General features: G+C 34.1%; 3 protein-coding genes and 1 long non-coding RNA gene across 22 annotated transcripts; 2 read left to right on the top strand and 2 right to left on the bottom strand.

Moving 5' to 3' along the window:
* Positions 1-35,468: 35,468 nt before the first annotated feature.
* On the top strand, positions 35,469-102,679 carry LOC143247368 (centromere protein K-like). Its single transcript, XM_076495338.1, has 9 exons — positions 35,469-35,659; positions 40,222-40,353; positions 42,579-42,717; positions 50,005-50,134; positions 71,126-71,230; positions 73,735-73,807; positions 86,155-86,220; positions 91,179-91,238; positions 94,834-102,679. Exons 1-9 carry the CDS (start codon positions 35,627-35,629, stop codon positions 94,990-94,992), a joined length of 897 nt encoding a protein of 298 aa, XP_076351453.1. The 5' UTR covers positions 35,469-35,626; the 3' UTR covers positions 94,993-102,679.
* Positions 102,680-117,406: 14,727 nt separating this feature from the next.
* On the bottom strand, positions 117,407-394,884 carry LOC143247365 (forkhead box protein P1-like). Of its 19 annotated transcripts, none has more exons than XM_076495325.1 (18): positions 380,518-380,610; positions 369,989-370,294; positions 367,655-367,772; positions 322,474-322,590; positions 202,369-202,491; positions 196,177-196,233; positions 164,604-164,813; positions 158,214-158,493; positions 156,778-157,108; positions 156,034-156,217; positions 153,791-154,019; positions 143,701-143,769; positions 139,991-140,067; positions 139,586-139,687; positions 137,459-137,622; positions 129,099-129,198; positions 128,249-128,439; positions 123,512-125,509 (listed from the first exon to the last, which is right to left on the bottom strand). In XM_076495325.1, the coding sequence occupies exons 4-18, from the start codon at positions 322,480-322,482 to the stop codon at positions 125,284-125,286; spliced, it is 2,352 nt and encodes a 783-aa protein (XP_076351440.1). In that variant the 5' UTR covers positions 322,483-322,590; positions 367,655-367,772; positions 369,989-370,294; positions 380,518-380,610; the 3' UTR covers positions 123,512-125,283. The 19 variants fall into 19 exon arrangements, 18 of the variants coding, with proteins under 18 accessions (XP_076351440.1, XP_076351446.1, XP_076351447.1 ...); XM_076495331.1 differs by lacking the exon at positions 367,655-367,772 and adding an exon at positions 232,527-232,761; XM_076495332.1 differs by lacking the exons at positions 367,655-367,772; positions 369,989-370,294 and adding an exon at positions 232,527-232,761 and having other exon boundaries at positions 380,518-380,670.
* On the top strand, positions 270,956-309,955 carry LOC143247367 (uncharacterized). The gene is made up of 2 exons (XR_013026529.1): positions 270,956-271,315; positions 309,412-309,955. It is a non-coding gene; the product is annotated as an uncharacterized LOC143247367 (long non-coding RNA).
* A 47,093-nt stretch (positions 394,885-441,977) lies between the features above and the next one.
* LOC143247364 (uncharacterized) lies at positions 441,978-527,162 on the bottom strand. The gene is made up of 17 exons (XM_076495317.1): positions 526,731-527,162; positions 492,468-492,694; positions 487,966-488,356; positions 479,000-479,287; positions 470,604-471,032; positions 469,150-469,284; positions 468,492-468,694; positions 467,652-467,789; positions 462,814-462,908; positions 462,212-462,404; positions 460,044-460,200; positions 457,675-457,791; positions 452,144-452,238; positions 450,105-450,229; positions 448,682-448,953; positions 446,120-446,189; positions 441,978-444,126 (listed from the first exon to the last, which is right to left on the bottom strand). The coding sequence occupies exons 1-17, from the start codon at positions 526,783-526,785 to the stop codon at positions 442,869-442,871; spliced, it is 4,248 nt and encodes a 1,415-aa protein (XP_076351432.1). The 5' UTR covers positions 526,786-527,162; the 3' UTR covers positions 441,978-442,868.
* Positions 527,163-576,716: the final 49,554 nt, after the last annotated feature.

The following is a 576,716-nucleotide window of genomic DNA, read 5'->3' as shown; positions in this document are numbered from 1 at the left end:
TATAAGCAGAAACTTTTGATCATGTAATTATTTATACCTGAAGCAGTGTTTGCTCACGTTGCTGTAAGCTACATCGACGTAAAAAATAAAACTAGAGAATAATTTGAACGTATTTCTTATTGAGGATAAGAAACAAGGGAATTTATCAAAAGATGAATAAGAGCTCGTGAGAAATATTACATAACACGAAGTATTCAAACTGTTAGTGAAAATCAAAGTCAGTAAAAATTAAGCAGTAGTTTATAATGAATCTGCAATTTATATAGATGAATGTATTTTCACTTACGTGACTAAATAAAAATTAATTATTTTAATTTTTAGGTTAATTATAGCAAACTTTTCATTTTAATTTTGGAGACAAAACATCAAGAAAATACGCAAAAGTAAACGAAAGTTATTATTCTTACAATCTGATTAGTCATCTAATCGAAGAAGAAAACGGCAAAACTTATCATAAATATTAGTGAAAATAATAACATTTTAATGAAGTTAAATAGTAAAATAAGTAAAATCATAAGAAAGGGCTGCGGTAAAAACAGCAAATCCAAACCTCTGACTAATTATATAATTTGCTATTTTAACTCAAAAAGAAGTCGAAACAAAAACGCTGTATTTATGTATATTAGATATTTTTTAACAAACTTATTCAGCGTGATAGGGATAGATTGGCTTAGTGAAACTAAAAGAAGATGAAATAAGGATGAATAGAAAATACTTTATTTTGAGTTGTAATAATTAAATGTATATTAATCTTTAACAGGAGTTACAATGTCAACAACAGAAAGAAGTATTAGCAAGTATACAAGCACTCAATGTACATAAAAGCTCTCAATCAATGATGTTTTATCTCGAAAAAAAACTTTTGTTTTAAATGAAATGTTTGTTTGATTTCACACTTCCAAACATAGTTGTTAGAATTAAAATGACATCATTGGAAATGCCTTTAGACATCTAATTACATTTTTGAATAATGAAAATATTGAGTTTTAAAATCATGCATTCCTGTTTTGTGAAAATTACCATCTTTTGTTACAACATGAATAGAAAAAAAAATATTTCTAAAAACCTTTGAAAATGTAATATATTCGGAAGAAATAACTAAAATGCTGAAAAAATTTTGTTTTCAATTTTGTAACGATTTTTTAACATCAGAAATGGCATGTAAACAGTCTTAATACAGTTATAATGTGGAGAATAAAGTGAAAAGTACAAAAAATATTAATAATAAATAAGAGTTTTGTACAATGTTCATAAATGTATGTGAAATTCAAAACACTGACGTGATACAATTGTTTTTCTGCTGATTAAACTCTAATATATTACCGTGTGTCAGTTTTACGCATGTGTGTGTAATGTTATTGCGAATTACGTCCAATTTAAATTGTACCCATTCCCCTTGATTTTGTGAGAGTGCACTTGAAACTTGTTTTTATTGTTGCTGAAGGAGAGTTATGGTGAACAAAGATCTCAGAGAAGGGGCTGGGTTTTTTATACAAATCTCCAATCTAACATGTTCTGACGGGTCGAGGCAATGCTAATATATTAAATAAAAACTGAAATCCACTCTTAATCTTGCTACGTAGTGCATATATACTACAATTTGCTTATATTTTTATACAGGTTCTGATATCTATCTTTCAGGTAGAAATTTACTCGTTTAAAATTGAAGCTGGCCTGGCATGGCCAGGTGGTTAGTGCTCTCGACTCGTAATCTGAGGGTTACGGGTTTGAACCCCGTCACACCAAACATTCTCGCCCCTTTTAGCCGAGAGGGCATTTTAATGTCATGATCAATCTTACTTTTCGTTGGTAAAAGAGTAGCCCAAAAGTTGGCGGTGAGTGGTTATGAGTAGCTGCCTTCTCTCTTGTCTTACACTGCTAAATTAGAAACAACTAGTGCAGATAGCCCTCGTGTAACTTTGCGCGAAATTCAAAACAAACCTGTATATATATACATATATACACACACATTCAAATCAGTGTTAGACTCGAGGTTAGATTCTGTTTCCTGACTCTGTTTTTAAGGAGTGTCAATAGCTTATGCTTTGCGAAACGAGCGTTCTTTTTTTATATTCCTATTAGCACTTAGTTTTTAATAAATAGTATTTGAGGAAGTTTGTAATTTTGCCATTTTATTTCGCTTTGATTAAGCCAGTATATTTTACTCAATATTTTCTGTAAGCGTCTAACTCTGATATAAATATAGTTGATGCTATAATTAAATATTTAAATAAATATTTATTGTCATATATTCTACGTCTGGAAAGATATGTTGTTATTTTTATTTATTCGTCGCTTGAGCGTTGTGATATTCACGGCGTTTCGATTAGGCTTTACTTATTAAAATACTGTGTAATAAAGTGCATAGTAATTTGTATCTACTTGTGAAAAAGTAATTTCTAATCAGTAATTGGATATGGTGATGCATACTTTCATGTGTTTTCTATTGCTTTAGTTAATATGTACTTTAAGATTCCTGTTCATATTAAGCAAGAATACTTATAGAAAGTTGATCAAAGAAGCTAGATGATAAGTGCCTTTGCCCTGGATACTCACGGAACGAGATCAGTTAAATAAGTGTCACGTGTTCGTAGGAAAGATTGCTGAACTAGATCAGTTAAATAAGTGTCAACACTTCAAACACTGTAGAAACATCGGCATTGACCTGTTCAATTAGCTAGTTAGGTGATGTCCAAGGGATACAACATGCCTCGTTTTGAAGTTAAAGTGACCATCATTCCCGAGGATAGCTCGTGCAAAAGAAAAGAATGATTTTCTCTTTTAAAGTTTATAATGCTCTTTTTTTCTCTCACTAGATAACTGAAAACACAGGACTTTATCTCAGATTATACATCTCTAGAGTAAACGTACCACTTGTGTTCTTTAACTTTGCTTTGGGTTAAATTAAATATCATTTCACTCTAGTTAACGTGTGTCTAGTTTATTTATTTGCCTCAGTGGCCCGTCATGTCCAGGTGGTTAGGGCGCTCGACTCACAATTTGAGAGTCGGAGGTTAAAATCCCCATCACACCAAACATGCTTGCTCTTTCAACCGTTTGTAACCTAGAAGTACACCTAGCTGTATACATGTGTAATACTTTCCAAAAATACACGTATGTATTTATATGTATGGTACTATACCCAGAAACACAACCTATATACATATTACTACCCAGAAACGCACTTAGATTTACATATCGACAGTATCATAACAATTACCAATTGACACGTGTGTGTATATTAAAAATTTGCTTTCTGATATTGATGAAGCTGAGTTCTTCTGACCTATCACCACTATTTAAAATGTAAGTGTGGGATGAGCAACAGTAACTTATAAAACACAACTACTGTTAGCACACCAGATGATATCATGATCTAACAAAATATTTTATGAAAAATGACCTGGAGTTATGAATAACTGTCACTCGTGATCAGATAAATGAACTGAGGAGAGCAAGTATTTTTCAGTTTCACTTTTGATTGGGAATGAAAATTAAACCTGAATTCCAACGTATTTCCATTGTTTCACCCTCTTCTTGTTTGTATCTACATTTATAAACATCAAATACAATTCCAGTAATTCGAGTGACCTTTCGAAAAATCTCGAGTTACCAGGTTTCCATTTTGTGATTCGATTGGTTTTTGACGCCGCCTGGCTTCTTAGAATAAACTCTATACAAGTACGTACACACACATACTGTAATAGAATCAAATATTTAATAGTTTTCAGCGAACGACTGTTCATCAGTTTCTTAATGCTCCAACCATTCATCCAAGTTAACTATGTATTAGTATAACAACATTTTTTCGTGAGTTTTCACCACGTGTTATGCATTTCCAACTGCCTAGTATAACTTCAGTAAAGCATGAATTTCTCCCAGGAGCAGTGATTGCATAACTCTGGAAATTTGCATAGTTTTCTTATGGTAATGCCATTGACAGATGCTTGAAATTCCCTAAAGACACACATTATAACACAAGATTAATCGCTTAAAGTCCTCAGTTTTGGATAACATTGTCCTCACTTGTCATTGCACGTTCATATTAGCAGTTTTTCAGCTTTTATTAAATCTACGTCTAAAGCAAAATGTTTTGTTAGTTCGTATCGCATTTAAAGTGAATCTGTAATGATAACTTGTATTTATATTAAAAGATGCTTTTAAATTAATTTTCAAACCTAATGATTTAAATTGACGAACTTCTTTCCGTGATATTTACTGTGAACGTGTATAGCTACCAATAATAGATTTAACCACCAGCACTGATTGAATACTGAAGTTTTAGTACGTGTTTCCTTTCTCTTTCTATATATATATTTATACCGATATTCTATCAGAATGTAGAAACTTTATCTCAGTTGATTTCATCTCATTTTTGACCCTTCAAAAGCCATCCTTCTTAGAAATACCAAAGCAAAAACAAACCTCAAATAATAATTCAACGCTTTGTACTTACGTATTTTAGAAAAGTAGATAGCCATCCTCAATTTACCAAAAAATATATCAGTATTTCAAAGTTTTGGCAATGATTAATGTAAGAAACAGTTACATTCAAGGCTTAACAGAATATATGTAACCCTCGCCCTATCCTTGTATGCAGACATGTTGCCTTTCTCATGCTCCAAGCACATTTCCTACTACTATGTTACTGTTTGTTTGTTTGTTTTTGGAATTTCGCACAAAGCAACTCGAGAGCTATCTGTGCTAGCCGTCCCTAATTTAGCAATGTAAGACTAGAGGGAAGGCAGCTAGTCATCACCACCCACCGCCAACTCTTGGACTACTCTTTTACCAACGAATAGTGGGATTGACCGTCACATTATAACGCCCCACGGCTGGGAGGGCGAGCATGTTTTGGCGCGACTCGGGCGCGAACCCGCGACCCTCAGATTACGAAGCGCACGCCTTAACGCTCTAGGCCATTAAACACAAAAAGAAGAAAGACTTTTAGTATCATGTAGTTTTGATATAATAAATTTGTTTTTTGACAATAAACTCGTTGAAAGGACTATAAAAATTAACACTAAGTAAATAAATGCTTAGCTATGTACTTTTAACGGTTTTCGATCCATGTCCTCCTGGTCACTATGACAATGGATTCCAAACTCACTGCCTGCCGTGTCCAGGAGGGACTTATATGGCACATTTTGCTTCTGACGCCTGTATGTCTTGTCCTGGAGATGAAATTACTGATAAAGAAGGAGCATCTTTGTAGAAGTGATGGAGTAAAACGGTTTATGGTTTTCTTTTATTGTTTCTTTCTTAGAAGTTAAAAATGATCATTTTTGTTAAAACACATTGTTATAATAAGATACTTCTTCATAATTTCCATGGTTTTTAGTGAATTAAACAGCTTTGTTTTGTTTTTCGAAAAAGCTTTTCCAGGAGGTAACAACAGTTGTTGTAACGATTTAGTATGTTAATATTTTCTTTCTCAGAATCTTATATTTATATAAAAACACATATATGACAGAGTGGTATTGTTTTAATGAGGTAAAATAGTTAACAATTACATATATATATATACTTACTTTTACGAATTTTTTCCCCTCTTTTTTGAATGATAACATCACGTAAACATTCTATGTATCTAATATTATAACTAAAGTAAAAGTTCTTATTGAAACATATCTAAATAGAGCGTGTTTGTTTTTGAATTTTGCGCAAAGCTACACGAAGGCAATCTGCGCTCGCCATACATAATTTCGCAGTGTAAGATTATAGGGAGGGCACCTACTGCCAACTCTTGGGCTACTCTTTTACCAACTAATAGTGAGATTGAACGTCACATTATAACGCCCCCTTAGATGAAAGGGCGAGCATGTTTGGTGCGACGGGAATACGAACCCGCGACCCTCACACTACGAGTCGCATACATTAACCTTCCTGTCCACTCCTGGCGCTGTTTAATATTAAAATGCATTATAAATGCAAGAAATATCGTATTTGTATTTCACAACGACTGGTACATGTATAAACGTTTTAAAACGTTATTCTCTGCTTATCAATTCTGAGATATATTTTTATTTCAAGTGGATTTCACGTCGTGAAGAAATATCCTATTTATTGAATTAAAATTTTAAATATGTTAAATCAAAATTATTGTTGGGCTTAAAGAATTATACACATTACTATTATTGTTAACTTACATTTGAAGTTTTTTTTCTGTTTTACGAAATCGGTAAAGTAAGTAAACTGATTTTAAATACGATTCTCTGTCTTAAGATCCAACTGAAATGGTTCCGAAGGTTACGCTCCCCTCGGTTTCAAAATCTACAGTTAAAAGATATGCTTGGTGGACAGCACTCATTTCGATATGTCTTATTGCTTTGTGGTAAGTTACATGTTATTTTCAATTTCTTTATAATTAAAGTATGTGGAAAACATGGAGTAATCATTTGAAGATATTGGTTTCTGTACTCACACTGCTGTTAGAAACATATGCTTTCACGTGAGGTACTATATTCATTTATGTGCCTGCTTACGACACACCATGTTGATAGATCTAATTTCAAGCAAGGTATTTATTTGAGATCTCCACCTTTATATGACGTATTATTTTGGTTCATGTGAAGTACTACGTTCCATGGGTCGAAACATTATAACTGAATACACTTGTCTAAAGAATCCATACAATTATTTGTTGGTTAAGCATGAAACACATTTATAGTTATAACTGTAACCGATTATCCATAGCTTATTTAATAATAATATGTATTTTAATGGTCTTGAAACACGTGATTCTTATTTATTTACTTTTTTGTAATGATTGTGCAGCGTTCTTTGTTGTTTCTACGTCTGGAAAGAAAAAACTCGGGAATGTTTTGAAAAACCGTGTTTTACACAAACAGCCTGATGCTGAAAAGATAACTACTAATGAATTGGATATATTGGAGGCTATGCCACTGATCCATGAATGTGGGAAGAAAGTCCCTACAAAGAACGTTAAGAAGACAAAAACTAATATACAAAGAAAGAAAAAAGTGACCAAACGAACAACCCTGGAGACGATATATGAAAACGACCTGGAAGAAATGAATACTTTGGTTCGAAATTCAATTAAGTTCTTATTCATCTTGCGTTATAATTAATATTTGGTACAAGTAAATTTACATTTTTACAGTAAAAAAACATTCCATTTTAATATAATGTATACTTCGTCAAACTACGTGTACAATATCAAACAGATGTTGCATGTTTAAAATCAGTGTTGTTAATACCTTGGGTTATCCTCAACTACTGAGAAAGATGCGTTCAGAAAATCTTTAATGTTCAGAGTCATTTGAATGCATGCATTATCTTTACTAATGTCCATCTGGAAAACATAAAGATCAGAATGCCCTTTCGTAATTTTTCATTCACATACATACTACCACTACTGATAATGAAAGCGAATTATTTTGTGTATTAGTGGCACCATAATATATCATTTCGGCTCATATTGCTCAGTTTATTTGGTTTTTTAACATTATGTACACTGAAATGACGTCATGTTGGAGCTTTGAACATGTGATTCAGATTTTATCAGGTTACCCATAATCGGTATATCGCGGTAACCTCCTTAAAATGTGGATTGAGACATTTGTAGTCAAGTGCCAGCGCATTTGTGCCATTTTGTTGCAAGTGGTTTTACTATATCTTGTTAATGAGGTTCTACTATATCTTGTTAATGACGCTTTGAGACATTTTACAACAGTTTTTTTTTGTTTTTTTACTGTTAGCCAACTTTCATTGGTCTGATAGACATTTAGTAAAATATCCAGTTCTCTCTTTTGGACTTTACTAAGATTATTGAATATTTTAAAACGCTATAAAGTGTGTGATTTATTCCAAAGTTGCAAAAAAAAAAACAAGACAGATTGAAAACTATTTCTCATTGTAACATAAAGTAAATAACCAGTTATTTGTAGTTCAGATCACATAACTTTTTATGTTTAATTTCTATAACAATAAATTGAGTAAAACACTTGACATTTAATTACAACCTTACTTTCATCTTCTCTAAGTAATAATATAAACAATCTAGTTATTCTTTGTAAACGTGTAAAATATAAATGGAAAACAGTATTTAAGTTATTGTCTGCTGTATATTATTTTTTATTCACTACGTGAAACAATGTTTAAGATAGTTTTTCTAGTTTCTAGAAAACATTTATGAGATAACTGAAACCAATTTCATAATTTATAATTTTCATAGAAACATTTATTTGGTTTTATGCATGTTATAGTAAAATTATTACTCAAAGTTTGAGTGTTGCGCCACTAAACATAACTATATTCTACATCTTCATAGAGGAACACCAGCGTCAAAACAAGCAAAAGTTATCGAAGAATATATCCAGCGACCTCTGTCTCATAGACATGTGAAAAATTATGATGAACTTACTATTGTTAAACCTAACAGTAAACAAGGGCACCTCAAGGGAAACGTTGTTATTCTCATTGAAAATTCTGACAGCCAAGACACGTTTATCATTGGAAAAGCTCGAAAACAAACTTGATTTTTCTTCAAAACTGCAAAATAGAATTAATAAACGAATTTAGAAGACCGCCAATGTTAATATGTTCTCTCTAGAGTTAACAGAAATCAAGATGGCTTTTATCTCCACACTATACAGTTACATGAATGTGATTGATACTTACAAAATTATACAAAATTTGTAAATTCAGTATCATTGATATTATTGGGTTATCAGAAACTTACATAGTAATTTAGCTATTTACGTTTATGTACAAGCAAATTAAATATATACTTTGAAAACTTAGTTTTAACATTTTATCGGAACATTCATAACTATTATTGAAATATAAGAGACTGTGGCTTTAGTTCAACAATTCACAAGTGTTTTTTCATGTTTTTGTATGATTTCCTTTTTTGCAGTATTTACTTATTACGACATATAATGTTAAAATTTGTGTAAAATATTAAACCAAAAGTAATGAAATGTTTGTTTACATATTTTTCGCCCATTTAAATGTAACAGCTATAATACATTAAATGTTCATTTCGGTACCAATTGTGTGTTTATTTATATTGTTTGTAATATAGTTCAAAGTGTATTAACTGTCACAATATACGTCCAACAATTCACAGTTGTTACACTAAGATTTACATGCGACATTTTTTACTGAAACGCAGGATCAACATGAGCTTCTTCAATTTCTATGTTTAATGTGTTTCACACCGTTGATTAGTTAGTTTAAGTCACGTATTGGTTCTTCAATTATTACATTGTTATCAGCTTGTGACATTTATAATTTTCTTGTGCTTTGTCTACATGTTGAACTACGTATTAATTATACAACATTTTCAGTAGAATTGTTGTGATATGCATATGTTGAACTACGTATTAATTATACAACATTTTCAGTAGAATTGTTGTGATATGCATATGTTGAACTACGTATTAATTATACAACATTTTCAGTAGAATTGTTGTGATATGCATATGTTGAACTACGTATTAATTATACAACATTTTCAGTAGAATTGTTGTGATATGCATATGTTGAACTACGTATTAGTTATACAACATTTTCAGTAAAATTGTTGTGATATGACTATGACATATCTTATTCTTATCCTACAGAGTATTTTTATTGTTTTCAAATGGTACTCACTGATTAACGTGTAGCACTGTTAAGATATAATTTACATGCACCATTTTCGGTTATTAAAGTATTATTGACATGTGTCATCTTTCAGAGTGACGTGTAACTATTAGAGGTTGCGTCACACTGATTGTTACAATTTATGCCTGAGTTCAATAAACTGAAAGTTGAAATACAATTTTACTTCGTGTCCATCAGATGTGCTAGAACTCTGAATAAAGATAGCTTAACTGACTATCAACCATGGTTAACTAGTTCACATGTTTGACGTGCACGTATAGCGTGTCCTCTGCATAAAGAACAAGACTCTTTCCATCGTCTGATAACATGGAGACATGTTTTGTTTTCTAGAAAAGGACGCCAGTCTTCTCTTGGGAGTTCGTGTTTTCAAAATCAGGGTTTCCGTTAGATTATTGTAGATTGGGCGCATCTAGAAAGTCGATCAAAGTGCAAACAGTCAACTATGCTTTAAATCTGTTCTTGTAGGACTACATACAACTTGATGCAGCATTTTATGACTGGGCAACATTCTTGGAGTGTAAGTTAATAATCAACTAGACCTTTCTTATCAACAGTTTTACTATCATCATATTCAATACACGTGATCTGCCTGTAACTTAGTTGTTGTTCTAGTGGCTGGAGTCGAAGATATTTTCTTTTTCGTGGTTGTTTGCTTTTAATTAATTCGTCCTGACAGAAAATGTCGTACAAAAACTTAATACCATTCATCACACGATAAAACGAATATTTTATTAGTTTAAGAAAGAAATGTTAAAACTAAACCGTCCTTTCACTTTTAAATCCGATGCAGAATATCCACAATCAGGAAAACTTCAGATTTTTACTTTCTCATGAACTACATTTTTCAGGAAAACAATTTTCAACTCAAAGCAGTACTAATGCATAGTGCAGAATAATTCTAATATTTTAACTACCAAAGATTGCCATCGTGCTATTAAACAGAGGAGGATAGATTCAGAAAGTCAGATGCTTCATTATATAGTGGTTATTTCTAATAATTTTTATATTTGATTAAATATTAATTTCACTATTTTTTAGAGAACTGTTAGAAATATTGGACAAATCTAATAACTCTAAAAGAGGGAGCTTCTATTTTATTGATCAACTGCCTGATCAGAAAATGTCAGTTGATAATTAATTTTTGTTTGAATTTTGCGCTAAGCTATACGAGAGCTATTTCCGCTAGCCGTCCTTAATATAGCAGTTTAAGACCCACCAACGATTGTAGGGCTACTTTTTTAAGAATAAATAGTGGAATTTACCATGACTTTATAACACCCCCTACCGACGAAAGGGCGAGTATATGTGACGTTGCTTCGACCTTGCGACCCTCAAATTATGTGACGAGCGTCCTAACCACCTGGCCAATTAATGAATTATGAAAATTTTGAAAAATATCGTCCAATCTAATAATACAAAAATATATTATTGTATTTACAACAAAAAATCATGTAATCCACTTTCTAAGAAACGTTTATCATTTATACTTAAATAATTAGGTTGCTCCCTTACCTTCAGTCAAAACATAATCATATTCAAATAATGACGTATTCCACTTACCTTGAACAAAATTATCTTCCTATTATGCTTCAAAATTTGAATTGTATTTTATGTATTGTATTTTTGTACATGCTATAAATGTATCTAGGTATTTATGTAAATTATACAATATATTGTAGAAAAAAATCATTTTTCAGAGTGAAAAACTAATCAAACAACAAGAACTTAGAAATGAAGTTTTTCCATTTTATTTTTCTTTACCTTAGATACTTTTTATCATTTCACCACAAATGTATAATTCACAGCAGACAAAAAATCAAGGCTAACAGAATGTTCTCGCGCTTTCGTGAAGTGCATTTTTTTTAGTTCACTAATACAAAACCGGAGTTCGATTATTTAATTTATCGTTTCTTTCTTCACTGAGAGAGCACGTTCTGGTGTTAGCGTACCTGAAGGATTCATTATTTGCGTCCCGCTGTCAAAAAATTTCTATCACATTTTAGGAAAATGGATCCGCTACAAGAGGGACAGTAAAATTCTGATATTTATCAAACAGTTGACAATGAATACCTTTTTCTAGCTGTCTTTTCTCTAGTTCAGAATAAAAGACTGTTGAGCTCACAAAGTCCTTGCTTAACTTCACGCTAAAATTATGAAACAAACAAAAATACCTTCATTACCTTTTTATGAGCCTTCAAACACACACACAAGATTATTTATTACACTTTTCGTGATGACACCTTTGTGTTTTATGTTTCATCAATCACTTCATTGTAACCTTGACTTTATAAAAAGAAACTTTAGGTCATTTCACTTCATTTATAAGAGAGCTTCTCTTTTCATTAAGCACGTTTTTCATAACCAAAATTATGACGGAGATGTAATTAAGGAGTGTCTTTGAGGTCTCATAAACATGGTAATCCATATTAAAACTGTGTCTAACTATCGATTCTGCACATTAAGCTCTAATTTAACTGTAATTAATATAGTCATAAACGTAAATAACAATAAGTATCTATTTTCCTTAACTTCTTCAGCACCTTTATTTTGTACAATGTGTAACCAAAGTCAATCGTTTTTCTATCTTCTTAATGACGAGAAAACCCACTTGTAGAGAAAAATATATACACTACTAGCCAAAATTTTAAGACCAATGAACATAAGGAAAAAATATGCATTTTGCGTTGTTAGACTCAACCATTTATTTGAGTAGAGCTTCAAAAGATGGAAATAAAAAAGGGGAAAAAACATGTTCAGCATTTAATAGGGAAAATGTGAACACTAAACAGGGTAGGAAATGCCCAACAAGAGGTCTCAGTAGTGAGTTGCACAGCCGTCATTGCGAATAACTTCAAACATTCGCTTTGGCATGATCGATAGAAGCATTTGCAGAAGGCTGACTGGAATGTTATTCAAAGCGGTGAAGATGGCTTCACAAAGATCATGCACTGTTTGAAATTGACGGCCATTTCTATTGACTTCCCTTGCCATCCACCGCCAAACATTTTGAATGGGGGTTCAGTTCGGGCGAATACGCTGGATGGTTCAAAAGAATCGCGTTATTTTGAAAAGTCCTTTGTCCTCCGGGCATTGTGGATTTCAACGTTGTCCTGCTGAAAGATCCAGTCATTTTTACACAAGCGCGGGCATTCAGTCAATAAGGGCCTTAATCTGGTTCAACGATCGGGTAGTGTCTTGCCGGACAACCTGTCGAATCCTCCTGCTCAACGTTGGTGAAATTTTCTTTGGCCAACCACTTGAAATTCTCGTTCCGTATCTCTCAAGGTCTTTTAAGAAATTTGCAACAGCAGTTTTACTACGCTCAATCTCACCAGCGATAGCACGTTGAGAGAGACCTTGCTTTTGCAGTTCGACAATTCTGCCATTTTCAAACTATGTCAACTTTTCAGCCTTTGCCATGTTTTTTCCCCAATGTAACACAGGAAATGTCAGTGTGAGATGTTGACAACGCTAATGCTTGAACACAAATGACTAAATTTTGTTACGTGTTTACCGATTAACGCTTCGTTTCAGTATGGTCTTAAACTTTTGACCAGCTAGTATTTAGGCTAATTTCATAGTGTTCACATTTTTCCCATTAAATTGTAAAAACGTTATGTTTTTTATTTTCCCTTTTCTTATTTTCATCTTTCGAAGCTCTACTCAAATAAGTGGTTGAGTCTAACATTGCAAAATGCATATTTTGTTATGTTCATTGGCCTTAAGATTTTGGCCATCAGTGTATTTTAAAAAGAACACAAAAAGTCACCTTCACACGTTTTCGAACATTGCAACTCAAATAAAAACAAGATAACCATAAAAACACCCAATTATTAAATAAAGAAACCAACATAAACAAACTCAAAATAAAAGAAGCCTGACTTATACAACAACTCAAGCCCAAAATAATCATCAAACATCTAAGCACGCCCTCTACATTCCTACACTCAATTACACAACCCTCTGCAAACATGTGGTCAGCTATCAATCACTTACCTTTTTCTTTCTTTGTGAACCTGACGATGACCGAAGAAAGTCGAAACGTTGTTCGCTCCTCTTCATAAAAAATTTTCTTAACACATACAAGCAGTTTTTAAATATATACATTTTTTTTATCAGATCTCTAGAACATGGCGTGTATAAAATTTAACTTGTTTCGTATTATTCTTTTTCCTTGACGAGTCTCCTCTTTATCACGTCACTTACTTTAATACGTATTAAATTTATATTTTGCAACAAGATTGAAACAAATATTTTTAACACAAATATATTTTCATACAAAAATGACACTTTATGAAAACTGCTATCACTAAGAGTTACTACAAATGATGGATTATATACAACAGTTTTATAAACTTACACACGTTAATACTGTCACTTCTCGCTAGCTAGTTTGATAGACTGCACATCCTTACAAACTGAATTTAATATTTTCGAAGTAATAATAACGTAAAAGTTGATTAACTGAAGTTGAACAGTTAGTAATATTAAAAATCTATAAATATTGCTAGTCAAATTGTGTAGTTTTCCGATTAGTTAGAGCTAATCACAGTTGTATCTTTTGAAACATATAGCATTCTGACTGTAGGTGACAAACAATATTCTACTTGTATCACTGTCTCTTGGTTTTTGTATGAATCAAGCGCGTCATTCGAAATTTCAAGAATGTTCTAGCGCATTTTCGTAAAAGAAATATTGTTGTGTACTACTCTCAAGAAACTTCTACATATTTCTAGAAAATGCTGGACTAGAAGAATACAAATACCAATCAAATTAAAGTAGTTTTGCTTTTAAAATTTCGTCGTTCCTACTATTTCGTGATTGGTCATGTTAAAATAGTTTCAAAATACAGACGAAGTTTCTACTTTTGCTACCACTACGACCAAAATAAATAAGATCATAGATGTTTTTAAGAATGACTCCACTGACACAATTTCGTGAATATATAATTTTATGTGTACGTTTTCTTCTATTTAATGCAAAGTCGATTTTCAGCTATAAGTTTTTAAAAAACAAAACTGATCTTATCATCCATTACACAGATATATGTGTGTTTAATATGTTTGATATGTTTTAACAGCAGTTTCTTAACTTCATAATTGTGATTAAGATACGAAAAAAAATATTGGTACAGTTTATCGTAATGATAATCGCTTCTTGTAGGTGGACTGTTGGTGTGACTTCTAAAATTAACAACATTTACGAGTTTAAAAACACAACAAATATTTTTACATCTTCCATGCTAAAAAAGTTGTATCCATCTTAATAAAAAAAAACTGTATTCCTGCCTTGTTATAAACATGGCAACCTAAGTCACCTAGCAGGTAAAATACAGAGCAATGGACTAATAAAATGGACAATTTTGTCAAAGAGTTGACATTGATGGTGTCTGCTTGCAATATAACACATTCACACAGCTGAACAGGGCAGATATCCATTGGCATCTAATGGGTTTATCTTTACTATTTTCGAAAGAGCTTATATCCTACAAAGCTATGTGTAGCAAGAGATGTAAGACCTGTGGGTATCTCAAATAATATTACTATTTCCGGAGGTGTTCAGATTCGTATGCTAGAGTCATGTATATATTTCTATGGCTCTTACACTTGTGGTAAACTTTATATTCACAGCTCATAAAACACACACAGATAAAGTACTTATAGATCTTTGTAAAACAGATACGATCTGGCAGACACCTAGAGACTTCTGGAAGTAAACAGTAGCGTGGGTTTTGTAATGCACTTTGTTTTCTATTGAATTTTTTTAAAATTTCGCTCAAAGCTACTCGATTGCTCTCTGCGCTAGACGTCCCTAATTTAGGAGTGTAAGACGAGAAGGAAGAAAGCTAGTCATCACCACTCACCGCCAACTCTTGGGCTACTCTTTTACTAACGAATAGTGAGATTGACGGTCACATTATAATGCCCCCACGGCTGAAAGGTTGACCATGTTTGATGTGACCAGGATTCGAACCTTTGATTACGAGACGAACGCCTTAACTCACCTGGCCATGCCGGACCTTTTCTATTGAAAATCGAATAACTACTTTAAAAATATCGTGAAGTTTTTAAATTGACAATTTAATTTGTTTCATATAAGATTTATGAAATTATTGCAAATGTCTCAAGACAGTAAAATTTTTCCGATGACTTTACTAGGAAATGACAAAACTCTATAATAAACTTATATTTTCTAAAGAGCGGGTTCTTTGTCAAACCCCTCCGTGATGCGTTTCTTAGTTAATTAACTGCTACATTTCAGTCTATGTTTTTATGAAAAATCTAATTTAAGCGGAAGATGGTGATAAGAATACAAAGGACTATGAAGACCTTTAAAGAAGAATATTTTGCTTTTCATAACTAAAATAATATTCAAAATTACTACATGTACTTCTGTAAGGTCCCCGAAGTGTTCTTCACCAGTAAATATAACCAAAATTAAGGGTATGAAATATCTTTAATTCTTGAAATCCATATGTCACTCTGTGTTGAAGCAAAGAGAGTGTATAGTACTTTTCGTACGTTTTAATGACGTCACGACAGTACAAAATGTGACATCATTTTAGTGTCTAATGATTACCCGCCAGGCAACTCTACTGTACTGTGGTGCGAGTGGTTAAAATACATGAGTCCTCCAGGTTGCCTTCGGTTTAGTTTCGGGGAAATAACATGGTTAAAATAAAATCAAGTTTCCGATTGTGGTTGAGTCGTGGTGGACCCAAAGATTTCACAGGTGGGAATTTCAAATTGGCAAAACGAAAACGTGATCGAGCAAACCAGTTCTGTAATGTTTTTAAGAATTGTCTTAAAATGTTAATTCAGTAATTTATTTGAAATCATATCATAACTTAATAGTCGATAACTGAAAATTTTAATTTGTCAAGCATTCTGAAAGTATGTTAAACGGCCATAATGATATAAAGAAGTTCACCACTACTGTTTTAGTACAGTAACAGCTTACCGCCTGTTAACATGAAAGTCCCTGGCTCGTGTTCAGTTACCGCAAAAACCGTGCTTCGAACTTTAGAGCCGTTAAAATGTTGATGGTCACATCGAAATATTCAATCAGAATAGCCCAAGATTAATCGGCGAGTGTTATTCAATTCTAATATATGTGTTAAAAATTAGGAACGTCTGGCAAAAATAGTGCTTTGTAGCTTTGCTAGAATGTTCTAAACAAACTATAGGAAGTGAGACTAAATGTATTAATTTTATACATATATAAGTTATCTTACGAGTTTGAATTAAGCTCAACCTATTTGCATATTACTGCAGATTGTTGCAACTGTATGGGAAACATATTCTGATTCAATACGATATCTGAAGTTCACATTTTAAAAGTTACCGTTTCGAGAATACCATTCAGTATCAGTACTGTTGATGGGGGGAATAACTTAGTATATAGTTTGATTCGAGTTTTAGCATAAAAGAAAACTGTATTTTTTATCTTCACATTTTGTTTTTCATATTTTAACTGTCTCAAAGAAGGCACATGCCAGTAGTTACATAGTAAGGTTGAGCTTTGTTTGTGTGGAATTTTACCCGTTTAGGTTGTGGTGACCTTCGATTTTGCCTTGCTATGGTGTTTTAACGTTGTAGTTATTACTGTGTGTTTTCTTTGTTAAGTGGATTATTTTCATTTTTCTAGAATCGACATCGCGGGAAACAGATGTAGATTCGGTTTGTTTTGTGTTACACAGTTGCCATGACAACTTTAGATGAAACGTTAAAAATTCTAATGTCTGTCATACTCCATCTTCTTCTCGCATGCTGAATACTGCAGTATATTTAGAATCTGAGAACGTAGAGAATCAAAGTAATTTTATTTTCTAAATAAGTTATTCACACGCGTGAAGAATTAAACATTGAATAGCTCTGTATATATTATGCTTTTAATTAAGATAATTTTAAATCTGTGAAGGATTGTTGCGTATAAGTATAGCCTTGATCCAGAAACCAAAACACTCTTAACTTAAACACCCTTGATTGATTTTTGTGTAGGCTAAGAATAAGTATAAGAAATACAGAAGTACAAGTTTCATGTGAAGTTCATCTCCCAATAATATCTACAAATAAGGAAAAAATAATTTAGATATTATCATGAGAAAACTGTTCGGATTATCTTTAAATTAACCTGAATGAGAACTTGGAAAAGGATATAATCTGTATTTTGTAAAAGACAGTATTACAAATCATGTACATTCATTTGTCAGTAAAACGATGGTGACTGTTAACTTTATTAATTAATTTAATTAAGAACGAAATATTGGAACAGTCAGCAGATGTTCATGAAAACACATAACTATGATTAAAGTGTTAAATATTATAAGTAGAAATAAGCAATTCATCTTAGAGCGAGAATATGAAGTTTATTAATCATTTCTACTAATTTATTTTATATTTACTATTTTTATTATGTCAAACCTGAGATATTTTTATAAATAATGAAACCAATTTAGACGAGGAATTTATTGACTGTAAAGAACTTTGTAGAGTTTGTGTTGTTGTTGTTTTTTTATATTGTCTGGAGAAGTTTTTGATCTATATGTTATGTTTGTAATTAATCGCAAAGCTACAACATTCGGTATTTGTTCTCAGCCCACCATGGATATGGAACCCCGCTCACTAGAGTTGTAAACCCCGAATGCATACCGCAGAGGGGTCTACTCGAGTTACCCAATTTGTATCACTTATTTATTTCATCTTGAACTTAAGTTAAACTTTAAAAATATGCAAAACCACAGTGCAGTGGCATGTTATCAATTGCACATTAATTCTTTAAGTCGTGTTTCGGCCCGGCATGGCCAAGCGTGTTAAGGCGTGCGACTCGTAATCTGAGGGTCGCGGGTTCGCATCCCGGTCGCGCCAAACATGCTCGCTCTTTCAGCCGTGGGGGCAATATATTGTGACGGTCAATCCCACTATTCGTTGGTAAAAGAGTAGCCCAAGATTTGGCGGTGGGTGGTGATGACTAGCTGCCTTCCCTCTAGTCTTACACTGCTAAATTAGAGATGGCTAGCACATATAGCCCTCGAGTACTTTTGTGCGAAATTCCAAAACAAAATAAAAGTCGTGTTTCTTTGAATTTCAGTTTTTAAAACAATATTTTAAATTATTAAACATGTAAATTTATAAATTACTAAGTAATATATGCGTGGTAATATGTATTTATAACAACCCACATCTTTCCTTAGTCTGCAATATTAAAAGTAAATACTAAATTGAAATACTGTTTTGATCTTCAGCAATAGCGGTGACGAAAGCAGTTTTAATTGTGAAAACTACCTTCGAATAATAAAACCAGTTATATTCTTGTTATGCAATCTAGTAAGGTGTATCCTTAGAAAAACCTATCTGAAACCCTCTTACATACTATATAGTTATAGTTATTACATAACAAATTACTTATGTTATATAACTGAGAGAGATCTTATGAAATTGTGTCTAGGTGATTTATTTAATTAGCAAAGTGTGTTGTTAAAGCGAGTAAATAGGAGTTAAAGATACCAGCTGGTTTACTTCTGTATAGTTTATAAAGATTTGTATAGGTTGAATTAATTAGTTTGATTGTTGTTTTGTAGTTTCAAAAGGTGAGTAACGATCTTTTAAAGTAAGTAACTTTGGGACTAAATAAAATAACTGAATGTCCTTAAGTGGAATAAGTTAGATTTATACTTTATTGTTAATGTCTAATATGAAAATGTATTATAAATGCAAGAGATATCGTACTTACTTAATTAAAAAATTTAAGATATTAAATCAAGTTATCGTAAGGTTTAATGAATTGCACATTTTTCTGTTATTAATAACTTTTCTTTCGGTTTCACGTAATCGATACAGTACGTAAATCGGTTTTAAATACGACTCTCTCTCTTAAGATTCAAATGAAGTGGTTCTTAAGCGCCATTCATCTGGGCTTCAAAACCTGCAGTTGTGAGATGTCCTTGGTGGACCGTAGAGCTAGCTCTTGTTTCGATGTTTTATTGCTCTGTGGAAAGATACATGTCATGTTCCAGTTCTTGATATTTAAAGTATGCGGAACACAGGAATTAATCATTTTATCATACAGTTGTGGAGAGTATCTGACCTCAATACCCGACTATCTTTTAATTGAATAGTAGGGTTAGGTGTTCAATTGTAGCGCTTCCACATTTCAAAATGCCAAGTGTGTTCAATGTCCCTTTTGCAAGTTCAAATGTCAGTACGTTTAATTAACTTTACGAATAAAACCAAAAAAGGTTTTCAGTTATAGCTAGCACTACTTACCAAAATTCTATATAATGATTAAACATGTTTTTCCTCATAGTTTCTATTATTTACTAAATTTTTGTGTGATGATTTTTCAAGTATTTCTCATAAAATGATACAAAATACATTGTTTTAGATTTAATATATAAGAAACTAAAAGAAAAACACACTTTTTTGTTTCTCATTTTGTTGAACGACAGTGTTATTTATATTACTTACCTAAATGTTTCAGTAAAGTTTGGTTTGTGTGCCCAAACTGCTGTTAGAAATATCTTCCTTCATATGAGATACTATATTCATGTATCTTCTTTCATACGAGATATTATGTTGATACATCTGATTTTAGGCTAGGTATTAATTTAAGACCTTCGACTCTATATGAGGTACTATGTTGATACATCCGCCTTCATGTGAGATACTATATTTGATGGTATGAAATAATAAAATATTATGGCTGAATACACTTGGCTAAGGAATCGAGGCAATTGTTTATTGCTTAAGCATGAGAGTACTGTTAAAATTATATCTGCAGCTACATTCAGTTTAAATAAATAAAGGCGCAACCCATTATCCCTAGCTTATGTAACAATGTGAGAGAAAGGCCTCGACATAGAAATAAGACAGAAACTTATATCCTGTTGAAGAAGAAACAGACAGAACTTACCAATCTGTCGACGATAAGTGAAAACAACCGAGAAGTAAAGAAGGTAAAAAAGACGGGAAACATTAACAAGATTGCTTCTGTTTATGGTGAAAATATATAAAAAAAATGTGTTGCGATAATTGCGAGTGATGACAAACCTCAAGGGACATTAAAATCTGATTCATGGATAAGAGTTTGTGAACGTATAAACCTGTTCTTCTTTACAGTACTAAGTATTTTTCAGGATAGGTATGTATCCATTAATATCAGTATTGTGCTCTTAATATTAAACTTTCATTTGTTATAAGTTTATTTATGAGTACATATATATTATAAGTACTGCTTCTTTACTTTATTATTTCAGTGAATATTAAAATTAGACATCATTGACTGAAGCTAGTCATTCGACTTTGAACCTTCAGAAAGGGACAACAATCATTAGTTGAATTTAGGGTCAGAAAAAAAACCAATAATGATTGAAAGTGTACACTTGAATGTCTAGTTTTCTTTGACAAACCTCATAAGTTCTTAAAAAGAATTTCTTCTTTTACTGTGGCGTATGACTGAAAACTCAACTTCATCGAACAGTTTTTAGTGCACATTTTTATGTTTATGTTTAAAACTACAAAAAAATCTCAGCAGTAATCAGGAGAATAAAGTGCAATGTTGGGCTCGGTGTGATTTAATGATTAGCATGTTATGTTCTGACTAGAGGGTCTATGTTGGCATCTAATGACAAAGAAGCAAACAACTTATTACACATCGCATTTAAGAGCTACGAGTGTATTGTAGTCGTGATTCGTTTTTGCTTTTTTTTAATTTCTCACAAAAGTACATGTGGGCTATCTGCGCTAGCTGTCCCTAATTTAACAGTATAAGACTACAGGGAAGGCAGCTACTCATCACCTCCACCGCCAATACTTGTGCCAACGAATAGTGGGATTAGCCACACATTATAACGCCCCCAAGTCTGAAAGGGCGATCACGTTTGGTTGGACGGGAATTTGAACCCGCGATACTTAGATTACGAGTCGATCGCCTTAACCACCTAGCCAGGCCAAGCCCACTTGGGGTAACCGAATTGATAGTGGAGGAAGCTATATACTGACTGTCTGCCTTCCCTCGTGAGAAGTTTCAATTTTAAGGTAACGTAAATTAAACACTAATTCCTGCAGTCTAATCTTGATTGAAATATATGTTTGACTTTTGAATTACAATTGTTTGACTGTCACTCTTATAGCATGTCATCACAGCACAGTGCAGGGCATTATTTCGTTCAGTAGTAACTAAAGTTAGGCAAGGACCCTCAGTCCCATAGTCTGAATCACTGGTAACGGTTGTCTTCTTCCTCTTTTGTGGCTTAAAGGTGGTAGTTCGCTTAAAGAAGTGAGCAATAGGCCGCAAATGCTTTCGTTGTTTAGGCCCGTATTTCTCGGATTTGTGGGGTAAGCTCGTTGTTTTTCGGCATGATTCTCACTCTTTTTGTATGGATGACACACAGGTTGGTTCTTCGAAGAGGCCCATCAAGATGGCCTCACTGTCCACTTCAAGAGCTATGACGTAAAGCTCTCGAATCGCAGGCCAGTCTTGAAGTCCTGAGCTATGGGTACTTCACTACCTACGTTTTCTTGCATTTTGTTTTATAGAGTATGACGTCTTCGGTATGAAGGGTCTGTAAGGAAGCGACATAATCCATACCGGGTACTAAGACCTGAGAGATTGATCGGTTGTTTTCAATTTTGCGACGACTATCTGTGTCAGCAGTTCCTGACTTTGAAGTGATAGATTAGAAGGAAAACAACTAATCAACACCAAACACCGCCAACATTTGGACTATTCGTAACAAACAAAATATTAGATTCTTACGTCCTTATGACCATTTTCTTATTTTGTTTGGGTCTTGTGTTTGAGAAATGGTACTACTAACCATGCTTTGTTCTTTCAGCTGTGTGTGCGTCATAATAGTAACAGTCAATCCCACTTTTTCTTTAAGAAAAACTCTTCAGACGGTAAATGGTATGAACTGATTGCCTTTCTATTGGTTTCTAATTTAAAATTATTGTTTCTTAAACCTGTATCACAAGGTATATCCGACATGGCAACCTATCACATTACGAGCATAATATATCGCTCAGTTGTACAAAGAAACTGATAAAATGTGTATTGTTTTAATAATAATTTCATTCCTACTGTATATAACAAATTTTAATTTAGTTAAACAGTCGACTGGTCTCACCACTACAAACATCACATGAGCAACAACTTGACCGTACTGTCGTTACTACCAACAGACTGTGATGTTAATTATTGTGTTTTTAGGGCCTTGCATAGCCTGAGAATCAGTACATTCGACTCGTAATATGTGCACTGAGGGTATGGATCCACTTAACCGTACACGATTACCCTTTTAGTCATGGATGCTTTATAACTGACAGCCAATGCAACAGTTCTTTTGTAAACGAGAAACCCCACAATTTGTCAGTGGATGATGTTGATTAGTTGCTTTCAAGTAATACGTCACTGCTATATTAGGGACGTCTAGGACAGATAGCTCTGGACTATCTTTGCACGACTTTTGAATCATGTAATTCACCCCAAAACCTAAGATTTTGTGTGATTGAAAATTGATAAATATAATTGATAATTATAAATATCATGTATTTATGGAAGGTGATAGAACTAGTAACTTGTGTAGCTTTATTATTGTGTTTCTTGTGGTGAAATATTATTATGAAATGTATGTGTATAATGAAGAGGACACAAAGAAGTTAAGTCAACCTTCAAAACGTAGTTGTAAAGTGTCATCTAAAGAACATACAGAAATATACAAATTCTCTTTGTTAACCTGAAGATGACCTAAGAAGTTCGAAGCCTTGTTGTCTACTTTATTTAATAAAAGTTTTAATACCAAAAAGCTTTCAAGTAGATTTTCGCGAAATCCAACAAACAAACTGACGTTATTAGGACGTCACTCTACTAATCAAGATTTGAGGTGACGAATAAATAGGGAAACCAACAACGCCGTACTCATCCAGTCAGTAACCACAGTTTGTTTGTTTTTTAATCTCGCGCAAAGCTACACGAGGGCTATCTGCGCTAGCCGTCCCTAATTTAGTAGTGTAAGAATAGAGGGAAAGCAGCTAATCATCACCACCCCCCGCCAACTCTTGGGCTACTCTTTTACTAACGAATAGTGAGATTGTGCGCACATTGTAACGCTCCACTGCTGAAAGGGCGAGCATGTTTGGTGCGACAGGGATTCGAACCTGCGACCCTAAGGTTACGAGTCGAACTCCTTAACCCACCTGGTCATACCGGGCCCAATAACATCAAATCCAACAAACAGTCAACAACAAAATAATATAATTCTGGTAAAAAAAGAAAGCAAACACAATACTAAAGTCATATATAAAATACATTGTGCTAACTCTTGTATTTTAAGTCGGAAAAGCAATCCCAAAACTTAAAACAATATTCGTGTAACAAAAATTAATTCTCACGTTTTTAGAAACTGCACCTCAAATGAGTATATCAGAGGAAACATTTACACTCCAAAAAGGGAATCCAACATCATTACGCAATAAACCTAATACAAGAATAAAACTACGTTAAACCAATACCAAGGAAAATACTTTTATACCTCCAATTAATTTCACTACATACTGTTTGGTGTATTACAACTTGAAGATAACACTTTTAATTTATAAGATTTTATGAGATGAAAATGATTAACCTGGTTTCGATTCTCGTGGTGGGCAGAACAGAGATATCCCATAGTGTGGTTTTTTGCTTTATTCTAAACAAACGAATTTGACACTTTTACGCAATACTGTATATATGTGTGGGTAATTCGGTAGACTTACAACTGTACAAGCGGGAGACCTCAATACACTACATAATTTGAATATTAGAAGTTAGTACTAGACATAATGTTAAGGCGTGCGCTTCGTAATCTGAGGGTCGCGGGTTCACGCCCGAGTCGCGCCAAACATGCTCGCCCTCCCAGCCGTGGGGGCGTTATAATGTGACGGTCAATCCCACTATTTGTTGCTAAAAGAGTAGCCCAAGAGTTGGCGGTGGGTGGTGATGACTAGCTGCCTTCCCTCTAGTCTTACACTGCTAAATTAGGGACGGCTAGCACAGATAGCCCTCGAGTAGCTTTGTGCGAAATTCCAAAAACCAACTAGACATAATTTTAGGTCTGTCAGGATCCTTTCCTGCTGATAATAACACTTTTGGCTGGACAGGAAGACAATAAGGTAGATCTGTGTTTATTGAAGACGGAAATTTCCTTTAATCAGGCGATAAATAATAATTCATGACGATGTTTCATTTCTTCAATATTTCATATTGTTAATTTGATATTGAGATGCGTTAATAACATTCAAGCAATCATTTTATAAAAAAGACCACTGAGGAATTTTGAAATCAGGTAAAAGTAACTTTAACAAATCAGAGAATAAATATCTTGAGAGTAGAAAGAGAAATTCAGATAGTATTAATAGGAAATTGTACTAAAGTTGTTAAAAACTATTATATCAAGATGTAATAGTTCATGTTATTAGAACTAAATGATATGAAAAATAACGCATCGTTTTCTGATAGGGGCCAGGCATGGTGAGGTGATTAAGACACTCGACTCGTAATACGAGGGTCGCGGGCTCGCATTCTTGTCACAACAAACATGCCGTGGGGGCGTTATAACGTTAATTCCACTATTCGTTACTAAAAAAGAAGCCAAAGAATTGTCTAAAGGTGGTGATGACTAGTTGCCCACCCTATAGTCTTACACTGCTAAATTAGGGACTGTAATGCAGATAGCCCTCGTGTAGCTTTTCGCGAAATTCAAAATAAACCGTTTTCTGATCGGAATCGACAAAAACCATCTTAGGCTTAAAAACGTTTTCTTTAGAATAAAGTTTGTTGGTGACGTCATATTACAAATAAAAACAGGTAATATTAATATTAACAACAACATCATCAGAAGTTTTCATCAAGAGCGGTTTGTGATTTTATCATTCGTCCAGTCTCATTCAAACTGATCTAAGGGGAAAGCTTATATATTAAACTAAGTTTATTGAGTATTTTCCATATAATCTATAGCAAAATTCCCCTTGTATAACTGTGTGATAAAGTTAGTTGATGAATTTGTTAAATAATGCGAGTTTCAATAAGTTATCCTAAGTTGGTGAGTTACAATAAGATCTTAAGTAATTCATTAAGGTGAAAAAGAACAAGACCAGATGCATGAAAACTTGTTTAGGAGATTGTTTGTATGTTTTGTTTATTTGTTTTTAATTTCGCGCAAAGCTACTCGAGGGCTATCTGCGCTAGTCGTCCCTAATTTAGCAGTGTAAGACTAGAGGGAAGGCAGCTAGTCATCACCACCCACCGCCAAATCTTGGGCTACTCTTTTACCAACGAATAGTGGGATTGACCGTCACATTTTAACGCCCCTACGGCTGAAAGGGTTAGCATGTTTGGTGCGACGGGGATTCGAACCCGCGACCCTCCGATTACGAGTCGAACGCCTTAACACACTTGGCCATGCCGGGCCCTTGTTTAGTGAGATAACGCTTTTTAAAATGTAGTAGTCAGTTGTTTATTCACTTATTTTAGCACAAAGCTACACAACATAACATTTACAATCTGCCTACCTTGGGAAATCTAACTCCGGATTTAATTTACATTTCTTGAAGTATCTCATAATAAGTTCCAGTTTATGTTAAACAAAATTAAGAATAATAATTAAGACATAATTATTTAACTAATAATATGTATATGTTATGAATTACAGTATGTTAGAGAAACTGTGAACTGGGAAACATAAATTATTACATTGATGAAAACATTAAAAGCTTATATTTACATTTATGTTAGAATCATAATTGTTTTATAGAATTGTGCTTTTCATAAAACGTCTAATTACAGCGGTTTGTTTCATTGGTGACTTTTTATTTCAGCGTATCTTACCTGAAAAAAAACTTTGAATCATGTTGACGACATAAACGTAAATACAGACAATAAATTATTTACATGTAAATTTATACTCGTATTTTAGGTGTACTAACAAACATGATTATTTTTATGACACCTGCAGAATTCGTTATTTTATAATGACTTCATTGTTTAACATTGTCTACAATATATATAATTTGTTGCTACCTTAGTAATGAAACAATAAGTTTCTGTATATTTACTACGTTGAAAGATTGAGAAACTTTAAAGAAACACTCGTTTATTTCAGTTTGATAAACATGAAGTTTCCTGAAACAGACATCTTCACTTTGTGATTTGGTTAACTTGCAAAAGAGGCCCGGCATGGCCAAGCGTGTTAAGGCGTGCGATGCGGTTCGCATCCCCGTCGCGCCAAACATGTCGTGGGGGTGTTATAATGTGACGGTTAATCCAATACCATTATTCGTTGGTAAAAGAGTAGCCCAAGAGTTGGCGGTGACACTGCTAAATTAGGGATAGCCCTCAAGTAACTTTGTGCGAAATTCCAAAACAAACAAACAAACTTACAAAAGATGTAAGCGTTACCTAGTGTTTTGTAAAGGAAACAAATATAGTAGTAAACATTGTAACACAACATATTTATAACATTTACACTTGGCATTGGAAAGTTTATAACTTCACAGTTCAAAATTTTTGTCTTAATGAGATCTTTAAACTTGAATGTTTATATCTAAATCTATATTTTGTGCTTTGTTTCTAGAAAGAGAGCTTTTTCTCTAGAGAGAACTCTGGAGGATAGACTTGTACATCTGTGTCCAAAATATATTGATAATTTGGTCGAAAAATATCATTTATATATCTGCAATTGTAACTAATGTCCAAAGCTGTGGTAATTTTTTTTTTTCAAATTATCACAGGAAGTTACGTATTTATCAATTCAGACTAATAATTTACTCAAATTATTACTTTTGAAGTAACTGATGAAATATTACCATAGCTTCAAAGCTCTAACATTTTATTTTCATACAACATAATTAACAATTAACAACATATTTGTCCGTGTAGTTTTTACATAGTATCGACTTTAGTTTTGTATCTGGTTTTTGAACAAATTTGGTGTTTACTGGAATGTAGTGTTTTGTTGTAAGTTTTTTTTTTCCAAATGGTGGTTATTTTTTGCTGATGTCGGCAACATACGGTATGTTGTAGTATAATGTTTTGTAGTTTGTTGTATCTTGGGATTTATTGTTGTTTGTTTGTTGTTGCGTATAACTTTTTCAACAGTTTTTGGAGGACATTTGTTGATGCTGATGAAGTGTTGTTTTATATTCTTAATTTTATCCTTATTTTAATCGGGTGATCATATTTTTGTGGCTGTGTTTATTTGGTTTCTTAATATGTGGAGTTTTTGTTTTGTTTCATGTGCTGAATCCCAAAGAATGTATAATCCAGTATCCAGTGATTTTTTGTGGATTTCTGTTTTGAGTTGTGTATCAGTTCTGGTGACATCGAGGTTAAGAAATGCTATTGGTTAGTTGTTTTTTTGTTCAAAGGTGAACTTAATGTCAGGATGTATCGAGTTAACGTGATTGAAAAAACTAAGAGTGGGATTTGTAGATGTGAATCCAGCAACTGTATGATCAATATGCCTGCATAAGCATAGTGATGGGTGTAAGGCTGAATTCATCGGTTGAGGCTCAATCTGTGTCAAAAAATGTTGGCTAGAGTTGGTGACACAGGATTTCCCATACTTAGCCCATTTATTTGTAGGTAGTTTTGGCTATTGAACATGAAGTTACTTTTGGGGGTAGTGAATTCTATAAGGGTTGCTGAGAATGTGTATCAATGAGTTGGGGTCTTGGATATAAAGTACTAAATCTACCATGCAGACTTCAGTTGTTGGTACTTCTGTGAGGACAGAGATTACTTTTAAACTGACCGTTAAATCTTTATGGTATATTTGATTAAGAATAGATTTAAATTTAAAGTGTCTTTGAAAAGGAAGCCGACTGATGTTAGATGTCTAGAAAATCCCAACCCTCTATATTTACCGAGGCTGTAGTTAAATTATTCTTACGTCGACTTTATGGGTCGTTGTGAACAATCGGATTTGTGAGGTTTGGAGGTGCCGCAGAGTTGCGGTGTACGTGCGTGAGAATAAATGTTTTCTGAGATTGTGTAGGTTTTCTCAGTTGTTGTAGTATTTTGTTTAGTTGTTTTTCAAGTGTTTTTCTTGGATTCGTGTTAAATAGATATTGTTCATTTTTTGAATGTATTCATTTGTGTTCATTATAACTATAGCATTGCCTTTATCTGCTTTCAGAATGTTGTTGTCTTGTTCTAAGTTGATTGAAAAATTTATATATTTTTGTGTGAGGTTGTTTTTTTCGTTTTCTTTCTATAAAATTATGCTGATAGTTTTGTGTGAAAATTCTTTGAAAAGGTTGTTTAAAACACTTTATTGAAGTGTTTCGGGGAAATAGATGTTTCCAGTTCTACCTGGAAAGATAGATTGTTGGTTGTTGACGTTTTCTTCCTTCTGGTAGTTGTTTTCCGTTGCTTTGTTGGTGTTTCCATTTTGTTTAGAGTGGATCACTAGTCTTCTAGATAGGTCTTCCTGACAGGCTTTAATTTCGATGGATGGGATATTTCTAGGTATTACTGTGAAGTCGAGTCCTTTGTACAGTAGATGTATATCTTCACTGCTTAATTTTCGGTCGGATCTATTAATTGCGAAGTTTGTTGGTGGTTCGTCGTGTTGGGGTCTTTTTGTTGTTAGCACCTTAGTTTATCTAGTTTTTTGGTGTTGACACCTTAGTTTATCTAGTTTTTTGTTGAAGTTGACCCTCTTTTCCTTCTCGTTCTTACTGTTCATTTGATTGGTGTTGAATTGTATGAGTCCATAAATGGTTGAATGCAGCAGGCTAGTTGATAGTCTAGATTCATTTCTTGTTTCTGCAGGTCACTTAGTTCTTTATATTTCGATTTTAGCATGGCTTTTATTAGTTTTTTCTGTAAATTATAGATAATTAATGTTTGGTTAAAATTATTAGATAGTTTTGTGTGCACCAAATTAGGGATCAGTTTTCCTTTCTGCAGTGTTGGATGAAAGAAGTGTTATTTCTTCTGTTGATGATTTTATACAGATAACACAGAACACAAAGAAACACAAAAGACTTGCACTTCTCGTATAAAGACTTATATCAACACAACAATGTCCATAGACTGTGTGGATTTGAAGACTAAAGGCAATGTTGACAGTAAGTTGGCCACGGTTTTTTTAAATTGAGGTTGTATGTGACATGCACACAGATGGTGGTGGATGGACGGCTGGAGTATGTTCTACATTTGTAACTTACTTACTGTCAGTTGATGAGTATCTTATTCTTAACTATTTTCTGAAGATAACATATATACAAATGAAATATTAACCTAAGATATAACAATGATGTGCCTTCATAATTAATTATCCAAAGAAACTCAGACAGCAAAAATAATTAACAAGTTGAAATGTATTCTGATAACGCTTTATTTAAAACTGGTACAGAGAAAATAATTAGTTCCATTTGGTTGAGGAATATCTACTATAACTTTACATATTTTTTATTTATTTTTAATGTATTTAACTCTAACGATATCGAATAGTATCTAAGAAGCTAATTTATTTTTTAGCTTAAGACAATCTAACATGAGGCTATTATGACAAAACTCCACAGGATTTCAGTCAGTTTTGGCCACAGTGCAGTATGGGTTTGGATCTATGAACGAAGATTTTTGGCTTGGTTAGTAAGTTTCTTATAACAAATAATGTGTGTAAGTTGAGGTTAGAATGTACGTAAGCAACTGTACATTTATAGTTTAGACTACGTGTAGTTTTGTACAAAACAGTTCTGTATTGTGTTTCTGTTGTGTACAGTAAATACATAGAAATAAACCACAATACGATACTGAAATAATGTACATTCCACATAATATATAACAATATGATACGTAGAAATATGGTACTGGAAAAACATATATATTAGGCAATATGTAACCCAGAACTTTACGAAATGTTTATCTTCAACGCATGTAGACTTGCAATAGGAATCACTCTTTCCCCGTTTCGCCTCCGTTTCTCGTCACAGAAAACTTTATCTTTGTTCATTCGAATATTATTCGGCCCAGCATGGCCAAGCGTGTTAAGGCGTGCGACTCGTAATCTGAGGGTCGCGGGTTCGCATCCCGGTCGCGCCAAACATGCTCGCCCTCCCAGCCGTGGGGGCGTTATAATGTGACGGTCAATCCCACTATTCGTTGGTAAAAGAGTAGCCCAAGAGTTGGCGGTGGGTGGTGATGACTAGCTGCCTTCCCTCTAGTCTTACACTACTAAATTAGAGATCGCTAGCACAGATAGCCCTCGAGTAGCTTTGTGCGAAATTCCAAAAAAAAAAAAAAAAATCGAATATTATTAATGTTGTAATTTAAATGTTCGGTAGATGAAGCAACGGGTTATTAAGATTAGGCCTAAAACACGAAACATAATACAAATATAATAGTATTGTGTGTTTTTCGTATAACAAAGCCACAAAGGGCTATCTACTCAGCCCACCGAGGGTAATCGAACCCCTGATTTTAGCGTTGTAAATCCGGAGTCATACCGCTGTACTAGCGGGGGGCGTAATAGTATTGTGTGTTATATAACAATGTTACTACTTCGCAAACTGGTATGGTGGCTCATTAGGTGCAAGTGTGGAAACGTACATACAGTTTTTTAGTTTTGCATTTAACTTTCTGTGTTTTTTGTTTTCGTTTTTTACGGACGTTGTATTTCTTTATCACAACCCCATCCTCTGCAAATGTATTTTCACCAAATTTTATATGGATGTTAACTTGGCCCAAGGGAAGATACGTGCAAATTTCAAATTTAGTGTGTATTGTTGTTTTTTATGAGAGATTCTTTTTTTACAATAACGTATATTACACTAACTTTCTGTCCTGAGATAACCTTTCATAAACTATGAATTAACATAACTTCTGTCCTAGTAACGGGAACTTCAACTTGTATATTATAAATTGTGAAATTATTTGTTTCTAAATAAATTTCAATACAATTTTGTATTTAAAGAAACGATAAAACATTTGCCTTAACAAACCACAAGGAGTTAAACTTTAGAGTGGATTTAGAAGACTACAGAGGGAAAAGAGCCCACGCTAAGTTTTCATCCTATACTATATTGAACACGAGAAGACAATATCAGATGTTTCTTGGCTCCTATAGTAGCCATGCCACTAAGAAAATTTGTTGAGGTTTTTTTTTCTACTAAAGACCTCACATGAGCAAATGATTATCTTTGGCTATAGTAGTAGACTAAACATTGAGATTATGTCCAACATTTTGAAATTTACAGTCTTATGTTTAGCGTAAATGAAATAATTGCTTGTGATCTTTTATAACAGTGGTTCTTAGCCTGGATTCAATCGAACCCCAGGGGTTTAGTGAGTCAGCCTCAGGAGTTCGGCAGAGGTCAAGACACACACACTGTGTGTGTGTCCGTTCCGTTCACCCCACTCGTATGATTCGTGACGTCATGCTCCACTAAGCCATCATTGGCTGCGGCTGTACACGTCACATCACTTGGCCTGAATATCTGTTCTGCAGGGAACTTCGTGCGTTTAGCAGTTGACTTGTAACTGTAGTAATCGTGCGTCATTTGTGATTTTTTCCTAATCTTTCAATCCCTTCATACTATGTTGAGCAAAAACAGAAAGTGATCGGACGATTTGTTTTGGAATTTCGCACAAAGCTACTCGAGGGCTATCTGTGCTAGCTGTCCCTAATTTAGCAGTGTAAGACTAGAGGGAAGGCAGCTAGTCATCACCACCCACCGCCAACTCTTGGGCTACTCTTTTACTAACGAATAGTGGGATTGACCGTCACATTATTCACCCCCACGGCTGGAGGGCGAGCATGTTTAGCGCGACGCGGACGCGAACTCACGAACCTCGGATTACGAGTCGCACGCCTTACGCGCTTGGCCTTGCCAGGCCTATGTGATCGGACGAATACGTACAATATGGATTCACGTGTATAACGGAACATGATGGGAGTCAACGTCCTCAATGCATGATTTCCAATGCCAAGTTGAGCAATTCTAGTCTAGCACCGGCAAAACTAAGAAAACAAACACTCCCTAAAGCTGCATGAAGATGGGAAATACAAGAACACAACGCTTGCTGAATTCAAGATAAAGAGAGCAAGGTTTGATGAAAAGTCTACTTTGCCTGTTCTCGGCTTTGTACCCATTGACAAACCGATCCTCACAGCATTGTACGAAGTTGCGTACTTGATTACAAAGCAGGGCAAACCACACACCATTGGTGAAGCACTCGTAAAACCAGCTGCGTTGAAGATGGCGAATATCATGCTGGGAAAAGCTGCTGAAAATACGTTACCCTAAATTCCTCTTTCAAATGACACCATCAGCAGCAGAATAGATGACACGAGCGATGACATCTTGGCTCAAGTAGTTGCAGATCTGACTTCAAGCCCAGCAAAATTCAGCCTTCAACTCGACGAGACCACCGACTTTTCCAATCTAAGCCAGCATGTATTCATGCGCTATGTGAAGAACGACGAGATAAAAGAAGATTTTTTATTTTCTAAGCCTCTTACAACAACAACTAAGGCAGCCGACGTGAAGAAACTTGTGGATGACTTCTTCAGTGACAACGATCTTTCGTGGGATATGGTTTCTGCAGTTTGTTCGGATGGAGCTCCAGTCATGCTGGGACAAAACTCTGGTTTTGGTGCGCTGGTGAAAGCCGATGCACCACACATCATTGTAACGCACTGTGTTCTGCACAGGCATGCGTTGGCAACAAAAACTTTGCCTTCAAAATTGGCAGAAGTATTAAAATTGTAGTGAAATGTATGAACTTTATGCGAAATGTACCCTGAAGCACCGCATCTTCAAAGAGCTGTGTAATGAAATGGGCTCTGAATTTGAGGTACTTCTGTACCATTCTAATGTTCGGTGGTTATACCGGGGAAAGGTGCTGAATCGTGTTTTTGCCATGCGTGTGGAATTAGCCCTGTTTTTGCGAGAACACTAAGATTGTCATGCAGATTGCTTCAAAAAATTTGAGTTCATTCTCATTTTGGCGTGCATGGCAGATATCTTCAATGCTCTCAATCATTTCAATCAACAGATGCAGGGAGGTGGAGTTAACATCATCGAAGCGGAAGAAAACCTGAAGGCTTTTCAAAAAAGCTACCGTTATGGAAACGACGAACAGAGAATGATAACTTCGCAAACTTCCCCTGCTGAACGACTGTGTATGTAAGATCGAAGATGTATCTAAAATCGGAGACATTTCTGAACCCGGGGAATTGAAGCAAGCAATGCCATGCACTTAAATGAGCTCGCGAAGTCTTTCGACGGATACTTCCTCACCAGAGAGTTATATCCAGCATGGGTGAGACAGCCGTTCACGTTTAGTGTTGCGACAGCAAATGTCAATGATGAATATCTCGACGAAATCATTGAACTTCAGCAGAGCCAGGTTCAACAGCAACTTTTTAGAACAACAACGCTCTCAACGTTTCGGTGTCACCAAATCGTAGCGTACCCTCTTATTGCTAAAAAAGCCCTTGAGATACTCATACAGTTTGTTACAACGTATCTTTGCGAGCAATCCTTTTCGAGGATGGTAGACATAAAAACGAAGAAAAGGAACAGACTTTGTTGCGAGAATGATATGAGAGTGGTACTTGCCAAGGTGAAGCCGCGCATTTCTGAATTTGTCTTTGAGAGGCAACAGCAAAAGTCACATTGATTTGCAGTAAATATTTTTTTTACAATGTTTTTGTTTTTGTGTGAAATTTATATTTTGTTGGTTTTATTCTTTGAACACAGTGATATTGTGTGCAACTGATGCATCGTTCATTTTCTGCACTAATAAAATATCTACTTATGTTTTGAATTTGAAAAAAAAATCATATTTTATTTTTCCAATTACGAAGGGTTCAGTAAATGCAAATACAAAACTTCCGAGGTTCAGTACCTCCAACAAGGTTAAGAACCACTGTTTTATAATATTAGATACATTAAATGCTAATTTAAGATTCATATTTTATTTATTGCTACTCTAACCATATGTGAGAGTTTCTCAATATAAACTGTCGTAACTATACTGGCAATGAAAGGAAATTCTTGGGATTTATTGTTATTTGTTTGTTTTTGGTCTAGATTTTCCACGATTTTTGGAGGAAATTTGTTGATGCTGATGATATGTTGTTTTTTTTTGTTGTTGATTTCATCGTTAATTTTATCGGGTGAGTTTAGTTTTGTGGCTGTGTTTATTTAGTTTCTTAATATGTTGAATTTTTGTTTTGTTCCATGTGGATAGACCCAGGGAATGTATAAGCCAGTATGGGTGATTTTTCTGTGGATTTCTATTTTGAATTGTATATGGCTTCTAGTGATCTTGAGGTTAAGAAATGACATTTAGTTAGTTTTTTTCCTGTTCACAGGTGAATTTTATGTTGGGGTGTATCGAGTTAACGTGTTTGAAAAAACTAAGTGTGTATTCTGTAGATGTGAATCCAGCAATTGTATCATCAACATACCTGTACCAGTGTAGTGGTGGGTGTAATGCTGAATTGATCGCTTGTAATTCAGTCTGTGTCATAAAAATGTTGACTAGAAATGGTGACACGGGATTCTCCATACTTAAACCATTTATTTGTAGGTGGTTGAGGTTATTGAACATAAAGTTAGTTTTGGAGGTATACAATTTAGTTTATTGAGATTTTTCTATTATTATGATCATTTAAACTTTTAAAGTTCAAAAGTTAATTGCTTTCGTTATACAATTGCATCAATTTGTAGGTAATCAGTTATACAGTTCAATTTTTTAGAAAACAAAAAACGCTCAAGCCTCAAGTTCTGGTAAATATATTTCTTTAAGTGAAAAAACAACAACAAAACGTCCAAACATTTTTAGAGAGGGCGTTTGAAGTTAACAACGGTGGCGGATTTGAACTGTTGAAGAAAATTGTTTTCGTTGGTTACAATGTAATTTTCAAAAAATGAATGTTATTGAGGAACACTCGAATAAGTTGAAGAAGTAAAAAAAAACACTTCTAAATCACCGAAATGCAATGGCAAGTGACCAGTTCAAATTATTTGAAAAGGTAGGCATAATAAATTGCAATTATGTGGTGACAAAAATACAGATTAAGACATTCAATGTTTCAAAGTCGTACTAACCCTAACAGTCTAAAAGGTATAAGACAAAATAGTTTTGCCATTAGGTTGTACCTCTGTATGTTTACGTTTAAACCAAGTTTACAAAACACGCTAGAGCCTGCGATATAAGATGAACTTAAGCTTGTTATAAATTAACAAACGGTAAAAATTTTTGCTGCTGTCCATGTTGACGCATTAGCTTAGTTATTAATAATAGGAAACTTGGTTTCCGAAATGTGGTCTGTTAAGGTTATGCCAAAAAGTATGAAATTTAAAAATGAATTATTTCAACAGTAATTTATAATGTAACATTAACAAGAACTGTAAATGTGAGTTTCATGCATTTATGTGTGACACAAACAGTAGTAAGTATTAGTAATATACAAAACAGTTAACCAATAATGGAACAACTATAAGGAATTTGCCTCACTAAATCTGGCAAGTATATTTAGGTTTCTGTAAGTTATAATAACTGAATATCAAATATAGAATAATATAGATCTATATTATTTATAGCATTGACTAGATGAATTTGTAATAATTAATTTCTTAATTAGTAAAAATTACATTGGCAGATGTGATAAGCCTTGATAATATCACTGAGTTTAACCAATGTTACCAGGTTTTATTGGGGTTAGAACTGAAAACAGTACTAGTTAGGCATACACATAACAAAAAATTAGAAAAAAAAAAGTTGCAGTTGAATTTTGTGGATGAAATTCTGTCTCACTCATCTCCTCAGAAAACATGTAATATTTACTGTTCTATATCTCTTAGATACTATTGTATATTCTTATGACAGAAACTATGATCACTTTATGTTAATCACACATTTAATAAGGGTCTTAATTTCCCGACTATCAAAGGTGTGGTATTTTACATATGTTTATATGTTTGATTCATGAATGTGAGTGGAGTAAACAAACTTGATAGACTGTTTTCAAACTAGCATTTCAGAATTCTGTTACTTTGTTAATTTCTTGATTAAAAATATTATGTTTTTTCCACACATTGATGGAAATTCAACATAAAAAATAAAATTGACTAAGAAAGAAAATAAAAACTTAGAGGTGATAAATATCATATGAGGAAGTGAACTAAAGCAGATTATAATAAATAGAATTAGACAGTGATGCACATGCAGATAGAAATTGTATATTACGGGTAATAAAATTGTACATAATGCTTATACAATATCTAAGAAAGTAAATTTAGCAAATAAAACTTTTCTAAACAGTATAGTTAATACATTCAAATATGAAAATTGTCAGTAAAATATAAAAAATTACTCTCATGACAGTACATAATCTGATTTGGTTCTTACTGTTTCCATCTAAGGTGTCAGCTTTCTTCATTGGGTTCATTGATTTTTTACTTGGAGATTACATACTTGAGGCATATTGTTCCACTACTCTATGGGTGTTTGACCTTTACAACCCCTTACAACACATCCTTTTTTGCAACTTTGTTTCTCCTTTGGGAATAATCCAGGGTTTGCAATAGTATCAACAGTACCAGTTACCTGAGCATCTCTAATCATGTGATTTGAGCAGTTACAAATTCAAGTATTCTTCCTAGTGTGTTCTTGTGGGAAAACTTTTTTTTCACATCAAACCAAATTGTTAATTAGCTGTAAGCCCTTATGATATCATGACAATGGCAATAAACAATTGAAATCTAGGCTTTCTGTTGGTTATAAATTTATTGGGAGTTGCCTCAGAAAAATCTGTTAGCAAACTGTAAATTATAATATATCAGAGGTAGGTGTGGAAGGTGGTTTCTGAATGTTCATTTGATTATCCTTTAACCCCATAAGACTGAAAAAAATAAAAATATAGTTCCAGAATATCAATGATGAAATTATAGATAATATTTTACATTTTGCAGTTTTCTAGAGGGTGGACAAGAAAAAAATCGAGAAGACAGTTTAAGAAACAAATATCAAAATTTTCATATTAGGAGAATTTGAAGTTGTTTTTAATTATTTCTTTATATAATTAAGAACTTAAACTTGTATGAAAATTTGATTTATTGGCTATGGTTTGATGTCAGATTTGTTTGTATAACATGATAATTAAGTAGTTCAGTTAAACTTTAAATGTAACTCATTAAAATGTTGTGACATACATAACTTGACTTACCTACACACTAAAGGTTAATTATTCATCTACTCAAAGTGTAATGAGTCATGTAGGGACCTTCATGTTTTGTTCCTGAGTATGAGTCACAAGTTTCTACTATTCCATGCCATTTCCAATTTTCATGGTGAGATTCATTTATTGACAGAAGTATAAACTCAAAACTACTACATCAAATGTTTATAATTCTGTGAAAAGCAGTGCTAAAATACCAGAGGAGGTGTTTGGTCAAAACTATAAAGATGGAACATGTGATAACAGATATTCTCAATGTATGCTATAAATTGAGTATTGGTACTTCTAGTATTGAACAGTGAGTACCACTGGTACTGTCTGCAGACTCTGGAGTCGTCTAGTTTCGGGCTGCTTCTTTGGCTGTCTATTTAAGTTTCAACTTTCATCTGATATTTCATTCACTTAGGGGTCTCTCTCACTTTGTATTCCAGACAGGCTCAGCAGACTTCTTTGTCTTTGCAACACAAAGCTTTTGAAACTAGGGATTATATGTCTCATTGCCTTCAAGAGTCTTTTTTTTGGGGACACTGTCTTGTCATGCATCCCTTTTACTGTCAGTGCAGTTATTTCAAGAGATACACTGTTTCCTTTTCAACTCTCATAGTTGTAGTGGCCACAAGCTCCTGGTCATCACTTCTCCCAATGTTACCCAAACTTGTATTTATCTGAAACCTTGCAGAGATCAATAGTCAATCCATATATCTTTTTGCTTAATTATATGAGTTTTCTACATTTGTGGTGATATAGAACAGGTGGCTTTGTGCTTGATAACAACCAATCGTACAAGCATATTTTTTCACTACCTTTATTTCAGTGGAGTGCAATTCTGGACTAATTTTGGCAGCTGCTATCAAGAGATAAGGCATTTCTGTTTCTACTTTTTTGAGCAAGTGGATGCCCTCAGCCAGGACTTGTCTCATGTCTTCCTATATGTTAATGTTCCTTCAACTTCTCCCATGTGTCTTGGTGCTGATTCACAACATATATTGTAGGGTCTTGTTGGTAGCACCATATTGATAGATTTATTTGGTTCCATGTTTGCTATTATCCCATTTATGTTGATATTCTACCTTCTCTGTCTATCAACAGGTTTTTTATTATTTTTTTTGCTACTGGTCCAACTGCCAAAAGGCCTTTTTACCTGGTTATTCAGTCAAGGTCTCTACCATCTCAGACTATAGATTGGTTGGCCTCATTGACTACCTTTCATGTTTTTGTTATGATTATATTTTATTCACCCCTGTTCTTTTGCTTAATTCTGATTTTTCCTAATTCATTTTTCCTCTTGTTCTGTTCCTTTGCATGACTGAAACCTTAATGTAGTTCTACAAGCTTTTATCTTACCAAGGCCCATTTTGAACACTTAACCACTTTTTTCTTTTACTGTCACTTTATTTAAATTTGTTCCCTTCTCATTTTTGCTAATGGTTGTTACAGATCTCATCTTTATGCATTGGATGCCTTCCCACACTTGGTTTCACAGATCTTCCTTGATTTTATTTTTTGATTGCTTGTTTTTACTTGGGTGAGAGATTTGACGGGTAAAACAATGAAGTATGAAGTAGGGTGGGAATTTATATGTCAGCATAGTGCAGGTCACCTTTTCTATAATATACCAATTTCCTGATAGTTTGGCCAGTTGGATTGTGCAAAGCATTCTTCTCACATAAAAGGTAGGATTTAGACTTGGTTTTTCTGTTAGATGAGAAAATTAAATAGCAAAACACATATCAAACTGTACTGTCTGATCATTTCCCTATCCACACTATGCTTTGTGCTCAAGTTAATAGTTCCCTTACCTGAAAATTCATTTCTGATAGATGTCTCTCTGCACATCTTCCCATCTTACCTCCATACTACTTGTGCACATTACTTTTGTTCTTCATAATTATGAATTTCATTTTGAATGCAAGTGTTTATGGGAATGTATTGTATGTTGAAAATGTGTTGACCTTTTATTAGTGGAAGGCTACCATTGTAATGTAATGCACTAGTGGAGTTCACATTACAACTTATCTAAGGTAGAAGATAGTTCAAAACTAGTGGAAAAATCTTAAAGGTAGAAATAAACACTGTGTGCAGAGAGGTATCTATCACATGAGATGCATATATATGTGTATTAAACATCACTTACTATTTCTTCTAGATACAATATTTAATGAACAAATACTATAAAATAACAAAATATTAGGCAGAATTAAGACTTATCAAATTTATGTAGAATCAGGGGGATATATTTCATTGCAAACATACTTTTGATATAAGAGAATGTTTTAGTTACAGAATATCAAAAAAGAAAATGTATTTTTGATGTGCTGTCTTAGATATACAAGATATGACTATATTTTTATTAGGTCTCCTCTTTGCATAAACGTGTCCTGGTGTTTGATTCAACAGTCTTAACACAGCCATCAACATCAATAACAAAACAAGATATAGAGACCTTGCATTCAAAAGTTGAAGAAACTCAAAACCATTTGAAGGAGGTAAGCTTTGTATGTCTAGAAAAAAATATATGTACATGTTTCATCAATTACAGTTATAGTGTTTATTCACTAATAACTATGTATTTGATCAGGAGAGAATTTATTCCTAAATTACAATGATGTGTAAACACAACTCTGGTATTTCAATATGAAGTTGATATACAAAATATATAGCAAGATTCATGTCATACAGTGTTCACTTTCAAATAAAAGTTTAAAATAAAGCATGGTTCTTGTATGTTAACTAACAACTGTTGACTGGGGACAAAATTCTGAGTTTGTATCACAATTTGTGAAGCAAAACAATCTCAGTTATGAATCACTTTCTTCTTTGCTTAACGTAACATGTAATTCATACCTTTCTATTGTATATTGTCTTTGAAACCTCCCACAACACAGTGAAAGTGCTGTAACATTTTAGTTGATATACCAAAACTTACATTGATGTTCATTTCTCAGAAATTCCTGCAAAATGGCACATAAATTATTTTTAATATTTATGACATGGATATTGCATGCACATACACTTTTAGTAGTCTGTTTATGACATTTGGAATGCACCATGTCAACACCTGCAGTCTAGCCAACTTCACTAAAGCGCATACGTACAGTACATGCACTGCACATTTATCATTGAGCTGGTTACAATGTCTGTCAATATAGGTTTGGTCCAAAGGACCAACTGTGTGACCATTTTTATATGTATATATTTTTAATACTATAACTTTTAGTGCAGGATGCATGTCATCACAAAATTTGGCAGGCGTTTAGTCAACATTATAAGTCATTTGTACGTGAAATCAGTTTTTAATAAAGTGTTTTTACTAAAGATTTGTCCAGGAATATATTAAGTGGTTTTTCTGTTTTTAACCAGTGTGTGTGCAGAATGATTTTCTTCTTAAGATTAAAAATACTTCACGTCATTTCAAAAATTTCAAATGCTATTTGTGAAACTTCTAAAATCTTCTAAATACGTTTGTACTTTTTTTGAGGAGTGATAAATTAGAGAAAACTGTATGTTTAGAGAAAAAATATCACATTTTTCACACTTGGGATATTCAGGATCTTTTTCTAATGCTGCATTATAAAATTAAGAGCTTCAAACTTGTTTACTCTTAAAATATGGATTATAAGATATATTTTTCTACTATATTAACTGGTGTAATATTAACAGCCAAAAAAATGATTTAATTAAATTTTGAATGTAACTTACTAAAAATCTTGTGACATGCACAGTGAAAGATGCTCATTACTGCTAAAAATCACTATACACTTCCTTCAAACAACCAGAGACCATGCTGTTAAGAGAGTGATGAGGTCTGGACAAAAAATAAACTAGATTAGTTTGAAAAACTGTTTGTTGCAATTTTGTTCTGTTGCAGTATCTTCAAGTCAAGGTGTTGAAATATACTTCAAGTTGCTATTTTTTTTTTTAATTATTATAAGCAACTTGGAAATTAACATTTCATGATAGCAGTTTCACTGGCAAACATAGTTGGTGTGAACATGCTTTGTATTTATTGAGGAAAACTTGTATGCTGAATAGGTGAAATGGAGAAGTGTCAGTTCTTCACATTACATAGCTACACAATAGCAGATATAATAAATAAATTTAGTATTCCAAAAATTGTTTATTTTCAAAGTCTAAGGAGACTGAATTCAATCTACAATTTGATCAGTGTGTGTTATTAGGTTTTACTAGTTTCAGAGAATACCACTCCACATCAGTTAAACAATTTTTGGAATACTAAGTTTATGTATTATATCTTTTGCATGGCTGTGCAATGTAAAGTACTAAACTGTGGCCTTTAACACTTTATTTCACTATCTATTCTGTATTTAGCTTCTCATCATAGTGAACACAAAGCACATTCACACCAACTGTATGTTTGATATATTTCATTATGATATAGGTCTAGCTTATCTCTTTGGTTTATTTGTTTAGGGTGAGTGATGAGGAGTGAAATTCTCTAAAACTAGTATAACCCAACAGCACATTGATCAAAGTGTAGATTGAATTTGACTTCCCTTGAACTAATACTTCAAAATTAAACAATTTTTGAAATACTAAGTTTATTTATTGTTTTATTTGTGCATAATAGTTAAGACTTCTTTTCCTATGTTATATGTTTTTTACCAGAATTAAAGTTTCTATACAATCTTTTGTGTACCATTTTTTGGTTTTATGATCATGTTTTTATATATGCAGTTATTTGTTTTTTTAGGTATATACGAGAATAGAACAAGCTGAGGCAGAAAAACAACAGTACGACATTTCAAACAATCAGCCTCTTGAGGTTTTAAGATCTAGAGCAGAAAGTCTTCAGGCTGAAGTTGACCAGCAAATGAAAAGATCACCATCTGGTAAAAATAACTTCTTTTAAACCATATGGTTGCTGTGTAATGTGTTTAGCTAGATAAGCAAGTCTAAATAATCAAACTTGTTTGTTAGCACAGTTTGAAATGGCAGTGACACTGGAAAATGTTTGATGTATTTGTGTATTACATCTTATTACCTAAGATTGCCCAAAAGTAGTTTGTTCTTTTTTGAAAGACAAAAGTGAATGCTAGAAAAAAATACCCCTGAAGATTCTAAAACATTTTCAGTCTGCTAATATTCTGATAAGATAATGTATCTGCATGTATGAAAATATTACATTTTTTGAGTTCAAAGTAGAGCAACAAATTTTATTAGCAATTAAAACTGAAAAATGTTTTCTCTCATGTTTTGTTATTTAATTAAAATTATATTAGATTTTAATATTAAAGATTTCTTTGAGCAATAATTTAAACTTTTCTGTCAACAGCATATGTCACTAAATATGGGATAGTAAAGTGTAAAAATTAAGATATTTAATTGACAAATTGTTTTTGTTAAACTAAATTTGAAGATGTGAGAGGAGTGACTTTCATTAATAGTTTTCTCAGTTTTTGATTTAAGTGACTGTATTGTTTTCAAAAATCTTTTATGTGGTTAACATTTACAATTGTTTTTTTCCATATTTATTGAAATTAATGTTATTGATACAGCACTTGATTTTATAATATCCCCATTTATCAATAAGTACCAGGTTAATTAATTTGGACTTTTTAAACTACAGGCTGTAAACAAGAAGTCAGTTTCTAACTTACCCCAGTTTTTTTTTTTTTTGTTAAATCAGTACTGTGACATTACTGGAATAGTTTAAGTAGTTTTGCATGCCATAACTTCTGGTAAAACAGGACATTTTGTAACTACGTCTGAACTGAATTATCTCTCCCATGGACAAAGCAACTAACAACACTTTTTTTTTCATGGGTAAAAAATTTTATGTTGTAGCTTTGTGCAAAGAACTAGAATTTAATTTTAAAACAAAGCCTTCAAATAATGATGTATATAAATCTGTCAATACAAAGTATCATACAGGACACTGTACACTTTCACCATACTTTTCTTGCAATCTTTAAAATCTAGACATAAATACTTGAATTATTTTGGATTCTACATTGTATATAATTCGAAGATGCATATAAATGAAGTTTTTTTTCTTGTGCTAGAAAAGCTATGATTAAAGATTTGTAAATCTCAGCAGATTGTAGTCTGAAATACATTAAAAAACATTCAAACACAGACTATAATATTACCAGCCTTCATTGTTGGTCATAATTTCCTTGCATGTGAATAAAAGCATAAAACTTTGGGGCAAAATGGTAGAAGAACTTGATTTTAATTGTCATTATGCAAATCTTCCTATTGATAAAATTAGTGTTTCACCTACACATTCATGATAATTCATTAGTTCTGGTAAAATAATGCTTTATTTTAGTAAATACAGATGTTTTTTATTATAATGTTACTCATAAAAAATACCATTTGTACAAGCTATGTATTTATCACTTGACAGCAGATTTGTGCAGTTCAGCCAACAAATTCAACGATACCTAGAGAAGGGAACTATAGCTCATAAGATGCAGATTTATATTTATTCCAACTTGAATTTTGATGCATTACAAAAAGCTTAATAAAAATACCATAGCATCTTTGGTTTGTTCACAAGGATTGAGTTATTAGTTTTGCATGTTACTTTTCAGGCTGGCTATTGCACCTTGCATGTTTTGTTGAGTGGTTGGTACTTTTCCTTGACTGCTCCTTACTTGGTGCTTGTGCTTCCATCATTACATTGATGACTGGCTCCATCAAATTATGTACAATACAAACACATAAACAGTTTTTTCTTAGAGGAGAAGCTTATGTTGGTTGGATCATCAAGATGGAGAAGTCTGTCCTTGTACCTACTCAATATTTCATCCAGTTCAGAGTATTTTTAAACTCCTGCCTAAGGCAAGCCTAATCTTTTTCCCTTTGTCCACAGTTAATGGAGCTATCAGTCACCAAGTCTCTAATTTTACCAACCTTTATTGTATGTGTTGTTATTTTAAATTTGAGGAAATAAGCTACCATGGAAGCACCTAGGTTGTGTTCACACATCATCCTTCAGTGGACATTGCACAATCAATGGAATTCACATGGTAGCTACAGAGAGACAATACCATGGAGGTGTTCCTTCCCTGTCTCTTCATCCCAGGTTATATCTGTTTACAGATGCTTCATTTGGAGTTGGGAAGCATGTTTGCAGCATCACAGGGTTTCAGCTCATTAGTTTTTAGTTGAGGCAACTTAACACACCAACATTTAGAACCACTGGTCATTTGTTCCGTTTTTGATCATTTCTTTCACTCAACTCAGGGAAAATTGTTTATGATCCATTTCCACAGTTTGATAATTGTCTTGTTCATCAATTGCTAGAATGGCATCCATTTACATTTGCTATGTTTCCAAATGTTGGAACTATTCTTTTGAGCCCATGCTTTTTGCATGCACATTTCATTGTGTCTTGTTCCTTCCAGATGCCTTCAATCTGGTTGTGAATTGTCTTTCTTGTCCAAATCAACTATTCCCCCTGAGTGGTCTCTTGTCCCTTAGGTTTTCCAAATGCTGTACACAGAATAGGTACACCTCATTTGGATGCATTCGTCACACAACACGATTCCAATTTGTCTTTGTTGTAGTCTCTGGCTGTAGATGCTCCTAGTCCAGATTAGACTAACCAATCTTCCAATCTGTCTCCTACTCAGAATCATATTCATCTTTCAGTTCACTCTGTGCCATGTATTTCTCTCTGCACCTTTCTGGTCAGTACATAATTCCCATGGATCATCTTACCAGGTTTGACAACTTACTTTTTCTCTGGTAATTCATCTTTATCATCATTTAGGCCAATCACTTACGCATTTAGACAACACCACACACATCTCTCATTTCCAACATCAAATAGTTGTTTCTTTCTTATCTGGGTATTGCATTCTTCTTGTTGCCATTATACACATGATGGTTCATATATGAACCAGTAAGCTTACTTTTCTTTCTTAAATTTTTCCTTACAGGATTACTTCCTTTATAGGTAATGAATCCTGCTCAAGTGGCAAGTAATGCCTGTGCAGGTATACTTCTTACTATCATTCAGTTGACCCTCCCATTACCTCTTCTTCTTTCACCATCCATTCTTCATCAGTCTTCAATACAGTTCTACATCTTGTCTCCTACACACATTGTCTTCATATTTGTAGCATCCATTTTATCTCTTTCTGTTTGACTTTTCTCTCTCCTGGATTTTCAGGGAAAGTGGCAGATTTTTTGCTGATGGTCTCTGCACCATGAGTTCTGTTCTTCCTGACTAATTGCACTCCATGTTGAAGTATTCCTCCCATGGCTGTTTGATCATAACTTATCAGTATCTTCTATCAGGATATCGAGCAGCCTTATCTAACACCATCTGTTTTACCAGATACCACAAAGTGCTTTCCTTTTCCACCGTTTTCCTTTTGCAGTATTTCTTCTGGATTGATTGTCATTCTTGTCTTATTGAATTGCCAGATTGGGATATTAATGCTGTTTTCCACACCCTTATCCTTTCTCCCTTTGAACCTATAGCTACCTGTTCACTCTATCATCTCTCCCTGAAAAACCTAGTTCCTTCTCCTTTTGGCCTGTAAAGGTCAGGGATTGGACATATTCACCATTGATGTTCATGTGGCCAACTGTTTCTTCATGCTGAGTTCCATCCCTTTCACATCACATTTATACCATCATTCACATCCAGATGAAGTTCTATGTCCAGTTATTGCTCTTCATTGTTATATTTTCTGCATGGCTCCTTCCTTGTTATTCATTTTTTGGAGCCCATCCTTTGTCTAAAACCTCTCACTTTCTACTTTCATGTGCAGGAATCGTCAACTTATTTTAATTAAAGTTTTCAATATCTATACCAGCCACCATCTCTGCAATATATTCAGATTACTCATATTCTTACTTTAGGTTGAATCTTGTTTGAGAGAAACTGTATAACTAAGTGAATATTACAGTAAAATTTAATACTTTTTTGATTTTTGACAGATTATTTACCATACTTTTACCATGTATACATGAAGAGAAGTGTTCAAAAAGTACAGGCAAATTAATTTTTCTTTGTAAATGTAGAAACAATAAGAAAAACAGTTGTTTTTAGAGTTAAATCATTCCTAAGTTCATATTAGTGAGCATTATGGGTAGTGTTAAATGTAATCTACACCAAACAACTGTAGGTTTTAGAGTAATTAATGGTGAATTGTCTTGAGTAGTGACAATGTTTGAATATTAGAAATATTTTATTAGATTCTTATTTAGAGTAACATTCATTAACACTTTCATTGTGCTATTGTGTTTGTTGCATTCAAAATTTTAAATTTTATTGTTTTAATAAATTATATGCTATAACTAAGGTGCTCAACTCATAATTTGAGGGTCGCAAGTTCGAATCTGTGTCACACCAAACATGCTTGCCATTTCAGCCATACGGGAACTTTAATGTGATGACCAAACCCACTATTTGTTGGTAAAAGAGTAGCTCAAGTGTTGGAAGTGGGTTGTGATGATTAGCTGCTTTCCCTCTATTCTTACACTACTAAATTAGGAATGGATAGCCCTTGAGTAGCTTCGTGTGAAATTCAAAAACAAACAAAAGTCACACCCTTCTTAATATAATCTGTCTTAAACAAAAGTCAATAATTCTTTCTGATACTTACTACTGGATTATTTATATTTGTAATTTACACCTTTCCTTGTAACATTAGCTTGTTTTCTTGATTGATTTTAAGTTCTGCATCAGTTTCATTGTTTGCTATCACTGAAATTATTTTAAGGAGATTGCTTAGGTAACTTACTTAGGAAGCCAGTAACATTATAACAGTTTTAGGTTGTTGTTTTATTGTTGCATGGTAATATCTTGTGTTCTAAATTTCATATTCAAAATAAATGAAACTTAAGTACTATCAACACTCCTGCAAAAAGAAAAGGGTTAACTTTATTCAAGACTTCAAGAGCAAAAAAGAAAACTTATGTTTCAGTACTAAATTTCTTATTATACAAGAAATTAAGATGTAGAAATCAGAAAATAATTAGGTGAGATAAGTAATGATGATAAATGAAAAAAATAGTCTCGATAGTATGAGCACATCTTATGGGTGTAGCATTGTGTAATTTCATTAATTATCTTGGTGACCCAATGTAAAAGCTTCTTTACTGTGATAATTTAGTTTGTTGCTAATCTAAGTAATAGTAGAACAACAGATCTAAATTACCACAAGATGTGAATTGTAATAGCTTTGGTCATAAGACAAAGTAGTGTGTAATTATAGGAAGAAAGAAATGGTTATTTAGATTTATTTCATCGTTTCTTGTGGTGGTTACAAGATCAGTTAAATGGACTAAGTTTGCTTACTTTGTTAAGTTGGAGAAAATAACAAAAAAATACATGTACTGACAAAAAAAACTCATTATAGGAGGTTTTAGAGGTTATACAATTGAACTTTAAAAATTGTGAAATGACAAAAAGTATTTTTAATTCTAACATGAAAATAACTTTATAGTGAGGCTAATAAAAGTGTGAGTCAAACTATGACTCCATAAATTAACAGACATATCATTAGTAAAAGTACTTAATTATAAAAATCTGATGTTTTTATGTACAAAATAGTTAATAGTTACTGAAAGGTTCCTAATTCTGTAAAGTTACATTTGAAACATTGTAATTTATAGTGTGTGTGTGTGTGTATATATATATATATCATGGTTACATGGTGGTTGCAGAGGGCTAAATAACAATGTTTGGGGTTTCTGATGTAACTATTCAACTTCAGTTACAATGATTGTGAAGGTGGACAGCCTGGTAATAATATATTCTTTAATTAATTCCCATTAATACGTAGTAGTGCATTAAAAATACCTTCAATAAAAAATATAAACTATGTGATCATCTTTTGTCTCTCCAATTGCATGTCTAATATCTTGGCCCATTCTTTATAGTTTTACATTTTTAAAAGTTGGCAGGTCTGTTATAAGTGGTCTTACATTGGTGAGTTTGTAAACATTGATAGGACAGCCATTTATGATGAGTTTAGATATTCAGCTTTAATATTCCTTGATGAACTGTGATCATAGCATAGAATTTTTGTGTTCCGCTGAAGACTATTCAGATACTCAACTACGTGAAATTTAATTTTTGTACTTAATTTATATCAATAAATTTAGAATAAAATTGTAGATTATAATTTAAACTTTAATATTACATATGAATTAATTTCTACATTTAAAAGTAAATATTAAAAGAATGCATCTAAATACATATTTCAGTGAGTCACGTGGTATATTGAATGCAGCACTGGTTAAAAGTTAGAGGTTTGTAATGTCAAAATACTAAATTTATAGTTTTGTACAAATTATGAACTAAAATTACCAATACTGACAAGCTAGAATGTACAATAAGAGCCTTGTGTATTTTTAACTTTGCTGAGATATTGCTTATGTGCTGATAAAAACACATTATTTGAAATGGCCTTTTATATAGACTTCAATATATGACGTGAATAACCAGTCGACAGCTCAGAATGTCCCCTGATGAGTTTCCTCGGCTAATTTGAACTGTGAAAAGACCACCACATTCTCTCAAACCAAGATTTCATGAAAAAATTTTTAGTAAAAATATTTTGCTAAAAAATATGATTTTTTTGTATACAAAAACCTTGTAATCCTTATTAAAAGTCTGCCAAGGTTTAAGAAGTTACACATACTGTAACAAAAGTTGTAGAGTAAATACTTAACATATGCAAATATGTATATGAACTTGTATATTATACCATGCCCATTTCAAAAGGGTTAAGATATAAACAATTTATGGACTTGTGCCACATATTTTATATTATAATTTGTATATTCAAATTGTTTACTAGTGTAAATCATATTTCTGTTGTAATCACAAATGTTTGTTTGTTTTGTACTATTAGATTACTGATAATGGAAGTTTGATGACTGAGACATTTAATAAATGCTTTTTCTTTATCATTATGTGGATTTAATGCTGAAAAATATGTTTATATAAATTAAACTGAGCTTTCAGTTTATGGAGTTTAAAAGTTTTTTGCTTGTATATGTAATTAAAATCATTATATTACATGCATAGAAACTAAAAATGAGGGGACAAAACATTTGAAAATGATATATGTTAAGTATTTCTGTAGAATGTATAAGATATGTTACATAAGGCAAAAACTAAATGCAGAATTTCACTTCCTTTATAGGGTTTTTTAATCATCCTCCACTTCTGATGGCCTTGCTAAAAAAACACTTAGAAACAGAAGTCAGTAGTCTTCACCAGGTATTAGCCACCATCAGATCACAAAAATTGTCATGTGAGCAATATATAAACAGGTAACTTTCCTGTGTTGAATATCTTATTTTTTGTTTAATGGGAGAGAAATTTTGGTTTGAAAACTGGAAAATATTCAAAATAATTTTTTTCTGTATATTATTTTAATTGCACATAAACTGTATTGACAATTAATCTTTAACTTTTGTATTTGTAAGCAGTTTAAGTCTATTATGGTTATAAAGCATTTTAAGCTAGTGATCTCAGTGGCAAAAATGTATGCACTGGGTAGTTGTTAATTGCATTAGAAAATTTCATGCTGTACAAATGTTGTGTCACATTTTTGGAAACTTATTTTACTTGAACATGCCATCCAACAAGAAGAGTTTCTCAATCTTCTGCACATATACTGAATAATTCTTATACAGATAAACAACTTATTGATTGTTTTTAGGATTTTTTATTCATCCCAAAGAATAACTATTTTTGCTAGAAAACTATTTTTATCTCTTAATTTTCAAGCATTTCCCTTAATTTTTACACAGGTATTTGTTGAAATCTTTTTTATGCCATGTGAGGTGATTTGTTCATTTACAGATGAAACACAGTTTTTCAAACAACTGTGAAGAAAGTTCAAATATAATTAGATATAGTAAGAATTAGACTAGTATTTGATGATATTGTAAATACATACGTTTCAAAGTGTGTTTTTTATAGTTTCTGTAAATATTCTTTCAGTTATTTTTGTTTGTGAATTTTGAAAGCTATAAAAGTTATATAGATATAGCAATATATATTTTGTATGAATGGAAGAAGTTACATGACTGGAGGTTGTTTTAAAAAGGTGTCCTGTTGATTATGATTTTTTGCTTAAAATTAAGGTTTTATACACTTTAATAGATAGGATATACCATGTTTTCATTGTTATATACTTATAAACACAAGTCTGTTTTTTATTATGTTTACCAAATAAAATTATCATCAAATCAGACAACAACAACATAACAACAACGTTTCTGTCTCTGCTACTTGAAAGAATGCAACTGTTTCTGAATAATTTGATGATGCTGGTTCTAAAAGTCATTTTGAAATTTCTTATGACCTGTAGTTTTTGAGTTATGATAGATTTATTATAAATATTCTTACATATCATGAAAGTCTTGAACATAGTCTGAATATATTTTTAGAATGTTATCTTATTATACTCACATTTTAAACTGGTATTGCTGTTACAAAGTTATTAAAGGAAAAGTTAAGCTTTTTCCAAGTGATCTATGTGTAGTGAGTGATAACCACAGTGAATGCTTCTATCTGGATATTTCTATAATGGAACAGAGATATCAAGGTTGATAGAATCCAGCAATAATAGGAGAGTGTGAGAGGTGTGTATTTTAGTAATATCCTGCACCACATTTCCAGATGTTCATGAGTATATCATTAGTCATCACAGCAGAGTTTTTACTTTTTGGATTTCCTAAGAAATTTTTGACAACCAGTTTGAATGACTTCCAGACAGTTAGATCTTTCTGATTGAATACCATTTCAAAATCATCATCCATTAGCATTTCTGAAATCTGTAGCCTTTTGTTTTTGCTTCAGTAACTGTTTGGAAACTTGTAAAACATATCTGAAACCACCACCATCTGTGTTCATTCCTTTTGAATAATTTTTCATGAGTTTTAGTTTAACCCTCTTATACTGGGCATCATTTTAGTGAAGTAGATTCAAAATTTAAATTACTCTTGTCATCTCAATAAATATAGAAAAAACTTCTAATAATCCATATTTTAGTGGTATACAAGTTTTGACTTCATAATTTTATAAGGCAATATTACAAAAAAAAAAACAAACCTGAATTTACTCTAGTTTTAGAATTGTGATATTTTCATTCTAGGCAATCCTTTATCTCTAATTTGTTTACCACCCATCCAAGAAGTATGAAATTTAACATACATTGCTCATAATAATGTTTTTATTGTTCAGGTAAAGCATAATTTTTTCCGTGTTTTTCACATGCATTCTTTATTTATTATTACAAAACTATACATTACAAAAATAGCAAAATTTTTTGTTTTAGTTAAGATTAGATTAGATAAGATAAATAATAATAAGAAAAACGTTTACACAAGGTATGCTTGTGAGCAGCTTGGGATTAGTCTGTGTGAAATGTAGTTCAATAGTGTAACTTGACTGCATGTTTGTGAAGTGACTTACAACTTAAAATGACCAGAATAGTAGTTAGCTGGGGTCCAAGGGCAATAAAACAATTTCAGATATAAATAGATGTATATTGTTACAAGTTTAAGGCTATTTAGGATAAACAAATATAGTTTCATGTTAAAATTTGAAGTAATTGTTGAAAGAAAAAAGGGTGATTCAATTAACTTCTTTGAGAGAGACTTAAGATGAAAACTAAAGGTAGAAACACATTTTGAAAATTTTTTAAGGCATATACTTAAAAAGTATAATTTGTGCTTACAGTACGAGTAACAGGAATTAATATTTCAACGTTTCCATTGTGCAGAAGTACAGTTTTCAAACTAACTTAGACAAGTCTATAAAGAGTATTCATTTTAGAGGATGATGTCCAGGATTTCGTTCTTCCGTTAAAGAATCAACATTCGTAGAGAAACACAAAGTATCTTGCCTGCTGTGATGAGAAGTAAGATTTCGATAGCAATTTGGGAAATTAAAACTCTTGTTCCTTGAGCTATAAATTTCATTGCTGTAAACAAAACAAATTACAAGTTCCCATGTTGCTTTGATGGAGAAAAGTCATGAGTTAGACTGTTTAGCTGTTCTTGTGTGATCAGATGAGGCAGTTTATGTTGAGAAAAAGAATTACCAGATGATGAGTATGAAGATGATTTGTTGTCATCTTCACAGGATAATCCTTCAATTTGCTGATGGATGTGGCCCTGGAAAACCATCCTCATGAGGTACTGGTCTAATTGCAGATGTAATCTGTGAATATTTAATGTATTTATCAGTTTTGTTTTCAAGTCCAGCAGCAGTAGTTGTGGAAAAATAATTAGCTCTCACCGTATTATGGGAACTGTAAATGGTATACTTGTTTTCTTATTCAGACACCGTGTCAAGCCAGAGGTACAAACTGTACAACACACATATGGTATGGTGCCTGTCATTTTCTTTGGCCACTAATTTTACACAAATACAATACAGTCAGTTGTTGAAGTCATCTACAACATATGTCTTTTCCAATTAAACTGTCCAAGTAAACTTGATTTCACAGCATAAATATTTTATACCGAGTGGATTGCATGGTATTTCACACACTTGTGATAAAATATTGAGATATTACAATAACTCAAAATCTGGAGGAGATGGATAAATTCTGTCTGCAGTTTTTATATTACCACCATCAAATTACCCAGAATCACTTAAGTTTCCTCCAGTATCAAATTTTTTTGTTCTGCAGTGTAAGTACACTCTTATTGATTATGGAAGGAGATTGTAAAATATTATTAAAGGTTAGATCTTTATTGGTTATTATTTTTATGTTTGTTCCAACAACATACATAAATAAATAGGTTAACTTGTTACCTATTTCTATTTGGCAGTATGCTATATTTTAAATAAAAACGTTATTACTGTTATACATGATGGTAAAACATGCTTATCAAATGATACTACACTTCTTCACACAGTTTAACTGTCTTCTTCCCATGACAATTTCAGAGATTTACATACTACTAGCCTTTTGTGAACTTAATCCCAATTTCATAAAATTTTTTGTGAATTGTGCTGTTGCATAATGACATCATTATACATCAACCACTCACCACCAGTTTGAGAGAGACACACACCTCCATGTACAGTAACTTCCTCCTATGCATTTTTACCCAAGAAATTCATTTCTTCTTCTCTGCAGTATATTCATCAGGTATGTTTAAATTTTTTATTCTGTGTTCAGGTTCATGAGACATATTGTTAATGAAACAGATGTTCATTTTCTTTTGCCTTTGTTTTGAAAGTTTTACTCTTTATGATGAATTCTCAAAGTATAGTGATTTACATTTGATCTTGATTGTGTAACATTGTTTGCATTTAGGACTTATTTCATTTGTGGCTATTGGAGACTTGTTAGCTATAAGGATCACTGCAGCCAATGTTTGACTTGTTGTGGATCACCATATTCTTAATGAGCTTCCTACTCCTCTTCTGTTAGCCAAATTTCTTTATCAACAGTTAGGAATGATCTACTGGACAACGTTCTTCACCTGATTTGCTTTGGGTAATACTTCACTGTTCATGAAATGACCTTCTCAACCTTTTTCTTGATTTCATTCCCAGATTTGTCTATTTCTTCATCCTTTGCTGTGTTCTTTATTATTATATTTGTTTCTTACCCTATCACTCAGTTCTTGTGGTTTATCTTATCTTTCTCCTTGCTTGTTATTAGGTTTTATGCTGTGTACTTTCTCTAATAGCTTTATTCATGTCCAAATGCTTCATCTTCCTCATGTGGATATCTCATTTTATCCGATGTGTAGCCTTATTTTCTTTTTTTTCCAGTTCACTGTCTTTGATATATCTATCTGGCTAGCTTGGGGTCCATGCCCTTTACCTTATATATTTTATATTGAAAACTTTTAGTTTTCTTTATTCACATTTTTGTCTTTTTCTCTCTACCCTCCTGTATTCCCTCTTCTAATTCTGCCTTTTACCTGAAGCACCTCTTCATGCTTCTGATGGCTTCTTTAGGTATTTGTTTTTTGTGTTTAGTCTGTTCCACTTTTTCTGCTTTATTGCTCCATACTTTTAACCTTACAGTGGGGACTTATTGGGACAGTTGGTTGAGGTTATTTTCTTCTTTCCTATACCATTCTTCTAAAGTACATCCTTTTCATCAAACTCCCTGCACTCAGTGTGTGTTCCTCTATGTGGTGAGGGGACTTCCCAGAGAATGTTCTGTTCTTTCAGTTTACCTCCTCTGGGATATAAACATCCACCTATGTGTTTTCCATGCATAGCGACACGTGAAGGGGGCAGAGGATCCTTGTAGTTGAGGGATCCAACCCTAACACACTACTTCTGCCTTGAATTCTTGTAGATGGTAAGTCTTGGGGTGACCTCCTAGGGTCAATCGGTTGGTCCAATTGGGCTAGGGTCAACCAACTACCAGTGTTCGATGTTCTCAACAGGTGTTGTGTACATTGTATATGATGCTGGTGTTTGGGTATAGTGCTCACGAAAACCTTGGCATTGCTGCAGTGTCCTTGTTTGGCACTGCAGTGTGTCCTCTCGTAGGGCTCCATTGTGGGTGGGGTCAGTGGGCACTGAAATGTAGCTTCTTTGTTATGGATACCCTTTATTTTGACAATATAGATAAAAATGAAAATATTGACAAAAAAACAGATTCTTGGAAAACAATCACACTTTTCATAATAGATGGTTTACCTTTTAGCCTTTATATTCAAGTGCAATTGGATGATTTAGGTCTATCTTTGGATGACATAGTGATATCCACAGGTCACCCCACAGGCTAATTACTATCCCCAAATGTGACTTTTCTATAAGTTATTTGAAGAAGGAAGATGCTCCTGATTGGAAGTATTGCCTTCTACTTGCTGAACATCTTTTGAACCATATTTCCATTCCCATTTACACAGATGGTTCAAAATCAGATGACTCTCTGGGCTCTGCTATTGTTTGCTGTGATTCAGTTGTTGAACACAGAATCCCCTCTACAATTTTTTTGTTCACTGCTGAATTGTGCACATTTCTCTTGCCCTGGATCACATAGAAGCTATGCAGTATAGGAACTGTATTGTATATACTGATTCACATAACTTGCTGTTAGCCCTGGAATTGTTTCATGTCTGCCCTCACCCTATTCTCCCCAATATTCAAAACTGACTTGCCCATTTCTCTTTAACATCTACTTCTATCCAATCCTTCCAGATACCAAGCCATGTTAGTATTTGCGGGAAAGAGATTGTCGACACCTAAGCTAAGTTGGTCTGCTCTGACACTATCACTTCTGTGCCTGTTCCATACATAGACTATGGTCCTGTATTCAAAGCTCGGCTCCATGCCAGTTGGCAGTTGACTTGGAGTGATCAATGTGAAAACAAGCTTTTACAAATAAAACCTCTATTGGACTTCGGCCTTCTTGTTTCTATAAGGATCAGAAAGAGGAAGTTGTTGTAACTAGAGTACGCATTGGTCACAGTTTTTAACTCATTCTTTTCTTTTATCTGGGACTGATGCACCAGTGTGTTGTCTGTGTGATACTCAGGTCACAATAAGCCACATTTAACTGTCTTGCTGCCATTATGACTCTCAATGATGACACCATTTTAGACATGTTTTGTCCAAAGGTTTATCCATAACATTAAACAGTGTCATTAGTGATGGTAACACTGTCCACCTTACAAATATTTTTAGTTTTTTAAAGGCCATTGACCTTTTTAACACTATTTAAGTTTTTATTTCATAAGTTAGACCTTTTTTTAATATGATTCCTTTTTGAAGTACAACTATTTTGATATGAAATTAGAAAATGGCCATAATGCCAAATAACTCAAAACCAGGTGATTAACACTGATGTTTGAACTTACCTGTTAGTCATCCTGATGAGTTGTAATAATTAAAATTATATTACATAAAGCCTTGTAAGACTTTTATTACTTTACTTTCTGAAAATGGCCGTGATGTCAAATAACTCGAAAGCAGGACTGGAAAGGCCAACTTTAGGTTACTAATGCTGATGTTTGAACTTACCCAATTAATCATCCTGGCAAGTTATGACAATTAAAATTATGTTATAGAAAGCCCTTTAAAACTAGTGTCACTGTATTCTCTCTTACTGCTGTACACTTGTTATAAAACATGGGATTAATGCTATTTCAGGTTTAATTTCAAAAATTAAACTTTATTTTATTTTACCTTGATTCTTTTTTACGAATTTTAATACTTTTGCTTTGCTTTTAATTTTTTCTTGGATGTTTGACACAGATAGCCTAGTTGCTTTGCACCATAAAATGCCAAACCAACCCTTTCTTTGACCAGATGTCTTCTTTAATAGTCTTTTTCCTCTACTGAGTTAGACTTCTGTTGTTGACATCTTTCCACAGTTTGTTTTTTCTCTTTCTTGAGCTTTCTTGTTACTCTTTCTTGCCTCTATCTCTCTTCTTCTTACCTTCTTATTCCAGATTCCAGGCTTTTCTCTCTTTCTCTCTATTGATAGTCTAGTTTGTCACTCTTCTTATCTCTAATATACTTGTACAATTCTTTAGTACTTATCTGTTCTGTTACTGTTAATCTTACTTTCTGTGAACAGTAATTTTCCATATTTCTCTTCCTTTGCTCCTCTCCTCTTCCCATTTCCTTTTCACCTCCCTCTGTCCCCATCTACAGTCTTTTTCACCCAGTCTTCAGTAGGCTGTGGTTGATGTGTTAGATGCCTTCCTACGTATTTATCTCATCTGTCCTTTGTTTGTGATTTCATATTCCTTTCTCTTCTTTTCAATTCAGTGTTGGACCCTTTCATATTTCATAGCATCATAAGGGCATTCACTTACCATATTCACAGCCTGAGACTAGCATTCCTTTTCTTGGATAGTTTCCTTCTATTACTTCATTCTTGGATATTTCCTTTCTTACCTTTGGTTCATTTTCTGTGGTTGGGAAGAGACTCATTCTGGGATCTGTATACCTTTTCACACCCATTTGAGGTTAGGTACTTTTGGACATTTTTTCATCTCTGCTGAGTTCAGCTTATCGTTTTTGTCTGTGAACTATGGCATATCTGGCAACCAGGTTTTACATTTTTACTTCTCTTCCTACATAGATTATTTTACTTTTGGAGACTATGGCTTTTCTAAAACTCCTCATACCTTTGGGAAAAGCACTAATTTCTCCAACTATGGATCCTTTTGCTGTCTTTTTCTGTCAGAAGCAGGTTCTTTATCATCATTTCTTCTGGCACTCATCTTTTTTACTTTAACTGTTGGTCACTGGCTTGTCAGTGTGTTCTTCTACTCATTGCCAAGAGGTCTTGTACCTTGGTCTTTCTCCTTACTCGGTATCACAAGATATTTCTTCACATGTCATCTCTACTCTGTTACACTCCTCCTTTCTCCTCCTCACCCTGATCCCCTGATTGAGATGTTAATGAAATTTACATGATCTCGTATATGTCCTTTTGTGCAATTGACTTCTTGGTTTCTTTCATTCTCTCTTCAGCTACTACTATTGCTCTTTTTATGTTTATCAGAGTTGTTTCTACATCCTATTCCACTGTACTCCTGTACCTCTTTACATAGCCCGACCTTTTATTTCTCAAGTTTAATGATGCTTCTTTCCCTCTAGCTCTTGCATATTGGACTGTTTGGACTTGGTTCAACTCTTATGACCTGTTGGGTTGTGCAATGTGCCTGTTTCTGGATTTTTTTTTTTTTTTTTTGCATAGACCCGTTTTCTTGTTACCTTACTGATTGAGTCTGTAGCCTCCTTCAGTTAGCATGCTCAAAGACTATTTAATATTTCTTCATATTTTTTTTATGATTTTCTCTTTCATCTTTTCTTTGGCACTAGGACAAACTTCTCTATACAGGCAAGCAGATGTTCTCCAAACATTGGTCTTCTCAACATCCTTTAGCCATTTTTTCACCTTTGTTTTTGGCTTCCACAATGTGACATTTTTATACTTATACTTATATTTTTTGAAATCTGCTTCCTGCGCACTGACTTCCTCTGTGCATTGCACTTGTGAACATTCTTCTCATCACTATGCACCTAATGTTTCATTTTTACAATTTTACAAGATTTGCAAAGTTTAAGGAATTTAATTTGCTTTTTTTTTTCACAAACTAGTAACTCCCAATTTTATGTAACATGTACTGTTACTTGTGTGAATGAACAATTTTTTCAGACATGTACTGTATCAACTATTACTTGTGTTGATTGAGGATAGCATGATGGCTATTTGCATAGGGAAATGGGTTCCCTTGTGCATCCAGAGCCGTCAGCTCCAGTCCCTACTTTAGATATTCCTTCCCCAATATTTGAGGCAAATATGAGGAGAATGAATTTGAGTACTTGTATCTCAGAATGGCTGATATGGTTATTAACACTTTTACTGATAAGGAGAGAACAATGTTTTGACCTTCCTAGGTCATCTTAAGATTAAGAAAGATGATCTAGGAAGATCAAAACATTGTTCTCTTCTTATTAGTAAAAGTGTTCATGCCCATACCAGCTGTTCTGAGATACATTTTTATTTTAAGTGGGTTTCTTGTCATCAAGAATTTGAGTACATGTTTTCTCCTTTTGATTATGCTTTGGAAACTTCTCTTACTGTTGTCCTGTACTTGGCCCTGAAACTTTCTCACATTATGAGGACATAATTTTACAGGCATGTACTATTATTTTTCTTGCCACTGTCTGATATGATTCTTCTTATTCTGTTATTCTTAATCCTAACTCTTAAATATTTTTTATTATATCTCATCCTGATACTAGAATTCAAGCTGTTTCTTTATCTGTCCAACTACATTATAAGAACCTTATGCTTTAAATCTTCTTATTTGTGTGACTTGTATATCATCTGTTTCAGTCATGCTGAATTCCCTTTTTCAATTTCCAAATCTGGAATTTCTCTCATCTGTTTGGGGTAGTGAGGGCTATTTGGCATGTTTTACCCTTCAGTGCCCAATATTTCTATTTTCCCATGATCTTCCTACTATAATTTGTTACTTCTCTTCTCTACACCTCAAATTTGAGGCATTTTACTATGCCTCAGAGGAGGAATATACAGATGATTTTCATTCCTTTCACCTCATCAAAACAGTTCATTACACTTCTTCCATTACCTACTTACTTGGTTCTTTGCTTGGAGTTGTTAGGTGGGAGGTACCCTCTTTTCTTAGGTTTAACTTCCTTCTCCCTTTCTACAAGATCTTTGCTCTTAATTTTTGGTGGTATTCCTGACTTGATTCAATTGTGGAAGGATGCTGTCCATCATCAGTTCTTACTTTATCCTTAGTTCCCATGCTTTCCTAGACCCATATATATGCAAAAACGGCTCGTTTGGGCTGAGAAAACACTTTACATAGAAGAGCGAACAACGTTTCGACCTTCTTCGTCATCGCCAGGTTCACAAAGAAAGAGGTAACTGACCGAAGCTGACCACATGTTTGAAAGGGGTTGTGTAACTGTGTGTCTAAAATGTAGAGGGCGGTATTAGATGTTTGAATATATAATTTTATTTATTATATTAATATAGGTATAAAGCATGCTCCTTTATATTGGTTTATTTTGGGTTTAAGTTGTTGTATAAGTAAGGCTTCTTTAATTTTACGTTTGTTTATGTTTGTTTCTTTATTTAGTATTTGAGTGTTTTCTATGGTTATGTTGTGTTTATTTGGCTTGCAGTGTTCGAAAACGTGTGAAGGTGACTTTTTATGTTCTTTGAATCTGGTTTCCATTTTTCTACTTGTTTCTCCAATATAGAAGTCGTGATAACTGCCACGACTTCAAACATCTAATACCGCCCTCTACATTTCGACACACAGTTACACAACCCCTTTCAAACATGTGGTCAGCTTCCGGTCAGTTACCTCTTTCTTTGTGAACCTGACGATGACCAAGAAGGTCGTAAACGTTGTTCGCTCTTCTATGTAAAGTGTTTTCTCAGCCCAAACGAGCCGTTTTTGCATATATATTTCTCAACAAGTGGGTTTCTCGTCATCACTGATTATTTCCTAGACCCATTTCCCTACCACTGTACCTAGATTTAGTCCACTGCTTCCCATCTTTTAATTCTCACATCCAACTTTCCTCTTCTATCTGATGTCGGAGATGTCAAGCCAGTTGGTGACTATGCATTGGGTCCTGTGGAGGCCCATTTTTCACAGTTTGTGTGCATGTGGTAACACTTTACATACATAGAGGAGTTACTTTTATTTAGGTATTCCCCCATGGGCTCATCTTATTTACTACCTGGCACAGAGCACTATAAATGTGGTTGCAAACCACAACCCCCTCGGTGTGGATTCCTGTACATGGTGAGGGGACCTCCCAGGGAAGGTTCTGTTCTATCTGGTTACCTTCTCTGGGATCTAAACATCCACCCACGTGTTTGCCGTGCGTGGTGACCCGTGAAGGGGAGGAGAGGATCCTGGTGGTTGAGGGGTCCAACCCTAACACACCACTTTGGCCTCGAATTCCTGTAGACGGGCAACCTTTGGCTGGCCCCCCTTGGGTCAATCGGCTGTTCCACTTGGGCTAGAGTCAACCAAGTACCAGTGTTGGAAGTTCTCAATGGGTGTTGTGGACATTGTGCCTGATGCTGGTGTTTGGGTATAGTGGTCACAAAACCCTGGCGTTGCTGCATTGTCCTTGCATGACTTTGTAGTGCGTCCATGGTGAGTGGGGTCAGTGGGTACCGAAATTTTTTCTTTTTCCTATGGATCCTCCAAAAAATTTAAATAAAATTGTAAAAAAACAGTCAATGGGTAGCGACCACGTCTTGAATACTCAGAACAGCAATCTTCAACATCAGTAACACACGCACCTCATTTTCTTATATTACATTCTCTTTCGAAAAGCCTTTAGGGCAAATGTCCCCTTTTTTTTATTCAAAAGGGACTAGAGGGACTTGCTGGCTCTCCAAAGTCAGTAAAGAAACTTCGATCTGGTGACATATTGGTTGAAACATCCACATCCCAACACAGTGAACTCCTCTTGAATTCAAAGGCAATTGGGGATATACCTATTGAGGTTACACCCCATGCTACCTTGAATTCTTCACGAGGAGTTATTGTTGAAAAGGATTTGAAGAATGTTCCCGAGTCAGAGATTTTCGCTGGTCTCTCCACTCAAGGAGTTTCTGCAGTGAGGCGCATCTCCACTGCAAAGATGGAGTTACACTGCCAACAAATACCCTCGCTTTAACATTTACTTCACCACGTGCACCTGCCACCATCAAGGCAGGTTATCTCATTTGCAGGGTTCGCCATACATACCAAACCCTCTTCGATGTTTACAATGTCAGAGATTCGGCCACTCAAAGACATCTTGTCGTGGTTCCCTGACATGTGCTCGTTGTGGAGGCAAGGACCACGATGCCTATGACTGTGACATGAACCCACATTGCGTAAACTGCAATGGTTCTCACCCCTCTTACTTGCCCAAAATGGTTGGAGGAAAAAGAGGTGCAGCGTTTGAAAACGACACATAACATTAGTTATCCTGAGGCTCGAAAATTGCTGTTCACAACTCCATCTCGGACATATGCTGCTGCACTTCATTCCACAACTACAGTGGGAGTGCAGACAGATCTCTCTGTGCCTCCAAGAGAATCGTTTTCAAAACAAATGAAAAGCCTTTTGACCTCCGTGGTTTAAAAGGTTGATGAATCGACTTCCACACCCATCTCTGTTCCTCCCATACCTTCCAATAAACCTCAAGATCCACGTTCTTCAGTTTCAAATACAGGCATTTCTCCTGATACATCTCTTTCTCCCACCACAAGAGACAAAACAATTTTTCGTTCGCGTCCTCAGTCACTGGATTCCCCTTCCAATAACAAAAACCTGCCCACCCGACCCAGAGCAGAATCCATGGAGGTTGATAGACCTCCTCCGACTAAAGACACTAAAGAAAAAAGACGTGGTTGTAAACCGAAGGGTTCTCCAGCCACTTCACCTACCCGTTCTTAAAAATGGCCACCTTGATACAATGGAACTGTTGAGGTTTACGTTCTAATCTGGATGGTATCAAAACGCTGATTGTTTCCTACTATCCTGTCTGTCTTTCTTTACAAGAAACATTTCTCAAAACTGCTGATACTGTCTCCATTCGGCAGTTTTCTCTGTACAGAAATGACAGGTGTGTGATGGTCGAGTACATGGAGGGGTGGCACTGTTGGTTGATCAACACGTGCCCACCCTGTCTTTGTCACTCAACACACCCTTGGAGGCTGTAGCCATCCGTGTTTCCTTGGGTCATACCATCACTCTTTGTTCTCTGTACCTGTCCCTGGAGAGATATATGATCAATCAGATCTTGATGCTCTCGTTGAACAGTTGCCATCTCCATTTCTAATCCTAGGGGATTTTAATGGACATCATCCCCTCTGGGGAAGTGCTATTATTGATGGGAGGGGCCAATCTGTAGAGCGGATGCTCTCTGATCACAATCGTTCTCTTTTCAATACTGGTTCTTCCACTTACTTTCATGCACCTAGTCAGTTTGCTCCCCTTCATTATTCTCCCATTTTTCATGGAGGGTTGACAGTAATCCACTAGGCAGTGATCATTTTCCGATCCTTTTGAGAGAGACTGGCCGTGGTCGATGCCACCCTACCCGCGTGCCCGGTGGAAGCTGGATCAGGCAGACTGGTCCACTTTCACTGCTCTCTCAGAACTTGATCCTGCCATCGTAAATCAGCCATCAATAGATGACTGTGTAGCAGCGGTAACTGACTGTATTACACATGCAGCTGCTCAGTGTATTCCTAAAACCTCGACACGTTTTCCACTATATCCTCGTCCGTGGTGGAATCCTGCTTGCCACTTAGCACGGAAGGCTCAAAAGCGGGCCTGGGATACTTTTCGTAGATATCCCACACTTTCAAACCGGGTTGCTTTCCAACGGCCCGTGCACATGCTAGGTGGGTAAGACGCCAAAGCCAGAAGGAATCTTGGATTAAGTTCACAACCAGCATATCTTCTACCACCAGTTCCAAGATCATATGGGACAGGATTCGAAAGGTTAATGGGCACTACAATTCTGTCCCCCTCTCGATCTTACTCTCTGATGGTCAGGAGGTGACTGATGTTCAGAACTTCGCTAACACTCTAGGTGAAAGCTTTTGCCGGGTATCTAGCACTTCTGCTTGTTCCTCCACCTACCTGGCCATCAAGACTCGGGCAGAGCGATCACCTCTTTCCTTTCGAACTGACTGTTTCTTTGGCTATAATTGTCCCTTTACCCTGGTGGAACTAAAAATGGCCCTTTATCGGTCTGCCAGTACGTCTGTTGGACCTGATAATATTCATTATGACATGCTGCACCATCTATCTCCTGCTTCTCTTGATGTCCTTCTGATTGTTTTCAACCGGATCTGGCAGGAGAATGTTTTTCCTGATGCCTGGTGCCATGCTATTATTTTACCTTTCTCTAAGCCAGGGAAAGATCCCAAGATTCCTTCAAACTACCGTCCAATTGCTTCGACGAGCTGTCTTTGTAAGACATTAGAAAGGATGGTTAATGCTTGTCTTGTTTGGTTCCTTGAATCAAACAACCTTCTCTCGCCCACCCAGTGTGGGTTCCGTCGACAGCACTCCACCACAGACCACCTAATTTGTCTTGAAACATCTATCAGAGAAGCCTTTCTCAACCGCCAACATCTTGTATCAATATTCTTGGACATAGAGAAGGCTTACGACACAACATGGAGGTATGGCGTTTTTTGAGACCTCCATACATATGGGTTACGTGGCCATCTACCCATGTTTATTAAAAATTTTTTAATGGACAGGAGATTCCAAGTTCATGTGGGTTCGACACTTTTCCGTTCTTTTGTACAGGAACTTGGAGTCCCTCAAGGCTGTGTATTGAGTGTTACACTCTTCAGTATAAAGATAAATGCCATCACTGAACAACTCCCTCTCACTGTTGCGAATGGGCTGTATGTCGACGACTTTCACATCTCATGTCAGTCGTCAAACATGAGATATATTGAGCGGCAACTACAAACCAGCCTCAATTGTGTACGGAAGTGGACTCTGGCGAACGGCTTTAATTTCTCTCTCTCCAAAACTGTATGCATGCACTTTTGCCGTCGACAGGGTATTCACCCTGATCCTGAACTTCATATCGGTGAAGTTTTGCTGCCAGTGGTCTCGGAGACCAAGTTCTTGGGGCTTATCTATGATCATAAACTGACCTTTATACCACACTTAAAGCAGCTTCAGGTCAAATGCACAAGAGCACTGAACATCCTCCGTGTTCTCTCTTCTACCAGTTGGGGGCAGATCGCTGTTCAATGTTAAAGGTATATCGTGCTCTTATTAGATCGAAACTCGATTATGGATCAATGGTCTATGGCTCTGCCAGACCCTCGGCCTTAAAGATGCTAGACCCCATTCATCACCAAGGACTTCGACTCTGCACTAGGGCTTTCCGTAACTCTCCAGTTCAAAGTATATACATTGAATCTCATGAACCTTCTCTACACCTTCGCCGTTTGCAACTATCTTTACAATATACTTCGAAACTTCATTCCTTACCAAAGCATCCCACCTGGAAATGTGTTTTCCTTCCTCGGTGGGCAGTACATTTTCAGAACAGATGATCTGTCATTGCTCCGTTTGGCCTTCGCATCCGGGTGCAATTGGATGAATTGGGTCTGTCCTTGGATAACATTGCAGATTCCACAGGTCGGCCCATCCCACCATGGCTTATTACAGCCTCCAAATGTGACCTTTTTTTCAGTCACCTAAAAAAGGCAGATACTTCAGATTGGAAGTACCATCTTTTATTCAATGAATATCTTTCAAACAATCATTCAGTTCCCATTTATACAGATGGTTCCAAATCAGGTAATTCAGTGGGCTCTGCTATGGTTTGCTATGGGTCAGTAGTTGCGTGCAGAATTCCTTCTACAGCTTCTGTGTTCACTGCTGAACTGTATGCCATATCTCTTGCCCTGGATCATATTGTAGCTGAGCAGTACTCCAACTGCACTATTTATACTGATTTGCTTAGTTCTATACTTGCCTTGGAATTGCTACACGTTAGCTCACATCCTATTCTCGCTGATATTCGAAACTGACTGGCCCATTTCTCATTAGCAGCTACTTCATTCAAGTTTTTCTGGATACCAGGCCATGTTGGTATTTGCAGGAACGAGCTTGCAGACATGGCAGCTAAATATGTCTGCTTCAGCACCATCACTCCTATGCCTATTCCGTACATGGACTATGGTGTTGTCTTCATGGTTCGGCTCCGTGCCAGCTGGCAGTCCACTTGGAGTGAGCAACGCGACAGCAAACTTTTTCAAATGAAACCCAAAATTGGACTTTGGCCATCTAGCTTCCGTAAAGTTGGAAAGGAGGAAGTTGTTCTCACTAGGCTACGCATTGGTCACAGTTTTTTAACTCATCATTTTCTTTTATCTGGAACTGATGCACCAATGTGTAGTTTGTGTAACACTCAAATCACTATCAGCCACGTTTTACTTTCTTGCCATCGTTACAATTCTCAACAACGGCAATATTTTAAACATATTTTTTTCCCAGGGTCAGTCTGTAACATTGGACAGAGTTATTGGTGATGGTGACTCTGTCCACCTTGATAATGTTTTTAATTTTTTAATGGCCATTAATCTTTTTAATCTCATTTAAGTGTTGCATATTTATTCATTACACCTTTTTAATTGTGGTTCCTTTTTTACAGTTTTAATCTCTCTCATTCAATTTGACATTGGACAATGGCCAGAACATTAAATAACTCGACACCAGGACTGGAAAGGCCAACTTCAGGTGACTAACGCTACTGTTTGAACTATCCGTTTGAACTACTCGTTAGTTGTCCTGGCGAGTTGTTATTATACTTTTGCTGCGTATCATTTCACACTTTTACTACTTTACTTTTTAGTACTGGCCATATTGACTCATAACCCGGAACCATGACTGGAAAGACCAACTTAAGGTGACTGACGATGGTTTTTATACTTACCTGTTAGTCTTCCTGGCGGGTTATGATCATTACCATTCTGCTACAGGTAGTCCTTTACAACTTTGTTGACTGGATGTCAACATTGGTTTTACGCCATTTTCTGTTTTAATTGCCGTTTTGCTTTTATCTTCAATTTCTTTTACAAATTTTACTCGATTTACTTGACTTTTATCTTTTTACTGGACATTTGGCTACTCATTATTACGATTTTGCAGAGTGTCTTTTAAAACTTTTATTCTTTTACATTTTGATAATAGCTGCTATGACACATAACCCAGAACCAGGACTGGAAAGACCAACTTCAGGTGACTGACGGTGGTTCTTGAACTTACCTGTTAGTCTTCCTGGCGGGTTATGATCATTACCTTTTTGCTAGAGTAAATACCTTACAACTTCTTATACTCTGCCTTCTATCTTAACATTGTAGACTAGGTGTCAACATTGTTTTTATACTTTTTTGTTTTACCTTCATTTCCATTTATGTCTATTACTACATTTATTTATTTATTTATTTTTTACACTTTTATTTAATGTCTGGCACAGATAGCCTCACTGCTTTGTGCCATAAAACACTAAATCAATCAATCAATCAAGCAAACCACAACTCTCAAACAGACTGGTCTCTTCACATCCAGGTTTTTGTTAATTGGGCTCACTCTCGGGGACTTCCTCGTTACCACTTTCAGTTCCAAGCTTCCTTTCTTTTGGTCTTCTGTTTCTTGTTCTTCAGACCTGGCTGCCAATGTTTTCAGTTAGAACTGATGTTGCCTTTCTTTTTGGGTTTTAGCCTTTATTTGAGACATTTCTTTTTTGCATCCTCATGATGAACCTTTTTGTCTGACTCAACGTTGGTTGCTTCATTTTCATCACCTGTTCATCTCTCCTTCCATGCCCACACTTACTTCAACCCCACACATCACTGTTCCATCAAGGTATCTTGTCTTTCTACCTTCTTATTTGAGATTTGTTTGGTCCATCACCAATGTACTGGACTTTCCATTCAAGTAGCTTTTATTTTTTTCTTGTATCCATTGTCCTTCTATTTTATCCATCTGCCGGTGTAAGTGGTGAGTCTTTCAATGTTGGTTCATATGCCATCACCTTGCTCCTGACTGTTTGACAGTGGATTAACTATTTCCACCATTGCTTGAAAGGAATCTTACATACAACATTTTGCCTTTCTAAATAATGGAGAGTAATTTTATGTCTTGTTCTTTCCACTTTTCTCCAGTTCTTAATTTTCCATAAACCTCCTCACCCTGTTTTTCAGTGGACCTTTTTAGGCTGTTGATGACTTGCAACTTGTATTGTCTTTCTCTCAAAACAAAGTTATGGACTCTTTCCTTACCTTTTTTCTTCTCCTTATATTCTTTTGGTGGTACTTTCTCGGTAAGACTTAGGCTGCTCAAGAAGGTGACTGCTTCTTGCTCCTATTTTTATATTTCACATCTTTATGGTTTTCAGACTCAAACAAACTGTTGTATTCTCTTTGTGGCATTCTTTATTACTTTGCTCATAGCTCACACTTTCAAAGCTCCCATTTACCACTTTTTATTCCTTGAGATTCCTCTCCTTTCAGGGACACATCTTCTACCTTACAGGTTGAATTCATCAACTTGTACATTTATTTGGTTTTTTCCTTATGGTTCAGTGTTTGCAAGCTGCTCCAAATTTCATCAACACTTGTTTCCAACAGCTGTTGGACAAGATATTTTAAGCTGGCATGAGAGTTACCAAACACACCTTTGTCACCCACTATCTTCACCTTCTGGTTGTCTTGTCTTTAAAAGATTACATGCCTTCTTCCACCATTCTGCAGTCTATTACCATCCATAGATTAGTGACTACTTTTTTTGTTGTTGTTTTTGTGGTATTTCCTAGGGTACACTTATTTCCCAAAATTGCACATTGAGGAAGGATAATGGAAAGTGCTCATTTGGCTTCATATGTACCTACTGTGATTTTTTTTTTTTTTGCAAGATAACTTGACTATGTCTAACTACTTTTTAATCCATACAGTACTTATTCTGTGGGTTATAATGGGAAAAAAGACAAACACCAGATGTTCTGCCTATTACCCTGACTCACATTTACTAGATTTTCAAAATAGAAACAAGTGGTCACCTGTTGCATTATCTTCATTAAGAGACATTTCTGGCTGGAAGACTGATGGGGATCTAGGCATTTTCTGTGGTTCTTCCCACCATGAATTCCTTCTCCTTTTTGAATGGAGCATGGGAGACTTGCCTTGGTTGATGGAGAATCCTCAATGATTAGGATCTAAACACTGGTGCCAGTCAGTGCGAACTGGGGCAGTGATGACATTGTCAGTGTAGTGCAGGTCACGTCTGTCATAACTATTCTTGTAACATGTTTCTTGTGCTCTCCTCCTGTAGACTGAGTCTATACAGTTGAGTTGAGATGAACATACACTATAATGTTGTGCTCTCCTACTACAGTCAGAGTCTGTTTAGTAGAAGTGAGCATGCACTAACAAATTATGGTCTTCTTCTGCAACTTGTGTCTGTTCAGTAAAGCTGGGGTGAGAACACACCAGATGCATTCCTGTAGTAATCAGCAGTTTGGTTAAGATGAACATGGACTAATAAGCTATGCCCTCCTCTTGTGGTTGGTGTCTGTTCAATCAAGTCAGACAAGCATACACACTATAGATACTATGTTTTTCTCCTGCAGCTTGTGTACACCCAATAGTCAGATGGTATTGTTGAAGTGAACACAAAGTATGGTCTGAACACACCAAAATCATGCTACATGTACTGATTCTGCAACCTCATGTGTACAAGTAATTTGATGACCATATTCTTAATTCACCCATTCCTATGGTATATGAAGCTTATTTGTCTCTTCCTTCCATTTTTTGTTGATGAAGAATACACATTGAAAGAGATAAGATGAAATTTCCCAAGGGTGTTTTCCTATGCCATTGGGTGTCACACTCTTGATTTCCTCTGGGTGCTTTCTGAAGGGAACTGATTTAGGTAAATGTTTTGTACTGGCCTATCCACCACCATTTTAGCTTAACTATTGCAGTAGTGTGGCATCGTTTCAGATGTTAACATTTTCCTTATCTGACAAAGCTACTTACACCTTCACATACGTTCCCACCCATTGTCCTCATTTTTGGTGCTTGTTTTGTCATAGAATGGAGATTCATGAATACAGATGGATATAGAGGGAGTTAAGGAACAAGATATGTGTCTATCATACAAGTGGAGGGCTTTTGCTGTTTAATAACATCATTATGCAGCAGCAACTCACTAGAAATTTTGTGAGTTTAAATGGGAGTTGCTTAAATGCTACTGGAATGCAAATCTCTAAGGCATACATGAGAAAGATGACAAATCTGTGTGAGAGGTGGGTATCTACCAGAAATATGTTTTTAGCAGCTAAGGAAATGTCAATGTTCAGTTTTTGTCATAATGTGTACTTGATTTTCTTTACACAGCACTGTATGTTTGTTTGTATGACAAGATGGTCATTGATAGTACATTATTTTTGTAGTAGTTGACTATTACCTTACATGTATAATAGGACAAGATTGTTTCATTTTGTGTTGTAGTTTTATAGGCTCTTGTAGAATCTATACTTTCATACTTGATGAGAAATGGGAATTTGTTGGTTTTTTTCAGTTGAAAAATCTGAAATCTACTGTGGTATATAGATGTATCACTTAAAATGAGTTTGCATTTGGTTTCCTGGGAAAAGATAAAACTACATGTGGTAATATATTGAAAGCTAATTGTAAGAAAATAATTTCTTTTAATACTAAAGGTTATTGCACCTGGTCATTGTTAATATATTTTTTTAGAAAAAAGAACATATTTTACCTTGTTAATACTACAGTTATGTGCTGAGTTACAAGTTTAAGTTATGTGCTTATCTAAGTTATTTATTTTGGCATTTATTTGTTTTTTTTCAAATTTCAATCAGTATAAAATATCTTTTAATATACTAACTTGTGTGTGACTATGAATTTAAATGCTGGCTTTATTTCTTATTAAAAATAGTTTATAATATAGTCTTTCTTTTGTAGATGCTGTAATGTATATAACTATTGTTGTGAGTGAGAAGTTCTCAGCTGCTTGAATTGGATAATAACATGTAATCTGACTGCTAAACATACAAATACAAATTACGGCCACTGACGAGCATGTTTATTTAAAGATGTATAGACATTGCAGTTTGCTTCTTGATACTAAATTAATAATGCCTGTTATACACAAAAAATAATTTAGTTGTTTTGCAAAAGCTCCTAATTTCAGCAGCAATTGCATCTCGATATTAATAAAAAGCTTTAATTTGTTTAACGAATCTTCTAGGGTAAAAGCTGCTATATCTGAAGAACATAATCTTATGGACAGCATTGAAATAGAACTAAAGGATTTATCAATAGACCAAGTGACAGAGATGTTATCAGAAGAAAAGTAAGATTTTTGAATACTTGTATGTAACACACTGATACTTCATAAAGTTTTTGTTAGTTTGTCCTGTTACACATATATAATTCTATATTTTATATCAAAACTTACATTGCATTATTGAAAGTTAATCTGTTGTATTTACATGTGAAAATCTTGGTACAAGGTTAAAATATTAATCCAATGTTGTTCAAGAAGTTATGATTTTTTAACTGTTTTATACATGTCTTTGTTATAGAAAATTTACAACTACATGTCAAAGAATTTTGGCATGTATTAGAAAGCTAATTAGTAACTAATACTACTGGTTTTTTTGTACATATTTATTTGAATGTTTAATTTAGTAAAATTCATACAGTGTTAAATTTCAGCAATTTTATTTTGTCCATTGAAGTAGTTGGCAACAGAAAAAATATACACTTGGTCCGTATGCTCAGGCAGATTTGGGCAATAGTTTTCAAATTATTGTATTCTTCATCCTTCTATAATAATATTGGGATAAGCACAAAAAAAAAATTATTTAACTTATCATTTTGCTTACAGTAAACTTTGACAAAATACTTAGCTCTTGTATCTCATGCCAAATTCTGAACCATTTTTTTATTTCTTATATACTTATAATTGACATACACTTACTGATTTAAATTAAATACCAGCCATGTATGAAAATGGTTGTTCAAGTCAAAAATAATTTTCTGAGGCTCATGAAGGTGTAAAAAAAATGTAAAATTCATCATTTCAATGCCGTTGTTTTGTTCTTCTCTAGGCTTTCTCCTAATTGGTTATAAAATGAGAAATGGATCAAAATATATAATAAAATGGTTGTTAAGTTTGTTACCAGTAAGCTGTAATTGCTAGCTTTTGTTCATTTATCACAAGATTACATTGTTCTCTGTAAAACTTGTCATAAATCATTAAGGAAAACATACAGCTATACAATATACAACAATGAATTTAAAAAAAAATCCACTTTAAAATGAGTAAATTTTGAAAAGTGGACAATAACTGTGTAAATTGTGTTTACTGTCACAGAAATATATTATTCTGAATATAAATACAATACATTTTACACAAACTGATAGGACTTGACAATAAATCTGGAAAAATTCATTTATTTTTTAATTATTTTGATTTTTTTTCATGTGTGATAAGTAATCCATTATTAGTAATCATGCTATAAAAGGAATTTCCTTATATGATAAAGTACATAACAGGATTTACATTGGATAGAATAGTTTTTTTAAATTTAAATAATTTACAGTGGAAATTGTTAACACCAATTTTTCTTTTCTTTTTTCGACATCTAAATCGGCTATTTTATGGTCATTAATTAGTTTAGTTATATTATTGTGTTACTTTGAGGTTTATACAGTGAGGGAAGTATTTCTTTAAGCCTACCACAATACCACTATAAGGGAATTCTGTAAAATAGGAAAAGCCCAATGGAAATGATAAGACTAAATGAAAGGGGATTTTGGAAGGCAAAGGTGACATTTATCAACAACATTGTTGATGAAATTGAAGCTCACTCTCTGATTGTTTCCTGGAAAGATTACAAATTGTAGATCGAGGTACATTATAGACAAATCAAAACTTAGGATACAAACACTAAATATGAGATGCAGAGATCAATAGTTTGTCAAAAATTATAGTAAAGATTATTGATTTACCTACTGTTGTTACTCTAACTCCACTGAAGTTTGAGTGAGGAGGGTGCAGTGTATCTATGGGTAAGTACAATAAATTCACTTTGATAGGATTGTATAAAAGGGTGTTATTTATACATAAATATGTATTTCTCATTGCTGCAAAGTTTTATGCTTATTATGCTTTCACTGCTAATTTCATTTGCTTTTGAATGAAAATTTAATGGGTATTTAAAAGCAAAAACAGTATAGGTCTAAGGTTTCAGTGGCACATTTTAACACATTTTTCTTAATCTGTTATTTCAATGAATAGAAAATAGTTCACAAAAATATTTTTTTAATTGAAAGAATAGACTTCAATGTCTTTAGAATAATGAATTAATAAATGAGGTGCATATGTATATGCAAAGTACAGATGTGTTTAAATTCTTGTTACAGTTTTACAAGTTGATGATTTATAGGGATAATACAGTGAATATACAGTATATTATTAAATATGTTTTCTTTCTTGTGTATATACAGTATAAATGAATGCTTATTAGTTCAAAAATTTCAGTTAAAGACCAAAATATTCATACAGTTTAGCCACTGTCCTATGTATCTAATAAACGTACGTGGATAATCAAATTTATTTATGACTAAAATAATTTAAGACAAGTTACATGGTGACATTTATTGTTAACACCAATTTTTCACATTTTTCAATTTTCCATAGTGGATAATCAAATTTATTTATGACTAAAATAATTTAAGACAAGTTACATGGCTAAGACTTTTTCATCCCGATTGCTTATACAGTTAGAGCGTCTTTTCTTTAAAAGATGAATTATATAGTGAAATCAAACATGACTATTTTTTTTATAGTATAAGAGTGAGAAAATTGAAGGACAAGCTGAAAGAACTTAAAGTATTACAAGAACTTCGATCAGAGCAGATGGTAAGTGTATAAGATGCTGCAAACTCTTTCCATGTAGGTGAAAGTTGGTGGTCATGTCCTCATGTATTGTAGATTGATCTTAAAAATGTTATTAAGCTACTATTTTATGAAATGTATGTCAAGAAATTTGGCATAAACTTATAGTTTATAATTCAGATTTTACTATTGAACACATCTATAGTTTTGAACAATGAGAAACTCAAATTACCAATATTGACAAGTTGGAATATAAAATTAGGATCTTCTAACTTTCCTGTTTGCTGAAATATTATTATAATAAGTTAGTCAACCACAGTGGTTCCATCCACCATTTCATCTTTTGAACATATTTGTTTGCCTGTGTTTACTTCTCTTAAGTATATATTTATAACCACTTGAAAGCACTCATTTTGAACAATGTAATCCTGTCTCTCTTAAAGTATTTCTGTAAGAAAAACTATTATAACTGTTGGAGAGCTTGACATGGGATAATTCAGCTGATATTCTGATTATAAATTAGATTTTTACACCCAAATACAACTTAGTTAGAAAGTCTAATAAATTACAGTGTACTTTTGTGGTATTGGTATACAAATTTATATTTTTTTTGTATTCAGGAATACATGTATAAAATCTACAAAAAATAATTTTTATACTCACTCCATCTGCAGAATTCAGTGAGGTTTGGCAAGTATAAAAACTTTGTAACATTATAAGTAGTATTGATAATTATTTTCTATATATTTTTAAGAAAAATAATTAGAATTTAAGTTTCTTTGTAAGCCAGTTTTATGTTATTCAGTATGGTAACATGAACTACACCTGTGCTACATGATTTGCAATTTGTATGATAGGTTTAGTATTTACACAAATAAAAAGTTAATACAAATACACACACACACATATTGTTAGGAGCATTAAGCTATTCAGAAGAAACATTTGTGGTTTCCTTTTACAATTTGTAATCATTCTAGGAAAAAAAAGGGTAATTTTGTTGTTTTTTTAATAATTTACAATGCTGATTATGAGTAAGGTCAAATCATTTCTTATAAAATTATGTGGAGAAAATAACATAAAATATAAAGTATTTGTAAAAAAAAAAAATTTATGTACGAGGTGCAGAGATTACAGATATGAAACTTGACAATTTTCAGATGAAGAAAATTATCTTAAACAAAAATTCACTAACAAATCTTTAATCAAAATGCTTAACTAAAAAAAATTGATTTTTTGTGTACGAATGTCTTGTAATGTGTACTGATAGTCTGTAAAATTATGTAATGATAAAGTAGTACGATTAATCTCATGATTACTTCAGTGGTTATGTAGGTGGTGCAGTGCTCATGCTCCATAGTCAAACAGTTAATTTACTAGTTCCATTTCAATGGTTGAAGTTTATTCTTAGACAATAAACTCATTGCTTAAGTTTTTCTGTAACTTTTATGATGAGTTTAAATATTTATTGGACTAATTTCATGCACAGCACATAGTCTTAAGAAATATGTCATATAAAGTTAAATATTTCAAACAAGGTCAGAAAATGTAGTAGAGTAGTCAGTAATGGAATTGGCTATAGAAGTAAACAAATTCAAGAAACAAAAATTGGTTGTGTCTTTGTGTTCATGAGCACAAAAAGTAGTTGCTCTGGAGCAAAAAAATGTGAAGTGCAGTTTGCTCATGTAGTAAAAGACTAAAAATTATCCTTGCTTTGTCACTTACATTATTTGGAAGATTACAAAAAAATTAAGAAAAAAAGACTGTTTTGCAATTTTCCAATTGGTAAAAATTATCTGTTTAAACTGTCACACATACCCCCACTGGTACAGCAGTAGATCTACAAATTTATAATATTAAAATTGGGTTTAATTCCCCTTAGTGGACTCGACAGATAGCCTGATGTGGCTTTGCTATAAGAAAACACACACACCACATACTCTTTAAAACATTACAAACAATAAGTTATTTGCTCAGTTTCATCTATGAGTAAAAATGTTTATAAATTGTCTTATAATTTATTTTGTTAAGCCCATGAAGACTTAAAATTATATATATAATTGGCAATTAAATAATATAAACACTGTCAAGCATAAAATGCATTAATCATGATTAATTTTTCATCTCATAAATGCAAATAACTTGTTAGCGCATTATTACACTGCTATGTTGGGAAATGCCATAACATAAGTAACTGTTTTAGTTCAAATACAATGGTGGGAATATTTTGCATGTTGGCAGTTTTATTTCTTAACTGTTTATGTAATCATTGGAAAAATAATTGGGATGTGAAACAGTTTGTCTGTGCACTTTTGTATACAGCTATTAGATGATAAAAGCAATTTCTTTTTCTATTTGGTTTTGTATTGACATCTTCGATACCCATTTATTTCAACTTTTTTGTTAATATTGGTTAACCTTTGCAGGCCTATACTTGAAAGTTTGGTGTGTTGAAATGCTGTTATTTTGTATTACAAAATGTAGTATGGTGGATAAAATGATGTGTTTCTCTCTTCAGTATCAGATTTTTTTGCTGAATTGCTATTAGTCTGTGCATACACTTACAATTTTGTTAAATTAAGAAACCTGGATATACTGGTATTATAGAATCATTAGGATGGTACATGCTTAATTGGTGAAGATGTAAAGAAAATGGTAATGGTAGTAGTGCAAAGAGATGTGATAGATAGGCTGCATGGAGAGTATGAAAACATAGTTACAAATGCTGTTTTTTCAGTGGATATAACTACTTTCTGAAGTATGAAAGAATTGGCAAAACGGCATTTTGTAATTTACCTTTCTAAGGGGTCCCCTGCTAGTACAGCAGTATGTCTCTGGATTTACAATGCTAAAATCAGGGTTTGATCCCCCTTGGTGGGCTCAGAAGATAGCCCAATGTGGCTTTGCTATAAGAAAACACACACACACACACACACCCTTCAAAGGATGAACAGTATGTTAAATTATTCAAGCACTACTATAATAATATGATCAAACACTTCTAGGTGTTGAACCAATTACAAGGAGGATAAGCTCATCAGATGAAATAGCAGATATCAAATTATGAACTTACATATTTGTTAGTTAACCCTATTTGCCTTTATTCCATATTGAATTGAGCTCTTCAAGCAAGTTGCATTGGAAAAACAAGGATAGGACTGAGGAAGTAGGAAACGTGCATAGAAACATGGGATGATAAGGGGTTTAAAACAGTTATGTATTACTTTAAAAATGTCATGATATAATTGTTAAATACTTGTGATGATGCAATCTAATAAGTCTTTTACCATGAAATTGGTCAAATGACTGAACTTGTAACAATTTTGTACTCCTTATAGTTTCCAAACCTATAACTTTTAATACGGTGTATGTATATTTTCATAAAATTTGTCAGAACTGCAGTAAACATTACATGTTTTGTCCACAAAATATCAGATTTCTTAATGAGTATTTTTGCTGAAGACTTGTTTGTGAACGTGTATATATATACTCTTCAAAAAAAGAAATGCAAAAGGGATATTTTTGTTATTTTAATGAGAAATATATGTAATAATGTTACAAGCTCAGAGTATGTGATGTTACACGTGTTAAGGCACTGATTGTCAGACCAAAATGACAATAAAAGTTGTGCACTTTGAAAACAGAGGAAAACATCGGATTTTTCGTCAAAACGCATTCATGTCCAATAAATTTGTTTGAGAGATCTGCATGTTCTGCAAGTGCAACATGTGCAAAATCCCTATAAAAGTGACAGGTTCTCGGTTTCCATAGCTCAGTGTTAAGCCACCGACACGCAATACAGTTACGCCAAGACTGACTGAAGCACAACGCAACAATGCCATTGGTCGCTTGGAAGCAGGCAAATCTCGATCAGATGTTGCCAGAGCTGTGAATGTCCACCCAAGCACCATCACAAGGCTATGGAATCATCACCAACAACATGGATCAACGTGTGACCGTCCACGATCTGGCAGACCTCGTGTGACCACGCCCGCACAAGATCACTACATCTGATTACGTCACCTTCGGGATAGGACCACCATTGCGACGTCTACTGCCTCAACCATACCAGAGCTGCATAGGATTTCCGATCAGACCATATGCAACTGTCGATGAGATTCTTAGGCCCCATGTGCAACCCATCATGGTGAACATCAATGACGTTTTTCAACATGACAACGCCCGTCCTCACACAGCCTGACTCACCACTGTCTTCTTGAGACACCACAACATCAACATTCTTCTCTGGCCCTCCAGATCACCAGATTTGAACCCTATCGAACATCTTTGAGACGAGTTGGACCAACGTCTGCGACAGCGACAACCTCAACCACAGACTCTACCTCAGCTTGCAGCAGCTTTGCAGGCTGAGTGGACAGCCATTCCACTGGATGTGATTCATCATCTCATTGCTTCCATGGGCAGGAGATGCCAAGCAGTTATTGATGCTCATGGGGGGCATACTCGTTAATGACATTGAGTGATGTTAAACTTCAACTAGTGAGCGTGGACTTCGCCTTTGCAGACTTTGGATGTTCAGCAGTGAATGTGCAAAATTTCACACATTTTATACAAAACTACCCGGAATAAACTTGTTAACAATATGTCTCAAATTTTGCCTTTTGCGTTTCTTTTTTTGAAGAGTATATATTGTCTTTGTTTCTTGTTAGCAGGAATGCAAAGTAATTTCCATGTTATGATTAAAAGTTATTCATCTCAAAAATCTTATATTTTATTTACATAATCTCTAAAACCTTCTAAATAAGTTTCAAACTTTTTTGTCAGTAAAACTTTATATTTGCCATTATTTTCCCTACCATAACCCCACACAAAGTTGGTTGGTTTGACTGACCTTGTAACCACCAAAAAACAAAAAGTTCAATTAAATCTAAATTACTCCTTTTTTCTTTCTAGAATGATTTCAAATTGTAACATTAAACTAAATTTATCCTAAATAGCTTTAAACTCATAACTGTGTGACCAGAATTTGTGCCATTATAAGATGTAAATCATTTGGCAGACATTTCGATTCACATTATGCTTGAAATTCTTAGGTGTGTACCTCATGAAAATTTATTACATTGTTGTTATTTCTTATACTTAATCTTACATGATCTAAAATGTTTCTTATTTTTACATCATAGTTACTTTTATTATAATAAATAAAGATTACATGTGAAAAACAAGTAATAAAGTACTTATCTGGGTTTTCTTGTCAACTGTCAGTGACACCAATCTAGTTTTTTTATATTAATGATAGTTTTGCACTAACTAATTTTTTATTTATTTAAATAATGCATTAAAGAACACAGAATAATAACATTCAAAAGCAGTTTTTCTGGCTTTCTAACTATGTGAAAAGTCATAAAAATTCTTCTGAGCTCGCTATAGTTTTCCATGGGAATAAAACTTAAACTGAAAGTGAACTTAATAATTCTCTGTACAGAAAACAACAAACTTAATATACTGTTTGATAGAGTAAAATTTTGGCTTTCTATTGGTTATAGATTATATAGTATTAAATGGTTGAGTGAAGTCATGCAAGTCTGAAAATAAGTAGCTGGACACGAACAATGTCCAGCACAAAAATAGTGTTTCTCTAGAATAATTGTGATGATGGTTATGGACATTCTGTCAGTATTTCAATTTCCAGTGCTGTTTCTAAATAATTGGTAGATGAATTTGACCAGTTAGATTTGAAAACAAAATGAAATGGGTATAGTATAATCAGCAATGAAAAATGTTCCCAAGCAACACTGATAAAGTTCTCAAATGATTGATGAACATGGGCATTATGAAACTTGCAAGAAGGACCTTGGTAAAAAGTTGTTTATTTTGCTTCAGTCCCTATACTGCCATTTGCAGTGTCCATCTGTGTTATACATTGTGTTGTTTGAAATGCTAATTTAAAATGTTTTAATGATTTGACAGTACATGTGAACACCAAAAAATGTTCAGCCAAGGATTCTGTTACACATAAAAAAATGTTTTCTAACGTACTGGTGTTGATGATGGTTTAAAAATGGATTAAGGAAGACTTTGCAAGACAAAGTGGTAGCATTTGATTAAGCTAGATACTGACAAGGACAAGCATGTGGAAAGTCTATATTGGAAGTTATGTCAAAAGAATGAAAAGCAAATCTTTCTAACTTATCTCAAGATGGCTGGTATGGGTATTAAAATTATTATTAAAATAAAGTAGAGAACAATGTTTCAACCTTTTTAGGCCATCTTCAAAGCAAAAGTGTGTTATTGTCATTTATGCTGTGCACATTGTGCATTTTTTATTTTGAAATCTTAACTGCTAAACTAATACTAGTAGTTTGAATAGGAAAAAAGAAAACTAACTGTGCTTGTTTCTAGGAGAAAGGTTTTTACCTCATTGTGCTTGATAGATTAATCCCTTTCTTAGGAAATACAGCAGTTCGTACACTTGAACAGAGAAAACGACACCATTTATTATGTTTTGAGGATGGTTATTCATGTATCTTACATATTCTTTATGGTTTTAAATGCATTTTTAAGGCACTTGGTAATTGATTTTTAAAAACTATCCCAGAGGTAAACAGCTATTTGTTTTTTCCATTTCTCAACTTTACTATGAAATGTGTTTTTAATGGATGAACTTCATATTCTGGCTGTTGTTACAAATTATAATTTATCTTGGATGAGTCTTCCATTTATTGTATAACATGCATTACATATTACGACTTCAAATAGCTGGGAATTTAGGATCTAGATCCATGATGAGCAAATTAATTCTGAGTTGATATTGTTACACCTTGCTTAAGCTAGCTAGCTTGGTTGGCATCATATTGCTGATTTTTTACAGCAATATAAAAATTATATTTTTATATTTAATATTCAATGCTTTAAATATCTTTGAAGATATTTAATGTCCTTGTATAAATACTAATGCCCAAAGTAAATTCACTGAAGTTGAATAGTTTGTAATGTTTGAATTCTATAAATCAGTAGTTTTCTGATTAATAAGTGTTAATCACAATTATACCTTCCAAGCTGTATATTAATTGTAATTGACCAATAATAATAGTCTACTAAATTAAGGACAGCTAGCATAGATAGCCCTTGAGTAGCTTTACGTGAAATTCAAAAACAAACAAACAAAAGCCACACCCTTCTTAATATAATCTGTCTTAAACAAAAGTCAATAATTCTTTCTGATACTTGCTACTGGATTATTTATGTTTGTAATTTACACCTTTCCTTATAACATTAGCTTGTTCTCTTGATTGATTTTAAGTTCTGCATCAGTTTCATAGTTTCATTGAAATTACCTTAAGGAAATTATTTTAATGCTTATGTAACTTACTTAGGAAGCCAGTAACATTATAACAGTTTTAGGACATTGCTTTTTGTTGCATGGTAATATCTTGTGTTTTAAATTTCATATTCAAAATAAATGAAACTTAAAGTACTATCAACACTCCTGCAAAAAGAAAATGGTTAACTTTATTCAAGACTTCAAGAACAAAAAATAAAACTTATGTTTCAGTACTAAATTTCTTATTATACAAGAAATTAAGATGTAGAAATCAGAAAATAATTAGATTAAATAAGTAATGATGATAAATGAAAAAAATAGTCTCGATAGTATGAGCACATCTTATGGGTGTAGCATTGTGTAATTTCATTAATTATCTTGGTGACCCAATGTAAAAGCTTCCTTACTGTGAGAATTTGGTTTGTTGCTAATCTAAGTAATAGTAGAACATCAGATCTAAATTACCACAAGATGTGAATTGTAATAGCTTTGGTCATAAGACAAAGTAGTGTGTTAAAGGAAGAAAGAAATGGTTATTTAGATTTATTTCATCGTTTCTTGTGGTGGTTACAAGATCAGTTAAATGGACTAAGTTTGCTTACTTTGTTAAGTTGGAGAAAATAACAAAAAAATACATGTACTGACAAAAAATCTCATTATAGGAGGTTTTAGAGGTTATACAATTGAACTTTAAAATTTGTGAAATGACAAAAAGTATTTTTAATTCTAACATGAAAATAACTTTATAGTAAGGCTAATAAAAATGTGAGTCAAACTATGACTCCATAAATTAACAGACATATCATTAGTAAAAGTACTTAATTATAAAAATCTGATGTTTCTATGTACAAAATAGTTAATAGTTACTGAAAGGTTCCTAATTTTGTAAAGGTACATTTGAAACATTGTAATTTATAGTGCGTGTGTGTGTGTGTATATATATATTCATGGTTACATGGCAGTTGCAGAGGGCTAAATAACAATGTTTGGGGTTTCTGATGTAACATTTCAACTTCAGTTACAATGATTGTGAAGGTGGACAGCCTGGTAATAATATATTCTTTAATTAATTCCCATTAATACGTAGTAGTGCATTAAAAATACCTTTAATAAAAAATATAAACTATGTGATTATCTTTTGTCTCTCTAGTTGCATGTCTAATATCTTGGCCCATTCTTTATAGTTTTACATTTTTAAAAGTTGGCAGGTCTGTTATAAGTGGTCTTACATTGCTGAGTTTGTAAACATTGATAGGACAGCCATTTATGATGAGTTTAGATATTCAGCTTTAATATTCCTTGATGAACTGTGATCATAGCATAGAATTTTTGTGTCCCACTGAAGACTATTCAGATACTCAACTACGTGAAATTTAATTTTTGTACTTAACAAGATCCATTGTCTGTGAGAACCACTGGATCAGGAGTTACAAACACCAAGTTCATTGATCATTTCACGAGGGTCAAGAGTAAGGTCAGAGGCTAAGTTCTTGCATTTGTTGAATTGCATTTAAAATTTTATTGAACTACTATTTTGTGAATTTATGTCAATAAATGTAGAATCAAATTGTAGATTATAATTTAAACTTTAATATTACATATGAATTAATTTCTACACTTAAAAGTAAATATTAAAAGAATGCATTTAAATACAGGTTTTAGTGAGTCATGTATGTTGAATGCAGTACTGTTTAAAATTAGATCTTTGTGATGTCAAAATACTTAGTCTATATTTTCATACAAACCAGGAACTCAGATTACTAATATTGACAAGCTAGAAAATAAAAAAGAACCTTTGCTGAGGTATGGCTTATGTACTGAATCAAACAACTATCAATTTTTGAAAATTGTCCCTTTTGTATACTCGTATTACAGTATTTGACATGTGAATAATCTATCAATAGCTTAAAATGTTCCCAGAGTTGCTTTCTGAGCCATTTTAATCTTTGAAAAGTCTATCACATTCTTTTGATCAAATTTTTCAAGGAAAATAGGTTGTGTCTTTAGTCTGCTTGAAGTTTCATATTTTTTGAAAACTTAAATACCTGTTAGTTAGTAAGCTTATTAAATTGTAGTGGAACACTATGGTATCAATGTAGTTATTTATTATTTTTTTTGGTTATTCAACTGTACAAATAAAACCTTAAAAAAAAATTGTTTGACACCCCTAATGCAAAATTTTAAAAGGCTTAACAACTTGTGTCTGGTAAGAAGTGAGTACAAAGGTCGTAGCAAAAAGATATAATTGTTTGCATCGTTTCTTGATTTACTGATCTATGTTTCAAGAAAAATAAGTTAAATTATTACTACTTAGAAACAAATTATTAATATATATATATATATATATATAATGTATAATAACTGAAACACAGCTAAGACAAGGAAAACTAGAAGTCCTTTTTATATTACTGGATATGTAACATGAGTGAATATGTTCTACATCGATGCAAGTTATGTAATGTTAGCTAGGCATGACTGGATGATCAATATTATAAAAAATAATAAATATACATGTTAATATATAGCATTATGAGACATAAGCTACTTAAACTAAACAATTGTATTTTTGTGTTATAATATGTAGTTATTCTAGCGTGAAAAAAGCATAATTTTCCAATTTCTTGAGGTTATGAGATTGGTCAGTTGACAGACTCCACATAGTTAGGGTACATAAAATCACATAAAATATGAAGTATTACTAAAAACAAACAACTGAAATGTATTTGAGAGGTTTTAGAAATTATGCAAATAATAATAGAGATTTTTGGCATGAAGAATAGTTTTTTTAATCACAACATGAAATCACTTTACGCTCGGACCAGTAATGAAACAGATTCTATTTTTACAAACAAATTTTAATTAAAAATATTTCATTTAATAAATTTATTTTTTGTATTCAGAATACTTGTAATCTTTATTAAAAGTCTACCAAATTTTGTAAAGATACACATGCTGTATCAAAGATTATAGTGCAAATACTTAATTTGTGCAAATGTGTAGACAAACTTGTTTTTGTTATACTGAGCCCTTAGCAAAATGGTTAAAGGTTTTTTTTTCACACCAATTCATCGATCTGTTGTTGTGTCAATGAGTCTGATTTTGCATTAAAGATATAAGAGATATTGGCTCCTGACCATCGTCTCACAGCTGACTATTTTTAGAAGTGGCTGAAATTTTTAAGAAGTTGTGTGTCTGTGAAGTCAAAACTGTTAGTTCATTAGATAGTAGATAGAAAGAGACTTAAACATCTCAATTTAAAAATGAATTCTTTTGCAATTGTGTTTTTATTTGCTGTTTTATGGACTTCAGAAAATATGTTGATTTTGGGCCTCTAACAGATGTTCTACAATCAATGTAATGGCAAGTATTGCATCTACTCCTCTGACAAATGTAGGTATGAACTTGAGCATCACATGATAGTTTTGTGTTGTTGAGAAGTTGACTATGGATGATTAAATCTTTGTGTCTCATATATAAGAATTAGAGGTTTGTTAGGGAACATGTGACCAATGATATTGTCCTAGGTTATGATGTGGAAGTTGTCAGACAATATACACATTCTTTTTGTGCTGAATTGGTGAAACGTAAGTGTAAGAATAATGTGTTGATCAGTGGAAGTAGGAGTGTGTTGATTGAAGTGAGATTAGATGCATGTAGTTGGAAGTTTTGAATTGTCTGTAATGCTGGTGTTATAATTACTGATATGATTTAAGCTAAGCATTTTCTGCAAAGCTAAAGTTGAGCATTTTTTGCTGGTATGTAAATTATCTTTAGTGTTATGAAGAAGAGATGTAGGGTAGTTATGTTTTTTGTAAAAAGTTTGGTAGGAGGTATACAATCTGGTGAGATTATATTTGAGAATGTTTCTTTTGACATGCTGAGGATGACTGGAGTGAAAAATGTAAGTAGCTTTGTGTGTTTGTTGGTTTTTAACATACAGACATTGTAAGTTTGCCATCATTCAGTCATGGAAATATTTATGCCAAGAAATGAAATATTTTGGTAAGAAACAGAAGTCATTGGTGTGTTGGGTGAAAGGATTACAGAAACTGAACAAAGAAATTGAGTTCATTGTTACTGCTTGTAGCTATACTAAAAAATAACATCAATATACCTACCATATGAGACAGAGAGAGTATATATGTAGTCCAGAAATACGCAATCTTCAATGTAACCAACAAAGAGATTAGTGTAGGAGGTACTTGTTTTGGTACCCATGGCTACAACCTTCATTTGTTTATTGAATTTGGTGTCAAAAGATAAGAAATTTAATGATAAAACTAATTCATCTAATTTAATCAGGGTTTCAGCAGGGGGGTCTAGAGAATCTTTTCTCTTAAGATAGTGTTTAAGGGTCTTGAGTCCATATTCATGTGAAATGTAGGTGTACAATAACAGTATTTAAAGTATAAATAAAGTAATAGGATCTAATTTTTTGTAAGGTGTCATTGGTGTCTTGAATGTAAGTAGGAAGTTGATGAATTACAGGGGTTAGGATAGAATCAGGGTAACTAGAGATATGTTCAGTTAGACAGTTGCGTGTTGAAACTGTGGATCTGCCAAGATAGTTTGGGTTATGCAACTTATGTTGATGATAGACTCTGGAGAGCCTATAGTATTTAACAGTTAAATTATTATCTTTTGATGGAAGCTCATATTTAATTATCATTATATCTGTAGTGGAACAAACACTGTTGGTATTAACTTATAGTAATGATTTGATCATATTTCTTACTTTATCATTCTCTGTCAGGAATTGTTATAAAATGGTCATTCAAGAGGTACCGCTTTCTAATGATCGTAGATCTGAAGTGTTCTGTAAATAAGGTTTTGTAGGTGAAAAAGCTTTAATAATCTACTGATCTGTCAGGTAGTAATGGAACAGTTATATTTATTCTGGTGTGACTTGTATACAATCATTGAAATTTAATAAATTTTCAGGCACTAAAGAATTTAGGATAAATAAACTTACACCTTATTTTTTGAATCTTGTATTGAAGAAAATTACTTGGTTATGACACATCAATCATATAAGCATTTTACTTTTCCTAAGTTGTAAATTATATGACAGGTTTTGTCTTTATTTTAGGCTGATTTTCTTTCCAAGAATTTTCCACTTCCTGATGAAGACTTCATTTGTAAATACAGTGAAGGAGTAGGAGCATATTTTTTTTTTCATTTTATGTGATCTGATAATTTTGGTTTCCTGTTTTGTTTATGAATAAATGTTTTGAATTTTCTATTCATAGTAAATTACTTGTAAAACAGTACTGTATGTCTTTTAATGTCCTGTAATGCTGGAATCATCAGATATCAAGTGTCAACTCTGTGTGAACAGATGGTGGTTAAATTGTTCACAACCTTGGTTTTATTGTTATATTCAAAATTTTACTAAATCTTGTCAGTTTATATTATTAAGTTGTTATAAAGACATAGCTTATAATTCAAGTTTTGATTTCCTAAGTTATAGAGGAAACATATAAATAATTCCTAATATTTCACTTTTATGCATCACACAAAGCCTCTCTATGAATTCTCTATTTTAGATTTTTTCTTCTCTTTTAAGGGTTTCAGCATATTTATCAATTAGATACATCAACTATAGATATTTACAGACTAGAATTTAAAGAAAGAATCTCCAAAATTCTTTATTTTTTAAAACATCCATAAATTTGTTTTCCAAAATACAATCTCTCATACTACAATTATTATTTGACTGCTAGGCTTTCTTCTTTTATCCACTTTATCCAGTCTTTTATATCTCATTTAATTGCTCTTGGTGATATTTGTCTCATGATTTATTCTGCTTATGCCAATGCACCCTCTGTTTTGCTCCTGTATATAAGCACCTCATTCATATAATATTATGACCTTTTCTTGACACAGCATTCACTAGTGTGTTTCTCTGTACTACAGTTATTGGAGTTACTTTGAGCCTTTTTTGGGTTACCTAGTTGATATGTTTGTGTGAATGTGTGTAAAATTTGTTTAGTAAACTGGTATGTGGAAAGTATTTCTGAATTAATATTTCCAGCATGGAGGCAAACAAAGGCTCTCTTGTACTGCTTATGACACATAGTGTTGCTAAATAATTGGGGAGAAAGAGTCACTTTCAGTTGAAACTCTTATTCATAGCGAGGTGGAGACATATCTTTGGTTTGGAGGTGTTCCTTCAGAGGATCTGAGGCTGTAATTGAGTGCAACCCTGGACATTCCAGAGAGAACTTAAATTGGCTTTTTCCTGCACCTTCTTTTATTCACTTGGATTCTCAGAAAGTCACTTCAGGATAAACTGCCTCAGGCTCCTTTTTTTAAATTGCCCATGAAGTGTGTATGTTTTGCATTTTTTTTCCAACTACTTGTGAGTCTATATATTCCTTCATGACTGATATTGTAGTTCCTCTACAGAGGTTTACTGCTCAGTTATATGAAAGGAGAACTATACCCTGTCTTCCATGGTTTTTCGAACTACACAATTTGGTCTCCAAGCATTCACATCATATTCATTTCAAAGAGTATATCTACACTTGAAAATTTGGAGTTCTGAAGCAGAGTCTGTATATAACTTCAATGGATCATAACTTTATTGATGACGAGAAACCCACTTTGTCTCCTTGTTTTTCCAATATAGAAGTCATGGCAGTTGTTACATTGTATTTTGTAAATTATGTTGGTGTTGTGTTTGTCAGTGTAGTTTTTACATTGTATTAGCTTTAGTTTTGTACCTGGTTTTGAATAAGTTTGGTGTTTACTGGAATGTGATGTTTTGTTGTAAGTTTTATCCAAATGTTGATTATTTCTTTGCTGATGTTGAGAACATATGATATGCAACAGTATAAGGTTTTGTAATTTTTTTTATCTTGAGATTTATTGTTTGTTGTTGGTCTTGGTGTGTGCGTATAATTTTTTTCATGGTTTTTTTTCAGGTAATTTGTTGACGTTAATTAAGTGTTGTTTTAGTTTGTTGATTTAATTGTTAATTTTATCAGGTGAACTATCAGAGTTTGGTTGATCTGGAGGAAGATAAGAGGGTGTTATTCCTGTCAGTTTGTTGGGCCCAAGAACACATGACTGGTATCCAGTCATTGATCTTTCTCACCTATGTCAGTGACTAAATTTTCCAAGTTTCACAAGTTACTTATTCCTCACTATGAGTTAGCATTTTATATATAATTGTGGATGTACACGTTTGATGTCTTTAGCTCATATCTTCACATTGTCATAGTGGTGGTGTGATGCCACTATTGGCATTTTTGTGTGCAAGAATCAGGTACTGCAGTATAGAATTTTTATCTTCAGACTAGACTAGCATCAGCACCATATGGGTTATACAGAATTGTATGACCATTTTCTCATCATTTCTATTCCCTAGCTCTGTGTACATACCATTCTGTGGATGGCTTACTACTGTTGGCACCATCTCAGCATTTGTCAATATGTCGCATTTGTGTTCTACTTTCAGAAACAATGAAAACAAGCTTTGTTGTCAGAGCTGTCTGTTCTTGCTCCAACACAACATGTCATCAGTCTTTTTAATAATGTATATCAGTTGGGCTCAGCGACTTCAATCTAGCTGCATGCTATGGAACAGGATGTCTGACTCTTACTCAACTCTCCTTCTCCTACTGCACAGATGGTTCTTCCTCTTTTGGGAACTTGCACATTACTTGAAACTCTCATGGTTTTGGGATGAGCATACAAGAGATCCTTTTATTGATATTTATTTGACCACTGGATCATGAATAGTGATTCACTGGATTCCCAACTTTCCTTATTCAGGATTATTCTCTTAGATCTCAGGAGTGGTTAGATGAGAAAAATACTAAGATATGGGTTTTTTCTTCTGCCACCTCATCCAGAGATCCATCTCTTCACAAATACCTTGCTTCAGAGATGGAGTGGATATCTCATCAGGAATTCCAAGGTCTGTGCATGGACAACGAAGTTTTCCTATGCAATTTTTTTTTAGATTTTTGCTCTTCAAAAGGCAATGTCTTATGGTCTGGGTTCATTAAATGGAAAATCATCAGGCTTCATTTTGACAGTTTCTAGATGGTGTCTTGCATTTACTGTCAAGGGGGTACTTGGTCCAGGCATCTGTTTTTGTATCTTGGAACTTCTTTCTCAGGACTACTACTATCATTTCATTCTACTGGCTTGCCACGTTTCACAGAAGATGACTTCAGTTGCATGATCTGGATATATCTTTGTTTGAGGGTTTTTGACAACCCTCTTTAGCTATCATAATTACTTCTGCTAGCTTATACAGAGCATTGCCATTGATATGCTTGTCTTTTCTTTACATTTCTGGGCCCCTTATCTTGTTTTCATAGAATCCTGTATTAAGATTAAAATTTTGTGTGTGTAAACACATCACATAGCATAGAGAAGTGAAAACTGAAAATTTATTTATTTTTAGCATTTTTTTTCATTATAAGACTTAGGTAATATAAAAATGTGAATTACAAACTACATTCTGAGGCTAGGTTTATTGACACGTTGATAATAAAGTAGTTTAATCATGTTCTGAATGTAACCCTTTAAGAAGGTGTGAACTTTGACCCTCTTGTATACATAGAGTTATTTCAAAATAAAGGAAAGAAAATACAGCAAAAATTTTCGTTTTTTACAGGTACTAAATTACTGATTAAAGAAAAAGAAAGAAACAAGAGAACTGAGGACATGGATATAAACTTTAGGTTGCAATTAATGACTCAAACAAAACATTAATCAAAAGGAAACATTAAATGAAACTTTAATTTAATACTGATGGAGAAAAATTTCTTAGGATTAAAATAAGGTACTTTTCCTCATGTGAACATAACAAATGTTCAATCTAGTTTAAGATGTTAAAGTTTGTGTTTGTTATCATAGAAATTTCAGAAAACTGTCTCTGAAATTTTGGCTAATAATATGTCTTCTTACTTAACAAAATCTCTTGCTAACTTTGCTGTTTGCCTTCCAAATATACATAAAATGCTGCAAGGATCACTAATTATGCAATATCTAACAAACTCTTATAGATAGGATTTCTCATTATGATAGGCTACAAACTTTAATGTTTTAGAGGGAACAGGCAAGGGACCCTTGTCCCTTTAACTCACACTATACAATGGCTAACAGTAACACTTTCCAATTTAATTGGGAACTTTAGTGTCACAAGTGTCTTGTCTGTCTAGAAAAATCTAAATATTGTAGTAAAAGATCACAGGTTTATCTGAGTCTGTTGTCTACTGTATAATTTGTGCAGTGTCTTATATAATGATGAAATAGATCACAAAGTCAGATATTTTATGAACACAGCAGATATATTAGTAATTGTAATAGCAGTGATCTGTTCTCCCAACATTGTTGTGGAGGCACAATCTTTCACATCCCAATCTAGTTGTTTTAACATCTACTCCAGTTGGACACGAGGACCAGTGCCTTATTTTTATCCTAGGTACCTTTTATCCATCAGGATTAAATGAAAAATTTCTTTACATTTAGATTTTCTATCTGATAATTATTTTTCAATCCATTGCAGTAGTATAAATTTTGCAGCTGATACCATGTAAGCTTTCATTTCTTTATCTTGTTTAGTACCTCTTAAAAAGGAAGTTTACTGCATTTTATTCCCCTTCCTTTGAGGTATCTTGATTCGCTCTTTCATTCACACCCAATTACATGATACATAATTTGCTTTTTGTTAAGATCATTGCAGAAATTATGAGTCACCATGCCTTTTGTATGAATGGTTTCTATCTCTGATGATTTAGAATTAAATATTGTTTTAGTTTCTTGATCATCAGAGTATGTTTTATTTTTATATCTTGTTCACTATTGAAATTACATATTATGTCGAAATTCTTTTCATGAACACTTTCATCACATTCCTGATCCATATGTATTTGAAGAATTAAAAGCACTAGACTCCAGATGTTCTGTTATACAGTGATTTAATAAATCATGGTTGACTTCACATGATCTCATTTAATACCAAAGATTAGCTTGTTTCACAAAAATGTTTATACTGTGATAATTGTTGTATGTAAGTAACATTGCATGTATTGTTATTTTTTAATGTGCCATTGAAATATAAATGAAAGTCTGTCAAAATATTTTTATAATTAGTATTCAAGAATGAAGAGAAGAGAAATCCCTAGAATCAAGACTGTTTCACAGATGTTAGAGGTAAGTTTAAAGTGCATGCTACTGTGTTTGTTCAGTTATCAACCCTCTATTCCCTGTGAGCTCTTTCTAGGTGTTGAGGGTACACTTGCATTTCAATTTTCAAAGCTTATGTAAAAAATAATAATTCAACTCTTATTTCAGCAACTAGTGAACCCTCTGGCCCCTGGCCCACATTTACAGGGCCAGTAAATCTGATAGTTAAATAGAAACAAATGCAAAATCTAAGAAGCCCTACTTATACAACAACAAAAACCAAATTAAACCAATATAAAGAAACACCTTTATAACTATACTAATTAATAACCCAACATCTAACTGCAACACCCCCTACAATCCTGTACCTGTTTAATATCTCGTCCCTAAGACATGCTTGGCAATGGTAGTTGCGAACTTTTTGTTAACCTGAAGATAATCTAAGAAGGTCGAAATGTTGTTGTATACTTTATTTTAATTAAAATGCTAATACTCATACCAGCCATCTTGAGAATACATAAATGCAAAGATGAATAAAAAGATCTGATTGGAAGTTTAGGAGACGTAGGAATAAAGCACAGATCAGGAGATTTTTATACCTTCATGATGTGTTATACATTCTTCAAAATGTTCCGAGTTTAAATTGTATTTATTTGATAGCTTTGGAAATTTGTTTCTATCACAAAACATCAGGTCAGCTTAGTTAGATGTAGCAAGTACGGTAGTCAATGACAAATTATTTCAGTGATTCAAATCTGTATTTATCTTATGTAATTGTAAAGTTTATATTCAACCAATGCATATAAGTAAACAGAATTACTTAAAAAAAAAACTTGGTTAGATATCAGTTTACCTTGACTAAGAAATTGTTGGTAAAAAGTATTGTAGCTTGACAAAGATTATGATGATGCCAGTTTGAAATGCTGTGTGATTAATCTTTGTACGTTTTTGCTGTTTTTTTTAGTATTCATAGTCAGGATAGTGACTACTGCAGTCAACCAAATAAAATTTCAGAAGTATGTTTTTTGAATATCAATCAATCTTAATACTGACTTGGTATATAGAATATGGAACTTTCTCATCAGTGGTACATAAATTTAAATTGTAAAATGTAATGAGGTATATCTGATGCTTTTTAATTTTAATAATTTCAAAATATAAAATGATAGAAAAACTTAGGTTCTATGATTTTTTTTAAAGCCAAAACCATGTATTATTTAATAAGTTTGTTTTAAGTTTCAAAACACTTGGGTTTAGAATTTCCACAATTAGAGGGAAAAAGTTACAGGATATCAATGGAAAGAACTGGTGAGAGGGGTGCCTGCTTTATGAATTTTAGGGAGACTCTGTGAAATACCAGGGTGGGGACCTGTTGAATGCAATGAGGCAACAACATTTTAAGATATATTTTTGTTTTTTAAGCTCTCTCAGGTATCTGTTATTTTTTTCCTGTCATTGGATGTAAGAGATAAAGGCTCATTGTTAAGGATTTCAAATTTGTAAGAATTATCAAGACTAACCTGCATTTTATTTTACATGATTCAACAGATTTTGTTTTCCATTCACATATAAAAGAAATCTTCTAACATGCTTATTAAATAGAGCTTACAACCTGTGTTCCATGTGCCTTAATTTGCACTCAGAAATTTTGTACATATGAGATACTCAGAAATATAATGGTTTTCCTTAACATTTATGAGAAAAACTACTAATATCTTTGTAACTAAGAAGCTCACAAATCTAATAAGACTACCACTTGTACTCAGATTCATTATATACTCTTGTCTTCCATACATTGGTAAACAGATCTTATCTCTAAAATGTCAAATGCATGAATTATTCATAAATACTTTAATGTTGAATTTAAATTGGTTTTTAAATCTAGATTGTGCAAACAAGACTTTTTCCATTGTAAAAGTCCTTCTCTCACTTTCTCTTTGTTCATGGTTTTTATATTATGTGTGTGGAGATTGTAAAGCCCCTATGTTGGCAAATTCAAATGCCATCTTAGTAGTTAGATTCAATGAACATATGGGAATTTTTATTAAAACAGGAAAAAAAATTGAGTAATCCATGTGCTTTTTCTATATGCCAATGGGTTTTTCAAAATATTGAAAATTAAGATATAAGTGTTAGTTGATAATTCAATAAAAAAAGAAGAGGGAAGTAATTGCATTAAATTGCAAGGAAATTGTTGAACAGTTGTATCCTATTGTTTTAATATAGATATTTGACGACAATATTTTTGTACTCATAAGGTTGACTGAGTAGTTGCATTATATCATGTAGATGTAAATGTTAAATAAATGTTATTAGCTATACTGATCTCAAGTTACTAAATAAGGAATTATATTCTACACTGATTTACAGGTATTAGGTAAGAGATTGTTGGTTACACTGATGTCATGTTAATAGATAAGGCTATACTAGATTATTGTTATAACAATTGGTTATAGTAACTATAAATTGTTTTACTAGATAATGTATCTCAGAATGGCTGGTATAGGTATTAACACATTTATTGGTAAGCAGATAACAATGTTTTGACTTTCCTACATTAAGTTTTTTTGTTAACCTGAAGATGACCTAGGAAGGTCGAGACATTGTTCTCTGCTTATCAGTAAAATTGTGAATATCCCTACCAGCCGTTCTGAGATATGTTTTAATTTTAAGTGTGTTTCAAGCCATCAAGAGTTACTAGATAAGCCATTGTTGGCTACATCTAAGTTAGTGTCCTTGAATGTAGTTGTTTAATCATATCCATATGTTATTCAGCAGAAACTGTATAATACTAAAGTTGAGAACCAGTTAAAATGTAGTTGTTTGTATTGTTTCAGTTTTTCATGATATCTTTAAGCCCTATTGAAAGCTAACTACTTGAATAATATGTTATTACAATCAGCAGTAAATGAGGTTTATATAAAACTCCTTGCATGGTTAATAAATTTTAGGTATCTACTGAAGTAACTAAAAAATATAAGATGTTTAACCACAGTTGAAGGATACATTAGAAATATAGGCAGACAAAACAGTTGAATTTAAATAATTGCTATTTTGCTAAATTGTTGTGGAAAACAAAAATATATCTTTGTATTGAGAACTGTTGGGAAAAAATATTTCAAAAGGAACAGTAAATTGATCTTTTTGTCTGTATTTTTAATAGCAATTTTAATGCAAGTTAACATGAATAACATTAGGCTTAGCATGATGATTGTTGAGGAACAATGTATTTTTTAAATTTGTTTCAATAGAATTAATATCAGACAGTCATACCAATGAAATTTACATTCCAAACTTTGGTAAGCTCATGTTAGCATCAAGAAATGTTGATTGTTGCATGTGGCACAGATACTAAGTTAGTTTAGTTTTGTTTAGAATTATTTAATATTATTATTGTTACATGTTTACATATTAAAATCAAGTTTATTTTTAACAAAGTGTTAATGGAACATGATAAAGTATGAAAAATTATCTTTTCCTTTTTATTCTCAGAAAAATGTTTTCATACAAAGCATTTTAGTTTTAACAAACTGATAAGTTTTGTTTTTTTACTTTCATCATAAGCCTAACTGTTTTTAACTAAACTGTAGAAGCCTTCAACTTAGTTTTTGTATTTTGACAGATGTTTATCAACAAGAGCTTAAATACACCCCATGATCCATGGGTTACAGAAGATGAATCGTTATGGCCTCCTTACATTGAGTTGCTCCTGAGAAGTGGGATTATTGTTCGACACAAGGATAACTGTCATATTTTTAAATTAGAAAGTTTCCTCAGTTGAGACATATATTTCTACAAAACTCATAAACAGATATTTTCCCATCCAGGCAAGAGATGTAAAGTTTTTTACTACTGTAGTATAGTTATTATTTTGTACATAACATGTATATATATATATATATATAATTGTATATTAAAATAACTAAGTATGCTTGCATATTTGTGCATATCAATGTATATATAAGCATATGTAACTATGAAGGTGCTCACAAAGCTTTCACACCTTTTTATTAAACAAATGAGTAAAAGTAATCATTAAAGTAAGTAATGGTGTCAACATCTTTGTGTTCGTGTTCTACGTACTATTAACATTTTCAAGCAATTCAAAAGTAGCTGTTAATGTAAAAAAAGAAGGTACTGTTTTAACATTGTGGTATGTTGAACTTGAATTAATTGTCATCAGTATTCAACATAACCGTTGGTGAGTTTAGAAAGAAAAGTCAGTGAAGCAATACTACTGGTAATTTCTCCAGACATGCTGTGTCATAGTTAAAAGAATGTATACTTAACACAAAATGTAAATAAATAGAGGGTGTGTGCATTTTCATACATATTATCTTATTTTGTGTGGTTTGAAAGTTGTGGGTTCTCACAAATAATGCTTCAAGAGTTATTTAAAGGTTTTGGGTATTTACATATATATAAATTTCAAGATTCTTTGAAGATTTCTTAATTTTTGAGGTCATATGTACTAAATGCAGATACACTTTCTCTAGATCTTGAAGGTTTGTGAGAGCGTTTGCAATTTCAACTCATCTCATTGTACATAGATGAGAATAAATCTAGAGGTTGGGAAGTATGTGTATACATACATCTTCATATAAAGATCGGTAGTAATGTGTGTGTATATCTTCTATTATTGCAGATCTCTTTAATGTTTTTAATGGTTATTTCATACTTGTACACCTAGCTCAGTTCACATTTACAGGTGTCTACCAATGCTTGTGTTTTTACACTGTCAACCCTTAACAATTCTGGACATGTAGATTTTATAGAAATGAATAGGTATGCATTTCAGTTTTCCTGGTTGTTAATTAAGATGTATGTGTATTTGTACTTTCATCCATATTACAATATTTTCCAGAAGAGTTAGGTGTTATGGAAGTTGATACACGAAATACGTCTATGAATCAACTTATTTGGTTTATTTAGTATGTATTAAAGTATAAGGAGAGGTTTCTTCCCTTTGGTTGCATAACAACCAAAGTTCTGAACCAATTATACATGCGATTTTATACCTGAATATAATGCTCGTTGAACCTGTAACAGAAATGTTTGTAAAACATTAAGAATGTGTAATATTTTGTGTGTATAAATGAATTAACTTGTTTCGATTAAAATACCCTGAATATATGAAAAGAGATTAATTTCATAGCATATATTTGTATAAACTGTTTTAGCATTTATATGCATACTCTCTAACATGTTACTGATTGTTTTTTTGCATTTTTTTTTCCTAGTTATAAAGGAAAAAGAACTGAGATGTAGTAAATGAGTGTTCTTGATTTCTGTAGTCTGACTTGGGGTTAATGATAAAGGTTTCCATTATTTGTTAGTATAATCCAGCCACACATACATATTGTGACATTGATTTAAAAATAAAATTTGTATTTCAAAACTTGTTTACTATCTGCTGACATCATTGCTATTTCTTGATCTCCTGTGTTTCCACTCATTGGCCATTTAAGCATAGAATGCTTGTTCCAATCTTTTATACCTGTTCAGCATTTCTAAAGCTATTTCTTTGTGTATATTTATACAAATAAAAAACAACAACTTACTAATGGGTATGAATTATTGAGTTAATTTGTTTTTCTACAAAGGTTAACCTCTAAATGTCTAAGCAAGATGTACACAATTATAATTTTTTTTTAAATATGCATTTATAAACACAAATAATACATAACTAATCAAAATATAGCCCAGCATGCCAGGTGGTAAAGGCACTTGACTCGTAATCTGAGGGTCATGGGTTTGAATCCCCATCACACCAAACATGCTTGCCCTTTCAGCTGTGGGGGCATTATAATTTGATGGCCAATCCCACTACTCATTGGTAAAAGAGTAGCCCAAGGATTGGCAGTGGTTGGTGATGACTAGCTGCCTTCCCTATATATAATCTTACACTGCTAAATTAGGGATGGCTAGCGTAGATAGCCTTCGTGTAACTTTGAGCAAAATTCAAAACAAACCAAACCTAACTAATCAAAATATAAATGTAAAAACCTAAATGTAATCCAACTATTTAGCAAACTACTACATATAAAGCAAGAAACACTTGCTAAACTTTAGGTACACCTCAAGAGAACAATGGACTAAGCTTCTTTTTTGTCTTATGCTAAAAATCCTTACACTGGTAGAACTGTCTTTAGGTTATAACTGAATCGTGGGAAATATCTTTTTATTAGTACTAAGCATGCCATTCAACTTCAAACTATAATCTAGAAACACAGCTTTGACTTTGTAAGTGGGCATGGCTGATCTTGAGCTTAGAAATATTAGAATGTAAAAACTCCTTTGAGGAATTCTTGGAAATTTTCTAGACACTAATGAAAAACAGGTGAAATTTTAATTTGACCTTCTAAGCTGACAATCTTTATTCTGTTCTTGCAGTATCATATGTAATTGCTCAAAGTTTAGACTTGTGACCACAAGTGGATCACATGACAACAAACCTGCATCTGATCTTTTAAAATAAAGGAATAAAAGTTAGACAGTATAAAACTTTAAGCTATGGTGCACTTGGTAATAGTAATTTCATTAAAATACATTCATATTAAAATGGCTTAGTTAAAGTTTGGATGTAACTCATTAAACATGTACAGAAGGGGTTTAAAAATGGTGACTTTGATATAGTTAAACAAATCACACTTTTCTCAGATTTGTCTTACTCTCATTATTGTCTTGAGTTATTTATCTTTAATTCAGTTTTTGTCTGAAGTTTATCGATGTTCCCCTCAGCAGTTTGAGGATTAGTTGGGGATTTCACTCATGTCTACATTAGTCAGATTGTCTTCATCCATTTTTTGGTGGTTTTCTGGCTTGTAGAATGGGTTAGTTTACTATCTTCTTTGTCAGTGCCTATGCTGGAGTGGGAGGGTAATTGGGAATGTGATTACATTACCTCCTAGACACCTGGAGTTCTTTTAACAGAATTCCATGGGTACTTTTTGTTCTGGCTTTGCGGTGTTGTTCATTCAATTTATGACATCTCCATCATTTTCTGTTTGACCTGTTGCTTTTTCACCTCTAACAGGTCCAAGGCAAGTGAAGCTCCGTTTCCAGCCCATAAGAGTTTTCTTCATCAAAAATATAGTAGGGAGGATTGATCCCATTCTTCTGGGATTTTATTCCCATTTATTCATGCTACCTAATAAGACAGGAAATTGGTGTCTAATCATCAGGCTATCTTGACTTAACCAACTTTGGGATCCTCCTCATTTCACAATGGAATCTTTTCTCATCCTACGATAGCATGTTGCACAAGAGCTCCAGATGACCAGGGTTGACTTTACCAACAGTTATCTCCATATTCCCATAGCATAATCTTCTTGGAGGTTTCTCAAGTTTGTGCACAAGAATCAGGTGCTACTCCATGCTCTTCCTTTTGATCTTGGATCAGCACCTTATGTCTTCTACAAAGTTGTTCAAGTTTTTTCTTATTGCCTGCATTCCTTGGGCATGTGCACACATTATTACATGGATAACTGGCTCTATTTTGTGAATTAGCCAAAGAACACTCCCAGATTTTCCTTTCAGAAACCACAAAAAGTGGACTTCTTTATGAAATTGAAGAAATCTATTTTGTCACCAAGGCAATATTTCATCCATTATCCATTTGTGTGTTTTTCAATACTCAATTCATATTTAACCAATGTCTCTAAGACCTCAAGCCATGGAAGGAGTCATCAGGATTTTACTTCATTCTCCTTCTCTTACTGCTCAGATGGTTCTCTCTCTCTTTTGTGGATGTGGGAATTCCTCAAACCTCTCATTCCTTTGGAACGAGAACATGACAAATGAATTATGCATTCTTATCCCTTGGGTCATCCTGTCTCATTATTCAAGAGGAACGTAGTCAATTATGAATTGTGGTTGGACCACAGCAACACTGTTATTGGGGTACCTGTTCCACCACCTTATTCTAAGATTCATATGTTCATAGATGCATCTCTTTAGGGATCATGAGCTTATTTTCAAGGTCAGTAATTCTCGAGTACTTAGACAGAAGATGAGTCCACCTTCTGTATCAACGTTCACAAACTTCTGGCAGTGCATGAGGCAATGGTTCCTGGTCTGTCTTTCCTGAGGGGAAAAATTGTCATGATATATTCTGACAATTTCATTGTATCTCAGATTTCTTGTCAAGGAATTTCACTGCAGATCACTTATTTTGACCCCTTCAGATTTTTTCAATGGAATGGATGATAGATTATTAAGTTTTTCAGTGGAATTGCTTTCAGTTCTGGTCAACAAAAATCGATGCCTCTGCACTCATTGGAATTTTCAGCTGTAGTTGTTTTGTTCTCAAGCAATGGCAGTAGATGTGCTCAGTTGGGACTGGACAGGTTTACATCTGTATGCCTTTCCACCAATTTGCATTGTCTCATCCTCCTTTGAGCCCTTAGCTTCATTCTTTTTTTCCACCTTTTTCTTAAATTGTATTTTTTGTTGTAGTTGGTCTGTAAACATTGTTGGTTAGAGTTATTAGCAGTCATGTGCATAGGACTCTTTATCATTCCAGATTTGTCCTGCTTTACTCTAATAGGTCTTTTTTTCCCAAACTCTGGCAGACAGGCCAGCCATTTCTTACCTTTATGATTACCCTGATTATTTGTTATGTCCTGTCAGGACTGTTAAGTATCATGTGGCCCTTACTAATTCATTTTGGGGTACTAGGAAGTGATTGTTGTCATTGGAATCCTTCTGTTTTCTGTGGCTTATCTCTCATTAACCTAAATTAATTTACACAGCCAATAATGGATTATCATTATGGTCAAGGAATTATATGTGCCACATCTCATCAGATTCATCATATCTCAATGTCATTAGCCACCTGGTTGAATTGTCCTTTGGAAGACTTTATGGGGCTGGTATGTGAACTATTCCTAATACTTTAGAATCACATTACTTTGATGGTCTGCAGTTTCCTTTTCTGAGAGTTTTTTATTACCTCCTTATAGTTATTTTGACTACAGCTGTTAGACTTTAGCTAGAGTTGAATATTTTCCTCAATCATATACTCTTATATCCAGGATCCCATTATTTTTCACTGTATTCCACTCTGTGGTGAGTGTTGTTAAGGAAAGTATGCTTTCTCTTTTCAATTCCACAGTAGCAACCAATTTTGTTATAATTGTTACAGGGTATTTAAATTGGGTGTTCCATAAGACAGTATCAGTGTCTACTAGATGGTATTACCTTATTATGGATTGTCACTCATGGACAATCATGTGTAAAGCTAAAGGGGGTTATACCTGTTCTTGCCAACCTTCAGGATCATTGAATCAAGATTGTTTTGCTTTTATAAAAATGTATGGAACTTACACTTATTGTACAGTTTCCAAAGCACTGTTTCTCAGGATTGCCCAATGTATTTTGCTTTTGTAGACTCTGCTAGTGGAGCTCAATTCTTACCAACTCTAGTTTAAGTTGCTTGAATGGCAGACAGGGGCTTTTCCTCTGCAGTGTTCAAGTGTGTTCCTCTGCTCTTTTAGAAGAGGATGAAGCTGAGGGTCTTTCTATTAGGGCTCTTGGATGGATGTTTTCCTTGATGTCAGTTGGAGTGGCATCACCCATCCACAGGACCCTATTTTGTAATTCAAATTCAGATTTAACATGAAACTATTTGGTTGGGGAATGGATGGTCCTTCTGTTTTATTAATGGTGGTTGAGTGTGTTGTTCATGGAAGATACAGCATTGTTTGTCCAATAGCCCGAGCCACCAGTGTAGAATATAGGTGCTATGATCCCTTAATACCATCCCCAAGTTGTGGAGCTGATCTTTACTGATGATTATTCGTATTCTATTCCTCTTTGATTTCAGAACTTAGTTCCAGGTGAAGAGCATACCTGATTTATATGTAATGTGGACTTTACTCTTATACCATTTTTTTATTTTGATACATTCCTGTTCTGTTCAGACACTTTCTGTATGGATCAAGCCTGCACTAGTCCCTCCACTTTTTTAGTTTGGTATTCTAGCTACAGTGTGAGAAAATGGTAAGTATATTTTGGATGTTAACATTTTCCTAAAATGAAAATATATTTCTGATAATACTTACCTCTCCCAACACCCTCCCACCCTACCTACCAACCAAAAGCTGATTTATGTCTAAAAAAAATTAGTACATTATCAGAATGAGGTGCATATGTACAATACCTAGATAGAGGGTGCATTGAAGTTGATGGAGAAATTTGCAAAGTAGAATTTGTTAAAGGCATTTGAGTGGGATATAAAAGTTTGGAGCAAGCATTCTCAGTGCTCAGATGGGCAAAGAGTGGAAACCCTGTAGATCGAGAAGTAGTGTCAACAAAGGTATGTATTATTGGAAATACATTTTCTGAAAACTGAACATGTAAATACGAAAATTTTAATGTTTCTTTATAATTGTTTTATCTGCCTTTGAAGGTGTTGCCAAGTTCATTGAATTTTAAATTGTTCCATGTACATCATTGAGGCAATATTTGTAACATAATAGAATTACAACTAAAATAAAAAATATTCCTTTGAGGTGAACTGTATCAAATGCATGATTTTATTTTTTCTTGTGACCATAATTGCCTTTAAAAGAGTGAGAATTTTTCAGTTAATTTTTCAGAAACTTAGATCTTTCACAGAACAAACAATGTTACTCAGCTAGTATATTTATTTGGTGTAGAATACATTTTAAAATACAAATCTTCAGATTAAATTAGGATAGGGATATCAACTTAGGAATTCTTATTTACTGTTTTGAATGAGTTTTGTGAAATTTTAGTACTTGTATATAGTTGTTTCATTTTCACTTGGAAGATATTTTTGATTACCATCATAAATTAATTTGGTTAAAAAAATTTGATCTTATTAGTTTCTCTACAAATAGATCAACAAATTAAATGAGAAAACTTTTCTAAGTCATATGAATAGTGAGCACTTTCTCAGTTACCTTTGGCATTAGACAATACTGTATTAAGTATGAAATTTAACTCCTGGAAGAGAAAATCTCTCATTTAATTATGATACTTTTACATTGTATGCTTTTCCAAAACATGGTGGTGGTGGTGGTAAGTACATCTTGTTTCTTAACTGTGGACTTCATAAATTTGAACTAAAATTGAAAGAGTAATGGAACTGATGATTAGCATTAACTTTGAGTTTGATTTTAAATGTTCTATTGTTAATTGTTTTTATTTATGTGTTAAATTTTAATATGTCATTGAAATTTATACAGTAACAGAGAAATTCATTGTTCCAGTCTTGTAAAACATGGGGTTTAATTTTCTCTGTAAACTTGTGTTTCTTGATGCTATCGAACAATGATCTGAAATTTAATCAACATAGTTTTGATTACAGTGAAGGTAGGAACTTCTAGGCAAAGATATTGTGTACTTCATATTGGTAGACACTAACCATGATCTATGGTTAAAAGAATTTTAGATTTACTTTGTAGGAATACCTGTAACCTAAAATCCTGACAGTTTATAGAATCAATTTTTAAACTTTAAGTTGTTTAAAGTTAAGTGTGCCCATTTTCATTACACTAGTATGGATAACATTTTTCCCCCCATCCTAAAACTACATTTTCACCTTTCCAAATCAAAATTTATTATTATTTTCTTAACCTTTTAACTTAAGATGATATGAATTGTTCATAAATTCAGTTATTATTTAAAGTTTAATCTTTTAGTTTTAATGAGGATGACTAGGCATCAGTGCTTACCTACTTTGCCTCATAGGAAGCCAATGTGTTAGTTATATTTGAATGAAACTGATTATGATAAGTAGTTTTGGATTCCAAGTGTTTTCCTGTGTTGTATTTATAAAGAGAGGTACTTGAATACTAAACCATGCAGCTCATTCTTGAAGCTTCAATTAAATATCAGCTTCACTACCGTTTGAGCAATAATGAATAAATCACTTCCAAAAGTACATTTTGTTTAGATTTTAGCTTGAAATGGGGTTTGTATATTTGATTTTAATATAATGTACATTAAGAAAAAAAATGAAATAGAAGAAATTACAGAATTTTAATTATTGTTTGATTGATAATTTCTGTGACTGCTCCAAACTTTTGTGTCAGTCACACTGAAATGTACAAAATAGTCAACTATAACATTCGGTGTAAGTAAAGGAAATATATTTTGCTGAAAAAAAGAGCTTAAATTACAAAAACATATTTAATTGTTATTGATTGCTTCCAAAAACATGAAAAAAGACCATTATGTATTAAATAGCTTGAATAACAACTTTGTTTTGTCTTTGTACTTTTTGTGTTGTATTTTCATTAATTCTTTCTGTTTGAGACTTAAATTTCTGCCATTATTTAGTGAGATATTTTACTGGTTATCTGAAGTTACAAAGTTCAGGAATATGTACTTGTGTGCAGCAATATTATTCCAAGCTATATTTCATTCAGTGGTTTTCTAAAAATGTAATTGGTAGCTCAGTTTACAAAATCATTGATGAGTTTTATAAATGTATATGTTAATTTTTCTAATACAGTTGTAACATGTTTGTTATAATTTTCCCGTGTAGTGTGAGATAACACTTTCTATAGTGAAGCCTTGTCATATAAAATGTTCCACTAAAATTATCTTAAAACAACGTCAGATGATGGTATTATTTCTACTTCTTTATCTCTTTCTCTTTTCTACAAAAAATATTTGGAAAAAGAGGTAATGCCACTTAACTTCAATTTGGCTCTAATACATCTTACATTAATATTTAAGGTATGAACATTTTCTGTTTAACTTGAGAAGGTGTGATATGTGTGTAAAAGATTAGGACTAGTTTTTCTGTTCTTTGCACCAGTAGTAAGCAAAATGATGGAAATCTATGATAACTAATCCTTCTAAATAATTTAATTCTCTTTAAAGAAATTCTTATATGAATTATTTTGATTGTGCCTTTTAAGTACTAAAAGTGTTTTGGGTTTCTGTTTTTGAATACATTTGTTCAAAAATAAGTTAATTTGAAGTTGTAAATTTATTTTGTATTTTAAGGACTTTACAGTTATTTCCCTTATTGCACAGTATTCAATATGCAATTATGGAATTTTATCTCATATAGTGCACATTTTTTCAGTAATAATTAGTACTTTATTCATTTGTGGAGAATATCATATCTTTGTCTGAAAATTAGAGATTAGGCAATTACTTGTGATTCCTGGTGTATAGATATTTCTTCATTTTTAAAGCTCATTCCATTAACTTGCTTTACAATTTATAAGAGCAGGCTTTAACAAAGTAGATTTGTTCAGTTTAATTTCACTAAGCTTCATGTATTTCACATGAAATTCTGTATGAGATTTTATATGTGCTGTACTGTAATGAACAAAACCATTTCTCATCCACTCACATGTATAAAATCACCATTGTAACAACAAAAGTCAAGCTGCAAAGGTGATTATTTTAGTTGAACTACTGGTTTTAAATCTGTTTATAGGCTTAGCCTTCTGTTTCTTGGGTTAAGGATAATTCTCTAGTAAATGTTAATAGAAGTGTTTGATATTAAACCACACTTTGAACACTTTTCTTTATGAAAACGTTAAGTAATTTTAGTTTATTGCTCATTACAAATTTTAAGAATTATTGTAGCTATGAGAGTCACTGTAATTTAAGTACAAATTAATTTCTTTACTTGGGAATGAAATGGCACCTCGTTTACCCAGAAATCATCACAAACACATTTTAGGCATGATATATTAATGCTTAAATGTATTGATTACACTGGGGAACACTTTTTCAGTAACTTTGAGTTGCATTGGATATTTTAACTGATTCTGAAGGAGTTTTAGGTGCTGATTTCAAATCTGAAATTAGTTTTTCTCTACAAGTTTGTATGCAGTTTGAGGTTAATGAAATTGTACAAATGTGAACTTGCGTAAACCATGTATAAGCATTTTCACGTCCATTTTTTGAACAGCCACCTTGATAAGTTCCCTGACAACCTGGGGGCTGTGAGTGACGAACAAGGAGAATGATTCCACCAAGACCTAAAGGTCATGGAAGAACGCTACCAAGGGCGCTGGGACAAAAGTATGATGGCTGACTACTGCTGGAGCATTAAACGAGATTGTCCAGATGAAGTGTACAAATGCAAAAGTTACAAATGCAAATTCCTACCTGAATAAAATACACAAACAAGTTGATAAGCTATTCCTATAATTTCCTATAATAACGAAACATTAAAAAATAAATAAAAATGTCAAATTGTATAAAATCTGTAGCTTGCAGACAAAAACCGACTTCAGATTTGAAATCAACACACTCAAATTGACTATAGAAAGGTCTTTTTCAAATGCAACAAAATGAGTGTTCCCCAGTGTTATCTCAGTTTCAGTTTTCCAGAAATTCATACAAATAACATTACTATTTACATAGACAACTTAAACTACTATGGTGCTGGAAAATTGTTTTCTTATCTTAATTTTATTTTCAGTTATAAACTGAGTTGCTCAGAAATTATTATTTTTAAATTAATTAGAAATTGACTGGACTGTTTGACTTACAGCACTTTAGGAAATTTAGTTTAAATTTTTATTATTTATTAGACAAAGTAGTTCTATAAAATTATGCTCAGTTTACTCTAATTGTATTTCACTTTTAAAATTTCTTATGTTATATTTCACATCTGAAGTAAAATAGTAAACTTTCGTATTAAAACATTTCATTTATAATGAAAGATTGACATTATTGAAACTTTAAGGGATAACTATAATAAATAAGATTCATTTTGAGGGTAATAGAAATTGAAACCTTTGTAATATTGAGAATTATATTTTTTGTTATTAATTTTCATGAAGATGAATCAGTTACATGTTGCATGTTCTTTAATATTTATTCATATTTGTATCAGTTATGTAGGTTATTATTTTTACATCCTAAGGTTTTGGTAAATTTAGAGCTCCTAATCTTCAGAACAGTGGCTGACAGTGGTTGTTATTGAATACCTGGTTTGAAACATACAGACTCTTTGTTTTGTACAACAGTGACATCTAGAATGTGCAGTATAAGAAAGTGCCTAAACAGTGTTATTTGTAGATAGTATTGTAATTTTTTCCACATGAGAAACTATTGACAATAAACATAGAAACAAGGTAGAATAAACTAATTTTTGCAAAATATTGTCATTAATGAAACAGGTAACAAAAAACATTAGTACTTTGTTCATAATAATTTATTGCTACCTTGGTCTCACCTGTTTCATGTTATTGTAGTCAATATATGAATGAATTTGACAACTGTTTTTATTGTCTGTCTTCATTCACCCCTTGTTTGGAAAGATATTTAGATGATATCTGTTCTGTTTTTGACACTAAAGAGAGACAGAAATTTGCTACTAACTAAGTTTGTAGAAGTCAGCTAATAATTTAAATGTTAAATAAAAACACAGTTAACGTGCCTTCCTTATAATGTCATTATTACATACAATCCTTATAGACCTATGCAGTAGATATACCCACACAAGACATACTTAAATTTTACCATTACCCATCTGCTATTGGATAATACACATTCTGAGTACAAGAATGTTCAGAATTTACTCATATGTTTGCTCAGGAAACAAGTAATTGCTAAGGTGACTCTTGGAAGAAATTACTACATACACAGTAAAACCACAACCAGAATTAAGTATTCACACAGAATAACAATCCCATGCAGGAACATGATGTCAGAAGGAATTAAATGCATATTTACTACCATGAACATAGTGGAAGTTTTCAAGATCTCAAATCTCTGTAAGTAAAATTTGAGTAGTGTACCAGTTATCATGTGTCGTGTGAAAGCTTATTGTTTTTTCTACCCTGTTAGTTAATACACTTTTTCAAATGTTCAGATTTGTTGAGCATGTATTCTTAATATATCATGTTTGACAAGAGAGCCACTAAGTTCTTTTCACTGTAATTACTCATGAAACTGGGTCAGTCAACTGTGGCACCACATGTGCTTTCAGCTGGGAAATATTGTTATAATACAAAGATTTAATATGCATTTACAAATTTTTTATTTCACAGAAAATTTGTACAAGAATTTATTAAAAGACTATTTTGGGAGTTGACGTTTTTATTATGTAATAAAAATTCTATGTAAATTCAGACCAGCAGTTTAGGCATACCCCTTGTTGATACCTGTTCTATGTATTTTATTTGTTTTTTAATTGTGATACTCTTTGTTTCTCTGTATCAGAATCAACTAGACTAAATTACATATTGAATTGTTTAGTAAATTTTGAACAGGCCATCAGCACAGGGATTTCCTTTGTGACAATTAAACTGTTGAGTAAAAATGATAGTATAAAGATCCTTCATAAGAACCTACCTCAGGGTTTTCTTTAACACAAGGATATTCTTAACTTCTTTTTATTTCACACATTATATGGGAATACATTTTAATATGAAGGCAGACTTCAACAAATCCCTGACACCAGGTCACATGGCAACTAACACTTTCATTATGGTACCTCGTATTTTTTCCTGTGTTATTTATATGTAGGCCTGTGCTAAATAAAATTCAAATCTAGAATGATTCTGGACTCTCGGAAGTCTGAAACTATTTTCACATTCTCTGTGTCTTACACGGAATGTTGTTTCTAGGATTTTAATGGCAGAATCAGCACTTCATGTTTTTTTAGGATTGAAGTAAAAAATAGTGGATAATTGAGGTACTAGTGTATCTTACTAGTTTGCCCTTTTTTTAAACTTAGTAAAAATTTTCAGTATATTTAAGTTCCTTGTTTTAAATTATAATCTTTTAACTGTTTTCACTGTCATTTAATCACACTTTTATAAAAAATTGTAAAAGTACAGTCAGACAGTTTGATGTTTGCCTTAGGTATTACATTACCAGAGTTGTTTGCTGAATTGAAAAGACTTAAGGGAGATTTTTACCTCGTTGTGTGAAAAATGGAGACTGAATATGACAGAATAAAATATATATAACAAATGTCTTATCACTCAGCTAAAATCACGGGAGATGATCTAAAGGAGAAAAAAAATCAATACAAATTGTTCTTTATATAGATATTGGTCCAGATGATGATGAACTCAGGATAGGTGATTGGTCATTGAAATTTATGAATAGACTGTAAAGCCACATTGTGTGGCATATCAGTGATTCATTATTCAAGACTGATGACTCATGTATGGTAAATTTTAATGAAACATGTTAGAAAAATGCATTCAATCTACTGCAGGATGTTATGACTCAAGCTGTGTAAATACCAACACTAGAACAGGGTGATCTTTCACCTCACATTTTTAAGTATACCAAGAATAAGTGGACAGGACATTGTTAAACAGACATGGTAATTCTAAAACTAGTGTGGCTCAGAGCCACATATGCATGATAGCAGCTTAAGATGGTGTAACTGGATTCTATCCAATTTTTCACAAGGTAAGTTCATACACTGTGAAATTGTTTATAGTAGGTTGTCTGTAGTTAGCTTAATAGTCTTAAGAACATTTTCTTTATTTTACTTAGGAGATGTATGTATTTACATGAGTTAATTGAATGTGTATGCTATTGGCCCAATGGACCAACCTCTTATTGCTACAGGAATGTTGGCTGTAATTGCAAATTTATTATGTGGATCTACAGGAAATGTAGCAAGCTGCTAGTTAAATATGTTGGTCTGTTGTACACAAAATCAGATATGTTACAGAAATATTTCTACTAAAGATACCTGTAAAATGACCTCATATAGACTCAGACAAGTGTAGTACAAAGTGATGTTTATGTGAAGATTAAATACATTTTTGTTCATTGTACAATTTACACATCAGACTTGCATATCTTCTAGCACTTCTAAAATGAATATTTACTCTTTTCTTTAAGTATCCCTGTTATTGTATCTAGCATTTACTCTCTTTTACCACAAACTGCTGGGAAATTAGCATTGTAGGGTAAAATTGAAAGTATACAACTCTGACATCAAATACGTAATACTGTGATAGGTGGCACCCTGTAGAAAGTCATGGCATGTCTTTTTCTTATCAATAAAATAAAGATTTAATAATTAATTTAGATTCATGTCAAAGAAACAGCCTTTGCCAAAGTTTGAAATGCTTGGCCTCACAAGAAAGAAAACCCCTAGTGATTGCTAACTGCAATATTACACAGTTTTTATATAATGACAGATAACTAATAATCAGTGATGGTCTTTTTGGGTACACCAGTGACTGTTAAGCAGTTTAACCTATCACTGGATAAGCTAAACTTTGCTGCTTGATGTGATACATTTTGTAAGACCAGAACTCGTCAGTTATACCTATACTTTAAGAGACCATGCTTAAAATCCTTGTTACTTTTAGGGCCCATTCATATCACACTTGCTATAAGTGACTTTCAAACTAATAAGCTTTTTTGGAAGACACTGTGATATTTAACCTGTGTAGCTTGTTAGATTTCTTCCTAACTAGTTTTTTGTTTTATTTAGAAGGGAGAGAGAGGAAATGAATATATGGTACATACTTTAGGATATTATGACAGTCTGATTACTTCTTCCCTGTTTTTTAACAAGAGCTGTACTGTTTTACACAGGCATAGTTTGAAAAGGAAAAATCAGTTGTAGAAGCAAGATGTTACACAATTTAAACAAATACCATTCTGATTTCAGATGAATCTTTCTTTAATCTTATGTTCTTTGATAGTATTAATTAGAATATTTTTATATATTTATTTATTATTTTATATGAATCATTTTTCAGTTTTATCTTAGTATATGGACTTAGGACTAACCAAGATCTTCTGTGCTGACTAAACTTTATGAGGTATTACTGGGAATATGACCATAATTACCATTAACAGTGAGGATACCCTATGGAGAGAATCATGCGTTTTAACCACTATAAGTAAGAATAGAATAACATTGTATTAAATTTACTATATTTACTTCTTGTTCATTTTTTTACTTCTGATCTATAGAGGTAGCTTACTTTGATGATGTAAGTTGTTATTATGCAACCAAAGTTAATCTGGACTGAGAGTGGTTCTAGGTAGTGTGTTTGAACCTAGAATCTAAAGACTTATTATTTGCAGCTTGTTGACACATAAATATACTTTTGTTTAAATTGTGCTACTAAAGTCACTGTCATATCCCATTGTTAGAGTTTTCAAGAGTTGATGATAGAACTGGTTTGTAGGTGCTTTTCCTTTATCAGCCTAAAATTAGGAACAGCTGTGGTCAGATTTTATGTAACTTTGCATGAAGGGCAAGAGAGTCCTACAAGAAAATGCTTCATGGACAAGGCACTTGTTTGTTTTTACCATACAAAGTTACAATACTAGGGATCTTTCTTATTCTGTTGTGAAACATAGGTGGACTTACATTCCATTCCAGTTGTTGTCATGGCGATGCCCTATCTAGTTTTAAACTACCAAAGCAAAAATTGGTACTAGCCACCAGCTTGAGTGGATGTACTTTGTCTGCACCCAGAGGTATGGGTATCTGATGTGGACATCTATTGGCTTGACGTGTAATACTGTGAGGTCAAGTTCCTAGTGGATGCATGGGAAGCCTGGATCTAGCTCAACACTGATGGATATCATATACACAGGAATATCACTACCTCATCTAGCTAACAAAAAAATCATTTTTGCAAATCATGATATCTTTGGTGTTGTGGAGAGAAATACAATAGTGGAAACTCATCAGTGAGATATTAGTATACATATATATACATCACAAACAACAAATAATGATGACTAGATGGTGAATTGGGTGATGGTGCAAGACATTATTACAGAAAATACAGAAGCAAGTAAGTTGTACAGTGTACTTATATTTTGTATGTCATACATACATACAATTTATTAACATACATTTGTGGGAGTTTCAATTAGCCTGCTTTTTTCCTCATGATCCATATACATGCGTGCCATTTTTCCGCTGAAACGCGGGTTTTCTAACGGCCAACGATCACCCATGAGATTCGTGTAAATTCGAGGAGAAAATATGAGCAATCTGAGGGCCAGGTAGGTGGTTTTTGAGGAGAAATCGTATTTTTTCAATGCTTATTGCAGAAAAAAAAAATCTGATTTTTTGGAGGCAGTCTCGTTTCATCTCGTTGCAGGTCTCGTGGTCTGGTATCGTGTGCATACCAGACGATAAATATTCTCTACGCTCCAAAGAAACAACAGCGATTGAAATGTTTAAAAGGAAAGATGTTCATTTTGATCCTGTAGACAAGAGAATGTGTAAGGACATTAGATCAGCAGCTTCAAAGTATACCTCAAAGCTGAGGGAGAATCAGAAGAAAAGGGCAGAAAGTCTTGAGGCCTATGGTTCTGTGAAATCTGGCCCAGCCATCTTGGCTAAAGAAAAAGTCCAGAAAGCCGCAGAGGCACAGAGAGCTGCCCATTCAGAGAAGGAGAGGAAAAAAGCTCGGAAGAGAGCACTGGAAACCCTTGTCTTGAAAAAGAGGAAAGTAGCCAAGATTGATTAAAGGAAATTAAGTGACTTGAAATTTGACTGTAATTTATGCAGCAGAGCAGAAGTTGATATCAGTGACTGAAAAACATTTTATTATTATCTGCAGCATACAGTGCCAGTGGTTTATTTTAAAGCATATCATTAATTTTATTTTGAAGCAATGTCAAAGCTTTCCTTGATTTGCTGTTTCAGTTTGTATTGTGAAAGAATGAAAAATATACTGATATTGAGGTACCAGTAATTTACTGACAAGATTGTATAGATGAACAAGTTTTACTGTAGGTAGTCATGTAGAGTAATTGTAAGTAATTTGAAATTTTAATGGAATACATGCAGCAGAGCAGTAGTTGTTGATGTCAGTGACTGTACAAAATTTAATTTCTAAGGCATATCACTGCTATCAGTAGTTTAATATTGAACCATATCAGTAGTTGAATTTTTAAGCAATGTCATAGCTTTCCTTCATATGCTGTTTTTGTTTGTAGTGTCAATTTGTGAAAGAATGGAAAATTCACTGACATTAAGGTACCAGTAGTATAATGACAAGATTGTATAGATGAACAATTTGAACTGTAGGTAGTCATGATTAGTCAAAAGAGTAATTTTATGTAATTTGAAAATTGTATGGAATATATGCAGCAGAGAAGTAGTTATTGGCAATGACTGTAAAACATTTAATTGGCAGCATACCAGTAGTTGATGATGATGATGTTATTGATGACAAAAAAGGATAATAATGAAATTATTTGTATTTGAAATATTTACTGAGTTATTTTGGCTTTATTAACTCATATTACTAATATATTTTGATTTAGAAAAAAATTAAACTGAATAAATAGCAAATAAACAATCTTAAATTTCATTTATTTACTTTTTATTTTATTTGTTAATTTTAGATATTTTGATATATCTTCTAAAAAATGAATGCAAATTAAAAGAATAAATCAATCTGCTAAAAACTGTAAATGAAAGTTATATACCTTTTTCCTCTTTTTTTTCATAAATGTCATTGGCATGCCTGCATATAAGTTGCTTAGTTACTTTTTGACCTAAATTTTTTGGTAAGTCCATTTATGAGCATTAACAATATTTATATTTGGAACTTGTAAGGTCAAGTTTCTGTATGTTCCATACTTCTTGGGATTACTATTTTACCTAAAGGTATATCACATTCTTTTCAAAATGGCATGCTGGATCAGAATCTACCTGTATTGGTCAGCACTCAGAATGCCATCCATTCTGTGTAGATCAGTATAACTGTTGACTGAGATGCAGGCTCAAATGTGTGTTAATTTCTTACTTTGCTTTGCTGTAGATGTCATACATTAAGTATATTTTTCCTCTCTATCATCAAATAAACTGTTGTTAATTCTTACCAAACAATTTGAACTTAAATGCATCTGTAAATAGCAAATACTTCCAGCTTTACTTAATTTAATGTTTGTCATTCAATGCCAGTTTCAAATTTTGGTTTAGTTATCTTAGTAATTGTTTTTTGACCAGCTTCCATCCATTGAGATTGTTTCATGCTGAATTTTATCTTTCCCTGACCTTGAGTTAGTTCTCACACCTGTATGTAAAGCAAAATTGTTGGTAAGATTTGTACATGATTTTTATTTGTTTTATAAAGAACATATCTTGAGGTACTTTTGGAGAGTTGTGGTTTTCTTCCAAGATCACTTCTGTTATTAACAGAGCCAGTTTTATGTGCCTTCTTCAGAGTATTTTACTGGTCCACTTGAAGATTAGGGTCAACTGAGTAACAGTGTTGGATGTGGACATTGTGTCTGATACTGGTGTTTGGGTACAGTGCTCATGAAACTCTGGTGTTGCTGCAGTATCCTTGTTTGGCACTTGTAAGGCTTCATGGTGGGTATGGTCAGTGGGTACTGAAATGTATTCTCTTTATTGTGGATTCCCCAATCCTTTAAAAACAAATGATGGATATTATTATTATCAGAAAATTACATCTGCAGTCAATTTCACAGTCTAACTCAACATCTCTATTTCTCATTCTGCATTCATTGAAAAATCCTAAAGGAAGATGTCCACCTTACAAATGTTTTTAATTTTTTAGGGCCATTGATCTTTTTAATTCCATTTAAGTTTTTATCCTAAATTTGGCCATTGGTTTATTTTAACTTGATTTCTTTTTACATGTTTTAATAATTTTAATTTTATTTTTTACTGGTTATTTGGCACAGATAGCTTAGTTGCTTCATACCAATAAATGCCAACCAACCAACCTTGTTTCAGGCCTCCACTGAGAGCCTCAGTACCTCCAAATGTAGTAGTGTTTCTTTTAACAGTTTACTAATATAACACACACTTGCTTCAACTGCTGCCTTTTTTGCAGTGATGATTTGTAATTATGGACAAATGGCTAATAGTCTTCCAGCTGGAATGGTCATAGTGAGATTGAAGTGACTGAACTTTGCTAGAAAAGTAGTATTGCCCTAGATGCATTGTGCATGAGAGCATTGCATAGCTAAAGAGAACTTAAGATGGTTATAAAGGAGTGTCTGAGAAAACTGGATTAACGACAGTGACAGGAATTTAGTGGAGTACTGGGAGTGTTTGTGAGGCCAGTCACTCCACATCACTAAGACAATTTATTTGAATCAGAAAACAACCATTGTACAGACTTTTTTGAAGCATCAGTGATAATACCAGTGATTGGATAGAATGGATGTTGAAAGGCAGAGTAATTTAGTCATTGTAGTGCTTTATAATCTCCAACATTGAAACAGCAAGAAGTAATGCACATGGATCATGTTGACAGGTGATAATGGTTGATAATCATTGAACATGCTAAACATCTTATATCTTTACATAACGGCCATTGCAACAGTAGTGACAATGAACCATATACGCCATAATTGATACAGTAACAGTTAGACTTAGCATATGGCAATTCAGTAACTTAAGAGATGTTAAAGCCTACATCTAGCTATACTGCTATTTATATTCAACAATATATATTAAAGCATGAAATCCATAGATTGGTGAATCAAATGCAGATGCATAAAGCTTGTTTCAGGTATCAATGCAGGATAATGTATTGTTCAACTACTATTATCTAAAGCTTGTTTCAGATATCAATGCAGGATAATGTATTGTTCAACTACTATTATCTAAAGCTTGTTTCAGATATCAATGCAGGATAATGTATTGTTCAGCTACTATTATCTAAAGCTTGTTTCAGATATCAATGCAGGATAATGTATTGTTCAGCTACTATTATCTAAAGCTTGTTTCAGATATCATTGCAGGATAATGTATTGTTCAGGTACTATTATCTACATAAATATGCAAGATCTGTGAAAGATGTATGTGTGGATTTTTACTATTTCAATTGTAGTTTTACTACACCCACAACACATTACATCCTTTACTGTTAACGTTTTAAACCTGAACATATCACTGCCAGGATTTGGTTGAAAATATTAATTTACCTATGGGACTATAACAGAATCCAGTGATGTTTATGTCTCTTTGACTGAAACTAATCTAAACCATGTTATTATCCACAAAATTAAGAAAAATGAAGTTTTATAAATAAATCATGAAATTAATTCTACCATAACAAGCAAAAGGTTATGGGTTTAAGTAGTTAAGTGTATTCATGGCTTTTATAGTAAACACTCTAGAATGTTGTTCCTGTAAGTATTGTAATTGCAGTTGAAAGTTGTGTAATATTTATGAGAAAATGTCATTAAATTGCTCCAGTATTTTCACACATGAAGAGACAATTGAACTTGTGTAAGTTGATGAATATTCTGACTCTGAACCTGATCTGAGTGATTTTAAATGGGATATAACTGGAAAAAAGTATACACCTACAGGGTTAAACTGCATTAATGGACTTGCAGATGAATGCAAAATTCAGAGACAGTTGTTTAGAAATCAATTATTGTATTTCTGAAATATTCACAAATTAACATGAGTGAGAAAAAGTGCACACAAGCAGTGGTTATTAGGTATGTAGATTCAACAATTTTTTAATACAAATTCAGACTTTTCACTTGGTCATTTTTCATTTAGAAATACCAAACATGACTTTTCACTGGCATGTAAACTTGTATGCAACTTAAATTACCTAAATGATAAGTGGGTAAAACTATTAACAAAAGTGAAAGTACTAGGAATTATGACCTTTTAATTATTTTATGAAACTTTCTTACTCAGTAATACATATGTAAACTTGTATGCAACTTAAATTACCTAAATGATAAGTGGGTAAAACTATTAACAAAAGTGAAAGTACTAGGAATTATGACCTTTTAATTATTTTATGAAACTTTCTTACTCAGTAATACAATTGAGCATTCTATTTTTTACTTACACAACCCAACATCAATCGAATCAATAGTAAGAATGACTAGGAAAAAAAGATCTGCCACAACAAAAAAAACTAGATAAACTAAGGTGCCAACAACAAAAAAGACACCAACACAATGAACCAACAACAAACCTTGTAATTAACATCTGATCAACAGTTAAGCAATGAAGAGATATATCTACTCAATAAAGGACTCAAATTTGCAGTAACACCTAGAAATATTTCTTGTGTTGAAATGAAAGTCTGTCTGGATGACCTAGCTAGAAGACTGGTGGGTTAATCTGAAGATGACCTGAGAAGGTTGAAATGCTGTTCTCTGCTTTATTAGTAAAAGTGTTAATACCCATACCAGCCATCCTGAGATACATACCATTTTTACTTTTTTTGTCTATGGTGCATTTTTAATTTAATCCTAATTTTCCAACTTGATGAAAGTGATGAAAATTACTAAACCACAACAAAATTATTCTGTATTTTAGAATTGTTCAGGTGGCTACCATGGAGGAAACCCAACAAATGAATCAATGCAATTATAAAGTTTTGTTTTATAACCCTGAATTTTCCTAATTAAACTGGTGTATTAAATGAGCTACATTATTAAGTTAATTTTTAAATGATCTAGAATCAGTGATCCAGAAAATTAAATTGAAAATAATGGTTCATCGTTTAATTTAAAATCAGAAAATTGATCTCTCAACAAATTCCAACTTTATAAAACTGTGTTATATGAGCCTCTCAGTCCCTCCATGTATACAAAGGCAGAATTAGTTTGGTGCATTACCAAGCTGTGTACAAGGTCACCATTAAAAAATATAGCTTTTTTACAACGAAAAATAAAATAATAATACCACAAAATACATATAAATGTATCAGATTTATGAACACACCACAAAATAAGGATAAAGGTCTGGGAGGATCTGGTCAACATATGGAAAGTCCTATTTATTTAGTTTCTGTCTTAATGTCAAAAGGTAAAGTTTATATGTTTGTTTTAGCACAAAAATACACAATTGATTATGTTTAATATGGGGAATAAACCCTTTATTTTAGTGGTACAAATCATCAAGCTTACTAAGGAACTGTTTAATATGTGTTAGAAAGGAATTATCCTGTGAAGTTTAATTAAAATCTTCCATTTCAAACCGTAGTTATCATGCAAAAAGTAGATGTTAAATACATTCAACATGTGATTTTACTTTATTCAAATGTTTAAGTGGCTACAAGTAACAATGCTAATTAACTGAACTTTGATAGAAAAAACTGGTGGTAAAAGAAATTATGCTATTATGGATATAACTTACTTTTTTCTAAATATAGTCTGCCAGCATTTATTTCGATTTTTCAGTCATCCACTTCACCGTTGTAATTATTTTTCATAATCACACAGGATTTCAACATTTTACTGTAATGTTATAAACAAATTAAATCCAGAACAACAGATTAAACTACAGTATTTGTTTTTATTGGTCCTTTATCGCAGATCTACATTACCTACACTTCTGGTGTACATACTACTCTCTGAATGACAAGTTCTCAATCTAACATTATTGCTGCAATACATTGTGGCTCAGCCTTATATATACTACAAACACATGTTCAAGTATGAAATTGAAATGGTCCATTGGTTTTATAGCAGGTTTTTCTAAGCTCTAAATATGTAAAAAAATAGGCTACAAGAGGAACATTTCTAGGACTAGAATAGCACTCTTTAGAAGAGAACTTCTTTTTTTCGTTACTGTTACTATAAAACACTGGACGCACAATACATTATGAGTTCACTATCTATCACCAAGGTTTACAATAACAAGTCACAAATTTAAAACATCTGGGTAAACATAAAAGTAACTAGAGTCAGAATGTTTTCTGACGTATGTGCTTGTGACATTAACTTTTAAAAAAACTAGCCACACCATCTGTAACATACTTCATCTGAACTAGACTGGCTGTAATGTTCATTTATATTAAAAGTGAAAAGATAATTGAATGAAATTTTCTGTATACATACTGAAATTTAAGTCTTTCTTTAGATTTCTACATATAAACATTTATTATTTGTACAACTGTTAAGATCACAAAAAACATTACATGCATTTTAATTACACAAGTGTTAAATAATATGCAACCTTGATAATACTTGAAAAATCACATTAATGCATTCAGTAGTGTGATACAATTTAATACAAAACAAGAATACAGTTGTAGAGATAATACTTTAAAACTACTGCAAGTTAACCATTATGCACACCCAAGTACCAAGTTGGGTTTATTCAAAATAAAGCCTGCTGTCATTGGTTGGTTATATCTTAATTGAAGCTGGAGTCAGTAGCTTGTTTAATTTTTGTCACATTTTATAGCTGTATAACACACTTCACTTGAAAAATGGTTACTAAGATATGTTCCTAACTGCAAATATAAATTTACTTAATCCCTAGATGTGGTCAGGATGAATGAAGCAGTTTTGTTTCAAGTAAGTAAAGTTTCCTTGCCTCTCTTACAGTGCACTATCTTATGATATATATTTATATTGGTTAATATCTTAATCACGAAGGGCTCATTCATCAACTTATACATGAATTACAACTTGAATTAACCATAAAGGTTCCAAACTTATCTGAAAAAGTTTAATATTTAAGTAACCTTATTTCTTAGTTATCTCTAAATAACACACACAATGAATTTCTGTGCTTTGACATAGTTTAATGCATTTGTGACCATTACTGTCATACTTCATAGAAAAATTTCTCAATACCAATTTATTATGATATAAATGTAGAAAGTGAAAGGTTAAAATACCTCTTGTGTTTCTCTGAAAGGTCAAAATACATTTTATTAAATTAAAGCTTTCAAAGTTGTTATTCTTTGTAGATACTCAGTATGTTCTTGAAGACTTAAGACAAATAACATATTAAGTCTGATATAATCAAAGAACTACTTTGTGTGCATTGAGATGATGTTTTAATGCCATGAGGGTAAGCTGAATAATAACTAATTTATTACATCAAGAGTTAAATGATATTTGATATATTTGCTGCTTCCTTAATATATATACCTGCAGCACCAATTTATTTTATTTGAAAACAAAACAGAATTGAAAGCTGCAAAGATCAAGATATGAACGAAGACATCTTCAAGCATTATTTTAATACTGAAAGCGTATTAAGTAAAGTTGTTCTAAAGTAAAAAGAAACAAGCATGACAAAGTGTGAGTTAGATGTTTTGGTGTGTTTTATGTAAATGAGTTTGAGAACACTGATAGTTGGTACAAGTCACATCCATGGAATTAGTCTTTCCTATCAAAACAGGTAAAATAACCTTAGGTAATAAAGAAACAATATCCTATCATACACATGGCTGCATATCTTGAATTATTTCAATGGAATGAAACAGATAATTTTATTGTTTAAGAGTATTTGTTATCAAATACAGTTTAGTGTTATTACTAAAGGGGATAACTTGGTTGTGAAGCACTCTAAGTGCTTTACATTTGTGTCTGTAAGAGAAGTACATTTCATATATTTGAAAAAATAACTTTTGTTTGTACTTGATCATACAGATCACTGTGTGTAATATTAATAAATAAATGCTACTGATATATGGAATAAAATATCCTGTAAACATCTGACAAAAACTTTACAATTGGTGTCTTTGGCACTTTCAAAACACTACTTTGAACTTTCATGTGTGGGAGAAGACTGAAACAAAAATAATTTTGGAATTTTTTGTGTATTAATATGACAAAACAAAAGTCAATGAGAGCATAAACTAAAAATTTATGGGGTGACAAAATCATAAAGAATCATGCAGTTTACAATAGTAGAACTTACAGTTTCAGAGATTCCAGAGAGTGAATAGCAGTTTTATCATGGACAGAAAAAAATTGTATCATAGAGGTAAAAAACATCAAAGACTTTCTTGACATACCTACCAGTGAATGTGTGTGACATGATTACTAGTACTGTCTTGTGTGTTTCTGCAGCAAATTAGATTAAATAATTGGTTCTTTCACAAGAAAGTATTTGTCATGTATGTATAAATTCATCTTAGTATTAATAAGAAAATTCTCTTGTGGGTTAAGAACAGATTTTTTCCCACACTTTTTTCTCTCATAATACATTTTTGGAAAAGATAAAACAATTAAAAAAAAAAAATTAGTAGAATGTTTAGATTACAGTTGCAAAGATTGTAAGATCTTGGTTTGAAATTAATTTGTTTGTTAATACCTACAATTATGACAAACAGAAAAATGATATAAAAGTTGTTTACAGATACCTACCATGTTTAAAAAGTACAAAAGTAGCAAGCATATTACAAAAAATATTGTGTCTATGTCAACTGTATTAAACAAATTATTTTGAAACCAATACTTAATTACTTAAAATACAAATGAAGTTAATATCTGTTAAGCCAATAAGATTAGTACAACTATCATAAAAAGTGTTTTTCCTTTATCTAGTAAACTTTATGTTGAAACCACACTTTGTTATTGCAACAAAAATGCAGAGAAATTTATCAGATGAAACAAATATTTCTTTTTAACTTATTATGTAATGTGGAATTTTAAGATGTTTTATTAATGTGTTAATGGTTAAATGGTATTAAAAATGAATATAATTTTTAAGATCAAAAGTTACTACAGTTATCTTGTTTTGAACAGATTCCTTCCAAGGTTTTTTGTTAAAGCACTTCCTTAAGGTTTTCTTAAAATTTAAAACAATCAAAAACTGAATACCAAACTCTTCTAAACATTCATCCATTTTTAATATCACTTATTCAAATTTAGCATTAAATAGCAAAATGTTTGTATTATGCAATCCCATAAAGATAATGAAGAAAATTAGTATTTTTGCTCTAATCATCTGCTTTGAATCATTAGGAACACATTAAATATTGGGGGTTAGCTTATAGCCATAGTTACAGCTTGCTCAGGATCATGTTTCTAATAATCCTGTTTAACTCCTTTGCTTCATGATTGATTTCATATATGTATGCATGCAAAATTCATGAGAATGTTTAAAATGGACAAAGTTTTAGTGTTTTCAGAGCACTTCAAAGATTAGAGTCTCTTTTCAGATGTGTCTATAATACAATATGTAAAATTATCATGTGGCCAAGTAAATTAACCTCCCTATCTCAGGGTAAAGACTTGAAGGAGTTAAGGTTATAATTCATGTAATGGATGTTAAAACAAACCTGTTCACGTACATACAACTAATACCCTGCAGTGATGAAACACTGAAAACTTAATTTTGTATAAGGACAGGAATATCAAGAAACTTGAAGTCAACTGTATATATGCTCACAAACAATTCAAATTGCATAAGTTAATATGAACTAAATTTATCCACGTTCTCTGTGCAGTTTAACAAATAGTTTAATTCAGCTATGCAGTTTTTTCACTTTTGTTATTAATTATTATCATCATGTTTCAAAATTGGAGATAAAATAATTATCAACCACTTCTTTTGTGGGTAAAGCCAAGAATCTTAATAGAAAAAAGAAAAAGTAGCAACTAATTTTCATTTACCATTTTTCTTCCTTAATTAAGTAAATGTTTTTTATGAAGTGTCAAAGTACTTCTAATTAGTTTTTAAACTGATTCTTTTGTTTATCTTGCAAATTTTCTACTGAAAAAATTACTTATGTCCTTTGGCATCAGTCAACATTCTCTTTCACAGCAAAGTACACTTAAAAAATTTGTTTCCATGTAACTAATAAATGAGGAAATTCCATCTTGACATAAAACATCATTTTGAACATTTTGGATATATTTTAAAACCAATAATAAACTGTAATTAGGAGTCATATTTTAGGTTACAAGTGGATCAAACCTTATTCATGGATGTATAGATATATAGCCTTTATTTTTTATCCTATGTAATAGTAACTTAATTATACAATGATGAATGATAACAGATTCCCTGTAAATATATCTAGAAAATTCCTTATTTTTTTGTTTTGAATCTTGCATATAAAATATACTCTTTACAACCCTATGTAAACTTCTTTAAGTTTATGACCCTCAACATACAGTGTAACCTTAATGTTTACAAATAACAGTAGTACCATATAATTATCTTTGGTGAAACTGACTAAAAGTAAACAGATGCTTTGCTTATTGACACACCCTATTGATAAATACCATTACATTACACTGATTAACAGTAACCTAACTTTTCCCTCAAACTGCAGTTAGAACTATTCTAAAGTATAAGGAGAAACTATATTTCAGATAATATGTATTTTAATTTTTAAGAATAATTCAGTATTCTCCTGGAGTATTTTCAATTTTAGAAATGTAAGATATGTGATACATTGAATTGTCAGAACTATTCACTTCAAAAGTCATAAAAAATGTAAACATTTTTTTTGCATAATATCTTTCGTTGTAGTAACTATATTCTGATTTTTTTACAAAATTTACACTATAATATTCCAATTGTAGGATTTTTTTTTTAGAAAATCAAACTAAATGGGTCTGTTGTTCCACTCTGCACACCAGAATAATACAAACCCTACAGTTACTTCCTCTACCAGCATGCAGTTTGTATTTTCCAGCTCTTTGCTTGGAAACAAAAAAGGAACAAAAATTGCTTCTGACAGAATAATCATGTGTGAACTTTTATCATTCACTCAGTATACATCAGGTTAAGACTTAACTTACAATAGTACAAAACTAGTAAATACATCCTAAATCTATTTATGCTTTGTTTGTGCCACATAGAAAAAAAATAACAATGAAACTCAACTAACACAGTATTTTTTAAAATACAGTTCACTAAACTCACTGGTGCCCAGTTTATGTGGGCATACAAACAAATTCACAAGTTCAGACACTGAACTGAATGATTACAATAGAATTCAAACTATTATGGAAAGATAGTTTTATGCTGCGTAATATTAATAAAATCTTCAGCTGCAGCTACTGGATTTTTCTTGTTCAACTCTTAATTTCAGGAGTGTTGCTTGGTATACTTCAAGATGTAAATGAGTTCTCTTTTTAGAAGAAAATTCTACACGTTGGTAATTTTCATACATTTTAGAAAGAGTGTGAACAGGACAACACTTCTATTATAGAGACAGGCACATACAAGTAACATTAATATAACTATGACTTTACACATACTAGGAATGAAAACTTCACTTGTTTCTTCTATTACACATCTAGATACTGAACTAAGCTGTTGCTTCTGCATAAAGTTATTTTCTTCCTAGTCTTGACATGAGAATTTGTGAAAGTTTCACTGGATTACCAAAATCTCAACATGCAACATATGACCAGTCTTCATCCTCTCAGTGCAAACAGACTTTATTTTTGGTTTTATATGTTCCATCACATACTTTTATTTGGAACAAGTTTTCCTTTGTATGATGTGCTTCAATGAATTAGTGTAACACATTATGTATATATTTGTGTTGCCACAGGTTTCTACAGTGTTCCAACTACTTGGTGTATTTAACGTGACCATAAGACACAACAATAAGGTCCCACGTCATTTTGCAACTTGTAACATTGGTTTGGTTTGTCTTTCAAAATTTAAGATATCAGCTCAGATCTCTTCCACAAATTGTTTAAATGTTCCATAATTCTCTTAGTAGTAATTATGTAACAGTGAAATATGCCACCATATTTACGAGTAGAAAACAGTCTTCTATAGTTGTATTTGTCATCACTGAAATATACCAGCATGAATAAAGTTTTGTATAAGATGTAGATAATATACAATGCATTCACTTACATTTAGTCACCATAGAGCACACCCAAACTTAAGACTGTTTCACAAGAAGCACACTAAGAAGTTACTGCACTAACTGTGTCTCAATCATCATGCATGGGATAACTCAACACAGCTTGAATTTACCAGTCCCCCAAAACCAATGAATTTGTCACACTTATGAGAAACATTGTCTTTTAACTCTACAGTAAGTTCACACATTTCACTAATTGTTAGACATAAAGTACTCCAGGGCACAGTAATAGCAACAGCATCTTCTACAGCCTATACAGGAGCTAAACATTGTTCACACAAAACTGGATGTGTTGTGAAGTTCAAGACATATTGGCAGGATTAGGATCTTTTACAAACCATACACCCACTATAATGTGCTCAGTGACACCAGACCACTAGCAGGAACATGATCCCTTATAATATTGATTTATGTTAATTTTTCCAGTTTTCTGGAGTAGGTCCTGGCAGGATCATAATATTAATTGTACAGGTGCTGTAGCTTTCTTTGCTAACATCAAAATGTCTCAGAACCAATATCCACAAAGCCAGCACAGACTTCTGTGGCAGTAAGTTGGATGTTTTTGTAAACTTGGTATTAACTGGTTTATATTTAAAAGAAATTCACAAAACGAATATCTGTGATATTACAAAACTAATAAAATGGAAGAGATCCTGGTGTCTGAAGTGTACCAAGTTGCTACAAAATATTACCTGCTAAAATTAGATATGTATGTTAGACCTAGAGTTCTTATTGAAACCAGTTTTTGTGAAAATATTGCATTTCAAAAAATATTTAAATGTTCTACCAAAAAGAACAACAACTATATTATTTTAAAACTTTAATTTGTTTAAACTTTTTAGTTGTCTTTAAGCACTAATATTAGCTTAGCTATAACTATTGTAATAACAGTACTATTGAAAAAAGTCCAACTGTAATAAATATGTGATAGATGTTATTGTTGAGTTATAGTATCAGGAACAATACAAGACTTATTCACTATTATATGAACTAGACAAGTTTCAATATGGAAATAATCATGCTTGCTTTATTGATATTAATGTAGTATAATGATATTTTTAGGCAAGTGCTACTACTGTAATCTAGGAGTATTAATATTTGTGTTATCCTTATTGTTATGGTGTAATTGTACATATAGATATGCGCTATTTATGTAACATGACAGTAATTAGATGTGTGTTACCAGTATTACTGCAGTACAGTGGTTTACATAGATAAGTGCTACTAGAGTAATGTACAAGTAATTAGACTTGTATTATTGATGTTAAGATAGTATAATAGTATTAATCTGTGTTACTTGTAGTCTGCAAGATATGTAGTCTATGTTACTTGTATATTAATGTGTTATGATTTTAACTTGAACTGGATTCTTCATGATATAGTTATGCCACACTTACTGTACCATGGTTATGTGCAGCTGCAGTTGCTAGATAAACAATACTATGGTTAGGGCAGACAAAAACTGTGTGGAAGAAATGCCCATTAAATTATCCTATGAAGTAGCTGTGTTCATTGCTTGAATATTAGTTGTTTTATTATGGTTTAAGGTGAGTGTGTTAAAGTGCAAATGCTTAGAGACAAGAGCTGGGAGATTTATCTAAAGTGTGATTGGAAGGGAATGATAGGTCTTCTGCTTCATCCATTTCAACAGGTATTTCTTCTTCTCTGTGGCCACCATTTCTGGAGATGTGAGGGAAAGCTACCCTCTGGTGGTTACTGTCTGAACTTTCTTCTGTGTCTGGTGGTTCTTCCACTATCGGTTCATCTTTTACCTGGATTCCATTTGTTGAATGACTGCTTAAAAGAAAATGTTAAAGAGGAATGTAGCAACTAACAAAAATTAATACTTTATAGTGCATCTACAAAATATATGTAATGAAATATATAGATATAAAATTGTATGTTTTTTATAATAAGCAAGGTACAAATGAATATGGTTAGCTATTTTCTTATACATTAATTCAATGTAAAAGTGTAAACAGGTGTGTTATATTTGATTTTTAAATACCTGTTCGATTTTCAGTACCTATAGAAATCCTGATTTTAATGGCAACTTTGAAAAGTAACCATATGTATTACTAGTAGACTAAAAGATGCAAATATTGTCTGGTTTTCATGTTCTTGATTATTGAATTTTTATTTTAAAGTAAATCATATAGAAATGCAAGATATTTTAGCATTATTTGTCAGTTTAAATACTTCAAATAATTAGAAAGTAATGTTTTTCAATTTGAAGGTATTGTACATTGTCAAATATTGTATGCAATAATACTATATATTTCATTTTATCTTGCACAGTAACAGTTTTAAACAATAGCATTAATATAATGTTTAGTTTTCCACCTATTTCTCAATCAGTTTGTGATTGTATCAGGTTATCAGCTGTAAATATGTGATATTTTAAAATCACAAATTTGTTGATGTCTCTTGAATACGTACAACTATAACCTTACTCCAGGAGTCTAACACAGAAATAAGGTAAAACAGGTATAAGATTAGTGTAAGTCTACAACCCTCCAATATCTAGTTTCCAAGAATGTTGCAATCACCTACAGAAGTTATCGAAATGTAGAAAAATTACCTAAATATTCCTTGATAAAGATGAACTCCACACTAGTTATGAAAAGATAAAATATAATGATACCTACTATCATCAGAGAAGAGTTTAAGTTAGTCTATATGGTCAAAACAGTACTTTCAATTTTTGATGTCCAGAACTTTCAGCTTGTTTTCAACTGTGGCATCAGCTAAAGGTGCATAATGTTTTGAAGAGAAAGGTTTTTACCAGAGTTAATTGTTCTCGCGTTTCTATACACAACAATCTGTCATGAGAAATTTTACAATATAGCATGCTACTAATCCAACAATTAGTTTAAATACAATGACTGTAATGCTGTTTTTGGTTTGTAGGTATATGCACAATATATCTCTATTTTGACAGTTTGACAATTACATGATTCATGGGTTTTCACACCCAAGAATAATTTTCAAACCACTACATCCCACTGGTAAAATCTTTGATTGGTCAACTGATTGAATGATTTGAGTCCACAAAGTACATGTTATAATTTAATGTTTATTATGAATAACGCATTAAATGACATATAATAAAACTGTCAGTTTTTTTAATAATTTCTTTGAATGATTTCATTTTACTCTTTGTTAAAGAATCTTATATTTAAAACTTTTTTATAACCTTTACTACAAACAGCCAGAGAGAAACTTTTTATGAATAAAATAAGAAATGCAACAATATGCATTTTATTATAATGAAAATGAGATACAAGTTGTATCGGCTAAGATTTCATTATGTCTTTATAAACAGGGGACTTGTATTTTCTATTCAGAGAGGCCTCAACAGGAAATGTAAAATAAATAATTTTTAAAAAGCTAAGTGAGTTAATGAGATCTCAAATCAGAAAGTGTTATCCTCTGCTCTTATAGCATCAACTTGTGATGGAAACTCAGAGGTATATTTACATATTTTGATGAAAGAAGAATGTGTTTAGCCTACTGTTACTGAAAGAATCTGCAATTATGTTCAGCAGAAACTGCTCAGCCAAATTGTATTAATGTATCTATTTCTGTCAGTGGGTTGGTTCTGTTGGATTATTTGCTGAATAATAATATATACTTTGGTCTACTTAATGAAAAGAAATGTATCTTATTTCTTCTATAAACTTACAAATAATTCCACTTACTCATTTGCTGATTTCTCTTATACCTCTAGTGCTTCATTGAAACACAAACTCAAAATTCACAAAAAAAATCAAATCAAATAACAGACAAACTTGTTATTTCAATAATCACTACAAACCTACACTCTTATAATTCTTGTTTTTTATGTTTTTCAAATTATTTCCCGAACTCTCAAGAAAGTTTCAGGAGTCACATGTTAATCACATTACATCACATCAAAACTTCCTATAGCAAACAATAAAAACACCTATATTAAAATTTTAGAAACATAGCATAGAACAATATTAATTAACAAATACCATACTGGAAAACTGTCTCATTGTCAAAGGAAACCAATTAGTATATACATCTGTTAAATTTTCCAATCCATTAATATTTTGTTATTGCATTTTAGAACAGTTACCAGATTTGGATAAATATGGGCAAATCATATACAGTTGATGATATTTGGAACTGTACAATAAAAAAAACAAATTCAAATTGACCATAGAATTAGTCTTACGTGTTTTATTTTGTTAAGTAGAGTCAGTTATTAATAAGCTATCATACAGATGGATCATGACATACTGGAGAAGAAAATGGTATGCGAGTTCCAAAATTGTACATAAAATGTATTAAAGATTAAGTATAGCTTTTAAAAAAATATGTCTTGTTGTTGGGATATGATTTTTGCTTTTAGGTCAAATTAATTTAGCAAAAGGTAGGTGGCAAATTTAATATTGTGTTCAAAAAGTTTTAATAAGTAATATCACTAATGTGATGCACTCTTCTAAAATATATGCATACAGAACTTTTGTAGTAACATTTGGAGTAGATACAAATTAACTATATTATTACCTTGTAAAACTGTCTCCATTTAGACCCTGAATCATCAAGTTGCTACTGAAGCCTTCACTGACCCTAGCCATCATTGAAGAAGAGGGAGAGAGAGTTGACTGAGGAGGGGTGGACATAATAGCAGATGTGACACTACTATTTCCTGATGTTGTGGTTTTCAGAAAAGCAAGATTACTTTCTGCAAGAGCAGCCTGTGGAAACAGTGATTAAATAATAAACTGCTAAATTACAAAGAACAAGCAAAACTACCCATCCCCACTTATATGAAAAGTTTAAAATAATCTATCGATACAAATTATTTCATGGACTTTAAAAAAGTCAAATGTGTTGCACTCTTGGTTTCAATCAGAGCCAAAGCTCTCAGCTACTTGTACTGACCACTGTGAAAAGTAATTGTTGAGTATTTCATTCATGCTAAGATTGATTAAACAATAGCATACAGTAAATCCACATTTGTATTCTTTAAGTTACATCACACTTTGAAATGTTAATGATAGTCTGATTAATTACTAATAATCTAATGTAGAATACCTTGCTTGTGAAATACAATTTGACATCAACATTATTCATTACTGCTCTACCATTACTTCAAAAGTGAATGTTGAGCTTTGCCCATGTACACAGCTTTTCAACATTGGTAGCAGCCATCACGAGTGGAAAACAGTTCAGTGCTGAAATGGACACCACTGTTCACAATATGTATAAGATGAATAGCTATATAATTATTTGTGTGCATCAAAAACCCACATCGTTTTTTATGTGACTTTTTTTTTCCCTCCAAAATTCTGAAGTGTTTACTTAAAATAATTTTGATTAAATAAATGTTAAAGTGAACAAACAGCTATCTTACCTGTAAGGAGGCATTAAGACTTTCACCATACAATCCTGGATGCTGTTGTAGAGTTGGACTTCGGTCTTCTTGAGAGGAACTTGCTGATCCTAACTGTAAACTAAAAGTAAGCAAAAGACTTACTGATGTGTAACAAAGAACTGGCAGATTAATGTAAAGTAAGTTAAAAAACATCCAATAAGAACAAAACTAAGGAATGATTTTTGCATACAAAAGAATTAAGTGGTAAGTTAAAAGGTTAAAATAAACTTGACAGAATGATTTGTTTCTTCATCAGGTCAAGAAAGCAAAATTTCAGTTTAAGAAAGGAAGGGTGCTTCATTGTAGTTTTATTGAAAGTAAACACCATGGTTTGAGAATGCTCAACCAAATATTAGACAAAGAAACTATATAAATAACTACGACTTTTCAAGTGTGTCATTTTATTTTTCCAGAGACCATCCTTTAACACTAAAACTACCAGAGTTTCACTCGCACATAGAACTGCCAAATTACCATAATTTTTATAGCTACATATTACAATATCAGTATGAAAATGAAAGATGGATTATTGGATTCAACTTAAAAGTTTTACTTTAGAACATCAAATCAAATATAATCATAGCTGAAACACTGAGATTCATTTCATAATTTCTGAAATTGTTTCATCCTTCCCAACATCTTGTGTGTTGGTCGATATAGTGATATAATACGTGTATCTTACTGTGAAGCTGTGAAACAATTACATTGATACATCATCTGATATGATTTACGTATCTTCAAGAAATGTTCTAAAATTTCAGTACACGTAAGTCTTGTACAGAAGAAAATCAGAATTTCTAATAAAGTATTTCTGATAAAAATTAATGAGTCAATAAAGGAAGATGAGTATTGTTTACTACATGTCTTCATTTGTTTTATCAAAAACATTGTATACAAAGTAACATAACAATATATGACAGATATTAATTTTTTTTTTACTTCTCTTGCCAGTTGCCATTGAAATGATCCAACCAGAGAGTTTGAAGAAGTGTGAAGTATGTAATGTATGAAGTACTTAAATAAGACAGTGTTAGTAATATAAATAATAAATTACAGACAAGACTGTCAAACATTATTATAAGGATAATTGATAGATTATATTAAAATCCAGTCACATAGCCTGACAAACAGACATCTGTTATTTGAGACTTCAAGAGCCAAACACATTCAAAGAGTTGGGAGATAACAGCAACCATCTATATTGAAGCTGCAAGCTACTTGTAATACTGTATATTGTTCTAAATAAAAGTATGTTTTGTAAACAGCATTCAAATTGAAAGAGTTTTGGGAGTTCCAGGTAAAAGTTGTCATAATTTTTTTTCAATATTTCAATTCTGCTTATGAAATGCTGTCAGGGTATTTAATATATAGATTTAGGAAAAGTCATAAATGGAAACAGTGTATCTCTCATACATACAAAGATATTTAAATTCTAAAAATTAATGGCTTTGGCAGTTCTTATGTTAAGGAACTTGGTATTGCACATAATACATAGATCTGAAGTTTGTAAGTAAGTTACTGCTTCCTGGATTTGATTATTTCTCTCTGCACCTAATTCAATTTTCTTTTTCATATTTATTAAAGATACATAAGACAAAGAAGGTGTTAACAATTAAAATCTCTAATGGTTAATGTAACTTTATTGATGTGTTTAGTAAGAATATAAGAATGGAAAATTATAATGCATAGTTTTTGTTACTTCAAGTTCAAAACACAAGCTTTGATGGGAAAAAAGAGAGAATGTGTTCTGTTGTGAAAGAAGTTATGTTGAAATATTTTGTTCAAATCACTTATTGTTAATATTTAATCCATTATTTTCCATATTTGTATGGGATAATGCAGTATGAGAAAATAATTCATGTGATTTCAGTGCTCTATCATTTCTGTGAACTTATAAAAACTTACATTGCTAAAACATGATAAATTAATTTCATTTTCTAATCCTCACTGCAAAGAGTTTTGTTTTTTTTAATTTAAGCTGATACTGTTGTAATGGAAATCTATGGCAGTACATCTTGTTCAACAAAATTCACTCATCACACTTTAATGAAGTTTAAATCCATGTAGTTGTGCTCTGATAAATTATTTACCTTTCAACACGCATATCTTTAGGGGTTGTTACACAGTCCCTAAACATTCTGATGCAAGCACTGTGTTTTTACTTCTCTGCAATTGTTAGGTGCTTGAAATGTATTATATTATTCAACTTAAGAAATGTAGAGCTAACATCTATTTGTTGTTTAAAAACAGACAGTACTATTGTATTTCTAAAATAAAAAACAGCACTTTATATTATGCTGTACTTCGAGTTATTTAGTGACATAATCAAAACATAGTTGTTAATATTAATGAATTGACAGGTTAAAGAATCTGTATTTCAAGTAGAATTGAATATTAAAAGTTTATGATTTAAAAATGTGTCCCCAGTGACTAAGTATCAGAGAATCTGGTGTTTAGTGAGCTGAACAATAACAACCATCAGGATAAAACATATAATGGTAAAGAAAGATTTACATAAGTGCTTACTAGTCTGAATCTGAAAACTGTCCATAAATGCACACTGTAATAGCAATATTAAATGCCTTGGTAAGTATAAATCTATTACTATGCATATACAGTATAAAGTGCTAAAAACATGGAATATTTCTGTGAGGATTGACACTGCCTATAATTCAGCAGCAAAAATCTCAATGAAACTTGTAAAATATCTGGTTCTTACATTTAGAAACCCAGAAAATTAAAGTATTGTTCAAAGGTGATACAGTTTACGTCTAAGTAAATCATTTACAAACAGGATGAACAAAGAAGTAATAGTGAAGATAAAATGAAATATCCAACTTTCAGAGATAGATAGTTGTTAAAAGAAAGTGTAGCTTTTAGGTTTACTTAAAAAAAAGCAATTGATGTTAACCCATTGACGTATGCATTACTAGTTTTGGACTCTAGGACAAACTGAAGACCTCAGACTTTGATGAACTTAAAAATAACACAAAACAATTTACTTCAAATTAATTATGCAAATTATTTCATTAGTAGTGCATATTAAGGAGCTTGGATTCAGATTATCTGAAAACACAGTACCTTGGAAACTATAACACTATACAACTAAACTGTACATCAATTTAAAGCTTAAGAAGAGAGAAAAGCATGAACCTAACACTAAAAATGCCAGACAATCACAGACAAAAAAGTATTTATTTTCATCACTACAAATCAACCCTCCAGTTACAGACCTCATAGTTAGGGTGTAACTTTTTACAACCCACGTTTTGATTTATTCCCTGCAGTATTTTCCACTTTATTATGCATTGAGTTTGTGTGGAAACAATTGAGGAAACTACCACCAAAGAGATTGCTAATTGCCATGAATTCTATTACTAGGGCAATTGCTATGAGAATATTTTAATTTTCAGTTCAGAATTATGATTTTCAATACCATTTTCAAGGAATGTGTAGAGGTGTTTTGATGAAATGTGTTATAGAAACTAAAAGTAAACATTTTAAAGTAGCAAACATCTAGTTTTCAAAAGGAAAAAAAAAATGTAAAAAAATGAGATATATATACCTTAAATCAGGGAGGTCTATAATTTTTCCTTTCTGCTGTTTACATAAAGTTAAAATTATAGACTTCCCTGATTTAAGGTATATGTAGCCCATTTTTTTGGGCTACATACATTATGGGCTCCATTATGGAGGAATGTAGTGAAAAGTATGACTGTCACTATAATAACAAAAAGATATTAAAAAGTAAGGACATGCTCAGTGTGTTTACAAGAGTACCTTAGTGATAAAAAACTGATATTTAATGGGTTTACAAGAGTACCTTAGAGTTGATGAGCTCATGTTTGATGTGTTTACAAGAGTATCTTAGTGATGACAAACTGATGAGTGGTGTATTCCGAGACTGTATCATTGAGGACATGCTAAAGACTACTGTATTAACATGCTGAAGGCTGATATACATGAAAGTAAGTTAGTGACAACAGGCTGAAGATTTATGTATTCACATTTACAATACTATCTTTGTGACAACATGCTGAAGATTTATGTATTCACATTTACAATACTATCTTTGTGACAACATGCTGAAGATTTATGTATTCACATTTACAATACTATCTTTGTGACAACAGGCTGAAGACTTATGTATTCACATTTACAATACTATCTTTGTGACAACGTGCTGAAGTCTGAGGTATTCACATTTACAATACTATCTTTGTGACAACATACTGAAAATTTATGAATTCATATTTACAATAGTATCTCAGTGACAACAGGCTGAAGATTGACTAACAAACAGCACACTACTATACAATGATGCGAGTGGTTAAAACAAGTAACTCCTATAGCCAGCTTTTGACCTTTCATGAAAACAAGTTCTTTCATTCTACTTCTGACTGTATTACTGTGGTAAAAACTTCAATAATGCCTTTAGATGTACTAAGTTAATTATTTGCTAGAGATATTTTACAAAACTATTACTAAAATTATCATTAATGTACAAGATATGAAAATATGTGTTAGATTTTAGCACCTTCCATGTCAGTTATTTCATTTTTTGGTGAGCGAGATAAAAAAAAGAAGAGTATTTTTTTGCATTTTTCTTCATAAATATGTTATTCACCTAGATTTAATTGACACATATTTCAATGAAACTGCAGTAAAGAATGTTTTTTCGAGTGTCTATCTCTGTATATATAACACAAAAATCTCTCAGTCACACACAACATGCTCACTCTTTTAACAGTTGGGGTGTTATAATGTGACGTTCAATCTCACTATTTGTTGGTAAAAGAGTAGTCCAAAAGTTGGCGGTAGATAATGATGACTGGGTGCCTTCCTTCTAGTCTTATATTGTTAAATTAGGGATGACTAGCGCAGATAGCTCTCGTGTAGCTTTGCATGAAATTAAAAAAAACAAAAATCGGTGTCTTTCTGTTTGTCCATTTTCTAACTATTCCTAGGTCACTCGGCAAGTCCCAGCTAAACTTTGTGAAATAAAAGCTTGAAACAAAGGGCGTGTTAGTGGTCGGTTATAGCCCTTTCACTTCCATTACTGTTGTTATTGAGCAGTTATTATCTTTGACGTAAGTAAACTATATTTATAGACGTTACCACGTCCTTACACCAAAAAAAAAATATTAAATTTTCTGTAACGCAACTCAGATATAGTGTGTGTGAGGCGGAAGGGGCACATAAACATCTTATATATTTCAGGCAGTGTATAAAATCCATTATGGAGGAATGTAGTGAAAAGTATAACCGTCACTATTATAACAATACATAAACTCTGTTGACGTCTCTATTTCAACAGCGGATAGTCCTCATGTAGCTTTGCGCGAAATTCAAAACAAACCAAACCAAACTTATATAAAGAATCATTTCTTGACTTATCCCCAGTTCATAGTTTGATCAGCGACTTTTCAATTTTAGCTCGTAAGACACTTCTGCGGCCAATAAACTATCAGTTACCTTATCACGTGAAATATTATGGAAGGACATTAAAAACGTGGTGTTGAAAGCGGGTAAAAAAAAAAAAAAGCACACCTACTGCCATTACTATTGTCGCTACCTCTTCCTACGAAGTTACCTTAACCATCACACAGTGTGTATTATGTTTTAAGTATTTACATATGGACTTCTTAAACCTTATACACAGCTGTTAATGAGGTAATAATGAATACTGTAATGATGTGCTATAAATAAATTGTATGAAAGTTAGGATTTTTGTGTTATTTATCATAAGTTCCATCCTCACATTTTTCTCAGTTCATAACCCAAGACACAGAACGGACAGCTCGGTTTGTGATGCATAATTCAAACGCCAAGCATAAGTGTATTTCAATTTTGTAAGTATTACAATTTTATACAATTTTTACTTACTTTTGCTTTTTAATAGTTGTTATCATATCTGCCCTTCCATGTGACACAGCGGTATGTCTGCGGATTTAACCCTAGAAACCTGGTTTCAATACCCGTAGTGGACAGAGCACAGCTAGCCCATTGTGTTGGTAAACGAGTTGGCGGTGATGACTAGCTGATTTCTCTCTAGTCTTACAGTACTAAATTAGGGGACGGCTAATGTATCTTTGTATCTTTCGCGAAATCAAAAACAAAGAAAGAGTTCTACTCCCTTCACGTAATGCTTGTGCTTGAAACAGGGATTCGCACGGTAAACTTGAAAAACAACAACAACATATAATAGGGTCCTGTATGTACTATTTGAAATTGTTTTAAAAATTATTATGGTGATTTTTCACAAAGAAATAGAGATAAGTTTATAAAACTCAAGGGAAAAGTATCTCTGAACTAGCGGCTCACTGAATACCAATTGTCAAGAAAGTTTTTAAATTTTAGACGATCCTATCTTATATGATTCGTATTCTTCGTTTTTCATCAAAATCGGGAGAATGAGAATGTCTCCGGTGTCCTTTCTGTGTTTAGGAATTACTTTATGTGATAAAGAAATAAACCAAATATTGGTGTCAAAACAAACCTTTTACACGATGCTTGTGTTTATGAATAATTTCATATGTGACGGAGAAATACATGCAATATAAACTCTCATTGGTGTCAAAATCAACCCTTCACAAAGCTCTTTGCTGGTAATCAAGTGACGAAGAAAGAGGCTTAATGTACAGTTATAGTAGTAACAAAACAATCCCTAATTACACTATTTGCGCTGAAACCGTCATTAACATTATTTGTATTGACAAAAACAGTCGTCGTAAGTATACTTTATTGTGATAAATCAGTTTGTATATGCAATGTTAACAGTAGAAAAACAGTTTCCATATCTAACTTGGTTTTTCGACTGCCACTCACTGTGTTACAAAAACGCATCATGAATATTTGAGAAAAACAAACGTATTTTGAAAAAGAAGATTGCAGTATGAAAAAGTCTACGTCTAATTTATAATATTTCTTAATTCTTTTAATGTATCTATAAAAGATCTGAGTAGCAAGGCTGAATATTGCTAATTCGAAGTCTTAAGTTTTGACTAATATGTAATGATTGTTAATTATCAAGATTTCTTTGTTCTTCAGATGCACAAAATAATATCCACTTTGGATGGTGAATTTCAAATTTGTGTTCACGAGATTTTATGAACTTTACATGAAATAATTTTTTGTAAGCATTGAATGCTTAACAGGTGACACTATAAGAAAGGCCAACGTCTGCCACTAAAAATACATATATATTCTATCATACATTCAAACGTTTGGGTTAAAAATTATTTACAAATTTTACACTGCTATGTATACCTGGAGCAAACTTACTTTTAAGATAAGTGTACATATATAAGTAAAAAGAAAAAGAATGATAAGATATATAAATATAATAAAACAGCAACTACACTGGCTATAACGAATCATTCAAACTACTCCTCACTACAACGTTTCTATAAAACCTAAAATGTGCTTCACTGCTGTCACTACATCTAGAAGCCTTTTCCTTCTATTTTCCTCAGACAAGTCCAGAAACTGGTTAAACTAACAGTGGAGCGGTGCGACTACTAACGTCAAACGTGTACATCAGTAAATGAACTTCGTGGTCAAATAGTTAACGCTAAGAACTAACAGCTATTGGAATAACGACTTTTAAATTGGAAAACACAGGAAACACGTGCTAAACAAGGGTAGCATTCCTAGCCGCAATCGTGCAGTGTCACATTCACTTTAAAACATGCATCTTGGAAAGCACTCGTGCAAACTTTATAACACTACAAGAACACTATGAAAACATAAGCCAGGAAAATTACAAAAGGAAATGCTAGTCCTCTAAACTAACTTCATATTACCTTTATTCAAATTATTATATCTCTTTTTTTTCCTGACACTCACAGAAAAAGGTGAACACATAATTTTAAGTTTAAAACGCATTATTTTAACAGAATAAGAAGGTTTACATTTAAACTCGGAAATGAAGTTTTTGTTACCATACTAATTCTTTGGAAATCGCTTTAAAATATTAATTTATGTGCTAATTGATTCACCTACTAGTAAAGTTTAAAACTAAGCCTTATATATGCGGTTCACCGTCAAACGCTAAGATTCTAATAATATTCAAACTAAGGTCCTAGCTTGAAATGAAACATAATTAGGCTAATGAGAGATATTAAGGTTTTTAACGTTACTGACATAAACGTTTAAAAATACTGACACTAAAGAGAGGCTTACATTTCTACTTGTCAATATTTTATAACATTTGCTTTCAGCAGATAGCAATAGACGTGCTAAAACACAAGCGAACATTTCTTTTAAGGTTAGTCAGGCAAAACATAGCACTACCAGCTCATCCAAGGTCAGGTCAAGGTCAAGAAAGATTGGCTTACTGTGTGGACAGAGTGTGGTCAAAGTCGGGAAATTTGCGGGGCCGTCCCCGACTCAAGTGTCGTCGCTTTACAAACTCACGGTCGTCCACCACCCAGAAAGAACCGAAGTCGTCCTCACAACGGACAAAACACTTGTGGAGCGACAGATTGGTGCGAATTGCATTCTGTGCAGAGATGGAGAGGGAAGAAAGGGAAGAGAGGGAAGACGGATACAATATATATATGTATAGATATGGTCAGAGTTAGAGATACATGCATATCATGTCGAGGCAAAAGTCGCATAGCAACATTACGGGTAGTGCAACGAATGAACACAACAAACAGGATGAGGAACAAAAATTACAAATAAAAATATATATACAAAAGGCATGTATGCAGGATCAAGGACCCAGCAAACACAAGGCCAGTTAAGGATTGGATTTGTAAACATTAATCGAAGGAGGAAAAGGGAAAATACGACGGAAATATGGGAAGGATGGGATGAGAGAAAGAAAGAGAGAAAAAAATGACCATTACACAGTGCACGATGAAACACATCAAACACGTATAATATTAAAAAAACAACATACCCAGCAATACGTTCCTGTATACGTTGTGGCCGCCGTTTGTAGAACTCTAGTTCATCCACTGTCCACACCGCCCCTTTAACGTTCTCGACACGCATAAAACATTTGTGAAGGCTTAGGTTGTGACGCACTGCATTCTACCAAAACAACGGAGAGACAGCTTTTCAAGAATCTAAAGCCAGGTGAAGTCCAATATATCTCGGAAGGTGCAGGAGAGGAACGGTTAAAGTAATACGTTCCCTGGCCTTTGTATACGTTACTAAGAACATTGACTTTTGTATAAATATACAAAACCTAAACGTACTGACGGAATACTCTAGAGGTTCAGTTTTTATGCAAGAAGGGTATAACTTGACATGAAAAAATCGCACATTTCTCATAACAATTTTGTGTGTTGGCCTATCATTCTTTATAAACACGTGGAACGTAAAGAAGACTTGTATACATGTTTAGAGAATATATTCCAAATTCTATAGAGAGAAGTTTAATTCTAATCAGTGAATTCTATTTAAGATCTGTTTTAAAAATCTTTATTTCTTAATAAAATATCCCACAATTATGAAATAGAAACATGAACACCTCTGAGCTATAAAAGATTACGCGTTAACCGCTCTTAAGAGATAAATTCAGCTTGGACTGTCATTTGTGAACAGACGTGTAAAAACACAACAAGCAATATAAATCAAATTATATCAAAGCTGAAATATTAAATAAATCATTTTTTCCCATAATTCCACAATATTTTCTTTGGCTATCTTAAATCTGAATCTATAATAATATTCGATCAATGTTCTATACGGTCATACTTGTCCCAAAGTTAATTAAAATACATAATTCAGTTAAATTATTTGAATGTTAAACACTGCGCATTTTGCTTTATGATTTGATTTTTAAAAATACTTAAACAATTCAAAACATATATAATTTGATCAATTAACGATACTTACTTCTAAATAAGATAAACGAATTACTGAAATTACTTTGCATTTCGTCAGACTGAATTCATAAGGTTCAAATCTCTCCGATAGACGGACATTTTTTAACGTTTAAATAAAATACATTATTTCTTTATATTCTGTATCACGTAATAATTGCTTAATTATAGCATCAACATAACTTCTGTTGAAGATATTTCAAAATGTAGGTAAACAGTATACTGTAATTTCCAATTTTATAAATTAGAAAAATTTAATTAAATTATGACAGTATTTCGGGTTATGTAATTAACAGCAAAATTTTCATTAAAGCTTGCTCTTTTCCAGAAGTGGTTAAATAAATGAAAACATTATATATTACTATATCTTTCAGCAAGAATAGTGCAATAAGATAAATTTAATTCCCGATGTCATATATTGTAGTTTATTTTGTTGTCATTCGTGGCTTCAATGTGAAATAGTTAAATTGTATTTTTACCAAAATTCCAGCCGTTTTCAGCAAAATTCGAGTAAAATACACAACTAAATATCTACAACTAATATTTCTCTTTTTATAATACTTAAGTTTTTTTTCATCTATTGCTACTAAACTATAAAGATCTAAAATACATGACAAACGACCTTACCTTCCAGGTTGCAGAGTTTTTCCTGAAATAACAAAATGTATTCTGGAACCAAGTGTATATTTCGTTGAGTGTTAGTTGCTTGTCCGGAGATTCGATGATAGCCTGCAATAGAGAGCATATTAACTCTAGTTAATGAAGTTTGGTAAACTGTAAAACACTTGTTGTTCTAAATGTAATATTTTAATATTGATAGTGGAAATTCCAAAACTATTTTATTTTTAACCAGATGGTGATTGTTAGGATGTCAAAAATTTGTTGTTTTTTCTTTAAGACTATTTTTGAAGACAATTTGCAAAACTGCGAAACAAGAAAAGAAATATTTCGGTAAAAAAAACTGTACAAAATGTCACATAAATGTCTATATCTTTATAAGTTTGGAAATGAGGAGAATGAATTGTATCTTACCTGTCTAATTAATGATGCATAAGTGAAAGGAGGTCTAACTTCTGCCATCTTGTAAAACTCTCTATTTCTCTGAATTTCTAGAGAAAATAGGGATTCTGTTACTTTTTTTTTACAAAAATAACTCCCAAAGCACTTCTCGTATTTATTCTACTTCTGTAAAACAATCCCATATCTATTATACTGAAAATTAACTGTCAGTGGCGTGAAACACATCTACAGAGGTGGAGTATATTATATTAAACTAATTTTAACTGACCACCACGCCGTTACAGTCCATTTCGCCAAGTTCAGTAATGATGCTGAATCTGACAACTTTTTTTTTCTATAGCGAAAGGTCTTCGTTGTAAGACTTTCATGTCCAAAGCATTCCACCGTTAACTGCTGTATAAGGACATTGTTTTCCTAACGATCGTTTTAACAGCCTCATCGCATATAAATTCTCAGCTCTGTGTTTGTCGGCTTGACCTGTATATGTTTGTATGGAATAGCATGAGCACCCTCGTCATCATCCTGTTGCTTGAGAAACGAGTGAACCAACAATACTGTTACTTACGACACGTTGCCCACTTTTGCCACTGACTAGAAAACTTATGGTTCTGGTCTACGAAATTTAACTATATTCTTTTGTTTTTCAGTCTCATTAAGTAAAAGAAATATCTCCGCCTTAAACATTCTAAATCTCTAAACTTTACAAATATCTGTGATTTGAATGTATGACTATTCTCGTCGGAAAGAGTTGTTATACATATTTTTCAAAATTGTTCAGTTTTCGGTGGAATCACGCTTCCTCTTTCGAAATAATGTCGAACATGTAGTTCCAACATATGTTGTTCTACCGTGATTTTATATTGATTGTAATTATCGCGTGACTTGCTGATTTACGTATTCTAAATTGTCCTAACATAATGTACTCAAACCTCCATATGACTAATAGTCTGGATAGCGTTGTTGGGTTAATATAATTTTCTAAAACAACTATTCGTGAATCATAACTTGATTCGGTTAAATGTCCATTTTGTTAACACGAATATATCATCTGTTATTTATAAAAAACGATATAATTTTGCGTAAGTAATTAAACCTTTCAGTTATTAATTAAACATACCTAAAGCGGTAGTATACATATATATATATACATATACCACTTCAGAAACAACACAGCCATATTAATTAAATACAATTATTATTTAACCAAATTAAGATAAAACAAAAACAATAAAAATAATTTTAAAAGAACTATATGGTAAACTGCTAATATCTAAATGAACAACACTATTACTAACTGCAGTTTCTTTCGCAAACCTAATAATAAATGTTATAGCAACGACTTTTAAACTGGGATTTACGAGATGGCCTCAGCACATGGAGATATATTCTCCTTAAACCTTTCATAATTTGTTTTATTAATTTTGCGCAAAGCTACTCGAAAGACGCAATACCCGTCCCTAATTTAGAAGACATCGGTTAGTTTAACCAAGTAGTGGGATTTGACCTACGGCCCTACATTACGGATCACTTTTTTTGGGAGGAGGGGCAGGGGAGCAAGCTATCCACTAGTCTGATCTTTGTTCCATAAATTCGAGACCCCTCAATCACTACCATGCATTTTAAGTCCAAAACATGCAGCGTTTCTTTTAGTGTAGGTATTCCGGGACGCGTAAAAGTTTGAAGGTAAAACAAACGAATACAAAGCAAATTTAATTTTAATTTTATTTATATTTGGGTTTAATTCTTTAAACCATTGTGAGATCACACTCGTTTGAAATCAGTACCTAAACACAATGAGTCCTGCGGTGGGACAGCGAAAAGTTTACGGATTTACAACGTTAAAAGCCAGGGTTTGATTTCCCTGATTTGGTATGGCCAGGTGGTTAAGGCACTCGACTCGTAATCCGAGGGTCGTGGGTTCGAATTCCCCGTCACACCAAACATGCTCGCCCTCCCAGCCGTGGGGGCGTTATAATGTAACGTTCAATCTCACTATTCGTTGGTAAAAAAGAGTAGCCCAAGAATTGACGGTGGGTGGTGATGACTAGCTGCTTTCCCTCTAGTCTTACACTGCTAAATTAGGAACGGCTAACGAAGATAGCCCTCGCGTAGCTTTGCGCGAAATTAAAAAACAAACAAACAAACACATGGTGGACTCGATAGCGCCGTGTAACTTTGCTCTAAAACGTACATACATGAACCCAATGAGAAAATATTTCTTTACGATTTTAAAGATATTTAAAGGGAATTAAATTTCAGATGTCTTGAAATACAGTCCAGAGTTTACTTGGTTTTCTGTTTTCTTTGGCATTTTTTTCAACCAAAATTGTCCCATATACATTTGACAGTCTAGGCTCTGCAGAGGCTACGCTAACCATGCAAGAATTCCATCTGTTTATCCAAAGTTCCATTAATATGGTAGAAGTCACCAACGTCAGCTGTAGTTAAACATTTAGATACTACCTTCATTAATCTTAATTTTAATCTCTCACCATTTCTACGATGACGCACTATGTGTACTGCTTCCAAAAATCTCAAGTTTTGACTCACTCACCCAAACAACACTCTTTTTTTTTCCATATAAAAGTTATCTTTTTGATTTGCCTTTGCCCACTTAAGTCTCTTCTGTTTGTTGCCTCTTCAGAATAAAGGATTTCTTGCTGCAATACCCACTTTCAGCCCCTATTTCATGTCGCACTGTAAGAGTGTAAATTTCATTGTTCGTTTTTTTGTTTTTTTAAATCTCACGCAAAGCTACACGAGGGATATCTGCGCTAGCTGTCCCTAATTTATCAGTGTAATACTAGAGGGAAGACAACTAGTCATCACCACCCACCGCCAACTCTTGGGCTACTTTTTTACCAACGAATAGTAAGAATGACTGTCACATTATAACGCCCCTACTGCTGAAAGGGCGAGCATGTTTGGTGCCACGGGGAATCGAATTCCTTAACTCACCTGGCCATGCCGGACCTGGGTAAATTTGCACATCAGTGGTTTGTGGAAGTTCTGCCGAAAGGCAGCTTCTAGATTTACGTCCCTAAGATAAATAAACCTAAAGTTCTTAACATCTGATCTGAAAAATTTAGGTCGTCTTCCAGACCTGTTTTTGTCACAAGTGATTCCAGTTTCATTCTATCTTTTGATGTTTATAACTCAAATTTTCAACACTTTTGTTTTTGTAGTATTTTTCCACCGATGTAATACTCATTACATATAAGCTATTATATTATGTTTTACTTCACCTTGTAGTTTTGTTTTGAAGTGAAAGTTGAATAGTCATGTTAGATAGCCACTAAATAAAATTCTATCTTCTTTTTACAAAGGACAAATAATTATAACGACCAACGAAAAATATTTTTCTAATACTTTTACAGTAAAATTTACGAAAGTTTGGAATGCCATCTGATGTCGTAAATCAATATAACATTGCATTATAACATCTAAAAGCTCCATGTCCAAGCATGCAAAAACATAACTATTGCCAGTTCATGCATTCTTACATTTCTTTATAGAATTAATTTAAATCAAACATATGATTTGGAACGGCTTTAGATAACATTATTATTATTTTTCGTTCAGGGTACCTTTGTACAGGAAACTTATTGTGGGCTGTTAGTTTTGCTCAGTTGTTTCAACGATGATGTAGAAATTCTCTACAATATTTTGGATTAATGCTTTTTGAAACATAATAAACCTAGAACTTAAAACTGCTATCTTACCGTCATTAATGTCTAGGTTAGCTCTCTCAGCTACTCTTCGCCGCACCGGAGACTCTGCAATATCGAGTCCTATTACAAAACAGTATCGTAGATTACACATGAAGATAAAGCTTATTATAAATATATAAATGATAACAACCATACAATCCGAGCGCTTTCAAATGCACTTCTTCAACCAACATGTTTTTCTAACGTAATACAAATATATAGTTATGGAGGTTATGAACAAAAAAATTAAAATCTCACACACAAATAGTGTGGTTTTTAAGTACAGGGTGTTCGGAATGTCACTGTGCACTCGTATATTTATTGACAGACAAAACTTCACAGTGACATTCCGAACACCCTGTACAATACAGGTATCAAAATTTAAAAAAAAATAGTTATATCCTTAATGCATAACATTTTAAAGTTACAAGCTCCAAATCACAAATTAAGAGCCTCAGGAATGAATTACAGAACAAAAAAAAAAATTATAAAAATTTAGTTTTATGTTCCCCTTTCCAGAAGAAGTAAATTTGAAACATTTACTTTGTTAGATACATCTAGTGTTGAGTAATGTGCTGCTTACAAGAAAAACAACAACTCGGATATATTTTTTTCTGATGCAAAAGAATACTTTATTTGTGCAGATTTTACCGTCTAATCTTTAATAATCGCATAACTTAGTGCAGTCATTTGACGAATCCACTAAGTTCTAAGAAAAAGAAGTTTACAGAGAAACTCAACGAACTTTGAGTTGAAGCTCCGTGTGGTGACAATTAGTAAGTTTTAAAATAAACATCTTCCTTTAGTTCTCTAAAATGTTCACATTTTAAAAAATAACGAAAGTCTTCGTTTTATAAAAAAAGTTACTCGAGGGTTGTCTGCTTAATTGTTCCTAATTTAGACGTGATAGACTTGATAGAATAGAATAATTAGTCAACAGCTGCAACTCTTTACAAATGAAAGTGGAATTAACCGAAACTTTATAACGCTCAAACGGTTGAAAGGACGAGTATGATCGGTCGCATGTTTCAAATACAAGAATTACAAATTGCAATTTAAGTGACCTAACCACTTATTATAATTTTGTAGTAGTTAGGGTGGGGAATGTAGTAACATATGTAGTAAATAAGCCAGGCTGTTTCGTTTAACTTTAATATGAGAGTTATGATTTACATAGTTTTAATGCGCGAGTGTTAAAGTTAGTATTTTCAAGAGCTATAATTTAACGCAGGTTTGATTATATAATTGTTTATTAGAACCTTCTGAATTTTTCTCGTTGATATAAGTGAGTTTTGTTGCATCATAATGTATCGTACTCTGTAAAAGGTTCTAAGCCTCAGTCAGGCAACGTATATACGTATAGGTGACCAAATTTGTGAAAGTGACAGTAAAAGTGCGTATCAGCTTAGCCATAATAGGTGATTTCTAAAGTACGTTTCACAGCTTCTATTGTAATAACAGAGACAGAGGAGAATAACTGGTCTTGACAAAGGGTGTTCTAAAGTAATTCAACAAGCTTGTGTGAACTCTGGTGAAAAAGAGAAATTGTTTAATGCTCGTAATACAACTGTGACAACCAGAAGTGTAACGAAGTTTTGTATACATGTTTGACTTGTTTTGAATATATTATTTTAAAACAAATATATTGTGTATTGTCCATTATTTATGAAATTTATTGCTAACAGGTCACAGACTCTTACTGTGAAGAATTCAGCCCAATAAAACTGGTACCTAACGTGTTATCGTTCCACGACCCGTAGATAAGGCCCAAATATGGGCCTTGTTTGTGAGAGGGGAAGAAGTTGTTAAAACGTGTGTTAGTAATAACTGCAAGGGTTTAACACTTTACTTCAGGTGGTACAGTACTCAACTGATTTGCGAACGTTTTCGACCTTGAACTTGAGTCAAGACAATAATAACAAAATTGGGTGAATCATTAGGCTTTTATTTAAAGCTGAGTTGGACTACAGAATAGTAAAAAAAAGAAATGAATTATTTCGTCTGAAAAAATATAAACCACAAACATCTGATGAAAAAGTTATATTTCTGGTTTATTCCAGTTGATGTTTTGGACCTAAGCCATTCATACAGATAAAAAAAGCTATTGAAAACAAAACTGTTTCTACGTTTTAAACAGCAGTAGAACAAATCTGTGGATTATGCTTGTGTTTTTATACCAAAAAAGCCAAGCTTCAACTTCACACAAAATCTCTTGCTTTCTTATAATATGGAAGTCGTCTTGACATGGATTAGAGAAATTTTAAACCCAAGAAAACAGTGAAACAAGTATCAACCCTAAAACTTAGCAAAATGTATCTTAACACACTCAAGGTAAAATTAAAAAGGTGAAATTAGACTGTGTGATTGTGAGTTTAAAAATAGAGAGTGCATATAGTGGCTATTTCCAAAGTGAAATTATCACAATTTGTAGGTTTGTATTGTAATAGCAGAGATGGAGAAGAATAATTTGTTTTGTAATAGAACTTGCCCGTGTGGACTTTGACGAAAAAGATACAATTATTTAATCTTTGGAGAAAACATCTGATGAAAAAGTTATATTTCTGTAATGTAACGAATCTTTTTGTACATATGTGTGACGACTTGATTGGAATATATTATTTTGAAACAAGTGGATTGTTTGATGTCCATTTACTGTTGAAATTTATTACCAACATGTTACAGACACCTACTGTAAAGAACTTAGCCTTATACAACCTGACATTTGGTAAATCGGCCAGGATAATAGAGTGGTAAACAATGGTAAAAGAAGACATGAACAAAAATGGAAGTAGGCCTATATAAGAAATAGTAGTGGTGGCTAAAATACAACCATATCATCTGATTGAAATAAATAGATAGAGAGGGGTAAGCGACTTGGCCTAAAAGATTGTGATCTACTAAAGTTTGTTAAACAACAAGAAGAAGAGAGAAGAGACTAAGTAGAAAAAAGAGGACGATAGATTGAAAGAAGGAAATGGGAGAAAGGAGAAACTGAAAATAGAGATAATAAGAATACAAATCAAGGGAGAAAAGAAAAAGAGATACTAGGAACAGAAAGATATAAGATCATAAATTGAAATAACCAAACTCACAAGAGAAAGACAAAAAACCCAAAGTTGACAATGAAATCAGGGCCAGTTGACCCAAGCCGCCCAAATATGATGAACAAAAAGCAACATGGATGTTTTCCTGGAGATCTGTGAATAATTTGCCCAAAGTTGGAAATGAGACAAAGTGATTGTGCAGTCTGTCTCAGCCCCTTTTTTTCCAGAAATAAGCATACAAGTGTATGCTGGCATGATTTCTGAAGATACCATGGAGTATGACAAGTTAAAAGTGGTCTTGATGAAACATTATGAACTTACTGAGGAAGGTTTTCACTGGAAATTTAGAGAAGTCAAACCTGACATTGGAGAAATTTGTATTTCATTTTGTAGCACGCGACGATGACACTCCGCAAGTTGGACCCACATGGTCAAGAGTGAAAATAATTTTGAAAGACTGGTAAATCTACGAATACATGAACAATTCATGTTCATGTGCTCAACTAACATGCCACTGTTCCTCAAGGAGAGAGACAAAAGCGTGGACGAGATGATTAAAATTGTAGAACACTATATGGGAAGAAGTATAACTGGTAGTTCAAGAATAACTAGAGATGGCTGAAAACAAGCAGAATTCCACCAAAAGTGACAGGGGATTACTAGATAAATGGGAGAAAATATGATATGCTTGCTATAAAATGGGATATATTGCAGGTGAGTGAAAGTCTGTCATCAACAAGCAACAACAGGAATCTCAATATAAAGCAGCTGGAGCTACCCATAAAGATGGTGCTAGCAAGAAACAATCATAGGAAAACTGTCAACATTATATGATGATGCTAATCAAATTCACTAAAAGAAGGAAGTGCTATCTTCATGATTAAATACTGCACGACTGATGGTTAACTCAAGTTAACAAACAGGTAAACAATGCCAGAGGTAAAAGGAGCATGTGACAAACATCGAGAGATGCGAACAAATCAGAACACTTCAGTAGGTGAAGGCTATGTCAGGGGCATAAAAATAAAGGTCCTGTTAGACACTGGGTGTAGTAGTGCAGTAATAAAAACCAGTCTTGTACATGATGATGGGCAAAGTATATCTTTGTGTGCTGATGGGACAGTGAGAACATTTTCTACAGCATGAATAAAAGTGGACACTCCATATTACATGAGAAACGTTGAGGGCATGTGTATTAAGGCACCCATCTACGACTTGACGGTTGGCAATATACTAAGCAGTAAATGTTTGGAGGAACGAGACAGAAAGCAGAGTGATGAGGCAATTGCAATCACCACAAGAGCTCAAGAAAAGAAGAGCAAGCAAGACTTAAAGCCCCTGCAAGTCTCAAAAAGTAATCCTGAGTGCAGGTTTATAGAAGCTAAAGGAAAAATAAAAGAAAGACCTTTCACTGCAGAAACTTTGAGATAGTACCCAGGAGAAAGGTGAGCACAAGACAAAGAGGAAAGGAATTTAAATAATAGAGGACTGAAGGGGAGTTTATCAAGGCAGTTCTGGCATGGAAGTGAAACAGATCATATTACCAACAGAATACCAGAATCAAGTAATGAAGCTGGTGCATGAATAGATTGATGGATAAAACTTAAAAGCAAAGAAGACTGCAGACAGAAGCACCAACAATTTCAATTATTCAGGGGTCATTGGAGATATGACAAGATTTTGTAGGCTATATGATATCTGAAAAAGGATAATACCTAGAAAGAAGATAACCAAGGTTCTACTGCGTGAGATTCCTCTCATATAAGTCATTCAGCAAAATAGCTGTAGTCCGTGATGAAGAGAAAACCCACTTCTAGAAAAAATTATATTTTTAAAAACGGCTGGTATGGGAAGAGAAAGCACTAGTAGAGGAGCGAACAACGTTTCGACCTTATTCGGTCAACGATGACCGAAGAAAGTCGAAACGTTGTTCGCTCTTCTACTAGTGCTTTCTCTACCAATACCAGCCGTTTTAAAATATATAAAATAGCTGTAGGCTTGATTGGACACTAAAACCTGTATCTGACAAGGGCAACCAGTATGTGCTAACAACAGTCTACTTTGTCACGTGTTACACAGAAGCCATAAGCATTGCTACAAATGGAGACAAAGAGAGTAGCGAAAGCCCTTTGGAAGTGTTATACAGAGTAGGCTTCTCAAAAGAAGTCTTGATTGACAGAGGGAAACAGTTTACCTCATAACTGATACAAGAGGTGTGTATACTCATCAGAACTAGGCAACTCTTTACCATCTCATACAACTCCAGAGGTAATGGACTTTGTGAGTCAGTGGTTTATTAAAGAGCACGTTGAAAAAATTTGCCAGGAAAGAACATGTGATCGTAACAGGTACCTGCAACCAGTGTTGTTACACAGCAAGAAGTCCCACAAGCAAGTACAGCATCTAAATTCTTCGAGTTGCTGTATAGAAGAATAATATGTAGTTCATTGCAAATATTGAAAGAACTGTGGACAGGAGAAGAAAAGTCAGAAGTAAAATACACATATCAGTATGTGTTGGACCTTACATACCGACTGAAATAGACACGCCAAGTTCTCGAGAGAACTTGTATGCAGCTCAAGGCAATAAGAAGTACTTTTTTGACAAGAAGGCCAAGAATCAATGTTTAAGGTCGGACAGAAAGTCTTGGTTCTGCTACCTACAGATAACAACAATCCCATCCTGCAGTGGAAAAGATATTTCGAAATACAGGATGTTGTTAACGGAATAGACTATAAAGTGAAAGTAAATGGGAAGGCCAAGATATATCAGGCCAATTTATTGAAGAGGTACGTCAAGAGGGAAAATAACTAATAGGTGCAGCTATTGAGGGACAAATTGCATGGCAGATATCGCTGTCATTGATACAGAACCAGAAGGCAGTGATTTTTTTACAGATATTGCAGGCCTACTAGACATAAGACATAAGTATAAAGATGTCAATATCAGTGAAGAATGATTGACAAGCAAAAAGACCTACCATACCAGTATGAAGATATCTTTACAAATATATTAGGCCAGGCAGAGCTTGTGCAACACAAGATTGAGACCACGACCAAAGATTCAGTCAAGGTGAAGCCCTACGAGATGAGACACCTGCTCAAGCAGGAGTCGAGGTAATGTTATAAACTGGAATCATCAAGTCTTCAAATTCGTGAAGAATAGGGATGGCTTAAATCACTTTTGCAAAGACTTCTTGAAGCTGAACCTCGTGGCAAAGTTCAACTCCAAACCTATGAGCAACCAAAGAGCCAAGTTCTTTTTCAAGATCTACCTTAGTAAAGGTAATTGACAGATCCCAATGAAAACAGGATCTAAAGAGAAAACAGCTTTTGTGACAACAGATTGATGTGACCAATGTAAGTAGATGCTGTTTGGGTTAGTCAAGTCAGCAGCAGAATTCGACCAAATTATAAGGAAGATGTTACATAAAACCATTAATATCGAAAATTATGTGAACAACATCCTAACTCATGTAGCTAGATGAGAAGACCAGCTGAAGAATCTTAGAGATCTGTCCAGGAGAGAGAGGGCAGCAGTTCTGACCATTAGATCATTTAAGTGCTACATCAGTTGCTCTGATAGCCGTAGATAAAGAGAAGGTAACCCACATACAATATGCACCAGCTTTTATGAAGAAGCAGCAAGTCAGACCCTACTAAGGGTTAGTGGGATACTATAGAAAGTCCATTACAAACTGTGCTGGAGTTGCTGCACCACTGACTGACTTGATCAAGAAAGGCCTACTCAGCAAGGTAAAGCCACACAGATGGTATTCCAGAAGTTAAAGAACATGTTAGGAAGTTTATCAATCCTTAGAATTCCAGATTTTAACAAACTGTTCATCACTTAGGCCAATGCTTCAGACACTAGAATTGGAGCAGTACTCCTATAACAACATGAAGATGGACAATTTCTAGTATGTCTAAGGAATAAAATGTTTAATAGTGAAAAGATTTAATCTGTGGTCGATCAAAAGTGTCTGGCCATCATATTTACCAAACAGGTGGACCATTAGCTCCTTGTAAAATCGACAATGCAAGAATAATTAGGTGGGTATTGTATGTCTAGAACTATTGGTTCTCCATTGAGGCCATCAAGGGAACTGCAAATGTTGGTGCAGGTTGTATAAGTAGACTTTGTGCATGAACTGAGTACAGTCTTTGTATACAATACAAAAATATTCTTGAAGATTGGCTTCTTGCTAGATATAGACGACTGTTTCATTTAAATGTAATATAAAAGTTATGACTCAGATAATTATAAAGCACGAAAATTAAACTTAGTGACTTTAGAAGTGTTAATTTATTGTATGTTTGATTACATAACTGTTTACAAATCGTTTGTTGTGGTCAATTGTTATGAATTTATGTCACATTACTCAAACTTTAAGAATTTTCATCCTTGATATAAGTGACGTATTGCTACCTCATAAAGTCTTATAAAGATTTAGGAAACCAAGTTAGTATAAGTAAATAAATTAGTGAAAGTGAAATCAGACTACGTGACTGCGAGTTTGGCCATAAAGAGCATATAGTGGCGATTTATGGAGTGAAAGTATCACAGCTTGTATTGCAATAATAGAAATATAGAATAATAATCTTTATTTTGAAAGTGTGTTATAAAGTAACTGAATGAGGTTGTGTGAACTTTGACGAAAAGGAGACAATTATTTAAAGCTCTTTACACAGCAGTGGTAACAAAAGGTTATAGAGGTGATTTAAAAATGAGTATCACAGCTTTGTATTGTAATAACAGAGAAGAGGAGTTTGTTTTATTAAAGAATATTCCAATGTATTTAAATGAGCATGTGTGGACTTAGACGAAAAATGTAATTATTTAAAGCTCTGGATACATCTGTAATAATCATAGTGTAACGATTTGTTTTACCTGTTTTGAATATATTATTTTAAAACAAGTGTATTGTGTACTGTTCGTTAATTGTGGAAATTTATCGCTTACAAGTCACGGACAGCTACTGTAAAGAATTTAGCCCTAGTAAAGCGGTAAGTCTACGAATTTACAACGCTAAAGGCAGGGGGTTCGATTCCCGTCGGTGGGTGCAGCAGGTAGCCAGATGTGGCTTTTCTATAAGAAAACACACATACACACCGGCCCTATAAAACTTGACATATTACAAGTTTTATTAAATAATATTCCACCTTACTACACTTATTTCTTCTTCCTTTTTATGTGTATGCAAGTAATTATTAAAGTTTATAGACGTACCCCATCATTTTAACGGGTTTTCACGGTATAAGTGTAAGTTAAACATTGTCGTGAATTTTGGTATTCTTAGAAAAGAGATTTATGTAATAAAGTTAAAGTAATTATGTGATATAAATTAAAAATCTCTCACATATTTCCAATCAAAACAAGCAATTTCAAAGGGAGATTTTGCTGATCTTTTAAAAATTAATGGTGTCAGAAATATTCGAGCCATTTTTGCATCATTTCCCTGATAACTCTATAATGTAAACTCTTCTTTTGATAAATGTAATGAGTAAAATAAAAAAAAACATCCTTCCTTTATTGTTACAAGACGAGCACTACTGTAGACACGTTTCTATTAACAACTGAGTTTCACACTAATCAAAGCTCGATCCTACAAGTAAGAAAAAAGAATAATTTTTTTATCATGTGATAAAATGTGGTGGTAATATGTAATTAATAATTACAGAACAATGCATACACGTAAACATACATTCACCGAATGATAGTGGACGAGACTGAGATATAATGAATGAATTGGGCAACAAGTTACAATGTGTTTAACACTTAAGATTACTTAAACAGTGATATCTCATGAGTAGGTGGTTGAAAAACACCATATAAGTAATAATTTAATTTATTATTAAGCTTCGAGCAAACCATACCAAATAATTCACTTTTCTATCATACCAATGTAAAATGGATGGTATTTCCTTGTCAAAAAAAAAAAGAAACATGACCGGTATTAATTATCGATAGTTTTTCTTTCTTTCATTTTGATTTTATGACAAATGAATCTACAGCTACAAAACGTATCATGAATGTCACTTTAATGAATCAAAAATTTAAAGGTTCATTGGATCGATATCTTAGTGGAAATCAGAACTGAACACTATTTTAGATAGGCTACTCAATTCATTACATAAACTTTAATTTATGAAGTGTGCTTATGATTAAAGCTTAATTGTTTTATAAATTAGGTTTTTGTCTAAAACTGAAGAACAACTTGTAGAATTTCATCTCATTTCGGTCTCAATATGCAACGCACTGAGTATTCTTTATTACATTTATTTGAAATATGCTTGAAAATATATCTTAGTACGAAACTGTAAAACAAGTATTTTTAAAATAATATGTCTCAATACCATGTAAAAAGAAAAAAACACTTTGTACCACTAAATGCCCATAAAAACCTGTAAAAAATAGAATTTTTTCCATCTGATATCATGAAGAAAAGCCACTTACAAGGTGAATGGTTTTGAATTTAGATACTTGGATAAGGGATCCTAAAGACGTATTATTTTTACCTTAGTTTTACCCCTAAACAAATATCAATCTTACCCTATTTTTAACTCACATCTAGTTTCCAAACACAGTTAACAGCTTGTAATTAGAAGCTAAAAGTTATAGTAAGAAAATTTTGTAAATACCATATGATGTCTGTCCAAGGATTCCCATATCTAAAGATATTAAAGTGTAATATTTCTCTGAGATATCTATCTAAACAGCGAACTCTTTGATCCTTGTATGCAATCACACAGATGCATAAATGATAAGATGTGGTTTTACTGCGCACTGAACGAAAAACTAGCAGTACCATGGTTAAAATGTCATTATCTCGACATTAATTGAAAGAGTTAAAGTAACTTATTTTTCTAATTAATGTATATTTTGCTATGCAAGATGCTTGATTTATTAATTAAAACTTTTCAACTCATTTAGTCTGTATCCGTCGTCAGCATTTCATAGGATGTTTTTCGAGCTGATCTAAAAACCTAAAAATGACATTACAGTTATTTTATTAGCTTTGTCGATGTCACGCACGTGATTTCATATAGTTTTCTCACCTCCTTTGTCGTTGGTCCATCGGCCTCCCGAGCCAGCGCTAATCCCGGGTGTGTGATGTAGGGACTGAGAAAGGGGTGGTATTAGCCTGGGAGGAATCGCCATGTGAGGTGTGCTTTGAGCTATCGATGTCATGGCAACAGAAAATAGGTTCCCTGAAGTCGGGAGGGTAAGGGGCGTAATGGACAAGTGTGGCGACGTGGGCAATGGTTTGGTCACTGACGTTAATAACTGAAAGCATAGAACAAGGAATCAACTAAACTGTAACGAAATGAATAATTATAAAACACATTAACACTAATTTCTATATAAAGATCATGAAGATTCATAAGTATTCATAAATATTCCATTATTTCTAGTGAGAAAAGAAAAAAAAATGTTTTGTTTGTTTTTCTCCTAAAGATACCTACACAAAGGGCTACTACGCAAAAATAGCTAGGCTGGAAGTAAATCGCACCCCACCGCCAAATCTTGATTTATTATTGTATAACTGAAAAGAGGGATTTGACCATCACCCTGAAAGCGCACTCATAACTCAAGCTTCAATACATGCCATGTAAGGACTACAGTTAAGAGTACCCAAAACACTAAAGTGTTGTTCCTTTTCATTTTCCGAATTACATAGACACTAACATGTACAAACAATTAAATCATCATCCCCAATGAAATACCAGTGACACCTGGCACTTAAAATTCCACGTAAGTGAAAGTTTTTACTAAAAAAATATATATTTTTTAAGAATCAAATGAAGTTATAAGCCAATTAATCACTTTTGGATTCGAAAGTTTCATATTCTTATAATACTTTGTTTCAGAAACAAATTTAATGCGTTAGCACTTTTATTTCTGTGTTATTCTTGTTAGAACATGAAGGAATATTCTATCACAGCACAGAAGCCCTCTCTCAACTGAGACAACCAACATTTCGATAGTTTAGTAGTCTAATAGGAAAATGGTAAAGCCTTCTTTGCAATAGACTAACCAATACACAATCAACAGTTGTTCAGTTTTGTCTGGCTAATTAGCAACACCTTCTCTACAACAGTATGACAACTGGTAATACCATTCATCTAACCAATTAACTGAAAACAAGTTTTCGATATTAATCCAACTAATTACTTAGCAACACCTTCCCTTTATTATTACTTCCAGAAAATGGGAAAAACATTTTCCATATTAAAGCTTCATAACAGTGTTAAAATTAACACGTAAAAATAGCTATAAAAGCTGATACGTAGAAATACCTTCTGGATATTGGTCTAAAGCTTATATGTAACAACACCTTCTTCTAATAGTGTAAAAGCTAGCATGTAACAACACTCTTTTGATAGTAGTGTAGCAACACCTTCTTAATAGTAATGTACAAGCTAACATGTAACAATCAATATCCTTCCCACAATGCTTTCTCAATATTAATTGGGCTCGCATGGCTAGGTGGTTAAGGCACTCGACTCGTAATCTGAGGATCGCGGGTTCGAATCCCCGTCATACCAAACATGTTCGCTCTTTCAGCAGTGAGGGCGTTATAAAGTAACGGTCAATCCCAAACTATTAGTTGGTAAAAGAGTAGTCCAAGAATTGGCGGTGGGTGGTGATGACTACCTACTTTCCCTCTAGTTTTACACTGCTGAATTAAAGACGACTTGAGCAGATAACATTCATGTAGCTTTGCGCAAAATTCAAAAAAACAAACAAATAATATTATTTAAGCCAGCTAACTGGTAACACCTTCTTGGTGTTAATCTAACCAATTAATTCGTAACACCTTCTTATCATTTTTCTTATAGCTAACTGGCAATACTTTCTTCACAATAACATAACTACGCAATTGGTAACACCTCATTATTACATTAATCAATTAATGGACAACACGTGTTTGATATTAATCTAACCAGCACAAATGTGGTAACTTTTCGGTATTAATCTAACTAGATAACTAGAAGCATTAGTCTTACTAAGATATTACCAACACATTATTTTCGAAAGTTTATTCCCATATCAGCACCACCCTGACTGAATTAGTGTGACCACTACTAGAAGAACAAGCCACGTTGATACGCATTACTGGAACGGTGCAATCAGTACATTGATAACACATTATGGGAAACATATTTTCTGCATTAGGATTAACATCAAGGATGTAATATTTTTGGAGTCATTTAACAACATAAGAATTACATTTATCAGCCTAGATTCCTACTTCCTTTATTTGTTCTGTGACTAAACAAGCGATTACATAACTTACATTGTCTTTCTGTGAAGAGTCGGGAGACAGCGTAGAAGCTGTCTTCATATGAAGGTGCTGCATCATGGCTTGAAGTCGTTCCTTCTCTTTGGTCAGTTGAATCTCCAGCTGAGATACGACCTGAAGTTGAACTCGGGCCTGTGCAGTACTTCGATCATCTAGTTGGTGCTCCGAATTTAAGTGCCTATGGACATAAAAGATGTGTAATTATTCGGAGCTTGAAACACGTTGTTCTTTTAAAACATGCGCATTTTTATTAGAATGGCTTTCTTAAAATCAAGGGTTTAAATGCAGATCAATTTTTCACACTAAAAAAGACCCTTTTTTTTTAATTATTCTGCTTAAGAGCGACAATTACAAACAGATGCTTTAAGCCTTTTCATTGTAGTTATACCGGTGGTGAATGGTGTTTAATGTTTAATCAGAGGAAATAGTTAATATTTTTTATTACAAGTGATAAACTGTGTCGTATGACTCGTTTACCACAATCTGAAAAGTTAAAGTTACACCTACGATGGTTCTTAAGTCCTCTTCAATACTTGTACAGTTATGTACTCTTTAATATAACAGTGGATGTATGAAGATAAATCTTGTGAAAGTTTTATGACAAACTTTAACAAAAAAGTTAACATTTCATTTCCCGAGAAAGTTGTTTAGCGTGTGTAAAAAAGAACTAAGATCTCACTGCAGAGTAAAAACATAATTTATACGTCAACGTAAATTCATGTACTTCGTAAAACGTACTTCAGAAACTCTTGGTAGTCATCGTAGGCAGCCTCGCAACCAGGCCACTTGCAGACTCCGTGTCCGTACAAAGCGTGGTGTTTCTGAATTCCGTCATCTTTTGGAGAGTCTGTGGGGCTTCGCTGGCCGGTAAGAGGAGTGGATGACGCAGATTCTGTTCCCGAATTATTATTCTGGCCGTTTGAGAAATGAAGAGTATTGGTATTGGACAGTGGCGACATGGCTAAAGAGTTTGGCTGAAGCAAGCCATTGAAACAGTCCTTTAATGTTCCAACATCGACACCAGAGGCACCATCCTTCCACGCAGTCTGCAGGTCATTGGACGTGAGGCCTAAAGTAAGATGCGTAAAGAAGTACATGAAGAAACAACTTACTTGTTAAAAGAGTTAACACTAACGCAAGAGTAAATGTAGCGGTATGATAAAAATTACCTGATTAGTTTGTTCAACACGTTACTTCACTTACATGGAGCCGTTTAATGGGTTTATATTGGTCACAAGATGTTGCCAGGGAAGATTAAGGACAGTTTTACTTGAATACGTTGGTATTTCTTCAACGAACATTAAATCTACGAATGTACTTGAATCTAAAACTTAGTATTTATGTGTTGCGTATGTGTGGTGTAGTTTATTTCTTTAGTGTTACTTTCATTAGCAGTGGTGGTTATAATACTTGAAACAGCTAGTTTTAATATCTGTAATTTTTATTAGTATTACACTTATTTGTTGTTAAGCGCTAAGTTATGCAATGGGCTATCTGTATTCTGCCTATTGAAATCCTATTTTAGCGTTTCAAGCCCTTGATCTTATATTATAACCGTGCATGTGTGTGTGTGTGTGTGAGGTCTTTGTTATAAAAATTGTTTTGTATTATTAGTTTAGTATGTGGATTACGGACTAACCTAAAATCATCTAAGCTGGCTAAGTCAGTGAGATATTACTGGGTTTACGGTCGAAAATATCGTTAATAGCCAGGGTGCCCATATGATGAAGTAATGCATTCTAATCTTAATAAGTCGAAAGCAAGAATATTATAATTAATTAGCTATGCTCATTACCGGATTGATCTTTAGTTTTGATCTGTGTAGGTAACTCGCCCTGCCCGGAAGTTAATAATATTAAGTATTTTATAACACACATCTAAACCTTCAGTTGTTACGATTCAAAATAAAACGTAGTCAACAAAGAAGTCAAAATATGAAAAATGTTCAACGTTTTAATGACAATGTAATGGCAAACTCTGTAGTAACACACAGAAATCTTTCTTCCTTGGTCTTTATATGAGATTAACTATAGTTAAGGTGAAAGATCAAACTCAGTACGAGTATCAGTCCAAGCTTCGTCGTTTGAGTAAAAGCGAGTTTTTCTACAGTTATTTAAAAACATATTGCACTAAAATGCTCGAGCTCGTGATATATCGATAAAGTTTATTCTTACCTTGAGGCCAGAGAATTGGCGGTAGGCCTAATAAGTACTGCCGCTGTGACATCTGTAGATGTTGCATCAGCTGTTGCTGCTGCAACACGAGCTGTTGAAGTTGCATTTGTAATTGGTGTTTGCTGTTTTTTGCTTTGTCTCCAACACTGTTAGTGTTCAAGTTGTTCAACTGTTGAAGAATCTGACCTTGTTGGAGCATATTAAACTGTAACTGTTCCTGGAGGTGAGGAATAACTGACTCCAGTTGTTTCATTTGTTGATGTTGGTGCTGGTCCTGGTGCTAGGTGACAGAGAATAGAAATACAAACACTGCTAATGGACTTTGAAAATCTTAATCAAATAATAAACAAGCTCCCCAGTAGCACAGTGGTATGTTTGCAGACACATATCGCTAGAAACCGGGTTTCAATACCCGTGGTGGCAGAACACTGATAACCCATTGTGTAGTTCTTTGCTTAATTCCAAACAAATAAACAAAGACTTCACGAGTTTCAGTCATTTGTTAGTTATCAGATCCGGTATGACCAGGTGGATTAAGGCGTTCAGCTTGTAATCTGAGGATCGCGACTTCGAATCCCTGTCACGCCAAACATGCTTGCCCTTTCAGCCGTGAGGGCGTTATAAAGTTACTATCAATCCCACTATTCGTTGGTAAAAGAGTAGCCCAAGAGTTGGCGGTGAGTGGTGATGACTAGCTGCCTTCCCTCTGGTCTTACACTGCTAAATTAGGGACGGCTAGCGCAGATAGCCCTTGAGTAGCTTTGTGCGAAATTCAAAATAACAAATAACTTTTGTAAAAGAAATAATTTTAGTAACGTGTTATGAAAATGTAATATATCATTATTGGTCACCAACATATTTGTAACATTCTAGTTCACATGTCTACTCAAATCTTTAAATATTCTAAGGAATACCAAAAATAATAAATTTTACTTTTTCAAAAAATTATAGTCTTTCTGTTAAAAACAAGAACGTGAAGGTATAGAAACTGTTAAATCTTTAACATCCTACAAAGTCACCAAAAGTTTGATCAGTGTTTCATTTGAGACTTTAAATGAATAATAATTTTAAAATTTATATAAACAAAAAATATTTATTTCTTTTACAGCTGAGGTTTCTGAGATAAAGTATTATGAGCCATATACAGTTACATTAAAATAAAATCTCTTAAAAACGCAAGTAGCAGTCTTTACAAAATATACATTTAATGTTGTTAGTGTAAGTTGTATCTATGCTCTATCTAATAAAGCCAACATTTTGAATATGCAGCTGTTATAGAACAATATGGTACTATAACTTATGACTTGATTGATTTGATGTTGAAGAAACTTCATTAAGAACTTACTTCTTGCGAGTTCTCACGTTATTGTTAGTTACTGATAGTTTTATTAGAAACAATTAAGAGCAATTATTATAGTTTTGTAAAATAAACTATTGAAATGGGAAACAAGACAATGAAACAAGATTTGAAAGAAAGATTTCTAAATTAGAGAACAAAAATTCCCTATTTTACGACATCAGATTACACTCTTTGCTATTCACAAATGTCATCGCTTTACTGTTCATAATATTTTGCTATAAAAAGAAGGGATTTATGACAGTAATGTATATCATTAAAGAAAATAAATGCACAACATTTATGTATTTTTACTACGATTGCCCTGAAGCTAAGGAAATATTATAGTGAATAGTTGTAATAATTCTATACGTAAATTACATAACAATTTCTTGTGCAAACATGCGGTGGAATAGACGCCCCTCGCTAGTACAGCGGTATGTCTCCGGATTTACAACGGTAAAATCAGGGGTTCAATTCCCCTCGGTGGGCTGAGCAGATAGCCTTTTGTAGCTTTGCTATAAGAAAAACAAAACATGCGCTGGAATAGAATAACAAAATAATTACTTGAAAGCTCGTGTTTTCACCAGTTTGAAATATAGTGATTCATAAAATATATTATTTTTACATGAAAGAAAAATGTGATTGAAAAGCTAAACTTTTTTTTAATGCTTCTTGTGAATTGTTAAATTATTCTATAGAACTAACACAGTTAAAGTAGCAGATCACCATTTTTTGTTATTAAATGTCAGTTTCGGCATCTTAAAAGAACTAATTGGTGATAATCGATGTGTAGGGTTGGGCATAAGTTACTAACAGGTGATACTATAAGTGTGGTACAGTTTATAGTACAACTGTATTTAATTGTTCATTGTTTCACTTCAGTAGTAGGTAAAATTTAGAATATGTTATAAATCAAGCAACTGAATAGTAGCTTTGTTTCATCCATATATAGACACATGGAAACTTAGATGTTGAAATGATTTTGAAGCCTCACCCACATCGCTATGGTTTATGTCGCCACGTCCTATCATGCTCCATCTGACGACAGTGACTCTTTATAATAGTCCTGTAGCGAGTGCTTTCATTGCAAAAGTGGGCTTGGCATGACCTGATGGTTAGGGCACTCGATTCGTAATCTGTGAGCAGCGAATTCGAATTGCCACAACTGGCCTTTTTAGCTGTGGGCGCGCGTTACAATAAAATATTCATTCCAAGAGTTGGCGGTTCATAGTGTTGACTAGCTGTCTGCCCTCAACTCTTACCACTTTTGAATTAATGACGGCTACTACAGATAGCTTTCAAGTACCTTTGAGCTAAATTCAACAAATAAAAAAATATTGTGAGAAAAAAAAAAAACAGGCTGTGTCATAGGGCAGTCAACAGCCCTTCCTGCTGGATCTACATAATCTATCTCGTGTACGAGGATGACGCTTTCTCAGCGCCCTTTTCAACAGTGTGGTTGCATAGAAGTTTTTGCATTCGACGAGTTGATCGGTATTTTTGTTGCTTGACGTATGGGGTGGCAGAGCGGATACGTCCTGAAAGCAACTTGTGTGCACGTGACTTCTGTCGCTTTTCCAGGCCGAGATATTTCTTCTTTTGTACTGTTGATTGGGACATGTGGACGGAATTTTCCACTGACCTTTGCAATCGTGGACTCTTACCTGTTCATAGCTCTTTGTTTACCACGGCTGAGGTACGACATTTTCTTAGTGGTCATGGTACCCCACGTTGATCCATGTTCCTTTGTTTTCCAATCTTATAAACTTAAAAGTTTTGAAAGTTCTAAATTTCCGTTCTGACCACATATTTGTGATCGGAATGTATAAGTATTTTACATCGGAAAGAATTATTACATACCCTTCTCACAAACGATAAATTTTCGGAGGCATCATTCTGCCTAATTAACATAAAATAAAGTCAAAATGTAGCTCTGATATATTCCGTCCACTGCGTCTTTATATTGGCTGTAATTGTAGCGTGTTTTGTTAATCTGCCTGTTCAAAACATTTTAATATAACGTACCCAACCCTCTGTATACGATATTTACACCAAAACTTTACAATGATATTTTGTAACTTACGCGCCCCCGCTAGCAAATCAAAAATATTACAAGAATATAAAGTAAAATCTGTATGCAACAAGCCTCACTGGTCAATCAAACCCAGTTTCCATAAACCAGTCACACGATGCATAAGTTCTTTATAATGATATTTTGTGTTGCCCATTTTTGAACTAAAATATAAACTAAAATCTTTATGGCAATGTACTGAACAACCTGAGAAAACAACTGTTTATAGAATGATAATTTCTGTTTTTCAAGTTTGATTCAACAATAATTTTGTTGTTTTTTTTATTAATCTGTAACGAGGTCGTCCTTCAGTGGCGGCTATTTGAATGTAAACCTTGGTTGAAAAGTAAAACACGTTTGTAAAATATTATGTTACGATGAAGAAATAAACTTTTTTTGGCAGTTGTCAAACATATTTTATGAACATTGCGTTCTGTAAATTAAAAGGAAAAATTCACAAGGGGAGAAAATCAAAACCTTTAGCCATGTGCTTATTGCCCGGGATACAATAGGAGGAATACAAAACGTCAACTCTCTGCCCCTTCTATTGATCCGTTTTATTTACATGTCAGAAAGTTTATTTTTTATCCTTCTTCCACGTTTTCTATTTCTTAGTATATTGCTAATCATAAAACAGTTTATATACTCTTAAACTTAATTAGGGTAGTGCGTACTAAATTAATGGTGTATGTTGAGTAAATGTCTTTGATATTACAGATGTTACAAAGACATTCATTCATAATCTATAAAGGTGAAAGGAATATCTCACACTGTTCCACATATTTGAGACTCCCCATTAGATCCGATACCGATACAACATTGAAGAGAGAATTCTCTCACACTGTTACTCGTATTTCTAGCTCTCCAGTAGAACCGGTACCAATACATGTAACATATTTGAGGTAAAGAACTAGAAACGGGTTAAGTTACTTAGTATCGAGACTTCTTCGCTCAACATTATTCCGAAACATTGTATGTAAGATTTTTGCTTCATATCTTACTTTAACACATGAAAAGTACTATTATTACCCAGAATTAATAATGTAATTAAACAGTAATATTTCTATTACTCCACACTAAAATTCTCTCAGTTAAAAATAGAAAGAGTTATATATATATCATACAAAAAACTGAATGAAAACTACAGCTACCATTTCTTTGATGCATTAAATTTCAGGCCTAACGAACATAACACTCTCAGGGGAGCTTTCGGCCCTCTTTCGGGGAATTTAGACTGCCCGTTACTGTTTGATAGAATTTAAAATAATGTTGATAACATTTATATAGAAAATATTGGTAAAGAAGATATAGCTGAAATTTTATAAACGCTTTCTTTAACTGACCTTAAACAAATGCAAAACTCACTGGAAACCTCAATGAAAACAAATGCAAGAACTACGGTGAAATATTACAGAAACTGGCAAATCTTTGTTAATAACAGAATCTCTTACAGTGTTGGCACGGCATGGCCAGGTGGATTAAGGCGTTCCACTGGTAATCTGTGGATCGCGGGTTCGCGCCCGCGTCGCGCTAAACATGCTCGCCCTCCCAGCCGTGGGGGTGTATAATGTGACGGTCAATTCCACTATTCGTTGGTAAAAGAGTAGCCCAAGAGTTGGCGGTGGGTGGTGATGACTAGCTGCCTTCCCTCTAGTCTTACACTACTAAATTAGGGACGGCTAGCACAGATAGCCCTCGAATAGCTTTGTGCGAAATTCCAAAACAAACAAACAAACGTTGACAAAGTCATCTGCTATTGCTCAAAATAAAATGAAACAATCTTTGAGTCTTCATTCTTGAAAGTTATAAATGTTATCACTATTCTGTAACGCAAAAAAAAGTTGATCTTAAAGAAAATGCGAGTAATTTTAACACTTTTTAATGCTATGAATACGTATTGTTTTTTTAACCTAATCTTTCATAAACCTTTCGTCACAAGCTTCATCGCTGAACATCAACAAGTTGGTAATATTTTCTACAAGTCGTTATCTTGAAAGCAAGTATTTAAAATATGTTGTGATTGTGATGGCGGTGGTTACATTAATTACCAGTAGGCTATACTCACCATGTTCATAACATAACTGAACAATACAGAATTAAATTCTTCGCTGTACAAATGAATGGAGTTGGTGGGCTATATTCAACATGTTGTTGATGTACAAGTAATAGGTTTGTAAGTTATGTTTTGTTGTATTAATTTTTGTTTGGTTCTTGTTGTTTTTTTGACAAACAAACTCTTACTGAAAATTCATATCAACACATGCTACAAGAGTTATCTCGATATTCCAAGACTATTACAAATTGTTATCTTCCAACAGGATGAAGCATCACTCCACTTTGCTCGAATTGTTGAAGTGTTTTTAAAACCAAACTTTTCCAGAGCGTTGGATTGGTAGAACCTATCAACTGATCCTCTCGTTTGCTTGATTTAATTCCCTTTAGGTTTTTGTTTTGGGGTTTTTTGAAAAGAAATGTCTTCCACAATAAACCGAAAGACCTTGAAGAACTGAAATACCGGTTTCGTGATGTCATCTTATCCATCCCTACTGACGTGTTTGAAAATATTTTCTCACAGTTCGAACAAAGAATTAGATTTATAATAGGGAATTATGAAAGATATTTAGAAGTGCATTAATTATTAAAACTAAAACTTAAAAGCCTACTACTTGTGTTTAGATTCAATTTATGTTGGTATCTCAAATAACAATAAAGTTATTCAATTTTATTTTTGGTATATTCATTTTCTGACACTGTAATATAGAAGTAAGTTCTTCGCGGTACAGTGAATGAAGTTAGTTGGTTTTATTCAATATGTTGATGACGTAATTGAACAATATAGAATTAAGTTCTTCCTAGATAACTTCGTACTAGTCAGCACATACATGCTGTATATCGAGATCTAATAAAGATAAAAAGATACGGCTTTCACACGGAAATATAACAACAGAATACTATAAAGAGGGGAGATGACGAATCTTACCTGTTGTTGCAGAAAAAGGGACTGTTGTTGTTGTAGCAACTGCTGTAGTTGACTTGGCGAAAGAAGTTGTTGCTGAAGCAGCTGCTGCATTTGATGTTGGGCCAACAGCTGTGAATTCATCATCAACAGCGGAGACACGTGATCCCCGTTTTCTGCTACGTTGTCGGAAATTTGTTTCTTGGCTTTCTCGATTTCTTGAGTCCTTGGATGCTAACGGAATTAAGCAATTGTTTGAATTTTTATTATACAAAAACACAAAATTATTAGGTCACTCACAACTCTGGGCTCTGTGTGAGAGCTTTCTAACACGTGGAGGTAACATGTCGTTGCAGGTAAAGTGCACGCTATTACCAAACTAACTACATCAACGATTTGAAAAACAAATTTTTGCCGCTTCAGTTTAGTCGCGCAAAACGACACAAGAACTGTCTGGTATGATCTTTTTGGTTTGATAGACTAGCTCGTGAGACACGCCTATCACCAACAACTGCAATCAAATATTTTGAATTTGAATGTCAGTCTTATACTACATTCACGGCCACAAACTGCAGAGAGCGATTTTACAGTAACTGGATGCGAACCATGGATCCTCGACTTCGGTGTTCATAGTCGGTCACGCTAACAATAGACAACAGCAAAATAAATTAATTTGACATCACTCTCGTCTTACAACACGGTTAAAACTTTTTTTTGTGAGATTTTATTTCGGAATTAATGTGTAACCGCTAAACCAATAACTCACCCAATTAAAAGTAATACATAACTTAGTGGTAGAAATATGTATTAATATTTAATTAACGAGTTTCGACCCATAGAAGTAGGTCATCGTCAGGCTAAATTCGTTTACAGTTAAACTTTGGGAACCTCACTTTATAATTAAAATACACATAATACATAATTCGTATTGTGTGTAACGTATTTGAAAACAGAGCGGTGTTAAACACAAAATGGAGAACACTTCACTCTAATAATACATGTACAGGAAAATGTTGAACATGAATAGTGGCGGAGTTAAAATGTTTGAAGAACGTGACACGTGAGAGAGTGACTTAAGTTGACAAACTGATACTACTTTTTAAACTTTATTTTTCCATCGACTGCTTACCTCGTATATATTATTTTACTAATGGATAACACAGAGGCGATGTTCGATCATGCTTTGTAAAAAAGTAGAGATAGGCATGAATTATAAACGAAACGTAGGCATGTGACACAGGATATTTTTTTCCAGATGACATTTTATACAATCATTCAAATGCGTAGATATTTATGCGTGTATGTGTATATTTTATAGTAGAAAAGGAAATCGTTAGAGTAAAACACAATCTTTAAAAGGAGAGTACGTTGTCCTTCTAAGAAACAAAAATGTGTTTTTTTAGAGTGAAAGAATAAATGTGTTAGCGAGTACATATAAACAAAAATGAGTAAATCGGTACATAAAAAAAAATATGTTGGATAGTGTGTTCCCAATGCAAATTAATTAACCAGTACATAAACAACAATAATGAATGAATCAGTACATATAAACAAAAATAGTGAGTAAATAAGTACACATAAACAACAGTAATGAGTGAATCAGTAAATAACCAACAATAATGAGTGAATCAGTATATAAACAAAAGTAATAAGAGAATCAGTTTATTAGCAACATAAATCAGACAGTATATTACCAACATAAATGAGTTAGTTAGCATATAAAAACATAAATGAACGGATCAGTATATTGATGACATAAATAAGTTAGCCAGTATATTAAAAACAGGAAGAAGCGTGTGTTTTCTTATAGAAAAACCACATCAAGCTATCTACTGAGTTGAATCGAACCCCTAATTTTATCTTTATAAATCCGAAGACTTACCGCTGTACCAGCTGTGGACAAATGAGAAATGAATTAGCCAGTATATTAACAACACAAGAGTTAGCCAAGATGTTAACAAAATAGAGAAATTGGCCAATATATTGGTAATATTGGTGAGTTAATCGGTATATATATATACATAAACATAAATAAATTAGCCAGTATATAAAAAGCAGAGATTCTTTCAAAAATAAAGGCGTGGCTTTTAAACGGAAGAAACGGAGAAATTGGGAGAGGGGTAACTGTTAATTGGAAGAGAGTGCTAGAGTGAAAATGTCTGTTTTAACAACTGAAAATTAGTTGAGCTGACGACCTATATGCGCAGACTAAAATATTTTAATCAGGAAATTCATTCCACAAGTAGAGGCGTGACTGTTAAAAGAAACGAAATAATTGTTCTTTCTTCGACAGAGGTTTTTTTTCAAGGTAAATAAGGTAACACTACAAGCGCAACGTTATAATTACGTTGCAAACGAATAAAATGAACAAATAATGGGCGGTGATAAAAAAAATACAAATACAAGTACATCTCTCAGAATCAACTGATTTGGATGAATGATTTATTGTTATAAAATAAAGCAGAAGTGTGTATACCCTTATGTAAATTGGCGAGTTTTACTTAGCAGAAATTAATAAATAACTCGAAAACTGTCCACGATAAAAAAATATAAACGCAAACGTACTGTGGTAAAATGACTGTGGTACTGTGGTAAAATGACCATTAAAACTGAAAGATAAAATATTTGTGTAATTTAACCGAAGTTTTTTAATATTGTTAGAAAACGCATAACTTAGACGTTATTATAAATATATCGTAGAGTTTAACCAAAAGTTTAAACAAATATATTTAGAAAGTAACGTAAGACTTTAGTGACATATATTCAGTTTAGCAAGTTTATTGTTGTGACCTTCTGATACAAAATACACATTACGTATTAACCTGTAACGCTGATACAATAGAATTAAATGCTATAATTATTAAAAAAAAAACTGTTTTAATTATGTCTGATTCTATGATAGATAAATTAAGGGTCAAGAAGAGTTAATGCACTGCTTAAATGTTAAAACAAACGTATCATTAAATTTACATAATGATATAATATTTAAAGTTCGCATTTGTTTCGTGTTGATACGGAAAAAATTAACCATCACGGTTATTCTCATAAACATTACACGCAACAATTCACTAGGAGTTATATGGTTTTTAGATCCGTTTATATATAGAATTTATAGAATCAACCATTTGGTCATCTTGAGATATTTAAAATACACGAACTTGTTGAACAAGTGGTTACCTACTAAATGTTTAACATTAACACGAGTTAGGACAGTCAATGTTGTCCATAAAATTGCTCGTCACTAGAACCTCCATATTCTAAACTGATTACAGCACGCGCCACTGTCAGTTCTGAGAACAGGTTGTGTGGCGTGATTCACCACATTGCTAACATGGTGCTACAGTAGCAAACTAAGAAATAACTATTGAAAAGCAAAATGAAAATTATTTTATAAAGAGAGTATATTACAAGTTTCTCTTAGAGATACTTGAAGAAGACAGGCCAATTTTCTGTTGAAACTTGTAGTACGTTCTATACATAAAATAATTTCTCTTTTCTTTATAAATGGCTTTTTGTGAATTTATTATTGTATAGGCACAATGTGATTTCGTACACAAATTATTCAGCCAATTCTGAGAAGTGGTTCTTAGTGCAATTCATACTATTATTAACACGGTTCTACAACATATTCTGTTGTAGTAATACAGTCCATGCAGAAATGTAGATGTGACATTACGAATAGGCCCGACATGGCCAGGTGGATAAGGTACTCTACTCGTAGTTTGAGGGTCGCGGGTTCGAATTCCCGTACAACCAAACACGCTCCCTCTTTCATAAGTGGGGGCGTTATAATGACACGGTCAATCCCTTTATTCGTTGGTAAAAGAGTAGCCCAAGAGTTGGCGGTGGGTGGTGATGACTAGCTGCCTTTTCTTTAGTCTAACACTGCTAAATTATGGAAGGCTAGCGCAAATAACTCTCGTGTAGCTTTGCGCGAAATTCAGAAATAAACAAGCCATCAGAGGTAAGTAATAAACTCCTAGTCACACCAAGCGTACTCGCCCTTTCAGCTGTGGGGGCGTTATAATGTTACGGTCAATCCCACTGCTCATTGGTAAAAGAGTAGCCCAAGTGTTAGCGGTGAGTGGTGATGACTAGTTGCCTTCCTTCTAGTCTTACACTGCTAAATTAGGAACAGCCAGCGTAGATAGCCCTTGTGTAGTTTTGGGCAAAATTCAAAACAAACAAACAAACAGTGCGAATAAAATTATGATTTTGGTATAGGTGTAAACGTAATGTTTTTGATGCAACAAAAAAAGTTATAAGGTAGCAAATACTTAGCCCTAATCCTCGCAGTTTAGAATTAAAGAGGATAAAGGTCATAACCTTGGAAGATCCAAGTTTGGTGAATCTAACTACTTGTATATTTTCTACTGCAAAAACAAACCTTCACAAAATCTGCATAAATTTCAGTTACGACTGATATCAAAGCCTATGGAGGGACACGTACCTTCGCTTTCCGTTTACTAAATCTTGATCGCTTACCTCTAACATATGAGGCCTGGTATGGCCAGAAGTTAAGGCGCTTAACTCGCACATAATCACTGAACATGTCCACCCTTTCAGCCATATGTGAAGGTCAATCTCATTTATTCCTTGGTAAAAAATAGCCCAAGATTGGCAGCTGCTAATGTTGGGTAGTTGTCCTCCCTCTAGTCTATAATATTTAAATTAGGGACTGCCTGCGCAGGTATACCTCGAGCAGCTTGATACGAAATTAAACAAACTCGTAATATTTTAATTGCTTACATTGAACGTCTTCAGAAATTTCAAATGCTTACTTACAACGTATTTTAACATATCTTAATCACTTATTTATAATGTTTTCACCATATTCGATTTACTGAATATTATTACAACATTTTTTTTGTTCAAACCATAAAAAACATGGGATAAAATGATAGCCCTATGAACACTGTTCGGCAGTTGTAAAGGTTTTTGGTTAATTCTTGTCCATAGCTATCTACGACTATGTGCGCGAGATAACTCTAATTTTGATGAAGTGGACTGGAGAGAAGGTAGCTTGTCAACACCATCCACTCCAAACTCTTTGGCTACTCTAACCAAATAGTAATTTAACTGTCACTCATATAACGCAACTGTAGTCTCAAGAGGAAGAATGTGAAGTTGTGACAACGGGACCCGAACCACGAACCTTCAAACTCATAAAGTGACGACTAATTTAAAACAGTGTTGTAATGCTATACGAAAATTATTTAAACAAATCCATCAAGCTGACATTCAGTAACAACAGTTTAACAAAACCTGTTCGAACAATGTTGTCTCTATTGAGAAACCTTTCTCAACATGAACAATTTACCCCTTGGAGACACGTAGCCATAAAATGCAAACCTATGAGACAGAAATTCTGTCTAAACACACATGGAAACATCTGTATTGGACTCTATATGTTCATGTAGGGTTGTCAGCGTCCATCAAGCGAATGAATATTTGAAATCACGTTTTTTCTTATTTCTATCTCGAAGTCACCATGTCCTTCCCCTTCTCTATCTACACAACAGTATTTTGTGTAAATCTCCGAACATCCCAGTATACAGCAGTTCCAAGCCGATGTACACGATTAACCAGAAGGTTAATAGCAGCCTAGTCACGAATGCGCAGGCCACGCTGCACGCGCTATGTATTATTTATGATCCCTCAAAGCAGAATTGTACATTACTCCACCCTAAGCAGCTACAGCAAGCTTTACCCCCCTTACCTTTCACTACCTTGGGCAAGACAAACAGTAGTTGCCATAGAAACAACGGAGGTAGCGGGTGATCACAATTTCCTGTAAATAGTCTTATAAAAAGCAAAGCTAAAACAATGTTTAAGTAAAATAATAAAGAAGGTTTGAATTTCGCCCAAATCTACACGAGGGCTATCTGCGCTAGCCGTCCCTAATTTTGTAGTGTAAGACTAGAGGGAAGGCAGCTAGTTATCACCACCTACCGCCAACTCTTGGGCTACTTTTTTATCAACGAATAGTGGGACTGACCGTCACATTATAACGCCCCCACGGCTGATAGGGCGAGTATGTTTGGTGCGACCGAGATTCGAACCCGCGACCCTCAGAATACGAGTTGAACGCCTTAACCACCTGGCCATGCCGGGCCGTTATAAAGAAGGAAGTACAAATGTAATATTGGTGGTTGAGATACATCTCCATCCGATCAGTCGAATCTACTTTTCCATCTGACTAGATCTTTTGGTGGCCATAATGAGCTATCAACTGATTGGATCAGTTTCGCCATAATGAACTAACAACTGATTGGATCAGTTTCGCCATAATGAACTAACAACTGATTAAACCAGTATGACCGTAATGAGCTAACAACTCATTAGACCAGTATGATCATAATGAGCTGACAACTGATTAGACTAGTATGACCATAATAAGCTAACAACTGATTAGACTAGTATGACCATAATGAGCTGACAACTGATTAGACCACTATGACCATAATGAGCTGACAACTGATTAGACCACTATGATTATAATGAGCTGACAACTGATTAGACCAGTATGACCATAATGAGCAGACAACTGATTAGACCACTATGATTATAATGAGCTGACAACTGATTAGACCAGTATGACCATAATGAGCTGACAACTGATTAGACCATTATGACCAATTTGGGCTGAGAGAGGAAAGAGTAATTTTATTCTAACGGAAAATTAAAATATTTTGAAATCAATTAAAATTTGTGTTAGAATTACGCAAACAAAAGTAGATAATAAATAATTCACATAATATTACAGAACTATTCAACCTCTTTTGTTTGTGGATACAGAAGAGAATGATTGATTTTTTATATCTAATTATGTAAATCTAACATTGTTAACTAAAATTATCTAGCTTAAAAACATGCATCTCTCTAGTTACCTTCTTAAAAGAATATTTTGCACGACACCTGATGCTCACATGAACAAACTAACGATTCAGATAACGTCATCTCTAGTTCTGAGTTACTGACCAGATAAAGAGCAGTCACAAGGACTTTGTCCGGCTTTTCGGACCGAATAATAGGTTTGACAGCCATTTTTACAATGGGCCAGCTGTGGCATCCCATCTAGAACCTTTGATCCTGTACCGCAGCCCTTAACACTAGCCAATAGGTTATGACATGCCCTTTTTAAGAAATCGAGACAGTTTATAAGCTGAGATTTGTTTTGTGAGTGAAAGAGTTAGCTTATGGGATCAAGGTATATAAATGTTGTAATGACAGAAAAGTGCTGTATGTCGTGTCCACAAGAATCTAACAATAGCAGGGCTAATGGTGCTGGATTCCGATATCCGCAAAATCGCGGATACATGCTTGAGAAACTCGAAAGATATTAAGGTGTTTGGCCATGGCGAATTTATGGTAACAATGAAACCACTGGGATGTTGCCAAAGTCTGGAAAATTTCGCGATACATACAGCTATATCGTTTATCTTGCGATAAGCATTTGTTTCTTTTATAGTTGAAAAGAGAGTCAAACTTAGGCTTATGACGTTTATGACAGTTTTCTAGTTGATTCCAATTAGTTTGAAAAATATTTCTCAACTCTGACTTCGAATTTTATTCCCTTGGAAACGGCCAATATCATGTTTAGCATAAGAGCAATCTGAAAGAACCAAGTAAAAGAGTAATAATTAAACATAGTGTTGTAAATGTAGTGGAGTGAAACGTTTAAGCTGGCAGAGTCAAAAGGCTTTTTGTAAGCCTGATAAAAGTGGTTAATGTCACACTTCAGTCCAGGTGGTTTTATACACATTTCTAGATTTCGAATCAAACGGGTTTAAAAACGCATTTGATATCAATATTTCGTCTGTTACAATACGAAGCCAACATTTCCTTGCCTGGAGCCGAAAATTACATTAATATTAATTTTTGGTAATACAAATCGGTAGACTTTAAGCTCGAGGTCGAATAAAATAAGAAAAAAGATAGAGTATTAAGAAATCTAAGAAAATTTGAGCTAGATATACGAAAAATAATTTAACTTGCTATCTTTTGTCGTTCAGTGCTAGAAGTGTGTCTATAACACCACTTGCTCCATTTTGAAAATCGATTTAAATACTATTTCTTTTTCCCCCCCAAGATCCATTTTTAATGTTTCTCGTGAATTGTCCCTGATGAGGAACTATATCAAGGACTGAGATAAACACCTACGTCAAGTTTACTATGTAGGTATATGACGAACTGATTAATCAGCATGATCCATACATTACCTACTTGTTAACCCTTGAAATAGAAAAGATTGAATATTTTTCTACGTAGTAAGCTATAGAAAATATTAAATGTCATAAGAGTTATTTTGTCGTTGCATGGTCAGAAAGCATTATGGAGTTTTGCGTAATAAATAACTTTTCTGATCTTATTTGCTACTCACTGCCATCTATTGGGCTGAACTTTAACTTCGAACTATTCTGTTAAAAACAATTTAAGCTGTTTTCACTTGCTGCTTTATTGAAGTTTTTTTATATTTCATATATAAATTAAATATGCTCTTCATCAATATAAGCTTAAAGAATGTCACATGTCCATATTATGGAACTAAAAATTATATTTTCAAACTTTAGTATATACTGTATTTTAATAATGAATTAATTCAAAATTACAGACAAAAGTTTCTAGCGACAAAAAAGAAAAGAAGGAAAGCGAATTGGAATTCACGAACTATTACAGTCTCAGCGTCACTCTGGTTTAAGACTTACAAAATAAAAAGTTTCGGTATGCCTCCGAAAGGTTACGTGAGTGGTATATAAATTTATCAGTCGATGAAAATGTGAGAAACAAATATAAGCGATATTTGACTTCGGTATCGAATGGCTGAAAATCATTTCACTTGTTAAGACAAAATCAATTATTGTTTCTTGTTAAACGATGAACATATCGTTTTCTATTTTATTTGCTCATATTTCTCCTACAAATTTTTTAATGTATCGAATGTGGAGAATAAAGCGCTTTTGGCACGAGGTGAATCTTACTAGCGAATCATGCTGTTTAACAAACAGGTTTTTTTGTTTTTGTTTTTAAAGTTACGAGCTTCTCTGATCGCCTAAATCACTTAGATAGCCGAAACATAGTCACGTTACTTTAGCATGTAAATGATTAAGTATGTGCGAACCTTTATTTATTTTTTATCTTGCTTCGATCTGGTAGAAGTGTTTAATTTTAAAGTTTTCTGTTTTACACCATCATAAATACGATTCCCAGAAACGAATCACATTCACGCATTTTCTCTAAAGAGATTCATGACATTTGTGTTCAGATGTTTGCATTAGACCTACGTGTACTCCCAAGTCATATGAAGGACCAACAAAAATCAATTTCCACGCGCTGGTCAAGGTGTGGTAAGCGTGGCACGAGGATCATATCATCCATTATATGCTGTCACGGACAGTTTACGCGGGAACCAGCGCGAGACACCAGCACGTAAGCATTAGAAACGTACTGCACACGACTGCTTGTCGTAAGGATACGAATGAGCAACTGAAATAGGAACAATAAACCAACAAACCGATTACCAGCCTGTCACGATAGCTCGTTTTTAAAAATCGAGTAAAGTGGAAATCGCAAAGGATATCAAGTTTCCTTTCGAATTCAGTAACAAACAACAAACTGGTGTAGTGTTCGCGTTTAATACCGTTAAACCGAAGCTGCCTTTACACTTCAAATACATAACGGATGTACTTCATGTGTAGTTTGGTTATTTTAAGCGGTCATGTGTAAAGTCTAGCTTTTCCAAGTTGCATCATAATAAGTCAACACATGTCTCTATAAAAAACGGACGTACTTCATGTTTTTTTGGTTTTTTTCCATTTTTGCGCAAAGCAACACGACTACTACTTGTGCTAACTGTCCCTAATTTAGCAGTGTAAGACCAGATGGAAGGGAGCTATTCATTACCATCCCCCGCCAACTGTTGTGTTTCTCTTTTATCAACGAATAGCGGGTTTGATCGTCACAATATAACGCCTCTACGGCTGAAAGGATGAACATATTTGGTGTGATGAGGATTCAAACCCGCCACCCTCAAATTATGAGTCGAGGGCCCTACCCATCTGGCCATGCCGGGCCCGACACGGTGAGACAAGCTTGCTTTATTTTAAGCATAAAGAACTTTCTGTAAGTTGTATGGCAAAGATCAAACTCCAAACCTTATTACTGTAAGAGTTCAAGGTTACAGCTGAGCCACTGAAGGTGGGAAGAGAGGTAAACACAAGGAACTTTCCATAATATGTCTACGGCACGAATCAAACTCCGAACTCCAGGGTTACAGTTGAACCATTGGGGAGGAAGGTGAGGGAGAAATAGACTAGTGTAAGACTAGAGGGAAGGCAGCTAGTTATCACCACCCACCGCCAACTCTTGGATTACTCTCTTACCAACGAATAGTGGGATTTACCATCACGTTATGACGCCCTAAAGGCTGAAAGGGCGAGCATATTCGGTGCGATGGGGATTCAAACCCGCGAGCCTCGGGTTACGAGTCGAACGTCTTGACCCACCTGGCCATGCCGGGCCAGGAGAGTAGAGACACCTTAGAACTGCTAAACACGGAAATGAAACTGATTATTGATATAACAGACAATTAAAAAATGATAGACCCGGAGGATCAGTTTTACAAGTTACATACTGGAATTTAATTTTATATTAACAAGTTTATGATTTATAACTAATATTATTATTTTAGTGTGACAAGTAATGCATGATTTTAAAGGTTTACGTTCTTAATATTTGGCGGAAAATATACCCATTACAATCAACATGTAATATAAAATGAAAAATTCTTTTATTTTCCAAAGAAGAATTTTTAAGTTATTTTACAAACTAGTATGCATAATAGTGTATATATTTCACATAATGAAAAACTGATTAGCTTGACCTCAGTACAGCATTCCATGGAAGAAGCTATGAAAACTACGAATCAATATCAACTTCGTTTTAACTCACTGATTTGAATTATTAAAAATTCGTATTTGCTATAATGTTTGTTAGACTATAAGTAAATGAGAAACTATCACTGTGATATGCCATTTTATTCGTTAAATTAAAATACAACGTAATCGTAATAAAACACGTGGTTGTTACACTTGAGTGGAGCTATACGTCGCCTCAGAACTCAACAAGGTGTAATATCACGCGCTGCGGTTAAAGTTTTCCACGCACATCAGTCAGTACGCTTTCTTTTGGAAAGCACTAAAAAATCCACGAAAAAGTTGCCTAAAGAGCATAATTAGAGATTTAATGGACTGCTAATCATCTTAAAAAACAGACATATAGTCACACTACGGAAACAATCATTGACCGTATTGCGTTCTTTCTGTTCTTTTCTTTACATTCGAAGAGGGGGGGGGGGGATAGCGAGAATTTCTTAGCTACAGAACGTGTAGAACCATAAAAGTAATTAGAGAAAGAAGGAAGAAAAAGAACACGTTGAAGTAAAGCACAGTACAAAAGCAGCTAGCCAGTGCCAAACACAGGACTTTATTTTTATCACTTATTACTCTCAGACGCTGACTACGCCAATTGTCATTAGCGACTAAGTTCAGGAAGTTTGTCTTATCTCCGTGATGTAAAGAGAGGAAAATTCTCAGATAAATTAAGCAGATTATATTCGCTTTTATCAATCAGGAATGGATAAAAAAAAGGTTCTAAGATTGTCCCAGTTCTTCAACATAAAGAAAAAAAACCACACAAAGAAGAGAATAAATTGTCAACAGTCACCCAATGGAAGACGCAAACATAATTTTAAGGGTTTTGATAATTACAAATGTTAAGAAAATGTCACGAACAATTCTGTTCTCATGGAATCAGATTTCCACTGATGAAAGTGTAACAGCGAATCTTCACATGCTTGTTCATATAATGATTTAGTATACGACTTTACTTTGGTAGACGTGTCTTGCTTGTAAGTCTTGTCCATTATCACCATCTAACGGAACAGCGGGCAATCTCGCGAGCACGCGATTGAAAATCATAAATCCGAACGTCATGATTTTCACCCCCGGAAATGTTTAAGGCGAAAATGACTTCATTTCTGGTCAGTGTTACAACAGTTAAATACCTGCAATAGCAATTGAGTTGGGATAAGTTGATTAAATTGTGGGAAAATGTGACTTTTTAGTACATAAACATGATATGACCTGAAGCCAAGAAAACGTTGCTACTAACAGAACATTAAATGTCATTGACATTTTGTTTCAGTACAGAAAATGCTGTCATTCTAGGCTGGACCATTTATAAGTAATGATAACATGTACCGATTTAAAAATAATATCTTTTAGAGAGCAAAATGTTTCTGGAAGGAAAACGTTGTCTTCTATTTTATTTCGCGCAAATCTACACGAGGGCTATCTGTGCTAGCCGTTCCGAATTTAGCAATGATAAATGTAGAGGAAAGGGAACCAATTGGCCACACATATTGCGAATTAAGCATCCTAACCGCCAGCTCCTGATAAGCTGGAGAGAATGGAGCCATCACCTAACTTTCTAATTGTGATAAAATTATTTTATTAAATTTTTTTTTATATTTTTTGTTGCTGGTACAAACCCTATAATGACCCACTTTTTGTTACTAGATATAGTTAGAATATTTTACCGGTGAACATAAGTTTTACCTAGTTTGGAACTTACTCTGCAGTTTTAAAGTGTTGCTGAAAGAAATGTCTGAAAACAAACAGTAACGGTTTACTAACTTCAATCAGTTCGTCAACAGAGGTCGAACAGTCCATTTTATGTTCATTGTTTTGTTTGTTTTTTGAATTTCGCACAAAGCTACTCGAGGGCTATATGTGCTAGTCGTCCCTAATTTAGCAGTGTAAGACTAGAGGGAAGGCAGCTATTCATCACCACCCACCGCCAACTCTTGGGCTACTCTTTTACCAACGAATAGTGGGATTGACTGCTCATTATAACGCCCCCACGGCTGAAAGAGCGAGCATGTTTGGTGCGACGGGGATGCGAACCCGCGACCCTCAGATTACGAGTCGTACGCCTTAACACGTTTGGCCATGCCGGGCAAATTTTATGTTCATATTTCAGGTTTACTGTACCAAAATATTACATATTAACGTATTTATATAGACACGTACATGAGAGGCCGATTATAAAAAAATAGTTTACTATTCTAACGTCCATGTCACAGAGTTGCAAAATTTAGTAAAATGAAAAAAAAATTAAAGAGAATATAAGAAAGACAATTATAAAGATAATTATAACACCTTGTAAAATATTCCATCAACACGTTTTCTTCCTTTTTTTTGTATTTTATTTGCACTGAAAATGAATGACCAGCTACAAGATAATGTATGGTTTCAAGCAATTGTACTTTGTATCATATGTTATTTTTTTTCATGATTGTTTAAGGTGTATAGCGATACATCAAAGATTTAATGACTGGAAGTGGCACCATATCCAGGTTAATACCTGGAAACCGTACTGTCCAGGCTGTAACAATGTCTACTGACTGATTTCACGAAAGCATGTTTTACCAAAGTCCTGATACTCTGTCCAGTAGGTACACATGGCGAGCTTGCTCGTGGATCCAAACCACACTTGTAATCAGCGGTGGTTGATCAAACTTCTGTAAACTCTCCAGATGAGTGTTGACCTGGTCTTGAACGAAAAATAAGTTTTGTCTAGGTAGCCAGTTGTTGTCAATTCTCATTTAAGCTAATAATCGGAAAAGTCTAGCCATTCTTTGGTAGCATGGGCGATCTTAAACCTGTAGGAATATAAGTCAGTGTTTACATATAACAGTTCGATTGTGGCTTGCGTAAGTCCGGTGTGCTTGGCACCTCGGTTGACGCTGTATTCCCCTTGACGATTTTGTTCTCCATTAACAAGTGCAGTTTATTAGACTTCCTCCAGAAACTAAACGAATGAGATGGGCTAACTGTTACGAGTTACAACCACTCAGGTTGTTAACATTTTTAACTGTTTATGATACGCCCCACTACCATATGGGCCTCTTTGTTCACTGCTTTTGTGTCGATAGAATATCAGCATTGAATCACTGTGAAAACGAGTTGTACAATCTAGCAGTTTTAACATTCAGAAGAAATCTGTTAAAGGGAACTATTACTAAAAGCACCTGGCATGTTTGCTGCTTGACTTATACAGTTCTCAATATAAAAAATGCTACAATAACCACCCCATGGGGACAATTATTTTTATACAAGAACATCTTTTTCCCATCGTCTCATCAGTTCATCTCCGATTGCAAGTTTTCGAGGTATTGAGATTATACAAAGTTAACTGTAAAGATATCAATATTAAATATGTTCCATCCTATAGAAGTTAGAATAATATAATTGTATGAAAATTTGAATAGGCCAATTATATAGCATCAATTGTATATTTAAGGAAATTACAATTGGCCAATTGTACATTCATGGTGAGATCAGACAATTCTATAGTTATGGAAAGCAGAAAAGGTCGACTGTATAGCAGTGGAGGTTATGAGCGTTGGAATACGCTAATTATACAGCTACAAAAGTTATAATAGGTCAATTGTACAGTTATTGACGTTAGAATAGATTGCTTGTATGGTTATTGTTAGAACAGATCAATTGTATAAATTAGGAAGCGAGAATAGGCCTCTTGTAAAGCTATGGAAATTAGAATATACCAACCACATAGGTAGGGACGTTCAAATAGGGTTACTTGTTTAGTTATGGATTTTACAATAGGTCAGTTGTATAGCTATGAAATATAGCATAGGTCAGTCGTATTGTTATGTAAATTAGAATAAGCCTACTTTACAATTATGAAGGTTAAAGTAGGCCAATTGTATAGCTATGGAAGTTAGAATAAGTAAACTGTATGGTTACGGAGATGAAAAATAAGTCAACTCTATAGTTGTGGAGTTTATACTTGGTCAATTTTTTAGTTAAGGAAACTAGAAAAACGCCTGTTGTAAAGATAAAGGAGTTGAAATAGGCTAATTGTATAGTTGTCAAGTTAGAAGTTAGACTGTGTAGTTATGAAAGTTAGAATCATATAATGCTATATTCATGTACGAACACAGCTAATCTTATAATGATGAAAATTAGAACAGGCCAAATGTATAGTTATGGAAGTTAAAAATAGGCCAACTGTATAGTTGAAAATGCCTATTGTTTAGGAACGAAGGCTAGAATAAGTGAATTGTACAAGTATGAAGGTTAGAATAAGTCAATTGTACAAGTATGAAGGTTAGAATAAGTGAATTACAAAGTTAACAAAACAATTGTACAGTAATTGACATTAGAGTAGGCTAATTGTATAATTATGGAGGTTAAAAAAGGACAACTGTAGAGTTAAGAAGGACAAGCTAATTCTATATCTATGGTTAGAAAATATCAGTTGTATAGTTGGAAACTATAACAGTTCAGTTATGTAGTTATTTAGATTAAAAAAGTCAATTGTATATTTAAGGAAGCTACAATAGGCCAACTGAATAGTTATGACAGTTAGAATAAGCCAACTGTATAAAACATGTAGGTTAGAATAGGCCAATTTTATAGTTACAAACTTTCAAATAGGTCAACTGTATGGTTATGGAAGCTATAATAGGCCAACTGTATAGTTACAGAGGTTACAGTTGTATGATTACGGTTAGAACAGTCAGTTGTATAGTTATGAATATTATAAAATATCAATTGTGTTGTTATAAAGAGTAGAATAGGACAGTTGTTCAGTTATGTACGTTAGAATAGGCCAATTGTGCGGTTATGGATGAGTGTTATAACAAACCATTTGTATAGTTACGAAAGTTAGAAAAGGCCAATTGCATGATCATAGAAGTTAGAATAGGCCAATATTATAGTTATGAAGGTTAGAATATGTCAACTGTATAGTAACATTAGCATGTTCACGAAGTGTGTAGTTTGTATGGCTCTGTAGTTATAGGTGATATGATTGTATCGCGCATGTTATATGAATCCGATTATTAGATTATTTTAGTACGATTCTAATTAAAACACTGCCACCGATACATAGTACATTTTAAGCTCTCAAGTTATAGTTAAGCGCTGTTTGAGTTAATTCAAACTTATCTTGCTAGCAAATGACCTATTCATTCCACCATGAAATTATAAACCCGAGAACATCTGTATTTATACCTAATATCGCTCGCCGTATGACGGACAAATGTGTCTGTGAAGAACACTGCATTATTCCTCCATGGCAAAGAACTCGTTCAAATAATTCAGTAGCACTTAATTCAGGATAAGAAAACTAAAGAACTAAAAAGCTTCCCTAATCAACTACTTTCTGTTTTCAGGGGGAACTATACATAAACTGGATTTTTAAGTGTGGCGACTTTACTCATATACGAAAATTTATCAACTGCAATGTTTAAAGGCTTTTCAGCAGTTAATAACCAACGGTTTTAGTTTTCAACTGCAATGCTAAAATAGGGTCAATTTTAAACAAAATAAAAAAAGAAGCTGATGAACGGTAATATATCATGGTGTAACTGAATATTGGTTTATTAGCTTCAACTTAACTTTTTATACAGTCCTACTTTAATATCCGTACCTTTAGAAGTAAATCATACAATATATGTAGAAATACTAAAAGGAATATAGCCTTGTTCCAAAGAACCTGAACCACTAAGGCAGAGAAAAACTGGGTTCGATATTATGTGCACCAGTTTGTGAACAATATTTACCGTTTACCTCACTATAAACTGACGTGGTAGCTAATACATTTCTTCAAAAATACGAAACACGAGGACTAATTCTACTTTGTCAACACTCTAAGCAGAACATGAAATCTAAGACCAAGGTAGCGCATAACCATTCAGTGTTGTCTGAAAAACACATTTCAAAGAAGGAAAACACACATACACACCTCAGGGGATTTTATATACAGAGGCTTTTTTAAAATTACAAATATGTATATATGTTGTATAGGAACAAACAGAAAAATCATAGATACACGCTCAATCATTTCTCCACGAAAAAAATTTAAGACTGGTTTCATCATTCACTTGATCCTAAGTTAATAGTTATACAGTGAGTTCATCATTCACTTGATCCTAAGTTAATAGTTATACAGTGAGTTCATCATTCACTTGATCCTAAGTTAATAGTTATACAGTGAGTTCACCATTCACCTGATCCTAAGTTAATAGTTATACAGTGAGTTCATCATTCACTTGATCCTAAGTTAATAGTTATACAGTGAGTTCATCATTCACTTGATCCTAAGTTAATAGTTATACAGTGAGTTCACCATTCACCTGATCCTAAATTAATAGTTATACAGTGAGTTCATCATTCACTTGATCCTAAATTAATAGTTATACAGTGAGTTCATCATTCACTTGATCCTAAGTTAATAGTTATACAGTGAGTTCACCATTCACCTGATCCTAGGTTAATAGTTATACACTTTGAGTTTATAAGAACACTTATTAATGTGGTTATACATTAAAAGTTTCAGATGCCTCATTTTTATAATATTGTGATTGTTGTTTCACTTGTGAACAACATCACGGCAACTTGGACATGAGTTCGCACGCTCATGAGGTAAAAATATGTTTAAGAGAACGTTACAGTGAGCATTCATGTGAATTCGTGATTGGCAGCTTGTTGCTGTAGAAACTTATTCCGCACTTTGTTGGGTGCGAAATCCAAGTGACGTTTTTATCGCACCATTAGATGAGAAAAGAATATACCAAGATTTGGCTTTAGATTCTGTTGACTGGATGCTTCCTTCTAGTCTGTCAGTTCAAAACTAGAGACGACAATGTCCAGTTATCTCATGAAGCATCTGATCTTTAGAATCTTAATTAAAACTACGGTTGTTTTTACAACTGAACTTCACCGTCTTTACTTCTCACGTTGTACGGTATCTTGATTGTCCTTTTATTCCCAGCTTTCACTTCTTTGCCGATTCACAAATTTTTAAACATGGAAAAATTTTTTACATCTCAAAGACCAATCTAGCCAGCTCATGATCCTTAGACAACAAGACCAATCTAGCCATCTTATGATTACGACTACGCCATATATCTTGTTCAGAATTCTGAGGAACTTGATTCAAGTAAAACGTAATGATATTAACAAATACTCAGTATTAGCATATAAAAATATTGGTTTAATAATCCTTAATCACCTTAATTGTCACTAGTTTATATTATAACAGTTTTTTTTTTCATGCAGTTTGATAATATAAATAACGACTTAACCATTACTTTGTCCTATGCCGGCCAGCCTTATGGTCCTATTATTTACCGAAAGGCTTCTTTAGCACTGAATATAAAATATAGTGGTTGAGGCTTTGTTATAGCGATATTCTTTTACATATAAGTTCTTGAAATTCTAGAAGCTACTCTATCTCTGATCATTTGGTGGATCATAAATCTTACATTAGTAAATTGATCTGTTTTTTCGTGTTAGGTTATATCGAAATTTAAAAAGCAACTGATCAAGCATTGTTTTTCCACGTTTCTTGTGAAATAAGAGAAGTTGGGTTTTTTGTTAAATGTGGAACCATAATTCTTATACGATTATTTGAGTTTCTACTGCGTGTTATTGTTTAGAACAGAAGACGTGGAAACTCTAAACCAGTGATTTTCAACCTTTTTCTCTTCGCGAACCCTTTGAATAATAATAGTTTTCACAGAGAACCAATTTTAAGCAGTAATAAATTTTGTAAAATAAAATAATTTTTGAAAGTGTCGAATTTGTTAAAAATAAAGCATTTCTGTGACATACAAAATGCAACACGTTATAATAAAATCTGAATCTCCGACATTTTCATCAGTTTGTAATTAGTACATGGTAAAACTAAGATATGATTCTTGAAACATAATTGAAAAACAACTTAAAACTATTTAACTAAGTTAAATTAATGAGACTTCTGTTTTGAAGAACACGGTACTTTAAAATTTGATTCAACTGAAAAGAAATGTAGTCTTAAATTTGGTTTTGAATCAAGCTATTTCCTTCCGCAAATATTTATATAAATTAGAAAAAAATTAAAATATTGGTAAGAACTGTAGAACCAGGAAAGTGAAAAAGACGCCATTAACAAATTTTTCTCTCGGACCCCTAGAAATTTGCAAACCACCGGTTAGGAATTGCTACTCTAGACTTTGAACAATATGGTAATTCTTAAACTTAAAACTCACAAGTATTTGCTTAAGGCTATCTGCGAATGTCTGTCCTTAATTTCAAATTGATAGAATTATAGGGAAGGTAGGTAGTCCATAGTATCTATTGTCAACTCATCAGCTGTTCTTGTTTAATTGTATAATGAGATTTGACTATCACTTTTAAAGCATATAACTAAAGTGAGGAGTGACTCTTTTGACGCAAGGGGTTGTAAGCCACGAATCGTATAAATCAAAGACTTGGCACACTAACGACTAGTCCATAGTTTCATGATATTTTAAGGCTATTAATACTTTCGTGGGGCCAGGTCAAATATTGGTATTTTATATCATCATGACTACTAAATCTGAACTATGACTTTAACATAAAACAATTTTCAGTGAACAGAATATTAAAATGAATTGATGTATTGAAAGCTGACGGGCATTGTTGGTTGTCAAGGTTGTCACCAGGGCTTGATTGTTTGTTTTGGATTTTGCGTAAAGCTACACGAGGGCTATCTGCGCTAGCCGTCCCTAATTTAGCAGTGTAAGACAAGAGAGGAGGCAGTTAATCATCACTACCCACCACCAAATCTTGGGCAACTCGTTTACCAACGAATAGTGGGATTGAACGTAACATTATAACGTCCCCACAGCGAGCATGTCTCGTGTGACGGGGATTCGAACCCGCAACTCTCAGATTATGAGTCGAGCACCTTGACCATCTGGCCATGTCGGGCCGACCAGAGCTTTAATCAAGATTGTAAATCTAGTTGTAATGTTATCAATAAATAACCTGAAGTGAAACGTATTTTGAAAGGGTTATTACAAAGATATATGTTTTCCCACTATTAAGCTGTTTCACATGTTACATACTCATCAAGGGGAAGCTATTGCATTATTCCACAATTCTCTCAGTTATAAGGTAAAATTTACTATTTGCAATGAGTATGTAGATAGTTACCTACCATCCTTGATAAGTACTTGGTTTTGCTGCAACTGTACTGAATATTAAATGAGTCAGACGATTCAAAAACAAGGGGTGGGTGATGGCCACGAAGTCCCAAACATTATCCGAGCCAACAATTTCAGTTCGTTGAGAAACTGATCCTTACGTTACCATTATTTTGAATAATTTGAAAATGATGACAAGGTTTGATGGTACACTTCACCATTTTAATATATCCACTGCGATAGTAAGAACTGTGTTCCAACTAATTCCTCCTTAAAAAAAACAAAAAATAATTTTTAGAGTGGTACACTTAGTACCAGTGTGCTCGAACTGTGAATCCTAGGGCTTAAGGTTTGTGGTAAGTTACTATAAAGAACGTGCTCCACTCATTGGGTCGGGGTATGCTATAAAAGTGATGATCAAAATACCATTATTTGGCTGAACAAAAGGAGCACAAGAGTTGGCGGTGTGCGAGTTATTTGTTATTTTGAGCCCTCAAACAGAAGCGTCAACTGGGTATCTTGCTGTACCTTTCGTAAACATTCCAGCAAACATTTTCAACTTTTAGCTAAATCTGACCTGTGCACACAACATAAGGCCCTTGTGTTCACGCGCCAAGAGGTAATGACTAAATTCAACTTTTCCATAGAATCCATTAACGAACGGGAATATACTTTTCGGTAGCAAAGCTATGGGAGAAAGTTTGAACGTCCACGCTTTACTCGTTGTTCTCTCTTACCAAAACTTAAATCCAGCTGTAACTGAACTTTACCGAGGTATTTGTTCAGTTTCAGTATCCTAAATATAACGAATCTAAAATTCAATACTTACAATTGTTTGTTTGTTTTGAATTTCGCGCAAAGCTACTCAAGGGTTATCTGCGCTAGCCGTCCCTAATTCAGCAGTTTAAGACTAGAGGGAAGGCAGCTAGAGATCACTACCCACCGCCAACTCTTGAACTAGTCTTTTACCAACGAATAGTGGGATTAACCGTCACATTATAACGCCACCACGGTTGAAAGGGCGAGCGTGTTTGGTGCGACGGGGACTCGAACCCGCGACTTTCAGATTACGAGTCAAACACCTTGACTCGCCTGGCCATGCCGGGCCCAATAGTTACAAATAAGCAGGTACGTTTCAGTGTCAGAGCAATGCCAAGGAGTCTGGAGTATGTTAGAACAATGCTGGGAAGCCTAGGGTTATTGTTATAGTAATGCTTGGAAATCTAGGAGTATTTTTATTGCTCTGACACACATCTCTGTGGAGTATAGAATCATACATTGTTTCAGAATCTAGTGATCGTGAGAGAACTTAAGATACTTAACTTCAACTTCTAAACTGCTGGTTTTGGAATACTAGTGACTACTTTACGTATCGTAATCAATTGTTTATGATAATAAACAAACTCATAAGAAGTTAAGACTAAGTTTTCAACTTTATGATAACTTAACATTCTTAACAGTAACGATTATGACCTCTAAACTCACCTTTGTAACGTTAATATTCTACGTATACGTTGCGCTACAGTGCAATGTACTAAATGTAACACCTTTAAACATACCAGCTTTGGGCTTTCTTTATTGGACTAACAGTGTGTCAAAGGAGAACAAATGTGAGAATACGACCCTCACAACTTGTAAAGATGATCTCATGTTTCTCAAACATTGTTTCTTCGATCAGGATCTTTGTAAAAAGTGTGTACTGTACACTGTACTGTACTGTATACAAGCTCAATGTGACCAGAATGAACACCGGCCCAACATATATCAAGAATCTGTAGTTAATAGAACTACATGTAAGCAGTACTGAGACAGTGACTTACCTCACTGTTTTATGCTAGTGTGTTGTTATGTTCAATAATACATCATCGTTACTGAGGTTACATGAGTGTGACACAGAGTTGAAACTGCATAATTTATTATACTAAACTCTCACTTAATAATGTATAGATATGTAAAGAGCCAAACATATTGAAATACATATTACGTTACCAATAGTAACTTATAATTAGTTTGGATTGTGTCTAATCTGTTAAATCAATGTGTTCTATTTTTGCGCCGTTTTCTGTGACAAAATTATCACTTAAATGAACCAGACAGTAAAGTGCAAATTAACGAATGATAACCGGGACAGTCAGCGTGTCTCTGCTAAACGTCAGATGATGAAAAGAGGGAATATAAATAGTAGAAATGGGGATACGTTTATGTTAAAGAATGTAACTAGTAGAACTGTGGGATACGTTTAGGTTAAAGAATGTAACTAGTAGAACTGTGGGATACGTTTAGGTTAAAGAATGTAACTAGTAGAACTGTGGGATACGTTTAGGTTAAAGAATGTAACTAGTAGAACTGTGGGATACGTTTAGGTTAAAGAATGTAACTAGTAGAACTGTGGGATACGTTTAAGTTAAAGAATGTAACTAGTAGAAACTGTGGGATACGTTTAGGTTAAAGAATGTAACTAGTAGAACTGTGGGATACGTTTAGGTTAAAGAATGTAACTAGTAGAACTGTGGGATACGTTTAGGTTAAAGAATGTAACTAGTAGAACTGTGGGATACGTTTAGGTTAAAGAATGTAACTAGTAGAACTGTGGGATACGTTTAGGTTAAAGAATGTAACTAGTAGAACTGTGGGATACGTTTAGGTTAAAGAATGTAACTAGTAGAACTGTGGGATACGTTTAGGTTAAAGAATGTAACTAGTAGAACTGTGGGATACGTTTAAGTTAAAGAATGTAACTAGTAGAACTGTGGGATACGTTTAGGTTAAAGAATGTAACTAGTAGAACTGTGGGATACGTTTAGGTTAAAGAATGTAACTAGTAGAACTGTGGGATACGTTTAGGTTAAAGAATGTAACTAGTAGAACTGTGGGATAGTTTGAGATTAAATATATTCATGGTAAACGTAGAATGATGTGAAACGGTAAGTCAGAGACGACTCTAGTTAGAATATAAATAAGATACAGCTAAACAAATATTAATAAAGCCAACCCATAGCAAGAACTTGTGATGTGAAACACTTGAGAACATTAAGATGTGTCCGTCTCATTATGAGCTTTATGAATGTCAGAAATGAAATATTCCTTTACGATGTTAACTTTCGCCCATACAGAGAACTTACCTCAGCCTCGTCTCCAACCTTCTTCTGATTCACAGCTTATATCAGCTTCCTAAGTCAAGAGAAATACCAAGCGCCGTGCGATGCACGGGTGCACGTGCATGTGCATACACTGTATTTGCGTCTCAAGTTTTTCAGAACACTCTTCACCGGGACGCTTAATCCATGCCCGTTTATCTCTATTTACTCGGATGCTGAGTAACAAAATCTGGCAGGCGGTTCCCATGGCAACTAATGGAATGGCCAATCAAGTTTGTGTTTATTCTTACATAATAGACAATCAGGCAGGACAGCCGATGTGGATTATGCAAGCTGCTGAGCGAGCCTGTGTTTGCTCAGCGCCGATGAGCTGAAGGCCCGGGACGGCAACTAAACACAGGCGCTCTCGGGTTTCTCGGCCTCCCGGCTTCTTTCCTTACCAGCACGTCTGAATGGCAAACAGCATGTGAACAGGAAATAACGAGGCAAGAACATTGGTGTCGAAGAAAACTTGTGTCCATTCTATAGTTTCTTTCTGTTTTCTAACTTTTTTTCTCTCTCTCTCTTTATCAAAGAGAATTTTCTCTATGCTTCTGAAAACACAGGAGTATTTGAAACAAGAATACATTTTTTTATAACCATGTTCACTTCAGTTAGTTAAACTGATAAATATAACAAAACGCGACTCTTATCTTATTTTCTCGAGAACATTCTTGTTAAACATTCAAGCTGTGTTCGTATATACATTCATATCACTAACAATGACAAGTCACGTGTTTTTCATAGCAAACTGAGATCTTTACATACAGTTAACGTGTTTAATATTCAGTAACATTAAAGTTTCACTTTAAACAAGTTTTTATTAGACTTGGCAGTAAACGCTGTAACCTAGTTCAAATAAACTAGTTTCAACGTTATAAAAAAACAACATACATCTTACTCAATTGATGCGGTTTTGTCCAGACTTAGATAGAAAATACAAGATATTTTAAGAAAGATAACTTATACTAATTAATTACAGATTACCGTAAGAACAATATTTGTATATTATTCCACGCCTAGGTTTAGAGAACAAAACTTCGCAGACAAATTACTGTAGAATAATTCTTGATATAATATAATGATTACAGATGATTAATATCAGCAAAATGAGCTAACCAAATTATATTGTGATCATTATATAAGGTTTGATATTATTAAAACAATTTAATCTGGCTTCATATCACAACTTGCCCCCGGTAAACTGTCTATTGTGTAGGACTCTGTGTCATTGCAAGCAAGCATAATTAACGGGGCAGCATCAAAGTTCGTCGAAACAGTATCACCAACAAATACAAACTTATAAAACTAATATTAATCCCGACATCACAAGACATAGACACATATTCCTTACCTTTATTCTTTCATTCGTTTATGCATGAAAACCGTGACGAACCGAAGTCGCCAGTCTCTCACTAATAGCAAAGAACTTACTCGGCTAGAGGTTACCTTTACGCACCACCAAGTGGAAATGTGCTTGCTCAAGCGCCTGTCAATATCTGACTGGCTCGTGAGCTCGTGTCAACAGCGCATGCAACGGTCTGCATTCACAGGCTGTCACTCCGCGGCCAAAATAAACAATGAACAAACTACGTTTCATGTCTGGCCGCTATGGTTTTCAGGAAGCGGGACTTCCCTCACATTAAATTCTGGCCTCTATTCTAAGAGAAACAAAATGTTGATCTTAACAACCAGTAGAGGGCGCTACAGCTGGAACTACAAGATAAACAGCGAATGTTTATACTGTAGAGCGCTTCTATTTGCTGATGTGTGTTATTCATAACAAGATAAAAATAGCCCTTGCTAAAAGAACCGTATTATCTTCTATCTTTTCAAAACGGAAAGTAGTGCAAATATTCTATCTGTCAAATTGGAACAATAACAAAAGGTCTTCCATAATGAGTCAACTTAGCTAGTTATATATAAAAAAATATTAATTTAGAAGTGTGTTACAAGAAATGTTTGAAAACCACGAGAATAAAAAAATCTGGGCGTTCATTATTTATCACTCTATTCCAATGTTTCAGATTTGGGACACAATACAGAATGAAAATAATAAACCCATTACTGAAGACACAATTACGCTATACATGCTCTGAAGTTTTGAATCTGTTTTAGTTCACCATACAGTAACGTAAATTAATTTAAGTATGTGAGTAATGTTATAACATTTTGTCGAACTCATTGTTCGATATTATACAGGTGATCAACTGTTTAGTGATTGTATATTTATATGTTAAGACGTTTTCTTCTTTTTTACGAGATGCGAAATTGGTAAAATATGCCTAATGAATTCTTTGATTAGCTGTACTTTCTGCCGTGGACAAAAGTTTCGCTTATTCAAGACCCATCGGCACAGTTTTAATGAGCTATACGTTTTTACACTCTAATATTTATTTTTATCTTCTGTCTACCTGAGGAAAAAAACAACAGATCTGTAGACAAGAGGTTACTCTTTACCCCACTTCGTCCCTCGGTGGGACAGCGGTAAGTTTAGGTACTTAGAACGCTAAGATTCGAGGTTCGAACTCCAGCGTTAAATACAGTAGATAGCTCAGCATGGTTTTGCTATAAAACAAATAAACAAATTCTGTTGATTTTAATCGTTAGAACGTTTGTTACGAAGCCGTATTTCGTTTAAGTGATGGTTTATTCAGTGTGCCCTCTCATGTTTTCTAAGATTCTACAAGTTGTGAATGCATGTTTAATGAATGTGTGATACATTCAGTAAACAGAACAATACAACTGGTGTCCAAATAGAATATAGTGTGAATTTCGTACTAAACAAATTAATACTATTAACTAAAAAGCCAAACAAAAGAAACTAAAAACACAAATGTAAAACTCTTGTTGTGAAACTTATCTTAATGGTTCACAATATTCTTTCGATTACAAATGATAAGTAATCTTTGAGGTGTATTACAGGTGAAAATGGTATAGTGTCGCGCAGACAACTCTGCATATGAAACTAGCTAACAAGACTGAATGTCGTAATAAACTTCTAATAATGGTGCTTATTATAGAACTTACACCATTTTTGTGAAAATATGAACTGCTGCTTTCGTCTTTATTAATAACATCTTATCTAGTAAAACAAACTAACTGTCAGAAGAAAGAGTAACAGTGATTCATTAATACATATGTGTGTATTTGTATGTGTAGGGGTGAGCTATTCATTAATACATGTGTGTGTATTTGTATGTGTAGGGGTGGTGTAGGGGTGAGCTATTCATTAATACATATGTGTGTATTTGTATGTGTAGGGGTGAGCTATTCATTAATACATATGTGTGTATTTGTATGTGTAGGGGTGAGCTATTCATTAATACATGTGTGTGTATTTGTATGTGTAGGGGAGAGCTATTCATTAATACATATGCATGTGTGTGTATTTGTATGTGTAGGGGAGAGCTATTCATTAATACATATGCATGTGTGTGTATTTGTATGTGTAGGGGTGAGCTATTCATTAATACATGTGTGTGTATTTGTATGTGTAGGGGCGAGCCATTCATTGATACATATGCATGTGTGTGTATTTGTGTGTGTAGAGGTGAGCTATTCATTAATACATATGTGTGTATTTGTATGTGTAGGGGTGAGCTATTCATTAATACATGTGTGTGTATTTGTATGTGTAGGGGTGAGCTATTCATTAATACATAGTTGTGTATTTGTATGTGTAGGGGTGAGCTATTCATTAATACATGTGTGTGTATTTGTATGTGTAGGGGTGAGCTATTCATTAATACATAGTTGTGTATTTGTATGTGTATGGGTGAGCTATTCATTAATACATAGGTGTGTATTTGTATGTGTAGGGGTGAGCTATTCATTAATACATGTGTGTGTATTTGTATGTGTAGGGGTGAGCTATTCATTAATACATAGTTGTGTATTTGTATGTGTATGGGTGAGCTATTCATTAATACATAGGTGTGTATTTGTATGTGTTGGGGTGAGCTATTCATTAATACACAGGTGTGTATTTGTATGTGTAGGGGTGAGCTATTCATTAATACATATGTATGTACTTGTATGTGTAGGGGTGAGCTATTCATTAATACATATGTGTGTATTTGTATGTGTAGGGGTGAGCTATTCATTGATACATATGCATGTGTGTGTATTTGTGTAGTGAGCTCGTTGTCATTCTCAAAAAAATAACCAAGCCAGATGCAAAGAATGGAGCATGTATCCAAGTAAACACAAAATGGAATAAACACAATACACATATTTACGTTAAATAAATCGCAAGATTTGCGCTATACAACTATAATTTAAATACAATGATGTTACAAAGTATCAACTAAAACAGTTACCAGAAAATAGTTTAAACATTACATATATATCACAATCTTCGTATACAAAAATGATTATAGAAAATATCAGTTTAAGCAGTTATAAGAAAGTGGATTAAATATTACATAAGAGGCAAGTCATCCTATACAATGTTCGTATAAATACAACTAGATACACTTCTGCAGGTTCCTCAGAAGTGTTCTGTTTCAATAGTAAACAAAACCAAAAGTTGTCACCAAAAGTGACAAGTATTTTTAATTTATTGTTTTTGAAGTTCATATATTGTGTTGTGTTGTAACCTACAAAGTGTATAATTATTCCAATGATTCATGATATGCTCACGTTTACTGATACCAGAACAATACAAAGAACAAAGTTAAGCGTTCGTTATTTCACGTCATTTTAGTGTCTACTGGCTGACTGACAGAGAACACACTACTGTAACGTAGTAAGAGTGGTTAAAGCAGGTGCCCCCTCCAGACGGCTATCGGACAATTTTCGGGGAAATAATGATACAAATTATCAATTTAGACAGTTACAAAAATGTGGATTAAACCTTATAGTTCTAAATGAAAGTTGTCATATATAATTTTGAAAAAAAAACACGAAAATCACATGCATATGAAATAGAATCCACACACAAAAAACATAATTCTAAGGAAGAAAATATATGTTCGTTTGGGTGTGTACATATTACGCACGCATTTGAAATACAGTAGTATGTACATTTTTTAGAATACTTCAATTTATATATTATTTTATGAGCTTTGCAGACAAAATAGTCACTGACTTGCTCAACAAATCAAGATGTAATAACTGTAAATTAATCTTATAAGAAGCTATTATGAAATTAGTACACGAATGATTGAAGTTTCATTAATGCTACAGCATGGCATCTTTGTAGTTTTGAGTTTATGTGCTCTTTAAAAGTCTTTGGAGTAATTTGGTTGCATTTTATTCTTGAATCTATGTCTAGAGGCTTTCTTTTGTACCATTTGTACTTTAGTAAAACATGAAGTCCAGCAAACCCTAGATTTGTTCTATAGAGGATATGGTTAGGGTTTTGTGACAGAGGCCTGGGAGGCCTGCTGAGCTTTCCCTCTTTGCTAAACATTTCTTGAGAGCGTGTGTTTGGGATAATTAATTTCTCAAAGTACAAAAATTTGTCCAATCAGTTTTTTTTTTTCCAGAAGGTAAGTAGACTAAAGTATTATATATTTATGCTGATCCATGATACCATTAGTTTTTATGAAGATGACCAACAAACCATCACAGGGCCTCTGAGTGCTTCACTAGCAACACGAGAAACCCCTACAAGCTTTGGTGAACACATACATGCCAGTTAAAACCAAACACTTCAAAGGTAGACTTGCCAGTCCAGAGCACTTTGTGTCACTATTCCAAAGACCAAGATATACGTTCTTTCGCAAAAGCTCGCTTCTTTACTATATCCTCTTTGCGCACCAAGAACTTTCCTGTTGTTACTTTAGCCAAAGGTCAGATATTTTTGCATCGTTATTGAGACTACATTTCTTGAAACATCATCTTTATCATCAACATTTCTCGCATTTTTTCTTCGGTTCTTTTGGAAACTGATTTTTAGATATTTAACACATTTTTTACTACTCTTATATGTTCGTCCTTTCCTCGTCTGAAGTTATACAACTCGATATCCTTGTGTCCATTCAATGTGTACCTCATTGGTGAACAGCTGACGTATTTTACAAATATTCCTATTCTCCCATCAGAAACATGTAAAAAGTTTACTCTCAAGGAGAGTTAATTCTTTCTGTTGTGGTATTATAATGGTAACACCAGAGTATTTCAACAGTATAAAAAAATAACAACAATTTTTCTCTTATTTACCAACATGCACCTGCATGAGAAAGAATGTGTGATGACTGGTACAGAAACTACAGCGTTGCAAAGCTTTGAATAATTTAAAATAAATTCAATGTACTTAATCATCTGACTCTATGTGCTACTTTTCTCTTCAAACTTTAAATTACTTAAATGTGTAGCATAATAAAGTCATGGATAAACTAAGAGCATCAATAAGTTGCCTCCTTCGATGCTTTTTTCAATATTTAAATTACAGAAGAGACTGAGTATTCTAATAATATATATATATATACATATAGAATTCCAGTAAAACTGGAGACCAGTGTTAAAAACTTTATGTACCAATGTCTAGTTTTTATACTTCCAATACCTGTTAATACGCACCCGCTAGTACAGCGGTAAGTCTGCGGATTTACAACGTTAAAATGAGGAGTTCGATTCCCCTCACCAGTTAGCCCGACGTAGCTTTGCTATAAGAAACACGAACGTGTTAATATCTACAACAAGCCAACCAGTACATGTTAAGTAAAGGTGTTTTTTTTTTAGATAATTGATTAATTGATAATATAAAAACTTGGTAACAATATGAACTTTAGCTTTGCAAAAAAAACCAAAAAAAAAAACTTATCATTGCATGTGCCTGTTCTCGACTAAAGCTCCCCGCTAGTACAGCGGTATGTCTCCGGATTTACAACGCTCAAATCAGGGATTCAATTCCCCTCGGTGGGCTGAGCAGATAGCCCGATGTGGTTTTGCTATAAGAAAAAACACACAAACACACACAATTCTCGACTAAAATACGAGTGAAAAAAACGGAGTCTTTGCGGTTTCTTTCTTGCAACTTCCGAGGTGTTCCTTTATGCATTTATTAACAGGTCCGGTAGCCCTATTAGCGTAGTTTACTTTTAAAACAATTTGCAAGTTAACTGATAAACATGGCTTCATGTTAAGTGCCAGTATCTCTTAGATAGGGCTTTCATTTACGCCCGGGACAATTATATGTAAGGTAATTCAGTGCGAGTTTTAATTTGATTCGAGTTACAATGAATTACTTCTGACGCGTGTTTAAGAATGGAACGTAACATATACAAATAAGTTTTTTTTCGGGGGTGAGGTGGGGAGTAGAATGATGAGCTACTTATTGCTACTAACAGACAGGTATGTATCACTTTAAACATCTTTAAAAAGTATTTATTAATAATATTTTAAGGTTTGTTTGTTTGTTTGGAATTTCGCACAAAGCTACTCGAGGGCTATCTGTGCTAGCCGTCCCTAATTTACCAGTGTAAGACTAGAGGGAAGGCAGCTAGTCATCACCACCCACCGCCAACTCTTGGGCTACTCTTTTACCAACGAAAAGTGGGATTGACCGTCACATTATACGCCCCCACGGCTGGGAGGGCGAGCATGTTTAGCGCGACGCGGGATATTTTAAGGAAAAAATAATCAGTAATACATGTGAGGACCGGACATAATTGAGATTATTATGTTCGGACTATGAACCTGAGAGCTAATGATTCGTGTCCCGTTGCCACAATACCCCCCCCCCCAAGAAAGAGTTGGCGGTGGGTGTTTTCAATTCAAAATTAGAGAAGGCTTTGGGCACATAACTCTTATACAGCTTTGCCAAAATTTATGGAAAAATACATGCACTGTTATTATATAGATAAAGAAGTGATTGGACTATTTCTTGGATCTTACAAATTCTACCATTTGTAATAACCATATCGTGAGTAACACACACTTTAGTCACATACTTGTAAACACTATAAACTGGAATATTCTTTTCTTTTTTTTAAACAAGTTTCAGTTACAAAATTAACTTCCTAACTAGGAAAAATACATAACTCGATAATCGTGAAATCCAATAATCAAAGTAAATCCACTGACTAACTTCCGTATTGTTACTTAATAGTGTAGTCTGCCACTTTAACCTGCTACATTACCAGAGCTGTCAGAATTATTACACTGCCGCCTAACGGTATATATACGAAACATTTTTAGCAGCCACACAAATTTTATTAATTAATATTAAAATTATATCTTAACACATAGACTTCTCCGTGCTTTCAAACAAACCAACTACTAATACATATGTTCATTTTTTAAAAAATAAATAAGCCTTAATTACTGAACTTTCTAAGTTATTGATTCAGTTTCTTGCCAGAAACCACATCGCACAGCTTACAATACTTAATAAATGTATTTGGGTAAAGATTCTCATACAAACCTATAACATCAGTTACAAGCAAAACGTAATCGTGTTTTCTCCTACCTCTTGGAACTGTCTTATTCTCTCAGGATGTGTAACGTAAGATCCAGTTCCCCAACCCTATTTATAAGACGCCGTCATAAATGTAAGTTTGTCTAACAATAATTCAATTACAGCAAAATAAAATTCCTGACAAGTAACCTACAAGTTAAAATAGGGTAGTTTCGTTTATACAAGGTATGGAACCCATTCTTAAACTGTTTTTTCATCGTGAAAGGCGCATGAGGAAATATTCTCTCTTTTTTAAATGAAATCAAAATTGTTGTTAAGTGGTAATAAACGGTTAATCGCCAATTATGTAAAATTTTGGATCATAAAATTAATCCAAGCCAGTTATAAACACGGTTCATGTCCTGTTGACACAATAACGCGACCTGCGCTTTAGGGATGTAGGTATGTAATTAGAATAATGATCAAATTCTATTATTAGGTCAGACAAGTGTAGCGTAGTCCAAGAAATACGAAAAAACAGGTTAACTCAATGATCAAAACCCATTATTAGATCACACAAGTGTAGCGTAGTCCAAAAGATATAACAACACAGGACAATGCAGTGAGGTCTAGTAGATCGAATGATGTACTGGGTTTTATATTTATTTTGAAATCCTAAACGGTTTTTTTCTGTCTAATAATTTAGAAGAATAAATTGGTAGAAACAGTGTTGCATATACTTTGAATCTTAGATAAATATATGTTCATTGTGAGCAGTAATAAACTTCTAAAACCATCGACATACACAAATAATTATAACCCAAGGCATATTACCATACACGGATGCCCATAAACCGACATAATTATAACCGAAGGAGTAATACCATTCACGGATGTCCATAAAGCGAGGTAATTATAACCCAAGGCGTAATACCATAGAAGGATGTCCATAAACCGAGATAATTATGACCCAAAGGACGTCCATAAACCGGGGTAAATATAATCCAAGGCGTAATTATTACTTCGAAAAGCCATATCCATCCATACACACTCGCGCATAAGCACATAATATTTTATGTTTGTTGTTTGTTAACTTCCTAAGTCTGTCATGAATAAATACTCGACAGTCACTTTTACAAAGTTAGTTAGATAATATTTTTCTGTGATGCTTTTGTTCATTATTTAGTTGACATGGAACATGGATGCTTTAAATCAGCTTGTCTTTCTAGATTATTGATTAACAATAAAATTCTCAATAACTGAAACTTCTCTTTCTTTGTTTTTACTACAAAGAAGTGGTTTTGATCTAATTCTTCTAGTAAGATATCGAAAACTGTGTAATTTTATTCGGCAAGCTGTTATATTATAGTGTATAAAGATCAGTTGTTTTTTTTCAAGCAACACCAATCATTGGAGGCAACAAAAATATTAACAAAACTTTTACACATGCTTGCTCCCTCGTAACATTTTGACCCAAGCTGGGCGTGAACAAATCAAGCTATCAAAACGTCCCTGGTCCCAGCTGACCGCTGCTAGATGACTATGGTAAGATTAAAGGCTATTGGTTCAGTGAACTACTCAACCCACATGTCAGCCTCTGGCGCTGACGACCAACTTTACCTTAACTCAAAGCTCGTTACATATCGCTGGTCATTCAGAGGCGTGTCTTACTTGACCGTTATAATGGCCAAGAGCAATAATTAACTCTATATCCTTGTTCTGAACAGTGTGTCTACTCTTGTACTGCAGTTATAAATCTTAATATAATACTTTTGAAATAATATGGAATAATTAAGCAGGTATTCTTCTACTGATTTGAATAACTAGTGATTCACGTTTTGCCACAAGTATGATAAAAACAACAATTCTGATTAATAAACTAAGCAATCAGAAACATACCTAAATAGCTATCAAATTAGTGTTAGTCCAATAAGTTTAAAGGAAATTATGATATAGGCTTAATTTTAACAATCATTCGTTAATACGGTTGGAAATCAAATACTGTTTCATTTTTAAAATACACAAGTAACAAATAATATATCTTCTAACCGTGCATGCTACATAAATAATCTGCTTGGTGGCTAGTGAGAAGAACATTTTCTACGGATATTTGTGAATGTTTGTCAGATATCATAAGAAATCATGCAACATTAATCTTCCTCAAATCCGCGAACTAGTAGCTCTTAAACTATTTTTTTTTTATTTGATAGCGCTTTAAACGACGTGGTTAATATTTTCATCTGTTGTCTTATATGAGTGTTAAACGCCAGTTCTACTTAATATTTGTTGTTAGCATGTAACAGTGTTACTTACCAACTACATTTAAAATTTAGGGAGATGACAATTGTTATTATGATGCAAATGTGTTAGATGTCTCACAAGGCTGGTTTGTATGTTATGTGCTAACTGACGGTTTAAAAAAAAGAAGCAAAACAATAAATTTAGTGAATCAACAACATGTGTAGCAAAACCATTCTTACAGATTCGTCATGTTTCATATTGAAACTAGACAAAAGGAGTTTACTCATTGGGACTTGAATTCAACCTAATGGATGATAATGCTTGTCCCTACCGCGTTAAACTGGTTGAGACATTTTTTTAAACAAAAGTGGACTAGCCATATGGAGATACTTGCACGCTCACTGGACTTCAGTTACACTGAGTACGTAAAGGATGCTCTCGGGAGATGTGTCACTTCTCGTGAAGTGCCTCTAGCCACTAAAGATGTCCTAAGCTATCAGAGGAGTGTGGTAGATAATAACTCTCGACCTTGTCGAAACTCTGGTTTCAAGCATCAATATAGGATGCAGGCTGTCCTTGCTGTTCATGGTGATTATACTCCATACTGAAGCGAAACGTCATTAACTGTTACGATATAAAACTACCCCTACCAAATGTCTATTTACAACTAGAAGCTGAATGGCCAATCATTTTCGAATCATAAATGTCTGGTTCACATAAAGACGAAATGGGGAAGGGTGGAGAGAGATAAACATTATTTATAATAGTATTTTGTCATAATTTAAATATTACAATTCCTAGTTGTTCTTCCTTCCATACAGTTTATCTTTCAATTAGTTTCAAAGATGCATCTTTATTATTGCTCTTAAGAAACGGTGACGAAGTTTACTTATCATTTATTTCCCAGTTTTTGATTTTTTTTTCGAAGATTATTCTTGGCCCTTATAAAAATACATAAATCAAAGAAACCTAAAGTTAATTCAAATCACTGCCTTGTTTAAATAATGATTAGGAAAAAAAAGAAGTCCTAATTACTTTTATCTAGTCTTATATTTTTAAATTTCAAATGATATGCTGTTATTAGTTTTTGTTTTCTTCATTGGTAAAACGTTCTACTACACTATTCATTTTCACGAGATTCTCGCGAATGGCAATAAATAATTGCTTTAACAGAACCTAAAATTAGGAAAACATGTTTCGCAAAATTTCTGTAATTAACATCATGTCATACACACAATGAAGCGAACACAGTTACTACTAAGCCTTACTTGAACCTAAATGTTACACATTTTCTACGTTAAACATTTAGATATTAAAATACGATAAAGACCACTAATAAACTTTCAGGTTCTACATTTGAATAATTTAACGTGAGATCTGAAGAAAAAAACAATAGTTTTATTTTTTTATTTGTTTGTTTGTTTGACAGTGATTTATCATATTCAAAATCTATCTACAACGCCATTATCTTCTGGGCGGGCTCGGCATGGCCAGGTGGTTAAGGCATTCGACTCGTAATCCGATTGTTGCGGGTTCGAATCTCTGTCGCACCAAACATGCTCGCTCTTTCAGACGTGAGGGAGTTATAATGTTACGTTTAATCCCACTATTCGTTGGTAAAGGAGTAGCCCAAGAGTTGGCGGTGGCTGATGGTAGCGAAGACTAGCTGCCTTTCCTCCAGTCTTACACTTTTACATTACGGAAGGCTAGCGCAGATAGCCCTGGTGTAGCTTTGCGCGAAATTCAAAACAAGCCAAACCAAAACCTTCTGGGCGTTAACTAGTAGTTACCGTGACGGTCTGTGGATCCCACAGTCGTGGTTCGATCCAATTAAAAAATAAAAGAGTTAATAAATTGCACTTCCAATTTTTGGTTTGTTTGTTCGTTTTGGAATTTTGCGCAAAGCTACACGAAGGCTATCTGCGCTAGCCGTCCCTAATTTAGCAATGTAAGACTAGAGAGAAGGCAGCTAGTCATCACTACCCACCGCCAAACTTTTAGGCTACTCTTTTACCAACAAATAGTGGGATTGACCATAACATTATAATACCCTTACGGCTGAAAGGGCGAGCATGTTCGGTGTGAGGGGGATTCAAATTCACGACTCTCAGATTACAAGTCGAATGCCTAAACCATCTTGCCATGCCGGGCTTCCAATTTTAGAGCTATGGGTATAAGAGAGCGATGGCATAGTTTCACTATTTGATTAGATTACCTCGTAAGTTGGCTGTTCTGTTGACTATCTACCTTCTCTCTTACTTCATCAGTTGAAAATTAGTCCTTGTGTAGCTTTGTGCGAATATCCGAAACCAACAAGCAAAAGTACTATTTGCTGGGAATCATAAGTATCATAACGTATCATAATGTTTCATAATGTATCATAATGTTTCATGACGTATCATAACGTATCATAATGGCTTTGCTGTAATAACTTTATCAGTTTCTATCCTAGCAGTCTCTATAGACTTAAGGGATATTTAAGTATTGTAATGCATAAAATGTGTATAAGTTATGTTTTATGTTCTAACATAATCTGTCGTGTATCAAGTTATATTTTATATCCTAACATCATCTGTCATGTATCTAGTTATTGTTTCTGTTTCAACATAATCTGTTATTTATCAAGTTATGTTTTACCTTCTAATATAATCTGTCGCATATCAAGTTATATTTTATGTTCAAGCATAATATTTTCTTTCATGAAAAACTATTAATAATGTTATTTTATCTGTTTGATAATTTTAAAGTACATGTTATACAACTAATGAGCATGTTAATTCATTTGTTGGTTCAATAAAAACACAAACTGACATTTTAGTTCATATAGATTAAGTTATTTCAAACTGCAGTTGAATAAACTAGCAGATTCATCTCTTTTTTTATAGTTATCCAACTTCAGTTAATGGATAAAAATTAAAGACGAATTCCAACGTTATATATATAACTTGAACTAGAAACAAGTTAGCTGCACTTTGATAAAAAGTGCACTGAATAAGATTTTATAATAATTTCCAATATTAAAACCTTTATTCAAAAGAGTTTTGAATTGTTTATGAAACAAGTGTAAACCGTTTGAAAACATAAAATACCGAAATTATTGTTACTTGCTGGGCAAGTTCGTTTCTCATCTCACGTGCCATGCACTCTCGAGCGGTGAGCTCATTCCTTCTGCCTGCGGCCAACACCTATCTGACATAAGTCCTGTTCGAAAAAGTAGTTGCCATAGAAACCGAGATACACGGAGCAAGTTCTTCGAATGTCAAAATAAATATATATTAAAATGCTAAGCGATACTGTAGTAGTGTGTCGTGTGTGTTTCTGTTGTTTAATTCTTTTTTCACATACACACCCTGTCTTCTCTGGTTTTTAATCGATCGGGTTCACATTAAAGTTGAACAGAACAGCGAGCATTAGCTTGCTCGGCCTGCCACCCTTTTGTCTGTAGGGCTCGGTGCTACTGATGTAATGACTCTGACGAAAAACCTCCTCTACGTTTATTACCGTCACACGTACTGACTCAGCATAACTAGTGTCGAAAATAAATAACACGACGAAACGACTAACATTCTGTTGTCGTTGACCAAAGTATCAACCGTGGAGTTGTCTACAGTGTCTTATTGTATATTATCATACATCTACTGTGAATACAAAGACGAGATACTGGGGGTAAATCATAAGCACTTAAGCATCCTGATCACAAAAGCCGTGTCGTAAAATTCACATACAAATCGTCACGTTTAGCAAAAGCAAAAAAAAAAAAAAAAAAGTCAACTATTTCGCTTCCTATTAATCATGTATCATTTAACTAAAAATTGTTGCAAGCAACAATAATAATGGAACCGCACGTAGTTTACAAGTTATTGTCTTGACACCCTTGTTTCTAGAAATCTTCCTATGCAAGTTTTAATAAAGTAAATTTCAACGTAAAAAAAGGGTCAAATCACTTAAGATTTTCAAAGACATCAAAACTAACACAACGTTCCTCAAGGCAGAAAATAAACGTCGCGAAGAGAAGAAACTTACCTTATCAATTTCATCACTTTTTGTCGTACCATTGGCCAAACCAGATTTCGTAGGTTGATGGGTTGAGAGGTTGATTGCGACATCATGGTCTCCGTCATGTTCCATCATAATGTCGCCATTATCCTAAAAGAGAGAAAACAAACAGACCATGTGTGTATGAACGAAAATTATCTTTAATAAATTAAGAACATTTTAAAGCAATAAGCATCGTTTCGAATTGGTGCCGTTTTCATATAAAGTAATATTAAAATCTTAACAGGAATAGTACTGTTTTTGGATAAAAAGGTCATACACGCAATTTATAAGATAACTCAAATTTATCAATTATTTAAATTTTTATGTGTTTATGCCATTCTGAATTTAGGGACTGCTTTCAACACATCGAACTATTTTCTAAGTATATTCAACTGTATTACAACCACATCAATGTATCCTTTCCGCACAGAAGCACGCGACTCGCTCGAGTTTCGACGATTAAGGTACTGATAAAAAAGTTACTGATGATAATTTGATAATTAGTGCTATTAACGTAGAAAATGAATTCTTGATTTATTTCAAATTGCTCATTTCCGATGCTTCATTGGATTTGTTCGTCATCAAAAGTAAAGCTTGCGATGAGTTCCCAGCCCAGCATAAACTTTTGGTTCAGTGGGTTTCATGTGCCACATAACCTCAGCTATTAAAGTTCCATAGCTTGATACAATAGAGGCAGTCGAGCGTTGCTTGTCCCAGGCTATGCACTAAAACAATAGCTAACGGCTAACCTGGTCCACATCTGAATAACGAACTCAGACCGTTGAGAAAGACAAAAAACAAGCGGTCATCGGAGATCCCAAGAACAGATACAAAAAGGAAGTCAGACACATCTATTTATATTCAGTGAGCATTTTCTTTGTGCCTGAAAGTCTCTCACTAATTTGCGAATTTCCTTTATGGAAATATTTGAAACTCTCTTTGTTTTTGTGAATTAGACCCATACAATAGTTTGTTGTTCTGTTACTGATTGAAATCAACCCAACAAGAAATCAGCGTGGAATTTAAAAATTTACTGTTAATGAATTCCTATGCGATTTTCTTTTCCACGTTATTTGCAAAACTGAATAAAGGATTTTGTTTTTATGTTTTTAATCATATTAAATCATTATTGAGTTGGCAATTCCAAGTGTTAATTACATCTATGCTTCATTAATATCTACTAGTCAGCTTCAAGGTTCAACAAGAATGTTTATTCTTCAAACATCTTCTAATTTTCAACTGTTTTGCATGTTACTGTGTGTGTGTGTTTATTATAGAAAAGACACATCGAGCTATCTGCTGAGTCCATCAAGGGGAATCGAATCCCTTATTTTAGCGTTGTAAATCCGTAGAATTACCGTTGTACACATGCTACTGTGAAAGAGTAGCAAGGCAGGAAGCCTAATGTGATGTTCATCATCTATAACGATGGGTGATGATGACTTGCTGCCTTCCCTTTAGTCCTACACTGCTGAATTAGAGCACAGATAGTTCTCGTGCAGATTTTTGCACGAAATTTAAAACAAACAAATAAACAATTCGTAAAGGTGGGTCTTGACCCCCTTGATGGTTGCTAGCAGCTTTCGGGAGGGTCACAACCTATCTGCACTGGGTCAACAACTTTTTGGGTATTCAAGGTGTCTAAGATATGGACATATCAACTTTATTATATTCTATGACGAACTGTTGTTTTCATCCTTGTAGAGATAATGTGGGTCGCGAGGCCAAAACTCGGAGGCGGGGATCATCTGGCAAATCCAGCTGAAAAACTCTAGTTTAGAATATAAATAAAGTTTCTGTACTTAATATTCTAGCATATCATGATATGGCTGTTTTTGTTTTGTGTAATTCGTACAAAACAGTTCGACAAACAATTTTTGAGTTAATTTACAAATTTCGAGATCATTTACATAAGTCCTTTCGTTGTCGCTTGACACATCAAAACGTCAAATAGTTAATTCTTGCAGTAAATAAATTAATGCGATAGCATGTAAAATATAATACTTAATTATATTTACAAAATTTTCTTAAAAACTACACTATGTATTCCTAAATATCTTCTAATCTGAGTAAATTATAGTAAAAGTTATCGGGTACTACCATAAATGGGTCATTAAACCTTGGTCAGTTTTTACCACAGTATAAAAAAATCACGTTATTCCTATCAGTCACTTTCGTCTGATTATATAAAAAGATTGAAAAAATAATCGTCGGTCATCAATTATGGACATAACATCGTGTATGTTCTTACGTCTCATCTATGACTTTGATTATTCACAATTGAACAAATTGCTCGTCCATATTATACATGTTCAACTATTAATTTCCTTCTATTGGGATTAAAGTACGACTGAAAGGCTTATAAAGGCTTGACATGTTGAAGAAATGCTAATAATTTATTTGTGATAAATCACTTGTCCAGAGTTCCGAAATTCAACATGCTAAAGTTTCACTTTTTCTACGCATTGAAAACATACTTTATTTGAAAATAATCGCGATTTGAGCTAGCTTCAATTTCAGTCTAGCAATGGAATCCACTTGCATGGAGGTAAAGAGGACGATCTCCCACCATCTCGACTACTGGCTTCAACAACAAACATAACCAGACCTTTTTTTTTTTTTTCAGTTACGAATACAACCAAGCTTGATTTCTAAGTAGCTATTATCATTTAAAACAATATAACTTCCGCAACCTAATGCGCTAGTTTTGTCTGTTTTTTTTGTAAAATATTCTGTAGTTTTAAAAAAGTAGGTCTTCTTGCCTTTATATGAGGGGTTTGGTTGTTTTGAATTACGCCAAAAGCTACAGTAGAGAAATATGTGACAGCCATCTCTAATTTAGCAGAGAAACACTAGAGAGAGAGCAGCTGGTCATCACCGCCAATTCTTGGGCTGTTCATAACGTCTTCTCGGCTAAAAGAGCGAACATGGATTCGAACCCGCGACCCTCAGATTGCGACTCAAGGGCTCTAACCACCTGCCTAAACCAATTAATTTAGTTACGTTAGTATTACGTGTCACGTATCATTTTGGTGGTGTACAGCGGTGAGTCAGCGGTGATGACTTTAAAAACTTGCAACGCTAACATTTATCCGGGTTCCATTCTCCGTAGTAGATAGAGAACAGATGTCCATACTGTGGTTTGGTACTAAGGAAACAACAACAACAATAAATCATTTCATTATTTTACAGCTTTTATTGTGAATAGTCCTTTTAATATCGAAAACGCATTAAAAACAAAGAGATAAAGAAACATCTAAAATCGTTGAGCTATAACTAATTACAAGTCGTTTTGATCAATTAAATATACTAACTTATACATATACCTCAGTTGCAAACACCTTACTCTGTGTGTAAAACTTTCTGAAGGCTTGTAGAAAATATTTATAGCATGTTAGGTGATATTCTATGACACTGCGCTTATACGGAACGTTTGACAAGGTTTGTTTGTCTGTTTTGAATTTCGCGCAAAGCTACACGAGAGCTATCTGCACTAGCCGTCCCCAATTTAACAGTGTAAGACTAGAGGGAAGGCAGCTAGTCATCACCACCCACCGCCAACTCTTGGGCTACTTTTTTACCATCACTCTTTGACCGTCACATTATAACGCCCCCACGGCTGAAAGGACGAACATGTTTGGTGTGACGGGGATTCGAACTCGCGACCTAGGATTACCAGTGGAACGCCTTAACCCACCTGGCCATGCCGGGCCCGTTTGACAAGGACCAAATTATGTAACACTGCGTTTAAGTGAAACGTTTGACAAGAATCAAATTATGTAACGTTTTGTACGCGTACTTTATACGTAAACAGTACTCCAGGTTGTGCCTTAAATGCTTTAGATATAACGGAAAAAAGAAACCACAACAAAACTAGGATTTCAAAGTAAAGTTACCACGCGCTTTTATAGCTGATATCCAAACCTGCCATTCAAAAATGCTTAACAGGTAACACAAGTATAAAAGAAACCACAACAAAACTAGGATTTCAAAGTAAAGTTACCACGCGCTTTTATAGCTGATATCCAAACCTGTCATTCAAAACTGCTTAAGACGTAACACAAGTAAAATATTTGGTGATGCAAGTTTTTATAATACATGGAGTATGCGTGTTTTTCTTATAGCAAAGCCACATAGGGCGATCTGCTCAGCCCACCGAGGGGAATCGAACCCCTGATTTTAGCGTTGTAAATCCGGAGACATACCGCTGTACTAGCGGAGGGCCATGGAGTATGCACTGTGGTAACTCGTATTCATTATTTCACCAAGTTTAGCTATTAAAAAAATAACAAACATAATCATAGAAGATTTCTACCACAACAGTAAAATTTTGGAGAAAAAAATATTACTCGCATATTGTTTAATAAACAGAGAATGGCCAGTATTTCACGATTTTAGTTTGACTTATTACTACACATCTTATTTTACGACCTGTTAACTTGCATGATAATAATTACAGATAGCAAATAATTAACCCGTATCTATAGTTCGGGTTATAATATCATGGGTCGAAGAAATTTTCGAAAAAAAATGTTTAAAAATTCAATAAAAAGCATTCTTCAGACACAGCTGTCGGTGAAACTTTCTTCATGATGCTTGTCATAAATTATTAACTTAAACGCAACTAACAGTTACAGGAGTAATTAAAATTGCATACGCTATAAAAGCACTTAAGAACATTATGACCGAAATATGAAAAAATATGAGATGTAGGCATGTATCATTCGAAGAAACCCAACACAGACATTCATGTATCATTCGAAGAAACCCAACACAAATATTCATTCGTCTCTGCATGGTTTGGCATAAATGCGGTTATGCTACTTAGGAAGGATTCGTTCATATCATTTGTATATATTAATTATTTAAATATCTAAACGAGATTTCTATGTATAAATGTATCTCAAGACGGCTGGTATAAATATTAAAACTTTTATTAAAAAGTCTTGAGATACATTTTTACTTCAAGCGGGTTTCTCATCATCACGAATTTCTTTGTATAGATCAGCCAGGACAAATACTGTTTCTTAATTTGTTTCAAGTGCAAAATAGTACAATGGCCATAGATAGCCCATTGTAGGGATTGAACCCCGAATTTTAACCGTTTCAATTTCAAGAGTACCGCTTGACCATCAAGGACAGAAATTACATACAATACCACTCGATAAGAATACCAACTTCAGAAACAATATGCAGGAACGAGAACCATTGTTAGCAAAGTTTTAACACGTTAATCCGAGTTTTACCCACATGTTGTTTGGTAATTCTAATACAAACTAGATAAACTCTCAATATATCGCATACCTCCATCATGCAGCGTTGATCATATTCTGCTGTTAATAAAATACAAAAAAATGTGTTCGTATGTCCGTCGTTATTAACAGACGCAGGCCTTTTTTTTGGCAGGACAACAGAATAACTTTCTACTACCAAGTTTCATCAAAATCCAATCATTTTTTACTGAGTTATAAAGCAAACATAGTGTGAAAAATCAGCCCACATTTTAACAGATTGGGAGTTTTTAGATTTTTGTGACATTTGCTATTACATTGAACTTGACGTTCCAAAAACTATTCACTTCTAAGTTTGGTCATAATCCAAATATATACCGATATTCGTCCATATCTATTCAACCGTTTTCGAGAAATCTTGTTCACAAACATACAAACTAACACGCATGCGCACACAAAAAATAAATACATACACACTTCCTTCCACCTCCGGTTGTGAGGGTGTAATAATAATTATTCATATATTAACATAACATAGTCGTACATCAGCGCTGGACACCATTAAAGTAGAATGAGTGGGCTTTTGTAGTCATCTAATTATTGTTCATATATCTTAAAATTATTAACAATTTGCTTTCAAATGAGTTAATTACAGTGAGTGAGACGACTTTTTATCCCACCTGCATATCACGAAAATCTTTACAAAGTCATTTCCATTTACTTTGTTTTGAATTTCGCGTAAGGGCTATCTACTCTAGCTGCCCATAATTTAGTAGTGTAAGAGCAGTGGAAGGCAGCTAGTCATCGCCACCCACTGCCAACTCTTAGGTTAAATTTTTTTATCAACGACCACTGGTATTGACCGTCACATCATAACGGCTAAAACGGCGAGCATGCTCGGTGTGACGGGTATTCGAATCCACCACCCTCGGATTGCGAATCGGATGCCCTAACTACCTGGTCATTTAAGGTAGTGGTTATAAATCTGATCAAACCAGTAAATGTTCTGAGTAAAATTACTGTATTATAATTTGTGTGTGGAGAATCTGATTCTTTTACACATGAAGCTAATCGGTAAACAAGTTTACCGATTAATAGTGGATTCAGTTGGGTTAACAACGAACTAAGCTGTGGTTCAGGCTGATAGATTCAGTTGGGTTAAAACGAACTAAGCTGAGGTTCAGGCCGATAGATTCAGTTGGGTTAACAACGAACTAAGCTGAGGTTCAGGCCGATAGATTCAGTTGGGTTAACAACGAACAAAGCTGAGGTTCAGGCCGATAGATTCAGTTGGGTTAACAACGAACTAAGCTGAGGTTCAGGCCGATAGATTCAGTTGGGTTAACAATGAACTAAGCTGAGGTTCAGGCTGATAGATTCGGTTGAGCTTCAAATTTGTTAACCCTGGATTTAGTTTATATGACCAGTGTGTCTAGAGAAAAAGGTTCAAACACACTTTTACCGTTCACACATTACTGTGTATGAAAAAAACAGTATTTAGTCCTCACACATTACTGTGTATGAAGAACTTGGGACAAGCAGGAACAGTATTTAGTCCTCACACATTACTGTGTATGAAGGACTTGGGACAAGCAGGAACAGTATTTAGTTCTAACACATTACTGTGTATGAATGACTTGGAACAAGCAGAAACAGTATTTAGTCCTCACATATTACTGTGTATGAATGACTTGGAACAAGCACAAACAGTATTTAGTCCTCACACATATGAAGGACTTGGAACAAGAAGAAACAGTATTTAGTCCTCACATATTAATGTGTATGAATTACTTGGAACAAGCAGAAACAGTACTGTGTATGAATTACTTGGAACAAGCAGAAACAGTATTTAGTCCTCACACATTACTGTGTATCAATGACTTGGAAGAAGCAGAAACAGTATTTAGTCCTCACATATTACTGTGTATGAATGACTTGGAACAAGCAGAAACAGTATTTAGTCCTCACACATTACTGTGTATGAATGACTTGGGACAAGCAGGAACAGTATTTAGTCCTCACACATTACTGTGTATGAAGGACTTGGAACAAGCAGAAACAGTATTTAGTCCTCACAAATTACTGTGTATGAAGGACTTGTAACAAGCAGGAACAGTATTTAGTCCTCACACATTACTGTGTATGAATGACTTGTAACAAGCAGAAACAGTATTTAGTCCTCACACATTACTGTGTATCAATGACTTGGAAGAAGCAGGAACAGTATTTAGTCCTCACACATTACTGTGTATGAATGACTTGTAACAAGCAGGAACAGTATTTAGTCCTCACACATTACTGTGTATGAATGATTTGAAACAAGCAGGAACAGTATTTAGTCCTCACACATTACTGTGTATGAATGACTTGTAACAAGCAGGAACAGTATTTAGTCCTCACACATTACTGTGTATGAAGGACTTGGAACAAGCAGAAACAGTATTTATTCCTCACATATTACTGTGTATGAATGACTTGTAACAAGCAGGAACAGTATTTAGTTCTAACACATTACTGTGTATGAATGACTTGGAACAAGCAGAAACAGTATTTATTCCTCACACATTACTGTGTATGAAGGACTTGGAACAAGCAGAAACAGTATTTAGTCCTCACACATTACTGTGTATCAATGACTTGGAAGAAGCAGAAACAGTATTTAGTCCTCACATATTACTGTGTATGAATGACTTGGAACAAGCAGAAACAGTATTTAGTCCTCACACATTACTGTGTATGAATGACTTGGGACAAGCAGGAACAGTATTTAGTCCTCACACATTACTGTGTATGACGGACTTGGAACAAGCAGAAACAGTATTTAGTTCTCACACATTACTGTGTATGAAAGACTTGTAACAAGCAGGAACAGTATTTAGTCCTCACACATTACTGTGTATGAATGACTTGTAACAAGCAGAAACAGTATTTAGTCCTCACACATTACTGTGTATCAATGACTTGGAAGAAGCAGGAACAGTATTTAGTCCTCACACATTACTGTGTATGAATGACTTGTAACAAGCAGGAACAGTATTTAGTTCTCACACATTACTGTGTATGAATGATTTGAAACAAGCAGGAACAGTATTTAGTCCTCACACATTACTGTGTATGAATGACTTGTAACAAGCAGGAACAGTATTTAGTCCTCACACATTACTGTGTATGAAGGACTTGGAACAAGCAGAAACAGTATTTATTCCTCACATATTACTGTGTATGAATGACTTGTAACAAGCAGGAACAGTATTTAGTTCTAACACATTACTGTGTATGAATGACTTGGAACAAGCAGAAACAGTATTTAGTCCTCACATATTACTGTGTATGAATTACTTGGAACAAGCAGAAACAGTATTTATTCCTCACACATTACTGTGTATGAAGGACTTGGAACAAGCAGAAACAGTATTTAGTCCTCACACATTACTGTGTATCAATGACTTGGAAGAAGCAGAAACAGTATTTAGTCCTCACATATTACTGTGTATGAATGACTTGGAACAAGCAGAAACAGTATTTAGTCCTCACACATTACTGTGTATGAATGACTTGGGACAAGCAGGAACAGTATTTAGTCCTCACACATTACTGTGTATGACGGACTTGGAACAAGCAGAAACAGTATTTAGTCCTCACACATTACTGTGTATGAAAGACTTGTAACAAGCAGGAACAGTATTTAGTCCTCACACATTACTGTGTATGAATGACTTGTAACAAGCAGAAACAGTATTTAGTCCTCACACATTACTGTGTATCAATGACTTGGAAGAAGCAGGAACAGTATTTAGTCCTCACACATTACTGTGTATGAATGACTTGTAACAAGCAGGAACAGTATTTAGTTCTCACACATTACTGTGTATGAATGATTTGAAACAAGCAGGAACAGTATTTAGTCCTCACACATTACTGTGTATGAATGACTTGTAACAAGCAGGAACAGTATTTAGTCCTCACACATTACTGTGTATGAAGGACTTGGAACAAGCAGAAACAGTATTTATTCCTCACATATTACTGTGTATGAATGACTTGTAACAAGCAGAAACAGTATTTAGTCCTCACACATTACTGTGTATGAAGGACTTGGAACAAGCAGAAACAGTATTTAGTCATCACACATTACTGTGTATGAATGACTTGTAACAAGCAGGAACAGTATTTAGTCTTCACACATTACTGTGTATGAAGGACTTGGAAAAAGCAGAAACAGTATTTAGTCCTCACATATTACTGTGTATGAATGATTTGAAACAAGCAGGAACAGTATTTAGTCCTCACACATTACTGTGTATGAAGGACTTGGAACAAGCAGAAACAGTATTTATTCCTCACATATTACTGTGTATGAATGACTTGTAACAAGCAGGAACAGTATTTAGTCCTCACACATTACTGTGTATGAAGGACTTGGAACAAGCAGAAACAGTATTTATTCCCCACACATTACAATGTATGAAGGACTTGGAACAAGCAGAAACAGTATTTAGTCTTCACACATTACTGTGTATGAATGACTTGTAACAAGCAGGAACAGTATTTAGTCCTCACACATTACTGTGTATGAAGGACTTGGAACAAGCAGAAACAGTATTTATTCCTCACATATTACTGTGTATGAATGACTTGTAACAAGCAGGAACAGTATTTAGTTCTAACACATTACTGTGTATGAATGACTTGGAACAAGCAGAAACAGTATTTAGTCCTCACATATTAATGTGTATGAATTACTTGGAACAAGCAGAAACAGTATTTATTCCTCACACATTACTGTGTATGAAGGACTTGGAACAAGCAGAAACAGTATTTAGTCCTCACACATTACTGTGTATCAATGACTTGGAAGAAGCAGAAACAGTATTTAGTCCTCACATATTACTGTGTATGAATGACTTGGAACAAGCAGAAACAGTATTTAGTCCTCACACATTACTGTGTATGAATGACTTGGGACAAGCAGGAACAGTATTTAGTCTTCACACATTACTGTGTATGACGGACTTGGAACAAGCAGAAACAGTATTTAGTCCTCACACATTACTGTGTATGAAAGACTTGTAACAAGCAGGAACAGTATTTAGTCCTCACATATTACTGTGTATGAATGACTTGTAACAAGCAGAAACAGTATTTAGTCCTCACACATTACTGTGTATCAATGACTTGGAAGAAGCAGGAACAGTAGTTATTCCTCACATATTACTGTGTATGAATGACTTGTAACAAGCAGGAACAGTATTTAGTCCTCACACATTACTGTGTATGAAGGACTTGGAACAAGCAGAAACAGTATTTATTCCTCACACATTACAATGTATGAAGGACTTGGAACAAGCAGAAACAGTATTTAGTCTTCACACATTACTGTGTATGAAGGACTTGGAACAAGCAGAAACAGTATTTAGTCCTCACACATTACTGTGTATGAATGACTTGGAAGAAGCAGAAACAGTATTTAGTCCTCACATATTACTGTGTATGAATGACTTGGAACAAGCAGAAACAGTATTTAGTCCTCACACATTACTGTGTATGAATGACTTGGAACAAGCAGGAACAGTATTTAGTCCTCACACATTACTGTGTATGAATGACTTGTAACAAGCAGGAACAGTATTTAGTCATCACACATTACTGTGTATGAATGACTTGTAACAAGCAGGAACAGTATTTAGTCCTCACACATTACTGTATATGAATGACTTGGAACAAGCAGAAACAGTATTTAGTCCTCACATATTACTGTGTATGAAGGACTTGGAACAAGCAGAAACAGTATTTAGTCCTCACACATTACTGTGTATGAAGGACTTGGAACAAGCAGAAACAGTATTTATTCCTCACATATTACTGTGTATGAATGACTTGTAACAAGCAGGAACAGTATTTAGTCCTCACACATTACTGTGTATGAAGGACTTGGAACAAGCAGAAACAGTATTTATTCCTCACACATTACAATGTATGAAGGACTTGGAACAAGCAGAAACAGTATTTAGTCTTCACACATTACTGTGTATGAAGGACTTGGAACAAGCAGAAACAGTATTTAGTCCTCACACATTACTGTGTATCAATGACTTGGAAGAAGCAGAAACAGTATTTAGTCCTCACATATTACTGTGTATGAATGACTTGGAACAAGCAGAAACAGTATTTAGTCCTCACACATTACTGTGTATGAATGACTTGGGACAAGCAGGAACAGTATTTAGTCTTCACACATTACTGTGTATGAATGACTTGTAACAAGCAGGAACAGTATTCAGTCATCACACATTACTGTGTATGAATGACTTGTAACAAGCAGGAACAGTATTTAGTCCTCACACATTACTGTGTATGAATGACTTGGAACAAGCAGAAACAGTATTTAGTCCTCACACATTGTGAAATGACAAGCAGAAACAGTATTTAGTCCTCACATATTACTGTGTATGAAGGACTTGGAACAAGCAGAAACAGTATTTAGTCTTCACACATTACTGTGTATGAAGGACTTGGAACAAGCAGAAACAGTATTTAGTCCTCACATATTACTGTGAATGAATGACTTGGAACAAGCAGAAACAGTATTTAGTCTTCACATATTACTGTGTATGAAGGACTTGGAACAAGCAGAAACAGTATTTAGTCTTCACACATTACTGTGTATGAAGGACTTGGAACAAGCAGAAACAGTATTTAGTCCTCACACATTACTGTGTATGAATGACTTGTAACAAGCAGGAACAGTATTTAGTTCTCACATATTACTGTGTATGAATGACTTGGAACAAGCAGAAACAGTATTTAGTCCTCACACATTACTGTGTATGAAGGACTTAGAACAAGCAGAAACAGTATTTAGTCTTCACACATTACTGTGTATGAAGGACTTGGAACAAGCAGGAACAGTATTTAGTCCTCACACATTACTGTGTATGAATGACTTGTAACAAGCAGGAACAGTATTTAGTCCTCACACATTACTGTGTATGAAGGACTTGGAACAAGCAGGAACAGTATTTAGTCCTCACACATTACTGTGTATGAAGGACTTGGAACAAGCAGAAACAGTATTTATTCCTCACATATTACTGTGTATGAATGACTTGTCACAAGCAGGAACAGTATTTAGTCCTCACACATTACTGTGTATGAAGGACTTGGAACAAGCAGAAACAGTATTTATTCCTCACACATTACAGTGTATGAAGGACTTGGAACAAGCAGAAACAGTATTTAGTCTTCACACATTACTGTGTATGAAGGACTTGGAACAAGCAGGAACAGTATTTAGTCCTCACATATTACTGTGTATAAATGACTTGGAACAAGCAGAAACAGTATTTAGTCCTCACATATTAATGTGTATGAATTACTTGGAACAAGCAGAAACAGTATTTAGTCCTCACATATTACTGTGTATGAATGACTTGTAACAAGCAGGAACAGTATTTAGTCCTCACACATTACTGTGTATGAAGGACTTGGAACAAGCAGAAACAGTATTTATTCCTCACACATTACAATGTATGAAGGACTTGGAACAAGCAGAAACAGTATTTAGTCTTTACACATTACTGTGTATGAAGGACTTGTAACAAGCAGGAACAGTATTTAGTCCTCACATATTACTGTGTATGAATGACTTGGAACAAGCAGAAACAGTATTTAGTCCTCACATATTAATGTGTATGAATTACTTGGAACAAGCAGAAACAGTATTTAGTCCTCACACATTACTGTGTATGAATGACTTGTAACAAGCAGGAACAGTATTTAGTCCTCACACATTACTGTGTATGAAGGACTTGGAACAAGCAGAAACAGTATTTATTCCTCACACATTACAATGTATGAAGGACTTGGAACAAGCAGAAACAGTATTTAGTCTTCACATATTAATGTGTATGAATTACTTGGAACAAGCAGAAACAGTATTTAGTCCTCACACATTACTGTGCATGAATGACTTGTAACAAGCAGGAACAGTATTTAGTCCTCACACATTACTGTGTATGAAGGACTTGGAACAAGCAGAAACAGTATTTATTCCTCACACATTACAATGTATGAAGGACTTGGAACAAGCAGAAACAGTATTTAGTCCTCACACATTACTGTGTATGAAGGACTTGGAACAAGCAGAAACAGTATTTAGTCCTCACACATTACTGTGTATGAATGACTTGTAACAAGCAGGAACAGTATTTAGTTCTCACACATTACTGTGTATGAATGATTTGAAACAAGCAGGAACAGTATTTAGTCCTCACACATTACTGTGTATGAATGACTTGTAACAAGCAGGAACAGTATTTAGTCATCACACATTACTGTGTATGAAGGACTTGGAACAAGCAGAAACAGTATTTAGTCTTCACACATTACTGTGTATGAAGGACTTGGAACAAGCAGAAACAGTATTTAGTCCTCACACATTACTGTGTATGAATGACTTGTAACAAGCAGGAACAGTATTTAGTCCTCACACATTACTGTGTATGAATGACTTGTAACAAGCAGGAACAGTATTTAGTCCTCACACATTACTGTGTATCAATGACTTGGAAGAAGCAGGAACAGTATTTAGTCATTCGTGCTCACTTTATTACCATTTTATACCAGTTCACATTTTGTATGAACATGTTTATAAATACTAAAATGTCGAATGTTTTCTCTGTTTTGGTTAAGGATTAAAACTAGAGCTAGAGGAATTCTTTAGTTTTCTTCAAACTGTTTTAAGCTAAAACTGTGCAATGATTAATAGAACTTTATAATAGACATACGTTATTGAAGTGTCGTGTAGCTGCATTATATTGCTTATTCCTACCACAGCAAATGAAGAACATGAAGCGTATTGTTGTAATGTTAAAACATAAGAAACTATATTTTAGTGTGTTGCTACTTTCAAATAATATCAAGTGAAAATCAGTTTTATAATAAATGTATGCGATTGACATTATTCACAAATTTCTTCTAGAAGGGATTGAAATAACAGGTTTAGCATTTCATAAAATGAGGTCTCTCAAAGATTAACTGACAGATTTCTCGGGTTTTCGCGCGTGCGACCGATGGTCAGGCGTGGGAAAATTATATGTCGGGATAGGCACTTTGAATATTTCATGTCTCTTCAATGATGTCGTTTCGCGTGTCGACGCCCTATTATCTATAGTATAGAACAAATATGAGTCAACGGTATCAAAGCTCGACACTTCAGTAACCATGATCTATATCATTTCATCAAAGCAAATATCTAAGGAGCTGAAGGATTTTAGTGGACAATCTGTTCGGCCTTACCACGCCTTTATCTTATATATGACTTTAAATCGCCAACAAGTTGTTTCCTTGCATTCGCTTCCTGCAGTGATTTATTTTGTGTTATAAACGGGTTGCAGACTCTATCAACGCTTCAAAACTACAGTTGCAACTATAAAAGTAACTGAATACGAATCTTTCAATCTTTAACGAAGAAAAGACTATTATGAGCTACGATGTTATATGTACATGAAAAGAAAGCAACCGGTTTTCAGTAAGGGTTTTTTTCTCATCCTTATGGGAAGATAGTGGCTTTACTGTGGGTTATCAGTATCTCAAGTATTGACAGAAAAATCTTCTCTCCTATAATCAAATGAGCGGATAGTTACGTCTGACATTGATCATATCACCAGTAATTGGTTCCTCTATATCAGCAAATTATCTGTATCAACACAAACTTTATACTTAATTGAAGAATAGATCTCAAGACTTAACTGAGAAAAAAAACAATAAAACAGATAGATGATAAACTTTAGAGGAAAATTAAAAATGAAACCAGTTGACGTTCCCGAAACCTATACCTATCAAGAGGTCAATATCTTTCTTACAGATCTGAAAGCTATTACGGTATTCACAACTCAGAACTCTGTGGGGTATACGCGTTCTGACGTACGTATGTTATCGCAGCAGAAAGTATGTTAGAATCGAGTGTGGAATAACTATAGTAGCGTTCAACCAGCCTTAAGGACTAACAACGGAAACAACCGATATAAATACAGGGTGCGATATTCAAGTCAACTAAAAGTAAGCGTTGCTGAGCTTTGTTTCAGATTCGTCGATTTTGATTTGTCTGTTACACAAGTCCCATCCCTAGTTCTGAACTTGCAAACTGTAGAGAAGGTGGTTAGTCAACAGCACCCACTGCCAACTCTTGATCTTGTATGATCGAACTGTGGTATTTGACCTTCACTTTTATAGTGCAGCCGTGGCTCTAAAATACGGAACAGGTTTTAATGATTCTGAGTATGCTAATTACTAGAAATGTCAGGCGCCTAAGTCATAGCAGTCATGCATGAAGGTACCTATACATATTGAAGAGTACTCTTGTTAAATGCATTCATAAGGTCGTAACAACAATAACGTTGCATTAAAATTTCAAATTATCGTCTTTGTAAGTTTAAATGTGATTGTTTGATAGGCGGAAACAGCTTGGAATTGATTCTTTATTGTGCTTAATAACAGATGATTCATTATAAGAGAACAGAACTAACCTCATTAATTTATCGATGAAAGTTTAAATTAAATTCATCGTCAAGATGGTTTATTTACTGTTTCCTTCAACATGGCTTTTGAGAACCACATTACACATCTTTATCCTTGTGTATTCAAATATTGTGGCTATAAGTTCACACGAATATAATTTATTTATTTACTAATACGGTAACTAAAACCCAGAGACACAATAGAAATTAACAGATACAGATTATTAATAAATCGAATTTAATAAGAAAATATAAAACAGTGACCGCATTTCACGATACAAATGAAGAGCTCTTAGGGAGTGATACAGATTATTTTGATACATTTCGATGCAAAAATGTAAATCCACTAATTATGTGTAATGAAATTCGGGCTAGTACACCTCACAAACACAAAAACGTTCTAAGAATTTATTTTGAAATTAAAGAGCACAAATCGAATAGCGTAGCATTGTCTGGTCTGAGTTCAAATTTTTACTTAAGACAATACTATTTTTGACTAACTGACCGTACAAAGTAGGTGTTGTTCGATGGAGCTACTGACACAAATCAAATGTATGGAAATTTCAATCACCGGTCGATGAAGCTGCACCAAAGAGAAAGGAGTTACTCGACAGTATTATATGTATTCAGAACTTTAAAAAGACGTACTTCAATTTTTAATCAACTAAAAAATATCAGCGTCTTGACAAACGGTCTTCTGAGCAGGGTGGAGCACGTGGAAATAAGGCTGAAGACGGTAATGGTGCAGAAAAGTTCTATTACATGATTCTTCCCCCCCCCCCCAACACATCCACAAGCACGTGACTCCACCCTATTGTGACGTAATAATGGTGCAGGATGATAACAACGTGTTTGCAACGCTTATTTATGTTTTTAACTCTCAGAATGTCATTTCCGTCACGAAAAGCACTGTCCAATCATCAGGTAAATTCATCTATTTCAGTGTCGTAATTTTCCCGATGCTGGCGTCAAATGAGGTTGGGAAAGCTATTACATATTGTGAAGACAGTGTCTTGAAGAAGGCTATACTTACACGTATTTATTTTGATATTAAGTTGGAGTTTAGATAAGTTTTGTCCTTATAGAGAACTTGTAATTTTGAAAAGGCGGTCTGTTTTTGCTCAATCTGTCATCTGTATAATGTGAGACCGAGGCGTCGTTAGGTTCAAAACTGTTGATCACGACATTTCAACATGTTTCTTTAGAATAGCTTTTCGCATATTACTAATAACACTAATGGATGGGAAAAAAATATTTAGGGTAAATTTTAATATTTTAAAAAGACGAGGGTATAAGAACCTGCCATCGAACGATAGAATATTGGTAAATGTCAACATTGACTGTTATCTCTGGCCATAACTAACTATAACAGTAACATTTGCACTCTAAAACTTTTAAGAATGACAAGCCAGTAAATCCACTGTTCTTACTGCATTTTAATCACAATAACAGATATAGCAAGTGGGATAATATTGAATTATTAACAAAAATATTTGTGTTAATGAAAGAAATTTCGAAACTTTTAATTAAAAGGAAAAAAAATTGGATTGTTATAGAATGTAAGTAGAGTAACCTGGAACTGCTCTTACTATTGTTACTTTAAGACCTGCCTCCCGCTAGTACAGCGGTGAGTTTACGGATTTACAACACTAAAATCAGCGGTTCGATTCCCCGCGGTGGGCTCAGCAGATAGCTCGATGTAACTTTGCTATAATAAAACGCACACATTTAAAGACCAATATAACCTCTTTAAATCACGAGTATAGGAATTGGACATAACGTAAACATAGACAAAATAAATGCAATATTTTTAGATAAATCTGCTTTCAGGATCCTATAATGAATCTCTGTCACCTCTATTCACTATCATAATAACCCTGGTGTAAAGCTTGTTTATATTTATTCGTTATTTTAATTTGTATTTTTTTATGGTAAAGCCACACCGGGCTATCTGCTGAGTTTATCGAGTGGGAGTCAAACCTCTGATTTCAGCGTTGTAAATCCGTAGACTTACCGCTGTATCAGCGGGGGACATCTGAATTTGAATACGCAAAATATTGTTATTTTACCTATTATTATAACTTCTTTATCATAAATTAATAATCGAATTACTGCGTGCTTATCCATTATTCTAACATTTGTTTAAGCACAAAGCTGCACAATGAGCCATCGGCGATGTACCCATCGTAGGGATCAAATCCCCAACTTTTAGCTTCATAAGTTCTCTAGCTAACTACTGAGCTATTGTAGGGCATTATTTTGACAACTGAACTATATATTATGTTATTTGTATTCCTTGTTTCAGGGTTTCAATACTGTAATCCATTTCTCTTTTCCATTATTGGGATATAACGACAAAACATCTGGTTATTTTTGGATCTTAATAACAGAAGTAATATCTCTTCAGCAGTTATTAGAATAATATGACTGTAAGTATGGTTATCGCTTCTCGTGATTTCAGGGTCCAAATAGTAAACATAATAATAGAACTGTTGCTTATTTATACATTATTTGGACGATTTTTTATTAAAGCACTTATTATACTGATAAATGTTTACTATCACATCAATGGTTTTAGTAGAGGTTTGTGAATGTAAATGCATTACTGTAAACATTGAATAACTTCTTTGTTCACAAATGAGGATACTGTAATAAACATGCATTGCTGTTTATCTAAACCACACTAATTTCATAAAAACAGTCTGTTTTAGAAATCATTTTCTTCTGAGAGTTTACAAGGAAGTTTGTGATTATTGTTAATCCAATCAAATGTGGTAACTATACAAAAATCCCACCGTCAATTATTGTCAAAACAATTTTACCAGAAATCCTTAATAATTTAGTGTTATACAAATACATACTTTTTGAACAAACATTTTCTAAAAAAAGCAACTTGTCTAGGGGTAAATTTGTTTACTTAGGTTCTCTAAGATATTTTTATAAAGCTACACAAAGGCTATTTTCATTAGCCCTCCTTAACCTTGAACTGACAAATTAAGAAGAAAGCCAGCTGGTGAACAGCACCTATCACCATTATTGGATCACTCTGATCGAATCGTGAGAATTAACCGTCACTCTTATAATGCACTCACAGTGCCCAAAGTGTGGGACATAATTTTGCAGCAACGGGACACAAACCATGGGTCTGCAGATTTACATTCCACCATTAAATTAAGTGTTGCTGTGCTATTACAGTATATGGTTTCACTAAAACATTGCTATGTTTTGAATACGAAATACAGATGCTTGAAGCAATTGGTGAATAAGTGGTGACGACTTTCTGAACAGCAGTCTTCTTAAGCCTACTTTACGAATTTAAAATCCGTGTCGAAACGAAGTCACATTCTTTCAAGTTGCGATTATGCCAGAGTTTCAAGCATGTAGTTCTGTCTGATGATACACGTTTCTTGTCAAAGCATCTGAAATAACATCAGTAAAGTACCAGAATTTTCAGAGCTATGAGTTTATGAAAGCCAAACAAATCTAAAGTAATAGTTTATAATTTGTGAGTAGCTCATGAGGTGGTGTTCTTACTTAATTATCTTTTATCTGTTATGATTATTTAGTGTTAAAACCACTATTCTAAAGAAACTGCCATGTAATTGTACAAACATATTATCATCCAACCTAGGTTACCTACCCTGGAGTTATTTAGTGTTCAGTACATGTTCTGTATAAGTCTGTCACACGCATCACATTCGTTATGAATATAGAGGCTCTTTCTAACTTATTCTGGCCCGGCATGGCCAGGTGGTTAGGGCGTTCGACTCGTAATCTGAGGGTCGCACGTTCGAATCCCCGTAGCACCAAACATGTTCGGCCTTTCAGCCGTGTGTGCGTTATAATGTGACGGCCAATCTCACTATTCTTTGGTAAAAGAGTAGCCCAAGAATTGGCTCTGGGTAGTGATGACTAACTGCCTTCTCTGTACTCTTACACTTCTAAATTAAGGAGAGCTAGTGCAGAGCGCTTTCGTGTAGCTTTGCGTAAAATTAAAAAAAAAACAATCACACAACTTGGAGTTCTCGATGTTCCGAGTCTGGAGCTTTTAACTAGTTCAGTAAACGTTCCGTATCATTCTTTCACACGAATTACATTTGTTATAAATATAGAGGCTTTCTTCAACCTATCCTGAAGACAATAGACTTCTGACATTATTTACAGCGAGCCAACTCTAATGTACTTTATTCTTTTACAATATTTTAATTTTGTCTCCAAACCTTGTTTCAATTATTTTAAATATCTGTATAAGATGAGAACTACAAGTTAACGTACAAATGGAAGTAAATACACAAAATAAGTGTATCTAGAAAAAGCTACCCCATTAAGACAAGCAAATAGTAAAAAATGGTAATAACTTATACGACGTAGGAAGAGCAATGTTAAATTAAGCATTACACACTCTTAAAATCATCCATATTAAAAGCAGTTAAAAATGAAATGGTTCATGTAGAGAAACCCAACAAAGAAAAGTTGATGTTTATATTTAGAACATGGACTTTGAGACTGAATATATAAGCATTACAGATTCAATCTGTCACAACTGTTTTTTTTTTGTACCCTGTGTAGCTTTCTGAGCACCAAAACACTTTATCCTCTAAGGCATATAGAAGATAAATTGTATATTTAAATCTATCACTGCTATTTTACGTGTAACGACAGTGAGTACGAAGAAGTAAAGATCTTAAGCAGTACCTATCTCATAAGTGCCTGATTTTATTTTACTTCAAAAAATTCCTACAGCTGGGAGAAGTGGAAGTGAACAACAAGTAAAAAAAATATCTTCATCCACAGGCTGATCACTTAACTTACAGCCTAAGACGTTTCACTTTTAACTTCTAAAACACTGATTTTTGAAGTTCTTGTTCTATGTTAAATGACCCTATTCTTTTTTACTCATAAACGATAACCAAGCTCCATTTTTTTTATACTGATTTCAGAAAATGCGAAAAGTAATCCATTTTGCAAGTCATGTGTTCTTATCTGTCCTTCTCTTTGTGATCGACAAAACATCGAAATGTAGGAACGATAATGACCGTCCAACCAAGGCCTGGATTAACCAAAGTCTTTTTTTTTCAAATGGGGAAGCACAAAGACTTTACTAATTAAAACAATAATTATACACGCTTACTAAGCTAAGCTTGGTGGTTGATTCAGCCTTTCCAAATTGTTTTTGTGTGAAAGTTAAAACAATTTTCTCTTCCTCTAAGACCCTACTTAGAAAAAAAAAAAGAAGAAAAACAACACCACAAACCATACGTGGTCTTAGGGTGGGTGAAGAATGAAAAAAAAAAATTGTTCACCAACTTACATGCACAAAGCAACGTTGTTCACTGTTTGTCCTCTCGAGAGTAAACTTCAAAACAAAACTTAACATTGCTATTTTTCGTTCGAAGTCAATATAAACAATTTGGGCGATTTTTGTTTTGTTGTCAGACGGCTGTGTCTTCAGATATAACATCATTTACATAGTTTTTTCTTACTGAACGATAGCATATGACTCAAAATGTTATATTTGTGACCAATCTGTAGACAAATTCATTTGCTAACTTTGGTAAACTTAACATTATCACGCATAGGGATAGCAAAATAAAAACTTTAAGTATTTCTTGTAATCAACGCCACAAAGTATATGGCCCTAAATGTTTATGTCTGCAAGGAACATTGTAACCAATGAGTATGTGTACTGTTTGGTTAATATTTTTTTCTCATTCACGCAGCTTAAAAAGCTTGTAACACAGACCTTTAAATGTTTGAGCCAAATAATCATAGTCCACAAGATAACGCAACAAACTTGTAAGATCCATTTACCCTTTTATCTTCTTTGATCAAACAAAATTAAAGGGTCCGGCATGGCCAGATGGGTTAAAACGTTCGATTCGTAATCCGAGGGTCGCGGGTTTCGATCCCGATCGCATCAAACATGCTCGCCCTTTCAGCCGTGGGGGCATTATAATGTGACGGTCAATCCCACTATTCGTCGGTAAAAGAGTAGCCCAAGAGTTGGCGGTGGGTGATGATGACTAGCTGCCTTCCCTTTAGTCTTACACTGCTAAATTAGGGACGGCTAGCGTAGATAGTACTCGTGTAGCATTGCGCGAAATTCAAAACAAACAAACAAAATAAAAAATACCAAATTAACGATTATTCTTTTATAGCAAGCCGTTTGAAGTATCTTTATCTCAGGCTTGATAACTGATGTAAAAATTATTAACCATAATCATTCCATACATCGTGTACGAACGGTCGGTGAATTGGTCAGATGGTATTAGATATCTCAAACATAATTAAACTAATTTATTTTACACGAAGAACGAAATAAAAATTAAATCTGTTTTCAATACCACTCTGAAACAAGATTAAGATGAAAAAAAAACCTTCGCAGCGCTTTCATTGTTGGATGGTGTAATGTCTTTCAAATTTATAGCGTTGTCTTAAGGGCAACCAGAATAAAAATAAGGTGGTAGCAAGGTAGCTAAATTGTGTACATAAGGGTTTGAAAACGTTAACTTGTGGAATAATAAGGTCAACTTTAAATCAACTGTGACGCCCCCTAGTGGCACAGCGGCATGTCAGTCGACTTACAACTTTGGAAATTGGTTTTGATACCCTGGTAGGCAGAGCTTTGCGCTTAATTTGAAACAAACAAATAAACTGTAACCGTCAAGACCCGTGTCATCAGTAAGGCAAAGTAAGTAACCGCCTAGGGCAACAGATTTGTAAAATAAAAATAATTTTAGTAGTGAATACGCTTGTCGAGGTTTGTTTGTTTGTTTTTTGAATTTCGCGCAAAGCTACTCGAGCGCTAACTGTGCTAGCCGTCCCTAATTTAGCATTGTAAGACTAGAGGGAAGGCAGCTAGTCATCACCACACGCCGCCAACTCTTGGGCTACTCTTTTACCAACGAATAATGGGATTGACCGTCAGATTACGAGCCGCTTGTCGAGGTAGTTGTACACTTCTAATTATACCTTCCTTAATATGTTTTCCCTAGCTGAGCACTGTTGCTGAGAGTAGCCAATGGGAGAGTTAAGACGAAGAGTTCAGTTCTCTGTTTTCTATAGAATATAAATGTGTAAAAACAAGTAATTTGAATTTTTAAAGAAAAGCTGGAAGCAGACCGCTGCGATATATAAGCGAGGCTCAAGTACAACACGGAAAAGCATTCTTTTTTCAGAAGAAGATATTAATAAAATTATTGCGCTTCTAAAGCCCAAAATTCTTCATACATAGAAACAGAAATTTTCTGGAAGGTGTCGGCCACCTTTGATCCCGTATTATTGAAGAGGTACCATAGAAGAAACGTAGAAGTGCTGTCTGGGAAAGAACATCCAGAACCCGTTGATTTAATAGCCATATAACAAGGTACAGACACATTTGTTGACTGCTGTTAGAAATGTCAAGTGTGGTCGACTGTACTTCAGGTATACGCCATATAAAACAGATGAAGATCATTGCATATTCGTAATTTTGCTCCTAAAAGCTTTGCACTGATGTATTTGCAATCTGTGAAGGATTACAAAGAATCAAATCCTTGAATTTAGCTTCATAAGTCCATCAACTTACTGCTGACCCACAGAGGTACAGTAATGTTTATATGACTGAGGTTCTCCTGGGCAAAAGTAAGGAATCAGCACCGCTTGTGAAAGATTTACAAGACGAGGACGGAGGAGGTGACAGCATGTAAAGATGGCAACAAAAAAGTAATTGAACTTAAATCCCACAATGCCCTTTTTCTGCAATGGCTTAGTTTCTGAATCTTCTATGAACGACGCAGATAACTGATAACGAGAATACTTATATGCAACAGCACATTAGCTCATCAGTAACTTTGTTGCTCTGAAAATGCTCCTGACTTTGTCCATTACCATTGTTATTGAAGAAAGGAGCTTTTAAAAAACCCACATTTATTGAAACCTATCTGGTATTAACCACGATACAAGCAAGACTGGTTGCACTGGGAAATATTTTGATCGAGCGTGAGATTTTAAGTTGAAGGAAGCAGTGCGCAATTTCACCTCATTGAAAATAAAAAATGTGAAATTTCAGTCACTGTAAAGTTTGGATATGATGCAATAGTCACAAGTTAACTGTATTAATGAAGTACAAGTTTTACAAGTTTAAATGTGTGCGTTACAAAGGGATGGTGCATTTCAATACTAGGCCATATACTCTTGCATTTTTACTTTAGAGAAATCCACGAACCTCTAGCCCCATGAACCCTTATTTATATATCAGTTGGCGTTGTCGATGATTGTAGCAAAACCAAAGTTAGAAGAAAGTATTTATATCTTATATTTTTACCTTAGTCACGACTCAAAAATAAACCACAAACAGCATTTAGATATTCCAAAAAACAAAACAACACTGCAGCAAGATGCAAAACAAAGAAACTGCTTTAATTCACAAGAAAACTCTAACGGATATAATTCAAATTAGGCGTAACACTGTAAATCAACAATGGTAAAAAAAAACTTACTTGATTAATTCTACACTGAAATTAGGAACAAATGTATTGACTATCAACGTATTATTTATAGAACTTACAGATATGATTTGTCCAGGGTTTGTGTGCCTCTTTTCTCTTTCGTCAAAAAGTAAAACATGACTGGAAGGACCAATCAGAGAGAACTTCGTAGACAAAAAGACATTTACCAGGCACAAGTAAAATAATAACAAATTGAACAAGAATTATAATACCAGGAAGTTATTAATAAAATTATAAGTAATTATTCATTATCTATCACTAAGAAATGTAATATAATTCGGTTCATACAGTTATTACCAGGTTATTATTGTTCAGAACAGAAAGAAAACACTATAATCGATCTAACGAGGTATATAAGTCATAATTTAGACAATAGATGGCGACTCACATATATGAACCTAACTGAATGTGATATGTTTCTCAGTATCAATGTTTAAAACTATACAGCATTAGTGCCGAAGATTTTTAGAAATAAAAAGTAAATTGTTTTATTACACATTACTTATTATTTTGGAATAATCATCATAAAAAAGTTTTCTTTTAACTTATGTTGCAATAAAAATAATTATTGGCAAGAAACATACACTTTGCTCCACTGACGTAAATTAACTGTACAACTCAATTACACTTACACGTAATGACGTCAACAACGCACGTCAACAAAGCTTCTTCTAGGTTTACAGTTCTGTATGAAAGTAATAGCATTAGATTTTGATGTTTAGAAGTGTTCTCTTTCTATTTATTTCTATATATGCGTTTCGCATTAATCCTGGGGCGTTTGTAAACAAAATATACTTTGGAGTATTCAGAAAGGAGATAATAATTCATACGAGTTTGGATAGAAAACATACAAGCTGCTTATGCCAGTAAATAATGAAAATCAAGAGACAGCGCATATGATTCATAGGCATTAAATACGGTAAAAATACACAACAAGGATACGAATAACTTGATATTTAAGCCCAAGTTTGTAAGATCTAGAAAAGCACATTTCAGGCATGGATGGCGTTCATTACGAAAAAAAATAGTTTTTCACAAGATAAAGAAAACGACTAGAGATTGTCGTTATTTTGAGTTCAAAAATACAATCAAACAAACAACAAAAAGCAGGTAAGGTAACTTACTTAGAAGTGGATAAAAGAGAATAAACATAGGAGCTTAACCTAGTTTTAAGCACAAAAACATTTATTTATAAAGATGGATTTAACCGGAGTGCTAACGTACATACTGTTACAAGCTGTCTTTATTACAGGAAGAAGTTATATACGGATACAGTTTGGAGCGCCATCTTAAAAACGTATTGGAACTAAATTATTAGTCGTTAACATTCCCTATTTAAGTATCGTAATCTATAAAATACTGTTCCAGAAGATTCTACTCATGGACCAGATTAACCGACAATAAACGCACAACCATAAATGATATCAATTAGATCACCAACACTAATTAGGACATTTGTTTCTTTCTGCACACCTAACGGTAAGATGCCGAATCAGAGATAACATGTAGTAAACACAACACATACTTCAGGAATACATGGCTTAAATTAAAGCGTTTTCTTTCATTCTACAGTTTGCCAAAGCCATTGATGATTTGTCCCAGTTAATAGAAATAGAAACGAGTTGAAATAAAGAGCAATTACAATTTCCTTTTCTCTAAGAATAAAGTAGTGAAAAATGATTAAATAGGTATATTAGGTTTTCCTTCTCTCGATTCTTTTTTTTTTTTTGCCAAATGAACACTTCCACTGAAAGGAACACCATCTTCCATTGCTTAGAGGAAGTATATAATTTGCTTGAAACAAAAACAAGCCCAAACAAAAATCAAATGTTCAACTAATCGAAATGATCCCCAAGATACAGGCTATAATGTAGAATATAAAATGTACGCTAAGTTTTTATATACATGTAAGCGTGTGTCCTTCTCACAGGACAAATTAAAGTAAATATCCACTTTTATCCTCAACACAGAAATATTGACGTATTTGGAATTAAATGTGTATTACATTCACTAAATAAGAGAAAAACTGTCAGTACAAGCAATCGTTCTGCATATATATATATGTATCAGTGTCAGTAGGTATAGATCTATATATTAGTGTAAGCAGGCAGTTATTTATCTGTCAATGTTAGTACAAGCGATCGATCTCTATATGTAATGTGTCAGTAGGTATAGGTCTTTACACTAATGTAAGGCATTTATCTATCTCTCAAAGTCAGTATGGCCACTAGTTCCATATATACCAACATGAATGGGCATAGTGCTCTATAGTAAACAGATGATATAAATATATATGTATCTTTGTTTATTTTAGACCAGGGCAGGTCTCTTTGATAAGCCCCCCTCCAGTGACACAGCGGTATATTTGTAGACTTACAACTCTAGAAAATGGGTTTCGACACTCGTGGTAGACAGAGCACAGATAGCCCATTGTGCAGTTTGGTACTTAATTACAAAAAAAAAAGTAAACTGTTTGATACTGTATAATTACTTCGCTAGGCCTAATTGACTTTTAATATGCCTTACTACTCTGTGTCTGTTGCAATGGAATCCACTGGCTATGGCTGGTTTAGAGAATGTGTACATATTTGTGTTTCTTGGTGTATGAAGCATATTTTTGTCTAAGGATGTCTAGAATACCCCTTGTCAGTTGTGTTTTCTGGTATATGCATCACATTCCTGCTTAATAAAATCTAGCATATCATATTTGCTTTTTTTTCACCTTATGTGCACGTATCAATCCTAGTAAAAAAAATAAAAAAATATGCAGTTTTAGTGAAAAACAAAATGCAAACAATTTAAAAGTATCAGCTATCTGTCCTACGCCAGACATTGGAACCTAACACTCAAGTTGTAGTTTCATAAGTCCTGAAACCTACAGCAGAGACACAAGGAGCCACAAAAGAATATATGTTAGATTAATAAAACTTAATAAGAGACGTTTAGAAACATAAAATATCAGAGCTTTACGATGTGTTTTGAACAGCATGAGACCGAGGAAACATAAAATAGGCAAACCTTATCTTTGGTGTTAAAATAGATAATTTTGTGTGTGTGTGTTTTTCTCATAGCGAAGCCACAGCGGGCAATTTTCTGTGTCCACCAAGGGGAATCGCGCCCCTGATTTTAGCGTTGTAAACCCGAAGTCTTACCGTTGTCCCAGCGAGTGACATATATAATTTTGTGTCATTAGTCCTTACCCTAAAATTACTTCACAACTGATAAAATGTACACTACGCTAACTTAATCCAGCACACAACATAACAGTTGTTCTTAAAACTTGGTAATATAATATAAATAACATTTAAATCACTACTGTGTGTGTGCGCGCTTGTTGTATCCCAGCCGACCTGATAAGCCCCGGTATGAATCGGAAGGTCACCCGTTGGGACAGCGGTAAGTCTACAGATTTACAATGGTAATATTATGGGTTCGATTCCTCTCGGTAGAAAAAGCAGATAGCCCTATGTGGCTTTGCTATAAAAAACACACACACACATATAAGAAAATATGAACCGAAAGGCCTCGTTGGCACTGAATATAGAAGACAGTGTGTGTATGACACCTTGTTTTATAATCTTCGTTACTTTCACTCCGAAATTATTATAATTAGCGGTTAGCGTACATTTTGTGTGGAAAGTACGGATTTAACGCATACAAAATACTATCCTGTACTTATATTATCCTTTACAGAAAATAAAAAAATTAAATCAAATCTGTCCCATATGGTTGAATGTATTTCAAAACATCTCAAGAAAAATAACAATCAGTACATTACAAAAATATTTATTTTCAGTATTCTCTGTTAAAATGCAAAAAAAAAACAACTTTATAAATACTCAACTTTACGAGTGAGCCACCAGGTGGCACAAGAAGATTCATTATTTTTCATTAACGTTTAAATAGGCATAGATTTAATATACATATAAGCCTTTGGTTTAAACATGCCATACAATACAGCCCTTTAGGCAAGAAAAATAATCTAATATAGTGAATAAAATATAATGTCCTTTATTCCAATGTTATGCACAAAAACACGGACCACCATTCAACGTTGAAACTCTATTATTTTAGTACCAAAATCAAAGTTCTGAAACAGTTCCTTTAAGCAATTATATCTCATTTGAAGATGCTTCAAATTCAGTTTAAAGGCCTAAAGCTATGACTAGTTAGCTTTAAACATGGTATACTTAATTTCCCTTTCTAACTACTTCTGTTTGCATTAATCTAGTTTTTTTAAGGGGGGGAGGCTCTAAACATATAATACAGAATTATATATTTCAAACATATAATTTCGAAAAGCGTAAACGATATCGAAGAAAAATTGAAACGTGTTTTAAATAGTATTTATCAAGTATAAAGTTTTTACGTTACTTACTCAACATGGTGTCAATTTACATAAGCATTCATAGAATATTATGAAACTAATAATTTCTTCATACGTGTGATATTGTTGGGGCATTGTTTACAGGATTTATTATTGAACAAATCAATACTTAGTCTGAAACTAAAGTAATTGTGTTAACAAATAAACTACGTTTAAAATATTGTTATACTATTGCGACACTTCTTCAGCTAGTGTGAATTAAGGGCAAAACTAAACGGGGATCGAAACCCGGTTTCTAGCGTTGTAAGTCCGCTAACATACTACTTAAAGTATGTTTACTTTACCTGTACGGTATAAACTAGTTTTATTTTAAAAAACCGATAGTGTTTATTTTACCAATAATTACCGTTTTTCATTATTGTTCAAATTAATTGTTTAATGCATTGTGTTGCTTTGAAACGTAATGCTCATTATAGTATTGTCTTATTTACTTCTATATAATATCTGAGTTGCTACCATTTATCATAAAAAAATTGCTATAATTATATACATATATATATATTCAATACATTGGTTGGTAAAAATAAAAGTATCTTGCTACACATTCTTCGTTCACATAATCATCTTTCCTGTTCAACTATTCTGTAACTAAAATTTCACTCAACCGCGCCTACATTTGTACCTAGAAAGATAAAAAGAATAAGCTATATTTTTCGTATAAGGGGACGACCCCTATTTCAACCCTGTCGACAACACTGAAAGTAAGAGCTATTTAATTTTAGAATAAGTGAAATCCCACAAGATATACATACCAAACCATTCTGCTCCCTAGTAATACCCAAAGAGAAATGAAACATAAATAAATAAAGATAAACACAGAAGTTGCAAGTTGAGTGCAGCGACAGTACGTGCACAGGACAGTTACTGAAAGTAGTAAACAAGTTATCTATAGCTCAGCGCTGAGGAGAGAACGTTAGCTAAACACTCTGGGAGGTAAGCGTAAAGATTGGGGTTGAGGGCTGAACATATACATTATGTATATTTATATATACATTTATCATTTAAAAGCACTTCACGTTACCTGAAACAAATCACGTCTTTGTATTTATGATACCAGAAACCCACTTAAACTAAGTTTCTTTAGCTTAAGAACAGTTCTAAAACGTACTATTCCCACAAGTTTTACCAAGTAAGAATAGATTTTGAAAAATATTAACACAGAACTTTTTACTAATTGTATATGAATTTAGATAAAACTTCTTTGTGTAAAGTCGCTACGCTTCTACCAAACAGCGCCACCTTTACAAAAGACAGAGAGTTAATTGACTGTAAATGTTCATTCTTACTCCTTTTATTAATTAAGTCAGTATGTTTATTAAGTGTGCATATTACTCGCATTTTATGTTACAGTTTGACAATAAGAATCACATGAATTACTGTTTTCCGTCTGATTAACCCTAGGTGTAAAACAATAACAATCTGATCTGGTTAAATAAATAAAGCTAATTCTACAGAAGGTTGAGCACGTTACATTTAAACAATTTTAGAACATCACCACATCCTTACGGTCCATGCTTACACATCTGGTCGTAGTCTATCTGACGACCATGCGCTTTGATAAAACTCCTGTAGCGCGATTTTCTTTGGAAAGGACTTTGTCGTAACTAATTTCTAAAGCACACCACTCTTCCCTGCTGCTCTCAATAAACCATGTAATATCTGAGGATGACTGTTTCCCAGCGTCTGATTCAACAGTCCAATCGCACAGAATTCAACAGGCACTGCATCCGGCGATATGACTGGTATATGTTCGTCTGAAATAGCATAAATAACCATTTCATTGTCCAGCTGCTTAAGATATGCACTGGTTGAACGGGAAGTATGAATAAAAGCCTAATCTTATTATTAATTTCCGATAAGAGCAAGATATGCACTTACCGAGTACTAACCTACTAATTAGTATAGCTAATTCAATATTATTAAGATTGAACCACATTGTTTCATCAGTGGGGGTACTGAGTTTTTAACGATATTTTCGGCCGTAATCCCACAGATTAGGATATGTCAGTTTAAGAAATTTAGGTTGGTACTAAATACATATATCAAGCGAACAATGCAAAATAACAAGAAAAATTTAAAAAATTGATGATATATAAATGTACTAAATAATATAACAAACACTTGATGATATATAAATGTACTAAATAATATAACAAACACATGATGAACTCATACCCTATTGTGTCCGTAAGAAGCCGCTGTTTATATGTGGCACAAGGAGTCCAGAATATTGGTCTATTAACAAGTAGGGTTCACCTACTTGTTTTAATACTCACTTTCATGATCACTAACTTGTTCGTGGTGTTATGTCTAGTAAATGATCACAAATCTCTTCGTAAAAGTTTTGTGACATACTGTGTACCACTTTCAAATTTTTTCTTCTTGCTCATGTGTACCTTGAAAAAGTGCCATTTTTCAAGGTCCACATACGCTTTGCTCAGTGTCGCCACGTAGTGTCATTTACCCGAAATTAAATACAGTTTTATAGAGTCGGAGTTCCTTGATTATATTACATACTGTTGCCTGGGTTACGTGAAAGGTTTTTAAGCTTTTGTTCCTTGATTATCTTTCTTGTTACATGACACCACACTTTGGCTACTACGACTTGAGTACAACTTCATACAAATCCCCTTTTGGATAGTCTTTGCACCCCAAACTGATTCGTATTCATTTGTTTTCCAATGCTGTTAAGTGCAGGATGATATCACCGTTGTGGAAGTTCGAAATCTCCGATGTAAATACATCTTTATAATCAGAATATATTAAAATTTTACACAGAAAGGACTGTTACATTAATTAATTCCCGAAAATGATCAATTTTAAGTGACATCATATTACCTGCTAAACGCTAAACGTTGTTGAAATGTATTTCTGATACATCCCGCCCCACTCCAACTTTATACCAAGTGTAGTTTTCACGTGACTTGCTGGTACTGATATTGAAAATATTTTTATACAACCTACTCTTCTCTATAGACAAACAACATGTTGTCACAGTTAGCATAGTTTTCAATTTGTAACTACTCGACATATTCTTAGCATCATAATAAATACATGTTTATCTTTTAGGGTTATTTTAGATGTTATTAGATATAGAAATTTTGAAAAAGATTCAAAAAGGAAAATAAGCATAATATTTGAAATCTTGGTGAGTCTAGTATGTAAATATTTCAGAATAACACCTATTTTGTAAACAGAGAAACAAAAACTTTTATATGTTTTCACGTCTAATAGATTTCCACAGTATTACTAACATCAACACTGTACACTTAACAACCTGGTTATATGAAATCAAGAGAACAATGACTTCAGCTGTTCAAAGTTTAGAACAAAACTTTAATCACAAGAAAATATAAAGTTTAAGAAAGAAACCACAGAGAGAAATAATTAATCATAAGAAAAGATTTAAAATCAGTAACATTAAGCTTCATATAGTTCTTACAAATCATTGTTTTCTGACAACGCAGTAGCATGAGGTTTACGTATATTGGATATTCTGCATACCAAAATATTTAAACCTAAAAAGTGGAATATTTATATACGGAAATCAATTATTACCACAGTTTTAAACGTTTGACGAAATTTTTTACCTGGATAAATATATTTAAATTTTAAACGCATACTAAAAGTGTATGACGTAACTGATTCTTCAGGTGGAAAACGAAGTTTTATGATAAATATTAAAAACACGGTAGTACCAAAAATCATGTTTAATACGGACGTTTCGGAATTTCTTTAAATTCCATCATCAGCGTTAAAATCTAAAAAACAACAAAAAACAGTTTAAAATATTCGAACTATATAAATAACATTAGCTACTGAACAAGTTTTCGTATGTTTGTTTGTTTTTTAATTTCGCGCAAAGCTACACGAAAGCTATCTGCGCTAGCCTTCCCTAATTTTGTAGTGTAAGACTAAAGGGAAGGCAGCTAGTTATCACCACCCACCGCCAACTCTTGGGTTACTCTTTTACCAACGAATAGTGGGATTGACCGTCACGTTATAACGTCCCCACGGCTGAAAGGGCGAGCATGTTTGGTGCTACGGGGATTCAAACACCTTAACCTACCTGACCATGCCGGGTCGAGTTTTCGTATCATGTAAAGTTTAAAAATATGTTTAAAAACTTCTTGACTTTACTTTACCAATAGCATTACGTCTTTGATAATAAAAACATTTTTCTGTAGAAACAATCCTGAAAAATAATAACCACATTTTAAAATTCTCGCACAACAACAATCTTTAACCAAGATATTATAATTAGGTAACGAAGATACCGAGTCTAAGAAATTAAACATAACAATATTTAAGGAAACACAGTTAAGGATCAAAAGACTCAAATCTTAGAGAGTTAATTTTTTTTAACTCCGATGAAGCACTTACAAAACAAAGATAGATTGTATTAATGAATCTATAACCCTAAAAAAAAAGTTTTAAAAACCAATGACATCAAGGTTTGGACAACACTTACACCACAACGAGTAAGATTAGAGTAAGAAAAAACTTTGAACGTTTGGAAGTAAAAAATCTGCATACACTAGTTCATGTTTTCTGGACAGTAATAGACTAGAGAACAATCTCTATTTACGAAGTTATGTGACATCTAAAACTCCTCTGGATTAACTTTTGCAAAAAATGTAGGTAAAATAAACTGAGCCCATAGTTTTACTCGGGCCCTATGAAATGTACTATACCGTATACAATTATAATGGTCATTTTCATTAATCTAATAATAAATATTTCGCAATTCCAACAAGGAATAATAACTCTCACTACCTCATAATACCTGAAATGCTGAAACTACTTTTATGGTTTGTAAGGATTACTATAAAAAAGCTGCAACTTTTATTTTATTTACAATAACCAACAACATTTCTACGTTTAAATGCGAAGAATGAATTTTGTTTGCTTGTAAGTAAGCACAAAGTTACATAGTGGGCTATCTATACTCTGGTTATCACGAGTATCGAAACCCAGTTTCTAGCATTGTAAGTCTGCAGACATACCGCTGTGTCACTGGGAGCGCGAAGAATGGAAGTGGTCACATTAAGCGTATTTTTCTTGATGGCTTTTCACGTATCAAAATATTAAGAAAATTATATCAGACATTATAAACTTGTTTACAACTAATAAACTGGGCCTAACTTTCACTTTTATACTTACCATTCTCATTTCGAGTGTAACAACTTACACACCCGTGTACACATGACGTTAACAATTGAGTGTAACCTTCATTCTGATCTTTATCACTTTCATTTCGAATTTAATAATTTACAATCCAATTCCATGTACGTGTTACGTTAATAAATTAGGCCTAACCTTCACTCTTACCTGTATCATTCTTATTGCGAATGTAATTACTTAAACCCCCATGCAAACGTTACGTTAATAAATTAGGCCTAATTTCTTACTCTTGCATGCATCATTTTTATCGTGAACGTAATAACTTAAAAACAAAGGAAACCAGTAAAGTGAATGCTTTCTACAACCCTCACGTATATCACCTCCACATTTCAACCTCAATGCACTTCTGTAGGCGTTTTCATCATCTGTCAAACACTCACAACCACGCGTTCTGGCACTGAATCAAACATTTTGAGAATGGCATGCGTAACAAGAAACGGGAATCAAACAGTAGATTTGATGTATGTATGTATATCAGCATTAAATATACATTGATAAAGGCTCCACATAACGAATCCGTTAATACGTTCATTGTCCGATCGGGGACAAGAATACAAAACTGGATGATTCTCCAAACACATGTCAATAGCATCATCTGCTTCTTACACGGGTGAGATAAAAGTGTTCCAGTCCGTCCAGGTATGTTAGTCCAGTGACACACTTATTATGGCGACAATGTTTCACTTCAGCTAGAGCGTCTGATTCTCTTGTTAGGATAAATACGTGATCTTGAACTGCTTATGCTCCCACTGCTCGATGAATGGCGCCCGTCATAATAAACATGTCCAGAATGGGCGTTGCTTGAAAACACCAGAATTAATTCTACTAGTCACAGAATTGTTTATTTTTACGGTTTATAAAATTTAAATAGGTTAATGCGTATCTTTATCTTTATTTAAAAGTTATTACGGCTCAAATTTTGTGTATGATCATATGCCATAAGCATCAAAAGAGAGAGGAAGGAAACATTCCTTTCCCCATAAGTTTCGATAGGTTTATGATTTACCCAATTAAAGTAAGTTTTTGATACAAAATAATTACTTACTATAAAGAGACAAATTGTTTTAAATGGATTATTTGTTTATTGTTAAGTTAAAAGCTACACAAATCTGTGCTCTGTCTACCGCGAGTATCGAAACCTAATTTTTAGTGCTATGCCACATGGGAATGTAGATAAAACGAAATCAAGAATTGAAAATATAGGGTAATAGAAGACTATAGAAAATAAATTCATGTTGATTAATCATTAAAATGTCTATTGACATATTAATTTCACTTGTGTTTTACCCCTGACTTTCATCATACATTGGCCTTACTGCATTATAAAAGAAACAAACCGAAATGTTAATTATAAACATTTTTAAACCTCCTCAGATGACAAGCTTGATTCATTTCCACACAAGCATATTTTATTAATGCTTAAGCGTGTAACGTGAATTCGAAAACTGTGATATAAAAAGCCAACAAGAAATTTCATTCGTATTGTATTTCCACACACATTTGGATAAAACAATAATTCCCGAATGAAGAGACTAAATGGTTTGTTACTTTTTAAAAGTTTTAATTTGCTAATACAGCATTTGACTTTAATGCTTTAAAAATACGTTGTTGAAATACCAAATATTGAGGGATGTCAAATAAATGGATGTTGATAAAATTACGTTAAAGACTGAGAGGATCGTTGTGATATTATTTGTAAACCGAGTCCTCTCAATATCAATGTGATATCATAAGTTCTATGCAGAAACATTCAACTTAGTAGTTCATTAAAACCGTATTCCTACCAAGACGCTTTTCACAAAATGTCTCGTGATGTATTACGGTTTATTATACGGGGAACAGGTCACGTGCTTGTTTTTTCCACGAATATTCGCACAAAGTCATTCAGGGCCTATATGTGCGATAACAGTGTCTATTTTTGATCTGATTGGCTAGAACGACGGCAGTTGTCCAACAGGAACCATCGCTTAGTTTTGAGCTACTATTTACTGATTGTCACCTTTAAAACCCTCTCACGGCCCCAAAGTGCAGAGCGTGATTTTATTATTTTGTTGTAATAGGACGTGAAAACTGAACTAATGGATACACAGCACAGCACGCTAACCAGTGGACCACGGTTGACCTAGGTCACGTAGGAAATTTTGTTCACTACCATATGAAAAGCCCTTAAAACATATGTAAAGCAGATTGTTCGCACTGTAATACACGTTCGAATTATGCAAGATTACCTCAGTGATGCTGTAATTTGATGGGGTATTTTAATTTTCTAGAAGCATTTTACTGCACCAATATTTTCGAAAAAATATTTAAAAGGGAAATTTCAAGGTAAATGACTCGGAAAATAACCTTTCTGCATGCTTTTATAAATAACTACTAAACGTGAAACAATATACAACGAAAAATCTTAATGACGCAATCTGAATGACTAAAATCATGACTTTGGAAAGTTAGCACATAATTTTTAGTGTATCTAGAAGTAGGTCTTAATTAACGGAATGAAGACGTGGTGACGCAAACACTGAACTAGTTTGACGTTCCAAAGTTACTTGCATGAAGTACCTACGACTGTGATGGTTTTAATTATGTCTAGTAATCTTACTGTATTAATTGCATCCGGATTTCACGAATTCAGAAATCTCATCTTGGATAAATGTACAATAATTCACTACGCAGTACAAGTAAACACAGTGTTATTATCAGATGCTTTGTTTAAAGCTGAAAGCAAATGTCTGGAACTAAAAATATAAAATAAAAACTTGACAGTAAAAATATTAATTTCCCAAAACTGTGTTATTTAAACTTGGATAATTATAAATACTATTTACAATCAAATAAATCAAAGTAATTCGAACCAATATGTTAGATAATGGCTCTTATTTTTAAAATTACAACTAAACCCATAGCACAAAGCTACAAAATATATTACTCGCAATCTGACTTTTAACATTACAAGTTCCCAGTTTTATCTCTGAGTCAAGAGGAGGAGGGTAAACAAAAATTATTCGAGCAATCGCCCAAAACAAATCATTTGTTACCAAATAAATTTAAAAACATGTATGTATTTAAAGACCCATTTAATTTTTTAAATAATAGTAAATTAATTAACGCATGTTATAGAATAATTCTCAGTTGTTAACCACGTTACTTTCAAAACAGTACAGGGTGAAAAATGATAGTGTTACTACATTAGTTTGTTTGTTTTTGAATTTCGCGTAAAGCTACACGAGAGCTATCTGCGCTAACCGTCCCGGATTGAGTAGTGTAAGACTAAAGGAAGGCAGTAAGTCATCACCACTCACCGCTAACTCTTGGGTTACTCTTTTACCAAGGAATAGTGGGATTGACCGACACATTATAACGCTCTCACGGCTGAAAGGGCAAGCGTGTTTGATCCGATGGGGATTCGAACCCGCAACCCTCAGATTGCGAGTCGAGCGCCTTGACCACCTGGCCATGTAGGCCATCCTGCATTAGAAACGTGATTTTTTACCGTAATCAAACTTCATTCTCTCAAGTAGTTTACGATATAAAAATAGTATTGTTTAATACTACTAATAAACATAAATATTAAATTTAGAATGTAAAACGAAAAATCATAATATAAACTACTGTACAGTTGTCATAATATCAAGTAGTAATAGAAACTCTAGAAGAAATTGTTTTCTTTAATTGAAATATTTTAATACGTATTGCTTAAACAGATCATGGTGAGGAATTAATTACTGTGCTCTCTAATAAACAACGAGTAAAAATATTTAGAGCAATACAATGTACGATGATCTATGATCCAACTTCAATGTGTAATGAATCATTCCGACAAAAACTATCAATAAAACAAAAACGCTTTTCATTCTTTTAAAACTAAAGTGCAGTTATCACTTTATACAATATTTGTGGATATTATATTTCCAGCGTGATGAGAACAAATGTAACTGTGTGCACACAACCGTCAGTCGTCATTTGACATAACTAGTCCTAGATCTAATTTTTTAAAAAATACTAATGATTTATTTCTTTACGACTGTTTGTTGGAGAAAGCGGAATATTAACGAGGAAATTGATGAAATGATGACTGAAAGATGCAAGATCATTCTTAAATAATGAGTTGGAAAGTACTATTATTTGGTAAATAAAGGAGAGCGAAAAAAATTGTAACTTGATAAATAGAAAAATAAACATAGAAGCTAATGTTAAAATATGATAAACCTATCCAAATAAAAATACCATACGAATGAATTTTCTTAAAGTATACTCAAAAACATCTAACATAAATCTGTTACCAAGAGACCGAGAACATATTTAGAAAAACCACAATAAATGCAATATGCAGGCTTTGAAATAAGAAACTATAGTTAACAAAAAAACCCTCAAAAACACAGTGTAAGTCATTCTGTTAGAACTGAATAAATCAAATAGTTGTTCCTGTTTGTTTGCTTTTCGCGCAAAGCTACACGAAGGCTATCTGCGCTAGACGTTCCTAATTTTGCAGTGTAAGGCAGCTAGTCATTACCACCCACCGCTAACTCTTGGGCTACTTTTTTACCAATGAATAATGGGATTGCCCGTAACATTATAACGCTCCATGGCTAAAAGGACGAGCATGTTTGGTGTGAAGGTGATTCTCACCCGCGACCTTTGGATTACGAGTCGAACGCCTTAACCCACTTGGCCATGCTGGGCCTAAATCAAGTAGAAACTGATCGGTTAAAAGAACATTAAATGGTTTTATTCTTAACTCTAACTAATATTGTTTGGTTGCTAACTCTCACTAATAGAGCTCGATACTTAACTCTCACTAGTATTACTTGATTTTTAACTGTTACTAACGTTACTTGATTCTCAACTATCACTAATATTACTTGATTCTTAACTATTCCTAATACTGCTTGATTCTTAACTGTCATTAATAATACTTGGTTCTCAACAATCATTAATAATCCTTAATCCTTAATTATCATTAATAATATTTAATCCTTAACTATCATTAATAGTACTTGGTTCTCAAGTATCATTAGCAGTACTTGATTTTTAACTATCGCTAACACTACTTGAATCTTAACTATCACTAATACTTTTGTATTCTTAACTACTACTAATTTTACAAGTGGCTATTCTTTTGAATTCTACTTATAATTATTTTATTACTTGTTTTTTTTCTTATTGTATCAATAAATTAATTTGTATGTCTCCCCTCTGATGACAAAACGTGTCTTCGCATCTTGTGAATACATGTTATTAACGTTCCTTACGATTTTGTAATAACAAACGCTATTTGCTCGTGTACTAACATTTCAGAATGTCCAGTTAGCAAGTGACCAGTTGTTCCTTCTCATCACAGTTTACTCAACAACTTATATTTTTAAATGAGATTATTTTTTATGTCTTCTTTCAGTTTTGCAAATCACTTTATCAGATATTATAGAGATGTTTTAACCCTTAAATGGCTGTCATCACCAATTGATACTGCTACCTACAACATTCCCGCTGTTTAAGGTATGAATCAAATTCCAGACTCTATGTCTTTAATATAGTATTTCGTGCAGTAGTTAAAATGAAGGTAAAACAGACTGCGGTAAAACATAACTTTCGCACGAAAATACGTTAGGTTTTAAGTGTTTGCAGTTTACTCATCACATCAACCTATCCCTCTTTCAAGTACATGTACATTTGCCCTTTTATTTAAACCCTTTTAAACACTAATTTATGTATTTTGTAGCATTATAAAATTAAAAAATGATATCTAAAGAACATTCAATTAATTTTATACGTGTTTATTACTCGAACAAAAAAGTCACGAAACAATTGCAGTAGTTCGATTTTTCTGAATTGAAATGGATAAACAAATTACTCTGTCTTTTTTAGAAAAATAACAATTAAAAGCACCCAATATTTTATCTTTCTTGTTCTGTTTAATCTCAATAATTCCATTTGTTTATTTTTGTACGTTGTGATTTCTTCTGATCGCGTAGCAGACAGAGGGTACCATTATATATATATAACAGCATGCTAATTTATCAAACACTTTATTTCTATTTAATTTTCCTTGTTGTGCTTATTAAATAAAACCACAGTAACTTAAAATGTCGACAAAGGCATCACAATATGCAAGTTATCGATTTTTTTCGCTTTATCTATGATTTTAAAATACTTCAACTTTAATTAATTTAACGTATTAAGAGTAAAGCTATACATATTCACAAGTACGAGAGATTTTAGAAGTTTTTCAATATGCCTAACCTAAATGAAAAGCAGCGAAAAATTGTTGCACGTGATGTACCTCACGTCACTGACAAGAAACTGAGATTTAGTGCTGATTTCAAAAATATTGTTTAGTGGAGCTATTGTAGTTTGGTGTTTCCATTAAAATTCTAAACCAGAGAGGATTAACATTATTCGACAATCAGAATAAAAATCTTTATATGTTGCTGATTGGAGTTGAGAAAGAAATGCAAAAGATCTCAGTTATTCATCAAGTACTATGAAGTATACATATTGACCCCAATTGTATAACATCAGGAAAGACAGAACTGGAGAAAAAATATCTCATGAAAAGAGATGTACGATTTCCAAACCCAATTCATTGAAAAACCGAAGCTTAACCTTGATAATAGCATAAAAAGTCACGCTCAACTAAATTTTAAAGAAATACGAGATACTTAAAAAATATGACCTTTGGGGACAAGTTGCAACTTATTGTGCAAAACGATTATAGCAAAGAGACTAGCTTCTGTGAAATAACATATATCGTGGTCTTTGTAACATTAGCAAAAGGTGCTTTGAAGAAACAAGTATAAACTGGAACTGTTTGGCTCCAACTGATGTGTGTATGATCAATGAAGAGCCAATGAGAGGTTACAGAAGGAACGCTACTTTTGTCAAAAATTAAGCGTGCAGAACAGTCTGCGATAGCTTAGGACATGGTCTCTGTTGTTCGAGACCTTCACAAGATAGATATAATCACGGATCCGCAATAACATATCATGTTATGTTATTGCATCTTGCTACACTCTCTGGAAATAAGTTGCATGGATAGAATTTCATATTTTAAAAAGATAATTATCCCAAACGGACTTTCAAGAAATGTCGAATTCACTTGGCAAAGAAAGCTCGGGAGATTGAGAAATGAAATGGTTGCCACAAAATCCAGACTTCAACAAATCTATAATTTGCTGTAATCCATAAGTGAAAAAGAGTACCAACAATACAAGAAAAACCTCTGGACGCAGATTCATGAAAAATGGAATCAAATTACAGCAAAGACCTTTGGGAAATACATAGTAACAACAACACAAAGATGGCAAGCTGTTATCGATCCAAAGATGGCCACTCTAAATATTAATATTAAAGAAACTTAGTCATTATTTGTGTATTAATTCTATAATAAAATCCATACGATTAACATGTTAATATGTGTAGCCAAGCTTGACTATTTTTGTGTGTACAAAATTCATAAAATAATAATTGTTGAGACGTTCATATAAACTTGAACATTACTGTGTGTCCCTAAGTATTCTTTAACTCCATGGGTTTTATTGGCGGTTTTTAGCAAAATGATACAGAGGTCGTTAAAAATGTGCTTACGAATTTTGTTCATTTTTTAATTGGAATGACAATAAGGTTATTATGAAAATGGTAAAAAATGTTATATTTTTTTTACCAGAATGATACTGAAATCGTTATAAAAATGAGTTTATGTATTTTTTAATTTTTTTAGCTGAATGTTGCTAAGGCCGTTACAAAAATATACTGACGGTGAATTCGTGGCTGATAGCATAAGTTACATGAAATTCAGTTTGAAGTCCTTGTGTACTAGTCAGAACTATCCGCAGTCTGTGAAACATCTACAGTACTTTTCATTCCTTTTACTTGAATTTTCCTTATCCTACCGTATTCATTCACGGTAGGCTTACTTGCAGGTATTATGCGTTAGATAGATAAATCCTTGCCTATTTGGAAAATTTTATGCGGTAAGACTAACTCACGTGGATCTAACTTTATTTAATAAATATACACGTAAAGTAATGGTTTGTTTGTTTTGTTTTGTTTTTTGAATTTCGCGCAAAGCTACTCGAGGGCTATCTGCGCTAGCCGTCCCTAATTTAGCAGTGTAAGACTAGAAGGAAGGCAGCTAGTCGTCACCACCCACCGCCAACTCTCTTGGGCTACTCTTTTACCAACGAATAGTGGGATTGACCGTCACATTATAACGCCCCAACGGCTGGGAGGGCGAGCATGTTTGATGTGACCGGGATTCGAACTCGCGACCCTCGGATTACGAGTCGAACGCCTCAACAAACTTGGCCATGCCGGGCCCTAAAGTAATGGTATTCATAATAGTGTACAGAGTGTGAAACAGCTATAAGTGTTCAGTGTTTGACACAATTTTATGAGTTGAAACAAAGAAACTCACAGAAATAAAGAAGAACACTAGTAATAAAGAAAACAGTAGATAAAATGTGTTAATAGCAGCCTATAAACAAATCAAAACTAAATTATTGCAAAGTAAAGTAAATGTAATGTTACAATTAAAGCAAACTTAGCCAGTTATGGAGTTTGTTCTTTTTCGAATTTCGTGTGAAACTACACGAGGGCTATCTGACGTCCCTAATTCAGTAGCGAAAGACTAGAAGAAAAGAAACTATTCACTGTTAATCGTCGTTAACTCTTGACCATCACTTTATAATGCCCCTACGGTTTAAAGGGTGAACTCGACCCACATATTGCGAGTCAAGCGCCCTAACCATCTGGCCATGACAAGACCAACTGTGTAGAAACTTCTGAATGCTTGTTCACAAAGTGATAAGCACATGGCTTTGAAGAAACTACGCATACGTATTTTAGAAATAAATAAGTCGATAAACTCTCTAGGAACTATATTTAGTGTAATGATATTTTTTTTAAAGAAACTAAAGGCGGGTTAAGTCTTGTTTCTGCAAAATAATTTACAAATGAAAAAAAGATTAAAGTTGAAAAGCTAGTAGCCACGTGAAGAAAACGACATTGTGCCATTGTGTACCGTACTCTCCTCAAATTAAAGATTCTGACAAAGCAACAATAAAAAATGGAAAAGACAATAGACGATCCAAACTCCTTGGACAAAGGTCTTTCTAACGATATCAGATTTGGAGCGTTTGATCGAGAAATTTGCGAGAAAAGTTGTTCCGAACAGACAAACGCAAAGAGTATTATTTATATAGACTGCGCATCGTATACGATGAACTTATCAGTTCAATCACATGAGAATATTAGTCGATGTAACACAATTCTCAAAGTAAAGAAAATATGACAAAATTAACTTTACTCTTTATTGTCCTTTAATATGCTTTGGAAATAGTTTGCATTGTTACTTGAAAACAATTGAAATAAATCCTACTCGTATTCTTAATATATTACTGATTTTTTGTACTTCCACATTGAAGGGGTTTGGAAATAGTTAAAACGGTTGCACGCAAGTAACTGTAGTAAATTCTACTTGTTAGAAGTTCCTGCTTTCTTCTGTTTCTTACAACCTTGAATTTTAGTATGTTTAAAAGGTTAAATGTTCATTTCGCAAGTAAAAAATTAAATTCTGTGAAATGGAATGTTTTTAATTTTTGATGAACATCAGAGTACGACGTACAAACGTAACAAAAACCCACAAATATCGAGCTACTAAAAAACAAGACAAATAAACACAAAAGTCGCAACTCAATGGTCAAATAGAAGTCATTCTTGACGAGATAAGCGAACTCGTGCTTCGAGAGCACGCTCTTTAACAACAGAGTAAAATTCAATATCAAGACAAGTTAAATGTTCTTCTTTTTACGATACACATTCTGATTTAAATGACATGTTAATTGCTTCCGAATACTTAACAACGTTGTTCTTACAAAGTCAATCAAAATATACATAGCTTATCACGGCCACTCTGGAGAATTAAACTGGTTTTGCATACAGTTTATTAAACCGGTGCCCAAAAACAGCAGAATAAAACCATATTCAGGCACGGATACACGAGAAGTTTGTTGTCAATCATTTATTGTTAAACAGTAGCATCTAATATAATGTACTGTTAAACAGTGGCATGTAACATCATTTATTGTTAAACAATGGTATCTAACATATCTTATTGTTAAACAAGAATATCTAACATCATTTATTGTAAAACAGTGGGATATAACATAATTTAATGTTAAAAAGTGGCATCAAACATCATTTATTTTTAAATAGTGGTATCTAACATCATTTATTGTGAAATAAAATCTAATATAATTTATTGTCAGACAGTGGTATCTAACACCATTTATTGTTAAGCAGCAATATCTAAGACCATTTGTTGGTAAACAGTGGTATGTAACATAATTTATTCTTAAACAGTAGTATCTAACATAACTTGTTGTTAAACAGTATTATTTGACAAAATTAATTGTTCAACAGTGGTATCTAGAATAATTTAATGTTAAAAGATGGTATCCAAAATTATTTATTGTTAATCAGTGGTATCTAACATTATTTATTTTAAGCAGTGGTTAAACAGCGGTATATAACTATCATTTATTGTTAAACGTTGGTACCTAACAAAATTTATTGTAATACAGTGGTATCAAACATAATTTATAGCTAAACAATGTTAACTAACATAAAGTTTTGCAAAAGAAATTATCTAACATAACTTAGTGTTCAAAAGTGATATTTAATATAAAATTCTTAAACAGTAGCATCTAACATAATTTGTTGTTAAACAGTTGTATATAACACCATACACCATTTATTTTGAAATAGTGGCATTTACAATCATTTGTTGTTAAACAGTTGTATCTAGCATATCTTAGGGTTAAACAGTAGTATGTTTTTTTCTTCCTGTTCACATGTGAAGTTAATGTTGGGATGTATAGATTTAATGTGATTGTAAAAATTAAGTGTGTGTTCTGTATATGCGAATCCCGCAATCGTGTCCTCTACATATCTGTACGAGTATAGAGGTGGATGTAATGCTGTATTAATTGCTTGTGTTTCAACAATCAACTATCATTGTTTAACCTCAAAATTACAAGAACCGACACACATTTTAAAACAGAAATCCACCGAAAAATCACCAATACTAGACTGTATATTCCTTGGAACTCAGCACATGAAACAAAACAAAAACAAATAAACACAGCCATAAAACTATGCTCACCAGATAAAATTAACGACGAATTAGACAAAATAAAACAATACTTCATTAACATCAATAAGTTTCCCCCACAAACCGTAGAAAACATTATACGCACACATCTAGACAGAAAGCAAAATCAACCAAAAAAAGTAAATATATCTCAAAAAATCACGAAACCATATACTGCTGCATACCATATATTCCCGACATCAGCAGAAAAATAACATTTGTTAAAAACTAGTAACAAAATATGACATTCCAGTTAATACCAAATTTATTCAAAAACCAGGCACGAAACTAAGGTCTATACTATGTAAAAACTACACTGACAAACACCACACCAACATTATTTATAAAATACAATTTGATAACTGCCACGAGTTCTATATTAGAGAAAGAAGTAGAAAAATGGAAACCAGTTTCAAAGGACACAAAAAGTCACCTTCACACGTTTGCGAACACTGCAAATAAAATAAACACAACCTAACCATAGAAAACACCCAAATACTAAATAAAGAAACAACCATAAACAAACGCAAAATTAAAGAAGCCTTACTTATACAACAACTCAAGTTCAAAATAAACCAATACAAAGGAACACCTTTATACCTATATTAATAAATATAATCAAACTTGTAAGCACGTCCTACATATTTCTACACTCAATTACACAACCCCCTTCAAAATGTGGTCAGCTATCGGTCAGTTACCTCTTTCTTTCTTTGTGAACCTGATGATGACTGAAGAAGGTCAAAACGTTGTTCGCTCCTCTGCATAAAAATTTCTTAACCCAAACCAGCCGTTTTTACATTTATATTGATTAACAGTGGTAGCTAGCATATCTTATTGTTAAACAGTAGTATCTCACATCATTTATTGTTAAACAGTGACATCTAACAAAATTCATTGTTATATAGTGGTATCTAACAAAAGTTATTGTTAAACTATGGTACCAAACATAATTTATTATTAAACAGTGGTATCCGACATATCTTATTGTTAAACAGTGGAATCTAACATAATTTATTTTTAAAAGTGGTATCTAACGTAATATGTTGTTAAACATTGGTATCTAACACCATCTATTGTAAAACAGTGACATATAACATAATTTATAGTTAAAAAAGAGGTATCTAGCATATCTTATTGTTAAACAGTTGTATCTAACATAATTTATTGTTAAACAGTGGTATGTATCTGACACCATTTATTGTTACAGACTGGCATCTACTGTCATTTATTGTTAAACAGTGGTATGTAACATCATTTTTGTTAAACAGTGATATCTTACATCATTTATTCTTAAACAGTTGCATCTAACATAATTTATTGTTAGACAAAGGTATCTAACATAACTTATTGTTATACAGTAGTATCTAACATAACTTACTGAGAAACAGTGGTATCTAACATCCTTTATTGGTAAACAAATGCATCTAACGTAATTTGAGGTTAACCAGAGGCTACGAAAATGATTTATTTTTAAATAATGGTATCTAACATCATTTATTGTAAAGGTTATGCATCTAACATTACTTAGTGTTAAACAGAGGTATCTAACATAACATTGTTAAACAGCGGTATCTAACATCAATTATTGTTAAAAGCGTTACCTAACATAATTTGTTGTTAAACAATGGTATCCAACATTATTTATTGTAAAACAGTGATATCTATCATAAAATATTGTTAAACAGTGGTATCTAACATAAACTATTGTTAAAGAGTAGTATCTTATAATAATTTTTTGTTAAACAGTATTATCTAACATTATTAATTGTTAATCAGTGGCATGTAACATAATTTGTTGTTTAACAGTGTTATTTGATATCATTTATTGTTAAACAATGTCATCCAACATAATTTATTGTTAAACAGTGATATCCTACATTATCTATTGTTAAGCAGTGTTATCTAATACAGTGGCATGAAACATCATTCGTGGCTAGACAGTGTTATCTAACATTACATTTTGTACAACAGTGGTATATAACATAACTAAGAGTTAAAATGTGGCATCTAATATAACATTTTTAACAGCGTTATCTAATATTATTTGTTGTTTAACCGTGGTATCTAACATAATTTATTGTTGAACAGTCGTGTCTGACATAACTTATTGTTAAACAGTGGTACATAAAATAAATTATTGTTAATCAGTAGTATTTAACATCATTTATTGTTAAACAGCGGTATCTAACATAATTTATCGTTAAACAGTAGTATCTGACATAACTTATTGGAAAACAGTGGTATCTAATATAACATTGTTAAACAGAGAGACTAATATCATTTCTTGTTAAACAGTGTAATCGAACATAATTTATTTTTGAACAGTAGCATCTAACATAATTTGTTGTTAAATAGTGGTATCTAACACCATTTATTTTGAAATTTATTGTTAAACAGTGGTATGTAGCATATCTTGTTGTTAAACAGTGGCACCGAACATAATCAAACGTTAAACAGAGGTATATAGCATAATTTATTGTTAAACAGTGATATCTAACATAACTTACTGTTAAACAGTGATATCTAGCATAATTTATTGCTAAACAGTGACATCTTACATAATTTATTTTTAAATAGTGGCATCTAATATCATTTATTGTTAAACAGTGGCATCAAACAACATTTACTGTTAACAGTGGCATTTAACATAATTTTTTGTTAATTACCATTGTTTAACATTAATCATTATTAAACAGTGGTATCTTACATTATTTATTGTTAAACCGTGGTATCTAAGACAATTTACTGTAATACATTGGTATCGATATCATTTATTGCTTGACAGTGTTATCAACCATAATGTTTTGTAAAACAGTAGTATATAAAATCATTTATTGTTAAACAGAGGCATCTAATATAATTTATTGGTAAACAGTGGGGTCCAACATATCTCATTGGTAAACATTGGGATCCAACATATCTCATTGTTAAACAGTGGAATCTAACATCATTTATTGTTAAAGAGTGGTATCTAACATAATTTATTGTTAAACAGCGGTATCTAAAATCATTTATTGTTAAATAGTGGAATCTAGCATCATTTATTGTTAAACAGTGGCATCTAATATAATTATTGTTAAACAGTGGTATCTGTTTATTTAATATTTAATAAATATTAAATATTTATTATATTTTATAATAAATAATTAAACAATGGTATCTAAAATTATTTTTTGTAAAACAGTGATATCTAATATAACATTTTTAAACAGTGGTATCTAACACCATTTATTGTTAAAGAGTGGCTTCTAACATCATTTATTGCTAAACAGTGGTATTCATCTTTATTTATTGATAAACAGTGGCATCTAATATTATTTATTTGTTAAAGTGTGGCATCTAGCATAACGTTGTTAAACAGCGGTATCTAACATCACTTATCGTTAAGGAGTGGCATCTAACATAAATGATTGAAATATAGTGGTATCTAACATAACTTACTGTTAAACAGTGACATCTAATTTTATTTATTGTTAAACAGTGTTATGTAACACAATTTTTTTTGTTAAACATTGGTATATGATATTATTTTTTGTTAAACTGGGCTATCTAACATAACTTATTTTTGTAACGTGGTATCTAACATCATTTAAACTTAAACAGTGGTATCTAAGATAAATTATTGTTGAACATTAGTATTAATAACAGTTCACCTTAGAAAGTAGGTTAGTTAGTTAAACAGAAATCTATACAATAGGCTGGCTATCTGTGCTCTAACCACCCCGTTATCGAAACACGGTTTCTAGCAATGTGAGTCCACAGGCATACCGCTGTGCCACTAGGGGGCACTTTAGAAAGGTGTGTCAGTATTTTTACGAGAAAAGCAAGAAAGACATTTTTTTATTGGTTTTTTTTTTTTACCAATTCATTTGTGTCAGAAATTTTAAAAACTGTCATCTACAGGACATGAAATTAGTGATATAACATTTTAAAATAATATACAAGCACCTATAGTCAAAGACTGGTTTGGTTTGGATATTCCCTATGGACCATCGTATCAACAGTTTGGTTTGCAAACTGCTAGACCACGCCTTGCCCATAGGGTCGGAAAAACTAACATCAATGTTTAAAAGCAACATAATATATTCTTCAACTTACATGACGATTCCTCTTAAACCTAGAATAAGTAAATTTGATACTAATATATTTTAACTGCATTAAGATTTGTTTTTCAACAACATTTGTGAGAATGATAAAGTATTTAGTAAACAGACACTAGACCGAAGTGATAACTCGATGGCGCCAAACACCACGTAAGATGAAGAATGAATCAGGATGAAAGAATAGCGAGAGAAATCTAATCTTTTCGTTTTTAGAAAGAACATCAACATGGATGCCACGTGCATTGTGCCATTTAAAAGAACCGCGCATCTGCTGTCAGTTGCTCCAAAATCAACAATCTTTCAGGTTATCTCGAGTCCGTCATGATGCACGAGTTGAAGTTCACTGGTTGAACTTTAAACTAGTAGTATGAACATCAGAAATTGTTTCTCGATAGACAGTACAATAAACTTGGGTAGAGAATGTAAAAATAACTCAGTACTTTACAGTTTCCATCAAAATAGAATCTTACTGGACGAAGACCTAATGTTTTATGGTTCAGAGAGAGCTCAAGGAAGGATACTAACAGTAGAAATATCTCGTGTTTAGCTTTTGATTGCGACAACCATTTAAATTAGAGTGATAAGTTTTTCTTACCATCATTACTGGAGAACTGACGGCTGAGATGGTTCTTGTTTGTTTTTGAATTTCGCGCAAAGCTACACGAAGGTTATCTGCGCTAGCCGTCTCTAATTAAGCAGTGTAAGACTAGAAGTGATCACAACCCACCGCCAACTCTTGGGCTACTCTTTTACCAACGAATAGTGGGATTGACCGTCACATAATAACGCCCTCACGGCTGAAAGGACGAACATGTTTGGTGTGATGGGGATTCGAACCCCCAATTCTCAGATTGCGACTTGAGCACTCTAACCACCTACCTAGCAATACCGGGTCGAAGTGGTTCTTATAGTTCAGGTATAGTAAGTTTTGTGGAAATTTAACTCAAGTATAAACGTTACGGTCGAAAAGTATTTTAAATATAATGTTAAAAAAAACCTGCGTCAAACCTTATGAACGGCTTATTAGTCAAAGTTGTTTCTTTTTTCTTTGGCGCCCGTTTAAAATACCTAAGAGAATCTCTCTCTCTATGTTTTTCTGATATTATATTTTATTCGGCATTTCTGTTGTTGTTTTTGAATTAAGCACAAAGCTGGGTTATTTGTGCTCTACCCACCACGGGTATCGAAACCCGGTTTTTAGCGTTGTAAGTCCACAGACATACCGTTGAACCACTGAGGGACCGGCATTTCTGTCCTTTTTCTGATGTTATGCTTTATTAGATAAGTTTCAATAATAATTATTACCCAATTCTGACCATAAACCGTCTTTGCCAATGTTTGTTTAATACTTGAAGAAATAAAAAAAAAACTTCTGTGTTGCTGTACATTTGAAAAATATCAAGTTTCCACAAACGTGAAGTAATCGTATTCCATTGGATGATTCCCACTAAAACTTCGCGTTGCTATAACATTTATAGGCATGTTCACGTGGCAGTTCGCTTTTGAATGACACATATTCCTCGTTTTTACTTGTGTACCGAGAGGTACTTTCCTTAAAATTGGATATTTCTGATTAAACATGACCAATTTTCGCATTAAAACAAGCTATATTAGCAACCTTCATGATTCAATAGTGCTTGATGGTACAGTACCATTATGGAGCAGATTTATGGGAGCGTTAAGTACTGAGCAAATCAAAGATTTTGCAAAATTTTCTGGTGTACTTCAAATTTTGGGAAAGAGGGCGTTAGTACAAATGTTTTATATAGATATTTCATCTATATAAAATCTACTCAAGGGCTATTTGAGCTAGCTGTCTCCCAACCTGTGAACTGACAGATCAGAGAAAAGACAGCTAGTCAACAGAACCCACTGCCAATTCTTCAGTGGTATTTCACTGCCACTCTTATAACGCACCCACTGTTCCAAAGTTCAGGGAGCGATGTTTTATTGTTGTTGTTGATTTTTGCGATGGCAGTGCGTTAATATCAGATCTGCAGGTCCATAATTCCACACGTCAACCAACGAGACACGCTTAGTCCCACATAATTCTGGCTTAACATTGAAACAACGTAGACTGAACGATAACCATTAAAAAATAGAACTTTCAAATGAAACCGAGAAACATTTCTGAAATTAATATCACATACATCAGCCAAAGGCAGTTCAATCACATTCTTGTTTTCCTCCTATTAAAGATTTCCAAATTAAACTTCAAAAAATCGCCTATAGTGAGATTAAAGTATAAGATCAATTTCTGTACTTAGAAATTGTGTTTGTTTTCTTATAGCAAAGCTACATCGGGCTATCTGCTGAGTCCACCGAGGGGAATCGAACACCTGATTTTAGTGTTGTAAATCCGCAGATTTACCGCTGTACCAGCGGGGATACTTATAGTTGAACTCCCGATAAACGGTACAAAAAGTTCAATTAGTAACTGAAATTTGAATAACATAATTATTTGGATATATTTTATGTAACAAAGTGCCTCATTAACAATTTTTAATGGAAATTCTTGGTCATTAAAACAATCTAAAAATACTCCAGAAATATGGAACAAAACTGAATATCCAACCTCACAACTAAAACTTTGAAGCATATTAAGACAAAGACTAGATTTTGTAATGTTATTCCAGTCGACATCTACTACTTGTAAGGGGGCAGACAGAAATAAGTTACAAACAGCTATTAGTGAGTTTTTCTCTCCTCAATATACGTAGCTATAACACCGACAGTTTCTGTTTCCTCAGTATAGTGTTATAATGCGTAGCAATAACACCGATAGTTTTGTCTGCTCAGTGTAATGCCACAGCAGGTAGCTTTAACACCGACAGTTTTGTTTTCTCAGCATAGTGTCACAATACGTAGCTTTAACACCGACAGTTTTGTTTTCTCAGCATAGTGTCACAATTCGTAGCTTTAACACCGACAGTTTTGTTTTCTCAGCATAGTGTCACAATACGTAGCTTTAACACCGACAGTTTTGTCTTATTATTTTGTTAGAATTCAGAATGTTTATTCAATATGAGCCCTCAGTGTCACCATTCCAACATGCAAGTGTTTAGGGAAGCAAGATTATATCGTACACAGTCCTTCGTGAAAGGACTAGGTGCAAGCGTATCCGTGTAAAGGTTACTTTTTGTGTTTGTTTTTTAAACTGTAAACGTTATAGTTTTTCAACTTTACATATATTAATTGAATACCTTGATTTGAGTGTACTGACAGAAACAGTTGAGGGAAAGTTTTCATTAAAAGTTGAAATGCTTTGAGACATAATTCAGTGTTTAATTACACACAAACATATATCACTATTTTCCAAATTCACTTTGATTACACAACAAAGTTTTTGCTTCTTGAACACTGTTGGGTGTTCCTTATAGATTTTTATCTGCTGATCACGAAAAATCACATCCAAATTTTGCTCATCACGTACCGTTTCATCGAAATCTTCAGTTTTACTACAATGGAAAAACGATATCAGGGCAACTGGAATCCATCAATGCTTGTTGACTACTGTTGGACACTGCAACGTGATGCACCGGACATTGAATACAAACGAAAATCAGGCGCAAAACACTTTTAATTATGTTGAACTTAATAGTGTATTAGAAAGATAAACGCAATTAAATACGTTATTGCCGGTGAACAGTTAACTGTCTATTTCTCAGAGTTCCTACGTGATGAAGCAAAACCAAAACTATATTTGTGCATAACCACCAGGTACCTGTCACAATCAGCAAAACCTTTTCAGGAAGCAAAACTTTTCAAAACAATTGTTGTGCAATGTTATCTCATAACTCTAAAATATAGCTAGGTTTGATGCTAACGTTTGTTTTCATTGACATGTTAATTACAATTTGTCTTAATGATACTGTAATTAAAAGAAAATGTTAATTTGGAACAGCAGTATGTCTGCGGACTTACAACGCTAGAAACCGGGTTTCGATACCCTGGTGAACAGAGCACAAACAGCTCAATTTGTAGTTTTGTGCCTAATTACAAACAAACAATCGATCTGTACAACCACAATACAAAGTAGTTTCTGCTATTCCTTGTGTGTGTAAAGGTCGAAATAGTGTTCCCTACTCTAATAAACAACAGAACTATTAGTAGTGTGTCAACCCTACTGGGATTCAGGAAGAGAGTGCATGGGTTTAAATAGTGTTGCTACTAAACAACAGAATTGTTAGTAGTGTGTCAAGTCAAAAAAGAAGTTGCCACAAACATACCAGTTATCTACCCCCACCCCGCCCTTATTGACACTTCTTTCATACGTGGGGTTCTTCATTGTCTGTCAGTTGTATCTTTTGAGGCTGAATGATCGTCCATGTTAGTTACTCAGTCGGTTGGTTTAGCTCGTCCATACCTGTTCTATGTTGTTCAACTTCTACATTAAGTAGAGTTCATATAAAATGTACTTAATTGAAGATACACGCTCGAATCGATGAATGCCCCTCACTGAAACGAGCCAGTCCTTTTGTCTTTTTTGAAGCAATTCGGACAAGTAATCATTTGGAATGGTTGAACCAGAAAGAGCTCTTAGTAAACCCTGTGAAGCAATGAAACTAAATAATTGTCAGATTGCAACAGTTTCGATTCGCTAAGAACAGAGTCATCTATCGAGCCAAATTTAAAGTTTGAAGATGATGAAAATCTGGCCACCCATGTAGATAACTTGTCACACGAAAGTACGACAGAGAACAAATTAAATAAAACATTTCGGCATCAGTGAGGCTTGTGGACCTTTTACAGATGTAACACTAAAAGGTCCTCCAGGGGACAATAACCAATAGAAAGGCAGATGCAGTGACTACAATGTAATGCAGGCTACCACACCCATCAATTTAACCAATTTGGATACTCGGTATATCGTTCATCAGGTGGCACTTACCACAAAACATTTATAGCTACGTTAATATCTAACTTAAAATAATTCGTACTTATAATATTTCAATGTGTCTTATTTGAAACATAACAAAAAACGTAAATAAAATAGTTTCTCAATGAATAAAACCCAACATTATATAACATTAATAATGGAAATAACCAAACACCAAATTGTTATGATACAGCTTTGATATAACTTTCAAGTACAAATGCTATAGTATTCCGGGCGTATACGTTTGACTCATCCAAAATGCACCCTAACGCGCATAGCACGTGAAGGTTCTTGGGAAGACAGGCGATGGAAAGCGCAGCTTTCATTTAATGAAGCCTTATGATAGCATTGTTAACATTTTCAGAACAAGCCATCTTAGACAACTCCATTAGAACTGGACGTGGCTTAATGGTTGACATGCCTGAGCAATGAATCCAAAGGTTCGCGGTTAAAGTCCCATTGCTTCCACGTCTTAGGGCCGTGATCGTCAAATTCCAATATTAGGTTAGGCAAGACTTAATGTTGTTGACCATTTATCTTTCCTCTTGAACATATCAGTTCGAAATTAGAGACAGCAAAGTTCTTTGTCTAGTCTCACGTGAAGATTCGAAACAACAAAAAATGAAGTTAATGACAGCTTACCATAAACTTGATGGCTAAAAACTTTTAGAAATTGATTATTTCATGTGCCTTTATCATTGGCAAAGAAACCTTACGTACATATAAAATGAATAAATACATAGTATAGTTATATATCATATATACAGAATGCTTAGTTCTCCAAATCGATCAAGTTCCACAGAATAATATATTATCGACAATCACGTATAAAAAGTGTATTTGACCGAATAAATGTAGGTGCTCCTTTTCAGAGCCAGAGGTTGAAATTGATTTCGATAACTTTTATTTGCGAATGAAGTTAAGAGAAATGAATGGGGTGAAATATTTGGCTTGTAAGATAGTTTTTTCTTCGTAAACAACAATTCACATTCCTTCTTATATTTTGCTCTCTCACATTTTTGGGTCCAGATATAAGAGACAAACGAAAGGGAATCCTCAATAGTTGCGGTTGTAACAAGATCTGAAAACTGTCAAGAGATGGAGCTATGAACTAAAAGTTTGGCAGCCAGTCACCAGCACTCTACCACCAACCATCCACGCCAATGGATTAACAGTCACTCTTATAACGTACCCACAGCTTAAAGTAGGGATAATATTTCGTTATATCTTTTGTAGTTTTTCTATACTTATATGTCATACTGAAGGGGGTACACTTTTTGTTAGAAAAAAAAAACTTTACACTTCAGATAATTATAAATATTATTTATTTTAACCAACGCTTCACCTTTGTCTTCATCAAGGTTAGTACCGAAGCGTGAGAGGTGAAACGTTGGTTAAAATAAATAAAAAGTCATCTTATAATTAAATGAAGTATAAAAATCATTTAGTGAAATCGCATGAATTCTAACCCACTCATCAGCCCCCAGAGTCCAGAGCTAATCCATGCTCTGACTGTTTATACATATGTTAGGGTTCATATCTTTTATATCTATCTACAGACCTTACAACTGAAAATATCCTTGACTATGCTTGCCTGTTAGGCCTATTATATTTTTATCAGTACGTGAAACTTTTCAAAAGAAGAAAAATGGAAAACACATTTTTTACAAACATATATATGTATATATATATTTAAAAAAATTGGAATAGATGCATCAGTAAGTATTTAAAAATGAATAGCCATAAATCACCTGCAATTTACGCGATGCCACTGAGGATTTTGTGAAATTACGTTGGTGTTTTTTTTTTTTTAAAGGATAGCCACGCAAGCGATGGTTATTGTTTTGAACATCGTTTAGTACACGCAACCAAAATCAAATTCCAATTACTCCAAACATCAACTTATTAGAGGTAATTGTCACGGAAAAGGTTTGGCCTGTTTTCAGTTTTTTATAAAACAGAGACGTTTCGGCATATTACTCGCGACGTTTAAAACAGACACGTAAAACTTGTACACAGACAAATGAACAAACATTTTAGCTCAAAACCTGTGATTTCGGAAATCTCCCTCATAAGTAACTTGTAACAGTCATTATCATAAAAACTTGCGAATTTAAATTGCACGTGGTCCGATCCGATAAACACAATACACCGAAAGGAAAGCTAGTCGAAACCCATAAATTGCGGGAGTTTTTCCCGCCACCCCACAGCGCCGTCTTTATCTTTCATCTTACGATCCTGATAAATGGGCTTGGTTAAAATGCCACCACAAAAACCGTCATTTGCAGCGCCTGCCAAAGGCTGCTATCGCACGCTTCCAGAGCTGACATTATCGTGCGCGGCCTATGTGTGTGATTGCCTGTCACGCGCGTTGCACATGGAGTTGAAGGGATAAAAAACAAGTTCTGTTATGAAATTCACGATAGGTTGACAAAAATGAATGATCCCAGCAATCGTGAGCGTTAGTCAAACTCTGTAAATTTATCATACAACGTTTTTTTGTAATGCCTTTCTTTCCATTTTACACAAGTAGTAGGGTATCAGCGCAGTTGGGGTATGCCCATCAAGTTTAAACTGCCAGAAAAACCCACAGTGGTAAGGAAACAAATTGCCCTTACGCCAATTGTGACGAATGGTGGCGGAACGTTTCCACAGCCATACCAGATTGGTGTGAAGGAATGGAAATCGAAAGGAGAGTGACGATATTCAATTTGGGTAAATCTACAGTCCACATACGGGGCAGAGACCTATGTCAACAAGGAAACAAGTGAAAACAACGTAACTAATATAACTTGTATTTGTACAAGGTAGCTCGAAAAATTTGTGTAACTCTCGAAGTCACGTCACGTCACACGTTTTAGAAATAAATAATATTGAGTGTGTACTTCAAATGTTTCAATCAATATTTCCAACGGATCAAATGATTAACTCTTGATTGAAATGTGAAGCAAATTAAAATTGTTTTGTATATATGGTTGAAATTTTGGGTTCACTTGCAAAATGTGTGCTAGATTTTAATTACAATTTCATGTTGTCTCTTCTAGAAAAGCAAAATTCTCGTGTTCACTATTTAGATATGGTTCAAGAAGGTTTGGTCACATTTGCGTGAAAGTTAGACAGCATTTATATTGACATACTAGAAAGAAACGAAATCAGATCAGCAGAACTTGTTTAAGTTGGCGAATTTAATTGTGTTTGAAACTTACGAGAAGATATAATGCTTTATTTCTTATTTCTCTATTATAGACTTAAACTGACCATTACGGCAAGTTCGTTGCTTCTGGCTAGACCCACTATCAACAAGATATAGTGCTGAACCAATACGTTCATTGATACTAAAAACAGAGGTATTTTTGCAAACACTTTCTTTTAGAATTCAAAATGCTAGGTTTGTTATACTGAAAAAAAACACAACACAGTTACAAAATATTAATACATTTTACAAATGCTGTAATTACCACAATAAGTAAAGTATTATTAACCCTTAAACAGTGAGAATGTTGTTGTTGGCAGCATCAATTAATGATGGAGGTAATACAGAACTATCAAAGTCACTAATAAGTGGAGTATTAATGAACCTGAAGGTAATACAGAACTATCAAAGTCACTAATAAGTGGAGTATTAATGAACCTGAAGGTAATACAGAACTATCAAAGTCACTAATAAGTAGAGTATTAATGAACCTGAAGGTAATACAGAACTATCAAAGTCACTAATAAGTTGAGTATTAATGAACCTGAAGGTAATACAGAACTATCAAAGTCACTAATAAGTAGAGTATTAATGAACCTGAAGGTAATACAGAACTATCAAAGTCACTAAAAAGTAGAGTAGAGTATTACTAAACCTGGAGGTAATACAGAACTATCAAAGCTACTAATAAGTGGCCCGGCATGGCCAGGTGGGTTGAGACGTTCGACTCGTAATCTGAGGGTCGCGAGTTCGAATCCCCGTCGCACCAAACATGCTCGTCCTTTCAGCCGTGGGGGCGTTATAATCCCGCTATTCGGCAGTAAAAGAGTAGCCCAAGAGTTGGCAGTGGGTGGTTATGACAAGCTGCCTTCTTTCTAGTCTTACATTGCTAAATTAGAGACGGCTAGGGCAGATAGCCTCGAGTAGCTTTGCACGAAATTCAAAAACAAACACAAATAAGTAGAGTATTACTAAATTTGGAGGTAATACAGAACTATCAAAGTCACTAATAAGTAGAGTATTAATGAACCTGGAGGTAATACAGAACTATCAAAGTCACTAATAAGTAGAGTATTAATGAACCTGGAGGTAATACAGAACTATCAAAGTCACTAATAAGTAGAGTATTAATGAACCTGGAGGTAATACAGAACTATAAAAGTCACTAGTGCTACTTCACTATAGTTTGTTTGTTTCAATATATTTGCGCAGAACTACGCAAGAATCACCTGCGCATAACCTTCTTTTCTGTTAAACTGATAAACTAGAGGGACAGCAGTTGGGCAACGTCATCCACCGTTAATTTGGAGGCTACTTTTATTTGAGTGGAAAGTTGTGTTTGGCTATTAATAGTATAGCGCATCCACGGCTCAAAAGTACAAATTACATTCAGTGGCAAAGAGTAGTAAACCATGGAAATGTTAACCACTAAGCTACGACAGGTGCTAATTCAACAGATAACCTTCTGCAAGTCATGCTAAATAGCAGTTACTGAATTAACAAATATTATCCTAACCACTGTATTGTATATTTATAAATTTTCTCGAGAATCTACAAGTAAATAGTGCACTTCTGGTCAGAACTGCGGGTGTTGTTTTTGCTGTACTTCACATACTCTATGATTTAATGGAAATTTCTTAAAAACTATTAAGAACAAATCACTTACATTAGTCACTAATACAGATAAAATGAAAATTTGATACTCTGCATCATGGGTTAACAATTATTGCAACTTTCCTAATTTCTTTATTAACGCATAATATAAAATTCGTTCTGGAACCTTATTATAATTATACATTCTTGTAGTAAGTAGATTAATGCAACAATAAATTAGAAACCACTCATCTAAATTAGAACTATAATCACTCTCTAAGTGGTAAGTGTGAACGAAAATAAAAAGGAGTTAGAACCGTATTATACGCAGTTCAACTAAAATGAAGTAATTGTTAATACATTTACCAATCTTCAGTTAATCATAAACTTTTGTAATGATGCAATTCGAACTTTGCGTATTTTTCTTTGTGCGTGTGTGTGTTAGCGCAAAGATATAGGTTGAAATACTTAAATTATGTTCACAGCGGGTAATCGAATCCCGGATTTTGAAAAATACATCTATTAAATTAACGCAGACCTACCGAGGGACAGCTTTGAGTCGACGTTATTTCTGGCCCACTTCCAAAAAACCCTAAGTTAAACAATGAAAATCTATGCATCACAACATGCTCTACCAAAAAGCGATTTGTTTTTTTTTCCCGAAAGTAAATATTTCTGTTTACTTTTAGTAAAGAATTAACGAAAATTCATTTAGTAAGCAAATCTTAAAGCGTGGATCCTAACAGGTAATGGAATGAGTCATAGAATAAGAGTGAAAAGTATGCATATTGTTAGTAGAAAATCAACTATAAAATAAAGACTTAAAATTATTTTGAATAAACAAAACAAAAACACAAAATACAAGAGAGCTGTTACAGTTAACTCCTGCTACCCCTCCACACTACTCAGGTGGGTCACGAGTTGAAAATGTTTGGGACCCCTGTTTTATTGCATAAAATAACTACTCAGGTGGGTCACGAGTTGAAATGTTTGGGACCCCTGTTTTATTGTATAAAATAACTACTCAGGTAGGTCACGAGTTGGAAATGTTTGGGACCCCTGTTTTATTGTATAAAATAACTACTCAGGTGGGTCACGAGTTGGAAATGTTTGGGACCCCTGTTTTATTGTATAACATAACTACTCAGGTGGGTCACGAGTTGAAAATGTTTGGGACCCCTGTTTTATTGTATAAAATAACTACTCAGGTGGGTCACGAGTTGGAAATGTTTGGGAACCCTGTTTTATTTTATAAAAATGACTACCCAAGTGAGTCTTGAGTTGTGCTTGTTTGTTTCTTTTTAATCTAGCTCAAAGTTACTCGAGGGCGATACTGCGCTAGCTGTCACTAATTTTGGAGAGAAAGACTAGACTGAAAGCAGCTAGTTAACATCAATTTAAAGATATGGACGACTAGCACAGATAATTCTTGTGTGGTTATGGGTTAATATAAGAAAAATAGTATTACACAAGAAACGTTAAGAAGAAAAACCAAGAGAATAGAGAAAATTGCAACACTCTATATCTGCTCTTGTCATAATGTAAAAAACATCACAAACTAGAGTCAGTAATTTGGTTGTATTTTTGTTGTGAAATTGAGTTAGTCAATTTAGTTGACGATATTATATACTTAGCCGAAGTTAAAATCTAGAGATGTAACTGTTCTCTAAATTTCTGAAGCAATCTTACATAAGTCTCGGAATTCTCCTTTATTAAATAAATAACTTTAACCTTAAAAATACTACCATAATCCTCCCTCTAACATGATTCATGTACTATATATATTAAGATAGCACAAAATCCTTACCTTCACGAACATAAGCATGTTTTGCAGCAGTATTGAACTCAAACATAATATATTCTGCTGACTTCTGTGAAAGATACTTTAATACTAAAGAGAAATTCAAGAAGCTGTAAATTAATTAACTTCAGAATGAACAAACATCTTGTCTTGGTTCTCAATGGAACTAGTCCACAGCGAAGGAGATTTTTTTTTTAATTTTCTCCTGTGATTTGGAGGATTTCAAAAATATTACTGTAAACATTGGTTGAGAATGTTAGGTTTATCACGCGTATCGCTGCAAATTTGTTTAGTTTCTTTCTTATAAATCTCGAGTTAAATTCTGGAATTTACTAGTTTGCCTTAAGCTGCACATTTCTTCTAAGTACTCACACGTTCCAGAAGTGGCTCAGCAGTGAGCTCATGGACTTATAAGACTAAACTCTGGGTTCGATCCCTGTGGTGTACACAACTTAGATAGTCCATTGATCAGATTTGTGTTTATACACATTTACTCCTTGTCAAAAATATTTCAATAAGTATTTTTATTTTCCGAATATATGTATAATATTTCATTCTTGATTTATTATTTCAACTTTTTAAAAGCTTCCAGGCTTAAAATATTAAAATTCAAGAATTCGATCCCTGCAATGGGCACAGCATTGATAGTCCAGTGTATAGCTTTGTACTCAAGAAACATGAATGCAGAAACAAACCTAATTTAAATGTATAAAGTATTTAAATTTTCTTCTAAAAACACTAAACCTTATGTAAACCTTACATAAGAGAAATTCATTCAAAAAATTCCTTCTTTGATTAATATAATACAATATTATTCCTACGACATACGGAATGTCAGACGTCTCTTTAAAATATCAGCTAACGCCAAAAAATAATAAAATTTGTAGTTACCAAAAATTAGAGAGGAAAGAACATTTTAGGTTTAATTAATTAACACACGCTAGTTTTAACCACTCGGTCATTTTATCGATTGTGGTTAAAAAAACGAATCATCTTTCAACTGAAATTGTAATGATTCCTCAGAAACTGAAGTTTTCAATAATCCTTTAGGAAGAGAAAGGGAAAAAATCTATAAACTTAAAAACTCTCACTTCCCTCCCATTTGCCCTTTCATTATGATAGTCAACACCATCGCTTCACTAGGAACGGCCTTCTCCTCCCACTAGTGCTAGAGGCCGTAATATACATGCATGTATTAAACATGGCTCACATTAATTAAACTGGCTGCCATCTGCGGCTGGTTTCCATAGTAACATCCAATCTGATGTTTATGTTTCCTGAAGAACCAAACAGAGTGCTGAGGAAAAGTAAACACATCCTCAATGAACCGCTGTTTTCTTAGATGCGTTTGTTTTTATTGCTGGGGTTGGGCATACAACTCCGTATAAACTAAACCTTTCATAAACTACGAAAACGTCCGGCAGTCCTCTTGTTGCCATGGCAACGAAGTTGCATCAGCTGGTAGTAGAGATATCACTTCAGGATTTGCATGATAGCAAATAACGTCACCCCAATCTCCTTCAAACACGGGTCAGCTAATAACTTTAAAACTGTGTTGGTAGGAATTTTTTTTTTATTTGTTACTGATTTCCGCGCCACCTGTCGCCTTTTCGTTTATTAATTCGGTTACCTTTATAACTGCAATAAAACTTATTATCACGAAATTAACATTTCTAAATCAAAACAAACGTCCCTTTGTGTTTAAGAAATGAATATTTAAAAGAGCACCAAAGTAATTTACCTGAATATCCTTAAAAAAATAGGTTAGATTAGCTTAATACGTTTAGACTATTTAGTAACCGTACTAGATTAGTAAACTCATGAGAAATTTACTCCAAATATTATAAGGACCAAAAAAAAAAAAAAAGGAGCCTTCAATATATGAAGATAAATTAAGAAGCGTCATGATGTGTTGTTCTTCTGTCTCCATTAATTATAAACAGAAATAACACCTCGAGGGAAAGAGGGCAAAAACAAATTATTTACATTAAGTAGCATTATCACCAAAGTGTAAACATTTTAGAATTTGTAACGTGAGAATATGTGAGTTTATTAACGTAATTAGTCTGTTCGGTGCTTCAGTCACCAGAAACGTAAAAACATACGTGCCAAATGACGAACATAGAACCCCAAGAGGCAGAAAAACGAAAGGTAAAAATTGACGTCCCAAAAAAGTGTCAAAGATATACGGAAAATTGTATTTTGCATACTAGCATTTACTTATGACATTATTATACTCAGACCTATACCTTCTTCCAAACCACCCACATTTTTCATAAAAGGCAGAGATAACTAAAATCGAACTCTTTAAAAATCAAATGTAGATAAAAACAGTATTTATTACCTTCTCTCACAGCCACGGCCTAGACAAGCTCTTCTGACTGCAGTACTTTTAATACATATCTAATAATTTGCGTTGATATCAGTTTTGGATAATTTCAAAATTAGGAAAAAGAATACACAAAACCAATAAATTGGTGCTCAGTTTTACATTCAACCACAAACATCCTTGTGGGAAAATTTTAGTGAATTGAAACTTTTACTTTGAACTGTTTTCAATGTGAATTTCTACAAAACAGGACACAAACCTGAACCAAAGTTAATCAATTCATCAAACAACAACTGAGATCTGTCATCTCTGTATCTGTTAGGCTCACTTTGGGGCATTAAATAAGCGATATTACAAAGGCGTGTCATTCTTCAACGAAAATACACTGGCGTCCGTAAGCATTTTGTAATAGGAGTGACTATATTATTGCTATAATGTAATATTAATTTTTTTTCCCGCAACCTAGTAAAGGTTGTAGCTTTTTACTTCTTCTAGAGAAATGGATAAGATATTGTTAATTTCCAATGTGCACCTTATCTTTTAGATTATCAAATCTTTTATCTCGTTTAGTGGTGATTTAAGCTACGGATGATAAGCATTACATGAACAATTGCTGGATTGCACTTTGCACAAGAAATGGAGGTTCCACATTTTGTTTTGCATTACACACTTCTGTGAAAATGTATACTTCTTGCTAACGTTTTTGCAATAATTGACACAGGACATAGGCACAGGATCTACCCAACAAGTTTTGCACAGGGCGATTGTTTTTGAAGAGGAAAATATTAGCTTCAAAACATTTCAGTTATTGTTAAGAACTTAAAATGAGAAGTGAAGAATTTCAGAATGAGGGCTATCCTTAGAATTAGCCATTTATATTTAAACAGTTGTATCTTAATTTAATAAATTCATATATTCCAGCCCCTCAGTGGCACAGCTATATGTTTGCGAACTTACTACGCTAGAAACGGGGTTTGGATATCTGTTGTGGGCAGAGCACAGATAGCCCATTGTGTAGCTTTGGGCTTAATTACAAATAAAAAAACGTATATTCTATAGAACCAGCTGGCAATGATTTGATAAGTTTCGAGGGTAACAAATTCTCATTTATATATAATGTGTTAGTAACAAACGTCAACAACAGATAATAAACAAAAACTTTAGAAAATACCAGTCTTAGCAACTCCTGTTATGTGTTAGATATATTAATAAACTCCATTCATATTTTGTATTTGCACACAAAATTTCGGCTTTCATATAAACTGGTATATTTTTTACAATTCATCTACTTAAAGTATACCAACGAAATAAACTTTATTCTACTTCTTCGTATATATAAATGAAAGTATAAATACAATATTAAACATCAAAAACACTATAAAGTAAAACTATTTTACAACGTTTCAGGCAACACGTCAGCACTGGAGACACGAGGTTTTACACCACAGATTTTTTTGTGTCCCATTTCATAATTTTTATTTTATTTTTTAAAGTACTTGGGGAATTTCAGTTACTTAAATACTAATTTAGTTTAGACGAAAATAGCATATTTTAAACCATTAATTAAAGAATATTAAACCACACTTGAGCATTTACTATATAAATAAATACATAAACCACTTCACAAATCCCAGAAATTTATAATTAAATTATCCTTTATTAAAGTTCAAATTCGAATACATTTTGGAGTAAAATTTATTAACTGAATGCAATCAATGAATCTGTTTCACTAATAATGAATTATTCGTTCGTCACAACTCGTTGAACATAAATACATTTAAATTTAAAGCAGTTAGAGAGAGGTTTTAACTTAATTAATTTGTCTAGAACTGATCTAACCATTCACTAACAATACAACCCTCCTCTTGCGGCACGTATGCAGTCTCTATGCATCTACAATACATAGTTTTCATAAGTCAGTGAGCGATATTGTTAAGGGTGGCATTTCTCAGTTAGCTGATGCAACGCCAAGACTCAGAACTCACGTGGTGGGTGTTAAAGCGTTGTCGCTAACAACATCCAACGAAGTCCCGAAGTTATACTATGTGTTTAATTTTAAATATTTTATTGCTCTCCAATCCTTGATCTGTATGGTTCCTGGATCAGGACAAAGTCCGGAAGACTGCATCTAAAAAATAGTCCAACTACTATGAATCACGAGTTCGTCCATCATATTAACGCTATAACTGAACCGCCACCGAAAACATTCCGTTCAAAAATGGTGAGTTGAACATATCATTTACCCCTGACTCTCTCTACACCAGCCTATCGATGATTAGTAGAGACACGAAACTTGGCACACTTGTCAAAGGTATAGCATTTCAGTGGCGTTGCTGTCGATTCTGATGATCAATTATAGCAATGTTTCGCAACCTTTTTCAGCATCGTTCACCCCTATAAGTTTCCACAGCAGCTCACTCACTCCACTTCGAAAAAACGACACACACACAAATTACTAAATTAAAATACAAAATTCTTTATTACGATTTAAATATACATCAAACTACAACTGGGAATGTTTATTTGTTTTTGAATTTCGCGAGGGATATCTGCGCTAGCCGTCCCTAATTAACAGTGTAAGACTAGAGAGAAGACAGCTAGTCATCATCACCCACCACCAACTCTTGGGCTACTCTTTTACCAATGAATAGTAGAATTGGTCATCACATTCGCTCCCGTGGCTGAAAGGGCAAGCATGTTTGGTGCGACCGGAATTCGAACCCGCGACTCTCAGCTTACGAGTCAAGCGCCCTAACCCACCTGGCCATGCAGAGCCGTAATCTGGGAATGGATACAACGTAAAATAAACAAAAATAAATAAATAAATGTATTTACGAAACTACAAGTTGAATAAATAATAATGATTAATGATTTTTTTTTGCCCTTGAGTTTGTCTCTTTCACCTTGATTATGATCTAATGAACTCCTAGGTGAACCCTTCACCCAGTTGAGAATCGCAGCTTTATAGCCTAAACGAGTTGTGCAGTGAAAAAAAAAAAGTCTTGTGGACTTAAGACGGACTCAAGAAGTCCGCATCTTGCTCTTTCACCATGAATAATATCTTCAGTTGTTACCCACAGTAATATCAACTGAAAGAAGATTCTCACCTTGAAAGAATAGTCACCTTGTTCATACAGTGGTCAGTCTGGTTTATAATACTTTAACAACTCTTAGAGGTTACATGTCAGTTAAAAAATAATTTCTACGCACGGCGAATCACAATTTAACAAAAGTATACGTAAATTAATAATCACAACCGAAGCAAATCCCCAAACAGATTATTCTATTTTATTAGGGAATGTCTCTACTGTCTTTTCAGGGCGAGAAGACGAACAAAGTACAACGAAATAACCAAGCATTCTCACAAAAGGACACGTGAAACATGCATATGACTAATGGCATATCGATTTTTGTAATTGCATTCAGGTGTAACTTCCCAGACCATAATAAAAATTTGCCCGTTACATTTTTTGGTGTGGTGTATATACTAAACGAAACACTTCACATTTTCTATGTACCATTAATATTTTCAAACCATAATATTTAGATGCACCAATCAATCTATATTCACAACGTTTAATTTTAGTTTATATATATATAAAAAAATATTCATGCGGTTTTGGCCACCTAAACACATCAACAACTGGTTTTCTTTAGATCTATACATTGTTCTTAACCAACATCGAAACAGGGAGAAGGGTGTAGCTCGTGCGCTCGTGACGCATGATGAATTGAAAGACGTCACATGAGTGGCACATTTCCCGCGTGCCCTCGTGTCATACTAGCAAGCTATGCAGAACACTTCGGACGCCAGGGTCTCTTTCTGCCATCATTACACCAAGCACCAAGCGACCAACCGTAGCATCAAATTTAGAAACGCAGACACTGCTTAGTAACGGTGGCAAGAACTTAAGCGTGAAATTGCGTCATTTGCATAATGGATAGGCATGCACCAATGCTTAGTGACCGAGTTGTGAAAAATGAATGCTGCTCTGTGAAAATTTTCAACCCTACTGTCTCAACATAACCATTTATCAGCATAATGATTTCTCTTTCAAAAATGCGAGACATTTGCTAACGTCCCATCTCCATGAGATACTCCTGTGATAAATATGTATTGTTTTCAAAAAGGATAAACGATTCGTTTGGTACTTTTCATATATTGTATGCAACTCACAGTTTTTCAAGGAAAACTTGGAGGATCAATCAGTAACTGGTATCTTCTGGCAAAAGATTGCCCTAATTTAGACTACCACGAAGATAAAGTTTCATCTTCGCAATTCTACTTTTGCTTTAAAACTAGGCGTCCAACCTTTCGTTACTTGGGCCAAACACTTTATCTTTTTCCAACTGTTTTTTAACTTACAACTTTCACAAATTCTGATCTCTTGTCATTCATAGTTTTGATTAATACGGATATTGGTTTGACAGGTTTGTAAAGAGCTACTAATTTAACCATGCCTTAATTAGAATTCAGTACAATTTACTCAAACATATTAATGCTTCTAAGACATCATGAAGTAAGATATAGGTATTATACGAAGTAGCCGCAACGTACATATTTTTGGTGTATGGGTACCACAGCTGGACACTTTGTCTTATTTAAGAGTAGGACACATCGCAATTTTTGCTGACCCTATCCTGTGCAAAAACTTATGGAAACTTCTTTACCAGCCAGGTAGACAGAAGATATAACAACGGAAAATGAGAAGCCAGTTTCATGACGAGTGTTGTTGTTCGTAGAGAATAAATATATTATTCTATCTAGGCTTTCTTTTCTGTTCGTGTTTGAAATTATTCTCTGTACTTTGATTCCGGAACCTGCATTCTTGTGGTTTCTTTTAACTACCGAATGGATGTAAAAAAAAAACTTGAATACCATTCATTTGAAGTACCTGACGGATATTAGGAAACCAAAGAACATTTCTTTCAACCCACCTGGCGGATGTTAGGAAACCTATATAAATATATTTCAACTACCTAGTGAATGTTAGGAAACTAGTATAACATTTATTTAAGCTACGTGATGGATATTAGGAAACCTGAACACCGTTTATTTCAACTACATCACGGATGTTAGGAAACAATAATACAATTTATTTCAACTACATCACGGATGTTAGGAAACAATAATACAATTTATTTCAACTACATCACGGATGTTAGGAAACATAAATACCCTTTCTTTTAACTACGTATGGATGTTTGGAAATCTGAATTCCATTTATTTCAACTACCCGGTGGATGTTAGGAAAAATAAATACCATTTATTCCAACTACAGGGTGGATGTTACAAAGTCTAAATACCATTTATTTTAACTTCCTGACGAATGTTAGGAAACATAAACACCGTTTCTTTAAACTACCTTGTGGATGTTAGAAACCTGAATACCTTTTATTTCAACTACTTCACAGATGTTAGGAAACATAAATACCATTTATATCAAACACGAGACGGATATAAGGAAACCAGAATACCATTTCTTTCAACTTCCAGAATGAATGTTAGGAGGCCTAAATACCATTTCTTTCAACAACATGACGGATGTCAGGCAACACAGACATCATTTATTTCAACTGCCTGGTGGATGATAGGAAATCTGAATATCATTTATTTCAGCTACCCGATGGAATGTTAGGAAACCTAAAAGGTGAATTTTACAGAAAAAAGAAAACTTTGCAGTCAAAAGAACTACTCATACTGATTAATTTTGCAGGTTCACATTTTTTATAAAACATATATGCTAATGAATGAAACATATAACTTGGTGCAGAAAGAGCCCTTTCCGAGCGGCAATCCGAACGTTTTAGTTTTTACGTTTGCCGCTAGGAAAAGTACTGTGACGTAATAGTCGCCAAACAAACCGTCAATGCCAGCGAGTTGAATGTAAATAAACATGGCCAGTGCATATTGATAAACAGAGGCGGAGTCTGTTTTGACTTTGTGTTCTGAACAGTGTCGAGTAGCGCCATATCAATTCGAACCTACTCTGAACGAACCTGGAACAGTTACTTTTGACACAGGTCTGACAAGTTCTAGTGATGAGGACAGTTCCAGGAGCAAGAGTAGCGGAACTGTGAGTGATACTGAAGAAATAAGATTATATATTAAAACAACATGCTTTATGAGGTTTATGAGATTTACATTTGATATGACAATGTCAAAGTACTGTGTTAAGATTAATTTTATTATGAAGAGTTATGGAAATATGTTATGGAGTTTATATTTGATTGTTTACAAGTCTACAATTTTTTTTTTTAAATACATAACATGTACTTGATCACTTCAACATGTTCAAAACATAGTCTTATTTCAATTTATCTTGAAATGTTAAATTTGAAAAATGGTATTCTTCAAACTTTTCCATATTTAAATATGATGCAAAAACATCTACAGAATGATCTACCAGCTTTTAAACTTGGAATATAATCTATTTGGGATAGATTTGTCGACTGTCTAGACTAGGAGATCAAGATTTCACTGACTTTCAGGTGCCGCAAATGCAGAACACGCTCATGAATGTGAAATGTGTATGTCTAGTTATATTCTTCAAAAACTTGTACTTTTAAATTATTATATTATACTAGTTATTGTTTATCGTTGCATACTGCACAAATATCTTTAAGTTTGTTCTTTTCGTGATGGCAAGGGTTGGCTTCAGAGGGGTAGAACCTGTACGCTGCAGGGTGAGATCAGTCCTCAGCTCTACACGAGGAAAGATGGTGGGGACGATCCTGTCTACTGCCGATGGATTTTCAGTCTCAACCTGCCTGGCTTGAAATCCACGGAATCCAAAACAGTGGGATCCGACACAAAACATGAGCATTCAAAGTGATTTTGACAAAGCTTTGCATGGTGTGAAGGAGTCCAGTTCTTCCTATTGACCATCCGCACCCACTGTTGCCATCTTGCCGGTTCGTTCTTCTTGCACGGAAACGAAAAGAAGCTTTTGCCCGATGCCGAACCGTTTTTACAGTAATAAGCAACACAGTAAACCATGTTATCATGAAACAAACATAAAGTAGCAATATCAAGACAAAAAATAGTTTCACAAAGTACGTAATCCGAAAAAACACCGATAGATTTACATAAAACACCAGCACTGAAAAGAACAAAATGGTCGGCGCGCAACGAAGCGTGTTTGGCAACTATTACGTCATAGTTGTAAAACGTCACGGAAACAGCCGAACGACCGAGAGGAATTTGAGTTTGAGGACCCGCATATTTTGTTTCATTTTTTACTCAAAAACTAAAGTGTTTAAAAAATGGCAACCACACAGGAATTATACCTAACCAAAGTACAGTTTCTAAGGCAATTATTAAATTTGTTGAAAATTCACCTTGGATATCATTTATTTTAACCAACTGATAGATATTAGGAAACCTGTATACCATTATTTCAACTACCTGAGAGGTGTTAGAGAACCTAAACATTATTTCTTTCAGGTCCATGGCGGATGTTAAGAAACCTAAACACCATTTCTTTCAACTATGTGACAAATGTTAGGAATCATAAATACCGTTTATTTTAACTACGTGGCAAATGTCAGAAAACATAAATATCATTTATTTCAACTACCTAGAGGATGTTAGGAAACCTGATTACCATTTACTTAAACTACCTGGTGGATATTAGAAAACCAGTACACCATTATTTCAACTACCTGAGAGGTGTTGGGAACCTAAACACTATTTCTTTCAGCTACCAGACGGATGTTAGGAAACCTAAATGCCATTTCTTTCAACTACCTTGCGGATGTTAGCAATCATAAATACCGTTTCTTTTAATACCTTGAAGATTTTAGGAAACCTGAATACCATTTATTTCAAGTACCTCACTGATGTTAGGAAACCTAAACACAATTTCTTTCAACTACCTGATGGATGTTAAAAAACTTAAATACCATTTTTATCAACTACATGACGCATGTCAGAAAACATAAAAAATTATTTATTTCAATTACCTGGTGGATGTTAGGAAATCTGAATATCATTTATTTCAGCTATCCGATGGATGTTAGGAAACCTAAGTACCATTTCTTTCAACTACATGACGTATGTTACAAAACAAAAACATCATTTATTTCAACTACCTAGGGGATATTAGGAAACCTGATTACCATTTATTTTAACTACCTGGTGGATATTAGAAAACCAGTAACCCATTATTTCAACTAACTGAGAGGTGTTAGGGAACCTAAACACTACTTCTTTCAGCTACCAGACGGACGTTAGAAACCTAAATGCCATTTCTTTCAACTACTTTGCGTATGTTAGCAATCATAAATACCGTTTCTTTTAATACCTTGAAGAGTTTGGGAAACCTGAATACCATTTATTTCAACTATTTGACGGATATTAGAAACCAAAGACCTTTTATTTCAGCTACCTAGCGGATGTTAGGAAACCTGAATACCATTTATTTCAACTACCTGGTGGATATTAGAAAACCAGCATACCGTTTATTTCAACTACCTGAGAGTTGTTATGAAACCTAAAAACTAATTCTTTCAGCTACGGTTACCCGCTGGTACAGCGGTAAATCTACGGATTTACAACGCTAAAATCAGGGGTTCGATTTCCTTCGGTGGACTCAGGTGATAGCTCCATGCGGCTTTGCTATAAGAAACACTCACAGACTTTCAGCGACGTAACGGATGTTATGATACCTGAACACCATTTCTTTCAACTAACTAAAGAATGTCAGAAAACATAAATATCGTTTCTTTTGACACACTGGCATATGTTAGGAAACCTTAATACCACTTATTTCAGGTACTTGAAGAATGTTAAGAAACCAAAAACCATCGGATGTTATGAAACCTGAATAGCATTCATTTCAACTACCTGTCGAATGTTAGAAAACTTGAATACTATTTAGTTCAACTACTAGGTGTATGTTAGGAAACCAGAACGTCATTTATTTCAACTACATGACAGATATCAGAAAACATAAAAATCGTTTATTTCAACTAATTGGTAGATGTTAGGAAATCTAAATATCATTTATTTCAGCTACCCTATGGATGTTAGGAAATCTAAACATCATTTCTTTTAACTATCTGATGAATGTTAGGAAACATAAATACCGTTTGTTTTAACTTCCTGGAAGATGTTAAGAAACTGAATACCATTTATTACAAGTACCTTACTGATGTTGGGAAACCTAAACACCATTTCTTTCAACTATCTGATGGATGTTAAGAAACTTAAATACCATTTCTTTCAACTACATGACAGATATCAGAAAACATAAAAATCGTTTATTTTAACTAATTGGTAGATGTTAGGAAATCTGAATATCATTTATTTCAGCTACCCTATGGATGTTAGGAAATCTAAACATCATTTCTTTTAACTATCTGATGAATGTTAGGAAACATAAATACCATTTCTTTCAACTACATGACAGATATCAGAAAACATAAAAATCGTTTATTTCAACTAATTGGTAGATGTTAGGAAATCTGAATATCATTTATTTCAGCTACCCTATGGATGTTAGGAAATCTAAACATCATTTCTTTTAACTATCTGATGAATGTTAGGAAACATAAATACCATTTCTTTCAACTACATGACAGATATCAGAAAACATAAAAATCGTTTATTTCAACTAATTGGTAGATGTTAGGAAATCTGAATATCATTTATTTCAGCTACCCTATGGATGTTAGGAAATCTAAGCATCATTTCTTTTAACTACCTGATGAATGTTAGGAAACATAAATATCGTTTCTTTTAACTGCTTTGCTTATGTTAGGAAACCTTAATACAACTTATTTCAGTTACTTGACGAATGTTAAGTTGTTGATTTGAATTAAGCACAAAGCTACACAATGGGCTATCTGTGCTCTGCCCACCACGGGTATCAAAACCCGGTTTTTAGCGTTATAATTCCTCAGACATACCGCTGAGCCACTGGGGGGCACGAATGTTAAGAAACCAAAGACCATTTCTTTTAACTACCTAGCGGATGTTATGAAACCTGAATATCATACATTTCAACTACCTGACAAATGTTAGGAAACCTAAACACCATATTTTGAACTACTTGTTGGATGTTAGGAAACCATGACATCGTTTATTTTAACTATCTGGCATTTGTTAGGAAACCAATGATTGTTTAGTTCAACTACCCGGCAGATGCTAGGAAAGCTGAATACCATTTATTTCAATGAACTGACGGATGTTCGGAAACCAAATAACATTTCTTTAAACTACTTGGCGGATCTTAGGAAACCTAAATACTACAATAGCAAAGATGTTTTTCAGCCAATCTGTGAACTAGATTAAAGATAATCGAGATATTATGAGTTTTATTTGGCTTTGTTTTAAAACCTCAAATTTTGTCGATGATATTTGTTTGTTACATTTTAATGCAAAGTTTTTTACGTCCCAGAAACATTGAACAACAGTAATCAGTAAGAATTAATCGACTTCAGTACGAAATATTACAGAGATACATCAGTAAAGTTAGTAGCAAAAGCAAGATTAATTTTTTTCAGATACTTTTAAATTGAACATAATAAATAAAAATATCATCATTAAAAAGAGAAAAATAAACCACCACGAGCATTTCTTCAAACGTTTATCCGATCCAATGATAAATTAATAATACAAATTACACCAAATTCGTCATATTATGTTTTGGTACCTTTTAAACATCATATGGAAATTTTGTCTTTTGGATGAGGTGAGTTATGAGTTACGTATGTGTCACAGATGAAAACCTTTTAGCTTTTAACAGAAAAAGACTACTAAATATATAAAAACGTTACATAACTAATAACACTGCACAACAAATTTTTGAAAAGTTTTGCTTCCTGAAACGTTTTTGTTGATTGTGACAGGTACCTGGTGTGTATGCACAAATATAGTTTTAGTTTTGCTTTTGCTTCATCACGTAGGAACTCTGAGAAATAGACAGTTAACTGTTTACCGGCAATATCGTATTTGATTGCGTTTATGTTTCTAATACGCTATTAAATTTAACATAATTAAAAGTCTTTTGCTCCTGATTTTCGTTTGTATTCAATGTCCGGTGCATCACGTTTCAGTGTCCAACAGTAGTTAGCAAGCATTGATGGATTCCAGATGCCCTGATATCGTTTTTCCATTGTAGCAATGTCCTGGTGAAACCTTTGACCGTGTTCGTCACTGAAAGCACTGAGATTTGCGGGGAAGAAGTCCAAGTGTGAGTGGAGGAAATGAATCTTGAGTGACATATTGCACTTCATTGTTTTGTATGCTTTGAGAAGTTTGTCTACCAACTGAATGTAATGTGGGGCTCTGTAATTGCCAATAAAATTGTCAACAACGTCTTTGAAGGCTTTCCAGGTAATCTTTTCCGGCCCAACTAACAGATCTTCGAACCGCTTGTCACTCATAACATGTCTGATCTGAGGGCCAACAAAAATGCCTTCTTTGATCTTGGCCTCAGTTATTCTTGGGAACATCTGTCTTAACTAACGAAAACCTTTGCCTTCTTTGTTCATTGCTTTCACGAAATTCTTCATAAGCCCCAATTTTATGTGAAGAAAAGGTAAAAAAATCTTCGCCGGGTCGACAAGCGGTTCATGCGCCACATTTTTCTGTCCTGGAACTAACTTTTTACGGAGTGACCAGCTCTGTCTAGAATAATGTGACTCTTTGGCACAACTGTCCCATTCACAGATGAAACAACAGTACTTTGTATAGCCGAGCTGCAGTCCCAGTAACAGAGCAACGACTTTCAGATCTCCACAGATATTCCAGTTGTACTTGCTGTATTGGATGTGCTTCAGCAACATTTCCATGCTCTCGTAGGTTTTTTCCTTGTGTGCTCTATAGCCAACAGGTATTGACGGGTGAACGTTGTCATTGTGTAATAGAACAGCTTTGAGGCTTAACATTGGTAAATCAATAAAGAGTCATGGTCACAACTCAAAGCAGAGTACAATCCTACGATGTCAACACAGAAATAGAGACTGTCAACTCGTGCAAAGAACTTGGTTATATCATCTTGGCGGCTTGGAAAAAGAGAAATTTTCGTACCTGGTGACAGCAAACACCATTCCTGCAGTCTGGAACCCAGCAATTCGGCTTTTGCTTTTGACAGACCCAACTCTCTGACCAGCTCGTTTAATTCTGACTGTGTTATAAGATGTGGATTGCCTGAGGAGCACGGTTCAAAATCCGGATCAATGTCACTTCCAGTTCCATGCATTGCAGTTTCTTCATCTGGTTTGTCTAAGGTCCATTCCTCTGGTGGTATCGGAATTGGAACACTTTCGTCATGTCGCACGGATCTCATTGCTGAAGGCAGATTAGGGTATTCAATTGGCTTCTTGTTTTTGGCAGAGAAAGCAGACACATTAGTCAAACAGAAGTAACAGTCCGTCACTTGGTCTTTCTGTTCTCGCCATATCATCGGGACAGCAAACGGCATTGTCTTTCGAGTGCTTTTGAGACAAGCTCTCAGACAGACAGCACATGTCGCACAACAAATCTGAGGCGCCCATTCCTGGTCTTGATCACCAGTTTTACAGCTAAAGTACAGATGATATGCTTTCTTCACAAGAGCAGTCGTTGAGTGTCTCTAATGAACAAGCATATACTCGCTACAAATATAGCAGAATGTATCGCGGCTGTCACGACATTGACGAGACATATTTACCGCCACCAATCGTCCTGTAAAACGTCTATAACATATAGCTTAGTTGTGACAGTGCTACTGAGGCAATGCTATATTCTGAAACAATACGTACACACTATAAGGTCTATATTAATCCAATGGGCAGCATCTGTGTATGCAAGCTACTTTTATAGCCTTTTGAGACAGTGTCAAGCTAGCTCCGGCCTGCCCGGGCTGCATACTTCCACAGAACAGCTTCCAACCTGACCTGATTTCATGCCTGGACATGTCCAGACTGCACAAAACATTGTTCATAGGTCTCTTGCAGAAACGAAACTTTTTGGTCACAAATATAAGAAAAACATGACAAAAGTGAAGATTTCGATGAAACGGTACGTGATGGGCAAATTTGGATGTGATTTTCGTGATCAGCAGCCAAAAATCTAAAAGGAACATCCAACAGTGCTCAAGAAGCAAAAAACTTTGTTGTGTAGTGTTATTATTTGCTATGAAATCCTTGTAGTTATACTGGGGCCAGGTGTAGCCCGATGTTTAGTGTTCAGGACGATGGATTCGATAGTCTAGATTCGCCTCCGGTTACCACAAAATCGTGTTCTGCGCAACGGATCTGTGGATGAGTTATAAGAGTGACGGTTGTATTTAACTATTCGATGAGAGCAGTTCAAGAGTTCGTGAAGGGTGTTGTTGATTAATTGCATTCACTCTAGTTTGTCGGTTTAAAATTAGAGACGACTAGCGCAACCAGACTTTTCGTAGCATTGTGTTATATTCGAAACTAGCACAAAATTACAAGTACACAATACCTTTACAAAATGTGAGAAATAATACCATAGGAAAATAAAAATCAGATACATAACTTAATTATTAGAATGGTTCACAATGTCTGTTAAATATAAAAAAACATAATAAAAGTAATTACTACTTTTTTCATTTTAATTTTTTAACCAAACTTATACATCAAGTAAGTAGCTAGAAAAAGGGCTTGTTTCAGTTTCTTTTAGCAGCAAATACAGTTATAATAGTCGATGATATGGCTGTGTAATGCATAATAAATAACAACTAGTAGTTTCCATGGTGAGTTGATAATACCAATGTTTCCCGAGATCGAAATGTTTTAAACTTTTTTTTACCCAGGCTTATGTACAACATGTATTGTTAAAACCTTATTAATTTCCCAAAACCGAAAGTTTTGTGAATTTTTCTTACCTAGTTTTACCTGTGTAGAATATGCATTGTTAAAACGAAACCTTATTATCTCGTGAAAAATAAAAGATTCACTTAGGAACACACAATTTTATGAATTACGTGATTTGACAGACAATGGAAGGCCAGAAATCAAGCCAAAACTATAATTGGCATCCGAAATCCATTTGGAATCTAAATGAAAAAAAAAAGCAAAAAAAAATCTTACAGGAAGTCATCGCGCGTGACGCTCGTGGCATAAGCATTTGTCGTTTGGGTGTGGCACGCAAAGCAGCCAACGAAAATAGTAACCTCGCTAAATTCTACTTGTCATTCCCACGAGACCACGTACTAGAGTTTTGAATATTTTTAACTCTTAAGACCCCAAATCTCCTTAGCATAACACTCCACTAAGAAGTTTCGAATGTGAACTTTAAACTATCTAGACTAGTAATTGTTCGGAAAGTGAAGGAACAATGAGTTATACATTAAAACAATATTACTAGTACTTAGCACATGTGTTCTGTAGGTTAGTACAATATTAAAAAAAAAAAAAAAACAGATATCGAAAACTGTAGTTTCCCAAAGTTTCTTTTACATTTTTATTTTATTCTCGATGTTTTGTTCTGCGTTTGTTTTTTTCAATTTAACATTTTCTGTGTTCTTTTATCTGTGTTGTATTTGGTTTCTCAATCTTAAGTGAAAACGGGTCGGGTGTGGTGCCCTAGTGGTTAGTATATCCGGGTTGAAAATCCAAATGTAATGGTTTGAGTCTCATTGTCGTAAAAACGTGCCCCAAACATTTGTAGTCAGGGATGTTTTATATGTGTTGGTCGAATGCAACTACTCGGTCAAACGAGAGTAACCACGGTGGGTAGTGTTGACTAGATTTTCATTTCATAATTAGTGACGGCTATGTACACATAGCCCTTTACGTAGCTATGCGCAAAAAATATAAAGCATATTAAAAATATTTGAAAATATTTTATGATGATATTAAATTAAAATTCTTTACTTTCACTCACACGAAGGTTAAATCAGTAAAAGTAAAACTTCACTGTAATTGAAGTGACTGAAATACCTTAGAGATCAGATTGTTAACGTTATTAAGATAATTTTATGTGATGAAATGGATAGTTTACGGTTATGAACAAGGTAATCATGCTATTCATGCATTCCAGGAAAAGTCGTTAATGTGGACTCTATGTTAGCATGTGATGACACTGATGACCCCTCTATGACAAACAATAAAGCTGTCCCAACTAAATTGCATGCTATTCCCAAAACATTTAGTCAAAAAAGAACACCTGTTTCCAACGTGATAAGTAACTGTACATGTTAAAACAGGGGTCATAATAGTACTTTAAAACGATTTCATTCGAAAAACATAAATAATACATAGATAAAAGAGTAGTGTAAACGCTATTAAAACATAAATAATATGTAGATACAAAGAGTAGCGTAAACACTATTTTGTGACGATCACTTAAACCAGTTCGTCAACATCAGGTCGCAACCTTGATTTTTCTGTTATTCGGAAACATGATGTCAGTATGATGGATAGTTTGAAAGTCCGGGTGGGTGGTGCAGAGACTTTTGATATTATACAACGGAAGTAAACAAGTTGAAATACAATTATAGTCGTATGGAAAAAAAATGTTTTGAGATTATTTATTACTTCATGTTTCAAGATGAAACAAAAAATCTGAAGTTATTAAAGTAATGAGTTTTTAATGAACTCCATTAAAATAGAATTCTTACCATTCTTAACTGCTATCTATAAGGTGTAATTGATAACTCTGGTTATTATTTTTTGTTATGACGAACATTGCAGTTTTGAGACACGGCTTTCGTCGCGTGACTACGAATGTAGCACTTTTTTTTTCTCTCTTAGTATGGAAATCTGATGATGTAAAACCATAGTCCAAACATCACGAGCTCGAAAACGGCAAAAATATCTTAAGGTTCGTTGAAATGAGATATTACAACGATTTATGAAAACGAACAACAAAAAAACTACATTAAAATATATTCGCAGTTGAAACTAATGTGACGAGTAAACCTATACCCTTTACGCTCCGTAGTTGTCATAACAACATAAAACTATTTCAGAGTAATATTTACCAATAAAGATGTTCCTTAACCCTAAAATTACCGTCCATAACCCATCGGATATGTAATTAAATTTGTCTAAACTACTTATGCACGAAATTGCTCGTGAGTCCATGACTTTATTGGTTACAGAATCCTTAATAACGTACTTGAATCACAAAAAAATGTTAAATGAAAACAACAGCAATACTATTCATCTCGCGACTTATTTCTGGGATCTTCTATCTATTTTATCAAGAAAACGAATGATTTCAACAAGTTGAGGGGAGTAGTAAATGATATAAAACATTTCTAGTTATCTCCACGTTTCATGACCAACAATAACATCTAAGGAAAAATAGTTCAAATAACAAAACACCAATTTGAAAGCAACATCAACAAATAAATACGGTTACTCTAAGTTTCGTGACCGAAAATAACATCCAGGGTAAATGGTTCAAATAACAATACCATTTCAAGAACAACATCAACAAATAAATGATGTTACTATACGTTTCGTGTCCGAAAATAATATCCAGGGTAACTGGATCAATTGAAAATAGCATTTCAAAAGCAACGCCAACAAATAAATACGGTTACTTTACGTTTCGTGACCGATAATCATATATAGGTTAATTGGGTCAAATAAAAACACCTATTTAAAAATAACTCAAACAAATAATTTGACGTCTACGTTTCGTGCATGATCATTATTAATATCAGGGAGATTTCCTCACATATTAAAGCGTTTCGCAGTATTGTGTAGTACTAACTTAACACAACTGTTGTGCAGCATATCACTTTCGACAAGAGTTATAATTATTATTTCTTATATAATCAGAATTCGTAAAACTTAAGAAACTTTGAAGGATTATATTTTTCCTTATTTTTTCCATGACAGCGGAACAATATACATTAACTTTTCTATGAAATCATGGTAAAAAAATCTACCCAAAGAATGAACACTTACATTTTACCTAAATGACAAATAAATCTTTAAAATGCGTTAGTAACTCTTTCAGAGTGTTTTAAAGTACATTAATACCTGTTTTATTTGATCTGTACGGTGTGTTAATACCTGTTTATTTGATATTTAGGATGTGTTAATACCTATTTACTTGATATTTAGGGTGTGTTAATACCTGTTTATTTGATATTTAGGATGTGTTAATACCTGTTTTATTTGATATTTAGGGTGTGTCAATACCTGTTTTGTTTGATATTTAGGGTGTGTCAATACCTGTTTTGTTTGATTTAGGTTAGTTTGATCTTTAGAGTGTGTTAAAACCTGTTTTATTTGATCTTTAGGGTGTATTATACTTCTTTTATTTAATCTTTAAGGTGTATTAATACTTGTTTTGTTTGATCATTAGTGTTCATTAATACCTGTTTTATTTGATATTTAGGGTGTGTTAATACCTGTTTTATTTGATATTTAGGGTGTGTCAATACCTGTTTTGTTTGATCTTTAGAGGGTGTTAAAACCTGTTTTATTTGATCTTTAGGGTGTATTAATACTTCTTTTATTTAATCTTTAAGGTGTATTAATACTTGTTTTGTTTGATCATTAGGGTTCATTAATACCTGTTTTATTTGATATTTAGGTGTGTTAATACCTGTTTTAATAGATGTTTTGAGGGAAGTAATAACGGTTTTACCTGGTTTTCGTAGGGTTAATATCAGTTTTATTGTTCTTTACTGTCTGTTTTCATTTCTCCCTATTTATTTTCATTTTTTCCTCCCGAAGTGTGAGTCCATGTGTGACTTTAACCGTCTTCTTCTCTTCTTGTTTTTACTTGTATTTTCTTTTTTCTCTTTATCCATTTTGTTTCTTTTTCTAATTTGCCTTCACCTGTTTCGTCCTGTCTGCGTTCGTACGTCTGTCTGTGCTTATCTCTTCCTGTTTGCCTTTGTTCTTCGCTTGCTGTTTCCATTTTCTATTTCCAATTTTATGTCTGTGATTGCCTGTATAAGTGTTCATCCGTCATTTTCTGCCTGTCTTTGTCCATCTTTCCCTGCCTGTCTTGATCTATCTCTCCCTGTTTGATTTCGTCCGTCTCAACTTGTCTGTCTATTTCGTCCCGTTACTGCTTCGCTTATTATGCCCATTCTTGCTTGGTGACTTGATCTTTCTATATTCGTTTATCTCTCACTCTGCTTGTATTAATCGACTTCTTCCTGTAGTTGTTATTCATTGTTCCTCTCCTTTTAATATATATTTCCCATTGTCAGTATTTTCACGTCACTACACCATCTTTCCTTTCAGCTGTACTCCTCTAATTTCTACTTTCTATTTTCCCTTCTTGTTCCTTTCTTATTTTCATTCGTTTATCTTTTACCTTCTTCTCATGCTCTTTATTATTAACCAAGTTTTTTAACTAACTTACTTACAGTGTTTGTTTGGCTATTTTTTATGTCTCCATTTCTATTTGCCTGGCATGGCCAGATGGGTTAACGCATTCGACTCGTAATCTGAGGGTCGTGGGTTCGAATCCCCTTCACTCCAAACATGCTCACCCTTTCAGCCGTGGGGGCGTTATACTATTACAGTCAATCCCACTATTCGTTGGTAAAAGAATAGCCCAAGAGTTGGCGGTGGGTGATGATGACTAGCTGCCTTCCCTTTAGACTTACACTGCTAAATTAGGGACGATTACCGCAGATAGCCCTCGAGTAGCTATGTGTGAGATTCACAAACAAACCATTTTTATTTTCACATAAATAATTATCCTATGCCTCCATTCATTATCAGGATTTTGTCCGGTAAGTTGATTTGGACATTGATTTTGCCAAACGTTTTACCTTCATCTTATCTTTCTCTTTACACTTCTATTCTCTCAAATCACCTTTATCTTTATTTCTCTCGAAGTCCACCTATTTCTTTGTATCCTAGACGAACTTATATGATTCTGTTTGCCATTTTATTCATTTAACATTTTTACGTGTCAACAGTACAATTTTTCTTTGCTTATTGTTTATATTATTAATGTTCATTCTTCCCTCGCACATCTCCCATGAATATTTTTTGCATAAACTGAAAACACCACTTACAAGGGCTCTTCAGATAATGTGTAGACAATAAATAAAATGACAATCGACGTCAACTCCTTATTAGAGTAAAGTTCTGTGACGTCACTGGACCTTTGTCATGCAAACAAATAATTAGACTCAGTGGGTTTACCATGGTGCGGGACATAATCACAGTAGAAAGTCACGCACAACGAAGTCATACTAGTTGATAACCCGCTTTTATGTCACTCGTCAGGTTACACGTTTGTTGTAAAAGACCAAAGTAGAAAACGGAAACTATTTTCTTAACTCTATAATGGGGGCTGTCTCTTAATCTACAGTAGTGATAATCGGTATCTCATCTTATGAGGGTATCAATCGAATTCATGTTTTAACACTATGTTTATCCCTTTGCCAAACTTATAGATATATATTAATCGTGATTCTTCGAGAAACTGGAAATTGAATATCGGTCAAGATATTCACTGTAATATAAGCAGCATTTAAAGATATTTCTATCTATGCTTCACGTTTGAAAAAGTTTGGTGAGTTCTCTCTATATATTTTGCTTAGGATAAGAGAAAGGAGAGCACATACACTAACATCCAATGTATATATGTGTGTGTGTGTGTGTGTCACACTAAAGCTGGACAAAAAAGGATGGAAAGATTTGGTAGTTTCAATAGTCATCTTGTTTTCTTTATATAATGGCCCTACATGGCCAGGTGATTAAGACGTGCAACTCGTAATCTCAGGGTCGCGGGTTCGAATCCCCGTCGCACCAAACATGCTCACCCTTTCAACCATGGGGAATTCATAATGTGACGGTCAATCACACTATTCGTTGTTAAAGAGTAGGGGTGGATGGTGATGACTAGTTGACTTCCTTCTAGTCTTACACTGCCAAATTAGGGACGGCTAGCGCCAATAACCTTCGTGTAGCTTTGAGCAAAATTCAAAAAACAAACAAACTAATGTAGGAATCCTATCAGTTTTCACCCTGTACTGTTTTAAAGTAAAGTGGTTAATAATTTAGAATTATTCTCTAACTGGAGAGTCTACCACAGCAAAATGCAACCTCATGCCCAAATATTTAGAACATGTGAATATAAGGACTAACCATCCTCGCTGTGTTTCCGTCCCAGACTTCATCATGGCATTGAGAAATAAGACAACCGACTTAACAGTAGATGCCCTTTAAGTGATGCATAAGTTAATAAGCTAAAACGCCCCAAACCAACAGTTTCTAAGGCAAGGCAAACTAGGACGAGGACGTATAAAATATTTAGTATAAACAAGAATAAGGACAATAAAACTCCTTTGTGTGAGACAACTGAACCAGACTGTGAAACAAAAGACGAAGTTAATAGTGTAACAGAGATTTGTGTGTGATAGAGACAACTGAACCAGACTGTGAAACAAAAGACGAAGTTAATAGTATAACAGAGATTTGTGTGTGATAGAGACAACTGAACCAGACTGTGAAACAAAAGTCGAAGTTAATAGTGTAACAGAGATTTGTGTGTGATAGAGACAACTGAACCAAACTGTGAAACAAAAGACGAAGTTAATAGTATAACAGAGATTTGTGTGTGATAGAGACAACTGAACCAGACTGTGAAACAAAAGTCGAAGTTAATAGTGTAACAGAGATTTGTGTGTGATAGAGACAACTGAACCAGACTGTGAAACAAAAGTCGAAGTTAATAGTGTAACAGAGATTTGTGTGTGATAGAGACAACTGAACCAGACTGTGAAACAAAAGACGAAGTTAATAGTATAACAGAGATTTGTGTGTGACAACTGAACCAGACTGTGAAACAAAAGTCGAAGTTAATAGTATAACAGAGATTTGTGTGTGATAGAGACAACTGAACCAGACTGTGAAACAAAAGTCGAAGTTAATAGTATAACAGAGATTTGTGTGTGACAACTGAACCAGACTGTGAAACAAAAGTCGAAGTTAATAGTATAACAGAGATTTGTGTGTGATAGAGACAACTGAACCAGACTGTGAAACAAAAGTCGAAGTTAATAGTATAACAGAGATTTGTGTGTGATAACTGAACCAGACTGTGAAACAAAAGTCGAAGTTAATAGTATAACAGAGATTTGTGTGTGATAACTGAACCAGACTGTGAAACAAAAGTCGAAGTTAATAGTATAACAGAGATTTGTGTGTGACAACTGAACCAGACTGTGAAACAAAAGTCGAAGTTAATAGTATAACAGAGATTTGTGTGTGACAACTGAACCAGACTGTGAAACAAAAGTCGAAGTTAATAGTATAACAGAGATTTGTGTGTGATAACTGAACCAGACTGTGAAACAAAAGTCGAAGTTAATAGTATAACAGAGATTTGTGTGTGATAGAGACAACTGAACCAGACTGTGAAACAAAAGTCGAAGTTAATAGTATAACAGAGATTTGTGTGTGACAACTGAACCAGACTGTGAAACAAAAGTCGAAGTTAATAGTATAACAGAGATTTGTGTGTGATAGAGACAACTGAACCAGACTGTGAAACAAAAGACGAAGTTAATAGTATAACAGAGATTTGTGTGTGACAACTGAACCAGACTGTGAAACAACTGAACCAGACTGTGAAACAAAAGTCGAAGTTAATAGTATAACAGAGATTTGTGTGTGATAGAGACAACTGAACCAGACTGTGAAACAAAAGTCGAAGTTAATAGTATAACAGAGATTTGTGTGTGATAGAGACAACTGAACCAGACTGTGAAACAAAAGTCGAAGTTAATAGTATAACAGAGATTTGTGTGTGATAGAGACAACTGAACCAGACTGTGAAACAAAAGTCGAAGTTAATAGTATAACAGAGATTTGTGTGTGATAGAGAAACAGACTGTGAAACAAAAGTCGAAGTTAATAGTATAACAGAGATTTGTGTGTGATAGAGACAACTGAACCAGACTGTGAAACAAAAGTCGAAGTTAATAGTATAACAGAGATTTGTGTGTGATAGAGACAACTGAACCAGACTGTGAAACAAAAGTCGAAGTTAATAGTATAACAGAGATTTGTGTGTGATAGAGACAACTGAACCAGACTGTGAAACAAAAGTCGAAGTTAATAGTATAACAGAGATTTGTGTGTGATAGAGACAACTGAACCAGACTGTGAAACAAAAGACGAAGTTAATAGTATAACAGAGATTTGTGTGTGATAGAGACAACTGAACCAGACTGTGAAACAAAAGACGAAGTTAATAGTATAACAGAGATTTGTGTGTGATAGAGACAACTGAACCAGACTGTGAAACAAAAGTCGAAGTTAATAGTATAACAGAGATTTGTGTGTGATAGAGACAACTGAACCAGACTGTGAAACAAAAGTCGAAGTTAATAGTATAACAGAGATTTGTGTGTGATAGAGACAACTGAACCAGACTGTGAAACAAAAGTCGAAGTTAATAGTATAACAGAGATTTGTGTGTGATGAACCAGAGAAACAACTGAAACAGACTGTGAAACAAAACCAGACTGTGAAACAAAAGTCGAAGTTAATAGTATAACAGAGATTTGTGTGTGATAGAGACAACTGAACCAGACTGTGAAACAAAAGTCGAAGTTAATAGTATAACAGAGATTTGTGTGTGATGAACCAGACTGTGAAACAAAAGTCGAAGTTAATAGTATAACAGAGATGTGAAAACTGAACCAGACTGTGAAACAAAAGTCGAATAGTAGTAAACAGAGATTTGTGTGTGATAGAGACAACTGAACCAGACTGTGAAACAAAAGTCGAAGTTAATAGTATAACAGAGATTTGTGTGTGATAGAGACAACTGAACCAGACTGTGAAACAAAAGTCGAAGTTAATAGTATAACAGAGATTTGTGTGTGATAGAGACAACTGAACCAGACTGTGAAACAAAAGTCGAAGTTAATAGTATAACAGAGATTTGTGTGTGATAGAGACAACTGAACCAGACTGTGAAACAAAAGTCGAAGTTAATAGTATAACAGAGATTTGTGTGTGATAGAGACAACTGAACCAGACTGTGAAACAAAAGTCGAAGTTAATAGTATAACAGAGATTTGTGTGTGACAACTGAACCAGACTGTGAAACAAAAGTCGAAGTTAATAGTATAACAGAGATTTGTGTGTGACAACTGAACCAGACTGTGAAACAAAAGTCGAAGTTAATAGTATAACAGAGATTTGTGTGTGACAACTGAACCAGACTGTGAAACAAAAGACGAAGTTAATAGTATAACAGAGATTTGTGTGTGACAACTGAACCAGACTGTGAAACAAAAGACGAAGTTAATAGTATAACAGAGATTTGTGTGTGACAACTGAACCAGACTGTGAAACAAAAGACGAAGTTAATAGTATAACAGAGATTTGTGTGTGACAACTGAACCAGACTGTGAAACAAAAGACGAAGTTAATAGTATAACAGAGATTTGTGTGTGATAGAGACAACTGAACCAGACTGTGAAACAAAAGACGAAGTTAATAGTATAACAGAGATTTGTGTGTGATAGAGACAACTGAACCAGACTGTGAAACAAAAGTCGAAGTTAATAGTATAACAGAGATTTGTGTGTGATAGAGACAACTGAACCAGACTGTGAAACAAAAGTCGAAGTTAATAGTATAACAGAGATTTGTGTGTGATAGAGACAACTGAACCAGACTGTGAAACAAAAGTCGAAGTTAATAGTATAACAGAGATTTGTGTGTGATAGAGACAACTGAACCAGACTGTGAAACAAAAGTCGAAGTTAATAGTATAACAGAGATTTGTGTGTGATAGAGACAACTGAACCAGACTGTGAAACAAAAGTCGAAGTTAATAGTATAACAGAGATTTGTGTGTGATAGAGACAACTGAACCAGACTGTGAAACAAAAGTCGAAGTTAATAGTATAACAGAGATTTGTGTGTGATAGAGACAACTGAACCAGACTGTGAAACAAAAGTCGAAGTTAATAGTATAACAGAGATTTGTGTGTGTGAGACAACTGAACCAGACTGTGAAACAAAAGTCGAAGTTAATAGTATAACAGAGATTTGTGTGTGATAGAGACAACTGAACCAGACTGTGAAACAAAAGTCGAAGTTAATAGTATAACAGAGATTTGTGTGTGACAACTGAACCAGACTGTGAAACAAAAGTCGAAGTTAATAGTATAACAGAGATTTGTGTGTGACAACTGAACCAGACTGTGAAACAAAAGACGAAGTTAATAGTATAACAGAGATTTGTGTGTGATAGAGACAACTAGAGACAACTGAACCAGACTGTGAAACAAAAGTCGAAGTTAATAGTATAACAGAGATTTGTGTGTGACAACTGAACCAGACTGTGAAACAAAAGACGAAGTTAATAGTATAACAGAGATTTGTGTGTGACAACTGAACCAGACTGTGAAACAAAAGTCGAAGTTAATAGTATAACAGAGATTTGTGTGTGATAGAGACAACTGAACCAGACTGTGAAACAAAAGACGAAGTTAATAGTATAACAGAGATTTGTGTGTGATAGAGACAACTGAACCAGACTGTGAAACAAAAGACGAAGTTAATAGTATAACAGAGATTTGTGTGTGATAGAGACAACTGAACCAGACTGTGAAACAAAAGACGAAGTTAATAGTATAACAGAGATTTGTGTGTGATAGAGACAACTGAACCAGACTGTGAAACAAAAGACGAAGTTAATAGTATAACAGAGATTTGTGTGTGATAGAGACAACTGAACCAGACTGTGAAACAAAAGTCGAAGTTAATAGTATAACAGAGATTTGTGTGTGATAGAGACAACTGAACCAGACTGTGAAACAAAAGTCGAAGTTAATAGTATAACAGAGATTTGTGTGTGATGAACCAGACTGTGAAACAACTGAACCAGACTGTGAAACAAAAGTCGAAGTTAATAGTATAACAGAGATTTGTGTGTGATAGAGACAACTGAACCAGACTGTGAAACAAAAGTCGAAGTTAATAGTATAACAGAGATTTGTGTGTGATAGAGACAACTGAACCAGACTGTGAAACAAAAGTCGAAGTTAATAGTATAACAGAGATTTGTGTGTGATAGAGACAACTGAACCAGACTGTGAAACAAAAGTCGAAGTTAATAGTATAACAGAGATTTGTGTGTGATAGAGACAACTGAACCAGACTGTGAAACAAAAGTCGAAGTTAATAGTATAACAGAGATTTGTGTGTGATAGAGACAACTGAACCAGACTGTGAAACAAAAGTCGAAGTTAATAGTATAACAGAGATTTGTGTGTGATAGAGACAACTGAACCAGACTGTGAAACAAAAGTCGAAGTTAATAGTATAACAGAGATTTGTGTGTGATAGAGACAACTGAACCAGACTGTGAAACAAAAGTCGAAGTTAATAGTATAACAGAGATTTGTGTGTGATAGAGACAACTGAACCAGACTGTGAAACAAAAGTCGAAGTTAATAGTATAACAGAGATTTGTGTGTGATAGAGACAACTGAACCAGACTGTGAAACAAAAGTCGAAGTTAATAGTATAACAGAGATTTGTGTGTGATAGAGACAACTGAACCAGACTGTGAAACAAAAGTCGAAGTTAATAGTATAACAGAGATTTGTGTGTGATAGAGACAACTGAACCAGACTGTGAAACAAAAGTCGAAGTTAATAGTATAACAGAGATTTGTGTGTGATAGAGACAACTGAACCAGACTGTGAAACAAAAGTCGAAGTTAATAGTATAACAGAGATTTGTGTGTGATAGAGACAACTGAACCAGACTGTGAAACAAAAGTCGAAGTTAATAGTATAACAGAGATTTGTGTGTGATAGAGACAACTGAACCAGACTGTGAAACAAAAGTCGAAGTTAATAGTATAACAGAGATTTGTGTGTGATAGAGACAACTGAACCAGACTGTGAAACAAAAGTCGAAGTTAATAGTATAACAGAGATTTGTGTGTCGAAGTTAATAGTATAACAGAGATTTGTGTGTGATGAGAGACAACTGAACCAGACTGTGAAACAAAAGTCGAAGTTAATAGTATAACAGAGATTTGTGTGTGATAGAGACAACTGAACCAGACTGTGAAACAAAAGTCGAAGTTAATAGTATAACAGAGATTTGTGTGTGATAGAGACAACTGAACCAGACTGTGAAACAAAAGTCGAAGTTAATAGTATAACAGAGATTTGTGTGTGATAGAGACAACTGAACCAGACTGTGAAACAAAAGTCGAAGTTAATAGTATAACAGAGATTTGTGTGTGATAGAGACAACTGAACCAGACTGTGAAACAAAAGTCGAAGTTAATAGTATAACAGAGATTTGTGTGTGATAGACTGAACCAGACTGTGAAACAAAAGTCGAAGTTAATAGTATAACAGAGATTTGTGTGTGATAGAGACAACTGAACCAGACTGTGAAACAAAAGTCGAAGTTAATAGTATAACAGAGATTTGTGTGTGATAGAGACAACTGAACCAGACTGTGAAACAAAAGTCGAAGTTAATAGTATAACAGAGATTTGTGTGTGATAGAGACAACTGAACCAGACTGTGAAACAAAAGTCGAAGTTAATAGTATAACAGAGATTTGTGTGTGATAGAGACAACTGAACCAGACTGTGAAACAAAAGTCGAAGTTAATAGTATAACAGAGATTTGTGTGAGATTTGATAGAGACAACTGAACCAGACTGTGAAACAAAAGACGAAGTTAATAGTATAACAGAGATTTGTGTGTGATAGAGACAACTGAACCAGACTGTGAAACAAAAGACGAAGTTAATAGTATAACAGAGATTTGTGTGTGATAGAGACAACTGAACCAGACTGTGAAACAAAAGTCGAAGTTAATAGTATAACAGAGATTTGTGTGTGATAGAGACAACTGAACCAGACTGTGAAACAAAAGTCGAAGTTAATAGTATAACAGAGATTTGTGTGTGATAGAGACAACTGAACCAGACTGTGAAACAAAAGACGAAGTTAATAGTATAACAGAGATTTGTGTGTGATAGAGACAACTGAACCAGACTGTGAAACAAAAGTCGAAGTTAATAGTATAACAGAGATTTGTGTGTGATAGAGACAACTGAACCAGACTGTGAAACAAAAGACGAAGTTAATAGTATAACAGAGATTTGTGTGTGATAGAGACAACTGAACCAGACTGTGAAACAAAAGTCGAAGTTAATAGTATAACAGAGATTTGTGTGTGATAGAGACAACTGAACCAGACTGTGAAACAAAAGACGAAGTTAATAGTATAACAGAGATTTGTGTGTGTGACAACTGAACCAGACTGTGAAACAAAAGTCGAAGTTAATAGTATAACAGAGATTTGTGTGTGATAGAGACAACTGAACCAGACTGTGAAACAAAAGTCGAAGTTAATAGTATAACAGAGATTTGTGTGTGATAGACAACTGAACCAGACTGTGAAACAAAAGTCGAAGTTAATAGTATAACAGAGATTTGTGTGTGATAGAGACAACTGAATCAGACTGTGAAACAAAAGACGAAGTTAATAGTATAACAGAGATTTGTGTGTGATAGAGACAACTGAACCAGACTGTGAAACAAAAGTCGAAGTTAATAGTATAACAGAGATTTGTGTGTGAGACAACTGAACCAGACTGTGAAACAAAAGTCGAAGTTAATAGTATAACAGAGATTTGTGTGTGACAACTGAACCAGACTGTGAAACAAAAGTCGAAGTTAATAGTATAACAGAGATTTGTGTGTGATAGACAACTGAACCAGACTGTGAAACAAAAGTCGAAGTTAATAGTATAACAGAGATTTGTGTGTGATAACTGAACCAGACTGTGAAACAAAAGTCGAAGTTAATAGTATAACAGAGATTTGTGTGTGATAGAGACAACTGAACCAGACTGTGAAACAAAAGTCGAAGTTAATAGTATAACAGAGATTTGTGTGTGACAACTGAACCAGACTGTGAAACAAAAGTCGAAGTTAATAGTATAACAGAGATTTGTGTGTGATAGAGACAACTGAACCAGACTGTGAAACAAAAGTCGAAGTTAATAGTATAACAGAGATTTGTGTGTGATAGAGACAACTGAACCAGACTGTGAAACAAAAGACGAAGTTAATAGTATAACAGAGATTTGTGTGTGATAGAGACAACTGAACCAGACTGTGAAACAAAAGTCGAAGTTAATAGTATAACAGAGATTTGTGTGTGATAGAGACAACTGAACCAGACTGTGAAACAAAAGTCGAAGTTAATAGTATAACAGAGATTTGTGTGTGATAGAGACAACTGAACCAGACTGTGAAACAAAAGTCGAAGTTAATAGTATAACAGAGATTTGTGTGTGATAGAGACAACTGAACCAGACTGTGAAACAAAAGTCGAAGTTAATAGTATAACAGAGATTTGTGTGTGATAGAGACAACTGAACCAGACTGTGAAACAAAAGTCGAAGTTAATAGTATAACAGAGATTTGTGTGTGATAGAGACAACTGAACCAGACTGTGAAACAAAAGTCGAAGTTAATAGTATAACAGAGATTTGTGTGTGATAGAGACAACTGAACCAGACTGTGAAACAAAAGTCGAAGTTAATAGTATAACAGAGATTTGTGTGTGATAGAGACAACTGAACCAGACTGTGAAACAAAAGACGAAGTTAATAGTATAACAGAGATTTGTGTGTGAGACAACTGAACCAGACTGTGAAACAAAAGTCGAAGTTAATAGTATAACAGAGATTTGTGTGTGATAGAGACAACTGAACCAGACTGTGAAACAAAAGTCGAAGTTAATAGTATAACAGAGATTTGTGTGTGATAGAGACAACTGAACCAGACTGTGAAACAAAAGTCGAAGTTAATAGTATAACAGAGATTTGTGTGTGATAGAGACAACTGAACCAGACTGTGAAACAAAAGTCGAAGTTAATAGTATAACAGAGATTTGTGTGTGATAGAGACAACTGAACCAGACTGTGAAACAAAAGTCGAAGTTAATAGTATAACAGAGATTTGTGTGTGATAGAGACAACTGAACCAGACTGTGAAACAAAAGTCGAAGTTAATAGTATAACAGAGATTTGTGTGTGATAGACAACTGAACCAGACTGTGAAACAAAAGTCGAAGTTAATAGTATAACAGAGATTTGTGTGTGACAACTGAACCAGACTGTGAAACAAAAGTCGAAGTTAATAGTATAACAGAGATTTGTGTGTGATAGAGACAACTGAACCAGACTGTGAAACAAAAGTCGAAGTTAATAGTATAACAGAGATTTGTGTGTGATAGAGACAACTGAACCAGACTGTGAAACAAAAGTCGAAGTTAATAGTATAACAGAGATTTGTGTGTGATAGAGACAACTGAACCAGACTGTGAAACAAAAGTCGAAGTTAATAGTATAACAGAGATTTGTGTGTGATAGAGACAACTGAACCAGACTGTGAAACAAAAGTCGAAGTTAATAGTATAACAGAGATTTGTGTGTGATAGAGACAACTGAACCAGACTGTGAAACAAAAGTCGAAGTTAATAGTATAACAGAGATTTGTGTGTGATAGAGACAACTGAACCAGACTGTGAAACAAAAGTCGAAGTTAATAGTATAACAGAGATTTGTGTGTGATAGAGACAACTGAACCAGACTGTGAAACAAAAGTCGAAGTTAATAGTATAACAGAGATTTGTGTGTGATAGAGACAACTGAACCAGACTGTGAAACAAAAGTCGAAGTTAATAGTATAACAGAGATTTGTGTGTGATAGAGACAACTGAACCAGACTGTGAAACAAAAGTCGAAGTTAATAGTATAACAGAGATTTGTGTGTGATAGAGACAACTGAACCAGACTGTGAAACAAAAGTCGAAGTTAATAGTATAACAGAGATTTGTGTGTGATAGAGACAACTGAACCAGACTGTGAAACAAAAGTCGAAGTTAATAGTATAACAGAGATTTGTGTGTGATAGAGACAACTGAACCAGACTGTGAAACAAAAGTCGAAGTTAATAGTATAACAGAGATTTGTGTGTGATAGAGACAACTGAACCAGACTGTGAAACAAAACCAGACTGTCGAAGTTAATAGTATAACAGAGATTTGTGTGTGATAGAGACAACTGAACCAGACTGTGAAACAAAAGTCGAAGTTAATAGTATAACAGAGATTTGTGTGTGATAGAGACAACTGAACCAGACTGTGAAACAAAAGTCGAAGTTAATAGTATAACAGAGATTTGTGTGTGATAGAGACAACTGAACCAGACTGTGAAACAAAAGTCGAAGTTAATAGTATAACAGAGATTTGTGTGTGATAGAGACAACTGAACCAGACTGTGAAACAAAAGTCGAAGTTAATAGTATAACAGAGATTTGTGTGTGATAGAGACAACTGAACCAGACTGTGAAACAAAAGTCGAAGTTAATAGTATAACAGAGATTTGTGTGTGATAGAGACAACTGAACCAGACTGTGAAACAAAAGTCGAAGTTAATAGTATAACAGAGATTTGTGTGTGATAGAGACAACTGAACCAGACTGTGAAACAAAAGTCGAAGTTAATAGTATAACAGAGATTTGTGTGTGATAGAGACAACTGAACCAGACTGTGAAACAAAAGTCGAAGTTAATAGTATAACAGAGATTTGTGTGTGATAGAGACAACTGAACCAGACTGTGAAACAAAAGACGAAGTTAATAGTATAACAGAGATTTGTGTGTGATAGAGACAACTGAACCAGACTGTGAAACAAAAGTCGAAGTTAATAGTATAACAGAGATTTGTGTGTGATAGAGACAACTGAACCAGACTGTGAAACAAAAGACGAAGTTAATAGTATAACAGAGATTTGTGTGTGATAGAGACAACTGAACCAGACTGTGAAACAAAAGTCGAAGTTAATAGTATAACAGAGATTTGTGTGTGACAACTGAACCAGACTGTGAAACAAAAGTCGAAGTTAATAGTATAACAGAGATTTGTGTGTGATAGAGACAACTGAACCAGACTGTGAAACAAAAGTCGAAGTTAATAGTATAACAGAGATTTGTGTGTGATAGAGACAACTGAACCAGACTGTGAAACAAAAGTCGAAGTTAATAGTATAACAGAGATTTGTGTGTGATAGAGACAACTGAACCAGACTGTGAAACAAAAGTCGAAGTTAATAGTATAACAGAGATTTGTGTGTGATAGAGACAACTGAACCAGACTGTGAAACAAAAGTCGAAGTTAATAGTATAACAGAGATTTGTGTGTGATAGAGACAACTGAACCAGACTGTGAAACAAAAGTCGAAGTTAATAGTATAACAGAGATTTGTGTGTGATAGAGACAACTGAACCAGACTGTGAAACAAAAGACGAAGTTAATAGTATAACAGAGATTTGTGTGTGATAGAGACAACTGAACCAGACTGTGAAACAAAAGTCGAAGTTAATAGTATAACAGAGATTTGTGTGTGATAGAGACAACTGAACCAGACTGTGAAACAAAAGACGAAGTTAATAGTATAACAGAGATTTGTGTGTGATAGAGACAACTGAACCAGACTGTGAAACAAAAGTCGAAGTTAATAGTATAACAGAGATTTGTGTGTGATAGAGACAACTGAACCAGACTGTGAAACAAAAGTCGAAGTTAATAGTATAACAGAGATTTGTGTGTGACAACTGAACCAGACTGTGAAACAAAAGACTGAACAGAGATTTGTGTGATAGAGACAGAACTGTGAAACAAAAGTCGAAGTTAATAGTATAACAGAGATTTGTGTGTGACAACTGAACCAGACTGTGAAACAAAAGACGAAGTTAATAGTATAACAGAGATTTGTGTGTGATAGAGATTTGTGTGTGATAGAGACAACTGAACCAGACTGTGAAACAAAAGTCGAAGTTAATAGTATAACAGAGATTTGTGTGTGATAGAGACAACTGAACCAGACTGTGAAACAAAAGTCGAAGTTAATAGTATAACAGAGATTTGTGTGTGATAGAGACAACTGAACCAGACTGTGAAACAAAAGTCGAAGTTAATAGTATAACAGAGATTTGTGTGTGATAGAGACAACTGAACCAGACTGTGAAACAAAAGTCGAAGTTAATAGTATAACAGAGATTTGTGTGTGATAGAGACAACTGAACCAGACTGTGAAACAAAAGTCGAAGTTAATAGTATAACAGAGATTTGTGTGTGATAGAGACAACTGAACCAGACTGTGAAACAAAAGTCGAAGTTAATAGTATAACAGAGATTTGTGTGTGATAGAGACAACTGAACCAGACTGTGAAACAAAAGACGAAGTTAATAGTATAACAGAGATTTGTGTGTGATAGAGACAACTGAACCAGACTGTGAAACAAAAGTCGAAGTTAATAGTATAACAGAGATTTGTGTGTGATAGAGACAACTGAACCAGACTGTGAAACAAAAGTCGAAGTTAATAGTATAACAGAGATTTGTGTGTGATAGAGACAACTGAACCAGACTGTGAAACAAAAGTCGAAGTTAATAGTATAACAGAGATTTGTGTGTGATAGAGACAACTGAACCAGACTGTGAAACAAAAGTCGAAGTTAATAGTATAACAGAGATTTGTGTGTGATAGAGACAACTGAACCAGACTGTGAAACAAAAGTCGAAGTTAATAGTATAACAGAGATTTGTGTGTGATAGAGACAACTGAACCAGACTGTGAAACAAAAGTCGAAGTTAATAGTATAACAGAGATTTGTGTGTGATAGAGACAACTGAACCAGACTGTGAAACAAAAGACGAAGTTAATAGTATAACAGAGATTTGTGTGTGATAGAGACAACTGAACCAGACTGTGAAACAAAAGTCGAAGTTAATAGTATAACAGAGATTTGTGTGTGATAGAGACAACTGAACCAGACTGTGAAACAAAAGTCGAAGTTAATAGTATAACAGAGATTTGTGTGTGATAGAGACAACTGAACCAGACTGTGAAACAAAAGTCGAAGTTAATAGTATAACAGAGATTTGTGTGTGATGAACCAGACTGTGAAACAAAAGTCGAACTGAGATTTGTGTGTGATAGAGACCAGACTGTGAAACAAAAGTCGAAGTTAATAGTATAACAGAGATTTGTGTGTGATAGAGACAACTGAACCAGACTGTGAAACAAAAGTCGAAGTTAATAGTATAACAGAGATTTGTGTGTGATAGAGACAACTGAACCAGACTGTGAAACAAAAGACGAAGTTAATAGTATAACAGAGATTTGTGTGTGATAGAGACAACTGAACCAGACTGTGAAACAAAAGACGAAGTTAATAGTATAACAGAGATTTGTGTGTGATAGAGACAACTGAACTGACTGTGAAACAAAAGACAGAGATTTGTGTGATAGAGACAACTGAACCAGACTGTGAAACAAAAGACGAAGTTAATAGTATAACAGAGATTTGTGTGTGATAGAGACAACTGAACCAGACTGTGAAACAAAAGTCGAAGTTAATAGTATAACAGAGATTTGTGTGTGATAGAGACAACTGAACCAGACTGTGAAACAAAAGTCGAAGTTAATAGTATAACAGAGATTTGTGTGTGATAGAGACAACTGAACCAGACTGTGAAACAAAAGTCGAAGTTAATAGTATAACAGAGATTTGTGTGTGATAGAGACAACTGAACCAGACTGTGAAACAAAAGTCGAAGTTAATAGTATAACAGAGATTTGTGTGAAACAAAAGACGAAGTTAATAGTATAGAGACAACTGAACCAGACTGTGAAACAAAAGTCGAAGTTAATAGTATAACAGAGATTTGTGTGTGATAGAGACAACTGAACCAGACTGTGAAACAAAAGTCGAAGTTAATAGTATAACAGAGATTTGTGTGTGATAGAGACAACTGAACCAGACTGTGAAACAAAAGTCGAAGTTAATAGTATAACAGAGATTTGTGTGTGATAGAGACAACTGAACCAGACTGTGAAACAAAAGTCGAAGTTAATAGTATAACAGAGATTTGTGTGTGATAGAGACAACTGAACCAGACTGTGAAACAAAAGTCGAAGTTAATAGTATAACAGAGATTTGTGTGTGATAGAGACAACTGAACCAGACTGTGAAACAAAAGTCGAAGTTAATAGTATAACAGAGATTTGTGTGTGATAGAGACAACTGAACCAGACTGTGAAACAAAAGACGAAGTTAATAGTATAACAGAGATTTGTGTGTGACAACTGAACCAGACTGTGAAACAAAAGTCGAAGTTAATAGTATAACAGAGATTTGTGTGTGACAACTGAACCAGACTGTGAAACAAAAGTCGAAGTTAATAGTATAACAGAGATTTGTGTGTGACAACTGAACCAGACTGTGAAACAAAAGTCGAAGTTAATAGTATAACAGAGATTTGTGTGTGACAACTGAACCAGACTGTGAAACAAAAGTCGAAGTTAATAGTATAACAGAGATTTGTGTGTGATAGAGACAACTGAACCAGACTGTGAAACAAAAGTCGAAGTTAATAGTATAACAGAGATTTGTGTGTGATAGAGACAACTGAACCAGACTGTGAAACAAAAGACGAAGTTAATAGTATAACAGAGATTTGTGTGTGATAGAGACAACTGAACCAGACTGTGAAACAAAAGTCGAAGTTAATAGTATAACAGAGATTTGTGTGTGATAGAGACAACTGAACCAGACTGTGAAACAAAAGTCGAAGTTAATAGTATAACAGAGATTTGTGTGTGATAGAGACAACTGAACCAGACTGTGAAACAAAAGTCGAAGTTAATAGTATAACAGAGATTTGTGTGTGATAGAGACAACTGAACCAGACTGTGAAACAAAAGTCGAAGTTAATAGTATAACAGAGATTTGTGTGTGATAGAGACAACTGAACCAGACTGTGAAACAAAAGTCGAAGTTAATAGTATAACAGAGATTTGTGTGATAGAGACAACTGAACCAGACTGTGAAACAAAAGACGAAGTTAATAGTATAACAGAGATTTGTGTGTGACAACTGAACCAGACTGTGAAACAAAAGTCGAAGTTAATAGTATAACAGAGATTTGTGTGTGATAGAGACAACTGAACCAGACTGTGAAACAAAAGTCGAAGTTAATAGTATAACAGAGATTTGTGTGTGATAGAGACAACTGAACCAGACTGTGAAACAAAAGACGAAGTTAATAGTATAACAGAGATTTGTGTGTGATAGAGACAACTGAACCAGACTGTGAAACAAAAGTCGAAGTTAATAGTATAACAGAGATTTGTGTGTGATAGAGACAACTGAACCAGACTGTGAAACAAAAGACGAAGTTAATAGTATAACAGAGATTTGTGTGTGATAGAGACAACTGAACCAGACTGTGAAACAAAAGTCGAAGTTAATAGTATAACAGAGATTTGTGTGTGATAGAGACAACTGAACCAGACTGTGAAACAAAAGACGAAGTTAATAGTATAACAGAGATTTGTGTGTGATAGAGAACTGAACCAGACTGTGAAACAAAAGTCGAAGTTAATAGTATAACAGAGATGTGTGTGAAACTGAACCAGACTGTGAAACAAAAGAAGTTAATAGTATAACAGAGATTTGTGTGTGATAGAGACAACTGAACCAGACTGTGAAACAAAAGTCGAAGTTAATAGTATAACAGAGATTTGTGTGTGATAGAGACAACTGAACCAGACTGTGAAACAAAAGTCGAAGTTAATAGTATAACAGAGATTTGTGTGTGATAGAGACAACTGAACCAGACTGTGAAACAAAAGTCGAAGTTAATAGTATAACAGAGATTTGTGTGTGATAGAGACAACTGAACCAGACTGTGAAACAAAAGTCGAAGTTAATAGTATAACAGAGATTTGTGTGTGATAGAGACAACTGAACCAGACTGTGAAACAAAAGTCGAAGTTAATAGTATAACAGAGATTTGTGTGTGATAGAGACAACTGAACCAGACTGTGAAACAAAAGTCGAAGTTAATAGTATAACAGAGATTTGTGTGTGATAGACAACTGAACCAGACTGTGAAACAAAAGTCGAAGTTAATAGTATAACAGAGATTTGTGTGTGATAGAGACAACTGAACCAGACTGTGAAACAAAAGTCGAAGTTAATAGTATAACAGAGATTTGTGTGTGATAGAGACAACTGAACCAGACTGTGAAACAAAAGTCGAAGTTAATAGTATAACAGAGATTTGTGTGTGATAGAGACAACTGAACCAGACTGTGAAACAAAAGTCGAAGTTAATAGTATAACAGAGATTTGTGTGTGATAGAGACAACTGAACCAGACTGTGAAACAAAAGTCGAAGTTAATAGTATAACAGAGATTTGTGTGTGATAGAGACAACTGAACCAGACTGTGAAACAAAAGTCGAAGTTAATAGTATAACAGAGATTTGTGTGTGATAGAGACAACTGAACCAGACTGTGAAACAAAAGACGAAGTTAATAGTATAACAGAGATTTGTGTGTGATAGAGACAACTGAACCAGACTGTGAAACAAAAGTCGAAGTTAATAGTATAACAGAGATTTGTGTGTGATAGAGACAACTGAACCAGACTGTGAAACAAAAGACGAAGTTAATAGTATAACAGAGATTTGTGTGTGATAGAGACAACTGAACCAGACTGTGAAACAAAAGTCGAAGTTAATAGTATAACAGAGATTTGTGTGTGATAGAGACAACTGAACCAGACTGTGAAACAAAAGTCGAAGTTAATAGTATAACAGAGATTTGTGTGTGATAGAGACAACTGAACCAGACTGTGAAACAAAAGTCGAAGTTAATAGTATAACAGAGATTGTGTGAAACAAAAGTCGAAGTTAATAGTATAACAGAGATTTGTGTGTGATAGAGACAACTGAACCAGACTGTGAAACAAAAGACGAAGTTAATAGTATAACAGAGATTTGTGTGTGAGACAACTGAACCAGACTGTGAAACAAAAGTCGAAGTTAATAGTATAACAGAGATTTGTGTGTGATAGAGACAACTGAACCAGACTGTGAAACAAAAGTCGAAGTTAATAGTATAACAGAGATTTGTGTGTGATAGAGAAACTGAACCAGACTGTGAAACAAAAGTCGAAGTTAATAGTATAACAGAGATTTGTGTGTGATAGAGACAACTGAACCAGACTGTGAAACAAAAGTCGAAGTTAATAGTATAACAGAGATTTGTGTGTGATAGAGACAACTGAACCAGACTGTGAAACAAAAGACGAAGTTAATAGTATAACAGAGATTTGTGTGTGATAGAGACAACTGAACCAGACTGTGAAACAAAAGTCGAAGTTAATAGTATAACAGAGATTTGTGTGTGATAGAGACAACTGAACCAGACTGTGAAACAAAAGTCGAAGTTAATAGTATAACAGAGATTTGTGTGTGATAGAGACAACTGAACCAGACTGTGAAACAAAAGTCGAAGTTAATAGTATAACAGAGATTTGTGTGTGACAGAGACAACTGAACCAGACTGTGAAACAAAAGTCGAAGTTAATAGTATAACAGAGATTTGTGTGTGATAGAGACAACTGAACCAGACTGTGAAACAAAAGTCGAAGTTAATAGTATAACAGAGATTTGTGTGTGATAGAGACAACTGAACCAGACTGTGAAACAAAAGTCGAAGTTAATAGTATAACAGAGATTTGTGTGTGATAGAGACAACTGAACCAGACTGTGAAACAAAAGACGAAGTTAATAGTATAACAGAGATTTGTGTGTGATAGAGACAACTGAACCAGACTGTGAAACAAAAGTCGAAGTTAATAGTATAACAGAGATTGTGTGATAGAGACAACTGAACCAGACTGTGAAACAAAAGTCGAAGTTAATAGTATAACAGAGATTTGTGTGTGATAGAGACAACTGAACCAGACTGTGAAACAAAAGTCGAAGTTAATAGTATAACAGAGATTTGTGTGTGAAACAAAAGTCGAAGTTAAGAGATTTGTGTGTGATAGAGACAACTGAACCAGACTGTGAAACAAAAGTCGAAGTTAATAGTATAACAGAGATTTGTGTGTGATAGAGACAACTGAACCAGACTGTGAAACAAAAGTCGAAGTTAATAGTATAACAGAGATTTGTGTGTGATAGAGACAACTGAACCAGACTGTGAAACAAAAGTCGAAGTTAATAGTATAACAGAGATTTGTGTGTGATAGAGACAACTGAACCAGACTGTGAAACAAAAGTCGAAGTTAATAGTATAACAGAGATTTGTGTGTGATAGAGACAACTGAACCAGACTGTGAAACAAAAGTCGAAGTTAATAGTATAACAGAGATTTGTGTGTGATAGAGACAACTGAACCAGACTGTGAAACAAAAGTCGAAGTTAATAGTATAACAGAGATTTGTGTGTGATAGAGACAACTGAACCAGACTGTGAAACAAAAGACGAAGTTAATAGTATAACAGAGATTTGTGTGTGATAGAGACAACTGAACCAGACTGTGAAACAAAAGTATAACAGAAGTTAATAGTATAACAGAGATTTGAGATGTGTGATAGAGACAACTGAACCAGACTGTGAAACAAAAGACGAAGTTAATAGTATAACAGAGATTTGTGTGTGATAGAGACAACTGAACCAGACTGTGAAACAAAAGTCGAAGTTAATAGTATAACAGAGATTTGTGTGTGATGACAACTGAACCAGACTGTGAAACAAAAGACGAAGTTAATAGTATAACAGAGATTTGTGTGTGATAGAGACAACTGAACCAGACTGTGAAACAAAAGACGAAGTTAATAGTATAACAGAGATTTGTGTGTGATAGAGACAACTGAACCAGACTGTGAAACAAAAGTCGAAGTTAATAGTATAACAGAGATTTGTGTGTGATAGAGAAACAACTGAACCAGACTGTGAAACAAAACTGTGAAACAAAAGACGAAGTTAATAGTATAACAGAGATTTGTGTGTGATAGAGACAACTGAACCAGACTGTGAAACAAAAGACGAAGTTAATAGTATAACAGAGATTTGTGTGTGATAGAGACAACTGAACCAGACTGTGAAACAAAAGACGAAGTTAATAGTATAACAGAGATTTGTGTGTGATAGAGACAACTGAACCAGACTGTGAAACAAAAGTCGAAGTTAATAGTATAACAGAGATTTGTGTGTGATAGAGACAACTGAACCAGACTGTGAAACAAAAGTCGAAGTTAATAGTATAACAGAGATTTGTGTGTGATAAGACAACTGAACCAGACTGTGAAACAAAAGTCGAAGTTAATAGTATAACAGAGATTTGTGTGTGATAGAGACAACTGAACCAGACTGTGAAACAAAAGTCGAAGTTAATAGTATAACAGAGATTTGTGTGTGATAGACAACTGAACCAGACTGTGAAACAAAAGTCGAAGTTAATAGTATAACAGAGATTTGTGTGTGATAGAGATAACTGAACCAGACTGTGAAACAAAAGTCGAAGTTAATAGTATAACAGAGATTTGTGTGTGACAACTGAACCAGACTGTGAAACAAAAGTCGAAGTTAATAGTATAACAGAGATTTGTGTGTGATAGAGACAACTGAACCAGACTGTGAAACAAAAGTCGAAGTTAATAGTATAACAGAGATTTGTGTGTGATAGAGACAACTGAACCAGACTGTGAAACAAAAGTCGAAGTTAATAGTATAACAGAGATTTGTGTGTGATAGAGACAACTGAACCAGACTGTGAAACAAAAGTCGAAGTTAATAGTATAACAGAGATTTGTGTGTGATAGAGACAACTGAACCAGACTGTGAAACAAAAGTCGAAGTTAATAGTATAACAGAGATTTGTGTGTGATAGAGACAACTGAACCAGACTGTGAAACAAAAGTCGAAGTTAATAGTATAACAGAGATTTGTGTGTGATAGAGACAACTGAACCAGACTGTGAAACAAAAGTCGAAGTTAATAGTATAACAGAGATTTGTGTGTGATAGAGACAACTGAACCAGACTGTGAAACAAAAAATAGTATAACAGAGATTTGTGTGTGATAGAGACAACTGAACCAGACTGTGAAACGAAGTTAATAGTATAACAGAGATTTGTGTGTGATAGAGACAACTGAACCAGACTGTGAAACAAAAGTCGAAGTTAATAGTATAACAGAGATTTGTGTGTGATAGAGACAACTGAACCAGACTGTGAAACAAAAGTCGAAGTTAATAGTATAACAGAGATTTGTGTGTGATAGAGACAACTGAACCAGACTGTGAAACAAAAGACGAAGTTAATAGTATAACAGAGATTTGTGTGTGATAGAGACAACTGAACCAGACTGTGAAACAAAAGACGAAGTTAATAGTATAACAGAGATTTGTGTGTGATGAGACAACTGAACCAGACTGTGAAACAAAAGTCGAAGTTAATAGTATAACAGAGATTTGTGTGTGATAGAGACAACTGAACCAGACTGTGAAACAAAAGTCGAAGTTAATAGTATAACAGAGATTTGTGTGTGATAGAGACAACTGAACCAGACTGTGAAACAAAAGTCGAAGTTAATAGTATAACAGAGATTTGTGTGTGATAGAGACAACTGAACCAGACTGTGAAACAAAAGTCGAAGTTAATAGTATAACAGAGATTTGTGTGTGATAGAGACAACTGAACCAGACTGTGAAACAAAAGTCGAAGTTAATAGTATAACAGAGATTTGTGTGTGATAGAGACAACTGAACCAGACTGTGAAACAAAAGTCGAAGTTAATAGTATAACAGAGATTTGTGTGTGATAGAGACAACTGAACCAGACTGTGAAACAAAAGTCGAAGTTAATAGTATAACAGAGATTTGTGTGTGATAGAGACAACTGAACCAGACTGTGAAACAAAAGTCGAAGTTAATAGTATAACAGAGATTTGTGTGTGATAGAGACAACTGAACCAGACTGTGAAACAAAAGTCGAAGTTAATAGTATAACAGAGATTTGTGTGTGATAGAGACAACTGAACCAGACTGTGAAACAAAAGTCGAAGTTAATAGTATAACAGAGATTTGTGTGACTGTGAAACAAAAAAGTGAACCAGACTGTGAAACAAAAGTCGAAGTTAATAGTATAACAGAGATTTGTGTGTGATAGAGACAACTGAACCAGACTGTGAAACAAAAGTCGAAGTTAATAGTATAACAGAGATTTGTGTGTGATAGAGACAACTGAACCAGACTGTGAAACAAAAGTCGAAGTTAATAGTATAACAGAGATTTGTGTGTGATAGAAGTTGAACCAGACTGTGAAACAAAAGTCGAAGTTAATAGTATAACAGAGATTTGTGTGTGATAGACAACTGAACCAGACTGTGAAACAAAAGTCGAAGTTAATAGTATAACAGAGATTTGTGTGTGACAACTGAACCAGACTGTGAAACAAAAGTCGAAGTTAATAGTATAACAGAGATTTGTGTGTGACAACTGAACCAGACTGTGAAACAAAAGTCGAAGTTAATAGTATAACAGAGATTTGTGTGTGATAGACAACTGAACCAGACTGTGAAACAAAAGTCGAAGTTAATAGTATAACAGAGATTTCTGTGTGATAGAGACAACTGAACCAGACTGTGAAACAAAAGTCGAAGTTAATAGTATAACAGAGATTTGTGTGTGATAGAGACAACTGAACCAGACTGTGAAACAAAAGTCGAAGTTAATAGTATAACAGAGATTTGTGTGTGATAGAGACAACTGAACCAGACTGTGAAACAAAAGTCGAAGTTAATAGTATAACAGAGATTTGTGTGTGATAGAGACAACTGAACCAGACTGTGAAACAAAAGTCGAAGTTAATAGTATAACAGAGATTTGTGTGTGATAGAGACAACTGAACCAGACTGTGAAACAAAAGTCGAAGTTAATAGTATAACAGAGATTTGTGTGTGATAGAGACAACTGAACCAGACTGTGAAACAAAAGTCGAAGTTAATAGTATAACAGAGATTTGTGTGTGATAGAGACAACTGAACCAGACTGTGAAACAAAAGTCGAAGTTAATAGTATAACAGAGATTTGTGTGTGATAGAGACAACTGAACCAGACTGTGAAACAAAAGACGAAGTTAATAGTATAACAGAGATTTGTGTGTGATAGAGACAACTGAACCAGACTGTGAAACAAAAGACGAAGTTAATAGTATAACAGAGATTTGTGTGTGATAGAGACAACTGAACCAGACTGTGAAACAAAAGACGAAGTTAATAGTATAACAGAGATTTGTGTGTGACAACTGAACCAGACTGTGAAACAAAAGACGAAGTTAATAGTATAACAGAGATTTGTGTGTGACAACTGAACCAGACTGTGAAACAAAAGACGAAGTTAATAGTATAACAGAGATTTGTGGGTGACAACTGAACCAGACTGTGAAACAAAAGACGAAGTTAATAGTATAACAGAGATTTGTGTGTGATAGAGACAACTGAACCAGACTGTGAAACAAAAGACGAAGTTAATAGTATAACAGAGATTTGTGTGTGATAGAGACAACTGAACCAGACTGTGAAACAAAAGTCGAAGTTAATAGTATAACAGAGATTTGTGTGTGATAGAGACAACTGAACCAGACTGTGAAACAAAAGACGAAGTTAATAGTATAACAGAGATTTGTGTGTGATAGAGACAACTGAACCAGACTGTGAAACAAAAGTCGAAGTTAATAGTATAACAGAGATTTGTGTGTGATAGAGACAACTGAACCAGACTGTGAAACAAAAGACGAAGTTAATAGTATAACAGAGATTTGTGTGTGATAGAGACAACTGAACCAGACTGTGAAACAAAAGTCGAAGTTAATAGTATAACAGAGATTTGTGTGTGATAGAGATAACTGAACCAGACTGTGAAACAAAAGACGAAGTTAATAGTATAACAGAGATTTGTGTGTGATAGAGACAACTGAACCAGACTGTGAAACAAAAGTCGAAGTTAATAGTATAACAGAGATTTGTGTGTGACAACTGAACCAGACTGTGAAACAAAAGTCGAAGTTAATAGTATAACAGAGATTTGTGTGTGATAGAGACAACTGAACCAGACTGTGAAACAAAAGTCGAAGTTAATAGTATAACAGAGATTTGTGTGTGATAGAGACAACTGAACCAGACTGTGAAACAAAAGTCGAAGTTAATAGTATAACAGAGATTTGTGTGTGACAACTGAACCAGACTGTGAAACAAAAGTCGAAGTTAATAGTATAACAGAGATTTGTGTGTGACAACTGAACCAGACTGTGAAACAAAAGTCGAAGTTAATAGTATAACAGAGATTTGTGTGTGATAGAGACAACTGAACCAGACTGTGAAACAAAAGTCGAAGTTAATAGTATAACAGAGATTTGTGTGTGATAACTGAACCAGACTGTGAAACAAAAGACGAAGTTAATAGTATAACAGACACCAACGCCATGCTCCAGCAACCAGTGTTTGATTGGCGACGGTGACTAACGAAAACTAACAAATGGTGTCCTGACAGATGGTCTATTATCATCCTTTCTTCGTTAATAAAGTGTGCTTATGAGAAATTTACCTTTATACTGTAAGTCTCTGAGCAAATGAATTTGATCTAATTAATAATTTGATAACAGCTAATTACTACAAGAACATACCAGAGTGTCTGGCCCGAAGAGGTTTTTTTAAAAGATGGTAATACATATATAAACAGTGCAAGAGCTATTGTAAGGTGGTTTGCAGTGTTCAAAACCTTCCTTCGTATACCCTGATTTGCTCAACCGTTAGATGGAACGAGCTATCGTAGTGTCTTTCTAAACCCAGACTTGGACACTGCGTTCATCTTTAAACGCAAGGTGCAATAGTCCTGTTCAACCTTCAAAACGCCTTCTTCTTCTGTATTACAAAACGAATTATTGTTGTCACGCAGTATGAGGTGGCTCATCGTCATATTTAACATAACGGATTGGTGTTTAACATACTGGATTGGTGTTTAACATACTGGATTGGTGTTTCCAAATGCGTGAAACAATATTATTTTTTTAATTTCAAATTCCATTTCCATTAGAAACGTCCACATTCAAATAGCGAAAGGCTGAATAGGGTTATCGTGCTCTGAAAGGTAAATCAGAGGGTTCATGATTCGTGTCCCGTTGCCATAATTTTCATTTTGGGTCTATGGCTATAAAAGTCACGATCAAGTGCCGCTGTTATGTGAGATAAAAGTAATCTCAACAGTTGAGACTGAACAGAGGAAAAATAAATATTTATTTTTAAGATTTTTCTTTGATAAAATATTATTTTTTCTGCAACAGAAAAGTACAGTTCCAAGCGTCAAGACCTAATAATGATCATGGTATGTGGGTCGAGTGTGGCCTGTGGTTAAAGTACTGGACGACAAATCGAAGACACCGGAACAGGGATGTGATGCCACTCAACGTGTCCCACACGTTCCGCTATGGGTGTGATATAAAAGTGGCAATCATCTCCATTCTTCAGTTCAAAGAGCCAACCTTGGGACAGCCGACTGGAGAGAAGAAAGTCGAAAATTATGGATGACTGTGTGTAAACGCTACTGTTCTCTGACCTGACTGGTTCACGTGCTTGTGTGATTCAGTTCAGCTTGATAACCACAATTCTACTTCCATAGATATACACTATAGCCTATTCAGTAACTAATCAATAAGGATAAGGATATATAACGCCACAATAAATTGAAATAGCATCAAAACTGTTCGAAGAGACTTGTGAATAATTAGAGGTTTTATCATTTATATTTCCTTTTTTTTTCCAAAAAAATCTTCCAAACGACATTCTAAATTCAACATTAACTATTTCATGTGAGAATGCATAATTATTAAAATTAATAAATAAAATTTTATAAGTTTTCCAAATATTAAATATCAAACCAGTATTGTGAAAGTCTCCATTTCATACATGTATTAAATAGAAAAACAAACAAACAAGTAATAATATTACAAAGAAAACAGGTCTTTATATAAAACAGCCATACCTATAAAGTTGTATATGTAACGTTCTAACAGACTTCAATAAGTATTCACTGTGTTTGTATTTCATGTAAAACGAGGCAATATATCAGGTTTTACCAATTAATCTTGTATAGCCAGTGCTTATGTCCAAAACTGGTTTTTGAAAGATCTCTGTTTGACTACTTGACGATGAAATGTCATGGTTCAAACTGAAGCAGTTTTGTTATTTGATAACCAAAGAAAGCAAATTAAGAAATAACGAATTTCCTTTGTATATATTCTAAATAAATATATTGAGTGGTTGCGGTTTAAGCGCCAACAGCTTCTTTATAATTCGCATTTAACACACAAAAAGGAAATTAGAAATAAACAAAAAGATTTCTATTATAAATTTTAGGCCTAATATCGAGTTCTGTTTGCACATAGATAACTCTAAGATTAAATAGTAATAAAGTTTATTCATATATAGAATAAACATACTGAGATGTTTTAATGTATAGATAATCCTTAGATTAAATAACAATAAAGCTTTATTCTTATATAATCTAAAAAATACTGAGATGGTTTAATATTTAGATAATCCTGTTAATTTATCAAACTGGAAGAATTAACAAATTATATTATTTAATAATATTATAAAATAAAATGATTTACTTCACATACAATATAATTAATACTTATTTCTGTTTATTTAATTTCGTTGATCCTGTACCGTTTCACAGGATGAGGCCATACATTTCACAAGCCTATTAATTTGGGCAGTACGCACCAAAAGATGGCGCTACTAGGAAAATACAGATCTTGCGATTAGTCATAGTATAAACATTTTAAGCGATCAAACAAATGTATTACATTATTAACATGTCATTGCTTATCTTGTAGAAGGCACATTAGGTAGTTCACCTAAATCAAGTGCAATACCTTATGAAATGTCATTATTCGTGTTTTTATATCATAAGTACCTCACCTAGTCACTAGATTATATCTTCATACAAAACTATGTTAAAAAAATATTTTTAAAAATATTTGAAAGAAATATTAGCAAAATCTCCTTAACGTAAGAATGTATATTAAAAAAATGAAATTCTGCCTACCATAAACTTGATCGTTGTAAATAAATTACAATTACGAATCAAACACTCATTATAATGTTAACAAAGACAAATATTCTACGTGAAACACGGATCTAAGCTTGTGATCTTCCATATTGTTAACTTAGAAACCGACTTGATTGTAAAACAAGATTCTCAGTAAGTGATATTGTATACTGTTATTTTAGTAACCGACTTTATTGTAAAACAAGATTCTCAATAAGTGATATTGTATACTGTTATCTTAGTAACCGACTTAATTGTAAAACAAGATTCTCAGTAAGTGATATTGTATACTGTTATCTTAGTAACCGACTTAATTGTAAAACAAGATTCTCAGTAAGTGATATTGTATACTGTTATCTTAGTAACCGACTTAATTGTAAAACAAGATTCTCAGTAAGTGATATTGTATACTGTTATCTTAGTAACCGACTTAATTGTAAAACAAGATTCTCAGTAAGTGATATTGTATACTGTTATCTTAGTAACCGACTTAATTGTAAAACAAGATTCTCAGTAAGTGATATTGTATACTGTTATCTTAGTAACCGACTTAATTGTAAAACAAGATTCTCAGTAAGTGATATTGTATACTGTTATCTTAGTAACCGACTTAATTGTAAAACAAGATTCTCAGTAAGTGATATTGTATACTGTTATCTTAGTAACCGACTTAATTGTGAAATATTCTACAAAGTCTGTACTAAAACATAAATATTCAGCATAAAACATGATTTTCACTGAATGAATAACTAGTAGTAACGAATGAAAGTACAATCTAAGCTTAAGTTAAGTTTGGGGTTTGATCACCTGTTTATAATATTTCTATGGTGAAAGTGTTTAGAATAGAAGAGCACAGCTGAAAAGCAGTACTTTAGTACATATAATAAGAAATACAAACTGATAAAAAATTACGTCATAGTGACTCGACAGAAAACATTTTAGTGGCCACAACAGGGAATATTACGCAATACAAACGTTTACCGTTAATCAGATGTTATGACCAGTTCATACTGTGTCTAAAAGTCTCTAGGTTTTAGTTCTACGTTAGAAGCTCATTTCTTTTAGCTTTTAATCGTCAATCAACGTTTATCCAGTTATTTTATACAATACACCAAGTGGCGGTAACTTGAGTAGTTACGGAAGGTTAGGTATTTTTGTTGTTTGACTATCGAAAGTGATTAACATTAATCAGTGGCTTATAATTTTCTTTCCTAGTAGTAAATTATGTTTCACAAGAAAACAGTCTTCGACATCCATCTTACTAAGAATCTTTACAGCAAATAAACCTGGAGTGAGTATGATTTGATTATCACAGCCAAAACCATAAGTACAACACATAAAATCATCGAAATATTCCAGTGTCCAAAGAGATCATGATTTCGAATCTTGCTAAGAATCTTCCTCAGAATCATGCATAAGATAACAGTAAAAGCTTAGTAGCGAAAGTGGCACGTGAATAGATATGTTAGTATTAATATTAAGTAAATTAAATATTTAACCAATGAATGGATACAAATTAATACTACCATACTTTTTAGCTTACACGTTTTTCAATTGATAATCCATGTAGCGAAATTGATTAAGTTATCAATTTGATCATCAATAAATAAAGATAGTAAACAATCTTCAAAGCTTATGTGCTAATAAAAATGACTAATACGCCTTATTCACAGTAAATAAAGGTAAGGACCAACAAGACAGCGTTCTTAATAAATGGTAAGATAGATAAATTAACCGAATTATTTTTATACCCTTCACGACCAAGGGACGTCCGTATATTAACAATATGTTTTGCTTGTAAATGCCAACACCTAGAGTAAGAAACTTATACAAAGAGTGTCAAACCATTCTTTATCTCTTCTTTTTTCTCCGTGTAAAATACACTTGAAACAGCAACAGTAATAACTGGAATTAGTTCTAAAATTATTGATAGTTTTTTTCATTACGTTTTGTGTGACTCATTGTTAGAAATAAACCAATGGTTCCACAAACAATCAGGGACTTACGCAGTATAGCAAAACGTGTTTCGAAACATAATTGGGGTATATAAAGACACATCCCATCAATATTTCGGGGATTAAATAATCAAGTAGGTAAACGTTAGTTTTGCCTAACATACTGTTGTTCGTTTACCAAAAAAATCTAATCATTATTTGTTTAACGTCATAAAGTTATACTGACAAATAGCTTAACAACTGGCTCCTTACAAAACAATAACAAATGAAGGTTTTTCTTTTACCAGGTGTACAGCATAGTGTTTCTTTAATTCTTAAGTTTAAAGTTCGGGCCTTCTGACTTTGTATCAGCAACGAAAAACTTCTAATCTCTCTATTAATAGACCTATAACACAGACTTTCATAATCTGTAAGCTAAAAACGTGGGCTATGTGATCTTACATCAACAATTAGGAGCTCTAAGTAACTTCTTTAACAATCCAGTAACATAGACTTTAATCAACAATAAGTTAGATATGAGAGCTGTGCGACCTTACATCAACAATTGGAGCTCTCTCCTTTAAAAAGCCAATAACACAGATTTTAATCAACAATAAGTTTAAAACGTGGGCTATGTGACCTCATATCAACAACTAGGAGCTATTAGTAACTATTTTAATTCGCCAATAACATGGACTGTAATCAATAATATGTTTGAAACGTAGGCTGTGTGACCTTACATCAACAGCCAGGAGTTTCTATAAGCAGGCATATAACACATATTTTCATGATCCATTGTAGAAACTTACACCAGAAGATTGGAGTTCCTGGTCTCTCAGTCATTCATGTTGAGCGTGTTCAGCTGTAAGCACGTCAAGCCGCGTTTCTGACAGCTCAGCGTTACCGCGGGCTAACGCAGATGAAAAGCTTATTTGCTTATGCTCTTCTCATGTATACGTGTATGTGTGTGATAAGAGTCTTTCTTAAATTGATTATATACACTGTGTTACATTTTGTAGCTTACAATTACAATGAACGTATTCTATTTTATGACAAACACGAGCTGAGAACAAACTTATGACACGAAGTATGTCGGCTAGAGTATGAATATCTTGAGCATGATTATCATATGGACGAAAAGTGTGTGTGTGCACTTTAACTTACTTTCTTACTTTGCCGATCGTGTAAATCTAGTATCGTTGAGGACTGTGTTGCTTACTAGAAATAGTGTATCAAACACACATCTACGAAACCCAACAAACAAATGTGGGATAAGGAATATATAAAAAGAATTGCTATTGAAATAGCTAAATAGAATCTTCACTTTTTCATTGACGTATATGAGAAATCAATGCTCTACTGTATTCTGTTTCAATAACACGAGACACTTGACGTCTGTCGTTATTCTCACTGAACAATCATTTACCGAATAGCTTTCAAATTTCTAAAAGACTTTGAGAACATGCACAAATCAATTGATATATATATATGTGTGTGTGTATATACATATATATATTTCTTTTTTCTCTTTGACAGAGAGAGATAAACATTTTGCCGTAAAATCAGACATGGTCGTAGAAATAGCTCACGGATCCCCCATTAGAGGCGACAAAAATGAAAAGTGCCAGACTTGAAATACAGCGTGTTTCTTTAGTTTTTAAGATTGTTTTTCTTAATTTTTGTATTACGCTCGTAGTCCTAATTTTTTATAGATTATGTATTGCAAATTCGGTCACAAGAAATAACTCGGATGAAACAAAATACATATCCCGTTAAAGTTACGTCAAAGTTTTAATGAAATTACTCATTCAAAAAACAAAAAAGTATTATTTTTTTTGTAAAATTTATCAAAAGTATTGAAAACAAAAAATACGTGTGTTATTTCTAAAATAGATGCGGTGCATTCTGATATGAATTATATTTATAAAGACATAAACATATCTTTGGAAGACAGATATTGTCTAAGAGATGGAAAATGTATAATATTTTAATCTAAAATATCACTAAGCTAGATCCAGAGAGCTTCAGTTATGAGTATTCTTAACCTCTCTTTATATTAAAGAATTGAAAGGTATGTGTCGTAAATAAGATTTATACTCGCTACAAAGATAAAATATACTTCATTAGGGGTCGCCCTGTGTCACTATCATAGCTCAACTGTTCAGAGCTTTTGTCACGTTTGAACATTCACACAAAACTACAAAAATAGATCCCTGTTTTAGCCGTCCAACTTTTGAACTAAGAGTAGAATGAGGACACCTAAACAACACCTCCTATTGACAGCCTTCCGACCTTTTGTCAAACCAAATAGTGAGATCTAGCTATTATTCTTATAGTGCACCCAAGGCCTCATAGTTCAAAGCGCGTTCTTACAACTACGGGAAACGGTGACTTCTCAGATTTACCATTCGATCACACTAACTATTAGGCCATGATCGGTCCCTTGAAAATTTTGTTTATAATCTTTCGGTTTCTAAGGTTCCATTTTGAATTAGTATTATGATAATAAACTCTTATAAGCCGAAGAAGAGGAGTAGCCGCATTACTTTCCTTATCAAATCACTGCAAATATTCAACAACTATTCTCCCAACTGTTCAAACAAAGTATTAGACTGTGAATAAAGATTGTCTCTAAGAAGATAAAAGTTAACTATCTTGTACATTGTCTGCTTATTTTATAGCTAAATTTATACGTATCTAATAGGTTTGTTGTGTCTCCTGGTAGGACAGCGGTAAGTTCATGGATTTAAAATGCTCAAATACAAGGTACGATTCTCCGCGGTGAACATAGTAAATAGCCCAATGTAGCTTTGCTCCAAATCAAACTTTCTTGTTGTCATGTAGTTAATATTTATCTGCCCTTGAGCTAGGTTTTTCTGGTGCATTGACGTGAGGTAGGTGCGTTATTTACCTAAGCATAAAAATATCTAACACTGACCAAGGCAATACTTATATTCTTGACCATAGAGCAACACAAACAAGGCAGCTCGCTCGCTACGATGAATACGCTTATCTATTTTTTGTAACTGATTCGTAAAAAAGAGGCCGTAAAATCCAAACATCACATGTTTAGCCCATTAATGAACGTAAGTCACCACGACGATCCGTTGCATAAATTCCGTTGTTACACTATTTCACACGCCGATAAGCTCATTTCAAAATGTAGCATGTACACGCTTTAATTTCTTAAGTGTTGTATGGCCATCTGCCTATAAATAAAGTAAAATAATGTATCTGCTTATATGTACTTACAATACGAGTGGAGAGTGAGGTAACGGGTGCTGATTTCCAACAAATGAAAGGTTTCTATATGGAATATCGTTGTTGATTTTATAATATATACTTATTTTATAAAAGTGTAGGTTTTCTAGTATATATTTGTTTTGTGAAAATGTAAATTTTCTAGTATATATTTGTTTGCGAAAGTGTAGATTTTATTATATATGTTTGTTTTGTAAAAGCGTAGATTTTCTAGAATATATTTGTTTTGTGAAAGTGTAGATTTTATAATGTATATTTGTTTTGTGAAAGAGTACATTTTCTAGAATATATTTGTTTTGTGAAAGCGTAGATTTTCTAGAATGTATTTGTTTTTGAAAGTGTAGATTTTCTAGCATATATTTGCTTTGTGAAAATGTAAATTTTCTAGTACATATTTGTTTTGCGAAAGTGTAGATTTTATAATATATGTTTGTTTTGTAAAAGCGTAGATTTTCTAGTATATATTTGTTTTGTGAAAGTGTAGATTTTATAAAATATATTTGTTTTGTGAAAGCGTACATTTTCTAGAATATATTTGTTTTGTGAAAGTGTAGATTTTATAATGTATATTTGTTTTGTGAAAGCGTACATTTTCTAGAATATATTTGTTTTGTGAAAGCGTAGATTTTCTAGCATATTTGTTTTGTGAAAGCGTAGATTTTCTAGAATGTATTTGTTTTTGAAAGTGTAGATTTTCTAGCATATATTTGTTTTGTGAAAGCATAGACTTTCTAGTATATTTGCTTTGTGCAAGTGTAGAGATAATAAATACTTTAAATGAATAACTTGTTTAAAAATATAATGTACCTCACAGACCAAAAGAATAATAAAAAACATAACTATAACAGAGATAAGGTGATTCGTTGATGTATCGTTTCATTAGCTCAGTGGTAAGATTGGAGGCTTATAACACTAAAATATGAGGTTTAATCTCTGCGATGGGCACAGTACGGCTAATTTTGCTAGTTAGTATTTTACAACAACAACAGCAAAAGAGAGAAAAAAATTTACATTTCAAGGTATCTAAGTACGTATACCACTAGTATGTATTATATTGATTTTTATCTGTTACATAAAAATTTTATAACTTTAAAGTAGTATTAACATTAAAACGTATCCAGTTGATTAAGTTTAAATTTAAATGTGCTCTTTGGATTATTATCACGTTTTATCTATTCTCTCAGCCTCTATTAAACGATTTCTGAAACGTATCCATTTGTATGTAGTGACGCTCGAATGTTATTCATTATAAAGTCTTGATAGTTTGTTGGTTGGAGAACCACAGTAATTCCGTGAGATATCTCACGAAATCTGTAAGATCATTAATGTTAATCTAGTAAAGATACTTTGAATCTAGCCTATTTTCTTAATAGTGATACGCTATGGAACTATGCATGAAGACGCTATGCTTAAGATTCCGAAGTTGTTTAAAAATTAAAGAAGGAACAATCTAAGCTTCAAAAATGTATTAATAAATTTGAATCGTCGAGTGTTGGAACCATTTGCATCATGTCCTAAGATGTATTTTAAATTTACATGTTTAAAAAGGCATGAATGTCTATTTGACCTTTGCTCTGCAATGATACTCGTTTTGCTCATGCGAGTAAATCTTAGGTGTAGGTATGGCTGTTTTGTGACAGAAAACCGATTTGAGCAAAAAAGAAAAAAAGGCAAATACTGCCTGTTAGATATACAAAAGTGGTGATATTTTGAACTTTGTAGACAAATAGGTTGGAAAAACCTCAAAATTCTCTGAACTCTGGTAGGAAGAGTAAAAACCAAACAACATAGTCCTTTGAAACTTGGAAATCCACATTTTATTGTATTTGACAAGAAAAGACTACCTATCATAATATATTGGATATATAGCACACTCTACATGTTATACACGTGGCAACATTGTAAATACTATGCATCTAGTACACTCTACATGCTACACATGTGGTAACACTGTAGACACTATGCAACTAGCAATACTGTGGACTAGGCACCTAGCAACGCTGCAGACGCTTTGCATCTGGTAACACTGCAAACACTGTACACCTTGAAACACTATAGACACTATGCCCACTGGCGTACTTAGGTCCTTACCTAGAGAGTGCTCAGCCCATGGGATGTAGGGCTCGCAAGTATGATTAACCCCTGAGCTCATACAACCTTAAATCTACCACTGACTATGTACCTAGCCCACTGTAGACGCTATACATCAGAGATAGAAGTGGTAAGAAGCTTCAATACACAAATATTATTTTTGAGAGTGTAGTGTTTCGGATGGGAAAAACAGAAACAATCGCATATGTTAAAGTCCCTTAATGTGCTAATTAAACATTTTTTTTATACTGAGACTTAAATCATTCTGAAACGCTCAAACTTCTTAATAATGTTGACCTCACTTGTTAAATAATATAAATATATGTGCGTATGTAGGGTTTAAAGGTGTGAAAAAATCAAAATGATATATTGTGTCGTTTATGAAACTAAAATACTTTTTATGATGTGTGTGCGTATCACGTGACGAATGTGCGATTTCAAGATATTCACACAATAAAATATTACTTGGTTTACATATTACATTTATGTCCTGTATTATAATGTCAGGCATAATAAATTAAGTAAAATGAATTGAGTAATTAATATTAAGTATTTTTTTAATCACAGTACATCACGCTTTTTGAGACCACCAACCAATTTTTCCTTTCAGTTCTGACGTGAAACTTGCAAATATTAGTTAGTTGTCATCAAATAGTGCCAAGCATGTTCTTCTAAATTAGCTATTTCATAACCTTTCTTCTTCTCAGCAGCTTAACCTTATCTAGTAAGGGAGATTTTAAATCATTATCCCCCTGAAATTCAAAGTTTAGAAGAAAAGCCCACCAATATATCGTGATACTCTTTCTTCATTGTAACACCATCATATTCGACAACACTGCCTGTTCCTACAGAAGAAAAATATCTTTTTCTGTTAAAAGGTTTCATGACCACCTTTTCGTACAAAGGCTCTACCAGTATTCTAAAAATATTCTGTCCATAGCGCACTGTTCCTTTTGTTCTTTCAGCTTTTATATTTTGCAAAGTTGTAACGCAGTTTCACATATAAACTATTATGTTTCCTTGACCGCAATTTCTATTTGTAGACCACTTACCTGCAATAACTGCCTTCGAACAATCCCGTTGCTACTTCTAATTGTACGAATATCCTGCGTTTCTGTACTCATTTCTGTGGATTTTTAAAATCAATTTCGTGTTGTAACTCTTCAAATTACAGTATTCTCAAAATGTTTGTTTTTTTGTGGATGTCCCCTCTTTCTACTGCATTTTAATTTCTCCATTTTTGCAAAGTACTCTAGTGTTTCTAAACTCTATTATTCAAAACTCTGAGGTTTTAGGTAATATTCCAATGAGGTTTATTTTCAATGCGAATAGCGCTAATAACTACATCTTTCATTGCCTAATTACAAATTACTTTTAATAATGTTTTTTCAGATTTAGCTACGTCAAAACCTACACCTTAGAAGTTGTTCACTAGAACTGACTTCCTTGAAACAAAACAAGAACCATCTGCGCATTGTTATCTCTAACATTGAAGTAGTAGATCAGAAAGAAGGCAAGTTGTCAACAGTATCTATTCCGTACTTTTAATGTCTGATCGAGTAGTGGAGTTACTGTTGGAGCCTCCGTACTACTAAAACGTGTGAAGAGCGATTTTCTGAAAGCGAACCATGAAACCTCAGATGCGCAGTCAAAGACCGCAAACCACTAGGAAAGGGTTGACCTCGGAAAGATGTGGATTTATGAAAGATGTAAAAAATTAATATAAAATTTTTAAAACACGTACAATCAAATTCCCGTTTAATGGTGTCCAGAACTGCATATACAATCATGACACGCATGACCTGAACTTGTTTATGACGTGTCTGTTTATAAGTCGTAGCACATAATAGGTTACCGACGCTCTGTCCACTGCAGAGAACTGAACGCCGGATTCAGGGGTTATAAGTCCATAAAATTATCTCTGACCCACAGCGGAACTTTGTGAAGCGATTGAATGTTTGTATAAAACAATATGTTGATAAAACAGAAATAAACGCACAGTTAGTTGCTTTGTTTAGTTTAATCGCAAAACTATACAAGAGACTGACTTTGAGGACTAACCATAGTATTAAGCCTCGAATTGTTACGACATAAAGCTTCAAGTACACCATTAATGTTTTATCAACACTGGTTTTTACTGACCAAACTGATATATCTTCAAGTTGAACCTAGCCTTCTGACCAGTACTATAAATATATAGTTATAACCGATAAGCGAGCAGTGATGCGTCTCTATATTGTATCATTGGAATTTGTAGTTTAGTTTCATTTGTCTTTTATATTTTGCATTTTTTTTTTGCTTTGTCTGAAGATTTGTTTTAATGTAGTAAGATGCTGTTTGGACTTTTTCTTTCCTTCAGATGAACAATACTGCTGCAATACACACGTGTATGTGTGTACGGAGGACTAGAAATACATTATTTTATTTTATTTTTGCAGACTTGTGTGGAAGAGAAAGCCACTGGAAAGCATGCTCTATACACACATATATTGATTCAAATATCATTTCCAGATGCCCTTATAACTCCAAGTGCACTCTGTTGGTATTCATTGGTACCTGCCTTGTAATTATTAGTTACCCTCTAGTAATTTTTATTTAACACGATGTTGTTATGTCTAGTAATTGCTGTTATATGATTGGTGTCGTTCTCCACTTGAACGAGGAACATGTGCGTACATTAGGATTTTTCACACATGTACGCACCTCAGTTAATAATACTATGTTAGTTCTAAAACATACACAACACATGTTACGAACTAATTTAAGCAAACACGATTAAAACAGCCAAAAATGAGTTCTCATCGGTTCGTTTACACAATATTTGCGTCACTATTCACAGGACGCCAGAAAAACAAATTCGGCTATGCTTGTAATAAACAGAAAATTCTATTTTGTTGATGACTCATGCTGAGAAACATTAAACCATTCCAATCAAAGGCAGGAAGTGACACCCACACGTTGCTATGGTAAACACAACAGAATTTCAGCTGAGTACTATATGTAAAACAAAATATCGTAATACATAAACATTAATTACAAGTATAGGAGAAAATTAATGCATTTTTACAAGGAGGGAGACCTATTACGTAAAACATGAAATAGAATGTTTATTTGTTTGTTTACAGTTAAACACAAAGCTACACAATGGGCTGTCTGTGCTCTGTCCACCATGGTATAGAAACCCGGTTTCAAGCGTTGTTAAGTCCGTAGACATATTGTTGTGCCACTGGAGATTGTGAAATAAAAAGGTAAAGAAATAACGCATCCAAAGTTTGAGAATTTCAAGATGGCAACTAACCAGAAAAGAAAGAAATTTTAATTAATAGACAGTTACGACATAAAAAAAATGTTTAAGGAGACTAAAACAGTATAAAGATACGTGTTAAAATAATGCATTTCAAAATTATTATAAAGTGTAAGAATTCAACGCCGATAGTTCAGCTTTGAATATCAATCTCTTAGTTCACTAACTATATAGTTAACATGGGTCCTGTTCATCTCTCTTCATAAGTAAACGTTGTAACCAATGTCCTCATGATGAACTGTATTGGATTTAACACCTCTAACCTTCAACATCAATTGACATTCTAGGAAACAATCTTGATTGTAATTAAGTGTCATAAAATATTTTTATGGTAACATTAAAATCACATTGCATTTATTGCTTTGTCCGTGTCCAATGAAAGCTATGAACAAGTAAAGTCTGAAAGTCTAATAATCCAAATCCTACTAGATGGTGACATGTCTGTAAGAACTTGCTTCTTCATTTTACTAATTATCACCTTTTCAGATATGTACGAAATGAAACGAAATGTGAAAGAAACGCTGAATTTATAATTACGAGTACTGAATTGTCCATTCGAGTGCAGGACACGTAGCAAAGTGCAACTCCCTCCTAGCACAACTAAAACGCAACTACATTAATCTGATACGTAGTACGTGATATAACAGTACACTTCTTATTATTACTTTTCTTATTTGTTAATAACTATAAGAAAACTTACCTCTTCCATTCACTTCAGTAAATAAACCTTTATAAGGTGAGGCAGGAGTTGTTCTAAAGAAGGATGATTGGTGGATATTCACCACATATGTTCTGATCCATTAGACGTCAAAGGTCACTACAAGAAGACAATATATGTCCACAAGTGATTTTTATTTTCAGACAACATATCTAATATTACAATTGTAAATTAACGTTAAGTGGCAATGATAGTACTGAGAAAAACTGGGTGATTTGTCTTCATTGGATATACGTTCACTTAAGTATTAAAAAGTTAAGAAGACCTGAATATCAATCACCACAACATAAGTTGATCGGTACCACTACCCCACTACATTTGTTTGTTTTGAATTTCGCGCAAAGCTACTCGAGGGCTCTCTGCGCTAGCCGTCCCTCATTTAGCAGTGTAAGACTACAGGGAAAGCAGTTAGTCATCACCACTTACCGCCAACTCTTAGGCTACTCTTTTATCAACGAATAGTGGGATTGACCGTCACATTATAACGCCATCACGGCTGAAAGGGCGAGCATATTTGGTGCGACGGGGATTCGAACCCGCGACCCTCGGATTACGAGTCGAACGCCTTAACACGCTTGGCCATGCTGGGCCTCACTCAACTACAAACAATACAACGTAAATTTATCGGTACCTCCAACCAACTACAAACAATGCAACGTAAGTTGATCAGATACAAACGTTACAATACAAGCTGAGCACCCAGCTACAAAATGATTTTCAAGTATTCTTACTTTTGAAGTCCACCCGTGAATCCAGGTTTGTTTTTCCAAACTTTGGCCTTAGACTTGTAGTATATTTTGAATAATATTGTCTAACCTTTCCTAGCATTAAACAAACAAACAGAAAATCGACTAGCCCAAATTATCATGATATTGTTATGTTTGAAGTAGTAACTTCCACATACAGAAACACAACACTAGACCACAAGTAAATGAACAATAATAAATATATATTTTTTGCTCTGCTGTGTTAACGTGTTTATTTCTTTTTGTTGTTGTTGTTTGATTGTTTTTTGCGCTATAATAACACATTGCAAAGTTTTAGAATGGGATAAAGGGTTGTAGATTTGTTTGGTTTATTTTGAATTTCGTGCAAAGACACTCGAGGGCTATCTGCGCTAGCCGTCCCTAATTTAGCAGTATTAGACTATAACACATTATAACACCCCCACGGCTGAAAGAACAAGCATATTTGGTGCGACGGGGAAAAGGGTTGTAGAACGTTCAAAGGGTGAAAGATGGTGGATGAGTGATCCGGATAACCCCTCTCTGTTTGTTGTTCTAAAGAGTTTTGTCTTGCGATGGTGTTACATAAACACACTAACATAAAATGTTAAAGAGCACATGAAATTATTTTTTTTAATATGCTCTGTTTAAAATTTCACAGTTATAAGATTAGGTATAATATTAGTTACTCTGATACAAGTTTAACGACTTAGCATTTAACTTTCTGTTTTTGCTATTCATGGAATTCAATAGGTTTAAGACAAAAATCTAAAAAAAAAGTGCTTCAAAGCCCATCATAAACAGCTGTTGGGTTATGAAAAACATGTGACAACATTGAACAACCGACCTCAGGTCGTTTCTTTTCTCACCACAATAAACTATATCTGTATAGCATTTGGAGGTTATATAGCAAATCTGATATCAATATATCCAGCAGAAAAGCTGTTAAAAATACTAAAAATAAACATGAAACCCAAGCTATCCTTCGATTTACCACCACTTGTTACTGCAGTGGGTTATATCAGTTTCAGGGAATTACACCCTTCACCAGTAACCCTAAGTGAAAACAAATTAAAAATATAAAACGAGATTTCCTGTAATGATGATCTGAATGCTATATGTATTTTGTTTTTAATTGCCTTTTACTTGCCAGAGGAAACGGGCCGGCATGGCCAGGTGGGTTAAGGCGTTCGACTCGTAATCTGAGGGTTTTGAGTTCGAATCCCCGTAGCACCAAAGATGCTCGCCCTTTCAGTCGTGGGGGAGTTATAATGTTACTGTCAATACCACTATTCGTTAGTATAAGAGTAACTCAAGAGTTGTTTTGTTTTGTTGTTGTTGAATTTCGCGCAAAGCTACGCGAGGGCTATCTGCGCTAGCCGTCCCTAATTTTGCAGTGTAAAACTAGAGGGAAGGCAGCTAATCAAAACAAAGAAACAAACACGACGTCCCACATCTGTATCACCCTTCACTACCTACAGACAGCTGTGGGAAGGTTACTGCTCTCCAAAGTAAAGAAGAAGAAAAAAACGAAATAAAAGTAATAATAATAAGGTATTACATTATATATATAATAATAATAAGGTATTACATTATATATATAATAATAATAAGGTATTACATTATATATATATAATAATAAGGTATTACACTATATATATATATAAACAGGTAATACATTTAAGTAACAGTCTACATCAAAAAGCCAGAAAACGTTGAAAACAGCATGGCCAAATGTTTCATAATAAATAGTTGCTGAATTAAAGAAATATTATATATATATATATATATATCCTCCACAAACGTTTTTGTTTTTTAAATGTCGCGCAAAGCTAGTGTAAAATTAGAGAGAAGGCAGCTAGTCATCACCACCCACCGCCACCTCATGGGCTACTCTTTACCAAGGAATAGTGGGATTGATCGTCACATTATAACGCCCTCACAGCTGAAAGGGTGAGCATGTTTGGTGCGACGGGTACTCGAACCTGCGACTCTTAGATTACGAGTTGAACGTCTTGACCCACCTGACCATGCCCTGCAATACATAGTCGCAAACCAACGTTGTAGGGATTGACTTTGAATAAAGTATTTGACGAAAACTAAGTAACCTATGATCAAAGTTACTCAAATTAAAGACAGTTTTGCTGGTAAACCTGAATTGCAAGGTGAAGAAATTTGAAATACGTATAACATTGGACTGTAAACTAAAGAAGAAGTTTAGATTACACATATTATTGGCTTACAAACTAAAAAAGTTCAAATTACGTATATTGTTGGATTGCAAACTAAAGAATGAATCGACAACTTTAACAATGTTCTTATCTTTTCAGTAAAAGTGTTCAATGTATCATCCATTTTCATGTTCCCTGAAATAATCTCAGTTGGTAGCAAGATGGAACATATTTTATAATAACTGAGGTTCGAAGCCAGGTAGCTTTGCTCTTAAAAGATAACTTTCTTTTAGTTATTTCTATGTTTACATTATTTTTGTTGTGATCACATTATGTGAATTGCGCGTTTGTTTTGTTTCTAATATTGTGGAAAGCTACACAAAGCCGTTCTTAACTTAGACTAGAGGGGGGGAGCACCCATCACAAAAAGTTGGACTAACCTGATAAGGAACTGAAAACGCGCCAAATTACATCAACTCGACCGAAAGCACTTAAAATGAAAATGACTGTTATCTTAGACACTGTCACAATACCGTTGAATTAAGAATGAAGTAGGTTAATGAAATCGCATCATAATACGGTTTTCGATTCTATCACACAAATATGATATATTAATTTTGAGTTAGAATAGGAAAACCTGGCTTTATGCATTTGAGACTCAGAAAGAGGAAAAAAAAAAATAGAGTAAAACAACGAAAGACATCCAATCGAATTTGATACCATTATCTTCACCATTTAAAACTTAACCAACGTGTCCGGATGCAGTTAATGAACTTAAACACTAGACCAGCGTAAAATATCTTTTAACTCAACTACAACATAATCTTCATGTAAAGAAAAAGTGTAACCACGTGGGTTCGTTCTTTCATTTAAAAACTTACCCTGCCGGTCTTTCCAAAGTGGTTCCGACTCATATGCATGCATTATGAAGTTACATTACGGTACACGCATACAAACTTTCAACTTATTTTGTATAGCATCCGGACGGGGCATTAAAACCCGCGCTAGTAATGAAATCAAGTTAGGGAAATGGAGTCATTATCAGCTTACAACACAATTAACTTTTCTTTTTTTTTCACAAATTTTTATTTGTTCACGACTGAAGTAAATGGAGGAAGTGAAAAGAGGTAACATCATGAAAATTTTAAGAATGATGAAAAATGGCATTTTATATGCGGCCATCCGATTCGTTTTGATAAATAATGTCTTTGGACGTCGATACCTCTGATGTGGAAACATGTTATTTATATATACATTTACACAAATGAGTGAAAAATGTTAAGCCATTTAAATAACACATTACTTCATTACACAAACTGTACAAACCATTTATATTTTAACATAATTGTGATGCCTGAGAACACACTTCGTTGATTGAGTGTAATTTTAACATCAGTGTGACACACAATGATACTCATTTGACTCACAACACTCCTCATTGTTTTATCGGCGGGACACTAAAAAACATTGGAATATAATTAAATTATAAATAAAGAGTTTTCAAATACACCAAAACAACGGCAGCATGACATAATACATTAAAAAGTTTGATTTCATTCCGTTTAGATAGAATACATATTAGTTTAAAAATAGGCTTTTTGTTTTCAAATCTCATGGAACCATAAAACTGAGTCAACTAGACAGTATTTTACAATCAAAGAACATTAGTTCCAAGTGCATATTGAACGTTTATTTAAATGTGATAGTTTGAAACAACAAATTTAGTTTCAAGTACTGATAGAACGGCCAGACTGAGTCTCGTTTCTTTTGTAATTTTCGAGCAAAGCTAAACGAGGATTATCTGAGAATAGTTAAACCTGTTATTGAACTGATAGACTAGGGGAAAGGTCCCCAGTCAGTAGCACTCACCGCCAACTCACGGATAACTCTTGTTTGACTGAATAGTGGGTTTTCGCCGTCACGACACCAAAGCGCGGAGGGCGTTTTGAGGTAAAACAGACTCAAACCATAAACCCTCGAACTGACAGTCTAGGCACACTACTGATTAGAAGAATTTTGATTATTTCGAACATGAAGATAATCCAAGTCATATTGTGTAAAAAATAAAAAATATATTAATCATGAGAATTATAAAACGTTTGTTTTAGGTATTGTGCAACTACATTATGACAACAAATTATACTTGTGTCTGTAACATAGTTAACCTATTGTTTTAGGAACGCTGATATGATTTAGTGTGAAAAGGAACAATAATGTATTTAACGAGTTTACTTCTTGTTGCCTTCAGTTAGAAGTAAAATACAACAAAAGCTATCGACACAACGAATAAAATCAGTTTTGAATTAACGCAATAAAAAAGATACAGATAGAAAACAGAAATAAAAGTATTAAATATGTATTTATTTTTAGCTTTTAACTAATCTTATTACAAACAATTCATGATTCAAATCATCCGGTGGAATTTGAAAACGTCGGGTAATGTAATGCAGTATACTGTATTACAAAAACAAAAACGTTCCAATGCAGTGATCTGTTTTCGAATGATAACGATACAAGGTTGAGAAATCATTACAGAAAATTCTCCAAAAATATGGTTAAGACCTGTATGAAGTTAGCCAGAGAACAACTTAATGTATAAGGTTACAGTTCATATTGATTACTGTTCAGTAACAGAATTTCTGAGAATAAAAGTTAATGGAAAACCTATAAATAAATCGAAATATGTAGTTTCCTAACCATAACAACAAAACAAATTGAAGTGCACAAATACGTATATATAAGCTACGATTACTGTAATTTAGTGTAATTAATACGATAAGACCGCTGATTTATTATAGCATCGGGTGGTAGTTTAAACTATCTTTCAGGTCAGCCCATAAGTAATGTCCGAAAATTTAATCAAAAAATGTATCATAATTTCTGTCTTTGTAGAAGGCTTTAATTACTAAAATATATAGTAGGACGTGTATAAAAATGTTCTGACAAATAAAAGAAACTAACCCAACTCCACTTTTTCAGATCATTAATCAAATAAACCCTTACAAAGATGGATGTATCTGAGGAGCACATTAGGCATATAATAATTTATGAGTTTAAAAAAGACAACAGTACAGCAGAAACTACACGAAACATTAAGGTGTTTATAGTGCGGAGTCTCTCAATGAAAGAAAATGTTGAAGGTGGTTTCAGATGTTCAGATCAGGTGACTACAGCTTAAGTGATGTGCCACATTCAGGGTCCCGTTGAGTTTAATGATGACTTGGTGCTGGCTGCACTTGATGAAAATTGTACTGTAACAGTTAAAGAACTGGCACAGAAGCTTAATTGAACCCATTCAACAGTTCACCGTCATGTGCAACAGCTTGGAAAGGTGTAAACATTTAGAAAATGGGTCCCTCATGATTTGGAAGAAACCAATCTTAGAGCAAGAGTGGACTTTTGTACTTCTCTGCCCTCTTGTAAACGTAACTCACTTTTTTTTGGACACGTTGATGACTGGAAATGAAAAATGGATATATTATGAAAATGTTGAGCGCTGCAGACAATGGCTCAGTGCAGGTACTCTGGCTAAAGCACAGCCCAAAATGGATCTCCACCCTAGGAAACTCTTGTTAAGTGTTTGGTGGGATATTGTTGGTGTGATCCACTTTGAGCTGCTGCCACTAAATGTAACTATGTAACATGAATCAGTCAAGTGCTTCGAATCATTACTGTTTCTAATAATTCTCTAGGAGAGATAATATGAACCAATTTAGTACACTGAAATAATATTGTTTACAATAGTCCTGTGGCAGAGACAAAATAAACCAATCAAGTTATTGTGGAAAACATGGTATACCTTGTACCATGTGTTTTTATACTTCTATGTGGAAAACACAGATGTCGTAAAAGTTAGACGCGAAATATCCCACACCCACAATAAAAGGGTGTATTGCTACTACTGGTAAGTTAGTTAACCGTAATACAGTCTGACTCTCACACAGTCACGCACCGGCATGGCTAGGTGGTTCGAAACCCCATCACACCAAACATGCTCGTCCTTTTAACTGTGAGACGTTTTAATGTGAAGGTCAATCCCACTATTCGTTGGTAATAGAATAGCCCAAGGGTTGGCGGTGAATGGTGATGACTAGTTGCCCTCTGTCTAGTCTTGCGCTGCTAAATTAGGAATGACTAGCGCAGATAGCCCTCACGCAACTTTGTGCGAAATTCAAAAAACAAACAAACTCTTATATGGAAGGTATATTCTATATTTGAGGGCCAAATTATATAAAATCGCATTTCGTACTTATATAATTATAGTGGGCATCCAATGGGAAAATAAAGAGATTTGTGTCATACATTATTAAATGTGATCTATACACATGTGTTGGTCAAGAAAAAAAAATGGTTTGTTCTTTTATCCTTCAAATGTCGCTTAATACAAACTAAATTCATTGAGAAAAAATCAGGTAATTCATTGACGTAATGAGAGAGAGAACAATGTGGTAATAGATACAAATTTTGCCTTATTGTCTGTGATGGTGGTTAAGGCGTGGAGAACAACGTGTTCAAATTTCGCATCCGTACGACAGATTCACGTGTTTTGCTAAACTGACCAAGAGATACTAAGTCATTTTAAGATAGGTAGTAGACAGTTTTCGGAATTTGTTTCTAATACTTTTCACGTCACAACAACGTGAGAATGGTTCGTAGTTTTATTTCAAATTTGGCGCAAGTGAATGTATTGTTTGAATGCAAGAGATTTAAATATTATAAATTAGCAGTTATCAAGGCACATAGCCTAAAAAGGGTAAAAAGAGATGAAAAACATGCTAGAAATGGAATGTTTTGTTATCAGTGTTTTTCCATACCACTTTGCTATAGCAGCTTCTTTAAGTTCTCTGCATAACAATACAGCAATGCTTGTCGAAAATAATAAATATCTAGTTAGGTAATAAATTAATTGAAAAATAATCATTTTATTAATACTCTTCATATACATTTTTTAACGTGTGTTCCCGACGCCATTTTTTCGTCCTTCCAACCACAAACAGCTTTAACTTTATTTTGAAATTACGATAGCTACATCGCGCGCATGAATATTCCAAGAACAGTCCGGTGCATTGATTTCAAAAATAGAGTAATTATTATTCCTGACTTTCACACAGATCGCCCTCTAATATTCTGACTGAGAAGTAGTTTTTCATTAAATCCGAGAAAACGGTTCTAACAGGAACAACATAGTTTTTAAAAACGTTTTCTTAAAAATAAAAAAATAGTTAAGTTTTTAGTCCATTAACGCTCGTTAAAATTATCACAGCGTAAAACAATGGTTAACTTGTTAGTTATATAACTCACGTTACAATTATTACAATACAAAACCAATGATTAATTTGTTAGTTCATTAACTCACGTTGCAATTATTACTATTTAATCTACATGATCTTATTTACAGTTATATAGCTGATTAATGGGATACTATATACATATATTAATAATCTGTTAAACAATTTTTATCTATGATTAAAACAAATCAGATAAAAAATATCTTTGTAAGACACATCTATGTAAATAACTTGGATAAATTCGAGTTGAAAATATGTCTATTACACGGAGATGACGAACCAAGAAAACACACATGGATAAACAGTTACAACTTGTCAAGCAATGTCTTCTTTAAGCTGGCTGACCAATCAACATCGCCGAAACAGTTTTTTTTGAGCTCTCAAAAAAACAAAAAAACTATTTGCTGAAAAAAATTATCTTACGTGTCTAGTGATAACAACATTGATTAATCATTCTTAAACATCACTTTTGGCTGCCACTGACAAAATGGTAAAAAATCACGACTTCCAGTAATTACCAACATCAGAACGAGCGAACTAGTTTCGAAACACACATAAACAACACGTTCTTTTTGTACACTATCAGCTTTTCACGCTGTTTCCACGTGGACTAACAAAGGACTTTGAACTTTATTTTTACAAAAGCATTCTTTAAAAATGAGCTTGTACAGAAATGCATAATGAAAACTATTACGTGTTTTACTTACCCCCTGTAACTCCAGCTACAGAGTACGATGCTAGTGATAAAAGCAACAAACCAGTGTATTACACAAAAGTAACATTTACTTTACTAAAAACTACATGGATTTTGTATGTAGAAGTACTTACAGTAAAACCTGTATGGATTTTGTATGCAAAGGTACTTACAATAAAGCTACATGTATTTTGTACGTAAAAGTATCTACAATAAAACTACATGGATCTTGTATGTAAAGGCACTTACAATAAAACTACATGTATCTTGTATGTAAAGGTACTTAAAGAAACTGTGTGGGTATTTTGTGCTGCATATTCATTGATTTTCTGCGGTCACGATTGCACGAACTTTCTATACGTATCATTAAGGACATCTTGACATAGCAGTTCATGCACGTGAACTATAGAGACAGTTTTACCTTTTTCATTTATGAGTTAAATCTAAAATTAGCTGGCTTTGCGTTTTTCAACCAGCGGGTCTAAAACCAGACAACACAAGCCCGATCAATAAACTGTATATGATTTCAACTAAATTAGCTGGCAGGAACGATCCAGCCGAAACAAATCGGTCGATTAGTCAACGTTGTTATCGTGACCATCAGTGAAATTCACTGATTGCAGGCATGTATGACAGCCGAATCATGAAAAACTGCTAATTATCATACAGCCATACGTAACCAATTAAAATGTCGACCAGTTTCACCTTAAATTGAAATAAAAGTAAATTGAAAGCATTTATAAAATGAAAGAAAAACATATCAACCGGCATTACTTATAGAATTTGTGAAATGCTGAATTTTTTTCATGTATAAAGCAAATCCCTGAAAATTACGCTAACAAATGGATGATAAAAAATTACTTAGGGGAAGTGAAAAGACTAAATTAATATCTTCACTTAAACCAGGTGACAAACCAGAAGCACATTCAAGGGTAAACTGACGGGGCTAGTATGGGTAAAACAGGTGGTCTACTAATGCAGATAAATTAGAATACAATACTGTCTGTGACACATTTTCTGTTATACTACAACATGAACATTTAATACAAGACCACGTGTTCAGTTTTATAATAATCTAAACTTAAACAAGTGTCCAGGTAAGCCAGGATCCCAGACTGCATTAGCGTTTAAATTAACTTGCACGTGTCAAATGAGATTGCGAGTCTGTGATCAAGCACGAATGCAATAAAAATATGAACCTAGCCCATGTAAACCACGTGAAGAAGAACTTCAGTTGTTGAAGGTTCTCAGGTAGAGAAAGAGAGGAATTTACATCACGTAACTGGAGTACATAATCAGACAGACTACTAATTCTGTATTACAGTCAGTGGAGTTGAAATACATAGTCAGACAGACTACTAACTGTGTATTATAGTCAGAAAAGTTGTAGTGGTACTTCAAGTTATCGTATACTAGTTAAGCATAAGACACGTAACTTTATAAATAAACAAAACTGTTCTTACTCTATAGATTTTTTCTTTGAAAGTGTTACTGTTAACATTAGAACTTCTGCTTGGACAATAGTTTAAGTTTATCCGTTGTTACCTTATTTCACTTCATTCCCAGTAAGAAAGGAAACTGTTTCCAAGTGTTGCAGCTTTCATGAGGTTTCGATGAACATGATGAAGACAGATCTATAGGTATTATTTAGATTATAACTTACGTAAGTTAAACGACATGGTTTCGTTTAGTATTTTTATATACTGGAAGGAGCCCCTTTCACGTGTAGAGGGGGCAAGTAACATCGGTCATGCTTTCATCTCCAGTGTTATTTAAAAGAAATGTGATCCGCCATCTAGTTGTATGTTAAAGTCTGCTGTGTAACATAGATATTAATGGAACCGACTGCAAAAACCATCGATCGCCTAAACAAAAGATTAACGAGTAAAATGGGAGCTCGTGAGCATATCATCCGCGCGTGCTCTGTCAGCATAATTTCTGCTTCTATTGTTCCTGGTGTCGACTTACGTCAAGTTACTGAACCCCAGGTGACACAGAGCAGTATCCCGTGTTGGACAGTGTTTACCAGATGTCAATCTGACCAAGTCAAATACATATTATGAAGATTTAAGGGTAAAATCTTCATACTTTAAAACGGACACAGAGACAAATACCATGCAATACAAAAAAAAGTCGAAGTCACGTTTCGCATTTACGACACTGTTTTTAGACTAACTTTATATTGTAACATTTACAGTCTTTCAATATTTTGAAATTATTTCGGTTTTTATATTTAAAAAAAAACAGTTTGCATGTTAGTATAATATAATTTCATAACACGTATAGTAATAACCACAGCAGTGAAATCAATAGTCATCGCTCAAATGATTGACAACGATTGAGTATTAATGAAAAAAAACCTACTAATAATAATTAACAAAGAAGGAAACAATATAGACTTAAAGCAAACACAAAGTGTGACTAGTGTCCGTCGTAGCTAAAAGGGGAATGCTTTGTTTGTTTGTTTTTGAATTTCGCGCAAAGCTACTCGAGGGCTATCTGCGCTAGCCGTCCCTAATTTAGCAGTGTAAAACTAGAGGGAAGGCACCACCCCTCGCCAACTCTTGGGCTACTCTTTTACCAACGAATAGTGGGATTAATCATCACATTATAACACCCCCACGGCTGAAAAGACGAGCATGTTTAGTGCGATGGGGATGCGAACCCGCGACCCTCAGATTACGAGTCGAACGCCTTAACCCACCTGGCCACGCCGGGCCAAGGGGAATGCAAAGTTCTCGTAAGAAAGAATTAATTCCAGATGAATTTGCTTGGGACATATTAGTGGCTTTCTGTTTTTTGCAAAGTACTTTGGGAAATATATTAACATCTAAAAGGCTTTCACTTACTGGCAACATATAAATTTTCATGTTGCAGAAGAACATCTAATATCGGAAGGATATTTACCTTTAGAATACGAATATTCGTTGGCCAAAATTTACTCATATTAAGAATGCTGGAAAATATTTTTTCTTAAGATAACAGGTGTTAACCAAAAATATAAAAACAATTAAACAGAATTTCATCGAGTAGTTTAATAAATTTATCCACATAGACGGGATTTTACAGAAACAAATTGTTGCTGTTATTATATAAACGCTACTTTTTACTCAATTTAGGATCCAAGTCTCAATAACTTTTTAGAAAATTGTGGGTCATGTAAAGTCCTACCATACGACGACCATAACCATAGCTCTTTATTAGTGCTTCAGGACGTTTATTTAGTTAAACTCCACAGGATGCTTTTTAAGATCACTTCTAGAGTCAGTCTTTGTATCGAACATGCATTACAAGTTTTAAGAGTCAGTCAATGATGTGGTCAAAGTTTTTCTAGACCAATATTGCCCAATTAAGGTTATCTGAACGGTCAGCACGTGCCTTTTTATGTGTTTTAGATCGATCCTTAGAAAATAAAAAACAAAGAAAGCGAGACATATATTGAATGTATTATAAAGAGAGTACAAAGAACTTTTATTCTTCGTTAAAAAACGATTGCGAAAAGCTGGAAATCATAAATAAACTAGTAGTAGTGTAATAAAGGAACTGTAAATATAATTATAGAGGACTCTCTACTTTTTTCACAATATACCAAAGGAAAGCCTTAAATTTTAATATTCTTATAAATGTTAATGTACAACAGTACTAGTACATCAACGTCCCCAATCTACAATATATAGAACTTCATTAATAGTTACGCAATTTTCTCCTACAGACTCAGAATTATAAAAGGTCGAAATATAAGCAAAATCAACGTAACTGGCATTAATATGCACCAAGGGTTATTTTGATGAGTTCAACATAAAGAGTACCTTAAGTGCCCGTGTAACTAATCAGTTGTGTTATAACTCAGGTATAGTCGTCCTTAATTTTGAACTACTAATCTTATAAGGATGGAAATCTGTCAAGTAGCACCAGCCGCCACAACGGTCCACCAACATTAAAAATATAAATTATTACACACAAAAAACAACATTGGCATACAGGTTGGTATATCTTCACACAACTAAAATAAAGAAATAATGATTCCTTAAATAGAAATCCAATTAAACCAATAAGCTTGTGATTTTCAAACAAAGGTCTATAAAAGACCAAAAAAAGGATGTTTCCTCATTTAAAATGAATTTAAAAAGTTCGACCAATTGGAATACGAGTAACAAATATTTATCGTGATACGATGTAGTTTTGCTATTAGGTCTGGAATGGCCAGGTGGGTTAAGGCGTTCGACTCGTAATCTGAGAGTCGTGGGTTCGAATCCACGTCCTACCAAACATGCTCGCCCTTTCAGCCGTGGGAGCGTTATAATGTAACGGTCAATCTTACTATTCGCTAATAAAAGAGTAGCTCAAGAGTTGGCGGTGGGTGGTGAAGAATAGTTGTCTTCTCTCTAGTTTTACATTGCTAAATTAGGAATGGCTAGCGCAGATAGCTCTCGTGTAGGTTTGCGCGAAAAACAAACAAGTTTTGCTCTTTTGGCTTTTGCAAAATTTCAATAAGGCACGGCAAGCTTACATAAATCCAAGAAACGTACAATATTTCAATTAATTCTGCGTTTCTAAGAAATACACAGATATAGTTGGTATCCTCACAGCGAAAAAAAAGTTCATATCATGTTCAGAAATGTCAAGGCCTTAACAAGAAGAGAAGAACACCAGTAATCATTACTGAATCAGAGCTTCCATATACAGGAATTTCTGCGCAGATAGCCCTCGATTAGCTTTGCGCGAAATTCAAAAGCAAAACAAAGAGGAATTTCTATACCTGCCCCAACATTAGCCAGTAGGGAAGTATTTGTTATTACTGAATCAAAACTTTTATATTCAGGACTGTACAGATCAGCTCTGATTTAGAACAGAAGAAACTTCGGCGTATCTGACTGTCCAGATCTTTTTTTATCTTAACAAGAAGTGTGCCTCTTTGAAATTCAATCAGAACTTTCATATAGAATATTGTACGTATCAGCTCTGATTTAGAACAGAAGAAACTCCCACGTATTTGACTGTCCAGATCTTTTTTTACATTAACAAAACGTGTGCCTCGTTATAATTGATTCAGAACATTTACATACAGAAATGTCTAGATCTGCTATGAGTTGCAATAATGAAGAGATCGTCGTTGTCGAATCAGAACTTCCATATATAGAACTGTTCAGATGCACAGCAACATAAACAGTGTCCAAGTTGTGTTCAACACCTCTACCTTTTGGCCCGTAGAGATAGAGTTATTCAAAGATTCATCAAAAATTCCGCACAGTTTACAATAATGAGTAAATGTTGTAGCCATTAAGTTCCGGAAGGCCGTTTTTGGAAATGTCTTTATAATTCTAAAACGAATGCTGTCCTCATGAAAGAAATTTTTGTATCGTTTATAAATCTTTTTTTATTATAAACCATAATAACATATATTCAAGTTTCTCAAAATGCTCCCAAACTAACTGTACTGCACGCGCTCTTAACTAGGCCTGTATATTAAATTAACACACAGTAGAAAATACTGCAAGATGAAGAAAAATACTGAAATAATGTAAAAAAGTATTCAAAGTAAGCTCAAACACACATCTCTAACGAACTATTTGTATTTATTTCTAATGTCTCGGGGAAAGCTCTTCAACAGGCAATTCAAATCGTATTAGATAAAAAACCAGACACAATCGTTGAAAAATTAGAATATAAAGATTCTATATTACCTACCTACTGCTGTATGGTCAGTTGTTTACCTACCTACTGCTGTATGGTCAGTTGTTTACCTACCTACTGCTGTATGGTCAGTTGTTTACCCACCTACTGCTGTATGGTCAGTTGTGACTTTGAAGGTCTTAAAGGACTGTATTAAAGTTAACTAACTTTAATCAGTAGCAGTATTTATAATACATTTTACCATATGGTCAATTGCGACTTTAGAGACTGTAACTCTCAGATATAAGATATACTTCCTTTAGAAGAGAGTGTGACTGTATTGAAGTTAACTACCTTTAATCAGTAGCAGTATTTATAATACATTTTACCGTATGGTCAGCGGCGACTTTACAGAAGTTAACTATCAGATATACACTTTCTGAAATACAAAATTTGATTGTTAAAAGATACCTAACTTTACACTAATAACATGCAAATAGTCAGAAAACAAATCTATATAAATAAATCCTTTTACTGCAGGTGTGTAATATTTCTCGTCTAACTTTCATTACCTCATTGTAAACACTTGGTAACAGATATGCTGTCTTTTATACATAAAAGTACAAAAACACATGGTACAAGATATGCCGTGGTTCATTTTGTCTCTGCTACAGGACCAATGTAAATAATATTGTTTCAGAGTGCTTAACCAGGTGATGTTATCTCTGGTACAGGTTTATTATAAACAGTAGTGATTCGAAACACGTGACTGGTTCATGCTATCTTTACTGCACCTATATTTAAAAAACTTGTGGCTCGAAGTACTTAACTGGTTCAGGTTATTTCCACTACGGGGTTACCATAGACAGTAGTGATCGAAGTATTTGAATGGCTTGTGTTTCATTACTACAGGATTATCACAGTCACTGTTTTTCATTACAGCTCATGTTACCTCTGATAGATGTTTATGACAAACAGTAACGATATGAAGTACTTGATTGGTTCACGTTACTGCTGCTGAAGAGTGGTATGATAAAGATGTTTGGTTATGATGTGAGAAGTTACTCAAGATAATTCTAAAAACTCTTTAATTGAAATAATAAACGTTTATTAAGAGCAACACTGTAAACGTGAATCCAGATGTGTGAATGTTTCATTTAAATATATAGCTTAAACTACCACCCGATGCTGCAATAAAACATCGAAATCAGCGGTCTGATCGTATTAATTACACTAAATTACAGTAATCGTAGTTTATATATACGTATTTGTGCACTTCAATTTGTTTTGTTGTTATGGTTAGGAAACTACATATTTCGATTTATTTATAGGTTTTCCATTAACTTTTCTTCTCAGAAATTCTGTTACTGAACAGTAATCAATATGAACTGTAATCTTATACATTAAGTTATTCTCTGGCTAACTTCATACAGGTCTTAACCATATTTTTGGAGAATTTTCTGTAATGATTTCTCAACCTTGTATCGTTATCATTCGAAAACAGATCACTGCATTGGAACGTTTTTGTTTTTGTAATACAGTATACTGCATTACATTACCCGACGTTTTCAAATTCCACCGGATGATTTGAATCATCAATTGTTTGTAATAAGATTAGTTAAAAGCTAAAAATAAATACATATTTAATACTTTTATTTCTGTTTTCTATCTGTATCTTTTTTATTGCGTTAATTCAAAACTGATTTTATTTGTTGTGTCGATAGCTTTTGTTGTATTTTACTTCTAACTGAGGACAACGAGAAGTAAACTCGTTAAATACATTATTGTTCCTTTTCATACTAAATCATATCAGCGTTCCTAAAACAATAGGTTAACTATGTTACAGACACAAGTATAATTTGTTGTCATAATGTAGTTGCACAATACCTAAAACAAACGTTTTATAATTCTCATGATTAATATATTTTTTTATTTTTTACACAATATGACTTGGATTATCTTCATGTTCGAAATAATCAAAATTCTTCTAGTCAGTAGTGTGCCTAGACTGTCAGTTCGAGGGTTTATGGTTTGAGTCTGTTTTGCCTCAAAACGCCCTCCGCGCTTTGGTGTCGTGACGGCGAAAACCCACTATTCAGTCAAACAAGAGTTATCCGTGAGTTGGCGGTGAGTGCTACTGACTGGGGACCTTTCCCCTAGTCTATCAGTTCAATAACAGGTTTAACTATTCTCAGATAATCCTCGTTTAGCTTTGCTCGAAAATTACAAAAGAAACGAGACTCAGTCTGGCCGTTCTATCAGTACTTGAAACTAAATTTGTTGTTTCAAACTATCACATTTAAATAAACGTTCAATATGCACTTGGAACTAATGTTCTTTGATTGTAAAATACTGTCTAGTTGACTCAGTTTTATGGTTCCATGAGATTTGAAAACAAAAAGCCTATTTTTAAACTAATATGTATTCTATCTAAACGGAATGAAATCAAACTTTTTAATGTATTATGTCATGCTGCCGTTGTTTTGGTGTATTTGAAAACTCATTATTTATAATTTAATTATATTCCAATGTTTTTTAGTTTCCCGCCGATAAAACAATGAGGAGTGTTGTGAGTCAAATGAGTATCATTGTGTGTCACACTGATGTTAAAATTACATATAAAAGTTATTCCTACACTCAATCAATGAAGTGTGTTCTCAGAGGATGCTGATATTTAGTATATCTTTACGATCTCAGTCGAATTACTTATTTGGTTTATATTTGTATGTCATACTGATGTCTTGCAAATAATGTTAAATTACGTTCTTACTCTCACTTTAGTTTCATCACTGGTATTGGATAAATTTTCAATATATAAACATATTTGATGCTTTATAAATTTATTGATTATATTTTATTATTATGAAGATTTCTTCATTGTTAAATAACAATACGGATTTAGTACAAATCTTAATATTTTATGTTGACCTAATCTCCTAAGGTATTACTGGGATTATGGCCGAAAATAACAATAGCAGTAAAAATGCCCAGCTGATGAATCAAGGCATTATAACCATTATAAGTTTTTGTTTTATTACATTGGACATTCCTAGTGACACCAGTAAACTTTCTACATTATTTATTGGATTAGTTTTAGTTCTGAATCTACCTAAGTAGTTTTTGGATAAAAAGTTATTGGTATTTACAACACTTATAGGAGGCTATGTGGGTGATGTTTTGATCTAAAACTGTTACATGTTGTAAAGGAGTTGTACTGGTGCTCACTTTTAACATTCCATCTAAAACTAGCTTCAACAATATGGATCAAAATATTCCAAGCTGTCAAACATATCCATGCCGTTCTCATTACAAACTGTGACAAAGCTTTAATGTTTATACACGCAGCATTGATGAACCAAACACTGATTAGTAGCTAATACTAATTGTTTATTTTTAAACAGTTGTACAGGATTGGTAGTATTGTTATGTAGGTAAAGGATTATCATTTATGTGAATAACGAACCTTTTATATTTATAAAATCAACGCTTTTCTCTCTTTTTACTGCATCTTATACCAAAACAAAAATAATCGTTTTAGCAGCCACTAAAATAACTTCGTTTTTTTATGAGTTACCCAATAAATAACACAGTTAAGAACTTTAAGGATCATCGATCCGTCTCGAAGATGCTACATCTTAACAAAGCGTCTAAGATACTCTGGATCGGAAGTGTCATTATCAAAAGGTTACAACAAAACGTTACATGAAACAGGAACAAAATCATTAAAATTAGGACAACATCAGATTTACTAAATATCTACAGGAAATGACGTTATCTAACGTGTAAACGTCATTTCAGTAGCTATTACGGTGTCTCCCAGAAATCAGCGTCTCGGCTTTTGTAAGTTTAAGTTCAAACAAATACGTGCAACAGAGACAACAAAAGGAGGTCAAAACACTAGTTTTAACCATGTTTCACCGAATTAACAGTCTGGTTCTTACGCCTTCAAGTTAGAGAAATGTGTCATTTTCAAGTATGAGCTTTAAAATGTAATATATGATTTATAATTAAAGTGTAATATATGATTTATGATTAAGTGTAATATATGATTTATGATTAAGTGTAATATATGATTCATAATTAAAGTGTAATATATGATTTATGATTTAGTGTAATATGTGATATATGACTAAAGTGTAATATATGATTTATGATTAAGTGTATTATATGATTCATAATTAAAGTGTAATATATGATTTATGATTTAGTGTAATATGTGATATATGACTAAAGTGTAATATATGATTCATAATTAAAGTGTAATATATGATTTATGATTTAGTGTAATATGTGATATATGACTAAAGTGTAATATATGATTTATGATTAAGTGTAATATATGATTTATGATTAAGTGTAATATATGATTTATAATTAAAGTGTAATATATGATTTATGATTTAGTGTAATATGTGATATATGACTAAAGTGTAATATATGATTTATAATTAAAGTGTAATATATGATTTATGATTAAGTGTAATTTATGATTTATAATCAAAGTGTAATATATGATTTATGATTAAAGAAATGAATAAGAGCATGATAAAATTTAACGAAGTTATCGGAAAAAAACCCAGAAAGAGTGGACATTAAAATATACACTATCGTGCTATACAAACAACATAATTCAGACTATATATATATACATATATAGTCGTTTTAGTACACACGATCTAGTATTATAAAAACTAAACAGTTTAGAATCTATACATATAGTCGTGTTTTTGTTGTTTTTTTTCCACACAATATCGTATTAAACAATCTACACAAGTCAGATTCTAAACATATAATCGTTTTTTTTACACACAATATCGTATTAAACAAACCACACAAGTCAGATTCTATACACACATATCGTATTAAACAAACTACACACGTCAGATTCTATATTTAGTCGTTTTACGCAAGAACTTGTTGAATGTTTGATGAAACTGTGCTTTAAATCGCTATTGATACAACAACAAAGACCAAATCCCACAGACAAGACTGACCCTAGAGTTAACGGTAAGTGCTTTTGTCTAGCTGCCTTCCTTCTGTTCTATCAGTGAATAATTTAAGACAACTATACGTAGGTAGTCTTTGTATAGCTTTAGCGCGAAAATTCTAAACAAACAAACAAAAAATATTTTAATATCCACTACATTGATCGTGTTAGGCTCACTATGTTACTAATTGTTATTACTCAATGAGAATGTTGGTAGTTAAGTAGTGAAAACATAAATATTAATTTTGGTCTGTTTAGTCAGAACCCGAATGTTGCACAAGCGAGTTCTGATTGAGCTTTCTTATCAGCGGTCAAAGCATTCTATTGGATAAAACAATATTAGGCCCGGCATGGCCTGGTGGTTAAGGCACTTGACTCGTAATCCGAGGGTTGCGAGTTCGAATCTCCGTCGTACCAAATATGCTTGCCCTTTCAGCCGTAGGGGCGTTATAATGTGACGGTCAATCCCACTATTCGTTGGCCAAAAAGTAGCCCAAGAGTTGGCGGTGGGTGGTGATGACTAACTGCCTTCCCTCTAGCCTTACACTGTTAAATTAAGAACGGCTAGCGCAGATAGCCCTCAAGTAGCTTTACGCGACTTTCAAAACAAACCAAACTAAAACAATATTATCTAGTTCCACGAAGTAAGCATAATAAAAGCGTTTCTGAATTACAAAAATAAAAGTAAAACACCATTCATAACTTTTAGCTATTATGTTAACACCGTAAATTGATATCTTGTTGGAAAATAATAAAAAAATATATACATTTATTTATCTATCTCACCTTCCGTCCATATGCATTAAAAAGTCTGGCTGGCAGCACGTAAACCAGACCCGTTGTACAAAATTACTGACAACTTTAATATTCGACAACGTGTACATCCTCACCATCTTTGTCAGTTAAATTAGCGTGTATGTAATAAACCAAAATGTAATGTCCCTAGTCAGACGTCTCTCATCCGACGTTCAGTCGCTCAATAGTAATTCTATGGGCTTATGAAGCTAAAAATAAGATTTAGATTTTGAGGTGGACAAAGCCCGTATAGCCCATTAGGTAGGTTTGCACTTAAAAACGAACAACCAATCCTAATGATAAATAAACAGTAAAGTTTGTACTTGATTCCAACAAAATGAGAATAAAATATATTTATTATTCGTTGAAATCAGAAGAAAAAGTGGACTTAAGTTCTAAGACACAGCTAGAGAAATAACGTACAAAAAAGTGGAAAAATATATTAGCTAAAACTAAAGTTTGACATACACACGCCAGCGTCCCGAATTTATTATACCTGTTTATATACGTCTACTCCATCCTAATTTCCATTCAATACACTCTAATGCTTAGACGTAAGGGTTGACACAAGGAAACGGTGGAACAATGTTTGAATCACACGTCGCTAGGGGACCGAAACTCCCAGTGTAAACTATATATCCGGTATGGACATGACAGTTTGACGGAAACCAAGTGATCTCGTGGCTTTGACAGAGAACTTGTGATCTGGATACAACAAAATGGATTAAATCCAATCAGTCTGATTTAGGTAACGAACGCTCCAGCCAATCATTTCTAATGCGCTCTGTAATTGCTTTGTGCGTATTTAGATTGTTCAAATAATTTTAGATTTAAAGCTAATTATCGTGACGAGATATTCCGCAGTTGCAACATCGTTGTGGTTACACCTACATATATTTTTCGCGTGTATTATTTGTTAACTTATCTAGTTTTATTGATTATTCCAAGACCTAAAGACATTATCTGTACACGTGACATCAGAGTACGTTTTAAACGTAGATTTTAATATTCAAACTACAGAGTCAGTGAAATCTCCGTATCATTCAGCTGCTATAAATGAAACTCAATTACTTTACCGTGAAAACAACAACGACCATTTGTATGTGTCAGTACGTGTTTGAGAAAGACCATTTGTTTGCGTCACCATGTGTTTAACAATGACTGACTATTTGTCTGTGTACGGCACGTGTTTAACTACGACCATTTGTCTGTGTATAGTACATATTTAACTACGACTATTTGTCTATGTGTAGTACGTGTTTAACAGCGACTATATTTTTTTGTACAGTACATATTTAATTAGGTTTGTGTATAGTACGTGTTTAACAGCGACTATTTTTTTGTACAGTACATATTTAATTAGGTCTGTGTATATATAGTACGTGTTTAACAGCGACTATTTTTTTTGTACAGTACATATTTAATTAGGTCTGTGTATAGTACGTGTTTAACAGCGACCATTTGTTTGTGTACAGTAAATGTTTACAGTACGTGTTTAAAATTAAAATTATTATTCTAAACAAACGAACGAACAAAAAGCCGTTGTAGATAATTTTCCAGTTGAGTAGAAGAGAATGGATTCAACAGTAATTAATCAAGTTATATCAAGGTTTCTCAGCAGGATTCCAACCACAATTAATATTCGGTTGATATCTACAAATCAAAGTAACAAAAGAAAGGCAAAACAACAAACAAGATATTCTTGTAATAGATGAGACAGAAACAAAATAACAAATGACTTTCTTGTTAATGTCAAGACTACATAAACACTACATCCCAGGTTCTGTCAAACCATTTGTAGAAGACATACAACAAATATGAAAACTAGGTTAAATGTTTCCAGAATTAGGCAGTACGGAATGTCAAACCCTTAAACAAGGCTAATGCAATAACAACGTATCAGGTAAATAATTAAAAACGTTTTTATAAAGCGATGTAATAAAATACTTATCTGTTCTCCCTCCTGGTTCAGCAGAAAGTACCGGTGTTATAATGCAAAAAGTAGGGGGACCGATCCCCTGGCAGATACCATGTGATTATTCCATCCTGTAATTTTGCGATAAAACAATCAACCAACTGCTCTTCCTCTATTGTGCTCAACAAGAGAAACTATAGTCACCAGTCCGATTGAATTTATTAGTGATGTGTTCATGTCGACCTTCCTCGACAAGGCCTAGCATTTCGTGGTGATTAGGGTCTTCGATTGACAATGTGTGTCGTGGAATTGAAACCCGGCGCTGAACACGCCCGCCCTTTCAGCAACGGAGGCGTTATAATTTGAAGGTAAATACTATCTACAGCGTTGGCGGTGGGTGCTGCCGGTCGGTTGCCTGAGTAATTTTGCCGTAAACAAACCTTCCCAACAAACGCTCGTTATAACTACATTTTATAGTATAAATGTTTCTGGTGTAGTTTTTTTTTTAGAAAAAAACATTTCAGAAAAAAATATTAAAATGGACTCCGATAAACACGACAAAATAAGTAATCACAAGCAATTACGTTACGGCTTAAAGTATTTTCAACAATGTAACAAACCACTGATCAAAAACTTTACAATGAAACTTTTTAGTGCAAAACTACACAGTTGTGTGTCTGCCTGTACTCTTTCCACCGCGGTGAATCGAATTGCGGTTTATGGAGTTGTATGTTCGTAAACTTAGCTCTGACTCACCTCGAGACATATAATTGTGTACTATTCCTTTATTGTTTGTCCGGGCCATATAATTGTGTACTATTATTGTATTGTTTGTCCGGGACATAAAATTGTGTACTATTCTTGTATTATTTGTCCGGGCCATACAACTGTGTGCTATTCTTATATTGTTTGTCTGTGACATACAATTGTGTACTATTCTTGTATTGTTTGTCTGGGACATACAATTGTGAACTATTCTTTCATTGTTTGTATCTTGTATTTTCATTCTCGTGAATATCAAGTGATAAATACATTATAGTGTTCCACGTCTTTAAAAAAAATCGTCAGTGTGACTAGGTCTTACGATAAAAAAGCAGAATTATTTCAATTTAAATATTTTGGAATGTCCATACTAAAAGGCTACAGAATATGTCATGGAGCAAGAAAGAGAATATTATATAAGATATTAAATCATGGCTGATTTACGTAAAAATGTTTAGGCAACAGAAAAACATCCTCCAAACAATCATTAACATTCAGAGCGATGTTTTTCAGTACCCAAATGCTACAACCAAGTGACATGTAGCGATGCTTTCCGGCTCCCAACATGTGATATTGTGTTTGTTTAAATTGTAGATAGAACACTACAAAAGGCTGGCTATCTGTGCATATCTGTCCCTAATGCAGAACTGATAGACTAGAGGGAAGGCAGTTACTCAACACTAACTCTTAGTCTGCTCTTGTCGAATCGAATAGTGAGGTTTGACCCGTTGCCTTCGATATGGGAGAAATGAAGCGCATTTCTGGGGACAACAAGTCGCAAACCAGGAACCCTGGGAAACATGGTCCAAACACACTAACAACTAATTTTCAGATTATTAAGACACTAGAAATAAACAACAGTTCTGTAACCCACCGTTACACTTCTTACAAACTTCCCCAAACAGCATACGAAAGTTTTATTTGTTTGTTTTTTGAAGTTCGCGCAAAGCTACTCGAGGGTTATCTGCGCTAGCCGTCCTTAATTTAGTAGTGTAAGACTAGAGGGAAGGCAGCTAGTCATCACCACCCACCGCCAATTCTTAAGCTACTCTGTTACCAACAAATAGTGGGATTGATCGTCACATTATAACGCCCCACAGCTGAAAAGACGAGCATGTTTGGTGCGACGGGGATGCGAACCCGTCACCCTCAGATTACGAGTCAAACGCTTTAAGAACTAAAGAAACTAGTTCTCTAGTTTTGCCCTCCCAAGGAAGTTTTCTCATTTCTCTTTTTAGTTCTCCAGTTGCTGGTTAATTCTTGGGGAAGTATGATAATCAGGTGGTTGATGTCGAAATCGCATTGGCTGAGATCGTTTTACTTTTGTTAAGAACTCAAAAACCACATCAATTTGTAAACCCGCCTTCACTTAACTAATTAAGAGAATGCGAGGATTCCTGGGCTTGCACTCTTGGGTTAAGTATCTAACAGGATCTTCAACATAACCGGGCTTGAAGGTCACATAATTTTCCTGTAAAAGTTTCATATAATTCTTCGAGACTCGTTTTCTAAGCGTAATTAGCTTTAGCGATGAACCCGGAAATAAGTCCGGTGCCTCAAAAACAAAATTTCAATATCTATACGAAGTAAATGTTCAGTAGTTTTTTTCTTATAAATTAAAAGAACAAAATTACTTTTGACATCAAGTCATTAGAATGAAGGTAAGAAAACGTGTTCATAACTTGATTCCCCAAAAATGCTTTTAACGGAAGTTATAAAAACATATTTGGCTCTGTTAGGAACAAAATAATTGAAGAGCTTAAACATAACAAAATTTACATTTGTGATTTGAGCTTAGACAACCGTATGTAGATGCTCATTCTGAAAAGCTTCGTAATATTACTGGGAGTAACAATTTGATTCTGTAAGAAACACAAATGCCTTCTTCCTTGAGATTCAAATGTTAAACACCTTTAGAACTTCAAACTTAGGTATGAATTTCTAAGTTCATCATCATTTATGACAAAACAACTTGGTTAATCCACAACTATTGTGTTCATATTATATACTATATGCTGCACACACTATTACTATATACGATATACTACCTGCTATATGAGTGTGTGTTTTTCCTATAGCAAAGCCACATCGGGCTATCTGCTGAGCCCACCGAGGGGAATCGAACCCCTAATTTTAGGGTTGCAAATCCATAGACTTACCGCTGTACTGGCGTGGGGCACCTGTTATTTGATACATATTGTATACTGAATCAATATTTACTTAGTTAAAAAAAGAAAAAAATAGGTGTGATAACTTTACTTCAGATCAGATTCAAAGATTTTGAGACACATAACGTTAAAGGAAAAAGTTACCCACCACAAAAAAAGATTTTAAAACACATAACGTTAAAGAAAAAAGTTACCCACCACAAAAAAATATTTTAAAACACATAACGTTAAAGAAAAAGTTACCCACCAGGAAGAAGATTTTAAGACACATAACGTTAAAGAAAAAGTTACCCACTAGATCCAAAGATTTTGAGATATATTACGTGAAAGAATAAAAAGGTATGTGATAAAGGTAAAGTTAACTGTAGTTTAAACTGTTGAATACACTTGGTTTGGTCACTTACGTATTTTTTTTCATTCTGTTGGGTAACTTTACTTCCTAGTTATTGAAATATTTCCTAAAGCAGAACTCAAAACACAGTTTTTTAAAATTTAAATAAAATGTGTTAATTGAAGAGTAATCTATTTTGTAGTCTTGAAGAGATGCACACGGGGAAAGAAAAGGTGTGTCACACGTGTGGTAGGACGTGGGGTGGAGCAGGAAATATGGCCCATTGTTCTTTATATTGCAGTTTAGAGAATGCAAACTTGTGACTTCAGTTATTATTCCAACAGTTTGTTTTATATTATAAGCCCTCAGGGAGAGGGGTAGAGGGAGAGCACGTGAACAGATTGTGGACGTACAGCTAACGTCGATAGACTCCACGACGTAACATAAATTAATATTTTGTTAGTCAACACTATAGCCCCACAATTCATTATTAGCACGACAAGATGGTCAAAACATCTTTATTAACGTCTCATTTAGTCGAATTATCTTGATTTTCCTGTCCTGCACGTCATACGATTCTTCATTACAAGAACGATTGTGCATCATATAAATCAAAGCATTAATTTCATGCATGTATACATGACTAACTAAAATCTAGTTTTCTACAAAAATGTCTGTGACTCTTGACAAAAGCCGGCCGTCCTTAATTAGTCGAACCCGATCATTTCATAAGATCGTCTATACTAAGTAAAAAACAAATTCTGCTTATCCGCTCAGATAATTTTGACTTTCTCTCTGATTCTCTATTCTTTTTTGTATCTTAAAAGGCCGATAAAGATGACATTATTACTATGTAAAAAGAAAAAACGTGAGTTATAACGATAGTTTGATTTTCCTTCTTTCAGAAATCTCCGCGGGCATTCAAGACGGGCGGGAGTTTGATTAACTAGGGGCGATCCAAATAACCGGGGACCTTCGATAGAAAAACTCTAAAGCCAGAACAACGTTCGTCTCATTTAGTTAAATAACTTCAAAACCTAATGTGCTTCCAAGCTTAGCTCGAATAAATATGCCCCACCTCATTTTTCATTCAGTTGTATTTTGCAGCACAAAGCTAGGGCGGACCGTACACTCTCTAACCCAACAACCTCTGGTCATGCGATAGGCCTATAGAAACGTTTATTGGAAAATCGCGTGTCGACATCATTAAGGTGTGTCCAAACCTTTAAGTTATTTGAATGCAGACAAAATAAGCCCTTACGTAGATGAGCATCGTTACAATACGTTCTATTTGTTTTCTCTTATGGAAATTATGGGCGCAGTCCTTTTTGTTTCCTTGAACAAAATCAACTGAAATATATTCAAAGGCAATGTCGAAAACACTACACCATCGACAAGTGAACATTTATCATTAGAATAAATTAATCAATTTTGTAATTGGCTAATTTTTAGATGTTAAAAAGTGTTTCGTCTTTTACTCAGAATCACTTTTGGTTGTGTAACTGTAATTCACGTAATTAAAGATGACACAGCTCTCTACCTCTAATTTCAAGTAAAAATCCCAACTTGTAATTACAGATAATCAAGTCCAACACACTTCTACAATTGTAAGTCCCTTATCTTTAAATTTAATACTGGTATCTAGTTGTAACTTCATATAACCAAATCCCACCCAGTTTCTATAGCTGTCGTTCCACACAATCTTATTCACAACACTTCTATAACTATAGTTCTATATAGTCAAACCCAAGACACATCTATAATTATAATCTCAAGCAGTTAAATCTGACACACTTTTATAACTATAATCCCATGCAGTTAAATCTAACACACTTTTATAATTGTAATCCCATGCAGTTAAATCTGACACACTTCTATAATTATAATCCCATGCAGTTAAATCTGACACACTTCTATAATTATAATCCCATACAGTTAAATCTGACACATTCTATAACTATAATCCCATACAGTTAAATCTGACACACTTTTATAATTGTAATCCCATGCAGTTAAATCTGACACACTTCTATAATTATAATCCCATGCAGTTAAATCTGACACACTTCTATAATTATAATCCCATACAGTTAAATCTGACACATTCTATAACTATAATCCCATACAGTTAAATCTGACACACTTTTATAATTGTAATACCATACAGTTAAATCTGACACACTTTTATAATTGTAATCCCATAGAGTTAAATCTAAAACACTTATGGGTGACTCGCATGGTCACGAGGTTAATTTAACTATTGGACGACTCATTGCGTGTAAATTCGCGGGTTTAATCATTCGTCGGTTGTGATTATATTGTCTTCTATTATTACTCCCTCGACTTGACTGTTATAAACATTATCTACTATTACTAATCGCTCGACTTGACTGTAATAAACATTATCTACTATTATTACTCGCTCTACTTGACCGTTATAATCATCATCTATTATTATTACTTGCTCAATTTGACTGTTATAAACATCATCTACTATTATTACTTGCTCGATTTGACTGTTATAAACATCATCTACTATTATTACTTGCTCGATTTGACTGTTATAAACATCATCTACTATTACTAATCGCTCGACTTGACTGTAATAAACATTATCTACTATTATTACTCGCTTTACTTGACCGTTATAAACATTATCTACTATTATTACTTGCTCGATTTGACTGTTATAAACATCATCTACTATTATTACTTGCTCGATTTGACTGTCATAAACATCATCTACTATTATTACTTGCTCGATTTGACTGTTATAAACATCATCTACTATTACTAATCGCTCGACTTGACTGTAATAAACATTATCTACTATTATTACTCGCTCTACTTGACCGTTATAAACATTATCTACTATTATTACTTGCTCGATTTGACTCATCATCTACTATTATTACTTGATTTGACTGTTATAAACATTATCTACTCGATTATTACATTGCTCGATTTGACCGTTATAAACATTATCTACTATTATTACTTGCTCGATTTGACCGTTATAAACATTATCTACTATTATTACTTGCTCGATTTGACCGTTATAAACATTATCTACTATTATTACTTGCTCGACTTGACTGTTATAAACATTATCTACTATTACTACTCGCTCGACTTGACCGTTATAAACATTATCTACTATTATTACTTGCTCGATTTGACCGTTATAAACATTATCTACTATTATTACTTGCTCGATTTGACCGTTATAAACATTATCTACTATTATTACTTGCTCGATTTGACCGTTATAAACATTATCTACTATTATTACTTGCTCGATTTGACCGTTATAAACATTATCTACTATTACTAATCATCCAATTTAACTGTTACATACTACACAAAATTTCTAATAATTTCCTTTTGTTTTTGACATGGCCAGGTGGTTAAGGTGTTCGATTCATAATCTGAAGGTCGAGGGTTCGAATCCCAGTCACACTAAACATGCTCGCCCTTTCAGCTGTAGGATCGTTATAATGTTACGGTCAATCTCACTATTCGTTAGTAAAAAAGTAGCCCAAGAGTTGGCGATGGGTGATGGTGGTGATGACTAGCTGCCTTCCCTCTAGTCTTACACTGCTAAATTAGGAACGGCTAGTGCAGATAGCCCTCGTGAAGCTTCGCGCGAAATTAAAAAACAATCAAACCTTCTGCTATTTTACAAACGCGAGTTGTAGTAGATTATTTACATAGCACAAAATCTAATTAGACTATTTTCATCTTTATTTATCCATTTCAGGTACTGATGAAACTGTGACAAAAAACTAAAATAATTTGTAAATTTTATTATAGCGCTTGGGTTTTCTGCAGTTTTGATTTTTTAATAATTATTGTGTGAAGAAGGTATAAATTTACGTAAATGGTTAATGGTGTTACTCAATATGGCTTTTAATGATTCTCGTGTGAAGAAAATGTCAGGTTTACAGAAATGGCTAATATATGGGTGTTATTCAATATGTTTGTTTAATTATCGTAGTATATAAGCCTCCCAGTGGCACGATGGTATGTCTATGGACTCTTAATAGTGCAATTCGGGTTTCGAAACCTGTGGTGGGCAGAGCTTTTTCGTTTCGTTTTTTTAGTTTCGAGCAAAGCTACACGAGAGCTATCTGCGCTACCTGCCCTAATTTAGCAGTGTAAGAGTAAAAAGAAGGCAGCTAGTCATCACGACCCACCGCCAACTCTTGGGCTACTCTTTTACCAACGAATAGTGGGATTGACCGTCACATTATAACAACCCTCCGGCTGAAAGGGCGAGCATGTTTGGTGCGACGGAGATTCGAACCTCAGATTACGAGTGGAACGCCTTAACCCACCTGGCCATGCAGGGTCTAGGTGGGCAGAGCACAGATAGCTCATTGTGTAGCTTTGTAATTAATTCCAAGTAATTAATCAATCAATTATCGTGTGTTGGAGGTTTAAGATTTACAAAAGTGAGATAAATATATCAAACAATGCGAATTTCATTTTGTTATAACATTAACTTCCACGCCTGTTGCGGAAAACAGATATGACTAGTTCAGCCATGTTTTAATGCCCTAGTGTATCGTCTGTCAGGGTCCGCCGCTGAGACAGCAGTAAGCCTTCGGATTTACAATGCTAAAATCAGGGGTTCAATTCTCCTCGGTAAACTCAGCAGATAGCCCGATGTGGCTTTGCTATAAGAAAAATACACACACTCGACTGTCAGGTAATTATAAGAGCATTTTGGCTTTAAAGAGAAAGAAGAAAATACGTTCCCGTCTTCAAACTTTCGTCTTTAAACCGGTTCTGAAGAAAGAAAGAAACCTGTACCAAACCTGTAAAGCCGTTTAAGTACTGTTAAATACGCTTTTAACAACAATGATAAAATAAACGTGATGACGTAATATGGCGAACTAAAACCATTAGATCAGAAAGATCGAAAATGGCTCCAGGATAAAAATTGGAGATCTCCTTCAGAGTAACTCTCACAGTGAAGCCGGGCTTCTTCTGCAGTCTCAGACAACAATGAATGACGTATGTCTAAGAGTTTACAACACGAATAATTTATTATACAATATAGAATGCCTTCACCAACGTCTGCTCTAACAAATAAGCTTGTTTGTGTGGTTCAAGATGTTTTAGACCACATGCACCAATATTTCCCCCCCTCCCAGTTTATATCCACGTTTGACACATCATTTCGAAAAATACGTTTTCTCATTTACATGTAAAATACACCACATATTTCAACTGCTCCTAGCTATACTGGACTCTCGAAGAATAACTAAGAAACTGGTTTCTCGATTTGTGGAGAATGCAGCCTACAGTGGTGGATTTATTGAGTGCCAATTTATATCTCGTTTCTGGGAAGGGAGAACATTTTTTGGAGAAACAAAACAAAGGTAAAATCACTCAGTGTTGAGAGTGACAAAGTGTACTGGTTAACATATTTTAACGAAAGTTTTTCAAGTTATGTATGTATTGTGAAGTTTTGTGTCACATTACTACTTTAACACCACGTGAACTGTTATTAATAAGGTCACTAATATATAACTTAAGACGCAGTAGCAACCTCGGTCACGATTGCAAGATTGTTGTTCCTTTGTTTAAAGCAAAGATGAACAATGGGCTTTATGCGCTGCCCACCGAAGGGACCGAACCCTGAATAAGCTCGTCATAAGCCCTCAAGCTTATCGCTGAGCTGCCAGAGGATCCCAGATCTAATAGTTAAGTGGATAAATCAAAGAGATTTGCAATAATTACTCTTATTAGTTTGAAATTCGGTCTAAGTTCATAAAAATGAAGAAATACTAAGTTTAAAGTATTTAATAACATGTTTCTGCATACAGACGTCTGTACATTCACTTTAAAATAAGTATGCTGGTACAAAGGTTAAAACTGTAACGAGAATATGGCTGTCTCAGTATGTATTTAACCCCATGGTCGCTGTTCACAATAGATTTCTACTTATCTGAAAATATGTATTTTATTCTATCTCGAATTACAGTACGCTCATTCAAAAAGGTAAATTGAGATCTCCAGTTATAAGTTAACTCAAGATGAACTAGTGAACCTTTATTAGTTATACCTCTCATTTATTTAGTCATGAAACAAGTTTCGATTATCTTCTAGTTCTCTAATAAACGTTAGTTTTAATAGCTTATGCCAAACGATATAAAGTACAAAATCTAAAATTACAAGACTCATTTGTCAAATCTACCTTGAAATCGTTAAGTACTCGATGAGCAAATGTAACATTCTGAAAACATTGTATGATACTACATTAAACCATGGAATACCATAAACTCAATGGTAGTTAGAGCGATAAGTGTACGATGTTAGAAAAACACAACAACGTATATAACGTTCTCGAGATATCCATTAACTCCAATGTTTTACCTATACAAGGTCTATTTGTGTTCGCTCTCTTAAGGAACCATCAGCAGTTTACTCTTCAAAACAGAGATGTGACTGTTCCTCTGTACGTGGCAATGCTGTGGAAGAAGTGCAAAGAAAACAAAACACTCGTAATGTCTACATGCTACTTGGAGAGAAGGGGTGGGACTTAGTGGTATTTCATGGTCTAGCAAGGTAGATGGGCTAAGTGGATACGACAAAGGTAAACAGTGGTAAAAGGTGACGGCTCAACACGGAAGCATATGGTCACTCACTGTCTTTAAAAGCTGTAGAAACCTTCACACTCGCTGATCTGTACATCACGAGACACTTTTAAGAAGAACGTTTCAGTGGCACGTGCCTGGCAATACCCTGAAGTTTAGAGCACAATACTGTGGTTCGTCATTAAACATCAAAGTGCAAGCGACTGATATATGTTGGGAATCAGTTGGATTGCCACAGTAGTGCACATTCTCTACAAGATGTGTATATTCAACATTCAACTCACAGGATTTTAGTTTCGTGTGGTCAGAAACTTTCTATGTTAGGCCATATTATAAGTAAAATATGCATGAGACATATTTCGGTAGACTAGAGTTTTACCTTGATTTATATTTATTCTGATTTAGAAAAGTCCTCAAATTTATGGTCCAAATATATTGAACGGATGAATCAATACATTCTGATTATTACACATTTTTGTTTCATGATTTGCATACACCTAGACAGAGTTGTATAATAAATGAGCACATTCATTATTGCTTTAATTTTTAGTTCTAATTTATCTAGATGTCTTGCTGTAATCTGGAGTTACTAATAACAGTACGAACGAGCGTTTAATGCTTACTTACAATTTTACTGTAGAAAAATTACACTTTGTTACACAGACGTCACCACACCTCAGAAAAAGAATGTAATATGAAAGGAGAATTACAATTATCTGTAAAATAGTTGAAATATGTTTCAGAATGACTTTACAGACGTTACCATGTAGATGTTAGTATTACTGTTGTTATTTTTTTTCTGGGTTTTTTGGTCTTATTTTAAAATAATAAGCTTCTTTTATGGCACTGTTATTTCCATAGCAACAAGGGAAATTATTGTTTTGTACCATTGTTGTTCGTAAATAAAATAGAAAATATTATTTTGTAAAATTGTTGTTATAGCTAAAATAGAAAGTATTGTTTTGCACCATTGTTATTCGTAACTAAAAAATATATTGTTTGGTAAATTGTTGTTATAGCTAAAATAGAAAGTATTTTTGTACCATTGTTATTCGTAACTAAAAACAATATTGTTTTGTAAAATTCTTGTTATAGCTAAAATAGAAAATATTGTATTGTACCATTGTTATTAGTAAGTAAAAATATTGTTTTGTAAAATTGTTGTTATAGCTAAAATGGAAAATACTTTTGTACCATTGTTGTTTTTTGTTTCGAATTAACCACAGTTAGACTTGAAACCTAAACATAAACTATACAACGCTAGCTGTGATCTGCTCACCACAGGTATCGAAACCTTATTTCTAGTTCTGTGCCATTAGGGGATGTACCATTGCTATTCATAGCTGAAACGAAAAGTGCTGAGAATTTCTCAAGTACAAAATTACACTCTTATTGTTCTTAATTTGAACTGCATTCATGAAAACATATTTAAATGACCTTAAGATCAGCTGATACATAAACTTTTAAAATTGCTTAATGAAATCTATATCAATACGTCATCTTGAATGCAACCCTATAACGTAATCTTCGTAACGTTGTTTTATTTTATTGTAAATAATTCATATATATATTTAATATTAATACTCAACAGTAAAGTAAAATAAATCAAAATCGAAAGCAAAATCTGGATAAAAAATAGCAAATTCAAACCTCCAACTAATACTGTTTTATAATAAACAAAAATCAAAAAGCTTCACAAATTAAAAGGATCCTCAGGGATATAAAATGTACCCTAGGTGTTTGCGGAATTAGGACCCACGTTACGGTAGAGACATACGGTCTATCTGTCTCAATCTTCATTCACCAGTCTCACATAAAGAAATTCATAAATAATAATTAAATAAAGAAATAATCAAAAGAATTATAAATTATAAATTAGGAGAGGTACATGTAGGTGTTAAAGCCCACAACGTCCTAGCCCAACATGGTCAGATGGTTAGGGCCGCCCTCCAGTCCTAATCTGAGGGTCGCAGGTTCGAATCCACATCACACTAAAGATGCTCGCGCTTTTAGCCGTTATAATGTGCAGTCAATCTCACTATTCGTTGGTAAAAGTGTAGCCCAAGAGTTGGCGGTGGGTGGTGATGACTAGCAGCATTTCATCTAGTCTAACTCTGCTAAATTAGGGAAGGATAGCGCAGACAGCTCTTGTGCAGCCTTGCGCGATATTTGAAAACAAAGAATTGTTTTGTTGTTGTTGAATTTCGCGCAAAGCTACACGAGGGTTATCTGCGCTAGCCGTCCCTAATTTTGCAGTGTAAGACTAGAGGGAAGGCAGCTAGTCAAAACAAAGAAACAAACGCGACGTCCCACATCTGTATCACCCTTCACTACCTACAGACAGCTGTGGGAAGGTGACTGCTCTCCAAAGTAAAGAAGAAGAAAAAAACGAAATAAAATGTAATAATAATAAGGTATTACATTATATATATAATAATAATAAGGTATTACATTTTATATATATATAATAATAAGGTATTACATTATATATATATAATAATAAAATATTACATTATATATATATAATAATAAGGTATTACATTATATATATAATAATAATAAGGTATTACATTATTTATATATAATAATAAGGTATTACATTATATATATATATAATAATAAGGTATTACACTATATATATATATAAACAGGAAATACATTTAAGTAACAGTCTACATCAAAAAGCCAGAAAACGTTGAAAACAGCTTGGCCAAACGTTTTATAATAAATTGTTGCTGAATATTTATATATTTCCTCCATAAATTTTTTTTTTTAATTTCACGCAAGGCTACACGAGGGCTATCTGCGCTAGCCGTCCCTAATTTTGCAGTGTAAGACTAGAGGGAAGGCAGCTAGTCAAAACAAAGAAACAAACGCGACGTCCCACATCTGTATCACCCTTCACTACCTACAGACAGCTGTGGGAAGGTGACTGCTCTCCAAAGTAAAGAAGAAGAAAAAAACGAAATAAAATGTAATAATAATAAGGTATTACATTATATATATAATAATAATAAGGTATTACATTATATATATATATAATAATAAGGTATTACATTATATATATATAATAATAAAATATTACATTATATATATATAATAATAAGGTATTACATTATATATATAATAATAATAAGGTATTACATTATTTATATATAATAATAAGGTATTACATTATATATATATATAATAATAAGGTATTACACTATATATATATATAAACAGGAAATACATTTAAGTAACAGTCTACATCAAAAAGCCAGAAAACGTTGAAAACAGCTTGGCCAAACGTTTTATAATAAATTGTTGCTGAATATTTATATATTTCCTCCATAAATTTTTTTTTTTTAATTTCACGCAAGGCTACACGAGGGCTATCTGCGCTAGCCGTCCCTAATTTAGCAGTGTAAGACTAGAGGGAAGGCAGCTAGTCATCACCACCCACCGCCAACTCTTGGGCTACTCTTTTACCAATGAATAGTGGGATTGACCGAAACATTATAACACCCGCACAGCTGAAAGGGCTAGCACGTTTGTTGCGACCGAGATTCGAACCTGCGACCCTTAGAATATGAGTCGTTATCCTTAATCCACCTGGCCGTGCCGGGCCTTCCTCCACAAATATAAATATTTAATACTTTAATGTGTAGAAATTTCTGTGACACACAACATCTAGTTAAGGTATGAATTAAACCTGTGCGAGAAAGAGTCTATGATAGAAGTCGGTAGTTATAAGTATTTATATTAATTAAAAATTAAATACTTCATGCTGAAAGTTCGATTTACTTATATTAAGTATTAACTTCCAATAAAAATGTGGAAGATAAAATATATTTGAGATATTTCTACATTGTAATCACACTCGTGCGATTAAAACTGAAATTCTGTTTTAACGTCTTCAACTATTCAGATATTTTGCGTATATCATACAGTCGTTACCGTGTAGACGTTGATACTGCACGTGCTTATGAAACACGACAGTTGTTTATGAGAATATTATATAAACAAGAAACGTTAACACAAATTAGAAAATCCGGATTAGGTTAAAGTGTGGAAATGAACAAAATATCATAATACATTATTAAACACTGTCAGAAACGTTTGAAAGAAGACAAGTTCGACAAAAAAAAATTAATCAAATATTTCTCCACTACGGTCAAATATAGAACAGGCAGACGCATTCAGCCATATGTGCATCCGTAGTATCAAACAGGGAAGTATAAGCGATAATTAGGAGAGTTGAAAAAGTTAGAGAGCCAACAAAACCATTATGGTCGGTACAATTAACGTGAAAAATGGGACGGGAAGATAATAAATGTGTTGATTGTGGTAAAACCGACAATTAATTAGCGCCCATAACGGATATCGCTATAGGAGCAAAAGATATTCATTTTATCTAACAAGAGTAATTAACGCGTGGAAGGTTAATTGGCGGCAATTGGTAATTACTTGAGGCGAGAATCCGATATCAAGATAACAAGTGGCTGGCGAGAGACGAAGCCCGAAACTGACGACGGGGAGATCTTTTGTCTGTTTCCTGCAATCGTCGACTTGGCGTTTTCGCGATACAGAATCCACGGTGATTTGGCCACGCGCCCTTTGCCTCTGTTCTACACGATATCACGCCAGTGGTTGCTGAACTACATTTATGACTAACCAGGAACTTTCAATGATAAAAATCATGAAAAACTGAGGAAGGACTACGTTTTTTAAACCACCATTGTTCTGCTATCGTGTTTCGTCGGCTTTTCTAGTAGTTTCTTTTAACTTGTTTTGTTTTCGACAATGATTGTAGTTTACATCTCTCTTTTCACTGAAACCTTTCAACAATATACAGTAGATACATTTAAAAATTCGATTAAATCATTTCACTGTTTTGTATGCTTTAACCATTGAATAATATATGTTCAGTTATTGTACGACTTGATATAGAAATCTTCAAAAGGCAATAACATGAGAATTAATTTTTCATTTAACATGAACCAGTTAATTTGATAACAATGTTTCATATAAAGCGATTGTATAAACATGGTTTTAAAAATCCTTAGATTACCACATGGTTTTTTTATAGATTTCAATAACAGGTAAATACATGCATATATAAATAGATATTGTATCATGTTGAGTAATTCCATGTTACAATATTCGGTGTCACAATAACGGTGGCGAAACGTTGTGCTTTGATGTGTTCTTTTCCACTCCCAGTTTTTTATTTTTTTGCTTTCCTTGGTACAAACATTTCCTTTACATGAAAAATGACTCGTTTCGTTTTTGATATGAACATTGAAAGTTCGTTGCGCATCCTTATCTTTTTCAGCCAAATATTTTAGAAAGGCCTAGTCTACTGATGGATGTTTGTTCAAACACAGAAAACAGATTTGTTTTGAAAAGAAACCTATAAACGTTTCAAACAATACCAGTCATCACATGTAATCCTATTTCTGACATTATTACACAATCAAAAGCAGGTAAATACGAATTGTGAAAAACAGCTCTCTTCTACTTCACGTGTAAATCAAAACTACTTAAAGGAGAATCACAGGATATTTATTTTTCTTGCGGAGAAATACTGAATATTTTAATCAATTTAACGACGCTTCTGTAATTAATTACAATAATGACGTTTTTTTTTAACAACAAGAAGAGAGAAAAACAGAATCTATACGTTTTAAGCCTGAATAATTATTGAATCTTGTTAAGAAATTCTTGTTAGTTTATCAGTACTTTTATTATTCTACATTACATGGCAACTAACTACCGAACTTTAAACTGGTCTATGTTTATCAATCAATCATTTCTGTACAACAGTGCTTATCCTAAGGACTGCTTATAGAGATAGTTGAAGTTTATTTTTTTCTTCAAAAATTTCTTTCCTTTTGAAGAGTTGATGATCATAAGTTTGTTCTCTTTAACTCTAACCCATCACTGCAAAACTTTCGAAAGAAAAAAAAAGTGCAAACAGAATTGAAATCTGGACATTAGCGTTAAACATGGAGATCTTTAGAAACATCAACTTTCGTCAAAATCTATCGAAAATTTAAGTCCTTTAAAAGCTATGTGTGCATAAGTACGATCAATGCGCGTAAGTACTCCTCATGGGTAGCCTTTTTGTAGAAAGCGTCCTTTTTATCGTTAATTTAATGCATAATGGCTTATCGATAACCCCAAGCAACGACACCTAGTGACAGAATATTGAAAGCATTGCAAAGCAATTTTAAGATTAGAAAAAAAAAACAATTTAGATGGTCGAAAATTGCAAGGAGAAGCGCTTGAAGAAGCGCAAATGGTTGTATTTCGATTTATAATAGCCTTTTCCCCGCATATTCAATAAAATAACTCATTAAATAAATGGGTTTTAAATAAGTATACACTTTAGACAGCTGTTAATTTTAAAGAATTACCAGAGCGACACACTGAGAAAAACGTTTGGTCAGATAATTGCTTCAGATTAAGGTGAAATACAATAAATATTTCTGTTGAAATCACGAAACGTTTTCCAACCTCAATAAGGTAATCAATATCTACGAACATAAATAAAAAGAAAAATAGCAGAGACAAAATGGAAGTCCTTTTAATAAACATCTTCTGCTGCTGACTGGGTTCACGGTATATTATTGGCCATCAAAAACCAATAACTGTCATTTCTAGTTAGTAACGCAATACATGTGGTTTAGAATTGCTATTGCTGGAAACTTGAACTCAAGAAAGGTAGCGTTACTGTGGTTGGTATCGCTGTACCGTGCCTTTGATGCACTGAATTATCTGGTATTAATTAAACATTGTGACAGTGATGAAAGCAACTTGAATTTCAATTCCTGTCCGGTTGTAGTGTAACGTACGTTCGACAAACAGGCTTTGACACCTTCAATGTCAGTTTCGTTGTTTGTAGTCGTTTTAAATTACTTTTGTAACAACAAATTTAGACAAAAACTCGGTTTTGATGCATAATAATATTTTACATTCCAACTTGTGTATTTAAAATAAAACTATTACATTACAGTACGTGAACATGGTTACAAATATTTAGCAATGCTTCAATACTAATACCCTTGACAAAATGTTGGCTCGGCATGGCGAGGTAGTTAGGGCGCTGACTCATAATCTGAGGGTTGGGGGTTAGAATCTCCGTCACAACTAACATGCTCGCCCTTTCAGCCGTGGGGACGATATAATGTTATCATCATTCCTATTATTCGTTGATAAAACGATAGCCCAAAAGTAGGCGGTGAGTGGTGATGATTAGCTGCCTTCCCCTCGCCCTTTCGGTCGTGGGGCGTTATAACATACGGTCAATCCCACTGTTCGTTGGTAAAAGAGTAGCCTGAGAGTTGACGGTGAGTGTGATGACTATACAAGGGCTAGCTTCGCTAGCCGTCCTAATTTAGCACGAAATTCAAACAAACAAACAAAATGGTTTGTCGGTACAGCGCACTGGTACCGGAATTGTTACTGAGCTGTAGTGGCTTATTTTTACCATTGCCTAGTGTTGGTGTTTTATAATTATTATTTATTATACAATATATTTGGATCGAGTTGTATGTTTTATACTCTAAAATTACAGTAACATTATTTTAGTAAGTTCAAAAAGACTGTTTATCTGTATGTTTTAGAACAAAGCCACATTAGGCTATCTATTGTGCCCACCGCGGAGAATCGAACACCAGATTATTAAGCTGTAAGTCGGTAAACTTATCGGAGACTCAGCGGGAGACAGTTTGAGAAGAAGAAACTGCAGTAAACTATAGAAATAACATGAATAACATGTTGATTTATGATAAGTCAAATGAAACAAATTTCTCTGAATTATGAGACATTAAAATTAGTGTAGGTGCAAAGAGGCCTAAGATATTATGCCATCCATGCTTGAAAACGTGATATGGTATTTTAAAGCTATGTGTATACATAGATATGGACATAGGTGTACGTATATAGTGCTAATTAAATAATACAAATGTCTAAAGATTGCAAACGAGTCATTTATGGTAGTCCACAGAAAGAACCAGCGAAGAAAAGAAAAATAATGAAAAATATAATACTTATAATAAAGAACATCAGAATTATTTCTGATAAATATTAATGTTATTGGACTTTGAATTTTTTAATTTGTTTTTACAATCTTCTATATTATGTCTACATTTCGTACTCTTCATGTTTATAGGTTTTTAGTATAAGCCTAACAGTTGAAAGCTTTTTAGAATGAGTTTGCTGACCTGTAGAAGTGGGAAAGGCTATAGAACCACTAGGTTTTGTTGATTTTAAGATTGAAATGTAGAAAAGCGTAAAACACAATCACCTTACTCCGGACTATATTTTAAAGCAATGTTTTAGGTAAAAAGCCTTAAAAAAGCGCCTAGCGGGCACACACACACACAAAATACAGAGAAGTCGGTCTAGAGTACAAGGAATAATAGTTTTGTAAAATGTAGCCCAGTAAGAGAGGTATCTGAAAAGTAAGATAGCAAACGAGTCATTTATGGTAGTGTCCACAAAAAGAACCAGCGAAGAAAAGAAAAATAATTAATAAATATAATACTTATAATATAGAACATCAGAATTATTTCTGATAAATATTCATGTTATTGGACTTTGAATTTTCAAAGTCAACAGATTTAACTTATATTCGCAAGCCTCACGTATGTATATATATATATAAAAGGCACACATTAACAGCACATACGTAAGCCCAAGCATACAACTTACCGAATTTAAAATTACCATTGAACTCCTGCAAGATGTGGTAAATTAGGTTTCTGTAATACAACATAAAAGTGTGAAATTAAAATTCGAAATGAAAATAAAACATGAAACAGATTACCAGTACTGGCCTACCGAGGTGATAACGTTTTAATATACTATGCACACTTGCATGCAATGGTGAAAATAGATAAATATAACAATGGCAATGGTCAGTTGTAGCAGACTATGGGCAATTGCTTGGACAATGAATTTTGTTTTGTTTCATGAATTGAAACACATATAACTGTCAAACTGCTTGAGACGCCGTAACAGATACATTACGAAACATTATAACTTACCACGCTCTCATTAAAACAAGTCCCATGTGGTTTCAAATTCTTGTTCCTCATTGTGACTCTCTTCCATGTCTGTGACATGCTGTTCCAACTACAGTATGACGTCAACTTAAATCCACTATTTTACACATAATTTAAGGTAGAATCTTCTTTATATTACCCTATTTAATTTGGCAAATATAAGTATGAAATCACTGTTCCTCTACGTTCCATTAATTTAGCAAAAATAAATACAGAACCACTGTTTTCCCACGTTCCTGGGCCCAGCATGGCCAGGTGGTAAGGGCGCTGGAGTTGCAGCTGAAGGTCGTGGGTTCAAATTCCTGTCATTACAAACATACTCGCCCCTTCAGCCATGAGGGCGTTATAAAGTTACGAGTAATCCCATTATTCCGTGGTAAAAGAGTAGCCCAAGAGTTAGCGGTGGGTGAAAATGATTAGCTGCCTTTACTCTGGCCTTACAATGATAAATTTGGGACGGCTGGCGCAGATAGTCCTCGTGTAGCCTTGAGCAAAATAAAAAAAACCAACACTCTAAGGTTCCTAACCATTTAGCAAAAATAAATATGGAATCATTGTCCACCTACGTTCCCACCTGTTTAACAAGATTAACTATGGAACTGCTTTAGACACATGACTAAAATGTGGGTTAGAACGTCAACCGGTAGTCATCTTCACTATTAGTAATGACCTATTTAATATTAATTTCCTAGCTTGTTTCTTTAAAAGAGTTATCTACCCACAATTGGAAGAAGATAATAAATAGTAGCTGTAGTGTAAATTGTTTTTGGGTTAATCCATATGATCATATTTACTGTTAATTTTTTTTATTTGTGAGAGTGAGAATAGTGAATAATTAATATAGGTGGTGTACATACAGTTAAGTGGATCCTACTTCTGCAGTTACCTCTAGTAAGAGTTTGTACTCAATGCTTTCTTTATGTTAAATTTCATTCTTTCATTTCTTTGCGTTTGGTTAGTTATCTGAGAAGTCATGTTATATATGTACATATTTCTGGAACTACAGGATTCTAATAAGACTTCCTCCTGCTAAATATGCCCCTCAATTACACAGTGGTATATCTGCTGAATTACAACGCTAGAAACCGGGTTTCGAAACGTGCGGTGGGCTAGCACAGACAGTCCATTGAATAGCTTTGTGTTTACATACACGTAACCACACTACTTAACATATATGGATATATATATATATATATAACAATGTAAGACTATGTTCCAAAAAAAGCCGCCGTACACATGGAACAGATAACAGATAGGTTATCTCTCACGCTTTTGAGGTCTCATTTTTCAAAATACCTCTCTAACTAAGATACTTTTATCATCAAAACATAGCAGTTTTCCTTGTTAGTTTTGTTTATTTGTACTCTATATGTCCGGTCATAGTAGTTTTACCTTCTTAGTTTTATTTTTGTCCTTTATATGCACGGACATAGTAGTTTTTTTTTCCTTCATAATTATGTTTCTTTGTCCTTTATGTACTCGAATATGGTAGTTTTTCCTTCTTAGTTTTTATTCGTCCTTTATATACTCGGACATAGTAGTTTCTTTTTCTTCATAGTTATATTTTTTTGTTCTTTATATGCACGGACATAGTAGTTTTTTTCTTCTTAGTTTTATTTTTGTCCTTTATATGCACAGACATAGTAGTTTTTTTTCCTTCATAATTATGTTTCTTCGTCCTTTAATTGCCCGGATATAGTAGTTTTTCTTTCTTGGTTTTATTTCTTTGTCCTTTAAATGTCTGGACATAGTAGTTTTGGCCTGGCATGGCCAGGTGGTTAAGGCACTCGACTTGTAATCTTAGGGTCGTGGGTTCTAATCCCCGTCGCACCAAACATGCTCGTTCTTTCAGCTGTATGTGCGTTATAATGTAACGGTCAATCCCACTATTCGTTGATAAAAGAGTAGCCCACGAGTTGGCGGTGGGTGGTGATGACTAGCTGCCTTCCCTCTGGTCTTACAATGCTAAATTAGAGATGGCTAGCGAAGGTAGTCCTCGTGTAACTTTGCGTGAAATTCAAAACAAACCAAACTAAACCAAAGTAGTTTTCCTTCCTAGTTTTATTTGTTGTCATTTATATTCCTGGACATAATAGTTTTTCCATGTTAGTTTTATTTTTTGGACATTACATTTTTTTCCTTCTTAGTTTTTTCTCTTTCCTATATATTATCCAACATAGAAGTTTTCTTCTTAGTTTTATTTCTTTCTACCTTATATGCGATACCTTTTAGTTTTTCAGTCTAGTTTTTTAAAATTTCAATGAATCCTCCAAGATAAGATGCGTTTTCTCACTTTGAGGGCACAATCCATGTTGTCTTATTTCCGTAATATCTCTACCCACACGTACAAATTAGTGTATTGTATAAAACAGAAAAGCTTTTACGTAAAATAAAATGGGAAACATGATTTTTTTTTCAAATATTAAGAATTACCGAATGAAAATAAAAAAAAAACTTTAAAAAGTACCATCAATATTTTAGTTTTAACCCTTGGCATAAGTTTGTTCATTTTATATAACAAACATTCACGTTACAGACCCAATTCGTGTATCATGCTAATTTTGGGTTATGCTTTTGTAACTGATAGTCTAAATTAGGCCAGGTTAAGACTTATATAGTGGTATTATTGGCAGAATCTGCTGGCTTTAAGCGCAAAGCAACATAATGGGCCACTTGTGTTCTGCTCATCGCAGGAGCTTAACCCCAAAGTTTAGAGTTATAAGCCTTCCAGCTTAATGTTTAGCCACCAGGAAGCCTAGTTACACAATCCAGCAAAACAAGAATCCTAACTATCTATTTAAATGTTTGACTGATTATCTTAGAAAAACGTTATTAAAAAACACGTGCCATCATTAAAGTTTTTCTAACTGTTCTGATGATATATCTTACAGGCCACGTTTTTAATGTTAATTTGTGTTAACCTCTGTACACTATAGCATTATTAAACAAAACAGTTATTCGTAACATTTAGCTTATGTTACACTTTCTATAAACACTAAATAGTACTAACGACACATAAAACTCTTGTTTACCACCACCAAGTTAAACTTCATATGAATACTATAGTTACAGTGTCAGAATAAACTCTTGTTTACCACCACCAAGTTAAACTTCATATGAATACTATAGTTACAGTGTCAGAATAAACTCTTGTTTACCACCACCAAGTTAAACTTCATATGAATACTATAGTTACAGTGTCAGAATAAACTCTTGTTTACCACCACCAAGTTAAACTTCATATGAATACTATAGTTACAGTGTCAGAATAAACCCTTGTTTACCACCACCAAGTTAAACTTCATATGAATACTATAGTTACAGTGTCAGAATAAACTCTTGTTTACCACCATCAACTTAAACTTCATATTAACATTATAGGAACAGTGTCAGAATAGACTCTTGTTGTTTACCAACAAGTTAAACTTTCTGTTAACCATGGTTCCAATGTCAGAATAAACTCTTGTTTACTACTACCAAGTTAAATGAACACTATAGTTACACTGTCAGAATAAACTTTTGTTTACTACCACCAAGTTAAACTTTCTGTGAACACTGTAGTTACAGTGTTACACAAAGTTCTTGTCCGTTACCCTGAAATTAAACTTTCTCCAAACACTATAAATGTGCTGACAGGTTGCAAGCTTTTCAAGCAATGCGTGTCACAGGTTTTCATTATTCTAAGTATTTGTTTCTCATAGTGACGAATTGTTAACTGAAACTGTAAAACCAAGTGATCCTTTTCGTAAATTTTAGTCCAATGTATTACTGATACAAATTTTGAATTATAATTTAATTCCAATTGAAGGTGATTTCGAAGTAAATACATTCAAAGTATAGTTTTACATCTCCTGCCAAAGCAACTTATTTCATTTAAACAACACTTGTAACCACGTAAGTAGCTCCTATCTAGAAAATGTTAAGTTCAGCTGATCCAGCTGCCTATGAGTTTTTCTTAAATAGGGAACATGACTACTTTTTATAGGCAATTAAAATTACATCAAAGATAGAGAGTGTGTTTCGACAATTAGTTCAAAGTTTTAACAAACGTCTCACCCTGTCTAATGCCTTTTGCTGTTCGATGGTAAGCTTAAAAGCTTATAATGCTGCAGATTCTGAGTTTGATCCCTTTCGTGAATACAATGAAGAAAGTCAGTCCGTTGTGCAGTTTTTACTTAAGACGAAAACAGAAATGTAATCCATATGAAGAAAAAATACCTAGAAAATGTCATCGTGGCAGACATAAATACATCTTATTATAAAAATATGTCATCTGGTCATGTGAAAAAGACATTGTTATATTTCAACTACATAAATATGTTTCAATATAGAGACAGAGTTTTCATAGCATTTCAGTAGCTAGCCTTTCGGAGAAATTAAATCACTATACCTTTAGAAACAAAGCTTTAGCTTGAAGATATTATAACGACATAACTTTTGTCGTATGTTTGTACACGTAAACAAGTTCATTTATACAACATGTAATTTATCAATTTAAGTGAGATGCATATATATGTGTGTGTGTGTGTGCGTTTTCTGCGTGTTTCTCTTTTCTTATCACCAATATTCTGCGCTTTTCTCGTGCGTATCTTAAATCCTGTTTTCGTGCAAGTTTGGCTCCAGCTGGTGAGTTTATTTGTGTTAGGTACTGTTTATAAGGTTTTACCTGTTATATTCTAACCTGTTCTATTCCGTTTCACTTTTTGTTTGAAATGAAATTGTTTTAGTATTTTTCAATTCTTTAAACTCTGATTTCTTTATTTTTTCTTTTGGCTACATAAGCCATTGTAAAACATTTTAATACAACGCAATTACAAAGTACACTTGATTAAAAGAAATTTGTCGTCATATATACATATATATGTTTTCCTAAACATTCAACAATATTTGCTAGCACTTTACTACACTATAAACTCAGAAGATGGCGCTGTCGAATGATTTCTTATACTAAATACTAAATAACGTAAAATTATCTCTATAATAATAATAATCGTACTGGCAGACTTCCTAAATCATGGACACTTTGTGTTAGTTCAGAAATTTTTTTCTCTTCACCATCGGTTCTCATGCTTTAAGACATGTCTACGCAGCTCCTTATTAAAGTAGATTAACGTATTTTGTACTTAATAAGAAAACACGTATACTTACATCAATCTAATGTGGATCTCACATAGCCTGATAGTTTGGGCGATTGACCAGCAGTTTAAAAAGTCGCAAGTTCGAACCTCCGTCACCAAACATGCTTTTTTATAGAGTTACTGACTGAACCACCTTCCCAAGTGTAAGAATTATTGGCTTAGAAAAACACCGGCCGACCACAAACTAGTTGGTATTAAGGTCATAAAGGTTTTTTTCAATCGTTTAAGTATTAATATATGCTTTAGAAACCTTTATTCTAAAATGGTTAACAATAAATTGTATTATTCATTTGTGGTTATGTAAACAATCATTCTGCACTATAAAATACAAAACTTACACTAAACATTTACGTTTTTTGTTAAATATTTAATCCTTAGTCAGTTATATGTATGGAGCTATATGAATAAACGCGTAAGCTGCAAGTTTTTCTTCTCCATTAACAGTGTTCGCAGATGTAACAGGTAAAACAATGCATATATCTTAAAGATATATTGTAAAATCGCAGCATGCCTACCATATATCAAACAAAGGTATCATAAATTTTCACTTTCTGTTTACAGTCATTATTTAATTAGATACACGAAGCTCTGACTACCTAAAATATAGACATAAAGTCGTTAATAAAGCTGTACAACCTATAATCATATGCAGATAAAGAGACTTCCTTATTAAAATATTGCACTTCGTCATATAGAATGCAAAGTCTTATGTATTACAACTGCCTGACACAGAGGACTGTGAGATTTATGGACAAATGAATTTGGCACGCCCGTTACTAAGGAAACCTATTCGAAATTTTCAGCAAGTAAGAAATATTTAACTACTTATTAAAGATATTACTAGTGGAATCTAGGGCTATTCTATAATAGCACATTTTGATAAGTTACACCACCCACAATTAAAGGAATACACTCTACGACGTTTAGTTGGGCTGGAAAGTACAATTTGAAATAAGTGATAATGAAGGTTTTGACAGCTGAAATTTAGTTTATAAAGATCGTGTTCTTACATAAAATATTATCTCATAACTTAGCTGTGAATATGTTAACAAAAGTATGGGATTATGTGATTTCGCCAACTTAATTTTTAACCTAGTGATCGCTATATTTACCTAAAGGCATAATAATGTGTTTTACCGTGTTCAAAAAAACAAACAACAGGATTTCATAAACGTAAAAAAATAAGTAACAGATACATATAAACTTTTCCTTTCAATCAAATCATTTATAAATAACCTACTTCACTATTTACCTCAACACCTTTAGGACCGCTGAGATCTTCTATGCAAGTACACCCTCATTGACTCAGTAGCAAGGATGAAGGCTTGTAACACTTAAAATTGAGTTTAGATACCCGTGGTGGGCCAGCACAGATAGCCCTTTGTGTAGATTTGAGCTTAACAGCAAACAAACTACATTAAAAGGAGGCTCGAGACAGGTTTAAAACAAAATCAAAGCCAGTTATCGTATTTCCAATCGTTTTTCAAGACATGATTTTTAAGACTTACAACTTCAGAATCGAGAATATATGTTAAGCCTGATATGTCCAACGTGTTGTCTGTAAAAAAAAAGGGATTATAGTTAGTGTTTTCAACTGCATAATGACAATGGTAAAAGGAGAGGGAACAGAAACAAAGATTTAGAATAAAGTTATCCAATAACTCAGCAAAAGTACTATACCCAAACTTACTATACTTTATAAACTTACTCTTAAGTAGCCCCCCTCTAGTACAGCGGTGTGTCTACTGATTTATAACGCTACAATGAGGGGTTCGATTCCTCTCGGGGGGGAGCTGTGCAGATAGCCCGATGTGGCTTTGCTATAAGAAATCACACACATATACTCTTAAGTATAAAAGTTAAATTGTCAAACATATTCAGTGAATGTTTATGTTATCAAGTCGAGTTCAAGTAGTCGTTAATTCAAAACTAGTAGTTAAATTAAAAAGAAAACAATAAACCAACAAATTTACTCCAGTGCGTTACACCATGCAACGTTACTAGTTTTTATTGTCTGTTTCCTCTACAAATAATTCAACTTGTATACCCCTATGTAAAAAGATGTATACCACTACTTTCTCCAAAACTGGTGATAGTGTTGTAAGATCACAGATGAAAATGTATTTATCGGAAAAGAAACACGCACACCGCAACAAGTACTTCCAGGTATTTCTCCGACAAGTATATCACAACAAGGGGTATTTTCTGGCATGTATCTCACAACTAACTCAACGATGCTTATATCACGACAAGTAACTCGTACATCAAGACAAGCTAATCAGCATATTGGTTTACCAAATACATCACGACAAATACGTATGAGTACTTGTCCGGAATGCACATCATAAAAAGTAACTCTGGGTATTTGTCCGGTATATATATCACTACGAATAACTCTGGATATTTGTCCGCCATGTACATCACAACAACTAACTCCCGGTATTTGTCCAGCATGTATATCACAATAAGTAACTGCGGGTATTTGTCCGACACGTACATCACAACAACTAATTCTTTGTATTTGTCCAGCATGTATATCACTACAAGTAACTTTGGGTACTTGTCTGGAATGTATATCACGAAAAGTAACTCCAGGTATTTGTCCAGTATATACATCCCAACAAGTAACTCTGGATATTTGTACCACATGTGCATCACAACAACTAACTCTCCGTATTTGTCCAGCATGTACATCACTACGAGTAACTCTAGATATTTGTACGGCATGTACATTACTAAAAGCAACTCTGGATATTTGTCCTACATATACATCACGAGTGGTAACTCTGGGTATTTGTCCGCCATATAAATCACAACAACTAACTTCCAGTATTTGTCCAGCATGTACAGCACGATAAGTAACTCCCGGTATTTCTCCGACATGTATAGAACAAGTACCTCTCGGTATTTGTCCGGCATGTAATCACAAGTACCTCTGAGTATTTGTCCGGCACGCACATCACTACAAGTAACTCTGGCATGTAACACCAAATAACTTTGGTATTTGTCCAGAATGTAGAATAGGACAAGTGACTCTGGATGTTTTTTTGCAATGTACATCACAACAAGTATCTCTGGGTATTTTCCCGGCATGCACATCACAGGAAGTAACTCTGGGTATTTGTCTATCGTGTACATTACGACAAATATATCTGGGTATTTGTCCGGCACGGACATCACAAGTAACTCTGGGTATTTTTCCGGCATGTGCATCACGAGAAGTAACTTTGTTTTTTTTTTGTCCGCCATGTAGTTCACAACAAGTAACTCCGGGTTTTGTCCAGCAGGTAGTTCACTACATGTAACTCTGGGCATTTGTCCGACATAGACACCACAACAAGTAACTATGGGTGTTTGTCCAGCATATACATCACAACAAGTAACTCTGGGTATTTGTTCGACATATACATCACGACCATTAGTTCTGGGTATTTTTTCCGGCATGTACATCACGACAAGTAACTTTGGTTTTCTTGTCCGGCATGTAGTTCACAACAAGTAACCTGGTTTTGTCCAGCAGGTAGTTCACTACATGTAACTCTGGGCATTTGTCCGACATAGACACCACAACAAGTAACTATGGGTGTTTGTCCAGCATATACATCACAACAAGTAACTCTGGGTATTTGTTCGACATATACATCACGACCATTAGTTCTGGGTATTTTTTCCGGCATGTACATCACGACAAGTAACTTTGGTTTTCTTGTCCGGCATGTAGTTCACAACAAGTAACTCCGGGTTTTGTCCAGCAGGTAGTTCACTACATGTAACTCTGGGCATTTGTCCGACATAGACACCACAACAAGTAACTATGGGTGTTTGTCCAGCATATACATCACAACAAGTAACTCTGGGTATTTGTTCGACATATACATCACGACCATTAGTTCTGAGTATTTCTTCCGGCATGTACATCACGACAAGTAACTTTGGTTTTCTTGTCCGGCATGTAGTTCACAACAAGTAACTCCGGGTATTTGTCCGGCATGTAGTTTACTACAGATAACTTTGAGTATTTGTCCGGCATGAACACCACAACAAGTAACTATGGGTATTTGTCCAGCATATACATCACATCAAGTAACTCTGGGTATTTGTCCGGTATGTACATCACGACAAGTGAGTCTAGGTATTTGTCCGGCATGTTCATCAGAATAAGTAACTCTGGATATTTGTCCGGCATGTACATCACGATCATTATCTTTGGATGTTATTCTGGGTAACAACATTACTGTGTTTACAATATTTTTTCAACACTATGTTAAACATTAGTGTATTTTAGCCGTGTTTAGTTTAGTTACAGAGGTTTTTGCGTAAACTATAAGAAAGGAATCTTGACGCATAACTATCCTAATTTTGTACTAATAGACTAGTTATTAGTAAACAGCCACCCACCCGTCCACTCTTGGGCTATTTTACTCTGATCGGACAGTGGAATTTCATCATCATTCCTCTGGCGCACTCCAGGTTTCAAATTGCGAAATACATTTCTCAGGCAAGGACTGTAAACCTTGAATTCTCGGATTGAAATCTAATCCTGCTACTCATTGGGCCTCGCTCAGCCCAGCCTGTTCAATATCTAAATCTTTTTTTTTTTAATTTCAATAAAGTTACTTAAAATTAAACAATATTGGATATACTTATGTACGTTTTGATATATGGTTTGAAATACTTATGTACGTTTTGATATGTGTAGTTTCATTCATTTTCTATCAGTTTATTTTATTACATTCAAATCATTTTGAAGATGCGAGAAACTGTCTATGTTTATTAACCTATGTTCCTCTTGCGTTCTTCTTAAAATATAAAAATTGTCGATTCTTCTTAAAATGTGCTAGTTTCTTTAATATACTTCCCTCTCTTTCTAAATATGAAAATATAGCTGTGCATATAGAAACTTTTGAATGATATACTTCATATAATACATATAAATATATATATATATGTGTTTAAAATGCGTATATATATATGTATAAAACACATATACTTCAATTCGTTGTACATTAATATCACTATCTTAATACATGTAATATATACATATTTTAGTAAAAATAATTACATTTTAATGAAGTTAAATAGTAAAACCATAAGGAAAAAATTATAAAAAATTAGCATTCGGTGATCATTCTTTCCGTTAATGATTTTTACGTATTTTGTTATTTATCTCAACACAAACAAAGACAAACATTTATTGTCGTTTTCTTCTAGTAATAAGAGACAGAGAAATATTAACCAAGAAAGTTCCTGTCTTATTTTTTATGCACTTAATTTTAATACGAAAGTTTCTCTGTTACTTGTGATCATATTGTTACTTTCTTTATGTTACTCACAAATCTTTAATGTGATGTGTTTTTATCTTAATCCTAATGAGAAAGTTTCTATTCTTTTTTGTGACCATATTATCATTTGAGAAAGTTTTGTAACATTATTCTATACTTGTGAACATTTTCTCTGTACCTTATGTGTTCCTCATAAGTTGAAAACGTTTGTCAACGTTTGACGTTTCTTTTCTCAACTTGTGGAAGCTTTTGAATTATTTTGTCAATTGTGGAACTTTTAACATAGTTGTTCATACCCTCATCTTAGAAGAATTTTCTCTACATTTCATGTTCTTGCCTTAAACGTATCAAAATATCATAACATTATATATTCAGTTTTTAACTTACGGGAGTTTTTTTCATACAATGTTCGTCTTATCAGTTTTCCAAATTCTATATTTCTCTCCTGAGTTTCTGAAAGTTATTTTGTATTTTATGTTTATGTTCCGATATATCAGGACGTTCTCAAGATTTTCAGTCCTTGTCCTTACCTCAACATATAAAAATCTCACGTTGTGGAAGTTTCAACCTTTTATGGCCTGTATTAAACTTTTTGATTGTTGTTTGATTTTAAGCCACTGTCCATATTTCATGACATATTTTAAGCTTTATATATCAGTCCTTAATTTATAATTGTTTTTTTCTTTATTTACGCTTTTATCCTCAACTTGTAAAACTCTGAGTACCCAACTTCTTATGTTCACTCTCTGTTCCTTAAATAACGAAAGTTCTCAACATCTCACGTTCCTATTCTCAATTTATGAAAATTCTGCATCTTATGCTACCGTGCTAAGTATTTGAAAGTATTTCGACATTTTATGTTGAGTCCTCTACTTATGCAAGTTGTAACACGATTTTTGTTTGCTCTTATTTATGAATGTTTATATATTATATACCTTTTTGTCCAAAACTTCTGAGATTTTCAAAATATTAATGTTCCTTTCCCCCATGTTGTGGAAGATTTTCAACATTTCATTCTTTTGTATAAAAACTTTCTATTTATTTCTTTTCCTCAATTTGTAGAAGTTTGTGAACGATTTATTCTGAACATTTCTCAATACTTCGTACATCTAAAGCTAGTTGACGTCCTTTGTTTCAGTTTTCATTCAACAGTCCATGTTTTTTGCACAAGTGTTAGAAGTTTCTGTTCGTGTTATGTTATCAGCTTCTGGAAGTGTCTTAACATGTCATCTTCGTAACTTGAAATTATGAAAAGTTTTTTCCTTTTTATGTTTCAAACCTGAAGCTGTGAAATTCTCAACAATATTTCCCCTGATATATTTCCTACATTTAATGTTCGACGCCTTCATTTGCCCAAATTGTTAATGTTTTTTTTTTTATCTCATGTAGTGAAAGTTTATTTACTTTTTACAGCCCCCCGCTAGTAGAGCGGTATGTCTCCGGATTTACAACACTAAAATCAGGGGTTCGATTCTTCTCGGTGGTCTGAGCAGATAGCCCGGTGTGGCTTTGCTATAAGAAAAAACACATAAACGTACTTCTTACAGTTCTGTCTTAACTTATAGATTTTTTTACATTTTTGTATTCACGTCCTCATTTTGTGAGAGATTCGAAAACATAAAATGTTCGAAAACACAAGAACCACAAAATGAGAATAGGAGATATTCAAAGGGAGTATTTTTTGTGTTTGCTGTCCTTGAAGGTCAGTAGTGATAGGTTCTATGATATTCTATCCTTCATTTTATAAGTTGTTTTCGTGCTTTATGTTCTTATTCCCAAATTAAGGGTATTATTTATTTATTAAGGGTATTAACTTAAGGGTATTATTTATTTATTTATCAACAAATTTCATACTTCGATTTTCAGCTTCTAAATATTCTTATGCATTTTATTTTCCAGCTTTTAATTTTCAAATATAAAATTTATTGATTTTCTTGTGTTTAGTTTGTGAAAGTTTTTCAATAATCTTTGTTCTTTATTTCAGTTAGTAGAATTCTTTCTGTACTTGATGCAACTTTCTCAACTTGGAAAATTTCAATTAAGTCTAATAAAACTGATCTGAAACTGCAAAAGTTGTTCTTTATTTCCTGTTCCTGTCCTAAACTTGTGAAATGTTGTGCCTTATTTCCTTTGAAGGTCTCTCTGTGTTTTATTTAACTGTCCTCAGTATATCATCAATTTCTACACTTGTCCTGATCTCATGAATAGCTTCTTAGTTTCTTATTCTAAATTAGCAAGACGTTCCATGTGTTAGCTTGCAAAGAATTCTGAATGTTTTATATTCCTGTTATCGTGTTTTGAAAGTTGATCTTTTTATGCTCTTGTCTTCATTTGTAAATATTTCTCAGCGCTTCTGTTCTCAACGCGTGGAAGTTACGTCCCTAACCTAACGGATCTTACTCTGAGTTTTGTGTCCAGTTCTTAAACTTCTAGAATTTCTCATTATCTTATATTCCACTGTCCTCAGTTTATGAAAGTTCCTACCTGATTTATGTTCATGCCCTGAACATATGAAATATGTTGTTATATAGTGTTCTTTTCTAACCTTTCACAGTATAAGTTCAAGTTGTTGCTCTCATCATTATTAAGAAAATAAAAGTAAAATGTACTTTGTATCTTTCTTAATACTTCGAATTGTTATTAAGCCCGGCATGGCAAGGTGTTTAAGGTACTCGAATCGTAATCTGCTGGTTCGAATCCTCGTCACACCAAACATACTCCCCCTTTCCGCCGTAAAGACATTATAATGTAACGATCAATCCTACTATTAGTTGATAAAAGAGCAGCCCAAGAGTTGGCGGTGGGTGGCGATGACTAGTTGCTTTCCCTCTAGTCTTACACTGCTAGATTAGGGACGGTTAGCGTAGATAGTCCTCGTGTATTGCTATTTAACACGCCTGTAAATTTTCCATTTTCGTCTTTCTAGTTAAAAAATTAATTATTTTAATAGATTTCTCCAAAATGAAATAATTTTCACAACTTATTTTTCAAAAATTTGAACGTTTCACTGAAGCTGTTTTCGCTTTAAACGTAGAAAATGTATTTTAAACAACTACAGTATTCTCACATTGACTAACCTTATTTTTTCAAGCACACTGATCTCAACAGGCCCATTTTTGCGTATAACTGAACATTCGACGCTTTTTTTTATTTGAAAATTCCAAGTCTGAGAAACAATTATCAGCAATCAACAATAATTGTTATGAATTACGAAGTTCATACAAATGCCGTTGTTCGTTTTTTGTTTACCTCACAGACCTCTGCTAAACTGGTTTTGATACAAATCGCGTTCCTTTTACGAAACTGTATGAAAACCATTTAGTTTCCCTCGGACTCTCGTAATATGAGGCATACTGTAATGTAAACATCAGCATTCTATAATGATACACGTACACTCCAGGTGTAAAGGAAAGCGAATGCTGCGAAAATGAACAAAATGGTCCGGGACATAAAACGAGGCTGGCTGTTTGTACGACGGGTTTTGAGTTTTTGTTCATGACCGTCTGGTTACATAATTCCTGCTCTACCCGACCCAGACGCTATGACGTAACAACACGTCGTTACTCAGAAGGGAGTCCTATTTTCTGGCGTTGAGTTTTCATGGGTTTCGGTAGAAAGTTTAGGTTTAAAACAAAATTCTAACCTAAATATTTAGCACCTAAAATAAACGTAAATATAACATCGATACTTTATAACGGAACTTATATCCTTAATCGCTTACCGTAAAATCTTACTGTTCATTATATTACTTACGTAGAATTATGTAAAACCGCCCCATATGTTGGTAGAAAAGTTAGATTTAGGAAAAATTTTAGACCAAATAAAAAAACAACCGCCATCCAATATAGGTTAAGAATAGCACAGTGTCTTTATAAAGTAAAGTTGTAAGTGTTAAACTTAGCACTTCAGTTTTCATATCGTATATTTTAACTAGTTCTCCTTAGAGTTATAATCCCAGTTTACCAGATATTTTCAGCTATACTTTCTGACTAGTAATTATTTAATGATAGACTACCTCAAAGAATGTAGTATTAACATATAAACGATTTAAATTATCTCCACTTATTATGTCCAAGTAAGTCGCTTTCTTTCACAAACGTGTCAGTCTTTCTCATTGGAAAAATGTAATTTATCACATCTTATTTAACTACTGTTTCAACCAAACTTTCGTGGTATATCTTCCTGTAGTTTGTCATTACTAATCTAATTGGTCTTGAAATAAAACTTTGTAATGTCATTTGCAAAAATGTCTAACTATTAAGATTATGAAAATTGTAACAACGACACAAAACAAACACAAAATGTGTGTCTGTCGTGGAACACTCATGTTGCCATGGATGGAGAAAGATGGTGATAGAAGAAAACCTCCTGAAAGCTACAGTACCACAGTTAAATAATAGCTACTGTAACCTCCTATTTGTTAGGTAGCTACAGTACCACAGTTAAATAATAGCTACTGTTTCCTACTATTTGTTAGGTAGCTACAGTACCACAGTTAAATAATTGCTACTGTTACCTACTATTTGTTAGGTAGCTACAATACCACAGTGAAATAATAGCTATTATTACCTCTTATTTGTTAGGTAGCTACAGTACCACAGTTAAATAATAGCTATTTTACCTCCTATTTATTAGGTACCATTTTAACGTTACTGGCTGATGTAGAAAGAGAGAAATAGGCTACATTTTAACATTACTGGCTGAGGTGGAAAGAGGAAAATGGACTATATTTTAACGGTATTGACTAAGATATAAACAGACAAACAGGCTACATTTTAACGGTACTTGCTAAAGTAGAAAGAGGAAAACAGGACATATTATAACGGTACTGTATGTGTGTGGGTTTCTTGTAGCAAAGCCTCATAAGGCTATCTGATGAGTCTACCGAGGGGAATCGAACCCATGTTTAACAGTACTTGCTAAAGTACAAACAGGATATAGGCTATATTTTAATGGTACTTACTAAAATAGAAATAGGAGAAGAAGTTACATTTTAATGATACTCGATACAGTAAATCTCGCTAAACGTTATTGGTAGTTGCTGAGATAGAAACAGGAAAACGGACAGGATATGTCGAATTTAACTGTTCAAGCAACTGAAAGATACGTGGTTGAAAAATTAGTGATTTACATTGTAGTAAATAAAAATATTTAGTTATTATAAGTCACTTGGTCAGCAAAACCTTGTTATTTTCAATAGATATGTCACAGTGTCACAGCGGTATATTTGCTAGAAACTGGAATTCGACATCCGCAATGGACATAGCACAGAAACAGGTAGCTTTGTGTTTAATTTCTAACAAGCAAATCAATAGAAGTTCTTGTGCAAATCACCGCTAATCATGATGGCACTGATTACCTGTCTGATTTTCATTGTTTTGTGCTATTTGAATAAACATATAAATTAACGTTCTTGTCTGACAGTGCTACTACCCCAATTAATATAACTGAAAACAATAATACTTTCCTAAAGAATATGCCAGTAATTTTAAAATATTGTTTAGATTTTAAATTATCTTCCTAAATAATATGGAATTTTTGTCTAAATTTCCCATTTATTTAGGTTTTTAACGGTTATTATTATTCTCTATTTTTAAACGAGCTGATAACTTTACATCCGATGTTTCACGATAGATTTTAAGAATACAAATATAAAGAATTGCGCATCAAACTTTAAACCATTTTACACTGGGGAGTTAACTCCCAGTCTCGTTTGTACATGTTAATATCTTTCTGTCCTTAAAATTTATAAAAACAACAACAACAAGCACGCGCATTAAAGAAAATACAGGCTATTAACAAACCGATTTTATAACACAAAGTGACAAGTCGCTTGAACGGGCCTAGAAACTTAGTTTTTGGTCTTCGTACAACACATCTCTTTACTCATCACAAACCCCACGATATGACGTAACAGCTCTCGTAAATCAGTAACACAAGAAATATAATTCAAAATAATGATATGGCTGTGGTAAAAATGCTCCGTTGTTAACAATATAATTCTTTTTTCTGGAAATTGACATATTTACATGTTCTTCTCTTAAGATATTAGAGTAATAAAATCTTTTCTACCCAACAATTATTTTGTTATTAATTAAAAAAAATATATATAAATTTATTATCGAACACTATAAGCAATTACGAGCAAAATATGAACACGCCATCCATACGATTATAGATAAAGCTACAGACATACAAAGAACAATAAATTTTGTCCCAAGCACGCTTTTCGCTCCCTCTAGCAGCGTGAGTTGTAACCTTGAATAACATAATATAATGCCAATGGCGCGCGCTCCCTTATCCGGCCCCGTACTGGTATGCAAATTATTGTTTTCATCTTTCTGTCTTACTTGCTTTCGCTTTTGACTTTTTTATTAGACATATTACAAATAGTTCTATGCATTCTACAATAGACAGTTGATATACGCAACTGGGAAACACGTGAGTAAACTCACAACGACTTATATCGCATCATAAAATAAAGAAAAGAAAATCCTACCTCCATGCTGCCGCCAAGCATCGTGGTCCAGAGAGCCGTTGACATGCTCCCTAAATCGGACGTGAAAGGCAACACTCACCGCGCGGCACGCTTTCAGTAAATACAAATATATCACTCCGCGCTGCAAGGCGCTGCGCTTATATAGAAATAGTTCTTCGCCCCACCTAAATTATTATTTAAGCATTATGGCAAAAAGTTTCTTTTACGTAATTATCTTTAAAATGCGACACAAATATCAATTTTCGGCTTAGTTAATTCGTTAAGAAACAATTCTTTGTTGCGTAATAAACTATAAGAGCGTCACATCTATGACGTCACACGCACCTGCCGATTAGAGGTGAAAACCAAATTACTTGAACGTCTAAACGGAGCGAGTGTTATAGCACCAAGCTGTCCTGAGGTTAGATATTCGGTAATTTTGTCGCTAGTGAATAACACATATATGTTATTTAAAACTGGTTATTATAAAAACATTACATATTTTCCAAACTCATAAACTTGATAAACATTCTGCGCTTGTTCACTATTGCGTGATCATGTCGATTATTTATTGGATAGAAAAGAAAAATCTAACACATGTCCTGAATATACACAGTTCTTATTTTGTGTTATCCTTTATTAAAGACATGTTCCTATCACCGGGCTCTCCAGTGGCACAGCGGTATGCCTACGGACTTACACTGCTAGAAACCGGGTTTTGATACCCGTGGTGGGCAGAACACAGATAGCCCTTTGCCTAGTTTTGTGCCTAATAACAAACAACAACTCCCCTACCGGTGGTTAGTGGCCTTAAAATTTACCTGTTAGAGACATTACAGGTTACGTATCAGGCAGGCGAGTACACAATGTGTTTGAAATGGGGTTCTAATTTATGAAATGAAAAGCCAACACACATTGTATGAACTTTGACGAAAAAGATAAAATTACTTAAATCTATGGATACAACTGTGATAATCAACAGAGTAACGAACATTTGTATATACGTTTGACTTGTTTCAATATATTATTATATAGCAAGGGAACTGCTTGTTTATTGTTGAAATTTATCGCTAACAAGTAACACACACCTACGTCAAATATCATAAGCGCTACAACTATATAAACATAATTTTTTGTATCACAGAACTTTACTTTCCCTGCTCACGTGTGTGTGCGTATATAGCAATAGACCTAACACATCACTCATTGTTCGATCATAAAAATGTACTTGCAATGTTTTTCTAACGGATGCACACAATATATTCAAGAGATGTGATTTTCTGTGGTTATATGCAAACTTGAGCTGTGTGATTATCTATGGCCTTAAGTATATTCAAGCTATGTGACTATCCATGGTTTTATTTATACTTGAACCATGTGATTATATACAGATATACGTGCACTCGAGCCGTATGATTGCTTGTTTATGATCTTATGGAAGCATGAAACGCGTCTTAGAAAAAAACAAAACTTTACTGACTGTAATTATAATTCATATATATACAAGCCTCATACATGTAGTAAAACTAATGAAAATTAAATAAGTTGTCCTTTTTATAGTTTTTTATATGTTCGAAAACTGTATGGATAAATACAAAAAATCATAACGTAAGTGATATTTGAATTGACATTTCAAAAACGCATTAGCCTTAATTAAAATTTGGAATAATTGAATAGACTTATCAGAAGAAGCATTACATTCGATGAAAATGCCCTGCATATACTGGGTTTGGAACAGTTTAATACACTCATAAAAACTCATTAGACTTAATGAATATGTCCTGCATACAGTGTTTAGTACAGTTCAATAGAATTATGAATAAAAGCTAACAGACATAATGACAATGTCCTGCACACAATATTTTTGATAACTGAATATACACTTATGAAAAACTCATTCGACTTAGTAAGGATGTTCTGCATACGACATTTGGAAAACCTAAATATTTTTTTAATAACTCGTTCAGTTTATTAAGAGTCCAAATCGATGTTTCTTGATAGAATGAAAAATAAAATTTTATTAGATATTTTAGTTGACTAGATACGGTAACAGAGGCTAGTGACTCAACATCAAACCAGCTGTATGAATATCATGACGATATTCAGGTCTAGTATTTCGGTATTGTGTCGCTAGTTTCATCATGATGTTTGTACAGCTAAATTTAATGTTGAGCCACTAGAGTCTCATCATGATGTTCATACACTTAGATTTAATATTGAGTCACTAGAGTCTCATCATGATGTCCATACACTTATATTTAATGTTGAGTCATTAGATTCTCATCATGATGTTCATACACTTAGATTTAATTTTGAGTCATTAAAGTCTCACCATACTTCTAAAATTAATTTAGTCATAGTTCGAGTAGTTATCATTTATTGGATTAAAGTTTTGAAATTGAATAAATTTCATACCATTGATACTGAAGATACAGTCCATGATTGTGTAGAAAATTTGTTACCCCTCAGGTTGAATAGTCGACTATTCCAAAGAAACCGGTAGTTGTTAGTTTACCTTTCACGTACCAACATAATATTGGTGTAAATAGTAAGTTGACTTACAGCCCATTTCAAGTTACATGCGTCTTGAAACTTGTTTTTTGAACAAAGGATTTATTTAGAAGTAAAAATGTGATTCCCGAGAACAAGCGAGGTTTAGTGTTGTCATGTCCTTGCTGTGTTAAGGAGTGTGTTGGATCTAATGGTAGATGCTGTCAACAAGAATAAAATAAACACGTCAGTAGTTCTGGGAAGTACATCTAGTAACACACCATGTGACTGTGATGTTGCTAGTGTAGCCTTAACAGAGGGAACCAAGCTGAGGAAGAAAATTACAATGAAGGGTTCTTGAACTGTGTTATTGCAGAACAGTTCAAAGTAATCTTCACTTTTGAAATTCGAAGCTCTTTTCTTTTCTTTCATCTTTATACCAGTTGATAAGTCTTCGTTTAGACATTGTTAATTAGCAGAGGTTCCGGCATGGCCAAGTGATCAGAGTGTTTAACTTGGAATCCTCATCCCACCAAATACAATTATTTTCACCACTTCTGTTATCTTCAGTTCCAACACTTGTTTCATCTTCACTTTTACCACTTCACCGCTTTTGTCGCTTCACTTTTATCACTTGTGTTATCTTTACTTTTACCGCTTGTGTCACTTCACATTTACCACTTGTGTTATCTTCACTTTCACCACTTGTGTTATCTTCACTTTCACCACTTGTGTCATCTTAACTTTTACAACTTGTGTTATCTTAACTTTCACCACTTGTGTCATTTATATTGTACCACTTGTTCCAACACATGTACCATCTTCACTTTTAACACTTGTGTTATCTTTATATATTTAAAAACGGCTGGTATGGGTAGAGAAAGCATGAATAGAGGAGCGAACAACGTTTCGACCTTCTTCGGTCATCGTCAGGTTAGTGCTTTCTTTACCCATATGCTTTTCTTTTACCACTTCTGTCATCTTGACTTTCAACCATTTGTGTCACTTGACTTTTACCACTTGTGTTATCTTAACTTACAATATTTGTGTCACTCTACCTTACAATTTGTATTATCGTCATTTTCACGTTTGTGTAACTTAACTTTTAATTACCACATGTGCTATCGTCACCTTTAAAACTTGTTTGATCTTACATTATTACCTTCTGTACTATCTTCACGTCCAACACTTGCGCCATTTTCACTTTTACAGTTGTGTTTTCTTCTTTTATAATACTTGCGTTACTTCACTTTTATCACTCGTGTTACCTTCACTTATAACACTTTCGTTATCTTCTCTTTTACCACTTGTATTATCGTAACTTTCACCACTTTTCGTTACTTACATTTTTACCTCTTGTGTTATCTTCACTTTCACAACTTGTGTAATTTCACTTTTACTACTTGCTTTATCTTCACTTTTACCACTTCTTTTATCTTCACTTCCAACACTTGTGTCGTTTTCAATTTACCATTTGTGTTATCGTAAATTTTAACACTTGTGTTATCTTCACTTTACCACGTGGTTTATCTTCACTTCCAACAATTGTTTCATCTTCATTTTTACTACTTGTGTTACCTCAGCTTCCAATACCTGCGTCACTTTACTTTTACAATTGTATCATCTTCACTTTCACCATATGTGTAACTTCACTTTAACACTCGTTTTATCTTCACTTTAACCACTTGTGTCACTTCACTTTTACCATTTGTGTTATCTTCAGTTCAAACACTTGTGCCATCTTCCCTTCAAACTTATGTCATCTTCACTTTTACCATTTGTGTCACTTCTCTTTTACCACTTTTCTAATAATCACTTCAAACACTTGTATCAATGCACTTTTATCACTTGTTTTATTTTCACTTTTACCACTTGGGCTTTCTTCAATTTTATCACTTGTGTTATCTTTAAATTCAACACTTGCGTTATAATCACTTTCACTACTTCTGTCGCTTTACTTTTACAACTTGTATTATCGTCACTTTCAACACTTGTGTAACTTCACTTTTACCCCTTGTGTTATCTTCATTATCACCATTTGTTTCACTTCAGTTTTACCTGTTTTGGTATCTTTACTTTTATCAGTTGGGTTATCTTCACTACTTTCATTGCCAATATTACCATTTGTGTTATCTTCACTTTTATCACTTGTGTCACTTCACTTTTACGACTTGGGTTATCTTACTTTTTTCACTTCTGTCAATCCACTTTTACCATTTGTGTCATTTTGCTTTTGCCGCTTGTGTAATACTCACTTTTACCATTTGCGTTATCTTCACTTTCAATGATTTTCTCACGTCAATTACAACACTTTGGTTTTCTACACTTTCAGTGATTTTCTCACATCAATTACAACACTGGTTTTCTTCACTTTCAATAATTTTCTCACGTCAATTATAACATTTTGGTTTTTTTCGCTTTCTCCATTTGTATCACTTCATTTTCACCACTTGTGTCATTTCACTTTTATAAATTTTATCACTTCACTTTTACAACTTGTTTCATCATCACCTCCAACACTTGTGTAATTTTTACTTTTACCATTTGTATTACCTTTCTTCCAATACTCTGCCATTTTCACTTTTAACATTTATATTATCTTTACTTTCAATACTTTTGTCACTTTATATTTACCACTTATGTCACTTCACTTTTATTACTTGTATTACTTCACTACTACCTCTTGTGAAACTTCAGTTTTACCAATTGTGTTGTCTTCACTTTCATAACCTTTGTCATTTCACTTTTACCTTGTGTTATATTCACTTTCACCATTAGTATCACTTCACTTTTGTCACTTGTGGTACTTCTCTTACAACAATTTTGGTATCTAGCTCACTTTTACCATTTGTTGTATCTTTGCTTCCACCATTTGTGATATCTTCACTTTCAAAAACCTTTGTCATTTCACTTTTACCACTTGTGTTATTTTCACTTTCACCATTTGTATCATCTTCCCTTTTTCCACCTGTGTCACTTCACTTTTACCACTTCCGCTTTCTTCACGTTTTCCACTTGTTGTTATATCCACTTCTAACATTTGTGCCATCTTCGCTTTTACCACTTGCGTTATATTTACTTCTAATACTTGTGTCATTTTCATTTTTACCACTTGTGTTTTCTTCATTTTCACCATTTGTGTAACTTCACTTTTCCCCTTTGAATCTTCACTTCCAACACTTCTGTTATCTTCACTTATACCACTTGTGTTATCTTCACTTTCAACACTTGTGTCATCTTTCTTTTTAACAATTGTGTTATATTCCCTTCTAACACTTGTGCTATTTTCACTTTTACCCCTTATGTTATGTTCACTTTTACCACTTGTGGTATCTTCATTTCCAACACATGTGTCATCTTTACTTTTACCACTTATGTTATTTTCACTTTAAGTTCTTTTTCATTTCACCTTTAAAACGCGTGTTATCTTCATTTTCAATACTTTTGTCGCTTTACTTTTACCACTTGTGTTACCTTCACTTTTACCACTTGTGTTACTTTCACTTTTACCATTTGTATCACTTGACTTTTATCACTTGTTGTATTTTCACTTTTACCACTTGTGGTATATGACACTTCCAATATTTGTGTCATCTTCGCTTTTACCACGTGCGTTATCTTCTCTTCTAATACTTGTGTCGTTTCACCTTTACCACTTATGTTATCTTCACTTCCAATTCTTCTACCACTTTGCTTTTACCGCTTGTGTTATATTCACTTTCAACACCTGCGTTATCTTCACTTTTACCACATGTGTCACTTCAGTTTTACCACTTATGGTATCTTCACTCGCAACACTTTTCTCATCTTCATTTTTATTACATGTTTTATCTTCACTTGCAACACTTGTGTCGTCTTCACTTTTGCCAGGTGTGTTATCCTTAATTCACAATTTGTGTCATTTCACTTTTACCTGTGCGATATATTCTCTTTCAACACATGTATCATCTTTGCTTTTACTACTTGTGTTATCTTCACTTTTACCTCTATGTTATCTTCACTTTCAACACTTGTGCCATTTCACTTTTATCACTTGTGTCATGTTCACTTTAAATACTTTTGTCACTTTACTTTTACCAATTGTGTTATCTTCACTTTTACTACTTATGTCACTTTACTTTTCCACTTTTATCATTTCACTTTTATATTTTGTGTCATCGTTACTCTCAACACTTCTGTCATTTTCACTTTTACCACTTGTGTTATCTTCACTTCTAATATTTGTGTCACTTAACTTTTTACCACTTGTGTTACCTTTACCTCATTTTTTTGTGTTACTTCACTTTTACCGCTTCTGTTATCATCACGTTTACTATTTGTGTCAGTTCACTTTTCCCACTTGTGTTATCTTCAATTTTACCACTTGTGTTATCTTAGTTTCCGACACGTGTGATTTTTCACTTTTACCACTTGTATTATCTTCACTTAAAATAATATTCACTTTACCATTGCCATTTGTGGTAGCTTCACTAACACCAATTGTTTCACTTCACTTTTACCACTTTTGTCACTTCACTTTTACTACTTATGTTATCTTCACTTTACACTTTGTTACCACTTGTGTTATCTTCACTTTAACCATTTGTATCACTTCAATTTTTCAATGTGTGGTATCTTTACTCCCAACATTTTTTTCATCTTTACTTTTACCTCTTGTATTATTTTCACTTTCAATACTTGTGTCACTTCACTTTTACCTCTTGTGTTATCTTTATTTTCACCATTTTTGTCACATCACCTTTACCACTTGTTGTATTTTCACTTCCAATTCTTGTGTCACTTCGCTTTTACTACTTGTATTATCTTCACTTCCAACACTTTCGTCATCTTCGCTTTTACCACTTGTGTTATCTTTACTTTTACTACTTGTATTATTTCATTTCTATCTCTTATGTTATCTTCACTTGTAACACTTGTGTCATCTTCTCTTTTACCACATGTGTTATCTTCACTTTAACCATTAGTGTTAATTCACTTTTTTACTTATGTTATCTTCACTTACAACACTTACGTCATTTTCACTTTCACCACTTGTTTTATCTTCACTTTTACCACTTTCGTTATCTTCACTTGTAACACTTGTGTCATTTTCTCTTTTATCACATGTGTTATCTTTACTTTCATCATTTGTGTGAATTCACTTTTGCCACTTGTATTATCTTCTCTTTAAATATTTTTGTCACTTCACTTTTACCACTTGTGGTATCTTCACTTACAGAACTTGTGTAATCTTGTTTCTTCATTTTCACCATTTGTGTCAATTCACTTTTATCACTTGTGGTATATTCACCTCTATCATTTTTGCGATCTTCGCTTTTCCATTTGCGTTATTTTCACTTTTACAACTTGTGTCACTTCACACTTTTATCCCTTGTGTTATCTTCACTTTCACCATTTATGTGAATTCACTTTTACCACTTTTGGTATATTCACTTCCCACATTTGTGTCATCGTCGTTTTTGCCACTTCCGTTATCTTAACTTTAATATTTGTGTCACTTCATTTTTAACCACTTGTGTCACTTCACTGTTACCACTTGTGTTATCTCCACATCCATTACTTGTGTTACTCCACTTTTATCACTTGTGTCATCTTCATTTTTACGATTTGTTTCATCTTTATTGTCACTCCTGTCTGTGCTATTGTTGTCATCGTTTTTACATAATGTTAGAAACACCAACTTATGAGAATGTTCTCAATCATTCTGAACTAAAACTATTTACACCTGCTGAGGAAAAATATTCTTCCACGTTCTGCACAATAATTGTTCTACAATTGTTCAGCAATAATGATCTCAAACCTTCCGAATAATAATTGTTCTACACCTGCTCAGTAAAGATGTCCTCACATCTCCCAAACAATGACTGTTTTACATCTGCTCAGTAAAGATGTCCTCACATCTCCCAAACAATAATTATTCTACACCAGCTCAGTATGCTGTTCGACGTAAGTGAATGTTAAATGTGTTGTTTAGCATATCTAGCTTTGAGTAGTTTTAGTACTGTCACATACTTAAGGTATTTGAAATTAAAGTGATTAAAGCATTATGTCTAAACAACAGAACTTGGAAGAATACGTTAAAATGTAAATATAGTAAATTAAAACCGTCATGTAATACTTTTTCATAGAAAATCGAGGTTTTTCAAATAAACTACGCTAATTAACAAAAAAATTGAGTATCTTAGAACTTCACGTACAGTTTTTCAATGTATTTTGAGACCATTATACGTAGAAGTTTCCTTGGAACACCTTCATTCTCCCTATATAGAACGACTAACTTTTATCTTAAGATATTAATAGTAACGCCAGGAAGTTCATGCTTTCACAAAGGAAACTATAATATAAATAACGCTGTTATTGTAAACATGGGCATAAACTGATATTTGTCCGCTAAAGCAGGAAAATACTCCACGTATTTTGTTATCACTCAACTAAGATAATGCCCGGAATTTTCACCTTGTTATTGAAGTTGTTATTATTTAGTGATTTGTATAAATAACTCTTGGATAAATGTTGAAATAGTTTTGTCCTCAGAACTCGGTTTTATGTCGAAATTACTAAAAACAACAAAAAGCTATAAATGTGATGATAATACATTGAGCTGTTACAGTATATGTAGTCACATGTTTGTGATCTAGTCAGTATATCTAGTTTTTATATGTTTATGGTCTAGTTCACATACATATGTAGTTATTAGACTTTTATGGTTAATCCATATTTTTATTAAGATACATACAAACACATTATATTAGCCATAAAAATTAAGTACAACAAGAATATATAGCCGTCGATCACTCTCTTCTGTTTGCTGAGGAACTGAAATTTTTAACATGAATGACATCTCAGGAACATGTGAGCTAACATTCTAATTCAGAAAAATCCTGAATTTATTTGTATTCGTTCCTAGTTCTGAATACCTATCTGAAGAGAAAGCAACCACACACTAGTACCAGCCATTACAATAGTCTTGTTAGGTTATTTGGGTTGAATAAGGGACTGACAGTCACTTTTATAGTGCAACCAAATCATTTCTCCTTATATTTCATGTTTCTTACACTTTGTATTTGTGTGTGTGTGTATCACTCAATAAAAATTGTTACATTTGTTGTAATTAGTTTAAATTGACTAAGTGATAAACCTACCAATTTATTTGAATTAACTCATTGAAAAATATATTATTTGTCATCACATGTACTACCTTTACTTTTACCATAGTTTTACCCTTAGCTTCACCTCTATCAGTGTTTTTCTTCCTTCTGAGCGCTTATGTTTAACGGTTACAAAACTATGTACGAATTTTTTAATAGCGCCACAAATATTTACTGATCAGAAACCCAGAGATCGACAGTCATTTCGAGAAATGACTGTCCTGGTCTTGACTTAAAAGTCATTGTTTTGCGTGATGTTAGAAATATGGTCGCACTAGCTAGAGAACGTGTTTAAAAACTGTTCTTTTTCATCTGGAAACATCGACACAACTTATTTTATATCTCAAGTGTTTTGTGTTTTTTACTTGTTAAGTTATAAAGATGCAGATTTAACACAACAGTATATTAATGCACGAGTTTCTTAAAACAAGTGGGGGCCTGGCATGGCCTAGCGCGTTAAGGCGTGCGCTTCGTAATCTGAGGGTCGCGGGTTCGCGCCCGAGTCGCGCCAAACATGCTCGCCCTCCCAGCCGTGGGGGCGTTATAATGTTACGGTCAATCCCACTATTCGTTGGTAAAAGAGTAGCCCAAGAGTTGGCGGTGGGTGGTGATGACTAGCTGCCTTCCATCTAGTCTTACACTGCTAAATTAGGGACGGCTAGCACAGGTAGCCCTCGAGTAGCTTTGTGCGAAATTCCAAAAAACAAACTAAAAACAAGTTATAAGAAACAGTAAAACAAATCTTTTTAGTAGGCTGAAATTATGGGTATTGAAATTACCTAGTTAAACATTTCAATGATTTGAGTTCCTGTGGAAGTTACTGCACTTGTGATCGGATAATAAAAATGTTTTTGTGTATTTTATACGATGTTGTAGATAGTGCCATTTGATATTTGAAATCCAATATTTTCAACCGTTTGACCGGAAATGAAACAAAACCGCACAGTTTAGAATAAAATCTAAATGTTACAGTCAGATGAGTGACAGACGTCACACAAGTGTGACTCACAACAATTTTGTTCAAGCTGGAACAACTCCACTGTATTTGACAGTCGAGACTACTGAGAAGACTATTGCGAAGGTAGAGGCATCTAGTAGCAATCAAATTAAATAAATATTATGCTATAAAGTTATCCATCCCATTAATAATATAATTTAAAGACATTAAGATCATAGAAAATGCTAAATAATATTTTTGGGAATCGTAAGCAATCCTGAGTTAATAATGTTTATTAAATATAATGTTTGTTCTTAAGCACATAGTTCCCCAGTAGCTGAGCACACCTCAGGACAAACCACGGATTTTAATGTTATAAGCCCTCAAGCTTAATGCTGAATCTGGAAGCTGTACACAGTAATATATATCAATATTGGAATACCCACTGATGGCTTAGCGGTAAGACTGAAAGTTATAATACTGAAAATAGTGTTTTGATACTTGTGACTAGCACAGCAGAATAGCTTATTCTGTAGCTTTTGGATACTTTAATATAAAAGCGACAACTATATGCGTTTACGTGTTTTGTACATATGGTTACGTAATTAAAAACACTAAATGTATCAAAAATAATTTAAACCTGTAAAGAAACCTGTTACTTAAAATGTTGACGGAACAGTAAACCTACCAAATACACCTTACTGTAAGTAATACAAATCCTGTTGCAAGAAATTCGTGTTATGACATTTGACAAGTAAATACAAAATAAACATATTAGTTCGTAATTATAAACCCTTTAAGCAAAGACAGGCTTCGGAATGAGGCCAGAACAATTAATTTATGGGTGAAGTCACTTTGTAAAAGGCAGGCTACGATAATCAGATCACAGCTTCACGATCCCAAGTATTTCTATACTGTGTACACTACACAGAATAATACAATTCTACTGATAAATAAACAACCCATCCCTAAACAATACCCAGGAAACACATCCTGTCCACTAAATTAAAAGCAGGAAGTTTTTCTCATATTAGTTTTCCAGTATTTCAGATAAAAAAATTACAAAAGCAGCGTGAAAGATATTTCTCCATACGAAGCTCTTATCTATAAACATGAAAAGCTTCAGATAATTACTAACTTGAATTTTGTATATAATAACCTGTTACTCTGTCATCCATGCTGGTGGAAATTGACGTTTTATTACGTATGTTGATAGGAAATATATCCCTCACTATCAGTCATTTTCATATGGCGGTGTGGGGCCGGCATGTAAAGTAGGCTTGAGTAGGTTTACCCTCCTCAAATAAACTGTCCCTCATAGGCCATTGTTCTCACCAAGTCAAAAATATTATTTAAAAAATGTGGAGGAAGAGAGACAGAGAGAGCAATAGAGGATGTGGAGAGAGAGAACGATTTGTTTGTTTTCTGAATTTCGGGCAAAGCTAGAAGAGGGCTAACTGAGCTAACCATTTCTAATTTAGCCGTGTAAGACTAGAGGGAAGGCAGCTAGTCATCACCACCAATTTAGGTGTTGAAATGACTCGTCTGAACAGTATACACCCGAAAATACACGCGAGCGCATACAACAGACTAACTTATCCAAACAAAAGACTTACACGCTGCCTATGCCATGGAGCAATATCCTTAGATGAACAAGTGGTGAAAACATAGTTCATTCCGGCTGCTAACTCTGCTAAGAATTAACAAGAGTTTTAATTTAGTTTACTTGAAAACACAAATCAGATTCACAAATAAACATAATTTTTAAATTTTGGATGAAGTACACTCAAATTATTTTAAAATCCAATAGGAATGAAATGCATTATAAGAACCTACAGCTCACAATTACCTTACCAGAAAACGTGCCTGTTTCATTTTAAGCTTTAAAACAAATAATTAAATTTCAGCAATAAGTGTAGCAGCTGAATTTGTATTAAACTCATATTTCTAGGAAGTCTGTTTGTTTTAACGCTTTTGCACAAGATTTATCCCTTCATAGTTATCCACAGTCTAGAGGGAAGGAACCGATCAAAAGCATAATTCGCTAACTCCTAGAAAATTGAAGGCAGCTAGTGAACAGTACATACTGCAAACTATTGGACTACTCTGATCCGATCGAACTATAGGATTTGACAGTCGCTATTATAGCGCGTTTTTTTGTGATGGAACGCAAACGTTGGGCCAACAAGTCCGCTACGCTAACCATTGGGCCACACGTGGGCCAATATAATTAAGTAAGTATATAGTAAACGTTGTTAAATTAGATGTCTTGTAATCATATTAGAACAATAAACTTATTTTTACAACTAAGTCATTTTTATAAACTGATCTCACAAAAGCAAAATATTTAAAAAAAAATGAAGACCTCGAAGTAGATACCATAGTATGTGTAACAGCATAAAACGTATTGTGATAACCGTAAAATATATCTATGCAGGATAATTAACTTTGTAATTCACTATAAGCCCCCCGCTAGTACAGCGGTATGTCTCCGGATTTATAACGCTAAAATCAGGGGTTCGATTCACCTTGGTGGGCTGAGCAGATAGCCCGATGTGGCTTTGCTATAAGAAAAAACACACAAAACACAATTCACTATAAGCAGTTACCATAGTTAGAGCAGGCAGAGTTCATAACAATACAATGGTCATATACGATATAGCATTATAAATCAGTGCCAAATCTAGAAGTCTATAAGAACTCAGAGTTCCTAAGCTATTTCTTACCTACTGCAGGGTTATACAATTGCAACAAATTGGTAGGCTTGCAATGTACACTGTTACAGAAACGTAATCTGTATTTAGGTTCACAAAACTAATAAATATGAACTTTATAAGCTTTATGAGTTTTCATATTATGACCCAGAATGAGGTTTTGACGTAATTATACATTGAATTTCCTTTTATACCATTCGCACAGCACAAAACTGCCCACAGGAGGTACCTAAGCACGTTTCGTTACATTATATCCAACAAGCTGCCGTAGTACGAGTGTACCAGTACTCTGACACGTGACAAAATAGATATGATAACATACTTATTTAGTATGGATAACTTATAACTCCCCTGAAAGCGAACAAAAGGCCGCAAGAATGGATCATCTGTTTTACTCGCTCTTACCACTATACAGTAGTTTGTTGTCTGTCACTCAGTCAGTGGACAGTAAATTGACGTCACGTAAGTGAAGTTTAACGTTCCAATTTGTACTGTCGTGACGTCAGTAAAACGTGCGCATGCCACGAATCACGAGAAGAATTTGCACTTTGTAGACTGTAACATAGTATGACATATGAACGTCAAGAACAGGCAATAAAAATCAGTTTTCCTAAATTTGGTTTTCTTTATTTTAAAACAGAACACTTTCGGGGACTCTGTGGAAGTATATCTAGTATCTTGGATCAATTTTTAAATAAAGTTCAATGATGATGTTAAACCCTTTTAATATTTTGAAATCTTCTACAGATAATGAAAAATATGCCGTATTTTATTCCTACAAATCACTTAAGATGTTAGAATAAAACGAACTATTAACGTGTGCAGGATATATATGAAACATACAACTCGGTTTCCTGAATAAAATTATTATGAAAAATCTTAAATAATACATCGTTTATAATAGATTCTATTATAAAATACTGTATTATTTAAGATATTAATGAATTAAGAAATTAATTCACTTATGTATAACATACCTCTCTGTAATCTGCTTTATTATCAAAAAAGTCGTTCGAATATTGAAGTCTACGTCAAGCAGTTGCTTTATTGGTCACGCTTTGGTACATACGCGTATTTAATAACCGTCGGTGTTGCTGTCATATTTTCTCCATAAGTCTTTGTTGATTGTACATTATATTCATCAGCAGTAAACTAGTACACTTTATTTGCGTCATTAAGAACGTCATCTCCCATCGCTTGGAAGCTCTCCGTTCAAAAATGAGAATTCACCACGCATGTTTGCTTGAGTACAATTTGAGAAACATGTAGATGATTGTATCCCATTTTTTGTACAGTGCATCTATAATAATAAAAATGTACGTCAGTCTCGATAAACAATATATTTCTCCTTCAAGACTTTCATTTATATAAAACTATTTTTGTTTTGCTTGTTTGTTTTTGAATTTTGCGCGAAGCTACTCGAGGGCTATCTGCGCTAGCCGTTACTAATTTAGCAGTGTAAGACTAGAGGGAAGGCAGCTAGTCATCATCACCCTCAGCCAACTCTTCGGATACTATTTTACCAACGAATAGTGGGATTGACAGTCACGTTATAACGCCCTCACGGCTGAAAGGGCGAGCATGCTTGGTGTGACCGGGATTCGAATGCGCGACCCTCAGATTACGAGTGAAGTGCCTTAACCCACCTGGCCAAGCCAGGCTAAAAACTTTCTTTTTATTTCTAACAACCACATTCAGAAGATCTGGTTTATATTTCAACTCCACACGTTTTTTCCAAATCATTATTTTTGTTTAACACTGAAGGCTTAGATAAAATTATCTCACGTCTCTGGAGGTTCGGACTTATTAGGCAAAAACCCAGAGTTCAATACTTGACGTGAACACAAAGTACATAATGTACACTCTCAAACAGATATAGACATACCACCGCTTAATGATATTTGAAATTTTAAGTATTTGAAGCGTATGGCGAGAAGTCATTAAGAAGGTAAGAGATTTCATCCAAATACACGCTCGCCCTTTCAGCCGTGAGAGCGTTATAAGTGACAGTCAATTCCACTATTCGCTGGTAAAAGAGTAGCCCAAGAGTTGGCGGTGGGTGGTGATGACTAGCTGCCTTCCCTCTAGTCTTAGACTACTAAATTATGGACGGCTAGCACAGATAGTCCTCGAGTAGCTTTGTGCAAAATTAAAACAAACAAACAAATCCTTCAAGGCTACCCCTGGATACCCACCTTTCAAAATGGTAATAAATTAAACTGGACCTTCAGTTTTCTGGAAACAGAAGATCTTCTTTCTAAACTCTCGTAAAATGTCAACCTTCACCACTTCCGATGGCAACTCATTGCACAAGACAATCACTTTCTTTAAAAACTAAAATTGTCTCAACTTGAGCCTAGCCTGTATTAGACATGTATTCTCTAGTCCCGTCGTCTTCAAAATACAACAAAAATAAATCACAGGTCTTTATCCTATCAATTCCCTGGATAACTTTATAAACGTCACAGGTCGTTATCCAGGGAATTGATATTCCTTTACCATTTCTGAAGAATTAAAAATATTGTGATCTTATATCCAGCTGATAGAAAACAATATTTCGATTCTGAACGATCAGGTTGTTTCCATATAAGCTATTAACTTCAAGTTGATAATGACTACAATCACTTAAAATAAAAACCTCTTATTAAAAATAATACCATATAAAGTAAGAATTTCAACTTGACTAAAGACCACTAACATGCGAAATAAGAAACTCGAGTTAGACTACTCTCCATTAAAGGAAGAACCTGAAAATGACCAGACTATTCTACTGCAAAGGAGGAAACTCAAAATGACCAGACTTTTCTCCGTTAAAGAAATTATTTCGAAATGATAAGACAACATGCCTGCAAAGGAAGAACCACATCCTGATTAAAGAATTAATATCCTGTAGTTGCATAGGTTCCCATGATTCAGCCTTACACCAGTTTACTTGTTCCACCAACTAACAATTTGTAACGTAAACAGTGCTCTCATTTGATTAACATTGTTTTTATTTTAGCTTTTAGAACGATTATGTTGTAATATATATGTTGAATCTATTTTGAAACAATACAAATAAAACATTAATAACATTCTACTCATAACAAATTTTTCATTATTTTTTATCCAAAAGCAACGCATGAGTGATGAGAAATAAAAAATAACCTGATATATTTCTAATGTTAATTTTTAACGTTAATGTTTTTGGTGTGCCATTCTATTTCTTCCACATTAACATTTGATTCAATCGTGCATTTACTCCATGGAGTTAAGTGCTATAACACGTGTGACGAGGAATAATCATACCAAATACTATATATTAAGACCAGCCGTAATTCTTAGAAGCAGAAATTGGTGTAAATCGAATATATGCTTTTTTTTCCGAACAAACTAAAGTAAGTTAAATCTATAACACAATAAAAACTAGAATGTCTTCAAATGAAGACGTTTTTCAATAAAGGCACACGTGTGTAAAGTAGGGAATTTTCTCCAATAAAAATAAGTTTAATTGAAGCAAACATTTGTACGACTGTGTAAGATGATTGGTTTGAAGTTTCAACTGTTGAACCTTGTCATATTCATCAAAAAAAAAAAAAAAAAGAGAAGAAAACGTCCGGGACTTTTGTTTTTAATTTCAAATTTTAAAGATGCCACCTATGACGAAACGAGCATGGTCTAGTGAACAATGTACCCAAACTGTGTAATCGCAAATTCGCACTGTTCTTTGTTTGTTTTGTTTTGAATTTCGCACAAAGCTACCCGAGGGCTATCTGTGCTAGCCGTCCATAATTTAGCAGTATAAGACTAGAGGGAAGGCAGCTAGTCATCACCACCCCCCGCCTACTGTTGGGCTACTCTTTTACCAACAAATAGTGGGATTTACCGTAACATTATAACGCTCCCACGCTGAAAGGGCGAGCGTGTATTTGGATGAAATTTTAATGACTTCTCGCCATACTTCTCGCTCCTTACGTGGAGTAAGTACACGTCAATGTAGTTTCAAATTGAGTTGAAGGTCATTAGGTTATCGTGAAGGGGTCATATTTCCGGTAGTTAATAATGCATTACCTTATTACTATAATAACGCATATAATGATTTAAATACTATTATACAGTAACGCATATAATTATTTAAATACTATTATACAGTAACGCATATAATGATTTAAATACTATTATACAGTAACGCAGATAATGATTTAAATACTATTATACAATAACGCAGATAATGAGTTAAATACTATTATACAGTAACGCAGATAATTATTTAACTACTATAGTACAGTAACGCATATAATGAATTAAATACCATTATACAGTAACTTATATAATGATTTAAATACTATTATACAGTAACGCAGATAATGATTTAAGTACTATTATACAGTAACGCAGATAATGATATAAGTAATATTATACAGTAACGCAGATAATGATTGAAGTACTATTATACAGCAACGTAGATAATTATTTTAATTATCAGAAACACTTTATCTAGTTTATTAATACTTGTTTATTGGAATTATTAGTCTGGTCTGATAATAACCTGTAGGTCAAGGAACTCCACTTCCTAAGTGTAAAACGACATTATCAGCAAGATAATTACAAAACAGGTGAGGTAGTACTATAGAAAATGTCAAATGGTAAGATAAATGTTTGTACTTTTAGAAGATGATATAAAACTTATTACAGATTTATTTGCGTCAACAAAATGTTCACGTATGATGTCAATATATAGGTAAAAGTTGCCTATTTAATTGTATTTAAAAGAATAGAGTTCATAATTTAGCATAACGAGTGATAATTACTTTTAAGTGTGTTAATTCAAGATAAATACTTCATCAAACGACCTATTTAGTCAGCAAAATAGGTTTAGTTTTTGTTTTGTTTTTACTATTATTACTATTATTATTATTAGTTTTATGAGCACTATAACTACCCTTCTACAGTAAGGTTTAAACCTCTTAATATCAAAATAATGTTAAAGTTCAGTTTTGAAACAACGGCTGTAAAAAGATCTGCGAAAACTTATCACGAACAACAACAGAACAAATGTTAAGATCAGTTAATAATTAGAATGAGTGAATAGAAGAACAAGCTTTCTGCTGTTTCTAAACTTATTAGAAAGAAACAAATGTTGACCTAAGCTTTATAACTGACTACATAAAGAATAGCGAGCTTGCTGCTAAAAGTTACCACAAGGTTTAAGTGTTGATCTCAGATTTATAACCCTGATTGTATAGAAACTAACCTGCTGCTAAAACTCTTAGAACTTATGACAACTGAAAAGCGTGTTAAAGTTAAGTTTGTAATACATAGTTAGAGTTAATTAAATATAAGGTAAACACATTTTTTTTTTGTGATAAGTTAACAAGGCTGGTTTATACATAAGATTGAACATACGATACCATGAGAAATTGTATAATAATAATTGTCTTCAAATCAGCATTATTATAAAACTACAGGCCAGTGCGAGACTGATATACTGATGACTTTATCCAAAAGTGAGAAAAACTAAATATATGAGAATGGTTTGTTTTGTTTGAATTTCACTCAAAACTACACGAGTCTACCTGGGCAAGTCGTCTAATTTAGCAGTGTAAGACTAGAGGGAAAGCAACTAGTCATCATCACCCACCGCCAACTCATGGGCTACTCTTTTACCAACAAATATTGGGATTGACCGTCACACTATAACGTCCTAATCTCTGAAAGGGCGAGCATATTTGATGTGACGGGGACGCGATTCCTTGACTTTTAATTGGAAGTCGATCACTCTAACCACCTGGCCATGCGGGGCCTCATGAGGATGGACTTACGAGTAAAATTAAATGTAATAAGTAATGGTTGTCGCCTGAACAAATTGTGAAAAATAATTAAATTACAACTCGAGTACATAAAACTCTTTTAAAATATGCCATGAAGTTGAAAACAATATTAATTTCTCTCAACTACAACAGCAAGAACAATATTTTTATCGTAAAAAAAACGCATCTTTATAAGGGTTCTATGCTGGTTACCATCTAAATTTACCGTTAAATCAGATTATCAAAATAATCCAGTCTATCAGTTTGCATCGCATTGGTTAATTGGTTGGTTTGACGTTTTATGGCGCAAAGCAACTAGGCTATATGCGCCAAACAACCGGTAAATAATTAACATTATTAAAATTCGTAAAAGGAACCAGGTCAAAACAAAACAAAGTTTAATTTTTAGCTAAAAACTTAAAAGCGTTAAATCCAATTTGTATACATAGTTTACAGCAGTAAAAGAGAAACTACAGTGATACAAGTTATAAAGGAATTTCTGTAGCATAATTGTAATTGTCATAACTCGCCAGGATGACTAAGGGTAAGTTCAAACATCAGTGTTAGTCACCTGAAGTTGGCCTTTCCAGTCCTGGTTCAGAGTCATTTGACGTTACGGCCATTTTCTAGTTTCGTATCGAACTAGATGTACTTCAAAAAGGAATCATATAAAAAAGGTCTAATTCATGAATTAAAAAAAAACTTAAATAGTGTTAAAAATGTCAATGGCCTTTAAAAACTAAAAATATTTGTAAGGTGGACAGTGTTACCATCGCCAATGACACTGTCCAACATTACGGATAAACATTTGGACAAAACATGTCTACAAATGCTGTTGAAGAGAAAGGAACCAGTCAGTTTTGAATAACGGCAAGAACAGGGTGAGAACTAATGTTAAGCGATTCCAGGGCCAGTAGAGAACTAAGCGAGTCAGTATAAATAGTGCAGTTCGAGTACTGCTTAGCTTCTATGGGATCCAGGGCAAGAGATATGGCGTACAGTTCAGCAGTGAACACAGAAACTGTAGAGGGGATTTTGTGGGCAACCACCATGGCAGAGCCCAGAGAGTCATCTGATTTTCAGCCATCAGAATAAATAGGAATGAAAGGATGGTGCAAAAAATGTTCAGCAAATAAAAGATGGAGTATCTGCTTTTCTCGGATAGCTTAAAGAAAGTTCACATTTGGAGATTGTAATAAGCCATGGTGGAATGGGCTGACCAGTGGATACAGCAATGTTATACAAGGATAGATCCAATTCATCTAATTACACCTGAATACGAAAACCAAAAGGAACAATGGCAGCTTGTCTGTTCTGAAAAATTATAACCACTGAGGAAGGTTTGTTTGTTTTGTTTGTTTTTGAATTCCGCACAAAGCTACTCGAGGGCTACCTGTGCTAGCCCTCCCTAATTTAGCAGTGTAAGACTGGAGGGAAGGCAGCTAGTCATCACTACCCACCGCCAACTCTTGGGCTATTCTTTTACCAACGAATAGTGGGATTGACCGTCACATTATACACTCCCACGGCTGGGAGGGCGAGCATGTTTAACGCGACGGGGATGCGAACCTGCGACCCTCAGATTACGAGTCGCACGCCTTAACGCGCTTGGCCATGCCGGGCCGACTGAGGAAGGAAAACACAATCCCAAGTGGGGTGCTTTGGTAAGGAACGAAGTTTCGAAGCATATAGTAAAGACAGTTGCAAATGGCAGAGGTGCAAAGAAGATTCAAAAGACTCTATGCATAAGCTCTGAACTGGGGAAGTGCAGAAAGTCCCAGTGCAGAGCCGAAGTCCTTGATGATGAATGGGGTCCAGCATCTTCAAGGCCGAGGTCCGGGCAGAGCCATAGACCAAACAGACCCTATACCACCTATGCTACTTACAATATTACAGGAAGTTTTAAAACAATCAAATCTAGATATAGATTGGGAAGAACTAACAGACTTTAGGTTTTTCAGATGATGTGGCTTTACATACGGAGAAAAAAAATACCAGGGTAAGAGACATTTCCAAATATATTGTAGAATCAAAGCGGAAATGGGCCGGACACATTGCTCGATTAACAGACAACAGATGGACAAAAAGAATCACAGAATGGCAGCCTCGCAGAGGGAAGAGATCAAGAGGTAGACCATAAAAGAAAGATGGCGTCACATAAGCGAAGAAAGCAGCAGACTTCGACGTTCTTGACGGAGAAATATGCTTTGTAGTGGACAGACACAGACTTGAATGAATTAATAGATGATATGATTTGTAGTGGGCGGACACAGACTTGAATGAATTAATAAATGATATGCTTTGTAGTGGGCGAACACAGACTTGAATGAATTAATAAATGTGGATATTAAAACAACTTTGTGATTCTTACTGTGACAGCCTTAATGTTTATAATATTCAGTGAAACTTAAATTTCTATATGAATCATATATATCTTTAACAATTATAGAAATATTCATTTTTATTATGCACGTGATACGATTCATGTTATAAACAAAGGGATTTTTTTTTTCTGTTTACATTTTTCCTGGGCCCAGCATGGCCAAGCGTGTTAAGGCGTGCGATTCGTAATCTGAGGGTCGCAGGTTCGCATTCCCGTCGCGCTAAACATGCTCGCCCTCCCAGCCGTGGGGGCGTATAATGTGACGGTCAATCCCACTATTCTTTGGTTAAAGAGTAGCCCAAGAGTTGGCGGTGGGTGGTGATGACTAGCTGCCTTCCCTCCAGTCTTACACTGCTAAATTAGGGACGGCTCGGTGAAGTGGGCTCACAACCTACTCACTTAAATACTTGTTGAAGAATCCGCAAGTGATTGCGGCCCTATGTTCCTAGATGGAATCTAATGGTGATAACTAACTAACTAATTCATAATTATCCTTTACACAGCAGTCTATATTTATAATATAACCCGCAGATACTTAATTATCCTTTATACATCAAACTGTATTTATAAAAAAGCTTGTACTGAGCGTTAATTATGCTATATACAGCAATTTCTAATTATAACATAACCTGAACCTATAACTAGTTATCCTTTGCACAAGCCATTTAAAAAAATAACCTATACAGACTTATTTATCATGTAGACTGCAAGCTATTTATAAAATAATCCGTAACTAGACCTAAATGTCCTTAACACAGCAAGATCCGAGTCCTTTACAAACCAGGCTGTACTTACAGAATAACTCGTACCGAGGCTTAATTGTCATTTAAACAGAAAGCTCTTTATATACATAATTTGTTATTTTAACTCAAAAACAAGACGAAACAAAACAAATTAAATAAAACACGTTGCTTCAACTGAAAAGATCCCAGAGTACGAGGTACAATGTGGGATTATGAAACGACCCATAGGTTTTGGAGATGATACTGAAAGTAGGACCCACATTACGGTAGGGATACACTGTCTATTAGTCCTAACATTCACTTGCCAGTCTCACATAAGAAATAAAGAATAGCAATAAATATAGAAATAGAAATACAAATATATTTATATAAAACCTGTATCGATATGTAATTACTCTTTACACAATATGCTTTCTTTATAAACTAACCTCTACTGAGACTTCGTTATCATTTACAAATCAAGCATTCTTTATAAGATAACCAGAACAGAGACTTAATTGTCTTTCACAAAAAACTTCCTTGACACTTGTGTAATATTCCAAGATAAAAAACTCACAGCGTTTTAAAACAATCATTATTTAATACATAACACTAGAAATAAGACAATTTCCTGATTCAAAATTTATATTTTACTGTACAGGATTAGAATCAGTAAAAATCCGACTAGACTAAACAAACAGTCTCAAACACTCTGCATGTTTCAGCGTATATCAAGGCGTTATTCGCACAAGTATAATATTTTGCAAAAATAACCCTTATTTATACAATTTAAGATGAACAGTTGTATACTAAATAGTTTGCCATCAACTAACATGTACATTAAGTCAGTCATCCTTATTTAACGGCTCAGCATGGCCAAGTGGTTAAGGCACTCGACTCGCAATCTGGGGGTCGCAGGTTCAAATCCCCATCTCACCCAACACACTCCCTCTTTCAACAGTAAGGGCGTTATAATGTGACGGTCAATTCCTTTCAACAGTAAGGGCGTTATAATGTGACGGTCAATTCCTTTATTCGTTAATAAAATAGTAGCCCAAAAGTTGACAGTGGGTGGTGATGACTAACTGTCTTTCCTGTAGCCTAATACTCCTAAATTATGGACGGCTAACGCATATAAGCCTCGTGTAGCTTTGCGCTAAATTTAAAATTACTCTTTTATATCTAATTGTCTCAATAAATTCACATATAATTTGATTTGGTGGCATGGTATAGAAAATATTAGTTAATTTCTTTCATAACGTTGATAATTCGTTAAGATTTAATCATGAAACTGAGAGACAAATGGTAGTTTATATTTTTGGTTTGTTTTTTTAATGAGTAAAAATACGGACACATTGAAAACTACCTTTTATCACAAACGTTTTTCTATAATCATTCCGCTACATAAAAAAATCTTGTCACATTAAATCTCAAACACCACTGTTTTTTATTCTTATGTGGATAGGATATTAAATTTATGTTGTAAGCAATGAGTTATAATTAATTATGCACATTACTGTGTAAAAAGGTTTCAAACCTACTGTTGTTGACAAAGTTGTTGAGAAACCGGGATAAAAATATTAAATTAAAACCATTTGCTGAAGAATGTAAAAAATAATGTTTGATACTATCATTTATACCAGGTTTATCCTATCAAGTAATGAAACACTGTATAAAACAAATGAATATTATATCTATATAAAAACAGATAAACAAAATTAACCAATTTTTTAATACATTTAAAGATAAAATTGATTTAATGAAAAATTTGGCATATATAAAATATCACTTCAATATGAAATAGTTAACAAAATGTAAAGTAAAAAATTTAAAATTCAGAATTAATGAACACAAAAGAAATGTTAAAAACAAGAATATTACTATTTCACCTTTAGCAGATGATATTAGTGAAACTAAACATACAGTTTAATGGGAAAACTGTTATTTTAACACAACTTGAAAATTTACTTAGTAAGAACACACGTAAATATACTGAGATATTCAAATTTAAAAGGAAAAAGTAAATTTAAATTATTAAATAATTTAATGATGGAAATTTTGTCAGTAGAGGGGGTAAAATTATTTAATGTGCAGATTGTTCTTCTTGTAAATCTATAAATGAGGGTTATTTTTGTAAAATGTTACACTTCTGAAGGTGCCGTGCTGATTTGTATAGAGTATATGACGTTCGTCTTCGGTTTCACCGAGTGTTTGATGAATTTAACCTTCTATAGCAAGTTATTTGTATTCTATTGTGATTTTGAAATCAGAAAATGTCTTATTTTTATAAATGTATGTGAAATAATCATTGTTTCTAAAACGTTGAGAGTATCTTTAACACTGCATGCGCTATTTACAAAATAACATACCTATCTTGATTTCCCTGTACTCAGCATCCTGTTCATAAAATAACATGAACAGAAATGTAATTAGAATATACATAGCAAGCTCTCTTTAAAAGAACCTATACTGAGTTATAATTATACAGAACAAGCTCTGCTTATAAAATAACGCGTACTGAAAATTAATTATCCTTTACCCAGTACGATCTTAATTAACGTTTGTCCAGCAAACTATATTTATAGAATAACCTAAATCAAGACTTAAATACCCTTACGCAGCACAATGCATTTATAGAATGTGTACCGAGACTTAATTATCCCTTACATGGGAAGCAATATTTATAAAATAACCCTTTCAAAAAGAAAATTATCCTTCACACAGCAAATTCTATTTCAAATGTAACGAGCACTATTTAACACCAAAACCTATTTATAAAATAATCTGCACAGAGACGTAATTATCACCAACACAGCACTTTCTCGATATAAAATAATCCGTACAAAGACTTGGTTATCCTTACACAACAAGCCCTATTTATCAAATAACCCGTACAGAGAATTATCCTTTAAACAGCAAGATCTACTAATGGAGTAACATGTAACAAAAATTAATTAACATTTGCTCAGCAAGCTCTAGTTATAAAATAATATGAATTGAGACTTGTTTATCTTTTAATAAATAAAATATTTATAAATTATCCCGTACCGAGACTTAATTATTCTTTATAGAGCAAACTGTATTTATAAAAAACGCTTGTACTGAGTATTAATTATACTATACGCAGCAAGCCATATTTATAAAATAATCTGAACCGAGAATTGGTTATCGTTTATACTGCCAGCCCTATTTATAAAACAAAGTATGCTAAATCTTTATCTCTTGTACCTCAAGTTGTATTGGTAAAATGATCGGTACCAAAAATTAATTATATTTTACATTGGAACATCTGTTTATAATATACCTCTTCCCGAGTCAAAATTTATCCTTTATACAGCAAGCTCTATTTAGAAACCAGTCGGCACAACTCTAATATAGGAATGATGGACTATACGAAAGGAAACTAGCAACACCAACTCTTGAGCTACACTTTTACCAACAAATTGTACGATTGACCGTTACATTATGTCCCCTTCATTGTTGATAGGGCGTACGTTTTCGGTTACAAGGATTCGAACATAAACTGCAATTTATAACTTGAGAGCACTAACTACCAGTTAGGCCATGCCAGGCCTAAACCGAGATAAGTCCTAATTATCCTTTGGATTGTAAGTTGTTTTTATAAAATACGGAGAAAGGTGTCTTATTTGTCTTACATAAAAAGAATCTACCTTTCAAAAAAAAACTGATATTATTCATCTACCTTCATGCCGCAAGCTATGTTTAAAAAGTCAGGTGTGTAACTTAGTTGTACTTTACGTAAGCTGTTTGCTTATTTGTTTTGAATTTCGCGCAAAGCTACTCGAGGGCTAACTGCACTAGCCGTCCCTAATTTAGCAGTGTAAGACTAAAGGGAAGGCAACTAGCCATCAACGCCCACCACCAACTCTTGGGCTACTCTTTTACCAACGAATAGTGGGATTGAGCGTTACATTATAACGCCTTTACGACTGAAAGGACGAGCATGTTTGGTGGGATGGGGATTCGAACCCGCTATCCTCAAATTACTAGTCGATCGCTCTAACCACCTGGCCATGCCAGGCCCAAGTAAATAAGAAACTTGTAGTTTAAAAGACAATTCAGACACAATCCCAAATGTTTAAGATAAATAAGGTCTAAAATTAAAACTTAGCTTCCTGGTGGGTATAAGATATTCAAGGTATTTTTAAAGATAGCAAGCTGTATAAAGAACAATGTGTAGTAGATTTTTGTTAAGATCATTTGATACATGTATGACGTTAAGATCAGTCTAGAGGAATTTTTATGACCTGCTGAAAACATTTTACACGTAAAAACAGTTAGGTTAAAACAAAGTGGTAAGCAATATGTAAGTGTGACAAATAAAAAGTCAAATTGTGTAAACGGGTGAAATCTGCAAAATAAATAATAAGAAAAAAATTGGTACTACTTGGCTCCCTTTATAATATTCATACTAGTCAAACATCAAGTTAATTAATAACAAATTTTTGCTAAGTAATAGGGTAATTAAAGGCATGTCCCGTGTATTTTATAAATAGGGTTTGTTGCGTATAGGATAATCAATTATCGGTACGGTTTATTCATATTGCTGTCTGTTCCAGTTGAAATAAAACTGTCTAAATTAGTAGCTAATAGCCGTCATGACGTCACCACAATGATGCTTTCCTTCCAAAGTAAGGAGAATAAGTAAAAGAAATGACCGTTGTTACACTTGTTGATGGCTCGTTTCTCTGCACCTACAATATATCATATTTGAAGGCAATGCTTTAATATGACATAAGAGTCTACCCAAGCATAAAAACTATGATATTCTAGCATTGGAAAGAACTGGAGCACTTATTTAGAAGTCTGTATACAGTAACAGTAGTTTTATTCCAGTCATTGTTCTAACAACCTTACTGGTTTCACCATGATCTTTATCAGACATTGTTTATCAGGAAATAAACAGTATCTATTTATGAATATCCGTTCTATATGTATCATATTTGTTACTTTGGTACTGGAGGTCAAGAAAACACAGGACTTAAACAGCAATATTCTTATCTCTTATCTTTAGTCTATAACAGAAATAATACACTTTAATAGTGCATTATTTTTAAAGTAATTTAAATAGGATACTACTGGAGATTGAAATCAAATTTACATAATTTACATAAATGGACTGTCTTAGATCACGATCTCGTTCCCCTCAACTAACACTTGAGCGTAATTCACCATTAATATCATAAAAAATATAATCATTGTACACACTAGAGTTGTTTATCCAAATTCCGTATTTCAGATTAACATTTGTCATGGAAGTGTCTTTCGCGCTCTTGCTGATTGTTTACAATATTTTGTCTTTTCAACAAGAACAAGAACATTAAGACGCTGTTTTTAATTATATATGGGTGTTTAAATCTTTTCATAAGGATAATAATAATAAACTTACAAGGTAAGAAAAAAATGTGTCAATAACTTAGATTAGGCTTGAGTTCCGTTTAAAGTGACAATGTACTAATTGTAACTTGCCTCTGGACTTCTTCCTCGTTCATAAAAATTAAGTCATAATTTCGGATACTTAAGAAAAGTTGCAGAGTAAAAGATAATTATGAGACACAGTCTCCGTTGTGATGTGTGTGTGTGTGTTTTAGATAACTTGCAATGTAAATACAGCTCTATTTATATAGATTTGATATTTTGTGATGTAATAAATAGTTAAGATTCAAGCCCGAGTAATTTCTGATACAGTTTAGCTTACGTAAGCCCGGCATGGCCGGGTGGGTTAAGGCGTTCGACTCGTAATCTGAGGGTCGCGAGTTTGAATCCCCGTCGCACCAAACACGCTCGCCCTTTAAGCCTTGGGGGCGTTATAATGTTACGGTTAATCCCACTATTCGTTGGAACAAGTTTCGTAACTGCTCTTTACAGTACAAACTGTCTTTAAAGATATAGAGATTCAACTGTATTTGATTATTTTGAAACAAATTTCCATGATTGATCTTTAATAACGTTTTATATTCTGTTTTAAACAATAGCTAGAATTAAGATTTAATTGTCCTTTACACTGTAAACTATATTAAAACATACCGGTGACTTCATCTTGATTGACCTTAGTGTAGAGTTGTGACCGAATGGTATATGTGCCGTGCTACATACGACTAGATCCATGTTCCGCGCCACGATACAGCTGTGGGCGCATTATAAAAATGACAGATTTCGGTTATTTGGTTAACTAAAAATGGGACGTATACCTTAACTGGCTGTCTTTCCCATGGCCAGTAGTTAAAAATTAAGGATGTGTAACCTCGAAGACTTCGACATGGCAAGTTATCATAAACCATTTCTGGGACTGTCTAAATTTCGCTACACACAGATAGCTGTTTTAATAAAACACGAGAGACTCCGTGTTAATCATCATACAAACCATCTTAAAACAAATATGTTTGAATTTGTTTAATATCTAGCTAACATCTAATGTTTTTGTGCTCTCTAGGTAAGGTATACTAAATGGGAAATTTATCAGTTTTATTAACAGTATAGGTTACACCATCTAGTGCATAGAAAGTAATTATTTGTTTTTACTGCTATTATACGTTCATTATAAATGTTGTTTATTAGCTTGATAAATGTATTTAAAACTAACACAAATCCTAAACTGGCTGAAACCCGTGATAAATTAGGATTACGGCCGAAAATGTCGTTAACATTGAAGGTCACAAATAGATGAAACAGGACAACTTTATAAGTAGAAACGTAAACAATGCATATTTAATTAGTTTTGTTCTAGGTATATATAAATTGCTTTGATCGAAAGTTAATAAGTGCACGTGAGATATTAATCTGTATTAAAAGAACAAGAAAATAAACAATATTAACTCCTTGAAGTTTTACAAACCAGAAAACGCCTTAAAATTTTAACTCCACCTGATTTTGTTGTTGTTGTTTTGAATTAAGCACAAAGCTACACAATGGGCTATCTGTGCTCTATCCACCACGGGTATCAAAACCCGACTTTTAGCGTTGTAAGTCCGCAGGTATACCACTGAGCCACTGGGGGCTTATAATAATATGTCCCCACGCTTGAAAGGGTGAGCATGTTTGGTGTGACGGGGATTCGACCCCACAAACCTCCGATTATGAGTAGAGTACTTTAACCACCTGACCACGCCGAGCGCTGATCTGATTTTGTTAACATTTATTTCTAATGAATCTGTTTGTGGATTATTCAGTGGAACTCAGATGAAACCGTAAAGAAGTTAATTCAGTTAAAGCGTAATATACTTCTGTGAAAAAGTAAGACTTACGATAGCTACAGTGCTTCGTCTTTCTAAAATAAATAAATTTATAAAAAATAAATCTTCTCAAAACATATATTTGAATAATAACAAATTTTAAACCGTTAGAGCTGAATTTAAAAAATTAGGTCGAACGAAACACACACATTCAAATATATGCACGTATAAACGAATAGAGAGAAAGAGACAGAGCCGAAAAGAACCATTACTCTCCCATAATGTTTGGAATGACGTCGTATTACGGACGTAAATGATTGAAAACACTGTTAATATTTGTTTAAAATTACTTACTGATTTCATACAACCGACACGTATTTTCCAGCCTAACCACCCTGTAGGTGGGCCTAGAAACAGCCACACCAGTTTATTCCAACAAATATAAATGGTTGCGTTTTGAGTTTACTTACATATAATGTATATTGTATTACAGTTTAGAGCTTTACAGTAGTTAAGATTTGTTGCGTAAGACGTCACTGATTAGATCATTATCAAGCCCACATTTTTACAGTAAAGAAGGTTTCAGTATTTTAATCAAAATTCAACAATAAGCCCGGCATGGCCAGATAGTTAAGGCACTGGACTAGTAATCTGAGGGTCGCGGGTTCGCATCCCCGTCACACCAAACATGCTCGCCCTTTCAGCCGTGGAAGCGTTATAATGTAACCGTCAATCCCCCTATTCGTTGGTAAAAGAGTAGCCCAAGAGTTGGCGGTGAGTGGTGAGCACTAGCTCCCTTCCCTCTAGTCTTGCACTACTAAATTAGGGACGGCTAGCGCAGATAGCCCTCGTGTAGCTTTGCGCGAAATTCAAAACAAACCAACCATTCAACAACGTGTTTAACTTATAAATTTGATACTAGTTACTTATTCACGTAGATATCAGATCGTGTAAATTTTACAGATTATTTATGTGTTGCTTTATGTTCATTTAAAAATTAAAATATTTTTTACTGTAAAACTTGATAATGATCGCTTCAGTGATCGAAACTTCGTACCTGTTCTAAAATCTAATTTTACTTACTGTAGAAGTTTTAAGTTATAATAACTAAATATAAAAATTTAAGAAAGAAGTACTAGATAATTAAGATTACGTTAAATTGTGGATTGATTTTTAATTATTATTCTTATAATTATTTTAATTAATCAGTTCATTACGGACTTCAAATCGAGGGTACTTAAAAATAGCATTTAAATCTATCGTTTGTTTGTCTGAAAAGTTTTAAGTCCTATAATCCATCATCTGGACTTAAGTTAAAATGAAAATCTACTGCAGTCATTCTTGATTTTATACTGTTTTTTGTTTGTTTTTTTAGCTAGGCTTAAGAAATCGCAGCCCCCAGTGGCTCAGCGGTATGTCTCTGGACTTACAACGCTAAAAACTGGGTTTCGATACCCGTGGCAGAGCACAGAGAGCCCGTTGTGTAGCTTTGTGCTTAATACAAAACAAACAAACAACCAAACAAGAAGTCGCATTGCTTCTCTTGTTGAGATGTTCGAAGCCAGCACAATAAAAATAACTATAGGTACATCATAACAATCTTACTGGTAAGATTATGTAGTATTTATTTGAACTTTTGGTTCAGAATTTCGTGGAAAGTTATACGAGGGCTATTTAGCCACTACAGTCTCTAATTTTTACTTCCCAGGCTGCAGAGAGGGTAGTTACTTGATTGAATCGACCACTAACACTTATATGATCGAATAGCGAAAACTGACTGTCATTCTTATAATTCATACAGCCCCACAGTGCGGTAGACCATGTTTATGCGACAACAGATGCCGAATCTTCCAATTCACAGTCCAGACATTATAAACAAGTCTTTCTCATTAACCCTAGGCCCTCTTTCACTTGTTCTCCGGTTTAGGGATACAATATCTTACAATATAACGAATTAATAAATATGTTAATTGTTAACTATAACGTGGCTCGTTTCTTAAACTAACTACACATAGCAGATATTCTATAGTATTAAATACTACGAATAAGTAATGTGTTCTTGTAATTTTTATTCACTGGTAGCTAACTAAGTTTTTTATAACAAATCCATATCGGGCTATCTGCTGAGCCCACCGAAGGGAATCGAATCCCTGATTTTAGCGTTGTAAATCCGTAGACTTACCGCTGTACTAGCGATTGGCTAGAAGCGATAAAGCCACTTAGATATTGCTTGACCATTTCTTCATGGCATGTATAGTCGTATCTTATGTACTACAACTTGCTTCTTTTGATTCAAGAAATTATGTTGTGTGTATGCATTATTTGTAGTTAAAACAATTGAAGATTCAATCTCGTAGCATTAAATTTTCAAAACGTTTCTGTGGGGCATACCTTCACCCCCACCAACCACCTAGAAATTTGGTAATGGCTCCAAAATTGGTTCTTATGGCAATGATTACACCGGGACTAAAAAAAAATTATCGTTATAAGTCTTCGAGCTTACCATTGAGACACTGGGGGAGAGGAGAGGGGGTATTGTTTCAAATAAACATTTTAATTTACTAAACACGTGAAGACGTCTAAAGTCAAAGTTATACTGAAGGTATCTCAAAGGTGCTTGAAAAATATCTCTAATGTTAAATGTCATTTAAAATGTTGTATCGAATCGTGGTAAACATAACATCGAAATAACTTTTTGCTGTAAGAAATATTTTAGAATAAATAAATTAATTGTTTTAGTACATAACGTAATGTTGCGAGTTAATCTACTACATTTGTTGCTTCCTTTTAATTATTTACAACAGAAACCTAAAAGTTAAGTACGACTGTACGATAGTTAATCACGAAGCAAATATAACCTTTGGAATATTTCAAGACACAAATAAACAGTTCACGTTTCTCAGATGGTTAACCAACGAAGCGGGAACTAGCATTGAGCTATTTTGTTTACTGGATACCAAGTCATCAATTAAAAACATGCGGTTGAAAAATCAAAGGAATATCATAGAAACAAAATTTTGCTTCCAAAGCCTACATATAAAAGTATTTTAATAACTTATTCTTAAACGTATTACCTAACATTTCTCACTGTACGAAAAACACAGTCATGACATATTTATGAAGAGAGAATTACAAATGTAAATTGGCGTAGTGCCTATGGACTACCTATACTCTGCTCCTCCATTGGAATCGAATCCTGAATATTAGCATCACGGGCCCTTAAACTTATCCACCAGGAGGAGTACAAACAAAATAGAATATTTTCTTTTCCTCTTACTTATCAATGTTTATATTCTGACTGATAATTATTGGTGGTTAGGGCGCTTGACTCGTAATTCAAATGTCGCGGGCTCGCGTTCACATCCCACCAAAACTTGTTAGCCCTTACAGCCGTGGGAGCGTTGTACTGTGAGAGTTAATCCCACTATTCGTTAGTAAAAGAGAAGTCCAAGAGTTGGTGGTGACTAGTTGCCTTCCTTCTAGTCCTACTCTGATAATGTATGGATGGCTAACGCAGATAGTCCTTGTGTAGCTTTGCGAGACATTCAAACCAAACCAAACGTCTGAATAAAATACCAACCCTCAGTTTTATTTTTAGCTAACCACAGCCTGATAGTTATAATAAATTAATTAAGTGTGATAAGAAGACAGAAATCGTTCCAACTGTACACTTTTATTGTGTATAAGACGTACAAGTCCTTTTCTTAATTTACCATTTAAAATACAGCTTGTTTTAAATTTTGTTGCGTCTTCTTTCAGGAACACGTCTAGCCTTAAAGATACTATTTATCACTTAGTTTCATTTTACCCTCATTCGATAAATCCGGTGATTAGAGTTAAATGTTTCAAGTTAACTTTTAAAGTTGATATATACAACATACTCTTCTGAGATGACAAATAATTTAGTGCAGTATAAAGATATTTCTTGTCCTTCACTCCCTAGAAGTCAAATTTCATTTAAATTAGTTGACAGTAAATGGTTTTGATTATAATTTAGATGTAGCAGAACTTAAAACTAACTGAAACGTTATTTCACTTTTATCTTCAGTAACAACTGTAAAAGACATGTTCGTCCGCTATTAAAGTGTTATTGATTTGTTTCTCGTGAAGCACAAACGACAGAATGGGCTATCTTCTCTTTGCCCACAGCAGGTATCAAAACCGATTTTAAATGTTATAAGCAGACTGACTACCCGCTGATCTACTAGAAAGTAAAGTATTATTTAATGGAATTCTCAGTCAGTTTTTTTATTAGTGATGTTCAATTTTGGGTCCGATCCACCTTTTTTATAGACACTGCTAAAATGTATAACACGAGAATGGCCCTGCATGGGCAGGTGGGTTAAGGTGTTCGGCTCGTAATCTGAGGGTCGCAGGTTAGAATCCTCGTCGTATCAAACATGCTCGCCCTTTCAGTCTTGGGGGCGTTATAATGGAACGGTCAATCTCACTATTCCTTGATGAAAAAAGTAGCCCAAGAGTTGGCGGTGGGTGGTAATGACTAGCTGTCTTCCCTCCAGTCTTACTCTGCTAAATTATGGACGGCTAGTGCAGATAGCTCTTGAGTAGCTTTGCGCCAAATTCAAAAACAAACCAAACAAACAAACACCAGAAGTATTTTATAAGAAGTGTGATTATCCTTCCCATATGCTTTATGTGAAAAATTCCACGTATCGAAAAATCGCAGAAACGGGTTAATATTTGTTCGCTGTTAATTGTATCATATAATATGCACCTCTACGATAGGTGGCGTGCAATAAAATTACAAAATGACTCAGTGTTATGGTCACATTCTTAATGTGTACAATCCTGATTAACCAAACCGAGACTTTTATCATATTTGTTCTCTTAAAGATAAGACTTTCAGACAGCCAATTTAATTAAAGCAGTTGTATTAGAGACCTAGTGGGTCAGCGCTAAGTCTCTTTGTTTTGTTTGTTTTTGAATTTCGCACAAAGCTACTCGAGGGCTATCTGTGCTAGCCGTCCCTAATTTAGCAGTGTAAGACTAGAGGGAAGGTAGCTAGTCATCACCACTCACCACCAACTCTTGGGTTAATCTTTTACCAACGAATAGTGGGATTGACTGTCACATTATAACGCTCCCAGGGCTGAAAGGGCGAGCATGTTTGGCGCGACGGGGATACGAACCCACGACCCTCAGATTACGAGTCGCACACCTTAACACGCTTGACCAAGCCGGGCCAGAGCTAAGTCACTGAGATTATAATGCAAACATTCAGGGTTTGATTCCCGTGGTGTAGCTGTGCAGTGAGAAAATAACGCTAACAACAACACAATTGTATTCGTAATATCACGTTTATATCTTCATAGAACTAGGATAATGAAGCTCGCAGAATGACGTAGGAATGTATTGTAGTTAATGGAATTATTGTAAGCTGTATCTTTAATGTTAACGTTAGTGAGTTAAATGTTAGCTAGAGGGAGATGCGAATCTCAATGGTGACTACTTCAGGTCAAAAGGCTTAATAATATGGTCCTAGAGTACATAGAAGTTTCAAGGATGTGGCTTCAAGTTTGTTTTTTCCTAGTTTATTCGAAGCTAGATTATAAATAAAAGACAGTTGTGAAGTGTGTAGTTTTTCAACATAAAGAGAGAGTTGAATCAGTCGGTGTGTTTTTGTGACGTATTTGGATCTCAGTTTGCTGTCGCACTTAATGAGTTACTTTATACAAGTGAACTAATGTGTTTTACATTAGTTAATGCCATTTGTGCTGTTGGCCTACAACAACTTATGACAGTGTACAAATGTTTAAATTTGTAGAAACGTAAAAAAACACACAATAAAATAAAGTACTGAAAAGCGTATGCTTGCAGTTTTTTAATGCGCAACGTAATACGCTTAAGCATTGCAGTTTTCAAAAATATAATCGCATTATATGCTGTTGTTTTGTTTTTTTCTGTAATTCTTTAGCTGGATTATCTCTTAGGACATATTATATATTAAAGCCTTTTTATCGTTTTCATCTATATTGCTTTACATAATGTACAAATTGCTATTCTCTGACGTTCATTTTGTCACCCATAACGATTACTCTTGGAAACTCACTCATTCGTCATCATCAAAATATAATTAAATATGTACTGTGTTAAAAAAGGAGAAGCAGTTGCCTAGAGCAACGTACTTTAATTTAGAAAGAGGAGATAATAGTCTGGAAGATACGCGAGAAACATAATCACAACTTTTATGATAAGTTAATCATAATAATGTTGCGTTGTGTATGAGAAAACAACATCTCTTTCTTCAACGGGTCAATTTCTACGTTTTCTTATGTTGTTAGTCTGAACCAACCATTAAAGAGACCGAAATGCCGGAAATAGAAATACAGTAAAGTTTCAATCTACCTAGATGTAATTTATTATAGTAAAGTGTTTATTACTACCACAGCTAAATCACTGGAATAAATTTATTATTGAAATACACTTTTTATAAGAATATATTTATTGAACCAGGTACGATCGAAGGTGATCGTAATTTCTCAACATGTATCTTTTATTAGATTATTTTTTTAAAATAAAAGCTAATGTTCGTTATTATTTTACTAATTGTCACCAAATCGTGTTTGTTTGTTTTACTCTTGTTACCAAATCTTGTTTGTTTGTTTTACTCGTTGTTACCAAATCGTGTTTGTTTGTTTTACTCGTTGTTACCAAATCTTGTTTGTTTGTTTTACTCGTTGTTACCAAATCTTGTTTGTTTGTTTGTTTTACTCGTTGTTACCAAATCTTGTTTGTTTGTTTGTTTTACTCGTTGTTACCAAATCTTGTTTGTTTGTTTGTTTTACTCGTTGTTACCAAATCGTGTTTGTTTGTTTTACTTGTTGTTACCAAATCTTGTTTGTTTGTTTTACTCGTTGTTACCAAATCTTGTTTGTTTGTTTTACTCGTTGTTACCAAATCTTGTTTGTTTGTTTTACTCGTTGTTACCAAATCTTGTTTGTTTGTTTTACTCGTTGTTACCAAATCTTGTTTGTTTGTTTGTTTTACTCGTTGTTACCAAATCTTGTTTGTTTGTTTTACTCGTTGTTACCAAATATTGTTTGTTTGTTTTACTCGTTGTTACCAAATCTTGTTTGTTTGTTTGTTTTACTCGTTGTTACCAAATCTTGTTTGTTTGTTTTACTCGTTGTTACCAAATATTGTTTGTTTGTTTTACTCTTGTTACCAAATCGTGTTTGTTTGTTTTACTCTTGTTACCAAATCTTGTTTGTTTGTTTTACTCGTTGTTACCAAATCTTGTTTGTTTGTTTCAAAACTTTCGTGCAAAGCTACATACACGAGAGTCCACAATTTTAAACTGTTACGCTTAAAGAAAATTGAAGAAAATGAACCCATTTTCTAAAAAAAAATAAAGTTTAGAGTCTGCTGCGACAAACGTTTTTTTCCCACCAATTCTATAGATGAGAGGGAAGACAGCTACTTAACAGCGCTCACCGTCAGCACTTATCTGTTAGTGTAGAGTTTAGCTTTTAATGTACCCAAAGTGGACAACATGTTTTTACAGAAACAGGATCAAAACTCCTTAGATTCACAGATCGGGTTCTCTGATAAAACAAACTTCAATGACGCTGATAACTTTGTTGATTTATCATTGAAAACTGAAACAGATGATTTAGATAGTAATCATTCATGAGTGTTGTCGAGATACATTACATAAAAATGCTGCTTTCCGTTTAATGAATCAGTAGAGAAGACAGCTGTATAATCCTTAATAAGCAGTACTAAAATATCGCTGTACTTCCAGTGTGTAAAGAAGTGTGAACGTTTCTTGTTATAGAAAGATTGTTTATTTTGCACTATGGTACCAAGCCATTTCACATAGAATAACACACATTAAGGGAGTAATGTGTTAATAAAAAATATATACAAGTGCTCATATCATGCACGAACATTCCAGGAATTTCTTATAATGAAGCCTCAACTTCTACTGTGTAGTTGTTGAAATTTAAGCAAAGCAAGTGTACACTGGCTGATCGTATTTTCAAATGTAATTCCTCTGTGCTTAACTTATACTCTAATTGTTCTTTAAAGCTACTATTACTGACAGTACTGACTGTAATGTTTAGTGTATCTATGTTTTTATTTACACTTATAATAAATTGAGTATTTACATTGTTATATTAGTGTATAGATTATTTTGTTTGTTTGTTAGTAATTGAGCACAAAGTTACACAATGGACTATCAGTGCTCTGCCCACCAAGGGTATCAAAACCGGTTTCTAGCGGTGGGAGTACGCAGACATTCTGCTGTGCCACTGAGGGGATGCACATAGATTTACGAATACTCTCAATGTTCTAATCTAAGCTGACCGAACCTTGAGACTATGGCCAAAAATACGTGTAAGGACGATGTTGTACAACAATTAAAACTTTTTAGTGATAAGTAAATTTTAGTTTTAACAACACTGCATACTGGTGTTAGGTTGATATATAAAATTGCTTGTATTATTTATTCACTTTTGATACACGTAGTTAGATTGATTGGAAGGCGTCGATGGTCGACGCTCATTTTATACATAATGTTTTTGAGTATTTTGAAAGTTCTTTATTCTAGTTTATTCAATTACATAAAAAATCTGTTCAGCTCATCTTTTTTTCTTATAAGCTGTTTATTTAAAAAAAATGTATAATTTTTTAATGAATACAGTACATGTGAAACACTAGAAAACAGAACTTGCAAAATGGAGGTTAACTGAAATGTAGGACATATTTTTCTACACTCTATTAGACGATACCAAAAAATGTACTGTGTGTTTGTGTGTTTTCTTTGTAACAAAGCCACATCGGGTTATCTGCTGAGTCTACCAAGAGGAATCGAGCCCTTGATTTTAGCGTTGTAAATCCGTAGACTTATAGCTGTACCAGCGGAGGACAAATGTACTGTGTATGCAATGTAAAAAGACCGTATGTGAGATTACCGGGAGGAATCTAAATATTTTGTCGATTTTGATGTCTTACAAAAAATTGTATATTGGGTCATGTTCTTAGTTTGTTGGAGAAATAAGTTAGATAGAAAGTAGAAATTTCATCTATCTTGTAAACAGAGAGACGTAAATGTATTTTTAAAATAAGCATCACTGTAATTACAGTTGATGATTGGTTTCAAGCAGTAAAATACCCCGTTATCGACAGTTGATGATTGGTTTCAAGCAGTACAATACCACGTTATCGACAGTTGATGATTGGTTTCAAGTAGTGCAATACCACGTTATCGACAGTTGATGATTGGTTTCAAGCAGTGCAATACCACGTTAACGACAGTTGATGATTGGTTTCAAGCAGTGCAATACCAATTTAGAATTTTCAGTAATAATGAACCACTCCAAGATATCGTATATAAAAACAGACACAAAAACACAGGTTTTTTATAAATATGCGACGCAAATTTTACTTTTATATCCCCAAAATACCATAATTTAGTACAGTTTCTTTCTACAGTAGATTTGTTTTCTTTGTTTTTAGATTTAGTGCAAAGCTACGCGAGGGCTATCTGCGCCAGCCGTCCCTAATATAGCAATGTAAGACTAGAGGAAAGACAGCTAGTCATCACCACCCACCGCCAACTCTTGGGCTACTCTTTTACCAACGAATAGTGGGATTGACCGTTACATTATACGTCTCATGACTGAAAAGGCAAGCATGTTTGGTGTGACGGGGTTTAAACCCGCAACCTTCAGATTACGAGTCGAGCAACTTAACCCACCTGGCCATGCCGGGCCGTTCTACAGTAGAGAATTATTATAACTGCCATAATATTTTAAAAATTATAGTTTGTACAAAACAATCGCAAAACAGCTTGAATCACCAAAGTGCATCATTTTTCTGGACGTTTGATTTGACGTAAAATCATTGTAATCGAACATTATCTAAAATTCAGCAATTTCTTACCTTTTGTCTAACAAAGAAGCACTCTTTGACCCATCAGTTTTTTCATACATTTAAATGTCATAGAAAACAGCTAAAGCTAAAGATTTATTTAATTTCTTATAAAAATATTTTGAACTATAACTTCTGTTATTTCTGCAAGAACCATATTAGAATTATATTTTAATATTGCTTCAGATCAAATGTTCATGTTACTGACGATCTTATGTTTAACATTTTTTAAAACAAATTTCTTTTTCACAAATATTTTATTATTACCGATTAATCTGTGACTTTCAGTTTTGTTATCCGGACAGACGGCAAAAGGATTCAAATGTGCATATTTACAGTGATGTAGAAAGCATTGTTGGATTGATAAAACAAATAAAAATTGTGTAATAAAGATGCTGGTAGTAGGGGGGGGGGGGGGGTATGAGGTATGTTTTCCCAGAAAAAAAAAAACTTTGAAAATTAGGTACTCTGAGACTGAATTATGCGTAAATTAAGCTATAATTGATTGATAGTTTTAATCATTTTGCAAGCACTCTTTTATGATTCACAAAAATAGTTGTTCGATATTCATCACAGCTATAAGTACAAGTACGTACACATGTAATTTATTATACATTGTTATTGATTGGTTGGAATTAAGTACACAGCTACACAATGGGGTATTTGTGTTCTGCCCACTATTGAGTCCCGATTTCTAGCAGTGTGAGTTTGCAGTCATCCTGCTGTGCTACTGTGGACTGCAATGCTATGCCAATCCATACATACATACTGTTAGTCTATCTATTTACCTCGAAACAGTTTTTGAAGTGGAAGGTAAAATTAAAAAAAGCTCTACAATTACTATGACAAAATGTTGGTTCTGCTGCTGTCCGGTTTGAAAGGACTGTTCCGGCGCACATACTTCGTATTTATCAATATTAAATTATAATAGCAAAATGTAAACCGTATGCCTAGAATTATATTTGTCACTGTAATTTCACCCATGACTTTATTCTTTAAAAGCCAGTACAACGTTCCAAATTTTAAACCTACTATTCGAAGTTTTAGCCAACATCTGTTGTATCAACAGATAGAAGATACAGGTTTGGCTTTGACTTATTTCGAATTTTTTGCAAAGCTGCACTAGGGTTATCTGCGATAGCCGTCCATAATAGCAGTGTCAGACTAGAGTCAAAGCAGCTAGATATCACCACCCACCACCAACTCTTGGGCTACTCTTTTATCGACGAATAGTGGGATTGACCGTAACATTATACGCCTCAGGGCTGAAATGGCGAGCACGTTTGGTGTGACAGGGATTTGAACCCGCGACCCTCAGATTACGAATCAAGAGCTTTAATCACCTGGCCATGCCAGAAAATAAAGATACAGATAAACGATTGTGTTTCTATTATGGAAGAAGTTTTAAGGGTATTTGCTGCTGTATCTAATTTTGAACCTCTGAAAGAGGGAAAACAGTAGCACTATCCAAGTGAAGAAATTGGCAATCACTGATATAACACACCAACAGATTAAAATGAGGATTCGAACACGACACGAGAACTCTGAATTCCAGAGCTCTACTACAGTGCCATATGGCGCCATTTTTAGTTTTAGAAACCACGATAGAAAAGACAAGACACAATGACCCAAACATTTGTCCTTATGTATTTATCCTTTGATTCATATTGTAAAAGAATGACTCACTTCACTCTCAAATGTGAAAATTTCTTCGTAAGAAGCATTAACAAATACTGATATGTTCAAACGTAACAAAACTGTCAGCACTTCCTTTTTTTACGTTAATATAAATTCGAAGTTCGATTCCTCATGGTGGACAGAATGCAGATAACTCATTTGGTAGCTTTGCGCTGAAACAAATGTTAACAAATAGTACAGGGCTCAGAGTAACAAATATTGGTTTACCATTTTACATTCTCGACAAACCTTAACATTCATATACATTAATAACACTTTGCAGAATGCATCAGGACATTTCAACATAGAAAGTTGGTTACTTTGAAATTATTATAAGGCTGTATTAAATTTTTATATAGGCGCACGTTGTTTTCAACCAGACTGTTTGTTTCATCACATTATTCCACTACCTTGTTGTCTCCTTGTTATTGTTATTCTACGTTTCTATCTCGTCCATACTCTCTGAGTTAAGCCACTATGGAATAAAGTAAAATAAAACTTATGAATATGAACCCCGTAACATCTGCTAATCAACTTAACACCTTTAAAAGCAGCTTTATTGGTAAAGTTTCTAAACCTAAGTTTTGTTGTGTTTCAATCAAAAACAACTTAACATTTTTAATCTACCTCACATAATACTTACTAAAACCCAGCGATATCTGCGTGAAAAGTGTCATTTTACTTCATGTACAGATGAAATTAATTAATGTAGTTCTATAGTCGATTCAGACGTGTGATCATATTTAACTGAGATGTTTACTTGTGTTCATTGTTGAGTTGGGTGAATACACTATTACTAAAGTAGTTATATTAAAATATACTTAAACCAATGGTTTCGTAACAGTCTCTCTCGGGATATACTTTAGTTAAATATTCATAATGCCTACAGTTGTTATGGACAGTATACAATCCATGTCTATAGTGTAACGTCATTACCTGTTAGCTTTACCAAAACACACTGACTATTCGAAACGCGTTCTGACGTTTTGTTGTAGTGTTCTTAGAACTACAGTTTTTGTGATTATCTTGTTAAAGAAATCATTATAAACATATTTTGCTCATTTCCCTCTCCCGATGCCTAAGAGATAAGTTTGAGGATTTTAAACGCTAAAAACCGGATTTCGATACCCACTGTTGGCACAGCATAAACTACCCCTTGTGTAACTTTGTGCTTAAGAACAAACAAATAAAAGATTTATTCAAATATTCATATGTAAGTATATTTTTTATGGGAAGTATGTTAGAAATGTATACGTTGAACACTTGTTTTTTACGTAATTTTTAGATGACAACATGTTTTATTATAGGCCTAAAGATAGCTTCAGCTAATGGGCGTCGGAACTCGGGACAAAACATCACATCTTCAATAAAGAGACCAACCCTAGCAAAATTGTCGATATGTTTAATAGTTTTGGTGCTAAATAAAGGCTTACCACAGACAAAGATTCTAAAGTGAATTTGTTAATGAAAGAAAAAAAATCGAAAATTATAAAGTAAGGTGAAGAATAGAAAGTAAAACGAGTTAGTTGTTAATTTTCACATTAACTTCAATCGTGTCTGTTCTTTCAATTGTATCCTAGCTAGGCCTCACTGCACCCAACAACAACTTGATCCAGACGTATATGTAAGGAGTCTAGCACCAAGCACCATGACGTTCTTCAAGTTACACGATGAAGAATGAAAGATGACGTAATTGTTATACGGTGTTTATTTAATATATGATCCGCTTTATCAGAACTGTAAAAATGAACAGAACTGAAATAAACAGAATAGCGCAGCTAAAACTGATAATATATTGAAAAATTGAATAGTTTATCATCACTGTATTTCCACTGTTAGTTACAACGTATAGCTAGTTACATGTTACAAACATACCTTTTCACATATCTGTAACATGCTGATTGGTTCTGTATAGAAATTAGAAAAGGTGATGTGAGTCATCAGCACCTACCGCCAACTCTTGGGCTACTCTTTTATCAACGAATAGTGAGATTGACCGTCACATTATAACACACCCACGGCCAAAAGGGCGAGCATATTTGTGGCGTGGTTTTGAACTTGCGACTCTTACAAAAGTTACGTTTTGATAGTTTCGTCGTGTTATTGTGGTATTCAAAAAGATACTTTATGTTGTATAGTCAGTCTCTTCGTCTATACGAATAAAAGTGTCCTACATCAGTGGCTCAGGGGTAAGCTTGAGGGTTCAAAATGTTTTAATTAGGGGTTCGATCTCCGCCGCGAATACATCGCAGCTAACCTATTGCACAGCTTTTTATTTGAGCAAACATTTTTGGCAGACGTGGCATTTGAAAGATGAAGGCTCACTCTGCGATGCTGTTGAACACACTTTGCACTTTCACATCCAAGCACACTATACGAATGATAGTCAATTCCATTATTGGGTTCAAAGCCGAACAAAGCTCTTTAGAGTTGGATATCGTTTACAGACTGTCTCCTCTGTGGTCAGTACTTAAATATTAGAAAGGCTATACCTGAACCTAAGGGAACTATAATCTGGCCGTTTGGCCCAGGCTGTCTTCCCTGTGGTCAGTAGTTAAAAATCTGTAAGGGTATATCTGAACCCAAGGGATCTTTAACTTGGCCGTCTAGCCTAGGCTGTCTTCCCTGTTGAAAGGTAAGATTATAATTTTATTAGGACTCTTGACTCTTAATCTAAAGGTCGCGGGTTCCAATCCCCGTCCCACCACACATGCTCGCCCTTTTAGCTATTAGGACGTTATAAAGTTACGATCAATTCCACTTTCCTTTAGTAAAAGAGTAGCCCAAGAGTTGACCGCAGCTTGTGATGACTAACTACCTTTCACTGTTAAATTATGGATGGCTAGCGCAGATAGCCATAATAAAGCCTTGCTGGGTTACGAGACGTTCATATATACTGACATATATTTCCGTTTTTTGAAGTTATTAATACAATGTAGTTAGTGTCAATATTTCTTTCACTAATTGATTTGAGAAATGCAGAAGTATTTTTGTTTTAATAAATCACAGCTGTTTCTAAATTTAAAAAGTTATTGTATAGTTTAATTTAATGGATCTAGATGTGTTGACGCTCTCGACTGTACTGTAAAAGCCTTTAAATCACCTTTACTGATATAAACATCGCCTAGTTAAGACTCCTGAGAGATTTTCGTACCAAAAGGACCCGGCATAGCCAGGTGGGTTAAGGAGTCCGAGTCGTAATCTTAGGGTCGCGGATTCGAATCCCCGTCGCACCAAACATGCTCGCCCTTTCAGCTGTGGGAGCGTTATAATGTTAAGGTCAATCCCACTATTCGTTGGCAAAAGAGTAACCCAAGAACTGGCGGTGGGTGGTGATGACTAGCTGCCTTCCCTCTAGTCTTACACTGCTAAACTATGGATGGCTAGCGCAGCTTGCCCTCGAGTACCTCTGCGCGAAAATAAAAAACAAACATACCAAAAGTCGTTTAATTTTTTTTTAAATTTCTCAACAAGTGGGTTTCTCGACATCACTGATACCAAAAGTCGGTTTGCAATACCCTCGGTAGACATAGTACGGATAGATCTTTGCTTAGTAATAATCATAAACGTATGAAACTTTGACTGGTATGTTACATAAGAAATGGTCCAATCGAAACTACTTCAGATAAATAGGAATCTGTGAATATTGAACTACAAATGGCTTGAAATTAATCTGTTTTTATCAAAATAATCTTTCGTTTATACAACTTCGTCACCTAGTATTTAAGATGCATGCATTAGCACTACATTACTAAAATAAATTTTAGTTTTTGTAGAGTTAGTATTTGTGATTTATGTACACCGTCTGTATATTGTCCACCACAGAAATAAAACCCCAAGTTTTAACTTTATAAGCCCTCAAGCTTACTGCGGAATCAAAGGGCAGCTCCATTCCATATTAAGTCTCAAAATATAACAGTTTTATATTGTATATTAGTTTAAAAAATAAGAGTTATAGTTTGATGAAATAACAGAGTAACGACTCATTGTTATGTTTCTTGGAAATCAAATACGAAAATAAAAAAAAAGCTTTAATTCGTTTCTCAACATGTTTGGATATTTTATTCGTATGATGTACGTTTATTTCAATAATGTTGTTTGTAAGCCAATAGGCTGATTCATGGTTAAAAGGTCTCGGCGACGGTTGTTATTAACTTCCTGGTATAGACTAATTTGGTTATTGTATTCATTTAGTCGTGGAAACTGAGACGTCAAGGGATATCAAGCAACGATTATTTAGAATTGTGTGACGTCACTCGTTTACTGTCCGTTGGGAGTAGTGACGTAATAGTTAGCTTGGCACTGATTGTTACTTAAAGTGTTGATGTCATACACAGCTAATTGAAATTGGATTGTTGACGAAAATTGGAACTAGATGTCACCCGTAAATACGTCAACACGAAATCTTTGTTAATTAAGCAAACAGTTTGAAAGGAATGCCGCATAGTGGCAGATTAAACTAACCTATAATGTTCTATTATGATCTATTAATAAACACCAAAATACTTCATAAACAGTAAAACCTCTCTCACATGTAACCCAAAAAAATAAAACAAAAACAAATATATAAAGATACAAATTATATAAGGAAACGTCTCGATGAATTTATGTGGAATACTTCCAAATTCAGAGTCTTTTATTATGTATATAGTACCCCCAACCTGGTAGCACAGCTGCATGTGTAAGAACTCGCAACGCTAAAATATGAATTTCGATACCAGTGGTGAGAAGAGATAAGCTACTGTGGTAGCTTTATGCTTAACCTAAAAGAACTATTGATATAAATACAATTACTTAAGTCAGTTGATATAACCTGAGAAGTCTGAGTTAGATCTACGATGACGCTGATATAACTTAATTACTTGCCGTAAAGAGACTGAGGGTTACTTAAAAACCTTTAATTTTTTTTAACTAATTTTTATTACTGACTAAATGACAGTAACATTTTTAAAGGAGTTTCGTTATTTGTGTATTAATGGACTTTGTTTTAGGACAAAGCTGTACAATGGGTAACCTACGCTGTGGACATCGCAGAGATGGAACCCAGAAGTTTAGCGTTATAGCCCTGAAACTTGCCAATGAGACGTCAGGGACGTTTGTATATATAAGTAAAACATACTGAAGACAAACCTCAGAGGAAAGGGGTTTCGCACTGTTTGAAATATTTTTTGATTCTATCGTACTACGAATTCTCAGTCGTAACTTGGGACATAGGCGTTGCTAGGTGCTTAAACAATTAGGGAATCGAAACCCGTAACCCCTCTCGAGATCATGTTTGTTTGTTTTTTATTCTCAGTTTTCAAGACATCTAATGAGGATTTGAGGTACTGTTACATAGAATCGTGTGACAATGTCCAGCGACGTTACTGAGTTGGAAGTGGTTACGTTTGTAAATATATTGCATGGACTGTTGGCTCACAGCCTTGTCTTGTAAAGTCCATTTCGATTGTAAATTGCCTTTAAATAATAAAAAAAAAAACAAACTAGTCGGATAAACAAGCATTGTTCTTGTAAAGTAAGTTGGTTGGTTGGAATTAAGCACAAAGCTGCACAACTGGTTGTTTGTACTCTACCCCCCACGGGTATCGACCACTTAACGGGTATTTTAACACCACCCTTTCTTAAATCGACACGATATGTAGTCTAACGTTGTTCTTGTCTTTTACTCTATCTTATTTTACAGGCTCCTCAGTGGTATCTCTACAGACTTATAACACTGACAAATAAAATATGATTCACCGGAAAATTATTTCTAATTTTCTCATGTATAACGACGAAAACAAAATGTACCGCATGTTGTATCTTTTCAGTGTTGTCAAGTAAATCAGTTTCTGTGTCAGCGTGGGCTAGTTGTTAGCGTGCTCGGATTAAGAACCTGAAAGCTCGCGTTTCGTTTGCTTAACAACGTGCTTTACTGAGGGGTCGTGGGTGTGCTACAAGAGAGACGGTTAAATTCCACTATTCAGTCAGACAAAGCAGCCCAAGGTTTGACAGTGTAATCTATTGACTAGCTGCTTTTCTTTAAACTATAGTTTTAAAATTATAGCTCGGTATGCGCAGATAGCCCTTGTATAACAATATGCGAAGTTCGAAAACATCCAGAACTTTTCTAGGAAAGACAGATCTGAAGAGATGCTACGAATCGAATAATCAAACTTATTTGGAAATCGGATTTGAATAAAATGATTTATGCAGGAGTGTGTATCATCACATCAACATTATTTAATTTTATTCAAATATCTAAAGACCTGTTAACTGGTAACGAGATTACCAATGAAAATCACATGTTCCTGACTTTAATTGAAATGACTTTAGAATACAGCTGTGTATATTACGAATGAATGTAATGTTTCTTATAGACGATAAAACTGTGAAAAAATGGCATTTCCTAGTCGTAACGTATTCAAGGCTTTCTAGTATCTATTGAAGAAACTAAGACAGTTGGTGAAGCAGTGTAAAGAGATTCAGTATTTCGTACTCAATATAACTATGGCTATCAACCACCGTTCTTAATTTTGGACTACTGACCATAGGGAAGGCAGTCAGTGAACAACACTCTACCACAAATCATCCTTGCTGATGGGTTTACTGTCACTATAATAATAACGCATAAACTACTTAAAGTGTATGAAATATCTTATGGTATCGCCCGTATTCGAATCAGGAATCCAGAGCTCTTCCACTGATCCAACCTAAATCCATTGAGAAAATAGCGGAAGAAGATAAATATGCTCATTCATTCACACTTGTATCAATGATTATTATTCTGTAAACAGGGTTTCTTTACAGATTCCCTTCACGTGACAATAATCCTGTTTATTTCAGTGCTTGGTGATACAGATTCTCTTCACGTGACCATAATCCTGTTTATTTCAGTGCTTGGTGAAGCTTGATTCATCTATGAAAGAATGTTTTTAAGTATCGTTGGTGCACTAGATGTGGAGATGACACCATTAATTTCGAAGAAGGTGTTTAGTACTGTAAACTGATTGCACCTTACTGGGTGTTTGTCATACAAATATGGCCCTGCACTATTACGTCACCGAATTGGAGCTATTTATTACTTTGTTGTTGGCGCAGTTATCCTAATTTAGTGGTTGACGTACAAGACTGGCCTGTACGTTTAGTTGGAACTGAAAACATCTGCTGAGAAACACACGACTGCAGCGAGAAAATGAACTTGTCCACCAGTTTATCTTTATCATGATAGGCCGTATTATTGTCCTTATAAATATCTTACAGTTTGATGCAGAACCATTTTCCGTTAACGATATTTTGCCACACTTATCACCAATTTGCATCAAACAGTTATGATTGGCTGCATTTAAATGATCCCATCTCTTTCTAAATATCTTTAGTTAATTAACAATCAGACATTCGTTTGAAAATTATAAACAAATCAAGATTGTAAGTGGTAACTACACACACATACACAGTAGGTTGAATGACCAGTAGTTACTTCAGATTACACGACTCATCATCACATGTGTAATGTTCATAATATAAACTAATATAACTGATTATTTCTTAGTTATAATGTTACAAATGTTGATTATCTTTTAAGTATTCTTCTGCAGTAATAGATCTGGTACTATATACATATATCGTTTCACGAGAATGTACTTTTTGTTTTCTAGTTTGGTGATCAAAAATCGATCTCTAAATGTAACTTATTCGTTGTGACTCAGTACATTAAACCTGCAGAAGTACATTTTTAGTGTAAAATTGGAAGTAAAGAAGCGATAACTTATGACGTCATTTTTATACATTATTTCAGTGCTGAAATCGCTTCACAAAAGCAGGTTAAATATTTTATTTCATAATTAGTTCAGGTAGTTTTCAGTCATAAATGAAAACTTCAGATTACAAAAGGGCATTTTTAAAATTTCTCACCAAGAGCCACATTTTTTTAGAACAATAATGAAATGTGGATTCAGCTGTTTCATCGCTCTTGCTAGACTAATCCACGTATATCAACTTTGAGAAGAGTGCACTTCGTGGAACACGTGAACGATATTTGTGGTTGTTTTGAGTAAAGAAAATTGATGCACAAATTTACCCTGACACCTGTTCTTGCACCTGTGCTATACGTTCGCTAAATAGCGTTATTGTAAAAGAAACTTTAGACAAAATAATATAGGCACAGTTCAACTTCGAATGTTTTAAAAATGTTGGAAATGGAATGATAACAAATACAAATAAGTTTCTGCCTATTTAAACTTACCGTTATGTTTTATTTGTTTAGTGAGCATTAGATATGTAAGTAAAATGATCTCTATTTAGAAGACAAAATTCTATTTTTCCACTTGTGATAGATGCTAGTAACAAGGTGATGTTTGTTTTTCGTCTATTATGTTATATTTATATATTAATACATACACTTAAAGAACATTTTAAAAACTTCTCGGGAAATACAGTAGTTCTTGGACTTATTTCTAGCAACACCACTGATAACAAGTTAGTGAAACGTGATTATAAATCCACACCTATGGAATGAAAAACAATGAAATCAACATTAAATCAGTGGGTAATAAAAACAATGAAATCAACATTGAATCAGTGGGTAATTAGTTTATTATCAAATCTTAATTTCACGGTCTCGTATTGCCATGACAACGTTAACGATTAATTATTGCGATACTTTATCATTTTTATCATTTGATAAATGTTTTAGACATTATGAATTTGGAACGAGGTAAAGTCGTACTTAATCGACAAAGTATATTTTTTCGTACTGCACTGATTGAAAGGGTATTAGTTAAATACAGTTTCATTAACTCTTATACCTAATTTGCCAGTGTGGAATGGTACAAACTTGATTTGGCTACATTAACTCTTGTATCTAATTTGCCAGTGTGGAAAGGTACAAGCTTGATACAGCTACATTAACTCTTGTATCTAATTTGCCAGTGTGGAAAGGTACAAGCTTGATACAGCTACATTAACTCTTGTATCTAATTTGCCAGTGTGGAAAGGTACAAGCTTGATACAGCTACATTAACTCTTGTATCTAATTTGCCAGTGTGGAAAGGTACAAGCTTGATACAGCTACATTAACTCTTGTATCTAATTTGCCAGTGTAGAAAGGTACAAGCTTGATACAGCTACATTAACTCTTGTATCTAATTTGCCAGTGTGGAAAGGTAGAAGCTTGATACAGCTACATTAACTCTTGTATCTAATTTGCCAGAGTGGAAGGGTGCAAGCTTGATACAGCTACGTTAACTCTTGTATCAAATTTGTCAGTGTGGAATGGTACAAACTTGATTTGGCTACATTAACTCTTGTATCTAATTTGCCAGTGTGGAAAGGTACAAGCTTGATACAGCTACATTAACTCTTGTATCTAATTTACCAGTGTGGAAAGGTACAAGCTTGATACAGCTACATTAACTCTTGTATCTAATTTGCCAGTGTGGATTGTTTGTTTGTTTTGGGAATTTCGCACAAAGCTACTCGAGGGCTATCTGTGCTAGCCGTCCCTAATTTAGCAGTGTAAGACTAGAGGGAAGGCAGCTAGTCATCACCACCCACCGCCAACTCTTGGGCTACTCTTTTACCAACGAATAGTGGGATTGACCGTAACATTATAACGACCCCACGGCTGGGAGGGCGAGTATGTTTAGCGCGACGCGGGCGCGAACCCGCTACCCTCAGATTACGAGTCGCACGCCTTACGCGCTTGGCCATGCCAGGTCACCAGTGTGGAAAGGTACAAGCTTGATACAGCTACATTAACTCTTGGACTTGATTTGTTGATGTAGAAGTGTACAAATAATTTTAGTAAAAGTAAAACAAGCTGCGATTTTCTTGGTTGTAAGATTGGAATTCCATTATCTTATATACAAAATATAAGCTCATAATAGATGCGTAAAAATTTGGTAGCGCAAGTAGAAACTCCTAGTTCCACTTTAATAAGAGCTACAGTATTTGTGAAGTGTTTTTTCTACCCTTCTTCTTAGTTCTTTTAATTTCTTCCAGATCATAATTATAGGTTTTAATGAAGGTTTTGTGAGTTATTTTCTGGAACATTTTGTTTTGAAACTGCTGCATAATTTATTTTCCATAAGGAAGCAGTACCTGAAATCAAAAACTGGTAAACGACTAAATTTGAACACACACTTAATGTTATTACTAATGTGCATTATTGTAACAAGACAGCCTGAAACCAGAAATTTTGTTTGGATAAATACGAAATCCATAGATTGAAAAATGTTGCTCAGATACTCAACATTTAAAGCTTATGTATATATATATATATATGTGTGTGTGTGTGTGTGTGTGTGTGTGTATTTTTCACAAATCAAACAATATTTTTGCTTTTCTTAAAAGCCACCCAGTAGCAGAGGTATGTCTGTGGGCTTCCTACATCAAAATTCAGGTTTCGATACCCGTGAAGGGTATAGATAGCCCATTGTGTCGCTATGCGCTTAATTAAAAACAACTTTTTGGAAAATATTTTATTTATACATTAGTAAAATAATATGTCATCCTTTATATCTTATAACTACATTTTTTTGAAATATTTGGGTACTTTTGAATATTTGTTATACAATGTAATTTAACTATAGAATAATGTTATTGTCTTGTTTCCCATATTTCTGCAACCTGCTCAAGATTTGTATACGGAAGCCATTCCTAAGTTTGGACTGAGGGATTAGAGAGAAGATAGCTACACAAATAAAAGCTTTCATTATTGTAATGTAACCATGATCTCAAAGTGTAGAGCGCAATTTTACGACCAATGGTTGTGAACCATGAGTTCTCGGTTTCACAATTTGAAATGCTGATCACAAAGCTACGCTCGGTCCGTCTTCTTTTCAGTGTTTGGAACTTTCGGTTGCTCAGCGGTAAGTTTGAAAGCTTATAAAGCTAAAATTTTCTTTCAGTACTCGCTGAGATATCCCATTGTGTAACTCTGTGCTTTACAGAAAACAGAGTTTGGTAAATATAGTACAAATAATTTTTTCATTCGCATCGAAACAAAATCAGATCTGATATATTTCACTGACAATCGTAGCTTTATAATTCTTACAATTAAATTGAACTAAAATGGTATTTATTCTTTTACTCGTTGAATTTTGAGTTTAAGTACATATGAAACATAGACATTTAAACAAATTTAAGAGTTTTAAATTACGAGAAATGTTAGTGACAAAATTATTATTTTTAATACCAGATGGCGTAGTAGAATGGAAACGATCGTTTGTCGCTTTTTTCCATGATTTTTTCAGTTGGGCAAATATAAATAAAATTTTACTTAAATGTAGGGTTAAATCCTGTAGTAACATGACACAATGAAATTACGCCTGTTTCTAGGCTTAAAGCCTATAATAAGATGAAACAACAACATTTTGCTTGTTTGTAGGATTAAACAAAGTCTGTCACTATTCTTTATAACAAAGACGTACTTTACAAGGCATAATGGGCTAATTTATATAAACAGATGTTAGTACTAGTGTATTCCAAATATATAACATATTTTAAAGTAAATTAGTGAATCAGACAAAGTGGCAAAGACAAATTATAAATCATTTATACAGTTTTCACGGGAGGAACAGAAATAACAATTAGACGTTTGGAAATTTTAACAATATACTACAGCCACCGATAACGTCTAAAATTAAAGTTTTCAAGGGAGCTTTCGCTGTTAACAATTAATAACTCTAGTTTTCGTGTATGAAACTAATATCATTTGCTAATGATAAATTTTCTTACTCACGTGATAATGAGCTATTTCGTTGTTATATTAGCTTTATCAAACGAAAAAACGCATATAATTTATGTGCAAGTTTCATGAAAGATGAAAATTAAAAGGTGTAGCTGTTTTCTCTAAAATTGATATTTTATAAATTCTGGACTGTCACGTGCCATCTTTTATTATTCTGCCCTTTTCCTGAACATCTGGTGTTTTCCGTAGACAGAGTGGATGATTCTGGTAAATATAACAACGATCGAAACGTTTTATTTTGTTTGTTTATTTGGAAATTTCGCACAAAGCTACTCGAGGGCTATCTGTGCTAGCCGTCCCTAATTTAGCAGTGTAAGACTAGAGGGAAGGCAGCTAGTCTCCTTTTACCAACGAATAGTGGGATTGACCGTCACATTATACACCCCCACGGCTGAGAGGGCGAGCATGTTTAGCGCGACGCGGGCGCGAACCCGCGACCCTCGGATTACGAGTCGCACGCCTTACGCGCTAGGCCATGCCGGGCCCGAAACGTTTTAAAGTGAACGTTTTATAGTGGTCTCGCTAATTATGAAACATAGCCCACATATACAGGATACTTTTACGTAATAACGATAGATGTTTACTTTTATTTAGGTTTTTGACAATTGTATGGCTTTGTGTTCTAGCTACTGCAGATAATTAAACCATATTGTTAGCGTTATAAACTCCACAGATCTACTCTTAAACTCAATGATAGGACCAAACAATTAACAATACCAGTGAGCGAGTTTATACGACACTCTCCTGATTTTGTAAATAAAATATTTAAGTTTGTATACTTTTGAGACACGTGTACGTTTTCTACATGTAACTAAGAAGATGCAGAAAGAATCTGTAACTTAAAATAATATACATTAAAATCATTAGTTAGTATCTTTTACAAGATTTTTAGACTATCGTCATGAGATTCCTTTTAGAGACATAAGAGGCGCATTTATAAAACCAAATGTAGTGATCAGTGAACTTGAATCTAGTTGGAAATGAACACAAATATGGCATGGGTTTGTGCAAAACGTATTTACCTCCAAAGGTCACTAAAGATCAGTATAATGTTAGAGACTCCTGTGTTATGAGATTGATTTCATAAGCAATCATGACGGAACCATAAGCTACATTATACCAACATTTGTAGTTCAAAGTTCATTTGGTCTAGTCTAGAATCATTATTGTTCTAGTCAGGAGGGATTTTATGTTTCAGGTTTGAAGATTTTAGGTTTACTTAAAGACGTGTACTTTGAGCTGTACGTGCACCCACCCAAATATCTAGTCTTTCCCGTGTCTACCAATTATTTTTCACTAGTTACTAGATATATTAAAATTAACTACCCAAGAGCAAAATATTAAAAAATGAAAATAAAAATAGTGTATCTTTTTTAAAGTGAAACCACATTAGAGTATATGCTACGTCCACTGCGGAGAATCGAACCCCGAACTTTAACGTTGTAAGTTCGTAGAGAAAAAAAAGAAGAGATAAATCTAGTTGGTTTGTTGTAAAGTGAACATAATTGGTTTAATACTCTGAACTTTTATTTTAAGTTTGTTTGATGAATAAAAAACAAATAGGTGAATTAGATAGTGATATCTAAACCTTTTTGTTTAGCGGATGCTCTTAGCCACAAAATGGGCTGTTTGTGTAATATTACTACGGAGAATCAGATTTTCACGTTGTAATCCTGTAAAGTTACAGTTTACCCACTGGAGGATTGCTTATCGGAAGTAATTTTATACTTAAATTATTCACTGGGCCAATAAGCTGCTGTATCCAAGTATAAAAATTAGGGTGGTTTATTGGAAACCGATTTAAACACTTTGAACATTTGATGAACTAAGACGTTGTAGAAACGTGAGACCAATCACTTCTAATTTTCTATACGTGATTATGAATTTCCATCTAACTCGGAAATGCACTCAATCAGAATTTTCACGTCATGTATTTATATCGGCATGCGGTCATCCAGGAAGAGTGTGAGAAATATCTTATCTTGATACAAACTTGAATGTTTTATAAAACTAACGACAACGAAAGTAATCGAATTACATATGGTTTTATTTCTACTTTTAACGTCGAAAAAGCATTAACGAAATCATGAAAACTCAATTAAAAAGTTCGAAGAAACACATATTTCCATAAACGTAGCCAAATACTATCACATTTTCACATAATTAAGCCGCCCATCGCACAAAAAACCACACGTGAATCTGCAGCTAACACTTAAGACTCGTATTTCAACGACACGAGCATTAGAAACATTATTCCATTGAAACTAAAAACATCCTCACCGCTGGATTAGATACAAAAAATTAACATATAGACTTAAATATTTATATAAAAAAACTTTGGTCCAAGATTTGAACACAACACATCGAATCGACTACAGTTTCAAACAGCTTGTGTGTTCCACAAAACGTTTTCTTTAAAACAGTCTCGTTTTCTGTTTTTTTTCTTCTTTAAAAAAATTTAGTCTTGTGCTGCTAAATGGTTTTTAAGTTATCATGCAGTGTCACTTGCGCCATCTGGAAGTTAGTAAAGGAAACACTATGCTACCTGACCAACAAGGTGAATAGTCATGAAATGAATAATCGAATAATTAAAGCAAAGGTTAATTATTTCGATTGTATTTATTTCGGTTTGCTTTAAGAATCACAAGTATTTTGTTTTGTTTTAAAAATAATGAAAGCTTTATAAAATAATGAGTCCGAAACAAATAATTAAAATAGATTATGTACTGCGGTTTCATTAGTTATTCCTCAACATTCACTTCTTGAAGATACAATATTATTGGTAAATTAAAGTTGTACATTTCCTTCAGCTCTGAAAAATATGTAACCATCGATAAATAATAAAGATACACGTATTTTTCACCTGAAAAATGACATTTTCAAACACAATTCTAAGCGGAAAAATATTCAGGTTCTCCAAGATGTGAAAAGGCGTCAGATTTCCAAACGGTACAGTGATAGGTTATTAATAGGCTAAGATGAGCACGAGATAGAGGAAGGGCACAAATCCGGCTACAGCTAAAGATCAAGACGTAAGTATAATAGAAACAAGAAATGTTTAAAAAATGTTGAATAGACCTGCTTGGTGAAACGTGGGTGACGTTAGCCAGACGAAAGAGCAACATTATTATTTCAGTAATCAGAACCGTTCGAATGTGTAGAATAATAGAAGTACTGGACGTGTCATTAACCGTTGATTGCACATTTTAATGCACAGGTAACAATTCTATATTTTGTTATTAATACACATAAAAATGATTCAGTTCTGTAATTGAATGGTTTCACTTCCAGGTAAGAGTCTAAATAAACCAAATAGTTTTTGTTTCAGTTCTTCTAAAGAACAGTGTCACTTGTCTGTAACGCGTACCCGTTTATAAACTAAACAAATAAAATATTGATGTCTGTTAAGAGTAATGAAATAACCTTAATGTGTCTTAAAACATCATGCAGATACACGTTAAATAATAGCAGAACTGCTTGAACTTGTGTTAAATGTAGTTAAATGACTTTGTGGTATCTTATAATAATTAGAATAATATGGTTGTGTGAAAAAGTAAATAGAACCATTGGGAGGTTGGTTAGGAGCAAGAAATGTTTATTTTTTTAATAAGATCTTTTAAAAAAAAACACAGCAAAAACGCCATGAGATCTTTGTCAGCATATTTTTACTCAGAAGAGGAAACAATAAAAGAACATCCAAACCGAAACAGTTAATTTAATAAATGGCGAATAAAGCACGTTCATGAAGACATTGTTCATGGTTAAAGGAAGATAAGGACAGATATGAAAGGAAGGACCATTACTTAAGAGGGGCGAGACGTAAAACGCAATAAAAGGTTTAAAACTTCGCTATTCAGATTCACTGGAAAAATTGTAAAAATCTAAACGATTACATCAATTAGAAAACAAAAAGTCGTAAAACTAGTTATACGTTATTACAAAACCAAAATATTTACGAAAAGTTACGAAAACGAGTTTTACTTTTACAACGCCAGCAGTATTAAACATTAAACTACAAAATATGCGAATCACAGTAGTACTTATGAGAAACAATGATGAACAGCAAAGAAAACAGCGATAGAAACTGTTTATTCAGCGTGTAAAACATTGTAAGATCTAAACTGTTTTAACTATCTACGCTCGTATTAGCCAAAGGTAAAGGAATTATTATAATAAGCTAAGTGCCAGTTTGTATAAAAGCGTAATTTTCTCTTTACATCTTCAAGTGTTTTACAGTATCAAACACGTAACCTAATATTAATATTATTAGATTCGAGTTTAAATACTTATAATTATAACTAGTCATCAGAATTTGCAGTTATGTGCGTATTATCATTCAGTGTGGTAACGAAACTATTATAAACACTTCGTAATTGTAGAATTAAAAACTTAAATTTAAACTATAAAAACACTAGTAAATATTAAGTTTTAAGATATTTATCGTTGTGCTCCTTGATCAACATTTTCTGTGCTTCCATCTAGTGGTTAAAGAACATACCTCATCAATCACAGCGTTGAAAGGAAAAACTACGACTACACGCTGTTTAGGAATCAGCTTAACGAGTGTTTCTCGAACGTTAGATTAAGCTTTATGTAAAAGTTTACAAAGTTGTACTTTCTGCAGGTGGCGCTCAGTATTATTAAAATACAAGTTACACATTTATCAATACGTATTGTAAATGTAGCAAAGATATTGTTTATTTCCGACCAGCAAAAAAAAAACGCAAATATTCTTTCTTACACATCTGTATCTTAAACACCTCAATAGAAAAACTAGATTTTAGAAAATTGTGACAAAGACTTAAGTATTGTAGTAATATCGGACTTGGGCAATAATTGTTTTAACTCATGTGCACTTACTCTTACCAGAATTTCATAACTATTTAACATCTGTGTAACCACGGACAGAAAATTCCTGACAAATGTTCCATGTAAGTTTAAATTCATCTATATGTCAGCTTCATAAGAACTAAATAAAAATACACTTTTATTCATCTATGTGAACAAGTAGCAAGTAAAATATCACAGAAAATATGAATCAACATGTTAAAGAAAGCGACAGAAATGTGTCCATCTCGTATAAATACAACAGAAGAATAAAGAACGGTGTCTATCTCGTATAAGCACAATACAGGAATAAAGAACGGTGTCCATTTCGTATAAACACAATACAGGAATAAAGAACAGTGTCCATCTCGTATAAGCACAAAACAGGAATAAAGAACGGTGTCCATCTCGTATAAGCACAATACAGGAATAAAGAACGGTGTCCATCTCGTATAAACACAATACAGGAATAAAGAACAGTGTCCATCTCGTATAAGCACAATACAGGAATAAAGATTTTGCTTGTTTGTTTGTTTGTTTTTGAACTTCGCACAAAGCTACTCGAGAGCTATCTGTGTTAGCCGTCCCTAATTTAGCAGTGTAAGACTAGAGGGAAGGCAGCTAGTCATCACCACCCACCGCCAACTCTTGGGCTACTCTTTTACCAACAAATAGTGGGATTGACCGTCACATTATAACGCCATCACGGCTGAAGGGGCGAGCATGTTTGGTGTTACGGGGATGCGAACCCGCGACCGTCAGATTACGAGTCGCACGCCTTAACACGCTTGGCCATGCCGGGTTCAGGAATAAAGAACAGTGTCCATCTCGTATAAGCACAATACAGGAATAAAGAACAGTGTCCATCTCGTATAAACACAACACAGGAATAAAGAACAATGTCCATTTCGTATAAGCACAATACAGGAATAAAGAACGGTGTCAGTTTCGTATAAGCACAATACAGGAATAAAGAACAGTCTCCATCTCGTATAAGCACAATACAGGAATAAAGAACAGTGTCCATCTCATATAAACACAACACAGGAATAAAGAACAGTGTCCATCTCGTATAAGCACAATACAGGAATAAAGAACAGTGTCCATCTCGTATAAACACAATACAGGAATAAAGTACTGTATCCATCTCGTACCTACGTATGCCAAGAATAAAGAACGGTGTCCATCTCGTACCCACGTATGATAGGAATAAATAACAGTGTCCATTTCGTACCTACGTATGCCAAGAATAAAGAACGGTGTTCATTTCGTACCCACGTATGATAGGAATAAAGAACAGTATCCATCTCGTATCCACGTATGACAGCAATAAAGTACATTGTTTCATCACATTTTAATGCAATACAGAAAACAACAGTGCATCAGTCACGTTAGAGGAATAAAAAAAAAACAGATTTCTTTACATACCAGCATGTATTTCGTACCAGCCAATTTCAGGAATGAGAAACAATGTTTACACGTTTTATCAATGAAATACAGAAAACATCAATTTCTCCTTTTTCATTGTCATATACCATAAATGAAATGTACCGTCTGTATATCCATTTCACACATTGTAAAGAGAATACTCAGCTAATTAACCTAAGTATTAAGACACTGCATAAATGACATTTTAATAAGCGTTTGTTAATCATGATGATCTATACAAATTACTCTTTATATTTAGTTGCAAATTTGTGAAAATAAGAACTTTTGTTTTCATGTTGTATATAGCATTTCTATTGTGACGTGCTGCTGAAAACAAATCAGAACAATATATTGATTTATATCATTTGGAGAACCCTCATCAGACGGACTGCCATTTTAGTGGTGGGACATGCAGAAATATGGCTTTATAGAAAACAGAAATCTTTCTTTTTTATTTTGTGTGGTGAGAGGATGTTTGTTTTAACGCAATGAATTATCTCAGTAAACTCTGTCCACCAGGGAGGATTTGAGTCTTGGAATTTAGTGCTATAAGTTGATCACCTTTCCACTAACCCACTAAGAAATTGAAATGCTTCTTTTAATCCAAATGGATAACAGTGATCATTCATGAGTTTATGGTACATTGCTATGAATAAAAGGTTAATCTTACTTAAAATCCTACACAAATCGTGACTAGTAATCAATGTATAAATTGAAGCATATCCACTATAGAAATACTCTTCAAAACAAGAAACGCAAAAGGGATATTTTTGTTATTTTAAAGAGAAATATATGTAATAACGTTACAAGCTCAGAGTATGTGATGTTACACGTGTTAAGGCACTGATTGTCAGACCCAAATGACGATAAAAGTTGTGCACTTTGAAAACGGAGGAAAACATCGGATTTTTTGCCAAAATGCATTCGTGTCCAATAAATTTGTTTGAGAGATCTGCATGCTCTGCAAGTGCAACATGTGCAAAATCCCTATAAAAGTGACGGGTTCTCGGTTTCCATAGCTCAGTGTTAAGCCACCGACACGCAATACAGTTACGCCAAGACTGACTGAAGCACAACGCAACAACGCCATTGGTCGCTTGGAAGCAGGCGAATCTCGATCAGATGTTGCCAGAGCTGTGAATGTCCACCCAAGCACCATCACAAGGCTATGGAATCGTCACCAACAACATAGATCAACTCGTGACCGTCCACGATCTGGCAGACCTCGTGTGACCACGCCCGTACAAGATTGCAACATCCGGTTACGTCACTTTCGGGATAAGACCACTACTGCGACGTCTACTGCCTCAACCATACCAGGGATGCGTACGATTTCCGATCAGACCGTACGCAACCGTCTACGAGATGCAGGAATCCGACCTCGACGTCCAGTCAGAGGAGTCATCCTCATCCAGCAACATCGTCAAGCACGGCTGCAGTGGACTCGGGCACATCGGGTATGGCCTCATCGACGATGGAGACATGTTTGGTTTAGCGATGAATCACGTTTTATGCTTCGTAGGCAGGATGGAAGGACCCGTGTTTACGGTCGCCGAAGTGAACGTTTTGCAGCAAACTTTGTGCTGGATGTTGACAGATTTGGTGGTGGCAGCGTCATGATGTGGGCTGCCATCGCTTACAATGCCAGAACAGACCTTTTGCACATTCGAGGGAATCTTACGGCTCAACGATACGTCGGCGAGATTCTTAGGCCCCATGTGCAACCCATCATGGTGAACGTCAACGACGTTTTTCAACATGACAACGCTCGTCCTCACACAGCCCGACTCACCACTGTCTTCTTGAGACACCACAACATCAATGTTCTTCCCTGGCCCTCCAGATCACCAGATTTAAACCCCATCGAACATCTCTGAGACGATTTAGACCGACGTCTGCGACGGTGACAACCTCAACCGCAGAATCTACCTCAGCTTGCAGCAGCTTTGCAGGCTGAGTGGACAGCTATTCCACAGGATGTGATTCGTCATTTCATCGCTTCCATGGGCAGGAGATGCCAAGCAGTTATTGATGCTCACGGGAGGCATACTCGTTATTGATGTTGAGTGACGTTTAACTTCACCTAGTGAGCGTGGACTTCGCCCTTGCAGACTTTTGATGTTAAGCAGTGAATGTGCAAAGTTTCACACATGTCATACAGAACTACCCGGAATAAACTTGTTAACAATTTGTCTCATATTTTGCCTTTTGCGTTTCTTTTTTTGAAGAGTATATATGTATGTATTTATGTATGTATATTCTGGGGAAAAGGAAGGGTGATTATCTTACACAGCACGCCATCTTGTTTAATGATACCAAGTTAATGTGTCACCAATATAAGACAAGATGACGCTCTGCTATTGAAACCAACAGGAAGTTGGATATATTTTTTTTCTTTTTTGGTGTTGCGTGTATTTCTGTTGACTAAGCTACACTCTTTCGGAGTTCGAAATATGAAATACTGAAATTTCAAGTTTAACGATAAAATATGAATAGCAGAATTTCAGTAAAAAACAACAACAAAAAACTAGATAACATCTAACCAGAGCTTAAAAATCATTCATTGTAAAGCGTTACTTACAGATTTGTTCCTAACATTACGAGTTGGCAAGCATTTGTGAAGACATTTCTCACATGTCAAGGCCAGCTTGTTTGTGCTACATGCGAACAAGATAAACGATTATCTTTGAAGTAAGGAAGAAATATATCGCAGAACTCAGACATCTGAAATTGGTTATAGGAAATGTACAAATATTTTAATTATTGGTCATGCTGCATGCTTGCTAACTACAAAATTACTTAACATTTTGTGATGACGTCACGAAATATGAGCATGACGTTCATGACAATCCACACAACACAGACTCATTAACTGTTCCTGTAACGATTATTGTTTCAAGATTTTGGAATGAACAGTTCTAAATCTAACTTCAAGACTGAGGGTGTGAGAAAGTTTGGCAAGTCTTGCTAACAGCAGTATTCTCACAAAAAAAAACAGTCGTATCTACATACTGCTATATTGCTGTTAACCTACTCAATAAAACACGTTATTGTCACGCATTGCGAATAAGACGTAAACAAGCATGCTAATAAAATATAAGGATATTTCTTTCCCACTCTACTGACACAACACATACACACACACTGATAACGCTTCTATCTTTAAGTGATCAGAACCAACCAACTCGCCGACATACTCCCCATGTCGCTGGCCACCTAAAGGGATTTGATTAAATAGATCATTTCTACTTGTGAAGCCATCCCAATTAAGTGAAGTTAAACTGATGTTGAAACAGTTCAAACGTTCAGGTTATCCTGTTTATAAAAGTTGACAACGTTCAGATCTAAATTCCATACATCTTTTACAAGTAAGAATATGACGTAGGTATTAGAGCTCTCAGTCTAAAACGACATATGTTTTAGAGAACGTAAATGTTTACATTAGTTCTACATTACAAGACTTCAACATTAGTTGGTCTTTCATAGCATTTTCTGAAACATTTGTCGTTTCACTTTTTCGTGTTTCCAAAAGATTCATAGTTTGGTCAGCTTCTTCTTTATTTGGCGGTCGTTGATGTCTTGCTTTCTTAAAAGGTGTCAACAAAGATTGTTTATTGCAATTTTGTGAAGCGACTACTGGTTTATATTCACAATCTTTGGGTTTTCTGGACCATCTAAATCCTTTAGAAGATAATGGCGTCCGTCCTGATTCATCCAGACTGCTGTAATCACGTTGCCTCATGGCTTGAGATTCAGGAGAAGAAGACTGATACCCACTTTCATCACCAGATGGCTCTGTAAATGAAACTCTTTCTTCTTCGTATCGACTCGATTCATCTTCATCAATAAAACCGATTGATTCTAAAGGAACTCCGTTTTCATTGCAACCAAATGGAGATGAGATATTCATTCCGTTTTTATCATTTTCATCTTCCAAGATCGAATCTAGCACTGTTTTGTTGCTTACCTCGTTCAACGTGTTCTTGTCGCTGATAGGTTTTACCGAGTCCAATTTTTCTACTTTCTTGTGAAACTTCTCTTCTTTCTGTACATTCGTGTCTTTCAAGGTTTTGCTTCGACTGGAAAGTCTAGATATATTAGTGTTTCCATTACCCAGAATTCGATGAGAGTCACTTTTGTTGGACGAACGACTCCAGAAGTTGCTGTTGAAAACTACCGTACTAGTTGTATCTGTACTTGTGTTACTTAGCATACGATTGGTAAGCTTATGACCATTTTGTTTCTGATTTGAATTGGAACTAGCGTACCAGGATCCTCCAGGAGGAACCAGTCCGCGGTATTTCTTCAGAGTTCCGGTTTTAACCAATTGCAGCCATGCACTTTTGGCTTCTGGATACTGAAGACAGCGTACAACAAAGATTAAGAACCCTTGAAGAGAGTTAGCTATGCAAAAGATATATTGAAACACTAGCTTAGCCTTCCCTACAGCGAAAGCCCCAAAGACCCAAGTGACACCCAAAAGAGTCATGACAGTGAAAGCTCCTCGAACTTGGGCAATGGTGACGACGTGGGAATTCTGGAGATAGTTGATCCCGGCTCTGGCAGTCATGCGAGGAGTAAACAGCACTCGTGTCACGAGGACGAAGATTGTAAGATTGACGAGAAGAATAAGGCAAGATGGCCCCAAGAAAGAAAGGTAATAGGTGTATGGATTGGCTGGAGACAGCATACAACTGTAACAAAAAACAAATACGTGCTTTAAGTTAAATTTACTTAATTATTCTATGAAAATGTTGTGTGCTTTTAAGAGACATATTTCCAACACAAGTCATAATTAAAATGAATAAAAGCTCTTTAATATTAAAGAACAAGTTAAATGACTGCCAAGTTTTTATATTTTTGTTTTAAGAGGATGGCGTTTTGAGATAGCGCTTTCCACCAGGTCTTGCAGCTTACAACAAAGACGCATGCGTAGAATTTTTTAAAAAAATTGCGTGCGTAGCGTTTTGAACATTGGACAAAATTTCCTTATAAAATTACATCTTTTACATAAACATTACAAGTTATCAAAAATAAAAAATTGAAATTAAAATTGAAACAAAATAGGGCAAAATATGAGTTTATAGGAGAGAAAATCGTTTAAACCAGATGGTTGTAATGGTTGTAGTGTTCCCATATTATACATTCTAGTCGTTGTCTTTTGTGAATGTTTGTCGTACCACCAGTAAGTCCCCTAATCAAAAAGTCCTCAACTTTGTGGTTGTTGATAGTTTAATGTTTTCTCTATCAGTGTATCATGGTTCTTCATTTTAATATGGTTTATGTTTTTGTTGATGGTTCAATGTTTTCTCTATCAGTGTATCATGGTTCTTCATTTTAGTATGGTTTATGTTTTTGTTGATGGTTCAATGTTTTCTCTATCAGTGTATCATGGTTCTTCCTTTTAGTATGGTTTGTGTTTTTGTTGATGGTTCAATGTTTTCTCTATCAGTGTGTTATGGTTCTTCATTTTAGTATGGTTTATATTTTCTGGTGCTTGATCACCAACTCAGCAGCTTCTTTGTCTAATGTATAAACCATTGAATTTTTTTTCTTAAAATTATGTAGCAATGATATATTCAGTGGTACATGCAAAAGATTGTCTCAAGTTGAAAGTTGAGTGTTTTTTAACTCGTATATGTGTGTAGAGCTGTTTCGTTCGTATGTGCGAATGCCTGAATATCATTTTGTTTTTCTTTAAGGTTACTGTGAACTGGTATTTCTTAAAAGATTCGTCATGTCTGTAAGAAATAATAAGTGGGTCCTTTAAAAGAGTTTTAATGGTAAGGACTTCAGCGAGTACTGTAATTGTTTAATATAATATCTTTATGGTATGTTAGTACAGGTGGAATACGATCAGTGCGTTTTTTCTGTTGGTAGGATTAAGTGTTTGTTCCTGGATATCTTAACTAGCTTTGGTAGATGCATTTTGGATGAGAAAATCAGGGTAGTGTCATTTAGAAAACAAGGTTTTCGTGTCTTTGGATTTTTCTCTCATCCAAGATACAGCTACCAAAGCTAGTTAAGGTACCCAGGAACAAACACTCAATCCTAACAAGGAAGAACACATCGTATTCCATTTGTGCTAACATTCAAGAACAACGACTGGAAAGGTGATTAATGTACAATCTGGGAACTTTAAAACCATTACAACCATCTGGTTTAAATGATTTGCTTTCGTATAGATTCGCCTTTTCCCATATTATGTTTCAATTTTGATTTCAAACTGTTTTATCTTTTCGTGACTTGTAATGTTTGTGTAAAAGATGTAATTTTGCAAAGACAATTAACACTCAATGTTCAAAATGCTACGCACGCAATGTTTAAGATTCTGCACATGCGCCTTTGTTGTATGATATGCAATCAATATGACGAAAAGCGCTAGCTCGAAACGTTATCCTCTTGAAATCAAAATATTAAAACTGGGCGATCGTTTAACGTATTCTTTAATTTCGATATCTTTGTCGCCTATCCGGATAACAACATATTTCTTTTCACAAGATCTTTAAAAGCCAATCAGTTGTCAAACTCTTATTTGTAACCCGCGTTTCGAAACTACAAGCTATAATAAATATCAGATACACTATATTAATTCCTGTAGGTTTTAAACTTCTTTAGTTTATATCTCGCTATTGTATTCTTTTGCAGATATTACAATTTTCAACAACGCAATTAATATCTACTTACAACTCATTTCTGTAACCATATTCTCTAAAATTAACCCCAATCGTCACTCCGACAATTAGAAAGGGAACACCTGGAACACAGAAATAAAATTTGTTTAACTGGACAGTTAATTAAAGAAATAGTGTTTGAAAATATTTTCATAAAGTTTATTATTTAATGTCTATAATTTTCAGCCTAACGTTTATGTCAAACTGATCAGAGAAAAACATTCTTTTTTACCCAACAGCATATATTATTAGCATCGATGTGAAATATTTAACCATAGAAGTATTTGGCCATTAAAAGTCCCAGACAAAAGTAATAAAACAATAACAGCATTTAACATATTTCAGGATTGGTGTACCACAATTACAAAAACAAAGATAATCTCAGTCAAACCAGAACTAGAGAAATATTACTCTACATATTTCAACGTTGAACAATTAAACGTTTTTATCGGCATTAATTTGAGCAAACATTGTCCAATTAATTTAGATATTTACAGCTGGTATAAAAGCATGCAATCTAACGTTAAACCACTGAAACGGTGATTATCTGTCAATATATTCCGATTTTTGAAATTAAAATGATATTTTAAATAAAAAACTTCCAATTTCCTAATCCTATGAAATCTCTTGCTTTTGAATCATCATTCTTATAACGGAGCTGCTTTAAAATAACAGATAAAACTAACCCAGCTGATCACATCGCTGACAGACCAATCATACGTCTCTTGCTTTTAAGAAATTTTAGTGCACTGAACAAACACGGAAAACCACTTCAATTTAAAATATACTGACAGTATGTGAGTAACGTGATTATTTAGACTTAATTTTCCACTAAACTTGTATATAAATGTTTTATTTTTGCCTTTTTATTAATTCATAATTGATGCTTTCTGTTAGAGCGTTGTTAGATGAATGTGTTTTCACGTAACTTGATGTAAAACTGAGATAAAACTAGCCTTAAATTGATGTAATACTGAGATGAATCAAGTTGTAACTGAATGTGATACTGAGATGAGTCTAGCTGTAACTGAAGGTGATACTGAGATGAATCTAGTTGTAAATGAATGTGATTCTGAGATGAGTCTAGCTGTAAATGAATGTGATAGTGAGATGAGACTAGCTGTAACTGAAGGTGATACTGAGATGAGTCTAGCTGTAACTGAATATCATACTGAGATGAGTCTAGCTGTAACTGAATGTGATACTGAGATGAGTCTAGCTGTAACTGAATGTGATAGTGAGATGAGTCTAGCTGTAACTGAATGTCATACTGAGATGAGTCTAGCTGTAAATGAATGTGATACTGAGATGAGTCTAGCTGTAACTGAATGTGATACTGAGATGAGTCTAGTTGTAAATGAATGTCATACTGAGATGAGTCTAGCTGTAAATGAATGTGATAGTGAGATGAGACTAGCTGTAACTGAAGGTGATACTGAGATGAGTCTAGCTGTAACTGAATATCATACTGAGATGAGTCTAGCTGTAACTGAATGTGATACTGAGATGAGTCTAGCTGTAACTGAATGTGATAGTGAGATGAGTCTAGCTGTAACTGAATGTGATAGTGAGATGAGTCTAGCTGTAACTGAATGTGATAGTGAGATGAGTCTAGCTGTTATTGAATGTGATACTGAGATGAGTCTAGCTGTAACTGAATGTGATACTGAGATGAGTCTAGCTGTAACTGAATGTGATACTGAGATGAGTCTAGTTGTAACTGAATGTGATACTGAGATGAGTCTAGCTGTAACTGAATGTGATACTGAAATGAGTCTAGCTGTAAATGAATGTGATAGTGAGATGAGTCTAGCTGTAACTGAATGTGATACTGAAATGACTCTAGCTGTAAATGAATGTGATAGTGAGATGAGTCTAGCTGTAACTGAATGTGATACTGAGATGAGTCTAGTTGTAAATGAATGTCATACTGAGATGAGTCTAGCTGTAAATGAATGTGATACTGAGATGAGTCTAGCTGTAACTGAATGTGATACTGAGATGAGTCTAGCTGTAACTGAATGTGATACTGAAATGACTCTAGCTGTAAATGAATGTGATAGTGAGATGAGTCTAGCTGTAACTGAAGGTGATACTGAGATGAGTCTAGCTGTAACTGAATGTGATACTGAGATGAGTCTAGCTGTAACTGAATGTCATACTGAGATGAGTCTAGCTGTAACTGAATGTGATACTGAGATAAGTCTAGCTGTAACTGAAATAACTCCATCTTTCCGGTGAAAGTATTATATCTTTACCTACCTCAAATCATTTATTTGTTTTCTTCTGTTGCATACTGATATTAATAGATTTAGTACCGCTTATGACGAACGCATCCAATAAACTTCCTCCAACCAAAGTGTTAATATTTATAATGTTCCTTTTTTTTTGTACAGTTTTAACTAATGACACGATTCCTTCCTCCCATTTTTGCCTATCTTTCATGAAATATTAACACCAACAAAACATTCTGACACATTTTCCATATCGCTTATCTTTGTCAGATAGTATTTAATCAGATCACATGATATTTTTTACGGACTTTGATCATCTACACCATCTTCCCAACACCTACCCCACGCCACTAAACACCTCTTTAACATAAAATGCGTCTCCGTTGAAGCGAACACGTAGATAAGCATGTGATACATGTTGATGGCTTCGACACACATCCAAGCAAGTGACGTCAGCAAGAAATAATGAATTAAGACCGCCACTCCCACGCAGACATCCACGCCCCCTATCCACAATCCTCGCTGTGAGCCGGCCAGAAACGACGTGTTCATTAAAAACATGGATAAACACAGATTCAGTAAGATCTTTCCGGAATGATCCCTGTTTAAACATCTGAAAAACAGAACCAACAAAATCAGTTAAAAAAGTAGTTCGTCACTCGGATTTACTAGAAATTAAAAGCTTCAAAAAGTTAAAGGTTGCAGTTTTAAATTTAGAGGGTGAATCCAACGGGTTAGATAAAACGTATTATCAGATACGTTATAACAAAAAAGTGTTTTTATTAAACATTAAATTTCAAAAAAAATTTGGTCCTTAATACACTATTAAGCGATCATAGTGACTACTGGCGGCATGTTGATACATGATGAGCACTTCTCACGTTATCCAATAATAACTGGCCCGGCATGGCCAAGCGTGTTAAGGCGTGCGACTCGTAATCTGAGGGTCGCGGGTTCGCATCCCCGTCGTACCAAACATGCTCGCCCTTTCAGCCGTGGGGGCGTTATAATGTTACGGTCAATCCCACTATTCTTTGGTAAAAGAGTAGCCCAAGAGTTGGCGGTGGCTGGTGATGCCTTCCCTCTAGTCTTACACTGCTAAATCAGAGACGGCTAGCAGAGATAGCCCTCGAGTAGCTTTGTGCGAAATTAAAAAAAACACAAAATAAACAAAACAATAATAACTGGAAACATCTCGTTTTGAACTTTCTTCTGAGTAGCTTCTAATAGCGCCATCTGGTAATGTAATTTAGACATTATTATGAAAAATTAATAGCAATGACCTGGTATATACTAGTGGTGTTAATTATTAACTATACTATTAGTTTAAATGCATTGATTTGTGTAATGCTTTTATTTTTATTCTTCTGGTGAAAGGCCCGGCATGGCCAAGTGGTTAAGGCACTCGATTCATAATCTGAGGGTTGTGGGTTCGAATCCCCGTCATACCAAACATGGTCGCCACTTCAGCTGTGGGGGGTGTTATAAATGTGACGGTCAATCCCTCCATTTGTTGGTAAAAGAGTATCCCAAGAGTTGGCGGTGTGTGGTATTGACTAACTGCCTTCTCTTTAGTCTTACACCGCTCAAATAGATATGGCAAGCGCAGATTGCCCTCGTGTAGCTTTGCGCGAAATTCAGAAACAAAAGAAACAAACTTTTGGTGAAAACTGAAAATAAAACAACGATCCTTTAATTTTTTTCCACACAGATAAATAAATATCTCGATTGTCATAAGAACAAATGTCTTAGAAAATAACTTGCCTGAACATAGAGTAAGTTATAATTGTCAAGCTGAGACCAAATATTGATACAGCACACCCAAGGTAAGTTATTATTGAAAGCGCTTCCTGGTGTTGATCTGGAATACTAAGATCGGGCATAGGATCCTAAGGAATGAAAATAATGAAAAGTTGTGAATGAGCTTCACAGTTTTTAATACAAACCAAACCAGTTTTATGCAAGTTTAACACTAAACAACCACTTGTTTTATAATAAATAAAAATATTTTAACCCATTACATTATTTACATGACCAATTTGTCACTCTTATTTGTAATATCTATAAATAGTTTTTACATACTAATATATATTTATAATGGATGATATTTATAACTGTATTTAATAAGTAATATTTATAAAATGTTGAATTAATTTCGAAAACTTTTATTAAAACATTCCAGCTTTTGTTTTGCAAATTCGACGATATCAAGAACTATTATGTATTATATAATATTTTTTTTAAATCATAAGCGAATACACATATATACCTATCGCAGAGAGTCACGGCTAGCAGGTATTAACTCAATATCTTTCCCAAACCTCTCTTAATACTTATGTAAATAGAATACAATAAAACAATCTCTTCTTGAAGTTTTATTGATAGAGCATCTTTAAAACTAAATCCTGTCCAACTACCACACTGGTGTAATTAGAAACAAAATAAAATAAACCCTTTGGTAAAGGTGGTACACACATGCTCTACCTTAAAATCTTTCTTAATGTATGCAGTGGCTCAATAGCAAGTGTGAAGGTTTAAAATGCTAAAAATCCAATTTCGATACCCGCAGCGGGAAGAGCGTAGATAGCCCCATTATACAGTTTTGTGCTTGACAGAAAGTGTTTTTGTAATATGGGTTAAAGTCGGTAAAAAACTAGGCTAGCATTGTCAATAAACTATATACTAACAGCTGGAGTTACGTAACTAACACAGTTAACTTCTTTATTTGATATAGTGAGTTATCGTTTCTTTAATCACGATTTGCATAGAAATATAATTCGCAATAAACACTCGACCATAAGTTTATAACACTTAGTTATTCTCAGCAGAAGTTTAAACCCCGCTTTTAAACAACAGTTTTAATTTAGGAAATGTAAAATCCGATAACGTCTTTGTACTTTACACAGTTTATTACAAATTTCTTTCCAGGATTACTAAACTAAAATAATTATTCACGCTATCTCGTACCTTCTGTGTTGAGTACGTATGAATTACTTGAATATAGACTAACATTTTGCTGTTTTTGTTCTTCATATATAGGGTTACTTTTCAGTAAAGGTTTTTAATATTTATAAAAAGTTATGGAGAAATGCCAGACGACTTTGAAATACACAAAAATGTTAATGAATTAAAACAGGCACAGAATAAAACCAGAGATGCAAAGTACCTTTATATAAAAATGTGTTTGGTAAATTGACAAATAATATTAACCTTTAGCTTTCACGAATACAGTATTGTAATAATATCAATATAGTGTTGCATGATTTGGGGTTAACTTAATATTAACTTCCTTCTTTAATCACTGACATCTATGGACTATTTTTTAAACAGATTTTCTGTTTAGCTTTTTGACCACCAAACCGTACGTGTGTAACCGCCAATTTTTTATGTAAATTAGAAAACATCAGGAAGCTACGCAACTGGCCATCTGCTCTCTGTACGCCTGGGCGAATCGAACCTTAGAGTTTAGTGTTGTAACTCCGAACATGTTTCACTGACCTACAGGCATATCAATTTACTATATCAGTTCCTTCACTACAATGTTAATCAGATTTTTACGAGATTGGTCAAATGAAACAAACAAGTACTCATAATATCTGAATTTTGCTTCCAGATACTAAAGCTGTTAACTTCCAATGTTAACAGTTGAAATGAAATTGAGGAATACGGTTCATATATTACTTTGTACATGATAATTTATTTCTATAAACGGTTCATCTGTTTCTACCACAAAAATAAAATATACATTCTCATTCGTGCCTTAATTATGAAGTCACAAATTAATTATTTTTTGCTCCACTTACCAGAAGAACAGAGAAGGCGGTCATATGGTTGGAGGTGCACACAGTAATATTACCCGTTTGATTGGTGGTTAACCCTTTGGTGGACCAGATCCGTTCTTGGTAAAATAAAGTGACAAATGTAAAATAAAATAACAATAACACTATGTAACAAAATTTTTACTTTTTCTTGATCCTGGGCAGAAAGTGTTATTTTCCAATTACTTATGCCTAAAGTAAATGGAAAAGACCTATTTTTCTCTTCAAACTTTGCTTTTGTGACCTGGGTAATGAAATTTTCAAATTTACCCATTTTCCAGAACATTCCAGGTATATTCAGTGCTGAGTAGCTGATAGAGAATTTCCTCGAACTTACAAGAATTTTCAAGAACTTTCTAGAATATTATAGAACTTACCAGAATATTCTAGAATGTTGTACAACTTTTCCCCTGTCGTTTTCGGTGCACCTCAAAGAGGAATACAATAGCGTCAAGACCTAGCTAGAAGCCTTGAAATATGATGGGTATGGCTGGGATGTTAACGGAGACTTCAAAATGGTAGCGTTCCTGATGGGTCTCCAAGGAGGTTTACCAAGTTTCCCTGTTACCTTTACCTTTGAGACAGCAGAGACACCATAGTGCACTACATCATGAAGCATTGGCCACAAAGGACGGTGTTCTCTGTGGGGAGGCACAATGTCAAGTGTGAGCCCTTCCAGAAGTTGTTGTTCCCACCATTGCACATAAATTTGGGTCTTATGAAACAATTTATAACAGCTCTTGATAAGGAGACTGAAGCCTTCAAGTACCTTCGAGACTTCTTCCCTGAGCTGTCGGAGGCAAAGGTCAAAGCTAGTGTCTTCGTTGAACCACAAATAAAGAAGGTCCTGGAGTGCACAGAATTCTCCAAAAAGCTCAGTCGAAAGGAAAAAAATGCTTGGGGCTGCTTTTTTGCAGTGGTTCGGGGCTTCTTGGGCAATCACAAGACCGAAAATTATGTGGAATTGGTTGAGATTCTGGTAAAGAACTACAGCAAAATGGGCTATATGATGTCCCTGAAAGTCCATATCCTCGACAATCATCTTGATAAATTCAAGGAGAACATATGAGCATACTCAGAGGAGCAAGGCAAGCGCTTCCACCAAGATTCACTGGACTTTGAACATTGCTACCAAGGAGCGTATAACGAAAACATGATGGGAGACTATTTGGGGGGCTGATACGTGAAAGTATACATTAAAGTCGCAAATCTCGAAAAACTACTCACTTCTAAACAATTTTGTTCATTGTTGTATAACTTTATTATAAATACATGTAAATATTGATTCATATGTTGTCTTATCCAGATCTTATGTAAATGAAAATGTGCAAATTTGCCCGTTTTTACATAGAAAATAGGTTAATTTTTAAACGTCATTATCCAGGTCACAAAAGCAAAGTATGAAGGAATTATGGCCATTTTCTGTACTCTCACAACATGAGCAATTAAGAAATAACACATACTATCCAGGAACAAAATTTGTGTTATATAGGGTAATATTAGAGCTTCAACATGTGTTAAAAAACAAAATCATAAAGCAGAACCACTTGTCTTATGAAAATGTTACGGTTACAACGTAAATCCTTCATTTTCGTAATATTTCCAGTTCAACATATGAAGACTCGATATCTAATTAAACTCAGCTTCTTCAGAGAAGTGCTATTCTTAAGTCTCATTACTTTTATTAATGTTGTTATATTTCATCTACATTTCAGACATATCTTCATAGATGGCAGCACAGTAAATTAACCAAGACTGAAACTGATGAGCATATCGACCGAATATAAGGAAGCGAAATGTTTTTGTTCTGAGCACACACACTTTTCTTGCGCCGAATTCAAGTAGTTTCCATATTTTGAGCTGTCTAAATAATGTTATATATTCTTTTTAATTTAATATAATGGTACATTTCAGCAGTTGCTATTTTTACGTAACAAAAAAACAATTATACATTTCATTACGAGATCTACATAAAGACATGTACACTGCTCACAGTAAAGCCTGAAACCCATTTTATAATAGTACATTTAACTGATATATATAATAGCACACTTTGAAGTGTTGTTCTTGAATCCTGTGCTATATTTGTCATTATTCTCTTTCTGTGCTTGTCGTCGTTGTTGTTTGCTCTGTAGTTGAAACCTTTGGTAACTGTTTTGATTTAGTTATTCTGGGAATAATTTAGCATAACATTTGTCTTGAGTATTATTGTAACGGTTTCTGTCGTTGGGTGGGTCCTTTTGATAATTTGGCAAAAATAATGCAGCTAACAGTTCACTTAATGAAAGTGTTTTAGTTCTTCAACTGAAATTTACACAAATTTCACGATCTTTCATATCGCTAACGATTTGTTTGGTTTGTTTTGAATTTCGCGCAAAGCTACTCGAGGGCTATCTGCGGTAGTCGTCTCTAATTTAGTAGTGTAAGACTAGAGGAAAACACACACTGCCAACTCTTGTGCTACTATTTTACCAACGAATAGTGGGATTTACCCTCACATTATAACGCCCCCACAGCTGAAAGGGCGAGCATGTTTGGTGTGACGGGGATTCGAACTCGCGACCCTCGGACTACGAGTCGAGTGCCTTAATCACCTGGCCATGCCGGGCTGTTTCTACTAACGATGACCAAGCGACAATTCTAACTTCACAAATTAATGATTACTAAACATTTACTTGTTAATTTAGCCAGTGTCATTTAGACTTGAAAACTTTTTTAAACAGAAAAATAAAATTGAAAACGTTGAAAGAATACAAATTTTCACAAACCTATCTTACAAAGTACTGTGGTTATAAGGTAACACTGTCCCTTGATTCCGTAGCTCAGACAGCAGTTACATATAATGTCCAGGAACATCAGATTTTCGTTCATCCGACCCCAATATTGATTATTTAGTTCATATGTTTTTTTGCATCATTGATTTCGCGTCTTTATCTACTAGGAGTGTATCGTCTTTGTGTACATTAATAAATATATATCCACGGATGACTCCCACTCCATGGCTAGAGATTCTTTAAAATATTACTCGAAAGATTTGTTAAATTATCCTGAATAAAAATCGGGGTATAGGCGTTCTTAATATATGCGTTATACATATAAATCATACCCGGGTAAGTGTCCAGTATAGAGAAAACTGTTATCTTCGTCTGTGGAGGAATCTCTTCCTAAACGAGTTGATCGATTTGTAACAAACTTTACATGGTAATGTAGTAGTCCAAAAGCTAAAATATACTATAGCGTAACCTCTATATCGGGGATGCAGTAGCTATCGTAAATTAATGAGTTTGAATACCACAATAAATTTTTCCTATTGAAATATTTGAAATAAAATTTTCAGCATTTTGGCCTATTTTCCATAATAACTAATATACACCGTAACGAGATATCCAGCTACAATGCGGAAGAGTCCTTATCTGAAACGGTTTAATACGGAACTCTTCACCTTTTCTTTGCTGTCTGTGTTAAACAATATGGAGAATAAAGATATTGCCACTGTTTATGTTTCTCACTCTTTCCTGATTCACACCATTTAATTTCCGGTTTATATTAGGGTTAGAAAAAACGCTTTAGTCTGAAATAGAGCATTCCATAGTTAGAGTATTTTTTAAAGTTATTTCTAATTTCTTGATGTGAAACATAGTTTTCCGTGGAAGCAAAATCCAAAATTATTAATAAATTTAATTCATTAAACGAACCAAATTCTAACAATAATATATTAACCTCTACGGTGAAACAGGCTACTGTGAACAAGAGGTGACGCTACTGTTTTGCCAAGTTTCTTAATTCGTCTGTTACACCTCGCTTTCGATCCACTTCTTGTGTTACAACAGTTTTATTGGAGACAGAACGCTGCTGGATGTTCTTGCAGATATTTTGTTCATTTTTAGGAAATTTTTAACATGTTGTCTGCGTTATCCATAGAACAAAAGATAAAATAATATTTTGCACATGAAATGATGTGACATATTTTTTTCTTGATATCACATTTAGTGTCGTGCGGCTTTGGTAATCTTTCACTGCCATTCACATCTTATAGTTTTGTTCTAGTTGACATTTCAAAACATCTCCATTTATTTTAATGTCAATAGCCAGACCAGTGACAAGTGACGCTAGTTTATATTACTTTAAGTGTTTCTTCCTTCATATGAGTCCAATACATTTTTTATCGATTATATGTATCGTTCAATTATTTATATAAAATATGTTTTAATTTGATTTTGGTTTTCAATGCCTAGAATGATATAATGCAAAAATGGAATTATAATTTTCAACATGAATTATACCTTATGACGCTTGCGTTAAATGGCACAGTTAGAGAACCCTAAAATTCAGGTTTGGTCGTTCTAATTTTGAACTTGAATAAACTGACACCTTCAAATGAAAACTTTTACTAAATTATTTCGTGCGACGTTTTAGGCAAATGTTCTACGTCTAGTAGTAAAGGCAATATTACAGTGGAATTAGGCTTAGAAAGAATTGTTGAAAAATAAGAAAATAGAAAGGTATTCAGAGGTATTCTTCAACAATGTTCCACGTTGAACATAGTGAAAGAAGTATTAAAAACATTGTTCAACTTATCACGCAAATCTTATTAATATTTGCAAGAATATGGAAAGAAATAACTAGAACAAACAAAACTGGATTTATAAAAGACAACAAAGCAAAATAATAAATAACAGCTTAGTAAAATAAAATAATTCTTTCGTTTTTCGTGCAAAGCTACACAAGCGGTATCTCCGCTAGCCATCCCTCATTTTGCAGCGTAAGACTACAGGGAAGGCAGTTAGTCATTACCACCCACTCTTAGAAAAGTGGGATTGACTCTTTCAATATAACCGTCCCACGACTGAAAGGGCGAGGATGTTTGGTGCGACGGGGAGTCGAACGCCTTAACCCACCTTGCCATGCCGAGTCTATTATTAGAAACGAGTTAGTGAGATATGAAATTTTAAGATACTCCAATGCGTTATGTAAAAAGAAAATTTTTCATTTATGACTTTTCAGTCTATGTCTAAACAATTCTTTCTGTTCACGTTTATGTTTTTATGAATATCACAAGAACTCACAGAACTAAGAGTGTAATTATAACGCATTTTTACAAACGAAATATTTTACTAATAATAAATTAAGAATTAGATATTGCGTACTTTTAGTTCTAGTAACACAAAATGAATATTGATAAATGGCATTATCAGGTACAAGCAGTAAACAGAAACACGTGAAACGTTATACATTTATAATAAAGTCATTGTTTTTTATTAACGATTCGAACCGTCTACAAACTTTTATTTTCTGGAAAGTGGGTTCCTTGTCATCGAATCTAAATTGTTCATTTGTTAAGTATGTTATATAGTTAATAACTGAACTCTGACATTACTAACCTGATGTCTAAAGTGTGGTAATTTTATCAATATTTATAATTTAACGACCAAGTGTTGTTACTGAAATAATATGAAGTATCCCCTAGTCTTCAACTGATACAAGTTAGACAGTCTTAAAATGTAAATATCTCTTACCCATAGGCTTCCAGTACACACACACAGCGCGGCCTGATAACGGTATGGTGTATACTACCAGCTCAGTTAGGTTTACTAATGTAATGTTGTCCACACTTGCTTGAAGAACTTTACGTTCTGAAATGTAATGAAAAATCTGAATCAGAATCCTTTAATCAGATCAACTGATCACAGGGATATGTTTTTAGCAACCTGTAATTCATATATAACAGGGATGTTTTTAGCAACCTATAATTCATATATATGCATGTGTGTATCTACAAGCTCCAATGCAAAATGTTTTGTTTCGTACGAGACTATTTCACAAACAAAAAATAAGGCTTTGCTGAAAATGATTTTGTTTGTTAACAATAACAAAGGTTCTCCTGTAACAAGAGTAGCGTGTTAGTTTGTACTGAAACTGGATTGGTTTGTTTTGAATTTCGCGCAAAGCTACACGAGGGCTATCTGTGCTAGCCGTCCCTAATTTAGCAGTGTAAGACTAAAGGGAAGGCAACTAGTCATTACTACCCATCACCAACTCTTGGGTTACTCTTACAAACGAAAAGTGGGATTGACCATCACATTATAGTAACCCCACGGCTGAAAGAGTGAGCATGTTTGGTGTGACGGGAATTCGAACCCGCAATCCTGCGATTACGAGTCGAGTGCCTTAACCACCTGGCCATGCTGGGTCTACTGGAACTGTCTGTTAAATAAAAATAAAAGAAATTATGTATAACACTTTTGTAATGAAGGAATACATAAGACTAAATAAATTTGAACGTTTACAGTACCCTTCGCGAGACGTTAAAAATAGTAATGTAGAAAATACTGCACAATTTTTAACATTGCGATTATTATGTTGTTACAAAATGTCCAATTAAATGTTCCGTATTTCCGTGTCCTATCGGTACTTATACTTTTGGAAAAAACACACTAAATAAAATCATTTTCATTAAGGTATATTCTTATAAATATTTCAATCTTTTACTGCAAATATTTTGCATCCAATCTTTACAAAGCGGATGTGAACAATTATATATTTTCACCAATTCCAGCCTTTTGTTAGGGTTGCATACTATGAATACCATTTTATAAAGCCTATACTTGCTTAGCCACGATTCTGTGTCGTTGCTTCCTTACAATGTGGGTCATATTTAATAGTGATATACAGATTTTTGCAATTCGATATGTAGTGGCAAGTAATCTCTCCTTGAACATGTATAACAAAGTAGATCATTGGCTCAGGTAATCTAGGACTATTGGATATTGCACTGATACTCTTGTTTGATTTAATAACCCAATTCTTATATGTTCTGTGGAGTGAAGCAGTTGCTTCTCTACCTTCCAAACTCCAGCCACAAGAGTAGTTAATGAGTGGCGTAGAATCTGGACAGTACTAGAGAGTGTAAGGTCCCAGCATATTTTCACTTTAAAATAAAGATTGAAATTATTGTTTGTTTCAAAAATGAGTTTGAATCTTTACTGTTTATATTTATTTTATGCTTTCATAAATTCCAGAATCTTCTGTTTAATATGAATTTTGTATCGTACTTTTTTGGAACATCAACGAACTTGAAAACTGCATAGGAAGTTAATTAGTTATATACTGGTGCTGTGACCTAGGATTTGTTTCGCAGAGTTTATTCTGGAAATGTTTTTATTCCATTTATATTTTGCAACACTGTAAAGTTAGCAAAATATTACATGAAAGGACACTTTCTCAAACCAGGTAGAACTTATGGTGGAGAGGAGAAAGTTATTGTTGAGGTGAGGACATTTTCTGAATTTATAGTACGAACTAGGACAGCTTGTCTCCTAAGCCTTGTCTCACCAGCCATGGTGAGAGATATGTCCACGTTCTCAAGCTGTCATGAGGACCATGTACAGAATAGTGGCTCCAGCAACTTAGACTCTACCGTTTGCTCTAAGATGGCAAAGATGTGCCGTGGTGGTTCTGATCAGTCTGGGTGTCACGATGATAAAAGGACCAAACAAGTAAAATATATTCTAAGAAATGATACTTAAATTCGAACAACATTGTGATGTCATTAAGTCATCCAATAAAGATAACGTATTGAAGTTACTGAACAATAATATGAAGTCGACATCATTATAGAGCACCAAAACGCATCAACAAAACCAACATTTTTTTCACTGTCTGTGTGCAATACAGAAAGAACATTTCCTATAAAATACATAAAGAACATTTCCTATAAAATACATAAAGAACATCTTCTATAAAATACATAAAGAACATTTCCTATAAAATACATAAAGAACATCTTCTATAAAATACATAAAGAACATTTCCTATAAAATACATAAAGAACATTTCCTATAAAATACATAAAGAACATTTCCTATAAAATACAACATGCACCAACCTCTCAGAAAATCCTCGTAAGTCTCTTCTTTCTGTTTGCTTTTCTTGCTGCGAAAGAACTTATCATTCGTGTAGGCCACGAATTTTACTCTGATTTCACCATCTTGTTGACTCTCAGCTAATTCCAGCGCTTCTAGTGGAATTGTTATTGAGGTCACCTTAAGAAAAATTCATTTAGGATTATATACACATAAATCATAATCTACTAAAATATATCTCAGAACGGCTGGTATGGGTATTAACATTTTTATTGATAAGCAGAGAATAACGTTTCGACCTGAAGATGACCTATTAAGGTCGAAACGTTGTTCTCTCCTTATCAATAAGAGTGTTAATACCTATACTAGCCGTCCTGAGATATATTTTTATTTCAAGTGGGTTTTTCGTCATCAAAAATCCAATAAAATGTTAAATTATACTAACAAAACGAAAAGATAAAATTATGTAAAACATTTGTAGTTTACTGGCTTTTTTTAACCACAAATGTTGAGTTTACATGTTAGAATGCCATGTTTAAACTACAACTTTTTCAAATCTTATACTAGGTATATAATTCGCATTTCAAATGGAATTTTGTCTTTCATCGTCCATTCCAGTTAATGAGTTCATGCATAAAAAGAGTTTCTTGAGCAGCAACTTGTGAAAAACACATTACAGGTTCGAAATGCTATTTTTAACAGAGACTGATTTGAAACCTGAACTGAACGAGTTAAGAAAATTGTGAAGAAAAAAAAAACATTTATTAGAAATGCTGTTTTGTTTAGCCACTTTTTGATGTTTAATTTTTTTTAATAAATAAAACTCTAAAGTTGTTTTGCACTGATAGGAAACATAAACATGAAATACTCCACTCCGTAATAACATTGTCTTTCAATAATATTTGTCTGTAACTATATGTAGGACACATTCCAGATATAACATGTAATCAACCATCTAGTGTATTTGTGTTTGCATATTCTATTCAGAATGTCCTACGATCGATGCACATTGTTATTTGTATCGTAGTTTCATATTAAACATCATAGAGTTAGGGTTAGTTTTTGAAGGTTTCGTATTTTCAACCTAAGTGGCACGTTATGCAGTACATGGATTTACCGATTATAGTTGAAAAATCGGGCGGCATAGTACGGATCTGCAACCCAGCACGTTGCTCACTAGGCCACATTTTACCAAATGTTAGAAAATATCGTATCATAGTCTTCAAGAAGAGTACAACTTAAGTACTTACCACGTTCTGCATAACGTATTAAAGTAATTTAATTTTAAAATATTTTTTATATCAGAGAAGAGTTTTCGTAAATTATTTTATAATGAAAACATTAATGGCAGTATTCCTATTTGAAGGGAAGGGGAATCCGGTACGAAACGTTCATATTGAAGCGTGTTGGTATTTCGAAACGAACGGAACCTTATGGGCTAAAAAGTAAGAAAATCTTAGTGTTCAAGTAAAACTGTCTTTAATTTAGAGCTATTCACCACAGAGGGCAGCACAAACCATAATGGATTTGTTCGGTTTTAATCAAACTAATGGATTAAATGTTACTCATAAAGTACTCATAATTTGAAGACCGGAGTGTGTTCAGTGGCATTGTGCCACTTTTTATTTCTTAACTCCTATACACTAACGACTAAGCTACGTCTGCCCCCATGAAAGTAGATGGATCTATAAGTGTAGAGTAATATTTTTCTGATTTGCACTGTTTTTTTTTTTAAATGTATCTTCCACAATAAAATTCATCTATTAATCACTCACAATACTATACGACTGATGGTGTGATAAATTGATTTTTTATTGTTAAATTAACTGAAAAGCTCAAAATCGTTAAGAAAATTTCGTTTTTACTACTATTTAAACATGATTTTTAGATGAAATTGCATAATTATATGTTCTTTTATAATTTGGATACGAAAATATGGTTGCGGTAAATATATTTTCTAGTTGTTTTTAAGTTCATGAAATAAAATTTAAAATAATTCAACAAATCATACAAAAATCACATTACAGAAAAGGTATTTGTGTTTGTAATTAATTAACTATAGAGAAAATATGAAGCCAACATGTCAACTCCATGTATACCAATTTCAACATTGCGCTACTAGATAATCCTACTTTTTGAATTACATGTCATTTTCTTCCCTTTATACTGTATTTAAACACCATATTCTTACATCATCTTCTTCACTTTCGTCGTTTCTTTGTTTCTTCGATGGATGTTTGGGGTTAAAAGTCACACCATCTCTTTCCTGTCTAGCAGGATCCCAGGATAACACTGAAATAGCTATATTTTCTGTCTCCAGCGTTATCCTTTCACCGGTCTTAAGCTTCACTCCTGATGCAAATTTGTCCACGATTTGAACGATCCTGATACAAAGATATAAAATTACTAACTATTGTTTAGTTTCTTTAGACATTGTCAGAAGTTGAACGGAATGATTTTAATCTTTTAAAACGCTAGATTGGCTTTACTGTCAACCATATATATATATATAGTTTTTTAACTTTTCCTCGATTGACACAAAAAATTAATACGAATAAAAGGAACCTATTAGGAAGCATACTTAAAAAAGGGAAGCTGCTTATACAGTAAATGTACATTAAAGTGATAAGATATTCTGCTGATGTTTTCAGATGACTGACTGTACAATCAGTTACAAACTACAATCACATATTTAAAAACAACTGTAAACATTTATTTTTTTATCATTTACATCAATCGCAAAAGTTGTGAGATTTAAGTGATGTACAGAAACTTTAACTCAGAAAAACTTACTTTATAGAAGTTGTCCCGTTTGTGTCTCCTTCTTCTAAGACACTTTCGTTTACTGCAAGCATGTTGCTTATCACACCCAACATGCTATGGGCAATCTGGGAAAAAAGAAAATATTTTGTAAACTAAATATGAAACACGTAATTTGCATATCAACAACTAAGTAAGCGGACGAACAGAGAACGATGAAGTCTATAATAGGGTTATTGGAAACTCACTATAACTTAAAACGGTCTGCCAGCTGAATTCTTTTTAAGAAGTTTTAGGTAAAGAACTTCATACTGCCAGGATGTTTCATATGAACTAATGAGCGTTATTCTTCTGTCTTGATGTTTGATATTTACTTATGTACATAACCCCCTCTATTTGGATATTTGATGTGAATATTTGAACATTAACATTCTGCCTTAATGTTTGATATTTACCTATGTACATAACCCCCTCTATTTGGATATTTGATGTGAATATTTGAACATTAACATTCTGCCTTAATGTTTGATATTTACCTATGTACATAACCCCCTCTATTTGGATATTTGATGTGAATATTTGAACATTAACATTCTACCTTAATTTTTGATATTTACTTATGTACGTAACCATTCTGTTTGGATATTTGATGTGAATATTTGAACATTAACATTCTGCTTGGATGTTTGATATTTACCTATGTATATAACCATTCTGTTTGGATATTTGATGTGAATATTTGAGCATTACCACTCTGACTTAATGTTTGATAGTTATCTATGCATATTATCACTGTCTGGATGCTCTGTATGAATTTAAATATTACCATTCTGTTTGGATGTTTGATATAAATCTATGTATATTACCATTTTTCTTAGATGATTATTATGAATCTGCTGATATTACCATTCTGTCAGGATGCTTTATATGAATCTGAATGTTACGATTCTACTTGGATGTTTAATATAAATCGGTGAATATTATAAAATTTCCTACTGCTCTGGTGCTTGATATGGTTCTATGTGTAGTAACAAAACATTCTATTCTTAGACTGTTAAGATGTAAGGAAGGAGAAAAGCTGAAATATGAGAATGGGTAATGCATCTTATCCCAAGTGCTCATTAGCTCTTCAACTTTTTCCATTCCTACATCCCAACAGTCGTAGAATTAAATTTTTTGTTGCTCATTTCTGCACTTAGCAGCGATTGTATTGCCATCTATTGGTTAATATACTTACTGGGCAATATTAAACAATTTAAATCATTGCTTATATTTTTGACTATAACTAATCTATAGTGGGTCACTTAGGACTCTAGGTTTGAAAGATGCATCCTGGGTAGAAGTGAAGTGTGTCAGTAGGCAAATCGACATTTTTTCAGTCTGTTTTCTAGGCGTCAAAGCAGATTAGTCGAACGTTAGAGGTGGTTTTACACTTAATTAGTGAAAGGATTTCTGCTGTCCCTTTGGCAAGGTTTTGTTGATGTTTCAGTGTGCGCGCTACCGTGCATAAAGTGTACAGGCTGCCAATTTCACCCGGACTCATACCTACATAGGGATCGCTACAGCGCCCCCTGATAAAACTGCGTATCAGCATGCGTGTTTGATATGAACCTTTGAGTGTCATAGAACTACATACTGCCAGTGTTTCATACAAAACTACTATATTCAACTTCAATAATGAAACTCTAGTAAAAATGGGGCTGGCTACACATTAAAACCAGACTCCGTGTACTTACATGCTGCTTGCCAAAAATATCAGAGAGTTGTATTCAGCGTCACATGTAATGGTCACTGTTGGATAAACCGGTAATTATTAATTACTCTTTAAATTCTGACGTCCCATTGATGCCATGTTGTTTTTACTCATAACTGTCATGTACCATTAATGTTCTAATGTCTCCAAAAATCTTGCATATAAATGACCTTCTTTACAAAAGTTTAATGGGTGTATGCGGTTTACCAAACTACTCGACGAGGAATCACATTACATGTTATCTACTGCAGTTCTCACTTTAGGTGCTATCCTAGGGCAGCTGTCACTTTAGGTGCGAACTTAGGACAGTTGTTACTATACATGTTATCTATGACAGTTGTTACTTTACATCTCATCTTATGATAGTTATCACTTTACTTGCCATCCTAGGACAGTTGTCACTTTATATATTATCCCACGACAGTTGTCACTTTACACATTATCCTACGATAGTTGTCACTTTACACATTATTCTACGACAGTTGTCACTTTACGTGCTATTCTAGAGCAGTTGCTACTTTACATGTTATTCTACTATTTTCACATTTTACAGTATGATATTGAGGCCGGTGTCACGTTGTCTACCGTCCTTATGTCTAATAAAAGAATGATATTGATGAACCTATTGAATTAATGTGAGTAAGATTGCCACGGTATTGTTAATTATACTTTACGAGACATTGTTATAGATTCTGGTGCAAGAGTCCCCTGCTGAGACAACAGTAAGTTTACGGATTTACAACGCTAAAATTCGGGGTTCGAATACCTGCGGTGGACACAGCAGGTAGCCTCATAAGACTTTGCTCTAAAATAAGGAAACTTTTGTTGTTGTTTTTGTTTTTGAATTTCGCGCAAAGCTACTCGTGGGCTATCTGTGCTAGCCGTCCCTAATTTAGCAGTGTAAGACTAGAGGGAAGGCAGCTAGTCATCACCACCCACCGCCAACTCTTGGGCTACTCTTTTACCAACGAATAGTGGGATTGACAGTCACTTATAACGCTCCCACGGCTGAAAGGGCGAGCATGTTTGGCGCGAAGGGGATGCGAACCCGTGACCCTCAGATTACGAGTCGCATGCCTTAACACGCTTGGCCATGCTGGTCCATAGCAACAATATGCAAAAGGTAAACGACACGATGCGATTCAAGACTCGTTACACAAATATTGATTAATCTGAAATACTAATCCTAATACCCTTTCGAACGAATACCTCAAATTTCTATTACTTTAAAAAGCGTGTGTTTAAATGGAGAAGTTTTTTATGCTTAATAACGGGCGTTTAAAGATATATCATATATATTGTGAATACGGAAAACTTATTTCATGAAGGTGGTTAAAACAAAATAATCAAAAACATGTAGCTTCAAGTGGTAATTCTCAGAATTACAGGGAAATTCCACCTCAATTTTCGACAAAACATAATTGAGGTCATATTTCACTTCTGCAAATGGAAATGTATATTTGTTTTATTGCAACTTTCGAGTTTGAATTTCATGAAAACATTAAACGGAACAAGCTAACTGTTGTGATGTAATATAAGATAAATATTAAATTCAATTCTGTGCTAAGTAATCATGGATATAGTATATTATAATTTTTAAATAACAACTTTGGTATTACTTAGTGTGACAATATCACACACGCACGGTATTTTAGAAGAGAATAAAATAAGCCCTTGTGGGCTATAAAATGTTCATCAATTAGATATCGTATCAATGGTTTCCTTGTTTTAAATTTTCTATGTAAAGTTTTATATAACCGAAATGACAGGCTATAATAAAGGCAGCTAGTTAGCCTCACCCATCGTCAGCTCTTGGAACATTCTATTCGAATAATAGGATTTGATTATTACTTGTAATATTACCCACTATTCTAAAATGCGGGATGGGTTTTGTGGTATTTTAGCACCAACCATAATCTGTAGGGCTCGCATTATGGGCATGACAATAATGGAGACTCGCTCAACCTCTTAGCACAATAGTGACTGTATCCATCAACAATGGATACCTGCTCAACCTCTTAGCACAATAGTGACTGTATCCATCAACAATGGATACCTGCTCAACCTCTTAGCACTATAGTGACTGTATCCATCAACAATGGAGACCTGCTCAACCTCTTAGCACAATAGTGACTGTATCCATCAACAATGGAGACCTGCTCAACCTCTTAGCACAATAGTGACTGTATCCATCAACAATGGAGATCTGCTCAACCTCTTAGCACAATAGTGACTGTATCCATCAACAATGGAGACCTGCTCAACCTCTTAGCACTATAGTGACTGTATCCATCAACAATGGAGACCTGCTCAACCTCTTAGCACTATAGTGACTGTATCCCTCAACAATGGAGACATACATGCTCAACCTCTTAGCACAATAGTGACTGTATCCATCAACAATGGAGACCTGCTCAACCTCTTAACACTATAGTAATTGTATCCATAAGGAACTATTTTTGATCGAAGAAGTGATAAACTTCTGAAGTGCGAACCGAAAGTATAAAAAGACATGTTTCATCATGATCTTGGTTTTGTAACATATGTGTTATTATACAAGCCTAAATACAAGGTCACCAGTATATTTCTAAAATGACATATATTTATACAATCTTAAAACTAAACTACTCCAATGAAATAATACACGAAATTATAAGAGTTTTAAGAATCCTATTGTCTGTATTTCTTGCCAATAAAAAAAATAAAATGCACATCGGAGATCGGTATTGATTATACTTATCTAAACATTAGTATTAAGTCTTATTATATTTTTATCTAATTTTTTGTAATTAATTCCTTAGGGAGTTACAAGAATGAAAAGATTGTATAACAATATGTTAATCACTCTATGTTCACCACATACCGATAAGAACGTATACACCCTATAACAATTTTTGTTATAGCAAAGACTTATATAGCGTTCCGATCACTGTTAAATTCTTTAGGGTTTCCCTGAAAAACATGCCCCTAGACCCTACCATACCTTAATGATCTTCCAATGTAGCTTAGCGTAGGATGGTATAAAACACAACGACAACATTCGGTAAAATGTGAGTTGTATTAGTTAAAGTCAACAATTTGTTGTTAAGACAATAATACATGATTATAACGAACATACTTTCTGGTCATAGACAGCATATGCTACAACATCCTTAATCTGTCTTGTTGCTTCTTGAAGAATTTCAGTGCTTAAGTTGTTGGGTTCTTGTGTCCAAGATTCTAACTCACCAGTCAGCTGTTCAGCTGCTCGAAATCCCTAAAATATGAAAACGACTGAGTTTCAACACCTTCACACTTGCAACATCCTTTCTAAATTTATTACACTCAACACTCACCACCTTTTCCTTTATAGTTTCATACACTCAATACTCACCACTTTTTCCTTTATAGTTTCATACACTCAATACTCACCACCTTTTCCTTTATAGTTTCTTACACTCAACACTCACCACCTTTTTCTTTATAGTTTCTTACACTCACCACTCACCACCTTTTCCTTTATAGTTTCATACACTCAACACTCACCACCTTTTCCTTTATAGTTTCATACACTCAACACTCACCACCTTTTCCTTTATAGTTTCTTACACTCAACACTCACCACCTTTTCCTTTATAGTTTCTTACATCTTCTTGGCGTTCTTAAACTCATCTTTTCTGTAAAGTTTTTCACGGGCACTGCAATACGTATCTTCCCTACAGAACGTGAGATTTGCCACTATTTACCTTTTTTTGGTTCTGATACATTTTTTAGCTTCTGACAATTTAAACTCTACTTACACGCCCGTTTCCGTAATTTTGAGACTGTCAATTTTCGTGCTTTTTTTGAAATCTTCTGATACATAATTCCAAACTATGCTTTACACGTTTTGACAGTTAACGCTTTTTACTTATTCCTGGCACTCATTACTCTGCGTATTTTACAGTTTTTAAAACTGAATTGCTCATGTTCTCCTTACCTCTTCCCTACAATTTCTGATGACAGTGTTGCCCCAAGCAACGTTTCCGTTGCTCAGAAGTTTGCAACGCTTTCTGGCAAAACCTTTCCTACTGGAATAGATAGATCCATAAGGACAAGGCTTGTCTATTTTTTGTCCGTGGCTGGTGGCATTCCAGTGGAATACTCCCTCTTTAGTCATTTGAAGTTTGTTAGGGCATTTAGCTGGAAAAGGTAAACGATTTATAATTAGTATATTAAACAGTGAACCAAAGTCACTTTTCATATATTAGTTCAAAGTGTGATAACGACTATTTAATATAAAGATATATTAAATACACGATACTTACTACTTTTCTAAGATATGTTATATTCGAGAGTTCACTAAATTTTTTTAATTACATGATAGTTTTTAGTTCACTAATTTTATGGTACAATAATTTATGTAACTTGTTGTCGTTTTTAAGGTATTATATAATTTAGCCACTCAAATTATTGAATGGTTAATATATATTTGTATATAACATTGCCGTATGGACGTTGTTTGATATAGTTTATTACACCATATATATTAAACAACGTTCATGCGGCAAAGTTATATACAAACATATATTAACCATTCTATAATTTGAGTATATATATATATGCCAGTTATTATGAGAAGGTTAAATTCAGCATACCTGCTAATTCACATCTCTTGCCACTGTAACCAATAGAGCAGTTGCACCTGAACGAGTTCAACTCGTCAATACAATGGTTTCCATTTAGGCAAGGACTGGAGTCACATTCGTTTACTTCTATTTCACATAATGATCCTGAGAGCAAAGATAAAAATAGCAATCTTAGAAGAAATGAGAGACAGTGACAGGGTTATAAATTATAAGTGCTGCACAATCTTCCAAATGAATACAGAATTATTTGAGTTATAGTTTTCATGTAACTATTTTCTTCTTCGGAGTAATTAAGAACAATTTACACTCTACAATAAAATCTGGTCACGATTTGAAGGATCCATGATTTAACACTCCTACGAAAAGTGGGGCCTAATAGGCCCCAGAGCAACTTGAAAGGTTATTAATATTAGGCTAATAATTTTGTATTTAAATGAAATTGCCATTTAATCCATTAATGAATGGATTAACGAGATTCCCACTGTCCCTATCTACTATCTAGCGAAACCACAGCCAGGGGAACGGGCTTGGAGAAATCAGGACTAGAAACGTCTTTTCGTACGAGTGTTAAAGCCTAAATGTTTCTTCAGAACTCTGCACGTATCTCCTAAAGTATTAGATGTTTGTGACCCTCAACACTTGTCTGTATAACTCGCATCATTTCACCAATATTTCCTTAGAGCTTAAACCCCCTCTGCTTGGAGTTTAATTCAGTGTTATCATTCGGAAGTGCTAAGTATATCAGTTAACATTCAGCACATATCTAAGAATTACAGCAATGTTAAATTCATTCATTTTTACTTGTAAAGTGCTAAAACAATTTAGTGTTAAAAATCCTTTAATATTAAACGTGCCAGGTTTCACTGAATACATTTGGCGTTTGGTTCATCTTATTGTCGTAATTACACGTAAATCTTAACAGCCACTGGAGAATTTCCAAATAGTTTTGTCTTCAATACCACACCTACCTTAACATGATTGTTTAAACTTCTGGTGTGTTGAAGATGATATTAAGTCAAAAATACCTAATTCAAAAGTCAAAAGTGATTTTGGTAAACAGAGGTTTTTGAGAAGTACATGATACTATGAAACGGGTGTGTATTTGCTTATTCAATAAGTGATACACGGCAAACGCTAAATTTTAGTTTCTGTATCAAAAAACAAAGAAGTTTTCCAAGCATCCTTCCTGAGCCACATGGTTTGCACGAGTTTTTACAGTTCCTTCTGGACATGCGATTACTAATAAAAAAGACTTGGAGAATCTAGTGCTCCATTTTCCCTAAAGTTTGAAATGACAAAATTAATATTCTTTAATTTGTACATATCAGTTAGGTCTGCGGGAAAACCTACAAAGAAGTTGAACATACCTGAAACAAGTCTCTCTGTAGCTATAACTAAAATAGGAGCTATAAATGGATTGCAGGAGCCTAAGAATAAAACAAGAAAAAGAACCATGGTCTTACCTTCGTATCCTGGTTCACACTCACAGGAGAACTCAGCGGACGTGTTCCTGCAAGCACCTCCGTTCAGACAAGGCTGAGAAAAGCAAGGGTCGAACGTCTGACAGGTCTGACCGATATATCCAGGTGGACAGCTGCAGTGGTAGGAATGGCTGGCACTGCTATCACAGGTACCTCCGTTCACACATGGTGACGGGTGAATGGCACAAGGGTTGAAACGAGTACAGTCCTGGTCCGAAAAGCCAGGAGAACATTCGCAATAGTATTGATTATGGCCAATATGGTGACACGTCCCCAAATTTTCACATGGGCTGGCAGAACAGGGATCAAACTGGTCGCAAGTGTCTCCATAGTAGCCGGCGTGACACTCACAGCCCGGATCATCGTTGATAACATGGCAGATTCCATTCTGGCAAATGTTAACCTGGCATACTGAGAAGACAATATATCAATACTAAGAACCTTGGTAGTTACACGTGATACAAGAGAACAGAACAGGTAAATATATCACCACGTTATATGGACATTACAGATTACACGTTCAGTTTTAAGAAGAGTAAGGGGAAATACAAATACAAGATCTCTGTTCGTGTATATTTATATATATCGCTATAATATTGACAAAAAATTTTAATTTTTAATTTTTACATATATGTGATTCACTTGTACACACTAGCATACCCATGACTCGCATACGTAGTAACAAACATGCATGTGTATCCCCGAGTTGCGTACGCAGAAGTAAAAACGCCCGCGTGTCCCTGATGCACATATACCGAAACAAACATGCTCAAGTGTCCCCGATTTATATGTTAAACTAGGTACCATCTGTATGTACAAGTCACTTTTAATTCTAAATTGCTAAATTGAAAAGAAAGTAGATGATCAAAAGCACCCATCCTCAAATATTGAGTTTCTTTAGTCGAATAGTGGAAGTTGACTACCACTCGTGTATCTCAGTCGCCACCTAAAGTGCAAAGCGCAGTTTGCTACAATTGGTTGCAAACACAAATGCTCCTCACAGAAATAGTTCAGACACGGTGGATAGTAAGCCACGACCAACCTCGTTTTCCCTCGTTTGTGGTTTTATCAACACCGAGAGTTAACTTCAGTTTTATATTTATTCGAACTTGAATTTTTGTGCATAAGAACCTAATAATAGAAACTATATTAAAGCTTTGAACATAGTCCCACTTTTAGATATGTTGATGATATTTCTATATCTAATTATTAATGTTTTTTAACATAAGTGAACCAATTTGTATACCATAACCCACTCTGAAAAACAAATCTTTAACTACAAACAAAACCTTTAAATCAATTGAAATATTACAATAGAATATTGAAGACTAAATTTCGCAATCAAACAGACATTTTTAACTTTGAAGCTTTAAACTTTCCGTTTCCAAATAAAAGTATTCTTATTGCAATGTTTATTACTCGTAAGTTGCAAGATAAGATACTGTAACGGATTTACTGTTATGCATTTATTTTAATGTATACATGTGCTTCAGTTTAATGCATGCAACGAATATTGTTAAATGTGTATTAAACAAGTCTCCTCCCATCTGTTCTCTAAGTATGTAGAAGATTCTTGAGCGTAAGAATCAACAATATATATTTTATGAAAACGCTAACGTATCGTCGGATATTGTTGAACTTCCTATAACCTCGTTTAATGAGTATATAAGAGCAAGCTATATAAGGCCAAAAAACAATGAAAACAATATTATTAGTCAGCTACAGACAGTTTGAAATCTTAATACGTAGTGTCAAGTAACATGATAAATCGGTGACTCGTCCGAGATAAATTATAATTCGTAACAATATCATTTTTGTTCAACATTAAAATACTTCATGAAGAGATCTCGTAAGTTCACCACCATTATTTCCATTAGTTTTAATTGTCGTATTTACTATTGTTCTAATCTCCTTTTCCACATCTTATTATTGAACTTTCTCAAACTTTGTCACCTTTGCTTTTGGTGAGTTAACTTTATCCGTTACTGTCTCGGTGTGTTTTGTTGAGGTTAGTTCAAGTCGTATTATCTGTGCTAGAAATACTCAATAACGTGTTTAGCATGTTAATTTAGCTTTTGTTAGATTTAATATGCCAATAATTTAATTAGAACACAAATATTTATTGTTTGACTCAGTTTTTCATCTAATTTTCTACTTCTTATCTTGTATCTTCATAAGAATTAGATTATGGTTGCGTTATTAGTACGGTACTTCTACTTGACTCTACAACTAAGCAGTACCATGTGTCTTAGACACTTGTCTCTGATGTCAAGCTAATCTAAATTTACTCGATCATAGTGTTTTAATGGGTTTTCGTTAGTCATACCATGTTGTTGGAAGGGGTTATGAAATGCTTTACTTATACACGGTCATACTTAGGTAATGTTCCTCAACAAACATTACATATACGAAGTATAAACATTTTTTTATAATTTCGCGCAAAGCTACACGAAAGCTATCTGCGCTAGCCATACCTAATTTAGCAGTGTAAGACTAGAGGGAAGGCAGCTAGTCATCACCACCCACCGCTAACTCTTGGGCTACTCTTTTACCAACGAATAGTGGGATTGACCGTTACATTATACGTCTCATGACTGAAAAGGCAAGCATGTTTGGTGTGACGGGGGTTCGAACCATCAACCCTCAGATTACGAGTCGAACGTTTTAACCCACCTGGCTATACCAGGCCAAGTATAAACTAACAATTCGTGTTTGTAGATTTCATAACTAAAATCTCTTCAGCGTTAAGTTCAGTAACAGTATTAGTTACAATGTCTAGCATATCTAGTTTTATTACTTTTTCATTGTTATTATTTTATTATAGAGAAGGTTTTACATATTTATCTTAATACACGATTTTACCATGAACTGATTGAACCACATGAGGTCTTTAACAGAACCAGTGCCCAACTGATGATACAAAACATTCTAATCTTAATAAACAGTATATTTATTTAGTTATGCTGTTTATCAGATGGTATGTTTTATCTAAGTAGCTGCCTTGCTCTAACCGGAATTTTACATCAACAATGATATTTTAGTGGCGCTGCCGTCTAAGAAGCTTTATTGAAAACAAGATTTATCAAGAATTCGGACCCCGGAATGGCCAGGTAGGTTAAAGTGTTCGATTCGTAATCCAAGGGTCGAGGGTTCGAATCCCCCTCGCACCAAATATGCTCGACACTTTTAACCGTAGGAATGTTATAATGTGACACTCAATCCCACTATTAGTTGGTAAAAGAGTAGCCCAAGAGTTGGCGGTGGGTGGTGATAACTAGCTGCCTTCCCTCTAGTTTTACACTGCTAAATTAGGGACGGCTAGCCTAGCGCATATAGCCCTCTTGTAGCTTTGCGCGAAAGTCAAAACAAACAAACAATCAATAATTTATAATACAATAACTCATATGTCTCAGAAGACAGAAAGTGTCGTACACAAAATATCTTCCGTAGTTTTGTCGTGAAATAATTTATATTTTTAAATAAAGTAACGCTAACAGTTTTATATTGCTTTGCAAATTGTTAGAACTACACAGGGTAAGTTCTATGCTAACCAAATAACCCAGTAGCAGTACTTTGGGTCACTGTTCGGTTGTGTCGCACGTTTTTCATTGTTAATGTATCATCGCTTCCCGAGAGGGATCGTGTGTTACTCTAAAGTTCTGTACTGTATCGTGATTGATCGGTACGCATTTACAGCCCACCCAATATTTTCAGTTTAGTACTTTACAAATAAAAGTTTGGAGACTTTTATTTTCTAAACAGTGGGTTTCCCGTCCCCAATACACTTTAAACAGTTTATTTTTCAAATGGTATGCTAGTTGGTATCACTTTAAATATCACGCATAAAAACGTCAGGGTCAAAGAGCATCTACAGGGTCCACAGACTTTTAGCTTTTTAACCTGTTCAGTGCCGTAGACGAGACAACTCGTCCAAGCCGATCGGTAACACAGTGCCACGGACGAGTTAATTCGTTCTCAATAATATCTAACTTCAACGCTAGATGTCAGCACCATACATGCAGTTGACCTACTTACAAACTGTTTCACTTTCGATCCAAAATAGCGTCACGATAAAAAGTTACAAAATGAAGAAGCATTAGAGTTGTATTGTAGCAGCTAAAATACTTGGCAGTCAACAGGTTAAATAAACACTTCACTTCTATATAGGTCACTTGAATTATTTGTGAAAAAGAAACTCCACGTTTATTTGTTTTTATGTACTGTTATTGTTATTATTGTTTTCAAAACAGGCTCCCATTTACTCTGTAGCGCTGGCCACGCTCTTGATCAAAATCAGTGGTAGAAATTAATTGATTGTTGTATCAATCCGCGAGAGAGAGAGAAAAAAAAAGACCAGCCCCGTCATTGCGACAACGATTATTCAACAGACTGTGTTTACAACGACGAATTGATTATATCGACAGATTCACACTTAGAAATGACGCAGTGTGGTGCATCGACCTGACCACATCGGTGGCATTTGCATGTTACGATTTGCTTCTACTTATCGCCCGCGTCGCGCTGAACATGCTCGCCCTCCCAGCCGTGGGGGTATATAATGTGACGGTCAATCCCACTATTCGTTGGTAAAATAGTAGCCCAAGAGTTGGCGGTGGGTGGTGATGACTAGCTGCCTTCCCTCTAGTCTTACACTGCTAAATTAGGGACGGCTAGCGCAGACAGCCCTCGAGTAGCTTTGTGCGAAATTCAAAAACAAACAAACAAACTTCTACTTACTTTCCACACATTCTGTTAACCATCCGCTGCGCAATGCAGCCATATGAGCTATCGTTTTCACAAAAACAGGAATCTGAAAACTTTAAACTATAAAATGTAACCAGGGTGGTAACATTCTTCTATTTTTTTTCTGACCTTCCATGCAAGACTCCTAGACCTGAATACGATAGCTCTGATATTTCAGTGTAAATAACAACATTTTAGTTTATAATTTGGTTGTTAGGAGTAACAAAATATTCGAAAGATGCTTACTTGAGACTAAAGTATTACAGTAAAAATATCTTAAGAAAAGGGTATATTTACGAGATAGTAGACAATAGTTGAACAAACCTAAAACCTGTCTTCAAATATAATTGATTAGATAAGTGTTTGTTTGTAGCTGAGTATAATGGGCTATTTGTGCTTTGCCTATCACGAGTATCGAAACTCGTTGGTTTTTATTATAACCCTTAAGACTTGCCATTATGTCACTGGAAGGAGGTTAATACGATTACTACTAGATAGAACAACAGTGAAACTGACCAAAACAATGTCATTATATCGATAATTGGCACATAGCTAAGCAGCATGGTTTTCAATGAAAAACATGATGGTATATCTACAATTTGTTCTTTCTTTGTAATTCTGGATAACTTCTCAAATTTTCCTAACATTTTATCCATTTTGTTTTTAATATGACTTGTTTTTCCTGACTATTTGTACATTTACGGACGGTTGGGAAAAAAAAAACCCTTAAACAACGAATTTAGATGTCGCTCCCTTGAGATTCGTTATAAATAGGCGTCTTGGCTAACGTGAATGGTGATATTAAACCCCTGCACAGCACGTGGCAGAAATCTGTACTTTTATACACCTCTCTATTCTCGTAATGCATTATAAGCTTCTCCATCGTCATACGATCCTTCACCCCCGCCTCATCGCGTGCATGATCTCATACTGAAGAGAACTAAAGTCAAGTACATTACATTGCATTTTAAATATGCTTTACTAATAAGATGTTTGTATTAGATTTTATTCTGTAAGTATATATATTGCATACATTATTGCCGTACAATAAACAGAAGAGTGAAATGGCTTGATGACATAATTAACAACGAATAACCCTACGCTCGAAATTAGCACTTAACAGCCAGCGCTGCATGTGGATCATCTTGATATACACGTGTTGGATCAGGCCAGTATACGTTTCACACAATGCCATAGTGCTTCAAAAACCAACACTGAGTCGTACGTGTTTGAGCAGGAGAAACGTGAGCGAAACACCCAGTTATGAAACTGCAATCACCTATAAACGCATCTTTCGGGGTTATGTTAAAATCAAGTTGCCATCAGTTCGAGGTTTAGCAACTTCAGTTAAACAGCTCTCCCTTTGGGAGTTTGATGGCAGAAGTTACGTACAAACACAATACACTGACCCTCAACATCATCAAAACATATGTAACTTTATGTAACCTGTACGAATTTAGATGATACATAAAACCTAATTTATTGTATTAACGACTTCCACATATACAGTCAGTAGTTCTGAATAAATAACTTATTATCATAACCGAATGCGCCCTGTTGGGGTCGGCTTTAATCGTTTTCCTGCCCCAGGTAAGGTTTAATAATATTGACCTCGGTGGAAATCCTATATTTAAAAAGTTCTTTCACATACAAATATACATACCAAAGCATAAAATCTGGTTTAGTCCTCAACATGGCGAAACAAACATCCATGTCGAAAGACTGCAATAAAAAGTCCACATTCGATTTTGAGGTTATAATATTTCTGTTACATTACTTACAGCTTATCAGATATAATAGAATTATCTGTCGAATTATGAGTTAAATTGTTCACACTCCAGGTTTTTCTTATTGCATTTTGCAAAAATATTCTCTCAAAGTTACGTGAAATTCAACAATATTCTTTGTTGATTTAAATGTTCTACAGATTATGGAGATCTTTTCAAAGTTTTCACTCCTACATATTCATTTTCTAGGAATTGTTTAAGGTAAGACCGAACTAATAATAAGATACTGATTACCGTTAGTTTAATATCTTACTATATAGTTAATACAAGTCTCATAACTGTTTGATACATTTTCATACTTTAGGAATTGCTTAAGGTAAGACTGAATTAGTAATAAGATAATGATTACCCATGGTTTAAGATCTTACTATGTACTTAATACAAGCTACATAGCTGTTTCATACATAGTATAATGTTAAGCTGTTAGTAAAAGTACATTCGTTTTTCCTAATCATTTTAATTACTGTAATTACCAGTGTTAAACTTACTTTTCCACATTTAATTATTGAACTTCCTTGAACCTCATTACATTTACTTTTCAGCTGTCACAGAAACTTCAACTTTATTTGTTACATTTTTTGCCTGTTTTATATATTTTGTTAAATAAAATAGATTAGTTGTGTTAGAACGTCTATGCATAATATATACATGTATTTCTTTTTATTATATCTAACAAGGTAACATTTTGATTGGCGTTCTAATGTTATAGCTATTAGGAGATTCGTTTCATTTAATATTTCGTATTTTCAGAAATATAAGTTTTTAGCCTACATTATTAATATTACGTTGCTACTCGACTACATATATTAACATGAATTGAAGCAAGTTGCTTTACATCTCCCATGTCAGGATTCTCTAAAGTTACACTGTCAGAGCTGTTTAATGTTTTTCTATTGGTCACAAGATATTTTTGGTAAAAATTGTGGAAAGTTTTGTTTATACACGATTATAGCGATGCTATATTATTCAATGAACTTTAAATATATGACAGTACTTAAAACTAAGAAATAACTTGTGCTACGTAACTAAGGTGTATTCTGTTCTTTCTTAAATATTAATTTCATAAACTATTTATTAGAAGATTTACTGTACCTGATTTTATTATTTTGTTTCCTTATTATTAGATTTTTATTACAGAAATTGTATGGCACTGTTTGCTTACCATAATGATTTATGACTAACCTAAATGTAATATGTACGAGTCATGTGAAGTGTTAATTTGGCTATGGTTGAAAGTACTAACTGCCGGGGCACCCAAATGATAAAAGAGTACTTTCTAAACTTTATAAATAAGAACTAAACAACAGTATATTTAATTGACTATACTCTCTACTGGGTTGATTTTAACTTTGATCCAAGTAGGTAGTTTACTCTGGTTGAAGGTTGTAATTATTAAATAATCAAAATGTCGCATCATGTGTAGTAAACTTTTACTTTAGAAAACCATTCTTATAACAACGTAGCTTAAGAAGAACACATTTTTCCCGTCTTTTTCTCTTTTTTTTACTAGTTTCTCAAATTTAACACATTTTAATTTCATTTGGTTGTCTTTCAATCTTTAGTGCCCATTAACACAATCTAAAGGTCACTAAAAGAAGACAAAGGATGTAAATCGAATGTGAGATTTTATTGAACGTAAATGTACTACAAACATATCTTCAATTCGCTGCCCTATGATGCTAATTTTCTATTTTGCCCCCACCTGAAAAAATTAGCAAACTACAAAATTAATAACGTTGTCTTCTAAAAACTGAGTCAGTGGTCTTATATTGACATTTGAAACACTTATAACTACAGCTCTAGACAGAAAAAGTATAACACGTGATCTTTAATATGCCCGCCACTTACACTTTGTTTTTGTTTGGAATCTTACGAGCTGGCTACCTAGCCCTGTTTCTCCAGAATTCCAACCAAACACCTGGAATTGGTATTCTGTTCGTGGTTTCAGCCCCCTGGCGGTGGTACACTTGGAGACCGAATCCGTAGTGACATTAACTTTGGTGACACCTCCTTCTTCTTCCAACTCTAACTCCTTCAGTTTAATCAAGTACCCTGATACGTCTCCAAACCGTGGAGCTGTCCAGCAAATTTCTACTGAAAACTCTGTGACGTGAATAGCTCTGACTTCTTGTGGTTCTACAAGAAAATTAAAAGAAAGAAGATTTACTGCTGTCGTGCTTTAAGTGTCCTACCTTTTCTCAGAAGTTAATATCGAAACAAAGACGGAATGTTCGTTTGTTTGTTTTTGGGTTTTGCGCAAAGCTACACGAGAGCTATCTGCGCTAGCCGTCTCTAGTTTAGCACTGTAAGAATATAGGAAAGGCAGCTAGTCATTACCACTCACCGCCAATTCTTGGTCTACTCTTATTCCAAAGAATAGTGGGATTGACTGTCACATTATAACGCCCCCACGGCTGAAAGGGCGAGCATTTTGGGTGTGACGAGGATTCGAACCCACGACCCTCAGATTGCAAGTTAAGCGCTCTAACCACCTGGCCATGCCGGGCCTCAGAAGGAATGACGAAATAATTCTTACAAATGAGAAGCGATGGCTAACATGAAAATCACGTCTAAATTGCAAGACCGCAATAGAAAATGCGTGAGGAAACGTAAAATGAATATGGACAGTAAGAAGGGCAAAATAGTCTAAATTGTAAAAAAACAACAAAAAACATCTATTTAAGAACTATGTTCGGTTGTTTATCTTATTACAGCACAAACTTTGTGACATGTAGCCTTAAAACACGCTTGCACTTTGGGGCAGTGGTTGCGCCAAAAAGTGATGCTCAAATCTCACTCTTAGGTCAGGCAAGAGTAGCTCAAAAGGAGGCGATTGGTGCCGATGACTATTAACCTTTCTTTTATTTTATCAGTTCAACAGGAGGAACCATCAGACATAGATTATCTTTTGTGTAACTTTGAACAAAATACTGACATATATACATACAAACTGGTATTTGTGTTGGGTATATACACGACTATTCATTTGAAGCTCAGTACGAGAATATTGTTTAATTTAAATAATTCTAATATTAATATACAAGAGCGAATTATCAATAGCAGAAGCTAAAATTAGATCTAATATCAGTCAAGAGATGGAGAAATCAGCTAAAAGTGTGTATATACGCGTGAAAACCAAAAATAAACTTGGAGTTATTTTTAGAAACTATAGTTATGACAAGTTTGCTACGTCGCTGCTTACGAATTGTTTGTTTTGTATTTCAGTTGTTGTAAACCAACGTCTTCTTACTCGAACATTCTGATTTTTTTCTCGTTGCTTTAAGTAAGTATTGTTATATTAAAACTTTTTGTAATTTGTGAAACATTCGGACGATATATACGTATGTATATATGTATGTATGTGACCAAGTAAGTGCAAGAAAATTTGTGAAAGTGAAAGTAACACAAAGTTAGTTGGAGATATAGACAAATAGAGTTAGACTGTGTTTGTAAGTTTAACCATGTGTGAATAGTAGCGACTTTTAAAATGTAATAATCGCGGATTATATTGTAATAACAAAGTAAAGAAGAATATTTTTTCTTGTCAATTGGATTCTAAAGTATCTGTACCAGTGCGGACTTTTATTAAAAAAGAGAATTATTTAAAGCTCTGGATACAACTGTGAAGATTAACTGTAAAACGAACATTTGTTTATACGTTTAGCCTGTTTCAAATATATTATTTTAAAATTAGTGTATTAAGTGTTGTTCATTTATTGTTGAAATTCATCACTAACAAGTCATAAAGACTTACTGTAAATAATCACAGCCCTTTTAAATCCTAACACGTCACTGTTTATAAAGAAGAGAGCACCACAACATGTGGACAAGATGATCAAGCTGGCAGAACAGTATATGGAACCTCATAGTGGAGTATAACTGACAAGCTCAATAATAACTTGTTAAAGGGGGCTCACCAAAAAGCAAGATGTCACCATAGGTAACAAAAACAACTTAGTAAACAAAAGGAGAAATACTATGCTTTTTATGAAATGGGGTACATTGCAAATGAGTGCAAATCTGTTACCAACAAGTCAGAGCATACATTTTAAAATGAAGCAGTTGGAGCTGCCTACAAGAATGGTGATGAAAAAAACAACAAGAAAAGAGTGACTACTACCATGGATGTTGCTACCAGAAAAAACAGAATAGAGAGATTCTAGACGCATAGTTAAGCAGTGCATGACTAATGATCAACTCAAGTTAGCAAATGGGACAACAGTGCCAATAGTGATTGGAGAATGTGGCATTGAAAGGTGTCAACAAATTATAGCATATATGTAGCTGAAGACTATCAGAGACGAGAAAGTGAAGGTCCTACAAGACACTGGGTGCAGTAATCAGAACCAGTCTAGTATCTCCTGACCAGATGATGGGCAAGGTACATCTTTATGTTCTGATTGATGGGATACAAAGAAAAAGTTCTCAATAGCAAAAATAAAGGAGAACACACCATGTTTCATGAGAGACCTTAAGGCCATATACATGAAGGTATCCATCTATGACTTGATGATTAAAAATATGCTAGACTGTAAATGTTTCTGAAGCACATGCATTCACAACTGGAGCTCAAGGAAAGAAAATTAAACAAGACATCAAGCCCCTCCAAATCTCAAAAAGTGACATCCTGAATGGTCTATGGGAGCTGAAGAAAGCACAGAATGAATACCTTTTATTGCAGAAATTTTAAGACTGCCTAGGAGAAAGTCAAGTGCAAGTCAAAGGAAAAAGAGATTTACAGAATAATGGGTGTTTCACCAGATTATTAAGGAAGTTCTACTCGGGAAATTAAATAAATCATAGCACCAACAGACTCAGGTGATGAAGCCGACTCACAATTCGACTGTGAGAGGGCACCTTGTAGCAAAGAAAATAGCAACTAGAATTAATGAGAACTTTCATTGATCAGAGGTTATTGGAGATGTGAACAAATTCTGCAGATCATGCATGTGACTTCTGCTAAAGGACAGCACCTGTAAAGAAGGCAGCCAAGGTGCCAGTGAGCGAGATGTTTTTGATATAAGAGCCATTCAACAGAGCAGCAGTGGATGTAATCAGACCATTAGCACCTGTTTCTGATAAGGACAACAAGTATGTGTTGACAGTATGCAACATGGCATCCAGAAGATATAGCATTACCGAAAATAAAAAATATAGAGAATCAGAAGCCCTTCTGAAAGTGTTTTGCACAGTATGTTTTCTAAAAGAGCTATTGAGTAATAGAGAGATCAAGCTTACCTTAGAATCGATGCAAGAGGTGTACAAACTCATCAACACTAGGCAACTCTTTACCACCCCATATAAATCCAAGTATAATGACTTTGTGAAAAAGTAAAGGGAGTCTTAAAGAGAATGCTGGAGAAGATGTGCAAAGATAAGCAACGTGACTGTGACAACTACCTGAAGGCAGTATTATTTGCTTATAAAGAAGCCACTCAAGCAAGTACAATTGTTTGAGTTGTTGCACTGAGGAACAGCAGATATTGAAATAAATGCAGACGGGAGAAGAAGTTAGAAGTGAGAAACACGTAGAAAACATACCATAATACATTAGACCTCAGAAAGACACATGTCAACTTACACAATAAAACTTGTATGCAGCTCAAAGCAGTAAGAAACACTTCTATAATAAGAATGACAATTATTGACATTAAAAGGTCATACATAAGGTTTTGGTTCTTCCACCTATAGACAACAAAATATTTACCCTGAAGTAGAAAAGATCTTTTGAAGTGCAGAAAATGGTCGCTGGAATATACTACAAGGTGAAAGTGGATAGGAAGGCCAAAATTTTCCATGCCAATCTATTGATGAGATACTTTTAGTGGGAAGAAGGTATTATGGGTGCAACTAATGAAGCAGCTATGGACATCACAAATGTCATACAACAAAATCAGAAGACAGCGACTTTGTCATAGAAGTGCAGGACCTTACGGTACATAATACCACTGGGTGTTTGATTGGCAAACAGAAGAAAGATTTAGAAGATCTCTTGTGCCAGAACGGAAATATCTTCACAGATAGACCAGGCAAGACAGACCTTGTACAACACAAGATTGAGACTACCAGTAGGGATCCTGTCAAAATAAAGCCCTACCACATATCATATGTGATGAGAGACCTAATCACGCAAGAAGTCGTGGTAATGTCAAAAGCTGGAATCATTGAGCATTTGAAGTTGGCCTATTGTCTAGCAGTCATGATCATGAAGAATAGAGATGACTCAAACCACTTCTGCATAGAATTCCAGAAGCTAAACCTCTTTATAAATGTGACTCCGTACCTATGGCCAACCCAAAGGCTATCATAGCAAAACTAGACAGGGCTAAATTCTTTTTTAGTAAAGGTTCTTGGTAGATCCCAAAGGAGACAGGATCTAAAGAGAAGACAGCTTTTGTAACACCAGATAATATTATCAATTAAAGAAGATGCCATTTGGGTTAGTCAACTCAGCTGCAACGTTTAACTACAAGATGAGAAAGATGTTGTACAAAACCACCATCATTGAGCATTATGTAGACAATATTTTGACACACACAGCCAGATAGAAAGACCATTTGATGAAAAACTAGTGAACTGTTCAGGTGAGTGAGAACAGCAGGTCTTACCATTAGAATATCCTCGTGCTACATCAGTTATTCTGTGCTGTACTTTGTAGAACACAAGGTGGGCGACCGACAGATAGCCATTGGAGAGATGAAGCTAATCCACATACAAGATACACTTGCTTCAATGACCAAGCAGCAATTCAGATCCTTTCTGGCGTTAGTGAACTACACAGGAAATTAATCCAAAACTACACTGACGTTTTTGTACCACTGACTGACCTGAACAAGAAAGGCCCACCCAACAAAAGGAAATGTTAACAACTGCAACAGATGCCATTCAAGAAATTAAAGGAGATATTAGAAGTTCGCCAATCCTTAGAATGCCAGACTTTAACAAACCATGTTTCAGTCACTGTAATTGTAGCAGTACTACCACTAAAACATGAATATGGGCTATTTCAAGTATTGTATGTAAATAAAAAGTTATTTAGTAGTAAGAAGAAATCTGTGCTCGAACAAGTGTGTCTGCCCATCGTATTTGCCATCCAGAAATTCCAGGACTGCCTTTACTGGAAAAAACTTTATCATCCAGACTGTATACTATATACAGTCTTTGTATATAGTATGAAAAAATATGGTATTTTTCTTGAAGAGGGCTTTATTGTCAGATACACATGACTGGTCATTTCAAGTTCAACATGATAGTATTTTTTAGCTTATATAGTGCAAACATTAAAGTAAGATATTTTTAGAAGAGACAGCTACAGCAAGTTTGCTTACAAATCATATATTATATACTTCAACTGTTGTGAATTTTAGTCGAGTCTTCTGAGTTTTTCTCGTTTCTTTAAATGAGTATTGTTACATCAGAACGTCTCGTAGCTTGTAAAAAGTTACAGGGCTCAGTGGGACACATTATATATATGTGTGTGTGACCAAGTTAGTGCAAGTACGTTAGTGAAAGGGAGAGTAAGATAAAAGTTAGTAAAAGATATAGTTTTATAGTTCTAGACTTTGTTTGTAAGTTTAACCATAACATGGGTCTAGTGGCAACTTTTAAAGTACAGTAATTGCAGATTTTTTCGTAATAGCGAAATAGAGAAGAAAAATTCGTCTTGTAATTGGGTTCTAAAGTAGTTGAACCAACCTGTGTGAACTACTGACGTAAAGAAATTTATTTAAATCTTTGGATACAAGTGAGGTAGCACACGGGGTTACGTAGATAGATTTATCACTGATTGTATTATGATAACAAAATAGATAAAGATAATTTATCTTGTCAAATTGGTTCTGAAGAAATTGAACCAGCCGCTGTGGATTTCTGACGAAAAGGATAATTACTTAAAACCCTGGATACAATTGTGGTGAGTAATTGTTAAACGAACATTTGTATATACGTTTGTGTGTGTTTTCTTATACCAAAGCCACATCGGGCTATTTGCTGAGCCCACCGAGGGGAATCGAACCCCTAATTTTAGCAATATAAATCCGGAGACATACTGCTGTACTAGCGGGGGGCCTATATTCGTTTGATTTGTTTTGAATATATTATTTTGAAACAAGTGAATAATGTGCTGTCCGGTTTTGTTGGAAGTTTATTTTGTCATGTTAATATAGCACTTGCCTTACTATCGTTGTTGTTGTTTTATAAAAGGAGTCCTTTATAATTAACTGGATTATAAATACCATTCTTTTCTAACCTTTTTATCAAAATGTGTAAATCTCTCCAGTATGCACTACAAGTTTTGATCGAAGTTTATTTCTTAATGTGAAAAAGACTATGTTCTCTGGTTGCAAGGACGTCTTCGAACTCAATACTTGTTTAGATAATAAACAAAGTTAAAGAACAAATTGCCAGCTGTTGTACGTCGCATCAATTAACCAAAAGAATAACAGCCGTAGTCTTTTAAAATTTACTTCAACAAATGAACTCTAAACACCTCCACAAACAGCTGTGGCTAAGGACAACATCAAATACAATACTGTTCAAATAATATGATAACAGAAAGTTAAAAAATAAATCACCACCTGGTATTCTTAATTTAAATTATGTTAAATCCAAACGAATAACAGTCGTGGCCTTTAAAAATTTACTCTAACAAATGAGCTATAAACACCTCTACAAACAGCTGTAGCCAAGGGCAACTACAAATCAAATACTTGTTTAATTAAATAATAATGATAGAAAATGAAAAGAGGAAATAACCGGTTGCTGTTCATCATTTGAATTACATTGTTGTTACCTTGAACCCAGGTGAATAATAGTCATGGTGTTTTAAAATTTGCTTTAATAGATGAACTATAAATACCTCCACAAACAGCTGTAGATAATATGCTGTGATAAATGTTAGTTGCCATGAAATGCCCTCTATAAAGGTATATTTCAATCACTATGTAATATTCGTTTAATAATCAAATACAGATTTAGTCACGACTACGAGTTTTAATCCGGAAGGTGTTTATTACAGATGGTTGTATTATATATGCTGATGTTGTTTTTTTGTTTTCAATATCCGGGTTCTTTTACGCGCCAAGTATAAACAGCTACGTAAAAACTTGCATCAGCTTTAATACAGAGTAGAGTTTGAAACAAAAACACGACGTTACTGGATTCTGTGTCTTGAAGCTGACTTTTTTTAAACAAGGTAGTAGGAGTTCTTGAAGATTAATTAAATTCCTACTGCGAAAACAAGTTTCTAACTCACATTATTGTTGTAAAAAATATAAAATAAAAAGTTGGAGTGTCCCCACTGAGGCGAGAAGTATCAAGTTTCTTAACGCTGTTCCTCTGCGAGACTCCAGAGATCCATAATAATATCTGATTGTACAGATCCGGGAAGACTGTTTTCTTTCTAGTTTTTGTTGCAATGATTTTAGTAAACGACCACACTGTCATCTGGTGGTCATAATGTCAACTCAACCACTTGCATATGTATCAGTCTGAGAATGGGGTTGTTTTGATTCGTATGATTAAGACCAGCCATGAGAAGATGCGTAACAGACACGTGACATTTATGCAGTTCGAAGGATAACTGTGAGAAACATCTAAGCACCGTAGTAAAAATGTTTGATGAGACATGAACTCTGAAACATATTCAGAAATAAAGCTTGTAACGTAAGTAAACGTGTATTACATAAACAAACCTACATCTGCCGTATTTATGCTATTCAATTTAAAGGTCAGATAGAAAAGTGTTAAAAAACTAAGCAATATTGCAATGAAGCTTCGAGTAGAGAATTTAAAGGAAGTACTACAGTGATATGTACTCATCAAGTTCTAAACAAGAAACGAATTAAACACAGGCAACGTTTTAAATTATTCTTTTCACGTGGAAAGACAGCTTCATTCTGAGATCTTAACACTCGTTATTCAACAAACTTGAGGAACATCTGAAAATATTTCATCAAAAGATACAACACACGATATTCTAAAGCTGCCGTCCTGTCGCTCAGCGGTATGTCTGCAATCTTAGTGTGATAAAAATCGGTTTTCGACACTTGTGGTGAGCACAGCTAAGGTAACCCATTGTGTAGTTTTGAGGTTATTTACAAACAAACAAAAAGACTAAACCCGTGTTTCTCAACCACCGGAGGCCCGGCATAGTCAAGGGTGTTAAGGCGTTCGACTTGTAATCCGAGGGCCGCGGGTTCGGATCCCGGTCGTACCAAACATGCTCGCCCTTTCAGCCATGGGGGCGTTATAATGTGACGGTCAATCCCACTATTCGTTGGTAAAAGTGTAGCCCAAGAGTTGGCGGTGGGTGGTAATGACTAGCTGCCTTCCCTCTAATCCTACACTGCTAAATTAGGGACGGGTAGCACAGATATCCCTCGAGTAGCTTTATGCGAAATTCAAAACAAACAAACTCAACCACCGCTTCGCGGATCTCAACCGTTTTCACTGGTCGTGGGATTTTACAAAACCAACCAACCAACCAACCAACCAACCAAAGTGATAAATTATTATTTATTCTTTGTTTTCCAAAATATGCAGTGCATACTGAAGTGGTTTAGACATTTAGAATACACGACCTTTAGTAGCTCTGATTAAGCTGCAATTTCAAAATGGAGAAATTTATTATTGTTTTTATTATTATCACAAGTCATTCTTTTCCTACCTGTATTGTATAAATAACAGCATATCCATATGCAAATCATAATGGATTTTAGTTGTACTTCCATTTTAGTAAGTAATTCCCTACACTTTAGGGAAACAATAAGCTTACTCCTGTCATCGAGAAGTGATAAACTTTGTTTTAAGCTTACCAGATATAGTTTTCACAGCAATTTCTATGTTTGTATGTGCCCACCGCTTGGGGGAGCCACCATCCTCAGCGAAAACTCCAAATTTTAGGGATTGTGAAACCAACTGAAGTTGTTGAATTAAGGTTAATTGTCCAGTTGTTGGGTTTATAGCAAAGGAGGAACCGGAAGCATTCTGGTGCATTATGTAGTACACTTCGGCGTTGTAAGGTTCTGGATCATCATCGTACGCACGAACACTTAAGACGGGAGTATCCACGTGGGTATTCACGTGCAAGCCACCGTAGTAAACTTCTTTTTCAAACTGGGGGGCAAACTGATTGAATTCTGTAACTGTTATCTGCAGTCTTCTCACCTCAGCTTCGCCTTCTCGGCTGATGGCTGCTACCATCACCTAGGAAGTAAAAAGCAAAATAAGATGCATAACATCGGCTTGTTTCTTTCCAGTTGCTTAAGGATCTGAACATATATAGAAAATGTGATTTATTTTAAGTATATTTAATTCTATCGAAAATGGGGAAGGGGGAAGACTAAATATTAAAACTTTAAATCATTGCCGCCTGAATAATTGTAAGGGAGGATTGTAATTCAGTAACTACGCGAAATCCAAATCAGAAAGACGTTCAAAACGTTTGTCAAAAACTATGCGAAATCCAAATCTGAAAAAATGTTCAAAATTTCTGTCTTAAACAAATTTTGTTGCAATGAAAGGATAAGTAAACTTCACAAATCACTCCTTGGGGGCTAATCTTAAAATGACGATTTAGGAAAAGGAAGAAACCAACGCAGTAAGATAAACACGTGCACTAAAATACGAATTTAAAACATCGTGTTTAAAACGTGAAGTTTAAAACGTGTGTGTGTTTTCTTATAGCAAAACCACATCGGGCTATCTGCTGGTTTAAAACGTGGCTCTTAAAACACGATGTATGTAACATAGGATTTGAAACAAGAAATTTACAATATGTAGTTTAAAACAAGAACTTCAAAACAAGAAGCCTTACTCGAAACAAACGACTAATTTAAAACAACTTTTTCATTCGTAAAACTGCATGTGAAATACAAATAGTTACTTATTCAAATGTCCTGAATAATCCCATTTATAACCTATCGCTTAATATTCATAACTACTATTTAAAACACATTTCAAATATTTTTATTCTTTTAATTTATTTGCTTTTCGGTGAAAATGGAAACTATTAAATAATTAATATATTATTACTGTATTAGAAGAATACAGTGAAATCATAGTTTTGCTAATGAAATTGTGATTACAATGCTTTTTTTCTGATCTGAGTTCACATAGAAACAGCTATGTAATATAATGTGTCAACAAAAAATAATTATCCAAACCTAGAAATTTGTCTAAATCAGTGAAAGTTACTTAATCTGTACGTGTATAAAATAAAACTATGAAACAACGATCTCATTTCACAAAGAGATCAGGTTCATGAGTCTCCTTTCTCCCAACATTGCGACTCATGGTTTAATTAGTGATACAAATACTGACTAAACTTCGCTCGAAACAGTGGTAACTCGTGTTATTAAGTTCAGAGTCACGTTTCACGAAACAGGCCCTGCCGATGGGCAAGACACGAGCACTTTGCGTCTAGTTTGATAGGTCAAAGAATATACGATATTCATTCAAAATATGCATTAACCACAATTAGCCTAACAGAATAATATACAAGAAAAGGTCAAATTACGTGTTAATACTAGAATTATAAAATAATTAATTAACCAAGACTAGCCGGTCTCAAGGTTCTGATACTGAGAGAAAACACCGTCAACAGCTTAGTGTAAGTTGCTATGAATTTCGTAGTGATGTAATATTCAGCACATGCTACAATAAAACTTAGTGTTCTGTTAGTTTAAAACTCATTATCCCATCAACGTATATAATACCGCTTTGAATATGATACTGTTTCCAGTAGCTTGTTTGTCATAACAAGCTCTCCCATGGTGGGGTATTACTGTATGATGCTGTCTGCAGTAGATTGGTTGTCATGAGGACCTCTCCCTGTATGATGCTGTCTGCAGTAGACTGATCGTCACTGGTGGGGTATGATGATGCTGTCTGCAGTAGACTGATCGTCAAGAGGAGCTCTTCCATAGTAGGATATTACTGTTTAATACTGTCTACAGTAGTTTGGTTGTCATGAGGACCTCTCCCATGGTGGGGTATTACTGTATGATGCTGTCTGCAGTAGACTGATCGTCAAGAGGAGCTCTTCCATGGTAGGATATTGCTGTTTAATACTGTCTGCAGTAGACTGGTTGTCATGAGGACCTCTCCCATGGTGGGATATTAGTGTACAATACTATCTGCAGTAGCTTGGATGTCATGAGAAGCTCTCCCATAATTGGGTGTTATTTGGTTGTCATGGATGACAAGAAAAATATATAACGGTTATTGTAAAACGTTTGAAAGTTTATTGTTGTTTACGCAGAGGTACACACTGGATACACACTGGGTTTGGAAAATTGAACCAGAATTTTGGAGTTATATATCTCGAGATTTAATGTTGACCAACTGTTTCTATGCAATTGTTGCCATTATCGAACCTTTTTGAGTCTCAAAACAGTAGGCATACTGAAACGGTTTTAATGGTCTTGTTTCATATAGGTTAACATTATCCATAGAATGCAGTGTGCACAAAAGTATCGGAATTGGTTGACGCCAAAATTTTTTTTAAAGGAATAAGTGGATTAGCTTCTGAAAGTGCTTTTAATTAATTCAGCTTGTACTTGAATTAATTACAGAGCATTAAGTTAAAAGTTAACAGAGTAGATGGATTTAACGTTCTAAAAATGATACAATATGCATTAATCATTTTTTATTTGTGTATTTAAAAGTAGAATTAATTTGAATATGTAATGTATGAAACAAAGTGTAAACATGGAAATTTGCTACATTGAAAGTATAAGTTGTGTTAGAAAATTCACCAAGTTTGTTTCTTTGTTTGTTTTGTTTGAATTTCGCGTAAAGCTACACGAGGGTTATCTGCGCTAGCTGTCCCTAATTTAACAGTGTAAAACTAGAGGGAAGGCAGCTAGTCATCATCACCCACCGCCAACTCCTGGTCTACTTTTTTACCAACGAATAGTAGGATTGACTGTCATATTACAACGCCCCTCAGCTGAAAGGGCGAGCATGTTTGGCGTGACGGGGATTCGAACCCGGGACTTTCAGATTACGAGTCGAGTACCTTAACAACCTAGCCATGCCGGGCCAAATACCAAGTTAAAGAACAATAGTGGTTTTGATAATCAGTGATGTCGAGAAAATCCACTTGTAGAGAAAAATATATATGTAAAATCGGCTCGTTTGGGTTGAGAAATTTTTTTACGTAGAGGAGCGAACAACGTTTCGACCTTGATGACCGAAGAAGCTCGAAACGTTGTTCGCTCCTCTACTTAAAAAATTTTTCTCAACCCAAACGAGCCGATTTTACATATAATAGTGGTATTGACCTTCATACGACATTTATCAGAAGTTTCATATCATGTGCGTTGATAACGTGGTAGACACTCCTGTCGTCTGTGATGTCAGGACAATCGTGTATATGCAGTTAATCATAAAGAAAAGTTTGTTGTGTTACTTGTATGTAATTTTGTTTCTATCTTCTGGCAGGGTTAAAGTGAGTACACGTTGTTACCAAGAAGAACAGGAAGCTAATATACAAAAAATACAATTTAGATTGCATTAATATTTAGAAGGTAACTTATCAATATACTTAAAAAGGGCTAAGAATTTTGTACTTAAGTCGCATAAAATTTCAGTCATATCAAGAAAGTAGGTCACTTATACGATTACGTCTGTCACCTTGTACGTTAGAGATTAAAACACTTCATATAATGTATTTAAATCAAAGATTTTATGTAACCAAATTATCTTAAGGAATCCGATTACTGCCAGGTATAAGTTTATTACTACAACGAATACAGCTATACCAAAACTACGCTACAATTAAATTATTCTTGTTCTATAAACTTTATATTAAGTGACAACACTATCCGTGACAATATTAACACCAATATTAACTATATCAGTATTAGTTTCACAGCAAAGTTATAACGGTAACAAAAATAATTATGCCTGAAAAAATAGTTCCATAATGGAACGATAAGTTATCAAACAAACTCACCAAAAAATAATATGGAATGTAGTTTCAGAATGAAACAACAGGTTACACAAACTGTCTAAAACTTCACTGAATATAAAGTTTTAAATGAAATAATTAGTTATACAAAGAAACTCACTAAAATAACATTTCATGTAGGAATAGCTTCAAAATGAAATGATAAACTATAAGAACGAGCTTGCTAAAAATAACATTTAATGTAGAAACAGTTCAATAATAGAATGATAAGTTATACAAACAAACTTACCAAAAATAATGTTAAATGTAGTTTCAGAATTAAATAGGTTATACAACTAAACTTACCAAAGATAATTTAGATGTATTTTTAGGAGAAATTATAAGTTATACAAACAAACTCACATGATACAACTCGTTCGCAACTCGGTCTATAGTTCTAGCAGTTGTCAGGTTGCCAGAAGGTCTGTCCAGTTTGAAGTACGTATGGTCAGTGGTGTTCAAAAGATTATACGTCACTTGCTTCCGAGGTGATTCAGGGTCATAAGCATGGACTGTCGTCACATGGACATTTGGTGGCGCTCTCTCGTAGATCCGTGGTTCGTGTAGTGGAGAACGAAACACTAGTTTAGCTGTGAATGAAAATTTCAAAAAAATTATACTCATAAAGAAAACAACATACGTGAAATTGATCGGAACAAGTTTTATAATGAGTAATTTAGCATATTGATGAATGTCATTTATTTACATTTGTATACACACTACATGGCCAAAAGTATGTGGACACCCGACCATCACACCTTTGAACATCTCATTCCAAAACCATGGGCATTAATATGAAGGTGGTCCCCCCTTTGCTGCTATAACAGTCTCTACTCTTCTGGACAGGCTTTTCACTAGATTTTGAAACATGGCTGCAGAGATTCGCTCCTATTCAGATACAAGAGCATTAGTGAGGTCAGGCACTGATGTCGGGCGATAAAGCGTAGCTCGCAGTCGGCATTCCAATTCATCTTAAAGGTGTTGGATGGGGTTAAGGTCATAGCTTTGTGCAGGCAGGCCAGTCAAGTTCTTCCACACCAGCCTCGGCAAACTATGTATTTATGGAGCTCGCTTTGTGCAAGGAGGTATTGTCATGCTGAAACTAAAAAGGGCCTTCCCCAAACTGTTGCCACAAAGGTGGAAGCAAACAATTCTCTAGAATGTCATTGTACACTGTAGTATTAAGATTTTCCTTCACTGAAACTAAATAGCCCCAGACCATTATTCCTTCTCCACAAAACTTTACAGTTGGCACTGTAAGGAAACGTTCTCCTTGCATCCGCCAAACCAAGATTCGTCCGTCAGACTACCAGATAGTTAAGCGTGATTCATTACTCCAGAGAATGCGTTTCCATTTATACAGAGTCCAATGGCGGTGTACGTTACACCAATCCAACCGACGCTTGGCATTGCGCATGGTGATCTTAGGCTTGTGTGCGGCTACTCAGCTATGAAAACCCATTTCATGAAGTTCCCGACGAACAATTCCTGACGTCACTTCCAGAACTCGGTAGTGAGTGGTGCAACTGTGGACAAACGATTTTTATGCGCTTCAACATTCAATGGTCCCGTTATGTGAACTTGTTTGGCCTACCGTTTCGTGGTTGAGCTTTTCTTGCTCCTAAACGTTTTTACTTCACAATGACAGAACTTACAGTTGACCGGGGCAGCTCTAGCAAGGCAGAAATTTGATGAACTTACTTGTTGGAAAGGTGGCATCCTATGACAGTGCCACGTTGAAAGTCACTGAGCTTTTCAGTAAGACCAACTCAACTGCCAATTTTTGTCTGAGGAGATTGCATGGCTGTATGCTTTATTTTATGCAAGTGTTAGTAGTGGGTGTGGCTGAAATAGCCGAACCCACTAATTAGAAGGGGTGTCCACATATCTTTACCCATGTAGTGTATATTCACTTGATTAGTTCAATACAGTACTTTCACACTGGCGATTTAGAAAATGTGAAAAATTTATATTAAAGTATGACATTGGCTACAGTTTGCTCTGATACTATTTGAAATGTAATCTCTATACTGATATAATGAGCGGCTGGAACATTAAAATCAATTAAACATGAACTACAAGTGAGAATAACACATCTTAAAGCACAAAAGCAAACAGAAACTATATTATTTTTGTTCTCATTAATGTTTTCAAAACATAAATATCGAAACTGTAATTTAGCAACAGTAGAAAGTTGTACAGATAATGGCTGAGTTATAAAAAATCCTTAACAGTAAGAAATTATGGTGATGATGGCTGTATTGTAAAAACTCGTTAGCAATAAGACACTGTGGTGATAATGGCTGTACTGTAAAAAAAATCTTAGCAGCAAGAAACTGTTGTGATGATGGCTGTACTATAAAAAACTCCTTAACAGTAAGAAATTATGGTGATGATGGCTGTATTGTAAAAACTCGTTAGCAATAAGACACTGTGGTGATAATGGCTGTACTGTAAAAAAAAAATCTTAGCAGCAAGAAACTGTTGTGATGATGGCTGTACTATAAAAAACTCCTTGTCAACAAGAAACTGTTGTGATGATGGCTGTACTGTAAAAAAATCATTAGTAATAAGAAACTGTGGTGATGATGATTATATTGTAAAAACCTGTTGCACCCATATCTTTTATCAGATTTTTAAAGAATATTTGAGAGTTTTCCTTAGCATGTTGGGCCATCTTCCCTAACTTTGAGCTGATTTACTACAGTAGAAAGGCCTGGCATGGCCAAGCGCGTAAGGCGTGCAACTCGTAGTCCGAGGGTCGCGAGTTCGCGCCCGCCTCGCGCTAAACATGCTCGCCCTCCCAGCCGTGGGGGTGTATAATGTGACGGTCAATCCCACTATTCGTTGGTAAAAGAGTAGCCCAAGAGTTGGCGGTGGGTGGTGATGACTAGCTGCCTTCCCTCTAGTCTTACACTACTAAATTAGGGACGGCTAGCACAGATAGCCCTCGAGTAGCTTTGTGCGAAATTCCAAAACAAACAAACAAACTACAGTAGAAGGAAGGTAGCAGCTAGTCAACAGCAGTCTCAGCTAACTTCAGACTGATTTTCTCTGATAGAATAGCGGGATTTGGCGTAAATGTCATAGCACGCATATGCCTCAGATTTGTAGAACATTTTAACCGAAAAGATCGCGAACTATAAGTACTCATAGTTCAGTACTTATAGTCCAGGTACGCTAACTAATGGGCTACGCCTAGCCTAATAAAACTAAGGCTGTTAGCTGTTTTCTGGTGTTTCGAGTATCATATATCTCAATATAATCAAAAGTTGTGTATTTTGGTTCTCCCATACTTTGTTTGCTTTAACGGCAAGTAGCAAAACACAAAAAATAAAATCCAACACTTTGACATATACTTCCGAAATAATACTTTTAAATATTCTATGCTGGTGGTTGTGATGTCTTGAAGTGAGATTTTCATGTACGATGTTTTAATGTAGTAATTAAAATTAGCACTGTGGCTTAACACCATCGGTGTTGCTCTTGGAGATGGCCTTGGTCGACGAAGTTAAATTATGATGCTCAGTTCCTGTAAGGAAGTTTGTTTTTTGAATTTCGCACAAAGCTACTCGAGGGCTATCTGTGCTAGCCGTCCCTAATTTAGCAATGTAAGACTAGAGGGAAGGCAGCTAGTCATCACCACCCACCGCCAACTCATGGACTACTCTTTAACCAACGAATAGTGGGATTGACCATTACATTATAACACTCCCACGGCTGAAAGGGGGAGCACGTTTGGTGCGACCGGGATTCGAATTCGCGACCCTCAGATTATGAGTCGAACGCCTTAAACAACCTGGCCATGCCGGGCCCATTAAAGGAAGAGTCTTGATATGTATTAACGGTTCCAGTAATCATTGGTAGTAGTGTTAATATTATAACGTTGTTGTTGTCTTCTTAGTAAAAAGCTACACAACGAGCTATCTGCACTGTGTCCACCACGGAGAATCAAACTCTGGATCTTATCATTGTAAGTGCGTAAAACTTATCACTAAACTTATATTGTAATATAAGTAATAGCAGATTACGAGCTTGTATCATCTGGTACTTCTGATTTGATTATATGTCTGACATCTTCACCTAATGTGGCTGAGATATTACTTTTTATATATACACATGCAGTGCTAGCTGAATGCTGCGTTCAGTGTCACTGGTTTTAACTGTTGTCTGTCAGACTTTTTAGGAAAAATATGAACTTTGGCTTTCTTTTCAAAAATCCACGTCATGCAGCTAATGAGGTACATGCTTAGAAACAAGTGGGTTGTATGAATCTTACATTGTAGGCTGGTGGTTAAGATACTTAGCATTATAAAGTTCAACCAAAGACTAAGGAATATTGTTTTATTTTTACAGAGGAATGTTTCTTTCAAACACATGAATAAATAACATAATTAATATGAATGATATAAACATCATAGTAGCTGGTTAATTTTGGTGTTGAAATGTCTTAGAAATGTAGATATCTTGTAATGTAAATACTGTATTTCAAAGGTCGCTGTATTTGTATTGGAACACATGGCACAAATTAAATAAGAAGAGAGTACGTTTAGCGTTACTCTGGAGCCGTATTTCTCTTACCGTACACAGTGTTGACCTTAACTAATATTGTGTCACACTGCATGTTAAAAATGGAACAACACTTTTAGCTGATGTAGTTTACGTGAACCAGTACTCCAGAAACAAAAAATTGTCCATGTTATAAAAACATCCACTGGTTATTAGTTTTCCACCAACTTTTTACACGTGCTTGGCTGTCGGAACTACTACCGTTCCTCACCGTATTAATCAGTACTCGGGCATCGACATGGAACATAACTTGAAGATATTATCTATACTAGTAAAGTACCTGGCGTTGATTGGAAGACAGTTCTCTAACTGATTCAATTCTTTATTTACGTGTTAATTTACTGATATAACGTAAAACTTCGTAAACAACATCTTTTGTCTTGGTGTCAAGAGCAAAGAAGAAGAGATTATAAGGAGATATTTGCATTTATATATATATATATATATTTAAGGTTGCACACAGAAAATTCGTCACTCCAACATGGTTCTCTATGGAACATTCGCCGTACAGGAAACATGTTAGGAAAACAAATCTTGACAGATCAATTAATTCAGCAATGCTTGTGGAATGTGTCGCCACCTACAGGTGTATCTTACAAACTATAAGAGTAATGAAGCGTTGTGGCTGCTGTGGTGATTTATCTATAATACGTTAGACAGTAATTAAAAAAAACAACAGAGATAACAGCTTCGCTTGGCAGATCATCTCTTATTGCCCAAACTGTGGAGTCGCTGCTACACATTAGAACAAATTGAGCACCTGATGTTGTGTATAGTTACTGCTACACATTAGAACAAATCGAGCACCTTATGTTGTGTATAGTTACTGCTACACATTAGAACAAATCGAGCACCTGATGTTGTGTATAGTTACTGCTACACATTAGAACAAATTAAGCACTTGATGTTGTGTATAGTTGCTGCTACATGGTGGAATAAATCGAGCGCCTGATCATTGTGGCTAGTATCAAATAAATGTGACATTGAAAACAATACATTTCTAGTGGAACTTCAAACTCCTTGCCATATTTACGCTTATTTATTTTCCTATGATGCCATGTTTATTATCTGTATTCTTGTTTTTAATTTAAATCACATTGAAGTGATCGTATTTATAGTATTTATATCTAATAGTAACAAAAACACCACTATTTAGTGGTTTGTTACTATTAGATGTAAATACTATAAATTCATTCACAATGCGTTACAAAGAAATGTATAGTTTTGTAGTCACTTAACATAATTAACAAAACTGTAAAAAAAAATCGTGTGAAACGCGTACAGAATGGCAGGGTATCTTAAAATCAATAAGGACACTGGCTGTGGGTAGGGCTCTTTCAACTTGCTTTAAAATAAACATTTTGATTTACTAATATACATTACATTACTATAGGAAACCTAGTGTTGTTCTTTCGCTTTGCTCATCCATATCCGGAGTTATCGATGACTGGCATATATCCATAAAACTGGTAGAGCTCAGTGAGTGGTACATGGAATGATAGACTGGCTTTATGTTTATTTTAATATTTTCATTCACTTATACGAAAATTACACAATCCAACATAACGAGTTTGAAGGTTTACTTGTTCTCGTGTTAATCTAAAAAACAACAACAACAATACAACCAATTTTCTTTACACAGGAGTAAATAAAGCGATCTTCTAGAGTTGTATTAATTTATTTAGGATAAGCGTGTCCTATAGGTTAGCGTGCTTGGACTATGAATACGAGGGCTCATGGTTCGCTGCCCACTGTCGCAAAACACGAGCTTCACACGTGCGTTATAAGAAGTGAGGCAATCATTTCACATTATTCAGTCACACAAGATAAATCCAAAAGATGACATTGGGTGCTATTGACTATTTGCTTCCCTTTTAGTCTATCAGTTCACAACTGGGATGGCTGTGAAGAGGTAGCCTTCTGTGTGGCAGTGTGAAAAAATCCTGAAATCTAATTGACTTGAGCATGAAGCTGACAAAGCAACTGAGCACTAAAATGTTAACCAATTAAAATAGCTTGGTGTCAATGTTCTACTACTCTTACAGAGTAATAATTGATTCACATTTTTATTGTGTGAACGTTTTGACAATGAGCTCATTAAGAATAATGTTATATATGTTCAACTCAGAGCAATAAAATGTCTACTAACTGAACATGTAAAACATAGAAAGAATAATAAAGATGTTATTACAAACCATAATCAACAGTATCTGTAACCACACGTAATAAAATAAACCAGATGCCGAGTCAACGGTAATTAACCATCGATCACATCAGCAACCAGATACAGAGTCAAAGATAATGGTAACCATCAATCATTCAAACAAATAGGTACTGAGTCAACTGTAACTGTAACCATTGATCACATTAACATCCAGATACATAGTTAAAGGTAGTTGTAACCACGATGACACAAACAATATTGCTCGATAGTTTATCCTAACTGATTTGATTTAAGATGATATAGCTCGATATTACTCATTAGTCTGATAAAAACCCACATCTTACCTTGGTCGATTTAAGCAGTTATAGTTTTCAATTCAGAACAAAGATACACAATGAGTTATCTGTGCTCTGTCCACCGCAGATATCGAAAGCCGATTTTTAACGTTATAAGACAGACCGTTATGCTACTGAGGGCGATTTAAGTTAATAAAGCTCAATACCACATCCTACTATGGTTGATTTGAGTTGATAAAGCTCAATACTACAACCCACCATGGTTGATTTAAGTTAACAAAGCTCAGTACTACATATTAACGGATTTATTCGAGTTCATAATCTTTGCCGTAGTTTTGTAAGCTATTTAGTAAATTTATTCTCTATATATTGTACATGACTATAACACTGTAATTTAAGTTAAAACACATAAACACTAGAATTGCCTGAAGATATCTTACAATACGCATTTATTCTAAAAGAGAATATATCCTAGCTTATCTATCATCTGTTATTGTGACAAAATTTAATTTAACATTCATTTTATAACAAAAATATTATCCCTACTTTTGCGATTTACTTAGCCCTGTTAGTTTATAGCTGATTACAAATTATATTTGTGGCACACTACAGTAAGTGTACAGGGTGGGTGGGTCTATAATAATGAAGTTAAAGTTTTATTCTTTCACCGTTTAAATGAAAAGGCTTCTATAAAATATTGTATTGGATTTGTGTTTCAAGTAACAAGCCTGCGTTAGATAAGTTGGCTGTACAATAGAGGAGGTGACTTCATAAGGATCTAGTCACGTGAAATATTTGAGAAAACAACGTTTGTCATTCGAAATGTATAAGTTAAATACGTCTGCAGTAGTATTTGTCTGAGCCATTTCATAAGCGTAAGTGTTTTTTGTTTCATTTAAGTACCTCGATGGCTGAGTGGTAAACCTGAGGGCTTAAGACACTAAAAATCGGGTTATGATACCCATGGAAGGCAGGGTACAGATAGACCACTATGTAGTTTTTTGTTTAAATCATAATTCTTACTCAAGAACAAACTTTAAACTAATTATTTAACAGCACAACCATTCGAATACCTTTGGAATTAAGAGCCTTTTTCTTCTAGAAAGAATGGACAGGTGTTTGTTTGTTTGTTTTCGGATACTTACATGAAGCTACTTAAGGGCAGGATATCTTCCTTTATTCCTGAACTGATAAGCCTAGCGTCAACAGAACCTACCACCAATTCTTGGGCTACTCTGTTCTGACCGAGTATTGGAATTTGAACATCACTCTCATACCCATTCATAGGGAACGTGATTATGTATTTTCAATAAAGAACGACTGACCAGCAAATTTTATAGTGTAATGATTCGGTTATCATGACAAATATAATATGTTGTATTTCAAGTTTGCTGCCACTAGAAAACACAGTTTGATAATATTTTTAATGCCAAAATATACAGTAGACTATCTGTGTTGGTCTGCCTCCTGTATCGAACACTAAATTCTAGCGTTATTATACCCGAAGCTTACCACTGAACTTTCGGAGGACAGAAAGATAAGGAAACAGTTTACCTTTGAATTTGTATTAAGTAGAATATTTGGGTTCTTTGTGTAATAAACACGTGTAAGCCTTATTTTATCCAAAGGTACTACAATGTTTTCATCAGTAAAGGATCTCAGCTGAAATAATTCCCTTTCTCCTTGACACAAAACAACTAGCACGATGCACTGGCTACCTTTTGTTACAACAAAGAATACTTGTCCAAGAGAAAATATGAAAAAAAAATACGTTTAAACTATTTGTAATTATATATACGGACTTTATTAAAGTACGTTAAACACATAGAAACAGTTGCAATAGTGTAAAAGTTTAGAATTCTAATACAGAACGTAAATGATCCAGAATATTAGAACATTCTCGAGACGTTGTTCTTCAGATAGCTTCATGTTCGAAATGTGAACTATCTATTGGTGACTGGCACAAAGAGGCTAAAACAAAATATTTGACTCATACTTGCCTATTTTCTTCCGCACCAAGTGAATTACGTTATGTCACACTGCCACCGAACACCCAGATGCAGCACTTAGAAGAAAATGATGTGATCAGTTTGACTCTTTACTAGAAAAGTGTAATGATGTAGCAGGCTCTCTTATCCAGTGGATGGGCCATTGATCCGTTACGAAAACAAATAACGTTCAGAATGCATTTGAACCCTGCCCACGATTACGTCTTCACCTTCAATATGTTAATTCAACTTTGATGAACACAAATATAATGCAACATCCCACTCTTCTACTTTTAATTGTTCGTGATTGCTTCAAAAAGCGAAATCCAATTACATTTCTAAGAACGAACACTGGTGTAATACTCTTCACAACAGTCTTCTATCGATAGCTATGAACCAACTGCAGACTACAGGCATTGAATAATTAATTAGCTATATCTGACAAAGATATCTTTACGAATCTTACTGAATCTGTCACGATATTATCTGTGCTGTGAAAAAATCTAATAAAACGGACATTCTACTCTGCATGTTCACTTACACGTACATCTTATTACGTGTTTTTATTATAGTATATCAATTATAAGATTGTTTATATATTCTAAGTATCTTTATCTGTTTACATGATCTTTTTGAAAACTAGTGTTGGATTCTAAGAGAAGAAAAGCATTACGTAAACGCAGATTTTAAAAATAAATAACAAAAGTATGCTTTTGAATCAGGTATTATAAATCATACGCATGCTTCCAGTTTGTGTTTTGTATCTGACACTAAAAATGAAAAATATTCACTTATTACCTCATATCCTCTCTAAAAGTAATGATAGGAGTGTTAAAATCCGTTGACGATAGAAACTCCGAGATGAGTCAGCGGAAAGTTTGGGGACTTACAACGTCAAAATCTGAGATCCGATCCCCCACGATTGAAGGAGTAGTTACACCAGATTGTGTAGCTTTGCACAACAATAACAAATATAGTTTAAAGATTAAAATTTATTAGCTATATCTTATTTTGGGCTCAGGAAAACATAAAATATTAATTCAAACAGATTCGCCCTTCAGGGGCACATCGGTATGTCTGCGGGCATACACTGATAAAAACCTGGTTTCGATACCCGTGACAGGCAGAGCACAGATAGCCCCCGTGTGTCTTTGTGGTTAATTCGAAACAACAAACAGGTTCCTTCAGTTTTCACCCTTCCTTACATTTGAATAACTCTTAATATCATGGTAAGAACTTTGGAAACAAAATCCGATGGGAAGTTCAAACAATAGTGGAACCATATTTGAGAAAGCAGATTATTTTGTTTCTGCTTGATTATTATAAAATTATTTCAGAGAAAAACATTAACTAGAGTAACTGATCTTTGAGAAATGTAAAGATTGAAGTACGCAATAATATAAAGATCACTTTATATTACTGGATAAACGTTTGGAATACAGTGGTGACAATATAGAAATATCCAAAAATCAGAAGGTATAAATAAGTATAACATGGTAAATAACGAAAACTAATGTCAAAAAAGAACTATTGGTTGACAATTTCGCTGTTTATCAGGTTTGAGAGACATATAATTGGATATATGGTTCGAAAGAAACATTCTGTACATACTGACTAATAAATAATCAGTAAGAATTATTGCATGTACAGGAAACGTCTGATCCTTTATTTACCATAACTCTGAGAGCGAAACTATGAAAAATTATGTAAGCAAAACTCTACCCACGATCATCAATTACCCTTGAGATGTTGGCTTAGCAATGATCTTCATTCACTCTTTATATGTCGATCTAGTAATGATCCTCATTTACCATTTATGTGTTTGTCCATCAACGATTCCCATTTACCCTTTATATATTGATTCAGCAGTGATTTCCATTCACCTCTTATATGTTGATCTAGCAATAATCCCCTTTTACCTTTTATATGTTAGTCTAGTAATGATCATCATTTATCCTTTATATGTTGGCCTGGTAATATTCCCCATTTATCTTTTACATATTATTCTAGTAATGATCCCATTTATCCTGTGTATTTGTTGATTTAGAAATGATTCCCATTTATCCTATGCATTTGTTATTTAGAAATGATCCCCATTTACCTTTTATATGTTTGTCTAGTAACGTAATCTTCAAAATACAATTCAGCCTGGTTAGATTTACAATGACGTTACAACATTTTTAGTCTCAGGTTATGAATGGATTCCAAAAAAATTAAATTAAATGCTAGAGACAAGCGATAAATATAACAAAATTAAAAAAACAAAACAGATGAATACATTTAAAATTTAACTTAACATATTGAGTCAGGGGTCTTCTTAACAATGCATCAAAATTTTCTTGGATCTAAACTGATAAAAATGTCTTGATGTAGTTTGAGAACAAGTTCAACATTACAAGTTAAAGGAGCATGTTAAAGATTCCAGTACAACTGTGCTAGCAGTTTGATCTTATCACGAGCACGTTTTGTACTGATTCTCGTTTCGTGTAGAGTATCAGTTCTCTAGTAAGTACAGTTTTAATCTAAGATACCTATTAAGTAACATTTAATCCAAGCTGCCTAATGAGTACAGTTCTAACACTAAGATGGCTATTAAACACAGAATTAATTGAATTAATATATATAAACTGTCTGTTAAATTCAGGTTTAATCAATATTGTCTGTTAAGTTCAGTTTTAATAAAAGATGCCTATTAATTAACGTTTGATATAAGGTATCTATTTAATGTAAGCTGTCAATTAAGTACAGATTTAATATAAGCTGTCCGCCATAGCAATAACAAAAAAGACCACTTTTTAAAGTCTGTCTTACTTAGCAATCACATCTGATCCTTTAATACTGTTTTATAAATCAGCTGCTGAAGTTGATGAATTATTGACCACGCCCCATGTTAAGACCTATCATTACCCATTCATTGTTACATAAATTCACATTACAATGTTCCACGCTGACAACAATAGTGGTAATTCTTCTACAACGTGAAAGCGCTTTTGAATTAAAGATAGAGTCACATGCAAGCTAGAACAATTCTAATATTGGAATTTCATTATGTTGGTATGTTTTCTTGGCGTGTGTTCATTTAGCCACACCTATGTGAAAAATACACGAATCTCGAAATAGATGGTTTTCATAGTGGACCTTCCCAAAGCGACAACTTATAGCCGTATTCTTTGTTTCATCCTTCAGAAAATACGTAAAATAGGGATTTACACTAAATCCTCAAATTAACACACAATTTATGGAGGATTTTGCAAAATTACAACAAATATAGAAATTTCTAATATTATAAGAACCTAAATGCAATAACCATTTATGTAAAAATTCACAATTTTTAATAACTTGGTTTGATTCTCAATGTTTTTTTACTGGTGGCCCGGCAGTATATCTGCAAACTTGTACCCCTAGAAAGAGGGTGTTGATAACACTGGTAAGCAGAGAACAAATAGCCCTTTGTGTAATGTTATGCTTAAAACAACAATAATCTAAGAACATGTATAAAAAATAAAAGGAAAAGAGAATAATATTTTAAAATTATGCAGCATCTTGCTAGGACTTTAAGGTGGATTAAATTCGTTTTAGTATATTTCATAGTACACGGAATATGTATCTAATATATATAAAAGGCAGAGTTATCTTTTGGAAACATTCCGTTCATATCTGTCGTTTAATAATATCTAATGTTCGCTAGGGCTGGCTTGAATTTCACTTTTTTGACCATTTTACATTTTAGTATATGCATACATACTTAGCTCTACGTAGTCATTTCGTTTTAAAAAATCTAACTTAGATGTGTAGCGGATGTACTGTTATATATTTATTTTAATATTTGAGTTTGTTGCATGTGAGTATATTGTTGGATGTGTGTTGCGCAAGTCCCGCTTATTCTCTAAATTTGTAGAATATTTTCGAGAGCAAGAATCAACAATGTATGTTTTATGAAACATTAGTGTATCTTCGAATATTGTTGAACGTTCGAGAATCTCGCCTTAAAGTATACAAACCGACGCGCCGAGAGACAGTAGCAGAATATTGTTTGGTCGCTATCGTCAGTAAACTAAAAGCCTCGGAAACTATGACTGTAATTAACACTAATTAATCTAAAAACTACAGAATTTGACCAGAAAAATTTATATATTTCGAACATTAAGAACCGTATAATTTCAGAGAATTAACTTCGAACGTTAGTATTTCTACGAGGATATTAGTTATTATATTATGGAAAACATCACGTGTGATGGATAAAGCCAGCTAGCATTCCCCTAAAGTGAAGTGTATTGGTCTATCAACATAAAATTAATTTGCTCGACCTTGACCGTTGATAAAATATTCAGTTTTAGACCAGATAAAAGACTTGATATTGTTTGAAAGTTTGTAAAATTTTTCTATATAAATAACTATTTGTAATAGCTGTTATTATAAATTGTTTGTTCTTTTCTGAATATTAAAATATATTTGTGTTGAGAAAGAAAATTTTGTGTATCAATTTTATTGGCAAATATCATAAATGTGATACATATTAACATTTAATTAACTTATAAATCAAAATTAAAATTTCAGATAAGTTGAAATGGTAATATGTAACGTACGTAACTTAATATTGATAAATCGGAGAGTCGTTTAAAATAAATTATAATACGTAACAGAGATTAGTTACCACAATTCGTATATTTTATTGGGTTTTCGTGAAATTTTTCAACTTTATTATTCATTTCATGAGTAAAACACTTTTTTCCTCAATTTCTTCCATACATATTGCCATTAGTTTTAACTTGAAATTAATTTTTAAGTTTAAATTTTGTGAAAGAATTTTGTTCATAAACTTTAGGCCTATTGGTTTTAGGTGCTTCATCTTCTTACAAAATTTAACTCGTAATTTTTAGTTTATATTACGTTCTGGTTTGTATGAAATACCGATAGATTTGTGATATGGTCATAGTGCAGAGAATAAACTGAAAAAGTAGATTAAAAACTAAAATAAGAGTTTGATACGGTTTTCAGAAACTTACACAAAAGTGAAGAACTTTGGTGTGATACTACTTTTTTATTGTAATTGAAACTAATATGCATATAAATATCTAATATACATGTGTAGAGAAGCATTTGTCAATTCTGAGTTATTTTTAAGTTTTTTGTGCGCGTACTTGAAAAATAGGTCTGGCATGGCCAGGTGGTTAAGGCACTCGACTCTTAGTCTGAGAGTCGTGGGTTCGACTCCCCGTCACACCAAACATGCTCGCCCTTTCAACCTGGGGGACGTTATAATGTTACGGTCAATCCCACTATTCGTTGGTAAAAGAGTAGCCCAAGAGTTGGCGGTTAGTGGTGATGACTAGTTGCCTTCCCTCTAGTCATACACTGCTATATTAATGATGGCTAGCGCAGATAGCCCTCGTGTAGTTTTGAGCGAAATTAAAAAAACAAACAAAACGAACACTTTAAACATTGAAGTACATTAAAATGTTTCATCATCTTCAGTAAATGATGTCGAAAACACCAGTCTAAAGGCTACAACACTGAGTCGCTACACATATCACTGATCTCATAATTGGTAGGCTAAATAGCACTTGATTCTTATCAGCGCCCACCCGCACGCATATATAAACTGAATGTTAAAAATTTTCCCCTCGATTTGCACGTGCATGCATAACAGCCAAACTCAGATGATTTGATAACCACCAAGGTTTCCCAGGTGCAATAACCCTGACTGACTAAAACTGAGCAATTTTATGGCCTGTACATCTATTTTACAACTTAGATTTTTAGCTGATACTGACCCAAGGCTGTCATAAACCTAAGACATCTACCTCAGTTACGATCAGATTACGTGAGACTTGAATGGTATGCGTACGTTAGACGATCTACTTAATTAATAAATATTAGATAATGTTCGTCGTGAAAAAAGGAAAAAAAAAGTTTAATAAATGGTATTTGGCGTGGATAAACATCTATAACAGTCAAACAAAGACCAATCATAAATTCTTGGTGTGTCAAAACATAATGGCATCATGTAAATTAAAAGGTTGAAGCGGAGAGAAAGACAGAATATTTGTAATCGTAAAGCAAAACGTTGGATGAAACACTTTTTTCAGATGAACAGCGTTGAAGATATATTGTGATTTGAGTGCAGCAACGTTGGCTATTGTTTTTAAACGCTTCACTATTGGTTATTTTACGTAAAATATTTTCTCAACCCAAACGAGCCGTTTTTACATATATATTTTTCTCTACAAGTTGGTTTTCTCGACATCACTGATTGTTATAGGCTTAGTTCTGAGCCACTAGGGACAACGTTATTAAAAGGCATTTATACTTCAATACAAGTTCCTAATAAAAAATGAATTCGGTTGTATTAATATTTTTACCTTTTCTTGGGTTTAGCGTACTTAAACGAATTTCTGCAAATACCATGTCGAAATAGGATTGAGCGTGACCAGTGATTAGCATGTTGAACTGTGAATCTCCCGATTCAAAGTTCGAGTCTTGTTACTACAAATAGTTGCACTCCGCGCTTTGAGAATTTGAGTGCATTATAAGGATAACAGTCAAATCCTACAATTCGGTAAGACAACAGTTGTAGAAGAGAGAGTGTAGAACAGTTAGCTACCTTTCCTCTAATCAAAATTAGGAACTGGCTAGAGCAAAAAAAGTCCTCGAGTAGCTTTCGCACACGCTTCCCGCTAGTACAACGGTATGTCTCCGGACTTACAGAGCTAAAATCAGCGGTTCGATTCGCCTCGGTGGGCTCAGCAGATAGCCCGATGTGGCTTTGATCTAAGAAAACACCCACACACAGCTTTCGCACGAGCAGAATTATACAAGCAAACAATATCAAAACAATAACTACTTCCAAGATAACCATATAACAAGACCATCGAGCTGTCTATTAACACCTGTTAAACTCGTATAAACAAAGTGAGTCTAAATGGAAATTAAAGTGTTATCCTTGTATAGCAACAACCTGGTAAAAATATACACAACCAAATTTATATGCAAAAACGGCTCGTTTGGGCTGAGAAAACACTTTACATAGAAGAGCGAACAACGTTTCGACCTTCTTCGGTCATCGTCAGGTTCACAAAGAAAGAGGTAACTGACCGGAAGCTGACCACATGTTTGAAAGGGGTTGTGTAACTGTGTGTCGAAATGTAGAGGGCGGTATTAGATGTTTGAATATATAATTTTATTTATTATATTAATATAGGTATAAAGGCGTTCCTTTATATTGGTTTATTTTGGGTTTAAGTTGTTGTATAAGTAAGGCTTCTTTAATTTTACGTTTGTTTATGTTTGTTTCTTTATTTAGTATTTGAGTGTTTTCTATGGTTATGTTGTGTTTATTTGACTTGCAGTGTTCGAAAACGTGTGAAGGTGACTTTTTATGTTCTTTGAATCTGGTTTCCATTTTTCTACTTGTTTCTCCAATATAGAAGTCGTGGCAGTTATCACATTGTATTTTATAAATAATGTTGGTGTGGTGTTTGTCAGTGTAGTTTTACATAGTATAGACCTCAGTTTTGTGCCGGGTTTTGAATAAATTTGGTATTAATTGGAATGTCATATTTTGTTACTAATTTTTGCCAAATGTTGGTTATTTGTTTGCTGATGTCGGGAATATATGGTATACAGCAGTATATGGTTTCGTGGTTTTTGATTCGTGAGCTGTATTTACTTTAGTTGGTTGATTTTGCTTTCTGTCTAGGTGTGTGCGTATAATGTTTTCTACGGTTTGTGGAGGAAACTTATTGATGTTGGTGAAGTATTGTTTTATTTTGTCTAATTCATCGTTAATTTTATCTGGTGAGCATAGTTTTATGGCTGTGTTTATTTGGTTTCTTAGTATGTTGAGTTTTGTTTTGTTTCATGTGCTGAGTCCCAAGGAATGTATAGTCCAGTATGGGTGATTTTTCGGTGGATTTCTGTTTGAAATTGTGTATCAGTTCTTGTAATTTTGAGGTTAAGAAATGATATTTGATTGTTTTCTTCCTGTTCACATGTGAAGTTGATGTTGGGATGTATAGAGTTAATGTGATTGAAAAATTAAGTATGTGTTCTGTAGATTTGAATCCCGCAACCGTGTCATCTACATATCTATACCAGTATAGTGGTGGATGTAATGCTGTGTTAATTGCTTGTGTTTCAACTTGTGTCATAAAAATATTGGCTAGAACTGGTGATACTGGGTTGCCCATGCTTAGGCCGTTTGTTTGTATATAGTTTTGGTTGTTGAACATGAAGTTTGTCTTTATCGTGGTGAATTCTATGAGGGTTGCTAACTGGTTACTGGGAATTTCTATAGTTGGGTTAGGGTCTCGGATATAGAGTTCTAAGGCTATCTTGCAGGCTTCAGTGGTTGGAACTTCTGTAAAGAGGGATATAACATCGAAACTGGCCATTAAGGCTTTATGATTAAGTTGATTTAGATTAGACTTGAAATTAAAAGAGTCTTTGATAAATGAGCTGGCTGATGTTACATATTTGGAGAATGCCCATGCTATGTATTTACCAAGGTTGTAATTAAACGATTCATATGTGGACATTATTGGTCGTAATGGACAATCTGGTTTATGAGGTTTGGGGATGCCGAATATTTGTGGTGTGCGTGAGTCGGTTTTACGTAGGTAGGAATAAAGTGTTTGTGAAATTGTGTTGGCTTTTTTCATTTGTAGTAGTAATTTGTTCAGTTGCGTCTCGTGTGTCTTTGTTGGATTTGTGTGTATAGGTTTAAATTTGTTCGTGTCTGATAGGATGTTATTCATTTTTTGGATGTATTCATTCGTGTTCATTATGACTATAGCGTTACCTTTATCTGCTTTTAGAATTTTTATGTTTTTGTCTTGTTTTAGGTTTTTATGCAATTAATGTCTATTTTTGTAAGGTTGTTTTCAGTTTTCTGTTTTGTGAAATTATGTTGATGGTTTTGTGAGAAAATTCTTTGAAAAAATCGTTTAAGATGTTGTTTTTAGGTGTTTCTGGAAAATATAAATTTGTAATTTTACCTGGGAAGGTTGGCTGTTGGATGTCATGAACAGTGAATAACATCCTATCAGACACGAACAAATTTAAACCTATACACACAAATCCAACAAAGACACACGAGACGCAACTGAACAAATTACTACTACAAATGAAAAAAGCCAACACAATTTCACAAACACTTTATTCCTACCTACGTAAAACCGACTCACGCACACCACAAATATACGGCATCCCCAAACCTCATAAACCAGATTGTCCATTACGACCAATAATGTCCACATATGAATCGTTTAATTACAACCTTGGTAAATACATAGCATGGGCATTCTCCAAATATGTAACATCAGCCAGCTCATTTATCAAAGACTCTTTTAATTTCAAGTCTAATCTAAATCAACTTAATCATAAAGCCTTAATGGCCAGTTTCGATGTTATATCCCTCTTTACAGAAGTTCCAACCACTGAAGCCTGCAAGATAGCCTTAGAACTCTATATCCGAGACCCTAACCCAACTATAGAAATTCCCAGTAACCAGTTAGCAACCCTCATAGAATTCACCACGATAAAGACAAACTTCATGTTCAACAACCAAAAGCATGGGCAACCCAGTATCACCAGTTCTAGCCAATATTTTTATGACACAAGTTGAAACACAAGCAATTAACACAGCATTACATCCACCACTATACTGGTATAGATATGTAGATGACACGGTTGCGGGATTCAAATCTACAGAACACATACTTAATTTTTTCAATCACATTAACTCTATACATCCCAACATCAACTTCACATGTGAACAGGAAGAAAACAATCAAATATCATTTCTTAACCTCAAAATTACAAGAACTGATACACAATTTCAAACAGAAATCCACCGAAAAATCACCCATACTGGACTATACATTCCTTGGGACTCAGCACATGAAACAAAACAAAAACTCAACATACTAAGAAACCAAATAAACACAGCCATAAAACTATGCTCACCAGATAAAATTAACGATGAATTAGACAAAATAAAACAATACTTCACCAACATCAATAAGTTTCCTCCACAAACCGTAGAAAACATTATACGCACACACCTAGACAGAAAGCAAAATCAACCAACTAAAGTAAATACAGCTCACGAATCAAAACCACGAAACCATATACTGCTGTATACCATATATTCCCGACATCAGCAAACAAATAACCAACATTTGGCAAAATTAGTAACAAAATATGACATTCCATTAATACCAAATTTATTCAAAAACCCGGCACAAAACTGAGGTCTATACTATGTAAAACTACACTGACAAACACCACACCAACATTATTTATAAAATACAATGTGATAACTGCCACGACTTCTATATTGGAGAAACAAGTAGAAAATGGAAACCAGATTCAAAGAACATAAAAGTCACCTTCACACGTTTTCGAACACTGCAAGTCAAATAAACACAACATAACCATAGAAAACACTCAAATACTAAATAAAGAAACAAACATAAACAAACGTAAAATTAAAGAAGCCTTACTTATACAACAACTTAAACCCAAAATAAACCAATATAAAGGAACGCCTTTATTCCTATATTAATATAATAAATAAAATTATATATTCAAACATCTAATACCGCCCTCTACATTTCGACACACAGTTACACAACCCCTTTCAAACATGTGGTCAGCTTCCGGTCAGTTACCTCTTTCTTTGTGAACCTGACGATGACCGAAGAAGGTCGAAACGTTGTTCGCTCTTCTATGTAAAGTGTTTTCTCAGCCCAAACGAGCCGTTTTTGCATATAAATTTCTCAACAAGTGGGTTTCTCGTCATCACACAACCAAATAATTGATAATACATAAACTGTCACATAAACTGTGAATAGGAATTGTAAGGAGTTTTATGTAAAGTTTTACCTTCGTACTTTTTCCTGCTGGATAATCAAATTTGTACATTTCATCTGTTTTTAAAGGATCCAACACCTTTATCCTACAATTCTGGTTTGTTGTTAGTATTTGACTGTTAACAGTAAGAAACAAAGAGACTGCTAGAGCTGACAAGAAAAAATATCTCAAATATAAAACAAGGTTAATCTCTGACAGTTATTAGCAGGAAACAAAGAGACAGCTAGAACTGACAAGAAAATATCTCAAACATAAGTATAAGAGAAGGTTAATATCTGACATTTATTATTAGGTAATAAAGAGACAGCTAGAAATGAAAAAAAAAAACCATCAAGAAGAAAACAGTCAGTACAAGTAAGTGAACAAACTAATTGCAGGTCATACCCTAACGCCGTGATTCTTAACCTTTTTCATCGACTTACCCCCTGAGACTCTCCAGGGTATTACTGTGACCCCTATAATAATTTTTGTAATGGTGAACTTTGCGTAAAGGTAGAATAAAACAAAACTATATAAAGATCCTAATGTATTGAAAATGTTACAAATAAATGACCTTGAGAAATGCTACAAGTGCTAAACAAATGTAAAATCCATGGAACATCATACAAAACCTACCTATTCACTCAGTGCGAGGATTGATATAATATACGTATATATATAATGAGAAAATATACTAAATACGATGGAAACTTTAATATTTAAATTTTAAGTTCAATGTATTAATATTATATAGTTAAAAAATTCAGGCAATTCAAACGTTGTAATATATGAAAATTTGTACTCAAAATTAGACAGATGGTTGCGCGTTTCTCATTGGTGGGCAGTTATAGGCACTGGCCACAAAAACTACAAACTGCTCCGTGATTTCCCCAATAATTCCCAAACCTTCCGTGACCCCCCCCCCCGAGAAACATCAAACGACCCTCCAGGGGGTCACAACCCCCCAAGTTAAGAACCACTGCTCTAACGCAATGGAGCTTATCTTTAGAGTCTTTATCTTATAATCAAATTCGGTTCTTGTTTCTATACTAGAACAAACGCACTAGCGTGATGTACCTATTTCCCAGTATGTAGAACTACTAGGTAACACACTTTAGTTTTCTATGAAAATTCCTCAATTACAGTAAAACAATAAGAACGTCCACACGTGTCATACTTACACATTTATTTGAATTAGATCCCGTCATGCAATACCAAGAGTTAAAATAAAGTGTCACTATTATTGTATATTGGAGATAATAAGTAAGTGTATTCAAGTACTTGAGCATTTTGATGCGTATCAAATTACGATATACTTAAAGGACATAAACTTATGACCCTTAAGTATATCGTAATTTGGCAAGTCAACATAAGCTTATGTCTCGTTAGTACATCTTATTCTATTATGCTGGGCCCGGCATGGCCAGGTGGGTTAAGGCGTTCGACTCGTAACCTAAGGGTCGCGGGTTCGAATCCCCGTCGCACCAAACATGCTCGCCCTTTCAGTCATGGGGTGTTATAAAGTGACGGTCAATTTAACTGTTCATTCATAAAATAGTAGCCCAAGAGTTGGCGGTGGGCGGTAATGACTAGCTGCCTTTCCTCTAGTCTTACACTGCTAAATTAGGGACGGCTAGCGCAGATAGCCCTCAAGCAGCTTTGCCCAAAAACAGACAAAAAACAGTGTTGAGTTTATGAAAAATGATCTTTTCATTTTGAATTGAACGCAATATTATTTGACATTTGGTATATTTTTCTTGTTATTTAAACCATATCTATTGTGCACTAATAATTTTTATATCTTAATGAATGTTTCTGTGAATATAGGATAGTTTCTGAAGCTGCGATAATATATCACCTTAATTAGTTTTGAAAAAAATTTCTTTACGAGTATTGACTAACCGCAACGTAAAGGTTATGTTACCCTTCAGTTCAGTTCGTAGGAATAATTCATTTTCGCCACTCAGTTAAAAGAGCTCGAATTCTGGGAAGAGCTAGTGGCAACATATTTTGAAACGATAGTAGTGGCAGAACAGGTTTCGTAGCATGACTAACCATTGGGGTTAATCCTTTCAGTCACTTTGGTACGAACACTTGCTTTTTGACACTCTTGCGAACCTGAGTTCGAATCCTAAGAAGTAATATTGGATCTTATAGAACTCTGACAGTCAACTGTCCATTAGCTATGACTATACAGCTTTTCTCTAAATATGAAGAATGTGGCAGTAAAGGACGTTGTTTTATCTTTACTCCATTGTCCTGGCACGGGATAATTTTGATAGTGTCATTTCTACTAACGTGCGCAATTTCAATATATAAGTAACCGAGTTTTACTACCACCAACAATTACATTACTATACAGTATACATCGTTGTACGTTTAATGCTTCGGCCTGGTATGGCCACGTTGTTTGGGAGCTCGGCTCGCCATCTGTGGGTCCGGGGGTCGAATCCCCGTCCCGCCAAACATGCTCGCCCCTTTCAGCGTTATAATGTGACGGTCAATCCCACTATTCGTTGGGAAAAAGTAGCCCAAAAGTTGGCGGTGGGTGGTGATGACTAGCTGCCTTCCCTCTGCTGATTTCGGGATGGTTAGCACAGATAGGCCTTGTGTAGCACTGCGCGAAATTCATAAACAAAACAAACAAACGTTCAATATTATAAGAACCTGATAACAATTTTCAGAATGAACAAGAGTTTCCAACTCAGGCTTATTTTTACGACAGTTAACCTTAAAAAGGAGGTCAGCTAGTAAGAAACAAACGTTCCAGTAATAAGTTTAAGAAATACAGTGGGTGAGTTAATTATAGCCTGTTAAATATCTGATTTAAAAACAAGCAAACCCAGTTTGTGAAATACACAGCCACACATTTTGTCAGTCCTAACGTAATAAATGCAGATATATTTTCATTCTGAATGTGCACTTCGAATCGCTGGCGTGGAAGAAAATGCTCATTTCCCTCCTTCGGCTGAAAATGATTTTCAGTATTTACAAAACACATAAAATTCTGGTTTTCGAATACAAGTTTTATTTTACTTTCATTTTATTTCATGAAAATCTCAGTGGGCACAGCAAGTAGCCCGATGTGGCTTTGCTATAAGAAAAGCACACTTGTCGTGAAAAGCTACAGATTTTGCAATACAACTAAAACCTGGTGGCCTAAAAATAATATTTATACAACCTTTGGTAGCGATTTACCCATCAACCTAGCCCCTCGATGTCCCAGTTAAGCATGCGGGCTTATAACGTTATAATTCCAGGTTAGATAACCGCACTGGACACAGCAAAGATATTCAATTGTGTAGTTCTGATCTTAAAAAGAAACAAGCAACCCTTTGCCCTAAAAATAGTCTGTAACTACACATGTTAAACCAAACTTCTTGTAATTCAACAGAAATGTGGTGAGTTAGAAGCTCAGGTATAGTTTAACATTTATCAATATCGGGAGGTCACACCACAGCAACTCTGCTCTAAAGATCTCCTATTACATAATTGTAAAATAATGCAAGGTACGAAAGGAATATCTGTAATGTTGAACAGTGCTGATAAATCAAGAGATAAAGAAATTTAAATAGATAAAAACCAAGGTACTCAGTAACCACTTACGTATGTCGTAACATCGAACTAAATATATATCTATTACTAACCTGCTTGTGATGCAACATTTTATAAATGGTACAATGTTACAACCGTAGTGGTGAGTTAAGCATCTAAAAAAAAAAAAAAAAAAAAACGAAAACAAAGTAGATGTCAGCAACATGAAGCCAGCATGTACAAGTCAACATGTATACAATTTGTAGACAGCTTATACTTGTATATATATTCTCTGCCTTTGGAGCACCTAAGCAGGTCCTTGGAAGACATAATCCACAAATTGTTGATGGTATTTGATACTCACTTATAAGCCTACTACTGTATATACTCTACGAAAATGATATTAGTTAATGTACCTGTTACAGATACACACACACAAGTTTGCTGATAAAAGACTAGTACGGTCAGTCTTCCTCCAAAAAACCTATACACGCAGCAAGTTTACACAGTCTTGGTTATCGGAATGTCATTAGCTCGAGAAAAACTCAATACGTCATCTTCTACAGAAAATTAGGTAATAGTATAAACAAACAAACCTAGATTACATCAAAATATATAACACGGAAATAGAAGTCAGCAAATCAGATAAAATTTTAGGAATTGTCTACTTCTATAAGGAAGCAAATTATGTTGATACATGTAGTATGTTCCAAAATAATAAAACAATTCTTTATGGTTCTAAATCGTTGTTTCTCTACTTATTATTAGGAATTACATACGAAACCAGATTCACCAGGAAACAACAAATCATAAACTTCACAAACAAAGCCGTAACACTATCACCAGACTAACCAGGAATCACCACATTTTAAGCCTAAGAAACAAAACCATATCACGATTTAACATTCTTAAAGCTAAACAAACCATGAAAATATCGATATACAAGACATTAGCACGTCCAATATTTGAATATTGCAATATCAGACATGTCAGATAACAATGATGTAATAACTGCAAAAATATAAAAAAACAGTCAGAATAATATCTAATTTACCCAGTTACACCTACATAAGAGAAGTACACAAATCAACTAAACAACCCTATATCAAGAACAGATTCTTTCTTCCCAGCAATTTTAAACGTCCTAGCCTCTTCCTTCCGTCCACTAAACAATACTATCTCTGTGTCACAAAAATTAGCAACTACAATAACAAAAAACAAACTTGAGTTACATGAAACATGACAATACCAAGATACAAAACAAATATCTACAGTATTCTCATCCACGTTCATCCTGGCCAACATATGACCGAGTTTATGTTTATCATAAATCTACTATCTCTTTCAGACAAAACTCCAGATCAAAATTACACGTAAACAATCATATTTGCAGGTATAAAAAAAAAATGCAAGCTACGTTCTTCTAAATCTAACGTGTCCTCCCGCTGGTACAGCGGTAATTCTACGTATTTACAACGCTAAAATCAGGGGTTTGATTCCCTTCGGTGGACTCAGCAGATAGCCCGATGTGGCTCTGCTATAAGAAAACACACACACACACGTTAAATCTAACGTAATTTGAATTTAGAGTGAAGTGTGAATTAATCCGTGTGTAAAATGTTATTTAGATGTATATTAAGTAAGCGTGTACAGGAGTTTCACGGGTTACTAGGATCTAATTCAGCACGTGAAAGATGTAAGCAAGAATAATCTATAAACGCGTAGATTTCAAAGAATTAAAGGAAATGCAAGAGTTGGAGGTAAGGTGATACAGTCAGAAACTTCAATAAGCTCTGAGATGAAGAACGTATACAGCTGAAAGCTATTCAAAGTGGTACACAAGAGGATAAAACAGTTTCGTATCTCTAAAACTGGCATTATACGCCATCTTCAATTAAGACAGTAGTTACGTAATTATCAATCATACTCTACCGAGGCTTCAGTGTCTTATTTGGATCCTTTCTTTTTGAAGACCGGGTTCGCGCCCGCGTCGCGCTAAACATGCTCGCCCTCCCAGCCGTGGGGGTGTATAATGTGACGATCAATCCCACTATTCGTTGGTAAAAGAGTAGCCCAAGAGTTGGCGGTGGGTGGTGATGACTAGCTGCCTTCCCTCTAGTCTTACACTGCTAAATTAGGGACGGCTAGCACAGATAGCCCTCGAGTAGCTTTGTGCGAAATTCCAAAACAAACAAACAATTCTTTTGAAGAGCTTTCAAATACAAATGTAAAGAAGCCTGATTTATCGTAGGCATGGTGAAGTTTCTTTAGTTGTGCTGTCCGTTCAAAAATCATAGATCTAATCAGCGTAAGTACATAATGTATGGTTGTTCATCTCCTGTTAAGCACAAAGCTAGACATTGGACAGTCTGTGATCTTCCCGTTAGGAGTACCAAATCTTGATTTTTTAGTGCTAAGCTGCCTGGTGGCTATCGTGTAAATGTTCCTATGACATTTTAACTTCATTTACAGTTACTTTGTTTTTCTAATTCAAAAGACAAACTGATGACACATTTCGTGACCATTATGACGACCAATCCGTCTCTGATGTAATGTATTCTTTAAATGGCTATTAACACGGGTACACCTTTCATTCATAAGATTTATATTTACGAGTTATTTGAATTGAAAACGTGTGAAATAAAACTACAAAAAGTTTATGGGTCTTTTAGCTCCATATCTACCTACGTCCTTCTAAGGAGATGTAGTAAACATTGGTAGAAAAGTTTTATTTTAGAATAATCACTACTAAACAAGTTGATAGATTCGTTTCCTTGCTGTCACTCCGTTTGGATACAGAAATGGTGAAAAGCCACCTTTAACAAAAACCACTTGAAGTGCAGATTTCGATACACTCCATAAAACTTTGATTTCCAAACTGTGTGTCACAGCAAATAACGAGGGGTGTCGCGAGAATTTCACCGAACGAAGAATAATAAAGAACATTAAAAAAACTCTATAAAAATATATTGCACGTGGAAGCAGTGGTGTCGCTGAAATCAAGGTAAGATTGTTTGTGATTTTTAAATTTCGCGCAAAGCTACACGAGGGCTATCTGCGCTAGCCGTCCATAATTTAACAGCATAAGACTAGAGAGAAGGCAACTAGTCATTACCACCAACCGTCAACGTTTGTGCTACTCTTTTACCAACAAATAGTGGGATTGACCGTCGCATTATAGAGTCCCTACCGCTGAAAAGATGAACATGTTTGGTGCGACGGGGTTTGAACCCGCGACCCTTAGGTTATGAGTCGAGCGTACTAATCACCTGGCCATGCCGAGCCTACCGAAAATGCAAAAAAAAAATCACCCAAATAATTTTTGCAACATTGTGGAAATTAATTGCAGTTTCACAAAGGAGAGACATCGCATACAACGTAAAGATGACTTACTACCACTATTTTGGGTGCAAAATTAGTGACAAAAGAAAACATTGGGCTCCAGATGTGTGTTGTATAGTTTGCACATCTGGTTTGATACAATTGCTGAATAAGAAGTAGCAAGTATGCCGTTTGCAGTTCCCATGATATGGTGCAGTGGGGAAGTTCTTAGTTGTTTCTTTCAAAGCGCCATGGAGAAGTTCATGGTTGTCTCTGCCAAAACACCATGGGGAAATTATTGTTTGTCTCTATCAAAGCACCATGGGGAGATTATTGCTTGTCTCTATCAAAGTACCATGGGGGCGTTCTTGGTTATGTCTGTTAAAGCACCATGGGAACGTTCTTGATTGTGTCTGTTAAAGCACCATGGGAACGTTCTTGATTGTGTCTGTTAAAGCACCATGGGAACGTTATTGGTTGTGTCTATTAAAGCACCATGGGAAGGTTCTTGATTGTGTCTGTTAAAGCACCATGGGAACGTTCTTGATTGTGTCTGTTAAAGCATCATGGGGAAGTTCTTGGTTGTGTCTGTTAAAGCATCATGGGAACGTTCTTGATTGTGTCTGTTAAAGCACCATGGTGACGTTCTTGGTTGTGTCTGTTAAAGCATCATGGGGAAGTTCTTTATTGTGTCTGTTAAAGCACCATGGTGACGATCTTGGTTGTGTCTGTTAAAGCACCATGGGAACGTTCTTGATTGTGTCTGTTAAAGCACCATGGTGACGTTCTTGGTTGTGTCTGTTAAAGCATCATGGGGAAGTTCTTGGTTGTGTCTGTTAAAGCATCATGGGAACGTTCTTGATTGTGTCTGTTAAAGCACCATGGTGACGTTCTTGGTTGTGTATGTTAAAGCACCATGGTGACGTTCTTGGTTGTGTCTGTTAAAGCATCATGGGGAAGTTCTTGATTCTTATTTACAACAATGGAATTTATTAACTCTAGCACATTGTGTATTCATAATACTTCGAAATATAAGAACCTACAAAACTAGAAGCAGACAAAATAGTAATAAAATGAAACCCAGAATTTGGAATACGTAGATAAACATATATATTGTAATAAAAGGTAATATACTCGTCTGATCTACAATATAAGACTGCACATCAACATTTTAGTTCCTGTCATAGGATAAAATTATGAAGCATGGCCACAGTTCTAGTGATCTCTAGGGACGAAAAATGTCCAAAATGAACGTTTTCTACGTTATCAAGATAAATTTTATCTCATATTGCCTGGACTGGGTGCAGTATTCTTCACTGTACTTAGAGCTCACATGAACAATCTAACTTGTTTTCTGTGTAATCCTAGAACCCATATCTTACTTAATCTGTCGAATCCTAGATCTTATGCTTTGTTTAGTGTAAATTTTCAATTTTATGTGCCTACGATGCGTGCCCCCCGCTAGTACAGCGGTATGTCTCCGGATTTACAATGCTAAAATCAGGGTTTCGATTCCCCTCGGTGGGCTGAGCAGGTAGCCCGATGTGGCTTTGCTATAAATAAAAACACAAAACACATAAAAACACACGCCTACGATGCGTTCATTATTCCTATTCATACTCTGAAGCACTTTACAAGCATCTTAGAATATTCTAAGCATACTCAGAAAACGTGGAAATGCCGCGGGATCATAAATCTGAATCACAGCTTACGTTACTCTTTTTCAGTCGCGGCAGAGAGGCTCAAACAATGGTTTACGGTTTGTTGTTTTGTTTCTCAAGAACAAACTTTCAGCTTGTATCTCCATGTCTTTACCAACTTGAGATCTAATTACAGCCGCGGTATAAGGTTTGTAAGCTGACAAGATTGTTCTTAAAATAACCTAGTACAGAAGTTATAGAATCATGTGATAAAATCTAATTCACTATCAAATTACTGTTTGCGACAAAATCTGTATCTTACAACGTATTTAGCACAACACCTTCTACCATAAAAGTATCTACAAATTATCTTTAATAAACCATAACTATTTCAGTAGTCTTCTTTGATGAAAATAAATTTAAATTAGAACTTCTTCCATGCTAATCATATCAAATGTATGTACCCATAAGTTTGTTTGTTTTGGATTTCGCATAAAGCTACTTGAGGGCTATCTACTAGTGGGATTGAGCGTCACATTATAATTCACCCACGGCTGAAAGGGCGAGCATGTTTGATGTGACGAGGAGTCGAACCCGCGACCCATAGATTATGAGTCGAGTGCCTCTTCCATCTGGCCATGTCACGCGACGTATGTATCTATCAATGATCTGAAATAGGTAGACAAACTGCATTGAACTAGACGTACTGAATCCAGTGTTGCAAAATAATTTCATTAGAGATGCTAATAAGATATCTTTCAAAACAAAATAATTCCACAAAACACTATCCAGGTTTGATGATTTAAAAATACTTGTACACTTTTTTCGTGTTGACCACTTGCCGTTAGTTTACTTGAAACCATTTCTTAATACTATCATTTCATTAAATTACAAAAACTTGCATTCAATTGTATTTCTTGTATTTATTATTAGTATGTTTATGATTTAATTGTTTTCACTAGCTGTCAAAAAAGAAAAATTTCTAAAAAAACACGACTTATGAGTTACCATATGCTGTTGCTAGTTTAAACGAGCTCTAAGTAACGCCATGGTTTTATGTCCTTGAATAGTTAGGTCACTTATAATAAAATTCATCTTTACGAGAGTACATTGAAAAGCATTAATAAGAATAACTAGAAGGTAATCATATGCAAAGTATGCGGAATAAATATCCACATGTCTGAGAGGTATTTGGCAAGGGTGCAGGTTTTAAGGACACACAATGTATTGAAGGATTTGTACGCTTAACAAGAAATACTCAAGCTCATGCTACAATAAACTACGCCTAAATTAAAAAGTAAAATTCACCTACTATAAAACTTTGTATATCAGTATAATTAACGTATATAAAACAAAAATTAATAATGAGTTAACACATCCTTCGTTCAAATTTTCAAGTACAACACAATAAGACAATATCTACAGTTAATAACACTTCTTCCAGATCTTATGCCTGTACGGTCCTTGGTGTTACGTATTAAAAAATATCTCATAACTTTGTCAAACGTTTTGATGACACCTAAATTACCTCCTATTGGGAATTCATGGTCATCTTTCAATATTTCATGATGATATGCTTTTGGAACCACTTTTTGATGAACTACAGCTGGCACATTTGGTGGTTTTCATTTTCTTATGAGAACACTAGTTTTGAAAGAGTAACCACTTGAAACTAGCTTTCTCTAGTGCATCTTTTGGAAATGCATATTTAAACAATGAGAAGATCTTCAGATCTTTTTTTTTTACTTGGCGATCAGTTTACTTTCACCAAACGGAACTTCACCAGTTGAACCATCATTTTCACTCATCATGAAATTCTCAATGGGATAATTATTTACAATATCCCTAACGGATTAAAAAACAGTCTGAGTTAAATCTATAATTTCTGAACACGTGTCTATCATTTGTTTTTGGCTTAATTTTCTAGCCTGAGCTCGAATCACAAAACACAAAGGAAACACATTTCGATTCTTCTCAACAACAACATCATCCTTAGATGAAATAGAGATCTGCTTCCTAACAATTTTAGGTTCAGCAACAAATTTTGCCCGGCCAAATCGTTTTCCAACAATAATGATACACCCTTAACTGGCATAGTAGATCCCGACACTGGAACTGATGTTAAACAAATATTATGAAGAGGAACATTAATAAAGCCACCCTTAATACCCTGGGCAATATCAGACTCACCAGCAGAAAAACTCTAATCTAAAGACAGTACACCTTCTGACAACAATGATTGAGTCGCTCTAGTATAGGGTTGGTAGTGTCATTTGTCAAAGACACAAAATCAACAGATACAAAAAGTGTAAACTCCTTCCTAACTACATCAGGCTTTTTATCAGTTGCCAAATCAACAACATTGGTTGATCTGGTGAAATTACGTTCACATGTGGACACGAACGTACTGGGTGCTGTCTCCTTTTTTTTTTCAAACTCCAACAATCGGTCATAACATGACCACGTATTTTACAAAAATGATAGACAGGCCTTTATGGTTTTGATGAAGATTTATCCTGACTGTCAGTAGATTTCAAACTACCGGAGCTGGATTTTTTTTAGGAAAATCCTCAACTTTAATGGACTGAACAGATACAGGTTTTTACTGGGAATGGCAGTTCTTCCTGTAGTGTTTCAACTTTTTTTCATCAAAGTCAGTTTTGAAGTCGTCACTTGTACAGCGTTTAAATTCCTCAATTAGATATAATTGTCTTTGTTTGTCGATATGCATAGAATTACACCTGTTTTTTGTGGAACAACTTTCATATGGCTTCAATTATCTTGCTTGTGATAATCTCGTATGCTTTGAAAATAGCTTCCTTAACTTTATCATAATTCGTACGATATTTTAGAGACAGAGTGACATAAGCTTCTTGTGCTTTACTAGCTAAAACATTTTCTAATAATAATGACTATTTTTGGAGGACCATTCCATGGTTTGAGCAGCTTTCTAAAAATGTTAAATATTTTTCGTCTTCAATTTCATTAAATAGTGATACTTTAATATATCAATTTACTTCCAAGTTATCATTTTACCTTGATTAATCACAGGTTTGTTTGGCCTCAAGACATTTACTTTCTCTTTCAGCTTCGATATGAGATCGTTCAAGCTCTATCTGTTTGAGTATTAGCTAGATTTCTAACTTATCTTTATCAATCAACTCTAGCTTAGGAATACTAGAGTATTCTGTAATGATTCGTCAGACAACAAATGGTCGCCGACTAGTATTTCAATAATGTCTTTTTAGTTCATTTTTTCTCATCGATTTCGTAATGTCTAATTCTAAAACTTTGCCAATTTAAGCAATTTACTTTTGCTATGTCTTTCTAGTTGTTAGAGCGAGGGTGATTTAAGAAAATCTTGATAATCAGACATAATCAAATCTTTTTGGCAGTGATAAATATAAAGTAAATTAAGAGGTGAACTTTCATTTAGAACGGATTTTGACTCTAATTCAGATCTCGGACACGAGCCTCCAATTTATTGCTACCCATTGTAATTTATCTCAGATGAGTCTCCAATTAATATGTTAGCTATCACGATATCATATAGCTAGAAATTTTAGAAGTTAATTGAATGTCGATATGTGTCAAATTTATGATATTGCTTAACAAGACTGATACACACAATTTTCTTGCTTGACACAAATATATTTTAACATACAAACAACAATACAATTTATAATAATGGTTATTACAAATAATAAGTTATATACAAAAGTTTTACAAACGTACAAACAATATAAGGTTTCTAACTGATCTGAAACTGAATATTTTATAGACGGATCAAGACAAACAAATTAATTCTATGTTGATACACAGGTACAGTTCACTTGACGAAAAACCAACTAGCTTCTTCACATGAGTTGTTTTCCCGACAAAAATATCTAATTTCCTCATAGAAATAACTTTCGAAATTAATTCACTGAAATTAAACTGTTTGTAATGTCCAAAATCTACAAACGTTCGTGGTCAAATATTTGTATGTTTTCGATTAATAAGAATTTATCAAAATTATAGCTTCCGGGGTATATAATAGTATACTAACTATAGCAAACCAACAATATTAAACTGTCTTTTCTCGTTCTGAAATGGTTACCTTTGTAATTATTAGGCGAAGTTCTCGAAATTTCAGTTGGCATTAATACTGGCAATCACTGGTATTTTACATACATACACACAGTACATTGTTGATTCTTAAACTCGAAAATCTTCTACAAATTCAGACAATAAGCGAGACTTTCGCAATAAACATTTAACAGCATAATTTATATGCATTTCTAAATATATATTAAACTGAAACAAACACAGATATTAAAATAAATATATAATAGTAAATTCATTACATATTAAACTACCTCTCTACCATTGCTTGTCGAATAAATAAATATTGGAAAAAGATAACTACCAACAATAATTACTTCAAATTATTTCAAAATGAATTTTTGTTAGAACTTTAGAGGCATTGAATGGAAAAACTGATTGACTAAAGCAAATCTCAATCGATATTTTCAAACATATGTACAGAAAAAACACAAAACAGTATATATAAAACACAATTGATGTGATAATTGTTACAATAGTATTTTCCGATTATATTTTGAGGAATATGGCAAACGAATAATCATAGTTTCAACACACAAAAAGTAAGAAATTTTTATGTTAAACATAATATTTCAGTGAACATTAATGCTGTGCCTGCTCTAAATATTAAGCCTTGAATTTTAGCATTTTATAACTCCTGACGTTTCGCGTTGAAACTGAAAGAAAAAAGTATCACTGAAACCTCTGCTTCAACAACAGAACGTTAACCTTCTATAACTTAGTAATGTAACTGATCCTGCACAATTGTTTTATAGACAGACCCACTCACCTCTAACACTCAGAAAACGTCTTTCAAACTAAATGACAGTGACAGTTAAAAGTTGTAGCTCAAAAATTGTATAAAACAAAGGTAAAAAATTAGGACTATAGGTGGCATCGCGTTTCCCTTCGTGAGCAGTATTCAGGAACACAAACCGCCAGAGCACGTGAGTGCGAGCATATTTAAGGTAAGGGGTCACGGTCGACAGCGCTTTCTCGCTTTAGATAAGTAGTGAGGGATAACCTTGGACGTAACACGCAGTCGACGCCAAGCAGGTGCGGTGGTGCACAGCGAAGAATGAAAAAAATATTCTTAGAACTTAAATCACAACTTACGTGGGCGTGGCTCTCTGCAATGATTTTTCTGTTTTCGCTGACGATGACATAAGCAGCATATCAGCAAGGATAACTACTTGTTATATTTGATACTTTTGTTTTCTAAGCTACATTATAAGTAATTAGGAAGTGTTTTCAATTGTATAACAAATTATTTCTTTCAAAAACATTGATCATCTGAGCTACAAATTAGTAATGTCGACTATGTAATATTGAACCTCCAAATATGAGTTGCTGTTCTCTGCTTATCAGTATTCTGTGTAATATTTCCAAAAAGCTGTAAAAACTAGATTAAAAAAGGGCTGGTTTATTATTTCTGATAAAATATCTCTCACTCTTACACCTTTTGGTTTGACTAAGCTTTCGAGTTACAGAAGGTTGTTGTAAAAGAAAACTCACAGTTAACCATATACATTTAAATACATTTCAATGGTTTAAGCATAGAACCTATTTCAATTGTCTTACTTACGCAGTAAAACGAATATTCAAGGATTAATTAAGCAGTATTCAATCATCTTAGTTACAAACGTATACAATAACAGCATTATTTTTTCAAGTCGCAACAGTACTACTGAAATTACCAAACGAAAATAAAGATATAGTATAAGCAGTAAACACATTTTCCTTGTTAGATAAATGTTGTAAGCTGGTGTCTTTAAAAGTTATATTCCAGTTACGATCCCTATGGTGGACAAAGCGTAAATAGCAGCTTCGTATTTAGCGAACAATGAAGTTTGATACTATTAAAGTAAGTCGGGTAATTACTGGGTTAAGAGCAACTAATAATCAAAACTACACCCTATTACTAATATTATTACATAGTATTATTATTTTTAAAAATCCAAAAATTGTAAGGTATTGATGCTCGAGAATACTGACTTTTATTAAGTTATGTGGATCCAATAGGTTATAAACAGATTTGTGAAAATAGTTTAAAGCACCATTTGATAGATGAGCTGTGTGAAGTTAAAATCTTAAGTTTGATTTAAATTATCGGTCTGACTTAAAGTAATTGTTTTCAAGCACGAACGTAACACGTTTCAAGAGTAACAAGAACTTACCTTGCAATAACACCACCTCCATGAAGAGAACGATGGTACTTGCGGTCCAGTGCATGTTCTAATCTGTTCACTCTCAGTGCCACAGTGGAAATTACACCACGTGCTGGTGAGGTTTGTACACGTCGGGTTAAACAGTTTGGTATGTCGAGAACAAACAGAATCTTAATCGTCTGTAATGAGTCGAGATGTTTTGCAAGAAACGTCAAAATATCATCTCGTTGAAAGTTGAAATGAGGGTGGCCCGTTTTAAATGGTTTGAAATAAACTTTTACATTGCGGTTTATTAAAAAAGAATTCAGGTAGAAATATACAACGTCCTGCTTATACTGATATCAGTTCAGTATAAACTAAGAAGTGGCTCTCTCGGACCCGAAACGTCCATCTGTACTAACAACAAGCGTGCGTCAAGCTCGAAACATTAGTCACCAGTACTATCTTGTCCGTTAGTGGCCAGCCCTTGAACAAGCCAAGCACCTCCTCCTGCCCACGCACAGAGATTCGTAGGGTCTCGTTTACCAATCAAAACAGTCGTAAATCCAACGGTTTTGATAGAAGACAATACGGTTTGAAAAAATAAAATATATGTATATGCTGTATAAATACATTTTTCTATATGTATACATTCGAATTACATTTTAAATAATACAAAAATGTTAGATTTATTAATTTGTTACTGGAATTTGACATTATGTAAAGATGAAAAATTCCCTGTGTTTTGTAGCATGTTGAAGAGTAATTCTAATATTTTATGATTCGTTTGGTTCTTGTTGGAATTTCGCGCAAAGCTACACAAATTAGTAGTGTAAGACTACAGGGAATACAGCTAGTCATCACCACCTACCACAACTCTTGGGTTACTCTTTTACGAACGAATAGTGGGATTGATTGTGTCATTAAAACGCCCCCATGCCTGAAAGGGCGATCATATTTGGTGTGTGGGGATTCGAACCTACAACCCTCAAGGCTTTTATTATTCTACATTTTGAAATACTCACCAGGTACTATTATTTATTTTGTTTTGTCGAACAAACTCTTAGATGTATACATACGATTTATCGTACAGACTTTTACACTCATACACTGAGTAAGACATTTAAACCATTATACAGCATTTGTACATGTTCAGTTTTAATTATTTCACCAACTATTGAACAAGTTATGAAAATACGGTGAATAAATGTTTTATTTGATTGTTTTTTTTTCTGAAATAGATATATATTCTACAAAATTGTGAATTATGTTTTGGCAAGTTATAAACAAGTTACCGAGAAGAAACATTGGTTAATCGAAAAACCAAGAGAAGTAATTTCGTGGTTAATTCAGACTTTTACCTGAAAAAATAGCACTCGACTACAGAAGTAAAACATATTCTATCTGCCACCATGGCCAGGTGGCTAAGGCACTCGACTCATAATCCGAGGATCGCAGGTACGAATCCCCTTCACACCAAATATGCTCGCCTTTTTAGCGGAGGAGGCGTTATAATGTGACGCTTATTCCCACTATTCGTTAGTAAAAGAGTAGCCGAAGAGTTGGCGGGGGGGGTGGTGATGACTAGCTGCTCTCTTTCTAGTCATACACTGCTAAATTAGGGATGGCTAGCGCAGATAGCCCTCGTGTAGCTTTGCGCGAAATTCAAAACAAATCAAACCATATTTTATGTACTTTAAGTAGCATTTACAGTTTTGCCACCTATAAGTTACCAAGTGCCATAAAGAATGAAACGTAATCGTCATTGTCTAGAAACGAAGCTATCGGTTAGAAAACTGTGTGATTGTGAAAGTTAGATTCGCAACAATTGTTACCTGTACGCTACCATGTTCAATAGGGGTTTAAGAAAAATGTCATTGTCTAGAAACGAAGTTATCTGTAGAAAAACTGGAATTGTAAAAGTTAGATTCGCAAAGATAGTAAGTGAATACGGAATATCATTGTTTGATAGTTGTGAGATACGCACAAAGATTTGTAATAATATATTAATGGACAGTAACGGATAGAACAAATCTGTAACATGCTGTTGTTTTCCTGACTGAAATACTAAGAGAAGCTCATGTCTAATAGAATTAAGAACTATTTTCAAAGCTTTTCCATGAAAAGCAGCAAACGTAATTGAAGTTCGTCCTAATAAATATTTTTCAAGTTAATGTCGTCCTGGTCCTCATGCTCGGTAAGATAGTCCATATGTTATTGGAAATAAGGCATTGTATATGTTTTAACATGAGTATGTTAGACATTAACGTATCTCGTTGCATTACTTTATTAAAACATGACAGAAGGTGACTGGTTATGTTGCGACACATTATTGTTTTTTTTTGTTTTTTTGGAATTTCGCACAAAGCTACTCGAGGGCTATCTGTGCTAGCCGTCCCTAATTTAGCAGTGTAAGACTAGAGGGAAGGCAGCTAGTCATCACCACCCACCGCCAACTCTTGGGCTACTCTTTTACCAACGAAAAGTGGGATTGACCGTCACATTGTAACGCCCCCACGGCTGGGAGGGCGAGCATGCTTGGCACGACTCGGGCGCGAACCCGCGACCCTCAGATTACGAAGCGCACGCCTTAACGCGCTAGGCCATGCCAGGCCACGACACATTACCATAAGCTATAAGCATCTTTTTCTCGTCGAGTTACATTAAAACATGCTAGAAGCTGATTGGTTGCGTTGCGAAAAGAAAAAAGAAAATAAAAACAAAATTATTGCCTAATTGTAACCAACCATATTCAATTAAAATATTTATCGAGAGTTTATTTGGATAATGTATTAGTAGAGTTCTCGAGAGCTTTTTACTTTTCACAGAACGATACCACAAACTAATGACGATCTTTAACCATTCCATATGGTCAAAATGATTAGGTGATAGTGACTGCTTCGTTATTAAAGGACAAATTATTCGTTGTCACAGTATTACTATGTCTTGATAAGTTTATTGTTGTCTGTAACAATGCAGCCAGGTATTTGTGACTGTTATCTGTTGTGATGATGTAGCAAAGCTTTCGTGACTTGATGTTTAGCTGTGACACCATATTAATACGTTACTGACGTATTCGTGATTGTCATAATGTAATACGGTGTGGGGCACTTTTTACTGTTTGTTGTGACAATGTAATAAAATGCACAGCAGCTTCATTTCACTTAACATAACAATCTAACAACAAGTTGTTTCTTTCATTGTTGGGCTCAGCAGTGCTACAAGGCGCTAAATACTTAGTTTTAGATGATAGGAATGTTACAAAAAATGTACAGTGGCTCTGAATAGTTCACTGTAATAAAGTAACAAAGTCTTGGTGACATTATTATTCGTTGTGACAACGTATCAAGGTATTGGTAATTCTATTATTTGTTGTGACAACGTAACAAGCTCTTGGTGACTCTTTATTGTTTATTGTGACAACGTACTAAGGTATTGGTAACACTTCATTATTTGTTGTGACAAAGTAGCAAGGTCGTGGTAACTCTTTATAATTTGTTCTGACAACGTAGCAAGGTCTTGCTAACGCTTTATTATTTGTTGTGGCAACATAGCAAGGGCTTAGTAACTCTTAATTATTTATTGTGATCACGTAGTAAAAGGTCTTGGTAACTCGATTATTTGTTGAGACAACGTAGCAAGGTCTTAGTAATTCTTTATGATTTGTTGTGACAATGTACAAGGTTTTGGTAACTCTGTTGTTTGTTGTGATAACTTAGCAAGGTCTTGGTAACTCCTTATTGTTTATTTTGATTCCTTAGCAAGGTTTTGGTAACTCTTTATTATTTCTTGTGACAACATAGCAAGGTATTGCTAACGCTTTATTATTTGTTGTGGCAACGTAGCAAGGTCTTGGTAACTCTATTACTTATTGTGACAACGTAGCAAGGTCTTGGTAACTCAATTACTTATTGTGACAACGTAGCAAGGTTTTGGTAACACTTCATTATTTGTTGGGGCAAGGTAGCAAGGTCTTAGGAACTCTTTATTTGTTGTGGCAACGTAGAAAAGTCTTGATAACTCTTTATTATTTGTTGTGACAACGCCGGAAGGTCTTGGTAACTCTCTATTATTTCTTGTGACAACGTAGCAAGGTCTTAGTAACTCTTTATTATTTGTTGTGACAACGTAGAAAGGTCTTGGTAAATCTCTATTATTTGTTGTGACAACATAGCAAGGTCTTAGTAACTCTTTATTATTTGTTGTGACAACGTAGAAAGGTCTTGGTAAATCTCTATTATTTGTTGTGACAACATAGCAAGGTCTTAGTAACTCTTTATTATTTGTTGTGACAACGTAGTAATGTCTTGGTACCTCTCTATTATTTGCTGTGCTAAGATAGCAAGGTCTAGGTAACTCTATTATTTGTTGTGGCAACGTAGTAAAGTATTGGTAACTATTTATTATTTATTGTGACAACGTAGTAAGGTCTTGATAACTCTATATTATTTGTTGTTCCAAGGTAGCGAGGTCTTAGTAACTCTTTATTATTTGTTGTGACAACGTAGTAAAGTCTTGGTAACTATTTATTATTTAATGTGACAACGTAGTAGGGTTTTGGTAACTCAATTATTTGTTGTGTCAACGTACCGAGGTCTAGGTTACTCTATTATTTGTTGTGATAACATAGAAAGGTTTTGGTAACTCTTTGTTTTGACAACGTAGCAACGTTTTGGTAACTCTTTATTGTTTGTTGTGATTACTTAGCAAGGTTTGGGTAACTCTTTTTTATTTGTTGTGACAACGTAGCAAGGTTTTGTAACTCTATTATTTGTTGTGACAACGTACAAGGTTTTGGTAACTCTATTTTTTGTTGTGATTGCTTAGCAAGGTCTTGGTAACTCTTTATTGTTTCTTGTGATTGCTTGGTAAGGTTTTGGTAACTCTTTATTATTTGTTGTGACAACGTAGCAAGGTCTTAGTAACTTTTTATTATTTATTGTGACAACGTCGCAAGAATCCATATTATTCTTTAATACTGTCGTTGAAACGTATAGAATATGATACATGTTATTATTAAGTCTAGCACCAAGAAATATTTTGTTAGTGTTTTTTTTTCTTGTTTCAGAATCTTGCACATATCTGTCCCTAATTTTGGGCTGAGAAATTAGAGGCAAGGCAGTTACTTAACAGCTGCTATTGACCAATCTTAGGTTCCTTTTGTGTGATCCAAATTCAGAGCGCCTTAGTACGGCAATTGATCGCAAACCATGAATTCTCAGATTCAAAGTACTCTTTCCTTAAACATATGGTTGTAATGGCCTAACATATAACAGTATGTGATAAGATATGTCTTCAGATAAACTGTAACACCAGTAACAGGATTTCATGAAAACAAAAGACGACGAAATCGACGTAAGAAGGTCGAAACGCTGTTCTCTGCTTGATTAGTAAAACTGTTAACACCCATACCAGCCATTCTAAGATACATTTTTGCTTCACGTGGGTTTCTTGTCATCAACAGTTGGAAAATGTTATGCGAAATGTGTTCTTTCTAATATAACATTGAACAATAGTTAAAAGGGTATTTTAATGTATCTAAACATTGTAAATAATATTTAGTTTATACTATTTCTTTGTAGTTAAGCACAAAGCTACACAGTGAGCTATCTGTGCTCTGTCAGTCGCGGATATCGAAACCCAATTTCCAGCGTCGTAAACCCGCAAAAATACCGCTGTGCCAAAGGGAGGGTATAGGAGAAACAAAAGCCCGTGTGCGACCAACATAATTTACAAACTTAGCCTTCATAACTCTTAGGATTAAAACTGTTTTATCAACCTATAAAGTTAAACTCATTTATTTATATTTGTTCCTTTATCTGTGTCTATTTTTTTTCAAATTGCTGTAAAGCTCAGTTTGAAAAATTAATTGTACTAGGTTTTAATTTTCCTTCTTCTTGTGGTGCATTTAACGAAGTCGCGAGTTCTTAGAAACTTAAACAAAGAAAACAGGTGAAAATGACCCGAAAAATAGAAATACTTTCTTTGGGGTGTGTTTGTGTAAAACACTGCGAATATTAATTAATTAGTTAGTTTTGTCTCATAGAAATACTGCCAATCATCGGTCACATTCTCAGTTCACTAATAGTCAATTATATGATTTGAAATACAAGATACTGATCATTAAGCCGATGCTAATATTATTATATATAATTTTTTCACCAAGTTATAAGTTGTTTTGTGCAGTCTGCAGAAAATAAAAGAGATCTTGTGTGTGTGATACGGTGAATGTGTATATTGTCAGCATATTTGAAAAATAAAATATTAGTTCTTGTTCAGTTGTATTAAATGTTACTTTTCTTACATGAATAGTCTAACAAAACCATTCATCGAGAAAAACACAAACATCGCTGGATATTTCCGGTAAAACCTAAAAGGTGGAGAGCTGAAAAGTATAAACATGGGTTAAAGAATAATGGAAAACTGTCAGAACTGTACGAGATTCATCTTTAAACATACAGAAAGTATATAGAAGTATAGTGAAAATGAATGTAAGAGAATCGATGTTTTGCTTTTGTATAAGACAGTGGATTCGCTGGAAATGTGCCAGGAGCAAGTCGACGAAGTCTCAAGCTGTTTACAAACTTATCTTATTTAATATTAATGATGGACGACTTTGAACTGTAACAACATTAACTTCTGGACTGCAAGGACATTTAGAAATGTTCATTAATACTTGTGTTATTGTAGTGTTTACAATAATATCAATTACGAATTGTTTTGAATACTAACAATCGTACAAGTGGAAAATATCTATCGTTTAGTAACACTAACAATAAATAAAATGTGTAAACTAAAACCAATAATGATGCACCAGAGTGTCACAAGATACTAATCAACAAGATACATTCTTATTAAACAATCTGATGTAATATTTGCCCTTTAATTTTGTACTACTGCAACAGTGTTACAAGATGCAGATGAACGATGTATCGTTTACATTTTAAAGCTTTTATTACTGCACCAGAATGTTACAAGATGCTAAAACACGAAATACATAATTAAATTATTTGCTATAGTGTTTACATTTTAACGATGTACTACTGCAACACATTTTCCCGGAATTCTGATAAACAAGGTGCATAATTACATAAATATGAAATACTGTTTGCATTTAAATGTCTTCCTCCTAATCATGGAATCAGCAGATGCTAATATATAAGGTAAGTAATTAAATAATCTGATATAGTATTTATATTTTAAGTTTATATTGGTGCATCAGAATGTCATAAAGAACATAATTAAGTGAACTTAATATTGTGTTTACATTTTAATGCTGCATCAGAGTGACTCAAGATGCAGAGATAATTGTACATGACGTTATCAGAAGATCTGAATGTTACCAAGAAATTCAGGTAAAGAAAAATAAATGGAAAATCCTTTATAATGTCACAAGAAGAAAGTTGTTTTAGTGCATGACGTTAGCTACATGGTAGATAACAAGTCTGGTGTGTTACATGAAATGAGATAAAACGTAATATGTTACGTTGATACACACTGAAAATATTTTCTGGTGTTCATTTAATCCTAACAGACATTCAGTTAACTGAGCTTGTGTCTTGCTAAACTGTTTTTTTTTTTTATCACTAAACGTAAATATACATGTGTTTATGTATTTCTAGTCGATTCATGTTGTTAAACAAATTTATGTCACGAATGTATTTCTCTTGCTTTTAACCAGAATTATAACTCTCTGAAAGTCACCAAACGACGCTCTGTTTCTATGTGAAGTGTATCTTTGGTGTGATTTTAAAAATAATCTAGTAAACCACTAATAAAAGGGTATTATCTTTTTATATATTATCATTCTCCGAACAACAAGCAAAGTGTGGACCCTTGTTCATTTCATGCAATGAGGTGAACATGGTCAGTAAAAAGAATAAAAAGTAAAAAGATACTTTGTGTATTATTTATTTAAGAAAATCAGAATGCACAAGCCCAAGTCCTCCCATGAAAATATTCCGCTCACGGCTGTACCATACAACGGTTTACGTTTAGAAAACAACTTAAACAGATACAAGTACTTTATTGGATATCTTACTACTACTACACTATCAGTAGCAACGAGTTTGGGTTGACCACGTGTTTCTGTACATTCGTCGTTCATAGCATAAATGGAGTCTTTCATCCAAGGTATTCTGTTTATAGCTTTTTAATATTTAGTTCATTGATGATTTAATCGGTTTCGGTTAAGCAAAATATGACGTTTGTACATGACGTTTATAAGCTAACTAACGCTTTTATTTTTCTGTTCTTTAATAACCAATCAAAAGTTTTTAACAATGGCTCTTACCACACGGGTTCAGGAAATCATGTGTAATATGGTAAAACTAGAACCTTCCAATCTGTACACTTAATACATCGAAACTTACAGTCATGTGAAAAACTTAGGACACCCTATGAAAGCCTGTGTATTTGTGTAATATTTTTGGATATATAGATATTTAATCTCAATTTCAACAATACTGAGAGATTATAGGAATATAACTAAACAATTAAAACTGAAGAAAAGACTTGTCAAGATCTTCTGTAAATGTAATTCTACAAAAATGCATATTCTAACTGAGGAAAAAGTTAGGACACCCTATCCTCTAATAGCTGGTGTTACCCCCTTTGGCTGAAATAACTGCAGTGAGACTCTTTTTGTAGCCATCTACCAATCTCTAACATGGGTCTGAAGAAAGTTTGCCCCACTCCTGAATGCAGAATTATTTCAGCTGTGAGATATTTGAGGGGTTTCTTTCATGTACAGCCCATTTCAAGTCACCCCACAGCATCTCAATGGGATTAGGATCTGGGCTTTGACTCGGCCATTTCAGGACTCTCCATTTCTTAGTTTTCAGCCAGTTCTTGGTGGATTTACTGGCATGTTTTGGGTCATTGTCGTGTTGCAGGGTCCGGTTCCGGTTCAGCTTTAATTTTCGTACAGATGGTCTCACATGATCCTCAAGCACCCTCTGATACACGGTAGAATTCATGGTGGATTCTATGATTGTGAGCTGTCCAGGTCCTGCTGCAGCAAAGCAGCCCCAAACCATGACACTTCCGCCTCCATGCTTCACAGTTGGTATGAGGTTCTTTTCCTGGAATGCTGTATTTGGTTTACGCCAAACATGTCCTCTGTTGTGGCGTCCAAATAATTCAATTTTGGACTCATCTGTCCAAGGAACATTATTTCAGAAGTCCTTGTCTTTGTCTACATTCTCTCTGGCAAACTTCAGTCTGGCCGTGATGTTTCTCTTAGAGAGCAAAGGTTTCCTCCTTGCACACCTCCCATGCAAGTTAAACTTGTGAAGTCTCTTTCTTATTGTAGAGGCATGCACTTTCAGATCAACAGAGCCTGCTGTAGGTCTCATGATGACATGTTAGGGTGTTTGGAGACCTCTTTTAGCATCTTACGATCTGCTCTCGGGGTGAACTTGCTTGGACCTGGGAATGTTGGCAGTTGTTTTGAAAGCCCTTCACTTGTTGACTATTTTCCGGACAGTGGAATGGCTGATTTCACAATCTTTTGGGATATTTTTAAATCCCTTACCAGACTCATAAGCTGCTACAATTTTCTTTCTGAAGGCCTCAGATAGCTCTTTTGCTCTCACCATGGTGCTCACTCTCACTTCAACAATCAGGAACACACCAAACTAAATGTCTGAGGTTTAAATAGGACAAGCCTCATTTAAAATGCTATGTAACGATCTTCTAATCATGTGCACCTGGTGTGATACACCTGTGTGTGAGTTGAGCCATTTTAAGTGAGAATAAATGTGGGGGTGTCCTAACTTTTTCCTCAGTTAGAATATGCATTTTTGTAAAATTACATTTACAGAAGATCTTAAAGTCTTTTCTTCAGTTTTAGTTGTTTAGTTATATTCCTATAATCTCCCAGTATTTTAAAATTGAGATTAAATATCTATATATCCAAAAATGTTACAAAAATACACAGGCTTTCATAGGGTGTCCTAACTTTTTCACATGACTGTAGTTGTCGATAGGAGATCCATTTCTAGTTACATATACCCTTGTCTATGATCGCTTGGATCGTTCTTGTCATAATACTGTTTCTAATTTCTTTAGCTTGTTTCGAGGTATTAGAGTATTTAGGTATTTTAGAGGCATTTTAGAGGTATTTCATTTTTGGTTTATTACAAGTTTGTTTGTTTCAGACACTAATGTAAAACTAAATAAGATCCATATGCACTAATTTTGTCTAATTTTGAAGTAATAATTGAGAGAGAAAGCAGTACCCACCCCTAATCCTTCGGTTACTGTAATTGAAAAATAGAATTTTGTCGTCATTCTTATAATGCACCCACAGCCTGGTGCGTATCTTCTTTGTTTGGATTTTTGTTTTGTTTTGACTCCATCTCTCCACACATTGCTGGGCCTTTTCCCATGTGTCGAAACGTTTATCATGAATTCCAGTCACTCAGAAACACTCACCGTGTTACGTTTATGGTCCATTCAATTAAAACATTGAGAAATGTGCTGTTTTAAGAATCCTCAGGGTTTGTGGGGAAAGTGGGAGATATTTTATAGAATGAATAAAATAGCGACACATATGTTTATATAACTTATAGCAAAGATACAGGATTATAAACATTTAACATTCTTTATATAAAAGCAGAGATAAACTATCTTAAGTTTAAATAAAATTCGAGGTTTAGAAAAATACATTTTTAACTGTATGATGAAAGTTATTTTCACAGATGTCATGTGACATAATATTCTTGAAATATTTGGATTCAAACATCCTTTTTATAAACAATACTTGACCAGACACAGGAAACATGAGTGGATGCTTCTGTGTCTTATTTTGTAGATGACTTTCTTGTATAGTATTTTTATGCTATATTTCAATGGTTTAGCTTAGTTCGTTATAAACGTTTTGTTTATGGAACTACAAGATCTAATTTTAGCAAAATCAAGCTCAAGACGTTTTAACGAAATGCGTAGGCAAGATGAAAAGGTAACCTAAGCTAAAAAAAGATATTGTATTCCTGCACTTCCAGTACTTGCTGTCCTTTTATTTTATTTTGCATTTTTTTATTCGCTTGTTTATCTTCATGAACATTTCTTCCACCTATCTACGGGCTTATTTTTGTATGCGTTCTTCCATACCGTGTATCTTAATTTTTACTGCAATTAATTTAATGATAACATGATAATAAAAAAACAGTAAAGTAACTCATTGTGTAATGAAAGAGCGTATCTTCCTCAAAGGTCCGGCACGGTTAAGGCGTACGACTCGTAATCTGAGGGTCGCGAGTTCGAATCCCCGTGGCACCAAACATGCTCGCCCTTTCAGCCGTGGAAGCGTTATAATGTGACGGTCAATCCTACTATTTCTTGGCAAAAAGTAGCCCAAGAGATGGTGGTGGGTGGTGATGACTAGCTGCGTTCCCTTTAGTCTTACACTGCTAAATTAGGGACGACTAGTGCAGATAGCCCTCGTGTAACTTTGCGCGAAATTCAAAAAGTAAATAATAAATAAATAAAATATCTTCCTCAGATCTACAGATGTTAACGTAAGGTGTATTCACAACAATCAGTTGATTTATTTTCAGAGATATTAGTGTCAAACTACTTAACATCAAAACTCGATGTGTGTACTCTTTACGAAGTTTGAAATTCTTGAATGGACAATAAATTGAAAACCAATTTAACATTAGTTTTATTATTGGCATATTTCATAACATAACACAAATTAAATCCAAAAACCTGAGAAATTATTGTTATAAGCAACAGCATTTGATAGTTTATATCCAGCAGGGCTTGAGCTTATGAGCTTTAACCAGATCATCCGTAATTACTGCTTAAATTCCATTAGGTCGAATTACTTCAAGTACACTTTCCAATACATGGTGGCGCTGAAGTTTATGTGTGTGTTTTTCTTATAGCAAAGCCACATCGGGCTATCTGCTGAGCTCACCGAGGGGAATCGAATCCCTTATTTAAGCGTTGTAAATCCGTATAGAAATTTTGAATAGCAATAAATACAATTACTTTTTAATTATTAAAGTTAGTATTCGAATTGCCGATCATTGACTTCAAATCAGTAAGAACTTTGACGCAAGTGTCATCAATTCGAATATTTACTTTAATAAAAAATACAATAATGTGTTTTTCGTTGTTATTCAAATTCCCTATGCACAACTTTTGCGCAACCCTGTATAATATTATTCATTCTAAAAAGTGTTTTTGTCATTTCTTTCTATTGTACAGGTTAAATCCTTATTCAATATGACACATTTACGCCTATAACGTATTACGTACTTTACATAATTAAGGCTGTTTTTAATGTAGTTGATCTCATACGTAGACAGAATGTTATCTGGTTCGGCCCGGCATGGCCAAGCGTGTTAACGTGTTCGACTCCTAATCCGAGGGTCGAGCACTAGCCGTCCTTAATTTAGCAGTGTAAGTTTAGACAGAAAGTAGCTAGTCATCACCACCCACCGCCAACTCTTGGGCTCCTCTTTTACCAACGAATAATGGGATTGATCGTAACATTATAACGCCTCCTCGGCTTAAAGGGTGAGCATGTCTGGTGTGACGGTAATCCGAACCCGCAGGTTACGAGTCGAGCGCCTTAAGCACCTGGCCGTTGTGGGCCGGAATAATATTAGGCCTAGTGCAATATCACAACTCAAGTTTTTCAAGTAAATTCTGAAGTATATTATAAACATAAGGTTCAGAAAAATGACTCTAGCCGTTAATACGAATCAAGTAGTGTGTTTTTCTTTTAGCCATTTAATTGTACAAGTTATTCCATTTTTATGTTAGTGTAATCAAGTTAATGCTGTTTTCAAGCGTGGACTAAAACTTTGTAAAAAATATTACAGGAGAAATAAACTTAACTGTTATCGTTTAAGTGAACTGTGCTTTGTATTATTGTCACAATACAATCGAATCCGTCAATAAAGGAACAAAATTACAACAGTATTGTTATGGCTTACCATCACAACTGACTTGATAAATTCTTTTTATCTAGATTCTCTGTCTAAACAATTCGGAGAATAAAGTACTTAAAGATATAAATCATTTCTTTTCTAAGTTTGTTTGTTTTATTTTTAGATATTCACGAAAAGCTATTCAAGGGCTAAATACACTAGCCTTCCTTTTTTTGTATTAATAGACTAAAGGGAAGACAACTAGTCAACACCATCTATTACCAATCCTTGAGCTAGTACTGTCTGAATGATTAGTAGGATTTGACCATCACTCACGACCCCAAATGGCTGTCCGCAATTTAATTTTTTCTTTAATAAAATATGACTCGTAGATCCACAGTCCGCAGCTAAGTAGTAGGGCACGCTTAGTCAAATTTCATTTATTCCTTAGGTGGATAGATCAAGTGAGACTAGGAAATGAGATCTTAGGTGAGTAAATCAAATGAGACAAGTAAGTGAGTTCTTTCGTAGACCCTAAGAACTGTGAAAAAACATATTTGAGAAATATGAAACTAATTCCTTAAGATTAGAATCTACTTTAACATGGAGTAAAACGGGCTTCCAAATTCATAGAGTGGAAACACAGAAAACACACTGAATTCCTATAATCATAACTATTAACTGAGATCTATTTTGTAAGTTCTTTAGCCAGGTGCCACAGAACTGGTGTTTATAAAACTTGGAAGATGCAAACAAACACATGTCTGCAAAAGCAGTCAAACTCCATGTTGACTGACAGTTGTTAATTTCAAAACATTTTCCACCCCTATCTTAGTCACCTGGACATCTTATAAAATAGACATTTTTATAATATTAATATGCCACGACTTCTCTCCATTTATCTTCAGATCATCCTCAACTATCCATAGGATTATATTTTGATGAAAATCATTGCCTTTCATATAAAATCACAACTCCATAACAAGAGCAATCAGAGAGGAGGCATACTCTCGAACCGACGGAAATATCAGAATATTTATTTTCAATTTTTACCTGAAATTCGGCCCTAATCCAATCACTTTTTACCAGGTATTATCAACGAACTGAGAAAATGCCCAATACCTCAATTATGAAAATGTTACAAAGTGATCCAAATCCGGATCCTATCTCCTATAATCATTTTACATAAATTGGTTTATTATTTTTCGAAATACGCACTCAGACATATACATGCATATACGGACACAAGTAATAATTTTGTAACGCAGTAAATAAGAAAAACCGCTGTTAAAATACTAAAATAGCATATTATATTGAAATATTAAACTCGATGAAAGAAAATGTGTTTTGAAGTGTAAAGTTTACATTTGTTTCCTTCTTTTACACGTTTTTTGTTCTTAAGTAAAATAAAAAGTACCCGTGTTTCATTTCTATGATTTTAATTTTACAGATCTTTATAATCATATAATTCACACAACATTTTGGCAAAATAACCTTCTGCATTTCTAGCATACACTGCAAAACATTACAACTCGCATAAAAATTGTATTTATATTTGTACATACGTTTCTCTCTTTCGTTTTTTTTTATCTATCACTATATATAAAAGAAACATTACAATATAACTCTAATTAAGCAATTACTTCAGTCCTAGTTTTCAACGTTAAGTCACAACGGATAATATGTAATATGACCACAGACGTTGTTCTTTATGATTTAAAGTTGAGAGCCAAGACTAATAATGGAAAATATTTTTTTTTGTAATTTTAGTTATAATGTAATGTTTGTTTTCATTAAGTTCATTATTGTTTTATAGTACTGGTTTAATTGTATGCGTATAATTATTGTAACTGATAGTATTAGAGCTATTTGTGTATATATATATATTATATATACAATGATTATACATGCATACACATATACCAAAAGCTATTTCCACATCCAACACTTTAATACCAAGGTCTCAGTTCTAAGGAGTAAAAGTTAAGACCTTAAGCACTTTTACTTTGTAAATATACATAATACACTACGATTACTTATCCTCATCACAGGTATGCATATATATCTATATACACTTTACTTGTTTCAATCAATTTTTAACAGAGAAACACAGCTCAGAAAAAGATTCCAATACAAATACACTGAAGAGAAGGCACAAACCTGATTAACACCAGTACAGTGGAGAAACTGAATCTCTATAAAACGTTATATGTTAATTGTGTGAATATTTCCACAGACACATGTATTTGTGTATGTACTTATATTTTATACCTTGCATTTCAGAGTTCCACATTTTGATCTTTTAAGTAAATGAATTCATTTTCATATTTTTAAATACCAAACATTTATAATGGTCAACACTTTCACAAATATAAATTACTAGGTGTAGTACCCGTCCGATGGACTGATGAAATAAAAATAGGTCTGTAACAAAGGATAGGAAACTGTGTTTATAATGTTTCTTTGGCCTAAAGTAAACTACAATAAAAATAGAAACAGGTATCAATACTGAAATAAAAGATATGCAGTTTTCCAAAAAATTGTAACAACAGCGATCAAATATTTAATTCTAATGCTGAGGAACATACAACATTGGTAGTTTCAGAAATTATACATGAAATTAAATGGGGTTTTCAACCTCCATTACCTTCCTCATTCTATACTATATGAAGTTTGGTGCAGAATAATCAAGAAATTTGGAAACGTTTAAGGAACAGATACATAGACACATATATATTGACTTTTATTTATGTAGATAAAAATACATACATGTATCAATACTGATATAAAAGACACAGTTTTCAATAAATCTGATAACGGCAATTATATAGTTCATTCTAATGCTGAGGAATATACACATTGGTTGTTTTCCGAAAGTATTATGACTACTGTTAGTATTCAGGTTAAAGAAGACAAAAAGCAGGCGTATATTATTATGACTACTGTTGATATTCAGGTTAAAGAAAGCATGTGGGAGGTCTATATTGACGTTTATTTATATAAATTATTAATGTGAATATTCAGGTTAAAGAAAACATGTGGGAGGTCTATATTGACGTTTATTTATATAAATTATTGATGTGAATATTCAGGTTAAAGAAAACATGTGGAAGGTCTATATTGACGTTCATTTATATAAATTATTAATGTGAATATTCAGGTTAAAGAAAACATGTGGAAGGTCTATATTGACGTTTATTTATATAAATTATTGATGTGAATATTCAGGTTAAAGAAAACATGTGAGAGGTCTATATTGACGTTTATTTATATAAATTATTAATGTGAATATTCAGGTTAAAGAAAACAAGTAGCAGGCTTGTACTTAACTCCAACATCTCAATCACGTTCAGAATATTTGTTTTGTTTTTTAAGAAGGTCAAGCTAGGCCTTTGTCTGTTGAGAAACCTGGATTTGACTAATTGATTATTTCCTTCAGGTTACGGTCAACAGGAACAAATTTAATACTACATAAAATATCGAATGGATTTAGAAGTGGTGATGTAGGCTCAGGAAAGGTGTGATATTATGGGGGCAAAGTCATAAAAATAAGAATAGAGAGTACCTGAGGTCTCAATATGATTCTCTGTTTGTATGTTTTCTGACGTAGTATCAATACTGAGGTCTGAGGTCTTAATAAGACTCTCTGTTCCTTTATGTTTTCTAATGTAGAATGGAGGGTATCTGAGGTCTCAATATGATTCTCTGTTTGTATGTTTTCTAATGTAGAATGGAGGGTATCTGAGGTCTCAATATGACTCTCTGTTTGTTTGTTTTCTAATGATCAAGGACGGCATATTCAGGTGTGGATTTCATAGTTTATTTTGGAAGTTATTTATTACGTTTCACCCAGTATGACAGTCTAAGGTTTTCTTACCTTCTTCCCTGTGATTGGAGGTTGTGCTACAATTAGTTTTGGTAGCTTCTGCAGGCTCCAGTGCTAAAGTTAAACTGACGGTTATGAAAAATGTCTCTGCGAGGATAGACTCCAGTTAGTCAGAAGTGCACCTGGAGCATTTGGAAGACTAATTACGTCATATCTTCTTTGAATTTCAGTAATAAGTCTTTCATCTGTTATAAAAGTGAAAATTTTCAACTGATTATTTAGTAACAACAGTAAATGTAGCCAATGATCAATAACTTTACTTTTATTTAGTAAAAGTTAGGGTTACAAATTCCATGTGAACTTGGTTTCTGATTGGCCAGTATCCCAGTTAGTAGGAATAGTCACATTGGAATTATTTCTTGGAAAATATTCTGAAATAAGAGCAGATGGTTAACAAAAAAATACTTTGTTCAACTGCAACGTAGTGCACGTGCTTACCGAAGCGCCTGTGAATGTATTATTTCCAGGCATACTTCGTAAGATTATTATTTATTAACAGAAACTCATATAAATTTGCTTACACATGAGGTCTTCCACCATGACATCACTTTCGATCCAACTGGAGACATCAAACTGCTTGTATGATATTCTTATATCGATAATAAATTTCGGAAATCTTCGAGTAAAATTAAAACTTTGACACAAAAATATCTCTCACTGTTACGGCTTACTTCCTTGGTGTCGCTCTCATTTACCAATTTACACATAATTATTTTAATAACATTACCAACAAAATAAGCCAGGAAAGTAGCTACCTTCGTAAAATCAGAGGCACTGTTCATAGCTGTAGTTCGTTCTCAGATTACCCAAGGAAACTATTAAGATATTGCAATATAATAACTTACACAACATCATGTTACACATGCATTAAATCACAAACACAACAAATTCAGACTTTCATAATTGTATATTTATTGCCTCCCAACTTACACCCTGCTTGTTATTTACATAAAGTTAGCGATCTTCCTGCAGTTAAAAAGAGCCGCTTTATTTTTTAAAACGCAACCCTTTATTTTCTCAACTCCCGTCCCAGGCTGTGACCCCACACCCTGGCAGAAATACGAGTCACTCTGTACTTAACTAATAGAGTGAACTACTCCTAAACAAACAGGCTAATATCTCTTTCACAATATTAAAGCACATCAGAATTTTCTTCGATAGACAACACTGTAGCGTGAGAAAGCGGGTGGAGAGAAATTCTCTGACAGCCCTTGGTACCACCCAAAATCCCGACTAAGAGAAACAGACAGACAATTCAGTGTAGAGGCCATAACGTCGTTCGACTTAAAAAGAGACAGATTAAAGTCTATAGTCTACTATATCTTTAAAGCCTCCTTGTTTGATGTTTGCAGTGAATTACAACAAATCAGTAAAGTACCACCTGCGCTTCTATACGAATCAATGCGTTTAATTAAAGAGTTGGTTATATAGATGTCTTTTAAATGACTCATTGCTTCGAAAATAAAATAAAATGCGAAGCCTTTTTTAAGGAAGACCCATGAATATAGTTTGAAGCCTATAGGAAAGTTTCAAATTTATTTTGGCAAAAATACCAAACGGTTAATTAATTTTGTGACAATGTGAGAAAATAACAACAGTATAGTGTTGTTGAAGAAGAAAAATTAAGCGATAGTAAATTTAGATAATCATAAGATAAAACTCACATTACTAGAATTCTAATGTAAAGGTACAAAACTACTTTCACACGTTTTGTGAGGTGAATGTCAATATTAGGATGCAAACATTTTAAAAACTCCACATGATTTAAAGTATGTTGTCCTAAATACACCTTTGGCTAAGGGCTATTCAGTGTCTAGTGTTCCTGAGTATTGGTTTGAGATTTCGTGTTTCGCATCTTGTTATTACACACAAAACACGCAAAAAAACACACTTCGTGGATGTATTATAAGTTTGTTTTTTTTGTTTTTGGAATTTCGCACAAAGCTACTCGAGGGCTATCTGTGCTAGCCGTCCCTAATTTAGCAGTGTAAGACTAGAGAGAAGGCAGCTAGTCATCACCATCCACCGCCAACTCTTGGGCTACTCTTTTACCAACGAATAGTGGGATTGACCGTCACATTATACACCCCCACGGCTGGGAGGGCGAGCATGTTTAGCGCGACGCGGGCGCGAACCCACGACCCTCGGATTACGAGTCGCACGCCTTACGCGCTTGGCCATGCCAGGCCATAATGTATTATAAGAGTGACGGTCAAAGGTCATTATATTTTTTGGGTGTTGTTGACTATGGCTGTCTCTTTTCATGTTCAAAATTAGGGACGTTCTATCAGAAATAACACTAACATAGCTTTCGTTAAATTCAACAAAAACAAAACCTAGGTGCTTTTGTATCGGTGACATAATAAAACGTTTGGCTACTTAAAAGTCCTCATGGCGTTTTTGAACATCGTTTTCTCTAGTTTAATCTATTTGGTTGTCTACGCTAACACAAGTTAAAATACACAGTAGATTAGTTAAACAAATTTTCATAAAAGGAAAAATCATGTATATGTGAAAACATCGCGCGAGAAACGTGACAGATCACAGACGGGTGTGGCCTACAGATCAAAGAGTCAGGTAAGATTCAGAATATTATTGTAACCAAACGTGCTTCGGTTTCTTCGATACAACTTAAGTTTCTTTATAGAACCAAGACTAAAATGACTCAGTAATATTGATTTCAGTATATTTGAATTGTGTGCGTGCGTACGTGCGAGATTAGCAAAAAATAAAAATACGAAAGTCTTGGGCATTCTGGATCTGCATACGAATGATCAATATCTGTCTTATTTTTAGCCTAGTGGTTATAGTGCTCGGGTCAGAAATTTCCTATCATACTTTTGGGCTGTGAGTGCACTATAAGGATGTCGTCAAATTCCACTATTCGATAAATAAAAATTCCCTCTTAAAGTTGGCGAAGGGATGCTGGTGCTCTTCCTTCATTTCGCGTGTCATTCAAAATTAAGGAAACCGATGCGCAGAAAACCACTGTATAGTTTTGCGAGGCGTCCCTAAACAGACAAAGAATCACCTAGACTACATAAATGTATTGAAATGTCCTTGCACTGATGAGATCAATAATATTTTAATGGACAGTATTACTAAAGAAACTTCATCATAGCTAGAGTAAATCAGGCTTCATCTACACTTAAAAGCTCTTCAGGAGAAAGGATCCAACTAAGACACTGAAAAGTGTTAAGGGGTCCTGATAAATTAATATATGATTTTAAGTGATAATTATACATATATTGACTGTTTTGACTGAAGACAGTATATAATGTAAGCTTTATAGATGTGAAACTGTTTTATTCTTCCGCGAACTACTTTAAACAGCTTCAAAACGAGTATTTTTTTTACCCCATCACCTTACCAAAGCATCTATTTCCCTCTCTCTTTGTAGCACCTCTACCACTTTTATTCCTTTAAAAATGTCTGAAGTTTCCCTAGGAAACCTACTATTTAAAGCTGTTAAGTTGAAAATTGGGAACAGCTATACGCAGACAGCTGGTATCCAAAATTATGGAAATATTTCTTTCTTTCTTTTTTTAATTCAAGTTCAGTAAAACCTGAATAGTTAAACTGAGATTCGATAATTTAAACCCATATGAAAATAAAGACAAAGAATATAAGGTGAATGACGACACAGGTTAGGACTTGTTAGGCTCAAACTTAATTATAAAACGACAAATGTTAGACAGGTTTTGTAACTCCCTGATTTCTATCGTTATTCAAATTAACTAGCGTCTCTTTAAAAGGTTATAAAGTTGGGCGTATAGTGGGAGTGGGAGCGGTCAAGAAGTCCTAACTTGTCATTTAACTAACTCTTCATAATTTATAAAGAATAGTTTACATAAACATAAAACGTTACATATTAATCAAAATATTAACTTTTCAACAAACTCTAAGAACCATCAAACTTTTTATCCTAATGTTAGAAAAATCTATTACTATTAATTTGTCTGTTGTTAAGTACAAAACTACACAATGAACTATCTGTGCTATGCCTAAAATAAGTATCAAAAGCTTTAGGAGTTGGTTGTAAAGATAACTTTGAAAAATAATTAAAATAATATTTGTTTAAATGAGATATAAACCTCAGCGTTCCTATACGGGTCAGTGGTAAGTTTATTGAAAAACTAAGCTAAAATCCGAAGTTCGATTCTATTCTGTGAGCAGAACGCAGAGTGTCCATTGTATAGTTTTACATTGAAAACAACAATAAGTCAAAACATTAGCAAGCATTAGGGCGTTATAAAATTTATACATTGACAGATGGATCTGTGATACTAATTAGAAAACATTATTTTGTACTTAATTTTCGATTAAGTTTCTCCCCTTCCCTTTTAAATTGTTTTGTTTGTTTTTTGGAATTTCGCACAAAGTTACTCGAGGGCTATCTGTGCTAGCCGTCCATAATTTAGCAGTGTAAGACTAGAGGGAAGGCAGCTAGTCATCACTACCCACCGCCAACTCTTGGGCTACTCTTTTACCAACGAATAGTGGGATTGACCGTCACATTATAACGCCCCCAGGGCTCAAAGGGCGAGCATCTTTGGCACGACGGGGATGCGAACCCGCGACCCTCAGATTACGAGTCGCACGCCTTAACACGCTTAACCATGCCGGGCCTCCCTTTTAAAGCAGATATAGCCTATATCTATATACTATAGATATAGTCATAATATGCTTATAATACAAATAATTCATTCAAGCATAATTGAACAGTTCTTAAAGTTATACAGCAGATAGCCTGATGTGGCTTTGCTACAAGAAAAACACACACACACCCAACATCAAACTTCATCAAAAACGATTAACACTTGATATGACAGAACTGCATTCTGAATCGATTAACACTTGATATGACAGAACTGGATTCTGAATCGATTAACACTTGATATGACAGAACTGGATTCTGAATCGAATTGCCGAAACAAATTGTTGCAACTTTGATATTTTTCAAGATACCATACATAATACGATGGAAATTACTTTAGATTTGACTTCAAGTACTTTATAGGTAGTGAGTGGTATTTCTTCACTGCCATTGGACAATTGACAGCTCGTGACTTCGAATGATTATAAGGTAACAACTGTAGTGCATATCTGTATTAGACTTAAAATCTTAATACTTGCAATAATAAAAACACGCAATAGGTTAGCTATAAGAAGACCCGGGAATAATTGAGTAACACTTGAAGTTATATAACAACGTTAAAACACTACATGGAGTTTTACATCAACACTCCAAACCTTCACGAGTTTCTACTCCAACAATATAAAACTTTATAAGGTTATATTCCAACACTCAAAGACTTCATAAGGTTGTACATCAACACTTCAAACCTTCATATAGTAATTCGTCAAAAATAAGATCCTTCATAAGAAAATATATCTACATGCATGAAAAACATATTTCGTTATTATCCCTTGAAGTTGGAGCTATGGCCGAAAATACTGCTGACGCTGAGTGCACTAAAATAATTAATCAAGTCAGTGTATAAAACTTGCTATATTAATTGCTGGGATTATTGTTATTTCTGGTCTTTGTAGACAGCTCACTTGGATCCGGTGTTAATGGCAATTTATATTGTAATTTATCAGTAATTAATTTCAAAAGTTAAAGATTCGCGTTTTGTTTTCTTCCTTCCAAAAACTCCCTAAACAAATACTGGTATCCACTATACGGCGAACGTAAAGGTGAATTTTCAACAAATTTAATAATTGCCTTAGAAACTGTACTTTGGTTAGGTATAATTCCTGTGTTGTTGCCATATTTTTAAACACTTTAATTTTTGAGTAAAAAATGAAACAAAATATGCGGGTTCTCGAACTCAAGTTCCTCTCGGTCGTTCGGCTGTTTCCGTGACGTTTTACAAGTATGACGTAATAGTTGCCAAACACGCTTCGTTGCGCGCCGACCATTGTGTTCCTTTCAGTGAAGGCCCGGCATTGCCAAGCGTGTTAAAGCGTGCGACTCGTAATCTGAGTGTCGCGGGTTCGCATTCCCGTCGCGCCAAACATGCTCGCCCTATCAGCCGTGGGGGCGTTATAATGTGACGGTCAATCCTACTATTCGTTGGCAAAAGAGTAGCCCAAGAGTTGGCGGTGGGTGGTGATGACTAGCTGCCTTCCCTCTAGTCTTACACTGCTAAATTAGGGACGGCTAACACAGACAGCCCTCTAGTAGCTTTGTGCGAAATTCAAAAGACAAACAAACCTTTCAGTGCTGGTGTTTTATGTAAATCTATCGGTGCTTTTTTCAGATTACATACTTTGTGAGACTATTTTTGTCTTGATATTGCTACTTTATGTTTGTTTTATGATAACACGGTTTACCGCGTTGCTTATGGTTGTAAAAACGGTTCGGCATCGGGCAAAAGCTTCTTTTTGTTTTCGTGCAAGGAGAAGGAACCAGCAAGGTGGTGACAATGGGTGCGGATGGTCAATAGGAAGAACTGGACTCCTTCACACCATGCAAAGCTTTGTCAAGATCACTTTGAACGCTCATGTTTTGTGTCGGATTCCACTGTTTTGGATTCCGTGGATTTCAAGCCAGGCAGGTTGAGACTAAAAAAACCATCGGCAGTAGACAGGATCGTCCTCGTGTAGAGTTGAGGACTGATTTCAGCCTGCAGTGTACAGGTTTCACCCCTCTGAATCCATCCCTTGCCATCACGAAAATAACAAACTTAAAGATATTTGTGCAGTATGAAACGATAAACAATAACTAGTATAATATAATAATTTAAAAAGTACAAGTTTTTGAAGAATATAACTAGACATACAATTTCACATTCATATGCGTGTTTTGCATTTGTGACACCTGAAAGTCAGTAAAACCTTGATTTCCTAGACTAGACAGTGTACAAATCTATCCCAAATAGAGTATATTCCAAATTTAAAAGATGATAGATTATTCTGTAGATGTTTTTGTATCATTTTTAAATATGGAAAAGTTTGAAGAATTCCATTTTTCAAATTTAACATTTCAAGATAAATTCAGACTGCTACATCTAGTTTGATTTTGTAGACGTATAATTGAAATTCATTTTGTTACAAGTCATAAATACCCAGTACATGGATTGTGGAAGGGCCGAGTATTAGTTACCATAGTCGGCAAAATATAAACAAATAAAACCCAGTCTGTGATACCAATAATTTATAAACACCAGGCAGGTTTAGAAATGCTTAAAATTGCACGTGAAATAATACAGACCATATTTGTTGTCATGACTTAGGCTTACCATTCTTTCACTGGAGGTAAGACCGACTTGCAACCGGCCTGGGCGCTATCAGTATCACTAACAGTTCCGCTATTGTCGCTCGTGGAACTGTCCTAATCACTAGAACTTGTCAGATCTGTGTCAAAAGTAACTGTTCTAGGTTCGTTCAGAATAGGTTTGAATTGACATGGCACTACTCGACACTGTTCAGAACACAAAGTCAAAACAGACTCCGCCTCTGTTTCTACGTATGCACTGGCCATGTTCATTTACATTCAACGCGCTGGCGTTGGCGGTTTGTTTGGCAACTATTACATCACAATACTTTTCCTAGCGGCAAACGTAAAAACTAAAACGTTCGGAATGCCGCTTGGAAAGGGCTCTTTCTGCACCAAGTTCTATGTTTCGTTTATTAGAACATATTTTTTATAACAAATGTGAACCTGCAAAATTAATCAGTATGAATAGTTCTTTTGACTGCAAAGTTTTAATTTTTCTGTAAAATTTACCTTTGACTTTACCAATGTACGTTGTGTTCAGGTTGCAACGTTAACATTTGTCCATTAATTAACAGTACAGCTTAAAAGACTCGATCCTCACGCTGCCAAAATATATTTTATGTATTTGTATCATATAAAATGTTAACCTTCTAAACTGTATCATTCTTGTTAGCAAATAACATAAATGTGATATATATTAACATTTAATTAACTTCTAAATTCAAATTTCCGGTTACTTGAAATAGTAATAGGTTAACATACATAACATAATAAATCGGACGGAGACTCGTCCGAAATAACTTATATGTAACAGTTATAAGCTAAAATACGTATCACAAGTTTTCAATTTAACAGATGTATAACTTAAGAAAGAATAGTCAACAACGAATCCTTAAATCATTAAATGCTTAAAATAGCAACGCAAAACAATGCTGAATTTAATAATTCATCAGTAAAAATTGCATGAATGAATACTCAACTCTAACGTCTGACTTACATAACTGTAGTATATGTTTTACTATACATCGCCTTCTCAACAGCAAGCTAAATGAAGTATGCATGAACCAGTAGAATTATTCCTTGTGTATGTACATCGACTATTTTTTAAAGTAACAAAATAAAGTTGTACACTTTAAAGCCCTGGTGCTTATGTTAGCTTATTCCGGTAAAATGAAATAAAAACTAGCCTGAGGTCATACATCTCCCTACAAGCAACATGCTTGAAAGTGCTGACTTTTCAAGTACTAAAAAGAATGTAAACTTAAAATAACACTCAGTCACATACCGTTCTCGTTAACTTATCCTCCAAGTTGAGTTACATTAAACAGATGCAAGACCAGCTAAACTCGCGGAGGTTGTAACGTTATGTTAAACGTTTTCTTTCTTTTCTTTTGGCCCAGTGAAGTTTAAAAGGTTTTGTATTCAAGAGCCTAAAGGTAAGAACGAGACAGGTACGGACGTGAATATTTACGCAATACCACCAAACTTCCGACCAACTACTATGTGCATAGTTATGCAGTTACATAGTAGTTAAGGTTAGCACGTTTTATTGAGAAACAAAGCGAACATTTTGTGTCGCTTTCTCTGCATGTGGGCAACATGATGATAGTGGTGTCTTGTGTGGGTGAGGGTGGAGTGGAAGGTATCTATTTCCTTGTGCCAACGTAAGGTGTATGGCATTCGACCTTAAAGTTGAATGATCCTTACATTCTTTCTTCCTGGGTGTTCAAATAAGGTGTTCTATTATATTTCCTAAATAGAAGGAATAACTTTCATACTGATTCGTTTTTTAAAAAGTGGCTCAGTTTCAAAACACAACATTAATAACTTATCACGATCCATGGGAGAGTGTTTGTAGATCATTGAATTCACTGGCTAGCACCAGACAGGGCACATTATAAGAAACAAAAAAATCTATCAATGAAAATATGTCTGGTGGAGTAACATTTGGCAGATACCTAGATATTTTTTTTTATTAAACAATCCGTAGTATCACGAGTTAAGGACTGGAGAGTACAAGGCTCGAACCGTACTCTATGTGTAAGGGAAGGGTTATATTCGCGACAATTAATCCCGCTATCCAGCTAAGAATAACTGAGTAGGCGACGGGTGCTTTTTATTGGTTCTCCACCCTCTGGTCACCATCTTTAAATTAACAACAGCTAGGTCTAAAAGTTATCAACCAATGTGCCAAATATATATTTTTCAGTTTAAAAATATCAAATCTCTAACGTCTATTAATATGGTGGAACTTAATTAATTGTAAAAACATCCATTATGATATATAATATTAGGAAATTATTGTTCTTTTCAGCAACCAGTTATAGCAATGACGTCATAGATAATCTCAGTATGTCTGTCATCAAAGATGCAACTGGCACAGTGGTTCTCTTTTAAATATCATTTTGCGTAGTAGAGTCTTAGATGATATCAAAAGATCTGTTTCTTATATCCTTAAAGAACCGACGCTTTGCAGAAAATATTTTGTACACTGAAGTGAAAGTTGAGATTGAGAAATATTTCTGTACGTTTATCGATTTATTTGGATATAATTCCATTTTAAAACAAGAGCTAAGGTGGAAAATTTTAGCTGATTATTGATTTGCTTGGAGTTAGCACAAAGCTCTGTTCAATACGGATAACGAACCCTGGATTAAAGCATTGCAAATGCAGTAAAGTTATAGCTAACCCACTGGGGAACATAATAAAAAGTAAAACGGCAAATATTACCTAAAATCTCATAAGATGATATAATATAGGGTATATTTGATTATATTTATGTATATACACCATGTAGATTATTTAATTATAATTTAAAGTTATTACTAAACACTGTGTTTTGTTTTAAATATCTTTTATCTTATAAGATATTTTTTAATAAGGGGGTAAAACCGAAGCATTCAAAAAACATCATTTTGTTCTAAAGAACACGAAGGAAGTAGCAAAATAATTAGCTAAGACTGAGTTTTTATGTTTAAAACGTAGATATGCCTAAACGTTGGTAATGTCTCCCCTGAGAAAAATACCCAAAATAAAAAAAAACGTTAGGCACTTGTCGCTGTCACATGAATGCTGAAGATGGCTGAATCCCATGTGTTCGAATTTAAACATTAAATTATATGCTTCTATCATAATTTACGTGGTTATGACAGACTATTTGTCACGGATCATAAAATCTGTAATATTTATATTCCAGCCATTAAATATTTAGTTAAACTCTATAAGACGTAATGTTATTGGTATTTATTTTGATAGTGATAATACTGAAGATTTAATTTCTATAGCAGTTACAAAAAGCAACAGACTTTTAAATTATACAACAAAGACAAAAGTTGGTAGACGTTATCTCGTATTTGATATAGCAGTTAGCCCCTGAAGAAAAAAAGGTCCATTTTTTCGAAAGCCCTCGGGTTATAAAATATTGTTTCTTTGTATTGCCTGATCCTTGGTGTTTTTTGTAACATTATGAGTTCGGCAGTGTCTGACATGATTAAAGGAATGCTATTTCGAATTGTAGTTGTGAATTAAGACGCTTTACGTGTGGTTTCTCTGATGTGTCTTGAATAATAGCCTGAAACTTGCACACCCTTCAGAGTGACACACGAGTCTGTCAAACAGTTACAGAAGAATAACAGGTTTAGTAACAGCAGTGTAATAAGTTATAAGTTAGAGAGTTTGTACTTCGTTGACATTAAAGGGAAAATTATTTGGGGTACTATTTATCTTACTTATAAATATATATAAAGAAAAAGTCAGAGGTAGATCTTTCTATAAACTAAGTTTTTACAAGTTGCAACATAAATGTTTTAAATGGTTTGATTTTGTTATCTTCAATCCGTTCTCAGCTTTGTACTCTGATGATGAAAAGCACTGACTTTTCTCTGTCATGAAAGACATTACAAGTTGTTAAGAATATATTACATTCATATTGGAACTGACTGTATATATCTACATTGGAATAAAAAATATGTATTATACTTACATTCGAACTGAGTATACATATATATTTACACTGGAACTAAGAACCTTCTGGCTCATTAAGAAATGCTTTCTCAAACACTATGCATTTTAGTATTTTAAAAACTTTTATGTTTTTATTTTATTTTTAATTTGGGCTCAACATTTCTTGCTACAGTAAAACTTTTCACATGACATGTGTTGATTAATTGTTATTGTCATACATTTTACCCAAGATAGTCACATATGTCATTATCATCAGAGGTCAGGAGTTTCTTAGAAACACGATATAGCAGATGAACGCGCAGTGTGCTGTTGAGACGAGAAAGGAAAAAAAGACGAGCCACACAGGGATTACGTCACGTTACATTCACTTATATTTCTAGCATACAGTATTTAGAAGTTCGCTGTGTTTGTTTATCTGACAGTCGGATAAAGTGAACTTTAGGGCTATTTAAACACCTGTAGGGAGCTAAGTTTAACTTTACACATAATAAAAAATAAACTGAATTCTTAAAATGACATTTTCAAATGTAGTAATCGGCCATGTTTAAAACTGCTGTACAAACAAGTTGGAAAGAAATAAAATAAACTTTATATCAGATCTTAATAAAAACTGTATTTACTTTGTACTGGTACGTAAAAAGATCTCACATCAATTTCGACTAGTCCTAAATTAAAATCAGACCTTGTTTATAAGTTATCTGTTCATTTTTTTACGTGATGTATATTAAATCTTCACAAAGAATTTATAAGGACACCATATTTACGCTTCCTGTCATTGTCCTGTTTTTTAACAATTATGCCTTAATTGTAATGAGTTAATTAACAAAAAATGACTCATATAGAACGTACTTACGTTTACAAAGTGTACATAGTTTTTTCATCAATCAAATTTACTGGAGTCTCTTAATCTTCGTTATTTTTTTTCAAAATTTACACGCAAAAGCACGCACGTAACACACGTGCATATCTGTCTGTCCCTACTTGTGAATTGATGTTAAAAAAAAAGAGGAATCTAGCTGAAATCATTCACTGCAAACTATATCTTTGTAGCTGTTTGGCTTTTCTGCTCCTAAATTAAATATTTTTCGCATTTGCAGGTTAGTAAAGCATTTCTAACAAAGTGGTCGGTACATATCTTTGTATAAAAGAAGTTTCCTATTTGGCCATGGTAATTTTGAGGACTTAAGATACTAAAATACAAGGTTGGATTCTCAGTGGTGGATACATATTGTGAGGAATTGCGTTAAAATAAACAAAAACATCTTAAAGCCTAGCGTGGGCAAAAGGATTATTGACAAAGGAGAAGGTTTTTGGTAATTACGTTAACGACTGATTTACTTATGTTTTGTAAATTCTCAGAATATACATAATAAGACTTTTAATATAATTCTTAAACACTATTTTTCATCTATATGTTTTTGTAGTTAGCAAAACGGCACATTTTTTTAATCCTATATAAATATTAACGTTATTCATTCATGCTGCTGTTTCCGTTGCAGTTAAGATAAAATAGCAATCTGAGAAACTTTTGTAATGTGTGTTTTGTTATAGCAAAGTCACATTGGGCTATCTGCTGAGCCCACCAAAGGGAATCGAACCCCTGATTTTTGCGGTGGAAATCCGGAGACATATCGCTGTACTAGCAGGGGGCAACTATTCCACACCGAGTAAGTAATTGTACTGGTGGCAAAACTACAAAACCATATTTAACACCATCCCTAATTTTGAACAATTGACCAGAGGGATTGTTTTTGAATTTCGCGCAAAGCTACACGAGAGCTATCTGCGCTAGCCGTTTCTAATTTAGCAGTGTAAGACTAGAGTGAAGGCAGCTAGTCATCACCACTCACCGCCAACTCTTGGGCTACTCATTTTACCAACGAATAGTGGGATTGACAGTCACATTATAACGCCCCCACGGCTGAAAGGGGGAATATGTTTGGTGTGACAGGAACTCGAACTCGCGATCATCAGATTACGAGTCGAACGCCTTAACCCACCTGGCCATGCCGGGCCGGACCAGCGGGAAGGCAATCAGCCAACCGCTAACTGTCCACGCCAAAGGATTTAACTGTTACTCTTATAGAGCACCGGCAGCCTAAAGTGCTGAAACAACAACTTGCCGTATCGTATGGATTTGTAACCGATTCACCAGCTTCGAAATTCAGAGCTTTGCTACAAGTCCACGCTGTCCTTGTAAAGGATCATGAAAACGTACATCATCTGCTCGAGCTCATTAAATCTTTCTGTTTGTATCCTTGTTGCAAAAGTAAGATGGCTGTATAATGATAGACACATAACAGGGACTGTATGAAAAGGCGGAGTTGTTTGCTGTATGTGTTATACATAAAATATAGTTTTAGTGTTACGTGAGCTCAGCAATATAAAAGTTTAATTATATGTAAAATATTAAAATGTAACCTATTTATTTAATTAATTTACTTTAAAATTTAACTTAATTTTGAGATCGTTTTTATTGCGTATTATTACCATATATAAAATACCAGTTGATTTACACTAACTGTTTAATTTCCTTAGGAAAGTTGAATAATAATAAAACATATTATTTGTTAATTATGTGTTGGTGAGAAAGTTACAGAGATTGTTGAAACAAGGATTCACAGACTTTTGTTATGGTTTATGATTAGTATAAAATTAAAAAAACAGTTACAATGTTTTAAGCCACATTTATAAAACCGACTGGCCCGACATGGCCAGCTGGTTAAGGCCATCGACTCGTAATCTGAGGGTCGCAGGTTCGAATCCTCTTTACATCAAACATGCTGGCCCTTTCAGCGTGGGTACGTTATGATGTTACGATCAATCCCACTATTCGTTAATAAAAGAGTAACCCAAGAACTGGCGGTGGGTGGTGATGACTAGCTGCCTTCCCTCTAGTCTTACACTGCTAAATTAGGGACGGCTAGCGCAGATTGCCCTCGTGTAGCTTTGTGCAAAATGCAGAAACAAAGAATAAAACCTACAAATGTCAGATTTTACAAGCAGCAAATGAAATTAATCATTGTAACCAGATAGTTCTGGTCAATGTAAGACGTTAACGACCGATGATGGATCAACATGGACTGGATTTTTCGACTTTTACTATTGTAATAACTTTTTAGGTTATATTACATCAAGTTCAAAACTTCTCTCATGCAGCCTACCATACAAAAACACGCTAACACAATAGTAAATGTTTCAAAAATCTGATATAAAGCATGCGATGACTGCCTTGGTGAATATTTAATTAAAACTATTTTCTTAATCAACGTCCACTTTAATTAATCCGTGTTTTTCTTAGGCAGCGTATATACTCTGTTTGTACATGTGTTCAATTTAGCATTGATTTAAATGCACAATTTTATAACTGTTTTAAGTCTGTTGTTGAATTTAGAGTTATTCCAAAGCAAAAAACACAATATTCTTGTTCAATTCACAAAATAAAAAAAAACAAAAAAACTTGACATCAAGTTTGTTCTTAGTGAACTTGGAATCTTCTATAGTTCTTACAAGCCATAAAAGTAGGACAATTGTTTTAAATACCAACCTACCCCCCAAAAAAATGCTGAAACACAAGACTACCTGCTCGATTACTATTCCACTGGTGGTGCCTAAATGAGTACAATATTTTTGTGAATCCTGTGTGTTTAGAGTCTCAACTCTGCTAATATCGGGTAGTTCACCTAGGTCTTCCCGACATCCTTTTTGTTTTTGATTCTACAATTTTATGCTAAAGAGGAAGTTTCCGCTAAGCCAGAGTTAGTCGAGTTCCAATAAAAAAATGACACTGCAGCCAGTTATTATATCTAAACTCACAAACAAATGACATTATAGCCAGTTATTATATCTAAACTTACAAGGAAATGACATTGTAGCCAGTTATTATATATAAACTTGCAAATAAATGACATTATAGCCAGTTATTAATCTAAACTTGCAAATAAATGACATTATAGGCAGTTATTATATCTAAACTTACAAAGAAATGACATTGTAGCCAGTTATTATATATAAACTTGCAAATAAATGACATCATAGCCAGTTATTAATCTAAACTCACAAATAAATGACATTGTAGGCAGTTATTATATCTAAACTTACAAATAAATGACATTATAGCCAGTTATTACATCTAAACTTGCAAATAAATGACATTATAGGCAGTTATTATATCTAAACTTACAAATAAATGACATTATAGCCAGTTATTACATCTAAACTCACAAACAAATGACAATATAGGCAGTTATTATATCTAAACTTACAAGAAAATGACATTGTAGCCAGTTATTATATATAAACTTGCAAATAAATGACACTATAGCCAGTTATTATACCTAAACTTACAAATAAATGACACTATAGCCAGTTATTATATCTAAACTTACAAAGAAATGACATTGTAGCTAGTTATTATATCTAAACTTACAAAAAAATGACATTATAGCCAGTTATTTCATCTCAACGTAGAAAAAACGACACTATAGCCAGTTATTGATTGATTGCTTGAAATTAGGTACAAAGCTACACAATAAACTATGTGTGCTCTGCCGACGACGGGTATCGAAAATCGGTTTCTAGCGGTGTGAGTCTACAAACATGCCGCTGTGCCACTGGAGACTAGCCAGTTATTACCTCTAAACTTACATAGAAATGACATTATAAACAGTTATGACTTGTAAACTTACATTAATTTCAAAGTCTGCTATTTCAGAGATTAATAGCATTTGTTAATTATGAGTGCTTTCATATTCAGAGGTGTTATTAAGCTTAACATAGTTTCAAAAATACTTAATCTTTACATGATATTTTTAATAATTGTTTTTGGATTCGCTTAATGAGATGACGTGTCAAGAAACCGAGAGAAACCAAATGTAAGTTTGGAGTCTATCCAAAGTAAAATCACATCGTCAACATTACTGTACCAATATCTGAGATTTTTTCGATTATTTCGATCATTAAACAATTTAAAATTATCTCTGAAAACGTGTGCAAACAAAAGGGTAACCAATAATTAATTCGTCGTTCTGTTTACATATTTAGTCTTTTTTTTTTATCTAAACTTACACTTGAACTTGAAAAGAGATTTTGTGAAACGTACAACTAACTGCCTTTGCTTTTTTCTTTAATTCTGTGAAAATGTTCAGTTTTTTAATAAAAAGTTGTTTCAATAAATTGTTATTTTGAAACTTTCTCTAACACAAATAAACAGAATCTATCTTTAAAAAGAGCGTGTCTTGTATTTAATAAACAGAAACCCTCTATCTTTATAAAGAGCGTGTCTTGTATTTAATAAACAGAACCCCTCTATCTTTATAAAGAGCGTGTCTTGTATTTAATAAACAGAACCCCTCTATCTTTAAAAAGAGCGTGTCTTGTATTTAATAAACAGAACCCCTCTATCTTTATAAAGAGCGTGTCTTGTATTTAATAAACAGAACCCCTCTATCTTTATAAAGAGCGTGTCTTGTATTTAATAAACAGAACTCCTCTATCTTTATAAAGAGCGTGTCTTGTATTTAATAAACAGAACCCCTCTATCTTTAAAAAGAGCGTGTCTTGTATTTAATAAACAGAACTCCTCTATCTTTATAAAGAGCGTGTCTTGTATTTAATAAACAGAACCCCTCTATCTTCAAAAAGAGCGTGTCTTGTATTTAATAAACAGAACTCCTCTATCTTTATAAAGAGCGTGTCTTGTATTTAATAAACAGAACCCCTCTATCTTTATAAAGAGCGTGTCTTGTATTTAATAAACAGAACCCCTCTATCTTTATAAAGAGCGTGTCTTGTATTTAATAAACAGAACCCCTCTCTCTTTATAAAGAGCGTGTCTTGTATTTAATAAACAGAACCCCTCTATCTTTATAAAGAGCGTGTCTTGTATTTAATAAACAAAACCCCTCTATCTTTATAAAGAGCGTGTCTTGTATTTAATAAACAGAACCCCTCTATCTTTAAAAAGACCGTGTCTTGTATTTAATAAACAGAACCCCTCTATCTTTAAAAAGAGCGTGTCTTGTATTTAATAAACAGAACCCCTCTATCTTTATAAAGAGCGTGTCTTGTATTTAATAAACAGAAACCCTCTATCTTTATAAAGAGCGTGTCTTGTATTTAATAAACAGAAACCCTCTATCTTTATAAAGAGCGAGTTTTGTATTTAGTATTCTATTTTTATAATTTATTGTTTAATAAAGTTACTGTTGTTTGTTTCTTTTTTGAATTTCGCGCAAAGCTACTTGAGGCCTATCTGCACAAGCCGTCCCTAATTTAGCAGTGTAAGACTAGATGGAAGGCAGATTATTTATGTTTATTTTCAGTAGTATTTTTTGTAATGGTTAATTTAACCTTTTTACAAACTATTTACACACTGTTATATATGTATATTAAAGAGAGTCAAATATTGTAACGAATCTTCAATTATTTCTATAATATAACTGCAATTCGATATAATTTCAGTGTGTGTATGCATATATTATAAATATTCTTTCTTGTCGTGTTATTTAAAGAATTTTGAAAATATGTGAATAGCCGAAGTTTTACGCTAAACCTTGGGCCTTGTGTACATTATTAAACTCAGGTATGTTTTCAGAACTCTGCCTGATATTCTAACTACCATAAAAGGTACTGTGTCGATTTTACTTCCAAGGCCACTAATTAATGGCTCCATCAACTACGGTACTTTCTAATAACGGTCTTTAATTTGCGGACCACCCCTGCTATTATGTCTAGGGTTAAAGTCGATGTCTTCCCTTCCTTGTCCAAAATCGGTCTTAATTACTTTTTCACGTGCTAATTTTCTGGGTGGAACATATTTGAGGTACAATTTGTTTTCGATCCACGACGTTTTTTCGCAACATTTCTGAATATCATTTTTTGTTAAGTGATTTACGAGAAGTACATACTTTACATCTTCACAAAATAAACATAAAAATAATTCCGTCACTTAAGGAACTGGGAATGTTTATTTAAAAAAAAAAAGTGATAACTTAATCAAAATCTGTACCGTTTGTTTAAAGAAATTTGTTACAAAACCAAAAAAATACCTCGTGGACGTATAATTTATTGGGGTGTTTATAAGGAAAACTAGCAGAGGCACGTGCTCTCTAAGTAACTCTATGGTTACGGACTCTGTCATTTTTGGTGAGTGTAATGCTGTGTACATCTAAGAGTAGGATACACGTGCGTGTGTTGATACGGTTTATATATACACAATATGTGCATGTCTAACATGTTTCTCACAGTAGAGACCAAATTTAAATTCCTGTGTAAGGCTCTAGTCACTTACAGCACTAGTAGGATTTTGTAATATGAATGCTCACAAAATTCCAGCTTATTATTTTCTTTCGCCTCATTCCTACCTGTAAAAATTTATCTTCTTACCTCATAGTCCAGAACTTTGTCAAAAGAACCAATAAATCTAGTATCTACTTCATAAATGTTTTAAAGTTAAAGATTTATTGCGAGGACAGTTAAATCACGTGCAGCTTAAATATCTCCTGACCAATTGGTATTGATAACTCTGATCCTTTGTGCTCCACTGTTTTAATGAAGAGACTTGTTATATCTGTTATATCACAAACCTTAAACATTTACGTCTGTCTAAATAAGTAGATCGTTCTGACCATAAGTCAATATCAGTTACTATTTTATTTGGTGGCAGTCACTACTGATGCATGTTACGACGTGCTAAGAAAATCGAATAATTCTCGTATTTTAGGTTTGAAATTTGTAACATTAAGAAAAACAAATAAAAATGTTTGTAGGAACTTTTGTGTGTTTGTTTGAAATTGATTAAAAAACTACACAAAAGACCATCTTTGCTCTGCCCAGCATGGGTACCGAAACCCGGTTTCTAGCGTCGTAAGTATGCAGACAACCGGCTGTGCCACTTTGTGGCATTGCAGGGACTTTCGGCCATGTCAGGATTTTCACCTTCTAATTAAGTATGTCTCCACACCCTCTCTCTCTTTATATATATATACAGGTTAACAAAAAATATACATAATTTGGGGACCGGCATCAGACAGGCAAACCCGAAAATAATAGCAGCTTTGAAAAGTTGTTTTTTTTTTTTAATTTCGCGCAAAGCTACACGAAGGATATCTGCACTAGTCGTCCCTAATTTAGCGGTGTAAGACCAGAGGGAAGGCAGCTAGTCATCACCACCAACTCTTTTACCAACGAACAGTGGGATTGACGGCAACATTATAACGCCTCCACGGCTGAAAGAACGAGCATGTTCGGTGCGACGGGGATCCGAACCCGCGAGCCGCAGATTACGAATCTAACGCTTTAACCCACCTGGCCATGTGGGGCCATTTGAAATAGGAACAAGGGGAGTGTTTTTTAAGTGATAACTTGACCTCTGAGAGTAAAATAACGATTCTGAAGAAAAGTGAGAAAGTGAACAAAATCTACACGGTAACAAATAAGTGGAAAACACAATTAGCATATTTTCACAAACGAAATGACGGTCCTTTCTCTTGGTCGATTATTACATTAGTCAACGTCATTATAGGTCAGCAAAGAATATTACAGCGCCAAATCTTTTAACCTGTGTGTCATATGTTACTGTAACATCATCTCGGGTAAAGCTAAAATCACCTACTATGGAGAAACAAGGCAACTAGAACAAGGTAATCTTGATAACTGTCTGGACCACTTGTTGTCGACATTAAAGCATGCTAACAAAATTACTCAAAACGTTCTAAAACTTCTATATTACTAAAATAGACAGAAAGTATTAGGTTGAGGAATAATTCGTGAGCGTTTTTAAATAATTTCATTCAAGCATTACATGCAAGACTATACAATACTTCAATGCATGAACACATTACACCCAAAACATTTATTATGATACTTTATTTCATGTAATACCTAGGTATATAGTATGCATTGTTGTAAACGAAATTGCAAGAAATTAAATGCGAAAAGCAGATGGTGTCGAAAATGCTCGATTTTGTCCACTTGACATTCCATTTAATGAGCTGAAAATGAAAGCAAAAATTAAAGACATGAAAATCAAACACACCATCTATTACAGCAAAAATTTATCTACCAAATGACATGAAATATTTTGCGAAAGCGTTTCATTTATGAATATATTTTGTTAACTTGAAAATCGCTCACGAATTATTCCTTAACCCAATATATGATTTGCCTGTGCCTTACTCACATGCATATAAACTGCCCTTATATTAATGAGAAGAGACCTTACTTACAGACACAATTTATAATTATTAGGACTTACGCCTAATATAGGATTGAACCATCTTTCGTCGCTGATAATGGCCGCTCGTTAAAAAATAAAGCCTGCGTTTGGTAGTGCTAACCAAATGAGAGGAGAAACGTTGACGTCGTGCTATTCAAAATTGCCTGTGACCGCAAAAATCAATAAGTGTTTTTGCATTCATTTTACTTTCAACAAAACTGACAATTTCGCTCTCACTTTAAATTCTTAAATGTGGCTTTTAATCCACAGACACACTGTGAGATAACCACATTAAACATAAGAACAAGTTCTTACTAAATTAAATAAAGTAGGCTTTAATGAAGTGTTCCACTTACTGTAGAAAAGTTGGGTTATGACACTTTCATTGATGTGACGTACTGACACAAGTGTCGCACCAAAAATAAAAGGGGAATTCCCTTCCTTCGTCAGAAAAATTAATTGCAAACCCACACGAAATATGGCCAGGTAGTTAAAGTGTTCTACTCACAATCTACTGGGTTTGAATCCCCATCCCACCAAACATGCTCGTCCTTTTAGTCGTTACAATGTAACAGTCATTCCCACTATTCGTTAGTAAAATAGGTAGCCTAAGAGTTAGAGGTGGGTGGTGACTACTAGCTGCTTTATCTCTAGTCTTTCGCTGTTAAATTAAATACGACAAGAAGAGATATCTCTCCCGTAGCTTTGCGCAAAACTCAAAAAACAAAAGGAACACCCTCTCACCAATAAAATGAAATATTAAGCAGTACTGTGTTCAAGAAGACTTACCTAATACAGACAAGTCTCATCATAAATGTGTAGATTTTAACGTTTTAATGTCTTTTTAAAAATTATGTCCATAAATTATCAAACCATCTTATTTTAAGTGAGTCTGTTAATAATTTTTGTTTAATTTTCCTGTTTTACACAAACCATTGATATTATTTTCCATTTTATTAAAAAATTCACACACAGGTATATAGCAGGAGTGTGAACTGTTGTTTTAAATTTGGGCTTTTAAGAATGTGAATTCTCACCTTATCACAAGAAGAAAACCACGACTAACACAATACAGCTTGTCCAGAGTCCTGGAAGTATGTCATGATCTTTCCAGCCCGTGGATCACGCCACGAGATTGATCTACGTTTTAACAACCCGTATATGAACAGGTAGTGGTCCTTCTGTGTTGAATATTCGTCTCCGACATTTTGTGTGTATAACCATTTAAAGTTTATTTTACACATGTTGTACGTTCATTTTATAGTTTATTTTATTACACAAAAGTTCGACCATGTTTTATCTGTTTTAAATGTTCACGTTTAAAGTTAGTATTTCCTGTTAATAAGTGATCTCGTGTTTCGTTCATCAAAATTAATGTTTTAGAGAAATTCTTAGAAACTGGTTTGGTTTGTTTTAAATTTCGAGCAAATCTACTCAAGGGCTATCTGTGCTAGTCGTCCCTAATTTAGCAGTGTAAGACGTATACCTTTTTATAAAGTTTGAACATTTGATGTACAAATAACAGAAAACAGTCTGTTTCAAGACTACATAGACCGTAAACTTATAGTGTGGATATGCGTAGGATAAATACTTTGAATGTATTATGCAAATAAAAATGTTCGTAATTTTTAGGACTAGATTTACCTTAAGCTATGAAACACACTATACAAGTAGTCAAAATGTAATATTAATTTTACGTATTCAAACATTTTGTTTATTTTTGATACTGAAAACTGGTATAAAGTTGGGCCTAATAACACTACAGAAACTAATATCGGGTTAAGATCTACAGAGAATAAAAGAGAAATATTTGTTCTATAACATGTAACAGCTTGACATTTATGATCAGATAGATCCAATAACACCCTCTGGTGGTTCGTACGAAATAACGTAACGAAACATTTGTCCTCTCTTCATAAATAACTTCACCACCCACCTCCACAGTGAAACAAACTTTGGAAGTATTCGCATCTAGCAACGCACTTTGGAATTATCCGCCTCTGATGCCACTTTTTAGTACTACAGATCCTCTTGTGGTGCATACTGGAACTATCCACTGATTTAGAGCTAACTTATGGAATGATGTCATGTGATTTTTTCACCTTCAAATGATACCCCGCTGGGTGGCACCATTTTATTGCACTTCCCCTCTGTGCCTTCAGGCGCCGGCATCCTTTGATTGAAGGTCAAATTGGTTAACCATTTACTTACCTTGGATCAAAGTTATTTTAAAATATATATTGTTGCACTTTGATCATTTACATTCGCTCACGTCCACCAAAGTGTTTGCGTATGGGGTCATGTGAACCATAATTACATAATTACATGTAATTAAATTCATAGCTGATGGTGGCCATTTTACCCAATGAGACCGTCTAATTTCATTTTCAGAAAACAAGTTCTCGTGTATTACCACCAGTAGTTTTTTCAATGAGCTGTTTCCATTCTTGATAAATCATTGTTTTTGTATGTCATTATAATATTTATTGTTATATATATATTTTCTTATATTTCTCGACCATAGAAACACCCCAGTGGCAAAGTGGAAAGTATTCAGACTTACACTACTAGAAACTGGGTTTCAACACCCCTGGTGGGGAAAGCACATATAGCCTGAGTAGCTTCGTGTTTAATCACAAACAAATAACTATAGTTTTTTTATTTTGTTTATGAATTTCGCGCAAAGCTACTCGAGGGCTATCTGCGCTAGCCGTCCTTAATTTAGCAGTGTAAGACTAGAGGGAAGGCAGCTAGTCATCACCACCCACCGCCAACTTTTGAGCTACTCTTTTACCAACGAATAGTGGGATTGACCGCACATTATAACGCCCCCATGACTGAAAAGGCGAGCATTTTCGGTGCGACGTGGATGCGAACCCGCGACCCTCGGATTACGAGTCGAACGCCTTAACCCACCTGGCCACTGTTGTTTGTTTTTATGTTAGTCAGCAAGGTTTCTCAAAAACAGCTAATGGACGAAAGTTGGCACAGATTCGGACTGTAACCCAACTTAGAAGTGGTTAGATTTAGGAGGGCCAAGGTCAAAACTGAAGGTCAAAGTACGAACGTAAAAATACTTTCCACCCAAAATCCCTATCTGTTAACATACTGTGTTTGTTTTATAACACAGTCGCACCCCAGTGACACAGCGGCATGTCTGCGGATTTACACTCCTAGCCGGGTTTCAATACCCATGATGAGCACAGATAGCACCCTATGTAGCTTTGTGCTTAATTTCAACCAGCCAACCAACTATAACTCAATAAAAAATGACAGGACTTTGATGAAGTTGTGGAAATATGTAAAATATTATTCATTTTCCTGCCTAAAATGGTCTGTGTTTGTTGATAACAACGGACATATCTCCACATTTTCGTATTTTATGAGAGCTGAATGTGATCAAGCTGGATTGTGGAAGTGTACGCTCTAATGATTATTTCTTTAATTTTCTGATAGTTTTATTTACCAAAGAAAAACGGGCAGTATAATTTTTTTCCTTTTTTTGATAGTTTCATTTTAAACATGGAAAACTACCTTGAAATTGATCGATATGATTTTTTAATAACCGAACATCGAAGAGACAATTCGAATCTAAGTGAACTGATATGATATCAAAGCTAAACGTGTTTTATTAGTTTTAGTTCACAGTATATTTAAGCTTACAGGATTATTTATTTGTCTTAAAGGCTTAGTGACAAGTGTGTTTTAAAAAAGAAACATTTAACACTCCTACGAAAAAATATTTACATCCACTAAAGTACTAAAGTTATTTTGGGGCCTATCAGGTCCCATATATTTTTCCAATAGAAACACAGTGATTTAGCAACTTTCATTACAAACAACTTTAGAATGGCTCTGACAAACATTTTTTTTACAATTTGAGCAAACAATTTTCGACTGTCTATCTTTTGATCTGCCGCATCGTCCTCTTTTTGCCCTCTTTGCAGGCGGTTCACATGAGGTTGTTTTGTCATTATCTTTGCAGTAAATTTCTTTGATTTCAAGCACCAATTGCCGTATAAATTCTCTTCTGGCTCTTGATTTATGTTGACGAAAAAACTCTGGATGTTTTGTCGAGTATAGAACGAAAGCATTGTACGCAGCAAGATCTAGAATGTTATAGAATATGCAGATTGACCAGCGCTTTGATCGCCTCTTTGTTGTATAATATCTCACCAGTTGATCGAGAGTGTCGACACCTGCCTTCGTTGCATTGTAAAGATTGACGATTTCGGGCTTTCCATTATCTTCTACTTCACCAGACTGATGCTGAGAACTCAGTAGTAGCACATATTTTCCTGGTTTGTCTGAGTGCCTGAGAAGAGTGATGTCGTCATGGTAGAAAAACTTTGGTGATAACTCTCTAAATTTTGCATTTATTTCAGGAGGCAGGAAGGTTCTTGATTTCCGTATGGTTCCAACAAGTCCTGTTCTTTTTGTTCGTAGGTACTTGGCAAGTATCATTGTTGTGAAGACATTATCTGTCGTTATTGTCCTTCCTTTTCCAAGAAATGGCTGACTCAGTTCTCTGACTATTCTTTCTCCTTGATTTGTTTCTGTCATATTTCCAACCTTTCCAGTATAAATTTGAGCGTTGAGGAGGTAACTTGTCTTTGCATCTGTTAGGCACCAAATCTTTATTCCGTATTTGCCTAACTTTGTCGGAATGTATGTTCTGAAGCCAACTCTTCCTTTGAAGTTACATAGTTGTTCATCCACAGTCATGTATTCGCTTGGATTGTAACTGTTTTTGCAATTTTCAATGAAAAAATTCCAGACTCCAGAGATGGCGGCATCTTTGATTTCTCTATTTCTTTGAGAGTGGATGTCAAATCTGATTTTTGAGCACATTTTTTTGACTTTGTCTTGTGTAATCAGTTTTCGCAAAAATGGCAAACCGAATTCGGTTGAAAACATTTCGTCTATCGATGCATTTTTGGATTTGCTTATTCCAAGGAAAAGATTAGCTGCGATCCATTTCCAGAGGTCTTCTTCAAAAATTGGTTCTTTCATGACGGTGTTTGTTGAGTGAATGATCTGTTCCATCATATTATCAGAAATGAAAATTTTGAATGTTTTGAATGGTGTAGAGACTCTTGGAGCAGCTTGCCTTGTAATGCCTGGGTTCCCATTGAATATATTGAGAGCTGCGGTTCTCCTGTTGATCCTTGAAGGTGTTGTTGAATAACTAAAATTCTTATCTTTGGATTAAAGTTCGTTCACTGGCATCGTAGTAAGATCTTCTTGATTACTTTCTTCACTTTCAGAAGGGTACGGCGCGATTTGTTCATCATTTTCGGCTTCAGAAGGATCATCATCACAACTTTCAGAGTAGTCTTCGACATTATCATGTTCACTTTCATCGTCGGATGGTTTTGTCAGTAAATGTACAGCTTCATCAAGAGATATCATTTTTGACACGGTTTGAAGATTTCAGTTCCTATATATATAGGATTTGTGGATTCTTCTAGAATATTCTAGAAGCTTCAAGAATATTCTAGATTATTCTAAATACTTCTGTAAAGTTTCTAGAATGTTCTAGAACAGGCGTGGGCAAACTAGGCAATAATCAGGACCGTCTAAAATTATTGTTGGAGTAGAGTTATTATCCTAAATATCCATCTTTTGAAAAGTAGTTGTAAAATTAATATATTTTTACTATAATTTGCTTTTTTCGGTTGCCCAGGCCTGTTCTAGAATTATTCAGGAAATAAATAAAGTCATTTTTATGTTTTTTGATCTGGGGCCTAATAGGCCCCAAAATACCCTTAGTGGATGTTTAAAAAAAAAAAAATTAAATATTATTTCGCAAATGTCTGACAAGTCAAAATATTATTGCTCCTTAAAATATAAAGGGATAGGGTCAGTTAATGGCAATTTCATTTAAATACAAAATTATTAGCCTAATATTAATAACCTTTCAGGTTGCTCTGGGGCCTATTAGGCCTCAATTTTCGTAGGAGTGTTAACAAAGCGCGGCTTGTCTATAGCTTTTCCCTTTCTTTCTTTTGCATCGTATAACTGGAACATTTCTACTAATTTTCAACTTAAACAGCGTTAAATTACCAGTTCAAAACTCTCAAGGTCAAGGAGCTATCATCTCTGATTCAGAACGGATATTATAGGAAAGGCAACCAATAGGTTGTGCCTTACGCCTACGCTGATGCTACTTGTCAAATACTAGGATTGGCTGTTATAGTTTTAAAGCCCTCACAATTGTACAAACAGAGCGTGTTCATGGCATACGTTAGACCTTCATGTTAATCACTAGGCGTTTAAAGATTGTAGACTTTATTCTGGCTATCTTATCGACTGAATGCATATGTCTGAAATAATATGAAAGTTATATAGAAACTGAAAATAATATAAAAAGGATTTCCTTTTTAAATCCGTGATGTTTCACGTCATAAAAAACTAATTCACTATTCGCAAGTATTTTGCATCTATTAAAAAGTGAAATTCATATTATTAGTAACAACCAGGATGTGTAAAGACTGAACATATTTGACAATTAGCCTGAGAGAGAAAACATAAATTTACAATGAAAGTCTGTATATATCTTCTGGCGACTGTAATATAAGTAGTTAGTTCCAAAGGACATGATTATCTCGTACATGTTTACAACTGTAGCAACACGTGGAAATGCTCCTGTTAATTAGAAAACATCAGAAATATAAACAGGAAAACTATATATAAACAAATATATAGAAACGTCTATTATCCAAGGTGTCTGTGAAATTAGACACTTCTTTAACTGAAGCTTCATCTTGGGTAGTTCTTCTAAGAGTAATTTAGATTGTATAAACATATAGAGAAATAGTTCCAAATTACTTGTCTAAAAATCAGAGACCATAGACACAAACGGTACGTTATACTGAAACGCATTACAATCCAAGTCGCAACTTCCTGTCATATTCTATCTGATGGTCATGTTTCTTAACAGTAGCCCTGAAGCGTATTTCACATTGTAAAATATTTCTTGGTGTGGTTGTAATGCTCAAAGTACATCTCCCTCCCTATATGTGTGAGAGTACAACAGTTTTCCAGCCGCTATTTTAACATTCGACCGTATAGAAATCTACAGGCGCTACTACCTGCGACTTGGCCTATGTCGCTTCGTACGGAATAATATTAATATCCATCTAATTCTACAGCTGTTTGAGGTAGCAATTATTGAATTTATATTCCTTGAAAGTAGCTTGTTTACACGTGAGTCTGTGTTCCTTTTTAAAACAGAGATCCTTCTTGGTATGTGGCGTACAGTTGCTTGAGGGCATATGGGCGGGTTCGTCACTGACTTTTGTGCTAGTCGATTCTCCAACTACCATATTTTGCTTAACACTGCTGGGATATGACTTTTCTTGGATAGTCTTAGTACTCGAAAGTAATCCACATTCCTTTGTTTCCCTATGGTATTAAATATAATAAATATAATAAATATTGTACTTAATGCCAATGAAAGATAAAGAAATATGGAGATTCTATATCCCCGATCTGAGTGTGTGTGAACATTTTATAACATTAACGAATGTCGTCATCATCTACATAACATAACCACAAATATGGTGCAAAGATGTTACTGATATTGTCATAACATAACCACAAATATGGTGCAAAGATGTCACTAATATTCTTTTTACAAAAAACGTTTTAGGACAAAACGAGGTTTTCATATTTATCTACGTTCACCAAATTTGATCTAATTCTTGTGTTACGAGATGTTAAATAGCATTTTAAGATTAAAACGATAATATTCACACAAGAAATAATAAATCGTGCAATGCATCAGAATAACCTCTCTTTGTTAACCTGAAAATGACTTAGGAAGGTCGAAACGTTGTTCTCTGCTTTAATAGTAAAAGTGTTAATACCCACACCAGTCGTTCTGAGATATATTTTTTATTTCAAGTAGGTTTCTCGTTATCAAGAATTATTTAACCAGAGGCAAAAGCATATTAAATACTCACTATAGACCCTATCTGTAGTGAATGGCATAAAAAACAAGTCAGTCATATAAGGGATTAAGCAACACACGCACTCAATGTGTTGTGTTTTATTCATCACAATTCAATCACTTTTATTGTACATATACACTACATGGCCAAAAGTATGTGGACACCCGACCATCACACTCCAATATGCTTGTTGAACATCTCATTCCAAAATCATGGGCATTAATATGAAGGTGGTCCCTCCTTTGCTGCTATAACAGTCTCCGCTCTTCTGGGAAGGCTTTATACTAGATTTTGTAACATGGCTGTGGGGATTCGCTCTCATTCAGCCACAAGAGCGTTAGTGAAGTCAGGCACTGATGTCGAGCGAGAAAGCCTAGCTGGCAGTCGGCATCCAATTCATCCAAAAGGTGTTCCATAGGGTTGAGGTCAGGACTGTGCAGGCCAGTCAAGTAATCCCACACAAACCTCGGCAAACCATATATTTATGGTCCTCACTTTGTGCAAGGAGTTATTGTCATACGGAAACAAAAAAGGGTCTTTCCCAAACTGTTGCCACAAAGTTGGTAGCACACGATTCTCTAGAATGTCACTGTATGCTGTAGCATTAAGATTTCCCTTCACTGGAACTAGATAGCCTAGCCCATTATTCCTCCTCTACAAAACGTTACAGTTGGCACTATGCATTCAGGCAAGTAGAGCCCAGATTCGTCCGTCAGACTGCTAGATAGTTAAGCGTGATTCATCACTCCAGAGAATGCGTTTCCATTTATACAGAGTCCAATGGCTGTGTGCTTTACATCAATCCAACCGACGCTTGGCATTGCGCATGGTGATCTTAGGCTTGTGTATGGCTACTCAGCTATGGAAACCCATTTGATGAAACTCTTGACGAACAGTTATTGTGCTGACGTCAGTTCCAGAGGCAGTTTGAAACTCGGTAGTGAGTGTTGTAACTGTGGACAGACGATGTTTACGCGTTACGTGCTTCAGCACTCGGCGGCCCCGTTCTGTGAGTTTGTGTGGTCTACCGCTTCGTGGCTGAACTTTTGTTGCTCCTAGACGTTTCAACTTTACAATAACAGCACTTACAGTTGAGTGGGATAGCTCTAGTAGGGCAGAAATTTGACAAACTAACGTTTTGGAAAGGTGGAATTCTATGACAGTGCCACGTTAAAAGTCACTGAGCTCTTCAGTAGGACCCATTATACTGCCAATGTTTATCTATGGAGACTGCATGGTTGTATGCTTGATTGTATGTATCTGTTAGCAATGGGTGTGGCTGAAATAGCCGAACCCACTAATTAGAAGAGGTGTCCACATACTTTTGGCCATATAGTGTATATATACATTATTCAAGAATCGGATCTGCAAATATTCAGAGTTGCAGTGTTTGTTTGTTTGTTTTTTAATTTCGTTCAAAGCTACTCGAGAGATATCTACGCTAGCAGTCCCTAATTTAGCAGTGTAAGACTAGAGAGAAGGCAGCTAGTTATTACTACCCACCGCCTACTCTTGGGCTACTCTTTTACCAACAAATAGTGGGATTGACTGATTCATTATAACGCCCCCACGGCTGAAATGGCGAGCATGTTTGGCGCGATGGGGATGCGAACCCGCGACCCTCAGATTACGAGTCGCACGCCTTAACACGCTTGGCCATGTCGGGCCTGACTAGAAGGAAAGCAGCTAGTCATCACTGCCAGTTCTTGGGTTACTCTCTTATTAACGGATAATGGAATTGGCTGCACATTATAACGCCCCCAGGGCTGAAAAAGCGAGAATGTTAGATGTGACGAGGTTTCGAACCTGCGACCTTCAGATTACGAATCGAGCGCCTTAACCTTCTGACCATGCCGCTTCGCTTCTTCTTTGTGGGTATTTTGGTATGTTAATTTTTGAATACCCAGGAGGGTCAGGTGCACCAGACCTCTTCCTCCATCCCTAACTTTGATGTCGTCTACTTTTTGGATTATGTTATTGAGTATAACTTTGGACCAGAGCACTTTACACAGCACTCAGGCCCTTTTCAAAGCAATGTCCATGTTTTGTCTTAAAAGATTTGCCCCCTTTTTTATTTAAAGTTTTTTTCAATATTTCTATTCGTTTTCTTGTGTTTTTTCATCACTTGTATATATTTTTTTCATATATATGAAATACTAAAAAAATAAATAAATAAATAAAAATAAAGAAAGGTACAATAAACTAAAAATAGTTTAAGTGTCTAGTACGTGGTGACCAGCTTGTTTTATATTTCTTAAATATATATTTATAGGAGAGAGGTATTTACGACTATTTTCATTATGCACGTAGTATCTGTCGAGATCACACATTAATTCAATTTTACGCCAATTCTTATTAAAATAATTTAGTTCATTATGCAAGAGTCTTTCAGATATTGTTTCTATGTTGGCATACTTGTGCATGAGTGTGGATGAAGTGCTGCGTGATACTTTATAGGCTAAAGTGAAAACTGAGTTTTGTATTCTTTGTAGTTTCTGTAATTGTTTTTGTGTTATGTTTATCCAGGCAGGAGATGCGTATTCTATTATTGGTCTGATGTACGTTTTGTAGATTTTTATTATATTATCAAGTGATGTACCTTGATTTTTACCTGAAAGACTTCTTGCATAATTTGCTCTTTTCTAGATTCTCATAAGGATATTGTTTGTATGCTGTATCCATGGCCATGCCGGATTGGTTTGTTGTTGTTTTTTTAATTTCGCGCAAAGCTACACGAGGGCCATCTGCGCTAGCCGTTCCTAATTTAGCAGTGTAAGACTAGAGGGAAGGCAGCTAGTTATCACTACCTCCCGCCAACTTTTGGATTACCTTTTTGCTAACGAATAGTGGGATTAACCGTCACATTATAACGCCCCCACGGCTGAAAAGGCAAGTATGTTTGGTGTGACAGGATTCAAACCCGCGACCGTCAGATTACAAGTCGATTGCCTTAATCACCTGTCCATGCCAGGGCCTGAGCTGCAGTAAAAACTATTAAATGTTTTAACAATCTTGTTGAGTCTTAAAAGAGTGCTCTTAATTTTGGACGTTGTTTACTTGTTGTTTTCCACAAATGTGCTCAGTGAGCTTTATGTGCCAGGGATATCGAACCCCGAATTTTAGCATTTTAAATATTTAAGTTTGCCGCTGAGTCACCAGTGGCATTGTATAGTGTAAATACAACACTTTGTCTCAAACACTGAATATCAAAATATTATAATAGTTACCAACAATACATGTTATCTAGACCAAGTTTGAACTTCTTTTTTATAATTTTAGATCAGTTTCTCAACTACCAACAACCGGATCGATGTCGATTAGTTATAACCATCTTGCTGGCCTGAGGGATTTTGCAAAAACAAACAAACACTTACATAATATTCACAAACAAATCGTAATGGTTTATCGTTGTACTTGCATTTTAGAGATATGCGACAGGTTAGGAAGACAGTGAGCCGGTATCTAGTATCAAAATGGTTACGAAATACTAATTATAAGAATCACACCAAATGTTTTAGAATAAAATCATCTAAAGAAATTAACATTAAACATATTTGTCAGAAGAACTTGTAACACCATAAGCAAAGCAGACACTAATATAGTTATAATTTTTTGTTCTTGTTGTATATGACGTCAAAACCATGAGTCTCTCCAGATTATATGTTGAAACTAACCAGTCGAACTAGTTAGTTGAAGACAACAAATTACAGATTGTATATCCGTGTTTGGTATGTCTGAGGATAGATACACACGAGGTTTAGATCACGTCACCCATAAAGTTGAACGAGAAAATTGCTCTTTGTTTCATTCATTCTAGCCACTTTGTTGTTGGTCTGATGACAAGTAGTGAGAAAGTTATATTTTCAATAACTAAATTATGTGTATGTGGATATAATAGGTTGAATGACCTCGGCGAAAAGCATGTGCGGTGCTAACAAACTCATTCCGTTAATCAAAGACGACTTGCGCAATCAGTGTTATATCACAAAGTGAAGAAGCGTAAGTCAGAACACAAAGACTCAAGTGTGGTCACTACTTCCTGACCACCACTGCGAGCTCCAGTTAACAACTTTTTTACGTTAATAACGAAGAATGAATTTTACCAGAGCTTTAATAATCGTCGGCTAAAAGTTCAAGATGGCTTACTCCATGCTTGTTTCTGAAATACACCGAAATTTACCTGAGGATTAATATTTATTTAATAAAATAAAAGAAAAGTAGCCTTTCAACAGTACCCACCACTAAGTACTGAATGCTCTAATCAAATAGTGATATTTAACCTTTACTCTTATAACACACCCGCAGCACCAAAGTGCGTAATGCAATTTTATGAAAATGGGGCTCAGATCATGAACTCTCAGATTAGCAGTTCGATATCCTAGCTATTAGGTTAAGCTCGGTACGGCTGATCTACTGGTTCCTTAGGAGATAAACGTTTCTAAATAATATGCTTGAATTTACTGGGTTACATTAAATCAATTTAAGTTTATTACATTCATGATGTTCAATAAGTTCTAAAATGTAAACAGTAAGTAGTAATTTATAAGAGTAACAAAGGTGATGATCACGAAAATATACACTGATATGTGTTTTAAATTACTTCTACACTACTAAAAATATAAAAGAGAAACAAAGAAATGCAAATATTTCATAATTGAAATATCTGGATCATTATAAAATAACAACAACCGTGGTTCGTGGAGAACTGTTTGGCTAGAGTATATGATGAACATTTCCAAATGAATGGATATTTGAATGTGAATGTGAGGAACAGTGGTTAGTGTATAGTTTATAGTGTCTAGTTCACGTGATGAAACAACTCAAAATACATGTGCGTAACAACGAGAAAAGGTCATTAGTGTATAGCTGTTTGTCATGTGATT

Source organism: Tachypleus tridentatus, chromosome 3, assembly GCF_004210375.1.
Source record: "Tachypleus tridentatus isolate NWPU-2018 chromosome 3, ASM421037v1, whole genome shotgun sequence".
Lineage (NCBI taxonomy): Eukaryota > Metazoa > Arthropoda > Merostomata > Xiphosura > Limulidae > Tachypleus > Tachypleus tridentatus.
This window is presented reverse-complemented; position numbering and strand designations above follow the sequence as displayed.

Excerpts from the sequence above, each read along its gene's own strand:
- LOC143247368 (XM_076495338.1), top strand. The coding sequence starts at position 35,627 with ATGGCAAGTGACCAGTTCAAATTATTTGAAAAG. Across the intron at positions 40,354-42,578 it reads CTCAAAACCATTTGAAGGAG|GTATATACGAGAATAGAACA; the intron begins GTAAGCTTTGTA and ends TTGTTTTTTTAG. Across the intron at positions 91,239-94,833 it reads CTGTTTCACAGATGTTAGAG|ATGTTTATCAACAAGAGCTT; the intron begins GTAAGTTTAAAG and ends GTATTTTGACAG.
- LOC143247365 (XM_076495318.1), bottom strand. The coding sequence starts at position 231,804 with ATGTTTCATTTCTCTTTGGGTATTACTAGGGAGCAGAATGGTTTG. Across the intron at positions 196,234-202,368 it reads AAAGTGATGAAATTGATAAG|GGTTGGGGAACTGGATCTTA; the intron begins GTAAGTTTCTTC and ends TCTTATAAATAG. Across the intron at positions 129,199-137,458 it reads GACCACACTCTGTCCACACA|TTTACAGTTAGGATCAGCAA; the intron begins GTAAGCCAATCT and ends GCTTACTTTTAG.
- LOC143247364 (XM_076495317.1), bottom strand. The coding sequence starts at position 526,785 with ATGCACTGGACCGCAAGTACCATCGTTCTCTTCATGGAGGTGGTGTTA. Across the intron at positions 457,792-460,043 it reads TTACGAGGATTTTCTGAGAG|AACGTAAAGTTCTTCAAGCA; the intron begins GTTGGTGCATGT and ends ATTACATTTCAG. Across the intron at positions 446,190-448,681 it reads GAGGTGTTTAGTGGCGTGGG|GTGTTCCCTTTCTAATTGTC; the intron begins GTAGGTGTTGGG and ends TCTGTGTTCCAG.